Source organism: Eretmochelys imbricata, chromosome 9, assembly GCF_965152235.1.
Source record: "Eretmochelys imbricata isolate rEreImb1 chromosome 9, rEreImb1.hap1, whole genome shotgun sequence".
Classification (NCBI taxonomy): domain Eukaryota; kingdom Metazoa; phylum Chordata; order Testudines; family Cheloniidae; genus Eretmochelys; species Eretmochelys imbricata.
In genome coordinates this window covers 87,812,361-88,244,452 of record NC_135580.1, presented here as the reverse complement: position 1 = coordinate 88,244,452, position 432,092 = coordinate 87,812,361, and the positions used below count along the sequence as shown (strand labels likewise).

Genomic DNA, 432,092 nt, shown 5'->3' with positions numbered 1-432,092 from the left:
CAAAAATCTTAAACATATTGTCAGTTACAAGAAAAAATGTTAAAGGAAGTATCTGCATACTAATTACCTCTAATATGACAATATATGTAGTTCAATAGAGTTTTATTTCATCAGTAACAGACACTGAAAAATCAGAGACAATGAATAATCATTTTTAAAAAGAAGTTTGACCCATAGGTCTCTAGTTCACTGACAATATATTTGATCTTTTGTGAGAATAAGAAAAGATAAAATGGGAAAGTCTTGTTAAAGAAAAACATATTTCTGACAATGTAATATACAAAAGTTAAAGCTCATAAGAGAACAATTCACTGTTCAAGTTTTTAACAAGGTCATGAAGAAAATGAAAATGTTTTTTCTTCTCTCATGAAACTGTGATTTTCAACTTCTGAATGCTATAACATCCCAGCAAAGGGAAAGCTAAAGCTGTGCAGTTATAAGTTGTATTTAAAAAACAAAAACATTTTCTTAGAAGCTGTATAAAAAAGATGTGTGTTTATCAAATCAATTTTTATGAGTGGAGGCTTCACACAGGTGAAGAGGCTTGGTAAACCATTTGTTATTTTTTAAAACTTGCATGTAAAAAACAAAACAAAAAAAGTGTTGATAGCTTACAAATTCCTGTTACTAACTTCAAGCTCTGGAAGTTCAGCAGTAGTCACTTGAGGATTTTTTTTATTATTATTATTTATTTGGTTTGGTCCTTTATTTTGTTTTATTTATTTTATTTTATTTTTTAAATTAAGTTCCTATTTTTGTCATTAAAACTGCACTTCAGTGAACAGAAAAATTGCCAAGCAAACTAATGGCTGTAAAAGCATAAACTGCATGTGTGGGTATAAATTACTGAACCTCATTTTAATGAGGTGTTGTACAAAGTTTTAATACATTTTGTAAATAAAATTGTAAAGAAAAAAGATCCTCTGCACTTTTTATTCAAGGCTCCTTGCTGGTTGGGTTGAAGAGAGCAGATGGGATTCTTTAGATTACTGTATATTGTTTAAGTACCACTTTATTTATGATGTTTCAGTGAAGAGAGTTTCTCATCCATCTGGAGGGCTTAATGCAGCTTACTGAGGGGACTCTGCACTGGGCCAGCTATGGGGAAAAGGTGCAGCCCAAATTTAAGAGCTAACACTGGGGTCCAAAACAGCGAGGTGCTGAGCATCTTCAGCTTCCATTCATGCAGCGCAAGTTACTCAGCTCTCCAACTAGAGTTGCACAGGTTCATGTGTGTCAGGAAGCTCAGTTCTTCATCTCCTACACACCATAGCTCCCATTTCTCAGTCTGTCCCCTCCCCTCCATCAAACAACCCAGGAGTTACTGCTACCTTGGGATGAGGCAGGCACAGGTGGTCCACCAGGCAACTAAATTCACCACTATGTGGCAGCACGGAGATGGGTTGTCTCCATCTGGAATAAGGAGAAGACTGTTGAGTAGAGCTGGTGCGGAAACAGAATTTCTAACGTTTCAAAACTCTCCTTCATTCTGAGTCAAAAGGCAAGTTCCTGTCATTGCAAAATAATAATTCCAAAATATTTTGTTTCTGAAATATCAAAATTAAACTTTCTGAGAAGTCAGAATGTTCTCTCGTAGGATGGCCCCACCTGGGGCACCCTCCAGAAGCAGGCTAGAGCATGGCAGGTGCACTTGCCTCAGGTTTCCCCCATTTCCTCATGAAAGGAACAAGTCTCTCAGCGTGCAATACAAAGGCTGTCTCTGGGTATAATGTATTCATCTACACCAGTAAAGTTAATCCCCAAAAATCGTGTAGTAAAACCATTCTCCAATTTCCTCAACAAACAAAGACACAGCAGGTTTTTCCAGCTTCCCTCTTTAGGGTCATCAGCTCCAAGTGACCCACCTGAAAGTCAAGAGCAGCACTTTGTTCTGGACCTTGATCCAGGCCTCCCTGCCTGAGTATGACCAGTCTTCTCACAGCCCTTCACTCAAGCCACCTGAGGGCTCCACCCTCAAACAATGTTACACTCCTCCAGGCCTGCCTGCCTGGGAGTCCAACCCTTGCTCAGGGGATTCATCCTCCTGCAACAAACCTCTTGTTCACGGGCTCAGCTTCCCCTGACCCAGCTGGATCTTTCCCTCTCCCTAGGGGCCACTGCATGAGCCTTCCACTCCCCTGGGGTCCCCAGCTCTGATCAGTCTCCTTCCCTCTGGGGTCCAGGAGCCCTCTCTCAAGCTAATTGGGAGGCAACTAACTAGTCTCAGAGGCACTGGCCTCTTCCATCTTAGAGGACCAGTGTCACCCTGGGACAGTTACATTTCAATTTTGTTTCAATTTTATGTTCTCTTATAAAAGTTGAAACAAAGTCAAAATTGAGCATCTCCACCATATTGAAACAAAACGTCGAGATAATTCCCCCATCAAAGATTTCGCTGAAATCAGTAATTTACAGCAAAACATTTCGGTTTCATCACATCGGCATTTACCAGTGGGAAACTGTTTCATGAGGAATTTTCAACTAGCTCTGCTGTTGAGCTTCAGGCTGTATTGGACTTGAATAGTTTCCTAGGGCCCAGGCCAACAAGCCCTTAACTCCCAGTTGAAAGTGCACAAGAGGTGAGCTTTAAAAAACAGACTGATTTATCCTGTCTGAAATCCAAGAAATGTATGATCCTGCAAGCTGCTCAGCGCCCCCATCATCCCATCTGATGAAGTGAGCTGTAGCTCACGAAAGCTTATGCTCAAATAAATTGGTTAGTCTCTAAGGTGCCACAAGTCCTCCTTTTATTTTTCCCATCTCCCATTGACAGTAGTGGAGGGTGGGGGCACTCAGTTCCTCCTGGGATTGGGTTCTTATTTGTATCTTCATTGTATAAGCAATTAGTGCGTGAATCTGCTGGATGCTGAGCACCTCCAGGGTCCACTGAGCACCTGCTGCTCAGTCACGGGGGCATTTGCTGGACTGTAGGAGACAGACACTGAGGGGAGCTTGAGAAGAAGCGATACCAGAACCAATTAGTGGGAAAGCAACATGGCTGGTCCTGAGCTGGCCAAAGCTAGTTCCCCAGGACTGGAGAGATGATAAAAATTGAAATGGTTCTTTAGTTGCCATGGAGACAGGGTAGCGCTGAAGTGTAAAGAAACTCCTGAAATATACATATTTATAACCCAGTAACTCCCAACCTTTAAATACTACATTTTTGACACTGCTGCTATAAATACATTCAACAAAAGAACTTCTCCAAAGTGTTCTGTTCCACCTCCACCACCACCCCCAGTCACAATACCTGGAACTATTTTCTCTATTCCAACTCTATTCTACATTTGCTTGCTTTCCTACCAAACTCAGGAAAGTTGTGCTATTTCTGAGTAGTTACTTTAGTGCTTTACAAGCTATAATTATACAAAACCATCATAATAAATTGTCAGGATGCTACAAAGATAGTCACTGAGCAGCACTCCCTCCCACCCCTGTGTGCTTGGCCCTAAAGCTGCAGCACCAGCCCACAGAACATAATTTTAAAATATAATTTGGTCCTCTCCACAGAATTCAGATACTAATATCTAACATTTTGTCCAGTGGCTACAGGTTTAATTTAGGCACAGCCCACAGGCATCACCACATAATTCAGGAGAGAAGATACACAGCAGGAATGATAGTCCCTTATCTGAGCCTTTTAAGGACTTAAGAGCTAGAATTTATAAATACAGCCTGATCACAGAACATGAACTATCGGCAAGAGACCAGAGTTATGAATTCACTGAAATGCAAGGCCAAATGCTCCGTCATACTCTAGAGAAGAAATGCACGTTAAAACAGCAAAAAGACATATATTGTATAAACAGTATAAAGCCAAAGCAAGAAAACCTGTGAAGTGACTAGATTTGTACTTCCCCTGCTCGCCCCTGAAAATACATGCAGGCTTTTTGGACATTACTACAGAAGCCAAATACACAGGATTATAAAATCTGCAGCATGAGGCACAGGTCACTTGCAGGTTAAAACTAGTGTAATGGTGGATTCTCTGTAACTTGAAGTCTTTAAATCATTATTTGAGGACTTCAGTAACTCAGCCAGAGGTTATGGGTCTATTGCAGGTGGGTGGGTGAGGTTCTGTGGCCTGTGATGTGCAGGTTCAACTAGATGATCATAATGGTCCCTTTGGACCTTAGGGTCTGTGAGACTAAAACTTTCTAAATGCTACTATAATCCTCCGAGGGATCTACCCTTCAGCACCAGTGATATCCTCCTGCTGTGGTAATCAGAGTAGGGTCTGAGGAGCCCGAGCAGCCTTGGAGAGTCGGTTGTCTGTTGCTGTCAACAGTTAAACTGCATTAACCATTGCTTTTTCAAATCAAGAGTGGCTTCAGTTGCCACAGAAATGTTATATGATGGCAGAAGGGGAGGCAGCAGTCCACAGGATTTGCACAGCAAAGAGGAGGTGTCTGAGACTCCTCAATGAAGGTTTGGGGTTCTCACTAGGAAAGCTTTGAGACTGGTTCTTCTACAAGGACATGTGCAACAATGTGACACTGATGCCCTAGTCCTGGAAAGGAAGGCAACTTGCCAACCAAAACAGAGTAGATGTAGACTATGGCACTGTTCGGTGATGAATAAGGTGACATCATGCTAGCTAACAAACTACCAATACTCCCTGATAATTTGATCCCCTTTCCAGCTAAAGAGGAGCTTGGGAATAATAAAATATTGCAGTCAGTAAAATCCAGTTTGAATAAACTTGTTCACGGAGCCCTTATATCTTCCTAACATTGAGGCCTATAAACACCAAACTGCACTGGCTTGGAGTGTCCTGACCAGAGTCAAGCTCACGTTTGTTACTTTTAGGATTAAAAAGAAAAATGGGGGAGCATTGTAAGACAGTAAAACAGTGACACAGCCCCTTGCCTACTCCCATTCTGCTGGGAGCAAATGCAGTTTAGATTGCGCAAAACCCCAGACTAGTGCAATGCACCATTCTTTGGGGATGGACCCTAATGAGGGCTCCCAGCAGGCAAAAGGGAATGTGAAACCGGTATGGTGTAATGCCGCTCAGCACACAGACTGGACTCTGAGAACAGGATTGTGACCGGCCTGAAAAACACCAATGGTAGGTAGCTTCCCCTACGTGAGCTACCTGCATCGTGGGAAGTGTTACAGGAAAGTGATTAGAGGAGTATACATAGAGAGGTAAATGTAAAGCGTGCCATATTACACATTTTTACGTGCCAGTATATGAGTTTGTAGGACCAATAACGTTATTTAACGCTGTTATGCATTTCAAATGGCTTCTTGATTACAGCTTTTAGCGGAGGCTGTTCACCTCCAGCATGGGGGGCAGGGAGTGATTTTTCAGGGGACAGATGAAGGAGGCTGGAGGTAGAGAGTAGAGCCATCCTTCAGGTCCCAGCTAGCAATCTACTCCTGCTATAGGCCCCTAGAGCTGAAGAGGAGCCAGGCCATTGTGACTCACAGTTAGGGTACAGGAGGTCTCAGTGTTCAGGAAAACAAAGTAAACGTGTGGGGGGCGGGGCAGGGGGAGATACTGAATAATCATCCACGTTCTGTTTTCAGAATGTATTTCAGCATAGTTTGGGGTTGCTGACATTGCCAAAACAAAACATTTTATTGTGAGACAAAAAGTCTGATAATAGCAACCACACAGAAGTAGCGTATATACTGAAGGCCTTGGTCCTGCTGGGATCCTATCCATCAAAGGTGGTTTTGTGACACCTGGTCTTCATTGTCATGCTTGATACAGGCCACTAAAAGTGGTACCAACAAACACCCTGTCACAACTTGTTTCTTAAATATGCCACCCTTAAGCTAAGATCTGTAGAAGGATACAATGAAATTAATCCATTTTTGTGAAAAGCATCCCACACAATATATGCAGGGAAGCATGAAAAAAAAAAAAAAAAGATAGGGTTCCTTAATACCTTCATTTCATGCTCAAAATTCAGTCAAATACAGAATATTCTAATCTGTCCATTTCTTTTCCTGGAAAAACTGCAGTTTTGACTCAATGTACAAGAAGCCAGAAAAGCAGAACCAGCAGCATGTTGGTGATTGATATTCTACCGCCTGATGTACATGTCAAAATTTCCAGCATGCCACTGAGAGATTGGGTGTTAATTTGTCTGCTTAGTCACAATGTGAGAGCTATAAAAGTGTGAAAACCTGTAATGACAGATTAATAAATAATACTTGCCCTGTATGTGCAGCCTCTGCAAAGCTACCCCTGCAGTTGTCTCACTGAGCTTCAAGAATGTAGCAAAATAGTTCGTTTACATTTTTCTAATGAATATTCATTAAGCTGAACAAGTCAATTAATGCTGCAGTTGCTGTTTATTAGAAAGATGAGCATAACAAAACCCAAACCCTATACACAGCCAGCCCCAACCCCTAACACTAGCCTGAAGTCAATAATTGGCAGCAAGAATCCATGATCACTGGAAAAGCCCCAAAGTGAACTATGGTTTGGCGCTCCCAAACAGCCCCACTTAAGACCTATACATAGTCCCATTTGGAAGTTTGAAGCCAGTCTCTAGCTCAGTGTCCACAACCTGTGTCAACCCTAGCCTAGCACTCAGGCAAACAACGAATATAACCTTAGCTCAGAGCCACCTAACACCCCTATCCCTGTAAGAGGGAGCACAGTCGACCTCCACCTCAGACTAGCAGCATCAACAGATCCAAACAGGAACCCTGCATGGGCCTCCTACAGACTTTGATGCTAGTTTTAGTCCATGAACCGTATTGGCACTAATCCTAACCCAGAGTAGGCAACCAGCCTCAACCCTAGCCCAAATTCCTAGCCCAATCCTAAATCCTAAATTAATTCCTTAATCCTAGCCCAAATTCCCCAATCCACCTCAACCCTAATCCTTGCACAGAGCCCCGAAAGAACAAATCTAACCCTGGGCAGGGGTCTCCATCCAGCCCTAACCCTACTCAGGACCCATAATCATCTCAAACTCCAACTCTCCCCCATAGTACCCTATCAGACATTACCATGACCATAGTTTGGGGGTCCATAACTGACTCAACTCTAACACCAGCCTTGCGCCCATACCAACAACATTAACCCAAGTCCCAGGCCCACCGCAGGCTCCAACCTCATCCTAGCCTAGGGCCCAGTACTCATCACAATCCCAGCCAGGAGCCACCACCATTGCCACTGGCATGCTAATGTACGGGCCACAGCTTGTGGACCCTGCAACTGGTTAGAACTCTAATCTTAGCTCAGTGGCAACTACCAGCCCCAAACCTCATTGTACCAGCCCCAATCCTAACTCCAGTCTGAACACACACACCAGTATAACCCTAAAACTGGCTGATACACCTCCCCTGACTCACAGGAGCTGCTATTTAACAGCTCTAACCAGGGCCCAGTCCCAGCCAGACTCCTAGCGTATGGTCTAACATTTGTCTAACCATAAGCAAGCACCTAGTTTAGGATCACCTAACAGCACACTAACCCTAGCCAGGCTGTCTACCAGCCACAACTCAAACCCTAGTAGATGTCTCCAACTGCTCTAGCAGTAACACTAGCCTGGGACGCGGCCAACTCCAAGACTATACCAAGTGTGGGGATACCTACAAACCACAAGCACAAAGTTAGCATAGGACCTCCAATAACTATGGGGAAGCCCTTGGTCCTGAAACTAACCCTAATCACACTACCCTACTAACCTTTCAACACTAACACCGTTACCCATAGGCCATAGCCATCTACCTTAACACTACCACTAACCTAAGGTCACCAAGCAGCCCCAAATTTATCCCTAGCCACATGTTTGCCCTAATCCTAAGGCCACCATGACCGTAGACATAGGCCATCTAAGTTCCATGTTCTGACAGTCTCTGGGTGAAGATTAGGTTTAAAATGATGCCAATAAACTAACAAATAAAAAACGTTACATGCACTGGAGTAAATATACATCCCGCAACACTCCAGTAACTTTCAAAATGAAAGCCATAGTGTGAATATTATTCCTGTTATATCTGTGTTTTGTCTTAGATGTTAGTGAGTAACGTTAGGAGGTGATCCCAAGATTCAAAAATATAAGTCTTGACAATATAAATTAAAAGAGGAAATTGACATCCAGATGGTCATTAGATAATCTCTATAGCTCTTCAGTCTAACTCAGTGGTTCTTACAGTGTGCTCAATGAGGTATTTCCTGATATAAAATGAAACATTTTCCTGTCCACAAAATGAAACATTACAAGAGTCAGGCACTAGCTGGGGCTGGTTGGAGAGAAGATTGGAGTCTATGGAAAGAGCGTGTGTGAACTGAAGTTCATGCTGAAAAAACTGGTCTACTTCTGCAGCAGGGTTTCATTTGAGTCTCTGAGGGAGTATGTCTAACTGTTTGTTCACCTTATAAGCGATGACCTGCCAGTCACTGAAGGAAAACAAAAGACCTCTGATTATATCAGTGCAGGAATTACTGAGGGAAATTGTTTGGCCTGTGTTTTACAGGAAGTGAGGTGTACATCCTAGCTGTTTTGCACTGCTGTAAACCCCCTGTTGTATCTAGCTAGGAGCAGATCACTATCCCAGTTGATGTTGGTAAGTTTGCTCCTAGGTAGTTCCGGTAGCTTTCAGCCCAGGAACTACAATTCCCAGAATGCAGAGAGGAGGTGGAGAGAGGTGAAAGAAAGGAGGCATGTGAGCTCTGTGAAAGAGTGAGGGGAATAAACCTTACCTTTGCTGTGCTCAAGCTTCCTGAGTCTTCCTTGAAGGGGTTGAGGTACAAAACCCAGCTTTACTGACTTGTCTGCTCAGTGCTGCTCCACAGTGGAGATAAAAGCAGCCTGAACTTAACAGTGAATCTGCACGACGCCATACAAGTACCATTACGGTATTTGAGTGTTTGTGGGCCCAGATTAGATTTAACAGATTTTTAAAGACACTGTCATAGGTTATGGCTTGAGGTCACATACACCCCCTCAGGGGAAGGTGGGTGCCTCACTTAGCTCTCACCTCCTTCCCTGGTTAACAGCAGTCCAGTGCTCCAGTCCTGGGCCATGGCATCTAGCCCTGCAGCTAGCAAGTCTGTCCACTTCCAGGGGGAATGTAAAACAGTCCAAACCAAGAGCAAAATAGTTCCAGGGCTTTGCCTCGTGCAGAGGGGGAGCAGTCTTGCAGCCTCCAGTGGCTGTCTCGGCTTCCATGCTCCTGCATGGCTAAAGGCTAAGAGCTAGTCCTGGGGATTAGCAAAAGGGGCTGTCGTATCTCTGAGAGCTCAGGCTGGCAACACTCTCAAGCTGGTCCTCAGCAAGTAACCCAGCACCCTGCACTGGGGGCTCTAACAAGGCTTGTTTGGAGAGCTGCCCTCGCTGGCCTGAGTTCCTTCCATTCACAGGCCCAGCACCAGCCCCCACAAGCTGGGCAGGTGCTGCAGATTTGGGCTGACTGCGACCACAGGAGTTCTTTAACCCCTTCTTTACCAGTGTGAGCCACCCAAAGACACCACGTTCTATCTTTTCCCCCTCAGAGTGTCACCGCAGGGCAGTAAAGGTTTCTGCCAAAGGAGAAATTTTCATTTATGAAGCATAATGGGGAAAATGATGAATTTTAAAAAAGATCAAATGCACAAGATTTCTGTGTATTTTAGCAGTATGGGAAGTTAAGTTTGGTTTGGGTGTCCTCATTCTGTATGTCCTTACTGTAACATTTTTGGATTGCTTTTAAGTTTAACCTTACCTGGGAATTTCCTCGGTTTGCACAACTTTGCGTTTGGATAATGACAATGCCCCTGTAATGTATTTTACCACAATGACTAATATATACTTTCAAGCCTAACTCCTTCTTAACATGCTTTTTTTTTTTTCTGTGAATAATAGAAAGCCTGATTTAGTATGATACAGAGCATTCCCAACTCCCAGTGAAGTCAATGGGAATAGAGGGAGGGCAGCATCTGATAGTCCAGGCCCATAATCACAGGAATTTACCCTCGCAGCACAGGGCACATTTGACAGTAGAATAAAAGGCATAACAATGAGAGTATGACAAAACATTGTCGTAATTGGGGGGGGCTGACTCATATTTACTCATAATAACGTGGGCCCCCCCAATTATGACAATGCTCTTTCTTACAACATCTGTTATAAAGACTTGGTCTTTCAAAGTTTGGTGCATGGTATTATGATTTTTTTTAAATATTATTATTTAAGGTTATTACATTAATAATTATTCATGCTTATTAAAATTAAATTGCAAAAATTCTTCAGTGTTCATATTTATTGCCTCAGTCTGGAAAATCCACTGTATTTTACAGACCACAATATATAAACAAGCAGTGGATAATGATTGTTCTATTCCATTAAACTAAGGAATTTAAGAACATAAATAATGTTTTGTGGATATTATAAAATTCAAAGTAATATTAATTCAGAGCATACTAGATTTAAAATTGGTTTCAGGGAAAATATTGGATGCACACCAAAAGCCATCATTATATCCGTGTCATTTATCTGATCTCAGTTATCAGGTAGCCTTTGCCGCCTGTGCAATGTGAAAGGCAGAATATGAAGTATATATTGATAAAATTAAGACATCCCGTAACATTTAAGTCTCTCAGCTACAAATAAAAAAACAGCCCAGTTTGAACATAATGTTTTTCTGCCCCTAATTTCTCATCTTTATTACCACTCAGATATGCAAACTGTTGCCAATACTTAAACAAAGACAAGCTAACTTTATCATTTCCCATGTGTAACTGATGGTGTCCACCACATGCTTTGCCCACCCCCCTGGAAAATTCTCCTTGCTAGCATTCAAAATGTGGCTTCCAACAAATTCTTTAGACTTCTCTGTAGAGTCATGATCTGGCTGCTGGATGGTCATGCTATTGTTTCTGATCTTCTATTCTGTATTTATAAATAGAAATATGAGTGTTGCAGAAAGGACACATCTCCGTTTCTTACTGCATAATTGAAGCTGGATTTGTACATGGGCATTTTCTACAGCCGTCACATGGGGCTGGATGATTTTGTTACGCATAAAACTCTATATATGACCTGCATATATTAGTCATATCAAATACAAGACTTTGGCAAGCCAGCGAAAGGGTAATCATGGCTAAATGGGGTGCCTTGCAACAGTACAAATTTAGCTCTTCTATCTACAAAAGGAGATCACCAGTCCACCTTTTCCTTTCTTCTATTATCCCTTCCCACCCAGCTCCTTTTCTTCAGCCTTGCCTGGCTTCTCCAGCCTCCTCAATCTCCCCCTCCTCTCCCCTCCCCTCCCCTCCAATGCTGAGGCTGGGCACTCTTTTGGTATAGTGGAGATCTTTAAACCTGTGGCCCCTTCACAAACTTGTTCACTTCACAAATGCTCCTTTCCTCAAAGGAACAATAAATATGTGGTGTGGCGATGAGGCTACACTAACCAAGGTTACTGCAGAAGAATTTTAATTCTCTTCTTGCTCCTATGCTTCTCTTCTGGATGTTATGCCTCGTCCTCGCTACCCTTCACCCACCCTCTCTGCTTTCATAGAATCATAGAACATCAGGGTTGGAAGGGACCTCAGGAGGTCATCTAGTCCAACCCCCTGCTCGAAGCAGGACCAATCCCCAATTTTTAGCCCCGATCCCTAAATGGCCCCCTCAAAGATTGAACTCACAACCCTGGGTTTAGCAGGCCACTACTCAAACCACTGAGCTATCCCTCCCCGCCATCCCCATCCTCCTTTTCCCCTATGCCTGCCGCATCATCTCACCTCTCCCTTATACTCCACCCTCCCTTCTCACACACACCCCCTTTCAAACAGTGATGTATCTATAGCCACCAGAACCAAGAAATGAATGTAACTAACCAAAACCATCACATAATCTTATTGATGTAATACTTGTCTACCCATTCTCCTACACGCTGTCTTCACCCTGTTTGCTTGGCAACCACGATCCTGCAGACAGAACCAATGGGTTGGACCCATTGCTTGCACAGAGACCCTGCTAAAATCAACCCTGCCTGGGTGCCAGGATCTCGCCTTGTTATTTTGTTTGCAGACCTTATACTGTAAACTCTCCAGGACAGGAGCTGTGAGTGAAGGCATGGCCCCACTATGGGGTATGCAAAGCATGCGGTGGACACCATCAGTTACATATGGTAAATGGGAGCTTTGCCATTGCCTTCATTGGGGCCAAGATTTGTGTCTTTTTTATGTTTTGTACGGTGCCTAGGATGCTGTAGCCCTGAACAACTGGCAGCAATCTGTGTGAATTTTTGTCTCTGGTCTCAGGTTTTAAAAACTGGAACAATGGTAGATGTTGGCTAGTCACATAGCTGGACCAATTCTGGAAACGGAGTTTTCCAAGCAGCCCACAACCACGTTCAAGCATGGACTCACTGGTTTGTGAGACCAGAGTCTGGGCTAGCACATACAAAGTAGGAAACAGAAAACGAGTCAGAGCTATTAGTGACTGACAGAAGTTAGCAGCGGTGTAGACAGACCCTGAGAGGTGTGATTACCGGCATGGCCAGGCAGACTGGCACTGGCTTTGCTCCAGCGAACATGCTAAAATTAGCTGTGTGGACATAAAGGCACCGGTGGTGGCTCAGGCCCGCCACTCGGACCCAGTTGATTAGATGAGCTTGGACTTGGATGGCTAGCCTGAGCTGCCTCCCATACAGCAACGTTCACATTGCTATTTTAGTGCACGCCTGTCTACCTTGCCAGGACTCACACCACCCAGCTGTGGTGTAGACATACCCTTACTTGAAGATGAGCGGCAATCTCCTTTCATAGCCAGTGTAACAGCAAAACTCCTGCTGTTGCCAGCTGCCAGTCGCTGCACTTACATTTTCAGCATAGTTTATGTAAAACTTAAACATCTGTTAGCAAGTGACTCTAATTTGGAGCGATTTTTCATTTGACATCATGGCAATGGAAAGCTAGTGAGCGGGAGGGAGGGATGCTTCACATAGGTGCATTAGCAGCCTGGCACAAGGGAGCACGTGAGATACTGGAAACCATTGAGCCTACACCAGACATTTATTTATTTCAGTGTCTAACAGTGAATCAGTGTTACTAAATTATTTATTATGTCCATAGCATCATCACCTGGTAGGGTGTTTTACAGAGACACAAGAGGATAAGATCACTGTCCTGAACAATTTATAATCAAAGTCAACAGGACTGCAGGATGGAGTCATTAGTTAGACAGATAACATAATGAGAAATGACAGACCAGGGGATGAAGAGAAACCGAAGAGAAAGGAAACGAGAAACGGGATTTTGGGAGAGCATTATTTCCAAATGGTGGAGAGGCTGTTGACATCTCAAAGTAGGCAGGCAAAACTGATATCTAAAGGTGAACTCAGAGCCAATTTACAGCAGCAGCAGGTAAAGATCATAACAATCTGTGATTCCAACCAGGATACGCTATGTCTACCCTGCCTGCCCAAAGGAACCAATTACAGAGAATTCAGATAATGTATTTTGTTTCAGTGTCATGTTTTCTTTCACTTTTTTTTAATAATAGGCATGAGGAAAGCAGGAAATGGGCATTTAAGATTAGCAGAGGAAAGTGAGCTAATGGGAGGGAGCTCTGAGGAGTGATTGGGAGGAAAAGATGGATGATGCACTTACACAATTATTACTGACTCATTAGTTTAATGTCTGTATCTTATCTACCCCCTTTATTTTCTATCTCCTTCCTAACTAATTCATGTATTTCGGTTAAGTGACATTTATGTAAATAGCATACCTGGGAAAGTAGGATTAGAAACCTGATCCTTCAAAAATGGAAGATACAGGCTGAATATCCAGTCAACAAGAGCTCCTTTACTGGGAAATAATCTCACGATGGTTGTGGTGGATATTTAAAACGACACTGGCCAACGTATTAGGAAAGGGGCAGCCTTATACTGGCAGGGGCTGAATCAGAAGCTAGAAGCTGAATAGTCAAAGCTTTGCAAGGGAGTTTCACAATCCAAAAATTTCTTCTATTACAGAATGGACCAAAATAAAAAAAAAATTAAATTTCCCCCAAACTAAACTTCTAAAAATAAATGTCAACATCCAAAAATTTTCTTCCAATTTTGACTATTTTTATTTTCTATTTTATAATATAAAATTAAAAAATTGAAAGAAGCCATTTTGAAACAGAATATTGAAATGTTACATTCCTACAATTCAGAAACTTTTTTTTTTTGGCAATATTTGTTTTGTAATGAATTTTCACCAAAGGCAGCGTATTTTCACAAATGTTTCACTTTCAACAAATTTGCATTTTCTGACCAAAAAATGTTCTGTCAAAAAATTTCTGACCAACTCTACTAATTGGTCTTTTCCCATCTGTAATATCTAATATTTTGATTACTGTATTGCATAACAGTATGTCTGAATATATTTTAAATAAATGTAAGAGAGATTGCAGGACCCTGAGAATTTGGCAGTTATCTCTATTGGTTTCATTCTATTCAAAATCAGACTTTCAGCCTATGAGGCTTTGGTTTCAGATAAATGGTTCTTTATGCTGCATTTGTTTGGAGCAACACTGACATTCAGTGGCCAGTTAAGGTTGGCAAGAAGTGCTAATTCTCTATGCTTTTCTGTGTATTATAGTATACGCATCCCAAGCTCACTTCCCATGAAGGGCCAGAACCTATGAGGTGCTGAGCACACCCAGAACGCAGATAAAGGTGTTCAGACCCTTGCAGGATCCAGCCTTGACAATGGCTGTCCCAACTGTGCATGAATTGTGCTGCAAATCCAGTGAGTACAGCATAGCCCTGTTGGAAAGGCTATTCCCAAAGGTATGTGGAACTTGTGTTACTCCAGGTCACGCCGCACAATCCAAAGCTTTACAGCGAACAAATGTTTTCTGTGGTTGTACAAGCTTATCCAAATTCATCTACATCATTTTCATTTATGCTCTTGCTTCAAAGCAAACCCAGCCCAAAGCTGACATTTTTTAGGAAGGAGAAGTGCTTGCTGTAGGCTTCTGGGAGACTACGCCAAGCATATTTTAATATGACTTGAAGCTGTTCTACAAATATTGGCTATGAATTCCAAATATGGGCTGTGCAGGCTAATTAGCAAGAACCAATCAAACTAATGAAAAGGTCACATTCTGATCTGAGGTAAATAAATAAATAGTATTTATTCAAGATTCCCCTGTACTTTAAACAGACTGAAATTTGCCATTTCAGCAAAATAGCCAATAATGCAACACAGCCAGTTATGACAGAGACTCATCACAAATGCTATAGATTACATATATTGATTAGTTTATCTAATCAGACACGACATAGCAGGAATAGGGCTGCATCCATTCAGTGAATGACAGATCTTGATTTTTTGTATTTATCTATCTATAGGCTTTTCTACAGACTCCATCGCTGGTAATATCTGAGCACCTCACATGCATGCACTCATTCATAGAGCATCACAACAGCCCTGTAAGGGAGTATTATCCCCACATTACAGGTGGGGAAACTGAGGCACAAAGCATTTACAGGATTTACCCACATTCTCCCAGGAGGCCTTTGGCAAGGCCAAGACCAGAATGCAAATCCCCTCACTCCTATTGCACTGCTTTCACCTTTCCTCTTTCTTCTCCCCCTGTCGAATCATAGAAATGTAGGGCCTGGAGGAATCTCAAGAGGTTGTCTCATCAATTCCCCCGCACTGAAGCAGGATTAAGTACCATCCCTCAACACTTAGTCAACTGTTTAGCCTTGGTAAAGTGCGGCATCAGAAACAGAGAGGTGAAAAACTCAAGTGGACAGTGCTCCACAGCTGTCTTCATCGAGCCATGTCTGCAGTATTGTCCTCCTCCCCACCTGAACTGCCCCTTGCCATCCATCTCATCTCAGAGCATCCTTATCTGCATGGCTCAGCCCCTCACTGCTGTGCTCCGATGGGCCTTCCCTTCTCTGTCTTGCCGCACATAACTCATTATTCCCCCCACCCTCCCAACGACCCACCCACCCACACACTCTTCAAGGCCGGCTCTCCCAAACTACAACTATGTGATTCTCCCCTTCCAGCAGCCCACAGCATTCAGTGATGCTTACACATACACACGCACATAGAATCCTAGAATCCCAGGGTTGGAAGGGACCTCAGGAGGTCATCTAGTCAAACCCCCTGATCAAAGCAGGACCAATCCCCAATTTTTGCCCCAGATCCCTAAATGGCCCCCTCAAGGATTGAACTCACAACCCTGGGTTAGCAGGCCAATGCTCAAACCACTGAGGTATCCCTCCCCCCGCTCACACACACATCTATCTGAATTAAAGTATTCAGGAGTGAAAGAGTTAACATTCCTTTCCTGTTTTTTCTCACACACATATACGCACCTGAATTAAAGCATTCAGGAGTGAAAGGGTTAACGTTCCTTTACCGTTTTTTCCTAGAAAAATCTCATTCCCAAAGTCATGCCCCTGTAGGTCTGAACCTGGTGATGCTATTGGTTAATATGGCCATTAGGTGTTTCTAGAAAACATTTGATTCCTTTCCAGTACATTATCTACTTTCACACTGTCAGCTACGTCTCTTCTGTTTTGACTGCTCCCATGTGAAGCTGTTCTGTTTTTATTATTGACATTGCACTTAGCACACAAAGCACAGATTGAGAAATAAGATTTCCACTTCAGTTTCCTCTGCCCTGACTACTTCAGATGCCATTATAAGAGACTGCACTGATTTTATCACAGAACCACAAAAATCACAGATGAAGACTGCATCATCTCATCCATTATCCGACCTATACAAGTACATTCCTTGCAGTTTGTTCTTAAGTGGTTTGTCCAGTTCACTTGTAAATGGCTGAAGTGAAGGGGCGTGTACCACTTCCCTTGGGAGACTGTTCTATAGTCAGAGACCCTGGTGTTATTGCTCCTTTCCTCAGCTTAATCCCACTGCCCTGAGTAACAGCCCAAAAGAATTCCTCTCCCTTACCAAGGAGTTACCCTTTAAATACACGTTGTTATATCCCCCTCTGTAATTGCCATTGAGGCTGTGTCTAACTACATAATTTACAGCAGCACAGCTGCACCGCAAGAGTGCTTCCGGTAAGATGCTGTAAGCCCGGGGTTAGCAACCTGCAGCACGCAAAATGATTTTCAGTGGCACTCACACTGCCCAATCCTGGCCACCAGTCCAGGGGGCTCTGCTGCCACCCTGGGTTCCCGGACGCCAGCCCGCTGCCACCTGGGGTTCCGTCTGTCGGCCCTGCTCAGCCCCTGCCAGCCCCAGGTCCCGGCCACTGCTACTGGCCTGGGGTCCTGGCTGCTGGCCCAGGGCTCTGCTCCTGGCCTTGGCCCGGGGCTCTGCAGCCGCCCCCAGCTGTGGCCCACTGGCCCCAGCCTGGGACAGTGAGGGGTGCAAACAGGGGCAAGAGGGGGTGTATCTCAGCAATTTTTTTTCCCCAGTGTAAGTTGAAGGGTACATCTGATGAAATGTCAGCTCCTAAGAAAGCAAAGTTAGATGTCCATTCATTTCAGCCTTCTTGGACAGACACATCTGGATTTATTCAAAGAAGGATCGCGCTGTTTGTGCTTTCTGTTGTGAAAGTGTTGTTTGTCTCATATCAAGTGTTCGACGACATTTTCAAACAAAGCACAAGAAAACTTTTCTTGATGAAGCAGACAAGACTGAATCAATCAAAAAGGCAGTAGCAGGATATGAGAAGCAAAGCAATGTTTTTAAATGCTTAAGTGTAAGTAAAAATCAAGCCACAGAAGGAAGTTACAAGATTGCTGAGTGGATTGCAAAAAACAGAAAGCTGTTTACAGGTGGGGAATATGTAAAAGAAGTTTTTCTCAGCAGTTCGGAGGTTTTGTTCAATGATTTGCCAAATAAAGATGCATATCTAGAATAAAAACTGCCTGTCTCTGCCAGAACAGTTGAGAGACGCATAAACGAAATGGCAGAAAACATTAACGAAGAGCAGGCGACTGCATTAAAAGACACAACAGTGTTTAGTGTTGCAGTTGATGAAAGCATGCATATAAACGATGTTCCACGTTTGGCAGTTGTTGCAAGATATTGTGCTTCTGATGAAATCCAAGAGGAACTTTGTTGCCTAAAACCCCTGCATGGCACAACAAAGGGGGGAGATATAGCGGAAACTTCTCTAAACCATTTTGAAGAACGAGGAGTTGACATCAGAAAAATATTTTGTGACGACAGATGGTGCTCCTGCTATGGTCGGAAAACAGAAGGGATTTGTAAAGTTACTTGAAGATCAAATTGGCTCCCCGACAGTCAAATTTCAACGTATCATCCATCAAGAAAAACTGTGTGCTAAAATTTCTAATTCAGAGTTTAATAATATGATAAATACAGTGGTGCAAATTGTGAATGCCCTTGTTGCTTGTTCTGCTTTGACTCACAGACAGTTTCAAGCACTGCTGGAAGAGATGGACAGTGCTTATAATGACATTCCACCTCACAGCAACATTTGGTGGCTAAGTCGTGGCAAGGTTTTGGTGCACTTTGTAAACTGTTTTGATGCAATCATGGCCTTTTTGTTGGAAAAAGGACAAAACTACCCTGAACTGGATGATGACAAATGGCTGTGTAAGCTCACGTTTATAACTGACATCACCACTCATCTAAACAATCTCAGCTTCGATCTCCAGAGTACAGGGCAGATGGTTCTGGATCTTTATGAAACCTGGAAAGCATTTGTTGTTAAACTAGCAGTTTTTTCTCGGGGTAGTCGAACTTTGATTTTCCACTACTTCCAACACATAAAAGAGTTATTGACACGTTGCACTGTCAGTTTCAATGAGATTGGAATGTACATGCAAGAACTGGGATCAGAATTTTCTGACAGATTTTAAGATTTCCAGCAATTTGGCCCAATGCTTTCTTTTCTAATTAAACCCGAAAAGTTCAATAAAAGTGACTTGGATTTGTCTGTATTTCAGTGGATGGGTGTTGAAGATTTTGAAATGAAGCTCATTCAGTTAAAAAGCTCAGAATTGTGGGCATCAAAATTTGGAGATCTGCGGAGTGCACTTAAAGCTACTGAGAGAGATCATGGGGTCTCTATTCTGATCTGCTGGACATCCCTGCCAGTGAAATTTAACTGTTTGAAGAAAATTGCGTTTGCAATGCTTTCAGCATTTGGATCCACATACCTGTGTGAACAGGTATTTTCACACATTAAATCTGTCCTCTGTCCCTCTTGGAGCCGGTTAACAACCGATCACTCAGAAGCCTGTGTGCAGCTTAAAGTGTCCAAATATGTGCCAGACATTGGAAGACTCAGAAGGAAAAGCAAGGGCAAGGATCACACTAAACTGATAAGATCTGCATTTTAATTTAATTTTAAATGAAGCTTCTTAAACATTTTAAAAACCTTATTTACTTTACATACAACAATAGTTTAGTTATATAATATATAGAGAGACCTTCTAAAAACATTAGAATGTATTACTGGCACACGAAACCTTAAATTAGAGTGAATAAATGAAGACTTGGCACACCACTTCTGAAAGGTTGCCGACCTGTGCTCTAAGCCGACGGGAGAGAGTTCTCCGGTTGTCTTAATAACTCTTCCCTCCGTGAGAGGTGGTAGCTATGTCGGTGGGGGAGCTTCTCCCACCAACATAGTGCTGTCTACACAGGTGCTTAGGCCGGTATAATTTACATTGCCTAGGGGTCTGAAGTATGGTGAAGTAATTTGTAGTATAGATATAGCCTTAGAGAAGCTACACACACAGAACCAAATTGTGCTCTCATTTTCACTGGTGTAAATCTGGGATAACTTTAACTGGGTGGGTTGAATTACTGCAGATTTATACTGCCTTAGTGTTTAGTTTGGTTAACAATTCTTCCATGAATCCCCCTCCAATTTGTCAGTGTCTTGCCTGCATTGGGGCCATCCAGATCTAACTTAATTCCTTCATCTATTATCTATGGTTACTCAGGACAAAACTAAGCAGTGGATTTTTGCAGCTCGGCCTATGAGCATGCTATGCCTTACGATCCAATACTTTCACCATGGACACAGAGTCTCTGTCCCATTCTCACATTCCTTGAGCCCTGAAGCTGACCCCAGTGGAAGCTCTGAGTGCATAAGGACCACCAGGTTGCATCAACTATGATTTGATCTCCATCTCTTTAAACTAAAATGTGTATAATTCATTGCTCCCCTTTTAGCAATGCTTAAAATATCAATATAAGCACCTTTCTTTAATCACAGGGAATATTTGGTAATAAAATACTAGGTTTTTGTAATTATAGTTTGTGAATAATCATAGTTTATTGGTCCAAAACCACAACCGAGTCCTGGAGCTGTCACTTTTCTCTGGAATAGTTCCTCTGGAATACAAGATGTTGATAAGGGGTACTGCATCCAGCTACATTCAAGTGCTTTCCTTGGCTCTCCATAAACACCTGTTCGGTCATTCCCCACTCAGTCATATTGTCACCAGTCATTGCCACCTCAGCTCTCGCTTGATTTAAAGCAGGGGTGCCCAACCTATAGCTCACCACAACATTTCATAAGGCCTGCAGCCTACTTAAACACAATATACTAACAGCCAATTCATTCGCATTTTGTCATCATGTTTACATCATTTAGTTTACATAATTCTGTAAATAGACAATACTGGACATAGAGACAGCCTATCTAAATACATACGAAACAAGCTGAACTTAAAATACAAATCAATACAGGTGAGGTTAAATCTTATTAAAATATGTAAAATCGTTGGCCCACACAAGGTTGTGCTTTGGTTTATGTGGCCCTCCTGTGTAATAAGAGTTGGGCACCACTCATTTAGAGTACACCAATGTTTTCATTCCAGGTCCATACCTGGAGGGAGTTGTTCTAAAGGAACCAGGTTCTCCAAGGTCATTGACATTTCCTGCCTTTTGTCACTCTGTAACTTTCCCCAGAGGTATTTTAGGATAAGGTATTTTCAGAGGCAAAGCTCTTTCTGGACTTCAACATTTAGGTGGTGGAACATGTCCATGCAGGGGATGTCCTGGACCATGCACCTGTTTCTGTTTCTTCTTTTTTACTAAAGGCATCCCTCCTCATGGTTGGAGATGCAATCCTTTTACGAGACAGTAGAAGCAGTGTACGAGTCCGTTTTAAAGTCCCTGGGGTGATCCTACAGGATTGTTTGAGTTCAGTATCAATTTTGTATGCATGGTTTCAGGGTGATCTTACTGTGGTACAGTATTCTGGAGATGAGTGACACAAGGCAGGACTGGTTGCTTGGAGTGTTTTGGTGTCAGCCAGCCCCCTATTTTGTCTTAGCCATATTCTGGAGTACACAATTTCTGAAGTTCACTTTCCTTTTCAGCTTCTTGATGCTTTGAATGTCAGCAGTCAGGCTAATTTGACCTTTAGGTACAATGGATGTTCACAATGCTGATTGTACCATCCCACAATATCTAGAGTTTGTGCTTGGCCCGATGGTGTTTCAGGTAGAAAGCGCACACTTTTGCCTTGCTAGGATTGGCATTCAGGAAACATGTGTGATAGTATTTTCCAAGTATGGTTTGTAAACCAGCTACAATACACTCAATGTCCTCAAATCTTTCCGACTAAATAGCAAAGAAAAGATCATCTGCATAAATGAATTTTTTCATATTAGGGAATTCTGGTTGGTAATAATGTGTAAATATCAAACAGCATTTGTGTAAATATTAAACAGCAAGGGATACAGCACGGATCCTTGGGATAGTACATTCTATTGCGTATGGCATCAACTTTTCTGATGATCCATCTTGAAAAAGAAACATTGATTGTTGAGCAGGAAGGAGATGATTTGGACTATCTTGCTATTTCTCAAAATTCTTGCCAATATCAATAGATGTACACAACGGTTCAGTGTCGTAGGCAACCAAGAGATCAACGAAAACAGCCCCAGTAATTTTACGTTTCAAAGCCATGTTGAATGTATTTAGTTAGGTTTACAACTTGGCCATAGCTTGAACATTCTGGATAGAAACTAGCTTGGTCATCAATCAGCTGCCCTTCCACTGCGGGAGCTATCATTATCATGAAGCTAATCATAAAGCTTGTAGGTTGAGGTGAGTTAGGATACTGGGTGAAAACTTTGCAGAGTTAGGGTCTTTATGTGGTTTTTGTGGTGAAATCACTTTGGCCTGTCTCCACAATCTGCATTGTCTCCATGCAGGAATTAAAGAAGTCAAGCAGCCACTTCTGTGCTCTCATCCCCAAGTGTAGTAACTGTTTGCTAGTTATACCATCAAGAACAGCTCCCTTCCCACATGTCAGGTTTTCATGACTATTGTCAGCTCCTCATTGTTGAGCTGCTCGTTGTGTACTTCACTGCCTCTGTGGAGAGAGCAAAGTTCCTGCTTGACTTGGTTCGTTCTGCACTTTTGGGGCCGGTTTAGCATTCAGGATGCATTGGTGCTTGACTTGGTTGGGAGAGACTGTGGTGATGTGCTTTGGTTATTGTCCATCAGGGTTCAGCTTGAAAATAGTGGCTCATCTTTCTTGCTATTATGGCAAGGTTTGTTGTTTCAATCAGCTCCCTCCAGTGGTTGTGCACCTCCTTTCTAATCTCTGTCAGAAGCACGGAACAGATCCAGGTCAAACAAATTGGAATATCTCGTACATTGTTGGCTTGTCTGTTCTGAAAACCCAGGTACATATAGTGTCCAACATCCTGTAGGGATGTATTTTTGGGCAGTCTTCCACACCAGTGAGACAAATTCTCCATAGTGCCCATGTGTTGAAGTAATACGACAGCTGGATTCATCTAATTCAAAGTTTGTGAATAATCTGTTGGGCTTGTTTTCAATAGAGATGGGTGAGCACAGCAATAAAATATTGATGAATAAAACCCATCTGTTTGTTTCACAAATGTCTGCAGACTCTTTGGACAAGATTTTCAAAGTGACTAGTGATTTTGGGTTCCCAGCCTGTGATCTCTTAAAGGGGCCTAATTTGCATAGGATGGGTGTTCAGCATTTTGTCAAAATCAGTCCTCTTTAATGCATGTCAAGGTGGGCACCCATAAGCAGCACCCAAAATCATTAGTGACTTTTGAGAGTCTTGGCCTTACTTCACTGATTCATGAGCAGACAAATGAGTTTTCCGTTGTAAAAATGTTTCCAGAAAGAAACAGCATTGTGAATGTTGAGTGACTGAATAGTCACTACAGCATTTGAACCCATTTTGCAGCCATCTGTGAAAAGATCTTTACATTGTCTGCACAATAGATACAAATTACAAATATTTATGGATAATTTGGAAACAGGAAAAGGATCATTCCTCCTGATTGTAAAGTTTAGGTCATCCAATCAAGGGAAAGATGCTAGCATGTGATCAATCAAATAGAAAATCCCCATGGTGACCAATTCGCAAACAAACCATAGGCTAACATATGTGCGCAAATTTGGCAAACAATTGCGTCCAGCAAATTAATTAATGAAAATCACCACCTGATCAAAGACACAGTGACTGCACTTTAAAAGTTTTTTCCATTCTGAAAGACTTTATCTGGTTCAAAGATATTCCCAAGACATAAAGTTCTGCATACATGGAGAAGTCTCACAACGCACAAAAACATCTTAAATGTCTCCACTGTAAATCATGAACAGAAATATGGGCTAAATTAATTTGATAAATTGTTTGTAGCAAATAATTCAGATAGCTGTAGTTTATCCAGACAGCTTATGTAAAGTGAAATGTCATCAGAAAAGAAGTATTCATGCTGTGAATCTAATTGACCAAGTTCATGCCTGATGAAACTCCATCAGTTTCACTAGTGTTAAAACACAGAGGGATTTTGCCTTTCCTTTCAATGAAACACACATTTTAAACTGCAGATGTTTATGCTAGTCAGCATGTACAAATACTAAACAAACATCAGTGTAGCTTCATAGAAGCACCTTATGCTCCACACCTTTACTTCAACCCATAACTTATCTTCTACCTCAGCTCCATCCCTTAATGAAGTTATACTCATATAATTTAGGCCCTACTTCATTCGCAGTATTGGAAATTGTGGATCCCGCAATATTAGGCTTCCACCACAATTTTGATTTTACTTAATATCTCAGTATGGACAAGTCTTCACAAAGCAAAGACAGGGCGTGAAGCAGATCGCTGTAGCGGGGTGTACTGCATCATCATTCAATGTCTGCAAAATGTAAAAAGCCAAAGTAACTGGACTCGATTTCTACAGCAGTTGTATTAAGACTTTTAGTCTTTTGAATTTTATATTGTATTGGTCACTTTTTTTTTTTTAAATGAATGTAACAGAATTGCAGCAAAATGTCTGGTTAGCAAAAAAATTAGCAGGTATAACATAATATTTGAGAGTTTTTATTGTTCCGGTAATCTTTTCTTAAACAAATAGGCCTACTCTGGCTTTTCCAAATTGCTGCTCTTAATAAAGGCCCATTATTACTTTTCTGTGTCTTGTCCACACTCAGCCACAATTATTTGAAGATCATCCCACGATTCAAGTAGGGCCTTACATATCATCCTATCTGTAGCAAATACAGTTCAGTATGTTTCCAAGGGGGGAAAAAGCTAATATCCTCAGAAACATGAGGATATTATACTCACTCATCTAGCTGTGTGCAGGATCATGCTGGATGAGGGGATGATGGGAGCAAAATAGAAATTTGTCTTACACTTTTTTTTAAAGGAATTGGCAACAATATTGATAAATGTGTGAAATGCATGAAGGGCATTTTTGCTTTGACGTGATTCACATTGATCTCAGTGGCTAAGTTCCCCTTTCATTCAAAACATGATTTATTTAAAAGCTTTCAATTTGGCATCTTCATTCCCTGGTTAACTGACTTTTTGTTCAAACCTCTACATAACAGAATACTGAGCATTTTAATCTAAGTATCTCTTTCTGGTAGAACAATCCTTAGAAATCAGTTTGCTCTGATACGGCTGAATTTTATACACATGGCTTTGTGAGAATTCCACAACCCTTTTTATTTTCCAAACCAGTTCAATAAAGACTGATTTCCCTGTGCAGATCTAAATTGATTTGAATTGATTTAACTAATAGTCTTCAATTACTCCCTTTATCGGCACACACCACTAGGAAACAGGAAAGCCTGCTGATGCTTTTTCAAGTATGAATGAGAGTTATGAACTGTTTTAACTCAGGTAAGCACAATTAAGCCAGCAAAAATTCAATAGCAATTTAATTTCCCTGTTGTACATCTAAGGCAACCATACAAAAAATGATATGGAATAAACAGTTTGCAGGCTTGATTATTAAAGCAAGAAATTGAATCTTGGCTGGTAGTTATCCCTTACTGTGAAATATTGAGACGAGAATATTTATAAAGTCCATATAGGCATAGCCTGCATGTAAAGGAGAGTACTACAGTCCTATAGACAATTATATAGATTGATAATTCCGCTGAGGATGACGACATGCTATCAGAACTTTTTTGTTTATTTAAAATAATCTATAGCACCCACCTCCACATTTATGGTTCATATCTTACAAGTTGCTGAGTCCTCTCAGTTCCACTGCAGGGCTTCATAGGATCTGTTCTAGCGTAGCTGTATCTGCTAAATAAATTATTCCAGTTGAGGGATTGTGACTCTCTACTATTAGACCTGGTGTGGTCTTCTAAAAATAGGGGAAATTCCACCAGCACTCCGGCAGCAACAGTTGTAGTTCCCACTATTTTTAAAGGGTCATGATAGTTCTGAAGTGACATGAGGAAAATGGACTGTCGACGTTTCCTATTTTGATTTAGAAAAAGTACATATTTCAGTGAGATGAGGATTGTGGGAAACTGTAGCTGACAATTTTAGCTGGGCTCTCACTTCACAGATGCAACAAGTCCCTTTCCTCTTACTTTCATTGCATTTTTAATAACCTATCACTAACAGTGGGGCTAACACCAGAAGTTTCCAAGAAAGGTGCCTGAAACCTGATAGCAGGGAGATTATGTGGGAAAGTTTCTTTCAGTGAAAGGATCTTAAACTGTCCTGATCCCTAATAGTTAGATGGCCTTGAACTCTGGAGTCTGAGATTATATACCCCTTCCAAACTTTGTTAGCATGAACTCCTAACAATGCTGGATATTCTTGCTATCCATAAATATGTCGAATCCCTCTGACTCTTGCAAAACTCTTGGTCTTACCTGCATCCTGTGGCAATGAGTTACACAGATTACTTATACTTATGTGAAAAAGTATTTTCTTTTCTCAGGTTTCAATTTGTCACTGCTCAATATCAGGCAGATAAGGAAGGCAGGGAAAAGGACACAGCATACAAGCAGAATGGCCAGGTGAATGAATGAAACATACCATATTAGTTGCTCTATATTTGTCCTTTCTCCACTCAGTATAAACTATACCCAGATGCCCCTCTGTCCAGTCATTCTTAGTTCCGTTTTAATTGTAAAACATATAAAAAACGCTTAATTAAAAAGCTACGGTTGTAAAGTCAACTCCTTGAGTACTATTTGTCCTGCGCACTGAAAGAGGCAGGGGTCCAGTGGGAAAAATAGGATGTCATCATGTAATTAGAGACTCTCATAATGCACACCCAAAAGGGGGGCAAATTAAGGTTCCATAAACAACCTTCCGTCTGGCATCTCCTAATTTTGAATGCTTGGCTTTGCTATTTAATGTACTTTGGGGGGGGGGTTAAGTGCAATTTCCCAAGTTTTATAAAGACAAATTCCATTATGTGGAACTATATTGACCCCCACGCATTGTCAGGACTGGAATCTTTAGATCAACCATACAAACCTCTACCCCACATGAGCGAATGGAGTTAAGGGTAGCCGTAGTAGGGCATTGTATCAGGAGGTATGGGTGTCATTCCCCTGCTCCTCTAAACGTATTAGTGCTAGCTCTCCCCGAGCTAGCATGAGCATTTAAAAACTGGCAGTATAGTCACAGGAGGCCCGGTAGCGGCAGCATGGCTGAGCTATGCCAAGTATATACCCACTAGTTTCAGCCGGGTGTGTACTTAGCCAGGCCTCCACTGCTACTGCCAGTGGACTGCTATTTATAGTCGTGCTAACTTGATGAGAGCTCGTGCAAGTCTGTATATCTCACATGTATCTCCTAATGTAGACATAGGCTGAGAAGATCAGCCACTAGACGAAGATAAGGTACGTTGCGAGTTGGTTTCACAGCTGTGTGCTAGACAATGGAGGAACATTGGGACTCATAAATCCCGAGTTCTATCCCAGTTTCTGGAGAAGAGTTAATTCTAGTCATGATAGGCTCTCCTTTTCACCCCTAGCAAAGCCCCCTCCCCAACCTGCCCCATTCCCACTCAGCTTGTCCTTCTCTCATCTCCTCTCCCCCCGCCCACCCCGTTACTCCTCTCTGCAGTCAGATAAGGCTGCTTCCACCTCCTTCATAATGCTGGGGCACCAGCAGGACAGGGCATTGAAAGCACAGGAAAGACCCTTTCTGCTGTCAGTTATGGTGTACAGCAATGGAGGGGCCCCCAGTAGCCAGAAGGAGGAAGTGCTGCTCTCAGCGGAAGCCTAGAATGTTCAGAGAAACCCTGGCGAGTATGTATAGAGATTGTCAGAGGGCCACCTATATCTTCCCCTTTGGAGCTGGTCTATCTTACTTCTTGCCTTCTTTGAAGGGTCTCCTTGACTGAAGAAGCAGAGCGTGTCAGTATCTTCCAGATACAGATAGCTCAGTGGTTTGAGCATTGGCCTGCTAAACCCAGGGTTGTGAGTTCAATCCTCAAGGGGGCCATTTGGGATCTGGGGCAAAAATTGGGGATTGGTCCTGCTTTGAGCAGGGGGTTGGACTAGATGACCTCCTGAGGTCCCTTCCAACCCTGATATTCTATGAATTTACTACACCTATTTAAGACCGAATTTTTCACTTTATAAAGAAAACGATTGTGCCTTGAAAAAGTGACCTCCAAGGTTCTACCTTTCCACACTGCAACAAACAATGTGGGACAGAATACGCACCACCACTCTTTTCCCATTCTTGTAAATGGGCGTTTCTTTCTCAAGCCCTATTTTCCACATTAATTAGAAAACTGGTCTTCCTTTTGATCAGTTTATAGGAGCCACTTGGGGAGAAAATTTTAGGGGGAAATGACACTTGCATGAAGGGAGGGGGTGAACTGGAGTTTCCCAAATTGGAACTTATCTCTGGGGAGGGAGTGGGGGAAAGAGAAAGTGTTTGTGTGTGTGTGCATGTGAGAGAAACAACTGCCAGTACCTACACATACTACAAAAATGAAGGGGGCCTTACTAAATGAACAGTCTGGTACAGTACCACCTGTCTGATATTAAGGGCCAGATCATAATCCCATTAAAGTCAACAGCAATGCTCCTACTGACTTCAGTAAGATTAGGATCAAGTCATAAAGAAAGGAAATACCCCTTCAAAAAGTGCATATTCAGCACATTCTCAATCAAGCAATAAGGTTTCAAACAGACTTTTCCTCCCTCCCACGGACAACGTAAAGGCTCCCCTTAAACCTCTCAAATTAAGAATATTAAACAAAGTTTAAGGGGCAGCAAATTGGAACCTTAATTTCACTTGACTAGGAAATTGGAAAAAACTGCCATTGATTTTAATGGGCTTTTGATAAGGCCCTAACTGACTTAGAAAAAGATGTAAACTCAACAGTGATTAAATCTGCAGAAAACAAAACATAAGGCAGTAATACACAAAGAGGAAACAAGCTAACTGGGACGTAATCTGGAGAGGTTGTAACGATGTGCAGCATGAAGGAAGATTCAGTAAAATATAAAGACATCTAGGGAAAGATTAGTACTTCTCAACTTATTGAATTCTATATTTAGGACTAACATTGGGTAGTGTATAGTAAGGGCCTGATTCAAAACCCAGTGAAATTAAATGGAAGTGTTTATACAGATTTTGCCGAGCTTTGGACCAATCTAAATACAGCTGAGGGGCACACACTGAACAAGGAGAATAAAAACAGCTGCCTTATTCACTCAGTATCTTCCATCCTGGGCTCTGACTCAGTCTCATTGACTGTGAAGGAAAGTGGGTGATAATGTAATGAGAGACTATTGTAATGTGCACTAGGGGGCAGGAGTTAAGGTTGTGACAGCAAATGTGTCATTGTCTGATTTGAGTGCCTCACTTGTGCAACCTCACTGTCCTTTCAGTGCAGCTTTTTTTTTAAACTGGAGTTTTATATACATAGCCTTCCCATCCTGGTGCTTCTGACTAATAAAGCATGTAAACTTTTGTCTTAGATTTGGAATCTGAACACTGAAGTACATGGACAAACATTTTTATGGTAAGAATTTAAGACTCTTAATCCATAATTATACAATTTAAAAATTGTATCAGCAGAGATACAAAAGGGTTATCCTTACATCAATTACACTGTTCTCCATTCTCTCCTCTCACATCAATAGTTATTTTCATTCAGCCATTTTGATATTTCTACATATCAGTATCGGTGTATTTCTGTAAATATTTACAATATTTTGTTAAGTTAGCATTAATTATATTTTAAAGTAGTTTAAAAAAAAACAATAAAGCAACTGAAACTATCTGTGTCCTTGAGATGAAGTGTGTCACCGGAAATGTCACTTAAATTTAAAAAAAAAACACATTTAAACACATTTGCTACAGAGTATTAAACAGAATATGTCTCAAAGACCTCTAACACCAGGTTTTTTAAAATATGTAGTATCAGAGGAAGGTCACTAGATTACTGCTATTACTAACAAGATCCTGTTCTTATTACTTTATTAGGATAATGAACTAGTTGTACTTATTCATTTTCTGATTTTACAAATTTAAGGGCTGATCCTGCAAATTCTTACTTTCAGGAAAGTGAGGACTACTCTGTTAGGTAACAGTTATCAGGCTGAAAAATAAGGGACCAGACTTACAAAGCATAAAATATTTCTTTAATACATTCTGCAGAAGTAAGAACACATTTAGATCCTCACGTATAGGGGCTGGAAAAATATTTAAGATGGACAAGAGGAAATTTAGGTTAGGGTGTTTTTCCTAATTCACTGTAAAATTAATTAGTGGACTTCCTTGATAAAGGATGTTACTCAAATAGTATCATTAAAGGCATTCAAAACCATAATGCAGATTTGTGATTTCTGTGCCTGATCCACAATGGATAGACAGTATCAAGCGCTAGTACAGGGGGGGACATTAGATGACCCACGTCTTTTCCAGATGTGTATGAAATGATTTGCAAGGCAGACCAACTGAAAGAGGATTTAGTCATAGTGGAAGAGGTTTAAGGAAAGTAAGCTAGCTCACACTGACTAAAACTGAATTTTGTTAGCACTACCTTTGTCAATAAAGCGACAACACAGACACAATGATTTACGACCCATTGAGAAAACTATTGTTTATTTAGAAAAAAGGTTACACTGGTAGAATTCAGCAGATAAAAAAAATTCTCTTTTTTAAAAATGTCATTGTGAAACTTTTCAGACTAAAGTTCAGCGATACAAAGCTCCTGTAGCTGTAGAATTGAAACCTAATTTATTTCATTTTTGAAGAGAGTATTTTCCAATTTATCTAAAAACATCATGACAAACAAAGATGTGGCAAGGGACAACTGAGTGCAGGTTTGGGATTTTTTTTGTTTTGTTTTTTTTTTTTTTAAACAGCTCAATGTTGTACACATAATATACAAATAGTTCCTAAGCATTGCATGAAAACAGTGCTCCCACTTGGTTTTTAGTGACTGATATTAAAAACAGGCTAAGTAATAAATAAAAACTGAGTTTAAATGAGGTAAATTCAAAAATTGTTCAATAACTGTTTATTTATGGTTTTCAGACACCTAAAAGAATGCAGTTCAGATTGAAAGAATCATTAAACTCAGGCAGTATTTAGACAACCTAAAGAGGAACTCTGTACACATGAAACCTTATTTGCACTATGGCAACTGTTTGCAGCACATTGTGCTAAAATATGGAATAGGTAACACTTTCAGCCAGGTACTGAAAATAAATGTGAGAAACTAAGCAACAAGTTAAAATACAGTAATGTACAACTCAACAATTAAATGTTCAGCATGGGGGAAATAAAGCAGAGAACTGAATAATTTAAGGAGATGCAGATGGGTCCTCTTCATTCACAAATTTCTGTGCAATCTATACTCTTGAAAATACATTTCTGGTCACAGCTGGATATCTTCCACTTTCAACCTCACCTACAACAAATACATATGCCAATGCAATTAGATGTCATTTCTAAAGAATCAGAAGATTCAGAACTTGTTAGAATTTATTTTCATTCACAGTCCAAACAATGAGGGTGGAAAAATACTATTTTAATTGGCTACACTGATTATCTTTAGATTTTACAGACAATTACTTCAATTTCCTACTTTGTAATGAGAACTACACTAATACACACGATCAGACACTGGGATTATAAATAAAAATAATGGAAAACTCTGCTTAATAGATAAAAATTCAACAAAAACAAGTATTGGAAAAAGTGAAATTCAACAAGCTGTTGTACACTATCCCAAGAAGATTAATATGTCTAAATGAGAAATAAAAGCAATGAATATAAAGCAATACACACATTATGGAGAATGTAATAGAAGAGGTTGTGCAAGCAGCAGGAATGGAATTAGCTGCCACAATTCTGTGTTGCTCTAAAAAGCACTTTTGCACACTTACCCCACAAATAAAGGAGAGTAAGGTGAATGTTATACCAGATGCCCCTTAATTTACTGCAAGAAATAACTGGATGTGTATTACCTAAATGTGTAAAAGAAGATTACTCATCCTGTTTGTTAGGGGGCTTATTCCTTCACATGAGGAAGTGAGTGGGTGTGGGTGGGAGGGGATGGGTGTGTGGGTGGGTGGGGGAGATGGGAACAGGGAATGGGGGTAAGAAAATTGGAATCATGTTTTGCTAAAGGGGGAAATGGGAACAGGGAATGGGAGTAAGGAAGTTGGAATCATGTTTGGCTAAGGGTAGGAATGGGAACAGGGACACAGGTGTAAGGCTCTGTGGTGTCAGAGCTGGGAAGGATACTAAGGAAGGAAACTGAAATCATGCTTGCTGGAAGTTCACCCCAATAAACATCCAATTGTTTGCATCTTTGGACTTCAGGTATTGTTGCTCTCTGTTCATGCGAGAAAGACCAGGGAAGTAAGTGGGTGAAGGAATAAGCCCCCTAACACTGTTCTTTGAGATTATGTCCCTGGAATATATCAGTATTTTCGATTTATGTGGGTTTACATAAGTCTGTTTTTGTTGTTAGTAAACACACTTGATAAAGATAATATACACATGGGGTTAATTGTGAACTTGTTAATGATTAAATGGTTAACAGATATAATTTTAATAGTTTAAACAGGTACTTTTTAAAACAATATTTACATCCCTAATCAATATCCTGTCTACCTTGGGTTGAAAAGCAGTCATAGTGACAAGGTGTACTCTAAGCAAATTAAGATATAGACTGGAATTTTTTAGTTCCAGCATGTATTCTAAAATAATTGGGAAGGGAGCGGTAACAGGTTGGACTTGTTTGTTTTGGCACCAGATGGCAAATCTCTTCCATTTTTGCTGGAAAGCATTCCATGTGGTTGTCCTCTTCCTGTTTACCAATATGTCTTTCACCAGTTCCGAGCAGGTTAGTTCATTGTGCTGGAGCCAGGTAGGAGCCATGCTCTCAGGTGAAGGCTCTCCAGATTTGGGTGGCAAACCTGTCCTGCATCCTATGAGAGAAGATTTGGAAGAGTGCACGGTGCAAGTACCAAGTTTGTCTGGGCCATGTGGGGCCTATCAAGAGGACTTTGGCCTTTTCAGCTCTTATTTTGCGTATTACCGCCAACAGCAAGGGAGAGCTTGAAACATGTATAGGATATGCATGTCCCATTTGAGGAGAAAGGCATCGCCCAAGGAACGGGGCCCAAACCTGCTCTCGAGAACTGCAGGCATTTGTGATTCTGGGAGGTCATAAAAAGGTCTATGGATGGGTGACCCCAGCGTTCAAATATGCTCTGTAGGACCGTGTTTAGTTCCCATTCATGGTCCTGGGAGAATTCCCTGCTTGATGTATCTGCTATGGCATTTTGATGTGCTGGGAGGTACGAGGCTGAGATGCTGACGTGCTGGATACACCAATTCCATAGTTTAATGACTTTGGTGCATAGGCAGTGCGACCTTGCCCCCCCCGATGGTTTGTATAAACAGGCAGGCAATGTTGTCAGTCATTAACTGTATAGTCTTGTTCCTGATCAATGGCAGAAAGTGTAAGCACATGTTGCGAACTGTTCAGAGTTCCAGGAGAATTATGTGTAACAGAGTCTCAATGGGAGACAACCTGCCTTGAATTGTGTGATGTTGTAGATGGGCCCCCCAATCTATCAAGGAGGCGTCAGTTGTGAGAATCATTGAAGGTGGAGTCTGTGTGAAAGGGACTCCCATGCACACACTGTTGGGTTGTGTCCACCAGTGTAGCGAGTCTTTGACTTTGAACAGCATTACGAACAGTATCTGCATTTCTGTGGTACATGGTTCTTAGCCAGCTCTCAAGGCAGCACATGTGAAGACGCATGTGTCGTACCACGAACGTGGTTGCTGCCATATGGCCTAGTAGTTGGACGTAAGTCCATGCCAATATCTGTAGGCTGTTCAATATGGTGGAGATCAGACTGGCTATCGTGAGAAATCTGGTTGGTGGTAGTGACACTTTGGCCTCCAGAGCACCGAGATATGCCCGGATGAAGTCCAGTTTCTGCACAGGTGTTAGTGTTGATTTTCATGTGTTGATTTGTAGTCCCAGCCGCAAGAAGAGAGTGATTGTCATCTGCATAGTGCCTATGGCATCTGCCGAGGTGGGTGCCTTTAACAGGCAATCATCCAGATAGAGAAAAATGGTCACTCCTTGTTTGTGGAGGTGTGCTACCACTACCGGGAACACTTTGGAAAACACCCAAGGTGCTGTCGACAGGCCAAATAGCAGATCTTTGTACTGATAATGTTCTGTCCCCAGAGTAAACCTGAGGAACCTCCTGTGCATGGGATATATGGTTACGTGAAAATAAGTGTCTTGAATTGAGGGTCAAAAGCCTGTTCCCCTGTTCCAGTGCGGGTATTATTTTTGCTAATGTGACCATCCTGAACCGTTGGACCCTTACGAATTTGTTTTCTGAAGTCTAAGACAGGCCTCCATCCTCCATTCTTTTTCTGGGTTAAGAAGTAGTGGGAGTAAAAACCCTTCCCTTTGTGTTGTGATGGTACGTGTTCCATGGCACCCAGTTGTAGTAAGTGGTTTACTTCTCGCTTTAGAAGGTGTTCGTGAGAGGGGTCCTGAAGAGGGGAAAAGAAGGGAAGGTGGGATGGAGATGAATGGTATTGTATAGGCTGAATGGATTATCTCCAGAACCCATTTATCCATGGTGATGGATTGCCATGCTAGGTAGAAAGGAGCCAACCCGCCTCCAAAACGGTGGATGGTTAGTGATGGTGTCAGTGCTGAAGAATGGGGGAGGTCTTTTGGGTCATCAACCAAACCCAAAAAATTGTTGTTTTGCAGAGGGCTGGTGGGATGTTGATGATTAAGCTGGAGGTTGGCAATGCTTTGGAGGCCTCTGTCTTTCGGTGTCATAGTGCCTCTGTTGTGAGGTTTACAGGACAGACCTTGTGTGCTGAGTGGGGTAATATTTACCCTGTTTTCTTTTTGATGCAGATGTGTATATAAGGGCAGCAGAACGTCACCCTTGAGTCTTACAGGGTGTGAAGTGACTTATCGATTTTTGCTGCAAACAGCTTCTGGCCATTGAATGCGAGGTCCTCGACGGTGGATTATACCTTCCTTGGGAAGCTAGACAGGTGAAGCCACAAAGTCCGGCACATAGCTATGGCAGTGGCTGTGGAGCACGCCAATATATCGCCCACATCTAGAGAGGTCTGTAAGGTGGTTCTGAATAGGAGCTGGTCCTTTGAAATTATGGACTTAAATTGGTCTCTTTTGTCCTCCGGTATGTCGTCAATAAATTCAGTGACAGGTTTCAGAGTAACAGCAGTGTTAGTCTGTATTCACAAAAAGAAAAGGAGTACTTGTGGCACCTTAGAGACTAACCAATTTATTTGAGCATAAGTTTTCGTGAGCTACAGCATTTAATTGAATTCAATTTAGTTGAATGCATTTAAAATCATCCACCGCTGGGGGTGGTGGTGGCGGCATTATGGCCTCGTCCAGGGATGAGAAAGAAATGTTGGTGATGTATCCTGTTCCTGGGTTTCCTCCTGTTCTTCAAATGCTCTCCTCAGGGGGCTCTGAAAGTGCAGCAACTGACAGTGTTGAGGAAGCTCTAAGCCTCTTCTTGTATGGGCTTGGAGTCTAGGGTAGTCTTCTGTACGTCCCCCAGTAGGGCCACTGAGTGGCAAATGGTGTCAGCCCTCTGATAGGTTTAGACTGTACAGGTGGACTCAGTGCTGCAGTAGATTGAACGGGAGAGAAGTGCTGAGATGAGAAGGCAACTTCCTCCTCAGTATCTTCTTCCTCACTAGAGAATGGAGGAGCCAGTGGTGAAGTGGGCTGACGTGGTGCTGTGCGTGCCAGAGAAACATCAGTGGTGGAAAAAGGTGATTCAGGCATCGATGAGACATGAGGGTCCGTCTGATGTAGGAAGAGGTGCAGTGCCGATGGTTTCGGTACGGAGGTGGTCAGTGCCAACAGTGCTCTTGTGGTCGCAGTTGTCGGTGCTGGCCTTGGAGAACTCTGAGTTGTTGGGACAGGAGGTGGCGCCATAACTTCCATGAAGCGTATCAGTGCTGCATCTTGAGGCAGCTCTTGTCAGTGCAGTAGCGGAGGAGGTAGGTTTACTTAGGGTCACTGGTTTTCATGGTGCTCGTGGTACCAGACAATCCTGGTGCCTTGTAAGTACTTAGCCACAGTATGGTTGGTACTAAGGATGAGGAGTGGGCCAGGGAGTGCTTCCTTTTTGGCGGCTCCTTGACAGAAGCTGAAGCCCTTTTCCTCATTGCCTTTTGGAAGACTGAGCCTTCCACTGAGATATGGGTGAAGTTGCTGGGGAAAACTGTCCAGGGGAGGTCTGTAGACCTGGATCAGATGCTGGGTGCAGAGACTTCTCCATTAACAATAGTTTGAGGTGTAGGTTTTGGTCCTTTCTGGTGTGAGCTTCATGCGTCTCCCCTAGGCACCGGACACACAGAGTGCCCATCCGAAACGGGATCGCCTCTCAGCAGGAAAGGCAGTACTTGAAGACCAGTGAATTGGGCATGGCTCAAGTTATAGTGGTTCAACCCTAACGATGAACTCTATCTAAGTTAAGGGGTATTCAAACCTGGAGTAAAGGGGGAAAGGAAAAACAAAATTAAAGAAAATAAATGGGGAAAAAGGGATATGTAAACCTAACGAGGGTACTAAAGACCTATTCTAAACTCTAAGTTTAGCTATCAGTCTTAACATTGCTGGGAACTCCATGTCAGACTGAGGATGGTTGAGAAGGAATTGGGGGGGAGGAGGTGTCTTGTCGTGCAGTGCCAGGTGCAAGATGGGGAGCATGCACATGTGGCCCAGACAAGCACTGCTCCTGAAATTCTCCGATCAAAGGCACAAGGATGCACCAACACCTGAAATGGAGCACCCACAGGGACACTCCTTGAAGAACTGACATTTACTTAAGTGCTTGTTTCTTAAACTATGCTAGATAAATTGTATTTTTATGATCATACTTCATTTGAATATATTTCAATTCTCCATTTATGAAAGCACACATACATGAACTTCTGGTCACATGTAGTTTGGTATTCTAATAGAAGATAAGCTACACAAGGTTAGCCCCAAAAGAACTCTGTCCTAGGCTCAGAACTCTGCCTGCTCAAGCGCACTCCCTTAAGAAAACATTTAAGCAAATCAGTAAGCTTGAGACCATTTCCGAAAGGTCAGCAGACACTGGCTTTGTTAAATGAACAAGGGAAGTAAATTCCATAAATGAGAGCCCTTCAGAGAACACAGCTCCCAGCTGTTCAAATATAGTTTAGTGCCTTGGTTAAACTCAGAATGATATATAAGGAGAAAAGTGTCCCCAAAATAGCTAGGACCCTGACTCCTGGCATCATCTCCTTCCCCCTAGACCCCACCAAAGGGCACAGGGCACCAGTGTGATTTTCATTATGCAGGAACTTCCTTCAGATACCTGCTTTTGGCTTTAGTGGCTGGGCAAGCAACGTCACCAGGACAAACTGTCAAAACCCTTCTAAAATCCGAGACAACTCAACTTCCCTAATTGCTACAGCCCTGCAAATACATGGATATCTCCTTTACATTCACAGACCATTTCTGCAGATCGGATGTGAATACAAATGTTGTATCTGCACAAGGCTCTACCAATTGCTTTTTGGAGTAATAGTCTCAGTGAAGAAGATGCCTTCTGAAGGCATTTCTGGATGGTGAGGTGACTTCACAAAGTAAGTCCCCCTACCCCTGCCATATCTGTGGAGCAGAAAAGAGAAAGCAGCTCTCCTGCACCTCTTTATCTCTGGGTCCAGCGCAAAAGGTCTCTGCGACCCTCCCCCCAGCGCCAGTGTTATCTCCAGGTTACTCTGTCAGAGACACCACAGCAGAGGTGCTGTTGTAATTTTCCTGTGGAGGACACTTCAAAATATCTTCTTAGCAGGGGTCATGTGACAGTACAAACTATTTTGCTTGACCCTTAAGTTACTGATACATATTCTGACCTTTATCTCCATCTTCGTTTGTCATATAACATACTGAATGGTATTCCTGTTTTAAGTACTGCCACCCTGATTTTTTTGCTCATGGTGAAAGTTTACTACTATATTTTGATGGCATAAAGGTAGAGGTAGAGAGGCTGAAGACCTCACCCAGGTGGCAGTACATTTTAGAACCATGTTCACTATAGCTGGGCAATTAACTCTAAAACTTCAACGAATGTTTAATTGAATAAAAATTTGAGTTTGCTTCAGCTGCATTCTTCCTTATGTTTGCTTTCTGCAAATATGCAGAAAATCAGTCTACAGACCAATAATTTTCCAAAGAAACAATTCATCAAGTAATTTTGAATGGAGAACAAATATAAGAAAATTATAAACTGCTCACAGGCAACTGGTAAACAGAGAGGCTACATTCTTTGAATAAATTATTTGCTATGGTTTAATCAGTCAACTCTAATATTTACCAGCCATAATTACACATATTTTACAGAATGTAAAATTGTCCATTGTCCTCTGGAGAGAGGTTGGCTGTGACACGTGGCTTCTGAGACTAGGTGGATGGGTGAATTATTTTGAAATCTAGAAGGGCACCACTTCCCTGCTCTCCACAAAATGAACAGTGTTCTGAGACTCCTAAAATACCTGAACACAGAACTGCTTGCTAAAGACTCATTTTTATCTTTCAAATCTGAATTTGTCAGCTTTTCTTGGTATAAGTAAATTATTTACCAATATTTTAATGAATCTGTATATGTGACAATGTCTAAACAGCCCTGGAAGAGGATTTTAGAAAACTTGATTAAAATTGTTCAGATTTTTTGGCACATCTCTCTTGAGTCACACCCACATTCAAGTTGGAATTTAAACACAAATATGTTGAAGTCGATCTTGTTTAGACTTGTCTCTCAAGAACTATATGGGAAGCTTTCACTTATTGTCCAATCTTATTTGGAGAGGCCAAAGACTACACAGCCATAATGAACTATCTTAATATGAAGAAAAAGCAGAGTATGAGATCACAGGCTTACAGATAATTAAATGTATCCTATGTGCTGCTTTACATTTCAAAAATAACTTGATAGCAAAAGATTATCAAGCAGAAAGTGGATTATCAAGGGCTATCAACATTATAGCCGCCTTGTTCCCAGCTGCCCAGAATCTCCACATCATTATGTGTTGCAGTCCCCCTCTAACACCCCTCTCTTGCCCCCCAACTCAGCCCTTATGTCAAGGCTTCTGAGAGAGTCCTCTTAGAGCAGCCTGGGGCTGTCTTCCTTATTTTATGTGCTGGGGAATTTTTTTTTTTTTTTTTTGATCCCCTTCTATGCCACTCTGGCACTTTAACCCACCTTGGAGGGGTCACAGCAGAGATGCAAATTTTACCCATAGACTTTAACAGGTATCTTCAATACTTTGGTAAAGGGAAAACATGAAAATAATTCTTACCTTGATTGGAACAGTCTTCATTATCTGTGCTTGTCTGAAGATTTATGAGTAAATTAAGCATTAAAGAAAAATGCTTTTTTAATTCCTTAAGAACACAGAGTTATCTTACTTCACTGTTTATGCTACTTAAAATTCCAGTGATCAAAAGTTAAAAGGATATTGTTTCTTTTCTTCTTTCCCTCCAGCACTGTCCCGTTTTTCCTTTTTTTCTGTTTTTTCCTTATCATGTCTAGACTCCTGTGCAAAATTTATATATGGAAAATAAAGCAAAATATGTTTGAGTGTACAAAGAATTTCATAATAAAGTATGATAGCCCAAAATCATCAGAGCCAATTAAGGTTTATATTTCTAAAAATGAGGATTTCACTGGGATGCTACTAAATATTGAAAGGCACTGTCATATACACACCACCATTCAAAAAAACCCCATAGGCCCTGGCCACTTTCATCCTGAATACTGTAATATTTGTGTACTTATAAATGCCTCTTCCAATTATCAATTTAACAATATTTTACACTACTGTAAACAATTTTTTCTCAAAAACTCCAGTAAACTCCATATGCATAGTTGAAGACGGATCTACTGCAGTCACTACCATTTTTAAAAAGTCTTCAAAAGAAGACTATCCTAAATGGGTGCTGTGGTGTCTTCTTAGATATGGCTGCACTGAGACTTGCAGTTAAAAGCATAAGTAGAGTCAGTCTGGTTCACACTCTAATGACTGAATATAGTCTTCAAATTTAACACATTTCCTTTCCAAGGGCCAAATGAGTTTTCCCATGTAGATTTCTTGATCAAATATATGCTAACTGTGGCAAAATCAATATTTAAGTAAGGCCCCATTTCAGAATTTTTTTCTGAAAGTAATTTTTTTTTTTTTTTGGACTGAAAAGGAAAAAAACTTAATTCCTAAAACCAAAGTATAGAAAACGCTGTTTTTAGATTTTAGCCACCAATCTAGGCTATAAACTCGCACCATAGCATTCAAAAATAACTATTATCTGGCACAAAAGGTTTCCTCCATCATTGCTGCTAACATGAAAGGCGTTCCCTCATGAATTATCCAGTCACAGTTGACTACTGAGTGTAAAGTTGCGGCTACACGGCCAAAAGTTCCAGATGTATTTTCCTCTACCATTTGCAATATCTGTGTCTAATCTAGGCCATACACAAGGGCATTCAAAAGCTGAAAAATAACTCCAAAGCATTACCTGGAACAAAATGTTTCAATTAAAAGGTTTACAGGTAATAGACAAATGAGAAAATTTATTCATTTTACCTTTTTGCTACCAGAGGAACTTTTCTCCATCTTTTCAGTTTTGACCGAATCACCTTTTTCTTTGCCTGAAGATTTTGATTTATTCTTCTCCTTTTCCTTCTCATTTGAACGAGGGGAATCAGATGGACTTTCACTTTTACTATGTTTTGAAGAACCAGCTGGAAAAAAACCCCGTAACACAATTCATAATAATGACTGGACACTTCAAGCACAGAAAAATGAAATAAAACACATACTTGTTCCATTTTCCTCTTTACGCCTTTTGGTTGAGTCCTGTGGCACCTCCCGGTCACTATTTGAATGATCCTAAAGCCAAATACAATTATATAATGTTAGCAGATTAACAGATGCTGATTTCTAAAACAGCATCCTAATTAGAATACTGTACAAATACCATATTTTTCAAGTGTTGAAAGGCAGTTGCATGATTAAAGCTTGTTTAAAGTTTCTGAACTTAACTCTCTTGACATGGAAGATTAAAATGCAGTTTAGAACCTATTAATGTCAAGTACTGACCTTTTAAGAATTAATAGGGCAAATGAAGAATAAACCCTGCAGCAGGTCACTTCTGTCTATAAAGGCTACCACAACAATTGTAATTATTATTACTTAGAGTCAAAGAATGAGTCAAGCATGCACCAACTTTCTAAGCTATTCCATAAAAATGTCACAAACCCTTTTTCGCTCTTTCCTATCCTTTTCATCTTTCTTCTCTCTCTCTCTGGATCTTTCCCTGGACTTGTCCAAATCTTTCTTCTCCACTTCTCTCTCCTTACTCTTGGACAGTGCAGGAGCAGTGTGGTTAATGTAGTGCTGTTAAATTAAGGCAATATTACTGAGGATTAATAGGTCTTCCTAAATATGGACATGAAAAAAAATCGTATTGTTTACTGCAACATATCTATCTCAGAGAATAAAAACTAAACATTATTACTTTCCAGCCAAGCAAAAGGTTAAAGGCACCTCTATTGTCCATCTGTGGAAAAAAATGTAGCATAATACTCAAAAACTCTTTAAAAAAAGCATCTTATACAAAGCTAAGGAGTACTTGTGGCACCTTAGAGACTAACCAATTTATTGGAGCATAAGCTTTCGTGAGCTACAGCTCACTTCATCGGATGCATACTGTGGAAACTGCAGAAGACATTATATACACACACAGAGACCATGAAACAATACCTTCTCCCACCCCTTCTCCTGCTGGTAATAGCTTATCTAAAGTGATCACTCTCCTTACAATGTGTATGATAATCAAGTTGGGCCATTTCCAGCACAAATCCAGGTTTTCTCACCCCCCCACCACAAACTCACTCTCCTGCTGGTAATAGCCCATCCAAAGTGACCACTCTCTTTACAATGTGTATGATAATCAAGGTGGGCCATTTCCAGCACAAATCAAAGTTTTCTCACCCCCCCCCCCAAAACACACACACACAAACTCACTCTCCTGCTGGTAATAGCTTATCCAAAGTGACCACTCTTATCCTATCCTAGTCCATTCCTATCCTGAAGGATCACCCAACACTCTCTCAAATCTTGGGAGACAGGCCTGTCCTTGCCTACAGACAGCCCCCTCAACCTGAAGCAAATACTCACCAACAACCACATACCACACAACAGAACCACTAACCCAGGAACCTATCCTTGCAACAAAGCCCGTTGCCAACTGTGCCCACATATCTATTCAGGGGACACCATCACAGGGCCTAATAACATCAGCCACACTATCAGAGGCTCGTTCACCTGCACATTCAGCAATGTGATATATGCCATCATGTGCCAGCAATGCCCCTCTGCCATGTACATTGGTCAAACTGGACAGTCTCTACGTAAAAGAATAAATGGACACAAATCAGATGTCAAGAATTATAACATTCATAAACCAGTCGGAGAACACTTCAATCTCTCTGGTCACGCAATTACAGACATGAAGGTCGCTATCTTAAAACAAAAAAACTTCAAATCCAGACTCCAGCAAGAAACTGCTGAATTGGAATTCATTTGCAAATTGGATACTATTAATTTAGGCTTAAATAGAGACTGGGAGTGGCTAAGTCATTATGAAAGGTAGCCTATTTCCCCTTGTTTTTTCCTCCCCCCAAGACGTTCTGGTTAAACTTGGATTTATGCTGGAAATGGCCCACCTTGATTATCATACACATTGTAAGGAGAGTGGTCAGTTTGGATGAGCTATTACCAGCAGGAGAGTGAGTTTGTGTGTGGCGGGGGGTGCGGGGGGTGAGAAAACCTGGATTTGTGCTGGAAATGGCCCACCTTGATTATCATGCACATTGTAAGGAGAGTGATCATTTTAGATAAGCTATTACCAGCAGGAGAGTGGGGTGGGAGGAGGTATTGTTTCATGGTCTCTGTGTATATAATGTCTTCTGCATTTTCCACAGTATGCATCCGATGAAGTGAGCTGTAGCTCACGAAAGCTCATGCTCAAATAAATTGGTTAGTCTCTAAGGTGCCACAAGTACTACTTTTCTTTTTGCGAATACAGACTAACACGACTGTTACTCTGAAACCTGTCGTTATGCAAGGCACTGCGTTTAGCCGTATGGAGTGGAAATCTATCAACTGCATGAAAAAACTTGTACAGATACATACAGACATCATCTTCCTTTCCAAATGCAAACAGATGGACATCGTACCAAAAGGACTGAAGGTAAAAAATCCATTACAATCTACATACCACACAGACTATGCTGACAGCTTGTGCCACACGCTCTCAAAGAAACTGCGGAATCACCTGATCAACATCTTCTACAGCAAACAGGGAAAGATTAAGAATGAGCTCTCAGAACTGGATACTCTCATAAAAAACTAACCTTCCACACAAACTTCCTCGTGGCTGGAATTTACTAAAACTAGACAAGCCATTTACAATGCACACTTTGCTTCTCTACAAAAGAAAAAGGACACTAAACTTTCTAAACTACTACATGCTACAAGGGGCCACAGCAATGGTTCCCTCAACCCACCCAGCAATATTGTTAACCTATCCAACTATACTCTCAGCCCAGCAGAAGAAGCTGTCCTATCTCGGGGCCTCTCCTTCTGCCCCTCCACCCCCACAAACATGATACAGTTCTGTGGTGACCCAGAATCCTATTTTCGACGTCTCCGACTCAAGGAATATTTCCAAAATACCTCTGAACAACATACTAATCCACAGAGGCCTCCCTACCAACATTACAAAAACAAGGATTCCACGTGGACTCCTCCTGAAGGTCGAAACAGCAGACTGGACTTCTACATAGAGTGCTTCCGCCGACGTGCACGGGCTGAAATTGTGGAAAAGCAGCATCACTTGCCCCATAACCTCAGCCGTGCAGAACACAATGCCATCCACAGCCTCAGAAACAACTCTGACATCATAATCAAAAAGGCTGACAAAGGAGGTACTGTTGTCATCATGAATAGGTCGGAATATGAAAAAGAGGCTGCTCGGCAGCTCTGCAACACCACTTTCTACAAGCCATTACCCTATGATCCCACTGAGAGTTACCAAAAGCAACTACAGCATTTGCTCAAGAAACTTCCTGAAAAAGCACAAGATCAAATCCGCACAGACACACCCCTGGAACCCCGACCTGGGATATTCTATCTACTACCCAAGATCCATAAACCTGGAAATCCTGGGCGCCCCATCATCTCAGGCATTGACACCCTGACAGCAGGATTGTCTGGCTATGTAGACTCCCTCCTCAGGCCCTACGCTACCAGCACTCCCAGCTACCTTTGAGACACCACTGACTTCCTGAGGAAACTACAATCCATCGGTGATCTTCCTGATAACACCATCCTGGCCACTATGGATGTAGAAGCCCTCTACACCAACATTCCACACAAAGATGGACTACAAGCCGTCAAGAACACTATCCCCGCTAATGTCACGGCTAACCTGGTGGCTGAACTTTGTGACTTTGTCCTTACCCATAACTATTTTACATTTTGGGACAATTAATACCTTCAAATCAGCGGCACTGCTATGGGTACCCGCATGGCCCCACAGTATGCCAACATTTTTATGGCTGATTTAGAACAACGCTTCCTCAGCTCTCGTCCCCTAACGCCCCTACTCTACTTGTGCTATATTGATGACATCTTCGTCATCTGGACCCATGGAAAAGAAGCCCTTGAGGAATTCCACCATGATTTCAACAATTTCCATCCCACCATCAATCTCAGCCTGGTCCAGTCCACACAAGAGATCCACTTCCTGGACACTACAGTGCTAATAAACGATGGTCACATAAACACCACCCTATGCCGGAAACCTACTGACCGCTATTCCTACCTACATGCCTCCAGCTTTCACCCTGACCACACCACACGATCCATTGTCTACAGCCAAGCTCTGCAATACAACCGCATTTGCTCCAACCCCTCAGACAGAGACAAACACCTACAAGATCTCTATCAAGCATTCTTACAACTACAATACTCACCTGCGGAAGTGAAGAAACAGATTGATAGAGCCAGAAGAGTTCCCAGAAGTCACCTACTACAGGACAGGCCTAACAAAGAAAACAACAGAACGCCACTAGCTGTCATCTTCAGCCCCCAACTAAAACCCCTCCAATGCATTATTAAGGATCTACAACCTATCCTGAAGGATGACCCAACACTCTCTCAAATCTTGGGAGACAGGCCTGTCCTTGCCTACAGACAGCCCCCCAACCTGAAGCAAATACTCACCAGCAACCACATACCACACAACAGAACCACTAACCCAGGAACCTATCCTTGCAACAAAGCCCGTTGCCAACTGTGCCCACATATCTATTCAGGGGACACCATCACAGGGCCTAATAATATCAGCCACACTATCAGAGGCTCGTTCACCTGCACATCCACCAATGTGATATATGCCATCATGTGCCAGCAATGCCCCTCTGCCATGTACATTGGTCAAACTGGACAATCTCTACGTAAAAGAATAAATGGACACAAATCAGATGTCAAGAATTATAACATTCATAAACCAGTCGGAGAACACTTCAATCTCTCTGGTCACGCAATTACAGACATGAAGGTCGCTATCTTAAAACAAAAAAACTTCAAATCCAGACTCCAGCGAGAAACTGCTGAATTGGAATTCATTTGCAAATTGGATACTATTAATTTAGGCTTAAATAGAGACTGGGAGTGGCTAAGTCATTATGCAAGGTAGCCTATTTCCCCTTGTTTTTTCCTACACCCCTCCCCCCCCAGACGTTCTGGTTAAACTTGGATTTATGCTGGAAATGGCCCACCTTGATAATCATGCACATTGTAGGGACAGTGGTCACTTTGGATGGGCTATTACCAGCAGGAGAGTGAGTTTGGGGGGGGGGTGAGAAAACCTGAATTTGTGCTGGAAATGGCCCAACTTGATTATCATACACATTGTAAGGAGAGTGATCACTTTAGATAAGCTATTACCAGCAGGAGAGTGGGGTGGGAGGAGGTATTGTTTCATGGTCTCTGTGTATATAATGTCTTCTGCAGTTTCCACAGTATGCATCCGATGAAGTGAGCTGTAGCTCACGAAAGCTTATGCTCAAATAAATTGGTTAGTCTCTAAGGTGCCACAAGTACTCCTTTTCTTTTTGCAAATACAGACTAACACGACTGTTACTCTGAAACCTGTCATTATACAAAGCTGAAAATTCAAGATCTATTTGCATAAAGAATCAGCACTAGCTTGAACAGAATATACACTTAAGGTAAATGTTGTACACTTAAGTTGTTTACCAGTAACGCTTAATATACTCAACACAAACCAGGTAGCAATATTGTTGATTTTGCCAGTGAAAATGCTTGGGCTTACTACAGTATACTTAGCCTATGGAAATCCTGACTTTCAGTACCACAGAGGTAATGCAGAACTAACTTCATTTGCCCAATTATGGATCACTCTCAAAACTGGTTTAAATGATACATCTTTTTGATAGTAGCATCCCAACACATTTCCAGCATACAGAAGAATAATTTACAAATGACACAGGGCTGATTTAACGGGATCTGGTTTTTAAACATGTTATTACTTTTTGTTAAACTGTAATCTTAAACCACAAAGTATTTAAGTCATACATTTTTGGAAGATACTCAGAACACTGAATGAGGTTCTCCAACTGCAATACTGTAAACTATCAAAGAAACATGAGTGTGGAGGCAACTCAACTGGGCCACAAATCCTCAAACTGCTGGCTACTGGAGAGAAGAATTCTTCATGTTTGTTTTGCAAATTTCCCAGCATATAATTACATTAGTTCTATTTTTAAGCAATTTCAATATTCTTTGTTCAGAGCATTAGCGACAGATGTGATTGTTTTGGAGAGGGACGTGGGAAGAAAAAACAAGCACCATCATGGAATGAGTAAAAACCCCAACAAAATTAATTTATTTCCTTTGCTTTATTTCCAGGTTTCAGCAAGTATAATTTTTAAACATACTTCACTCCCTGGTTGTTGATAGCCATGAAGTGCAGACTGTTCAGCTCCCTTCCCCCAGCGCACAATTCCTGCTCCAACAAGATGCCATAGCAGGCACTCTCCTGGGGATATCACAACTACCACAGATCAGCACTAGGGAACATGGAGTCTGCTCGATGATGGAAGTTGCAGATCTTCTATTCCAGACTCTTCCCACTTGCCCCACTCCCTCATATTTAGCTGTCAGTTAAGATCTTCTTAGAATTAATCATTCTACTCAACAGTATATAAAAAAGAATACTGAAAGCCTTAGTCAATTGCTGGTCATTTAAGATGAGGTTTTCAAAAGCACCAAAAGGATTGAGGCACTCAATTCCCATTAACTTTCAATGACAGCTGACAGGTTTCAGAGTAACAGCCGTGTTAGTCTGTATTCGCAAAAAGAAAAGGAGTACTTGTGGCACCTCAGAGACTAACCAATTTATTTGAGCATAAGCTTTCGTGAGCTACAGCTCACTTCATCTGTGGAAAGTACAGAAGATATTTTTATACACACAAACCATGAAAAAATGGGTGTTTACCACTACAAAAGGTTTTCTCTCCCCCCACCCCACTCTCCTGCTGGTAATAGCTTATCTAAAGTGATCAGTCTCCTTACAATGTGTATGATAATCAAGTTGGGCCATTTCCAGCACAAATCCAGGTTTTCTCATACACATGATAAGGAGAGTGATCACTTTAGATAAGCTATTACCAACAGGAGAGTGGGTTTGTGTGTGGAGGAGAAGAAAAAAAAAGGGGAGGGGGAGGGGGGAGAAAACCTGGATTTGTGCTGGAAATGGCCCACCTTGATTATCATACACATTGTAAGGAGAGTGATCACTTTAGATAAGCTATTACCAGCAGGAGATGGTGGGGGTGGGGGAGAGAAAATCTTTTGTAGTGGTAAACACCCATTTTCTCATGGTTTGTGTGTATAAAAAGATCTTATGTACTTTCCACAGTATGCATCCGATGAAGTGAGCTGTAGCTCACGAAAGCTTATGCTCAAATAAATTGGTTAGTCTCTAAGGTGCCACAAGTACTCCTTTTCTTTTTGCGAATGACAGTTGAGTACTTCAGTCTTTGAAATGTGCACCTTTTATTTTTAGGGACATGCATCATGGAAAGAAGAGGGTTTGACTTCCTTACTCTATAGACAGAGTCCATACTCCAGTGCTACTTTATGAGGGTTGTGATTTTACCGGCAGAACACATGCCGGTTCATTCAGTCAGAGAAAGAAGGAGCAACTGGAAGGGAGGGTGGGAGGTGGAAACTAGAGCTCAGAAGAAAAGCTCTTCATGAACAGTAATGCCAGGAAAAACTGTGTTAGTACAGAACCTAGCTCAGTGGGGTCCTGGTTCATAACTGGGGCTCCTAAGTGTTACAATAATACAAATAAATAAAATAAACAGACAAACAACATATGTTATAGCCCAATACATAAGGACATTCAGCAGCCAACACTAAAACTGAGCTGTTTATTTTGAATTAAAACAATATAAGCAATTTGCAGATTATTTAACATATGTTTAATTCAGCTATTTGTCTTAATCATATGCACCAAATGCATTGGCATATAAAAATTATTTAATTGTACTTCTGAAATTAGTTTAGGAAAAACTGTCTTAGCGAATACATTTTTTTCCAATATAACACCCCACCACCACAACACATCCCAGTTGTTAACAGATGTGAGTGGGAGAGAAATGACTTGGATTTCTGAAATCAGAAAGGCAATGCTTTCAAAAGAAGTTAACAATCCCAAATATTTAAAATGACATATGTTACATGGAAGTGACAACTGTGTAAACAGTAAAACTATGAGAATTTGGGACATTAAGGAGTTGAGGCTCCTGCTCCTGCCTCCCTTTCTAAATGTTCCTATGTATGCTGTACAGTTAGCATTGGAATCACTTAGATAAACCCAGTAGATTAGCAACTAGCAGTTGCAGAATTACTGCTGCTGTTTGAAAATGATATAAAAAGAATTCTTGTAAAGACTCATTTAAGCAATCTGAGCTAAAAGGTACAATAATACCTGATGTACACTTTGCAGTAAGCAACAATTCTCTCATGCATTTTTAAACTTGTTTCTTTGTAAATGATAAAGCATAATGACAGATAAAAATCTATAAAATTAATTGGGAAATGTTCAAAGTTGCTTAATTTGATACAATCAACATTTGTGCTAATAAATACCTCTGTTATGATTATTGGAAAGCATTTTATTTATTAACACAAGATCTCAATAGTCAGTTTTAACAGACATACCTACTCCCTGCCCCACACACAGTAAAAGACAGCTACCTTTTCTGTAACTGGTGTTCTTCGAGATGTGTTGCTCATGTCTATTCCACAGTAGGTATGCGTGCTTGCCACATGCACCAGTGCTGGAAGCTTTTTCCCCTAGCTGTACCCGTAGTGGGGAAGCACCCCACGCGACTGCTGGAGCAGCGCCTGCCTGGAGCGGTATAAAGGGCGCTGCACTCCCCCCACCCTCAGTTCCTTCTTGCTAGACAACTCCGACAGAGGGAAAGGAGGGTGGGATGCGGAATGGACATGAGCAACACATCTCGAAGAACACAGTTACGGAAAAGGTAACTGTCTTTTCTTCAAGTGATTGCTCATGTGTATTCCACAATAGGTGATTCCAAGCTATATCTGTTGGAGGTGGGTGGGAGTTCACAAGTTCCCAGGACGGAGGACAGCCCTGCCGAACACAGCGTCATCCCTGGTTTGGGAGATGCTCACATAGCGTGAGGTGAATGTGTGAACCGAAGACCACGTGGCGGCCCTACAAATGTCCTGGATGGGGGTGTGGGTCACAAAGGCAGCTGATGAGGCTGCACCCGAGTCGAGTGTGCCCTCACAATGGGTGGCAGGGGGACACCCGCCAGGTGATAACAGGAACGGATGCACGAAATGATCCAACTGGAAAGCTGCTGAGTGGAAATCAGCTGGCCCCTCGCGCGCTCAACCGAGGTGATGAACAGTTGCGAGGACTTTCTGAACGGCTTGGTCCGCTCGAGGTAGAGAGCCAGAGTCCGCTGCACATCAAACGTGTGGAGATGGTGCTCCTCACTGGACACATGAGGCTTGGGGCAGAGGACCGGTAGAAAAATACCTTGACCCATGTGGTAGGCAGAAACCACCTTTGGGAGGAAAGCGGGGTGTGGGCAGAGCTGGACCTTGTCCTTATGAAAGACCATGTACGGTGGCTCGGAGGTCAGGGCCATGAGCTCCAAGACTCACCTGGCAGACATGACTGCAACCAGGAAGGCCACCTCCCACGAGAGGTGAAACCAGGAGCACGTGGCCAGTGGTTCAAATGGGGGCCCTGTGAGACGAGCCAACACCAGGTTTAGGTCACACTGCGGGACCAGGGGTCCAGAATACAGCAAAAGACGGTCCAAACCCTTAAGGAACCGGCCAGTCATAGCATGGGAAAATGCCGTGTGCCCTTGCACCGGTGGATGGAAGGCCAGTATGGCTGGCAGGTGCACCTTGAATGACGAGAGCGCCAGGCCCTGGGCCCTCAGATGGAGGAGGTAATCAAAGATAAGCTGGATCGGGGCGGCCACCGGGGAGACATCCCAGTCCACCGCCCACCTAGAAAACCGGGACCACTTCACCAAATAAGTGCGGCGAGTGGAGGGCCGTCTACTTTCAAGGAGGACGTGCTGAACCTGTTCTGAGCACGTCCTTTCCTCACCACCTAACCACTGAATAGCCACGCCGTGAGGTGAAGCGCCACTAGGCTGGGATGGAGGAGGTGGCCCTGGTCCTGAGAGAGGAGGTCTGGGCAGAGCGGCAATGGCCACAGCGAAGCTACCGCCAGGCAGTTGAGGGTTCCATACCAATGCTGCCTGGGCCACGCCGGGGCAATCAGGAGGACCCAGGCCTTGTCCGTCTTTATCTTCTCCAGGACCCTGCTGAATAGAGGGAAAGGGGGAAAGGCGTAGAGAAGCCGGCCTGACCAGGCCAGGAGAAAGCCAACAGCGATAGCGCCCTTCCCCAGGCCCCCCCGGAGCAGAAGCGGGGGCATTGCCAGTTGTGCTGAGTCGCGGATAGGTCCACCTGGGAAGTTCCCCACCTTCGGAAGAGCTGGTGGGCCACTTCCAGGTGGAGGGACCACTCGTGTTGCAAGGAAAAGTCCCTGCTCAAGCGACCTGCCCTCTCGTTCCAGGTGCCCAGTAGGTGGAAGGCCTTCAGGTGGATGTCGTCAGCTATTCAGAAGTCCCACAGTCTGAGGGCTTCGTGGCAGAGGATCAGGCCCCGCCTTGCCTGTTGATATAGATCATTGAGGCCGTGTTGTCCGTGAGGACCCTAACTACCCTGCCCTCCAGGTGCGAGCGGAAGGCCATACACACCAGCCGCACCGCCCTGAGCTCCTTGACATTTATATATAGGGTCAGGCCTACCACAGGCCTTGGGTCTGAAAGTTCCCCACATGGGCCCCCCAACCCAGGTCAGACGCGTCGGACACCAGCTCCAACGACAGGGCCCTGTCCCTGAACGGGACCCCTTGGAGCATGTTGTTTGGGGCAGACCACCACCATAGGGAGGTGATCACAGAGTCCAGCACGGTGAGGACCTTGTCCATTCTGTCCATGGCCTGGGAGAACTTCGAGGCCAACCAGAACTGGAGGGGCCTCATCCTGAGTCTGGTGTGACGGACTACGTACGTGCATGCCGACATGTGACTTAAGAGTTGCAGGCAAACCCTGGCTGTTTTCACTGGAAACCTTGTGACCGAGTCGATGAGACCTTTCACGGTCTTGAATCTGTCTGGCATGAGAGAGGCCCTGGCCGACACTGCGTCCAGGAGCACCTCGATAAACTCTATGCGTTGGACTGGGACTAAAGTGGACTTGGTGTTGTTTACCAACAGGCCCAAGGCAGTGCACGTGGACAGGAGGAGCATATTGTGATCCCTCACCTGCGACCGAGAGATGCCCTTGATAAGCCAATTGTCCAGATAGGGAAATACCTGGACCCGCCGCCATCTGAGGTAGGCCACTACCACCGACATGCATTCTGTAAACACCCTGGGGGCAGTGGACAGACAAAACGGGAGGACCGTGAATTGGTAATGATTCTGTCCCAGCACGAAACGGAGGACGCGCCTGTGCTCTTCGAATTTGTGGATGTGGAAGTATGCATCCTGTAGATCAAGGGCAGAGTACCAGTCCCCGGGATCCAAGGAGGGGATGATGGAGGCCAGAGAGACCATGCAGAACTTGAGTTTCACCATGTACTGGTTCAGACCTCACAGGTCCAGGATGGACCTGAGCCCCCCTTTGGTCTTCGGGTTAAGGAAATAACGAGAGTAATACCCCTTGCCCATGAACTCCTCAGGCACCACCTCTATCACTCATAGTCCAAGGAGCCACCCCACCTCCTGCTCGAACAGAGCTTCGTGCAACGGGTCCCCCAAGAGGGATGGGGGTGGGGAGTAAGTAAACTGGAGGGTGTAAGCCAGGGAGATGGTGTTGAGGACCCATCGGTCCGAGGTTAGCCATGACCACTCCGGGAGGAAAGCACACAACTGGTTGGAGAAGGGTAGCTTTATTGGCCCATCAAAGGACGGCTACGAATGGACACTGGGCTGGCATAAGATCTGCTGCTGTCTCTGGACTGGGAGGAGCAGCGGTGCTGGGATCTACGACGGCCATGGGACCGCAATCTCGACTTGGAGGATTGGTACCGACGGTAACATCTGCTCCACAAACAGCCTCAACGGGCGGATCTGCAACGGCAATCGATGCCCAGGGCTGCGATGTCTTGGCAGAGACTTGGAGAGGGAGTCCGAGCGGGAACAGCGACGACGACCGTGCCGTGACCGACTGTAGTACCCTCTCAGAGACGAGGACCTTTGGCGATGCCCGCCGCAGTTCTGTCAATATTCGCTCCTTGAGGACGAGCGGTGCCGAGAGTCCCGACCAGATGGAACCCAGCCAGACAGTCTGGTGGGCGTCGAGAGAGATCCACATGGACTCTGCCCTAAGTGGTTGCTGGGCGGCGAACTGTGTTGGAAATGTTCCCTTGACCAAGACCGGTACAGGGCCGGAGGCGACTGCGGAGATCCCAGCGGCAGCTTGCCTCTGGAGCGTGGGGCCAACATCGGCGGCACTCCAGGCACCGGTATGGACATATCATCCTAGGCTGCCTGGAGGGTTTCAGGTGTGGATGGCATCCAGACATCCGGAGAGGCCAAAGGGGCTGGTGGGGATCAAGGACTGCCTGACATTGGCCTAACCTCCGTCCCAGACTTCTCTTGGTGCCGCTGCAAAGAGGGAGACTTCGTGGACGGGGAGCGGTGCCGACTGGTCGATGGCACTGGAGGGTTGCCGCATACTGATGACATGGTGCCAGGTACCAGTTCAGAATGGCGTGCCGGAGTCAGGGTCAGCACCGACTCCATCAGGATGGCCTGGAGCCTAATGTCCCTTTCTCTTTTGGTCTGAGGCTTAAATGACTTGCAAATCTTGCACCTTTCGCTGATATGGGTTTCTCCCAAACAGCGCAAACAGTCTGCATGCGGGTTACTTCTTGGCACAGAACACCTACAAGAGCAGCACAACTTAAACCCCAGGACGCGGGGCATGCCCCAGCCAAGGCTCAGACTGACTGACTAAACAGCTAACTAACTACAGGTACTAACACACTGAACATCGAACAGTTCTGGGGACGAGCTACAGCAAAATCAGGAAGGCTAAATCACACCTGGAGTTGCAGCTAGCGAGGGATGTTAAGAGTAACAAGAAGGGTTTCTTCAGGTATGTTGGCAACAAGAAGAAAGCCAAGGAAAGTGTGGGCCCCTTCCTGAATGAGGGAGGCAACCTAGTGACAGAGGATGTGGAAAAAGCTAATGTACTCAATGCTTTTTTTGCCTCTGTCTTCACGAACAAGGTCAGCTCCCAGGCTACTGCCCTGGGCAGCACAGCATGGGGAGGAGGTGGCCAGCCCTCTGTGAGGAAAGATGTGGTTCGGGACTATTTAGAAAAACTGGACGTGCACAAGTCCATGGGGCCGGATGCGTTGCATCCGAGAACTGGCGGATGTGATTGCAGAGCCATTGGCCATTATCTTTGAAAACTCATGGTGATCGGGGGAAATCCCGGAAGACTGGAAAAAGACTAATGTAGTCCCAATCTTTAAAAAAGGGAAGAAGGAGGATCCTGGGAACTACAGGCTGGTCAGCCTCACCTCAGTCCCCGGAAAAATCATGGAGCATGTTCTCAAGGAATCAATTCTGAAGCACTTAGACGAGAGGAAAGTGATCAGGAACAGTCAGCATGGATTCACCAAGGGAAAGTCATGCCTGACTAATCTAATTGCCTTCTATGATGAGATAACTGGTTCTGTGGATGAAGGGAAAGCAGTGGACGTGTTATTCCTCGACTTCAGCAAAGCTTTTGACACTGTCTCCCACAGTATTCTTGTCAGCATGTTAAAGAAGTATGGGCTGGATGGATGCACTACAAGGTGGGTAGAAAGTTGGCTAGATTGTCGGGCTCAACGGGTAGTGATCAATGGCTCCATGTCTAGTTGGCAGCTGGTATCTAGCGGAGTGCCACAAGGGTCGGTCCTGGGGCCGGTTTTGTTCAATATCTTCATTAATTATCTGGAGGATGGTGTGGATTGCACCCTCAGCAAGTTTGCGGATGACACTAAACTGGGAGGAGTGGTAGATACACTGGAGGGTAGGGATAGGATACAGAGGGACCTAGACAAATTGGAGGATTGGGCCAAAAGAAATCTGATGAGGTTCAACAAAGACAAGTGCAGAGTCCTGCACTTAGGACGGAAGAATCCAATGCACCGCTACAGACTAGGGACCGAATGGCTAGGCAGCAGTACTGCAGAGAAGGACCTAGGGGTAACAGTGGACGAGAAGCTGGATATGAGTCAACAGTGTGCCCTTGTTGCCAAGAAGGCCAATGGCATTTTGGGATGTATAAGTAGGGGCATTGCCAGAAGACCGAGGGATGTGATCGTTCCCCTCTATTCGACATTGGTGAGGCCTCATCTGGAGTACTGTGTCCAGTTTTGGGCCCCGCACTACAAGAAGGATGTGGAGAAATTGGAGAGAGTCCAGCGAAGGGCAACAAAAATTATTAGGGGTCTGGAACACATGACTTATGAGGAGAGGCTGAGGGAACTGGGATTGTTTAGTCTACGGAAGAGAAGAATGAGGGAGGATTTGATAGCTGCTTTCAACTACCTGAAAGATGGATCCAAAGAGGATGGATCTAGACTATTCTCAGTGATAGCAGATGACAGGACAAGAAGTAATGGTCTCAAGTTGCAGTGGGGGAGATTTAGGTTGGATATTAGGAAAACTTTTTCACTAGGAGGGTGGTGAAACACTGGAATGCGTTACCTAGGGAGGTGGTGGAATCCCCTTCCTTAGAAGTTTTTAAGGTCAGGCTTGACAAAGCCCTGGCTGGGATGATTTAGTTGGGATTGGTCCTGCTCTGGGCAGGGGGTTGGACTAGATGACCTCCAGAGGTCCCTTCCAACTCTGATATTCTATGATTCTATGATTCAAAGCTGGAGCAGAGCACTTCCGAAGCACCTTCACTGGCAGCAAGAAGGAACTAAGGGTGGGGGGAGGGTGCAGTTCCCCTTATACCGTGCCAGGCAGGCGCCACTCCAGAGGCTGTGGGGGGGCGCTCCCCCTGTACAGGTACTGCTAGGGAAAAAACTTCTAGCACCGGTGCACGTGGCGAGCACGCACACCTGTTGTAGAATACACATGAGCAATCACTCGAAGAAGAACACAGATCCACAAAAAAGGATAAGAAATTATTCTAGTACATTACCAAGTTCAAGTTTCTATGGTGCTCATTACTGTAATAGCTGAGTATTTCGGTAAATATGTTTAAAATCTACATTAATGCTTGTTTTATGGCCTTTTCCCAAAATATCAGAATGTACTATGCTTCAAACCTCTTTTTAATGTATTTATTTTAGAGCACAATTCTACAATATTTTTAATTTGAATTACATTTATGAAAAAAAGCAAGCATACCAATAGGAAAACTTAGTTGTTAGCTCTGGAATCACACTGATGGTGATACTGATGGAGATTTACTAAGACACAAATGAGTGGGGGCTACTTTAGAAGCATGAATACTGCCATAGTTTTGTTGTTTTCTTTATGCAAAGTAAAGTTGCAGTAATAGCTACGAAATATGAAAAAAACATGTCTGAGGCGGATCAAGGAAAATTAAGTGATCACTCTATAGGGTACTACCAACATAACAGACCAATGTTGATTGCACACTGTGCCAACGGTAGTTTATTCTATAGATCAAAATCTAAAGGCACATGTGTAAAGCACATTTATACATTGGTTGAAAAATCTGTTTTTATGCTAGCACATACAGTAATACACCCTTCAATTTCTCAGGTAATGTATAACATCCACACAAGATTAAAATTTCTCCACATAAAATACAAATGTAATCTCAGTGACAAATAAAAGATTCAAACCTTTGCTGAAGAGTCCTTGAGTTCGCTGAGGCTGTCCTGTAGAAAATGAATGGAGATGACACGTAAACTGGCGTAATTTTCAGAAACCAGAGGAACTTTGGGAAGCAGGCTGTACCTTGAAACAAAAAACAACTACTCCTTCCAGAATAAATCTGATGTTAATATTTTATATTGAACAAAGCTAAAGCTAGAAAACAAAATTTACATCTCTTTCTAAACTAAATTATATCAGCAATATGATTCTTTAAACTACAAAAGTAAATTTGTTCCTATTAAATTTGTCATAAAAACATTTAAAAACCTCCCCTCCACCCACAAAGATTTCTGCAATATTTAAAGAAAAATATTCTTTAAATGAGTGAGCCACAGATGAAGAAAGATTTTAAAAATATATTAAATGCATATGTTCCATGAATAAAAATATATTAAATGTATCTTCTCCACTCATAGTTAAATGTGGTAGAAGTCCCCTAAAACAACTTTAGGTTTCATTTTGCAAAAAACAGATAGAGAAAAAAAATATTAAAAAAATATACTTGATGTTACAATTAAGTCCTTATCCTTTCCTGGTTCCTCAAAACTGATTATATGCACTTTTTAGTCTTATTTCTGCAAAATTAATTATTATTCTTTAAGTAACTCTTATACAAAAAAGATGTATTCTTTGAAAAAAGAAAACAAAACATTGGATTTTTAAGTTGGTAAGATGGTGAAGTTTTAAACACCCCACATAATCCATCACAGTGCTCTTGATGAAGTATTAGTAACTTACAGTTTTAAAGGTTCAACGTACTGCAAATTCAAAGATTCCATGAATTTAGATGGTTTAGAAATAAAATTAAATATGGAGCAAGGAATGGCTACCCTGAGTCTTCAAGTAGGCTACACCCACGGTATTGTGCTGCGCTTGAATGCTTGGGGTTTCTCTTTGCTGGGTGGTAGGCTTGGTTGCCACATCTGGTTTTATCGTAACGCAGGGCTCAACATGGTGGGAACCCACTGGAATATAAACAAACCTCGAAGGGAAGGTGCAACAGAAGCTGCATGCTCACTGAATATACACAACTACAGGAGAACTGATCACCAAGGAGACTTTAAAATGGAACTCCTTTCAAGACTCCTCCTTGGAAGGCACACATCGGTATGATGCTCATCAAGAAGCCTGATGAATTCAGAGGTATCCGTATATCCCGTAACATCCAGAAAATCTTCAGTGCTATATATTCTTCAATATTAGTGCAGAAAAATATGCTCCATTCTGCTGCAAAGAATCATTTGCTTGTAGCTACCATTGCATTCCAAAAAAACTGAGTGCTTAAAACAATGAGGCACTTCTGTGTAAAAATTTTCTTGCATTTTTCAAACACTATTTACAAAATTTGTGCTAGGTCCTTGAAGCTTTATTTTTTCTAATTAAAAATATTTAATAGAAAAAAAGAGTCCACCAATAAAGAAAAGGAATGCATTTTCTAATGCAAGATAAAACCTCCAGTGGTTCCAGTATATACTTGGCACAAAACTTGAAGGAAGTCGGACACTGGCATTCCAAACTTGTGAGCCTAACATGGGCGCTGCCTTCCTCAGGCTATACTAACCTTTACTGTTGAGGAATGTGATGGAGAAGAATGGGTATCAACTTTGCGACGTTTTTGTTCTAAAAAAAAAGAAAAGGAAGAAATAAATAAATAAGAAGCAGTAAGCATTAAAACCCTAGCAAGAGGGGATAAAATCTGATTACATTACTTTGCAAAATACCAAAGGAGTTTAAAGTTAGAATTAAAATTTTACTGTTGGAGGATTAAATGTATTGATTATCATCAGGAGAAAGTAACAGGCCTGATCCCATGGATTCCATAATTTCTCATCTGCAGAATCCCCAGCTGCAAAATTGTGCTTTAGTGTTTAAACTTTCATTTAAAATAATCTGTGTTTAGTGCTCAAGGTTATGATGAAAACCTTGAAAATGTGGAACAAGTGGAAACTGATGCAGACCCATATTTCTGGGTTTGCAAATAGCCTAAAAACAATTGTTCTGAGATGCGAAGTACCTCATTCACCTAAACAGGCTGCTAACACCAAAACCTTAAGATGTTAACTTAAAAGTCCACATTGTTAACTATTTCACTGATGACAATTTTAGTAGAAACTATTCCAAACAGTTTTCCACATCTTCTGCAGGTGCTAAAAGCCCCAGCTGTTGCCTACCAGATGCCAAAAACTCCAGCTTTCCTCCAAAAACTTCCATATGCTGTTTGTAATACATTCTCAATACAGGTTTCAGAGTAGCAGCCATGATAGTTTGTATCCGCAAAAAGAAAAGGAGGACTTGTGGCACCTCAGAGACTAACAAATTTATTTGAGCATAAGCTTTCCTAAGCTACAGCTTACTTCATCGGATGCAAAAACAGACTCCAAGGAGAGACTGCTGAATTGGAATTAATTTGCAAACTGGATACAATTAACTTAGGCTTGAATAAAGACTGGGAGCGGCTGTGTCATTACACAAAGTAAAACTATTTCCCCTTGTTTATTTCTCCCCCCTCTTGTTCTAGTCAACTGCTGGAAATGGCCCACCTTGATTATCACTACAAAAGGTCCCCGCCCCTCTCTTCTTCTCCCCCCCCCCTCCCCACTATATGCATCCGATGAAATGAGCTGTAGCTCACAAAAGCTTATGCTCAAATTTGTTAGTCTTTAAGGTGCTACAAGTACTCCTATTCTCAATACAAAAATTTTTGCAGAACTCAGATTGTTTTTGCTGTAGAGTATATGATACCTCAACTACAGCAAGCAAACAATCAAAAACACATTTCCATGTGTAACCTATTACTACACGATCACAACACAATTTAGAATCTTCACAAGGATGTGCTACAAGAGATATTCATATAAAACCATATTTTAAATTCTTAAAGGCAGTGGGCCCTATAATACTCTGCTCTCACTGAAAGTGGTGGGAACAGAAAACACCTCCCCCACAGTTTGCTTACTAATGCTGGAAGTGACAATCTTTTTAACTACCTGGCACCAAAAAGTTGAAAAGAAAAGGGTCTTTTATGATTAGATGCTAATTAGCATATAGACAGGTTTCAGAGTAGCAGCCGTGTTAGTCTGTATTCGCAAAAAAAAAAAGGAGTACTAGTGGCACCTTAGAGACTAACAAATTTATTTGAGCATAAGCTTTCGTGAGCTACTTCATCGGATGCAGTGAGCTGTCGCTCACGAAAGCTTATGCTCAAATAAAATTGTTAGTCTCTAAGGTGCCACAAGTACTCCTTTTCAAGTAGCATATAGTTACTCTCCTTCTGCCTACCCCCAAACCATTTTTAGGTATTAAGCAGCTTTCAAAGTTTCTGTACATTATTGAAAAGGCAGCTTAAAAAAAAAAAAAGTTTAATTTACCCCTTTCAGACTCTGATGTTTCTGATCGGGGAACAGGTGACTTCAAGGACCCAGCTACTGACAATTTTTCTCCTCCTTTAATATTTTCCTTGGATTTCATATCCTTCGCTACATCTTTTTCTCTGGATGGCTCCTTTTCTCTCTCCTTTTCTGCAGCAAACTTTGACTCAGCGTTGGTAACAACTGTCTTGGATTTTTCCTCTTTTGGTGTTTTTTCTTCTTTCTTGGCTTTTTCCTTCTCTTTGTCAGATTTTGGTGTTTTCTCCTTGATCTCTCTCGTTTTATCATCTTTGTTTGCCCGTTCTTCCTTTGGTTTATCTTTTCCATCCTTTCCAAGTGCCTTGGCCTCGGGAATGGCAGCCGGAGTCTTTTCTTTTTTTTCTTTATCTTTTTCCTTCCCACTTTTTTCTTTCTCATCTTTTTCTTTAATAATTTTGCTGCATAAAAAAAGCCCAATGAGTGTTCAATATCAAAACTAGCTTCAGTTTTCATAATCAAATTCAAATCAGTTTTTACTTTTCATGATTAAGACAAAAAACCCTTTTCAAAATGCTAAATAAGTGACAAATTCCTGTCTCTCAATATTCTTCCGCTCATCTTCATAGCAACAAACCAGTACCTTTCTTCTAGCTAAAATGGGAGGATACAGGAAACAATGCTATTACATGACTAGCAGGGTTCTGAGGCACACAGAACTAGTAGCCATTACAAAACATTAATGTTTCTGACTCAAGGTTATTCCAGCCCAGCAGCTATGTAACAATGACTATGAGTACATCCAGGCAGCAAGTGAACACCCGCTGCTGGTCCAGGTCAGCCGATATGGGCTTGCGGGGCTCTCACTCCAAGGCTGAGTCCAAGGTAAAATTGCTGGGTAGACATTCAAGTCCAGGCTGGAGCCTGAGCTTTGCAATCCCGCATGGGGGGATGTACCCAGAGCCCAGGCTCCAGCCTGAGCCCAAATGTCTACACAGCAATACTGAGCCTCGCAGACCAGCCACGGCTGTGCCACGAGTCTTTTATTCCAGTGTAGTCATACCCACCAATTACAAGTACCCAATTAGAGCAGCTACCAAGTACTCATTGTGAGATGTCTAGCCCACTCTAACAGATTTCAAGGATTGGGTTCACAGTATTTAAAATGGATCTTTAAGTTCAGCATATTAGATACGATTATTTCTTTAGTGAAGCTTTATTCATTTAACTTAGTATAGTTTCGTTGCATAATTTGGGAGAAAAGCATTCCATTTATCAGTCTTCACTTGCAATTCCTTTATCTAGTGGATCAAAAGGATATAATTTGCAGATTTCTACTGCACAAAGTAGAGAAGATCATTTTCACCTCTGTTAAAAAAACCCTTAAGAATAGATAGGTCACTTTCAAATGTAATTTCACGATTCTGCAGTCAGACAATGAACTGAAGAATAGATTTCTCACCTGTTAGAAGCACTGTTTCCATTGCTTGTCGTCACTTTTGGTGTTGCATTGGCGGCTTTATTAATAACTTTCACAGCACCCTGAGTTTTCTCCTTTAGTTTGTCTATTGAAAAAGATACTAAACTTAATCTACTGAGTTAGTACTTTGGCTCAATGCTATAGCAACCACTTGAACATATAATACTTCAAAATTCATTTAAAATTAGGCTTAATTTATTGACAGCTAAAATTGATCAAGATGTATTTGTCAATAACAAATGATTAACAATATAAGCAATAAACAATATTTAAAAAAAAGCACAAAGAAACCCAACATGTAATGGACCCTGTTAGTTTTACAATTTGAAGGTTAAACCACACAATCCTAAAAGTCAATTTAAAAAAGGGTCAGAATTATAGCACTAAAAGAATTCTCTTTTAAAATGGATGGCTTACCAGTCTCCTCAGTAGTGCTTTCTTCCAGTTTAGCTGCATTTATTGTGAGTGATGCAGGCAGCCCAGCACCACCTGGCCCATTTTGCACTGTTGCAGCTACAGCATTCCTGGCAGGTGGGTCTTTGTGATGGAATTCATTTTCCGGTACCATATAAGGCTTTCTACTTTTCAATTGCCCAGAATAGCTGAAAGTCGCACAGTGTGTTAAATATGCACAAACATAAAGCAAAATATAAACATGGGTTACTGTTTAAAAAGATTATTCGAGTAGTTTGCAAATTATTTAGCACTTCTTTGAAAATGATCTGCAGTATTCTCTTTCTCCTTCTATTACTACCATCGGTTCTTTAAAGAACCTGACCTTCTAACCTCTGCCATCTAAAAACCTTCAAAGAAATAAGCCAGTGATTTTGTGTTACACTAATAGTTTTGAAGCTTTGCTAAATCAACGACAGTGACGAAATAAAATACCTTTCCAGCAACCAAGGCAAACATGGATAATTTTGCATTCACCACATCATGAAAAAATAACCATAATTAAACAGCAAAGTATTGTTTTATTTAACCTTCTAGAACTTCACATGCCTAGACTGAGTAATTGTGTAATCTTACAGCTATAACCCCTGTCTTTCATTGTCTTACTCTCCCTCCAGCTACTTATTACCACCACTGGTCCTGCTTAAAATTATATTATAAGCTCTCCAGGGCAGGGATTGTTACTTTCTTTTGTCCTGCGGAGAACCTAGCACACTTAATCATCATTATCCAGTACAAACCAGGAGCCTCAACTTGCACCAGCCTCAAAACAACAGGATTGCAAGATCTTCCAAGATACAGCAAAAGCCAAATGTGTCAAGACTGGATGAGTTCTGAGCCTTTGGAATCCTTTCATCATCCATTTAAATCTCTTTTTAAAGTAAGTTGTTGTTACCCCATAGCTAATGCATATAGATCAGGTCTCTTCTCTTTCTCTTCCTGACAGATCTTATGTACTCTTCTTTCCAAGGCCTGACCCAGGTTCAGAACTTTTGGATACCAGGGAAGGATTTTGGTCAGCACAATCAGGATATTTCTGATATGTGTATATTCGCCTGTTTCAAGGCAGTGTACAGAAGCCTAGAATACAAGGTATAAAATACAATCAAAGTAGTTCTCATTAATACTTGCAAAAGTGGGTCATATCAACTTAATACCCTTTATTTACCTTAGTTAATTTATAGTGCCATTTGTGTACTACATGTCGAAAGTTCTCATAATCTAACTGATCAGCTTTGTTCCCACCATCAAATCCAGTTGCCCGTAATATGGTAAGGAAGCCTGGATAGTTGCCACATTCCTACATGTATGTAAAAAGAAAAGTAAAAAGTTAACCTTATTCAGTCAGCGGATTAAAATAATTTAACTTTTGCTGAAGTTTTAACATAACTGAAGCACATTACTTTCACTAACTCTGGTATATGTAAAGTTTAAAACATTCACATTTAGCAACATTTATACAGGTGTATTACTCTTCAACATGTTCCAACAAATCCTGCATCTTGGTAGGCGGTTAGACTAGATGACCCTTGTGGTCCCTTCTAACCCTCTGGTTCTATAATTCTATGTTGGTGCAGATGTGTATTTCACTCAGCTGTGCACACCCAATGCACAGAAGCCGGATAACTGTGTTTAGCAGAATTTGTTGGGACAACAAATGCACAACCACAGGTCTCCTCATGGCCCCTACCAAGGCTATTTCAGAGTGGTGCTATCCAGACCCACTTCAGTTCCTATGAACCAGAATCTATGTCTGAAGACTCTGATGCAGCGGGAACGGAGGGAGAATCATGGAACACATCTTCACCCACATCTTGAAGAACAATTTACAGTACAAGTAAAGTAACAAGATTTTTCTTCATCAAGTTGCCGCAGACTAATATTCCCCTCAGAGTATAGCTTACACAGCAACTCGACACCAGTGGCTGGCCCATGCTAGTGTTCACGGGGCTCAGGGTGCAGGGCTGTTTCATTGCTGTGTACACTTCTGGGCTCAGGCTGGATCCCAGGCCATTGGACCCTGCAGAATGGGAAGGTTCTAGAGCTCGGGCTCCAGCCCACGCCCAGAAGTGTACACAGCAATGAAACAGCCCCACAGCCCGAATTGGCTGGCATGGGTTTTTCTTTGCTGTGTAGGTATACCTTCAGAGGATTTGCAAGCAGTAATGGAAGAAGCTGAGGTTTAGAGTCTACTTAAATAGTGACTACAGAGTTGCTCTTCCAAATTTTGCATCAGACCTAGATGCAGATGTGATAACACAGTTTGATAAAGGTATGCACGGAGGACCAAGCAGAAACACTGTATATGTCCAATATGGGAACATCCCTGAGAAATGCAACTTGAAGCAGCTTGGGTCTTTGTTGAATGAACCAAGAGCCTTTGTGGAGCTGTGGTATTTGTCATGCATATGCTTTGTTGTGCAGAAAGTAATCCATCCGGAGATTGTCTGTGCCAAAATCACTTGACCTCTCATCTTGTCCACGTAGGAGACAAAAAGCCAGAGTAATAATCAAAATGGTATAGTCCCGTCCAAATATAACTCTCAGGCTTATTTTACACCCAAAATACAAAGTCACTGTTCTTCTGCATTCATGCATGGCTTAGAAAAAAAATACAGACAAGTACATTGTTTGGTAATAGTGAAACCACTTTAGCCAAAAATTTTGGATGCCACCTTAAGGCTAGTTTGCCTTTGAATAACTGAGTACATGGAAGTTCTGCAGTTAGGGCCTGCAGTTCACTTACCCTCCTTCATAAGGTTACAGCAATAAGAAAGGATGTCTTTTGGCAAAGAAGGAACAGAGAACAGATTGCTAGAGGCTTGAATGGAGGCCCCTTGAGGGCAGGAAGTACAACGTTAAGGTCCCACAGGGCTACTGCTTCCTTTACAGTTGGGAAGAGGCAGACAACCACTATAGGGAATACACCTAGTTCCCTTGGATTGGGCGATGGAATGCTGAGATCACTGCCAAGTGGACCCTCAATGAGCTGAGACGGGGCCTGGTGATCTAAGATGTAACAGGGAATTTAAAGTGTCCTGAATCCGGGTAAGTACCAGACAAATTTCCCAAGCCAAAGACTGAACGGAAAAGCATTTCCACTTGGCCAAACAGGTTGATCTACTTGAAACTGCTGAACTACCTCTGAACAGCTCTTTCCCCCCGAATCTAACCATGCAGCATCCATGCTGAGGTGCAAACTGTACAGACCTGATGCCACAGCTAACCTTCATAGCCTTTCTGTCCAATCTCCCCTATCTCTTTTCCTTCCGGAAGGTCTTCCTTCTGGGAAATTGGACAGAAAGGCTATGAAGGTTGGAGAAAAAACAATGTCTTGACCAGGCTAGTGCAATGAGTATCAATTTGGTGTGATCCAGCTTCAACTTGAGAACGATCTGGGGGATGAGCGCAACGGGGGGGGAGGCATACAGTAGTGCTGACTCCCAGTTCAGTTGGAAGGCATCAGTCAGAACGCATGGATTGCAATCCACTCAAGAGCAAAACTGACGGTACTTCTTGTCTTTTGTTGCAAATAGGTCAACAGACAGAATGCCCTAGTCCCTGAAGAAGTGTCTCAGGATGCTGCTCTTCATGGCCCACTCATGATTCTCAGAGAAATTCCTGCTGAACTGATCAGCCAACTGATTCTGGGCACCCAGTAAGTGGATGGCTGAGACAACGATGTCATCTTTGATGCAAGAGTGGCAAAACTTTATCACTTCCTGAAGAGCTGGCTGGACCAGGCTCCACCCTATCTGTTCACACAGTACATTGTGGTGGTATTGTCAGTAAGAGTGTGAACTGATGTGCCACTGATGTGTGGGAGAAAGGCTCAGCACATACTGTAAATTTCTCAAAGCTCTAGGACATTGATATGTAATGATGCTTCCTATTCTGTCCACAAAGCTTGGGCTACTAACATCTCTATATGCACTCTGCTACCTATTGTCGAGGCATCAGTAACTATGGTCTTGGCCAGTGGAGGCTGAGCGAAGGGCACACCCTCACATGTGAGATTATTCTGATCTGTCCACCAGTTTAGGGACTCCAGGATAATCTCACATGTTGAACTACTAAGTACACAAAGCCATGTGACCTAGCAACCTCAAGCATGCACAAACCATGGTTGAGAAGTGAGATCTGAGGGGCAGATATAGGCAACAAACTGAAACCATTCATGTAGGAGAAAAGCCGTTGAACTCGTAAAGCCTAGTAGGACTCAAAGAACTCAATTTTTTGTGTTGGAAGTAAAGTGGACTTTCCTTTGTTCAAGATCAGCCCGTCAATAGAAGAAAGATAGCATGAATTGGACACGATGGAGGACTGGACTTTCAGACTTGCTCCTGACTAGTCAATCATCCAGCTAAGGGAAATCATTCACCCGAGAAAGGCTGCCACTATGGTCCTGCATTTGATGAATACAGACAGTATTGAGGAGTAGTGTGTGTTGATAATGCTGACCCATTCTATGAATCTCAGATACTTCCTGTGGTTTGATAAAGCTGCTATATGGAAGCAGGCATCTTGAAGATTGAGGGCAGCAAACCAGTCATGATTCAACAAGTGGAGAACTGTCGCTTGGTTGACTATGTGGGATCTTATATATCTGATGTATTTTTTGAGACTTTGGTGGTAAAGTATAAGTCTCAGCCCTCCCTTGGACTTGGGGATCAGAAAGTAATGTGAATAGAGCCCCTTACCCCAATGTTGTACAGCAACTCTTTCTATGGCTGCTGAAGCTCGTAGCCTGAAAGTCTTGAAATAGCAGCAACTCAAGAGATGGGTCCCTGAAAAGGGACAAGGTAGGGGGCTGGCTTGGAATTGGACAGTGTGTTCCAACACAGTGCTTGTGACCCATCTGTCTGTGGTTATTGCTTCACAAGCCGTGTAGCTGTGGGACTGGGGGATATGACTGGAAGATTGCTGATGACAGGAATACTGACCTTGAAACAGGTCAAATAGTCTATCTGCCCAAAGCTGATGGGGGAGATGAGCCAGTTGGTTAGAGGCGGAGCCAGAGGACCTTCTCTGTAATTTGTGCCTCCTCTTGGAAAAGTCTTGCTGCCTAGAAGCATAAGTTGGTTGTCTGAAATACGGCTGGGAGCACTGACGGAATTGTTGCCCATGTTGTTGTCCCCTAATGGTTGGTACAGATGCCAATGTAATGTAGCTTGAGAGTTTGATCAGACTTTTCAAAAAAGCAGGAACCACACATAGAAAGGGAGGTCTTTTATACGTAGTTACAATTTAGCGCAATACATGTCTGCAACCATTTGAAGAAGAAATGCCTGCTTTTGGGAGAGTGGAAGAGAGGTGTGCACATCTCTCACCTTTGCTCCATTTTAACTTGCTTCTGACAGAGCTATCGAGCAAGTTTCATCATTCTCACATGTTATCTTCATGACTGACTGTGGTTAATCTGAGATATATTTACCTTTTAATCCGTATGCAGTTTTCAAAGCACTTAAACTTTGATAAGTTAAGCCTCCTCCAACTCAACTTAGATATAGATGGATGAAAAGTATGATTCAGTAAGCAGAAGTGTTCAAAATGTATGCACGGAATTCCTTTCCCATCACAGAAATCCTGCCTTCAAGTATCAGCAAAGTTTTATAATGCATGAAGTTTAAAATTAGAAAACTAGAAAAACAATCGTACTTCATGTTTTTACTGCATTAATACTTTTACAGCAACCACTTTTATTGGGCCTGGCATAGCAGTAGTAATCATATGATTATTCATGAAACAGACTACAATTTAACAGCTTTACATACCTTTTCATATATGTTTCTATCACTGTGCCACCTAGTCACAGTCTCTAGCATACAGCACAGAAACCTGCCATATCTACTAGCTTCATTTTCAGTGCAACTTGCTACTGTATATATTATATCTGAGAAAACCTGTAAAGAACAGAAACAATAGTCAGGCTATGTAACATGAAATCAAAATTATTTAAAAAAATCAAACCCAACTGCTTTAGTTTTCTTACTTCATGTTCATAAGGTTACTAGAATACAAAGAACTAATTCCACCTTGAACTCTGAACTCCCTTTCTTTTCTTATCAGCTATTACCTTAACTCTTAACTCATCTCATTGAGCTTGGGTAATAGACAAATGTAAACTGTTGCTGATTGTATAAACAAAATGTAGTTCTACTCTGAGTATTACAGAATAAAGGCATTGTGGACATCCCATACTTACTATCTATCCATGACTCTACACTGAACACATGAAGTTTACAAGTAGATGGTTTTTCTAACTGTGAGGCCTTTAAACTCTACCTTGGATCTGAAAGTCAAGCAGGGTTTTTGGCTCTTGCTTATATATAGTTTCCCACAAAGCAAATTATGCCCTCAGTGACACCTTTTGTGACACCAATGCCTTCAACAGAGCTGCACAGGTAATGAATTTGCTGGATAATAGAAGCTTAGTAAATAATATTGTTGCTGCATAAGAAGAAATAGAATCCAGCTACTGGCCGTGCTGGCTCTCCAAGACTACGAGGAGTACAAAAGCAGTAAAAATGTATTTTTGTCAGAAATGGGAGCAGATAAAACTCTGAATACATGAAGTGCAGATCTGATGAGTAAGAAAGTGCCATTTTTAAAAAGTCATTTCAGAGTAAACCCAAATATTAAAGTTGTATTCCCATGCCAAAAGTAAAACTGGACCCATTCTGGCTCAGCCAAACAGCTGAATGTTCCCCACAAAAAACAATACAAGAAGAATTTAGGATAATGTTTACTGTACAACCATATAAATCACCCACTTAAATAAGACTCTTATTCCAGTGTGTTCCATCATGGCAAGTCACTTACCCAACCACTCCCATAAGAAGCCAGGCTCACATTTTACATGAATGATTCTAATGTCCTAAAACATTGTGGTTTATACAAATGAGGCTGTACTCTAACAATAAGTACCGTTTCAAAGCCAAGTACTGGAAACACTCATCTGGAGATCGGGATTACTTCTGATCTCCAGATGACTGTTTCCAGTACTTGGCTCTGAAATGGCAACCCTTAACAACTTTCTCTGGCTGATCTCATTAACCAGGGAAGTCCTCCTTGCACACCCTGCTGATTGGACGCCATTCCCATGTGATCGTCCCCTGGAAATAAGGCTTTCTTAAGCAGCACAGAAAGGCAAAATCTGTATTGTATAGTTACTTTTCAGGGAGACATTTTCTCAAGACAGAAATTAGCATCTGTGGTTGCCAAGCAGGGTGGATAACAAATGATGATTTTAAAAAAAAAAATCAAAATTGGATTAGTTTTATTTAAATGGGTTTTTTCATTTAAGTAAGATTTATTTTTTAAAATTAAAACAATCTAAAATTAAACGTGAAACTGACAACCTCTGTTCAGGCCTAAACTTATTATAGTTTATTAAAATAATTTAAATACAAAAAATATTAAGCAGTATGTGTTAGCTGCTCTTTTAATTCCAATTTCCAGTCACATAGAGCTTAACACAAAATCACAAGTAAAAAATTAATCTAGTTAATAAGAAATACATTTAAAAATTAAGAAGCAGAATAGATGTAATTTAAGCTATATAATGTTTAAATAAATGTATTACATATAATGTATCCTCCTGGTTAGCAAAAAGCAGGACCAAATTTAGTGTAAGGACTATATTAACTGCAAATCAACGTTTTAATGGTTACCAAACAATGAGAATCAACTTTTCTTTAGGAAAATAACTAATACATACAAATGGGAAACAATTTAAAAACAAAAAGAAAAGGAGTACTTGTGGCACCTTAGAGACTAGGTGCCACAAGTACTCCTTTTCTTTTTGCGAATACAGACTAACACGGCTGTTACTCTGAAATTTAAAAACAGTTATCAAGTTTCCTGCTTAGTGATTTCAATTGCTTTGATTTAAATCATTTCATCCTGCTGCAGAACCAGAGAAGTTCACAGATCTCCCATGGTCTAAAAGACACAGGATACATACTTGGTCTAAATAGACCACCTCTCTTCACACTGAGCTTCTTAGTTATGGTACTTCATATTAGTGCCCAGGAAACCCAACATGGATTACCAAATTGTGCAAATTAGTGAGTTAAAAACAAAAGTCAGTGGTACTGATTTGTAAATTAGCTTTCAGCAGTGCAAGCTTGACCTGGTACCAAAATATAAATTGCATTATCTTTGTCTTGTATGAGGCGCGGTGGTGTGTGCCTGTAATCCCAGCTACTTGGGAGGCTGAGGCTGGCAGATTGCTCAGGGGTTCTGGACTGCGGTGCACTATGCCGATTGGGTGTCTGGTGCCACTGACAGCCTGACCAACAGGTGGCTGAAGGACTGTCTAGAAAAACACAAATGATGTGTTTTGATCTGCGCTCTCTCTGTGAGGGCTGATGGACTGAATCGACCAAGGTGATTATCTTTGCCTTGTATATCACTACCATCTATATAGAGCAATGCAATATTGGGCAGGCAAGGTGGAGGATGACACCTTGGCTCAGCAAAGATGGAGCATGCTTTCTGGGGCTTAGGGACAAGAACAAAGGGAAAGGGAAGGTTTGCAGGAAAAACCTTTAGAAGTACATAACGATATGTTCCTTGAATTTTAACTTGTATGTTGTCTATTTCTTTTTATCTGATTTTTTTGACAGTAAGCTCTTCAGGGCAGGTACAGATAGTTTCCTATGTTTGTAGAGTGCTTAGTTCAATGGGGTCCCGGTCTTGATGGGGACCCTTTAAGTGCTATGGTAATAATGATAAAACGCAGATTCTGGAATTGGAATATATTTAGAGATTCTGTTGATGCACAGTGTCTTTTCACATGGAAAAAGGATGTGACAAATAGTAATCTTTCAAAAACAGAGTTTTAATAGACTTGTAATATTCACTTAAAAGAAAACAACACAGCTCCATCAAATTCCGGTTACTTACTCTATCATAACAGAGAAGTGTGGAAAAATTGGGTGTTTTCTGTTGATGCACCAGTTCTACAAAGTGAGCACAGTAAACAGCATCGATTGCAGAAAAAATGCAGCGAGGAAATATACACAACTGTAGAAATTTTGTGATAGTCTCATTTTTGGTTGATTCTTCAAAAACAAAAATAAAGAGACAAAGAAGGGAAGTCTTTTATGGCAACATCAATTGTACATAATGCAGCTAACATTCAAACAAAACCCACAAAATGAACTCAATCACACATGCTTCAGAAATATAGTGTGCATTATAATACGTTTTAACATCCCAAATTTCCTTTCAAAGTACGCAGGGAAAACTCTCAAACCAGATAGATAATCCCTAGTAAGATACCAAGAAAACTAACAGATAAAATGTATTCATTAACCATGAATATTTTTCTCCATTATATACAAGAGCTGACTCAGAACCACCTCACGCTAGTTTGCTCTAGTGACTGGAAGACACAATGCAGATGATCAGATTTAGCAAAGAAAGCGAGGAAAAAAGGAATTAAAAAGCAAAGATAGTTCATCACAAAATATAAGTTGATTCTCTTTCAGGGGATAAAGTTTAGTTTCCATTTGCTATGTTACTACTTAGTAACATCATATGTTCTATAGTATATTTTATAAAATAAAGTCTTGGTAATTACAATATTTCACTAGGACACCTGTTATTAATTCTTTGCTAAGTGGTATGAAATGGCCAGCGTGTTGTTTCTTTTTTTAATTAATTATCAAAATTTGTGCTTTAGTAACAATATTTATTTTTATTAATGATTTTAGCGCCTTTCGCTAGCTCCATGTGCTTTTACAAACATTATACACAGTACAATAAAATACTGTCCACACAATAAGAACCTAAAAAGTAGTTCAGATATGTGAAATTTGACTGATGCTATAGCAGAGGAAAAGAAGTCTCTCTACCTCCTGCATAGCCATGGTATTAGACCTCAAAAATATTTCATGTGGCCAGTTGCTTGACATAACACTTCCACTCCCAGTGCTCTTCTTAGGTCATTTACTAATCAAGGTGACATACGGGAACAAAGCTATGAGAGAGAGCTACTTAAGAACCTCTAAATGGAAGGCAGAGGACAAAAGATTATAAAGTTCTACAGGACACCAATCAGTTCCACACTATTCTCCCTCAAAGCCCTATAGAAGCTCACCGTCTCCATTAATCTCTAAGGGTCAACCATCAAAATGAGTTCATCTTGGTAGGCAAGGTATATCCCAATCTCAAATCAGGGGAGGTAACTATCCGTCCATTAGAAGGAAGAAATCACCACCTCCCAAACTCCAAGTCAACTCACTCATCAGAACTAGACTGTGGCCAGATCTGTTAATTGTGCCTTAAACTACATGAAACAGTCCCATAGTTTTCACTGCAGCTATGAGCTCCTGTGCTGAACCCAGAAGAGTCATCTGCATTAACATCCAAGTCACTAAGAAAAACCACCCACAACAACTGCAGGACGATCACAAGCAAGAAGCCTTGCTTGCCAGGGCTTTTGTGATCCAGTGAGAAAACCTGTACACCAATACTACCCCATTCTTAACTTGTCTGGGGCCTCTCACACAAAATGGAAACACTCCCTGAGATGTAGCTTTGGGGACAGAGACTACCTACATTTGAGGTCTGATGAAAAAAACAGAGTTAATACTATCTCCCCAATCTCCCTTGCTTCATGCAGAACTATATATGCAGCTGGAGACAACTTCGCCAACACTGGTCCTGCAGTGTAACCCAACCACGTCTCAGTTATACGTGCAAAATGGAAGCCTCACCCTTGATTAGCTCATGGAAAATAACCACTTTACTGACCACCAATTTTACATTTCACAGTTAAAGCAAGGATTGGATGCCTGTCCACTGACAGAACTGCTACAGGGCACAACTAATGGAAGCAACTAAATACATTGGCCAAATTAACGAAGCACTACAATAAATTAATTTTAACTGGCCAAATCTGACAATTTTTTAAATAACTGTATCAGTTCTGCACCAGCTTAGGTCAATGCCACGTTCACAACACTAAAATTCTTCAAAAACATGGGCCTGGTGAAAAAGGGTATTTCCTCAATTAGGATGAATTTGAACTCAAGGCCTGAACAAGTCCTTAACAACAACCTTACATAGGACTTAACTAGCACATAGGGCATTGCGCACTGGAAAGAATTTTGCTCTAATTTAACTGTCCAGTAAATTAAGCATCTACAAAGTGTCACTGTAAAAGCTGACACACTGCCTAGAATTTGAAATAAAACAACACTGAAATTAAAGTTCACTTATCTTGATAATATATGTCAATAACCGATTTTAAAACAAATTATTACAGTGCTAGTATAGTAAGAGTCAAGTGAGCAGAACTTTGTAATTTAGATATCGAAAGTGCAGTGACTGTGGAAAACAGCCAAAGTTTCTCATACTTACTTGCCAGAAGCCAGTTATCCTTTTCCAGTTTCAGTCTCTGTAGAACCCTCTGCACATGCTCCAATTGCTTCTTCTCCTCTTCAAGAAGCTTGTCCTGAAGGGCTGTACAACGTTCTTTTTCTTTTTTCTTTTTATTTGGAGGCTACAAATGTCAATGCATTTCACTTTAATATTTGTTATCCCTTACTATATGCAAAAACAAGGATTAAAGATTTGGTTTACCACAAACAAGTTTCAAATAAACCTTCATGTAAACAATAAAATAACGTGTTGCTCTGGCAGTCTTTCCACCCCCACATTCACCTAATTTTAACCACAACAGTCATAGATGGAGATCTTAGATGAGCTACTAAACTGAAGGCAAATGTCAAACTTTATTTTCCTAGTCAGAGAGCAGTTCTGCAGGCCTTACTCAGTGAAGTCAACAAGAGTTTAACCCCAGTAAGGGCAGTAGGTTCTCTCATGGTAAAATTAGTTTTATTAGACTTGAAATATTTACATGATAATGTTCATAGTAAAGAAGGAATACACAAGACAGATATCTGCTTTATTGAAATAGGTAAGTTAGTAGTTAAATGCCTGAGTGTTTAATTGTTGCAAAAGTAGTTTATCGTGGTATGCCGCTACAACATTATTTTTGTTCAACAAAATATAGTCCAGCTACACCATGTAGGAAAAACAAGATTTTCTGTACTGAAATACTTATAGCAAAAATAAACAGCATTTGACATGTATTGTATTTCCTGCAACCGTTTGTACCTGGTTACCGCAGGCACAAAATCAAAAAGAGAACCTCTACTAAACACAAATCTCACACTTTGACATTTTGAAAAATTCTGGTATGAAATGGTACCAGGACATAAAACTGACATTTTATATTGTTCAAAAAACAGTGATTACAACTATCTTTAATGTAAGATTTCATTGTCTGTCATGTTTAGAGAAATTTATGTTTCAATTTGAATGTCAAAGTAAATTTTAAATATTCAACTATTTTAAAAGGTTTGCAAGCAAAAACGTACCATTTCCTGATTGTCATCTATAGCTTTCATCTGGACTTTAAGTTTATTGACTTCTCTGTCGTAGCTATTATGTGGAACAGCAAGGTCATACATTGTCAGAGACCAAAATGTAGCATAGAACTGAGGGCTGATGTCATCCCAAACTTTAGGAAGGTGCAAGGAGATCACAGCATCATGAACAGGAGCCATCACTAGCTCGCATGATGTGATGTACTTATGAACTTTGTGCTGCTGTTTGTTTCCCTTCTCAGCTTTTTTAAGTTCATCATATTTTGACTAAAGATTAAAAAGAAAAATATTTGTGATTTGCATTGTTTTTACATATCTAATTATTTCCTACATAACGTCATTTATCATTCAAAGGAAACCTCTATCAAATGTATAGATATAGATTTACGCCCTCCCCCACCCTAATTTTATATACATAAACCAAACATTAAAGAAATGCCTGTGAAACTTTGAACATTTCTATGGTGGTGAATGGCTCTAATTTTGCACCATCAAGGCTGCCATCTTCTCTGATGAAGAATCTCTCTGACCCATTTATGTCCATGGGGAATCTCCCTGATCTCAGTTCCTGTATGCTGGTATCCGGGAGGAGCAATTGCAGGGAAAGTCCTGCTCAATCCCTGTAGCCCAGGGATGAAACATGTGCAATCCAGTCAGCATGTAGGAGCTGAAAGGGTGGAGTATACTCAGTGCAGATGGACTCTTCAGCAAATTTAGCTGCCAAACTCTAACAAGTCTCTATTTGATATGTACAAACTGTAGTTTTTTAAGAGTCTGATAACTCAGCCAAGTGTGAGTAAATTTTCACAGGTACGCCAAAGGCACATCTGTGACCACAGGATGACTCCCTTGCAAAAACTCCCTGGCTCCACAGCATGCAAGCACAAGAGCTCCTTCACAAAACAGCTCTAAGAATTTCTTTAACATGTGCAAAACATATTCCCTATTGTCATTCTCAGAAAATCATTTTAGCTGAAACCTTCAGGAAAAAAACAGATTTAGGCAGACTCCCAGCATCGATAACCTCATCCTTAATGGTTTAAGTTTGGCAAAATTATAAGCAACTAAGAACAGGGTCTTGAAATGGAAAGTGTTGGGCAAACTTAAGTATAAACATAGCTACCCACACCACTACCATGCACTTACACTACAGAAAGGTATTTGGTGGTTCATGGCTGTGTTTTTACAGTTAGGAATGCTGAGGCACAGAGGGGTTAAGTGACTTGTCCAAGGTTACAAAGAAATGTTTGTGGCAGAAATGGATACAGAACCCAGGTTGCTTGACCTCTAAATAACCATTCCTTCCCAACTCTACAGGCAAACTGTAGCTCCCAAATTACACAGCAAATGTTCAGTGAGAACATAACACAAAAGGCACAAAATGTAGCTGGAGTACAGTGATAACTGGTAATATTAAAGCTCTAGAAAATTGACAAAAAAAGCTTTTACTTACTGAAATATGATGTGCATACATAGGCCTGGAGAGGAAAAATGCAGCATCATGGGGTGTGTGAAACTCATTACAGAGAACGTCAATAGAAGGCACTCGCTTAATGTAATCCTCTGTACTTAGATTGGATGCTAAAAATCCACCAAACTGTACCAGAGTATCATGGCACTAAATTGAAACAGAGAAAGTATTAGAGGAAAATTTATTTTTTGATTTTTTTTGGGGGGGGGGGGGGGGGAGACTAGGCAGGTTTAACAAATATCAACCTTTTTAAGGCAAATACATATATAGGTAACAAGCCACTAGTCACTTTCCTGAAAAGTACACTTTAAACTACTGCTGTAATAACAATATGCTAATTCTTTCCATACTACAAAAAAACTTCTGCCCTTTATGAAAACTAATCGCCCCATGTTCCTCAGCTAAATAAATTCTCCACAAAAAATGTATTCAATTCTAAAAGTATTCTGCCCTACTAGGATTCAACATTCTGCTCTCTACATGTTTTTGAATCCTTTATTGTAGCCCTTGAGGATTTTAGAAAAACTGCTAAAATTAGGATAATATTTTAAAATAATTTGCAAATTATAACTAAATTAAGATTTTAACTTATTTCAATACGTTGTCTTTTCCTTTTGTTATGTCAGCACAGACATTTAAAAAATTAGAAAGACCCCAGTCAGCATGTAGAGCATATCAAAGTCTAAGGTTCATATAGCACTACAATATTTTATATCATGATACATTTTTTTGAAACCTCCAGTGTTCTGTGTTGAAAATACAATATTGCATGGAGACCCAGCATTGAGGATGGCCTACACAAAGAGAAAGCCTACAGAGCTTGATTATTTTTGTGCACAGGCTGTTGTAGCTGAGCCTATGGACCAACACAAGATCTTACTTACCCATGGACAAAAGCTCCATTTAAGATACTTTAATGAGGTCACAGGAAAAAAAGAAAAATCTAACCTCATACATCTGAGAGCTTCCAATACAGATTCTAAATTAATTTAGTGCCACTTGCACCTGTCAGCCCAGAGGCCCAAAATGAGAAATACTGAAAGACAGGTAAGATACTACTGACTTCTAAAAATCAGAAACGGGAAGGCTTTGTGAAGACAAAGCAAGAAAATGTTTAAAGAGCCCTTCAAATTAAATTTTTGCAGAATCAGGTCAGATAAACAGGGTAACCTGGCTAACCCAATGGTTAGAGAGGAAAAAGCTTTTTTAATCAATATGTTTGTCTAAGTTCATGTTTCCCAGTATAAAAGAAGAGCTTTGCTTTAAGCTTTCACATACAGGTCAATGGACTGAATTTGGAATCGGTAAATCAATGACGCTAGCTGATGGCTGATTACTTCAATAGGTAAAATAAGTAAGTGATCTCTCTTGAGTTCCTAAAAGAACTAGACAAATATCTAGGCCTACTTGTCCACTTCTCCCCTAAATGAAGGCTGGACTAAGGGTCTCATCCTGCAAACACTTACTGCTAAGCATCCTTTTCTTTCAGTTTTGTGACTTGTTTGTGTTGGATTACATAATTAACTTTTGACACTGAAATAATTTAAAAATAAAACACATGAAAAAACAAACTACCAAAATTACAACTGGTATACAGGTCTTTCAAACCTTAACACAGTAAACTGAGCAATCTCAATTTATACATTTGCAGGAAGTTAGACCTGAATTGTGAATACTCACAGGGAAATACATTCGAGAGACAAGGTGGGTGAGGTAGTATCTTTTATCTGTGACAGTGCTAATGTGATAAAAATCAGAATAGTTCAACTGACGTTGAAAAGATACATATAGCACTTTCATGTATTGTTCCAATAAGTCATAGATTATAAAAGGTTTTTCTTATTTAAAATAAGAAATAAGAGCCCACATTAAAATCTAAAAGCCTTTTCATTTTTCATGTTTTTAACATTAACAAACATTGTGAAGTTTGCGTGGCAAAACAATAGATCTAGGAATCTGCAACTGTTTTTCAATACAATTCACTTCTAAGTTGAAGCAAATCTCAGTCCGACATTAGGGGAAAATACCTAAAGACAAAATCAATTTTTGAAAAAGATAACTATGAAAATACATGATATGTTCAGTATGTAATTTTAAAGAAGAGACTTCTTATATTTACTATTTTGACAGTAAAAACTGTGCTATGCAGCCTTTATATCAAATAAGCAGGCTAAACTTAACTGAAGAATTAAAAACCTTTTTATTTAAAAATGTAAATATGTAATTGGTTCTACTTGCCTGATCATACAGCTTGCCCACCAGCTTCAAATGTTTTTCCCCTCCCTCCTGAAAGATCACACCATTTCGCTGTTGAGCCATAAGCAGGCACAGAGGAAGGGCCAGATCATGGTCAAGCAATGCATCTTTTAATCTCTGTGAAGATTTTTTAGTGTTTCTGATCTGGCCAAAATATCCACCCTGCCCAGAGAGTCAAGAAAACCAGAAGTTAAGGTATTCCAATTTAAGAAATATCACTTTATTATAGAAAATAGACAAATAGTAAATAGATATAGTATCGGCTTATGACTTATGACAGTATAAGTAATTCATCAACATTTGCCCAATTTCTTGAACTTCAATAAAACCAGTAAATTAATCTGCACTCCCACCTCAGCTTTTAGCTGTTCTCCACCAGTCATAGCTTCTAGTTGCTCCATTGTCATCTCTTCTGTTATCTCTATTCCAGCCATTTTTTGTACCACCTCTTTTAAAATGAGCAAGTCAAAGCTGCACAGAAGAAAAATAAGAACCACATAAAAATGAAATACTATGAGCAACAGAAATGGTTACTTACAATAGCTAATGCAAAATAAAACCACTGTGTGTTAAAATTGCTGTAGTGAAATAAGACCAAAACACAAACACAACTTTCCTTTTCCAAAGGTAATTAAGGTTCAGGAACACTGCTAAATGCTGAAAGAAAAACTGTTTTTGAAAATTTACAGGTAGTAGTAAAAGTGATACGCCTCCAATGGACCAAGACCAGGACCATAGGCTTCTGCAGGAGAGAAATACTGGGATCCAATCCTGAAAACATTAACAGGTACAGTACCACTTACTTACAATACCAACAAATTAATTACAAAAAACTGCAGCTGTTTCCTTTGTATTTCTTATCTTTACATGCCTTTGATGTATATATCAGCCACAAAACAAATAAACTATTAATGAGAAATCCTCAGATAATTGCTTTTAGTTAAAGAATTGTTTTTAAAGACAATTCAGTGCACATAGTGAGAGTTTAATGACAGAAACCTAAAGTGAATGTAGCGATCTCACCTTGACCTATTAAACATGTGTCTGACTTGTAAAGTGCAAAAAATATGAAAAGCCACAATGGCCACCTCCTGAAAAAACATCTAATTTTGCTAGATATGTTCAACTCAAAAGAAAAGGCAGCAAATTATAATGACAGATCACACCTCTGCCTTTTACTAAACAGCTAAACATATACAACTGTTTATAAAGTCTTTTACCACAATTTCTCACTCAAAACTCTAACATCTAAAACATCACAAAACATTTCTGGCTACAGAATTTAAAATAAACTTCAGCCAGTAGGACTTCTTATTGCAGACTTGTTCCAAATGTCTCGTACCATCAATTCCAATTTCTCCATAAACATTGAGGTCAGAAATTCATTCTAGCTATCAAAATTGTTTTGCCCTTGATTTCAGCAACTAAAATGTCTGATATAAGAGCGGCCATACTGGGTCAGACCAAAGGTCCTTTTAGCCCAGCATCCTGTCTTCCGACAGTGGCCAATGCCAGGTCCCCCCAGAGGGAATGAACAGAACTGGTAATCATCAAGCGATCCATCCCATTGTCCATTCCCAGCTTCTGGCAAACAGAGGCTAGGGACACCGTCCCTGCCTATCCTGGCTAAGTTACGGAAGAGAGTGAGTGGATAGAGACCTTGGTTTTAAGTGATAATGTTCACAATCTCCATTTTACAGATGGGGAAACTGAGGCACGGAGCAAGGAAGTGACTTGCCTGAGGTCACCCAGCAGGCTACTGGCAGAGCCAGACTTAAAACCCATCCCTCCTGGATCCCAATCTAATGCTCTAACCACTACACCACTTGGACTATTACTATCTGTCATGTAGTTACTATTCTTTTTAATGGAAGTCCACAAGTAATAATATGATCACCATAAACAACCTTTCTAAAATAAGGAAGTCTAGTTTTCTTTGACCATCCCCAAATACTGCATTGTATGTAAAGTTATTTAATAACTTAACACTTACTTAATAAGTTAACAGCATTTATAAGATGCTTGCACAATATTGAGGTAGGATGGGAAAAGTTATTTACCTTACTCTCTGTAGTTAACTGGTGACTGTACATCACCAGAGTACATAATAAGATGGGAATTGGTAGACACATGTGAAACAAGGTTTTCTGTGTTGAGGGAAAGGAAGAGACTTGATTTTTCAACTCCCCGAGCCCTAAAACAATGTGCTGAAGTGCCCCTATTTTACTGCTGGTGCAGGGATTGTGTCTTCTTTTCTCTTTTTAAGCAAAAATGCAAGATCTTAACTATTTCAAATAAATCAGTAGCTCATTATTAGCATTCATAAATTATCTTTCACCAAATTTTAATAAAAGAGTTCATAATACAGGAATTATTATAAATCCATACTTACCAAATATGACAAAACTACCCATTAAACATTAAAAAACAGGAAAAGAAACAAAGTGCACTAAACAGTGGAAGGGGAAAGAAGAAAGGATTCAGGCTGTAAAGTTTGTTTATAACTGAAAACTTTCGAAAAAAGGACACCATCAGTGCTGACAAGCTGGAGATCCAAGGAGCAACTGGACAGCAAGTAATTGTATAGTCATTAAATATACTAAATTATTTAAATATTCAAAGTAAAAAAAAAAAGAATTGTAAAGACATTTTTGAAGACAAAATATTGGGAGCAACAGTAAGAGAAACTATAATGATTAACTTTCTTGAATACTGTATGTAATAGTTGTAGATACGTTTTTCTAAATTAAGTATTCTTGCATATACTGTAAGTATGCCAGTGATTCAGGCTCAACTAGAGGTTCTAGTACTACAGTATATGAAAGACACCGAACACTGACTCAAAAGTACATGCCATAACCATACATACTAAAGGAAAATATTACAGCTATATGTTCTCTTTCCCTGGTACTTGAAGCTCTCTAACTTTCCGACAGGTATTCAAGGACAGCTTTACTATTAACAGCACTTTTGCCTCAGCAAAAGGCAGGTGTCAAACAACTAGTAAACTTTAAAATAGAGGGTGTTATACAGATTAAATGTCAGACTTGCCTTTTTCCAGCCTTTAGTTGGTTTGCTACATACTGCAGTAGACCAGCAAGTTCAATTGGATATTTTCGGAAAACTGCACCACAAAAACTAGCTAGACCTAAAGTAGATGGAGAGGGAGAAATAGCTGTAACTGAAAGTTATGCATCATCTATTTCAACGTAAGATTACTATGCTCTGCATTTATTCAGCTATGCATTGCTAACACTCCCACTTAATATTTTCGTGAACATGAACATAATAATTGTTTCTATTGCCTTTACTTGCCATATTGATTTTTCTTTTGAAAAATAAATTGATAAAGTAACAGCCGTGATAAATACCTGAAAAACTAATTTATTAAATAAAACAAAAATACTAACTCTGCAGCCAGCTAGAAATTGTAGTGTCATCATGTTTCATTCTCTCCTTCTCGGGATTTGCCAGAGCTTCAATGATGCAGTCTTTTACAAAGTTAAAGAATATATTTTTTCCCCAGTATCTTTGAAATAAGCATTAATAATAATTAACAATACTACTGTACATCTTTAAATGACTTTACAAATATTATTTAAACTTAACGATATCCCTATAAGGTAAATACGTTATCTCCATTTGAGTTGCCAATAGCCATGTACAATTGTCCCTTCAACCGCAAAAATTCTAATATGCAAACACTATACCTGAATATTTAGAAAGCATCATCCTAAAACATTCTATATACTAAGAGATTAGGGCCACTGAAGACAATTACAGCTGAAAAATAACCATATAAGATTATAAAGACACAATAAAACCAACATACCAAAAAAAAACAAGTACCACCTCATCATTTAGGAAGCATGGGAATCCTAAAAGAGCAGATGTTAATTAAAATTGTAAAACAGCTCTGGAAAAGGAGCATTTTCATACAACTTCAGGAAGCAGGAAAGACTGGAAAGTGGAAAAGGCTAGTTCCCCAGCCCAGGAGCTACCACAGCAAGACCTGAGACCTAACAGAAAGGTGGATAGCAAAGTACAGCTACAACACGAAACAACACCTATTGATGGGCAATCAAGGATTAAGATACAAGGCATACAATTAACTCATGTATTTTACCCAAAAAGGATACATGCCAAGACGTCATAGTTCAGTGAAGTGAGGTATTTCAATGAATCAACAACTGGTGTAATTAAATTATCGTATTTTTGTATTTGTGACAAAATCTGAAAACAAACATGAAATAGATAAGATTTAGTGAGCCAAACTAAGACAGTGCTACATGCCTTTCATCTAATGTAAACCTAGAAATTCCTAGGTCATTGCCGAACATAGTAAATAGGCTAATATGGTCAACATTTATACCTATGTTTTAAAAAGATAAAACAAAGAAAACCCGTTTCAACAAAATGTTTTAGTTGCTTCTGTAGCAAAAGGTAATCTCATTGGATTTCTGTAGCACAAATAAATCAATAAATAAAAACAGTAGTGCAATTGATCATGTAAAAACATTTCCCTATTAGCAATTTCTTTAAAATGAGAGATAGTGCTAGCCTTCAGACCAACAGAAACCATAATCCCAAAAAAGTTTCTGCTCTTGTATATATATTTTCCTACATGTTAATGCAAATAAATAACAATCCATCCTCATAAAAACTAAACCTCATTAATAAGAATTGCTGCCACTGATTGTTAAACTGAAAGCTAACGAAGAGGAAACATGAAAATCGGTTTTGTTTGCTTTATTTCTTGTTTTCAACCACTTAAGATTTTACTACAAGAAATTAAAATAGAAACCAAAATGAACAAGTAAAAAAAAAGATGCAATAGTTGACTGAAATCACATGCTGTTATTGTTATTAAGCTGAAGTAGCACACGGATATACATTTTAAAAAGTGACTAGTGATTGAGCGCCTCAATTTTTGAATGCCCTGCACATGACATGTTATAGGGATCTGACTTTCAGAGGGTGAGTGGTCAGGGATTTGTTGAAAATTGGGCCTCTCTCAATTTGTCTACTCAAAACTATTAGTCATTTTTGCAAGTCTCAGTGTATATATTTTTACATTTCTACTGAATTACCTATCATAAATCAAGAATAATAGAATTAGCACTTTTCTCCAACTTACTAAAATACCATGCACAAAATACGCAGTCCATCCTCCCCTTAAATATATATGCATAGAGTTCAGTCTGTAACACTTCCTCACACGAACCCCAATGACTTAAAATGGGACTGTTCACATTAGTAAGGAAAGGACAGATTAGGTCCATACATACATAAACATATGCATATCACATCACATACATAATCAAATAGAATTGTTGGATTGCTATGGCTTAGCTTCCCAATTTGTCTTCCAGAAGGCTTCACATTTTCCTTGGTTAGACGCCTGTAAAAGAATAGAGATTTTATTTCAATTAACTCCTTCACAGAGTGTTAGTAGTTTTACTGTTCTCTCTCTCTCAGATGTACAGCTTATTCTTAAGCACTCCTTTACCAATTAGATAGCCTAAATCCTTTTTTTGGAGATTTTTTTTTTTTTATTCCTTCTGGCCTCAAAATCTGCAAATCAAAAAAACTATGAATCTATGAATTGAAGAGTTCTGTGTGGAAGAGTTCTAATCAGATGATAACCACATTACCATAGCATGGGTAAAACGACATGGGTTCAATTCACACATGCAACAACAAAAGGATTTAACATGAATCCCTGACATAGTAGATAGAGTTGCAAAGAGGGACTCCAAATACACATACTGTAAGTTTCAACCACATATAATTTTTCAACTTAAAATTAACTCCATGTGTGTGGATGATGACAAACCTCACCATTTGAGTTTGGATTGGGAGAAAATACACCACACAAGAAGGAAAACCCACAGAATGGAAATTATGAAGTGCATCTGTCTATAGGGAAGGATTTTTGAGATTCTAGATCCTCCCAGCAATCAAGATGCGCCTGCATTATAATGCATTGTTTCTAAAGAAAAATCTTGCAGAAAACAGAGAGTTCTTTACATGATTCTATGCAAGAAATGTTGTCCCATAGAAGATGTTAATTTCACTTGGCATAGTCTTGACAAAAATTAAAAAAAACCTTTGCTGAACATTGATTTGACAAAACAATCAGTCTGACATTTATTCCTGGAAGCTTCAGTAAATCACGAAACATTAATTTTAAGAGACTCCCTGTTCATGAGTCACTTAATGACTCAAGTACTCTGTAAACAGGAATCATCTTTGTCAAGTATTAACGCTAGCAGGATTCACTGTATGTGACACCTACCTGAAACAGCTGAAAGTTACTCCTAAAATATCATTAACTTTTAACTGCAAAATATGAAATCCAGCATAACTTACTTCATGATATATTTGGCTCTGTCTATGGTTTGAGCTTTAACTTTCACTAGAAGTGGGTGACTGTTGTATGTTTCATTCTTCCATTGTCCATAGAGACGATAGCTTGGAGGGATAAGAATGGGAGAAAGAAAAAGGAGCATCATTCAATCTGAAAATTTAAAAAAAAAGACTTCTCATTATTAAAATAAAAATTTATTCTACGCTACTCACCGGTACTGGTATGGAAAAGTTTTGAACATTCCCCAGAGTTCCTCTGACATGCACGCATTGCAGTCCATTAGAGTAAGAGATGGGAGCAAAACTTGGTCGGTAATATTTAACAAACAGCTAAACAAGATCTCCTGAGATAAAACACAAAAAAACATAAAACAAAATAACCTATAAGTATGAGACAAGTTCAGAAAAAATACCTGTCAATGTGAAGTTATTTATCTTGATTAACTAATAAAATATCTTCATGGTTTATGCCTCATGATATACCTGTGGCTTCCTATTTATATGGAAAAACATCTACATTAGAAAATCTGGTTTTAAGCAGAAATATTTGGTTAGATACTCATAACTACTGTCCTAAATGTATTAGCCATATAGCATTGAGGGAAGTGGTAGAAAAAGTCAATGCTTTACATTCATATTCCCAAAACAGTAAATTGATAAAATTCCAACTAATGCGATAAGTCACTTCTTTATTTTGATATCAAGTGGTATCAGAGAGTAATTTTTACACTTGTTTTAAAAAGTAATTTTTAAACCAATAGAAAGGTGTCCTATACTACATTAGGACTGTCTTTGCAAACAACTTGCCATTTGAAATCACATCAATTTTCAAAATGTGAATATTTTCAGTTATTACACCTGCTCCCGAAACCTCCCTGCCAATTTGTGTTTTCACAATCGGATTTCCCTTTTTTTTTTTTTTTTTTTTTTTTAAATGTATTTTCTTTTCCCTTTTACTGTGGTTATGAACAGGGATATAGCAAAAAAGCCCAAAATACAATGAAAAACAGAAAAGTATTTTCTCTATTTCTATTAGTTATGATTAGGCTTGGCAGAATTTGATTTTTGTTTACTTATTTCAATGGATAATATCTGTTTATTTTTAAGCATTTTTTCAATTTTTATCAATTTAAATTTTCAGTTACACAAAATTATGGGGGGGATTAAGTTAATAAGGAGGTCAGACAATTTAACGACAATAGATGTTGAGATTCAAAAAGTTAAAGCTTTATAACCATTTAAACACAAATAATCAACATCACATATCAGAAGATAGAAAGTAAACATCCTTAAATTCTAATAAATTTCAAGCAGCAGTTTTCTTACTTTGTCTATCTGTAAATTGCGGTTATCATCAATGGAAATATTTTTCTTTGCTTTGAAATAGATGTTTCCTGACATTTACTGATAAAAATCTAATCTTTCCAAACCTGGTTATGATAATCTTAGGCATTGCATGGTGGTATAAGAGTGGTATAAGAGTCTCATAAAACTGGTATTTTTAATGTGAGGTATCTTTAAGCAAAGGGCCTAACTTAAAATGCTACAATACAAATGTTAATATAAACGGAGTGCCTCAGGAAAATCTAAAACTACTTTGACCAAACTATACAATTACAAGAAACACAGGTTTTTCCCAACACCTTTGGGCAGCACTGAGCCAACATTCTCCTGCTCTGATACCTCAGAAAGTCACAAAACTGTGGCATGTGAAATACAGGAGGAATTGGATGCTGTAGGAAACTGAACTGCTTCAATATCAGACCTTTTACAGGTGAATTCCTATGATTGCTGAGAAACTGGATCTCACAGGAGTATCACTGAGGCCAGTAGCAAATTAATTTCCTGGGATTAGCTCAATATATTTTAATAGTAACTAGCCATCTAACTATAAAATATCTCCTCAATTTCTGCTCTAATTACTGTTTTCCTTGATCTTCCTACACTTTTCCCAGATAAAATCAGCAAGAGACAGAATACAGTCAATAGACCATTACTACAAAATAAGAGCAGTCCAGCAGGAAGAAGAAAAGACTAAATATGCAGAAACTGGAAGGAAGAGAGCCAGCTGGAGAAGACAAGATCTTTTTTGTGATTGTTTATAAGCAGGATGCAGCCAATAAGGAGACGAATTCATTGTCTGAATTTGGTGAATACAACCACAGATTTATAGCTTATAAGAAAAAAAAAGTATGACTGTTCTGACATCAGTGAGCCATGAAAATCCTGAGACCACTGTAACTCTAAGCCAGTTTTCATCTTACAATAAAACAGAGTTTATACAGAGAGGAAAAAGTTTATTGACAATAAATATTTTGTCAAATTATAATTCATAATTAGATATGAGATTTTTTCTCGCAGACTGGAAAGAGCAGAATCAAGCATACTCCTGAGAAGCTGAGGTCCTTGAACAAGCAAATAGACTATCTTCTGACAAGAAAGAAGAGTGGGTTTCAACTATGTGAAGTTTTCACTTGCTGCTTTTCTTTTCTTTTTTTTTTTTAAGGTGTTTTAAAAAATAAAAGCACTGCATAGGCACATAGAACATTAGAAAGTTTTTCATTTAAAATTGTATGACATTACTAGTGAATGAAAAGAGGTTATCTGTAAAAGAAATATTATAGTAATTTCCAGGACCAAAACTCACCATTTTCTCTTTATCCTCTTGTTTATTTCCATCAGATTGAAACTACAAAAAAGACATTCATATTAATTGTAGAATTATATGACTGTTAAGCTAGTCTATTACTACTGAATAGGCATAATTTCAAATCAAAGTTATTTCAGAAAAATCTATATCTAATCTAACCACAAATGGTTTAATACTCCCATTTCGTAGCACTGAAGTTTCAATATCTGTATCTTTTTAGCTGTATACAGTATACGACTACCCATCAAATACAAATACATTATATAGAGTAACAATTCAAATATTTGTTTTGAATGTAATATTTTTCACCCAACACTTGTAACGCCTAAATGAAGACTGACTACTCATTATTATATATATACCTTAAGGATTTTTTCTTTAAACAATTTTCATTTTAAAAGTTCTTTTGAAGGAAATTGAAATTGTAGTGGAAAATGTTGCAATGTATCAGTACTTTCATTACTTAACCCAGAAATGAAAGCAGACATTTTAAATTATTCTTAAGCATTTTATGTTAACTGAAGGGTTCTAGATTCATTTTTATTTCATTATGCTTAAGTTCAAGTGTGAAATATTAGACCCACTGAAGTTAATAGCAGAACTCCGACTGACTTCAATGAGGCCAAAATTTCACCCCAAAGCTTTTAAAAGAAGATTTAGTCAACATCAGGAATAGTCTCCAAAATCAGGTTTCAGAGTAACAGCCGTGTTAGTCTGTATTCGCAAAAAGAAAAGGAGTACTTGTGGCACCTTAGAGACTAACCAATTTATTTGAGCATAAGCTTTCGTGAGCTACAGATCACTTCATTGGATGCATACTGTGGAAAGTGCAGAAGATCTTTTTATACACACAAAGCATGAAAAAATACCTCCCCCACCAACAGGAGAGTGGGTTTGTGGGGGGGCGGGGGGCAGGGGGAGGGAGGAGAAAACCTGGATTTGTGCTGGAAATGGCCCAACTTGATTATCATACACATTGTAAGGAGAGTGATCACTTTAGATAAGCTATTACCGTCAGGAGAATGGGGTGGGGGGAGGTATTTTTTCATGCTTTGTGTGTATAAAAAGATCTTCTGCACTTTCCACAGTATGCATCCGATGAAATGAGCTGTAGCTCACGAAAGCTTATGCTCAAATAAATTGGTTAGTCTCTAAGGTGCCACAAGTACTCCTCTTCTTTCTCCAAAATCAATACACCCTTTTAGACATTAGTTGTTGCTATGGAATTAACACACAGCAAAATTTCAACAACTGAGATGTTCAGCTCTATCATCTAGAGGTTAAACATTTCAAACTATCTGAAGAATTTAAAAATTGTTTATTATTTTAGAAACAATACTAACACTGAACCAACAAGTGGCTTCTGTACTGTGGAAGTACACGAGCATTTGAGCTGTACAACCTTGAGGTAGTTTTGTTTTTGGTTTTGGTTTTTTTGGCTATGCATGGTGGATTTTGTTCTTCTAAGCAATATTAGAGTTGCATGCACACCAATGAGAGGGGAGCCTAATTTGTTGATATGGTGAGTGCTGGTTTTGGGGGTAGCCTTGTATAAAATCGGATATCATCCATCTTACTTTACAAAAGTTTAAGGGGGGAGAAACGTCAACAGAGGTCTACTATTCACTTCCAATATTTAAACAATATCATTTGCAAGGCAAAGAGTACACTAATTTGGAACATGTGTGAAGTGCACCTCCTGTGTTCCAGTGCAGACCAGAAAACTAAATCTTAGCACGCTGTGTCCTAATGCTTCATAAATTTAATGTTTTTGGCATAGTAGACAGAGTGCAATGTTTTACAGAGTTCACAAAGATTAATTATGTCAATAAATTAAACAAAATTCTATTTTATTTAGATATTACATATGTAAATTCTCTGGAGGACCATACTAATACCTATCAGTCCGTCAGTGACTATAGCAGAAAGATTTACATATTTAGAAGCTGTTTCATTCTGATTATTATGTTTCAGATTTGTTTTCAAAACTGAAAAAAATACAAAGCCACCATGAAGAGCAAGTTGATTCATTTCTCAAAGAAATCCACATCCATATATGAAATAATGCTCATTTTAATGGAATAACTTAACTGTATATTATTTTGTTGAAAGATGTAAATTGACTAAAAGACCACTATCAGTTAAAAAAAGTCACTATTCTGTACACTATATTTTACTGCCGTGTTGGAAAGAGATGAAATATATCTGGCTTTCAAACTATACATTCTAGAATAGCAGAATTTCCAAGCCTGTTATAAAAGTATATACAGCAACTCCTCTAATAGCCACCCTTTGGGAAATAATATCTCTTCACATTTTTTAGTCCTCATTGTCCCTCTTATCCTGCCCCACTCCTGTTGCATGTGTATTAAGTTAACAACATAAAGTGCAGAATACTTTACAGTTAAGTTTGAGCACAAAAGCCAAGTTTGCAGAATTAGAAGCCTGGGTTTAACAACTACTGTATGATTAGTCAGCTGGCAGTTTCTAAAAAACCAATATGGTTATAAATATTTCAGTCATGTGTATTAGATATGAATGGGAAAACTTCAACAGTTGACATAACATGCCGATTGCAATATGCATTAAAAATAACTTTCCCTATGTTACCTTAACCATTCTGTCCTCACTGTTCAGTTTCTTCGAAGTTCCAACCTAAAGCAAACAGCTATAATGTTGCTCATCCTTGTCATAAGCATAACATTTATGTATCTTAAACTATCATATTTGTATATTTCAAATACTGAATTTTCCACTAAAATGACAAAATAGAACAATATGAAGTGTCTAACATAAGTAAAGAATGGATCTTTGACATGATAAACAAATATGATAGTATATTCTTACATTTGTGAATTACTTTTTCAAACATTCCTTCTTCCCAGAAACCAGGACAACCTCTTCAGATGACTAGACCAATCTAACAGAAAGCACCACAGCCCAATATTCATAGTTGAAGCCTCTCATTAAAAGAAGTCCTTAAATACAGGTATCAATAATTCTACTTTTATGAATCAACTACAAGTCACAAAAATTGTGAACAGGAAAAAATAGGTGAAAGATACTAGGCCACTGACTACGGTAGAACAATATTTAAACATGACACATATAGCTATATCCAATATAGCACACGATACTATATTAATATATATCTGTAGAGAACTTGGTAGTTTATCTTTGAGTTACATGGGAAACAAATTCATTTCAGTAAAAGATCTTGGACAAAGATGACATTTAACTGAATCATGACTACAAAGTTACGTTAAAATTTTAATAAAAATGTACACTTGCACTTCTCTAAGTGATGTACAGTTGCATAATAACTTGTAACGGTCATACCTCAAAATTATAGCATAGAAGACAAATTTCTGATTACATGGAATTTACTGTACAGGTTTATTATTCTATCCAGCTAAGAGTGAAATTACAAGGTTATATTTGCTTGGTAAAATAAACAGGCACTCACTTAATTTTTTGTCTAAATTTCTTAAGTTAATGATAGGCTCAGACACAGTAACATCTATTCAGATTTATGCACATGTATAGTATAATGCCAGTTTAACTTCCTTTATATGAGGCTGGCATTACAGTTTTGTTTGATTCCTATTTGCAGGTAGGTGGCCATATTATTACTCACCATGTCAACTGGCATCTTAGAAAACTGGGTAAAATACATTTACTGTATTTCATTTTCAACTAGTCCACCTCAAGAGAATCTGCAAACCATCTGGGTGGAAGGGATTAAAATAAGAGCACTAGAACCAACAAAAACTAACCAGAGGCAATGAGGAAAAAGGTGAGGAGGAGAGGATAGAACATAGCCACATTTGAGATAGCCTTCTACACACACTTGTATCTCAGTGTAGTTTTGAACTGGAGCCATACAAAATGGATTATATAAACTGTATTAAATCCCGGTGTGGACACACTAATTCAGAATAAAAGTGGCCTTAATTCAGTTTAGTTTAATTCACTTTAGTGAATGAGAGTGTACACACAGGGGCTTACTGCAGTTTAACTAATCCATTTTGAATTCACACTTTAGTTAATTCAGATAAATGTTTGAGTGTCCCTGAGTAGACAAGCCCTCAGAGGAGTCTGGGTTTCTTACTTCTATATAAGATAAGTTTGTAAAGAGGGATAAAAGGGTCAGTGGGCTGAGAACTTTAAAAATGTTCTCAATATTCTAATGTGTTATTAGTCAAATAGATGTGATGTTCATTAAATGTGATTTTTTTGCTTCAGTGACTTATTAAGAAAATGAAAAAACACACAAATGCCATAGTTTTAAAAAAAAAAAAAAAAGGTTAAGACTAATACCTGTCCTCCACTCATGCAGATCTGACTCTTCTAAAATCAGAGCAAATTTTTATGGTAACAACATAAAATTTAAATTTTACAGCTGTTAGCCTACACTACTACCATGACATTATTATAGGACGCATTATTATGCCTGTTAAGTGTAGTTCTACTCTGAAAAGTGATGTTGAAAAAACAGCATAATCTGACAACTACATGTGTATTTCATGGTCATTTCTGCACAATAGCAGGTAAAAAAGTTTTTACAGTAAAAGCTATGTTTTCCAGCACTTTATAAATCAGAAAACTCTAGAATCTGGCATTTCGGGGTGCCGGAAACGGGTGGAGCTCACCTTGGTGGTCCTCAGCTAATGGAAGCTGCGGAGCCAGAGCTCGGGGCAGGGAGGTGGCAGTGCGCAGACTCATCTGGCCACGTCTCCGCCTAGGAGCAGCAGGGACATGTCACTGCTTGCAGGGAGCCTCTGACGTGAGCTCCGTCCAGATCTGGCACCCTGAAACCCCTCCAGTGCCCCAACCCCCTCTCCCGAGCCCCCTCCCTCACCCAAACTCCCTCCCAGAGCCCGTGCCCTGCACCTCCTCCACGCCCCAACCCCAGCCATGAGCCCCTTAAGTTATCTGGACTTTTTGCCTAACCAGCAACCTCCATTCCCCCAACATGCCGAATAACAGTGCTTTTACTGTATTATGTTTTATTCCTGTTTGCACTGCACACACGAGAGAGAGAGAGAGAGAGAGAGAGATGGATTCTATTACAGCTCATGCATCAACGGAACTGTTTAAAAAGTTATGCAAGACCAAAGATTCTGCCATCAGAAGTCAGAAAGAATTTTACTATACTGCATTTGTAGCATATGGTATGTGTGTGTACTTCTCACAGTTACTTGTACACAGTATTACAAGATATATAGTTCATGTGCCTAAGGTTATAAAAAATTATTACACTTTTTAAACTAATTTCTAAAAATACAATATCTGATTACTATCCTTGTTCATATATTCAAAAGGGGCACTATTCTTGATGCATGTTCAACTGGAATTCTCTCATTTCCCATTTACTGAACGCTTAATTACATAGTAATTAGTTTTAGTCATAGTTTTGCACTACAAAAAAGTATTATGCAGCAATAAGAGAAGGGGAACTTTTGATCTAGGACACCAAGACAAACCCCTGATACCTATAAGAAGTGCATGGGTTCAGATGTCAGAGAAGCCAGGACCAGGGTATTCTTACAAGTCTCATCAGAAATTACCACCACCACACAGTAAACTGCAAATTCCTCAACCTAAGTACCTTGCAACCCAGAAGGGCTCTGGTCACAGGTTTAAATTTGTGTTTAAAAGAAGTCTGTGTATTCTAAATGAGATGCCAAGACCTGTAAGCAAAATCCTCGGCTTATATGAATTCAGCATTGGCAGTCTAATAGCAATACTCTGCACTGGCATTCAACGCATTTTCATTCAAATTCCAGTCTTCTACACCAGAAGTAGGCAGGAGGGAGATGTGCTAGGGAAGTTGCACTTTTAGTCACTGGGCTTTCTCATTGCTCTGATAAAGGAATAATACCATCCATCCAAGTGGAGGAGGGAGAATGGCAGGAGATGTTAAAAATTACTGTAATATTATTGCAACTACTACTGGAAATGGAAGATACTAGATTATTCATCTTGCTGTAGTTGAGTCAGCCAGCATTTGATGTTATTTAACTCGTGGTATTTAGCCAATAAGGGTATGTCTACACCGCAAGGTAAGCTCAGGGTTAGTAGAACTTGAGTTAGCAGATCCTGGGTTTGTTAACCTAGGCTTGAGCATCTATACTCATTTGTAACGCCAGGTTAGGAACTGTTGAACCCTGGGTCCTAATCTGGGGCCTCACTGGCTACACTGCATTATGCAGGACCCGAGTAAAACCACATTTATTCCAAAATGTGGAGCTAGCCCTTTTTTTAGTGATGTAGTACGGGAAAACCTGACTATCCACCAAACTTGACTGTCCAAAGGACAAAAAGTCAGCCCGTAGGATTGTGGGATGCTGTTGGTGGATTTCCAGAGCACAAGTCCATTGGGAATGTGTCTACACTGCAAAGTAATTGAGTTTTAACTCTGGGTCCCAGCCTGACTCTGGCTTGGACCCTGCATCCCAATGGGGTCCTGGGACCCTGAGTCCAAGCCCTGGGTTAGAGTTCGAACCTTGAGCTTACAATGAAGTGTAGACATATCCTAAGAAAGTACAGCAACCAGTGAAAAAGCAGGAGGAAGAGAAGAAAGGAGTGGGCAAGCCACTAATTGTAGAGTGCAAAGATGCAAGTCACACCAAGTTTTAAATATTATTCATTTTCACTTTTAAGCTTCAACTGTTTTTATAGTTTTGCACTAATGACCTGAAAGATGAGGCAGGTCAGCGAAGTAGCCAAACCTGTCCTGTATCAAACAGAACACTGCTGGAACAGAAGCAAAAACAACCCAGGGGCCTTGACATGATCTGAAGGCTACATTCCAAGAGAGTAATACCAAAAAACTCCCCTCTGCCCTTGTTAAATAAAAAGATCACTATATAGTCTTGACACTCACTTAGTGGAAAAGTAAGGTCCATGGCCAAAATAGCACCCAAAAGGGTCCACTTTAAAAATAAAGTGAGCTACTTTGGGATTTAGAAGGTTTCATAGCCCTCTGAATTAAACCCATCCCTGTCAGCAGCATATGAGAGGTAGCCTATATGGCTACCGTATGGCAGCATCATGGTGGCAGTGGAGGCAGTCGAGCTAGAAAATAGCAGCTCTTCAACACATCCAACCACCTGGATGGGTTTGATTTGGCATCCGTTATTACTTTCACTGAAGGGGAGAGAAAAAGCACATCCCCCACTCTCCATGATACCTAACAAATGGGGAGAAACAAACTTTTTAAAAATGGTCCCATATTGGTTTATTGTTCACCATGGCCTTCAGGATGACCTTCACATTTTTCCAGTGCAAAAGCTTCAAGGAAATTGTATAGAATTTTTTCATAAAAATCTATCCACACAAAAGATAACATTGTAAAATAGTTATAATAAAGGAGATCAATGGGTGGAAACAGCAAAGGGAGACTGTCCTTTTAAAAAATGTTCGGACATTTCCTGTTTCAGCATGTGAACACATCACTAGTATTTAATAAATTATCTTTTGCTGTCATCATACAGGAATAGTATGTTTCCATCAAAAACTTTACACAAGTTGCTCTATCTTACCAACCTCTTTCATAAATGCTTTTCCTAAGCGAACCACTTTTGCAAATAAAATGGGATCATGGGAGAGATGAGGACCAAGATAACAAAGCATGTTGAACACTTCCTTCCTCAAATCTTCAAAACTTTCTGCTTGTTTTGGGGCTCTCTTATTTTGCAAATTGGAAATTGGTGACCCTTTAGCCCCTTTAGGTACTCCAACTCTGTGAAAACAGAAGTATAAAATTTCACATTCTACATGAGGACTATTCACTTTACAGTCAGGACAAACAATTTAGTTTATTAGTTAACTGATTTTAGTTACTATGGTTCTATACTATTTTCTCAGTGGTTTTTTCAATGCAACAGTGTATTATAGTCTTCTGGATTGATTTCGTGAAATTTTGGCCCCACTGAAGTTAGTGGGAGTTTTGCCATTAACTACAATGAGATCAGGATTTCATCCCCAAATCCTCTTCTTATCAAAGGGACTCTGTTACTACATAATTAAATAAACTGCAATATCACTATCAGTGGGTACAAAATATTTTAGAAAATCCTCATTTTTAATATGGTCAAAAACCCACACCACATTAAATAAATACTGTCTTTAAAGTAAATCTAAGTACATTAAGTGAAATATTCTTATTTTAATAGAACTTGTCCTTTGAACTGTCTAATATTTAAGATTTGCTTTAATAATCAGAACAGGACTGGGTAACAGTATTGACCTGATCTACATCAAAGATGAACATTTATTGTTTGCATGACTCTCAAAAGAGTTTAGACTAAAAAAGGTTATTAAAAAATAGTAAATAGAAATGCAGTGAAGTCATTATTATATACAAAACTTGAAAATTGCTTTACCAGCTAAACATATTAACATAAGATCAGAAAGATACCGTACACAAATATTGTATTTACTGTGAGTGGCAGAGTGAGATATGTCTGAATCAAATTATGAACTCCATTTTAGATTAGGACATCCATTTTGTGTTATGTGCTGAACTCACATCTAATGTTGCTCAAGGGTATTATGATGTATTCCAGTCAGCTATCCTACCCAGGAGCGTTTGATATCTTGTTAAAGGACAATCTCTAAGAAGCCATTGAAGGTCTCTCAACTACCAAGCCATCCCCTTGAAAAAATGGACTCAACACAGGAGCACAAGGAAGGGATCAGATAAAAAGTCTGAACCCAGGAATGTGCCCTGTAGATGCAGAGCTAGGAATAATGATTAAACTCAACGAAGATCCAGATGGCTTATAGGCGCATGGTGCCCAGCAGTTGGATCAACTTATAACAGACTGGTGATTGTCCATTGTTCAATTAGCCAACATGAATCAATTCTGCCTTAAATACACATGTACAACCCACACTAACTTGACTAAGAGTTGCATATATGTACCTATGTATATGTATATATACAGGACAGAATAAGACAAAGAGGGAAAAATCAACAACTTGATCTCTTATACATTTCTCCCACACCAAAGTTATACACAGACACAAAACATTTGGGTTGGAAGCACCTGTTGAATTATCTAGCCTATCACCCTGTATTAGGACAGAAATGCTTTGATTAATTGTAAAATATATCTGACAGATGGCTACCTAGCAAAAACCTTGATAACTCCAATGATGGCAATTCTATAATTTCAGATGATAGTTTACTGTATTGCCAAACTTTTAAATAGATATTCTAAACCACTGGCTTTCAAACTGTGGGGCATCCCCCCGGGACTGCAATAGGTAGGCACAACTAAGGGGCTGGCAAGCAGTGTCGAGCAAAGGCACCTTCAAGTCAGCCACATCCTCCAGGACACGACAGGCCCCACCTGGTGACACCATTACGAGGCTGTTTCTATTGCCTGACTAGAAATTCTGTGGCACATGCATATTGCAAGGGAGCCACATTTGGCAGGAGTGGCAGGGTTCACTGCAGCTGTCGCCACACACTATCAGAAAGCAGCAGCAGAGAAGAGGCAGAGTTTCCCCAGCATCTGCCAACAGTCTCTCGGGGTTCAGCAACAGATAAAGGATGGGGCAGCTGAGCACCTGCTCCTGATGGGTATTTTTAGTAAAAGTCATGGACAGGTCACGGGCAAGAAACAAAATATCACAGCCTGTGACCTGTTTATGACTTATATCATAAATACCCCTGATTGAATATTAGGAGGGAGCATTGTCAGGGGGGAGCCTGTGGCACCAGCAGCGGGGGGGAGGGAGGGTACGGGGCGGGGGGAAGAGCCCCAGGCGAGCCCGTGGCACCAGCTGCCAGGGTGTGGAGAGAATGTCTCTCTCCCCTGGCCGAGGGAGAGGCACCCCACCCCTGGCTGCAACCCAGCCCCAGCACGGAGCTGCCGTGGCCAGGGGAGAGGCGCCTCTCCTCCTCCCCAGCCCAGGTACTGCTGCGGGGAAAAAGAGCTGCAGGGAGTCCTCTCTCCTTGCCACAGCCCCTGGGTAGCCTGCACCCCAAACCTCTCATCCCCGGCCCCACCCCAGAGCCCGCACCCCCAGCCAGAGCCCTCGCCCCCCACCCCAACCCTCTGCCCCAGCCCTGAGCCCTTCATCCCAAGCCCCACCCACCCCACCACAACCCTCTGCCCTGAGCTCCCCCCGCCACACTCCGAACCCCTCAGCTCCTTCATATGGGTGCACATAACAAAATTCATTCCGCACATGCATGGAAAAATTAGAGGGAACACTGGCCCTAACCATTACTTATTAGAGCAGAGTAACTGTCTCATGTATATTACTTACAGAAATTAGCAAGACTCCAATACAGTATTTGATTCCCTCATTTTTTGTTGAAGTTTCATATTGTTGACTTGTTCAATGTATTATCTACTATCAACCTCATGTCTTCCTCTGTTGTATTATCGGTTTGCTGGAATTCACTTATACATTCAATTATTCTTTCCTATGGGTGAAATTCACGTGCCACCAGAACCATTGCATAAAGGACAACAGTCTGCATGCCAACCTAGGCTAACATCTAGGCTGGTGCTGGAGGCATGCCGGGGGAATCAGCATTTTCTCAGAGTCAGTGGGATTCACCCCTAGTGGAGGAGGTATAGAAGAGCAACAGGAGCTATTCAAACCTAGAAGCTGGAGTACTGTTAGCATATGTACACCATAGCCCTAGGTCCAGGCTGTATGGTGAATCTCATGACCCCACGCTTCCCTTCTCTTTTCCCTCGCCGCATGCACAGCTCAATTACTGGGTATTTAGCAGGGCAGGCAAATTCCATCCTATACTAAGTCCTTTGCATTGGTCCTTATTAAATTAAGCGTATTTCTCCATTCTAGTTCATAATGTATTTTAATCTTGTCCTAACAAAGAAATGTAACACCTCTCAGCCTTACAGAGTCTGCAAACATGATGACTACATTCTCTACCTATCCTGTACAAACTCCCAACATTTAATAATGCAAGGCAGCTGTTCATCTTACCTGCGGTACAAAGGCTCAATGGTCACATGTACAAGCTGGCAAAGGGCAATGGCAATAGGCTTGTGTGAAGTGGCATAAAATGGAGGCATTTGATCCATAATACTTTGTGCATGTTGCCAATCACCAACTTTTAGCAAAGCTTCCAACAAACCAAGTTTCTGGTTGTCAGGTGGCTAAAAAAAGATAGCAAACAAGAAATTAGAGTCAAAAGTTTAATGCATTCCTAAAACCTCCCCGTCTTTCCTCTTCAGTAGAAGCGTTAAAATCTACAAGATGACATAATTTTTTCTGTATGCACCATAATTATTTCAAAATGTATTTTACCATTTGGTAAATACTCCTATTACACATTTTTTAAAAAATGTATTTAAAATATTTGTAAGATATGATCACACTCTTCAGCAACACAATCATAATCAAACCTAAATACTAATTCTAGAGTATTGTTCCTTGCAGCAGTGAGTATTGTTTTTACAAATGGGACTGAGTTTTTTGTTTAATAGGAAAATGTATATTAAATACCATTACAATGTACAAAGTGCTGTTAGAAAAACGAAAAGTCTGAACTTAATGGTGTATTTAGACATTATAGTGAACTGAATATACTTAATTTTTAAAGACAACATTTAAAGTATTATTTAAATATTTATGCGAGAATCTGAATTTGAAAATGTAAGTTTCCTTTTCAGTAGTGGAAGAAATCACCTCATATACAATGCTGTATACTGTGGTTTTCATGTCAGCAACTGTTCTAAAAGAAACAGAATCTGGAACTTAATTCTATGGCAAGTAAAATTAGGTTGCCAAATACTGCATTTTAAAATGAAAGGAGATGGCGGCTCATCTGTGTAGCATCCAGGAGCACCAGGATTTCATCAGTAGAGTGCAAAAGGAGACATCCAGGATGGAGGATGCTAGCCAACTAGAAAAGATCTAGCAACATCAGAGGAGGAAGGAGACTCAGCTGCTCTATAGGGAGAAGACCATCTGCTGGCTACTTCAGGCAGAAGACACTGTTTCCCTCCCATGCAGATCCCTCATCCATTGAGGTGAAGAACAGGTATGCTGTACTGGCAACAGTAAGAAAGGAGCAGACTTGGTGGCTGAGGAAGAGGAGCCATCTGCCCTGAAGGTTGGCAGGCTCACAGCCACTACACCCAAGAGGAGGAAAAGTAGGAGTCCCCGACCACCGTCACTCCCCTTTGGAAGGGGATGACGCACCAATCTGCCAACCTGATTTGATGTCCATGGAGGCATGCTGCATGCTTAGAGCCTGCATCTGAGACATTACAGAAAGCTTGATGTGGCTCATCTGTCCCTCTGACTACTACCCTCTGCTCCTCACCCACATGGGCATTATATGATACTACCAGGTATGACCTTGAGCAGATCACTAGTGACTACAGGGCTCTTGTAGTGAGGGTGAAAGAGTTGGGGGCACAGGTGGTATTCTTTTCCATTCTTCCAGTAGAGCAGGGGTGGGCAAACTACGGCCCGGAGGTCAGATCCACCCCTCAGGGCTTTGGATCCGGCCTGCGGATTTGCCACCCAGTAGTGCCGTGGGCCCCACGCCGCTCCGGGAAGTGGCCCACACCATGTCCCTGCAGCCCCGGCGCTGCTCTTGCCTGTGGGTACCTCCTCCAAAGCTCCCATTGGCCAGGAACGGGGAACCACGGCCAATGGGAGCTTCGGAGGAGGTACCCACAGGTGCCCGGAAGAGATGGGGTCCACCTGACCAAGAAAGGGAAGAGCATCTTGGTGCACCGACTTGCCAACATAATGAGGAGGTCTTTAAACTCAAAGGGGGCAGGTGACAAAACCCACAAGTAGATTTTTTTTTAAAAAAGGTGATCTTAATAGAGAGTTGGGGTGTGGGTAAGGGGGAAGGGATGGAAAATTATAATAGGGTCATAACAACAACAAGAGGGAAAACAGTGGAGGGAATCTGCTCAACATCCTAGACATCTATACACAAATGCAAGGAGTATGGAAAATAAATGGAAGAACTGGAAATACAACAACACAAGCTACAGTTCAGAGTAGCAGCCATGTTAGTCTGTATTTGCAAAAAGAAAAGGAGTACTTGTGGCACCTTAGAGACTAACAAATTTATTTGAGCATAAGCTTTTGTGAGCTACAGCTCACTTCATCGGATGCATTCAGTGGAAAATACAGCATGAAGATTTATATACATAGAGAACATGAAACAATGGGTGTTACCATACACACTGTAACCAGAGTGATCACTTAAGGTGAGCTATTACCAGGAGGAGAGTGGGGCAGGGGGAGGGGGGAGGACAACCTTTTGTAGTGATAATCAAGGTGGGCCATTTCCATCAGTTGACAAGAACGTCTGAGGAACAGTGGGCTGAAGGTGATGGCTAATGGTGTTCTGTTATTTTCTTTGTTGGGCCTGTCCTGTAGTAGGTGACTTCTGGGTACTCTTCTGGCTCTGTCAACAGAACACCACTAGCCATCACCTTCAGCTCCCAAGTAAAACCTCTCCCACACATCATCAAGGATCTACAACTTATCCTGAAGGACGACCCATCACTCTCACGGATCTTGGGAGACAGGCCAGTCCTTGCTTACAGACAGCCCCCCAACCTGAAGCAAATACTCACCAGCAACCACACACCAGAACCACTAACCCAGGAACCTATCCCTGCAACAAAGCCCGTTGCCAACTGTGTCCACATATCTATTCAGGGGACACCATCATACGGCCTAATCACATCAGCCACACTATCAGAGGCTCGTTCACCTGCACATCTACCAATGTGATATATGCCATCATGTGCCAGCAATGCCCCTTTGCCATGTACATTGGTCAAACTGGACAGTTGCTACGTAAAAGAATAAATGGACACAAATCAAACGTCAAGAATTATAACATTCAAAAACCAGTTGGAGAACACTTCAATCTATCTGGTCACTCGATTACAGACCTAAAAGTGGCAATACTTCGACAAAAAAACTTCAAAAACAGACTCCAACGAGAGACTGCTGCTTTGGAATTAATTTGTAAACTGGATACAATTAACTTAGACTTGAATAGAGACTGGGAGGGGATGGGTCATTACACAAAGTAAAATGATTTCCCCATGTTTATTCCTCCCCTCCCCACACTGTTCCTCAGATGTTCTTGTCAACTGCTGGAAACGGCCCACCTTGATTATCACTACAAAAGGTTTTCCCCCCCTCCTCCCCCCACTCTCCTGCTGGTAATAGCTCACCTTAGGTGATCACTCTGGTTACAGTGTGTAGAGTAACACCCATTGTTTCATGTTCTCTATGTATATAAATCTCCCCACTGTATTTTCCACTGAATGCATCCGATGAAGTGAGCTGTAGCTCACGAAAGCTTATGCTCAAATAAACTGGTTAGTCTCTAACGTGCCACAAGTACTCCTTTTCTTTTTACAAGCTAAATTATGATATAATTTGGATCACTGAGATATCATGGGATAAGTCTCATGACTGGAATATTAGTATAGAGGGATATACTTATTTAGGAAGGAAAAGCAGGGAAATAAGGGAGGTAGTATTGAATTAAATAGCAAGAATATATAATCTTGGTCCAGAAGGAGGTAAGAGGCAGAACAGTTTAAATTCTCTGGGTGAAGATAAAAGGGGAAAAGAAACAGGGCATTGTCATGGTACTGCTACAGATCGCCAAATTAGGAAGGGGGGTGGGGGGGAAATGATGTATTTCTAGAACAGGGTAAAGATAGCTACAGCACTTGATCCAAGATTTAAGACTCTGAAGTGCCTTCCAAAATCTGAAAAGGACGGGGTGTGAAGCATGATTTCAGAAGTCTTAAAAGAGCAGTACTCTGATGTGGAAACTATAGAACCCAAACCACCAAAAAAATCAACCTTCTGCTGGTGACATCCTGACTCAGATGATAAAAATGAACATGCATTGGTCTGCACTGCTTTGAATCATTATCGAGCAGAACCCATCATCAGCATGGATGCATGAAGGGACATATAAATCTTTAGTGCATGTGGCAAGTAAATATCTTGCAACGCCAGCTACAACAGTGCCATGCGAATGCCTGTTCTCACTTTCAAGTGACATAGTAAACAAGAAGCAGGCAGTATTATCTCCTGCACATGTAAACAAATATGTTTGTCTCAGTGATTGGCTGAACAAGAAGTAGGACAGAGTAGACTTGTAGACTCTAAAGTTTTACATTGTTTTGTTTTGGAATGTAGTTTTTTTTGCACATAACTACATTTGTAAGTTCAACTTTCATGATAAAGAGATTGCATTTACAGTACTTGTGTTAAGTGAATTGAAAAATACTATTTCTTTTACTTTTACAGTGCAAATATTTATAATAAAAAATAAATATAAAGTGAGCACTGTACACTTTGTATTTTGTGTTGTAATTGAAATCAGTATTTGAAAACATGGAAAACATCCAAAAATATTTATATAACTGGTATTTTATTATTGTTTAACAAAGCGATTAATCGCTTGACAGCCCTAGTTTTCACCACTGGACACAAAAGACTAAAGGCAGGTCTATACTGAAAACATACATCAGCAAAACTACATCTCTGGGGTGCAAAAACCCCACACCCCCGAGAGACATAGCTATGCCAACCTAATCCCCCATGTAGACAGTGCCAGATCAACGGAAGAATTCTTCAGTCGACCGAGCTACAACCTCTCAGGGAGGTGGATTAACTACAGCAATAGGAGAAACTCTTTCATCGCTATAGCGCATGTCTCCACTGAAATACTACAGCAGCACAGTGCACCTAAGATTCACTGCATGGAACTGTTCTCAGAGGTACAAATCTAGTAACATTGCTCTGTCCTGTGACCTCTAACACTTGCACTACCTGTATTCTGAAATTGACTGTTTATTCATTATCCTAAACTCATCTCCACAGGCAAAAGTGGATACTGCTTTTTGCCAATATTAAACTATTGATTTTTCACAATAGTCTGTTTTCAGACAATATTAATTTCTAGCACTGAAGACAACAGCTAAAGATTCATGTAATGAGCATCTCTCCATCATGCTCCATCATCCAGCCAACTTTATTTCACAGCAGTTAAACTGTGTCTTTTCAAATGTCCTCACCCAGCTGTACCATACATAACAAAAGCGTCAAAAATCATGGATTAGAACAGGTTTATTTTCATATTAGCTACAAAACAAGTAGGCTAAGATTTTCAAAGACAACTTGGAGAGACAGCAACACAATGCCTATTAATACTAAGGTTGCCTGTGGAACTACGGTTGCCTGTGGAACTACAATTCAGCCCCCTTGTGAAAAATTACACATTCACATATTTTTTTCGCCATAGGACCCCTGCCTCATTCAGTGCAGAGGACGGAACTGTTATGGGGCAAATCAGGGTTGTGTAGTGAAGGAGACTTATCTGATCCTCACTTCGTTTGTTGCAGAAGTTGGAAGGTGAATAGTGAATTAGGCAGGGGCTTGCAGGAAGAGAAAGACCGGTCTCAGGGTTAAGGCATTTGAATGCCACCCTGGAGGTCTGGATTTTATCAGTACCTCTGCCATAGAGCTCCTGTGTGATGCTTGGCCAGTCACTTAAACCAAACTTTTCACAGGTGGTCCCTAATTGTGCTCTCCTTGCTTTCTGGGTGCCCAACTTGACACCCTGGGGGACTGATTTGCAGAAGTGCTGAGCACTCTAATGCATGTGAAGTTACTGGGAGCTATGCTTGACTATATAATGTGCTATAAAATGCTAAGTATTCTGACAAATCAGATCCTAGGCATCTCAAACCGGGCATGCAAAATTAGTGGATACTTATCCCCTTAATCTCTCTGCCCTCAGTTCCCCACCTGTAAAATGTGGAGATAATGCCCCTACCCTCCAACCATTAGTGAAAATAAATTAATCAGTGTCTGTGAAGCACTCAAGAGATGATAGTTATGAGCACCATAAGAAAGCCCATGAGGAAACTAATAACTGTTTTCAACACAGAGTTTGAATAGTATGCAGTAAATAAGGCATGGGCCACAAACTGAACTGTGAAGAGAAGAAAAAAATATTTAAATAGCTTCTCATTAAGGAAGCACTGTCCACTCTGTGGGCTGAATGAGAAAGAGGTCCTATGGGAAAAAATAGTATGTGGTCATGTAATTAAAGATTATATCACAATGAACACGCACAATGGGGCTGAACAGGCAACCTTAGTTCTGGCATTCCTAACTTTTAAGTGCTTGACTTTGCACCTTAATAATGTTCTTTTGGAGCAGTTTGTGTGTAATAGATTATATAAACCCTGCACAGTCAAAAATCAATTGTGGGTTACATGACGACACCTCCTACCAAGATTAACAACATACCAAAGCTTGTTAAACCAGCACAAAAGGTAGGCAAATCTTGAGTGATATTTATCGAAGGTGATAAGAAGGGGGGTGGGAGGAAGAGGAAGGAGGGACTCAAACTACCTAACTACAGAACTGAATATACAACCTTCAATGAATTCAGGACAAGACATTAGAACCAACACTTTTGGGGGAAGGGTTTCTTGCACAACAAAAATTACATCAGAAGTTGAAATAGGAGAGAAAACAGTTTAATTACAGTTCTGGTTTTGTTTTCGATAAACAGCCAATTAAATGTATTATCACAACTGGATACACTGTATTAAAAGGACAAAAAAGTAATTTTCATAGCAATGACCATGTTATGTTTACAATTATAATTAACTCATTTGAAAAAATACCTTTTCAGTTTTTTCCTCTTCCTTGTCCTTTTCCTTCTCTTTCTCTTCAGTCTTTTCAGAGGACAAAACCACCATTGTAAGTTTCCTAACAATTTGTTTAGCCTCTACAATCTCTCGTTTGTGTTCTTCAAGAATGGCATTATCTACTGGAAGAAGCTGAGAAAATAAAACATGGATGGTGTTAAGATACGTAAAGAAAAATTAACATAACCTGAAACTACTTTTTGAGCAATAAGCTTGAAGGAGAAAAAGCTACATCCCTTCTTCTTCCTGAAGAAATCAGGTCATTCCCTAGAAAGGAGAGTTTTTTGTTTTTGTTGTTTCGTTTTAACTTCCCAGGAGCACTTCAAAAATGATACATCCATGACATACCCTAATCAAGTAAGGAAGACTGAGGAATCATACTGCACACTGTCCTCAGAGCCAACAATAATTCAAAAAACAAAACCGAAAAGTATTGAAATCCAACTAAGATCAATGTAGTTAGGTTGACACAGGGCTAGCGTAGCCACTGCGTCACTTACATCAACTGTTGCTGGCCTCTGGAAGCTGTTCCACAATGAGCCACATTGACTGCTCTGGTCACCATTGTGAACTCTGCTGCCCAGGGGGCAGGTACACAGGAAGTCACCCCTCCCCTTTAAAGCCCCGCAAATTGTTGAAATTCCTGTTCCTGGTTGCCTGGCTTGATGACCACACCTAACAGTTCTCTGTTAAGTGTAACTGCCCAGTTGACCATGCCACCTACAAGCTGTAGATGCTCCTGCCTGAAGTACCACAGGAAATACTGGATCTCCTGGGACACATTTTGGCTGAGAGTGTGAAAGACTGGAGTAGGTAATCCATCTAAATTCTTTTCTCTGAATTCTCTGTGGTAACAGTTTTAGCAGTATGAGAAACAGGTCAGCTGCAAGTCCAATTTCATATTCATTTTTCTTAATAGTAACATTTAGTTAGAGAAAAATAAATAACTTACATGTACGTAAAGATCTTCCAAATCTATAAGATTATGTTGCAAAAGTACTGCAGCAACTCTGTATAAAGAGGAAGGTGTTTCACCATTTGGTTCCTAAAAGACAAGCATTATCATTTTTAGAAACAGCAAATCAAGAATGTCACAGAAAAGTAAAACTTACTTTTAAAAAATAAAAAATGCCAGTAAGAACAGAGAAAGCAGGCATCTTAATAATGGGGATAGGGAGAGCTTTTATCAAACATATTAATTTTGTCATTGTATATGGTCCTGTTACTATATTGATTCTGAATGAAGAAAGATGTGCAACCGATTATCTTCTTTCGCATCTCACAGTGACTGCATGCAATTACTAGTTCTGCAGTTGAGATGGTGAGATAGCACACTAAACATCAGCCATGCTTTCCTCATTCTTAGGGGTCTAGTCTGAGGTTTATAAGAATGTGTCATTTCCAGTAATGTAAGAACTTGCACATTTCATCTACAAGTTCAAATGGAGGACAATACAGTCAAACACTTAAAGTGTACTCTAAAAAATGTTTGGTTCAAATATAGTACTGAACAATTTCCATTTTAGATTATACACTGATGGTTAAAAAATTTAATGCAAAAAGTTATCCCACATTAAAGTATCATAAATAGAGAAAAGTACTATTTCTAAAATTGGACTTCTATAACCAATGCTAATTGTATTTTGTGGAAAGAAAACTTTTTTCCTAAACAAGCATCAAAAACTTACATCACTGAAATTACACAGAAATAGGGGTTGACAGAAGAAGGGGTGCTCAAATATTAAAAATACATCTATATTACCTGATAGAATTTGAATTTGAACCCAAGGATATGACACAGAGTTTGAGGTTCACACATATACATGTACGATTCTATCAAAGGTACAAAGAATTCATCATATTCCGGCCTACATTCATAGACTTCTAAGATAATATCCAAAACTCTGTTGGGATCCAAGTTAAAACATCCTATTGGGGGAAAAAATACAAATTAAAAATTCAGTTCTATTTCTCATTTCCTAATACAACATAATTAAATTAGAATTAGGAAAAATTGCAAATGAGCCATTAAAAAAAATCTTTTCAGCCATTTACTTTGAATAAAAAGCAATTCTCTCTACATCAAAATAAATAGGCAAAATTAAACAGAGCAGTATATATTTTGGCTTTATGGTACTATATTAAATATAGAAGTTGACAGCTATAGTAAACATCAGAATTTCAAAGTTAGGGATAGAACTGAGATTTAGATTAAAGTAAAAAGCTAAAAATTCAGTGTTCTTGTTAAATGCTATTGTATATTAACACTCAGATTTCATCAAAAAAAAAAAAAAGTCATTATGAACTCTATTTTTAGTCAGTTCCTTCTGCCGCACCTGCCAAAGGAAAATACAAATATTCACTCTGATAAGAGATCAAGGTATTTTCTTTAGTAAAATGTTAACCTCACCATTGCAAAACAGGAAGTTCTGGTCAGTTAAAGACTGACACGGGTTATCCAAAATATACCAATTGTGTGTCAGATAATCGCACACTGAGGAGTAAGGTGTTACATCTTAATTTTTAAATTGCCATAGAAATAGCTTTTGGTGAAAACAGAATGGCTGGTTTAATAGCTATAAGATGATTTGAAAAAAAACAGACCCAATGCCTGCAGTACTTCTAACTATCTTAATTAGTACTACAAAGGAACAGATATTTTATGGAAAACCAGTTTTGAGTCAAGAGAACTATGCAAGACAGAGGTGATCTGTAAAACATATTTTAAATTTTGAGTAGTACTATACTCTCTGTAGTAAATAGTGAAAGCATTCTATAGCTCTCTTCTAAAATAAGCGTCAAAGTACCTACAATACCAGCTATCTCAGGCAACTACAAAATTGATCTCTGCTAGATTTGAAGCTGAACTTTATCAGATATTAGCACAGCCTTTGTAGAGTATAGGGTACCGGAGCAGTCTTCTCCCCAGTCATCTAATTTAGCTATTATTCCTTAAATACTAAAACATGAAAGGGAGGCCTGAAAGCTCTGACTCTTACTATCCCATTTCCTTACTGATGTTAAGGTGTCTGTAAAATTTGGGTATCTTGCCTGAAGTCTCTTCCCCATTTTAATTAATCAGATCAATTTAGTTTTGGCTCAATGTTTAACAACAGTCTTGTTGCAAAATCCTTCTTCTCTGAGACCCAGCAAGCCCCAAACTGAAGTGGCTTCCCAATACACAGAGGCAGCTTTTAACAGGATTTGAATACAGATACCTCCTCCCCATGATTTAGATTTGGCTTTTGCAGAAACTTCCTTAAGTGGCACCAGATTTTGCACACTTCTCCTAAAGAGGGACAAGGCAGTATCACCCACTTTCTCCCATACTCTTTGTCCTTGCTATAGAACCCCTAGGACAGGCTATTCACTCTTCAAATTTCATTCAGCTCTAATTTAATTGCCTTAATCGAACACTCTGGTAACATTTTAGCTTTCAACAGTAATTCTAATAAAACAGAAGTATTAGCTGTCTAGTCCTCCAGGGATCCCTGCATTCAGACAATCAGTTGCTCCTTTTTTTAACGCTGAGAAATCACTTGGGTATCTAGGTGTTCCCACTTCTGCATTCCTGCAAAATTTTATACACTGCTGACCAAAAAAAATAAATAAATAAATCAAAGATGACCTTTCAGAACTGTTCCTCTTATCTCTAATGGGTAGAATGACCTAATTAAAATGACAATATGACCTAAAATAATGCTTACTACTTTTGATTCTAAACAAGAGAGAGGTATTTGACTTGAAGGGTTTGTTCTTTCATTTCATCTGGCTTGGCAGACACCCACTCAGATAGATATCAGATTTCAGGAGGTCTGAAAAAGAGGGAAGCCACAAATCTTCAACCATATCAACTGAAGTCCTTTATTCAAGGCCCAGTGACAGATATTGCAATCTGATTAAGTTTATGTATCACTGTGGGCTAGAGATCACATGCAACTCGGAGAGAGGGAGCACCACGAGAGGTCCACAATCATTGCAGAAGGGTGGGAAAGGCCTTGGCCTACTAGGGCCCTAAAAAATGATGGGTGACTCCTGGTATATTTAGTGTGTGTTATAAAATAACCAATAAATTGATTTAATATTCTCTCTGTAATGCTTTTACCTTAAGAATAAATGTGCTTGCTTAGAAAGAGCTGTGTGGTAACTTATAACTGCAGGCAATTCACTATTCATAGCCTTCAAAGAAAAAGCAACGAACAGGTGCTGGCCTTTAGGCAGACTGGGGATATGACAGTGTAAGGCAGGAAGTTGGGCAGTCTTAAAACCTGCAATCAGAAGGGCATGGGACAAGGGTCTCTACCCAGACACAGGTGACAACAGAAGAACTGAGACCTGACTGGGCACTCCTTGCATGCACTGCAGAGGGCAAAAATACTGGTACAGTTACCCTGAAACTAGGACAACCCCCATATATGCTTGGAGAAGCGTGTATAATTAAATGGGTGAATATTTGACTCACCATTGCAGCCTATATGTAATTGTTTCCCTCAAGGCTGGCAAGACCTATTTTTAAACTATTAAGAAACACACTAATCCACCGCAATCTTTTCAGTTTAGGAAACGTTCATTTATTCATAGACTTTCAATATATCTTCTCTCCCCAGTACTATCAATTTTGCTAAGTATTTTATTAATTTGTGGAAAATAAAGCTAAATTATCAATGTCTCCTGTGGAAGTAATCTTAGACATGCCTGGTTTAACCTCTCTACTAAAGAAGTATTAGACAGACCCTGATAGTTCTCTGGGGAGACAACCTAAAAGCTGATGGAGATAGTGAGCAAACAATCAATTACAGAGGAAGTTAAATGTTGAAAGGAGACTCATTATAAAATATCAGTTTCTCTCACTCCAGCTCTCCACAGCAGGTTTCTTGCTACTTCTAGCCCACACTTTATAATGCAAGGTGAGGATTATAAACTGGGGAAACTGTTGGTAGAAATGTCCAAAGACAGTTTTGAGTCCAGTTTAATTTAAACTAATTGTTTCAGTGGGATTATTTGAGATCTCCCCCTCTTAGTACTGCTGAGTCATCTCACTCAAACTCCTTTACTGCTATCCTTGTAAGAAGGGAAGCAAACTTGGACCTGTATATATCAGGAAATGTCTTACATTAAACACATACTGCATACTCTGTCCCTGGAGGTCTATGTTCTTAAAGAACCCATATATGACAAAAATCCTCTGCTCCAGGGGAATAAAAGGAGTTAGAAGACTATGAGGTACGGAGACAATACCTGCGCAGACTTTCAGGCTGGGGGGAGGAAGGGGAGATGAAGTCAGTCTAAAACAGAGGTTCTCAAACTTTTGTATCGGTGACCCCTTTCACATAGCAAGTCTCTGAGTGCGACCCCCTTTACAAATTAAAAAACAATTTTTATACTAAACACTATTATAAATGCTGGAGGGAAGTCGGGTTTGGGGGTGGAAGCTGAGGGCTCACGACCCCACGTAATAACCTCACAACCTCATGAGGGGTCAGGACCCCCAGTTTGAGAACCCCTGGTCTAAAATACAGACTTGTATACACACACAAGCAATCGAAGTATGGTTAATTTACCAGGCAACCCAGACTCTGTCTGTATTTTACTGTTGCCTGCTCACGTATAATATTAAGCAAACAAAGTAGTATGTGGTCATTTTACCTATTTTTAACTAAACCGCAAATCTGAAACAGCTAAATTACTTAAGGTCTTAGTCTGCCGAAGGTGCTGCATTATGTGCATACAGAACAGCTACATATAATCAAACTTTTAGTCTTAATGTGGAAGGCTAATTTGCAAGCAGTCACTAAAAATATATTTATATATAGCTGATCTGAGCAGATTTAGATTTTTTTTTAATTTAACTTGGGCTCCCATTGTGACACACTTTTGCCAAGTTCAATCCTTTATGAATACTTAACCAACCACAGATGGATCTATGTGAGGGAATCCAACAACATTTACTGATTTTCATTTCATTTAAGAAATACCAATTTCTTTGATTTCTGCTTTTTAGACTAACTGGATAGCCGTTTATTCTTCTGGGTATCTAAACTAATAAAAAAAAAAAGGCACTGGTAAGTCACCATGCTCCCACCAATTAAAAAGAAGGATGCATCATCATAAAACTCCATTCTTAAATATATATAATCCAAAATAAATAAATTGTGGAGAACCACATGTAAAGCTGGGCTGACAACTTCAGCACCACTAGTAAATTGAAATACATAGCATTTACATAATTAACACTACCACAGAAACTCCCCAAAAGAAACTTCTGCCTACAGAACCAACCCTGGAGATTATGCAACGCAATGTATTACCTTAGCACCGTAAATCTGCTGTCTGATCCCCAAAAGACACCAAAAAAGTTGTCCAGAGTGGCTCTCTACAGAAGCAACTCTAGATGATTATATAGGAAAATAATTACTTATATTTGCTTCAATAAATTCCTTACCGATTAAAGATTTGATATTTTCTAGGATTAAATCACTAGTGATATTGCCGGATAAATCTTGCCCCAGTTCAGCAATCAGCTTTGCATAACCTTCATTCTCTTCTCTTAATAAGTTAAATTTCTGTTGTTTATAACTGCAATTAGATAAATAGATATTAAACACTATCAAATGAAGAGTACAGCTCAGCACAAGATAGCTATTCATAATAGTAAAGTTTATACAGGTTAAATATTTTATAAATATTAAACTTATCTACCAATATTGAATACATGCTTATGAATTAATGGTTTTATTTCCAACCATTAGGAAAACTACAGAATGCAGAAAACAATAAGCTTCATTTCAAATAGTGGCTAAGGACCCTGAGTTGCTGAGCACAGGTCCCAGACTAACAAAAACATCAAGCTCACATTTAACTTTCAGCATGTGATTAATCCCTTTTAAATCAATGGGACTATCATGTGCTTAATATTAAACTTGTTCCTAACTGCTTTGATGGATGGGGTCAGAATATCAGCACCTTTCAGGATTGAGCTCTAGGGATCTAAACTAATTTTAACTGCATTTCATAGACACTGTAAATGAAACAGTAGACATGTAGACACAGAGTCTTTGCTTACAATCCAAAGACCAAAAGCACTGCACTAGATAGTTTAGGAAAACAACAAAAGCCTAGGCTTAAGTCAGAGATCTTAGTAATTTATTTTTAAGTATTTTGCAAGTTAGCATTTTCTACCACTGAAAGCTTAAATATTTGAAACCACTGGAGCAAAGATAATTAGGCATTATAATAAAATGTAAATTTCACATACAGTAAAAGCTTTTTTAACCGGCACGTTGGAAACAGGGGGGTGCCAGCAAATTAAAAATGCCAGTTAACTCAGAGGGAGGGGTTTGGAGTGCAGGGGCATGGGAGGGGCAGCAGGGTGCACTCTGGGAGGGAGTTTGGGTCCAGGATGGGGTTTGGGTCGTGGGAGGGCCAGATTGGGAGGGCGCACTCACCTCCGGTGGCTCCCCACAAGCAACTCCCAATCCCTGCTGCTCCTGGTGGAGGCGCAGCCAGGTGGCTCTGCCTCTGCAAGGAGGCACGCTGCCTCCATCTATAGGCACCCCCCACCACAGTTCCCATTGGCCACGGTTCCCGGCCAATGGGCTGGGAGCTGCGGAGTCAACACTCGGGGAGGGGGGACAGAGGTAGCGTGCCTACAAGCCACCTGGCTGTTCCTCCACCAGCAACAGCAGGGACAGGGAGCAGCTTGCAGGGAGCCGCCAGAGGTGAGCACCCTCCTCCCCCCAAGGACCCCAACCTCCTCCTGTGCCCCAAGCCCCTCCCAGACCATGCCCCACAGCCCCTCCCACACCCCAGCCGGTCCCGCACCAACTGCATTATAAACCGGATTTTCAGTGCAGATCAGAAATGCCGATTTATAGAGCTTGACGGTTGGTGAAGTGCTGGATAAAAGAGCTTTTACTGTATCTATGAAAAATATAAAAGGACAAATTATGTTTTACTACCAAGGAGTAATTTTAGTACAACAAAACATTTCACTTTAAAAACCACCAAGTATTTCATAAAATTTTCAACATGGAAAAAATTACTTTGAAAATATATAGATTATAAAAAGCTACATTTAAAGAAATTGACCTGCACCCCCAAAAAAATCTACACACACACACTTACAAAAGTTTTGTCTTGATTTTAACAGATTTCTGATTAAACTGCTGAGACTGTTTGATGAGCCCTAATGATTCCAGTGTTTCCGGATCCAGACGCTCCTTTAGGACGGTGTCTGAAACAAGGTACTGTACAAAACAAGAATGCAGCATGCATGTCATACATATGAGTTGATAAGTATATTAAACTAAACAGCATTTGATCTTGACCCTGGGTTATCTGTGTATGTATACTAATAGTGAAAATAAAGGTAATTCAAATACAAAACATACCATATAAACTCAGTTTCAAAAGGAACAATTGCTTGCAACTGAAAAGCTACAATTCTACAAATGAGGAATCTATATAAAATACTCTGAAAGCTACGGAGTTTGCAGTGTGTGGTACCACAGGATTATCTTTTTTAGCCTGATTACTAAAACTTTTGCCTGTGGCCAAAATCACTATATATTCCCTTCATATGTTTTGAAAAACAAGTGCAACACTCATTTTCACATGCAGAAGCTTCTTACAATTAAAAGTCTTATTCTACATGATGGAAAAGGCCAACTCCTAGACACAAAAGAGGCTGCACCAATGGGACGTCCAGCAGAACACTCATACACACCTTGATGAAAAAAAAACCCAAAAACCTCATAGAATTAACAGAAAATACTATCTTTTTTTACAGGTTTTTTTTAAACTATCCTATAGAATTTGACAGAAAATTATATCCCTGCTATAGATTTTTTAATAGATAGGTTCAAAACCCTGTAAAAAATTTAACAATTTTTATTAAATTCGACTACTTTTCAATATAGTTCCTGTAGAAATCCTTTGGTATCACTGATATTAAATTCCAGATGCCCTATAATGGTATCCAAACTACAGATAGCAGGACAAGTCAACATTTTTAGATTGACTACTCAAAGAGGAAAAACATCTAACTGATATACACGTAGGGACTTGGAAGCAAGGTCTCAAACCATCTATATGAGCCCAAAGTACCTGAGCTTGAGAGTCATATTTCATTTCCTGGAAATAATTAATTATTATTTGTTTCTAACAGCATCCACTATGTTATGCTCAAATGAGACCGACCATCACCTGTTGGCTGTCTATAACACGATTCCCCATCTGCGAGCCACTTGAAGTATAAGCAACACTTCAAGATGATATGCAAAGCTACTTCTGTTACAATGGTAAAGTGAAGGGTTCTGCTACCTGTAGTCCCATGCAAGGCATTAAGGGCTTCCAGAGGCTCTGGCCAACTAAACAAAAAAATGACATGCTGCGAAGCTGCTTAATGTTATCAAGTGTTTCTCCAATGCAAACTCCACCACGATCAAATCAGCAGATGACACAAAAATCAGATTAGCAGCAAACACAAAGGAGGACCAGACCTAACTGCAAAGGGTCATGGAGATATAAGAACATTTTGGGATGCAAGCAACGGGGGAATATTTTATACTAATTAGAAATGCTCCCAAAAGGAAAAATCCTACATCTCAAAACCTCAAATTTTAGTAAGGTGAGAGACTGGAATCCAAACCTAGATCCAAATTTAGTAGTTTAGTAGTCATAATGGCAAAACCAAAAATGAATACATCCAAACACTGGGGAAAGGACAGGTCACATTCAAAATCCAGATAAAAGGTTTGTAGGTTGAGCCCCAGTTATAATATTAAAATACAGTCCAGTGCTCAGACAAGGAAACATAATGTAGAAAAAAAAAGGCAGAACCAAGCCACTTCAGCCACCACATAAAAACAAGGTTATTTTTATCTAGTCTAACACTGGCCTAATAGACCTTTATTATCTAATCAACACTTTAGCTGAAGCCCAGATGTAGAATCAAGATTGGAATGGAGGTGTCTGTGAGAGGATCGCCATCTTAAGAAATGGTCCAAAATATGCAAAAAAAAAAAAAAAAAAATTGACAATGACTACTATAATGGATATTTTCAGCTGTAAAGTAATTTGAGTCCAGCCCATGACCAATGGGGCTTGATATCTTGACAGCTAATAAAAACTCAACAAAAACTTGAACACAATACACATTTTTAATAATACAGTGTCTTATACAAACTAAAACTCACAACGTAAGAAAAAGAACTGCTATTGTATACAAATAAGGCACATGACAGGTACAAAGCGGCACTGTCACCTAACAAAAGAGCCTCTAATATTTATAGGGGGGAAGGAGGCTATAATTAAATTAATTCATTACAACAGATTTTGGAGTTTCACATCTCACATATTCACTAAATCTAGAAAAACTGTGACAAATTAAGGATCATAAAAATTCTAGATATGCAATTTGTCTAATTCTTTCCTCCATGATCTTTATTTTGTGGGAAAGAATTAACCAATAAAAGAGGAGTAAATTTGGAGGAGGAACACCACCCACTGTTGTTCACAAACTGTTTTGCCTGAAACTAATGACTAGTCATTCTGTGCAATTATAATGCAGCTAGTTAAAACAGTTATCTGTTCTTATAAGTCTACATAATAAAGAACCACAGGATTTGCCATATGTGATAAGACAACTGGTCTATCTGCTATTCTGTTATTCTGCTTTACCTCACACTAACAAACCTTCTGACTACAAGGATGAAAGTAATGTAGTTATTCTCTTGGCAATAAAAACATGTGGTTTGAAATATACAACAAATTAGTATATGTCGTATACATACACAGTATTTCTTACAAAATAAGTAATAATTTAAAAATAAACTCAATAATTACATTACATACAATTTTTTCCCTAAAAAATATCTGGTAAAAGATACAGATTTCAATTTTCTTGTCATATTTTAACGTGGAAGTTTTTTGCTACACAAGAAGTATGTAAGTGCAACTTACCAAACAGGCTAACACCAGTTGCGTAAAATGATCTCTCTTGCTTTTTTCTTCTAAACAACTTGTTTCGATATCTGAAGTAAAGGAATATGGGGAAGGGTAAAATGAGACATTACTGGTCATGGAGACATATCTTTCTGGTTTCTCTCTGATTTCTCCACTGCAATGTAGAAGGCCCATTCTTCCTTTTGTGATGAATCCTAATAAAAATCTGCTTGCACATGTATTAATACTTAAGATTCAGTTATAATTAACATTCTGCTTCTGTGTCTAGTCTAACCATTCATTAACACTCAGCTTACTGTAACATTTAGTGGCTGATTCTATTGATAAAAAGAATTCACACACTGCACACCTATAAATCCAGCGGTTGTTAACACTGGTGGCACAAATGCTGGAGACAAGAATGAATAACAGAAGATAATTCACTTTTTTCTTGCCCTTTTCCCTGTCTAAGTGAGGCCTATGACCAGCAGTAGGTACAGCAGGTAGAAGGAGGGATAGGACCAGAAGGCAGGGAAACCAACATACAGTAGAACCTTAGAGTTACGAAACTGCCCGGTCAACCACACACCTCATTTGGAACTGGAAGTACGCAATCAGGGGGTGGAGAGCAAATATAGTACAGTACTGTGCTAAACATAATCTACTAAAAAAAAGGGAAAGTTTAAAAAACATTTGACAAGGTAAGGACACTTTCTGTGCTTTTTCAGTTAAATTAAGATGGTTAAAAGTAGCATTTTTCTTTTGCATAGTAAAGTTTCAAATTTGTATTAAGTCAATGTTCAGTTGTAAACCTTTGAAAGAACTATAACATTTTGTTCAGTTACATTCTTCAGGTGTTCATAACTCTGAGATTCCACTACACTCTGTACAGTATAAACATTATTTCTATCTGCAGTTGGTAAAGAGTTAGCTGTTCCCCCTATGTCACTGGTCTACCCTCCCATGTTTTTTCTCCACATTCTCTCTCTCTCTCTCTCTCTCTTTCTGCTGTTACAGTCAGCTGTTGAAGCAGTAACATATGAGAGCCTTTCAGGCAGCTTATCAGGTCCTACAGGAGTGCACATTCCACAACACAGTAATCAATAGACTACCCCGGTCTAGAGTAGTTTAGATCCCTCTAATTCATCAAGACAGGGGAGAGCAAGAGAGGGAAAACCCTATAGGAAAATGCAAGGGCGTCTTAAATAAAACCGGTCAGAATTTAGTTTTACAAAGTTATGGAGCAGAAACAGGACTAAGGTGCACTGAATCAGAACAATACATTTGAGAACACACAGCAGATCTGTTCCCCTATTTTTCAACAATAAAAAAAAAATTCTGAGCAATGGACATTTACCTATTTTCAAAATAAATTAAAGAAAAATGAGAACAAACAAGTAAACTTCCCTTACTCATCTCTGCGTCTTCTTTAATACCTCCCCGCATCAAGGGAATAGTTTAACTAATCTTGTGCACAGAACAACTGTTCTCTCCTCATTCAAATTTTTCCTCAAAAAACACTCCCCCTTTCACCAGGCCTATTAACTCAAGTCTTCCATTGTTATATAAAACATGTTTCCTTAGAGATTTTAAAATATAACTGTTTTGAACCCCAGGTTGTATCATATTCTGCTTCTCACAGCCTGTATCTTTGATCCTGGTGCTCACAATCCCCTACTGCATATCTGTTATCAGTTATCACTTTAGATTGCAAACTCTTCAGGTAGAAATATTAGATGAAATTGTGCTCTGAATTACACTTGTGGAACAAGACAGTATTCAGCTCTTTATCTTTTTATTTCTGCATGTAAAACCGATATTCACTCACCAACTGAGCTACAGATAATAAATAAGGTAATGAACATATCAAAAATAAATGGCAGTTACGCAAAAATAATTTGATTTGGAAACAGTAATTACTATCCTGAAGACCCTTGGCTACAATAAGTTATATTTGCATCTGTACATTTGAACCCAAGCAAAATTAATGATCAAGTATTCAGAATATAAATTTTTGAGGGGCAGGAAGCATTTTGTTTCAATGGAAGTGTGAGGTTACTAATGAAACTAAATCCAGGTTATAAATTAATAAATTGTTATTAAACAAGTTTGATTTCTAAAATAACAGCAAATATACAAATAAAACCATTTTCACTAAAAGGGAGCATAGAAATGTATTGGCCTATTCGCCTCTGAAATTCTATTTTCCATTGACGTTTTGCTTTCTCATAATAGAATGACAGCACTTTTTTGGAAATATTACACCTACACTTCTATTCTAAATAAAAAGAGTGATGATCTGTGACAGACTAAAGCAAAGACATTTAAATATGAAGCACATATGGCCATATGGAACAATTTTTACAGTGAGGGTGCTGAAGGCAGAAACCAGATATTAGGGTTATTAATAGGCCTGTCAAGCAATTAAAAAAATTAATCGCGATTAATTGTGCTTTAAACAATAATAAAATACCATTTATTTAAATATTTTTGATGTTTTCCACATTTCCAAATATATTGATTTCAATTACAACACAGAATACAAAGTGTACAGTGCCCACTTTATATTTATTTATTATAAATATTTGCACTGTAAAATAAAATAGTATTTTCCAATTCACTTAATACAAGTACTGTAGTGCAATCTCTATCATGAAAGTTGACCTTACAAATGTAGAGTTATGTACAAAAAATAACTGCATTCAGAAATAAAACAATCTAAAACTTTAGGACAGAGTGGACTTGTAGGCTCTACTTCTTGTTCAGTCAATCTTTCAGTTCAGACAAACCAATTTGTTTACATTTTCAGGAGATAATGCTGCCCGCTTCTTGTTTACTATGCCACCTGAAAGTGAGAACAGGCATTCGCATGGCACTGTTGTAGCCGGCATTGCAAGATATTTATGTGCCAGATGCGCTGAAGATTCATATGTCCCTTCATGCTTCAACCACCATTCCAGAGGACGTGCGTCCATGCTGATGATGGGTTCTGCTTGATAACGATCCAAAACAGTGCAGACCGATGCATGTTCATTTTCTTCATCTGAGTCAGATGTCACCAGCAGAAGGTTGATTTTCTTTTTTGGTGGTTCGGGTTCTCTAATTTCCGCACTGGATTGTTGCTCTTTTAAGACTTCCGAAAGCACGCTCCACACCCCATCCCTCTCAGATTTTGGAAGGCACTTCAGATTCTTAAATCTTGGGTCGTGTGCTGTAGCTATCTTTAGAAATCTCACATTGGTACCTTCTTTGCGTTTTGTCAAATCTTCAGTGAAAGTATTCTTAAAACGAACAACATGTGGGATCATCATCTGAGACTGCTATAATATGAAATATATGGCAGAATGCGGGTAAAACACAGAGCAGGAGACATACAATTCTCCCCCAAGAAGTTGAGTCACAAATGTAATTAACATTTTTTTTTTTAAAGTATGTCCTCTGGAATGGTGACCAAAGCATGAAGGGGCATACGAATGTTTAGCATATACGGCATGTAAATACCTTGCAATATTGACTACAAAAGTGCCATGTGAATGTCTGTTCTCACTTTCAGGTGACATTGTAAATAAGAAGCGGGAAGCATTATCGCCCGTAAATGTAAACAAACTTGCTTCTCTGAGCGATTGGCTGAACAAGAAGTAGGACTGAGTAGACTTGTAGGTGCTAAAGTTTTACATTGTTTTCTTTTTGAGTGCAGTTATATAACACACAAAAAATCTACACTTGTAAGTTGCGCTTTCATGATAAAGAGATTGCACTACGGTACTTGTATGAGGTGAATTGCAAAATAGTACTTCTTTTATCATTTTCACAGTGCAAATATTTTAATAAAAATAACAAAGCGAGAACTGTACACTTTGTATTCTGCATTGTAATTGAAATAAATATACTTGAAAATGTAGAAAAACATCCAAAACATTTAATAAATTTCAATTGGTATTCTATTGTTTAACAATGCGATTAACACGGAGATTAATTTTTTTTAGTTAATCGCGTGAGTTAACTGTGATTAATCGACAGCCCTAGCTATTACCACTTCAAGCCAAGAAAACCAGTTCCGGCACCTATGTATTCTTAATTCATACAGTTGTGAGAAAAGCAGAAGTTTGAGTATCAACTATTACTTTAAATTTTCCAGATTTTTCAGTTATGCCACAACTGTTTTATTCAACAATATTTTAAATTAGCTGAAGTCTCATTATTTATTCCCCCGAGACTAAAAAACTGTAATGAACTTGCTGCTTTTAAACAAACTGAGCTCTATCGCACTCAAGGTTCCTTCCCCACTCTGAACGCTAGGGTACAGATGTGGGGACCTGCATGAAAAACCTCCTAAGCTTCTCTTTACCAGCTTAGGTCAAAACTTCCCCAAGGTACAAAATATTCCACCCTTTGTCCTTGGATTGGCCGCTACCACCACCAAACAAATACTGGTTACTGGGGAAGAGCTGTTTGGACACGTCTTTCCCCCCAAAATACTTCCCAAAACCTTGCACCCCACTTTCTGGACAAGGTTTCGTAAAAAGCCTCACCAATTTGCCTAGATGACTACAGACCCAGACCCTTGGATCTGAGAACAATGAAAAAGCATTCAGTTTTCTTACAAGAAGACTTTTAATAGAAATAGAAGTAAACAGAAATAAAGAAATCCCCCCTGTAAAATCAGGATGGTAGATACCTTACAGGGTAATTAGATTCAAAACATAGAGAATCCCTCTAGGCAAAACCTTAAGTTACAAAAAAGATACTATTTCTGTCTGTGTTATTCTATTCAGCACAATTCTTTTCTCAGCCATTTAAAAAAATCATAATCTAACACATACCTAGCTAGATTACTTACTAAAAGTTCTAAGACTCCATTCCTGGTCTATCCCCGGCAGAAACCAGCATATAGACAGACCCACAGATCCTTTGTTTCTCTCCCTCCTCCCAGCTTTTGAAAGTATCTTGTCTCCTCATAGGTCATTTTGGTCAGGTGCCAGCGAGGTTACCTTTAGCTTCTTAACCCTTTGCAGGTGAGAGGAGCTTTCCCCTGGCCAGGAGGGATTTCAAAGGGGTTTACCCTTCCCTTTATATTTATGACACACTGTGAATGTAAAACTGTGTAATTTATCTAAGTTTCTGCATCTGAATTTTTTGAAAAAATTTTCTTTGTAATCAGCTTTTAGAGTTATTCAAGAGAAAACAGTCTACCCTATATTTTCTATTATCCATAACAGGTAGAAATCTAGTAGCAATCACCAAATAATATAGTGGTATAATTACTGTGAATTTTAACTCAACTGTGTGCTCAGTTAACTATAATGGCTTGTCTATAAAGTAACTGGGCAATTAGTCTGCATATTCTATAAAGTAAGAATCATTTTAAAGTTTACTGAAAAACACCCACACCAGAATTTTTATATTTCAATATTTAAGCCTTTTAAATATGTTTTCTACAACTATGTTTTAAATCTAGAACTAGAAAAAGGATTAGGCCTTACTTGGAACTAATCATTTACATGGAGTACAAAAAACCCCACCATTGTTAGTTTAACATTGAAGCTGAGAAATCAAGTGCAAAAGTTAAGGTTGCTTCTGCAATATTAACCATTGCTTTGAACGTAGCTAGTATCTGTTTGTCTTGTTAAAGATTGATATATTTTGTGTTATCAATGTAGAATATCAAAAGCACAGAACATGTAACATTGCTCTGGTTAATATCGCAGGAAGAACTGCCATTAGATTTCTCAACCTCCTCAATGTTGCTTTAAATACTACTTTTTGCATTTAGATCAGATCGTGGCCCACTTGTACGGCACTATAAGGTGCCCCACTACTACCTTACTACCCGTTACACTGCTCACAGCGCATAAGGTGAAGCAGCCTCTCTAGAAGCATAGATCATAGTTAGGTTGGCGTGTCAAAAGACATAGACACTAAGCTAGGTACAGAGCCAGTGACGTTTACACTTTTCCCAGATCAGCAGTCAGACTGAGGGTTTGTCCACACTACCGCTTAAGTCGATGTAAATTACGTCGCTGGAGGGGAGGGGAGGGGAGGTGTGAAAAAGCCACCCCCACAAGCAATGCAAGTTACATCAACCTAAGTGCTGTCCCCACTGGTGGTTTGTCAGCGGGAGACGCTCTCCCACCAACATAGTTGCTGCCTCTCACTGAGGTGGAGTAATTATGCCTCTCCCGTCGGCATAGCACATCTTCCCCAGACATGCTAAAGCAGCACAGCTGCATTAGTGCAGCTGAGCCGAGGTAGCACAGTAGTGTAGATTAGCCCTGAATCACAATCTCTCTCCTGAACCACTCCAGACAGTTCAACAATGCATAACCCCTATCTCAGGGAAGATCATTAACACACAAACTAGCCCTCAATTTCCCTGATATTTTTAAAAGGAATGAATTCCAGAACTATTTAGTTCAGGGATATAAATAAGCCCACAATCTTCACCATAAAAATCAATAAAAATTATGTTAATATAGAAGCTAGGGTGAAATCCACCATGAGACATTAAAAAAGGTCTTTTTTGCCAATCCCTTGTTTCTACTAATGGAGAATTTGAGTGATCCCAAGGATCCCATTTTCAGAAACAACTTAGGGTAGGCCAGGGCAGCTTTATCTTCTCCTGTAGCCACAACTCTCTCAACAGCTACCGTTGAGCACTCAGGTGATATGCAAAGCAAGATGGTATCCTCTTTACGGCTCCTTTATGTACAAATTGCTCCTCTCCTTTCCCAGCCCCAAATGTTTCTGCTTATTTATTTACATTAGAAAAAATCAGGTCCAAAATATGCATGTTTTTGCTAGAGGACTTTGGCAATAATGCACAATATCAGAGCCCTCCAACATAAAGGGGGAGAAAAGTCAGTTTCCTAAATGAAATTAGTAGCTACGTTTATACACGTTCATGTAGATTACAAATCTGGAAAAGAAAGCAAAAGAACAGTCTCAAGAGTTTCTTGGTGGTCCATACAGATATCAAACAAATAATAGAGAAAACGCTGCTGCTGATCCTAATGATAGTAGCTGGTCCAGAATTTCATTGATGTTAGCAGTTTTGGGTAAAATGCTATACATTCCTGGATGACAAAATCTTAAAGATCTTTAAGAGAAGACTCACTGTCCCATATTAGTCAAGTGAAACTCCAAGACCACTCACGCAACTAAAGCCACTTCTCAATTCAATTTAACTTTTTCAACTACAGTTTACAACTGTTTTTCAGAATCTTTATCTCACCACATATATATATATGAAATTGAACACATAAATCTGACTTCCTGTTAGAAATGTGCTCATAACAGATCAAGTTACTTACCAAGTTACAGAGCTACCATGTTTGATGACATGGTAAGAAACAACTCTTCTGATTGCTATCACTGTAGCTAAAGAGAATATTCCTTTGAAATGGGTGGGCTATGTTCCTTTTAAATCTTAAATCTTCCTGAATTTGAGTCTTCTTATATAATAAATTTTTCATAGGTCAGTTAGCACCATTTTTGTAAAAATCACCAAAATTTTGTAAATAAACTGCCTAAAAGATATGACTGTTCATCCTTTGACTAAAGGACTAGAACATAATATCCTTTGCCTTGTGATTTATGCGATTTCATATTTATTTTTTGTACACACATTGACCCTCTTGAAGTAATCTGATCTTCGAAGGCACAAGGATCTGCCCACACAGATCTGATTGCAGCAGGAGGTACTCTTTTAGTAATTGTGTTTTCATAGTACTTGTTTTTCCAGATATGTATGGATTTACATAATTCCTGCAAGTATCTTCTTAGTTTGTTTTATATATTATATAGGCTGTTTGAAAAATTCAATAAAATATCTTAATTAAAAACAAGGTAAATCATGACATTTTTCTACAGTTGAAAAAAAGGTAGAAAGAACTTTCAGTAGATAGAGGGAAAGGAAAGTGTACTTTTTTCTCTTGCATCTTATCTTTGAAGTATTTGTTTTGTCTATACTCATTGTTCTTCCAGGACCTATCCAGTTGCCTTGACTGTATTTATGAACAATACATAAATTGTATTGTAGGGGGAGGGATAGCTCATTGGTTTGAGCACTGGCCTGCTAAACCCAGGGTTGTGAGTTCAATCCTTGAGGGGGCCATTTAGGGATCTGGGGGGATTGGTCCTGCTTTGAGCAGGGGGTTGGACTAGATGACCTCCTGAGGTCCCTTCCCACCCTGATATTCTAGGATTCTAGGAACAATAGGTATAATGTAAGACTAAGCTCCATTTCAGTTACAGTGTAAGTGCAAATACAGCTACAATAGCAGCTACCAATACCATTTACAATCCAGATTTGTAAAAATCAAAGAAAAATTATAATTACCAGTTTTTAAGAGCATTTGTTTAAAAGTCATAATTATGGTTATTATTGCTAAGTCACTGACTTCACAACCTATTGCTATTCATACTTAAGAGCAAGCTTCTGTAACTTTTTTGCGCATGTATTCCCATCAACTTTCATGGGACTGTTGGAATGAATAAAGGTTGCACAATCAGGACAGAAATGTACATATGTTGCTCCTTTTATTGGAAGTTCTGAAAGGAATCTTTGTAAATAAGAAACCCATCTCTATCACAGATACCTTACACAAAACTACCAAGGCAAAAAAAGCCTAGAGACTGCTGTGAAACTACCAAAAAATCTTCAGCTGAAAATATGCAATCGTTAAGACCAGTAATCTGCCTCTGTTGTCTGGAAATTTGGATTGCCTGACACACTGCATCAATGCATTAGTACTAATGGCAGAAACTTCAACTCTGATAGTTCTAGGTAGCTGCATAATAGTCCTGTTCAAACAGATTGTAACTATCATCAATTTCCTTGATTTCTAAACAACGTACATATAGTTTGGTAAGGCATAAGAAGTGTTTTACTATGCATATACTCATTTATATGAAGACAAAAGCAAAATAACCATGAATTGTATAAGTTTATAGTACATACTGTATTACTGAAACGACAAACATTTAAATTGCTTTCCTATGGCACTAGTTACATTCAACTACATTTCAAAAGTTATTTTATATTTTGGAATTTCAAGATTTTTATATGACAGAACACACACTTCTCCTCCACTAAGCTGTTTCAGTGATGAAAGGAAGAAAGAAACCTACCCAATACGCAGAATACATCAGCAAGGATGGAGGACATGTCATCTCGAAATTCCTAACCGAAACAAAAAACACAGTAAATGCAGGAATACCACAATGTGTAATTAGAATATTTTAGTCTATTGTTTTAATAAAGAAAGAGAGTCTTGACAGAAATGTAAATTTAGATCCACTAACATTACTCTTGTTAAATCAATGAACAGGAGTGGTTTAACTATCTATTGTGCCTGATGTGTTTGGAAAAATACAAAAGAAAATATTAATACAATGGAAACCATTATCAAGTGAGCTGAAAAGTACTGAAAGAAAGAAAAATCTCAATGACAGTTAAACTCATGTCTGAGGGTATGGCATAAGTTTTAAAAGTGCACTGAATTAGAAATGCTATTATTAAAGGTTGACAAGGCACACCCATTGTAAATCCCTGTTTTCAAGTGCTTCTACAATTCAGTTTTTGAACTAAGTATTTTATATTATATTATAATATATATATATACTTATATTATCTATCTAGTTTTACAACAGGCTACATAAAAAGCACAAATGCAGTCAGTACAAACTAAAATTTCGTACAACTTGTTTATACTGCTCTATATATTATACACTGAAACGTAAGTACAATACTTATACTCAAATTAATTTATTTTATAACTGTATGGTACAAAAGAGAGAATAAGCAATTGTTCAGTAACAGTGTGCTGTGACTCTTTTGTATTTTTAATGCCTGATTTTGTAAGCAAGTAGTTTTTAAGTAAGGTGAAACTAGTTTTGTGCATTTTTGATTGAATTCCAATTTCCATCCAAATGCAGCTGGGCATAGGTCCAAAACATTAATTATCTAGTAAATAAGAAATCCATCACTCACCATTTTTAAACATAATAAAGAAGTAAAATCTTAGAATCTGATTTAGTGCACATTAGCTGTACAATTATACAATATCTAAAAACGTTTTTCTCATGTAGCAAATCCTTCTGGTCAGCAAAAAGAAATACCAAATTTAGCATAAAGGCTGTACTCAGTTGCAAATCAGTATGTTTTACTGGTTACCAACCAGTGAAAATCAACCTCTCTTTAGGAAAATAACTAAAAAGCACAACAGCCAATCAAAATTAAAACTGGTTATCTAAATCAATCCACCTTTCCCCCCCACATAGCCTCAGTCCTGAGGTATTTTTTAATATGTTGGGAATTTAAGTGAGCTCCACATAAATCAGACCTAGCATTAGCTAAAAAGCCCACAACGCTGTTCTATAGCTACCCCAAACGCCCACTCCTCCCTCCTGAACATTCTAGTATCTAAACTATTTTCTATAGTAAAAGTACTGATTGTAAAAACTGAAAGGCTTCGCTAGCATTGTGGGTACACAAAAGAACCATAAAAGTTAAAAAAGATCCAAACTTCCCAGTCAAGAACAAGCGTGCATTTGAGTACCATAGTCCCCCACGTATGTCTATAAAACATTTGTTTCTCTCTTCAGCTTTTCATCAGATGAACCTCAATATACTTTCCATGAATACCATTTTAACCTAGCCTTGGGAAATTTTCATTCATTACAGTGCACTTCAACAGGAAAGATGTAGCATCACCAACATATCCTTTATGGTGGTCTTGGCACAATAGTTATAATTGTATACAAGTAATATTTTTCATTTCAATGTTTTCATTCCCTTTCTCTTCACAACACATAGTAGACCTTAAACTTATGCTGAAGCTATAAGGTTTTAATAGTCAAAAGTATCACCTTAATTTTTTTTGGAGGGGGGAAAACAAGATGGGCAGAGTATCTGGCATGGAGTTACACTTCCAAGTCCACCTCCCCGAGCAGTAGTAGCTATGTTAGCAGGAGAGCTTGCCCAACTGACACAGCACTGTCCATCCACACCGGCGCTTAGAAGGGTGCAACTTATATCACTCGGGTGATGGCTTTTTCACACCCATGAGCAACCTGAGTTATACTGAACTAAGTGCAATTGTGTACAAGCCCTAGGAGTAAAAGCAGTTTCTTTAGAAGTTTTAAGGGACTACATCTGCAGGGTATGGTGTGTTTCTGCTGGTTTCCCATTTACTCTGGCTTCCATAAGTAATAAGCTAACTAAAATATTAAATAAACCTACAGCAAGTAGTACAAATATATACTTACTATAACATCACTGAGAACATTAGAAGCTTGATCATGCTTTAAGTTTCCCTTGACAACGTGATTTGCAAGCTCATACAGAGCCTGCTGGATATCTGTCATACATAAAACAGACGCATTAGGAACACAAGTGTTAGGTAATCCTTGGTCTAACTTCCAGGGAAAAATCTACAGTGATGCTGCAGACTTGGTGCAGTTAGTAGTCACAGAGAATGTGTTTTTTCCCCACTTCACCCAGAAGATTATTTATTTGTATAAGGCAGTGCTTTGAGGTCCCAATCTGACCTCATGGTACAAGGCACTGTACAAGCACATAGCAAAATATGGTCCTTGCCCTAGAGATTCTATGGAAAGAAGAGTTAAATGCCATAGACTAAAATGGGATGAATTATTACACCAGTCTCATGCACAACAATATGAGCTTCCCTGGATGATGACACATTTGCATAGTGCACATAAATCAGAGATTATGTCATGACAAAGGAAAAATACTATAATAAACTAAGTTGCAGCTATAAAAATTAATATCCACTTCTCTAGGTGGAAAATTAATAACTGAGAAACACTTTGTCAGGCTGAATTCTTTGTAGAGAGAAAAGTGAGAGAAAAACTTCTATGATTAAATAATATCACATGCTTCAGAGCATTACATTAAATTGAAAAGTTCTTCACTGCTCCTTGGATCAGAGACTGTGTGTTTGGGGAGAATTATAGAACATTAAATACATGCTTGTTTTGTACACATGGTTCCAACAAGTTAAAAACAGATGGCTACACTATTTTAAATGTATACAGAATTGTCTTTAAAACACCTTATTACAGAGTGAAGAATACATTTATAATAACTGATGTGGCTAAAAGCCAAAACACAAAGGAGGTACATTTTCATTATGCATATAATTATATTATAGACCAGGGGTGGCCAACCGCAGCTCCAAGCCACATGAGGCTCTTTTACAGTTAAAGTATGGCTCACGGAGGCCCCCCGTCCCGCACTCTCCGCCTAGCAGGCTGGGGGGAAGGGGGAAGCTTGGGGCAGCGGGGTTAGGGACTTCTGCCAGAGATGACTGGTACCTGTTGGGGGGGCACAATTTAAACGTCCTTCCTAACAGATTGAGTCATGCCCTCCGAGGCATGCCCCCCACATACCCTCAGCAGTCCCTCCCTGCAGCTCCCAGGTGTTAGCTCCCAGTGGAGAGTCAACAGCAAACACCTGGGAGCTGCAAGGAGGCGCTGTTGCTTTAGCTCACGGGGGACAGAAAGCAGCAAAAGCAGTGGCTCTCCCTGCAGCTCCCAGCTATATGCCATTGCCTCTCACGATGGCTACAGCTCCCAGCTTGCCAGATCCAGCAGCTGCCATGCAGGGTGTGGGCTCTGCGGCACCTTGCAACTGATCACGGCAAGCAAACCATGGCAAAAATTGGGGGGTGGAGGGAGGGTGCGTGTCCCCATGTGTCCCCCCCACGTATCGCCTCTGGCTTCTGCCCCGAAGGAAGGAGAGCTGTCTCAGGGCTCCAGCCCCGCAGGGTGTACCTGCCGGGACTCGGGGCTTCAGCAGGAGTCTCCTGCACGGCTGAGGCCCCGAGTCCCGGCAGACACACCCCAGCTCTTGAACTTCTGAAGATTGTCGTATGCGGCTCGGAGGGGCTGTAAATTTAGCCACCGTTGTTATAGGCTATGTCTACACTGCAAGCTAGGGGTTTGATTCCTCTGCTCATTGTCACACTTGTGCAGGCTCTCATTGAGCTACTACCAATATAAATAGCACCGTAGCCACAGTAGCTCTGGTAGTGGCCATGGAGGCACCGCTGAGTTGTACTGAGTACAAACCCACCTGAAACTGGTGCATATATATTTGCTAAAGTTCACCCATGCCTCCATGGCCACAAGCAGTGTTATAGTGTGACTACACTGCTATTTATATTGCGCTAGCTCACTGAGAGTTAGCACAACTATGTGAACACGCGCATAAAAATCACACTTCTACCAAGCCGTGTACACATAGCTATACAAAACACCCAGATGAAAATAGTAAACATCAACAGTGTGCTCAATGAGTATTTAGATCATGGATCTTTTTGACGTCTATACATTGGGAATACAAAACTCTAACCTGAAATTACATTAATAGCATGGAATTGTTTAATTTCAGAGTTGGGCAAGAAGGTCTTAATTTTCTTTAATGTAGTATTTCTGATGAAGGAACTCTAATTCTTCAGATCTTAAGACAATCTCTATTAGAATTCAGGAGGGGACCTAATGTGGGGACAGGTAACCCCAAACCTCCATACTGCAGCAATCTTACATCTTCCTCCGAAATATATGGTACTGGCCAGTCAGAAACAGGATAACGAACTATATGAACCTCAGGTCTGATCCAATATGACAACTCCTATGTTTTTGTCCTCGGCTTTCAATCTTCATTAATTGATTATGCTAATCTTCAAAATAATCAGTTAGTCAAAGTTATTCACCTAACTAGACAGTCAAAGATATTTTTTCCAAGATCAGCTGCAATATTGAGAAAAGGCAATCTTCTAAATAAATAATGGTATTATTTCAGAAGTAGACGTTTGAGGGGGTTTAAATTTTGGGCAGATATTTAGGATATTTGAAATATATAATTCAGAAGCATTTTATAGTAGGTCAACATATGCTCCAGAAATAATTTTAAAAGTCTGATACCTTAGTCATCAGATGAGACAGAAGCATACTCTACTACACTTACAGACCTTCTGTTCTCAGCTTAAATCTCAACTTATTCTAAGAGAGAAACAGCATCTGGAGCACATGTTAAAGTATAGCAAAAAACTCTTAGGGGCAGAGACTGTCCTATTTGCTTGTATAGCACATACCCCAATGGAACCAGAATCCTTGTCTGGTGTTTCTAGGACACTACAATAATAATAAATAATAATAATAATACAAATAAATAATTTTAAATATAAAAAGGAAGCAGTGGTTGAATTTGATATAGAACTTACTCCGAATTTTAAGAAGTGATCACTGCTGGTAGTAACAATTCACACAAAAATAAGATAAATTAATCACAGTTTTATTCTTTTTGTATTGAAAGCATCATTGTTGTATCTAAGCATCTACCAAAAAAAGAAAATGTGAAGTGTTTTGTCTTCATCAAGCTAATGTATTTTCTGAAATAGATAAATATGAGTTCCCCAGAAGACTGTGGGCCTGATTTCCTCTCACTAGTTTTATAACACAAAACACTGATTTAAATGGAGTTATTTCCATTTTACATCATTGTGAGAGCAGAATCGGACCTTTTTATGTTTTAACTGAATGAGAATTGTTCAATTATAAAGACTGCGTAAATTTCAATTTTGTAAATATGTCACAAATCTAGTAACTTTCTTTAATAGGAAGGAAATATCACAAGTTCTAGAGAGCTTTATAAATTTCAATGAAAGTTTGAATCTCAAGTTTATAAAAGTCAGTACAGGAAGATGACGATTGAAAACAGCTCATTTTTGGGCCATCAGCCTTGTATTAAAACAATGACTTGTACTAAACATATTTGGGAGTTAAAATATATTTTTGCAATTTTACTGATTTAACATTAAATACTTTTTACTTTACAAAATTAATTATAATCATATTTGTGTTTCACAATAAATAATCCCCTCTGCTTTTATCGTTTCCCAAAGCAACTGTTTTAACAAGATCCCCAGACACCACCTAAATAAAGTAAGCAGCTTTGCAGACTCCATAATATTGAATCTTTCCTTTCAGGGAATCATACAAAGCAAACAAAGCCAAATTCAATTTCTCTTGTTTATGTTGCAAAACTATGCCTTGCTATTTGTCCTTGGACATTTTAATCATTCTAATTCTTAAAGCCCCCCCACCAAAATTGTAAGTACACGCATTTTAGAATAAATGTTAAAACCCTTTTAAAAACTGGAACTTTAGAAACTAAAACCAGCAATATATTTACCCAAGGAAGACAGAATTGGAAACTAAGAACTATAACTCTATAGGAGCAAACTGAACAATATGTTTAAGAGTTTATACTTGCATTATTAAGCAACTACTTCTGTACGTTCCAAGCATTTCTTATTTACCTAATTCCTTGTTAGAATAAAACTCAGCTCTCCACAAAACGTAAGTAGTAGGGCTTTGCATATGGAACTTCACAAGGAGCTATGGTGAAGAAGTCCACCTCCCCAACCAAAGACTGGTTGCAGGTCTGCAGAGAGTTCCCTTTGCATACTTCCTATGTGAATGTTTGAGGTTAACTGAATCTGTGTAAATGGATATCCTCCTTGCTTTATGCACTGAGCTCCCCTCCTTATTGTGCAGCAATCACCATACATACTGACATTCCATCCAGGCACACACTGAACCCTGATCAATTTCATATATATATACACTCCAAGTATATTGGATAATATCAACTTACCTCTGAAAGTCACATTTTCATGGCTTTTATTTTCACTGAGTGTGCGGCATAATTGCAAACTGAAAAGAGAAATATTCTTTATACAATTTCAGTTTTCAAAATCAGTCATGAAGTTTAGTTTTAAAAAGAATTATATAGTACGGTTTGCTGTTCTATATGTATCTAGTTATTTTAGATTATTTTGACAAGCCAAACAAGTTGAAAACCAAAACATAACCTTTATTCAATACTTAAAGCTAAAATTAGGATCTTAATTTAGAAAAGTTACAAATGTAGTAGAACTTCCATACCCTAACTTCTGGATTGCCACACTTTCTCAGCATGACTATCAGAAAACTGAGAAATTAAGGCAATATAAAGACATGAAAGTAGGCAAGGAAGCACTGCCACTTACATATTATCATTAAGAAGTGACATGCAAGTATCTTTCTAGTGGCCATTATTGAACTTTTGCCCAAATGTATGTTTGAAATATTTGTTCACTTTTTAATGCTAAGCATTCACATGATTTCACAGAACATAATCCCAGCAAAGGGGAGGAGTGTGCACACACTACTAAGTAGCTATTTTAATCTTTAAATAAAAATATAAAAAGATAATTATAGGCTGAAGGGTTCTGTCATCTGGATCAGTGTCTGTTTTATATTGTGCAATTCCCTTATTTTAAAAAATACACAACAGCATTCTAAATAATCTTGTATCCACTTTAAAAACAACAACACTGGATTGTGAAAGAGAAGACCTTATATATTTTAAGTTTCTTTGTTTATTTTTTTAAAATAGCTATCTGTGCACCCAGGTGGGGCTTTGACTTCAAAAGTGCTTCTCAAGGATGCCTGGATCTTCCAGCGTTGTTCTCATTGCAAGATCAGGCCCCAAAGCATAAGAGCAGAGACCTAAAAAATGTGTAAATACCTACATTTATAAAAACGTAGAAGACTGCTCAAATCAGATTTTTTTTAAAGTTTGCAAGAGAACAATTATATTCTTGTAAGGACCACAACTTTAGATATTACAATTCATTTCAGAGTTTCAGAGAATTAAAAATGAATCTCTATATTCTCTCATAAAGATACATAAACTCATAGCAGTACGTTATAATGTAGATTACTTATAAAAATATTAGGCTTCCTTGATATCATAACCAAAATTACATATTAACTCTTCTAAAGAAAGCTCATACAACAATCATAGCCGTCACTCAGGCTGCTTACAACCAATGCACCCTGTAAAACATTAAGAAAAATGAGCCATTTCAAATGTAAATATAATGTAATAAGCAGGTTCACTGTACAGCTACACTATGGAAGCTTTCTTGCCACATAAAGTGAAGGTATGGCTCAAATTATTATTATTGCTTTTTTACTGTTACAGAAAACACAATAGATTCTCTCTAACATATCACATAACATGGACAGGTCTAGTTCTAAAGTTGGGGCCAAGAAGCTTCTATTTCATTCTATTAATAATGGTGAAGTTTCTTCTATTCATCATTAACCAAGATAAATAGACCTTTAAAAGCATTTACAAAAATCAATATCTCTTCACAAGAACTATTTCAGGCCATCTGATCTCAGCCTAGTCTTTCTTCTGAGTCTACTGTGTATTTTCTTAAATATTAAGTGGATTAATTAGTACCCTTTACAGTCAGCCTATATGCAGTCATTTCTACTTTCTGCTTAAAATTAACAGCCAAACTAAGTCCCTGATCTTTCACTGGGATCCACTCAGGCAGACCCTTTGGAGTACATAAAGTCCTTCTGATATCAGTTTTTATAATGGATCAACAAGCTGTGATGTTAATGGAACTCCACTGTGCACTGAAGGGTCCACTTCAGCAGATCTTAATACAAGTTCAAAGGTTTTAAGTTGTCTCTGTACTACAGACAAATATAAACTCCCATCACATACGACAAACTGAAAGGAGACTCAAAATATCAAGAATGCTCTTTCAGCGCATCTTGAAGATCAATCCATTGTTTAAGCTGGCCAAAGAAATCATTAAAGCTACTCTGACACACTACACATTCCTGGATTAGTTTTTTAATTCACGAGAAAACAAAGTTGTCATTGTATAAATTCAATGGGTAAATCCACCCAGTACCAAGCAGTGGTGAAACACAAATAAGATACTATGGTATACTTAGAAGGGTTAAGAGACACACATGGACATGCGAACGCGCGCATATAAAAAAAAATGACCTCACCGTGAAAAATGTTCAGTTTGGGTCACCTCATTTAAAAAAAACACAGGACTAAAACCAAGTTACAATTGTGGGAGCTTTCAAGAAGATTAAGAGTAGTTAGTAAGAAAAGAAAAAGAATGACCAGCACTAACTAACCTCTCTCAAAAACAAGTGACACATAAATTAAAAGGCAGAAAATTTTAAATACTTTTTTCCAACAGATAACTGGTATGTGAAATTCACTGATGCAAGATACTGATTGCGACAAATAGTTCAAAAATTGTCTAAGGACTAGACATTACAAGTCAGTAAAAGAGCTAATTAAATTAAGTTTATAATAGGGATGTATGAGTTTAACTGGTTAGCCAATATGCTTGATTCTTATCGGTTTCTGTTAACGATTAAACTTCGCCCAGGGTCTCAGCTGCCGCCCTGTGCGCCTGGGGTCCCTCCGGGCTGCCAGCCCTACAGCCACCTGGCATCCCAGAGCAGTTGGGGTCCGTCCTGGCTGCCAGCCCCACAGCCAGGATGCTAGGCGGCAGCAGGGACCCCTGGGTGCAGGGGCCGGCAGCGGGGACCCACATAAAACACCTGGGTGCTGCAGCACACCCCACACCCTAATTCCTATGGGAAAATGTTTAACCGTGTAACCAACAGAATTTTAATCGGTTACACAGTTACTGTTTTTACATGTTATTTACATGCTTAGTTTATAAAGTGTACAATTATAAATAATTATAAATAAAGGTTGTGAAGAATTTTTAGGAATCGGATGGCTGACCGCTTAGACCAGTGGTTCCCAAACTTGTTCTGCAGCAGCCAGTATGTCCCTCGGCCCGCACCACTTCCAGCGGCTCCCATTGGCTTGGAGCAGTGAACCGCGGCCAATGGGAGCCGTGATCAGACAAACCTGCTGACGCGGCAGGTAAACAAACTGGCCCAGCCCGCCAGGGGCTTTCCCTGCACAAGCGACTGAACAAGTTTGGGAATCACTGGCTTAGACTAATAAGTCATATTCTTATTTTAGATAGTAGCCATCTATGGATATGTCTAGAATCTTTATGATCTGTTATTTGAGTATCAATGGCTTAGGTCATAACAGTGTTAACTTTAAGATTTAGTATTTTTCATATTGCTTAGAATAGTGCATAGATTGAATTGTCTTAATCTCTTTGTCAATGCTGATGATAGATATTGCATTTTTTAAACTTACAGTAACATGATCCACTCCATGCTCTTTGATACATTTGTCACACTTGTTTATCAAAACAAAGAAAGACTTTTTAAAAAGTACAAAAGATCAGACTAGCTAGAATAATATTTAGAGCTGTTGATTAATCGCAGTAAACTCACATGATTAACTTAAAAAAATTAATCGTGATTAATCTCACTGTTAAATTTCAATTGGTATTCTATTGTTTATTAAATATTTTTGGATGTTTTTCTACATTTTCAATATATCAATTTCAATTACAACACGGAATACAAAGAGTACAGTGCTTACTTTATATTATTTTTATTACAAATATTTGCACTGTAAAAATGATAAAGAAATAGTATTTTTCAATTCACCTCATACAGGTACTGTAGTACAATCTCTTTATCATGAAAGTGCAAGTTACAAATTTAGAGTTTTTTGTTACAAAACGGCACTCAAAAACAAAACTATGTAAAACTTTAGACCCTACAAGTCTACTCAGTCCTACTTCTTGTTCAGCCAATCGCAAAGAGAAACAAGTTTGTTTACATTTAGGGGAGATAGTGCTTCTTAACTACAATGTCACCTGAAAGTGAGAACAGGCGTTCGCATGGCACCGATGTAGCTGGTGTCGCAACCTATTTACATGCGAGATGCACTAAAGATTCATATGCCTCTTCATGCTCTGGCCATCGTTCCAGAGGACATGCTTCCGTGCTGATGACGCTTGTTAAAAAAATAATGTGTTAATTAAATTTGTGACCAAACTCCTTGTGGGAGAATTGTATGTCTCCTGCTCTCTTTTATTTGCATTCTGCCATATATTTCATGTTATAGCAGTCTCAGATGATGATCCAGCACACGTTGTTCATTTAAGAACACTTTCACTGCAAATTTGACAAAATGCAAAAAAGATACCAATGTGGAATTTCTAAAGATAGCTAAGCATTCGACCCAAGATTTAAGAATCTGAAGTGCCCTCCAAAATCTGAGAGGGATAAGGTGTTGAGCATGCTTTCTGATGTCTTAAAAGAGCAACACTCTGATGCGGAAACTATAGAACCCAAACCACCAAAAAAGAAAATCAACCTTCTGTTGGTTGCATCTGACTCAGATGATAAAAACGAACATTTGTTGGTCCTCACTGCTTTGGACCGTTATCAAACAGAACCCTTCATCAGCATGGACACATGTCCTCTGAAATGGTGGCTGAAGCATCAAGGTACACACGACTCTTTAACAAATCTGCCATGTAAATATCTTGAGATGCCAGCTACAACTGTGCCATTCAAACGCCTGTTCTCACTTTCAGGTGACATTGTAAACAAGAAGCGGGCAGCATTATCTTTTGCAAATGTAAACAAACTTGTCTGTCTGAGCGACTGGATGAACAAGAAGTAGGACTAATTGGACTTGTAAGTTCTAAAGTTTTACATTGTTTTATTTTTTAATACAGGGGAGTTTTGTACATAATTCTACATTTGTAAGTTCAACTTTCATGGTAAAGAGATTGCACTACAATACTTGTATTAGGTGAACTGAAAAATACTATTTCTTTTCTTTTTCACAATGGAAATGTTTGTAATCAAAAATAAATATAAAGTGTGCACGGTACAGTTTGTATTCTGTGTTGTAACTGAATATATTTGAAAATGTAGAAAACATCCAAAAATATTTAAATAAATTGTACTCTATTATTAACAGCATGATTACTCATGATTGATTTTTTTAATCGCTTGACAGCCCTAATAATATTACAAAAACCATCAACTCTCATGCTTCAGAGCATAACTTGATCACCACACTTTTATACAGTATTATATAGGAGCAATATATAGTGGGCTGTTTATTTCTGCCTTTTGAGCATCCAGAACTGGTCACAGTCAAGAATCAAAATACTAAACAAGACAAAGTATTTGGTCTGTTTCATTAGGGCAATTCCCAACTTGTAAAATGATGCTGAAGTATAGATAACTAATAACTTTGCCAACATACCATTTTTCAGACTGTGATCTTGCTGGATCTCATAAGCTACCTTACATTACCAGCAATTAATGAATTTTCCTCTCTTTCCTCACCTTTTCTTCCTACTCAGCATAGATTGTTCCCCAGACAATTCCTTGTTCTTATTTGAGTGAAAGCTGATATTTTGCTGCTGTTTTGCCCAACCCCACCATGCTTGAAGACTAAACATTGGCTTGAGAATAGGAGCTTACCCCCAATGAAAAAGATGTGTAAAACAAGTTTTGCTAACACTTGTCACTTAGCTTTAGTTGCTAGAATTACAGGTGTTGTCCTTCTGCATCTCATCCCCTTCCCACAGTTTATGAACTTAATCAGTCATGCTATATATTTAATTTAGACTGCAAGCTCTTTAGAGCCGGAATCATGTCCTAGGTCTCCTGCAAAGCACCTAGCACCCTTTCTAAGCTTCTAATTCTTCACTTCTAGAACTGTTATAAAATATTTTTGAAGCATTTCATTTCAGTATCTAAACTAAATGTAAAATGCAATCAATAATTGCTTTTCTTTATTAACAGAGGGACTGGTCAGTGTTTCAGAATAAAAATTCTAGCAAAATTGCTCAGTATGTACTCCCAAGGAAACCAGAATTTTGGTCCACAAGAAATCTTCTGGAATGTTTGATAAAGATACAGTTCCTCACTTTTAAAAGATTTAAACTGGTAACACTGTGATAAGCCATCATGAATGGACCAAAATCATTTTATATTCTGTTTTGTTTTTTAAAATCATGGCTTCAAAGGCTAGGGTAGAATACTTTTGTGTAACACATTTCTAAGATAGTCTGTCTCTTTGTTAGAAAATGGTTTAGCTGATCTGTTTGAATCCTATAATAGCCAAAGAATAAGCTAATCCACCCCTTCTAAACTGCTGCAAATTTGCTTTTATAGCACTACAGAGTCTTCAAACAACGCACATATCTTTACACAATCAACTATGAAATATCTCTCAACATTAACTTTGTATTACCCAACTATCATAAGAGGGTTTTTAAAAATTAATCATATTGAACCAAAATTCGTAAACTGTGGCTAATATATGGTCTCTATACTTATTCACTATCTTTCAAGTTTATTGTGAAATCAGTTGTCAACACAGAATCCTAAACAGGGAAAGTTAAAAAGGAGTTTGAACTTTAGCTTCTTTATAGGCCCATCTACACTGCAGTTACTACTTGTCAGGGGACCCTATTACCATACAGCTGTTTCTTTATTTGGTCATAATATAGTTTAGTTTTTAGTATAGACAAAAACATATTTAAGCCACGGTCACATCAAGCCTATATATAGCATGACACAAGGGCACTGACAACAGGGCCCTCCTTCCACTACAAAATGGAAGAGATCAAGAGAAGAACGGTGGTGTTTGCAGAGGGTGTCTACATTCGCCATTCACCTCACCACCCCTTCCCCTCATCCAGCTTTTAAGAGGACTGTAAAGCTTTGCCAATTTGAGGAAGGGAAATTAATGATGCTGTGGATACTATGTCTCCCTGAAATTCACCACAAAATATTCTATGCTTAAAATTTAACTTTGAAAGCTTCATCACTTTTAATAAAAGGCAGAGAGAGAGAAGTTTTTAAAGAGCCCTTCCGATTAATCTAAAATATTAAAAAAAACCTTCATCCCAAGTAACAAGTCAACGTTAAATTGAGGAGATTGTGAATTTCAAGTCAAACCTCCTGATCAAAGGCAACCCCAATACATAGTGGGCAATACAAGCAGGTAACCTGCCAAGGTGGAGATCTCTTAGGACTAGTATCTAGGGGATGCTGACAAGGCAGCTCTTTTCTCTGCCAAGCCTAGTGGACCCAGATGGATTGGGGAGGGCTGAGTGGACCTCTCCTGGCACAAAGGCCCCCTCGCAGGAGCACAAGGGAGGGATGGGAGGAACCATCCATCGCAGCGACCACCCTGGGCTGGATCGGGGAAGAGACGTGAGCATTAAATCCCTCGGATCGAAGGATTTCGGGGCTGGGGCCTTGCCAGGGAAGCTCAGCACTGGGGCGCCTGACGCTTCGGCACTGGCGAAGACAGGCGAACTCGGGAGCCTTGGGCTCAGCCCCGCGGGCGGAGGGACTGGGGGCAAACGGGGGCCAACGCTCGGGGGAGCTTAGCCCAAGGACAGGAGGGGGCGCTTGGGACTCGTATACCCCAGAGCCCAGCGAGCTGGGCCGAGGGAGGGGGGCGTTAGTGAGGGTGAAAGGGCACAGACCCGGTAGCGGGAGCTCAGCCCTTCGGGGTGCGGTGTGGCGAACGCAGCCCGGAGCCCTGCCCTCTACCCCCTCTCCGTTCCCAGCTCCCGGCCCCTCCGCCCGACCGGGCCCCAGGCTCCGGCCGGCGGGCCCCAGGCTCCGGCGCCCGGGCCCCTCCGCGCCCCTCCCGCGCGGCCCCACACTCACAACTCGCTCTTGCCCGATTTCTCCCAGTTCTTTATCCACTCGGCAGGGAGCGCCCCCGCCGCCGCCATCTTCCCCGTGTGGCGCCGAGAGCCCGGATGGGGGAGCGACGGCCCCGGGTCAGAGGGGACGGGCCGGCCCGCCAGGCATGACGGGAAACGGGCCCGGGGCAGCCTGGGAGAAGAACACGCGCCCCCCCCTGAGCCGCGGCAGAACGCGCCGGAGCCCGCCTCGCCTCAGCGTGCGGCTGCCGAGCCACAGCACTGCCGCCTGCCCGCAAACCTCCCCGGCCGGGCACCGCCGGACCTAGCGAGTCCCAATCCCCCCCGCCAGATACTCCGGCAACCCCGGGCCCCCAGCAACCCCCCATCAAAGACATCGGTAGCACCGAACGCCTAGCAGCCCCCAAATACACCGGTAACCTCTGGCCCCCAGCGCTCTCCCCCCGTACGCCAGTGACACCCTGCCCCCCCCATACACCAACATCACTGGGCCCCAGCAACCCACCCAGCTACATCCAGCCCCCTGCAATCCACCCACTGAATGCAGGGGTAAAGCCAGACCCCTTGTAATTCCCCTTCTAAATACACCCGGCCCGCAGCAAGTGCCCCAAATACATTGGGCCCCCAACAATCCCCCCCCCCAATACATTGGGCCCCCTGCTATCCACCCACTGAAGGTCCTTGCAACACTCCCCAAATACCCATGGGCCCCCTGCAACCTTCCCTCAAAGACACCAGTAAACCTGGGACTTCACCAGTCTCCCCCAAATACACCAAGTCCCCTGCAGTCCACCCACCAAATACATCGCAATATACCAGGCCTCCATCAACTTCCCCAAATACACCGGGTCCTAAGTCGCTGCCCCCCCCCCCCCCAAATAGCAGGCCTGCAGCAAATCCCCTCTCACAGTGATAACCCCCATTCTCCAGCAACTGCCCCTCCCCAATGTATTGCAAACACTGGATGCCCAGCAACTCCACCAAATAAGCCACAAACACTGGGCTTCCAACAATCCCACAGTGGTAGCGCTGAGTCTGTAGCAACTTCCCGCTCATCTCTCCCTCAGACATCCCCATATCCCCTAGACTGACATCCATGTATATGCCTGTGACTTTACAAACTGACTAAAATAAATTTATGCTTAGATATTTAGCAAAAGGGCATCAATATGACTATCTAATTCTGTAGCTCTGTTCTACACATTTGTAACGGTAATGTTAATTTGTATAGCTTTTAATGATGCAGTTGCAGTCAAGCGATCCGAGGGCTTGATGATGGTGTGGATTGCACCCTCAGCAAGTTTGCAGATGACACTAAAATGGAAGGAGAGGTAGATACGCTGGAGGGTAGGGATAGGATACAGAGGGACCTAGACAAATTAGAGGATTGAGCTAAAAGAAATCTGATGAGGTTCAACAAGGACAAGTGCAGAGTCCTGCACTTACGATGGAAAAATCCCATGCACCACTACAGACTAGGGACCGAATGGCTAGGCAGCAGTTCTGCAGAAAAGGACCTAGGGGTTACAGTGGACAAGAAGCTGGATATGAGTCAACAGTGTGCCCTTGTTGCCAAGAAGGCTAACGGCATTTTGGGATGTATAAGCAAGGGCATTGCCAGCAGATCGAGGGACGTGATCGTTCCCCTCTATTCGACATTGGTGAGGCCTCATCTGGAGTACTGTGTCCAGTTTTGGGCCCCACACTACAAGAAGGATGTGGAAAAATTGGAAAACATCCAGCAGAGGGCAACAAAAATGATTAGGGGACTGGAACACATGACTTATGAGGAGAGGCTGAGGGAACTGGGATTGTTTAGTCTACGGAAGAGAAGAATGAGGGGGGATTTGATAGCTGCTTTCAACTACCTGAAAGGGGGTTCCAAAGAGGATGGATCTAGACTGTTGTCAGTGGTAGCAGATGACAGAACAAGGAGTAATGGTCTCAAGTTGCAGTGAGGGAGGTTTAGGTTGGGTATCAGGAAAAACTTTTTTACTAGGAGGGTGGTGAAACACTGGAATGCGTTACCTAGGGAGGTGGTGGAATCTCCTTCCTTAGAAGTTTTTAAGGTCAGGCTTGACAAAGCCCTGGCTGGGATGATTTAGTTGGGGTTTGGTCCTGCTTTGAGCAGGGGGTTGGATTATATGACCTCCTGAGGTCCCTTCCAACCCTGATATTCTATGATTCTATGAAAAACTAGTTTGCTTGTGTTAAAAACTCATTTGATCCATATTTGTCATACCAATAGTTTGATAGCTATATTCTAAATCTATTGGAAAGAAAGAGTGGTCTCTTTATTTCTTAAATCTTAGGGCAAGTCTACACTACAAAATTAAGTTATGTCAACATAGAGCCACTGCAGTAATTAAATCAGTTTTTCATGTCTACATTACACCCCTGTCGGTGGCGCATGTCCTCACCAAGAGTGCTTCCACCAATGTAACTGTCAGTGTGGGGAATTTTGGGGCACTGACAGCTGGAGCCCCTCTGCGCTGGGCTGACAGCCCAAGCCCTGCTGTGCTGTCAGTCCCAGGCAGCAGAGCTCTAGTTGTCAGCCCTGGGCAGTAGGGCTCTGGCTGTTAGGCAGCAAAAGGTGTTGTAAGCACTGCATCAACCTTAATATATTGACCTAAGTGCTACGCCTCTCACAGAGGTGAAGTTACTAAGTCGAGGTAGTGGGCTACTTACATCGGTGGGAGCTTACAGAATTATGTCGACTTAAGTCGTTTACATCATCCTAACTATAGTGTAGACCAGGCTTTATTCTCACAATTCAGACTTTAACATTTGAAGATTCAAGGATCTTTATTTTTTCTTTTTAAGCAAATGAATGAAGAGAAAAAGTGGACATTATATTTAACTTTTTTTTTTCAGAACGGCCAAAACATTTATAAAAGATCTAAAAATACATAAACACTTTACTAATATTGTCCTTCTATGTAAGCAAAGTGCAGTGTGCCCCAATTTACCAGTTGTATCTTAACCCACCACTCCTGTAAACAGCACAGCACTTGTGAGCACTTACAATAAAGCTAAGTAAGGTTCATTAAAGTAAGAATAAAGATTTAACAGGAAATAAGAGAGAGTGGTGGAAACAAGTGATTACAATACAAAACAAAATCATAGAAAACAAACCAGAGTCTACACTTATCAATAGTTACCTTTCCTATCTAATAAAGTAGATTTCCTCTGCAAATTCAGTCCATTGCAGAGCTAGATGGTTTTTCAGTAAACAGGATCCAAACGTTCATACAATCATAGAAATGTAGGGCTGGAAGGGACCTCGAGAAGTCATCTAGTTCAGCATGCTGCGCTGAGGCAGGACCAAGTAAACCTAGACCATCCCTGACAGGTGTTTATCCAATCTGTTCTTAAAAATCTTCAATGATGGCGATTCCACAGCCTCCCTTAGAAGCGTATTCCAGATCTTAACTATTCTTATAAAGTTTTTCCTAATATCTAACCTATATCTCCCTTGCTGTATGTTAAGCCCCTTACTTCTTGTCCTATCTTCAGTGCACATGGAGAACAATTGATCACTGTCTTCTTTATAAAATATTTGGAGACTAATCAAGTTCCTCCTCAGTCTTCTTTTTTCAAAACTAAACATGCCCAGTTTCTTTAACCCTTCCTCATGTTAGGTTTTCTAAACCTTTTATTGTATTTGTTGCTCTCCTCTGGGCTCTCTTCGATTTGTCCCCATCTTTCCTAAATTGGAACAGAATTGGACACAATACTCCAGCTGAAGCCTCGCCAGTCCCGAAGAGAGTGGGACAATTACCTCCTATGGCTTACATACAACATTTCTGTTAATACATCCCAGAATTATATTAGACATTTCGCAGCTCCATCACATTGTTGATTCATATTTAATTTGTGATCCACTATCACCCCCTCAGATCCTTTTCAGTAGTATTACCATCTAGCCAGTTATTTCCCATTTTGTAGTTGTACATTAGATTTTTCCTTCCTAAGTTAAGTACTTTGCATTTGTCTTTACTGAATTTCAGCTTGCTGAATTAAAATCAATTCTCCAATTTGTCAAGGTTGTTTTTAATTCTAATCCTGTCCTCCAAAGCACTTGCAACCCCTCCCAGTTTGATGTCATTTCCAAATTTTATAAGCATACTATCTACTCCATTATCCAAGTTATTAATGAAAATATTGAATAGTACCAAACCCAGGACTGACCCCTGTGGAATCAGTTTGACATTGAACCAATGATAACTACTCTTTGCGTATGGACTTTAAATAAGCTTTTCGCCCACCTTATAGTAATTTCATTTAGAGCACATTTCCCTAGTGTGCTTATGAGAATCTCATGTGGGACTTTGTCAAAAGTCTTACTAAAATCAAGATATATCGTATCTACTGCTTCCTCCTAACCCACTAAAACAATAACCCTATCAAAGAAGGAAATTAGGTTGGTTTGGCATGATTTGCTTTTGACAATTCCACACTGGCCATTCCTTATTACCCTATTATGTTCCAAGTGCTTACACATTTGATCGTCATGAAAGCATCCTTCCTCCCCAAGGAGTTTCCTTAGTGAATGGATGCAGGGTGTCTTTTCCTACCCTCTGCTATACTGAAAATAGTCTTTTATTTCTATTTACAGCCAGGGCAAAGCTCTGTCTGTTTCAATATTCCTTTTTCACCTCTAAGAGGTTTTAATTGTTTAGTGGTGCCTTTGATGGCTTTCCGTTGATAGTTTTGGAAAGGAGCAAAGCTGTTAAATTGAGCCTTGCGTTACCTCACTGGCTGATTAGGAAGGAATGACAACTCCCTCTTGCTTGGATGGGCCATCCCCAATGCCCATTACCTGTTGGTGATTAATTTCTACTCCAGCTTACTTTCAATATATATAGATTGTTCCTTAAATATTTCACAATGATTATGAGTCTTGACAAGTTATGAGCTAGCTGTAGACATCTCACATGATATCCCTGTTGGATAAATACCCTGCAAAATATATATCTGGTGTAATGAGTGTGTCAGGTCTGAAGTGAGAGCTGTTTAAAGGAACAGGGGACTCTTTGCCTATGGGTCTTTGTGTCAGAGACCCATACCCCTAGGCAAGTCTGCAGGCCCAGGTCCTGAAAGGTTTATGGTGCAAATCAGGAGGCTTTGTGTGTGGATGCTAGGGGGCATTGGGCTTAAACCTCAGTCTGAACCCGGATTTACTATGCAGCGTAGACACATCCCCGAAGCCAGGAGGGAGTGCTTGGGAAGCAGCTGCCCTCTGACAGGAACCATTTCTCTGAGCAGACACTTAAACAAAATATCTTAAAGATAAGATATTATTTCTACAGGACTGAACAGTTTTTATATAGTGTGTTCTTTCACAAACACCCTGCCAAACACAACTCAATCTCCTCTATTTTCCTCTTCAGTTCAGCCCTTCCCTTTGTCTGTCCTGTCTATATAGTTAATGTAATCCTTGATTGATTTTCCTGCTTCTGCTCCTCCTCTTCCATCTCCTTTGTCTACAGATCTGTTTCTCACCCTTCTTAAATATTGCCTATATAGATCATGTACCTGTGCTCAGATCCTTATCTGTAATTTCATCTACACTCTGACCATTGCATTTCCCTTTTCTACGGTGTTCCCAGCTCTCAGCTCTCCAGTCTTTAAAATGTGCTGAATGCCTCTGCCCATCTCCACACACATTTTAAGAAATATAACCACATCACCCTCTCCTCAAAAAAATTTGGCTCCTTTCACTTACAAATCCAGTTTTAACATGTTCCCTTTCTTTGAAAAACTTCACTAATATTTGCTCCAGCCTCTTTCAGGGACCTTTCTCTTTGGTTTCCTTCCCACTCTCTCTGTTTATCTGACACCAGCATCCCACTGCCCCTTCACATAATCTCAGCACTGCTGGTATAAAGGTCAACTCTTCCACAGCTCCTTCTATCTGGAAGAGCCTTCCTGTACTCTGCATAGTCACATCAGATTTCTCCATCGCCTATGTGACACAGAGGGTCCTTTGAAAACGGTCCACTGTTCTTTGCAAACAACTCTTACCTCAGACCTGACAAACTCACTATACCAAAAACATAAGAATGGCCCTACTGGGTCAGACCAAAGGTCCATCTAGCCCAGTATCCTGTCTTCCGACAGTGGCCAGTGTCAGATGCTCCAGAGGGAATGAACAGAACAGGTAATCATAAAGTGATCCATCCGTGTCACTCATTCCCAGCTTCTGGCAAAATACCTCGCAGAATATTTATCCGTAAAGAGTAATGTGTAAGGTATCTCCAGAAATCTTGTAATTTATCAAGATTCATAATCATTGTGAGATGTATGCATGGGTAATGTTTAAGGAATAATGTATTTACATTGTATATATAAAGTATGCTTTATAAATTTGGAGTAAAAGTTAGTCACCAGGGGATAAAATATCTTGGAGATGGTCCATTTAAGCAGGAGGGAGTTGTCACCCTCCCCTGGCTAGCCAGTGACGTGAGAGGCTCAGTTATCTAGCCTTGATCCATCCCAAGACTTTCAGTGAAAAACTATCAGAGACAAATGCAATCAATCAAAACCACTTGGCCATAACAAAGACATTATAACAGACAGAGAATCGTTCCGCCTATGAATAAAGACAAAAGACTGTTTCAGTATAACACAAGGTGGGGAAAGGCACCCTGTATCCTTTTTCTGAAGAGATATCCTCCGCAGCCGGGGTGTTCTCATGAAAAATTGGATCCTGAGTCCTGTGAAGCCAGCCAGCTCTGCAACAGACTGAACCTACTTATTGAGCTTTGTATTGTTTTGTAACTATTTGTTTCCATCACTCTCTCTTGTTTCTAGTAGAATCTCTAAACTTTCTTAAATAACCCTTCATTTGTTTTATTACAAGTGCTAAGTGTTATACAGGAGCAGGGGATTTAAGGTAAAGTGGTAAACTGGGGTACACTGCTCCTTTGGGGTAGATGATCTGGGGTTTCAGTGAGTGACCCAGTGTCAGAGGCTGGTTATCATAGGGGATTACTTCAAAGGGACTTGGGGATTTGGGTGCACCTACTGGTAACCTGACACCCTGCTAGGCATAGGCAAGATTGACTCACGTTAGAGCAGAGGGTAACATGGTAATTCAAAGGTACCTTGAGAACCATCATGGCCTACACATCTTAATTTTTCCCACTCTCTTCTACTATTCATTACCTCTGCAACTGTATTGTATTATTCTATAAAGCATTTTGAGATGCATTTTTTGTGAAATGTTCTACTCAGTAAAGATGTACAGCACATGGTCCTTTAGATGTAGATACTCAGATATTTTAATATGTCAAAATTTACTAGCAAAGCAAAATGTTTAATATAGAATAATGCACCAAGTACATCTTGGGATAAATATATTATGGACAGAAAAATCATCCTCTCATCCCAGCAGTCACAATCATATTTAATTTTGTTTTTTACTTGCTCGTGTGGTGCACAGCTATGGCAGTAGGAACTATCATTGGTTGAAGTATGACACACTACTGAGTTCAAAGGAAGCTTTGTATTTTTGTCCTATACAGGAGCTTTTATAGTTAATTCCGCATTTCCTGATGAAGCATTTGTGTGCTTAAAGGAGATGTCATGGGCACCCTAGGACTCACGTAAATGAATCAAAGACCCTGGTTAAGTAATAGGAATCTTCTCTTTCATCCAAAATTAACAGAAATATTTCCATTTCAATAAAAAACACTTATTCTCTTCAGAAAAATTAAAACCAGAACTGTTAGATTTTTGATGCCTTCTGATATTTTTTTTAAAAAGGAGGACTTGTGGCACCTTAGAGACTAACAAATTTATTTGAGCATAAGCTTTCGTGAGCTACAGCTTACTTCATCGGATGCATATTTTTAGAAATTGACCTTTAGCTTCCTAAATATTTGGATAAAATTAAACACTGACGAGAGAGAAAAACCTTGATTCTGGTAGAAGGCCACAGAATGCCATATTGCAGTTTTGTGTCACCTACTGTGCTTCCCTCCTATGTTCTATGAATAATGAAACAAACTGAATATTCTCTGTTGACTACAGTAAAAACATAAATAAATAAAAGTTCTTAGTTAGGCACTATGGTGACACTTGGATAAGAGTAGGAAACTGTTTAGTTTAAAACTTTGCAATACATTTCCTTATTAAAATCTATGCCTTACAGACAAAGATATATTATCCAAACCTCAGCTGCTAGGATCCAGGGTTACTGCTATCATATATCATCCAGCAAAGAAATAGGATGAACAATAGAAAATTGATGTTCTTGTGCTAGTTCATTTTATGAACAGAATAAGTATTTATTCTTGATTTACTGAACTGATGTTGATGTTGTAGCAGGATGCAGGGACCGTACCTTGTCTCCAGTGAACAAGGGGAAACACCAGCAGAGTTTTTTTCCTTCCCTTGTACAGATGTTCAGGAGAAAGGCTACAAGAGTGGTCATTCCATTAGCTCACAATCATAGTTATATGAAGAATAGTGAAAATAGAGAAAGCTTCTTCATTTTCCCATCAAAATTGTCTCTATGTGGCCAATACTGTCTGTAAAGGTATATATGGAATCTTTAACATTGGTGAGTACAGACTATTGCTATGAAGCTAACCAGATGAAAGAGAGTCACTCCCAGGCAAATGATTACCAAATACTTCTTGTCATACTTTTTTTGTCATACTCAACCTCTATATCTCATCCTAGCTTTAGTGGCTCCAGAACTGGCAACCCATCTATGTAACCTTGTGGTATAGTCATTTACTAAAAAAAAAAGAACACATTAACATGAGTTATTAGTTTATCACCAAACGCAGATGGGGGCAGGGAGCAATGCTGAATTTGTGCCAGGGCTGAGCCCCGACACGTCTAGGCTTCGTAGTTTAGCCCCAGCACCTCTGGCCTTGCTGCATCTGTTATGAATGTAAAAATTTGCTTGATTCCTGGCACCTCTTTCATTACAAATGAAGCACTGGGCTGGGGAGGGATTTAGAATATACCACATGAAGGGACTGGGATATGCAAATATCCTCTGCCTGGAAAGCCCTCCCAGACTCCTAAAAGAGCTAGGAATTTATTGATAAACCCCAGACTGTTATACAGAGTACCCACAACACTGAATATAGCAACAAGAATTACTGCATGTTTCTCAAGTTCTCCCACCAGTGGGACCAAATGACAGATCTGATACGTTGGAACACCAGGAAACACCAGATTAATAGTCTTTACCTTTCCTCAGGGTTTTGCAGTTTTAAGACACAGTTACCACAGCTAACAATTCTTCAGGCTTCCAAATTTCCACAAAGCCCCAGTCCCATAATTTAATATGTAATTTATCCCACTGCACAGAATTATGTTTACGCTATGGAATATAACTGTCCATGTTTTGTAAATAAATGTAGCTGGTGTACCCTAACATCGCATCAAGCAGGGATATCAAAGATCAGAAGGCTGGATCCAGCCTGCATGCTGTATCTATGTGGCCTGTATGACATGCTTAAGTTGTGCAGAAGCTAACTTTTTTTTTTTTAGAGTAAGGTTCTCTCCCTCTTGTCTGCGACTGCAGCTATAACACTCCAAACCCGAACCAAGTGTAAACTCATGTCATGATGTCTGAGTCTGCAGACAGCCTGAAACAATGTCTCAGGGTGATGAACTCTCTTGTCCCCTATTAAGCTTTTCAGAGTGCCAGCTCTAAAGCCCAGTGATCATACTTCAGTGTCAACATTAACAGTTCCAGCAGATTTAACAAAAAAGAGGCAAAGCTCCTGGGAGGTGGAATTAATAGAACAATTCAGCTCATGCTCAGGAAATAAAATTAATTTGATCAAATCAGAAACCTTACTTTGCTGTGGAATGAACTATAAAATAGCTTCACAATTCCCCTTTCAGATTGCTTCTGATTGGATAAAATATTATTAACCAGAGGTGACGCATAACTGTTGATAGGGGGAGGGACAAATTTAAAGGTTTGGCCACACACACCCCTAACAGTTCAAGTCATGCCCCCATCAGGCAGACCATCCACCCTTACACACAGTCTCCCCTCCCAGAAAGCAGCAGCCCCTCCCTGCAGTGCCCAGCTGTTGCCTCTCCCTTTGGGGCACAGATTGCAGTTCACCGGGACTCCTAGGTCACCTGACTGGCTTAGCTCTGCCAGCTGTCCACAGGGAGGGGGCCCAGCAGCACCATTTGACTGAGCAGAGCTGGCTCTGAGTCAGCAGCTCAGCCCCAGTCCTGCCCCAAGCCCCTGGAGGCTGGGTGGTTTCCAGCCGCGGATTCCCCCTCCCAGCTGGGGGCTCCTGCGCATTAGTCACCCCGTGGCCCTGGTTAAATCCTCCCTGGGTTCTTGTGTGAGACCCAAACAGACACCAGGGCAGGGGCTCAACCCCACTGACCAGCAAGTGACCCCACGGCGGGTCCAGCTCTGCAAGCCTCAGGCGGGCAAAAAATTTGTCTGCCACACATGGCCCCTTTGGCCCAACTGGAGGATCAGTGCCAGCATAAGTCAGGCCTGCAAAGGAGGAGGACAAAGGCGGGCTGCTCACTGTTGCTGCCGTCTCTCTTTTGAAATAAACTACTCTGCACTCATATATTTTGAACCCACTCTCTGCAAAAAAAGAAATAAAAATATAAACCCTGGCAGAAGTCTGCGGGACACCTGACCCCATGTGACTCTCCCCTTGCATCACCTCTGTTATCAACCCATTTTAGCCCAAGTGGTTAGCCAATATTTGGTTCACTGCGGGGTTTTTCAACTATGAAGAGAATTTAGCCCAATCAGTTTTAAGCTAAAGAGAGCATTCAGCCAAATATGAATATTTTTCTACATGTAGATTGTGTCAATAAAGACACTGTTGCTAGAGAACTCTAATCTAAGATTTCAAATATAATTACTTGCTGTAGCTAGACGACCAGTGTTGTACAGTTCCATCTGCAATGAAAAGTGCTTTGAAGTGACATAATTAGTTTTAAGTTTATTAGGTCACCAGAGAGATTGTTACTCTTGGTCTATGTTACTATTAATTGAGTCACTGTTTCATTTCACAAAAAGAAAAGGAGTACTTGTGGCACCTTAGAGACTAACCAATTTATTTGAGCATAAGCTTTCGTGAGCTACAGCTCACTTCATCGGATGATACTGAATGTTAAGTTAATCAAGCTTATTGGAAGCTAAGCCTAACGTGAGCCTACCGATTTCCACTACACATACTTTTCTTTTCCACTATGTTTTTTATTTTTCAATCCTTGTAGTCCTCATTGTTACAGATTTTTTGAGAAAACAAGCATGAAAATAATGCCATGCAAGCTGCAACTCAAAAATATGTGACACCATAGAATTTGATTCAGGAATCATGGCCAGTAGAATAAGCATCTCACCACAGGAAGAGAATCATGCAACCTCTGAAAAACAATTAGTTTTTCTTGAAAAATTATCAGAAATAAGAATATTTCTTGTATCTTGTAAAAACAGCATCATTGTTGAGAAATGTCTTATTATTGAGATATTACTAGGATATAAAAGAATGAAAATTCATGTTAATATACTGCAATGGCATCATAGTAAACATTAACATAACTTGTAATATGCCAAAGATCATTTCATAAAGTCTCCATCCTTACGATTGATGTAATTTATTAAATATATGTCATACCTCAGGTCCAAAGGGACAGTTATGGATGATTAGATAAAGTGTTTAGTAAAATACATGTAATTAATACTTATCAGTACAGCTGTGCTGCTGCAGTGCTGTACTTGTAAGCATGGCCTCAGTTGCCTATAGTCCCAAAAGGACATACCAGCATCCAGGAACAGCTTGAGTACAGAGACTTCAGAGCTTGCATGTATGAATTTAAAAGTTGGTTTTCATTCATACCAATTCATGTGACTTTGATATTAGCTTCCTGTGAAAATTGTTACCAGCACAAACAATCACTCAAATGTTCATAGCAAACATAAAAGGAGCACAATAATGGCTGAAGCAAAATCATTTTAAAGTTCCAGCAAATATTTACAGCGCTTCCAAATATCATCAGTAGATAAACTGTTTATCTACTGAATGTTTCTATTTTGCAATGCTTAGATTGGCAATGTTTGTACAAACTCATTCCTTCTTCGAATGGAAGTTTAGTTTTCCCATTGATTTCTGTGACAACAGGATTGCATATGAGTGTTTCTCCATATAGCCTTTAAACCTGCAGTCATTACTCAAGCAAAACTCCTACTGACTTCCAAGGGTGTTTTGCCTAAGTAATGGTGGCAGAGTCAGGCTCCAAGTTTTTTTCTGCTATGGATTTATACTGTTACCCCTTTTGAAGCAAGTTGCTAGTAAAAGTTCAAATCTCTGCAGGTTATTTCCATTACAAGGAGAAACTGATGAGGAAATGAGGTATCTTGGATGCAATTCTGTTTGTTTACAAAAATGTATAAAGTTCTGTTTCCCTGAACACAGGAGGAATCAAACAACAGGAGACAGTTTCTTTGCTCACATCTCCAAGGCCCTTTTTAGGCAGCACCCAGCGTAAAAGCTCTCTTTCTTGGCTTTTTCCAGGATCACACACACACTGTTTGTTGAGGCTGTGTCTGGCGCTTCCTTGGTACCTTCTCTCTCTCACACACACACACACACAAGCCCCTCATCATATAGTTCAAATCTGCAAGTGGCTCACATGTACCTTTGTTTTGCGCAGTCACATGTGCTTGCGTTTTGGGGTAGTGGCTGCTATTGTTTCATAAAGGAGCTTAACTGCTGTTTCTTACAGCTGTCTTAAATGAGCAGAAGCAATTACACTTACCAGCTTCAAAGATATTTTGTTCAACTTACAACACCACTGTTGGACCAGAAATATGTCAGGTATTGAACATTGTGTGCTCATTCTCCTGGAATTTTCAGAAGACCATAGTAACATATCTCTACAGAGCCATTCATGAAAACATGAGGGTGCATTAAAGGGCAGGAAATCTGTGGCTAAAAATACCTCAGGACTGAGTTTGAACAGCAGTTTATTAGATTACCTCTGATTTGTTCTAGTAATTACTTAAAAGCAATGTTCCCTTTCTGTCTTATGCCAGTTTTGGACCTGAAAGCTCATTCTTCAATTATATTCCCAGTTGGTTCATATAAACCCAAAATGCTCAGCATTCAACTGATCACCATATTTGGGGTCAGGAAGGAATTTTCCCCTGGGTCAGATTGGCAGAGACTCTGGGGTTTTTTTGCCTTCCTCTGCAGCATGGGTCACTTGCATGTTTAAACTAGAGTAAATGATGGATTTACTCTAAATGGTAGACTTCTATAACTTGAAGTCTTTAAATCATGAGTTGAGAACTTCAGTAATTCAGTCAGAGGTATGGGTCTATTACAGGAGGAGGGGATTGTGCGGCCTGCACTGTGCAAGAGATCAAAGCTACTCAAACTGAGACTCGATGGCCACAAATGGCTCTTTAATTTGTCTCCTGCAGCTCTTTGCAACACATGATATTAAAACACTGTGATTTAATTATTAACCAACCTAAATTATGAACCAATCAGGATGCCTTTACTGTCTTATTAACCAATTGTAGTTGATAAAATAATATTTTGTCAGTCATTTTGCTGGGAGAATTATATAAATATAGATATATTTCCTGTCATACTCTTTAAATATGAATATCTAGTAAATGAAACAATGAATTCACTACTCTTTGGGTAATCTTGATTGCTAAATTGACTTCTGAACCACTGAGGTCTGAGTATCACTGGATTAGATGATCATGATCATGTATTTCTGTCCATACTTTAAAATTTCACTCAGTTGTGTGCATATGTAAGTCCTATAGGCACGTAGCTCCTTGTGTAACATGTCCTGGGGCCATCTCAGTTTGGAGCAGAGAGCACACAACAAACTTCAAAACTATTTTTAGTGTTTTCCAGAACAATGTTCTGTATTTTGAGTACTAAATGGTTTTTTTGTTCAGAAACTATTCCATTTCCTGCAATTCTTTCATACATGTAGCTCAGAAGTCTTCAAATTGAGGGAGGTGCTATGAACCAGGATTAGATTCAAAGAGGCTGGAGGAATTAACTTTTCTGACTAAGAACCAAATGAGGATGAGGCCTAATGCTGCCATTATAAAAAAAAACTATTAAAATATTTTTGATTTTTACAGAATAATAATGTTAGGGGGCTTATTCCTTCAGTCACTTACTTCCCTGGTCCTTCTCGCATGAACAGAGAGCAACAATGTCCAAAGGTGCAAACAATTCAGTGTTTATTGGGGTGAACCTCCAGCAAGCATGATTCCAGTTTCCTTCCTTAGTGTCCCCCTTCCCAGCTCTGACACCACAGAGCCTTACCTGCGTTCCTGTTCCCATTCCCCCCCTTAGCAAAACATGATTCCAATTCCCCACCCCCATTCCCTGTTCCCATTCTCCCTCCTACTTCCTGATTGACTGCAGACAATATAGTAAAACTTGAGAACTGCTTAGCTGTACCTTAACCAATCATTTTACTGAAATTTAACTAACCAATCCTAACATATTGTAACATGATTATTTAACCAATTATATCCCACCACCTTAATTAGTTTACACCCAGCAAAATTAATTATGCAGCAGACAGAAACAATCACAGAACCAGACACAGATTATACAGACAAACCATAGGGAAATGGGGACTACAGTGATAGAACAACACAGAAATGAGGATTTCACATCCCTTTCTCTGGAGGCGATAGGCAGTATCAGGACAGGATTGTATTCCTAACAGCCCAATAGCACCTTATTTCAATGTGACTAGTTTGGAATGTGAGGAGGTGACCGGTCGCTTCCCAGTTTATGGCTGCCTCTGCTGCTTAGCCAAAGGCCTTAGCCTAAGAACAGGGCCTCAGACTGTGACAGTAAGAGAAGGCCCTTACACCAGCAGACAGTGATTTGGGTCTTTCTTTTATACCTCTATAACTAGCTAAGTGATAAGAATACACCTAAATTCTTAGAGTATAGGCCTTTACAGACAGGCCTGAATATCTATATCCTAACAAAGAAGAAAACTAGTAGTACGGTACCAAGAGGAATGGGCAGATTTCAACTTTAGTGCATAAGTCTTTGCAGGATTAGGACTTCACATTTTGAACAAATAATTATAATCAAAATGACAAAAAATAAATAAAAATTTGATATTTCAGGCAAATATTTCAGGGAGGTAGCAGATTATCAACATGTTTATAAAAGTTCAAAGGAATAACATTTCTTGTCTTGTTTTCTTCCATAAAATCATATGAAAATAAACATACTAAATGGAACTGCCTGTAGTTATTTCTCATCAGTTAATTTTTCAATTTGTAACATACCTCAGATTCTTTTGAGCCAATTTTTTTTTCTAATCCAGAAAACCTTTTTGCTTCCCATTGGCTGTGATTTCACCTTTAGTCCTTTAACTAGTACATGTGAGATTAATATTGCAGTTTTCAGGCCATTCTCTCTTTTGATCAGAAGTCCCAGCAAAATAACCAGTTGGTCATATGGAAGTTAATTCCCACTTATTGAAAACAGCCATATATATCGCACCTAATTCTGAACAGGGAAAGAAGCATCTTTTCATATTAATGTGAAGTGTAACACAGTAAATTCAAGTATAAATTCTAGAACTCATTCATCATTGCAGTGGGGTTTGTTGTATTAATTTAGATGAAATATATGGGCCCAAAGAATCAAAAGTGTTAACAAAACCCATTAATGTGCAACATCAAACAGTTTTAAACAATTTTTTGGGGTTTGGTATACAGAGACCTCAGCCTGCTTAGTACCATGGCAAACGCTGTAAAAATCCTTTTAATCTTTTATTGAAGAAGAAAAGAAGGAAAAATAGTTAAAGTAATGTAAGGGATTAAATACGGTTTTCATTTTAACAGCATCCCTTGTTCCCTTTCCCTTTAGCTGGAGAGAGCTTTTTAGAAGGAAAAAACTTATTGTTTGACAGTTTTTAGATGGTATTTAATATGGGAATAACTGCCCTTGAAGGGAAAAGAGGGGAAGCTAGTAGAGATGGGCTGGAGCTATTGTAATTGCTGTTGTTGTTAAAGTCTGATCCCATTTTCTGAATCTAGAAGACAAAACAAGACAAACACACACAAAAGGGCAGAGAACAGAACAACAAAGATAGTCAACACAGCTTCTGTCTCTGGTGTTGACTTTCACCTGCAACTTCACAGCTGAAAAACACAGGCACAGCACACGGTCTTATCAACCACTCCAAGACCTGGAAAAATCCTAACAGCATCAGGCTGTTTAAGGCATTGCTTTCAGCTGCCTCATTAAAGTCACAGGCTTACAGCAGTGTTGCAAAATATACAGTATTGGCCAGTTAAGCCAGATTCTTATTAGACAGAAGGAAACAGAAGAGGGATAGGAAAGAAAAGAAATAAGATTGGGAAGGAAAAGGACCCACGTGGGGGCATGGGAGAGCAGAGACTAAGGCCATATTTACACTACCACTTATGCTGGCAAAATTTATATCACATAGGAGTATGGGGAAAAAACACCCCATAGCGACATAAGGTACACTGGTATAATGTTGGGTTTAATTATGTTGACGAGAGATCTCTCTTCCGTCAGCATAGAGAGGCTACACGAGAGATCTTACTGCATCAGTACCGCCATGCTACTGTGTGCTCTCCAGTGTAGATATAGCCAAAGTATCACGTCCTAGATGGTATTTGGAATTCAGCCAGAGCTGGTGGAGGTGCCAGTGTTACCTGGGTCCCTGTCTTTGGCCTGGGCTAGTCAGGACATCTTTCAGTATTGAGAAAGGTCCAGAGTCCCAGGAGATCGTGGGGGTGGTAGCCAGGAGGGTGAAACTCACTCCAGTAGCCAATTTTTCTCCCCAACTCTCTTCCTTTAAGGACCCCAAAAGGAAATGATGGGTGAAATACCCCATCCCCTCAATATTTTGTGCACCAGTTAGGCCTAGTACCTGACACACCAATTTTGGCTCACTTATTTTCAGTCTAACACTGTCTTGTTTATCAATATGATTTTAACACAGTCCTTGAATTATATCATTAGGCCTTTTAGTTTGGACTAATTCCATTTTTCTGTCCCCTTTTCACACCTTGTCCATCAACATTTGTTGTTATAGGTTATTGTGACATCTTATGAATTTATACTTACTTCTTACAGTTGAGCTAACAATTAGGATAAATTTGTAGGCCCAATAATCACAACAGGTGTCAAATTCATTTGGAAGAGAGGGCTGAATTCTGTGTTTAATTACATCCATGTGTTGAGGTACAAATTCAGGACTACATACTCTCCTCACAATGCACAATGGATTGCTTACTGATATCAATGGGAGGTTCGCACAAATATCCTGGGGAGAATTTGTCCTTTATGTATTAACTAAGCTTTTAGTTATTTATTATTTATTCAGTGAGAAAATATGGTCCCCTTTGGCCACTGCTATTCCAGGCCTTTTTCTCTTCTTTTCCCATCTTTCTTTCTTTGATTCCCTCTCCCTCCCCTGTCTTTGTGAGTCTCTTCTGTTCTTTCCTCTGTATTTCCTTTTTGGTAGCAACTCCTTATTCCCAGTCCCTGGAGACTTCCCTCTCATCCTCTTCCTCATTCTGTTTGTTAAAATGATTAGTAATGAAATAGTTCATGTTAACAGTGAAGTGTCATTATTGGACCATCAACACTAAAGCATTTGCATCCATTATGCTCAGTTCACATTTGGAAGGCTCATCTCTGCAGCCATGAGGGCTAGAACTAATTAAAATTAAATGTTTTTAAAATTAAAGCTGCTACTCTACACAGTCTGTGGATCACATAAATACACCTTTCAGGCCATTTGTTTCACACCCTTGCACTAAGGAAGGATAAATGATGCCAGTCCAAGAGTCAGATTCTGAGAGCTGCTGAACACTCTCAACTCCCTTTGACTTCAGCAACTCTCAGAAGTTGGCCCTAAATGAGTTAACATTGCAAATGATGACGACTGAGGCTGTAAATGTCTCAGTGAATTAGAAACACAAAACAAAATCCTTTGTCTCAAGCATTAGGACCCAACCTTGCAGTCTTTGTTTGGAGAAAATCCTGGTTGATTTTAAGAATCTCTAGTGACTGTCAGACCTTTTCAGTAGAAGTTTTGCCTGTGTAAGCACTGCAAGATTGGACCTGAAGGTGTAAAGGAATGATCAACTTTATTTATCCATTTATTTAGCCATTAGGTGGCAGATTAAAGATCTCTTAAAGGGAATGCATCTTCATACATCTCTCTGGGATGGAAGCTATGTAACAAGTCCATATCTGGTACATGACATGGTGGGAAGGCAGCCTAACCGGTGCCAGAAGAAAACAGAAATAGAAGGAAAGCAGGAAAGGTTGCAAGCAGAACGGGGGAAAAAAATCAACATTTGCAGAATAGCTCTATATGCCATCCTTCAATGCCCCCAGAGAACTTCACCATGGATAGACCTTCAAAATGGATAGACTAGAAGCAGCATTTTGCAAGATTCTGCATTGCAGCCAAACTCCACAAGGAAACCAGAGATGTTCAGGTATCCTCTATAAGTTATGCTAAGGGAAGCAGGCAGAGCATATCTTTAAATCTTTTGCCTCTACTGAAGAGTCACAAAAATAACTATGAAAGGGTCCGGTTATGTTTGATGAATACATTATACTTCAGAGAAATGTGGTTTATGAAATGGCATGTTTCCACCAGAGAATTCAACAGAATTAGGGGAATCTGCTGAATCTTTTATCAGTGCTTTACGTGCATTGGCAGAAAACTGATTTGGGGCCTGTAAAACATGAAAATATTAGTGATAGATTGCTAACTGGCCTTACAGAAGATTGTCTTTCACAGCAGCTACAGTTAAAAACACACTTAACTCTACACACAGATATTCTAATAGCAAAGAAGTCTGAACTCGTGAAGCAGCAAAACAAACTTGCCAAACCAGAAACTATTTTAGATGCAGAAAACAGACACAGCATGAATGCTAAAAGTCATTATCATAAAACCTCTGAGGCAAGGAGAGAGAGCTCCGAAGCTAACTATAAAGCCTTTCAGACTAAACACACAAGATATGGGAAAACTCATAGCCTAAGAAATGTGCATCCAGCCAAAGGTGCAAGATGTAATGAATGCAGAAAATATGGACACTTTGCAGCTGTTTGCTGTACTAAGGCAACCAAGAAGCTGACTAATATTACAGACAATCAAGAGCCAGTGTTTCTGAGATCTACCACATGTCCTGACACAGGACCTGCCTGGAAAGGAAAACTGAATATCCATGGAAAAACTATTGACTTGATAGTCATATCAGAAGGGATTTACAATGACCTGCAACTCTTCCCGGAGCTTAAATCACCTGACACAGCCCTGACTAGCTCTGGAGGTATTCTGAACTGCATGGGCCAGTTCACCACAGAAACAACTTACCAGGACAAAAGTTTTGTATTCAGAGTGTATGTGATCAAAGACCAACAGCCTTCTCAGCTGCAGTGTGGAAGCCATTATGGGCCTTGTGAGACAGGTGGAAGAACTTGATGGAGTATTTAGTGATACTGGACTTTTGTAAGGAGTTCTAGTGCAAATAACCTTAAGAGACAATGCTGAACCATATAGCATAAGTACATCTTGCAGAATTCCTATCCCACTGTTTCATAAAATGGAAACTGAGTCAAAGAGAATGGAACAGATTGGTATAATTGAGAAAATCTCTGAGCCAGCAGCCTGGTGTGCCCCAATAGTACCAGTTATAAAGAAAAATGAAAAAAAATGCAAATCTGTGTGGAAGCAGCTGTGAAAGAAAAATATATCCTCCCAGGACAGGATAACTTCCTCCCCAAAGTCAAAGGATCTAGAGTATTCTCCAAGCTGCATTCCTTGAATGGATTTTGGCAAATTTCTTCAGCCACATAGAGTGCTAAACTGAGTACATTTGTCACACCTTTTGGAAGATTTTGCTGTAGAAGATTGCCTTTCAGGATTACCAGTGCACTTGAAATTTTCCAAAGAAATGTGGCAGAACTGTAAATGAACACAAATGGAGTTGTAGTTTTGATGTATGTTTCTTCAGTGAAAGAATACAACAAAACTTTCACTGAAGTTCTAAGCCTATTCAGTTTGTCTCGCCTAAAGCTAAACAAGGAAAAATGCCGTTTCTGCCTACCCCAAACAAAGTTTTTGGGACAAACAATAAACAAAATGTAATCAGTCCTAGCCCTGAGAAAGTAAAAGCAGTTTGAGAACTTAATCCACCAACAAATGCACCAGAACTGAGACATGTACTGAGGATGGTAAATTACAAGACCTTCCTACAGTGACAAAACCACTGAATGAACTATTAAGTCCAATGCATCACTTAAGTCCAATGCATCGGGCCGAGGGACGTACTGGCCGCCGCTTCCAGCAGCTCCCATTGGCCTGGAGCAGTGAACTGCGGCCACTGGGAGCAGCGATCGGCCGAACCTGCGGACATGGTAGGTAAACAAACCAGCCCGGCCCGCCGGGGGCTTTCCCTGCACAAGCGGCGGAACAAGTTTGGGAACCACTGCCCTAACGTATTGAAGGAACACTAAGGAAGTGACAAGATACTACTTCGTGGTACGTGCACTATTAAGCGAGTCAAATAGACTCATGATTAAAGGTGACTGCATTATAATTCCAAACTAAATGAGAGGAGAAATCCTAGACGTCATCAATGAAGGACATCAAGGCCTACCTAAATGTTGTGAAAGAGCCAACCAGTCAGTGTGCTGGGTGGGCATCAGTAAGGACATAACAAATAAAGTATCTGCATATGGACATTGCAGAACTAACAGATTAACACAACACAAAGATCCTTTAATAACTACACCTGTACCAGAAGGATCTTGGAAGAGGCTAGCTACAGATTTATGTGCATTCAGAGGACATCATGACCTAGTTGTAATGGATTATTTTTCCAGGTATATCGAAATAATGTACTTGAAAGACATAACATATTGCAGTGTTATTGAAAAATTTAATGCACTTTTGCTCATTTCAGTATTCCAGATCAACCAATGATGGACAATGGACCACAATTCACTGCACTGGAATGTACGTCATTCCAAATGAAATAGTATTATTATCCATAATACTAGCAGTCCACATTGCCCACAAGTGAATGGAGAGGCAGAGAGAGATGAACAGACAAGAAAATCCTACAGTTGGAAAATCCATTTCTTGGTCTTCTCAGCTACAGATCAACAACACAACTCCTGATGGGAAGACAACTCAGATTCTTTCCCAAAGTCAGAACAGTAAATCTATCTCCAAAGTGGCCAGATTTGAAGAAATTAGCTATATCAGATCAAAAGGCAAAAAGAGCTTATAAACACTTTTACAACAGGCATCACTCAGTTAGAGAACTGCCAGATCTGGTGACCATGTTTGTGACAAACTGGATGGAGAAAAAGGATGGAGAATTCCAGCTATTGTAAAGAAAAAGAATTCATTTCCCAGATCCTATGTGATTGAGACCAACAGTGGAGTGTTCAGCAGAAACTGTCAACATCTACAAGATGTCTGTTAGAAAGAACAATCAACAGAGAAAACTCTACAGGTGGTGGATGTGGACCAAGAAGAAGACTCAGACTCCAAATCAACCACAGCCAGTCATTGCAACTAATGGACAGCCAGATGACAAAGTTGTTATGCGTGCAGGTCGTGTACTTAGAAAACCAGTGTGATTCAGCTTAACAGACTGATCTGTACTGAACTTTAAAAATAGTTTGATAGTGTAAGTTTGGTAATTGGTAGGACTGTAAAACTTAAAGGGGGAGATGCAATGGAATGTTAAACTGTATTATAATGTTTAGCCACTAGCTAGCACCATGTGTAACATACCTTATCTGAGCTGAGAACAGCCATAGCTGGCAGCGTATTGAAGATATCTAAAGGCAACATATTGTCATGTGTCTTTCTGGGTGGAAGCTCTGTAACCAGTCCATATCTGATACATGACATAAGGTTTTTTTCTTTTGTTCTGAAGTGCCTTGAAATTAAGTTTGAAAAAAGAGATTTGTATTTACATTTTAAAATTCCTGTCATTAACTTGGTGAATGATGTAAGGAAATTTATTATTTCTATTATAGTAGCACTTGGAGGCTTCACCCAAGATTGGTACCCCATTATGCTAGGTGCTGTACAAACACATAGGCTATGTCTACATTTGAGCTGGGAGGTGTGATTCCCAGCTTGTGTAGATCTACCTACACTAGCTCTGCTCAAGCTGAAAGAAAAGGAGTACTTGTGGCACCTTAGAGACTAACCAATTTATTTGAGCATGAGCTTTCGTGAGCTACAGCTCACGAAAAATACCAGTGTAGTTGGGACAGCACAGGAGGCAGCTCGGGCTGGCTACCTGAATACATCCCATCCTGGCCCCTAGGTACATACTTAGGCAGATAGCCCAAACCCCTGCCTGTACTACTCTGGCTACACTGCTATTTTTAGCATCTCACAATTTTAACAGTCAAATCTCCCAGCTCACATAGATGCTAAATGTTGACTTAGCCATAATGAGAGACGGTTCCCACGTTAAAGAACTTTCAGTGTAAGGCCCTGAGCCTGACATACTTAGACATCTGTATAATTTTACATGTGAGTAGTCCTATAGACTCCCCCCAGATACTGGTCCCAATCTCCCTGTCCAGCCAGAATCTTTGGGGAATTTAGCTTCAAAGCTCCAGCAAGTCTCTACTGAGCATGTACAAACTGAGACTTTTCAGAGGCTTATAACTTGACCAAATTTGGGTGAATTTTCACTTGGATAGCAAAAGACAGATCCCCACAAAAAGCCAATTCCCCTGCCAAATTTCAAGTCTCCATATCAAAGCATGAGAGCCCTCAAGCTTCCCAAACAAAAGTTGGTTACATTATTTTGCCATGTTAAAAAATTCTATTTTCCATAGCCTCATTCTCATGAAATGCCTAAATTGTTTTGCCTGAAACTTTCCAGAATAATTCAGTTTGAGACATACACCAAGCTGTAAAAATGTCAGCCCTAATGGTTAAAACTTGGCAAAGTTATAAGCAACTGAAAACAGCATAGGTGCTGGAACTAGGTGTACTGCCATACCCCCTGGCTTGAAGCGGTTTCGATCATATACAGCATTTACAGTTTGGTTCAATGGCTCTCAGTACCCCCACGATAAAAATTGTTACAGCACCACTGGAAAACAGGATCTCATAAAGGAAATGTCAGGCAACCTTAATAATAGAGGGTGCTACCATCTGTGCCAATAATAATAACATAATCCTGTATTAGAGATAAGGAAATTTGGTGTTAATACAGTCAAAACTACACTGAGAACCACCTCCAATAGACAAATTCATGTTTTCAGTGACCACTTAAGAGGTGTTTCCAGAATAATTTTATCTGAATGTTTATTAAAGACCATTTTCTACTAGCCCACTGACATTTGCAGAACCCTTATGTGGCAATTTAAGACAGGTATATGAATTTCATAATAAATACATATAACATTTTGCACTATTATAACACCTTTCATTTGAGAAACTCAAGACATCAGTCTATCAACAAGTGGTAACTAAGGTCCCTATACCCAAACCTTTACTCATGTAGGAGTATTCATGGGAATGAAGATGACACGTGTAGTATTAGTAATGGTTTCGACAATCAAGCAGACCCTAATACTATACCATTCAATACAATTCAACTTTATTTGGGAGAGCATTTTGTGCACCACCTGTATCCCCAGATGCCTTACATAATGAAATGAAGAAGATGCAACCCTATAATATAAAAAACCAGAAGTGGAGGGAGAGAAAAGTGAGGCCAGAGATTTTTTCAGGTGAAATTTGAAAACAGGGGCTGTGGTGAGAGACTCCTCCAGATTACAGGGGCTGCAGAGGAGAAGGTTCTTGTGCCAACAGTGGGGAGGGTCTATGAGGGGAAAGGTGCTAAATGAAGGCAGGGAGCAGAGTTCAACCTACAGGCATGCAAGAAGTTAGGTGGGTTGAGGTCATCTGCTGTAGGGTTACCACCTTTGAAAGGCAAAAAAAAAAAGGCACCCCTCACAAGGCAAACCCATCACAACGCAAACCCCCAACCACAAGGCAACTCTGCAACCCCCACTTCAATAGCCACTTATAGTATCTAGAAGCAGGTGTTCTCAGGAAAAAAATGTTGGTGACCTCACAGTGCGGCCACCAACTCTTGCTGGTGGCCACTCTCACACTTTTTCCTAAAATACTTAATTAGCTTTAGAGAAAACAAATAAAGATGCACGTATACACTTCCAAATCACTGTAATTTATTTATTGCTAACTAGTAAGTCTGTTGTGAAAAGTGATATTAACAAACATACAAGTATCACTTTTCACAGAAGACTTACTCAGCCCTGCCAAGCCTGGGGACAAATTAAGCCCTGGATTGGGGGTCAGGGAACCAGCAGGGGCTGGAGCCCGAAGCCCCGCAGCTGGAGGCTGGGCCATGCCGCTGAGCAGCTTCAGCCCAGGGCTGGAGCCCGAAGCCCTCAGCCAGAGCCTGCTGCCCCACCACCCCAGGGCTGAAGCCCAAAGCCTGAGCCCCACTGCCCCTGGGAAGATGGGGAATTCACTGGCTGCCTTCTCCTTCGGCATTGTACCCCAGGTGTCTCCAAAGGGGGGCAGGGCCCAACCACTGCTGGCGACCCCAGCAATCAACACCAAGGCAGTGCATCCGGAGAGCAACAGGGAGTCGGAGGGGCTGCTATATTGCCCCCCCATCACAGCCCAGAAGGCTGTGGCCGCAAGAAAAGCCCCTGGTGGCCGCATATGAGAAACGCTGATCTAGAGCGAGAACACATATAGATAAGATTGATAACGTTGCATGTCTCCTCACTCTTGGGTGACTCAAACCCTCTCTTACACACATGCACAGCATGCTTGCGTGTTGGTGGGCAGACAACTGCTGTATTACCCACAGTTTATCGCTTAAACTGCAGAAGTGGGAACACTGTATCATCTTTAGCTAGACACAGAAACTTTTAAAGTAAGACATCCCAGTGTATTGTGATAATGCAAATTTTTAGCCCCACGTAAAAAAACACAGCAGTTTAAATTATTTTTTTGGCAACTAGCAAATCCAAAGACCCAAGACACAGAAAGGAAAGGTCAGAGCAGGAAAGGAGCTCCCAGTCTCCCCAACACACACTAGCTGATGGGGGGGAGGGGTAAAGGGAGCAATTGCCCATGGGCCCCTGCCGCCGCCACTACCATGGTAACAGCGGCAGCTGGGAGCCCCAGGCCCTTTTAAATTGCCAGGGCAGGCCACAGGGCTCCTAGTGCATGTGGGTTGGTACCAGCAGCAGTGAAGGCAGCCAGGTGGGCATGTGGAAACCCTGGCTGTGCCAGAAAAGTGCACTCAGCCGCTCAACCTGCAGCTCGCTGGGCACCAGACAGTGCAGGCACAGCACCGCCCAAATGTCAGGCAGACTGCGTCCGTGCGGCTTGTGCGCGTATGCACCAGCTGCCGCACGTAGTCCAGCTCCGTGCCCATGGGGTGAGGCCACGCTGGGCCAGCATGGGGCCCGGCTCCAGCTTGCCCTGTACAATGCGCAGCGGCAGCCCATTGGCTGTTCTGCCCTGCGTCCCGGAATTGCTGTGGCCTGGCCAGTTTGCCCCTCCCAGAAAGGGCTGGATTAACTTTTTGTGGGCCCGGCACCAAACATATTTGTGGGCCCCCATTGGGGAAATAGGGCATGTGATGGGGGCCAGTCCGCAGAGCGAGGGGCTGGTTGAGGGCAATGAGGCATAGCGCAGCAGGAGTGGCCCCATGCAGCCCAGCACAACAACACTGTTTACAAACCCACAACTGCTAGAAGCACACTGGCTCGCCCAGCCCTACACTGCCAGCATGCCCCTTCTACACTGCCCCCCTGCCCAGTGCCCTGCCCTTATGCCAGCACCCCCTCACCTACATACTTCCTCCACAAATCCCTATGCCCAATGCCCCTGGACCCACTATGCCCAGCACCCCCTGCCAGAGACCCCTCCTGTTGACCTCCCACCACAACTGCACAGCACCATGCATATGATACCCCCTGCCCAGCTCCCACACCCAAAGATCCCTACTGTCCAGCACCCCCTTCATAGTCCCACCATCACAGCTGTACAGCACCCCATATTCCTGAGGGAATTCTGCATCGAATTCTGTGCATAATATTTTAAAATTCTGTAATTTTTTTTTTTGTACAATAAATAAATGTGGAAGTTCCACCATGGCAGTGGGGAGCACAGGACACTGAGGTGGGAGAATACCCCCCAGGACAGGGACTTGGCAGTGAGGCTGAACCTGACCTTGACACAGCACAAGAGCCATGCCTGCCACAGAAACTTGCCAGATGTGGGCAGGGAGACTCAGCCTGGCAGCAGGATCCAAGTGCAGAGGGACTTAGCGTGGGGAATTCAGATGAGGGTAAGATGGTTCTGTGTGGGGCAGTCTGGGTGCAGGCAGCTCAGTGTGGGATCTGGATGCACAGGGAGGTTCCAGGTGCAGGGGCAATGGGAGTCTGCAGGGGGAACCAAGTGAAAGTGATTGGAGCTTGGTTGGGGAGGGTGTAGGTGGTTGGGGCTCAGTGAGGAGGGTGTTTGGGAGGAGGCTCATCAGGGTGGTACAGATGTAGGGGAGGTGGGGCTTATCAAGGTGAGAGTTTGATCGGCCTGCTTGGAGTCCCAGCTGTTGCCAAGGCAATCTGCATGCTAGGCCCCCGCTTCCCCTATCCCCTTCTCTTCCCCATCCCATCATAGGTGCTGACTTTTGGTTTTGCCAGTGGGCCCCGCATCCCGGCTCTGCCTGCTCCCCCAAGGCCCCAGCCCCACCCCTTCCTGCCTCCACTCTGTCCCCTCCCCCAGATTCCCTCCCACTCACTCCTTTCTGCCCCCTCCTGCCTTAAGGGCAAGGTGTGTGTGTATGTGTGTTTGGGGGGGGGGCTCAGCTCCCCCCCCAACTGGCAATTTTCAGTATATTTATGCACTTTTCATATTCTATTTATTGAATGTGTGTCTGTCATTGGTATCTTAACGTCATCATTAAAATAGTAATGAACTACATAATTACATTATCATGAATTACAGTTTATTAAAATCATTACACTCAGCTACAAGCTGTCTTCACTAACAGCCTAGTTTATAGACATTACTTTCATTCTGCTTCACACCTGCTTGGGGCCTCTTTGGGAGCTGCGGGCCACTGATGGCAGTGGAAAAGTGGCAGCTGCGAGGGACAAGCAGTGCGGAGTCTTCCCCCTCTCTTGTTTCTTCTCTAAGTCCTTGCTCCCCTTCCTGATGTTTCCCCCTTCTTACTTCCCATCCATGTCCCTTTTCCCATCTCTCTCTCTACTCTCCCCTCCTGGTGGCTCGGTCTAGTGCCTGGCCCACCCATACACTCAAAGCGCAGAGGAGGCTCCCTCTCCTTGGGGTAGGAAGGGTTGCCTAGTGGTTAAGGCACAGCCCTGGGGGCCAGGTGTTCTGGGTTTGGTTCTCTGCTCTGCCACAGACTCCCTGCTTAGCCTTGGGAAAGTCACGTCACCTCCGCGTGCCCTAGATCCCACCTGCCAAATGGGGCCAGTACTAACCCTGCCTCCTCGGCTAAATCCATTCATGGCTGTGTCAAGATGGGGAAAATGAACATACCAAGGCGGACAGATTTGAGCTGAATTTCTCCAGAGCCCTGAGAATGAGAGCCAGCTCCACACGGGGGGGGACGGGAGAGAGGGGGGCTCAGGCCAGCTCGGCACAGAGGGGGGTCGGCGCTTCAGCCCCGCAGCTTCTGCCGGGGTCGGGCCTTCCTCTCCCCCAAGCTCCTGCCGGGGTCGGGGCTCCTCCCCGCAGAGCCCTCCCTTCCCGCTCTCCACTCGGCCAGGCACTGACCCTGCGAGGCCAGCAGCAGCCGCCCCCCTTGCTCTAGTGAGCGGGGCGGCCCGGGCCAGCCAGGCTCTCCACCTGCGCTTCCCCCTGCCGCCGCTAGATGTCGCCCCACGCCATCGGGCTCAGGGCCTCAGCCCCCGCCCCCGGCAGATAGGAGGCCGCGAGCCGCCATCTTCTCGCAGGCTTCTTGACCCGGGCGGCGTGCGGGGCTGCGGGCGGCGGGTTAGCGGAGCCCGTGCGGTAAGTTTGACATGGGGAAGGGGCCGCTGCCGCCTGCTAGCTCCGACGGCAGGGGACGGGTCAGCTCGGAGACGGGGGGTCGTCTCTGGGCTCCCTCTACAGGGGGCGGGACATTACTTCCCCCCCTCGGGACAGTGCCGTGGCGGGCAGGAGTGTTCCCGCCCCTCCGGGGGTGTCGTGGGCGGCGGGGAGCTTTACTCCCTCCCCCCCAGCCCCTTCTGAGCAGGGCACGCCCGGGAGGGCGGGGCAGAGACTCTGATCCTGACCCCCCTTCTCAGTGGGGTTCCCCGGGGGCGTAGGGACTCTCATTTTCCCTACTGCTGGTGCAGCGTCAACTGCATCACACTTTTTTTTTTTTGTTGATTTTTCAAGACACCCCCCCCCCCCCAAACACACACACCTTCTAATACTTTGTAATATGGAAACAAACTTGTAAAATTAAAGGACCCACAAATCTTCGGGCATTACCTGATTTATGGACACCCCCTAAGATCCAGCTTGAGTCCCCCAGAGAGTTCTGTTACCTGGATAAACTGGAGCCATCCTAAGGTTCCCTCACTTCTCATTTCCAAGTGTGGCATAGGGGTATAGAGCCCTCGGGATTTATCTGCATCCGAAATTGCAGGGCTGTGTTGGACTTGGCACATGTCTCGCCTATCGCTTTACTGCATTAACCAGTGTGTGTGTGTGTGTGTATATATATATACATACCGGAGAGGGAGAGGAATTATTTATGCTCATGACCAATGTGGACACAAGAACAAATGGATATAAACTGGCCACAAGGAAATTTAGGCTAGAAAGTAGACGAAGGTTTCTAACCATCAGAGGAGTGAAGTTTTGGAACAGCTTTCCAAGGGAAGCAGTGGGGGCAAAAGATCTATCTGGCTTTAAGATTAAACTCGATAAGTTTATGGAGGAGATGGTATGATGGGATAACATGGTTTTGGTAATTAAATATTCGTGGTAAATAGACCCAATGGCCTGTGATGGGATATTAGGTGGGCTGGGATCTGAGTTACCCAGGAAAGAAACGACATCGTGCACCCACCCACGGGGAAAGGGACTGAGAGGCTTTCCCCATTGGACTGTATGAACTGGAACCATAAACCCACTGAACATTAAATACCCACCAAATGAGGGTAGACCCATCCCCGCCATCGTAGCCACTCACTATATTCCGCACCTGAATATAGCCGGTATGTGGATAGCTTACCCCCATATATCAATGTCTGTACTTTGACCGGTTAAACTTTTACCCCCAGTCGGGGAGATTGCAGATTTTTATGTAATTCTTACTCTACCAGCTCCTAAATCGAATTTCGCATCCCTTGATAATCTGTACCTTATCCCCTGACAACCAGAAACTTCTACGCTTGAACTCTGTACTGTTTCTTATTTCAACATTATCTTAATAAAATTATTAAATCTGGCTGATGAATCTTGCCCATATGCTCAGGGTTTAGCTGATTGCCATATTTGGGGTCGGGAAGGAATTTTCCTCCAGGGCAGAGCATGTAGCTCTGTAGCATGGGGCACGGGTCACTTGCTGGAGGATTCTCTGCTCCTTGAAGTCTTTAAACCACAATTTGAGGACTTCAATAGCTCAGACATAGGTGAGAGGTTTTTCGCAGGTGTGGGTGGGTGAAATTCTGTGGCCTGCGTTGTGCAGGAGGTCGGACTAGATGATCATAATGGTCCCTTCTGACCTTAGTATCTATGAATCTAAGTACATAATGCATTGCATGCCATTTGTCCACACGTCTGGAGTACACCTGACTTTTCAACCTCATTTATGCCTCTGGTTTATCTGTACTTGTGTGTCTCCCTATTGGCTTAAAGAAAAGGAGTACTTGTGGCACCTTAGAGACTAAACAATTTATTTGAGCATGAGCTTTCGTGAGCTACAGCTCACTTCATCAGATGCATCTGATGAAGTGAGCTGTAGCTCACGAAAGCTCATGCTCAAATAAATTGTTTAGTCTCTAAGGTGCCACAAGTACTCCTTTTCTTTTTGCGAATACAGACTAACACGGCTGTTACTCTGATCCCTATTGGCTTGTAGCTCATTTAAGGGTAAGGTCATTTAAAGAGTTGCTTTTCTTCCTGTTAATCTTCCGGACCTGAAAGGTTGAAGAGTTATAACAGTAACACTTCTGTATATGCAGCTTTTTATCAAATATTATGGATATTTATTAAATAGCTAAAAATGAAGAGGATTAAAGCAGCAAGTAAAATAGTATGAAATCACAAGCAAACTGGTGTGTGTCATAAGCCAAAGTCTCTTTGAAATGAGGAAATGTTTTCAAGATACTGCTGTATCAAAGACAACAAAAAAAGTCAAAGTTCACTTTGAAAAGGTCTGGTTCAATAAAGTCTCAGAACTAATGTTTTATAGCTCACAAGAAAATAAATTTAGTCAGGGGATTGCTTTTTTGAAATCCAGTTCTAAGGGTGCTGATATTTCTATAGCGCAAGGACAGGAATACTTTTCTTGGTGAACCTGCCTTTCTAGAGGCTTTAGCAGTCTCAAATAGCAAGATCAGAGAGACGTTTTCTATTAAAGCATTGGCCATTGGAAATTACAGAGGGGTAAGACTGTTAATTATGGCTCTGATCCTGCGACTGGCTCCTAAGTAATCATGCTATTTAATTTTTTGTCACATAATTTATTTTCGTAAGGTAATAAAAATATTTGAATAAACTAAATTCTGATAAAGGTTTTTGGGTTTGAATCATTTTTTTAAAATTATTCATAAAAAAGGTGTTTCTATACAAAGAAAACCCCAAACAGGATTGTTTTAACCATTTTCTTAGCAGGCTTCAAAGTATCTACAGTGGAAACCCTCAACTCCCATTGGAGTCAAGTGCACAACTTCACTTTTATTTAACAGGATAACTGAAACCTCAGGTTTTGGAAGTTTGTCAAAATGTAGCTCTCTGCCAATGGATAACCTGAAACTTGTTCTGCTGACCTTCATATATAGTAGATTTTCTGTAAAAGAAGCTACAAACTGTTTACCAGTTAATGGGATCTGAGGGTGCATGGTCCCTTAGAAAACTTGGGGTAGCACACAGGAAAAAAAAATCAGTTTAGAAATAAGGATGAAAAAGATGATTTTGAACAGATAAATATTACATTTCAGAAGACTGATATCTAATTTTCTGATGTCATTACAGGATTAATAACCAAAATAGAGGCTTTATTTTGTTTATAGATTACTAAATTATGTGCCATTAGAGCAGATAAAAAAAAATCTAAGAAATCTTGTGGGACAGTATAAAAAGGAGACTCTAAGGTCTTCCCCTATGGGGCAGGAAGAAGAAAGATTAATCACAATTTTGTTTCCTTTTTCTTGATCTGATTCCGTTTACTTATTTAAATCTAGTTTTGCCCTTCAAAATTCCTGCAAATAGGTGAAATCTTCTTGTGAAGGTATTAGTATTTCATCTTTGAGAGTCATTAATTTGGAATTGAAAACATGACCATGATTTCACAGTAAACACAAAAAAAAGACCAAACATTTCTAAAACACCTCTCAGATTGGCAGGGTCGAAAACTGCTCCTGCTATTCTTTTAGGAATAAATCCCACTGTTAATCTATCTGCTTTGTATGAACTTTATTGGGTTTTCTTATAGAGAGATGGAAACATATAGCCTTCCTTGTTCAAATTAAAATAAATATGTATTTCCCAAGCTTCTCTGCCAGCTCCCTGAGCAAAGAACGTAATAATTGTTCATATTCTCTCCAGCTCTTCTGCAAATTTAGTTCGAGTCCTGATACAATATGACACAATATAGATCTTTGCAATTTGCAAATGTAACTCAAACTTTCATTCAACAATTCTCGAGTCCTTTGCACCTATACCCACTTTCTCCTGCCAAATCCTTTCTTCGTTTTGGCTCAGCTACCACTCTCCTGATTCCTTCTATTTCTGAGAGATGTTTCAGAGTAGCAGCCGTGTTAGTTTGTATCTGCAAAATTCCACTGAATGCATCCAATGAAGTGAGCTGTAGCTCACAAAAGCTTATGCTCAAATAAATTTGTTAGTCTCTAAGGTGCCACAAGTGCTCCTTTTCTTTTTGAGAGATGTTTGCCATTTACAAGATTATTTGCGTAGTCAGGTTATGTATTTTTCCTGGTTCATTCTTTCTCTCTGATTTTTCTCTCCAAATATTTCATACTTTTATTTTTAATTCACGGGTTTATTGTCTGATGTTTAGATTTTTGTGCTGGATGTGCTATAAATGGGTTAAATAAATATTTAATTATTGCTTTTGACACAGTTTTCCACATTTCCAACTGTTTGTGTAAAATTGTATTTCCTTTAAGGGTATTTAATTTTGTCCTTGAATGTGGTTTTAGGGATAGAACTGCATAAAATCTAATTTATTACTAGAAATCCTACATTATTTTATCTCTTAAGATCATTAAGTCCCTAGAAAATATTCATATGGGTTTTACTGTCTTTTTAATGTCAGTGTTTATTAATATGAGAGATTTCAGTTTAATAAAACAGACTATATTGTTCCTAATCTTCTTTTAAAAAGATGCAGGCTGAGCACCTCTCTTTTGTCATGTTACTTGAAAATAACACTTTCCAAGGAAGTGTTATCATTGTAGAGCATTGAACAGAACATGACTTCTATCCTAATATATAGGATGTTGTTTTGTTGGGCTTTTCATTTAAGGAACAAAAACAGTTGGGAACTCCAATTCTGCCAAGTTTAGGCCATCTCGAAAAATACCAAAAACCCCTTACCAAGTCAAAATGTCAAATGGATTATTCTTCCTGCTGCCTTATTAAAGGCATTGAAAAAATTATATTTATTTATGAACTGGGTTTTGGTTTTCCTGTAGCCTGTTAGTTTTTCTTTCATATTGTGATTGCAAATGTAAAAGGCTGTTTTGTTTTTATATGGTGCAATCAGTAAACAAAGATTAATCTGGATTTTTTTTTTTAGGATTTCTACTTGCTTCCTTTCAGAGTAACAGCCGTGTTAGTCTGCATTGGCAAAAAGAAAAGGAGTACTTGTGGCACCTTAGAGACTAATAGATTTGCTGTAGCTCAGGAAAGCGTATGTTCAAATAAATTGGTTAGTCTCTAAGGTGCCACAAGTACTCCTTTTCTTCTTGCTTCCTGTAGCTAGCTACATGCATGGCTTGTGTTTTTGTTTGATGTTACTCATGGAACACTAACTACTTCTGTGACAGAAAACTGCACATAGAATGTCAGCCAAACTGGTGAACAAAGAAACAGGCCAGCACTAGTTCCGGAACTCTGGTGACTTTGCCCTGTGTTCTTAGAAGTAAAAGCAAGAAGAGTTTCTAATGACTGCTCCCACTGATATATGAGAAACTTTTAAAAAGATATCTCTGTTACTGACAAACATTATCTGACTGGTTTGATTTCTAATATTTTGGTTGGTAGGCTTTATTTCAGGCTGCTTTGCACCTGCAAAACCAATCCAAGACATGTTTTCAGGGCAATTCAGTATGCAGTCCTATTAGGGTTCACTGTTAGCTGAACTATCATTAGACACTAAAGCACTAGTCACATTTTCTATCTGTTGATAACACATCTATGGTAGGTGAGGGTGATGACAAGGAAATGGGGTAAGAAGGGCATGAATGTCCAAAGAAGGGCAAGAGTTCAGACAGCAGAGGGGAAGAAAGGGGAAAAAAATGTATTCCTGTATTTGAATAATAGAATATCAGGGTTGGAAGGGACCTCAGGAGGTCATCTAGTCCAGTCCCCTGCTCAAAGCAGGACCAATCCCCAATTTTTGCCCCAGATCCCTAAATGGCCCATTGAATATCACAACCCTGGGTTTAGCAGGCCAATGCTCAAACCTCTGGGCTATCCCTAGAAATGGTATCTTATCAGGTAGAAGTATTGACTGAAAAATCCAGTTCAGGGCACTCATGGGAGGGAAACAGGAGGACTGAATCACCTGACATAAGGTAAACAACCAAAAAACGTTGGGGCATGACCATTATGTTTTAAATCAGCACTTGACAAATCTACTTGTCCAGTCACCACTGGGGATAGGAAACTTTACTTGGTGTATTGGAGATTCATGCATTAGTTTTGTAGAATTTAAGAGCACTTAAAAGTAAGCTTCCAGGCCTTGTGAATGTGAGTAAAACCAAATAACAGAGCCCCAATTTCTTGTGAGCTCCTGAGAGAGGTGTAAACTGCCTCCATGCATTTTAGGGGTGTTAATTCTGTTGTCTTTCTATATCTGTCTTACAGAAATCTGAAAAATATCTGAAAAATCCACACACTGAGCGGTGTAGCTATATCAATGTAAATTCCCAGCATAGACCAGCCCACAGATCAGACAAGTTGTAGAGGGTAAAAACATAGTCCCTTCTTGGTTTTGGCTTTATTCACAGGAATAAAGGAATTCGAAATGAAACATAAAATCCAGCCCAAGTCTTTTCCTCAGGCTTGGTTGGTCCCTGAATTCCTTTTTCAGGACTACTCAGCCTCTGCTCTAAAGTAGCTTTATGTAGAGAATGATTCCCAACTCCCTTTTATCTCTGTAGGATAGTGAGCTATCTGTAGCAGAGTCAGTAGAACCCACTAATCTTTCCTAGGAGAATCAATGTCTACTAAAGGTATGTCTTCACTACCCACCGGATCGGCAGGCAGCAATCAATCCCCGAGCGCTCTCCCGTTGACTCCTGTACTCCAGCGCCACGAGAGGCGCAAGCAGAGTCTATGGGGGAGCGGCAGCAGTCGACTCACTGCGGTGGAGACACCATGGTAAGTTGATCTAAGTACATTGACTTCAGCTACGTTATTCACGTAGCTGAAGTTGCGTAATTTAGATCAATCCCCCCCCCCCCCCCCCCCCCCCCCCCCCCCCCCCGTGTACACCAGGGCTAAGAGAGTGGGATGTTTCATGCATATACTGCCAGCCTGTTAGTTCGGAACTTCCAGAAGGCTTGAAATATCCCAATCACATAGTCCAAACTGCGTTCACTTTGAGCATAGGTGACAATTTTGTTTGTTAGCCTTAAATTTTAGTCATTGGTGGAGAAATCCACTAAATTTCTGAAGTGTATTCTACAGGAAAAGAAAGTTAAATGAATAACTGCTCTGTCTCTATATCTTTAGATGGCCATTTACTTGTTGCCACATACTGTCTTGTGTCTTATGTAAAGCAAAACCACGACACTCCCTCTGTATGATCAATGTCTGGCAGAGCTTAAATCTTTTCCCCAAGGGGCTTAGGAAAGTGTCTCTCAAAAAAAGTAAACACATTTCAAGAAAAGTGTTTAACTGTGAATAAAGTAAAATAAGAAATTATGTAAAATATTCAAAGAGCAGTTGTGTAAATTTGCACAGAGGCATGTAGTTAATGCAGTTTAGGGCACTGAGCTGGCTAAATCATTCTTAATCTAGGTAAACCTGCTGCTTAGGAAGGAAAACACTCACAATTTTTCATGAATTTGCGCATTCCTTGAACTCAAGAAGACATAGTTGAGCTAAGATAATAGGTCCAAATGCAGACTTGTACATTAAACTTTTCTGTGCAGCATAAATATATGATTAAATAGCAATTGATTCAATACTTTTTTGAGCTTGAAAATGAAATTGGGACATGATGATAAAGCTAAAAACTATGTGGCTCCAAAAGAAGAAATAAAATTGCATTAATTTATCTCTTTGAAAACAACTTAGTGATGACTAATACATCTACCTAATTGACGTGCTGATCAGTTGTATTTTACCATTACTCCCTGTACTACATTTCGTCTGTGTTATACCAATAAATTAAAAACCATCAGGATCTTATTAAAGGGGAAAAGGCAAAATACCACATTTATTGTGAATACAGAAAGAATCATAGTAAGCAGTTAGTTATAGTTATAACATTCCATTCGATCTCATATTCATACACACACACACACGTGTTCTGCAAGGTTGTTATCATAGTTACCAGCTTTAGAGTTGCTCATGCCAACCCACTGGCCAGGTGGCCTGGATGTGAGGAGGGAGCAGGGCCTTGTCAGATGCTCATCTGATGCTCCTGGAAGTTGGTTTGCAGAATCAGACCCCCCAAAGTTCTCACTTTCTAGAATCTATTTTTATAGGAATTTATTCCTATGCCAGTCTATGGGAATTGCTTCATCATGCTGTTGCTGAATCAATCAGCAGATAGCACATTCCTGACGGCTCCGTGCTGCCAGATGTTATCTTGTTCTTTGGTTCTCCCATTCTTGAGGCTGTTGGGTGGATTCCAGTGTGCCCTCCGGGAGTCCTCTGGTTATTTCCACTTGACGCCTTCTTCAGCCCATGGACACTGGATTCTTAGGCTGGCACCTCCCTGATCATTCAGTTATTATCCACACCAACCATCCATCCACATACATCCTCTGTCTCTATTTTAATCACAATTGTTAATGCAACAAAAGGGCGGGGAGTCTCTGGGTGCTGTTTCTGTTGTTACAGAATATTGCTTTGAGTCTCTCTCTGTGTGAATTGCTTTGAGAACAGACTCTGTCTTAGAATGTACTAACGCAATTAGCAGCTTGCAAGTTTCACACACAGAGGGAGAGAAACAGTACCAAAAGCCAAGAGACCTCTTAATTAGTAATACCCTGGAATTTAAACTCTGGGGAATCAAACTCATTTGATTTTAATACAGAACTTCTTTAATATGATCCAACATAATCCCCCTCTTCTGCAGTTTCCACGGTATGCATCCGATGAAGTGAGCTGTAGCTCACGAAAGCTCATGCTCAAATAAATTGGTTAGTCTCTAAGGTGCCACAAGTACTCCTTTTCTTTTTGCGAATACAGACTAACACGGGTGTTACTCTGAAAGATAATCGTCAGTGTCACTTTCTATGTAGCCTATTCAAAAGAAGGTACTGTGAGGCAATTTGAGTTTGTGATTCCAGTTCATGCCACATACATGATCCTAGTGATTTATCTATGAATGAATGTGTGAATAAATATGAGATTGAATGGAATGTTATAACTATAACTAACTGCTTACTATGATTCTTTCTGTATTCACAATAAATGTGGTATTTTTCCTTTTTCCCTTTAATAAGATCCTGCTGGTTTTTATTTTATTGGTATAACATTTGTGTGGTCTCTTCCTTCTTCGCATCTCCCCTATCTACTACTTAAACCATCTGTGTGGGTTTTTTCTCTCTCCCTTCTATCCTTTCCTGGCATTTCTCACCATCACAGATATATTTTCCATATATGCTGCCTCCTTGTTACTTATGGGGAAACTTATCCAATTTTGGCCTTCCCCTTAACTCCACCCTTTTCACCTTCTGCACCTTCCTCATGTTACTATCTCTGCTTCTCTAGTCTTTACTTCATCAGTCCCCTTCTCATGCTTCATCTGGGATTCATAGTTGTTATTATTTTTTTAAATGCCAGAAAGCACCATTGTGATCATCTACTCTGGCTTTCTGCATAACATCGGAATGCCTTTTCCCTCTCCAAAAACATCACTGCTAGCCATGGCTTCTTAATTACTCACTTCATACATTTTACTGCATCAGAAACATGAATTCCCCTTTGAATGACATCACCTGTACAGCAGTTCTCCCCGAAGGCGGCCTCTTCTCTCAAATATAGCTCACTCCAAATTGTCCCCAAAGGACGTAGTGGGGGGGATTATCTTCTCCTGACGTCTGCACCTGCTGTACAGCTTCTCTTTGAATATCCTCCTTTGAGCAACACTTCATCGGATTCCTGGCTATGTGGAAGGGAGAAATCATCTAACATTCCACCATCTTCCTTCCTTTCAGAGTCTGACACTTGGTTCTTCTCTTTCCTTTATCATAATCTTCCACCTTCATTCATGGCAGTTGCAGCTTCTGCACTCTCCACCAGCCCCTGAGCTTCTGCATTTTTGCTCTTATATTCTCATTTGACATCTCCCATCACTGTGGTCTTCACCCATCAACCTTGTCTTCACTAAACACCAGCCTAATAGGTGCTTCACTAAGTACCTGTTATCTTTCCATCATTGAGCTCCCTCTTTCTGATGATCGCCTCATTCATCATTGTGCACTGGCTCATGTCTCCTTTTTATCTTGGCTTTCTGCGATGTCTAATATGTGAGTGTTCATAGTGTCTCTGCCACTTTAGTCCTGTATTCTGCTCTCTCTGCCTGTGGCATCTGTGTGTCCACCGCCTGCTGAATCTCTACTGCTGTGAACTCTTCTTTCTTTTCAAAGGGTTGTCTCAGCCTGTCGCAACTACACCTATCACTAGCTGACCCCCAATATCTGTTTTGTCTGTTCTTGTGTCTCCAAATGCCTCTGGTGAAAGTCCCATGGCTTTGCAGACTCTCCACTGTAAATTTATCCTCTCCTAAATTAGCTCTGCCATCTTCCTGATCAACTAGCACTAGTCCTGCACTCATTGACTACCATGCTCACTGTCTCAGCTTGCTACCTTTCGTGTCCTCCAATGTACCACTTGTGTACAGCTCTCCTGCATGTCAAATCTTCTTTCCATACCTATCATGCTTATCTTATTGTTGATACAGCCAGTACTCCCTGTCTCTCAGGTTCATAACTGTGTGGTCATATATGACTTCTCTCTTTCATGGGTGCACACATCCCTGCTATGGCCGTATCCTGCCATTCCTATATAATTGCAAAGATCTAGATTGGAATTTGGGAGACCCAAGTTCAGTTACTGGCTCTGCCAGAGGATTCCTGTGTGAATATAGGCAAATCACCTATTTTTTGGGTTGTTTTCTTCTCTCTAAAATGGGGATAATATTTCCCAACTTTGTGTTTTGAGGGATTCAATGATGAAATAGTAAGTAGAAGCGAACATACAAATTACATAGAGAATAAACATAAAAGGCAACCTCAGGTTTTAAACTTTCATATTAGATAAAATCCCTTTCCTAATAAAAAGAAAAGGAGTACTTGTGGCACCTTAGAGACTAACCAATTTGAGCATAAGCTTTTGTGAGCTACAGCTCACTTCATCGGATGCTGTAGCTCACGAAAGCTTATGCTCAAATAAATTTGTTAGTCTCTAAGGTGCCACAAGTACTCCTTTTCTTTTTGCGAATACAGACTAACACGGCTGTTACTCTGAAACCTTTCCTAATAAAGTTACCTATTGCTTTAAGACAGTTTCACAGCATACCCGTTTATTGTAGGAGCGATCCAATATTCACAAACAGCCCTCTGTGTACAGACTATCCCTCAGGTTCTGGATGAAAATTTGCAGTCCCAAGCCTGGTTTTAAAGTATTCCTCCCCCCCCCCCCCGCTGTCCCTCCCAGGCATGGGCTATGGTAGAAAATTAAGTGAGATTAACTACATTGCTCAGAGGTGTGAAAAATCCAGGGTTTTGAGTGGTGTAGTTAAACTGGTTTAACCCTGGGTGTAGACAGCACTAGGTTGTTGAAAGGATTCTTCCATAGATCTAGTTACTGCCTCTCAGGGAGGTGGATTACCTACGCTGATCAGAGAACCCCTCCCGTCAGTATCTAGGTAGTGTCCACACTGAAGTGCTAAGTGTACTAAATCCCTGGTGACTCATGGTTATTCAGAGTAGGGAAATTCCCTCTTGGCTTGATAGCCAGGATGTCTGTCTTCCTTTTCATGCCTTTTTTCCTGGGCTGGACAATGGATGGTTACTTGAAGCTTGTTTTATGTAAATACCTGACTTGGGAGGTGTCCCTCCCTGCTTGACTGCTCACCATTCTGCTATGAGGGGTAGTTGTACAAATTATGACTAAAAACAACCAGGAGTCAAGTTGGCACCAACACGCAAACAACAAGGAGTCCGGTGGCACCTTAAAGACTAACCAATTTATTTGGGCATAAGCTAGAAGAAGTGGGTTTTTTACCCACGAAAGCTTATGCCCAAATAAATCTGTTAGTCTTTAAGGTGCCACCGGACTCCTTGTTGTTTGCGTGGATACAGACTAACACAGCTACCCCTCTGATACTTGAAATTATGACCAGTTTTCTATATACATAAATAAATACATAGATTCAACCACAGACTGTAAACATATCTCATAATGACCATCTAGTTGAGAGTATTACAAGCTTTCCTGAGACCTTATTCTTTTTATACATTTATAGTACAATAGTACAGTATGGAATCAATTGATTCAAGTTTTCATTTTTGGTTTAAACCTTCTGTTCTGCCCTTGGTCTCTGGACCCTCATTGTCACAGTGAATATACACCACTTTCTGAAAACCAGATCTCTTTAATAAGCCTTAAATTGGGCATCTAAAATTACAAGTCAGTTTTGAAAATCTTTGCTTTACTAATCAAAATTAATGTGGAAACTATTATTAATTAGATTACTTCTCAGTTGGTATTTTGGGGTGGGGAATAGAATGTACTCTGATTCAGGTTTCTTGTCCAATAGATGTGATCTAAAAAGGGTTGCTGATAGTAAATTAGTTCTGTAGCTCTGACCTCTGGTAGATTGTAAAATTTCCTTTCCTTCCTCTATTTTTCTGTCAATAAGAATTTAAAAATTGCAACCTGTTTTAGGGATTAATTAATGGAGTCTCTTCTCTCCTCCACTAATCTAATTCTGAATTTGATTATGGGTAAGTGATTAGATGATGACTGGTAGAGTCCTGCAAATCTGCAGATACCCACTATATATCTGTGGACAATTTTTGCATATCGCAGCTTTGATACGGATACAAATTTTGCATCTGCGCAGGGCCCTAGAGGTTGCAATGATTGGATGATGATCAGGGATTACATCATATAGGAGGGGAAGTCACAGCAACAATAGTATGATATAGGATATTTCTATTATCTATTTTTTATCATTGCATAACTGTCCAATGGGATTTATTGTTGATTGCTGGTCAGCACCCAGCAGTGCACCCTCAGTGGGTGACAAAGGTCATTAGCATTTTAGCTCTTTTTATTAATTGGGAAATTTTCAAATCTAAATTTGGGAGCAAATCCCTCTTTTAGAAGTGAAAAGTGTAACACAGGGCATGTACCACTTACGTTAAACTGTTATAAGAGAACCTGGGATGCTCCGAGTTAGTTTTGGGCTTGAAAACTATCCAAAATTTTCTTAACTGGAGCGACAACATATATTTAAAAAAATGTGTTTAATGGGATCTAGATACTGAAGTCATAATTCTGTCTAGTGTTGATGACATTGATGGATATAAACTGAAGGTATATATTTCTTGCCAGTTAATCAACTTTGTTCTTCATGTCATGTTCTGGACAATTTTCTGTTTAACCAGGAAAGCAAACTTCAGTTTGAGTACTTAACAGTTGCAGTTTTAATAAATTACTTTATGTGCAATATCCTACTTAGGATCAATCAGTAATTTGTGGACGCTGATGGGTATACTGTAATCTTTTAAAGTTTGCAATGAATATTGCGGTTTCTCTTAAATTATAACGAGTTCTATTTAAATATATTCATGACATAGCAATCTCTGTTTGTGATCCCTAGATACAAAGATGATTTTAAGGGTTAAATAAAATTGACCTTTGTTATGAAAGTTACTTTTTGTCTGAATTTTACTTCTTCTTTTAATAAAGCTGCCACACTTCGGTCAGTATTTAAATCCTACTCATCTTTTTGCTTTGTGCTTATTCATGTAACCCTGTGCAGGATTGAGCCCTTTATGAAGCCAGTCTGTCTTGGGTTGCTCTAATTAAAAGCTGATTCACAGTCCATGGGAAAAATTTTAAAGCAAATCAGTCCCTTTCTCACCTAACTTGTTAACATAGCTCATCTGTTTGTTTGGCATAACTGATTCCAGCTCAGTATCTCGTTCATTCATCTGTGATTTCTGAAGTTGAAACATTCTGTGCATTTTATGCAAAGCAGAAAGTTCTGTGTCCCTTGTGTCTCAAATTCATAAAGCTTGTTCATCCATAGTTCTACTATTTAAATCAATTAGATTTAACACAGGCACGTCCTGATGCATTGTAATTTCTTCTATCTATTTTGCAGTGTCTGGCAACCTGACTTAGTGTGCTGCCACTGAAAAATATAATTTGTATTCAGAACCTGCTATGAAACAAACTAAATTTCTTCTAATTACATTTTAGTATATAATGGTATCAGCTGTGGGGGAGGGAGTTGTTGCTGGTGTGGAGGCAGGGTGGCTGTCTGCTGAGTTTGACCAACCAGACACAAGGGCCATTACAAGAGTCCAGCGTGGAGCTGTGTGGTCATGGGGGAGGCTTTGAAAGCGTACTTTAACAGTCTCAGCCACATTAATGTGCTGTGCTTGACTGTGCTCTGGCCCTGAAGGTTTGTGGGTTTTTAGGAATGGTGTCGTACTTGCTGTACATTTATACATTGTCGTATAGTGAACCTATGAATTATTGTATTTTGCTGCACATTTATAACTATTACATTATTTTTAATTGAAATTATGACTTATGCAGTGTACATTTGCTTGTACATTTCCACATTATTGGGTGTTTTTCTAACCTCTTAGTTTTGTGGTGCTGGACACTTTACAAGTACTGGGTGCTTTGAGTACGGCTATGCATACTTCAGTATGTGTGGTAAACTAATAACGGTTATTTTAAAAAAAATTTTATTGACTGACAAAAGCAGTCGGGGGGGGAACCCAATGTGTAAATAAAAAAGGACAATACAAACTTCAAAACATAAATTAACTGAATGGAACTTTAAATTTAGAAAGGCAGCAAATGGTTCTGTCTCTTTAAGTGCAGAAATGCAGTCCATTTTGGCTACAATTATATCAACTGTGACTTTCATAGGTTGGTGTATGTGAAGCTGTGGTTAACTTTACTGTCCACCGGTCTGCTGTGGTGGGGGTAGGGATGTAACCCATGATGCCAAGTGGATTGTTGAGAGTTGTAGCGAGCTACCACCATGGAGTTCACCAGCGACTGCAAGGGTGGCAAGTCAGACCTGTGATTGTTAGACCTGTAGGTCAACTAGAATCTGCAGCATTTGTGTTTGCTGCCTGAGAAGTTCCATTATGTCCTGATGCATCTCCCACTCCCTCTTCTCATGGGATTCTTGGATCTTTATACACTTTCTCCTCTCCTTTCTATCCCTCTTCATGCTGTCTACCATGTTGGCCCACTAGGCCCTGAGTTCACAACAAACGCAACATGGGCTAACAGGATCTCACTGAATGTATTATCTCTAGTCCTCTTCTTTCTCATCTGCGTCAGAGTCAGGCGTTCTACAGGTGTGGAGGGGATACCCCTCAAGGCTACAATAGCAGCAGCTGCAGATAAAACAGACAGATGTATCCATTGTATTTACAATCACAACAGAAAGTGAAAGTTTCAAAACTCCTTTTCCATGAAACTTTTTAATGATGTCCTTATGGACACTTCAGCTGTGGAACACCTCTGCATAGCACCACTCTCTAGCCCCAGCCATGGTGAGTATTGCCTGTGAGTGGCAATGAGTGTGCGGGGGGGGGGGGGGGGTCGGACACAACATTTTCAGTTGCTTTAAACAGTTGTCCATATTTTCATTTGTTCATATTTCCTCTCTTTCATTGATATGGTTGTAGATTCTCGCCATGCTTCACTCTCCTCCATCTCTGACCTTTAGCAAAGGGCCCATAGCAAAGTCTGCCCTGCCAACCCCTAGCCTGGAGTAACCTGGCTCCTATGTGCTATGGTAATATATACAAATAATAATTAGTATTAAGGTGGTGGTTGTTGTGATGAAACACCTTAAACATAAGATGCTTATTATGTGGGTAGTGTAAGATCTATGACTATTAATATTCTTGTTTTCTTGCATGCTTATGTCTGGTAAATGATGGGATAGATGACTATGTGATTGTCACATAGCAACCATAACTACGTTTGGAAACAAAGGGGTTTTTTTGTAAGATTCTAAGTAACTGAGTGAAATAAGCAGTACTATTGTAGTAATTGAAGTTATTCCCTACTAATTGTGCTAGGAACCATTTTGTAATCTGTTGTATAGTAAAGTTGCTTAATGGTTCCACTTATTTTTGTTTCTAGACCCTTCATTAAGAGGGCAGAAGGAAACTCTGAAAACTGAATCCATAAAAAGAGAGAGGCTTTCTTTCGGGAGAGAAATGAAATACTCCAAATTAAAATTGCATTCTGGGAATCTTTATGATGGTCCTCTTAGACTAAGGTACCTGACTTTAGAGTTGAGGGTGAAAGAATAAAAATCCTTGTGACTAGAACCAAGCATAGAAGCCAGCAGGATCCTAATTTCTTCTAAGCAGAGTCTTTCTGTGCCCTTGAGCAAGTCAACTGATTTCCTTGTACCCCAGTGTATCTAGCCAGAAAATTAAGCAGGATCTGACTGAAAATCAGATGAATAAAGTTGAGTAGAGCTCAGTTTTCTGGTGAAATAAATTACAGATTAGTCACAATACTGACTCAGCACCTACTCTTTACACAAATACATCAAAGGACTTTGTTTAACCTATGTTACCCTCTTTATAAAATAACAAAAGGAAACAAACACTCCAGATAAAATACAGCTTTTTCACAAATGGCTACTGACCTGGGGCGGAGGGGATTTTAAAAAAACTAGGTTTAAAAAAAAATCCCATGCTTTGCCATTTTTTAAGCCTTTCAAGTACCATTTCAGTTAGTAAACAGTGTCCTGCTTGATCTAGCTGCAGCTTTGCAGGTGCAGAGTGAACTTCAGCAAAGTGACATGAGTGACACATGCACAATTTGTGTGTCAGCTGGTACAGTATGTTCTGTTTGTTGACTCACTACGTGCACTCACATTTCAAGATCAAGTGCATATTAAGCACCAACATTGCTCTTGTAGTTAATCTGTTGAGCACTACATTTAATACTCCCCTTTGTCAGAAGCATGAGGATATACAAGTGATACGTTTTTTCACCCTGGTGCTTGTCACGTGGAAGAGGAAAAGAAATAAAAACTCCTTCCTTATACCATGTATCCTGGATATATGATTATTTCTATCCTTAATCCCAATAAAAGTTACTTGGAACAAAAAGTGTGTTCCAGTTTTTGAATTCAGGTGTCTCAAAGAAAACATGGTGTCATTCCTGTTACATTAAATCATATCTGTTGCTACTTTTAAAGCAAATAGAAATCTTGTTTCATATGAATAACCAGAGTTTATAGTCCTGCAGTTTGAATAATTTTCTTCTTCTTTATACTTTAACATCTGCTGACATCATGATCCTCTATAGAGTTCTTGTCTTCTGTCACCTGATGTGAACGAAATGTTGTAGTCAAGTTGGCTCTGCAAATTGCTAGATTAGTGTAAAAGGGGGAGGTATCTTCTGATTAATACTTTGATAGTTAAAAACAGGATTAATCATGCCTCTGCTCCTGGAAATGCTTCATGCTAAAATAGACTTTGTTCAGTGCATGCAAGAGAAGATATTTTATACTCAGAAATTGTGAAAAACCCTTTAGATAGCATATAGGTACAGGCTAATAAAAATTAAACATCTTGATTACTGTGAATTTTAATAAATATGTGACGATGAAATAATCTGGCAAAATTTAAAATGTCTAGTTATCTTGAACATATAAACTCTACTCATTGAACTCAGGTTGGTTGCTGTTTATGTTGCAAAGTATTATGACATAGCTTTTAGATGGGTATCTTTTGTCTGTTTTCTTAATCTGTGTCTCAACAAAAACTTACTAATATATTTTAAATTAACTATTTTCACTAATTGTGCTTCTTTTAATACTGTTATGCTACTGTAGCACAATATATTTATCTTGTTTAGTTTGAATAATACAGAATTACTTATTACATGTTAGAATGGATAGCTTTTATAGACATTTTTTAACAATACAATTTTAATTTTCCATGTAAAAAGATTCAAATTACTTTAAAAATTTAAAGACAGTCTTATGGAATGCACTGGACTTTATATTCCATATGTACCAGGCTCAAAGCGAGTGCTTTGTGTATCTGGGAAATTACTATAATGGTTTGTTTTGAAATTGATGGAATTTGTGGTGTTATGACTGTCTTCTCCATTGGATAAAAATACAAAGAAAGATAAAAGGACAGGGTGTCATATTGAGTCTTATTGGGATGGAATATAGCACAGTGTATCTGTGAGGTATTTTAATGTCTCCATTGCTGTAGGATATAGGCAGCAGTGATTTTGCGGGTGGGGGGGAGGGTAGTTGGAAGGTTGCAGATGGAAGATGGTTTCCCTCACATAGAGACTATCTCCTCTTTTCCTTTGAAACATTACTTCGGAAGTGTGAAGCAACAGGCAGCCAGTGTAATTAACAATTACTATGTGATAAAGCATTCTGCATATGTTGGTTAAGTCTTGACCATTTTATCAGTAATAACAATTGTATAAAACCATTGTATAATATAGGAATATTATTTTGGCAATATGAGATATTAAAATCAATATGGCACATTTCCAAAGAAAAGCTTGATGCTGCTCTAGATAATATTGGTGATTGAATTAGTAGCACTCTTCTCTATGCATTAATACTGAATCAGTGTCCTATCATCGTGGTGGTGACACAGTTCTGTTTTGAGATGCTTTTGAATGAGATATAAAACTAAGATCCTGATAACATATCATTAAAGTTCCTGTTATGCTTTCAGTGGAGGTGTGAGCCTTGATGCTCTGGCTAAAATTCTAAATCAATGAATGAATTGCAATTTGTCCACCTCAGTTCTTCCTAAAATTTATTTACATATGATTTTTCCTCTTCTACTGTTTTAAGTATTGTTGTGAACCATTTAAACAGCTACTTCTTGCTCCCTTGCCAATGTGAGTAAAGTAATTCATCTGTGTATTTGGTGCTGGAATTAAATTGTGTTAGAGAGCGTTTCCCCTGCATGCACATTCAGATGGAGAGAAATACAAATTTTAGATTTAAATGCCTCTGTTTATTTTGACTACCAGTCTAATTGGCTGATAGACAAAAGAGAATGAAATACAGTCTCCATCCTAAAATGTAGCAGTCCAGCTGTGTTTTGATCATCATCTCTGCATGTCCTTCTCCCCCATTTTTTCCTTCTTAGTTCCTCAGCATCATGTCTGTTATTACGTCTCTTCCATAGAAGCAGTAACAGCCACATCACTAGAGTAAAATTGCCATAAGCCTGGCTGGGCTTAATAACATCAATCTAATGTTATTGCCTTTAACAGGGAGGCATTGTGTGCCAGTTGTAGCGTCACCCATGTGATACTTTGCCTTGTCTAATCTACATTTTTAAAACGTGAGGAGTGACTGGGAGGGTAAGAAGTGCCAGTCAGTTTTTGGATATTTGTAAGCCACTGCTAAAGTTAAACCTGTGTGGTGTATAGTTTGGAAAGCATTTGAGGTCCTTGAAATGTAAAGTGCTATAGAAAGGTTGTCAGTGAATTTTAACATATGCCAGTTATTTAAACCCTGCTTTCTCAATATTCTGCGCTTGTAAAAGGAAAAAATATGTTGTCAACTCTCATCCATATGTTGTTTTTGTGAAGAATAGATTTTCAGCAGAAGAATCCAGAAAGGTGCTAACAGAGCTAGGTTTTGATTCTGTAATAAGTGTACAAGCACAGGGGTCTACTTGCACAGAGCTCATTGGAGGGCCTCGACCTTTTTCAGGAACCCATGTTTCTTTGCCAAATTAGTGCCTTACTACTACTAATATATTTAGATTATTAGGACAAATTCAGACATGGTGTAAGCAAGTACTTTGACATCAGTGAAGTTGCATTCAATTACACCAGCTTTGTAGTTATCTCTTTGTGTCTGGTACTGATCAGCATATCATGAAGAGGACAGTGCTGAGCTTGAAAAGATGCAGCTGACTGCAGTCATAGTGATAAAAGGTTTCCATGGTCAGATTTATTAATCAAGATTAGCTGGACTAGGCTTTTGTACTTCAGAACATCTATGGCTGGAGTTTTAAAAATGTTGCACTTTGGGAATTGTACCCCTCAATCACTTTGCCTTCTATTTAAAATTGTATTTAGGACATTTTGGGAGGAGAGAGATTTTGGGAGGAAAGATATGTGTACCTATAGTGGTCATATAACAATGTTAGTATAATGGTACAAAAACATTGCTTACTTAAAAATAAAATGTTTACTTTTATATTAAAACTATTTTTAGAAGTGGCACTCCTTGGAATCAATTAACTTGCAATAAAGCATCACTTTACAAAAGTAGAATAGTTTTTAAGATGACACTACTAGGTAGTTTAGAGTTAACAGTCCTATTCTACTTAAAATAAACTATTAGCCCCAATGCTTTTAAAGGATTTAAAAAAAATTTTTTTTTTTCCATTTTGTTTGGATTTAAACAAAGCCCCCACACTGCAGTATTGTGCTAGTGTGAGAATCAGAACATGAAATTGACTGGAAACTGAATGTAAATGAAAGTGAAACAAGCTGAGCTTAATACAGACATTGAGTCGCTGCTCAGTGTGTAATGTTTTCTTCCCCTCTCCCCTGGCATCAGGAGGAGATTCTGTGCAAAACATTCTATAACTGTTTCTGCATTGTGGAGCCCTTTGCTGAAGGGCTTCATAGGCAGCTGCTGACAGGGGAGCGCCTGGCCATATGCCCATCACTGCGGTATCTGAACACCTAATAGATGAAGTGTGAGGCAAGGATCCACAAACCAGTGTAAAGGTCCTTTTGTGGATTAATGAGATCTGTGAGATTTGGGACCCAAGCCCTACTACTTCCACTGGGGAGAGGGCAAAACCCACTTTCCTGACCCAAAAAAAAAAAAAACCCTCTGCAAGGGAACTGTCAGAACAGTCTTCTCCCCACCCTAGTCATCTCCCAAAGTGTTTCCATGGGATGGTGATCCCCTCTCCAGTGTACTTAATAAATATACTAGATTTGAACCATGTAACTTCTGGTGCTGGCTCCTTCCCTCCAGTGGATCTTTAGAGTGTAAACAGGGTCTTGTTTCTTTTAATTTCCTGATCTGCTTGCTCATAGCAGAGTTGGAGCTATCATTTTAGAACCACATATATAAAACTAACCCTTATTGGGGGAGAAGGAGGATTTTTTCTTCCAAAGAGGAGAGATGGCTGTATAGGAAGTGATATTACTTAAACCTATATAATTCAATTTGTTGGTTTGTACTATAAAATAGTAAATCAGTTTAATAGTAATAAGGATAAAAAAGACATGCTTTATGACCATGCTGCTCAACTGGCAGATCATGAAAGGCTGCCTGATGGATTGCAGCCCACCAATTAAGAGCTACGATATCCTTGTACTTCTAAGATCCAGTGGGAGACTGAGCAGGGATGGGAAGGAGATCCTGCTGCTACTGTTCCTGTTCTCCTTTTAGTTCTAGAACAGCTAGGGTGACCAGATGTGCTGATTTTTATAGGGACAGTCCCAATTTTTTGGTCTTTTTCTTATATAGGCTCCTATTGCCCCCTGGCCCCGTCCCGATTTTTCACACTTGCTGTCTGGTCACCCTAAGAGCAGCTCCTTTCTGTACACCTGCAGTTCCTACCCAGGGTTCGGCTCTGGAGCAGAGGAAGCAGTAAGGCCTTAGAACTGGCTTTGCAGCACCTTGGAATGGCAATTTTCCTGCCCTGGTTCTCAGCCAATGCCAGAGATATGGGAATCGGTAAATTAAGAAGAAGCCCTGCTCAACCCAACAGCAGCCCCTGGCCCCACACCTTTCCTGATCTGCTTCCCACAAAATGGCTGAAAAAAAATCATCCTGTGCCCTAAACCCCATGGTGATCATAAGATGATCTTTCAGCCATTTTGTGTGAGGCAGTCCAGAAAAAGAGTTTTAGAACCACTACTTTGATACCAAAGGAGCGCTATTTGTGAAAACTTTACAATTTGTCAGGAAGACACAGGTATCCTCTGAGTGAATACCTAGCTTTTAATTTACTGTTTCCCATTTCACCTTCCATTTAAATAAAACAAGATGCTTTTATTTATACATAATATTGAAATCTTGAACGTGTAGTCTCTAGATATGTTTGTTTGCCAGCATCGTGTGTTTTAAGGTCCACATTTTTCAGTATTTCTGAGGTTTCCACCTTAAACTATATACTCCCTTGGAAAGCCTTTTCAGGAATAATATTTTTCTTGCCTGCATATATCTAACACTACTATAGTAAAAATAAATAATGCATTCTATGAATGCATTCTAGTAGTAATAATGATACCCCCATAAGCTTATATAGGGTTCTTCACAGAAACAATTCTGAAGCACTTTAAAATTCAAGTTGTTTTTTTTGTTTTATTTTTTTAAGTACTATCAACACAAACCTTTTCACATTTGATTATTTAAAAAAAGCGGGGGTTGGCTCTCTAGCCCATAGGTAATGGATTCCACGGATGCTCTGCATAATTACTGAAGGCCCTTGCCTTTCAAACATCTAAACAATTATCTAGGTCAGAGCTGTAAATCAGCTGATGTAGCTCTTTAAAGACAAATAGAAAGATAGCAACTCTGCAAGGTATAAAATATCCATATTATTAATCTTAGAGGTCATTACACTATGTATAAAATTGCCAGTGATTAAATCTAGGGTTTAGAACCAGACTGATATACTCAAATTGTCTTGTTCCTGTGACTACACCTTGTAAACACAGAACTGGTCTCCCACTCCTTTTATTTTCTTAATGTGCTCATTGGGCAGCCACCTGTGTCTTTTTGACAATGCAAACTGTAGTCTCTGGGTGCAAAAATATTATTTTTTGAATCTGAAAGATTCTTCCTCATCCTTTGGTTGTTAAGTACAGTAGTCTATAACCAAGTTAAAGGATAAAATCTATTTTGTCCTTTAAAAATGTAATGAATATTAATACAGAGGGGGGGAAACAACAAAACCGACCGCTGAAGGCACACTTTTGTTAGATGTCTTTTGAGTTAGTTTTTAAAAGTTTTTCTCATCTTTGTCTCCACAGTGAAAGCTGCTTTTTTAGTGCATGCAGCAGATATAAAAGTTTGTGGTTTTTATGTAGCATTGAACCAAAATCTTTTATGCCAGTAATTGCTGTCAGTATGGAGATTTTTTTAAAAAAAAGTTTGAGTACAGTAAGTATTGACTATATATAATATCAGTTGCCATCCTTTTGGATTATGTATCTTATTGGTATGAAACTCATAATGGGGCAATGCCAGCTGGTAAATTGGTATCCTAGGAAGAAGAGTTCTGTCCTTTTTTTCCTGTCAAATTCAGACTGAAGCTAATTCACTTTGAGAGTTTTAAATACTTCACTGACCTTTATAAAAACACACTAATAATTTAGTATTTATTCATTCACTTAAAGCATTTCTCTTTGCAATAGGGGCCAGATCCTTCAAAAGCTTATGCAAGTGATGGTCTGAGACTGTGCGAATAGTGACTTCTCCGGCGAGAGTTCTCAGAATTAGGCCGTGACTTTTTACCCAATTTTGGGCCTTGCTGAGAACCCTCATCAGTAGGAGTTGAGAACTATCTACTCCTTGCAAAAACCAAAACAAAACAAAAAAAAATCCTCTAACTACAGCATCTGATAATTTGGTCACTCTTGTAATGGTAGGATGTGGCCTCCTGTATTTGTGGTTCACTTGTCAAACTACAGGCATACTTGTGGACTTTTATAAGTTTGGCTTTATTTTTTCATCCTCAAAATGTGCCATTTTTATTGTGGTAACCTGGTAAAAAAAATTTCTTACACATTTTAATGGCTAGTGCTAATAAACAGTGATATATAGGTGCTAGAAAATATTTCAGTACACAACTGAAGTAAGAAACCAAGAATTAAAACTCATTGTCTATCATTGTTGGTGCTTATGGCCATGGCCATGATTATCTTTACTACTGTAAGAAACCCCATTGATTTTTAATGGGACTACTGAATATAATGAATTCAGCACACTCCTAAGTATTTGCATGTCTGGTCTTTCCATTACAGAATTCCAGGGATTAAAGGATAATTTGTGTTTAATTTAACACAAGTGGTGAGAACCCACAGCTGGTGAAGATTGGAGCTGGTTTGTAGGTTTAGAGGACTTCTTCCTCCCTATTCTCCATACTTCTCTCAAATCCAGTGACATTGCTGGTTGAAAAGATTCTGGATCTAGAAGTGTCTCTCTTGAATCTTGAGATGTTACTTCATGCTTCCTTGAGCTAAATGCCAGTGCGGGAGGGAAAGAAACTGAAGAGGGCTACAGTGTTCCTTAGGGGCTCAGAATCTAAGATTGAAGTATGCATCTGTCATAAAATAAAGGGAAGGGTAACCACCTGTCTGTATACAGTGCTATAAAATCCCTCCTGGCCAGAGGCAAAACCATTTCACCTGTAAAGGGTTAAGAAGCTAAGATAACCTCACTGGTACCTGACCAAAATGACCAATGAGGAGACAAGACACTTTCAAAACCGGGGGGCGGGGGGAACAAAGGGTGTCTGTCTGTCTGTGTGATGTTTTTGCCAGGAACAGATCAGGAATGCAGTCTCAGAAACTCTGTTAAGTTAGTAAGTAATCTAGCTAGAAACGCGTTTAGATTTCCTTTTGTTAAATGGCTGGTAAAATAAGTTATGCTGAATGGAATGTATATTCCTGTTTTTTGTGTCTTTTTGTACCTTAAGGTTTTGCCTAGAGGGATTCTCTATGTTTTGAATCTGATTACCCTGTAAGGTATTTACCATCCTGATTTTACAGAGGTGATTCTTTTATCTTTTCTTCAATTAAAATTCTTCTTTTAAGAACATGATTGATTTTTCGTTGTTCTTAGGATCCAATGGTTTGGGTCTGTGTTCACCTGTACAAATTGGTGAGGATTTTTATCAAGCCTTCCCCAGGAAAGGGGGTGTAGGGCTTGGGGGGATATTTTGGGGGAAGACATCTCCAAGTGGGCTCTTTCACTGTTCTTTGTTCAACACGCTTGGTGGTGGCAGCATAGGGTTCAAGGACAAGGCAAAGTTTGTACCTTGGGGAAGTTTTTAATCTAAGCTGGTAAGAATAAGCTTAGGGGGTCTTTCATGCAGGTCCCCACACCTGTACCCTAGAGTTCAGAGTGGGGAAGGAACCTTGACAGCATCCCAGTAGGCAACCTCTTGAGGAGTCCTGTTATAGAATAAATAGGGTAGCTGCTGCTTGCCTCCCTGAGGATTAAACCATTCAGAACTGTATTAGACAGAAAAAACTCAATTTATAATACCTCCCTACCCCTTCTCCAAAATAAAATAAAATTAAACTTAAATTCCCAAAGAGGGGTAGGAAAGGATTGAGATGAGTCTTTTTTCTCCTAAAAACTTGATTCCTCTTTCTCTTTCTGAGTGTCGTGGTCTCTCTCACACCATTGAAATAACTTGCCCTACAAACTCTATTGAAATGATGGAAAAGAAAGCACAGAGTGCAGTGGAATGGGGACCTGACCTTTTCCCTGAGAGAGACCCTTTTCTTTGTGATAATCCCTTTCTCCTAAACACCTGGGGTTTTAGTTTTTGTTATTTCTGTCTGCCCGCTCCCATTGGTCTTAAGATATGTCTACACTGGAACTTGAGCTGGAAATTACACCTCAAGTCCACATATCGCTAGTTCTGATTGAGCTAGAGCACTAAAGATAGATGTGTAGACACAGCAGTAAGACAGGCTAGCTAGTATGCTTCCATCCAAGATGCTAGGTAGCTACTTGGGCAGCTATCCTCTTACATTGCCATGACTACCTTTCTATTTTTAGTTAACTAGCTCAACCAGAGCTAGAGTGGGTCTGTCTACGCAAGCCAGAAATTACACCTTCCGAATCCTAAGTAGACGTAGTCTTGGCCAGATGTACCTCCTACGTCAATCAGGGCTGTGGAAAATTTCATGACTTGTGCATCGTAGTTAGGTCTGCCTAACACCCTGTGTAGATGCAGCTAAGTTGAGAGAAGAATTCTTCCATCAACCTAGCTACTGTCTCTCAGAGAGGTGGCTTACCTACAGTGATGGAACAGGCCCTTCTGTCGATATAGGAAGTATCTACACTGTGGCACTATAGCAGCACAGCTGTAGTGATCTCATCTGCAGACTCAGTCTGAGAGCCCACAAGCGCTTGAGTGAGGGTGGTCTTCAGGCTAGGCCCCACCCACACTTGCCTCTGCGCTCTAATTTCTTGCTCATTAGAGTTGGTTGATCAGGGCTTCTCTACACTTACAGTGCTGCAGTGGCATTGACCACTGTCAGAAGAGAGGATACTGGGCTAGATAGACCATTGGTCTGACCCAGTATGGCTATTCTTATAAGTATGTATATAAGATTATTAAAAGCAGTACCAGGAAAAGTTGGTTGCTAAGTTAAATATTTTGTTAGACTGCTCCGTTGTGTCCATTGCTATAATATAATGGAAAGGGCAAAAGTAGTTGAGAACTTTTCAGAAAACTTTCCCATACTCAACGTATCCCATCTTATAACACACACTCTCCTCTTTTCCCCCAAACCACCAGTTAAAAAATTATATATCAAAGGTCTTGATTATTTGAGTACTGTTATACTGAAACAACATCTATAAATGTGTTTACTCCACTCAGGAGTCTCTAGTGTTCAGGCTGGTTCATTGGTAAATTAAAAAGGCTTGCAGTTTAAGGCTTGACTAGGTATCAGCACAGCACCAATGTAGCAACATTCAGGCTGTTGGCTGAACATGTGAAACGTTTGGGATATCTAGGAAACAGAACATAAAAAGTTTATGTATAAACATTTTTCAAGTGTATTTTTTTTTATATGGGTGTATTTTGAACTTTAGACACTGTACAGAGTAAAGTAAATATTAATATTCAGGTGCTTGTCACAACAGTTGAAATCAATTGATGAACTCTTGCTTTTACAGTCCATTGATTTAATCGTCTTGGAGGGGAGGAGGCAGGACATCTTCAGTTTGAGTCCATTTATTCTGACTCTTGGGACTAGAATTGCCTTTTCTCATTTTTCTGACAGAACTTGATCTTGTTTGTCCTTCTGTGAATAATGTAAAGTCTGTTTGCTCAGGCCTTTACCTGAAGGAAAATTGGGGTTTATGTCTTCACAGTTAAATTTCAAATCCCAGGGTATTGTTTTTATTTTGACATTTGCAAATTTGTTACATTTTATGTATGGTATGCACTTAAGAGCTGGTGTGATGGGCACTTTTTTAATTAAAAAAGAAAGGTAAAGCTGCTTATACAAGAATAACAAAATAGGCTGATTTTGAACATGGATCTTTCCAAACTGGAGCAGTAAAATACATTGTGAGTGTAGCATGGGTTAATCGATGTATGGAAGCAGTAACCATCATATGTAAGTACAAACATGATTGAAGGCCTTTTCTTAGTTTTTCGTTCATATCTTTTGTGAGGCCCCTTACATCTCTGTTATATTTTTTATCAGACCTAGTCTCGTAATGTTTGCCTTGTTAATAAAAAATAATGTTCTTCTTAGTCTATACGCTTTTTTTATTCACAGGTGCTTTCCAGTTAACTTTTTACTGTTTGTTCAGATGACAATTAAGAGATATCCGTAACATATGTGTTACTAGAAAACTTCATATATGATAATACTCCTTGTCTTTCTTCATATAATTTCTTTTGGAATGTTCCTGTGCTTGAAAATGTTATTAACAAAGAAAGAAAAAAAGTCTTTCTTCCTTACCGTTTGTTTAATAGGATGAATATTTTGATCCCACTAATTCCCACAGTTTGCTTAGGGGTTGCATAAGGAATATGTTTGATCTGTTGTTGTTTTTTTTGCTTTGTCTATGAAATTAAAAAACATTATTTTATTTAGGAAATTTGAGAGCCCCACTCTTGAAGAGATGACGTGTAACAGTCCAGATAACTCTGAAGCTTGTGCGACACCAGATTGTGACTATGACCAAGAGATGGCTGAAGAGTACTCCAGACTGAGGACTTTTGCCAACTTTCCAAATTGTTGTCCTATTTCAGCATCAACACTAGCACGAGCTGGCTTCTTTTATACAGGAGAGGGAGACAAAGTGAAGTGCTTCAGCTGTCATGCAACTATTGAAGGGTGGGAACATGGAGACTCAGCAGTTGGAAGACATAGAAAAATTTCCCCAAAATGCAAATTTATTGCTCGATTTAATTTTTTAAAAAAAGATATGCATCCTGTTCTCCAAAACTGTCAATGCAGAGTTGAAAACTGTTCTGGAAATTCAACCCTCCAGTGCTCTTTTGACAGATCATCTGATCTCAGTGCAGATTACCTTTTGAGAACTGGGCAGGTTGTGGACATGTCAGATAGCATGTACCCCAGGAACCCTGCTATGTGCAGTGAAGAAGCTAGGTTAAAGTCTTTTCACAACTGGCCAGCCTATGCGCCATTAACACCAAAGGAGTTAGCCAGTGCTGGGCTGTATTACTCAGGTGTTGATGATCAAGTGGAGTGCTTTTGTTGTGGTGGAAAACTGAAAAACTGGGAACCTTTTGATCGAGCTTGGTCAGAACATAAGAGGCATTTTCCTAGGTGCTTTTTTGTCCTGGGCCATGATGTTGGAAATGTTGGAAGTGTCCTAAATGAATCTAATTTTGCTGAGGTTGGCAGGAGTGGCTTAAACGATGCAGATCACCCAAGAAATCCATCTATGGCAGAATATGAAGCACGGATCAAGACATTTGTGACTTGGAGATACTCAGTTGTTAAAGAGCAACTTGCTGAAGCTGGGTTCTATAGTATAGGTAAGCTAGATGGGGTTTTCACGTCTGTTTGTTTGTTGCAGCAGAATTTGTGCATGACACGATTTTGAACAGAATCTCCATTAATTTAACACTGAATGACTTGCCAAAACAAATCTTTTATTTAAGGCTTTACCTTTGTTTAACACCTTAGTCTTCAAATGCTTTTTAATTCTACGTTCACTTAACTCAAATTAGTTGTTACGACATAGCTAATACGGTATGTTCTCCTGGTTTATTATTGAAAGATGGCATGCAAAATATCAAGCATTCTTTTGGAATGATCACAATCTGAAATGTCACATCGTTCTCCTTTCTAGCAACAGAACGTTAAATAAAGGGAATATCTTAAGTAGTGACCTTTGTCTTTTAAGCCCATTTTAGGATGTATGCCAGTTCAGATTTTGGCTCTTGGACAATGACTGGCATCATTAAAAAGTTATCTTATCATATTAGAAAGAATGGAACACTGACCCGCAGCTATCCTAACCTGCCCTAAAAAGAGGAATTGTAGTCTTGTGGTTCACACACAGTGCTAGGAGCCAGGAAATCTGGGTTCTATTCCTATCTCTGCCATTATTTTTTATTTGTGTGTGAGTTGATATTGTGGTAGCACCCAGAGTCTCTAGTCTAGTAACAACCCAGGATCTGTTGTGCTAGATGCTGTACAAACTCATGGAATATGTGGTCCATGCCGCAAAAAGCTTCCAGTCTTAAAAACTTAGTGTGACTTGGTCAAGCTGCTTATCCTCTCTGCATCATTTTCCCCATCTGTATAATTGGACTAATTACATATTAGGCTTAATTAATCAATATTGGAAAGTCACTTTGAAATCCTTGGATGGAAGGTAAATGCAAAGTAGTACTATTGTTCAGCAAGAAAAGGGATTTCTAAGGATAATTTCTAGCTTTCTCACCATATTTGATTCTCTTTTTTGTTCTCTTACAGCACTGACTTTCTAATTTGTTTTCTCTTGGTTTCTTCCTACCCCCTCTGGCCCCCAAATAAAACTTTTGATGCTTTGTTGTACATTCTTGCACAAAATGAATACATTCATAACTAGTGGTGACATTTATATCATCTGTGGGATCCCCCCAAAAATCTAGCTGCTCAACAGCCAAATGGGATCTGTATTGGAAAGACATGCAAAATAGGTAGCTTATCCAACCAGCTGGTTAACTGTTAGAGTAAATTCCAAGAGCTGCGTCCTTCCTATTGGCTGAGAAGGACTTAATTTCGGTGGGAGAAATCTATCCATATCTCCTCTCATTGCAATACACTTAATATGTAAGCAGCTTCTGATGTAGTCTTTGATTGTAATGTGCACTGTGCTGCTAGAGCTCAGACAATTTAATTTCCTTCCACATCCTCTTCGTCTTGGTCACTGCTGTTCAGAGCCTATTAGTCTTGACTGGTGAAACCAATGACCAAAAAGGCAAATAAGCAAATGTCCTTGTGAATTAGGTTTCTGTTAATTAATTCCATTCTTGTTTAAGGGGAACTGAGACTTAATACAGAGAAGACTGATCAAAAACATAGAAGAAATTGTGTCAAATGCTTTTGCCTTAGAAACTTTGTGGTAGTGGTTTTTATAGCCTACTTAACAATTGGACACACTCACAAGAAATTATTGGTAATAGACTTGTAAGCAAATAGAAGCATTTTTGATCTCTCTATAATGCCAAATACAATTGAGTAAAGCAGTATTTGTGTAAGCTTGGTTCTTTAATTTTTTATTAAAGTGGAAATAGTCCAAGAAGCTACTTCGTTTTTCTTACCATATGTTATCACAGATTACATTGACATCTAGTTTAAAATAATCCTTTTTATTCTTAGATGCTCATTATTAAAAGCACCAAAAATGTGTCAATTTATCAGTAACAAGACTTGCTGAAGCTTTTTTTCTCAGTTGTAAGAACAAATATTTGCATATTCAGCCTTTTATTTGACAAGTATACAACATCACACTTACTTGTCCCCTTAGGTAATGGTGATCATGTTCTGTGCTTTCACTGTGGTGGAGGACTGCAAGAGTGGCAGCAGAATGAAGACCCTTGGGAGCAACATGCTAAATGGTTTCCAGGGTAAGGTACTTTTTACTGTATTGTTGTGCACACTTCCATTTACAGTATGTTGCATCTGCAACAAAGGGAGAATGTATTAACATGACCTCAAAAGGCTTAGTTTGGCTAAGCATTCAGTGGTTTGGATGCTTATCCAAATAATTTGAAATGGTTGAGATGCCCTTCTCACCATCACCTCCATGTCCTCACTAACTTTGTTGTGGAGAGGCAACTCTCTTATAGCAGCAGTAAGAGTCTTCATAGGTGGCTGTGTTTCTTCTCATCCATAGGAAGCATGGCTTTCAAGGTGCCCTGTAGCGAGGCCCATTTGCTCCCACTCACAGCATATTCTTGGAGAGAAGACTCTTTGCTTATGTTATAAGCATTATGTGCAGCTGTGATATTATATTGGGAGTGAGCTATGTAGAAGTCTCAAGAGAAGACAAACTGCTGTTTATGCAGCACACTTACACTTAAAAATAAAGGCCTAAATTTTCAAAAGTGAGTAGCGATTTTGGGGTGTCGCAATTTTTTGGTGGCCAACATGACACCATAAAGAGACCTGTTTTTTTCAAAGAGCACATTATTTTTTCCTTTTGAAAATGAAGCCCTCTTAAGATGTCTTGAATATAAACTATATTTCTCTCTCCAGTCGTCCCTGTCCAGGTGTTTGGGAATAGTTCTTCCCTGCTGGAAATAGACCAATGTTCATTGAGACATTGATGTGATCCTCCATTTGCTGGCTTCCAGAGTTCACTTGTTTCGATCTCCATCATGAGCATCCTGCTAATTCTGGCTGAGGAGAGAGGCCTGACCAAAGGAGAAAGCGGTATAGACCTGAACACTGGTGTGCAGAAGCCTTTGCAACAGACGGAACAGAGCAGCTCTAGGAGGATTTTTAGCTTCTGCTGCAGCATATGAAACACTAAGAGCTTGTGGTCTCTCAGGCTATGTCTATGCTACGGACCTTACAGCGGCAGAGCTGTACCGCTGCAGCTGTGCTGCTGTAAGGTCTCACATGTAACTATTCTATGCCGCCAACATAATTAAACCACCGTCAATGAGCCGCGGTAGCTGTGTCAGCGGGAAAGTGTCTCCTGCCGACATAGCGCTGTCCACACTGGTGCTTTTGTCGGTGAAATTTGTTGGTCGGGTGTGTTTTTTTTCACACTCCTGACCAACAAAAGTGCCAATGTAGACAGAGCCTCAGTCCCAGGTACCAACACTCCAAACCTTGCAGTAATATAGCATGGCTGTGTCACTCACGCAGTTTAGGAAATATGCTCATGCCACCAGAATTTCACACTCCAAGCAGACTCCTTCAGTGGGTTCCTCCTGAGCCTTCTCGTGGGGAATTAAAGGACTGGGTGATTTTTAAAAAACCAAAAAGATAAGAGGGATCCAGATGTTACCTTGTTTAGTTTCGGTCCTGCCACTTATGTGTGATGCCACTTAAGACTTCTAGATCTACGGCAGCCTCAACAGCAACCAGAAAGTCACTAAGGTTTGAAGTAATGGTTAGTCTACCAAACATCAGAGCCTCTCAGCCTTTTCTTTCAAAGGGGGACACCTCATCAGACTAGAGCACCAGGGAATTCAACAGTTCCTGCAAATAGAAAGAACTTCAGGTATCCTCACCATAAACTATCTAGGCTACAGTTTCTGTCTCTGTTCCTAGGAATAGATTTATAGAGCTCAGATCATATTGCTGGGGAGAATGGCCATAGTTTGTCAAGAGAGGATCCTTCAACAAGAATAAATCCTTCCGCGTCTCAGAGCACATACGGAGCTGAATGCTACTGCCTCCTTCAAGCAATTATAACATGCTTGCCCCCAGTCTCCTGGACTTAATTGGAGGAAGAACACTCTGCTTCTTCAGTGAATAAGCCCATACAGTATCATCAGTGGCAGTTCCTGCAGTTATAGAAGAAAATTTAGTTTGACTTTTCAACAATTTCTTTTTCTTACACCAACCCAGTCCTGGTTTTAGAAAAGTAAATTAATTCCTTAGAGGATTGTTTCCCAATGGAGTCTTTGAGGAGTTAGCTCAAGTTGAATTCCTTTATTCATTGGATCTATCTCCATATGTTAATCTTATGCTTTCCTTCCTGCTTTCTTTGTTTTGCACCCCTGGCTCCCAGACCATTGTTCAAATACATTTTTCCTTTCTGGCTCATGATAGGTAAGGTGCTTGTGATGGGGTGTGACCTACCATGCTAGCACCTTCCGCTGGTTGTCTTGCGGATCAGCTCCACAGGTCGGTACGCTTGACTCCTGGTGGTGTCTTGCCCACCGTCACTTATGGTCCTGGATCCGTGTTGTTCCAAGGACCATGACATCCTCTTTAGGACACAGCCCTCTGGCTGTACCACACTCTGTGCTCCCCCTTTCCGGGGGGACAGTACCACAGTCCAATGGTCCAGCCACTTCCTCAGTGGGGGGGACGACCCGGTTTCTGGTCCAGGGACCCTGTAGATAACAGCCCCACACTGCGTCCCCTCCAACCTCTCAGTCTATTTCCCTGGGCCAGTTCCCAGCGGCCCCAGTACCTTCTTTGTTCGTGCCTCAGGGCCTCAGTCTGCAACTCCCAGCCAGGAGCTCTTCCCTAGCTCCCTGGTCCCTGCTAGCAGCACTGTTCTGTCCAGGGTGCTGGCTTTCTTCTGCATGCAAGGCAGCCAGTTGTCCCTCCTTGAGCTCCAGGAAGCAACTGAACCTGCTCTTCCCTGCCGCTCTTCTTATATGGGCATTCCAGGCCCTATTGGCTGCTCCTTGCAGCCCCTCTCCTGTCGGCTGCTTTCTGTGCTGCCTCCCTAGGGCTCCATTAACTATTTACACGCCAATGTGGGGTGGATACCTCATCACAGGCTATAAACAATAGCCAGATTGTTCATCATTTGTGTCTAGAATTGACCAATATTGTACTGGTACCCATAACTGACAGATATCAACAGAAGAGTGGATCCACCTTCTAAAAACAGGTGATCTGTCAACCCAGGACTTGATTTTTATTTCATTTTTACGAACTTTGAAAATGCAGGTCCGTAGAAGTAATGTCTTTTTGGTAAAGATCATCACAACTACAATATGTTCTTGCGGGTAGTCCAAAACCAGTTAGGATGCTAGGATTTGGGGGAATAGTTTCTCACTGTTTTGACATATGACTCATGAGCTTAATGTTGATATACTGAAATTTCTTCAAAATGATCTGGACATGGTGCATTCATCAGCGGTATCCACCTATTAAGTACACAGGTTATCTCTTGGAGTTAATCCATGCACAATTAGATTCAGCAGGGTGGTCAACAATCTAGACTGCCAACACCATCTGAGAGACTGAATTACTCTTCTCCCACCTTATTAATTCCTATGACCATCAACACCAAAAGAGGTCCACTCTCAGCGATAAGGACTGGAAGTGTTTAGACTTTTTTGGGAGGAAAGCATACTTCTCGGCTAATGCTTTGGTTTTGAATTGCTAATTACCAAGCTCTGACGGTGAAATAAGACTACTTAACCTATTTAGAACTGAGCAATTTTATTGAGCAGCTTCCTGAGTCACACCATGACCATTTTAAGGAGATGGAAAGAGGGAAAGTTAGTGGACAAGACAACACTACAATCTGCCCTCGACACAGCTAACTCAGTGGCAAGGTCCATATCCGTGGCCGAGGTGATGCAACATGCGTCATGGCTCTATCTATCAGGCTTCCTGAAGGAGATACAATCAACTGTTGAAGACCTTCCCTTTGAAAACAGTGAGTTCTTCACAGAGAAGACTGATGCCTCTCTTCACACCCTGAAGGATTCTAGGGCCATTCTCCATTCGCTGGGTGTCTACATGCCAGGACAAAAGAGAAAATTCAGTCCACCGCGCTAGCACAAACCACTCACATACCTATATTTGGCTCAGCGTTACTGCAAGCTACAGAGAAAGAAAAATAAATTTTGAGGCATGACCCATCTGGCTTGCAGTCTTCGCTGTCTATATCCAAGCACCACTTTTGAAGTGTTGGTTGAGGCATCAGACCACTCCCACCAACTGCTACAGCTGAGCAGCGTTATACATCCATTTGGCTACCAGCTGGCAGCATTCTCCAGCACCTGGGAGTATATAATATTGTATTGGGTACTCTATTAATTTTACTTCCCTTCCCCATCTCTCTTCAGGGACCCTTCTCATGAGAGTTTACTATGATGAGGTAGATCGTCTCTTCTAATTAGGAGCCATAGAACCAGTACCTCAACATCTACGAGGCAAAGGTTCTAATACCCAAGAGGAAGGGGGGTTGGAGACCCATACTAGACCTCAGCTCTCAACACGTTTGTCAAGGCTCAAAAATTCAAGATGGTCACTCTAGCAACGATCATTCCAGCATTGGAACAGGGAGACTGTTTTTTGGCCGTTGACCTTTAGGACGCCTGTTTCCATATCTCAATCCTACCGACTCTCAGACTATGTTCCTCAGATTCACTCTGGGTTAAGACCACTACGGATACAGGGTACTCTACATTGGGCTATCGTCGGCCCTGAGAGTCTTTTCCAAGGTTCTCTCAGTAGTGGCTGCACACTTTTGCTCCTAGGGGATCATGATTTACCCTTATCTGGACGATTGCCTCCTCAGAGCCGTCTCTCCAAGAGGCCCGCCAAGTCAGCAAAGCTACAATGCACTTGTTCACAGACCGGGGCCCATGGAAAAATGCCCAAAAATCAACCCTAGTTCCAGTGCAACATCTGGAATTCATAGGTGCCATTCTCAACTCATTACAGGCCAGTGCTCTCCTACCTAAACACAGATTCCTCTCCCTGGCCATGCTCATAGAGACAGTTCAAAGGAGCCCGCAAATATCAGTCAAACACTGCCTCCAACTTTTGGGGCATATGGCAGCAGGCACAGCAGTAATACCTCATGTCAGGCTTCATGTGCGATGCCTCCAGATGTAGTTCAGCTCAGTTTACAGACCAAACAGGGACAGACTCAACAAATCCCTGTCACTGCCCACCAGGATCAAAAACTCCTTGGTGGAAAGAACCAGACAATGTTTGCAAAGGGATCCCCTTCTCGCAAACCCACGCATCATTGCCTCTCACCACTGACACATTGCTCATAGGGTGGGGCGCGCATCTAAATGACCTCATGACACAACACAAGTGATCACTCACAGAAATATCCTTTCACATCAACCTCCTTGAGCTAAGGGTGGTCAGGAATGCCTGTACCCATTTCCTCCAGCTGATCACACACGAAAGTCCTAACAGACAACATAGCTTGTACGTAGTACATACAAGGGGGAGCTAGGTTGCCCTCCTTCTGTGTGGAAGCAATGAGATGACGGAACTGATGTATCTCCCATGGCATCACACTGTCTGCACGCTACTTCCCAGGCACATAAAACTCGATAGTGTACAGTCTCTCAGTTGCAAATTCCCACATGACCACGAGTGGGAGATAAACCTAGTAGTATTTCACGATCTATTCAGGTGGCGTGGGGACACCGACCATGGACCTTGTTAGGGGGCTTATTCCTTCACCCACTTACTTCCCTGGTCCTTCTCGCATGAACAGAGAGCAACAATACCCGAAGTCCAAAGGTGCAAACAATTCGATGTTTATTGGGGTGAACTTCCAGCAAGCATGATTCCAGTTTCCTTCCTTAGTGTCCCCCTTCCCAGCTCTGACACCACAGAGCCTTACACCTGTGTCCCTGTTCCCATTACTACCCTTAGCCAAACATGATTCCAACTTCCTTACTCCCATTCCCTGTTCCCATTTCCCCCTTTAGCAAAACATGATTCCAATTTTTTTACCCCCATTCCCTGTTCCCATATCCCTCACCCACATGCCCATGCCCACCCACACCCAGTCACTTCCTCATTGACTACAGATTATATAGTAAAACTTGAGTTCTGCTTAGCTATACCTTAACCAATCATTTTCCTGAAATTTAACTAACCAATCCTAACGTATTGTAACATGATTATGTAACCAATTATATCCCACCACCTTAATTAGTTTACACCCAGCAAAATTAATTATACTGCAGACAGGAACAATCACAGAACCAGACAGAGATTATACAGACAAACAATAGCAAAGTGGGAACTACAATGACAAGACAACACAGAAGTGAGGATTTCACATCCCAGCTGTTGATAAGTGAGTTCTTGCCAGACAGGATGCTATCAAACTAAGTTTCCTTTTACATTTTCTAGGCACTTCCCTTTCTCTGGAGGTGATACGAATTATCAGGACAGAATTGTATTCCTAACAGCCGAATAGCACCTTATTTCAGTGTGACTAGTTTGGAATGTGAGGATGTGACTGTTTGCTTCCCAGCTTATGGCTGCCTCTGCTGCTTAGCCAAAGGCCTTAGCCTAAGAACAGGGCCTCAGACTGTCACAGTAAGAGAAGGCCCTTACACCAGCAGACAGTGATTTTGATTCTTTCTTTTATACCTCTATCACTAGCCAAGTGATAAGAATACACCTAAATTCTTAGAGTATAGGCCTTTACAGACAGGCCTGAATATCTATATCCTAACAGACCTGTTCACCACTTACCTGAACAGGAAATGTCCTATCCCTGCTCTGGAGCAGTAGCATGGAAAACACTCCCTGGGCAATGCTCTCCTCCTCCTCCCCAGGGACAGGAACCTTTTCCCCTGCTGTCAAAAGTCCTGCTCAATATGAAGAGACTGAGCAGATGTCATACTGATTACTCCCACTTGACCGAGACAGACTTGGTACTCTTACCTGTCACAGCTCACAACATACCCACCGAGATCTCTCCAGTCCACCCCAGGCCCCTCTTACAGAATGAAGGACACACCCTACATCCCAATATGGGGATTCTTTGCCTCAAGATATGGCTCCTTGATGGTTCCAACACCTAGAAAGCTCTGCTCAAAGGAGGTACAGGAGGTATTATTACACAGTAGAAAGTCCTGGACACGCCGTACATCCCTGCAAAAATTGTCCAGGTTCTGGATTTGGAGTACTTCCCAACAAATTTCCCTGACATTCATCGCTCTTCCACAAATCTTAGACTATATTCTAACCCTAAAAAAATCATGAGTATCTTAAAGCTCTCTGAGTCCACCTATCAGCTATAACAGCCTTCCACCAACCAGTAGAGGGATACTCAGTGCTATCACACCTGACCACTAAAAGATTCCTCAAAAGGGATAATAAACCTCTTCCCACAATCCTGACTTAATACCCTCATATGGAACCTAAACCTGGTACTGAAAGAACTGACTTGGCCTCCCTTCGAACCCATGGCTACCTGTCACTTACATACCTCTCAATGAAAACAGCTTCCTGATAGCAATCACCTCGGCTAGGAGAATAGGGGAAATAGCGGCTCTGATGGCACGTTCCCCTACATGGTATTCTTTTGGGACAAGGTTATGCTCAGGCCTCACCCAAAATTCATCCATGAGGTAACCCCCCTGTTTCACGTGAACCAGTTGATTCACTTTCCAACCTTTTACCCCAAGTTTCACTGAGACAACAGGAAGGCTATATTACTCATACTAGATGTCAGATGAGCCCTTGCCTCCTACCTAGATAGGACAAAGGCTTCCAGGAAGTCTCCCAAGCTTTGCCTTGCCATTGTGAGACGATCCAGGGGCTCAGTAATGTTGGTCCAGGGACTCTATAAATGGGTCTCAAAGTGCATTAGACAATGTTATCGGGGTCGTAATATGACCCCTCCAGATACTATTTGTACGCTCTCCATGAGGTCCATCTCCTCATCTGTCGCCTTCTTTAAGAATGTCCCTATCTTGGAGATCTGTAGAGTGATGACATGGCTGGCTGTCCACACCTTCGTAGAACGTTATGCCATCAGTGGGGACACTGCCTCCGATGCCCTCTTCGGCTCCACAGTACTGTCATCTGTAACTGACCCAACTCCAAAATCCAACCCGCCAATAGGGATACTGTTCTGGAGTCACCTACAGTGAAGTACCCATAGGGACATAAAGAAGGAGGAAGTTACTCACCTTGTGCAGTAACAATGGTTCTTCGAGAGGTCTGTCCCTATGGGTGCTCCACAGCCCACCCTCTTCCTCCTACTTCGGAGTTCTTGTTAATGTCTCTATGGTAGAGAAGGAACTAAGGGGGTTAGCCGTGCACTCTGACTAGCCTCATGGCAAGCCACGAGGAGAAACCGTGTATGTGCTGGCCTAATAGACACTGCTACTGAAGTTGTCCAATCAGCAGCACCAGGACGTAAGCATACCTACGGTGGAGCACCCAGAGGGGGATACATCTCGAAGAACCATTGTTACTGCACAAGGTGAGTAAATTATTCTTACGTTTGAGTTTCAAGATCTCAGTTATGGGATGTAATTCATATATTAACTGCTTTTGGAAAGTCAGCTAAACTCTTCAGAGCCAGCAAACCATTATCAAGAATTTTCTGTGTCTATCAAGAATTCTCATTATCGAGAATTATCCATTGTACTGTCTCCATCAGTTGGCAGAGAGGAGCTATACCCAAGTGCTTGGAGTGGCATAAAAGATATTGAAAAGAGGGATAGAACAGGTAAGGAAAATGTCTGTTTGTCCATGACTGTGGTTCATTGCTTACAAAAAGATTAAAAAAGAGTTGATATTTAAAAGTTATATTGTATTTCCTTGTTTGCAAAGTTTGTTTTTCTTTTATAAACCAGTGATTGTGGCTACCATGGCCAGTGAATGTAAAGTTTTGTGATTCCAATTGCTGAGAGTCCATGACAAATAAACATTGTTGATGAAGCTCACTTCCTTTCGCTATCAGAATGTTATTTAAAATGTTTAATTGACATCTATGATTCCAGTTACATTTTCAGAGAAAGAACTTCAAGAGCAGAAATATTCTTTGAAATGCAGAATTACCCAAATTCTTCTGAAAATTGTGTGTTCAGCTTTGTTTATTTTCCCATGTGTACAATGCTTTTTGTAATTTAAAATCTTTTGTGACTATAGATGCAAATACCTGCTACAAGAGAAGGGCCAAGAATTTGTAAACAGTGTTCAGTTAACGCCTTTACCGAGGGATTCCATGGTAAGTTGTCTTTTTTCACCATCTACTGTTTTAGTTTCCCTAGAGAAATAACTTTTAATTACAGATAACATTGTATAACTTCACATTTTTTGTGAAATCAATTTATCATGTGAATACAGAATATATCTAGTGATAGTATATAGTTTTTACACTGCTTTGATCATCAACAGGAAGCGGAAGGGATTCAATTACAGTGTAGCAATATGATTAGGGCACTTCCAAATTCATGGATGTAAAACATGCATCACAGACTCTGAAATCTGATCTCCCCCGTGAAATCTGGCTATTGTAGGAAAGGGGCAGGGCTGGGGCTGCCCCAGCCGGGGCTTGCTACCATGTGCTGAGCTCTCGCTGCTAGGCCCAGCCCAGGTTGGGAAGGGACAGAACTTCTTTTTCCCCTGCAGATGCTGCTCCCGGAGCCACGTCAGACCCTCCTCTGGGAACCTTCCCCGGCTACAAAAAGCCCGTGACCTGGGTGTATGGTAATCCACCCCCTCAAATCCTGCAACACTCCTGTGCTGGAAGCGGTACAAGCTTTAGATCAGTGGTGGGCAACCTGCGGCCTGTCAGGGTAATCCGCTGGTGGACCGTGAGACAGTGTTTACATTGACCATCCACAGGCATGGCTGCCCGCAGCTCCCGGTGGCCGCAGTTCACCATTCCCGGCAAATGGGAGCTGCGGGAAGCAGCACAGGACGCAGGGATGTCCAGGGAGACTTCAGCTCTATGCAACACCCGTGTCCTTTAGTCTATAGGCATTTTCCCACCACCAGTGTCCAACTATATACAGTTCTTAAAGATTTCTCACCTACCACAGGCTGGGTCAGTAACCACCTCCCTCTCTGACTGACCTCTCTTTCTGGCTGCCTCCCTCCTTTTGGCTCGTTCCCAGCCTTTGTAGCTCCTGCCTATCAGGCTAGCAGGTGTTGCCAATCGCAAAGCAGACATAAAACTTTTCATCCAGCCCCAATCTATCCCCCTTGATTGTGGCAGGGGCTGATTAGGTGTGTTTGCAGCAGCACCCTGCCACAAACACCCAAAGCATGGTGTTACATTCCTCACCATCTTGGCGAATAGCCACTGATGGACCCGTTCTCCATGAACTTTCTAATCTTTTTTTTGAACTCAGTTATACTTTTGGCTTTCACAACATCACCTGGCAATGGATTCTACAAGGATGACTGTTGCATGAAGAAGTACTTCCTTTTCTTTGTATTAAACCTGCAACCTATTAATTTCATTGCATGACCCCTAGTTCTTGTGTTATGTGAAGGAGTAAATAACACTTCCTTATTCGCTTCTATCAAATCGTGAGTGGTGTGAAGGACCTCTATAATATCCCACCTTGGTTGTCTCTTTTTCAAGTTGAATAGTCCCTCTCTTCTTAATCTTGCCTATATGGAAGCTGTTCCTTATGCTTAATCTTTTTGTTGTTGTTTTTTTTTTTGCCCTTCTCTGTACCTTTTCCAATTCTAATATATCTTTTTTGAGATGGGGTGACACAAACCGCACACAATATTCAGAAGTGTGGGTGCACCATGGATTTATGTAGTGGCATTATGATATTTACTGTCTTATTAGCTATCTCTTTTCTAATGGTTCCTAACATTGTTAGCTTTTTTGACTGCTGCTGCACATTGAGCCAATGTTTTTAGAGAACTGTCCACAATGACTCCACAGTCTTTTTCTTGAGTGGTTACAGCTAATTTAGACCCCATCGTTCTGTATGTATAGTTGGGATTATATTTTCCAATATGCATTACTTCACATTTATCAACACTGCCATTTTGTTGCCTAGTTTTGTGAGATCCCTTCGTGACGCCTCACAGTCTGCTTTGGATTTAGCTATCTTGAGTAATTTTATATTCTCTGCGAATTTTGCCAACTCACTGTTGACCCCTTTTTCAAGATCATTTATGAATGTTGAAGTGATCGTATACATATGGCTTATTACAGGATGATTTGAGATTTGTCCATATTGTTTATGACAGAATGGTTTGGTTCTACCACCACTGGCTGCTTAGGCAAATTACTTCTGCTTTCTGTGCCTCAGTTTCTTCATGTGTAAAGTGGGGATTATGACAGTGACCTCCTTTATAAAGTGCTCTGAGAGTGGTTGATGAAAAGTGCTGTATAAGAACTAGGTGGTATTATTTAAGTGTGTCCAATCCTGTTGAAGGAGATGACTAATAAAAGACTGGATTCCTATTGAATCGCATCTGAGTCATGGTGTCACACTCAGCATGATGAATGGCAAAAGCCTTTTTCTTACCCTTTCCTTACCGCTGTTTAGAAATTTTTCTTTGGTTGCAGGGGACTTAATCTAAGTTTATATTTCTGTTTTAGATAGAAGCTTCTGAGAAGACATCACTACTTATAGGTATCAGTAAAACAGTTACATTTATGTGTCCTTAGTTTGCCTTCCTCACCAAGTTCTGTTGTTGTGGCTTATGTTTGCGGGGAGAATGAAAGAAATGGCTAATTTTGAAGGTGACCCTACTATGCTTTATATAGGAAAAGGGAAGCTAACTCATTAAATTACACTCTTCTTTTACGTCCTTCCTTCCAAACACTTAAATAATAAGCACAACATATGGATGAACTGCTGAACAGATAATGTAATTTGGGAGCCAGAGTGTAAATTTATCACTTCATTAACCTGAAGGTAAAAAAATCAATGAATAAATTCTAACCTTGATAGGGGGAAAAAACCTAGTGTTTTGCGAGTGGCCAAATACGGGGGTGTGTTTGTGTGTGTGTTAAAAGGTGTAGACCACAGTAGAAGTAAATTTAATGTATAGTTACACCTCTATATCTTTATGGCCAGTAAGTACACTTTACAATTACTAAGTTGTTAAGGAGTACTTGTGGCACCTTAGAGACTAACAAATTTATTTAAGCATCAGCTTTCGTGAGCTAGTGGTCACTGAATGCATCCAATGAAGTGAGCTGTAGCTCACAAAAGCTTATGGTCAAATAAATTGGTTAGTCTCTAAGGTGCCACAAGTACTCCTTTTCTTTTTGAGTTGTTAAGAGTATAGGAAGAATATCAGGGAATGCTGAAAGTGTTTGGGTCTCTCCTTGAATGAAAATGCTGTCACAAAAATACTTGGGAAGGCTTAAATAAGAGCCTAATTGTCTCTCATATCTGTATGAGAGGTTCTAGCACTCTTTCTTATAAACATAAAACAAAAAAGTGAGAAAATAGTGATGAGTATAGCAGCAGGATTATCTTACAGCTACTTAAAAATATTTAGTTGGTAGGAAAAGATATCTACCATTGATATGCAGTGATTCCACAACAACTTAGATTTATAAAATATTCTGGGGGATAATGACAGGTTTCAGAGTAGCAGCCGTGTTAGTCTGTATTCGCAAAAAGAAGAGGAGGACTTGTGGTCTCTAAGGTGCCACAAGTACTCCTTTTCTTTCTGGGGGATAAGTGTCTCTAAGTATATTCACATATGAGAGAGCTCTAGTTTCACTGCAAGCAGTTTTGCCAAGGAAAAAGGAACTGAGTAACCCTTAAATGTAGTCAAAATGAGTGGAAATAGCGAATACCTTGCGAATAAACCTAAGCAAAGAATTCCACTGTGAAGGAAAGGGGAGGCATAATGGTAGAAAAATAATTTCCTACTGTTATATGTGTATCTGATAAGACAGGGAGGCACACATTACAGTACTATTGATTGTACTGCATTTTGGTTTTGTAACCTTAATAAATTGGCAAGTTGCTTATAGTCTGGGTATCGGTGGGTTATATTTTTTATAAATTGAAAGAAAGTATATTAAACAAACCTTTACCTGTACTTAAGGATTTAAGCAAAATTATAAAGATAATTTGGATCCAAGTGTGGTAAGATCTATGATTACTGCTACGTGAGGAAACATTCTGTGTAAAAAGATATAGTGAACATTTCCGTTGACAGAGTGATCTGAATGGATAAAATCTAGGAGTCTTTGTAATATAAGTAGGGTGGCCAGTGGAAGGGTTGGGAATATAGCAAATCTGGGGGTGTCCTAGTTGTTTGATGTTTGATTTATATTTCACAGTGCAAAATCAGCAGTCAGAAATTTAATTGTCTAACTTTTGGTTAAGTGTTATAAAGTTCTTTAAAAAATTTCAGTGAACACTGCTGACTATTTCTAATTTGCTCTTGGTTAAACTGATTTTTCCCTCAATGTTTGTTAAAGATGATGATCTCCTGCAAAACCAGTTGGTACAGGATGCCATGCGTATGGGTTTCAGTTTGTCTGAGATTAAGAACATTATGGAGAAGAAACTGCAGACATATGGAGAAAACTACACATCTGTTGAAGTTCTAGTTTCAGATATAATAAATGCTCAAAAAGAAAACGTACAAGAAGAAGTAACCAGTGAGAGATCACTACCGAAAGGTGAATTTTTTAAAATTACAAGATATAGATGCAAAAGATTATAACAGATTGTATTAAATATCTTATTGGTATATTTCCGTTGCCATCTTTGCGTAACACAAAATTAATGCATGTAATATGTGTCATTTTTCGAGAATTCAATAGGGTAATCATATACACAACTACTTCAAACAAAAAAAAAAAATTACATTTTATTTAACCAGCAGCATTTAAGAATATTCTGCTTTATGTTAGAAAAGAGCCGCCTACCACTGATGCTACAATAATGTATAGTATTAGAGACGCTGTCTACCTGAAATCTAGCCACTTTCAAAAATGTATTAAAAGTAGTTTCAGATTCTATCCCTACTCCCAAATTCCTTTGCCAATATTTGTGCTTTTATTATCACTTGTTTTTTTTTAAATATGTCAAGTCTTCATCCCCTTCCTCTCCTGCTGGGGTGAGTATTTCTCACAGTAGATGGGAAACGACTGTACAGGAGAACTACGAAATAGACTATACACAAAGTGCTGTCAAATGTCCAGGATAAATAAATGGCAAAAAAATAAAGAGAACCTCTAGTTTCCTCTATCTTTCTGTTATAAAACTCTGAAAGGTTAATTAATAAAATATTTTTACAAGTATTGTAGCCTACAAACCTTGGTCATGGCCCAAGACCCCATTGTGCCAGGTGCTGTACAAACACAGAACAAAAATATGGTCCGTTCCAAAGACCTTACAATCTGAGTATAAGACAACAGATGGAGGAAACAATGAGACAATAGTGGTCAGCATGATACACTGTTATATTAGTGCACGAGTGGCCTAGATGCTGTCAGGTTTTTTTGTAGGCATCACAACAAAAGAGTTTTAAGGAGCATTTTGCATTAAGGATAATGCATTCGTTTTGCGGACATTATGGGGAGCTTCTCCCAAGCATGGGGACAGCATTCCAGACAAAAGCAGGTTTTTTTTTCCAAGTAGCGCACAGTTTTATAATACAGAACTAAAATAGCATGTATAGTTAATCCTTTTGGCCATACAACTTTTTAAATTAACTCTTAAAACAGTTACTCTTTGGTGCCTATAACAAAACCAAATAAAAACAATTTTCTCTGCCTATCTTTAGTTGAATAAAAAATTCTACTTAGGAAATATTTTACACAACACGTGACACCTTTTTTCCGATTTAAATTTTCGGGGGAGCAGGGGAGGTGTCAATGTGATATGTTAGCTTTTTTCAGCACTCTGTATTCTTTCCTTTTGTGAATTGGAGTTCCCTATTCCCCATTCTGCTCTCTATGCATAGCATTACAATGTAGTCTTACTAATATTTCTCAAATAACACAACAGAATATAATATTTTTTCTACAACTCTAGGCACATATTGTAAGGTATGAATACATACATATATGCACCTACATTTAAAGACTTAGACATTTTAGGCTAGCTTGGTGTCTGGGAGTAAGGAGAGCAACGGTGACTTTAAGGAGGCCTGATGGCTGCTCTGACTGAGGACTGGTGCCCATGGCCCAAGCTGGGAATCAGTCAAGTAATAGCAGCATCCCAACCATAGACTCTAATTATCAGGCAGAAGCAGAGTGGTGTAGAAACCAAAATGCCAGTCCTGTGTCATGGAGGATTTCCCCTATGCAGAGACTTTCCTCTGCTCTGATCCACTGAGTTTGTGCCAGTTCACTGAGACAAAGGGGTTATAAAATGAACACAATATGGCTAGGAATCTGGCTCTTTTGTGTTATGATATGATGACCTACAGTTCATGGCAATTTATCCGGTCGGCAATGCTGATGGGCCCCCTCTACGTAATGAGTGTCTTTCTCTTTCCTGACAAGTGTTTGCAAGCAGCTGCCAATGGGAAGCCCATGTGAAAAGCTTCTGCAGATAGTTCTAGATCTGTATATAGAGAGGGTTAAACTCCCATCTTTCTCCACTGTGGGGAGCATAATCTCTCTCCCACCATGTGGAATGATGAGGAGGAGAGTACAGATTGTAGGGTTTGTAGTCTCTAACATGTTTTTTTCTTGTTTAGGGGATGATTTATTCCTGTCATACCAAGAAAACTTAGTTTGTATGGGGAAGGTAGTTTAAGAGATTAGCTACTTTTATTTAAGTATGTTAACTTGTTCCGTGTGTTTCCCTTTTCCTCAGATCTGAGTACTGAAGAGAAGTTAAGACGTTTACAGGAGGAAAAGATGTGTAAAATTTGTATGGATAAAGACATCTCAGTAGTTTTTATTCCCTGCGGCCATCTGGTTGCTTGTAAAGAATGTGCTGAAGCAGTTGATAAATGCCCTGTGTGTTGTATGGTTATTACAAAAAGACAGAAAATATTTATGTATTAGTCATATGTACAGTGCTGTTTGTGCAAATGTTTGCTGTTACATTGTTTAAAATCACTGTAATGCAATAACAAACAGTTGGGATGTTCAGCACTGTAGCACACAAATATATTTATGGAGAGTCTAAAGTTTTGGGATAATAAAAACAAAGCTTTAGTCAGTGCCCTAAAAGCTCATGAACTGACAGTCAGAAGCTGCTAAATTTGTGCTTATAGCTCTCACATTCAACTGCAACCTCTATTCCTCTCCAGTTTGTCCCTTCACTTTAATTGAAGTGACACACAAGAAATTCTTCCCTACGACATTCTCATATTTTATATATGTCTGAATATGCACACCTTTCTCATTTATTGTAAAGTGCATAAATTAAGTATATTATTCACTCGTATACAATAGCATGGGCAAACTGAGTGATCTGACTACAAGCTGTGCTGCTAATAACATTATAGGTTGGAATTTGTCATCTGATCTCACTCTTTACCTCTGACTCTGCCAAGTTTTCAGAAAGGATATGGGTAATAAGCTATAAAACAAACAAAAAAAAATCCAGCCATGTTTTTGTTAAATAAAATTTTAGCAAGATTAATATTATTCAAAACTAGAATAGTAAGGTTTAGCATCTGTTGAAGAAGGCAGATGTTTGTGGGTTCAGGAATGGTGACATTTTAGTGAGAGAAATAAATAGCTAAAAGTTTATGTAGTTTTGTTTTTATGTTGATTATTTTAGTGACTGTCTAATCTCTTAAACAGGGTTAAGCCCCTTTCTGACTCAGTAAAACATTAATCAGTTACACACATTACTTTTCTTATAGGGAAAATGGCATCTTTTAAAATCCCCTGACCTTTTCTAAACCACTAAAACGTACAAATTATTTAAAAATTATTCACATGACAGAAAAATTAAAAAATAATCCATATGTTTCTCTTCTCTTTTAAACAGTTTCCCCTTCCAAGCATACATTAGTCTTCCCAAGTCCAGTACAGTATGTATTTTAAAAATTGACTAATTTCACTTCTACCTTTCATTTCAACTAATTATATTCTTGTCATTTACATATCATAGAGTTACATTCCAGCATCAATGTTTAAGTTACACTAAGTCCATTTATTTCTCTATCTCAGACTGCCTTAAGGCTGATCTTTTCTAGCCCCAAAACTAAAAGGATTCTTAAACTATCACACAAGTATCCCCCACCCCCCGCCCATCTTGCAGGCTCACAGTTGTAGCCTGTCCTTTCTATAACCCCCTCCCAAACAGGGAGTAAGCTTGGTCCTATTTCAAAAAGCCAAAACCAATATAAACACTGTATAAGGAGTTGTCGTCCAGAACTTTTTTTGCTAGATTAACTCATAGGAAGTTCCTTGAAAATGAATGTAAACTGTAAACCATTTACATTGTCCTTTGAAGAATCATGGTCAACTTGTATATAAGAAAGATTTTCAATAACATTGCTTATACATAGTATCAAATGACATTGTCTAAAACAGTATTGTGATGACATTATACTGTAATAACTCTCCTGGCATTGTTTGAGCTCTCTCTCTACCAGGTTTTCCAGTAGAACTATAGACCTGGCCACAGAGTCTGATCTTGTAAGGTGCTGAGAGTTCTCATCGAACAACTCACATTTATTATCCGAATAAATTGAGGATTCTCAGCATCTTGCATGATCACATTTTGGGGAGGGATTTATTGCAATTACAAATGTGAAAAATAAAGAGCAATTACAATTAATGATCTTAACAGATCTCCTAAGAGAACACAATATCTTATGCAGGGCTTCCCCCCTCCACTGTGGGTGGTAATTTAAAATGCTCTAATGTAGTATGCTGCTACTTAAGTTTTGGAAGGTAAGACTTCAGCATCTGCTTCCAGTCTGAAGAACCTTTGCAAAGGTTTTTTTGGAGAGAGAGAAATTTTCAAAGTATTACTCTTTTCTTTCTGATTGGAGTTACTAGATAAACTTGCTTTTCAGGGTTTTACAAAATCATTTGTTTAAAAAACTGTTGTATTTAATCTGGAGTTTTTCCCCAAGTCCTGAGAGCTTTGGTTGAACTGCCAACAGTAGGAGAACTGTTCAGATAGCTGGAGAATGAAACCTGCTGGCCCTAGGTGCCTCAGGACATTAAAGCCATTTCTACTTAAAATTTGTTAATTTCTGTTGTACTTGGATGAGAATTTGGCATGTTTTAGGATCCTGTGGCTAACAAATTCCAGTTACAGAATTATAGTTCAGGTATGACATTATTTGGAATTTCTAGATAATCAAAACATTCATTTCCAAACCCATTTTTATCATCCCATTTGTATATATTCAAGATTTGATATATTCCCAGGATGTAATCAGATGATCTGTTGTCTCTGCTTTCAAAATAAAATATATTTTAATAATTCTTATTTAAAAATGTATTCTTCTAACAATCCAATTTTTGGATATAAACTGGTAAAAGGGGGCAAGATATAGCATATATAATTTAAGACAATGGGTATGATGCAGCAAACACTTATGCACATACAAAACTTTACTCGTGTGAGTATTTCCATTGACCTCATTGCTGAGTCCTTCCCTTCCAAAGCTTCGCTTCAGTGGGACTCCTCATGTGAGTAAAATTATGCACGTGCATAAGTGTTTGCAGAATTAGGCCCAGTATAGTGATTGTATGTACTACTTATAAATTTAGAAATTGCCCTATTTATTTACATATATAAATTAATATTCTGCTTTTGGTTTCACAAAGGCACTACGTATAATTGAAAATGGCATAATGCCCTTATTTTTGCAATTTAGGTCGTGACATAATTCAGACAGAAGTATTAGTTTATCAAATCAATGTCAATGCTGGGTGTTCCTGTTTTAATGTGGAAAATCTGTCCAAGATTGCATGTTCCCTGTTTACTTCATGATTGTCAGTCTTAGTTTCTATATTTAAATATGTTCCTCTTTTTTTCTTTCTTTTTAAAGATTCACTGTATACATCAACAGACACTAATAGACTTCATATACTTTGTTTACAGAACACTATCTGTGTTGTCTCATCTTAAAAATTAAACAGAAAATATATATATTTTGTGGTTAGGGTTAAGATTTTATCATGGGCATGTAATGGGATAGCACCAGCATAAAATTATCTTTTTCTGTTCCTTCAGCTTTCTTAACAAAAAGTTTAAACTTACATGTGTCTATTTATACAGTTTTATTTTATGTATTTTGCTCAATTTGACAGTAAATCATTTTATAAAATTTCATTTTTGCTTCTAGTCAGTTTCCCTTTCTGGCTCTCAAGATATCTGTTTGAGTTCGTAACATTTCAGTTGATATTAAGTCTTGTTGTCCTCCCCTTTTTTCATCTTGTTGTAAAAATCTGAATTTTGGATTTAAGTAAGACTTAGGTGGTGATGCCTCTCTTGAACAGTGTAATCTCCAAATTTGTGAAAATGAATGGACTGTATTCGCACATGTTGATATATTTCAATCTTTTGAACAGAATGATGTATTTGATGTGGAACGTTGATTAATGATGCTTAATACTGAATATGATTTTTCATTTTGTTAAAACTTTGTTAAATTTCAGTCCATTGGACTATATTTCATGAGATTATTTTTTTAATTAGTTCTGTGTAAAATATTCACAGAACTGTTTTGTGATTCTAGTCTGACTTTATAATTAATTTTAAATAGATTAAGCGAATTTAAATTGTTTATTGTTAGTCTTTGATTTTACATGTAAAGAGCAATCATAAGATGGCATTATTTGTAATTTCTTCGCTTTGTATATGTAATATAACAGGATGTTGCTAATTAATTTTAATAAACATGGTAAATATAAATATAATGACTAAGAAGAATATAATCGACCTGAAGAAGAATTCTGTGTAGCTCAAAAGCTTGTCTCTTTCACCAGCAGACGTTGGTCGAATAAAAGAGATTACCTCACCTATCTTGTCTCCCTAATATTGTGGGAGCAGCACGGCTACAACAACACTGCAAATAAGAACCACAGTATTCATTGTCCATATACAGTTAGATCCTACTTACCTTACTTGTACTAGTCCTGTTGACGCTCATGAGACTTTTTCTGAGTGAGGAGAGTAGAGTTTGGCCCACTGAAGTAGATGACAACTTTTAAGGAATTCAGGGTCCAGTTTAATCACTAAACTGCTTCTGGAAAACTGGATTTTATGGTTGGGGGGTTTTTTTGTTTTTGTTTTTTCACATGATTATTTAGGTTTCAATTTACCATTTTTATTGCCTATTTTTGCAGAAAGTTGGTTTAGTAATTTAAATGTTTATAGACATTTCTCTATCATGGGAGATGATCAGAGGTGCAATGGGCAGCTAGGTACCCAACTCCTGTTGAAAGTCACTGGGGGTTCAACACTAAACTCCCATTTGTGCCTTTGACAATTTTTTCCCATTATGTTTAAGTTGCAATGAAGAAAAATAAGTGTTTGCAAATAGGCTGTTAGCTTTTGTTTAAAACAGCTCACTCATTTAAGATTCACAGATTCATAGATACTAAGGTCAGAAGGGACCATTATGATCATCTAGTCTGACCTCCTGCACAACGCAGGCCACAGAATTTCACCCACCCACTCCTGCGAAAAACCTCTCACCTATGTCTGAGCTATTGAAGTCCTCAAATGGTGGTTTAAAGACTTCAAGGAGCAGAGAATCCTCCAGCAAGTGACCCGTGCCCCATGCTACAGAGGAAGGCGAAAAACCTCCAGGGCTTCTTCCAGTCTGCCCTGGAGGAAAATTCCTTCCCAACCCCAAATATGGCGATCAGCTAACCCCTGAGCATATGGGCAAGATTCACCAGCCAGATACTACAGAAAATTCTTTCCTGGGTAACTCAGATCCCACCCCATCTAACATCCCATCACAGGCCATTAGGCCTATTTACCATGAATATTTAATTACCAAAACCATGAACTGCACACAGTATTCCAGGTGAGGTCTCACCAGTGCCTTGTATAACAGTACTAAAACCTCCTTATCCCTTACGGAAATACCTCTCCTGATGCATCCCAAGACCGCATTAGCTTTTTTGTAAAATGTGTTCTACTGAAGCAGGTTGTTTGGCATAAAACGTAAAGCATGCAGAAGGGGCTCTATAGATAGGGGATCAAATCTATGAATAGTACAGAAGGAAGAACCTTAAGACCAGCCAAGTCTGGGGAGATGGTTTGAGCTGAATGTTATCAAAATTGTTAAGTTTTCTGTTAGTTTATCCAAATCCCAGCAAGGGGACATATTTGGATTACACAGTATGTGAACTATGTTTGAGAGCAGGTTGGAATGACAGTGGCTTTTAATATTTACTGCCTTACAATCTTTTTAAAATCCTGAAATGTAAAGCAAGGGAATTACTGAAATATTATTCAGATACATTAAATGCAGAAGAATCTCATTTTAAACTCATGCTAAGGTTAACTATTGAAAGGCACAGTGAGTCTCTAATCTATTTGAGATGTTTTTATTTTGAAGAATCATTAATTTTTGCAACAGTCAATGTTTCAAAATGTAATTGTGAGGGACAATAAAGGGTTAAAAACCTAAATTTGTTAGTAAGATTGCAAGAGAGCTGGCTCTATAGGTGCAATTTTAAAAATTGTAATCAGTGCTGCATTTAAACTAAATGTGAGAATGTAATTAACAGCCATCAAATTGTGACTGATTGAATTAGGGAGATTATTTTTTAAAATTACTGTGATTTTCAGAGTGTCATTGAAATACGCAGCAAAATTCTTTGGAGACCAGTGCTAAGCATTTAGGGAAATAACAGGAATGAAGGATGCAAGTAAGTCTGAAGGAGCACAGATATTTGGGGAAGGGCATTGGTGGGAGGACCACAGATGCTTTCTGGCCCCCAACTGCCAATGCATTCATTTACACAGCTGTTTACATTTAACAATCTATTTGAAATATTTAATATTCAAAGTCTGGTGCTTTCTCCCACTCATTTCTGCAGAATGAGTCTCGCTCTCATCCTAATTCCTGGGAATGGTAGCTTCCATTGAGTTAGGGCAGAACTGTTCACTGCTATTATAGCAATGAAACTTCTCACAGGTATTTCTTAAGTAATTGTGTATACTGGAATTTTAAATATTTAGAAATATTCATAATATTTTACAAGAAAACACTTGAAATACACGTTCAGGTTAGGTGTACCTTATCCACAATCTCTTCTCTTTCAGGTCTGACCCTACTCAGAGACATCACAACTCCAGAGAGAAAACTTGGGGAGACAGGAATATGCCCCAGTCCACCCAGATATAGTATTTGTCCGCCAATACCAACAGCTCCAACAGTTGAACTGGACCCTACCTTCTCCTCTGCCAAGTTAGAGGCTCCAGACGGAGCATCTCCTCAACACAGGGAGGCTAGCCCAGGTGATATGACTAATCAAGGGACCAATGGTACCCAATGCCATGGAGTCCCCCTCCACCATTTGACCCTTCATAGTGGGATTATCCCTGTGCTAGACTCTCTGGACCATGCATTCATCCTACCCACCCTTGCTGTCTCCATCAGACTACAAGAGAGAAGGAATTGAGCCAGATCTGATGATTCTGATGGATTTATTCTCACCAGATGAGGTGGTTGCCCCATCTTTGCCATCCCCACCTGATGACCACAAGCAGTATCTCAGGAGCCAAGACCCAGAGCTCCACATCCAACCCAAGGAGGGACAGGATACTCAGCATGGGCTCCTGGACATTCTGCAGCCTTCTGTTCCTGTTTGGGTGGCCCTTCCTGTCAACGAGGCCATTATGTAACCATCCAGGCTAGTTTGGCATACTCCTGCTTCCTGCACCACCGCTCTAAAAAGGACTTGGAGGCGTTATGTACCAGCAAGGAAGTGGATTTTCCGTTTACACACCCAGCACCCACCTTCCTGGTGGTACAAGCAACCACTGAGATCTAGGCTAGAGCATCCCAAGACAACACCCACTAGTAAGGGTGCTAAATGCCTTGACTGCTTAGGCAGGGAAGCTATTTTCTTTCACTAGACTTCAATTTTGAATTGCTAACTAATAGGCCCTGTTCGCAAAGTATGATTCTTCTTTGGGTGCTTTTTCACGTCAGTTCTAATCAGGTGTGCATTTGTGCACGGTCCTCAGAAAGCTTTCTCTTAGCAGCTCCTGTCGGGTCAGCTGTGGAGCTCCCTGGAGTGGCGCCTTCATGGCACTCAATATATGACCCTGCCGACCTGCGCCCCCTTCAGCTTCTTCTTACTGTCGGAACAGCGCTCACTTGCTCAGCAAGTGCTCCCTTAACGTTCTCCTGTTAGTCATTCAAGTTTCAAGTTAGTGTTATAGTTAATTTAGTACATAGTTGTATAAACAGTTTAGATACTAGGTTGGGAGCGGGATCTTCCCCAATCCCTAACCCCCCCCACCCCTTGGGCTCTGGGGCATGCCACGAGCCCAAGGCTTTAGGCCCTGCAGTGCTTGCAATAAGCCTATGCCCATCAGTGATACCCCATGACTCTTGCTTAAAGTGTCTGGGGGAGGCGCACCAAACGGAGAGGTGCAAAATCTGCAGGGCTTTTTGGCCAAGAACCAAGAAAGAATGTGATTTCTGCCTAAAACAACTTTAAATGGAATTGCTCTCCGCCCAGAGTCGGCTGCGGCTCACCAGGATCCGGCACAGAATGTGTCTGTACGTAGTGCTCCGGCATCCATATGTGGCACAGTGCCAAGGAAGGACTCTAGCACAAGAGATGCTCCCTGGCACTGCAGCCAGGAATAGCGGCCCGGCACCACTCAATTTCCCCGGTGCTTCACAAGCGACACAAGAAGGGTGAAAGGGGGCGCTCACCGGCCCCAAAAGCTGCGGGACCGTCAGGGGATGCATAGGTGCACCCCAGAAAGGACCGAGCACCAAGTGAGCACAAGTCGGTGCTGTTGACTTCGGTGCCTCAGAGGGGACTGTTGAGTCTGGCATGTAGCGACTCTCTAGCAGGGCAGTGCCAGGTGGAGGTGTGAGAGCCACCCTCTACTCTGGACACTTTTGAAGCCGCCAGAGACCTGATCGAGATATAGCGGCACAGCCCCCAGTTCTCAGGGACAAGCCTCCAGTGTCTATAAGACTGGTACGTCTAGAAGCAAGCCCACTATGATGCAGCGCTCACAGTCCCCGGCTCGGCACCATACCTGGCACCGCTCTCAGTCACCTTTGCTGCAGCATCGCTCCCCGGCACCAAGCCCCATGAAAGCACCTCTGGCACCGGCAACGCTCCCTCTCCCCAGCAGCGAGGCTGGACCGGCACCGATCTCTGGCATCAACAGAGGACCAGCACTGACCCGCAGCGACGACAGAGGACCGGCACCAGGCCTTCGTCCTCGATCGTCAGCACCAGACACTCATTACTGGTCTCCGTCGCCAGATCCCAGGTACTGGTCCCCAGCGAGGTTGTCCTGGCACCGGTCCCCCCCCCCATCGCAGCAATGATCGTCAGTGCATGGGCCTTCGCCGCCACTGTGGCCATCGCAATCAGGCTCCGCTTCCTCGGAGTCTGATGCCGACTTGTACTACTCGAGGGTCAGTTGACATAGGTCCGAGAGGTGACAAAGGAAAGTGCCGCTGACTTGGCAACCATAGTGGCAGCCCCTGGCACAGTGGCCCTTTTAGAACCCCCGGGCTTACCATCAGGCCCATGGCACCTTTTCAAGGGGGTCAAGATTGGTAGCCTCAGAACACAGGCTGCACCACTCTCCCAGGGATAGGCCCACGCCTCGGGGATCCGAGGCCACTCTGTCCCAACTGCCCCCTCAGGCTCAGGTCGTGGCTTAGGCGACTCAGACACAGGATGACCATAGGGCACATCAGGATCTCCTTAGGCGGATTGCTTGCGACATGGGGTTGCAAGCAGGGGAGGTGGTCGAGGCCGAGGACTCCATGGTGGACATTCTTACTCCTGAAGGCCCAATCATGGGTAGCTCTGCCTTTGATCAAGACTGTTCAAAATAACATAAAGACCCTGTGGCAGACCCTGGCCTTGATTCCGCTGGCTGCCAGAGGTGTGGAGCGCAAATACTTTGTCCCTTCTAAGGGATATGAATACTGATTCTCACACCCGCAGCCACGCTCTCTGGTTGTGTCTGCAGTTAACGAGAAAGAGTGTCAGGGTCAGCAAGGGCCAGCCCCCAAGTCTCAGGAGGCAAAAAGGATGGCCCTCTTCTGTAGGAAGGTCTATGCCACTGGGGGCCTCCAGCCGAGGATAGCTAACCAGCAAGCTGTCCTCAGTAGGTATAACTTCAATTCATGGACTTCCATGTTGAAGTTCAAAGAGCTGATCCTGTGGACTTTAGGGCTGAATTCTCCACCATCGTTGAGATAGGAGCAGTGGAGGAGGTTCCTCAGGAGCTAAGGGGCAAGCAATTCTACTCCTGCTATTTGCTAATCTCCAAAGCAAAGTCAGGGGTCTCAGACCCATTCTAGACCTGCGAGGACTCAACAAGTCCATGGTGAAGTTGAAGCTCCGCATGGTCTCCCTGAGCACTATTATCCCTTCCCTGTTTCTGGGAGACTGGTAGCCCACCCAGGACATGAAAGACTCGTTCTTTCATGTAGCCATTCGGTCTGCACACAGACATTTTCTCCAGTTTGTGGTGGACCATAAACACTATCAGTTCACGGTCCTCCCATTTGGTCTGTCGAGAGCCCCCCAAGTATTTGCCAAGTGCATGTTGGTCGTAGCAGCCTTCCTCTGGAGGAGGCAGGTGCAGGCATACCCATACCGAGATGACTGGCTGCTCAGAGGGCGTACCAGGGAGCAGGTGGAGTCTCTAGTCCGATTGGTCAGATCCACTTTCGAGAGACTGAGACTCCACCTCAACGTGAACAAGTCAACTTTGTCACTGACCCAAAGAACAGAATTCATCGGCATGGTGCTGGACTTGGTATAGGCAAGGGCGTTCCTGCCAGAGAACTGGGAGATCTCCGAACCCAGGGCCTGTGGTAACAGGATGAGCTCTCCCTCCATATCAATATCAGGGAGCTCAGAGCAGTGCAACTAGCATGACAAACTTTCCAGGCCCGGCTGCAATGCCAAAGCATGGCAGTGATGACGGACAACACCACTGCTATGTTTTACATCAACAACCAGGGTGGACCCTGTTCATCCCCCCTATGTTGAGAAGTCCTCCAGCTATGGGAGTTCTGCATAGCCCATTCCATTCATCTGGAGGCATCCTATCTCCCAGGAGTGCAGATCGTTCTGCAAACACGAATGGCCCATCTGTCCGGATGTCCTTCATCTCATCTTCCAAAGGTGGGGGTTTCCCCAGGTCGATCTATTTGCTGCCCCGAGCAACAGGAAGTGCCCAATGTTCTGCTCCTTCCAGAAACACAGCCAGGGTTCAATCACGGATGCGTTTCTGCCACCCTGGGGAGATCACCTCATGTATGCCTTTCAACCAGTCCCGCTCGTGCACAAGGTGCTGCTCAAGATCCACAGGGACAAGGTGGAGGTAATTCTGCTGGCCCCAGTGTGGCCCCGTGAACATTGGTACCCGCTAAATCAACTGCAGATCACTCTCCCGTTGACTCCTGTACTCCACCGGCTCAAGAAGAGTAGGGGGAGTCAATGGGAGAGCATCTCCCGTTGACATCGCATAGTGTGGACCCCGCGGTAAGTAGGTCTAAACTACATCTATTTGAGTTACGCTATTCACGTAACTCAAATTGCGTAGCTTAGATTGAATTTCCCCTGTAGCGTAGATGAGGCCTCAATCTTGGTCTTTTAATACTTAGCAGACCTCCCTATGAACTGGTAGCGACCTGCTCTAGGTCCTACTTCTCCATGAAGGTCACCTTTGTAGTCGCCCTGACGTCAGCCAGAAGGCTGAGTGAACTGGGAGCGCCTAGGGCAGTTCTGACATGCCACATTTCATAAGGAGGAGGTTTCTCTTCATTTTCATCTGAAATTCATTCCTAAGGTAACTGAATTTCACACGAATCAACCTATTCACTTATGTGTATTCTTTCTCAGCACTTCAGACTTCCGATGAGGAGAAAAGACTTGACTCTCTCATCATCTGACGGGCTTTGGCATTCTATCCGCAGAGGATGAAACCCAGTAGGAAAATGCATAGATTATTTGTTGCTTTAGTGGCACAATCAAAAGGACAAGCATTTTCTGCTCAGAGACTCTCTAAGTGGATCTCCAGTTGGATCATTCTTTATCAGCTACTGCATATTCCTCCCCTGGATGGAGTGAGAGCCCACTCCACTACAACACAAACAACTTTGTGCTCTTCAAGATGTACCTATACTGAACAAAGTACTTTCATGAAACATTACATTAGTCCAGACCTCTTCTGCAGATGCAGCTGTGGGGACAGTAGTATGCTGACATCTATACCAATTGCTTTCTTGCACCCCACATCCTGTTTGACTACTGCTTATTTACCCATATGTAAAATGCACATAGAGACCAGCACTTGAAGAAGAAATGAAGGTTTACTTACCTGGAGGTTCTTAGAGATGTGTGGTCCCTATCTGTATTCCACTACCTGCCCTTCTTCCCCTCTGCTGCAGATCATGACAGGATTGGTGGTAAGAAGGAACTGGAAAGGCATTGGTCAACACCACCCCTTATATGCTTGGTTCAGAGCACGAGGAGAACAACTGCAAAGTCCAAAGGACACTACTTGTTAGAAATCTCCAATCTCAGGCATATGGTGCTCAGGCATAGCTGCATGTGGAATACAGATAGCGATTGCACATCTAGAAGAACCTCCAGTTACAGGTAAGAAACCTCCATTTAATTATCAGTCTGTAGTTCATGGGTTTAGATATTGTTTTAATTCCTACTTAATGCCTTCCAAATGAAGTTCAAAATGTGATGTTCATTTATTCCAGATGATTCTGGAGGTTGGGAGAAAAGTTCACAAATACTCAGTTTGGCATATTTCTCTTAGTTATATTTGTAATTTTTTTGTTTTGGGCCTGATCCAAAGCCCATTGGACACAATGGCAAGACTTCCATTGACCTCAGTGGTTTTGAATAAGGCCCTTTTAAAATAAAATACTTTAAAGATTTTCTTTGTATTATACAGTAGGTCTGACAGTAATGTAGGGCCAAAAGTAGTCAACAAAAATAAGTACTGCAATCCTGCATTTTTGGACAAAGATCATGTAGTTACTGCCAACATTCCCAGTATATTTCCATTATCCTTGCCCACTAGTTTTCCAAGAGGATACCAAACCATATAACTGCTAGTTTTTAAAACTGTTTTTATTTATACTGTAACCAGAAGAAGGGGAAATGTTTGCATGATCTGCTACATTTGAAATATAACTGTAGGAGGTTAACACTAAAACATGATTACCATTTGCTAATAACATATGCTAAGCTTCAACCCAAAAGGAAATGATTTTGCCCTGATAGGAAACTTGAACTAAAGCAGTGAAATATATCACCATAGTACTAGAGTAAAGACTATTTAAAGGAAAATATATGTTACCTTTTGGGGCATGCAAACTCATGGTTGCCACACGTGGACTATATATAAGGCCAGCCTATCCAACATGTGCAAGACTAAATCCTCCAAATCTCTAAACCCCCTTAGATTGTGTAACTGCAGAGCTACTGGGGGTTTATGTGGAAACCCAACATGGCTGCAACTCATGATTCTAAGCCTGACTCTTCTACCCCAACTCTCCCATTGTGTACAGGATTAACCCATATATCCAACCAGGGCTAGGTGCTGAACAGTTTTGTGTTTACATACATCTTGCATTACTGTGGTGCAGGCTTTTCCACACCAGATTATTGAAGAAATAGTTGGGTGCCTTGGGTGCCCATTTATTCTTGTACCTGTTCAATGTGAAATGGTTCCAATCTCCTTTTCTTCATTTACTGTTTTTATTATTATTTTTGATTCGGGGGGAGGGGGAAGGTAGAGGGACCAATTGGTCAAATGGGCCTAACCTCTTCTCCTTTTAGCACAGTTCCATTGATGGAGCTGAAATATGGATAAATGACTTTATTCCATGTATCTCCTTTACACATTTCCATGGGTAGTCTGAAAATCCATCTGACAGAGAACAAACCTTGCCACCATTCCCCTGCAGTTCAGATTGTTGAGAACACCTCAGAATCCCTCAAAATCTTCTCCATGAACCTAGTTGCCATAATACATGTCACATGACCCTGGGAAGAGGACAGACCTCTGTGGTTCCATAAGGCCAAAATTAGCATTGTTTAGCTGCCTGTGGTGAGGAAACACCCCGTTATAATAGAGAGTGTTCTCCACAGCCACAGAGCAGAAAGATACAGTGGCATTCCTTGCAAGAGGATGTAGATATTCCCAATTTAAACAAAGATGGAGTCAAAATTAAAGTAAGGTAAGGTAATTAAAGTAAGGTATGATCAGAGCTGTTGATACTACTGTGTGAATGTTATGCGTCAGAGGCATTTGCATTGCCTATGTAAGGAGCTAAGGAGAGTACTTGTTTTTAAATGCTTTGGACATGTCCCTTAAAGTAGTCTGTGTAGAAAATACAATGATAAGATGGTTGGGGTACATTGGGAACATGTGATGTACCAAGAATGATAAGGTAAGTGAAAATCTTCTGCCTTCTGAGGGTAACACTGCTTTATACTGACCTAGTCTATAACAGGAGTAACGACAGGATCTGGAGGCATGGATAACTTGGTTAGTGACTGTCAGAACAGATTGTAATGACTGGAAATCCAAATTTACTAAAAATGTATACATGTACCTGTAAACATTTCACAATTAAAAGGAGTGTCTTGAATGTATACAGATTTAGTCTGTGTATTTAAGTTAAACCATGTCCTTCCACAAATTAACTAACAAACAAAAAACTCACCTTCCCTCTTCACAAAATGATTGTGACTGAATCTAGAAGACCATTCAAAATGAGTTGGTGTAACTTTTTATAACAAACTAGTTTAAAAATGTTTCTTCATAGAAAATGTTACAAAGGAATCTAGTTCTGTCTTAATATTGAATGGAGGTTCAAACATTTTGGGCAGGAAATTGGACTAACTGTGAGCTGAAAATGGAAATTTGTTCCCATAGGGACAACAATGCATTAGTCAGGGCCCCATGTGTTCCATGAACCCACAACTGTGGAATTAGCCAAATAATTCAGCCCTTTCAGCAGAATGTGTTCCAGAATCCTTTCATTTAAAAAACATTGTTTCTAGCAAAGATAACTTTTAAAATGTGAATCTAATGTAAACTGATGTGGTGGCATCTTCATGAGCTTGCAGACAGCCTGAAACAATAGTTCTGATATGTTAACTGCCACATTTAACTCAGTCAGGCCCCTATGGACTCTATTCTGCAGCTATGGATTCTGGCATTTTTCCAAGATGCTACACAGTACAGCACTTTTGCTGTGGAATTTGCCATTTGCACCTGATGTTTTTGTTTTGTTTCCCTGTCCATTTGGGACCTGCTTATAGCTGTCTCTTGCTGTCCAGCTTTTCCCGTATGAAGGAGTTAATTGGTTTACAACGCATGCTTCCAGGACAGTTCCAGGGAGCCAATCAGCTGAAGATGGGGGAGCTAGTCCTGCTTGCAGCTAGGGAATGGAGTGAACCAAAAGCATAGACTAGGCTGCTGTAGAATACCACAGTGGCCAGGGCACAGAGATCTACGGAGAAGAGACAGTGGAGATGCCTTCAAGTCCCCCACTTCTCTGGTACACGGTGGGTGGGGAGAAAGAAGTCCTGAGTGGGTCTGCCTGGACACTAGCTGTGCAGAACATAATGAAAATAAACATCCAAAACCTATAGTATTTGTAAGGGTGGCAGAATGGGGAGAGAGGAAATTATACAAAATTTGTCACAGAATGTAAATATTTGCTGCAGAATTTGGTCCATCCTATCACAGAAAACAGTAAGCCCCTGTCTCTAATAATTTTACTGTACATAAAATATTTTGTTACTGCTGCACATGGATTTTCCTACATCTGTTCTAACTTGTTTTTAGTATATTAAAATATTACAAGCTAATGTGGCTGTCTGTAATGCTGTAGTGTTTAAACATGTGTAAATTTTAATAAGTTGTGAACTAGGAACAACTTGTGATAAATAAGCTGTTGCAGAAGGCAACAGAAGTGGTGTGAGGAAAACAGAAATACTTCTAATAAATGCAAGCAGAAAATTATTTTCAGTTTACTAAGGTTTTGTCTACATGGGGAGCTATTTCAGAATAGCTAACCTGGTCAATTTACCCATGAAGACAAGTCCTAGATTTTATGTTTTTCTTCTTCAAATGGTAATGAATAGTGGTTAAAGGCAATGGCTCTTATGTTTCCCTCCATTTCTACCTGCAGCATGTTCTCCTCACCTCCTCCAGGGGGAGAAGCCCCTCCACATTCAGACCACAGAATTTGGCCTATGTGAAATAGTGGGTGGAAGGGTGGAACTTAGCGCTGCTGCTCCACACCAGGCCATTACGAATAGCTTAGCACGAGTTAATGCTACTCCAAATTACTTCACAGTCATAGCCAGAAGCAGCCAGTGGCTTTTGGGAGTCATGCTGTTATGTTGTGCCTGTGTGAGCTGAGGGGCAATATGAACACTGGACTCCCTGGCCTGGGTTTCACAGAACTTTCTGGACTTTTTGTATTTGAGGACCCTGTACAGTCCACTGAACCAATCCTTTCTGAGAGGACCATGCAAAAGGAAACTCCACCAGATGAACCTCGTGGCATACCCTGGTCCCATTCTTGCCCTCCTATGATGGAGAGGGCTTGATATGATTAACAGCCCTAATTTAACATACTAATGCCTCATGGTGCTGCTGTAAAAAAAAATCTTGGCTTAGGGGAGAGGGAGCCTTTCAACACAAGCTTTCCAGTGTGGCTCAGTCCCAGGTCAGTAGGTATACGAAATTAACTGATATCAGTTTGGTGATCTATGTGAAATGAGTTGTTGGTCTTATTCCAGTTTCTTGTGGGCAAGTGGCTACAGTACTGGTCATACTTGGCCTTGGCTGGCTGTGTTAGCAGAAAGGCCATGATAGACTGGGCCATGGGGACTGAACTATTGTCTTGCCATCAGAGGTTGTCAAGATGAAATCCTATTGGCAGGGCAAGGTGGGGAGATTTTCACTGATCCCACCATACCTGTTCTATGAATAGTTGCCCGTATGCTGCATGCATTTTGTGGCTGGATAGGTCAGTTTCCCATTTGGAGCAGAAATCCGTGACTCCTTCAGTTTATTTTCTTAGTTTGTTTTTATATAAAATGTGTGTGAGTCCTGTTTCCTTGAAGGGGGTGGTCGCAACAGCACCAAGCTGTTCCATGTTGCAGAAACCTCTGGTAAGGCCCCTCTGCCCATCTCTCAGGGCCTGGTCTACATACATAATTGCACTGGTTTCAATGAAGATGCAATATTAGATCAATTTAGTCAAACAAGTTCAATTTTGTGTGGACATACTTACATGGGTTTAGCTTGCCCCTCTAAATAACTTATGTAGACAAGCAGAAGTTATTTATATCTTGTATATAGACAAGCCCCAGGACTCGCACACAACTCAAACAAATCAGCTACTTAACTACAGTCTGTGCCCCTGTTCACGCACCCCTTTCCACCCACAACCCCTGCACTTTGTCTTTGAAAAGCCTAGTCCACAGTGCACTTCAGACGAAATGGTCTGGAATGGTGGTCTGGCTATTAGTTCTCCCTTTGTACAGCTGTTCTGCAATATAAAGGAAGCTCATATAGGTCTAGCAGCCCAGACAAAAAGAGTGCTTTAACCCATGCAATACCCTTAACAGCTCTTTGAAGGTGGTTACTGTATGGCACCTTTAGCACCTTCTATAGAGTTTTGTCCTGGGTGCCGATATATCAGTGACTCCTAATGTGCCAGCCATAACCACTTTTGCCATAAATGGGTGAATAAAGAATTTCAGTTTTCACTGCTGTCACTGATGTTTTTCAACAGCACTAAATTCACTTCTAAAATAGATAAAATACACCCTAGAAAATGCTCTTTTGGGTCTTCCCTATTTTGAATATCCATGCCAACAGACGATTCTTTGAAACCAACTCATCAATCGTATAGCTGTATCAGCTGCTATCTTTCATGGATTACCCTTTTTACACAAGGAGAGTCTTGCATCAAATGAAATTTCAAAAGACACTAAAAATCATGGACTGAAGAGAGACACTGGATTCATGGCTTACTACAACAATCTGTAACCCACTAACCCCCTCGTTTTGTCTTATGACTGCAGAGGTGTTCTTCTTCAAATGGTAATGAATAGTGGTTAAAGGCAATAGCTCTTATGTTTCCCTCCATTTCTACCTGCAGCATGTTATCCTCACCTCTTCCAGGGGAACCTGCAGAAGCCCCTCCACATTCAGACCTCAGAAGTTGGCCCAAGTGAAATAATGGGCTATTCTACCTTGAATGGTCCCTGTGATGGAGTGTACCAGGCCCTCTGAGACCCCCTGCTAGAGGCCTTGCAGTTACCACACCTTGCTCCAGAAAAGGCGCAGTGAAAGTGAGTCTTCCAGGACTGCCTAGAAAGGCCGTAGGGAAGAAGCCAATCAGAGTGCAGCAGGCTAAAGTTAAAAGGTGCTGCAAGGCCTGCGCAGATCAGTTCCTGACTAGGACCGGACGGGTGATGAAGTCCTGGAAGATAGATTGGGGAGGGGGAGGGGGAGCGGGAGCTCTGCTCTGCTCAAGCAGGGATAGGATAGAAAAACTCTCCAGGCAGGGATGCTTGTGGAAGCCCTGTGCAAATAGGGAACAAGAACCCAAGGACTGTAACCTAAGGTAATGGGTGAAGGTGATGGGACCGAGTGGGAAGTGGCCCAGGGAACAGCAGCAATTAAGTAAAGGCAAGCAGTACAAGGTGGCTGTCTATAGGGTTCCTGGGTTGGGAGCCGGAGTAGTTAGTGGGCCTGTGCCACTGCCCCTTCCCCCTCCCCCCCACCGACCCAGACACTGGGAGAAGTGGCCTAAGCCACAAGAAGGGGATAGGACTTGGTATTAAAAGCCTGAGAAAGTGACTAGAGTTTAAACAGGCCTAGTTCCTGGAGAGGGCCAATCATTCATTGAAGTTCCTGGAAAGGGCCAGCCATTTATTGAAATTTGTTACCCTAGAATGGGAATGATGTTAAGAAGTAACCTGGCTGGAGAGCTCAGACACCACAGAATTGCTAACATCAAAGAATTGTGAGGGAGAAGGCACTGCGTGGGTAGTGAGTGCTCTATAGCATGCTGGGAGAGACTTAAAGCTAGTCCAGAAGGGCTGAGAATTGAGTGCAGAGGCAGGGACACAGATACCAACAAGGGCACAGCGATAGCCTTGTTAGATAGTCCTTGTAATTTTCACTCCATGTATCTGAAAAAGAGGTGTTTTTACCCATGAAACTTATGCCCAAATAAATCTGTTAGTGTTTGAAGTGCCACTGGACTCCTCGTTGTTCTTGTTAGACCTCTGTTACCCCAGAAAGAGTTCATCCATTTTAGACTATGTGCTACTTAGCTGTAGGGCTGAGCCACTGATGATCCTGCTGACAAGGGCAACAGTCAACGGGGTGGGGTGAGGGAGTAGCGTGAGAGAAAGTGAAGCAGGTTCACACCCAGCTGATGGGAGGCACTCACTAGAGGTGAGTGTGCCCCATCACAGTCCCTTACAATATGTGCTAACTACTTATGCTGAACAATCTGTTCCACCTTGCATTGTGTTGAGATGCTGGGATTACCTTTCCCAGAACTGGAGAAGAGCTCTGTGTGGCTTTAAAGAAGTTGTCCAATAAAAGATATTCCCTCACCCACCTTATCTAATTACAAAGCACTGACACACAAATCATTTTTCTCTGCTTAAAAATTTGTAAAGTAACAAACATTCTTCTGTGATGTTTTGTACCTCGGGGGAACACCCAGCACCCCCATGTTCATCCTTATAATATGATTGTGTGGTATCTAATGCCAAGTTTGTCATGGATGTCTTTGGAAGGCTCATGATGTATTGAGCATTGTTGTTATGGTAATGTTATAGTAATTGTTGTTATAGTAATATTATAGGTTGTGATTTCATGTATATAGTTATGTGGCTGAAAATGGCTTAAAGCAAGCCCAGGCAAAAATTCTCCAGAAGCAGAGGGGCAGTTAATACCTCATCAGGGCATGTATGGGACAAACCCAGCCCAGCCTCACAGGAACAAAGGTCACTGGCCTAGGCACCAACAAAGGATCTGTTGGACTCTCAAGTGAGTGACGCCCTTTCCTTTTGTCCATTTGGGACTGCGATGAGGTAATGCTAACCTGACTCTGAAGGCGGGGGGAGGCGCAAAGCCAAGAGGGAAGAAAGGACATGATAAAAGGGACAGATGTTTGCCATGCTCTCTCTCTCTCTCTCCCACCTCCATCTACAGACATCACCACCAAGCAACTGAAGCGCTGATCAAAGGGGAGAGCCTGGCTGAAGGGCAACCAGCCAGCCTGGGGTGAGAAGCACCTAAGTTTGTAAGGGCACTGAAAGTGTTAAGATCAACTTAGAATGCGTTTTGCTTTTATTTCATAGAATCATAGAATATCAGAGTTGGAAGGGACCTCAGGAGGTCATCTAGTCCAACCCCCTGATCAAAGCAGGACCAATCCCCAATTTTTGCCCCAAATCCCTAAATGGCCCCCTCAAGGATTGAGCTCACAACCCTGGGTTTAGCAGGCCAATGCTCAAACCACTGAGCTATTCCTCCCCACATTTTGTTTGACCAAATCTGACTTGTTATGCTTTGACTTATAATAACTTAAAATCTATCTTTGTAGTTAATAAATCTGTTTGTTCTACCTGAAGCAGTGCATTTGGTTTGAAGTGTGTCAGAGACTCCCCTGGGGACAACAAGCCTGGTAATATCAATTTCTTTGTTAAATTGATGAACTCATATAAGCTTGCAGCGTACAGCAGGCATAACTGGACACTTCAAGACGGAGGTTCTCAGGGTTGTGTCTGGGACAGGAGATATTGGCTATTGTCATTTGGTTGCAAGTAGCTGGGAGCAGCTTACATGCCAGAGGCTGTGTGTGAACAGCCCAGGAGTGGGGGTTCTCACAGCAGAGCAGGGTAAGGCTGGCTCCTAGAGCCAAGGATTGGAGTGACCTAGAAGATCACCGGTCTGGATAACACTAGAGGGGAATGTCACACCTTCCCACTCCCTGCATGCAGCCCAAAGAAAATTCAAGCAGTCAAACAAAAAGAGTGGTTCATGAATGATTTTTTTCTTAGAATCATAGAATATCAGGATTGGAAGGGACCTCAGGAGGTCATCTAGTCCAACCCCCTGCTCAGAGCAGGACCAATCCCCAATTTTTGCCCCAGATCCCTAAATGGCCCCCCTCAAGGATTGAACTCACAACCCTGGGTTTAGCAGGCCAATGCTCGAACCACTGAGCTATCCCTTCCCTTCCATTCCACTCCCCTCCCCTGAAGTACTTTTGATGGACACCCTGCTTTCTCTGACTGTACAAGCCATGTTATTCACAATTATAAGGCTCCATTTATTTTCTGTTGCTCTTATATTAAGTCACTTAAATTTGTCCCCCTTGAAATTAGATTTAAAATTTAGGATACGTAGGTTTAAAATGTTGAAGGCTTTGAAATCTCTCTTCCTTCAGGAGCTCATTCATATATTCCCTTAAGTGTAACATTTCTGATCAACTGATGACTGTTAAGCTTTTATTCTGGAGTAGTGTCTCCACATGGGGAGCATCTATTCTGCAATAGCTATTGTGGAATATCCTATTCTGCAATAGTTATGCTAGTCAATTCCCCTATTTAGATCAAGCCTTGAAATGTCTAGGATCAGGTGCCTCCTCCTAGCCATGGTTTTCTGGGAGTTGAGAGTAAACAAAAATCTATTATGGCAGTTTAACTGACACTTCATAGACATTCCGTACCCATTGCTTCCACTTTCCCGCCCCTCTGCCCGCCCCCCACACATGCCCACTGGTGTACACAGTAGATTAATTTGCATAATAGAATGTTGGCACAGGCTTTTTTGTATAAATGGGTGCTGGAGGGGCCAATGAATCTTGGAGAGGCTATGAGCATGTCTGCTCTGCAGCTGGGAGCTAGGGACAGAGAAACTCAAGCTAGCAGGGCTCGACCTCGCTCATTAAAAATAGCTGTGTGGATTTTGTAGTTCCAACAGAGACTCAGGCCAGTCATCTAAGTTGAGGCCTACCCAACCTCCTGAGCTTGGCTGACTAGTAGCAAGAGTCTCCACTGGTGCCGCAATGTACACTGCTATTTTTAGTATGCTAGTATGCATACTTAGCATGCAAACCCTGCTAGTGTGAGTCTGCTTACCTGGGCTGGGAGGCTTGCTCCCAGCTGCAGGGTAGACATGCTCTGTAAAAGGTCCGGGGTAAGGAGTGAGGAGGAGGAAACCCATTGGATACAGTTGTATGGGCAGAGGGTGTCCCACAATGCTCCTAGAGCATTCTCTAGGCTCGCAGTCAGTCAGTGGGAGCAGCCTTGAGCCCAGGAGGGCATCCGAGAAGCACTGTCTGAAAACAAACTTCAAGGCGATGGCTGCAGCCCAGACAAAGCCAGAGCAAGGCTATGGTGACCAGAAGAAAGCAGGAGGCACAGGTAAGTTCTGGGAATGAAAACAGCCATTCTGCTCCTGCAGGCCCTGGCATGGCATGCAGGATTTTTGCTGAGGACTCGTCCGTTTCTCAGGAAATTTAAACCATTATCTAAGTAACGAAAGAAAACAAACAAAAACCCATTACAAAGCCCTTACTGTTTAGATGTGAAGAAAACCTGGATGTGAACAGATGCAATGCCATCTGCCTGAAAATATAGCTCTCAGAGCGCTGTGAGCTGCCCCTTTCATTGGAATTGTGTATTATCTCTGATGCCTAACTATGACAATTCAAATAGCGACATAACCGATTTTATTGCTAACAATTTTAGCAGAAACATCTCTCTGTGGGCAGAGTTGTGGCTGAATATTCCCACAGCTTCTGCCCCTACCCCTAGCCTCTGATTTGCCAGGTCTGGAAGTGGAGACAAAATCATGCCCTGGATCTGGAGAAGTTGGCCTGAGTGATAGCTTGTCCCTTCCATCTGAAGTTGTGCCTCAGATGGAGGTGAGTCTTTTCTCATGAATCTGGGATTAGTTTTTTTCTGACTAAAGCTTGTGTGGGCTTTACATTGTCTTGAAAATATAAGCTTTAAAACAACTCTTTATGGACTCTTTATCTTGGAAGTCTAGCCTGAAGAGTGTAGACAAGAAAGAGAAAGGACTCCGGGTGGGGTCCAGTGATCTGAATAAAACTGCCTGTCTGGGAGTTAGGGCACGTCTTCACTGGCAATGCTAAAGTGTGTCTTGTGTAGTCGTGGCATAAAAAAAAAACCACCCCCGTGAAGGGAATAGCTACCAGCGCTGGGAGGGTGCATTGTCTACACTGGCACTTCACAGCGTTGAAACTTGCAGTGCTCAGGGGTGTATTTTTTCACCCCTGAGCGAGAAAGTTGCAGCGCTGTGAAGTGCCAGTGTAGACAAGCCCTTAGTTAGCATACAAGTGGTATATTGCAGGAGGCTGGCTGTTTGGCTTATTGCTTTTAGGGCCAGGGTGGGCTGCAACACTGCCTTCTCTCTCCATTGAGGGATCAAGTTGGTTCTCCGTGATTCCAGGCAGTCTCTTTGACAGGACCAGGAGAGCATATTAGGCTGGAAATTATAGATCCAAAGGTGGTCAGGACTTTAGTCTGGGATCCTGTCATGGCGTAAGAGAAAACAGGGGTGGAATATATAAAGACACTTCCTACAGAACAGGGAGAGACCTAGAGTGAGCTAGGGCTGTGAAGTAGCTCTCCAGGAAATTATGAAAAAGTACTCCATTTTTGTTTCTCATGTAATTGGGTGCATCTTTAAAAGGACTTGGAGGCAGACCCATCTGGTGAGGGCTGAGCTATTTTCAGAGGACTTGGAAGTATCAAGGTGAGGTTTTTTCACTCAGTTATAGATATAATCCAGGGGTGTGGCTTTTATTTAGTTTGGTTTGTCACATACCTGTCCTTCCCTGGGGATGAATCCCTCAGCACGAGCAAGGATAAATCAAACCCTCAAACTCTTTTGCTCATGTGAGTTAATTCTTATCTTTAAAGGAGTGATTATTTAGTTCTGGTCTTCTCTTACACATAAAAGGAAGAGGAAGCAGAGTTGCAGTGTGAGTTCCTGCTCCAGTACCATCAAAGAGGAGGTGGAAGTGATGTGATAGCATGGTTCTGATGATTGCAAGGAGGATTCATGGATTGGAAGGAGGATTCATTCTTGAGTGTGTCCTTGGCTTCTATGGTGTAGAGATTCCAGGATTTCCTTCCTCTGATTGCCAGTTCAGATCTGTTAGTGCTGATGCCTTTGCCTTCTATGGTGCCTTCTTAAATGGCTGTATCTGATAAGGATTGGAGTTGGAACGAGAGTTCTGTGTTGTGGTGTCTCAGTTCCAGAGGCTGTCTGAATTGGCCTCACCACCACAAAGAATGGACTTTGAAGCTCATCTGGGTAGCTCTTGGAATAGAGGAGCTACAACTCCAAAGGAGTCAATTTCTCCCTGTAATTCCCATAGGACTTTTGGTGCTAGGACACCACAGGGGAGGTGGGGATTCCTTGTGGGGAGGTAGGGATTTTACTAAGGTCTCTTTTCTCTGTCATCCTTGGATAATGTGGCCTTTTAGCCTAGTTCCACTTGATCTCACAGGGAATGAGGATTCCTAGGAAGCAGGAGGCCACATCAGGAACTTTAGATTATCCTTCAGCTTCTCCCAAGAAGCTAAAAGAACAAGACAAGGTCCACTGCTCTCTGTCATCTGCCAACTAATCACTCTCTTGTCTCAGCCATTAGCCCCAAAAAACGATATGCTATAAGAGGCAGTACACTTAACCTGGTTCCTCCTGATCTGTCTACATGAAGTCCCAGGCGAACCAGTAAAATCAGTCAAAGGGAGAACACAAAGGGAAGAATTCCAGAGAGACTCGAGAAAAGGAAAAGAGAGTAAATACCTAAAAATTACCTAAAGTTTTCTCTCTTCAGGTCATTTACATTAAAAATATCTCAGCTGTAAATTTAAGAGTAGGCTGCATTTGAACTTCACTGTTTTCTCAATAGACTAAATATGTGGAACTAATGTTAATATTTGGATTTTATGTACAGCTAAATCTGCTTCACTCTTGTGCTTTTATCTTTTGCAATACATCTGTACAATCTTCAAAGTTTATTATTTGAGCTTTCACCTGAGCAAGCCTATTATATTTCAGGCAAAATTACAAGAGTACTACACACTCAGGAACACCAGAAACTTTATTTTTGATGGTGTATAGCTTGTTTTAATGTAAAGTGAGTGTATCATGCCCAGTCAATTTCTTTCAGTTGTAGGGAGCAGACAGATGAACCTAGGTCCTTCCTGTCTTTTCTTTCTGTTTCTCATTTAACATGCCTATATAACAAGCCCAGTTTTTAAATTTAGCTTTTAAGTTTTTCGCACTTCATCCACAACTTCCAAACTGATATTTGCAGGCTCATATTCAGGATCAGCAACAGCACCTTTGTTCCTATGTGTAAAACATGAAAATAACACTTTGAATGTAGTTCTGTGACTAGGCATTCAAGATATTATTTCAGGGTGTACCCAAAGTCTTACAACAGGACTTTTCCACCACACTTAACTTTTGCCCCCATTCATTTGCTCTCATGAAAACCTTCTTGCTCCTTTTAACTTTCTCCAAAAATATACCAGAACAAATAATAGATGCTGTAGTTTTTTAAATGTCTAAATGTACTCTGCTTTCAAGACAGTTTGTTTGCTTATCCTCATGATTTCCCCTAATTCTAGGAATTGGGGAAAGGGGAAAAGAACCTGTATTTTCATGGAAGCAAATTCTAGTTATAGCATATATTTTATGTTCATATACCCTTCAAATACATTTTTTGAATGTACCAACTGGTTGATTACACATGGAATAACTAGACAGCACAAATGATTGCATCAGTCATTTATTTATTTTTCAGTTCTCTTTAGCTGACTGCAAATTATGTAGAAAATGCCTTACCCACCATTTGATCCATGAAGATTCACTCTAGTTACAAAAAGACCACAACTACTAATGGATGTTTTTCTCTCCAGGCACCGCACTGTTGTATGTTAACTGTCAAACTGGGAGGATGATCTAGTGGGGGGTGGGTCTGTCTTGGGTCTGGTACAATTCAATATTTTCATTAATGACTTTCACAATGGAGTGAAGAATATGCTTACAAAATGTGTGGAAAACACTGATGGGATCCCCAGGGTACAATCTGGAACTGTGGGACCACTGTACTCCTTTAACTCTTTAGCCTGGGTTGTCTCTCATAAAGCTATGCTAGTGATAAGCAGCAACACCTCTTCAGGCACTGTGATCACTCAGCCATCAGCATATGGAGCCCCACACCCAGCTGTATTACATGAATACTTCCTGAGCCACTCATGAATCATACAGAGAGAGGCACCAGCCAATCACCCCAGCCGTGCACCCCATCTTACACTGCTCAAGACTCCCTTGGGCAATGCAAGCTCATTAATTAATTTGCCACTTCAAAAGGAAAGTGGACATACCACCACCCTTTGTAAACTGAACTGAGATTCGCTAAGCACTTCAACCAAAACCACACTGTTTTAGGTAAAATATAAAACAGATTTATTAACTGCAGGAAGACAGATTTAAGTGATTATAAGTAGCAGGCATAGAGATCAAAATTGGCTACGGAAGAAATAAAAATAGAAAACACAGTCTAAATTCCAACTTTAACAGACTAAGCATGATTTGAATCAAGCAGTTTCTCATGCTAACAGATGTTACAGGCAGCTCACAATTCCTCAACACACAGACTGGACTAGTCCCTTCCTGGGACCAATCTCCTTAGTTCCAAGTCTTTGACTTCCAGATGATCTTCCAGGTGTTGAGATGGGGTGGGGGAGGGAGGTGTGAGAGGCCAAGTGATGATGTCACTGTCCCTCTTTTATACTTTCTTCCAGCTGCTGAAAAGATCCTTGCTGTGAAGTGGGAGTCAGGCAGTGCTCATTGTGTACATGCCTTCTCTAAGAAACCTCTGGGATAGTGGATTCTTCTTAATGGGCCATTAAGGCCTGTCTGGCGAGTGATGATCGCTCTTTTCTCCCTACTGAAAGGCCAGCTGTGGGCATCTCCCAACCTCACAATGTATTTCAGTAACACATATAGCAACACCTCATAACTTCACATACAATGACAATTCAACAGGATATTAATGTTCAACAAATTAAGACTTCTTAAATAATACCTCACAAGTCATACTTTGTACAAAACATATCAATCAACGGTTACATGATAAGAAATAATGTCAGATGTTTGCCGTGGCAGTTGTATAGGGCGCAAAGGCCAGAACAAGAAGTTTGTATTTGATGTGGTGTGCCGTAGAGGGATTTAAAAATGGGGATGACATAGATAGTTGGGAGAGTATGACAGCTGGTCAAAAAATAGTAAAGATTTGTCATTAAACATTTTGAAATTTTCATTGTAGAGTTTTCTCAAGGAAATGGTTTTTAAATCAGAATTTTTTTGTGAAAAAACACTCAAATATTTGGTTTATAAAACTTTCATGTTCTTCCCCCCTCTTGCCTAATCCTTTTCTCCCCTTATTCCCTTTTTTCTTTTTTGCCACTGAAATAAGGAGTGGGAAAGACAAAAACCTATAAAGGGTTTGGGGATTTAATAGAAAAAAGATCATTTTTTTAAAAATGAAAATATTATGCTATTTATGTATTTAGGAAGAATTCACAGGTTTACAAGTCCTTGTCATATAAATACCAGAATCAAAAGAATAATCATTACAACAGTGAACTTATGTTTAAAGAGATGTTATGCAGAAATACAGTAGTCAAATCTCTCTACTTAATGTAGTGTTACCATACTACAGAGTATTATAACACCTATGATATGTTGTTTTTAGTGATTTTATTACATTGAATGAAATCTCTGATTACACATTTTTAACAGACCAGGCATGTTTATCAAAAGTTAATATTAAAAAAAACTGGACAGGTGTTCTCATGTTTTTGAAGGTGAATATACTTTGTCCAAGTACTGAATAGAAGGTAACCAATATCTAAATATCTATTTGTCCTCTGTCTGTTTTTCTGGCTGCGTAATTGGTATGTTTGTTTTTATGGAAAAATTATCTCCCGTATTTTTTAACTAAAAATGAAATTTCTAAAAACTTATTTTTGAAAAAAAGGGCAATTTTTTTTCATTGAAAAAATGTTGACCAACTGTAGTGAGTAAGAACTTTAGCAGCTGTGTTTTGGACAGACAGGAGAGGGCTATGGCGGCCATCAGGGAGGCTAGACATAAGGAGACTGCAGTAGTCAAGATGGAAGATTTTCAGGGCTTGGACAACTTCTTTTAGCCAGTGGGACAGAGAAGAAAAATCATATTGTGGCAGTAGAATGTTGGTATGTCTGAATGTGAGAAAAGGAAAGTCTAGGGTGACACTTCAGGTTGTGAGCCTGGACTCATATTGAAAAATAAAAAATACCAGTGTTTCTCTGGTATTTACTTTTTAAAGGTACAGAAGGTGAATTCCTGGTCCTGTTGAAATCAATGCGAATTTTGCCACTGACCTCAAATGTAGCCAGGATTTCCCAATAGTCTCTTCCCTGTGCAACATTTGTTAATTCCTTGCAAGAAATATGTGCAAGTTACTGCTATGACACGCATTGCTGAGCTACCTTTCAACTCTCCTTTGGCATCTGTGACAAAGCTCTGTCCTTGTCTCCGAAGGGTCCCGTGTTTCCTGTCGGATTTCACTAGCCTCAGAGGCTCACTGTGACACTCCACGTAACCCTGCTCTCTCTAGAGACAAGGGTCACAGTCTACTGAGCCATTTTCATCATAAGCCAGCAAGGGAGGTGAGGAGAAGTTATCCCTCCTTGCACAGTCTCTGTTGTCTCCCAGTTTCAGTGATTAATCAGGGGGCAAAGGTGGGGGGAGGAAGGGGAGCCCAGACCCACCCTCTACTCTGGGCTCCAGCCCAGGGACCCTAATAGTATCAGCTATGGTAGCTGACCTTTTAGAAACATAACATGTACAATTCCCTGGGCTACTTCCCCCACAGCAGCCCTCACTTCCTCAAGCTCCAGGGCCTCCTTCCTTGTGCCTGATAAGGTGTGTACTACTCAGCCTGTCTAACAGCACTTCATCCCACAGCTCCTGACATGCACACCCACCTGACTAACTGGGAGGCTTTTAACTAGTTTCAGCCAGCCCCTGATTGGCTTCAGGTATCCCAATCAACCTAGCCTTCTCCCTGCCTTCTGGAAAGTTCTTAATTGGCCCCAGGTGTCATAATTGACCTGGAGCAGCTGCCATTTCACTTATCCTGGTACCAGGGATTTGTTTAGCCTGGAGCTAATATATCTATCTCCCACTACTTTTCCATAGCCATCTGGCCTTGTCCCGTCACACATCTTAATAGATATTGATTTATTCAGAGCAGACTATTTGTATGTTTCAGAATTTTGGGACAGATGCCCATCCCTTATATGCTGTGTATTTATCAGTAGATACAAGTGTCTATAGCATACCTCTCTTACATATGACACTAATTAACAAGAAGTAGCTAGGATAATGGTCACTCTGTATGTTTCCATTACCGTATTTGTTCTTTTAAGGAATGAATATACAAGTAATAGAATTTGAATATTCTGTATGTATCCCAAAATATTTATTTTATCATTTGAAAATACACTGTTTTTTCGATAGATGTTATTTACCATGTTCCATCAGTGATCTTGGTGATGTACAAACCATACAGGAATACACTGTGCCTGCCCCAAGAGCCACCAACACAAAATAATTCAGATGTAGTTCACCAGACGAAGTCATATTTCAAAGGTCAGTAAAATTATTTTCTTATGTTATTTTAAGGGCTGTTGATTAATCACAGTTAACTCACGCAATTAACTCAAAAATTAATAAAAAGAAAAAGGAGGACTTGTGGCACCTTAGAGACTAACCAATTTATTTCAGCATAAGCTTTCATCGGATGATGAAGTGAGCTGTAGCTCACGAAAGCTTATGCTCAAATAAATTCTAAGGTGCCACAAGTACTCCTTTTCTTTTTGCGAATACAGACTAACACGGCTGTTACTGTGAAACCTGTCAAAATTAATCACGATTTAAAAAGTTAATTTATTTTAGATAGTAACACTCTGCGGATAAGTTCAGAATCTTTATGATTTGTTATTTGAGTATTAATGTCTTATGACACAACAGTGTTAACTTTAAGATTTATTATTTTTCATATTGCTTAGAATGATGCATAGATTGAATTGTCTTAATCTTTGTCAATGCTGATGATAGATATTGCATTTTTAAAATTAACAGTAGCATGATCCACTCCATGCTCTTTGATACATTTGTCATACTTGTTTATCAAAATAAGCAAAGACTTTTTAAAAAGTACAAAAGATCCGACTAGCTAGGATAATATTTAGGGCTGTCGATTAATCGCAGTTAACTCACATGATTAACCCTCCAAAATTAATTGTGATTAATCTCACTGTTAAACTATAGAATACCAATTGAAATTTATTAAATATTTATGGATGTTTTTCTACATTTTCAAATATATCTATGTCAATTACGACACAGAATACAAAGAGTACAGTGCTCACTTTATCATTTTTACAGTTCAAATATTTGTAATAAATAATATAAAGAAACAGTATTTTTCAATTCATCTCATAGAAGTATTGTAGTGCAATCTCTTTATCATGATAGTGCAAGTTACAAATGTAGGTTTTTTGGTGACAAAACTGCACTAAAAAACAAAACAATGTAAAACTTTAGAACCTACAAGTCCACTCAGTCCGACTTCTCATTCAGCCAATCATGGAGAGAAACAAGTTTGTTTACATTTACAGGACGTAATGCTGCCCACTTTTAATTACGTCACCTGAAAGTGAGATCAGGCATTCGCATGGCACTGATGTAGCTAGTGTTGCAAGATATTTACGTGCGAGATGCACTATAGATTCATATGCCTCTTCAAGCTTTGGCGATTGTTCTAGAGGACATGCTTCCATGCTGATGACTCTTGTTAAAAAAATAACTGAACTCCTTGGCGGAGAATTGTATGTCTCCTGCTGTTTTACCCACATTCTGCCATATATAACATGTTATAGCACTCTCGGATGATGACCCAGCACATGTTCGTTTTAAGAACACATTCACTGCAAATTTGACAAAATGCGAAGATACCAATGTGAAACTTCTAAAGGTAGCAACAGCACTCACGCCAAGATTTAAGAACCTGAAGAGCCTTTCAAAATCTGATAAGGGCGAGGTGTGGAGCATGCTTTCAGAAGTCTTAAAAAAACAACACTCTGATGCGAAAACTACAGAACCCAAACCACCAAAAAAGAAAATCAACCTTCTGCTGGTGGCATCTGACTCCGATGATGACAATGAACATGTGTTGGTCGCACTGCTTTGGATCATATTGAGCAGAACCCGTCATCAGCATGTCCTCTAGAATTGTGGTTGAAGCATCAAAAGACATATGAATCTTTAGCGCATCTGGCATGTAAATATCTTGTGACGCCCAGCTAAAACAATGCAATGCCAAACGCCTGTTCTCGCTTTCAGGTGACACTGTAAACAAGAAACAGGCAGGATTATCTTCTGCAAATGTAAACAAACTTGTTTGTCTGAGCAATTGGCTGAACAAGAAGTAGGACTGATTGTACTTGTGGGCTCTAAAGTTTTACATTGTTTTATTTTTGAATGCAAGTTTTTTTGTATATAATTCTACATTTGTAAGTTCAACTTTCATGTAAAGAGATTGTACTACAGTACTTGTATTAGGTGAACTGAAAAATACTATTTCTTTTGGTTTTTACAGTACAAATATTTTAAATAAAAAAATAAAGTGAACACTGTACACTTTGTATTGTGTTGTAATTGAAATCAATGCATTTGAAAATGTAGAAAACATCCCAAAATATTTAAATAAATGGGATTCTATTATTGTTTAATTGCACGATTACATTTTTTAATTGCTTGACAGTCCTACTTATTTTATATAAACTGCTTACATTGGTAGATTATTGTTGTCTACAATTTACAATTGGAAAGAAAAGACAAACAGATGGAATAGACTTGATACTAGCAGAAGTTAATATATCTAACACTAAGTTCCACCACCAGAAGATGACAAATGGTGTTGCTGTCAGCAACACCTAATTCTTACTAACATTAGTTACTAGAGTTGCCTAATACTGTACTTGTAAGAGCTTCTTGCATCTAATATTAGTAGCACTACTTATGATTCACAGTGGCTGCATGCCATACTATTCCAGGAGGCCAAAAATCATTTGATGTTAGAGTGATATTGCTCAAGTAGGGTGCAATCCTGCAAACTCAAAGCTTGAAAGTGAACTGGTTGAAATTCAGAACTACTTTTCCTCTCAATATAATTAGCTTTTCTAATCTCTGATAACCAACCAACTTGTTCCCTGTTATTGTGGATTAACAGCAGTTTCAGGACTCCCCACCCAATATTTGTAGAACCCCTTTCTGTAGCACTCTTGGACTCTATGATTTTGGTAAAAAGAACAGAATAATATAACCAGTCTTAAGATTAGTGATGGTTAATATGTAAGTATTACCTGAACATTTTTTATCATCTATATGTGACTTTGGGCTTTTAAACTTTTACAGGAGAGCCTGCAAGAAAGCTTTCAGAAGGGCTATCTCCTTCAGAGCCTAAGAGCAACAACTTAATTTCAACTGAAACCACTCTTAGCAATGAACAAAAAATAACAAATTTTGAGGAAGACTGATTTTAACCAGAACAAATGTCACCAACATCATCAGACAAGTCCAGAGTTCTCCAGACAGGTCCAATGAGAGTGAAACTAACATATATGCACATTGTATGCAATTGTAAACATCTGTGCAAAATACAACAAAACCCTTCATTAAATATAATGAGAATCTTAGAACAGTTTTTAAAAGGTAATTTAAGATAACACAGTTCTGCCTGTGGCTAGCCTAAAGAACAAGCTGACACTTGAGGGCATTAAAAAGAATGTAAATTGATAATCCAGTCCCATTAATGAAAAACAATGTGACATTTGTGTGTCAGTTAAAACATTTTTCTCACATTGAGCAGTAACTTAATTTTCTAATTAGTGTACCTTTTGGGAAGTAAGAGGGGAAATTGGATACTAGTGTTTATATACAGAATTTTGTGCTTTAGTGTTTTGTGGCATTGGTATGATACACACTCTCAAGATTTCTTATTCCAGTCAATTCTGTCACTGCCACTTTGAATGAAACAAACAGCTGACCTTGTTACCAGTGTGCACAGCCCAGCTTGCACAGCACAGGACAGTGCTTATTAGGTCAATAACAATGCCTTACTGACATGGTTTTACCTGAAAAAAATTACCATTGGGGAGAACTGTTTGTTTTTGGACAAGTTTGTTTCCCTTCCAAAATGCTTTTCCTGGTTGATTACAGAACTGTTTGCCCCAAGGGAGCGAATTCTCTGCCTAAAGCACTCACCAGGGGAGCATGCTGAGGCTCTGTTGCCACTAGCCTGCTGAGCGGTCTCTCCCTGCACAAGACGGAGCAGCAGTGTCTGACACAACCGCCTCACATTGGGGAGAGGTTTTCACCCCACATTCCTCACCCCACTTGTGTGAGATCCCTCATGCAGGGCTGAATTAACCTTTTGTGGGCCCTCATGGGGAACGATTGTAAAAGACTGGAGATTGACACAGAAGTTGTCTTTGACATAGCACACAGCGGCACAGGCTTTATGTACAAAATGTACAAGTTTAAGTTGAAGATGGCTGCCAATAGGGTACTAGCAATAATAGCCCTAGGGCAAAAGGAATACACACAAGTGTACATAAAATCAATTATTAAAAAAATACAAAATAAAGCACAGTAAAAATAGCTAACAAAAGTCAAAGCTGGCCAAAACACCAGCCATGTGCTGCACCCCTAAAAAGGAACCTTCACACTCTCTCACCCTTCACATTTCTCATATGAATACCAGGGCTTGAATTAAATTTTTGTATGAAAGTGGGGCAGATTTAAAACATTTTAAAAATAAAAAGTATGAAAAACTTTAATATATTTTATTTACAGCATCATTCATACTAGCTTTGCTTGTCCTTTCCTGCAGGCAGAGGTACAAAAACCTAGGACCAGAACCAGCTGTGCCACCCAAAGACTGGGCCAACCCTCCAAATTGGACCAGGCCAACATCCCTCCCCAGAATGACCTCCCAAACCAGACCCACATCCCTTCCCAGAACGACCCTCCCCCCTCCCTTCCCCACCAGAACTGGACCATACCCACATCCCTCCCCAGACCAAAACCCACAAACTAGACTAGATCCCCTTCCAGCTCGAATCGGATCAGAGCCCTCTATGAACCGACTCCTCTAGACCTAAATCTCCCCATTGCCTACCAGAACATGGCTCCTCTCCAACCTCTATTCCTCAACTGGACCCCTCACCCCGATCCAGGGGAAGGGTGGAGGGAGGGGGGCACAGCCATGGCAGCAGCTCCTGGGGGAGGGACTTGGAGTCATGATCTGCATCCCAAAGCCACAAAGTGGAGCCCAGTGCCTGAGGGAGCTGTGCCCTGGAAAGCAGAACTCAGGCCCCACAGAGCAGCACCCCCAGGACTTGGGGTATGGCTACCTGAGGCCAGGGAGTTCTGGCACAGTCCCCTCCCTCCTGGCTGCAGTGTGGCAACTCCAGCTACTTTGCTCAGCCAGATGCAGTACTGGGGGGCAACTGCTGTGTGGCATCTGCAGGCAGCTCCGTGGGCCTGCCCGAGCCTGAGTGCTGGCCCCCGCTAGGCTCGCCCTGTACATGGAAACGGAGGGTTTATAGGCCCTCTCTGAGTGTGAGGCCCAGCACCACTGTAAAACCGGTAGGTCCCTCATGTGACCACGGTTTTAGCACAGTCCTCTGGGTCTGAGCAGAGCTGGGAAACTTGAAGGACCGGCCACAGCCATGCCCCACACCGGCTGGGCTGTCCTCGCCAGGGTCCACAGAGTAGCATGTGTTTGCTGAGTCCCTGCTGGGTGGGTTGAGCCAGGCAGTGCCCTGAGGGTGGCTGATGGGTAGCGGTGAGAGCCACTGAATCAAACTGCAAACTCTATATGACGGAAACCAGTTCAAGCCAGGGGGTGTGGTGGGGCAGCACCACCGGTTCCAGCACTTCCGCTGAGGGACCCTTCCTCCCTAGGTTAGGCCCTGGCTACCTGAGGCAACAAACAGACCTCGCGCTAAACTCAGGCAGCAACTTCGGCTCCCTTACCCGAGCGAGCGCCTCCCCCCAGGGGCTGGGCCCAGTTGTCTCCACCCTCCCTCCGCTGCGCTGGCGGGCCGTGGCCCCAAGCCCTGGTGTCCTTCCTTCCCACGCTCCGAGCCCAGGCTCCCCACAAGCCGTAGGTGCGCCCACCCCCAGGCGCCCCGCGCACAGCTCGAGCACCCCCAAGGCCGCGCTGACCCACATCTACCCGCGCTGAGCGCGTGCCCAGCCCCGCCCCGGGCTGGGTGACTGGGGGGTGGGGTGAGACAGGCAGGGCCGGGCATGCGCGCCACCTTGTTTACCCGCTCGCAGCCTGGCGGGGAGGGGAGCGCAGCAGCCTCCCCGGCCCGGCCGGCAGATGTCGCCCCACGCCCAGGATAGCCGGCCTCGCTCAGTGGCCGCCAGGTGGCGCCTGCGCCCTCCATTCGCTTGCGAGCCGCCGAGCAGCGAACACCCCAAACAATCCCCAGCGCCGCCGCCAAATTAAATAACCTGCCCGCTCCTACCGCCGTTTGTAAACCCCTCCGCTGCGGAGCTTCCGCGCCGGGCGCACGCATCCCGCAACCGGGCCGGGGGGGGGGCAGGGACGGAGCCGCGGGTTTGGGCCTCCGAGCTGCCTGCGCCGACACTGGGCAAGGTAAGTTAGAAAATGGCGGCGAAGCTTCTGGAAGTTTGGAGGGGGGACTCGGGGGCCGTGTGCGGCGATAGGGCGAGGCCAGGCCGGGGCCCTCGGGGACGGAGCGGGGCGCCGGGCCGGTTGGCCACAGGACTTACAGTGCAGCCAAGATGGAGGACGCGGGGCCGCGCCGAGAAAACACTCCAGCCCCCTCGCTCCCCCACCCCCTCTTCCCAGCGCTCCTCGGCGGGGAGGGGGAGAGAGAGGGCTCCGAAAGCGGCCTCGCTGCCCGCCCGCCCTAGGGGAGCCCCCTTCCTTCTCCCCCTCCTCAGCCACAGGCGGTCCGGGCCCAGCGCTCCGCGAGCTAAAATGGAGAACCTCCTCTTCCTCCTCCCCCTTCTCCAGAGCCGAGCAGGGGCTGCTGGCAAGATGGAGGACTCGGGCATTGTGTGTGTGTGTGTGTGTGTGTGTGCGCGGGGAGAGCCGGGCCGGGCAGGTCTGCTCGAGGGGAGGGGAACGGAGCCGCCGCGGGGCGAGGGGGAGCCCTGCTCGATGCCCAGCTCGGGGACGGCAGCGCACCGAGGGGCGGCCCGGCGCGCACGAGAAAATGGTGGGGCGGCCACTTCTGCCCCGGGGTCGTGCGTCTTGGAGAGTGGCTGGGGTAGGGGCTTCCGTGCCTGATAGCCCCCCCCAACAACTGGGGGGGCATGCCCCCCCCAGCGACTGGTACCTCCAACTGACTCCCCCGGGGGCCGGCCCCCTCCCTGCACGCACTTTGGGGAGGAATGGAGGAAGCGCCGTTTCCCCTTTCGGACAGGAATGAAGCCGTGGGGTCTGACCTCCTCCCGCCCCGAAGGAGTTGAGGAGGGAGCGAGCAGGGCCTGTGCGGAGTGAGTCTCGGGAAGCGGGGCCCCGTGCTCCCTTTCCCCATCACTTGTTCGAGGGCTTGCCCGCCCCCCGCAGGAGATTTTGGGGGCAGTTTCAGTTCAGTTTTGGAAAAGAAGGGCCATTGCAAACTTGTCCCGGGGGCGCTTGGTGTTGGGAGCCGCGTGTTGCGGGAGCCCTGCTGGGCCTGAGCCGGCTATGATGGGGGAGGGGAAGAGAAGGAGGAAGAAAGCTGATTACAGGGGGTTTTGGCGCCACTTTTGTTTTAGACAGCTTTGCCCAGAGCCCCCTCCTTCTCGATATGCACACTGAACTGAGCTGAACCCTGCCCAGGTAGGAGGAAGCAGCTTTCCCAGCTTTTTTGCTTTCTGGACTCTCTTGGGTACACGCATGCAGACGTCTTTAGGGACTCGTTGGCAGAGATGAGTGAGGCGGGGTGGAAGGGCAGGGTACGGTGGCATCAAGTTAGTTCCGCTGAACTTGGAAGCTTGTTTTCATATTCCTTTAGATCAACGTAAACACAACGCTTGTTTCTGGTATATATGTGTATGTGTGTGGTGATGCTGGTGCCCTCGCTGTCTGTGTGGTCTGCTCCTTGCTTCCTTCTCCAAGTAGTGGTGTTGTAGGGGATACTTGCTTTCTCTGAAAATACCTGGGACGACTGGCTGGTTGATTCCTCCCCTGGTCCAGCAGTGGCAATTGTATGGCTGTTTTTCTTTTTTTGAATCAATTACTTTGTGTTCCTACAAGATTATGCATTAAGCTGTTACAAACTTTTCTGTAAGAGTTGCGGAAAGATTTAATTCCCAGTTTTTAATGGCTTCCTGGCTGTTCGGGTTTAAAACTCGTCTATTTCCCCTTTCAGCTTTGTAAACACAGATGATGGCTTGTTCAGGGGGTGTTGCCGCCCCTTGTGCTCCCTGCAGCCACACCCTGTGTTCGTGTTTTTGGACCTGGTCTCATTAGCAGCTTGATCTGGTGACTCAGCCCTTCTTTCTGTCCCCTGTCAGGTGTAGGGTTGAGACAAGAGGTTCCTTTGCCCTGTGAGGCTGTAAGGAGGGGTTCCTGGAGGTAGCCTGGAGCAGTTCAAAACCTTGCTTTTCCCTGTCGTCGTCGTTTTCCTTCAGGGGAGGAGGGGCTGTGTCAGCGCCGTGGCTCTTAACAGGGGTGGGGAGTCGGGTTACCGAAGTGCGTCACACACCGCTCTAATGGGGCCTGCTGGAGAGCTGGTTGTGTTTGTTCATGTCCTCGGAGCACTCACCCGCCTCCCCTTTCTCATTCTTCCCATTGGTCATCCGGACACGGAGAAGGAGGTGGCCTGCTTGCTCTCCCCTGGGGCGAGAGTATACTACAGCGGGTTTAATGAACTTGGGCTCTAGGCCTCACAAACACAAGCTGATGTGCGGCACAGCAAAGCGTTCAGCTCTGTAGCTACATTAGAAAGTATGGGCTCAGAGCTGGTGCTGTTTGCAATATGTCTGAAGTGCACACAGTTGAGAAATCTGGGAAGAATGTGCTTCATTAAATAAACTTCGTGTTCCTGCTTTGGATCCCTAAAATGAACACAGTTGATACCATATACTAATAGAAATTAGAACTGGAAAACTCCTCTTAGGTCCACTCCCTGGAGGCCAGTGCTGGATTGTTCTTTACACCACCTACTTGAGTGTTTTGTCCAGTCTTGTTTTAAAAGATTGGTGACTGGGTCTTCCATCCCTTCCCTTAATAGATTATTTCACAATATAATAGACTTAATTGTTACAGAATCTTATTAATATTCATCCTAAAATTTTCCATTGTTCGGTTTCATCCTACTCCTTCTAATTTTACCCTTGGTCCAGCAGAAAGTTATTTCTTTAAAGTCCTCCTTAACCTGAATGCCTTTCATTCTTTTTGGAATTCTTTCCCAGTGATATACCTCAATATCAGAAAAAGTTATCTGGAACTGTGCATAGTATTGTGTGTAGTCTCGGTGGTGTATTGATGATGATTAACGCTTGTAGTGTTTTACAAGCACTAACTGACTTTCATGCTAGTCCTGTGACATAGTTTATTTCCCTGTGATTGTACAGATAACTGTCATGATACTCTGCTGGGGAATCATAATACCAATTAATACTTTTTTTCTCTGGGGGGGTGGTCGTCAACAATTAGTGTATGTCTATGGAGGCTGTTGGTGTAAGTATTTTGGAGTAGTAATGACGGCATAACCCTGTAGTGTGTAAACGAAGCCTACACTGACAAATGGGGGTTTTCCGTGGGTGTAGGAACACTACTCTGAACAAAGTTTGCTCTGGTCAGTGTAGCTTTCGTTCATCAATATGACTGTGTACATTGGGACTTAGTTCAACATAGTTGATCAGAAATGTGTGGTTTTCACACTCCTGTCTGATGTAGCTATGTCAACCGAAATGTAAGTATAGACCAAGCGTCAGTAACAACATTCCTTGCTTCTCTTCCTTAGTCTGAAAATCAAAAATCAAAATCAAAATGCAACTATTTATGATATATCATCCAATAGGTTAGTAGTCAGATTTATCATACTCTACTGCTCGCAGTGCGCACAAGGTTTGGGCTGGTTGTGGTGGTTGAAGACTCGTGGGGATTGTAGACACGCAACTGTTTGGAGGGATAAAACTAAGGTGGAAGCTTCAAAATTGTCATGCCAAAGAGATGACTAGAAATAATTCCTTTTCCTTAACAGATAATTTGTGCTCCCTACCCTCTGTAGCTGTTGAGAGTGGAAACACCAATGTTGTGTGCTGCACATGGTATAAGCATGATTTGGGGAGCTTATGAAGTTGATGCATGCTTTCTTTGTATTAAGTCCAACTCTGTGAGTGCTCTCTGTCCCTTAGTAGTAGGGATTAGGGTCTGGGGCTTATTGATCTGTGTCTACAGGGATCCATCATGAATCCCACTCCAGTGTAGTGAGTTTACAAGTAAAATTAAGGATTTTCCAGGCCCAAGTCTAGAGTAGAGTGGTTGAGATTTTTCGCAAAACAGTTTGTTGGAAAATGCTGAGTAATCAAAACTAATTTTTGGAGGGGGAGAATGTTTCTTTCCATAAAACTGAAGCATTTGTCAGGAAGGCTTCTCAGCTTCACTCAAAAATTACATCCTGACCCTATGTGTACACCATGGGTGCTACTGCTGCAGAGCTATGGTGCTATAGCTGACTGCTTTAGTACTGTAGTGTAGATGCTTTCTACAGCAACAGAAGGGATTTTTTTTGTTGACTTAGCTTCATCTTCACCAGGAGTTAGGTCAGCATAACTACAGCACTCGGGGTGTAAATTCTTCAGCTTTGCTGCCTTAACTTTAAATGTAGATCAAGCTGGAGAGAGTGAGACCTCACCCATCCCCCAGAATAGCTAATAGCCCAGTAATTAGGATGCTAACTGAGTGGGAGACCCAGGTTCAAGTTGCTGCTCTCCCCGATTCAAAGGAATTTGAACCTGGGTCTCCCAAATGAGTGCCCCAACTGTGGATTATTGGCTATTTTGGGGCAGGTGTCTCAATTTTCAATGATCATTTTTAAAAGTTCTTGGTTTTCTCCCAGTGTTGAATGAGAAAATATTTTGAAATCTCAAGGTTTTGTGGGACAGGAAAACTGTTTCCTTCCCAGCTCTAGTCTAGAGTAGTGACCAGGGGACCACTCTGCTAATGCTCAGGGACCAAGCAGGGGTTCCCATAAGAATTCCTGAACTCACAGACACCTGCTCACACTGTGCACTGGGGGCAGGGTTTGGGCTGTAGACAGTTGAAATCTGTTTCAGGCTATCTACAGATTCAGGAAGACAACAATCTGTTTCAGGCTATCTACAGATTCAGGAAGACAACACGGCATACACTGTTCATGTTCAGAAGATTATATTGCAGCTATAAATGACAATTTCAATTCTACAGAAATTAGTGTTGTAAGCCCCATCTCCTTTAAACATCAGGTTAAGTTTGCTACTTGCTGTTTGCAAGTGGAAAGTGGATTTATCAGTTTTGTTTGCTAGGTGTATTCCAGTTGTTTTGCTGTAACTAAGGACACAGTGATGCTTTAAAAGGAATAGTGATATTTGGGAGAACTTACAGGAAAAAAAATGGCTTTTATAATGTTTTATTAAAAATATTGAATGTAACCTCTTGGCAGTGAAAAAGGAATCTATTGATGTTCTGTAAAACCAAAGAACATTCCCTTTTCCAAACATGAAACTTTAGCTAGTTAAATGATTGGCTTAGCTCAACAAGTTCCACAGTGCTTTTTCATAGTTAATCATCTCAGTACAGCTGTGTTCTTATAAATTAAAATATTGAGCTTATTAAATGCAGAAATGCATTTATGTTTAACTTGCAAAAGAGATGTGAAACCATGTAACTCATTAAATGTCATTTTATTTTCTAAGAGTTTCTGTAATACTGTATCTTACAAACATTAGCTGAATCACTTTAAAACTAGTGTAAATAGAAGTTTAGACTGCTTTTATCTATTGGATATTACATGGTAGTTCCATAGTCTCCTATAGAAAATAGCTGTAAGGTGTTACCCTTTTGGAGATAAGTACTCTTATTCATGGAAGAGACTATATTAAACTTGATCAGATTACAAAATATCGATTGTAATATTTTCTGATGTGTCAGAATACAGTTTCATTTTTATGTGACTTCTCTTTTATTCACTATGATTCAGGTGCAGTATGACCTTAAAGAATCATGATAGTTCAGTGTTACTTTCTGTATCAATATTAAGCAAATTTCACAGCATAGTATAAAATTTGACTCTCTGGAAGTTATGCCTGCCCATGCAACGCAATTCTAGTTACATGAGTCCATAGGAGCTTGTACAATATCCCAGCCTCTGATTTTTTTTTTTTTTTTTGGCTAAAAAACTCACTTTAAGTTTGTTAAATGTTTTCTTGTCTGTTTATATTTTTGCCTGTAACATGATGACTTGAATGCTGTACCTGATTCCTTCCAAAAGTTCAGGGGGTATTTTAGGCATCAGTGCACAGAACACTTTTGATTTTGGTGAAAATTGTAAAAAATGAAAGGGGAAAATGGGGGACACACAGAGCCCCTGGCATCTGGTTAGCAGAACCAGCAACTTCAGCCACATCTGTAATTGTCTGTAGATCAAAGAATCTCTTGATGTCAGCCAATAATAAATTCTAGCATAATAACATCCTTCATCTCAGCCCTGCTCATCCTCCTAATGCAGTTTTAAATGTTGACAACATGAAAAACGTCTGTCCCAGACAGAAAGAAAACAAATTGAGATGAGGGAAATGGGAGCACACAGAGAGCCCCTGGCAGGGGTGGGGGCACACACCCTTGCTGGTGGGGATGAAGAAAGGGGAACCCTAGTATGGTGGGGGGGGGGGGAAAGAAAGGGGACCATAGTAAGAGGGAAAGGGTACATGGGGAACACAGAGACCCTGATGTGATGGAGTGGGAAAAAGGGTATGTGCACATAGAGCCCCTGCCGTGGTGGGGAAGGGGGGAAAGAGGCAGCACGCAGAACCACAGAACAGGGGATAATGTGGTATGCTAGTATGGGGTGAAGGGAGCACACAGAGACCTGCCATAAGGGGAAGGGGGGACAGTGACATGGCATAGGGGTAATGGAGGGAGGACATTCAGAACCCCTGAAATGAGGGGCAGAGGGTAAGGAGGGATTGCAGAGAATCCTTAAAAAAGAAGGGAATGGGAGAGTAGCACACAGGGAGCTCCTTGGAAGCAGTGGAGGAATGCAGGGAGTCCCTGGTGTGTGCGGTATACTTGGTCTACAGAAGCAATAGAAAATGCAATCTTCTTGTTGATATTACTGGAGCAGGAGCTATAGTTAAGGTTGCCTAAGTGCTTCTATTCCAAAAGACTCATTTCAGTTGCTTATACCTTTATTAAACTTTTTGGGTACCATTTTCAGAGTCTAAGGATATGTCTATACTACCACTTATGTCAGCAAAATGTATGTTATTCAGGGGTATGACTATATCATCCCCAAGAAACATAAGTTACACTGGCATAAGTGGTAGTGAGCACAGTGCTATATCTGTGGGAGAGCTTCTCCTGCCGACATAGCTACTGCTGCTTTTTGGGGGTGAATTAATTAGGTTGATGAGAGAGCTCTCTCATGTTGGTATAGAGCAGCTACAGGAGAGATCTTACAGCAGCACAACTGCATTTGTACAGCTGCACCACTATAAGCTCTCTAGTGTAGATGTAGCCTAAGATCTCTCTTACAATCATTTCTCTTCTTGGTTTGTATGTAGTTCGTTTGTCTTTATACAAAGTTTGAACAAAATAATGGTTCATTGGGCACGAAGAGTGGGAGGGGAAAAATACCCTAGCCATTATCTCTATCTGCAGCTTTTTATCAGCTTTAACATCTTTCTAGTTTGGGGGACAGCTTTGAAGCTTGGCCAAACTCGTTACTATCATGTCATTTGCCTTTTGGTGATCTATTTTGATTCCGCAGAATTGAGAGTTTAAAACCTACTTTTGCACATGTATGTAATTGTTTTAACTAAAAAGAAAAGGAGTACTAGTGGCACCTTAGAGACTAATTGATGCATCCGTTGAAGTGAGCTGTAGCTCACGAAAGCTTATGCTCAAATAAATTGGTTAGTCTCTAAGGTGCCACTAGTAATCCTTTTCTTTTTGTGAATGCAGACTAACATGGCTTCTACTCTGAAACCTGTTTTAACTAAGTTGATGTTGTGAGTGACTGACATTGGTGGGACCGCTGTTGTAGTGCAGACACTGACAGAGTGATGCCTTACATCAACCTAACTATTGTATAGACCAGGCTGACGGTTTTTAAAAATCTTTTAAGATGCGAGAAATCTTTTGATTTTGGAAGAGGACTTACGAAATAAGGTAGAGTTTTGAAGAAGCCCTGCTTCATTTAGTGTACTGCATCCAAATTTAGGGTCAAGTCCAACTCCTGTTAAAGTCAGTAGGTTTCTGCCGTAGCCATTCTCATTGAATATGTATTATGAAAAATTGCTTTGTTCTTGCCTTGTAAATTATTCTATATTATAAAATTTCTTAGTTTTTGTTTTTTAAATAATTGAAATCATACTTTTTTCATACTTCTCTAATTCAGCGTGCAAGTTGGAGGGTGCACAGTGAATGAGGCAGGAATACACTGATAATGTCCTTTGTCCCCATTAATAGCTCCTCCCACCAGTACTTTGTGTCAGAGAGAGATTCCAGTAGTACATTGCTGGAAATCGGTACACAAAGGTTACATCAAAAAGCCTTCAAGCAGCTAATGAAGAACTTGAATTTGGAAAGCCAGTGTCACCAATAGTATTCAGATGAATTAAAAGGATATTAGAGTATCAAAGTCAAGCACTTATAGTCAGGTAATGCCAAAAATAAAGATTGCCTGCATAATCTGAACTCCACTCTTCTGCTCCCCTTCCGTTTTGGAAGCATGTGAATATTGAATTTAAAAGACTGTCATGATAGTATTAGATCCTGATGCAGACTCAGGGCCCTAAGGGCTGTATTAGTGGATCCATGATGTGGGCTCAGGACTAATATTCTTGGGGAATCCCCCTTTTTTAAATTAAGTGGCTTTTGGATTGGGAACTGTTATTGAAAGAGCAACTGAAATTGTGTTTCAGGAAGAGAGTGGGTCAAAGGGTCCATGTAATCTAGGGAACCTTAAATGTGTTAGGAAAAACCCATATATCAATACTCAGAAAACTTGATTGATAAACAGGTGCAGTTAGTGCACTAACAACTTGCCTGACACAAACCCATAATAGCAAGGAAATGAAAAGTTAAGCCACCCCTCAGTGCGTACCTTACCATTACCAAAATTGACGTACAACAGATCATGCACAACCATAACTTTGCTCAGTTTTCACCCTTTACTAGATTATTTTCACGAGACGAGAAGTTATTGATGTTAGGCGTGGTAACTGGTTGTGTTGGGAGAGAGTATTTTATGAAAGGGTTGTGTGCAGAAGGATGGTTAAGGGAGGAGAAGGGAAGGCTGACCGTAAGAGGGCAGGTTGCGGTGTTTGGTTTGTGGTGTGCAGTGGTTGCGGTAATGATGTGCTTGTGTGTGGAGGACTAGAGGGTATGTACCATTAGGTAGGCTAACTAGTTTTTCTTTCATGGGTTTGGGTTAGGTATATTTGATGACACAGTGACAGTAACCGCTTCACAGACTATATTTTTATGTATTAATTTTCTGTGGTGGTGGTATTATTTAGAAACACAGTGGGGGAATATTTTATCCAGCAGCAGCTGCTTATGAGACCTTCTGTTGTATGATAAAATTTGAGAGAAATGTAGCTCTGCTTGGAAAAGGCTGTATATGTAATTGTGCCCACCAGCCAGATTTGTATATGTTTGCCCACCAGCCAGATTTGTATATGTTTGCCCACCCCATCAACCAACCAAGCTTGTATACACAGTGCGCAAACATTCATTTATACTACAAAAATTTCTAAAATTGTCCCTAAATCCAGCGTTTTTTAAAAAAAAATCCTTTCCCTGTTGCACTAGTACTCTTTGGATTCAGCTCTAACAGGTTGTTTTATAGATCAGTCAACAATGAGAGAATTACAGTCAGACCTGAAATCCTGGGGCTTCCTATTAAGAATTTGTAACTAAATTGAAATTTCTAACAGAGTGAAATTTCAAATATATTCGACATCTACTTTAGGAACAAAGCAGAAATTTATGCCTCATTTTAAGCCCATTTTTGGAATGCAACCCCTAAATATGGAGTCACTACAATAGCAACTCCTTAGTTATGGTTTGGTTCATATTAAAGCAGGGATTCAACCTCTGTTTTGCATGAAGAATATTTTCATCAGATTTATAGCACATAATCTGGGAATGAAGATTGACTTTACTGTGGATGTTCAAAAAAATCTGTTAAAGAGTCTGTTTATAATTATAACAAAGTAATTGAGGTTTATTTTCTGAATCTCATGATTTTTTGACTTTGTGTAAAAACTGGACTGTAGAAAGTATAAAAAAATTTAACATCAGATATTTAGGTGTCTTTCTGGGAATATATACTTTTTTAATGAACAGAAAGCGTGTAGAAAAATAACGGCATATTTGTATACAGTGGCTAGCCAATGGATTGTCTTGCGTGCATGAGTGTGGTTTCACAGAACAGAGCTAAAGGGAGAGAGTGTAGAAAGTCTGACTTGTGTATGGTGGAATATTGGGAAGAGAAATATTGATATTTTGATATGAATCAAATCTCTAAACAAGGGTATATAATTAAGAGTATAACAAAATCTAAGGCTATAAATATCACTTGTATATTTTAACCTACTGACTTTGTTCTTGGGTAACTGACACATTAACAGAATCCTGTAGTATGGTCTTGTATATCATTTATATCTGGGATCTCAAACTCAAATCCCCACGAGGGCCACATGAGGACTAGTACATTGGCCTGTGGGCCGCATCACTGATACCTTTTCATACAAAGATACAAAAGCCTGTGCCCCTGGCCCCGGCCCCACTCGACCCCTTCCATGAGGCCCGACCCCTTCCCCAAAGTCCCCCCCAACTCTGCCCGCTCCCTACCCCTATTCCAACCCCTTCACCAAATTCCCACCCTGGCCATGCCTCTTCTCCGCCTCCTCCCTCCTGGAAAGTCCTAAGCGCCACCAAACAGCTGTTTGCCGGTGGGAAGCACTGGGAGGTAGGCGGAGGAGCGGGGGCACGGTGTGCTCTGGTGGAAGGCCTGGGGCAGGGGATGAGGGGAGCTTGGCTGCCGGTGGAGTTGGTGCCTCTGGCGGGCTGCAGGAAATAACTCGGGCCGCGTGTTTGAGATCCCTGATTTATATCTTTTTGAGATCATTGTAAATTAATGTATCCTGGAATATAAAGTTTGGATTTTATTTGAGTCATTGTTGACAAAAAGAAGTTACCATCTGTATTGCTTGATGAACTTGAAATTGGCTGATTAAGGCTATGTTTAAAGTATTGGGCTTACAGTAGTGCATCTGGGCTGCTCTAAGATTGCTTGTGTAAACGCTCTATGCCGATGGGAGCGAGCTCTCCTGTTGACATAATAAAACCACCTCAATGAGCAGTGGTAGCTAGAAGCTCTTCTGCGAACATAGTGCTGTGTACACCACTACCGTTTATGCCAGCGAAATTTATGTCGCTCAGAGGGGTGTTTTCATACCCCTGAGCAGCATAAGTTTTTCCAGCATAAGTGGTAGTGCAGACACGGTCTGAATTAGCTTGTTTGTGAGTAACGAGGGGTGCACATCAAAAGCCACCTGTAATATTGTAATTTTATTGGCAGTCACATCAGAGGCTGAGGATTTATTAATAATGATACTGCTTGGGAGTTGAGGCTTTTTAAAAAAAAGCTCTGAAAACTTACTGTTAATAGAAATTAACTGAAAGCTGTTTGAATTTAGATGACCGCTGTGTTTGCAACCAAGGCATGGCAACCTTGTGCTTGTGCCTGAAAACCAGAAAGTGAAATTGACTGTCTGCTTTCCACTGTACAAAGCAAATGAGGAGCACAGAGGAACCAGCACAAGTGATAAAAAGTAAATTAGATATAGAAAATTGTTTTAATAATCTAGGATATTAGCATAAATAAACACTTAAAATATTTTTTAACATAATGTCTCTAGCTACTCCTTGATTTGGTAGTGGGAGGAATCTTGCATTGTTACTACTTGTGCTGTAACTTTTTCAATGGATAAGTAAAGACGGTATCTTTTCACTATCTGTAAAACACCACTATTGTCCTAATCCTGTACACACTTATGACTAATTTTACAGTTATCAGTATTCACCAATGAACTTGCAGGAACTACTCTTGTTACAGAAATGTGTATTTGCAAGATTGGGTCCTAACTACCCAATTTTTTTTTAAATTATATGCATATCTGTACTCCTGATCTGAAGTAAAGCTTTGTTGTTTTACACACCTGCTGTATAAGCAGGAGATACTTCTTAGTTGTGGTGTCTTTGAAATGACTTAAAACTCATCCCTTCTCCTCCTCACCCCCTTTTCTAAAGATGACTCAGGTCTTTATTTTTTCAGTAGTGTTTGTTTAAAAAGCTTAATTTAGACACGTTTAAAGGGAAAAAAAGTTTATTTTGGAAAGGATAAAGTGTTACTGAAATTATAGCTACGTGCACTGAAAAATACCTGTTGTCTTGAGTACAGCAAGTGAATGACTTGGGGGATGCACCAGGTAGGGGTATAGAAAGGATTTTTACAAAAGACTTGTCCTTGGTTTTCTTGTTGCCGCTGTCATTTATCATCTTTTCCCCTTTTTGTGGCACTTACCTAGAATGCTATTGTTAATATGCTATAAATAAGATTTCTTTTTTAGACAGATTGCCTGCTTATCTATGCATCAATGAGATATAAATCAAGTGTTCTTTCAATATTGCTTTTTAAATTAGTTTGTGTAAATAATCAGATAATATTCTCCTATTCCTTTTCATAACTACTCTTATTATTTCCAGAAATCTACAGTTCATTTGCAATTTCGGCAACCAGAAGCGAAGCTGCACTGGTATCTCTGCTGCATCTGTGTTATAGTTCTGTTGCTACTTTTCTGATAAAGGATTGACCCCCCCCCATTGAAACTGGCCTATGCATATTGATTTACCTACCAAGGAAATGCATTATTAAGGCAGTTGTCTGTGAAAGAGGTGGGAGTTAGTTTTCTTTTTAGTAGCCCATTTTAAGCAACATTTCAGGCTTTCATTTTGATTTGTGCATCTCATAAACACCACATATCTTTCCATTTTATGAGGTGGGTTTCCTTTCATTTTATTTTGATAACTCTTGATATTCCCATCAGTGTTTGTACCGAGCATGTCTATTTTTAAAATACATTGCTCAAGTAAGTATGCACATGTTCTGTATTATTGTACCATGTGACAACATTGAATAGAGTCGAGAAACTAAAGCACCTGTGGCTCTATACCTGAAAATTGTTTAAAAGTGTCAGTTCTTAGAGCCCAAGGTGCTCTGGGTATTTCACTGTCATTTGCCATCTTGTTTTCTCTTCTTAGTTACATTGCTCAACTTCCATTCTGTGCATGGAAGTGAGCATGTAAGTGCCTCAAAGCAGTATCTTGTTAATGCAAAATACAGTTTTAAAGCAGTAAACACACGTGGTAAGACAAATTATTATGCATCAGCAGTATTTAAAAATGAACAGAAATTATATTTTGAAAATTTTAACTCAGTAATACTGTGAATAGATAAATACATTTGAGAATAAAATGCATGAAAACCAAACTTTTCCTTCATTTACATGGAAAGATCAGATTTCAGAATTCCTTATTTCCCACTACAACAGGCATTGATGTTTCAGCTTCGTTGGTCAGATTAGGTGTCTGCTTATGTCTTCAATAGTGGTGGGGGAAATAAAGTACTTTGATCTCAGGACTTGTTAGGGGAGGGAGGGAGGGAAGTATTTTTTTGGGATTTTTAAATGTGGTATTGACATTTCAACCCTACAAATGTAGGGATCAGTCCTGCTCTCATGGAGGTTTATGTGGGAAGATCCAGTTGATTAAGCAAATATGGATTGGGGCCGTATTCCAAGTAGTTTGGCAATTTAAATATTTTTTACCAAAGCTTTTTAGGTCTTCTGTAAGTAAACTTCATTTGATCTCCAGAATAAAGAACGTAGTGGAGCAGAGCATCCTAAAAAATCAAATAAAAGATGGAGAAGGGAAATGAAATAATGCTAAGGAAGACAGGAAAGAAGGTGTGAGAAATAAGTTACAGAAGTAGATAAGTACCTGTGGCTATGCAGTGCACAGTATTGCAGCACTTTCAACTGTGGGCTCTGTTGTGGAATACACTGGCAGTCATCAAAACTGTTAATAGTTGTACCAGTGTGAAATGCACAAAGCTTTTGAATAAATTATGCTTGAAGTGTCCTGAGATGTGGGATGTGTAAGGTAGTAAGATTTCAATAAGCCTGATATGAAGACATCAGGGTAGGGATTGAAAAGTGGTGGAGATAAGGCAGAAATTAAGGATGACTTTTTGCAGGGTGCAGGGAGAAGCTGATGAAGATGGGTTTTTTAACGAGCATGGGAATGAGATGGTGGGAGAAGAGAATAACTTATTTGTTCTTTCATATGACTTCAAAATTGGATGAAATGAGCTGGCACGCAGTGGAGTCTGTGTTTGTCTCTTTTCAAGTGCTTCCAGTAATGGGAGAAGAATCCTATGCTAACTTCCACACCAGTGCCATCTGCTGCTGCTCTTGTGCCTGGGCTTAGTTTCCAAAAACTTGGAACTGATGTGTTCTTTGTTATCCTAATTTTATTTGCTGTCCTATAGTTTGATTGCTACACTGAGTGTAATGGGATGTTCTAGAAGCCTGAAGGAATGCTCAGGGTTATGCTGCTGACTCATGCTAGTTTGTGCTGGCAGCAAGACCAGGCAGGTCTTGTCAGCTTCAATCCACCATATGCCCCACTCTGAGTCAGGGGGATTAGGGGGTGAGAGGAGACATTACAGGGAAAAATCCTAGGAGGGAGCTCAAGCCAGGGTTTGGTTTAACTTGAAATTAAGAATAAAAGAATAGGAAGAGGGAAGGTAGATGTGCATGTGTGGGTGCTTGTGTGCTGCCCTGTGTTAGGAGAATAGGGATTCAGGCTATTCATAATGTTTGATTATAACCTCATTGGGGCAGAGTTTGTCTTTAAAGTGTCACATGCAAATGGTACTGGGTAACTGAGCATTTTTGGTGGGAGACTGTACTGATATTGTAGGTGACTGTTAGTTGTACTGGTGTAGAACGGACTAAAATTACATGATCCAAATCAGTTTTTCGTTGCTGCTGTTAAAGTGCTTTTGTGGGACTTTCCTGCTTGGAGGAATGCCAAAATGAATATGTGGGAAGCCTTAATACTTATACAGTGCTTTTTACATATTCAAAGCTTTTTGCAAATATTAACTAATCTTTGTTTATGATTTCTGAACCCAATTCTGCTTTTGTAAATGAGGCATAATATGGATCTGATTAAAAATGGCCCACTTTTTTGGAATAACTGTTCACTTTGCCCTTGTAGTTAGAGTAATCGTTTTGATCCTATAAACATTGCATGTCATTTTGTTCTCCTGAAGTTTACTGCAGCATGGAAAATATTGTGTTGAGTGAGAGACAACAATAATCTGCATATGATCTTTGTATTTTAGGATGAAGGCCACTGAAATTTAAATTGAAAGTTGAATACCTTTCTTCCTCCCTTCCTCCTCTTTGCCTTGTTGCGGAAAGTGTTCACTCCAAACATAATTCTGAAGCATTTATTAAGTGTCATATTGATTAATTTAAAAATAATTTGTAAATTGAAAGTGAATTTAATTTTTATATATATTTACAGCATGAGGTGTCGTCTATATATATTTTTCTTCATGAGTTTTTAGTGGCATGTGATTTATTGTAGAAGTTGTTTTCAATTAAAGTTGTTCAAGGTAAGTTTAACTAGCATGGTGATCAAAGCGCCAAAAGCCATTAGTCTTATTTACGGTACGGCTCCTGCCAGTGCTAACAACGGGATTTTTTCCCCTAAAGTTCCATAGGCCATTTTGAAACTGTGTCTTGGAATTAGTCTAGTTAAATCACTTCCTGATTTTTCTGTCTTGCTTGTGCTGTTGATTGACTGTAAACTACTGTAGTACTTTAAATAGTGCTGTTCTGCAGCAGTATATTGCTGGTGACTTAAGTTTAAGACCATATGTAATTGCTGGAAATACAAACAGGTTTGCGCATCTCTTCATGAAAGGTTACGACATTCAGAATGTTTCTCTAGGACTTTAAAAAAAGCAACAAAACAGGTGTGTGTAGTCAGTAACCTTAACTTTGAATTTCCAGGCTTCCTAACTTTTTTTTTTTTTTTTTTGGGAGAAAACTGCCATGTCTTTTTCTTCCTTCCTCCTCAAGTAATTGTTTAAATGGCAGTTCAATTAAGGTTATAAAGATACCAGTCAGGGTGGATAAAAATTGATGATTTAAAAAAAAAAATCAGATTTTAAAATGGTGTTCTTAAAATTTAAATTAACTATAATTTCTTTATTTCAGTTTATTCTGTTAGTTCAGTTCCATGACTAGTTCATTCAAAGTTAAGAAACCAATTGGGAGGTAAGAATGGGAATATTCTGTCTTTTGGAAAATAATACATTTGATAACATATATAGTCTCTCCTATAATATATTCTGGGACCAAAAAAAAAGTGTTTAGTTTAATTTACCCTTGGATTAGAATTTTCAACATGTCCATTGATTGGAAGAGGAAAGAAATTGTCTCTAGAGGTGTCAGCTAAAGTCAGAACTTATGGCACCAAAACAGTCTGGCTGAGGATTGTTTTTGCTACTTGTCACTCTACCAAAGAGGAAGAGTAGTTCATCGATTTTTAAATTGGTTTATGGATATCAAAATAATAGACAAGAATTTTCTTTCTGTGCTGCTGATCTGGTTATAAACAAGGTAATTTAATACTGAACAAAACTCTAGGTGTGTGGTATGGGTGGTTTTTTTTTTTTTGCACTTCAATTATGTAATAGTGCAAAAACAAAAAACAACCTAAAATACTGGTAGAGAACTGGAAAAAAAATCTCCAAGTGTAAAAACTTAAATATTATCTTCAGCAGCCAAATTTAGATATGCTACTGTACAGGTTTTAAACAGTATCGATCAATCTGAATTTATATTCTGTTGCCATTTGACTATGTTAGTCAAAACAACTTGGATATAAATCTATATGCAATTTTCAAGATTCTTTTATTGCTTTCTTTTATAATTGTCAAATGGTGTTAAACAATAACTATGCCCACAAAGGAAAAACATAGTATTTTCAACATTTCTAATGTAATTAGTTCTGTTTCTGTGGTTTTAAAATATTTAACCACTCAACGGTGAGGGTGATCTGTAATTGAATAAAGCTAGTTCTTTGTGGTTTTTATCAGAAACAATGGGAATTCTAGTGTGTTTGATACTTAAAAATATCCTTGTTTAACAGTAATGAGTTATAGAATTTAAACATGACTTTTTTTTTAGATCTGCTTGGTAAAATGTACTAGTGTACATTCGGAAAAGTCTTTTTTGCAACAGTGATTTGATCTGAATGTCATTGTATGTACGTTGCTGTAGTAGATGGTATAGGGCAGTGGTCTCCAAACTTTTTTGATCGCGCACCTCTATCAGTAAAAATATTTTGAGCACGCACCCCCATATGTGTATGTATATTTATGTATAAATTCTATACAGTACTACTGTACTAATATATTGTGTAAATTATAAAACATACACAAAAAATGATGAGATGAAGATGAAATAAACATTTAAAAAATTTTTATTTTATTAATGGTACAAAAAACCTTTTTGCTTTCACTAAAAAAAATTAATATTTTCAGTGAGAGCAATGTGATTGAATGTGCTTTATTATTTTTGAAAATCTTGGTTTAACACTTTGTGATACAGCAGGTGCTCACGGTGGGGTGCGGGGTCTGGGAGGGAGTTAAGGTGCGGGAGGGCGCTCAGGGTGGGGGTGTGGGAGGAGGCTCAGGGCTGGGGTAGGCAGGAGGTGCAGAGCACTTATTTGGGGCGGCTCCTGTTTGGTGCAGGGGGTGTGCAGGTGGCTCTGCGCAGCACCACCCCCATGGGCATGATCCTGGGAGCTGCGATTCTGGGAGCTTCCCCCCGCCCCCCCCCCGGTAGACAGGGCCCCCCGGAACGCAGGTGGCTTCAGGGCCTTGGTTTGCAGCTCTAAAGCCCCTTTCGGAATGCGGCCCTGAGAGCACGGGCCGGAGGACTCGGGAGGAGCAGGGGCAGCCAGAGAGAAGTGGCGCTTTCCCCTTCACAGCGCCACTTTTCTCTGGCCGGCTTTGAAGGGGGAAAGTGTTGCTTCTTTCTGGCCGCTGGCTGCGCGGCTGCCCCTGTTCCTCCACAGGCCGGAGGACTCAGGGTCACCCCCTTTCCCCACCTTCCCCGCCCCCCGGCTGTGCTCCTCCTGCCATGCCGCCCTTTTGCTCCGGCGATGGCACTCCTGCTGCACCCCCCAATCGATCATCTCAGGGTGTGCGCACCCCACTTTGGAGACCATTGGTATAAGGAATATCTTTCTTGAATCGCTTGAGGAGTATTGCAATAAGAAGTTGTTAATTGTTGGTATTGTGGTAATACCCAGAGACCCCAGTTGTGATCAGGGTCTCCTTGTGCTAGTTGCTGTTCAAACACATCATGGTGGTCTAAACAGGTGTTTTTGTGCTGATTTAATTTAGCAAAACTGTGTGTAGACAAGTCCGTAGTGAAAGATGGCCCCTGCCTCTGAGGAGCAGAAATAGAAGCTGTATTTAAATTTACAGTCTTTCAGTGTATTTATAAAAGCTCTCATATAATGCCTATTTAAAGAAAATTGAAAGAACAGTGAAATGTCTAGATAGTGTTTTCCTAACTTTTTTTTTTTTTGGACAGCTAGTCTTCTGAAGACAAGATGTTACAGCCTGAGAAGGCCCAGAAAAGAGACAAAGACCCAAACTAAGGAGGACAAGAAAAATAGTGAAGAAATCTTAAAATGATGTAGGATTAATGTACTTGAGAAGTATGGTTTTGTATAATCCCATGTTTCATATGTGTTATGTTTCTAACTGTACATTTTCAGTAATGAAACTTTAATCGAAAACATTTTTTCGTTGAGGGGCTTAAATGTTTAAAACTGAACTAGTGATTTTGAAATAAGTATCAGTCAAGTAGTTTTTGTACAGTTATCATACTAGTAACTTTTGGGTTTTGATACATTGTAGCATTGCACCTTTTGTCTAAATGACAAAAAAGAGTCAATAGTTTTGCAGGTGAAAAGAACAGTTCACAGGACAACAGACTAGTATACTGGACTGTTATAGGATTGGGAAAGTGAAATCTAAAAAAGACCACTTTATTAGGCAATCACCCGTGTTAGGTGAATAGTTCAAATATTAAGTAAAATTTTACTCTTTCATTAGAAGACCACCTAAATAAAGGAATGAATGCAGTTGATCCCTTAGGTAGACATATAAAATAGGTTTCACTGTATAGTGTTCTAGTGCTACTGGAGAATAACAGGCTTGTCACTGTCTGAGGTATAATGTAAAATTCCTTCTTATATCCAGGTTGCTCAGTGACAAGAAAGTAGAGTACTCTAACTTTGTCACCAGCTTTTCAAATGATACAAAAGAATCAGACAGTGCGTTGTCTATTTGTACAAGTGCTCCAGAAATGTGCATGGACTGTTTTCTGGGTTTTCTGAGTTCGAAGGAAAAATATAAGCTATCATTTGCAGTTATCATGCTTTGAAAATGAGTTGTTTTTATAGCAGACAGGTTACAATAGTTAGAACATCCATTCAGCTAATGGACAATAAGCAAATTTATTACCATAGCTGTACAAAACCCCCTCTCATTTGAAGTACATTGCACAGATGGCTTCACATTGGAGTAGAATTTCCAGGCTTGGGAAGACAAAAGCTGAGGATAAAGTAAGTGTGCGTGTGTGTGAGTGCGCGCGCAGGGGAGGGGATATCACAGGCACATAAAACAAGATAATCCAGTTGAACATGAGAGAAATATAAGATTAGTAGAAAATGGTGAATCTCAATAAAAACTTTCTCTGTGAATAGTCTCAATGAGAAAATGAGATAAATGTGAAAATGCACATGAATTATATAAATATCAAAAGCAATGAGTTGGAGACCATATTAAACAGCTTTTGTAGAAACAAATCATTAAAAAAAGTATAACCTTTGATACATCTATAATAAAGAACATTGCTTAATTGAAGTAAAAACCTAGCTTAATATGTTATGTGGCCTTGGTAATGTGAAAATAAGCAGATATCATAAACCAAATATGACAGCAGTATTCCCAAGAATAATCAAATGCATAAATCTTGCCTTGCTAGTGGCTGGATGCCATTGAAGACTGATCGATATTATTTTTGTTCTTCTACGTTAATTTTCTTAGCCGACAAATTGAATATCTCTCCCCCAGTGAGAGATTTACCTCATTAAAATTTTTATAAAGTTTTTCCTTTTAAAAAAAAAATAAGGTAATGACAAATATAGTTCTGTTAGGAAAAGGTGGTTTTTCTTTTGTATTTAATAAACATTTTCTAAAGATCGTATATGTTCAGGCGTCTGTTCCTTAGTGCAAAAGTGGTGGAACTCCACTTAGTTCTCATGGTCTTTTGACCCTTTAGGACAGCGATAGCAGGATAGAGCATGAGCTATGCCCCTACTTGATGTTAAGCACCATGTTGTATCATTGATAAATGCTGCTTTTCAAACGTCAGTTTCTTCTTGACTTTGACTAGAGATAGATTGCAGTTGCCCTCTGGATTCCATTGACACCCATTTGTACTGTTTTCTCAGTTCCAACCCTCCTTTCCAATCAGGTCTGAGTCAGAAATCTAGATGTAAGACAGCTTCTTCAGGTATGTCAGGTGGATCCTTCATGTGCTCCCTGCATGGGAGATTTTTTTTTTTTTTTTTTTTTTTTTAATGGTAGTGTCTGTAAAGTGCGTCCTTTGCCTTCCTGTACGAGGACATAAATGGTGAAGCGGTCCCTACTCTTCCTCGGTTTCGTGTTTTTGCCCATGACCGTGAGATGGAGTGTCCCACCTGCTAGTTTTCTTCAGGCTTCAAACTCTTAGACTAGTTTTGTGAAGTGTCTCAAACAGCTTCCATATAAGGTGAGATTAAAAGAAAAGGGGGGGGGGGTGGACTTTTTATCTTGGATAAGAGACGACTAAGGGGGAATATGATGGAGATCTATAAAATCAAGAGTGGTGCGGAGAAAGTGAGTAGGGAAGGGTTATTTACTCCTTCACGTAATACAATAACCAGGGATCACCAAACGAAATTAATAAACAGCAGGTTTAAAGCTAAGAAAAGGACAGCCCAGTCAACACACAGTCAACTTGTAACTCATTGCCTAGGGGTGCTGTGAAGGGCAAAACTATAAAAAGATTAAAAAAGAATTAGATAAGTCCATGGAGGAGGGGTCTATCAATGGCTATTAGCCAAGATAATTAGGAATGCAACACTATGCCCTTGGGGTTGCAGAAGCTAGGACTGGAGGACAGGGTGGACCACTTGATTGCCTGTTCTGTTCGTTCCCTCTGAAACACCTGGCATTGGCTACTGGGCTGTATAGACCATTTGTTTGACCCCATATGGCCACTCACTGTCCCAGTAAAAGCAGGTAAGCTGGGGCTCTCTTCTCTTTCAGGAGTCTTGATGCAGGAACTGTAAACACTATTCCCAAGAGAATCAAACAGGCTTCTTCCAGTGATTTCCTCAGAAGTAAAAAAAAAAAAACAAAACCTTTCTCCTTGTACTCTGAACTGGATTATTTGGGACATCTGTTTCGTAACAAAGACTGTGGGGGAAGGTGTAGGAAATACAAATTCATTTTCTCCATCTGGGAATCCATTGAGAGAAATTGACTTGAAAAGTGATCCAACCATGACAATAAAAAGTACACTTTTTTTAGGGTCTCTTTAATCATACCAGAACCATTTGGATGAGACCAAAGAGTTCTTCGGCTTGAAGATTGACTTATCCTTCCTTTATCTTACAATAGTTTGTGGGCAAAAAATGATTTTGATCTCTGTCAGTGTGATAGGTTCTGTAAAGGATTTAGCTGACTGGAATACTGAAAACTCCCTTTCAGAAGAGAGATTGAATCATCTATTGTTTTATGTGCTGCAATAGCATGCATGATATTGGACATTTTGAGGCAGCACTGTATTCCATACAGGGAAAACCGGGCAACCTTTTTTTTAAAAGCTGGATCCTATCAAGAGATAACATTGGCTTCCCTCTGCAGTGCCTCCTGGAAGATCAGACATCTCTCCAGGAGCAACAAAAGGAAAACCACCGTAGGTATGTAGAAGAGGATTTTGAGGGAGTGTACTGGAGAACCAAAGTGAGCATTGGGGCCAAGATAGTGAACCTGTAGGGTAGAGCTGGGGAGGAGGGGTCAGGGAAGCAAAGTGGACTCCTGTTTGTAACCCAGACTCAGTTCCCTCCTGCTTACATACAACTTTTATGCCTGACAATTGAGTTCTAATCCTACTAAGTTCTTTAGGTTTGTTAGATCAGTGGTTCTCAGACTATGGGGTGTGCCTCCCGAAAGAGGCGTGAGAATCTGTCAGGGGAGGCATGAGCTATGTGCTGCTCGCCCCCCCCCCCTTTTTTTTTTTTAAAGAGCTCTGGCTCTCAGCACTGGGTTGTTGTGGCTTGTAAAGAAGGGCCGTGCACACCCGGGAGGTGGGAATAAAGGGGACAGCCAGAGCCCTACGGCTTGCCCCCCCAATCCCCTCACCGGGAGGCAGCCCAGGCTTAGGCTCTACTTTGCTTTGCCTCCCAATCTCTCACTTGAAGGAGGTGGGGCTCCGGGTATCAGCTCTGGGGTGGCGGGGCTCTGGGTGTCAGCCCCGGGGGCGTAGCAGCAGTGCAGAAGTAAGGATGTTAATGGAGTACTAAATCTGCTGTGAACCCGTGCTCTTTTCTAGTCTTCTGATTACAAGGGGCCATAGAGGAAGCATATACAAATGGAGAATAGAAACATAAGTATGCCAAACAAGTGATGTTTGCAGCTCTCCTGTGGAGGCAGCTGCTCTCTGAAGCATCAGAAAACAGAAATAGCTGAAGAATCTGAGCAGTTCTATCAACCTTCCTTGCTGGAAATAATGAATTAGGAGAATAAGTGTCTTGGTGGTCTTCCAGGGTAGAATATGAAATGTGGCCTATGTCTGCAGAGTTATTAGTGTATATGAGAAAAGTTGGGAATTTGTCAGGATGTTGGTTGTTGAGAGGGAGGCAGTAAAGGTGAGATTTTTCAAAGCTAAATTTTCGAAAGGGATAATCTTGACAAATTTCTTCTGCAAAAGTTGGGTTGGTTGACGATGTTTTAAATGTGGAAAATTCAGTTTCTCTTTAAAGAGTTGTGCAAAATTGGAGACTAAATTCAACACTTAGATTTTAGGCTTGCATTCACTGCAAATCTCAGCAGTGTCTTAACAATGTCTTAATATAACACAAGGAGTACTTGTGGCACCTTAGACTAACAAATTTATTTGAGCATAAGCTTTTGTGAGCTACAGCTCACTTCATCGGATGCATCCAATGAAGTGAGCTGTAGCTCACGAAAGCTTATGCTCAAATACATTTGTTAGTCTCTAAGGTGCCACAAGTACTCCTTTTCTTTTTGTGAATACAGACTAACACGGCTGCTACTCTGAAACCTGTTAATATAAGACAGTAATAGTTGGGTTATTGTTGCTTTCCACCACCCTTTGTAGAGGAGGTATCTAAATAATCTGGTAAGTGTGCATTAGAATGTTACGTCAACTCAAGTAAAAATATGATGGATCCACTCATGAATAAATGCTCGATCAACAAGAGCAGTGAAACAGTTGACCTTGGGATTTGGTGCACTTTGGTCTCAATGGTAGTTCAGTTTCTTGAGGGCTGTAATACTTTGGTCTAATTCTGATTGTTAGTCCTGGCTGGGTTGGACTAGGTGATCTGATGGTCCCTTCTGGACTTAAAAATGTATGACTCTCTTTTAGGCAGAAAGAACAGACCATTCTGCAGAAATATGCAAAGCGGTGATTTGACCACCCTGTTACAACTTTTAATTGATGACTTTTTTTGGCCTCTCAGTAGGTTATTTGAATGCAGCCAAGTTATCCTTTCTCAAAAGATTGGTCTCTCTGGACACAAAGAATATTGCAAGAAATGTATATTAGAATCCCTGTCAGGGCATTATCCTTTATCTTTTGTTTCTGTGGATTGCATTGTTGTTTCATACATGTCTTGAAAAATTTGAAAATTTTATAGTTAACCATTATCGTAGTCACTTTGTTTCCAAATGTTTCTGTTTCAGTATCTTCTGCTCATGTGGGGGCTCTTAGTAATACTTGTGCTGTCTCTGACTTCATACTTCTGAGCAAGACACAATCCTTTAGTGGTGGATTGCTGGACATCCACGTGGCACAGGATAAGAAACTGATCTTTTGATTCTAGAAATCTCCAGTGCCATAGAAACAGTTTCAAGCTGTCAGGGATGTCGTCATATCTTTGAGAAACTATCTTAACAGCCAGATCAGTTTTTCTTTTTAAAAATAAATTGTATCGTTAATCTGATTTTTGGAGATATTCCAGTTTGGTCAGGTTTTTTTCCTCACTATCAATTCTCCCCCCCCACCCCCCAATGTTTAAAAAGGAAAATATAATTATAATTGTTGGTAAAGTTTGCTAATCACTAGAGAAGAGTAATTTGAAAGCTAATTTCACTTCATTAAAAGCCTAGTTGAAATAACGCAGGACAAATACCGCAATAGTATTACTTTCACTTAATGTAGACCAGATTATTTTATTTCCCAGGTAAAACTAATGAATATGGATCTCTTGATTTATATTCAACATCAGCCACATTGCAATGCTTTTCCTCCCTTGTTTATGAATGGCTTCTACCTTTTTAAGCTTTAATGTCTAACCCTCACAACTTGAAGAGCACTTTGATTATGTCCTGGTGTGAGAGACGTGGTAGACAACCCTATTTTATTAGATTAAAAAAGAGAATTATTTTCTTGTTAGTGTTTTCCCTAAGCCTTTACATGGGTTGGTTCCCTTTCTGTACAATGAGTTTAGAGGTAGAAGAGCTGTCAAAGGAGGCACAGGCTGAAGGGACCACAGTAGTAACTGCCACTGGGAAAGCAGGAGAAGCTCAAACGAGCACTTGTAATGAAACTGTTAAAAATTGAAGAACTCTCAGGTAGGACTCTCCATTTTCAAAATCTCCAGTGTCCTACTTAAGGAACCATACTTTATCACTTGCAGCAGGCAGAGCAGATGGCTGGAGAGATGCAAGCAGGGATTTCCCCTATGTTTCTGACACCCACGATTACTGCCTCCTTCTTGCAGCTCCCTGTATAGCACTAGGAGCCTATTTCTGTTCTGATAGTGTGCTCTCCACGGATTTTCCTCCCTACAAGAAGTGTGGCATCCAGAAAGCAACATGATTTTTTTTAAAAAAGAACAAACCTAGAACAGTTGCTGATATCCAGACTCCTTAGAATCATCATCTTGCTTTTTTTTTAATAAAGGAGGATTTTCAGAGCTTAAGTATCCCAGAATAGAATTGCATATAGAAAACCTAAATCTTAAATCAAATGAAGAGGAACCTCAAGAAAGCAAGTATTTTCCTGTCCTGCAAAAAGAGGGAACCCAAGACTTTACCCCTCAATTCAGCACTCAGTAAAATATTTCATTAGCATCATTCCTGCCATTCGTTATACCCCCTATTGCATCCTGAAGTTAGATTGTAAGCTCTTTGTTGCAGGGAGTGTGCTCCTGTACTTCATCTAGTACAATAGAGTGAGTGATCAGAGAAATAGCATCAGAACCAGGTGAGAAGAAGAGTGAAAGCCCAAGATGAGAGAAACAAGCTTGGCAGAATTCAATTTTTGTTTAATAATTAACAGGTAATATTGATGTTTGTTGTTTTCTTAAAAAAAATATAAATTTATAAAATTTTCACAGTTGTGGGAAATTATAGGTCAGATAATGTGGGAGGGTTAGACTGATTATTTAATGACAGGAGACCTTGAGATAAAAATGTTAAAGCTTTAGAATAATTAAACACAGATTGCACCATTGCATGTCAAAATATGCATAGTGTAAATATTCTTAAATCAAACTCTCAGGTTCTCAAGCAGCACTTTTCTTACTCTGTACATTTCTTTATGAATGGAAATATTTTTTCATCTGTGTGTGTTTACAGTGAAATAGATGTTTATTGATATTTACCAATAGAAATTTAATCCATCTGAGTCTAACTATATTGAAGGCTACAGATAAAATGTGTGTAGGAGTAGGTGTGTTAGCTTCAGTTGCCTGCTTCCTCTTGGCCACTTATCAGACTGCTGTGAGGGATCTAGCTACTGAATCCCCAAGTGTTTTATTTTGAGCTTGGCCAGTTTCATGGTGAATGGCTATAGGGCTTTTTTTTTTTTTTGTCCCAAGCTCGAGGGAGCAGAAGCCGTAAGCCAACACCCAAGGACTGATTTCATGGTATTAAGGTGTCTGTGCCCTTCAGAGACTGGGACACAAAAAGGTAAACTGCGCAGTGGCCACGTGCCAGGGAGTTGGCTATGCCTCATAGCAGATTAACTTTGTGGCAGCCCATCCAGAGAACAGTTGGGACAGTGTCTCACAAGTGCAGTAGGCTTAACGGTATGAGTACAGACATGAGGGGTGTGTGTGTATAATGTGGATAATATGTGTGTATAATATGACATGAGGGGTGTGTGTGTATAATATGAATTTACATCCCAGTCCTCTGCATACGTCATGTTATACCCTAGACGGTTGAACCTGGCCAGACCACCAGTGGAAATGGGAGGTGTGAATAAGTGGGAGGACCCTGGAGCGGTGACAAACCCTGTGTAGTGTCCCTGTCAGGTGCTGGAAGGCAAACGTGGGTAAATATCCCTTTGATGAATCCCATCATGCTTCTAGCCAGTCGAAATGGATGCTAAAGAAGGTTCTGGGATGCTGACTGTAGCAATTTCAGATACTAACCCCAGGGGCCAAGCACTGTGCTTACCATTGGCAGGGAAATAAAGTCAGCGTGGACTGTCAACAGTCAAAAATCCTGGTAGAAGCGAAACTGAGGTATGGCCAAAAGGTTCTGTGCTTGATCTCCATTGACAACAGGGAAGTGGAGGGTGGTAAATAATACTTCCAGCCTTATGAGACCAAGTAGAGGGTGGGAAAGGCTCCAAAGTGGTGGGAGGCAACTGTGTGAGGAAATTCAGGAGGAAAGTTCCCCTTAGTTTATGGCTTCAGAAGGGTCAGTCAAGATGTAATTGAATCAGAGATGGATAGCGCAGCAAGCACAATTCCCTTCTCCCCTGGAGGTGTGAAGCGGGGTACTGGGCTCAAGAAAAGTCGGGAGATTCCACCTCTCCTTGGGACCATTCATCTCACTGAGGAACAGCATTGCCAAAGACCTACCTTGCAGGGGGCCAAGTCTTACGTAGCTACCCCAGCCAATCAGAAGATTGGGGTGACAATAGCATATGGAGACCCTACGAACTCTGTCCTTGTCTACCCCTTGCCTAGGATAACAAGGCATGAAATGTATTTATACGCTGTCGATGGAAACTGACCAATAATGTTTTCATGTAACTGTATGAACGTTAGAATTGTTTACTGTCTGAATACATGAAGTGTAACAGCAGATTCTCTGTCAAGAAGTTAAGTGCCAAAATAGCCCCAAGGTATTTGTCACATACCTTTTGCTTTGTTCCTTTTTTTTGAGGAGGAAGAAATGTGAAGATTTGGGGAGTGAGTCTGTACAACTTATGAATTGAAATGGCTGTGTCATGGAGTGCCAGTGTATCTTTGTGTAGCCACCATTGTTGTCAGGACCTCTAGGAGATACACACCAGACTAAAATGGACTGCTACTGATCACAATGATTTTGAATGTTTATGGATCAGTGTCCTAATAGATAAAGCACAAGATGCAGTATTAGTTGGTGACTGCTACAGACGACCAGATCATACTAGGGAAGAGAATGGCTCCTTATGCATCGATCTATAATATGTAAAAAACTGTGTAATCATGGGGCACTTCACTTTGAGTGATATATGCTGAAGGTCTCATGCTGTCAGTACTGAAATTTCCTTGGATTTCTAAATATTATAGATAATTTCCGAACTCAAAAAATGTTGCATCGACATGGGGGGATTCATGGTAGACCTTGTCTTGACAGATAAAGAGGAACTGGTCACAGAGCTAAAAAATTAATGGTAGTTTAGGTAGACGTGATCGTAATGTGATCACATTTATAATGTGCTAGCAGAATAAAGTCCAAACTAGTAATTATACACACACATATATATATTTGGTGCTTGAAAAGGGCCAGTTTTACAAAGCTGAAAACAATTATGAGCCAGGTCAGCTGGGAGGAAGAATTTAATCAAAAAAATGTGAATGATTGGGTATTATTTAAGGACTCTGTACTAGATGCTGAAAAAAGCCATAATCGAGGAATAAGGCTGTATTGGTTAAAAACAGAACAAAAAACCCTCCAACAAAACTTCGGTTTACAGGGGAAGTGAAGGCAACTATAAAATATGTAAACAAATGGAAGAAAGGGGAGGTTGACAGTAGCGAATATAAATCAGAAGCTAGGAATTGTAGAATATTGATAAGGGAAGCGGGAATACAAGTACACCTTGGTTCAAGTGATTGAGCTAATTCAGTTCAAACTGAACAGAAGGATAAACAAAAATAAATCTGCGACTAGGGTTTTTGATTTCAAAAGGGCTGACTGTCAAAAATTAAGGGAATTAGTTAGGGAAGTGGATTGGACTGAAGAACTTATGGATCTAAAGGCAGAGGAGGCCAGGGATTACTTCAAATCAAAGCTGCAGAAGCTATCGGAAGCCTGCCTCCCAAGAAAGGGGGGGAAAAATTCATAGGCAGGAGTTGTAGACCAAGCTGGATAAGCAAGCATCTCAGAGGTGATTAAGAAAAAGCAGAAAGCATATAGGGAGTGGAAGATGGGAGGGATCAGCAAGGAAAGCTACCTTATTGAGGTCAGAATATGTAGGGATAAAGTGAGAGAGGCTAAAAGTCAAGTAGAGATGGACCTTGCAAAGGGAATTAAAGTAACAGTAGTAAAAGATTTCGTGGCCATATAAATAAGAAAGAAGAAGTGGGACCGCTAAACACTGAGGATGGAATGGAGGTTAAGGATAATTTAGGCATGGCCCAATATCTAAACAAATACTTTGCCTCAGTCTTTAATGAGGATCTTAGGGATAATGGTAGCATGACAAATGGGGATGAGGATATGGAGGTAAATATTACCATATCTGAGGTAGAAGCAAAACTCAGACAGCTCAATGGGACTAAATCGGGGGGCCCACATAATCTTCATCCAAGAATATTAAAGGAATTGGCACATGAAATTGCAAGACCATTAGGAAGAATTTTTAACGAATCTGTAAACTCAGGGGTTTTGCTGTATGATTGGAGAATTGCTAACATAGTTCCTAGTTTTAAGAAAGGGGGGAAAGAAAAAGTGATCCAGGTAACTACAGGCCTGTTAGTTTGACATCTGTAGTATGCAAGGTCTTGGAAAAAATTGTGGAGGAGAAAGTAGTTAAGGACATTGAGGTCAATGGTAAATGGGACAAAACACAACATGGTTTTACAAAAGGTAGGTCATGCCAAACTAACCTGATCTCCTTCTTTGAAAAAGTAACAGATTTTTTAGACAAAGGAAATGCAGTGGATCTAATTTACCTAGATTTCAATAAGGCGTTTGATACGGTGCCACATGGGGAATTATTAGTTAAATTGGAAAAGATGGGGATCAGTATGAAAATTGAAAGGTGAATAAGGAATTGGTTAAAGGGGAGACTACAGCGGGTCCTACTGAAAGGTGAACTGTCAAGCTGGAGGGAGGTTACCAGTGGAGTTCCTTAGGGATTGGTTTTGGGACCAATCTTATTTAATCTTTTTATTACTGACCTCGGCACAAAAAGTGGGAGTGTGCTAATAAAGTTTGCGGATGATACAAAGCTGGGAGGTATTGCCAATTTAGATGAGGCTTGGGATATCATACAGGAGGATCTGGATGACCTTGTAAACTGGAGTAATAGTAATAGGATGAAATTTAAGAGTGAGAAGTGTAAGGTCATACATTTAGGGATTAATAACAAGAATTTTTGTTATAAGCTGGGGATGCATCAATTAGAAGTAACAGAGGAGGAGAAGGACCTTGGAGTAATGGCTGACCAAAGGATGACTATGAGCCGCCAATGTGATGTGGCCATGAAAAAAGCTAATGCGGTCTTGGGATGCATCAGGTGAGGTATTTCCAGTAGAGATAAGGAGGTTTTAGTACCGTTATACAAGGCACTGGTGAGACCTCATCTGGAATACTGTGTGCAGTTTTGGTCTCCCAGTTTGCATTCATCCTTCTTAAACATGGAACAGGTAGAGAGAAGGGCTACTAGGAATCCGAGGAATGGAAAACCTGTCTTATGAAAGGAGATTCAAGGAGCTTGGCTTGTTTAGCCTAACCAAAAGAAGGTTGAGGGGAGATATGATTGCTCTCTATAAATATATCAGAAGGATAAATTACCAGAGAGGGAGAGGAATTATTTAAGCTCAGTACCAATGTGGACACAAGAACAAATGGATATAAACTGGCCATCGGGAAGTTTAGACTTGAAATTAGACGAAGGAGTGAAGTTCTGAAACAGCCTTCTAAGGGAAGCAGTGGGGGCAAAAGACCTATCTGGCTTTAAGTTAAACTCTAGAAGTTTATGGAGGAGATGGTATGATGGGATAACATGATTTTGGCAATTAATTGATCTTTAACTGTTCATGGTAAATAGGCCCAATGGGCTGTGATGGGATGTTAGATGCGGTGGGATCTGAGTTACTATAGAGAATTGTTTCCTGGGTATCTGGCTGGTGAATCTTGCCCACATGCTCAGGGTTCAGCTGATTGCCATATTTGGGGTCGGGAAGGAATTTTCCTCCAGGGCAGATTGGAAGAGGTCCTGGGGGTTTTTTGCCTTCCTCTGCAGCGTGGGGCACAGGTCACTTGCTGGAGGATTCTCTGCACCTTGAAGTCTTTAAACCATGACTTGAGGACTTCAATAGCTCAGACATAGGTGAGAGGTTTATTGCAGGAGTGGGTGGGTGAGATTCTGTAGCCTGCATTGTGCAGGAGGACAGACTAGATGATCATAATGGTCCCTTCTGACCTTAATATCTATGAATCCATAAATCGAGGGCCAGCAGAATTATGGTCAAGAAGGAGTTCATTTATTCTAGGAACAAAAAGAATCCTAACAATAGTATTATTCCATGATTAGATGGAAAAGATAAAATTATCAACAATGTAGAAAAGGCAGAAACGTTCAATGAATATTTCTGTTTTGAATTTGGTGAAAAACAATGATGTAGTCATATAATATAACATTCTTTCCATTCCACTAGTGCCTCAGGAGAAAGTTAAACAGCAGCTATTAAAAATAGACATTTTTAAATCAGCAGGTCTAAATAATTTGCATCTAAGAGTTACAAACGAGCCGGCTGAAGAGCTTGCAGTACCATTAATGTTGTTTTTCAGTAAGTCTTGGAATACTGGGGAAGTTCCAGAAGACTGGAAGAAAGCTAATGTTTTGCCAGTATTTAAAAAGGTAAATGGGATGACTTGGGTAATTATAGTTCTGTCAGTCTGTTGATGCTGGGGAAGATAATGGAGTGGCTGATAGGGAACTGAATGAATAAAGAGTTAAAGGCGGGTAATAAAATTAATTCTAATCATCATGGGTTTGTAGAAAATAGATCCTGTCAAACTAACTTAATACCTTTTTTGATGCGGTTACAAGTTTGGTTGATAAAGGTAATAGCATTGATGTAATAGCATTAGACTTGTACAGGCAGTCCTCGGACTTATGACACAGTTGGTTCCTGAAAATTGCTTTGTAAGTCGAAACGTCCTAACTCAGAACCGCAATACAGGGAGTCCTTGGGACTTAAGATGCCGACTTGCGTCGGATGCCACTTACGATTTTCAGTTGACTGCCCATTTCGCCCATACGACTCTTGTTTTGCCCTTATGATGCTCAATTTGCATAAAGTTTGCTTGAAATCACTTCCTGGTTATATTATACTGGTATGTAGCAGGAAGGTGTCGCTTCTGATTGGCTTTGAGGCAACAGGGTAGCTTGTTGCCTGGTAGGGTTGCTGCTTGTTTTTGATTGGCTCCAGGCCCTGGGCGCTCAGCCCATCAGGAAGCTTGAACACTGATGGGCTGAGGCTCAGTATGTGTTCCATTCTCCCTGGCTTTCTGAGCCTGTGTTGCTGGCATTCTGAGCAGCATATGTGAGTTTATATGTTTGTTTGAATGCTGTTTACAAATTACAGTGTATAGTAAATACATTGATGTTGCAAAATTAGTATCTATAATTCACTTAGTACAAAAATCTGGGTTATTGTAGTGAAAATAGTGTATCAAGCTATGGTTCAGGAACCAATCCCCCCTTCATACCATTGATTCCTATGGGAAAAGCGGTTTCAACTTACAACGCAATTCTGAGGAATGAATTGTCGTAAGTCTGAGGATTCCCTGTATGCTCCATTGCAGGACCGAGCATTATAAAGTCGAAATTGGTTGTCGTAAGTCAAATCAGGGTGTCAATTCAGAAGCGTTGTAAGTGCTGTTATCATAAGTTGAACGTCGTAAAGTTGAGGACTCCCGGATAAGGGATTTTAATTGGTATAGCATGATAGTTTGGTTAAAAAAGCTAGAATGATATAAAATTAATATGGCACACATCAAATGGATTAAAAGATGGCTAAATGATCGGTCTCAAAATGTAATTGCAAATGGAGAATTGAGTATATGTATTTCTAGTGCGGTCCTTCAGGGATTGGTTCTTGGCTTATTTACTATTTAACATTTTTGTTGTTGATCTGGAAGAAAACATAAAATCCATCACTGATGAAGTTTGAGCGTAAGCAGCTGCGTCCCGCAGGGCTGAAGCCTTGAGTCCTCGAACTTCTGAATATTGTCGTATGCGAGGACCCCCCCCCATCCCCACTGGCAGAAGCGGAAGCCACTACTCCACCACCCCACTGCAAGGTAGAGGTCCCGAGCCCCCAGTCTGGTTGGTATGTGGAGAATGGGGTGGGGGATAGAGTGGGGGCTCTTCAAGCCCCATTTTAACAATAAAAGAGCTGCATGTGGCTCATGAACCACAGTTTACCACTCTTGATATGGGCCATATTCACAGTGACAGTGACTCTGAAAAAGAGTTGGGGGTGCTTAAACATGAGCATCCACTGTCATGCAAAAGGGCTAAATGCTATCCTTTGATGTTGAGTAGGAGTGGAGAGGTTATTTTGCCTTTTTATTTGGCATGGATGTGACTCGTACTAAAATACTATGTCCAGCTCTCGAGTACACAATTCAAGGAAGATGTTGATAAATTGGAGAAAGCCCTGAGAACGATTAAAGGATTAGAAAACCTGCTGTATAGCAATAAATTTAAGGAGCACAATCTATTTAGTTTAAGAAAGTTAGCGGGTGATTTTGATTACGTTCTGGATGTAGCTTCATGGGTAACAAATATTTGACGATGGACTCTTCAGCTTAGAAGAGAAAGGTATAACATGATCGAGTGGCTTGGAGCTGAAGCTAGACAAATTCAGGCTGGAAATTAGCTGTACGTTTTTAACTGAGAGTGTAATTATTCATTGGAACAACTTACCAACGGTCATGTTGGATTCTTTATCACTGGTAATTTTAAAATCAAGGTTTGATGTTTTTTCTAAAAAATAAGTTCTAGGAATTATTTTGGGGGAAGTTCTAGGTCCTGTGTTATACAGGACGTCGGACTAGATGAGCATAGTAGTCCCTTCTGGTCTTGGCATCAATAAAGGACAATGGAGAGTACTTGACTTGAACAACTACTATGGTCAATTTATATTCTGAGGAGGTTGGCTGGATCTGAGAGAAGCCATTTCCTTCCGTTTGTCTGAATGGTTCTGGAAGTTTGGAGGCTGGAAAGTTACTAGCAACAGAAGAAAGACTCAGAGAGCTACACACAAAATTCTGGCTAGGAGAGAAAGCTCCATGATTGAAGCCATGCACTGCAGCAGAACTGGATTGCCCCAGTGGACTCTGAGTCCAGCCCAAAGAATGTAGTGGAGTGGTGAAGAAACCGAGACAGGGAAATGCACGTAAGGGTTAACTTTTGTATAAATTTGTATTTCTCATGTGATTAAGTAAAGAACAACGGTTTTAGAGTCCTGTGCAAAGTTTGTGTGTTATGTTACACTGCTTGTGCCCCTAGAAGAGGTGAACTGGGGGTCAAGAGCATCCACTAGTCAGGAATTCTGGGAGAGGGTGTATTTAAATTCCAGGGAAAGCCTGAGGGGTCAGCATTGCTTGCACGGGCTGGGCAATGGGCTCCATGATCACAGCTTTCAGGAGAAGGTGCTAGATGGGGGCTCTGCACCCTGAGAATGTGCCTAGAACCTGCAAGATAAGAACAATACATGGACTCTGTTCATACTCCGGAGGCTTAAAATGCATGGGATCCAGGGGCTGAATCCCCTTAGAACAGTTTGTTGAGGGGCCTTTGCTTTCCTGGTGCTTGGCCAAAATTGAGACCTGGATGAAAGTGCAGTTCTCTAAAGATATATTAGTTAATGCTAATAGAATGAGGTGAGCTTCTAGAGAATTTGGTGTGCAGCAGAATTCCCCCATTTGGTATACCTAGCCTTAGTGAAGAAAATGTTCATTTTGAGAGTGCTTTTGAATCCCTAATTGTTCTTGGAGTTACGTATAGCTAAAAGTGTCTGCATTCAATTAACAGATCTGTATCTTGCCACAGTTCACCATGCCATTTCAGATTGTATTACTGCAGTGCTCTGTACAATACATGCACCAATCTTATATTATTATCCTAAAAGCTACAGCTCCCAAAGAATTCTGCTGGTTCCCTGCTTAACAGCGTGCAATACACTAACTTTCTGAAGACCACAGTACCTTCCAGTTATAACTGAAGGTATTGACTTTGATATATAAAGCTATATATGGTTTGAGTCCTTGCTAGTTAAGAGACCACTTTTCCTGAATATAAGCATCTGGAGAGTCAAGAGACACTAGTTAGCAGAGTGTTCTCAGTTATCAGAGTAGCAGCCGTGTTAGTCTATATCCGTAAAAAGGAGTACTTGTGGCACCTTAGAGACTAACAAATTTATGAGAGCATAAGCTTTTGTGAGCTACAGCTCACTTCATCACTCAGTTAGAGGCTGTTGTATTTTAAATTTGCATTCCTCCATCCCTGGCTTGACAGAACTAGTGTCTCTTGACTCTTAGGGAACAATACAGGGCTTCCCTTTCCTGAGGGGATTAGATAACTGTTATATTAATAGCATATTTTTAGGAGATATATTTTCTTTGACACAGTCAGTGGTTGCTTCTGTGAAATATACACATGCCTACAAATATTTTCTGATAGACAGCATTTTTGTAAACATAAAAATAGATACATAAAAACAGCTGTTAAAGGAGGCACATTCTCTTGCTCTTAGCTTTAGCACTGTATCTGAGATGCACAGCAGCATTGTTTAAGTTTCATTTTTGTTTGTCAACCCTTGACAAATCATCCAGTTGGTCACTAGCCAGATTTTTCCTACTCTCTGTCAGCACTTCAAGTGTGTGTAGGATTTGAGGTGGGAAGAGATGAGAGGGAAATTAATGAAGCCTCCCAGAAATTCCACATGATTTAAGGGTAAACTAAGATGTAGAGAGGCTTCAGATTTAATACTTTGAAATGAATGGAGACCATTCACATCTTACAGATGACAGATATTGCGTGGTCTTTAGTAATTGGGGACCTCTTATAGTGTGTAGCTGAGGAAGGATTTTGGGAACTCATGTTAGGAAGGCAAACAGCCTGTTAGCTGAAAAAAAATGACTACGTGGGAGCTCTCTGTGTATTGATGTTTAGTAAGGATTTGAATGCTGAGGATTCTCCATCCACTATCCCCATAGATGGGGAGTGTGCAGGAGCACTGCAGCAGGAGTAGTGACAAAGCACCAAAGGCACTGCTACTGTAAAGTGAACTGGGTAAGGAAAATAGGCAACGTATTCTTTACCACGGTTTTGGAGAACCACCCAGTGCAGTTTGGCTGTTGGTTCTACCTATCTATGCATCTTCCAACAAATAGCTTCTGTACACGTTCAAAGGTTTATCTTTGTAACTATAAATGTTAGAAAATTTTGTGCAGAAACTGATTAAACACCACAGTCACCGAAGTGTCATATTTGCCAGCATTAATTTGTTAATCCTCTTTACAAATTAAACCTTAATTGTTGTTTCGGCATTCTTTCTATCACAATTTAAAAGAATTAGTGATTAGTTGTCTGTTTTCTGGTACTGGAGGTATGCTAATGTTAATATGATTTCTCTGTAAATAATGTACATTACCGAAATGCAACATTTTAGGACTAAAATATTTGGTTTAATTTTCATCTCAAGTTAGATGTCCTATTTTCTTTCTTTTCAAAGATGGTGGTGGTGACTTAGATATTTTAAGGGGGGTTACTTCTGAGTTTGTTTTGGCAATTATAAAATGTAGAATTTTCTGAAAATTGAAATGTTGTCATATACAGTCTTCCTCACCCCATTTCCCTTTCACTCTGTCATATTCTGGAGTGCAATCCAGACTAGTGAGGGGTGGTGTTACCCCCTGCCCTGCAACTTTAGGTGCCTCACAAACCTTTGCTGCTGTAACTTTCAATCTGGGCGCCTCACAAACAGCCAAACAAGAATGCCAGTCACACAGAGTTTCTGTGTATAGCTGCAACCTGCCTGCCACATTCCAGACAACACTCTGGCTTCCATTAGCCTTGGTTATCACTTGCAAGGTAACCTCAATACACTCCCCGTCCTGGATTTTCCCCAGAAACTCATGTTGTGCACTATCCAGTCGTCTCCTGGGCAATTGAGATATTAGCGGTCCATTTCCCCTGTAAAGGGTCAGTATTCAGTAGTTTGCTGCTTTAATTGGAGTTACCAACCAGTTCAGGTTAAATACAACACTGGATTAGTTTTGATTAAAGAATGAAACCTGTTTGTGTAATTACAAAGGAAGAGATTTTTAAGTGAGTACAAGTACAGGATATTAAATTCGGAAATGGTTAAAAGAGAAAGAAAGATAAAAGGCTTCCTAGTAGCTAAGACTTAATAAACAAGACTTAGTTCAAGGTAAAATCCACACCACACGTTCCCAGCAACATAGCTGACCAAATTCTCAAGTCAGTATCTGGCCCCAAAGTCTGAAGGGCTGGTTCCTTTGCTGTCTTAGGTGAAAGAGCAAGCAAGAGACATACAAAGAGAATGCCTGGGGTGCTTTTGCCCTCACTTTTAATGCTCAAATAAATTGGTTAGTCTCTAAGGTGCCACTAGTACTCCTTTTCTTTTTATTGTCCAGTCATTCTTTGAAAGCACTTGCCTGAGGATTACCCTAGATAAAGTTCCTTCCAGCTGTGGGGATGGAGATATGGGAGTCTCACTGTTAAAGAGGTTCCATATTGTTTGCAAAATGCAGATGGATCTGTTCCTGCTTCCCTTCCCTGATGAAGAATAGCCACTTGACTGGTGATTGCCAATCAACTTTCACACCTGGCTAGAGGCATCAGCTTGCCCTTTGTCTGATAAACTGAAATGAGTTTATGTTCATACCTTCTCATATAATGTTGTTACATGCATTTCACCATGATGATATTGATCAGAAAGTTTAGTTTTCAAACAATACCTCACAAGGCATATTTTGTACAAAGATTATGTCAGTGGTGTGTAGGGTATAAATACAGGGGGGCATTTGGTCAACTCTTGCAAAGGCTGTGCATAATGGTGATCTTCTCAGTGCCTGTGGAGGTCTAATAAAGGCTTATTAATGGTGTAATCAGCCTTAAGTAGTTGCTAAAGAACATCTTGAAGGCGCCTCCTTTCCCCAGGTAGTTAATGCATTTCCTCTACAGCACTCCTTGTCCCTTTTATTTATGGGATACAATTGTCAAATATGAGTGAGGAACACTAATCAGAGCCACATAGCCACTGTACCACTGGAGTCAGCATCATCTTTACCTCTGCCTCATCCATCTGCTTTTTATCAGAGGGGTAGCTGTGTTAGTCTGTATCCACAAAAACAATGAGGAATCTGGTGGCACTTTAAAGACCTAACAGACCTATTTGGGCATAAGCTTTCATGGGTAAAAAACCCACTTCTTCAGATAGATTTTTTTTTTTTTTTTAACTCACGAAAGCTTATGCCTGAATAAATCTGTTAGTCTTTAAGGTGCCACCAGATTCCTCGTTGTTCATCTGCTTTTTGTGTGTGTCCAGGTTACGCCTGTGTTTCTTGTTTCTACATACAGCTCTTTCTACTTGGTACAGGTAAAGCTGGTGAAACTCCTGATACATTTTTTTTGATACATTTTCATACAAATCATTATTCACTGTTTTTCTTTCACTATGCCCTACAAGACAATATGCAAATAAAGAAAAAGTTTCTGCTTTTATTAATATTTCATCTCTTAAAAGTTCAGTGGTCACTTTGATACGTCATTCAGAAACTTTTGTATGCATATTTTTAGGAAATTCAGGTTCATCTTGTGAAAAAAATATATTTTCTTTTATATTGTGCAACCTCTAAGATTATTGGCATTAAATAATTTAATTTCAAAGCACATGAGAGAAACAGTAGCACACACTGTGGCGCACTCTCTTCTTTTCCCTCCCATATTCAATAAAACACAAGACTGTTTTGTCTCCTTGCACCCTTTTGTGTTCCTATCTTGTCACTTTTTCCCGTATGCAAGTATTGACACTGTCACTTGCTTAACTTGACTTTTTGGAGATCAGTACAAATTTAACCATTGCTACTTGGGTGTAACAAGACGGTAATGATAACTGTTTAGTTGTTTCATTAGCCAGTCATAGATTTGAATTTAATTTTATTGGACCTTTAATATATACAAGGTAAAAATATGCTATCACATTTATTTTCAACCGTTTAAGTTCTGGGGAGTAGTAGGTATCACAGTTGAGTTCAGTCTTCTCCCTGGATGATAGGAAATAGTCATGTGTAGTAATGTGTAAAAAAAATTAGAAGTTCCAAGATATAAAATCTAACTATTTAGACTGTAAGCTCGTTGGGGCAAGGACTGTCTTTTTTTTGTTGTGTGTTTGTAGAGTCTAGCACAATATGGTCCTAGTCAGTGTGTGTGGCTCCTATGGTAATACAAATAATATATGACTTACAAAGAAAAATATCCTTCTACCACATGTATTGTATTATCTTCCAGTGTGAACAGGGAGGTGTTAGTGGTAATGGAAGCCATTTATGGCAACTCTTTATACACATGAGATCGAGGACAGTGCCCTAGGCCAGCAAGTACTGGGAATCCAGTGGAGTCATTTTGAAACCTTTGAGGTGGGAATTGCTTCATGTTGCTCTGAGTGGTTTTCAAACTTTTTTTTTTTTTTTCTGGCGACGCAGTTGAAGAAAACTGATGCCGGTGACCCAACAGAGCTGGGGATGAGGGGTTTGGGCGGGGGAGGGGAGGACTCAGGGCTGGGGCAGAGGTTTGGGATGTGGGGGGTGAAGGCTGCAGGGTGGGTCTGGGAATGACGGGTTCAGGGTGTGGGAGGGGGCTCTGGGATGGGGGTGCAGGATCTGGGGTGGGGCTGGGGATGAGACCTTTCGAGTGCAGGAAGAGGCTCCGATTTTGGGGGGGGCTCGGGGCTGGGGCAGGGGTTTGGGGTGCAGCCTTACCTCAGGCAGCAGCACAGTAGGGGTGCTAAGACAGGCTTCCTGCCTGTCCTGACACCGTGGGTTGCGCTGTGACCCAGAAGCAGCAGGTCCGGCTCCTAGGTGGAGGCATGCAAGCAGCTCCGCGACTCTCACCCCCTCCACCCCGCCAGCTTGTGCGGAGCTGGTGTTCAGGGCAGGCGCAGCACATGTAGCCCCATAGCGCCCCCCCCCCCCCGAGCTGAATTGCTGATGGCCACTTCCGGGGTTCAGCGCAGTGTCAGAACAGGGAGGAACTAGCGTGCCTTAGCCAGGCAGCACCGCCAAGGGGACTTTTAATGGCCCAGTCGGTGGTGCTGACCAGAGCCGCTGCAGTCCAGTGCCTTACATTCTGCAACCCAGTACTCGGTCACGACCTGCAATTTGAAAACCAGTGCTCTAACTCTGTGCTGCATATCCAGAAGGCTGATTAATTTGGACTCCTGCTTGTCTTTTTGTTAGGATTAGGAGAGGAAATCAAAGTAAACACTGGAAGTTCTCTAAACCCTAAAACCATATGAGAACTGTAGGTTATTCATCTTGTGCTATAACCAAAAATAATTAAATTTCAGGTAAACTTGCTATATGTAATTCAAGAGAAGATACACCATTAAACACATCAATAACAATTTTAATATTAACCTTAACAATCAGTTCTCACACAGACCATTAAACAAATCTTTTTAATAACTAGCACCCAAAAAACTTCACGCTGCCCCTGAATTTGTTGATGTTTTGAGACCTGAGCTCTAACTACAATTGAAATTGAAAATGGAGTATTTGTTATACAGTATCGGTTTAGATTACTACATTAATAGTTCCTTTTTAATATAAAAATATTTGTGTGATTAGAATATTCTTGTTAAATTAACATGAATGATGTTTAGTCTGTATTCATACAATAGTGTGTCTGATTATATTTTGACTCATTAGTTGCTCTGGAATTTTGCTAATTTGGAACAGATTACTATTTGTATGTGCTAGTATACTCCAGTGATGGGTGCCATAGAGAACTGACATAAGGAGATGAGATTCCAGTAGATTTGAATTGGTAAAGTTTCCTTTGATTTTTTTGTGGACTGTATAAAACCAAGCTTTTTATGAATAAGAGTAAGATATTAAAGTTCGTATTTTTTGAGAGAGAGCTGTATGAAAAATACATTAATACTTAGTAGTCCTCCTTACTGTTTTGTTACAGGAGCAATTACAGTTGCTTAGGGGCTAGTCATTGGGTACTTAAACAGTTTATAAATTGGGTACTGAGCTTGATAGCAGATTTGTAACTATTAGCTTATTTTTGTAGTTTTCAACATTGGTTATTTTTTGCAGATAATGAGTAATGACATATCATATCTTGAAATTACTTGACTTGTAAAGTTTTTAGTTTTGGACTTTCCTTTTGTTCTTTTTAAAAAAATACCTGATTTGATATCATTCCGGACTCTTGATGCTTATTGTGTAAAGCACTATGCAGTATAAGTGGATGCCTTGATTGTCCATTAAAGCTTTCTTTGGTGGGTGTCCTCAAGTATCTCCTGTTGTGTTGTTGACACACACACACACACACACACACACACTCTCTCTCTCTCTCTCTCTCTCTCTCTCTCTTTCTCTCTCTCTCACACTCACACACACACACACACATATATTTGTTTAGTAGCTCCCCAACTGGAGTCCCAGTCTAGTCCTGACTCCCCAATGTCAGACCCCAGCCAGTCATTCCCAACGTGCAGCCCATTCCATGGTCTAACACCAGTCCTAGCGTTCCTGCTTCTGGCTTGCAAGTCTCTTTGATTCCCTCTGTGCCCCATCCCACTCTGCTCTCCCACCTGCTTGGTTGGACCGTAGCAAGTGTATCAGCTGCCAAATGTGCTTGCACACCATTCTGTTTCTCTGACTGCCGTTTCCCATGTGATATACCAAGCTTACAAGTTTCCTGACAGTTCTAGAATACAGTTACATGTTTGGCACTTGAAGGCTTAATTACATAGTAATTAAAGGTTAAATCACTTTAATGACTTTTTGGCAGAGATCCATTCCATAATAATGAAGAGTCATTGATACCTTTAAAAAAAAAACAAAAAAAAACTATGTGTGAAAACTACAGTGATTTGAATCAAAACTTTGCACTTGGCGATTTATATCGTCGTAACTTAAATCAGTTCCCCCTGGTAAGTGTTAAAGCAGGGTTATTAAAATTACTCTTTCAAAACAAAGAATTTATTTATAAAAATGTTTTTAGGGCTGTTGATTAATCGCAGTTAACTCATGCAATTAACTAAAAAAAATTAATCACAATTAAAAAATTAATCACTATTATTTGCGCTGTTAAACAATAGAATACCAATTGAAATTTATTAAATATTTTTGGATGTTTTTCTACATTTTCAAATGTATTGATTTCAATTAAACATAGAATACAAAGTGTAGATTGCTCACTTTATATTTTTCATTACAAATATTTGCACTGTAAAAATGATAAAAGAAAGTTTTTCAATTCACATCATACAAGTACTTGAGTGGAATCTCTTTATCATGAAAGTGCAGCTTACAAATGTAGGTTTTTTGTTACATAACTGCACTCAAAAATAAAACAATATAAACCTTTAGAGCCTATAAGTCCACTGCGTCTTACTACTTGTTCAGCCAATTGCTAAGAGAAACAAGTTTGTTTACGTTTATGGGGGATAATGCTGCCCACTTCTTATTTACAGTGTTGCCTGAAAGTGAGGACAGGCATTCACATGGTACTGTTGTAGCTGGCGTCGCAAGATATTTACCTGCCAGATGCGCTAAAGATTCATTTGCCTCTTCGTGCTTCGGCCATCGTTCCAGAGGACATGCTTCCATGCCGATGACACTCATTTAAAAAAAAAAATGTATTAATTAAATTTGTGACTGAACTCCTTGGGGGAGAATTGTGTGTCTCCTGCTTATTTTACCTATGTTCTGTCATATATTTCATGTTCTAGCAGTGTCTGATGATGACCCAGCATGTTGTTCATTTTAAGAACACTTTCACTGCAAATTTGACACAATGCAAAGAAGATACCACTGTGAAATTTTTAAAGATAGCTACAGCACTCGACCTAAGATTTAAGAATCTGAAGTGCCTTCCAATATCTGAAAGGAGTGAGGTGTGGAGCATGTTTTCAGAAGTCTTAAAAGAGCAACACTGTGATGCGGAAACTACAGAACCCAAACCACCAAAAAAGAAAATCAACCTTCTGCCGGTGGCAGATGACGAAAATGAACATGTGTCCGGAATGTTTTGAAGCAGAACCTGTCGTCAGCATGGACGCATATCCTCTGGAATAGTGGTTGAAGCATGAAGCGACATATGACTCTTCTAGAGCATCTGGCGTGTAAATATCTTGCGACGTCCGCTACAACAGTGCCATGCAAATGCCTGTTCTCACTTTCAGGTGACATTGTTAACAAGAAGCGGGCAGCATTATCTTCTGCAAATGTAAACAAACTTGTTTGCGCGATTGGCTGAAAAAGAAGTAGGACTGACTGGACTTCTAGTTCTAAAGTTTTACGTTGTTTTATTTTTAAGTGCAGTTATGTAACTCAACCTACATCTGTAAGTTGTACTTCCATGATAGAGATTGCACTACAGTACTCGTATTATGTTAATTGAAAAATACAAATATTTGCACGGTAAAAAATAAAATAGTAATAAAAAAAATAAAGTGAGCACTGTATACTATATTCTGTGCTGTAATTGAAATCTGTATATTTGAAAACGTAGAAAACAAATATTTAAATATTTGATTATTGTTTAACAGCACGATAAATCACGATTAATTTTTTAAATCTCTTGGCAGCCCTAATATTTTTACATTTTATCTTAAAATGTAGTCAGATTGTGACCAGATTCTGTTGTATCTAAATCTCTTTTAACAGGTCCTTCATGATAAAAAAAAAAAAAAATTATGAAATCACCACCACATAATTGCTACTAATGGCTACATGTAACTCTTTTGTCATGTGATCTACTTAATGTAGAGTCTGTCAGAAAACTTAATTTAAATTCTGGAAATTTTCAAATGCAGACCATTTTGAAATAAGTTAAATTGTATTCTTAATCTTACTTGGCTAGACAACAGCACTTGACTTTTGTTGCCTATTGATATAAACAGCAATTTCCAACAGTAACTGCCCTTTTGAATATGCAGTACACAAGATTGGCACTCTATATTCACAATCTAAAGAGTTAGCGTGACACAAGGTAATTCAGTGCCAATCCATCATTTTTATTAAAAGATCAGTACTTGGGGGATTTGAAGCACATATTTTGAAAAATTCACTAGTTAACATTACCCCATAAAATGCTGAGTTATTAAATAAAGAAATAACCTATCCCAGTTTTGAATTTCTAAACCAAATTCTGTTTTCTTAAGCTGTTCTTTTGCCCCATACATCAGCAGGCCAGCATTCATGAGCAACCCCACAATAACAAGTTAATGTGGGACTGAAAAAATATTTTTGAAAAAGTAGACTTCAGTTTCAAATATCTAGAGGTTACTATAAATAGCAGTAAAAGTGTTTTGAATGATAAAAAAGGGTCTTTTTAACTTACCTCTTTTAACAGGCTGTAGACTTAACAGGATGATAGAATTATGAGAGAAATGATCGCAAGCTATTGGTAAAATCCTTAACAAGAAGCACATCTGCTAGCAGTAAGTCACAGCAGAATCTTGGGCAGTCATCACTTTTCTTGATTGAGAGTGCTGAGTATTAATTCTGCAATTGGTGGCTAACTGCCTCATTAGAGCGAAGAAGCACTGACATTGAGTAAATAGTTATAAAAAAGTTAATGCCTTAAAATTGAAAATTTGAGCACTATTACTGGTGAACATCATGGAGTGTAGTTTTTAGAGAAATATGTTGACTAGTATTCAAGTAATACATCATGTTAATGGTGTATTGCCAAAAGAAAGGAATAGAAGGAATATAGCAGTTTAAAAGTGGTACTGTGAACTTTAGTCGCTCTTCTTTCTGAATTTTTTGTCAGCTATTGTTACAAGTAATACCTAAGATGAGTATAACTGAAAGAAATTGGAGAAACCAGTAGGGATTTTTCTTTTTCGGTTTGTTTCCTTTGTGTACTTGACAGCCCTTTGTGTTTAGTCAGTTTCATTGCTGCCCTTGGATAGTTAATTAATTTCTCCTGTTTTTGTGGGTCTTTCACACAGAAACAGGGAAAAGAAACACTAAAATAATACGATTGTGAAACCACAAAAATTAGCAGGGAGAATAGTAGCTGGTGTAGTACCTGATATCTAATAAATTAAAGTAATTGTTGATGTCAAATGAAGCATCAACAGAAACGGCAAAACACAGGATTATACAATTCCAAATATTGGGTTAAAAACTAAAACTGGGTGGCTGAAGCAATTTTCTATACTTGTAGAAGCAGACTATTTAAGATACATTCCTCATCTTAACCCAGAGATAAGTCAGATTTGATTTGCTATATTAAAAAATTCACTAGATTACAAATATTAGACTAATATGGAAACTAAAATCTCACAGTAAAATGTCATCATATTTCCAATAACTGTAGTGTTAATTGCAATAAAAATCTGTAAAAATGGAAAACTTATTAGAAGAGAATGCCCCAAAATAGTAGTTTATTGTTATGTCTTGTATAAGAGAAGCAATAGCAAAAGGATGTTGAATATGTAGTTGAAGTATGATACTGAGTATAAGGTTTTGTGACATACTTTGCCTGTTCATCGCTTTGCTCATATCAAACGTATTTTTGTCACAGCTTTCAGAGAAGCCTGTTTTTTTTTCAAAAATACTTACTTACATTTGAGAATTTTCATGTGAGTAGGTGAATGTGACAACAGCTGAAGCAGTTTCATTGATACCTTTTGAGCCTATGCACTTAGTGTGATCTTCATGGTATGCTGAGTGTGAAGGAATTCTTATAACTTAGTGACCTGGGATAGCAGGGAGTACTGGGTTCCTTTATTTCTCTTCTTTGTGTGTGTGTGTGGGGGGATTCATAGCATATGTAACTTGTTTGAGATATCTGTCTGGCACTGCTGCTTCTGCTACTTTTTGCAAAAGATAAAAGAAGAACAGCACTGAAGAGAAGGTGACAGCAGTTGCTCAGTCTTACTTTCTTGAATATCATCTGCTGAATTACTGAACATCATCTCCCTACTGAAGTAATAGATACCATGGTAGTTGTTTTAAATGATTTTAAACTCTTTAATTAATATTAAGTACTTGAAGATTTTTTTATTTCAAAATAAAGGATACATAAGAAGTGGAACCAATGAATTTTGGGATTTTTTTGCACCATGCACTTGACATTTTGTGGCTGGAGTATGACTGTTCATTCTTACCTTGATGAGACACTATCCTTACTTAAATGTTTGTTATTTTATTTTTTTTTCAACAACATGGATTGAATTATCTGATGGAAAATTTTGTTGCAGTTTAAGCACCTTTTGATACCATGGCAACCCTTCAGTTCAGTTTGAATTTTGGTTGATTAGCATTAATAAGCACAGTATCTTTAAGGCTCTATGGGAAGACTTTTCAAAAGCACCTAGAGATTTCGGAGCACAAGTCCCATTGAAAAGCAATGGGACATTTTTGCTTTTAAATTTTCGGTACTTTTGAAAGCAGTTGTCTATTTGTTACCTTTTTAAAACAAATAATTGGATTTTCTTCCTGAGTTTTATAAAAGCAGCAAGCTATAGCTCTTTCAGTAACCACAATTCTTAACCTGCCAGAAGTAGTCCTTTCCGGAATTGAAAGGACTGCTGGACTTGAATAATGCCAGTCTTTTATGGTGGTTTTAGGATATAAAAAAAGTATCCTGTGGTCTCAATCCAGATTGCTATAACATGTTACACTTGTAACCGACTTTAATTCTAGGTCTCTGTAAGTTACTTTGCCACATTAACTCGTTCTGTCTCATAATCTTCCTCTCTTCCCCAGCAAGTAAGGAGGATTTTTTAAAATAGTTGTTTATAGTGACTTTTTTGTATATGACGATAAAGTCTTGTCATAATAGTTGTAGAACTGGTTAGTTGATAACCTATGTCACGTGTAAGGTCAGTTAGCCTGTAAGTTGCATGAAAATTGTGCAATACACACTGCTGCTGCTCTCACTTTTAAAGAGTAGTATTTGATGGCACAAATTGCTGAACAAATAATGTGGACATTAGTAGAAGTCTTTGAGGGAGTGGATAGTAAATGAGCTTTAAGTTATGACTTTTTTTTATGGCAGAGATGTAAAGAGGGGTGAAATTACAAGGATGATTATTTAATGTGAAGATAGTGTGTTCTTTATCTAGATATCCTGTGTATCAATATCATGTGTCAAAGCTTTTATGGAAATAGCAAACTGTTAGTCTAAAAAGCAAAAATAAAAAGCCAAGATCTGTTTTAGTATTTAGTTTTTACAGGCCTTTCAAACAATAAGGTTTTGATGAAACACAATGTTTGGGCCATTCTTTTTAAGTTCCTGTTCAGATTCCAATGGCATAGATTAGCTTGTAGCATTCAGTCATCTTCTGCACCAGTAGGTAAATCGTTTAGTAACTGATATTGATTAACCACCTCTTGCTTGTATAACAGCAATATCAGGAGCATCAGTATGAATACAGTGCTCTGCTGTTGTTCTCAGAATTATTATGCTAATAAGCGTTCTATGCACTAGAAAGTCCTCGCAAAGTCCTTGCACAAATAGGCATCCATTCGAACTCAGCCAATATATTGTTTTTTTCCTTTTACAGTCAGGCCTGCAGAGGCCAATGAAATAGTGTAATGCTGTAGTTGTAGCCGTTCATTATTGTGGTAGTAGTAATTTACTATTTGTATTCTGGTAGCACGTTAAGGAAACCCATTGTAAAAGGCATTGTACAAATACATAGTAAGTACACAGGAATGGCCATACTAGCCCAGTATCCTGTCTTCTGACAGGGACCTAGAGCCAGACGCTTCAGAGCAGTGGTTCTCAACCAGGGGTCCCGGGGCACCCTGAGGCCTGTGAGCAGGTTTCAGGGGGTCCGCCAAGCATGGCCAGCATTATACTTGCTAGAATCTGGGGCAGAAAGTTAAAGCTCTGCCACATGAGACTGCAGCTTGGGGCACCAATCCCCCCCCCCCCGCCACCTGGGGCTGAAGTCAAAGCCTGAGCAACTTAGCTTTACGGTACCCCCTTTGGTGTGGGGCCCAGGCAGTTGCCCTGCTTGCTACCCCCTAATGCAGCCTTTTATATACCGAAAATTAGTTGTTGTGGCACAGGTGGGCTGCAGAGTTTTTATAGCATGTTGTGGGGAGAGAGGGCTCGGAAAGAAAAACGTTGAGAACCCCTGCTTCAGAGGGAATGAACAGGACTAATGTCAAGTGATCCATCCCCTGTCTTCCAGCTCTAGCAATGAGAGGCTCAGGGACACCCAGAAGATGGGTTTGTGTCCCTGACCATCTTGGCTAATAGCCATTGTTGGACCTATCCTTCATGAACATATCTAGTCTTTCTTCTTTTTCGAGGGATGTCACTGTGGGTGCTCCACTGTAGGTGTTGGTGTGTCCCTGCGCCGTTGTTCGGGGATTTTTACAGCAGTACCCGTATTGGCCGCGCATGCGTGGAGCGTGACTCACATACCAGTCTTGTTTTAATAGTGCGGATGCGTGGCTGAACTCCTCAGTTCCTTCTCTGCTGTCCCCGGCCGGAGTCGGACCTATAGCAGGCTCGTTAAAACTTTTTTTCTCTTATCCATTCAACATCCTTTTTTCCCTTAGTTTAGCACTCTAGTTATCTAATAACTTAAAAAAAAAAAAATATTCGTTCCCGCTTCATCCTCCAGTCGATGCTAATATACCTGGCTCCCCAGGATTTAAGCGGTGCACTACGTGCAGGGAAGCTGTCCGTATCTTGGATGGCCACTCCCAGTGTATAAAATGTCTGGGGGAGTCCCACATTCCTCAAAAATATGCCCATTGTTCCAAATTAAAATTCAGGGCACGTAAAGACAGAGAACTCCTACTGCAAATGATTCCTATTGAAAAGTCACTCGGACCTGCTTCTGACCCAGATATGGGCTCCTCAGTAAGTGATAGCTCTCCCGCCTCCAAAAAGGACAAAAAAGGAAACCTATTTTTCTACGGACATTCGCATACAGTCTGGACAGGTGTCTCTGGCTGTATCTCACTTTTCTAGTGATGAGGAAGCTATAGTTCAGGGAGACTTTTCGCCATACCAGTTCTCCTAGTCACAGACCCAAATCAGCACTGGTCACAGAAAATCTAGGTCTTCCTTCATCAAAGACCTCCTTCCCTGTTATACAAACCCGTGGATGGCACCACCTATACCCTTTCCCAGTCAGTGGCAATACTGGGGTTCATGGGCACCATATAAGCGATTCCACTATGATCGCCAAGATGCCAAAAATAGGAGCAATGCCACCTCGCCACCACCAGTGCACATGGCTGTGAATGAGACACAACAGCAAACTATTATTCCACACTTCGATGAACACACTACACATGCTTCCCCAACCCTTGTGGAGCCATATCCACACAGGATGAGGCTATACTGCCTCCCCCACCAACGCTGTCAGATGATTTCTTAAAATTTCAAGACCTCTTCAAAAGTGTCACCAATAAGTTGAGGATTAATCTGGAGGAAGTTTCTAAAAACCAGCGTGAGTTGACTGATCTCCTGCAACCTCCCTTCACATCCAAGATTGCCTTACCTATAAATTCAGCCATTATGGATCCTACCAAAACCATATGGCAGACACTGGCTACTAGCACACCGACCGTAAGCGAGCTGACCGGAAATGTTTTATTCCTTCCAAAGGATCTGACTGACTTTTTACTCACCCAGAGCCAAACTCATTGGTAGTAGAGGGAGCTAATCAAAAGAACAATCACCAGTTTCCCAGATCTACCCCAACTGATAAAGACAGTAAAAGGCTGGACCTGCTTGGTTGTAAGGTGTATGCTTTGTCTATATTACAATTCCGGATAGCTAATTATGTGGCTGTTCTTGCAAAATATGACCACAGAAATTATGAGAAACTCATGGACTTTATGGATGACATTCTAGAGGGCAAAAAAACCCAATCCCATCAATTTAAAGACATAGTCTCTGAGGGACAAATCATCTCCCGTACCGCATGACAAGCTGTGCTTGATGTTGCTAAGACAGCTGCAAGGTCTGTTGCTACAGCATTCGTGATGTGTCATGCTTCATGGCTTTCATAGTCTTTTCCTCATGAGGTTCATAATATCATTGAAGATCTCCCTTTTGATGGTGAAAAGCTGTTTGCCTGTAATGCCAATGATGTACTTCACTCCATGAAGGATTCAAGAACGAAATTACGGTGTCTCAATATCCAAACCCCTGCAAATAGGAGGAGACAACATAGGTACCAGCCTTATCAACGTCCACGTTACCTAACATATACTCAACAAAGTCATAGACCATATGAACAACAATGTCAGTGACCAAGATATCAATGTTGCTGTACCAATGCATTGGATCCATGTCATCCCCATCCCACTAATAAGCAAATTTGAAGATGTGATCCAGGCTATAGAAAACATCATCCCTTCAGTGCCTATTCCCTTCCTATCTTTGCCCCCCACCTGTCCCTCCCACCCTGTTCCTTTTCAGGGACTCCTCTCACGAACAACTGCTCCACCAAGAGGTGCGTCACCTCCTCCAATTAGGATCAGTAGAACCAGTGCCTGACCATCACAGAGGAAAAGGGTTTTACTCCCATTACTTTTTAACATAAAAGAAAACTGGGGATGGCAACCCGTTCTCTACCTCAGATGCCTCAATAAATTTGTTAAATTAAAAAAAAAAATACAAAATGGTGACTCTTGCAGTCATAATTCCAGCACTGGAGCCGTGAGATTGATTTTCAGCCCTCAACCTGCAGGATGCTTATGTTCCTATGACCATACATCCTGCCCACAGACATTTTATTCGCTTTGTTCTGGGCTCACAACACTACCAGTACAGGGTCCTTACCTTTCCGCCTCTCGACTGCGCCTCGTGTCTTTTCCAGACTCCTCCTAGTTGTAACAGTTCATCTCAGAAGGCAGGGAATCATAATTTTTATTTACCTCGACAACTGCCTTTTCAAAGCTAGGACCCTCCAAGAAGCCATTCAAGCCACACAATAGACAGTCCAATGTTTCCATGCTCTTGGCCTATGAATGAACAAAGAAAATATACACTCAACAACTGGAGTTCATAGGAGCACATTTCAGCTCACACAAAAGAATAGCATCTCTCCCACTTCACCTTTTTAACACCAACCTTTTTGTTCCCAAGCTGAGAAGGAACAGAGGAGTTCAGCCGCGCATGAGTACTATTAAGACAAGACTGGTGCGTGAGGCAGGCTCCACGCATGCGCGGCCGATATGGCTAGTGCTGTAAAAATCTCCGAACAACGGCGCAGGGGCGCACCAATGCCAACAGGGGAGCACCTACAGGGACACTCCTCTCGAACGTCAGTTACTGCATAGGTGAGTAATCTTCTCTTTTTTAACCAAGGTATACTTTTGGCGTTCACAGCATCCCGTGGCAATGAATTCCATAGGTTGACTGCATTGTGGGAAGAAGTACTTCCTTCTGTTTGTTTTAAACCTGCTGCCTATTAATTTTTCTAGGTGACTCCTAGTTCTTCTGTTATGTGAAGGGGTAAACAACACTTGCACTTTCTCCACACCATTCATGGTTTTAGAGATCTCTGTAATATCTCCCCTTAGTTGTTACTTTTCTAAACGGAACAGTCCCAGTGTTTTTAATCTCTCCCTGGAAACTGTTCCCCTACCCCTAATAATTTTTCTTGTCCTTTTCCCAATTTTAATGTCTCTTCTGAGGTGGAGCAACTAGAACTGCATGCAGTATTCAAGGTGGGGGTGTACCATCGATTTATATAGTGACATCATATTTTCTGTCTTATTGCTATCCTTTATTAAGACAGTCCCCTCCTATAGAGCTTACAATGTAAGGCTGGGATACTCAGGTGCAACTTCCTGTGATGCGACACCCTCTGTTCCAGTCATCTTTATTCACTCACAGACCACTCAGAGACCTTCCTTTTGTAGATACCACTGTGTAGTTTATGTACAGTGCTTCACCTCACCACCTTTTAGATATTCATGCTGCCATACTATTTACAGAGTTGTTGAGCTTACCTAGAAGGGGTGGGAAACGTCTCTGCACAGAGAGCTCCCTTTATCAGGCCCAGCTACCTCTTTCCATATGCAGGACCTGTGTCAGGGCCTGACTGGCTAAACTGACTATAGAATGATGGTTCATTTGCTGAGTCCCAGCACTCTGTGTCACTACCTTGAGCCCCTTTTGAAAATTTCAGCCTAAATGGTGAGAGGAGAAACAGAGGTAGAAGAGTGAAATCGTGTATGCTGCGTCAAGTAGCAGCTTAATGGAAGAACAAAGTATAGCACTCTCCTGAGTTCCAGTCCAGCGCCCTGTCTGCTGGATCATGCTACCTCTACAATTGAAGCTGTTGCAAATCTATAGACAGCAGTGATAAAGGTTATTCAGGTCTTCGTTTTATTATATAGCTAGTTGGTAGCTTACTGTGTATGGTTGATCCATGTCTTCTGCAGTAACCAGGCTTTTGAGGGAGGGAGGGAAACAATAAGAACAATGTGCTGCTTATGTGGGGCGTAGTGATCTGGTTGGAAATTTCCAAGAAGCTTGAAGGAATTAAATGCTCAATTCCCGATGAAGTGAGCTGTAGCTCACGAAAACTTATGCTCAAATAAATTTGTTAGTCTCTAAGGTGCCACAAGGACTCCTTTTCTTTTTGCGAATACAGACTAATGCGGCTGCTACTTTGAAAATAGACTTGAATGTAACTTGGGCACCTAACTCTTTTAGGCTCTTGAAAAATCCCAGCCAACTAATCTTTTCTTAATTGTTTTTGTAGTTCTGGGGCAGGTGAGAAATTTACTTATCTGTAATTCTGTTTCTCTAAAGATACCTCTCAGGAACCTTGCTTACCACAACTTACTTTTCTTCAGAGTTTGGAGGTTTCACTTTTATGAGGCATTTCTCTTGAACCTTGGTATTCATTTTTCAGTAAGGCCTATTTTGATTGTCCGTTAGCTATCCTGAATTGCCTTTTATTTTATTTATTCCCTAGGAGCTTCATCTTCCATGCAGTCCAAGGAACTGACTGTAACATCTGGAGGATGTCATTTCTTTACCAAAGCGTGATGCATGACAAACATTAGGGAACTTAGCTCGTACTCTATCTCACTACCACTCTTAATGGTTAAAAATATATATGTATTTTTGTTTAGATCTAAGAGTGTTCTGAATATTGTGATTTTAAAAAAAACCAAAAACCTCAGGTCCAGGGGTGAGAATCCTGTAAGATGCACTCTTCTGAGAAGCAGAATATAGGTAGGAAATCTTCTTTTATTAGATAATAAAATCAGATTTCTTATTCAGTTATTCCATATACTGCAATACGAATATAAAAAAAATCCTGTTGCTAAACAATGTAATATAGTTTAAAAACATGCTTGCAAGGCATGCTTAAACTCACAGCAGTACATTATGAAACAGCCTCATTTATTCCTATTCATAAAAAAGTTTTATTTTTCTCCTATTTATAAAAATAATTCTGTCAATCAAACTGAGTAACTTTATAATTCTGACCTGTAATAATTACATACCTGTAATAAATATTTTGTCAAGTATAAAATAACATCAGATTAGATCCAACAACACATTTCATTATAGAACAAAACAAATGAGTTTTACCAGTAATTTAATGGTGGTAGAGTTAGGCCAATTATGAGTGCTTTTGAAAATAGCTCCTTTAATATTTAGTATTTCATAAATCTGTAACATTTTTGTAATATAGCATTTGAGGTTTGAGCTAGACATTTTTGGAACACACTTTAAAACCTTTCCTCTTTTTAACAATTTTTTCAAATTCTTGAAATACTAATTTGTTTTGAAGCTATAAGGCCAGGAAAGTACACTAGCCTAATTAAGACTGAAGAATGCAAACAAACTGAAGTCATTTGTATCCTGATTGAAGGAGATATCTTGAGGCCTCAGTGCTACTGTAAGATGGTCATAGTTATAAATTGATAAATGTAACGACATCAAAACAATTCTGCTCAAATATCAAACGTATCTCTCATGCCGGGAGGCTAAGATAGGGATGCCCAGGAATCTGTGCTGGGATCAGTGCTGTTGATATAGAAAATGATGGGAACATTTATACAAAACATTTATACAAACTACTCATATGTTTATGCAAAAAGAAAAGGAGTACTTGTGGCACCTTAGAGACTAACAAATTTATTTGAGCATCAGCTTTTGTGAGCTACAGCTCACTTCATTGGATGCATTCAGTGACCACTAGCTCACGAAAGCTGATGCTTAAATAAATTTGTTAGTCTCTAGGGTGCCACAAGTACTCATTTTCTTTTTGCAAATACAGACTAACACAGCTGCTACTCTGAAACCTGTCATATGTTTATGGGTACCAAATTTACTGTAAATAACGCTTGTGGATGGATTTTTTTGGGAGGGCGGTCATGGAGCGAACTAGATCTTCTTGTAGAAAGCTCAGTGAGTACACTTGCTCAGTGTGCAGAAGTTCAAAAAAGTAAATGGTGTTCAATTTTTATAAAGGGATGGAGAATAACAGCTTTGTTATATAATGGCATAATGATATTAGTGGTATACCATAACGTTGTTTTTTGGATTTGGTCACCCTATCTTATAAAGGATGAGGAAGAAATAAGAAGTGTGGAGAAAGGCAACAAAAAATTACTAGAGGCATGGAGATCCTTCCATGGGAGGAAAGATTAAAAAGATTAGAACTACATCAGAGGTGACCTGACAGCTATTATAAAACAAGGAATAGATGATGTATTTAAGGTCAGTTCGACCACTTCTTTTTGCCTTTTATATGGCTGTCCAACATCTTGACAGTGGTGCTTAGTGATAGCATGGGAAAGAGCCTGATGTGCGAGTACTTCCCACAATAGCTACATGTCCACTTGCCAGATGGAAGTTGAAGCATACTTTGCTCCCTGGCTTGCCTCTGGACCTCAGCCTGTGCTCTCTGATGGCGCTGTGCAATGACTGCACCAGTCTTAACTTGGCTTCTGCAAAGTTAACTGGGAAAATCCTTCCAACAGTAGTTATCAGTGGGAATGCTGAATTTCTTGAGGCCTTGCTTTGACCTCATTGCTCTGTTGGAGCTTTGGTCTCCTTCTGTGTTGCGGCGAGTTCTTAAGTTGACCATAGAGCACAGCCTTTTGCAGTCAGTCTTGAGGCATGCATTCTACGTGTCCCAACCAGCAAAGCCTGCAAAGGTCCCGCATATTCTGCTTAGACTTTAGGCTGGTTCTCTCAAGGATCTTGTTAATGATGATCCATTGGTACCAAATAACTCCAAGGATTTTTCTAAGACAGTGGAGGTGGAAAATGTTCAATCTTTGCTCCTGCTTTTGAAGTACATAACCCCGGTGACGGCTCCAGCCCTCCCTTTCCTGCTGGCTGGGAGACACAGGGAGGGGGAAGGCGGAAGAACAGGCTGTGGTGCCAAATCCCACAAATTGTATCACTAGTCTAGCAAAATACAAAGTCCTTCAGAAAGGGCTATTGCTTGGAGCCATGCTATTGGAGGAGAAGCTCAGCTTTTGTGGAAAAACAGTGTCAGGGTCACGCACAGGAGTGATAAAAGCAAATTGTTTGCCTTTTATTGGGGTATTAAACTGTCCTCTAGAATGCGGATAATGGACCATTGTTATGATAAAAGAACAATGCCGAAGTTCTTAAGCATGGAAGAAGTTAGATGTTCTTTATATTTAAAATATTCTTGTAAAATATTTTAATCCCTTCCATATTAAGTGTACAACAGTGGAAAAATGCAACAAGGCACTCATCTAGTCACATGGCAACACCCTAGCAATTCGTTCTGTGACTGTGGCTACTGTAATGTGATCAGTTCAATCTAGAGCATGTGAAACGTCCAGTAGTCACTTCAGGCATTATTCTATGTTGTTGTTCTATGTATTTATCGTTTTTTGAGTGATTCTGTAACTTGAGTAAAAACAACGAGGAGTCTGGTGGCACCTTAAAGACTAACGGATTTATGTGGGTATAAGCTTTTGTGGGTAAAAAACCTACTTCTTCAGATGTCACTCCATGCAGATGAGGAACTGAGGCACAATGTAGATTGTGACTTTCCTAAGGTCAAATAGGAAGTTGGTGGCTCAATGAGAAATTGAATCCCAATGTACAGAATCATGACCTGTCCGTAAGACCATCATTCTTTTCTTTGCATCTCTTCCTGATGTTTATCCTGAATTTTAAGTGTGAAATAGTCTCCTTAAGAGATGTGAGCTTTGTTTTTAAAAAAGGAAAGAAAAGAGAGCTAATATAAAACTTTACCTTATTTCTTATAAGTCTCTAAGTGTAAATTCAGTTCAGATAATTTGCTTTTCTCTCTCTGTATCACCATTAATAACAAATTCTGAATTAAACCTGACCTTTTGGCACCATATGTGGGATTACATATTACTGGGTTGTTTGGTCAGTGGTGACTTATATTACAGGTATCTGCTGCTACATTTAAGTAAAGTTTGACTAAAGATATGTTGTCACTTCAGAGTTAAGTTGTCTACATTTCAGTCTTTCTCTCAACTTAGCTTAGCGCAAGTGAGAGCGGCCACATTGCAAAATAGTACTAAAGTTGGTGTGTACACGCTCGCACTGTACTCACTTGTGTGGGATGCCAAGACTTCTGGGGGCACATCCCATGGTCCTTAGCGCTGTAGTAACATGAATCTCTTTCTAAATTTTTCCCAAGTGAATTGTGGGAGAACTTGTCTGTCTTTTTTTGGGCACATGGAGAAGAAGGAAGGCATTGGAACGTATTGGCACTTGAGTGGTGCTAGCCTCTGGTTGTGTTAACACCTGAGGAGTTGTTCGTACTCAAGTTTTAGCTTATGCCTTGTCACAGGCCAGCCAATTTGAGTTAAAAGTAGTACTAAACTCAATTTATTTTGTATAAGGGACTGGAGTTAGGGGCAAGTTATAACTTGAGTGAACTTTGCAGTGAAGTAGAGCTCCAATTGTGGGTAGAGTTAGAAGCTTATTTTAGTCCTTGCTTTTGTACCATCACAGGAGTTTGTAATGGAATCCTCAACTGATACATTGTAAATTACTGATATAATTAAATGACTGACTGATATCACTGGAGATCTTTTCTCCCATTCCCCCCCCCCCCCCCCCCCGCTTTAATGAATCATAATGGTATTACACTTCTTGTTTGTTAAATCTTTAATGGTAGGTTATAGTCAAGGTCCTTCACTTTCAGCTTTTACTATTTATTTATTTATGATTATTTACCAAAAATTTCCTAGGTTTTACAAAACCTATTTGGTTTATTTGAGTCGTAATGGTAAAAAAAAAAACCTGAATACTGATTAAGAAAATCCAATATATTAGGTAGATGTGTTTATGTTAATAATAAATTAGTCTAAGTGTAAATGCAAGGCTGCCTGTTAAAAGGTAACATAGTGGAAGATGCAAACATACATGTATGTACATATCTGTATGTCAGTGCCCAAGTCCTAAAAAGAAAAATGCCGGAACTCCACGGATCTGTCTCCCCACTCTGGAAGGAGAGATGGCAGCTTTGTGATCTGGGCTGCTCAAGTCACCAAGCTGCCATCTTTCCTTCCAGAGTGTGAAACCAGATCAGAAGTACTTTGTTTTATTTTCTGTCCTTCCTTCCCCTAATATATACTCAGAACACTGAAGTTAATTTTTTGCACTGATTTTCACCCACTTTTTAAATTTTTGTAATAAACACTGATAAGTTTCCAGAAAATTATAAACAAAATAGAAACTGAAAATAAAGGGCTTTGGTTACAGTATGGTGATGCATCACTGTGGGACATGCTACAGCTGTAAAACATTGTAATTTAAATCTTTTTGCAGTTATTTTTGGAACTGTCTACAAAGTTCAGCAAGGTCATGATATAGTGATATAGTTGCATAGTTGCCCTTGACATTTTTATATCCAAGGAGAGTCCAGAGTGATTCCAAATAAATGTGTTTTTTAATTTCACCCAAGATGCAGGAACTTTTTTGATGTATTTGAACTGTTTTGTATAGAGATTTGGCAAATGTAAGCAAAATATGCTACAGTATTTTGTTTTTAAAAATGTATTATAAAGTTTATTGTAAAGAAGTAACTAGGTCAACCTCTGGATGACCTGTCTTCTAGAGTTTCTTTAGTTAGCTTTAGGCTAGAGCTCCACCTTGTGATCTTTCAGCATGATACATTTTCTTTTAAAAGTTAATAAGTTAATTATGTTTCAGTAAAACTCATGGTCTTCTGAAATTCATAGATAAACTCATAAGTCAACTTAATTTTGCCAACAAATGCTGAAAGCTGTATGAAATATATAAATAGACAAAATTTAAATGCTTAAGTACTAAACATATGAAAGATAGTTTGTTTCATGATAATTAGAAATATATGTTGACCTTAGCAGATACATATACCAGTACTAGATGCCAAAGGTCTGGCTTTAAATCTGTGCTTACTATGGATACTTCAATTTTTTGCTGGTTGAAATGGCATCTTCAAAATAGGCTCTTTTTGCTGCCTGCTCTGAATTGACTACATCAAAGTATTATTATTATTATTTTTTAAATGTAAGTTAAAGGACCTAATAAGATACTTATACAACAAAAGCATATGTCTGCCCTTTTACTGTTTATGGTCCTAATCCTTCTCATAACCTCAGCACCTTTTTGCTGGAATTAATGTTGTAAACTCCTGTGTCATCCTACTGATATGTAGAGCATTTTGCACACCAATGATACTATGTAAATAATTTATTGACGTCTCATATGTTGAGAAAGTTGCTGGCCAAATGCTAGGACCCTCCCCTCTTCTGTTTTTCTCCCCTCTCAAAGACAATCCCAAAACACTTCTATTTTTGTAACACTCTTTAGCTCTAAGAGACAGGTTCATATCACTCTTTTCTATAATTAGAAGGTAGAAATTCAATACTTCAGGAATAATCATCTGGTTTTCTTGTTTGTGCTAGGAATCTAATTATGAAACACGCAGAGTGTGTCACCACAAAACTACAGATATCTAGTTTTAATAGATGATGTCTTTAATTTCAGAATGAGATGCACCAAATCTATAATTTAATTCTGTGTTGAGATTATTTTTGAACAGTTTATACGTTCCTTTACTCAGTTTGTGATGATTATATTCTTTAAAAGTGTTTGTGGTTATATGAAACAATGCTGTCCAGAACTATATTTTTACAGATTCTAATATTAAGACAGATATGGTCTAAGTGCAGAACTAGGAATGTATTGTAATTCCTGTTCACACACAGACTCTCTGTGTGACTGCGGACAAATAATTTTACTTCTCTGCCTCATATCTACAGCACAGACATCTACCACTTCACTAACTGAGTAACTGGTAGCAATAGTAAACTGTTATCTTCCATGTGGGCCATTTGCAAGAGGATGATATAAACATTTTTCCCAGTAGGGGTTTCACACATGTTTGCTTAACAGCAGACTAATGTTGAGACTTTGGTACCTTGAGCTGTTCTATAAATTCTGGATAGGACTGTACTGTGGTGATTACAGATTAGGACTGAGCATTTGACTGTTCCAAAAATAATTGGTCAATTGATGGGTCAAATATAAAATAATGTAAAAATGGTCAAATATTTTGAAGCATTAATTTATTATGGGATTGAGTCCCTGACTATCTTGGCTAATAACCACTGATGGACCTATCAAATATTCTTCGCAATTTATCTCAATCTTTTTTAACCCCAGTTATACTTTTTGGCCTTCACAACCTCTCCTGGCAATGAATTCCACAGGCTGACTGTGCGTTGTGTGAAGAAGTAATAGGCAACAAATTTAAAACAGAAGTAATTTCATTGGGTGACCCCCTAGTTGTGTTATGTGAAGGGGTGAATAACACTTCCTTATTCACTTTCTCCACACCAGTCGTGCTTTTGTAGACCTCTGTCACATCGGCCCTTTAGTCATTTCTTTTGTAAGCTGAATAGTCCCAGTCTTTTTTAATCTCTCCTCCTATGGAAGCTGTTCCATACCCCAGTCATTTTTGTTGCTCTTCTTTGTATTTTTTCCAATTCCAATATCTTTTGTAAGATAGGGCGACCAGAACTTCATGGGCATACCATAGATTTATATAGTGGCATTACAATATTTTCTGTCTCATTATCTATCACTTTCCTGATGGTTCCTAACATTTTTAGCTTTTTTGACTGCCGCTGCACATTGAGCAGATGTTTTCAGAGAATTACCCATGATGACGCCAAGATCTCTGTCTTGAGTGGTAACAGCTAAGTTAGATCCCATCATTTTTGGTGTATAGTTGGGATTGTTTTCCAATATGCATTACTTAGATTAAATTCAATGTTGATAAATACAGTCATTTTGTTTCACAATCACAGTTTTGTGAGATCCCTCCGTACTCCTCCGCTTTAGACTCCACTATCTTCAGTAATTTTGTATCATCTGTAGACTTCCCCATTTTTCCAGCTCATTTATGGATATGTTGAATAGTGCTGATCCCAATACAGTTCCTTGGCGGACACCACTGTTTAAGTCTCTCCATTCTGAAAATTTATCATTTATTCCTACCCTTCGTTTCCTATCTTTTAACTAGTTACTGATCCATGAGAAGACTTCCCTCTTACCCCATGGCTGCTTCTTTGCTTAAGAGCCTTTGGTGTGGGACCCTGTCAAAGACTTTCTGAAAGTTCAGGTACATTGTATCTCCCTTGTCCATATGTTTTTTGACCCTCTCAAAGAATTCTAATAGATTGATAAGACATGATTTCCCTTTACAAAAGCCATGTTGAGACTTCCCCAATATATTGTTTTCATCTGTGTCTGATAATTCTGTTTTTCACTATCATTTCAACCAGTTTGCCTGGTACTGAAGTTAGGCTTACCAGCCTGTAATTGCCAAGATTACCTCTGGAGCCTTTTTAAAAATTGGTGTTATGTTAATTATCCTCTAGGCATTTGATATAGAAGCTGATTTAAGTGATAGGTTACATACCACAGCTAGTTGTTCTGCAGTGTCATATTTGAGCTCCTTCAGAACTCTTGGGTGAATGTTATCTAGTCCTGGTGACTTAATCCTGTTTAATTTATTAATTTGTTCCTAAACATCCTCTGTTGACCTCAATCTCTGACGTTTGCTCAGATTTGTTACCTAAAAAGAATGGCTCAGGTGTGGGAATCTCCCTCATATATTCTCTGCAGTGAAAACCTATATAAAGAATTAATTAGCTTGTCTGCAACGGCTTTGTGTTCTTTGAGTGCTCCTTTAGCACTATGATAGTCCAGTGGACCCCACTGATTGTCTGGGAAGCTTATTGCTTCTGCTGTACAAAAATTTTTTTGTTCATTTTTGTATCTTTTGCTAGTTACTCTTCAAATATTTTTTTGGACTGCTTAATTATACTTTTACACTTGACATGTCAGAGTTTAGTCTCCTTTGTATTTTCCTCAGTAGGATTTGACTCATTTTTAAAGGATATCTCTTTTTGGTTCTAACCACCTCTTTGACTCTGTTTGGCCATGGTGGCATTTTTTTGGTCGTGTTGCTTTTAATTTTTTTTATTTGGGGTATACCTACAGTTTGAGCCTCTATTATGATGTTTTTAAAAAGTTTCCATGCAGCTTACAGGCATTTCACTCTTGTTACTGTTACTTTTAATTACCATTTAACTGGCTTCCTCATTTTTGTGTCCTTTCCCTTTTTTGAAGTTAAATGTTACGGTGGAGCGTTTCTTTGATATTTCCCACGCCTACAAGGATTTTAAATTGAATTACATTATGGTTGCTCTTACCAAATGAATCAGCTATATTCACCTCTTGGACCAGATCTTGTGTGCTAGACCAAATCAAGAATTGCCTCTACCCTTGTGAGTTCCAGGACTAGCTGCTCCAAGAAGCAATCATTAATGGTTTCTAGACATTTTACTTCTGCATCCTGTCTTTAGGTGACATGTACCTCCTGTCCTGAGGTCACAGTTTATTCATTGTATTTTTTAAACAGTCAGCAATATATTGGGCTGAGTGGTGATGCTTGGTTGTGCACTGGAATAAGTAAAATGTTGGTTGTGGAGTTATTACCATTACGTTAATGACACCCTCATTGTGAACGTTGCTCCATCCCTCAGATACTAGACCGGGGTGGGCAAACTTTTTGGCCCGAGGGCCATATTGGGGTATGAAAATTGTATGGCGGGCCATGAATGCTCACGAAATTGGGGGTAGGGGTGTGGGAGGGGGTGAGGACTCCGGCTGGGGGTGCGGGTTCTGGAGTGGGGCTGGGGATGAGGGGCTTGGGGTGCAGGAGGGTGCTCCGGCCTGGGACTGAGGGGTTCGGAGGGTGGGAGGGGGATCAGGGATGGGGCAGGAGGGGGGATGGGGCTCTGGGGTGGGGTTGGGGATGAGGGGCTTGGGGTACAAGAGGGGGCTCTGGGCTGGGATCAAGGAGTTCAGAAGCGGGAGGGAGATCAGTGCTGTGGCAGGGGATTGGGCTGTGGGGTGGGGGGGGGCTCAGGGGTGCAGTCTCTGGGCGGCGCTTACTGCAAGCAGCTCCCAGAAGCATGTCTCTCCTTCGGCTCCGAGGTGTAGCCAGGCAGCTCTGCATGCTGTCCCATCTGCAGGCGCCATCCCTGCAGCTCCCATTGGCTGAGAACCGCCCTGCGGACGGGGTGGCGAGCAGAGCCGCCTGGCCACGCCTCCGTGTACTACGTAGAAGCCTGAGGGGCGTCATGCCTTACTTGGAAGCCATGAAAATTTCAGCCTGAACAGTTGAATTTTAGCTAAATTTTAAGCATCTAAGGTTCTTACAATGGGAAGTAACTATAGGTGGTGGTTCCAGCTCAGCCCATAATAGTTCACAGTTGTATTAGATGGCAGTACTTCTTAATTTTTTGTCCACTATGAGTTTTCTTGCTAGCATACTAGATGGACCACTAAACTGCTGTAAAAAGAAAAGGAGTACTTGTGGCACCTTAGAGACTAACAAATTTATTTGAACATAAGCTTTTGTGAGCTACAGTCCACTTCAGATGCATAGAATGGAACATATAGTAAGAAGATATATATACACATACAGAGAAGGTGGAAGTTGCCATCCAAACTGTAAGAGGCTAATTAATTAAGATGAGCTATTATCAGAAGGAGAAAAAAACTTTTTTGTAGTGATAATCAAGATGGCCCATTTAGACAGTCAACTCCTGTTCTTTTAGTGTAAAAATTGATGTTAATCTGGCATATTAAACACACTGAAGAGTAGACATGCAGAAAAGCCAGTATCTCTTAGACCCCCTTCTTGTGTGTTTTTAACATGTTCTACATGTGGCATGTAGTATACACTCGCTGCATGCCCCACTAGCACTGATATAAATAACAGTGCAGACAGGCACTGCTTGGTCTAGTAGTGTGGACACACCAGAAGCTTAGGGTATATACCCTAAATGGTTCACAGTGCCTTTTATGTCTATACTTCTATTTTTAGAAGTTAAGTGTCCTACTGCCTCCCTTTAGTAAAAGGCTCTGGCAGTGGGGAAAAGCTCTGCAGAAGGAGGCAGTGAGGAAAGGCTTTGGCAGCTCCTTTCTGTCAGAGCTTTTCCCTACTGCCTTCTTGCCAGAGCCTTTCACTGCATTGTGGACACAGAGTGCTTTTCACTGTGGTGTCTAGCTACTGTGGATGCAGACAAGGCCTTGGTTCAAAGAAGAAATTGAAGTTTTGTTCTTTAGATTAGTCTTCTAAAATGATCTAGACTAATCAGGAATGCATGCATATTCTCTTTGCCGCTTCACGTTCTAAAATGAGACTTTTTTCTATATATCATTTACCATGTTGTGCTGTATTTTGTTTTAATATTGTGATGCTGTTGCAGGAGTTTGGGGAGAGATTATGGGGTGAAGAGCACTTATAAAAATTGTAATTTAAAAGGAGAAAATAAACTTCCAGTCTTCTGAAATATATGTCAGAGGCTGATATACAGTACAAGACATTAATGACCATAACATTTTTGCGTCTTTCATTAATAGTAAAGATTGACCTGGTCTGTGTTTTTTTTAATAGGAGTTGTCTTTTGTGAAAGGAAGAAAACGTGCTTGCGCACCGTAAACTGTTTTTTGAACATATTTCCAATACAGTGGTGGTCCAGAAGATGATAAAGAAATGATAGCAGCTCCAGAAATACCAAGTGATTTTACTCTCCTTCAGTAAGTAATTAAAATTGCAGTGGCCAAACTTTTTAAGGTAAAACACATTTGTTATAGGTGCAATGACAATATACACTGTTGCTCTGATTAATTGCTAAAGAAAACAGAAAAATGAACAATGCTTAATACATACATAACAAAGTTTATTCTGTCAAGTAGTTACAGTGATTTAAATCTAAAGCATGGCTTGAATGGTGTCCTGTGTTTCCAGAGAGAGTTAAAATAGCAATCATATAAATGGTTTAACTTTATTTTTTACTCTAGATTTTTAGAATCTTTAATCAAGCATTTTGCTAGTAGGAGAATCTATTGTCATGGTCACAGAATAGTTTCCATTATAGCAACATTTTTCAGATGCTTATAACTTTCTGAAAAAAACTTTTTCTCTGGATTAGAAATTTTCTGGACAGAAATAGGAGTAATGTCAAGTCGTCTTGTTTCTGTTTAGGGAGACAGATGTTGATTGAGGCCCTTTTTTTAAAGGGCTAGGGTTGCTTAATCCTTAAGAGAGTTGCTTTTTTGCCAAGTGTGTGTGTGTGTGAGACAGAGATATATACTGGCAGAGCTCCGACATTGTCCCCGTGGGTCCCGCGCTTCCAGGTAGTTTATGCTAGCTTCAGAGGCTCACTGCAACCCTCCATCTAGCCCTTCTCTCTCTAGAGCCAAGGATGCAGTCTACTGAGCCCTTTTCATCATAAGCCAGCAAGAATGTTGGTGAGAGAACTCCCACAGTCCCTGTTGCTCCTACGGACTCATACCAAAACAGTTTAGCCTCTTGTTCTGACAGGGGCCTGTTTTCCCCTCCCAGGAGGTGTTTCTGTAGTGGTGGGTTGGGGGGAACCCAGGCCTGCCCTCTACTCCAGGTTCCGGCCCAGGGACCCTAATGGTAGCAGCTGTTGGCAGCCAACCTTTCACTGCCAGAGTTGCTACATTTCTCTGAGCCACTTCCTCACAGCTCTCCTTCTTCACTCTTACATTAGGGCTCCCTTATCAATGACTTGAGGGTGTCTTCATTAACCAGCCCTTCAGCTGCACTTCCTCTCCTCTGGCTCCCTGGCTCTCCTCGGCCTGACTGGAGTGAGCCATTTTATAGTATCAGAAGGGCCTTAATTAGAGTCAGGTGGTCACATTAGTTTAATGGCCTCACCTGACTCTTTTGTAGGTTAACTGGAGTCCGGTGTTCTCATTAGCCTGGAGCAGCCCCTGTTTTGGTCAGTCAGGGAACAGAAAACTGTTAATCCAGTGGCGAGTATATCTGCCTTCTGCTACTCTGCTGTACCCAACTGGCCTGGGTCTATCACTATATATATAAATATATATAAAACAATATGTGTGTGTGTTTTGATAAACTTTAACTGTAGATGATACCACTTTTCAGTTACTTGTGATAATATCCTACGGGTTCTCCAGTCATCCGTAATCTTTCAGGGTCGACAAAAACTGGGTTCCTAATGTGGGTTGTGGGCTTTTTTGTTTTTAACAGGGGAGGAAAAGCTAAATGTATCTCATAGGTACAGACAGAAACCTTTTTAGGCCTTCTTTATACATAATCAATTTTTTCCTTTGTAGTTCACTTAAGAAATTCTAAAAACCCTTCTTTGAGTCATGACTTCAGCTGAAAAGTACCTAAAATTTGAACTCTGCATGTAATTCATGCTTAATGAAGAGTACCAACTTTCTTCGGGTTGGTTGGGAACAATAAAAAAAAGTACTGGGGGTGGGGAGAGAGATATGTGATTGGAAAAAATGGATTTAGAGCATCAGCAGTATTTAAGACTTTTAAAAAATATATTTATTAGCAGAGTCTAATAGAGTTCTAAGGTTAACTTTCTGTCAGGTAGGAACTATTTAAATCTGTTACTAAGCACAGTCACTTAACCCTATTACTCCCTACCCTTCTCTTTTCCTCTGGCTCCACTCTCCAAGAAAATTAAATACACACAACTGTTAAATCAAGAAACAATTTCTCCGAATTGTGTGCATGTCCATAAATTAGAATTGGGTTTGTGTGATTTATTTGCTTCTTCACAATGTATTTTCTGAAAGGTTTTTAAATTAAAACTTGTGTGTGATATGTGTTGTGTTTATGTAAGATGCAAGTTTTGTCTGTTCTTTTTCCTAAAAGACTAGGGACATCTGGAGAACTAGTGAGATCATGACAACAGAAGTACTAAGGGTGTAAAACTTAACAGTTGAGAAAGGAGGAAAGAGGAATTCTTAGGCCTTATTTACAAGAAATAGTTGCACCAGTTTAAGTTGGTTTCAACTGGTGTAAAAATCTATATGGGCATCTCTTATTTTAAGAGTATTTTATTGTGGTTTAATTTAAACTGATTCCTAATCAGCTTAAAGCAAATTGAAATAAATGTGGTTTAACCAAAATAGATGTGTATCCACAGCCTTTTTCATTAGTTTAATTAAACCTGTTTAAAGTCATACCCTAAGTTAAAGTGGTACAGCTTTCTTGTGTAGACAAGCCCTTAATCATATGTTTAGAATTTGGGTTTTCACACCTATTAAACTCTCACATGCCAAGTTTTGGGATGAAAGTTTTTTTATTAAAGACTTACAGCCTGTGTTTTTAATGGTTGGGGACAATTCCAATCCATATTTGAGTCCTCCTCTACAAAATGGGAACAACAAAATGTTGACATACCTGATCATTCTAAAGTTTAAAAAATAAACCAACTAGCTTGAAAATGTTTTTTGCAACTGTAGGGGTTCTCAACTTTCTGGCATCCTTTATATATTATAAAGAAGCAAGTACTGACACTTTCCCTTTGCAGATCACTTTTAAGGTTGCATAGTTTAAAAGTATGTCAGCAAATGCAAATGTTATAGGTTCTATGACAACATGAATTTGCATACAGTGCATAGTCTATATAATTTAGGATACACGTGTAAGGTTTAATAACAAAATTTAACAAGAAATGCAAAAATACTAATATTACGTAGGTGAAATTTAGCCAAGTTAATATTGCTGTAGGAACAGGTGGCCTTTTTGTTTCCTAACTCTTACATTTATATTAGGGCTGTTGATTAATCACAGTTAAGTCACACGATTAACTAAAAAAATTAACTGCGATTAAAAAAATTAATCATGATAAATTGCATGGTTAAACAGTAGAATACCAATTGAAATTTATCAAATACTTTTGGATGTTTTTCTTCATTTTCAAATATATTGATTTCTGTTACAGCACGGAATACAAAGTGTACAGTGCTCACTTTATATTTTTATTACAAATATTTGCACTGTAAAAATGATAAACAAAAGAAATAGTATTTTTCAGTTCCTCATACAAGTACTGTAGTGCAATCTCTATTGTGAAAGTGTAACTTATAAATGTATTTTGTTGTTGTTGCATAACTGCACTCAAAACCAAAACAATGTAAAACTTTAGAGCCTACAAGTCCACTCAGTACTACTTCTTGTTCAGACAATCACGAAGGCAAACAAGTTTGTTTACATTTACGGGAGATACTGCTGCCTGCTTCTTATTTACAATGTCAACTGAAAGTGAGAAAAGGTGTTCACATGGCATTTTTGTAGCAGACATTGCCAGGTATTTACATGCCAGATATGCTAAACATTCGTATGCCCCTTCATGCTTCAACCACCATTCTGGGGGACATGCTTCCATGCCGATGAAGCTTGCTTTAAAAAAAAAAGTACGTTAATTACATTTGTAACTAAACTCCTTGGGGAGCATTGTCTGTCTCCTGTTCTGTTTTACCGCGTTCTGCCACATATTCCATGTTATAGCACTCTCGGATGATGACCCAGCACGTTTTCGTTTTAAGAACATTTTCATAGCAGATTTGACAAAACGCAAATAAGGTATCAATGTGAAATTTCTAAAAATAGCTACAGCACTCGACTCCAGGTTTAAGAGTCTGGAATGCCTTCCAAAATCTGAGACGGATGAGGTGTGGAGCATGCTTTCAGAAGTCTAAGAAGAGCAACATTCCGATGCAGAAACTACAGAACCCAAACCACCAAAAAAGAAAATCAACCATCTGCTGGTGGCATCTAACTCATGATGAAAATGAGCATGTCTTGGTCCGCTCTCCTTTGGTTTATTTTCAAGCAGAACCCGTTATCAGCATGAACACACATCCTCTGGAATTGTGATTGAAGCATGAAGGAACATATGAATCTTTAGCGCATCTGGCACACAAATATCTTGTGATGCCGGTTACAACAGTGCCATGTGAAGCCTGTTCTCGCTTTCAGGTGACATTGTAAACAGAAAGTGGGCAGCATTATTTCCTGTAAATGTAACCACACTTTTGTCTGAGTGATTTGCTGAAGTAGGGCTAGGTGGACTTATAGGCTCTAAAGTTTTACATTGTTTTATTTTTGAATGCCGTTATTTTTTTGTACATAATGCTACATTTGTAAGTTCAGTTTTCATGATAAAGAGATTGCAATACAGTACTTGTATTAGGTGAATTGAAATATACTATTTCTTTATTTTTTTATTACAAATATATGCACTATAAAAAACAAAAGTGAGCACTGTACACTTTGTATTCTGTGTTGTAATTAAAATCAGTATATTTGGAAATGTAGAAACACCCCAAAATATTTAAATAAATGGTATTCTTTTATTATTTAACAGTGCGATTAATCTTGCGATTAATCACAATTTTTTTAATCAGTTGACAGCCCTAATTTATATTATAGCATTTTTTAAAAGTATGGTATGTTAAAGTAAAAGTGTAGTGTTGCTACACGTGCCAACATTTTAGAAAATTTTGTAGAAAACTTCTGAGTTTTGAACCACAGTAGATGTATTCTCTGTCCCTATTCTCTTAATAGATTTGTAACTCCCATTGACATTCATGTATATTTTCTAATAGAATAGTCTTGCTTACAAGCTTTGGCAGGGAGGAGAGCCGTCAGTTTTGCAGTAGTGTGGCAGATATTAAGAAAATGTAGTGAAGTGCAGCATATAGGTCTCACTGAAACGTACTTGTGCCATAGTCTCATGCATATTCATAGTCGGGAAGAAGCTAATAAGCTCCAATTTTATTCGTTGTTTTACCCATTTTTGTCTTACTTTGTCTCAAGATGTTATGAATTTTCTTAACAAAACCAACCCCTTTGTTCTGTTAAGATGCCTGGTTTAATGAAAATTCTTTAAAAAAATGGTGACACTTTCATCGTCTTAGACATGCTAATAGTATTTCAAAAAGACCAATATTGAAATAACTTACCCTTGTGAAACACTTTTAGTTAATTGCAAATATTCCGCAACATTATGTTCCATTGTATTTCTTTTAGGTGTCTAAAAATGAATGGCTCTTCTAAGAGTAGTGTCCCTATGGGTGCTCCACTTCAGGTGCACGTGTGTCCAACGTGTCTTTGATCAGAGATTTTTGTTAGCAATGTCTGTTCGGCCTGGGCTTACTCTGCTGATATCCTTGTACCCATCACTGAGGCCATATCAGGCTGCATGGGTAAATAGCCCTCAGTTCTTTCTCAGCTATCTCGGCCTGTGATGAAGCTTAGTGTATCCCCATTGTGTTCATCTGGACTACCTTCTGATTTCAGTCTAACTAGGTTTATTTTAGTTATTTGGAAGTTTGTTTTATTTCCTCCAGGGAGGCCCTTCCTAAGGGGTATACCTGGTTAATCAGGGTTTAATCGCCGCCTCACATGTAGAGAGGCTATCCTGGTCAACAACAGATATTCTTAAGTATGTTCGTTGCCTAGAGAAGTTGCACATTCCACAGAAGCTGTGTTGCCCTCAAATCCAGGGCAAGGAAGAACTGGGAAATGAAGTTGTGACTATTAATTATGGAGCTCTCCCTTCACCCCGCTTTGGAAACCGGTCATAAGAAACCCCCCTGTACATCAGTTTCCAGAGATATCTAGTACCCCTTCCACCTTGGTGAAACACTCTTGCAGAATGGGAAAAGCCTTAGAGACCTCAAGTAGAGGTTCCAAGAAGGGGAGCTCTAACTCCCCTCTAGGAATCCACTTTGAAAAGACCTTGCTCTCTGAGCAGGTAATAGCCTCAGAATCTAGCCTCAAGGCTCGATCTTGAAGAGGTAGTGGGCTCCTCTTGTACCGTAGCTCTTCTGAAAGTAAGTGAGGCTCTGAGAAGGTGCTGGTACCATCTAGCAGAGCTGGTCAGAACAAATAGAGAAGACCAGTACCACTGGACTTAACCTCTCTCCTGGTACCTCTGTTGAGTTCTTCGGTACTGTGTAAGATTAAGCCTCCAACTATGTGAAGTGCTCAAAACTTGGTGCTGTCCCCCAGGGACAAACCTACAATACAGTCAGTGCATATCTCAACCTCACTCGGTGCTGCAATTCCACTCTGCTTGATTTGCAAGACTTTAGGTGCCTGAAGGACTGATCGGTGACTGCTGAACTAGAGTCTCCATTGCTTGCATCTCTTGGTACCAAGAACCACTTGCTATCTGGATTCTTATACATCTTTTGTACCATCTAATTCACCTCCCTTTTTGGTTAGGGGAAGAAGAGACGACAATAGAGACGTCCCTTCAGTATCATCAGTCTCTGTCCAGGGTTCTCTTTCCTACCTACATAGGAAACCCCTTTCTCAAAGAGAGAGGGAGAATGTCTGGGGACCTCATGGTTCTTGTTGGGATCATCCCTGTATGCTACCCCCTTCCCACTGTGCTTCTCAGTGGCCATATTGGGATCCTTGAGCAGCTTATTGCCAACAGTTCACCAAGGTTCAGACAGTCTCTCACCGAGATGACAGGGAGACTGAAGCTTCCCCTTCCCAGCACACCACTCAGCAGGAGGAAAGGTTTGAGGATCAGGAGGCTAGGACAGACAGAGCCTCCCCATCAGATTGACATCTCATCCTCATCACTAGATGAGACCATAATACCTTCTCCTCCAACTGTGGCTGATGATTTTTCGACAGTTTCAAGACCTCATTAAACATGGGGCAGATTCTCTACAGATACGCTTGAGAATGTTAAAGAATCTCAACTCAAGCTGTTGGATGTTTTTCACTCTGCGGCATCATCCAGAGTTGCACATCCTATCAAAAAGGCTCTGCTGGAACCTGCAAAAACCGTTTGGCAAACTCTGGCCACAGTAATGATGAATTCAAATTGTAACAGGTGCAGAAAAGAGCTACTAGGATGATATGAGGAATGGAAAATCTACCTTATTATGAGAGGAGACTGAAAGAGCCTACCCAAAAGAAGGCTGAGGGTAGATATGATTGCTCTCTGTAACTATATCAGAGGGATAAATACCAGGGAGGGAGAGGAATTATTTAAGTTAAGTGCCAATGTGGACACAAGAACAAATGGCTTTAAACTGGCCATCAACAAATCGAGGCTCAAAATTAAACAAAGGTTTCTAACCTTCCGAGGAGTGAAATTCTGGAACAGCCTTCCAAGGGGAGCAGTGGGGGAAAAATAACCTAACTGTCTCCAAGTCTGAGCTTGATAAATTCATGGAGGGGATGATAATGATGGAACTGCCTACAATGGCATGTGGCCCATCAGTGATTGGCAGTAGCAGAAATTCCCAGCGGCTGGACACGGGGCAGTAGATGGGGAGGGCTCTACACAGAATTCTTTTCCAGCTATCTGCTTGGGGGATCTTGCCCACGTTCTCAGGGTCTAACTGATCACCATATTTGGAGTCAGGAAGGAATTTTCCCCTGGGTCAGATTGGCTGAGACCCTGGGGGTTTTTCATCTTCCTCTGCAGCATAGGTCATGGATAACTTGCAAGTTTAAACTAATGTAAATGGTGAATTTTCTGACTTGAGGGCTTCAGTAACTCATCCAGAGGTTAGGGGTCTTTTTCAGAAGTTGGTGAAGTTCTGTGGCCTGCAATGTGCAGGAGGTCAGATTAGATCACAATGGTTTCTTCTAACCTTAAAGTCAGTAGTGACAGACTACCTCCATTGTCAGGCAATCATAGTATACCTGTACTTTGATGACTGTCTGCTTGAGGATCAGTCACAGTAAGAGTAAGACTCATGCAGAGGGCACTTCCTCAGTTCTTGGACTTGGGTCTTCAATTGAATGTGGGAAAAATCCACACTGACTTCCATATAGAACATACAATTTATAGGGGCATCCCTGGACCCTTGTCATCAAGGACCTTCCTTTCTGTGAACAGGTTCATGATGCTTGTCCCAACTATTCAAGGGCGCTCGCAGACTTCAGTCAGAAACTGTCATCAACTTCTAGGTCACTTGTAGGCTTGCACTTTCATGACAGAGCATGCGAGATTACACCTCTGCAGTTTCTAGGGCTGTCTCAGGTCAGTATACCTGCCAAACAAACACAGCCTGGACAAACAAGTGTCAGTTCCTCAATAGGTGAAGCACACCCTAGATAAGTGGAAGGTTCATCACAATGTAGGCACGGGAGATTCCTTCCTTCAGTCAACGCCATGGTAACTATAACCATGGATGCATCTCTGTTAGGATAGAGGGCACACCTCAGTGCTCCCATGGTACAGGGTCGATGGTCACCCCAAGAAACCACTAGGGGGTGTGAAAGTTCACGGGATTAAAGTTGACCTGTACTGCAGAGGTACAACAGATATTACTGAATAGTAGGAAAAAATCTACCTTCAACAGTAGAGAATATTTAGTCACTGGTGTGAATGCCAGAAAATTGTTGCTGAATTTGCCTCACTTCTGCTTGTTCTGGACTACCTGCTGCAACTAAAGAAAACAGGACTGTCAGTGTTCTCAAGGTTCATTTGGCCATCTTAACAACTTTTCATACCACGAATGAAGGGTTTTCCCGGTTTGTTCATCCTACAGCTATACTCTTCATGAACAGTCTGGGAAATCCTTTCCCACAGGTAAAAGCCCCCAGGTTGGGGCCATAATTTATTTCTGAAAGCTCACAAAACCTTCTTTAGAACCGATGGCAACCTGCTCCTTACTGAACTTTGTCTATGGAGACAGCCTTCTTCGTGGCTATTACATCAGTCTGCAGAGTAGGAGCAACGGGGGCCTTAATGGCAGATCCTCCATTCCCAGTATTCTACAAGGATAAGGTTTCCTTCGTCACATCCCAATTTCTTTTCTAAAGTGTCTTCTGAATTTCATCTGAATCAGATCGTTTACCTGACAATTTTGTTTCCAAAACCTTGTAATGCCAATCTCGGGACTGCTTTTCTCGGGACTGAGTCTAGATGTCAGGAAGGAATTAGCTTTCTCACTAGATAGTCTGTGAAATTTCCAAAATGAAACTGCAGAACTGGAATTAATTTGCAAACTGGACACCATCATATTAGGCCTGAATAAAGATTGGGAGTGGTTGGCTCATTACAAACCTAATTTTCCCCCATACTAATTTTCCCCTACTGTTACTCACACCTTCTTGTCAACTGTTTGAAAGGGGCCACTCTCATTACCGCTGCAAAAGTTATTTTTCCTCCCTTGGTATCCTACTGTTAATTGAATTGTCTTGTTAGACTGACCTCACACTTGGTAAGGCAACTCCCATCTTTTCATGTATTTATATCTGCTCCTGTATTTTCCACTCCATGCATCTGATGAAGTGGGTTCTAGCCCGCGAAAGCTTATGCCCAAATAAATTTGTTAGTCTCTAAGGTGCCAAAAGTATTCCTTGTTGTTTTTGCTGATACAGGCTAACACGGCTACCACTCTGAAACCTATCAAAATGATTTAGTACTGTTTTTTTTTTATTTGAAAACCGATCTAAAAGTTCTGCTATTTCTACCCAAAGAAATCCAAATTGGATTTCTGCTGTATAATTTGCTTGTTACATTGCAGCCAGCATTCCACTACCTCCTTGTGTGCTGGCTCACTCTGTGAGGTCAGAGTCTACATCTATAGCTCTACTTAATAGTGTCCCAGTATCTGAGATCTGCAGAGCTGCTACATGGTATTTGGTACACACCTTCTTTAGATGCTATGCCCTAGTCAGTGCCTCTAGATCTGATACGGTAATTCTTTCTTCAGTTCTGGACTTGATTTCAAAGCTCATGTCTCCTTATGAGGGATACTGCTTGGGAGTCATGTGAAGTGGAATGCTTATAGGGACATTACTCAAAGAGAGGGAGAGAGGTTACTCACTCTGTGCAATAACTGTAATTTTTCAAGATGTGTTCCACTACCTTCCTTCCTTATGAGTTTTCTTCTGAGACTTGGTGGTGGATGGAGAAGGAACTCGGGGTGGTTCACCCGTGCAGCCTGATATAGTCTCAATGTATGCAAGACTTTTAAAACATGTAAATGTATTTTGAGCAAACAGCGTGTCAACATTTTCATTAAAATTAAACACAGAATGTTGTTGTTCTTGGCTGTCCAATTTAAATTTTACAAAATTTGAGTTTTGATAAAATACAAAGCTACTTCAAGTATGTTTAACTAGGTAAAGATAACTAAGTGGTGTGCATAAATATGTTAGATCAGGATTCTTCCTATCTCTTTATCTATTGTCTAACACAGCTGGTTGAAAAAGCCAGAATATTTTTTGTGAATTTTTTTGTTGAAAATTCAAAATTTTTCAACCAGCTTCAAGGTTCAATAGTTGGATTTCTGTAAGTTTTTAAAAAAGGAAAGAAAATTCCATAGCCATTTGATTTCACAGAAGACACCTTCCTGCACTGTCAGCAGAAGGAACCTTTTATTTATGGTTCTCTAGCATGTTAATTAGTTGTTAGGACAAAATGGATTTAAAATGAAAGGCCTAGATTTAAATATTTGTTCATACTGAGTTGACATAATCTTATTGAAGATGTAGATAATATTGCTACAATTATTTTGACAGTAAGGTTTCTGATGTAGTATGTAAATATTTGTTTGTCATTACAGGGAGTCTGAAACACACTTTTCTTCTGATACAGACTTTGAAGATATTGAAGGAAAAAATCAAAAACAAGGCAAAGGAAAAGTATGTTCAGTTTATCTGGGATATTGAAACACTTGAAATTGTGTGCAGACTGATAAGTGCAAGAATTGTTTTAATGCGGGTTAGGTGGCTGTACCATTGTGGGGAAAAAATTGAACTAGAAATACCTAAAATTTCTTTTAAAAAAGTTCTTAACACGTTACATATCTGTTGTTTCTTCTGTGAGTGATGATCCTGTGTGTACGAACTCTGGGTGTGCATGTGCTCCAGATCGGAGACTGGAAGATGTTTGCTAGCTGTCTCTGTTGGTATGCGCCCTGTGCCCCTTTATCTTCTCAGGCTCCAAACGAAGGGCATAAATGGTGACACTGACCGACCCACACTGATGGTATTCCCATAGCATGAGACAGAGCTGCAGGTGCCAAAGCCTCTGGCAAGACCAACACCACTGGCACCACCAAGGGAAAGAAGCCCAACCTGCTTCCTCACGTCCAGGGCTAGATGCACCAGGCCGGAGGACATTACTATCTGTGTAGTTCCCGGAGCTCAGATACTGTCAGATCTGGTCCTAATGAGGGAGGTCCTCAAACCATTTGCTCTGTGTAAGAGGGAAAGCCAGCCACTCGCTGATTTTGTCAACCAGTAGGGGTGTAATCTCATGCACACACGCTCACACACCCCTCTCCAATACTGTTGGCATCACTCATTGATGCTCAAGCTGCCTTGTCTTCGGACAAGTCCTGTCAGTGGGAGAGCTTCACTGTGACACAGAGGCCCAGTCTGTGTCAGCAGCTCTTGTCAGGCCTGCCATACTCAGCACTGTTGTCATAATCTGTATGTAAAAGGTGGCATGTAAAGATATAATTGAAGAATGAATAACTCACTGATCATGAATATTCTTGCATAATGTATTTACAGGGTGAGTACCAAATGTTGTTAATATGTGCTAACATGGCTGCTACTCTGAAACCATTCTTAAAATGTGTTTCGCAAGCCATGCGTAAGCATAGTCTGCCTGAGACAAAGGAATGTGAAAAGAAAAGGAGTACTAGTGGCCTTAGAGACTAACCAATTTATTTGAGCATAAGCTTTCGTGAGCTACAGCTCACTTCATCGGCTGCTTATCACGAAAGCTTATGCTCAAATAAATTGGTTAGTCTCTAAGGTGCCACTAGTACTCCTTTTCTTTTTGCGAATACAGACTAGCACGGCTGCTACTCTGAAAGGAATGTGAGTTTACCTTAATTTATATATAAGCAGTACATGGGCCCATCAGATTAAGGGGGGAAGGGAGGAAGATTGCAGGAAACAGAACAATTTGCATTTTAGCGAACACTAAGGAGGAGCATGGAGCTTCCTTCACCCCCAGACTCCGGTCATGTTCCTCACCGAACTGCTTTTCAACACAATTATATACATTAATCCCTTCACCTCTGAATTCCTTGAGATGCAGGTTGTCTTGTTTGGAGTGAAATTCAAGATGGTGTTATAAGTAGGTTGCAGTAGCTGTTTTAGTCGTACCATAAAACAGATAGTAAAGGATTTTTTTGTATAAAAAATGGAAAATACTTTGATAGTGTTCTCACTACATGAAATTATTTACCGATCCTTTTTTTAAATGTGTGGCTATATAATGATTTCCAGGTTAAACTTCATTTTCAACTAAAAATAATTCACAAATAAGGGTTTTGGAAATCCATAGGTTCTTCTTCGAGTAATGTCCCTGAGGGTACTCCACTGTAGGTGTGTCTGGACGTCTCTGCTGCCGATCAGAGAACTTTGGTAGCAGTCTGTCCTGCCCGCGTATGCACTGCTCCTTGCCTGCCATGAAGCTAGCCAGCATCCATGGGCATTGCCTCCTCAGTTCCTTCTCAACCACCCCTGGCAAGAGAGAAAGCTCAGAGCTGTCTGTTCACAGATCGTTAGCTCCCTTTCGTTTTGTAAATTTTGTCTTCCATTGAAGACTTTAATTTTGTTATCTCATTTGTTTTTTGTTGTCTGTGCCAAGGAAAGAAAGAAAGAGAAAAAGAAAAAAAAACAAAAAGCAAGAAGAAAGCATTTGCCTCCGGCCAGCCCCAGTGGGGGAGAGGGCCCTGGACAAGGGTATGCCTGGCTCTGCAGCCTTCAAAAAGTGCCTCAGTTGCAAGGAATCTTTCCCAGTGACTGACGGAGACTTGTGGTGCATTCACTGCCTAGGAGAAAGCATAACTCACAAAAGTGTGGTTGGTGCCAGCAACTAAAACCCAGGTCCAGGAAAGACTGAGAGCCTTTCATGGAGTCTGCCCTTCAACCTCCGGAGTCCCGGGGAGAACTTACTGCAGCCTTCTACTTTGAAGGCAGGTGATCCCAAGAAGATGAGGCACTCACTCAAGACCACTAAGGAAAGGTCTGTGACTCCCCATAGTGAGATCCAGTTGAGCCAGAAACGATCTCTGGCTCCATCAGTACTTACTGTGCCTGAAGCCTGTACTCTGGGCAAGTGTGGTACCAAGCAGACAGAGCAAGTCGGTCTGCTCAAAGAACTGATTGGCATGGGCAAAGAAGTACCAGTACAACAGGGGCATCAAAAGGCATGGGAGATCTGCAATGGGAAAGGCTGTGTTGGCACAGACATTGGCCCAGGTACTGACCCTGATGTGCATGATGACAACGGACTGCATGGCCAGGTCCACATCTCTGACTGTATTGGTACAAGCCTTTTGGCACTGACAACTACTGGTACCGACCCCATCCGCATTGCAGGATTTCTGGAGTGCAACGGATCTCTTGGTGTCCGACGCACTGGACTTGCCCCTACTTAGTACTGGGCCCTGGCACTGAGTTCTCACAGAGTATTTGACTCGCTGACATTTCTCTACCATGCACTGCCTTTCTCATCGTCTGAGTCGGGAAGTAAGCAAGAGGACTTGGGTTCCCACTATCGTTTTACCCACTATGTGGGGCCCGATTTCACTGTGGGCACCAGGGATATCAGACTCCATGGTTTGGCCAACCATAGTACCAGCCACTGGCTCCGTATCCTCAGTGTCCATACTGGGACCATTGGCAGGCTCAGAGGCAGCAGTCCTCCCAGGCCCTTAGTGTGGCATACAAACAGGCAGGGAGTCGCCCTTCTTCATCTGCAGCTTCGAAAGCTTTGGAATCCCCTGAGCTGTCGAGGGAGGAAGTTGGGGCAGGGTCAGAGGAGGAAGACACTCCTCAAGTTAATTTCTCATCATCCTTACCAGATGAGGCAGTGATGCCCTCTCCGTTATCTGTGGCTGATGATTTTAAATCATTCCAGGACCTAACTCAGAGGGTGGCAGAAGCTCTACAAATACATTTGCAGGAAGTGACTGAGCCTCACCACAAATTGGTAGACATTTTACACTCTTCCACTTCTGCCAGAGTGGCCCTCCCAGTTAATGGCATGCCTGGACCCTGCCAAAGTCATGGCAGACCCCTGTGTCCCTCCTGCCAACATGCAGACAGATGGACAAAAAGTATGACATGCCAGCGAAGGACACATAATTTCCCTTTTCCCACTTGCCTCCTGATTCCATCGTTGTGGATGTGGTTAATTCTAGGGGCTGCCAGACCCAGTTTAAATCCACCCCGTATGTCTGGTTGGGAAGTGTCTGGACCTGTTTGGCAAAAAGGCATATTCATCAGCCGCCCTCCAGTTCTGTGTAACAAATTACCAGGCTTTGCTGCCAGAATAGGACTACTAGAATGATATGAAACTCAGTTCCTTTGTTGAACAGCTTCTGGACTTCCATAAAGACAAATTCAGGTCCATAATCGAGGTGTGGCTAAAACATTCCTCCAGTCTGCATTAGATGTGGCCAACATGGCGCTGCATTCAATTTCCATGGCCATTGTTTTGTTATTAGATGGGCTTCGTGGCTGCATTTGTCCGGCTTCCCTAAAGAGGTTCCAACCATGGTGGAGGACCTTCCTTTTGAGGAGGATGAAGTTATTTTCCAAAAAGACCAACTCGTCTCTTCACGTATGGAAGGATTTGTGGGCAACCCTTCGATCTGTAGGGACATCCATTTCTCCTCCTCTTTCCCCACTTCCCCTCTCCCATGCCCTTCCCTGTCCCTTTTCAGGGAACCTTTTCACACGAGTCTACTATATCAGGAGGTAAACCATCTGCTCAGCATAGGAGCTATAGAACCTGTGCCTGTATATATGAGGCAAAGGCTTCTGCTCTTGCTACTTCCTGATACCAAAGTATCATACTGGACCTCAGAGCACATCAAAGTGCAGAAATTCAAGATGGTCACCCTAATGATCATTCCAGCCTTAGAGGAAGGAGATTGATTCTCGGCCCTTGACCTTCATGACTCATATTTCCACATTTCTATCATACCGAGTCACAGGCATTACCTCAGATTCATGCTGAGCCAGGACCAGTACACAGTACTGCCTTTCGGACTCTCATTGGCCTCCAAGGTATTCTCCAAGGCCCTTTCTGTAGTGGCAGCCCACTTACGCTCTCAAGGCATCATGATTTATCCTTACCTGGACAATTTCCTTCTCAGGGCATGGTCCTTCACAGAGGCCCAACAAGTCACTCAGGCCACATGGAGCCTGCTTCTGAATCTGGGCCTACAGATCAATGAACAAAAATCTACCTAAACATGGGTACAGAGGCTTGAGTTCATAGGAGCTGACCTCAACTCCATTCAGGTGAAGGCATTCCTCTTACATCACCGATTTTTCAGTCTATCCGTGTTGATAGACACAGTACAATCTAGCCCACAAATTTCGGCCAGACATTGCTTCCAGCTTCTGGGACACATGTCTGTGGGCACATCAGTTATTGCTCATGCCAAATTATGCATGAGGTGCTACCAAGTATGGTTCAGTTCACAGGCAGAACAGAGACAACATAAGCAAACTTCTGTCAATGCACACCAGGATCAAACAATCCTTGGACTGGCGGAAGGACCCAGTAAACATCAGTACAGGAATCCCGTTTGCTCACACTTCCCCTTCTCTACTCCTGGCCACTGATGTATCCCTCATAGGATGGGGTGTGCATCTCAGTGGTCACGCAATACAGTGGTCGCACGCAAATGGTCTCCAGGAGAGACATGCCTCTACACCAACCTGCTAGAACTCAGAATGGTCAGGAATGCGTGCGTTCACTTCCTGCCGCTGATCAAAGACACACACACACACAAGGATCATGACAGACAACAAGGCCTGCATGTATTACATAAACAGACATGGAGGTGTCAGGTCTCATTCCCTGCATGTAGAGGCAATAAAACTATAGAACTAATGTATCTCCCATAATGTCCTAATATCAGCCGCCTGCCTACTAGGAATACAGAACACGACAGTCTCAGCCGCAGATTCCCACACGGCTCAGAATGGGAGGTAGTCGGTGATACTCCATGACATATTCGACAATGGGCGACACCAGTAATAGACCTGTTTGCTACTTACCAGAACAAGAAACATCCACAGTACTGCTCCAGGGCCAGGATCAGATGACACTTCATGGGAGACACTCTCCTCCTCCTTTGGGACACGGGCCTTCTTTATACCTTTCCCCCATTCCCTCTATTACTGAAGGTCTTGTTGAAAATCAGTGAGAAAGCAAACTTCATACTGATTGCTCCCACCTGGCCCAGGCAGATGTGGTACCCTTACCTGTCACAGCTGGCATGTTCACTGATGAATCTCCCAATCACTGCTTACATCTTGTCGCAGAACGAGACGCGCACTCTTCATCCCAATCTGTGGATTCTACAACTCAAAGCCTGGCTCCTTCATGGTTCCAGCACAAAGAGACATCTTGCTCTGAGGAAGTACAAGAGATGCCATTACACAGTAGGAAGGGAGCTACTTGTCATACATACCTTCACAAATGGAAGATGTTCCAGATTTGGTGCCAGCCCAAGGGTGCATCACTCCTACTGCAGCCATCCTTCCGGTAGCCTTAGGCTACCTGTTGACTTTAAAGAAATCTGGACTCTCTTAGTTCTCTGAAGGTTCATCCGGCAGCAGTTGTAACCTTCCACTAGCAGGTGGAAGGATACTCAATCTTCTCTCACCTCACTATGAAGAGATTTCTTAAAGCCATAGCAAACCTCTTCCCACAACCCAGGCTTCCACTCCCCAATGGGATCTTAACCTAGTGTTAAAAGGACTGTTTGTACCACCATTTGAACCCATGGCGAGTTGTTCAGTAACTGACCTTTACGTGAAGAGGATGTTCCTCATCGCCGTCACCTCTGCAAGAAGAATAGGAGAGAGAGCAGCTTTGATGGCACATCCTTCTTTTACTGTGTTCTTTCCTGATAAGGTCACGTTTAGATCACATCCAGAGTTCACTCCCAAGGTGACTTCTGCATTTCACATGAATCAGCTTATTCAGTTTCCAATTTTTTATCCCAGACCTCATGAGGAGAATAGGGAAGCCATCCTCTATACGCTCGACATGAGAAGAGCTTTGGCCTTCTATTTGAACAGGACAGGAACTTTCAGGAAATCTCCAAGACTTTTCCTCTCCGCTATACCTTTTGACCTATCTGCAGCCATCTCAGCTCAGAGACTCTGTAAGTGGGTTTCCAGCTGTATTAGATTCTGTTACCAATTGCATAATATAGCACCCCTATCTTCATTACGCACGCATTCTTCGAGGTTGGTCTCCTTATCCATTGCCTTCTCCAAGAGTATCTTTGTATCCGAAATCTACAAAGCAGCTGCCTGGACATCTGCACATACCTTTGCAGAAAACTGTGCCATCCTGGGGAATTCGTCTGCAGATGCCAAATTCAGTGCCGCAGTACTAACCTCTGTATCAGACTCGACTCCAAAGTCCCGGCCTCCAGTGGTGGTTACTTCTCGGGAATCACCTAGAGTGGAGCACCCATAGGTACACAGTGTTGAAGAACCATCATTATTGTACAAGGTGAGTAACTTTTTTTTAGATGCGCAAACCCTGAATATTGTTGTAATTGTATTGATAGTAATTCTAGTTAAAATTTTGATAACTTTGATTACAAAGCTACTCAAGATAGTTAATTCTTCGCAGTCCCCTTTGGACTTACAAAGGGATCTCATAAGTGGGTGACAGGGAAACAAAATGGTGGATGAAATTCAGTGTTGATAAATGCAAAGTAATGACTGTTGGAAAACATAACACCAACTATACATATTCTGTGATGGGGTCTAAATTAACTGTTACCACTCAAGAAAGAGATCTTGGGGTCATTGTGGGTAGTTCTCTGAAAACATCTATTCAATGTGAAGCGGCAGTCAAAAAGGCTGCTAATGTTGGGAATCATTAAGAAAGGGATAAATAATAGAGAGAAAATAGCCTATTTTCTCTATATAAATCCATGGTACGGCCACATCTTGAATACTGTGTGCAGATCTAGTCACCCCATCTCAAAAAAGATCTGTTGGAATTAGAGAAGGTACAGAAAAGGGCAACAAAAATGATTTAGGAGTATGGAACAGCTTCCATATGAGGAGAGATTAAAAAGTGAGACTTTTCAGCTTGGAAAAGAGACTACTAAGGGGGGATATGATCAAGGTCTGTAAAATCACGAATGGTGTGGAGAAAGTAAATAAGGAAGTGTTATTTACTCCTTTGCATAACATAAAAACTAGGGGTCACCAAATGAAGTTAATAGGCAGCAGGTTTAAAACAAAAAGAAGTTTTTATTCACACAACACATAGTCAACCTGTGAAACTCTTTGCCAGAGAATGTTGTGAAAGCCAAGACTATAACAGGGTTCAGAAAAGAACTAGATAAGTTCCTGGAGGATAGGTCCATCAGTGCAGGATGGGCAGAGATGGTGTTCCTTGTCTCTATTTGCCAGAAGCTGGGAATGGGTGATTGGGGATGGATGACTTGATGATTAACTGTTCTGTTCATTCCCTCTGAAGCACCTGGCATTGGCCACTGTCAAAAGACAGGATACTGGTCTGACCCATCTGACCGTTCTTATGTTCTTACATTTGTAGTGATTTGAAAGTTGCTTTTGATTTGATTGCAGACCTGTAAAAAAGGGAAAAAAGGCCCAGGAGAAAAGGGGAAAGGTGCAAACGGAGGAGGGAAACCTGCTGGTCCAAACCGGATGAATGGACATCACCAACAGAATGGTGTGGAAAACATGATGCTATTTGAGGTTGTTAAAATGGGCAAGAGTGCTATGCAGGTAAGATCTGAGTCTCTTTAGGGCTTAAAGGGATGCTCAACTTTAAATTTGGCTGAAAATTTAGTAAAAACAAGTATTTATAAAAATTAAACCCACCACAGGTTTTCCCCCAATTTTTAAACAAATTTTAAAGGCAAGCTCTTTAAACAAATATTCCCCTACGGTGTTTGAAACCCAAGTTTTGCATCACTAAGAACCTAAATGTGAAGCTGACCTATTGAATTCGTTTTAATTGAGAAATGAAAACTAATGTGTAAATACTGACATAAAATGAAAAGACTTTTAACAATATAATTTCTCAAATATAGGATGTTTTCATTTGTTTACATATGATTTTTAACTTATCCCTTTAAGTAGCTTGAATGACTAAATAGTCAGATATAGGTCATGATTATAGTTATCAATGGCACATAATAACAATAAAGCTGCAATATAAAGTATGTAGGGGTGACCAGTATTTAGCTTAAATCCTCCTTACTTTAGCTTTTTAGCAAACATTTAACAGGAAGGATTTTGTGACCATTTAATAACTAAGGGTAACATGGGATTTCTTCTTAAAATGGGCAAGAATAAAATTCCTGATATTGAGTAAAGTTGCTATCACTAAAGGTCTGTCAATTTCTGCCACAAATTAGTGCAACAGAAGTTATCTATTGCAGATCTGTATCACATGAGCAGGAGCTGGATTGGATTCTCGCCAGGAAATTTGAGGCTCATTAATTTTTTTGATCAGGCACTTCTCTACTTCCCCTTACTAATAGGATTGCAGGGCCTTTGCACTAAATTCTGTCAGCTGGAGGAAGCACAATATTTATATGCTTTTTGGTCAGTTGCACACACTTAATGGTCAGTTTTGTGCTTGTATATATTTACAGAGTAAAGCAGACATCCATTTCTTGAAGGAAAGTATTGTAATAGTAAAGGATGATTCAAAACTTTTACTTGGTATCAGTCAGTAAATTTCAAGGCTCCCATTTTGCTAATGGGAGAAGAAAATCTCCATTTGTGTGTTCCTGTGAAGAGTTGAGAAATACAGTTCACTTCCTCATCAATTTGTTAAAAACTAATAAAGAGTTTTTGTTTTTTCTCTCTATCTCTTCCCCCTGCCTTCCCCCATGACCCAGTCTGTAGTGGATGACTGGATAGAGTCATACAAACATGACAGAGATATAGCGCTTCTTGACCTCATCAACTTCTTTATTCAGTGTTCAGGCTGCAAAGGTAAGATGTATATTTTGGAAACATGTTAAGTTAAAATACTTCCCTAGCTATCCTAAATCCACTTTGTTTTAGATAATTGCCTGCCAAATCTCTCTTCAGTAGTCTTTGCTATTATGCTGATAGTGTAGTGAGTGCCTTCTCACTCTGAGGGCTAGTCTATACTCGGCAGTTGTACTGCATTAATTATACTGGTATAGTTAAAACTGTAGAATCCTCCTAGACTGGGTGCAGGTATGCCAGTATAAAAGTACTTTATATCAATATAGCTATTCTGTACAGAAAAGGGAATAACTACACTGATATAATTCATTTTATAGCATAAAACATAAACATACCCTTTGTCACCAAAGGCATCACACCACATCAGACCTCCGGGTGAGGATTGTGGAGATTGGTTCATTCTTGACCTTGTCATTGCTGTGTCTTAGTTGGCTGGAGAGAATCCTAAAGATGCAGTGATTCCTCTCATTCAGAACTCTGAGCAACCTATCTCTACAGTAGTTCTAGTCCTTCCTGCCTTAAAATTTGAATTATAAATTTCCAGCCTTTAAAGTTTGATTTTTGGTTTATTTTTGCCTTTGGGTTTTTGGAGGGAGGGAGGGTAGATGAAAAGAAAGATATAAGATGTCATGTTATTCCTCATTCAAATACCCCTTGTTTCATTTTGAGTTGAACTTGTCACCTTAAAATATCTTATCCTTAGTGATTATCTCTCATTTGCTTTGTTTTGCAGAATATTATGTAACTTTGTAAAATGATTGTATTCAAATGTATCAAACTGAATTTCTCAATAATAATTGCGTCTGTACTTCTAGAAATGGGAGCCAGCCAATCCATGTTTTTAGACTAAAAACTTGATGTACTCCTAAAATTTTTTACAATTTGAAGGGGAATGTATAAATCTTATAAATTAAATTTGTATATATAATGTTCCCCAAAATATATGCGGGTGCTTCTGCTGTTTAACATCAATAGATACATTAGAAGTGCTCCAAAATGTACAGACAATGAATATGTTTGATTAAATCATATATTTGTCTTTCTGTATAATTGTATTTTATATGAAAAACTTCAGATGTTAAAAGTCTATAAATTGACAGTTGTCTGTTTAACTTTTTTCAGATGCTAGCTAATCTGTTATGCCTCTTTTATATCTACAGTATTAATAATCTAATGTCTGAATTGTAGGAGTTGTTACAGCAGAGATGTTTCGACATATGCAGAATTCTGAAATAATCCGAAAAATGACTGAAGAATTTGATGAGGTAACTGTTTTAACGCAAACGAGTTCTGAGAATTTCCTACAATCTAATGATTTTGAAATTCACTTATTTAGATAGCTGGATGATAATGCTCCCAGTAATAAATTTCTAAACTATAAAATATATTAATAACATGGGGAAAAAGTTGACATTAGAAAAATTACCATATTTGACAAGACTTTATAACCAGTTAGTAACTCATCCCATGACTAAAAATCTCAAATAATGCATCATTTCATCATGAAATCAAATGGAGAGTTTTATTGCATACAGTGATGTGGATTTTTAAGTTACATTTGAATTCAGTCTGAGTATGAGAAATTTAAAAATTTTTTTAAAAAGAAAGTTAGCAGGATATTTGATTGCAGTTCCCATTTTTAAAAAACTGAATATTTTAAAGTGTCAGCATAAGAAGAGAGTTAGTGAAAGGAGTGGCTGAGCCTGATATCATTTTAAAAAGAAAGCTTTTTCAATAGCATCAACAGTTTTTAAAGGGAACGTCCAACTTCATCTGCTTCCAGGTTACTTTTTAAATTAATTTTTTATTTGTAAATGATTTACAGCTTATGTATATCACCAAATACTGCACATTTCACAGGCTGTCCATAAAATTATGTAATTACACAACTTGTCAAAACTGCAAAATCAGACAATATGACATAGTTATAATATTAGAGAGACAAGGTGGGTGAAGTAATGTCTTTTATTGGGCCAACTTCTGTTGGTGAGAGAGCCAAGCTTTTGAGCTGCACGGAGCTCTTCTTCAGGTCTGGGATAGGTACTTCTAGCATCACAGCAAAGTGCAAGGTGGAACAGATTGTTTAGCATAAGTAGTTAGCACATGTAAGGGAATGTTGTCTGTGGGGAGCTTGTTTCTGATGAACCCCAGCTTCTAGCTTTCAAACAACTACCCAACCTCTCCGAGCTGCTCATCAAAGGCAAGCTCCCCACAGACCAGGACACCAACTCAAAGTGGCACCAGACCCTGCCAGAACAACAGATGCAAAACCTGCAGATGTATCTCCATTGCTATCAACATCCCCCACAACATCTCTCAAGAGCCATCTATCCTACACATACCTATCGCATGTGGTGTACCTCATTTAATGCATTAAGTGCTTCAATAATAACTATGTGGTGAAACCATAATCACTACACTCTCGAATAAAGAGAAAAGGAGTACTTGTGGCACCTTAGAGACTAACAAATTTATTAGAGCATAAGCTTTCGTGAGCTTCAGCTCAGTTCATTGATGCATACTCTTGAATGAACTCACAAGTAAATGATAAAAGACAAAAACACCACATCACCTGTGGGTGAACATCTTTCACAAAGTGATCACTCTCTTTCTGACCTATCTGTCTTCATCCTCAAAGGGAACCTGCCCAACACTTTCAAAAGACAAGCCTGGGAACTTATATTCATAACTTTGCTAGACATTAAAAATAATGGACTGAACAGAGACACTGGATTCATGCTTATTACAACAATCTGTAACGCACTAACCCTCTTTTTGCCCTATGATTGCAGAGGTGTTAGTGGTCCACTGTGCCTTGAATGGTCCCTTACAATATGTGCTAACTACTTAACGCTATACAATCTGGTGCACCTTGTGTTTTGCTGTGATGCTTGGCATACCTTTCCCAGACCTCAAGAAGAGCTCTGTGTGGCTCAAAAGCTTGTCTCTCTCACCAGCAGAAGTTGGTCTGAGGAAGATACTACCCTCACGCACCTTATCTCTTTAATATCCCAGGACCAACATGGCTACAACTGCACTGTATAGATATAACATGTTAGGGTAGGGGTAACAATAAAAGAACGCCCACACAAATAGGCAGAAAAGGGGACGGGGGAGAGGCAGGAAGAGGGAGGAAAAAAAGAGAGATCAGGTGGAATGGAAGTCTGGCATTATTGGGTTATTTTAGCATTCTTTATCCAAATGTATCAGGAAACAGAATCCACATTTTTTTGCATTTGTATAATTGGTGTCTACGTCTTCCTTTTGCTACTATCTCAGACAGGTCCAAGTACTGCTGCTCTATTCTGGACATAAGCAATCTATTCCATGTGCTTGGTAATTATTTTCGCCATTGGTGGCATAGTTAAACCCAGTGTAGCAGGTTCATAATTTAGGATATACTGATTACTTGAAATGTTCACTAAATCTTTTAAAGGGTAAACTAGGAACTTAAAAGCTACTCCCAGTTTTCATTTCAGCATGATTATAAATTCTGTTAGAAAGAAGGTTGATCTTTCACACACAATCAAATGATAAAATGGGTTTTATGTGACTATTTAACAGTGCAGACTTCCAGTACCTATAATATTAATGCACAGAAGCTTTACTTATAATAGTGTTTAGTTCGTAACTGAATCAAGGAAATTCATAATGAAGGCAGTAATACCTGACGAGACTTGATGTCATTTTGTTGGTTTGTTGCAGCCTGGAGGCAAATGCAAAGCAAAAACTGAAAACTTGTTTGTGATAAATAATACACCCCAAATTAATACAGTGAAAGTTTTCTGTACAAAACTAGTTACGTCCAGTTTTAAAAATCTTGTTTAATTCCCACTGTATTCTGTTATCTTCCTCTGTTCAGCATTATTCTGTGATGACATAGTTATGAAAGCAGTCTACTGAAATGTGGAATTAGTTCTTAAGGTCTGTCTTCGTCTTGCATGTGATAAACTTTTCAAAAAAAATTCTTATTTTATCTTTTTATTTTATTTTTATTATCTTGCACCTTTTTGTCTTTGCAACATCCACACACACGACTGACTTGAGCTTTGTAAGTTGGGTACATGTTTCAGCAGACTTATTAGTTGTTGCATCATAGAATGATACCTTTTGCAATATCAGAATGGAGTGGAGTTGATCAGTAGGACTTCCTAAGATCTAAAGGGATTTTTTTAAGTAAGTTTAAATGCCGTTCAGTCATTCAACAAGTATTGATAAAATTATTTTGCCTTCCTCTTTTTATATAATTTTAAGAGGAAAAAGTGTGGTGTTAGTCTGAGACGTTCATTGCTAAGAAATCAAAATAAGTAATCACTGACTTGATTGATTAGATTGTAACTTTGAGAAACAAGTGTTGTAGGATGGCTAAAAATCTTTCAGACAACCACCCATTAACCCAACTAAACAGCATTCTTCATGATGTTGGCTCTGTATAGCCAGGCTATAGGAATAGCACACCTGGCAGTGTAGCTGTGGAACCATTGTAAACATTTGGGGGCACGTGTGTATGTCCCTTGAGCAAGCCCTGCATTCTACTTACCAAGAGTACAAATATCATATTACCTCTAATATCTCTTCGCCAGCTGCTAATATCCTAAGGCTTTTGATGGAGAGATAACAGATGATTCCATTCTGTTTTCTGTGAAAAGCCCATGCTATTTCCACACTGGAACCATGAGGTCAGCTCCAGAGGAGTTTTCTCCAGAGCCTTCATTCCTTGGTTACATGCAGATATATTACTGGTGTTTTGGATGTTTCTGTTGCATAACAAGTTAGTGGTGGTGTTGATTCTGGGGGTACTGTTGAGGGAATTCTGGGGAATTCTTGAGCGAATTTTTTAGGTTTTGGTGCATAATTTCCTTGAGTAAAATCAGCAAAGATTGCACTCCCAAGATTGCACTCCCAATCAACATGGCCTTGTTGGACCCAGTCAAGGTGATCTAGCAGACCCCAGCATCAATATCACCTATCTGCTAATGAGCAGACAAGAAGTACTATGTCCACGCTAAGGACATGGAATTCCTATTTTCTCGCCCTATTCTGAACTCCCTCGTAGTCAATGCAGTGCAGGAGAAAGGATGACAATGCATTCCAGAACAGCCCTTTTTGACGGGGACCGGAAGAGGCTAGACCTCTTCGGTCACAAAGTATATTCTTTAGCCACCCTCCAGTTCCAAATGACTAATTATGAGGGTCTCCTAGCCAAATATAACCATGTGAACGATTCCAAGTATCGTAAGTTCAGTCAACATCTCCCAGAAGAAAAAACAGAACAGTTCTGAGCACTGGTGGCAGAAGGACAATTTCTGGCCTGTACAATGCTATAAGCCTTTCTGGATGCTGAGGACACTGCGACCTGCTCCATTGCAACATTTGTGGTGATGAAATGAGCCTCATGGCTCCATCTCTCAGGATTCCTCAGGGAGGTGCACAGCACTGTGGAAGTTCTACCCTTCGAAGGATCTAAACTCCTTGCTGTGCACACTGATGAGTCTCTACATCCTTTATACCTCTACACCAGCGCTGCAGGGAAGACAGGGTAGATATCAACCTGCCTCAAGATCTTGACCTCCACATTTCATCCCTCAACAGCATTATGATACACAATGCAGGCGACAGAGACCACCTCCCAAGTGCAGACGGTCATAGGCACAAGCGACTATGCCCCACCCATCCACCTCCCAACAACAATTTTGAACATTTGGTTGAGGCCCCGAGATGCCTCTCTCTGCTCCATTTGCTGCAATCATCTCCAGTAATCCATGAGTTTGGTGACCGTTTGACCCTGTTCTACCCATCGTGGCGACAAATCACCTCCAACGAGTGGGTCTTGGAAATTGCCAGCAAGGGGTATTCTGCTCTGTTCCTCTCTCCCTCTCCTTCTTCATGGACCCTTCTCACGAACACCACCTTCGAGAAGAAATAAACCACTGTGACTGGAAGCCATAGAACTGATCTTATTCCAACAGAGAGGGAAAAGATTTTATTCCCACTGTTTTCTGATCTAGAAGAAATCTGTCGGGTGTAGACCTATCCTAGACTCAAGGAACCTCAACAAGTTGGTCAAACTACAACGCTTCAAGATGGTCACACTGTCAGCACTAGCATAGGGGAGCTGGTTCTCGGCCCTCAACTTCCAAGATGCATACTTCCATATCGCCATATACACTCCCACAGGCAGGTCCTCAGATTTGTTCTGTAGTCTGACCGTTATCGATAATAGGTACTACCTTTGACCTCTCTGCAGCACCTAGGGTATTTTCTAAGGTCCTCTCAGTGGTGGCGGCACACCTGTGCAAACAAGGGATTGCAATATTCTCATACCTAGACAACTACCTCCTCAATGATTGAAGCCATAAGAAAAACGATGGACTTTTTCTCAGCCCTCGGCCTCCAGATAAACATACAAAAATTGATACTGATGCCAGTATAGCATCAGGAATTTATTGGGGGGCACAAATGGATGTTATAAAGCAATGATTCTCAACAAGGGGTACATGTATCCCTGGGGGTATGCAGAGATCTTCTAGGAGTACATCAACTATTTGCCTAGTTTTACAACAGGCTATGCTAAAAAGCACTAGCGAAGTCAGTACAAACTAAAATTTCATAAAGACAATGACTGGTTTATACTGCTCTGTTTGCTATACACTGAAATGTAATCCAATTGATTTTATAAGTATATAGTAAAAATGAGAAAGTAAGCAGTTTTTCAGTAATAGTGTGCTGTGACACTTTTGTATTTTTATGTTTGATTTTGTAAGCAACTAGTTTTTAAATGAGTTGTAACTTGAGGGTACGCAAGACCAAACTAACTCCTGAAAGCTGTACAATAATCCAAAAAGGTTGAGAGCCACTGCTATGAAGGCCAGAGCCTTTCTCCCAGGTCACAGATTTTCTGCAATAGGCAGTGACATCTCCACTTTGAGAACCAGCCCATGGATCTCCACCAGGACTTGTCTCCAGCTACTCGGTGATATGGCTGTGGCATTCGTTGGGAAATGCCCCAGATTACATTTGAGCTGGCTGCAGGGATGGGTACATACCTCACCGACACAGCCTAAACAAACTGTTCTTGATAACAATCAAGATCAAGGACTCATTAGACTGATGATGCAACCCTCAAATGTCGGCATGTCTCCCCTTCCTCTAACTACCTCTGTCCTTGATACTGACGACCGACGCCTCATTACTTGGTTGGGGAGCACATCTATAGATTCACATGGTACAGGCAAGTGATCCTCCTCAGAATCCATGTTGCTCATCAACCTCCTAGAATTAAATGCAGTCCACAATGCGCGCCGACATTTTCTACCAATAATCAGACAAAGGACCCTAAAAGTAATGGCAAACAACATTGCCTGCATGTTTTACATCAGCAGATGGGTGAGCGAAGTTCCAATCCCTATAGGGTACTGAAGCTCTGAAATTGCGGAATTGCTGTATGCAACGTGGCATCAACATCTCTGCCATGTATCTACCTGGACATCTAAGCACCACAGTAGACTCACTGAGCAGGAGATTCTCACAAGAACCCTACAACATATATTCAATTGCTGGGGGATTCCTGAACATAGATCTGTTCACCACTCCCCAAAATGGTAAATGCCCACAATTTTGCTCAAGGGCAAGTCTAGGTCACCAATTGTTGGGGTCACCTTCCTCATTACGTGGATGCACCCCATCTCTACACTTTCCAGCCCTTTCCCCTACTATTCAGAGTGCTCCACAAGATACAAGTGGAACGAGCCAGGGTCATCCTCATAGCCCCCACATGGCCACAACAGGTATATCTTTACCTCTTGTGCATGGTGGTCTGTCCATCAATCACCATGCAGTCGACTCCACACCACCTCTCCCAGGAGACAAGCCAGGTTTTCCATCCGAATCTAGAACTTCTCCATCCGAAGGGTTGGCTCCTTCATGGTTCCAGGATCCAGAGAAAACCTGTTCGGAAGGAGTAAAAGAAATTCTTTTAAATAACAGATGCCCAACCAATCGATATATGTACCTATGGAATTGGAAAAGGTACAAAAATATCCTATCAATTACCACTCCTTTACCACTGTAATCATTCTGGATTACATCCTGGAACTCAAGAGATCGGGGCTATTCACAATCTCTGTTCTGGCCGCCATTACTGCATTCCACTCCCAGATAGAGGGTCAGATGGTATTTAGCCACCCAATGACAAAAAGATTCCTTAAAGGAATCCAAAACCTTTACACTGAAGTAGGAGACCCCACCCCACCGTGGGATCTCAGACTCATTCTACGCTGTATCACCAGCCCCTGTTTGAACCACAGGCAAGCTACTCCTACATGCTCCTATCCATGAAAATTGCAATTCTTGTGGCGATTACATCCGCCTGACCTACGTAGAAGACATAGGTTCCCTCATGGTATCCCCCCCGCCATACTCCAAGCTTCTATGTAGATTAGGTCACATTACGTCCTCACTCAAAATTCTTACACACAGTACTGTCCTCTTTCCATCTAAACCAACTATCTAAACTTTCCTTCTTTCTTTTCCAAGCCACGTGGCAACCAGCACAAAGCCTCGCTACGTACCTTAGATGTCAGACAGGCACTAGCCTTCTACCTTGACAGAACCAAATCGTTCATTCACCACTTTTATTCCTCTAAATTGCCGAAAGATCAAAGGGTTTGGCCATATTCAAACAATGTCTTTCTAAATGGATCTTGAGTGCATCTACCTCTGCTACCAACACCACAATCTTCAGCCCGCATCTCGTGCTCGCATTCACTCCACTCAATCGCTCTCCACATTGATAGTTTTTCTGAATAACATGCCGATTACTGCCAGTTGTGAAGGCAGCCACTTGGGTGTCCATGGACACCTTCAGTCATCTTTACACAATCACCCGTGACACAGCATCAGATGCACTACCAAGACATACAGTCCTATCCTCCTGAGTAGCAATCACTCCGAAACCCTAACCTTCCAACTAGGGGTACTGCTCTACAGTGACCTACTGTGGAGTATCTCTAGGAGCACTACTCGAAGAAGAGAAGGCTACTCACCCTGTACAGTAACTGAGGTTCTTTGAGATGTTTGTTCTTATGGGTGCTCCATTACCCACCCTCCTCCCCTCTGCTTCGGAGTTCATACATTGACTCTGCAGTAGAGAAGGAACTGAGGGCATTTGGACCACACAGCACTATATAGACGTTGCTGCACAGGGTGAGTACCTTGTCTAATTGGATTATACATTGTGTCCAAGTCTGTTACGACCAGATTGGAATTATATTACCATAGAGATTGGGAAAATATCTTAGATAATCATTAGCTACCGTTTAAGGAGCATATCTTCATAAAATCTATCACACTGATACCTGGGGTTATACGATCACAAAGCAATGCTCTCTGGTGCTTGGAGTTAAGTCTGGAAGTTGTTTCAGGACAGTGGTTTAATCACTTTTTAATTAAGTACACTTTAACTTTCCTTAGGAAATATGCTGCTGCTAGTTAGTCTCTTGAAATGGGGATCTGCAGAAGCAATTAATGAAAGAAAAAGTAAATCACTTACCAGTTTTACTTGTTTTATCTTTTACATATGCACACTGGTCTCTCCCTTCTCCCTTCACTTTTAGATTTTTTTTTTAGAGGCAGAAATAAAGTAGATACTAGTTATTTTTGAGGGGTAATAGTTTAGCATTTTACAGTTACTGGTTTTGTAATGTTCTAATAGTTCCTTGGCTCATGAGCTTGGTGTATAACTCTGTGATTACATGGCCCTTCTGTTAATCTAGCTCTGGTTATACTAACTATTTTTGTTGTCTGGGGGGTTTTATTTTAGTTTTTTATGAAAAAAAATGGTCAGTGGAACGTTAGCTCAATATATTTATTTTTGTGCAAGGAATGTCGATAAATTCCACTAGATGAATGCTTGCTCTGTGCATAGCAAAATTGAATTGACAAGTAAATGTAAGTTTTTGGGCCAAATAGTGAGTTGTACCCGTTTACGCCGGCAGAGAACCAGGCTCTGTCTGGTTGAACAAACCTTTTTTTAATCCTTCAATTTATCTGTATTCTATACTGTTATATTCTAATCAACAATATAAAAATACGTAATTTTTTTATAGTTATAATGGTGGCTAATGTTTGAAGATATTTTTGTTTTTGTAGGATAGTGGAGATTATCCACTTACCATGGCTGGTCCTCAATGGAAGAAGTTCAAATCCAGTTTTTGTGAGTTCATTGGAGTATTGGTCCGACAGTGTCAATATAGTATCATATATGACGAATATATGATGGATACAGTCATTTCACTACTTACAGGACTATCGGACTCACAAGTCAGAGCATTTCGACACACTAGCACGCTGGCAGGTCAGCATCTTTTTATTTACTCAGCTTCTGTATACATTTTCTTTTCAGTTTTCAGTGTTATTGGAGAAGAGACTGTTTTTGTAAAACTTTTTGAATATTCGGTATTCAGCTCGGTATTCAGGAATATTTTGTTGCATTGGGTTTAGTCATTTCATTTTCTATTTAATTATTTAGTTTTGTATTCTGGATCAGTTTTTTTTAGTTCTAGTTTTTATAATTTTTTAAAGTAATTTTTAGTATTAAAATGTTCCCTGGAAAGAATTCTCTTGCTGCTCTGATTATCTATATTACTTACAGCATTTGTTGCTTTATATCAATGGATAAACGGAACTAATAAATAAAAATGAAGTATTTTAAAGTTAACCTTACAGATTTTGTATCTTTTAAAATGCTAACAATGTTCTCCTTTATCCTTGGCGAGTAAAAATGTTTTGTTACGACCCTAAACATCTCCCACTATCAGAATATAGCTTTTAAAATTGAATATCCTTGTCTTCTCACTGTTTTTACTTGCAGAAAAAGCTACTGTGCTTTAATTGAAGTCCTATCATAACATCAGTCTATGAATGCATTGTTTTCATTTAAAAGTTTAAAGAATTTTTAACCATAAATCAGCCACTGATAAAACATTTTAAATATTCTTGTGAAATAATCCATACTTCCTTTGGCATGTTTTTTGAATATATTTATTAAATTAAAATCTGTCCCTTGTGAAGACAGTGTAACAGTCTGTTAGTGTTTTGAATAAAACAACCTGATACTTCTGAGAAAGGGTTAATTGAGTTACGATGGCTTAAATGAAGGTGGCGTCTTACACCATGCAGATCGCAGGCAAGTGGGAGAGGCTTTCTAAAAAGAGGGCAGCTAGAAGTGGCCAAATCTGAGGAGGTTTAAGATGAATTTTATATTGTGATGGTGGTAAATTTGATCTCATTAAAACCAAATCCCAGGGACGAGTTTGGACTCTATTTTTGACCAAGTTGCTGATGGGAACTTTTGGAAGTTAAACTAACTAGTTCTTATTTGGAGGTAAACGTCACAATCTACTTTATTTGGTTATTCAGTCACTTGTATATTCAAGGCATATGGTAAGTGGAATAGAACACCATGACATAGCCCATTGGCTCCTGCTGTCAGATTGCTGCTGAGACACTGTCAAAGTATTTATGATAAAGAAGCAAAAACATAAACCTGTATTACTGTCCAGAGAAGACATTGTCACATCCTGTCACGTCCTTTTGCAGTTACTTTACTTGTATTGGTTTCAGAGTAGCAGCCATGTTAGTCTGTATCCGTAAAAAAAAAAGGAGTACTTATGGCACCTTAGAGACATCCGATGAAGTGAGCTGTAGCTCACGAAAGCTTATGCTCAGATAAATTTTTGTTAGTCTCTAAGGTGCCACAATTACTCCTTTTCTTTTTACTTGTATTATACTCTATCATTGATGTAAATTCAGTTACTTGGAGTCTAATCTTGCACTCTTTAAGTAATACTCCCACTGAAGTAAATGGGTGTAGGGTCTGAATAAATGCTGCAGGAATTATCCCATTTGTATGTTAATTTAGATCAGTGGTTTTCAACCTTTTTTTCATTTTCGGACCCCTAAAAAAATTTGAGCGGTGAGTGTGGACTCCTTTGGAAATCTTAAACATAGTCTGCGAACCACAGGTTGAAGACCACTGTTCTGTGGTAACAGCAACCTTTCACAGATCCTTTAGACATAGTTTGTGGACCCCGAGGAGTCCACGGACCACAGGTTGAAAGCCACTGATTTTAAATAGAGTAAAGTGATCATTTTAAATTATGGCCCTGATTCTGTAGCCCTTACTCCATATTAGTAGCTGCATACATGTCAGTGGAACTACTTTTGTAAAGTAAGTAGTAGGATCTGTATTATTGATACATGCACTCAGTTTGAAGTAGGAATAGCCAACAATCATGGTTTAGTTGGTCTGAAGTGATTCTAACATCTAAAAATAGCTGCAACCTCATGGGATTTCTCCATTCCTTAAAGGTCACAGAATGCCACGTTATTCAGACCTCAAAGTTCTTCCGCACCTCTTTGTGCTAAAGTTCCTCAACCTATTGCCCTCTGTAGCGGGGTGTTGCAGGGCCTTCTGCCCGTGCTGTGCTGACAAAGTCACTCAGAGATCCTGGAGTTCAGTAACCACTGGTGCCATTTATTGACAGGTTGTGCTCCCACCACCTTTTCAGCATACCCAGCTTGGGTTCTAGTGTCTGCACCCAGGAGGGAAGAGCTGTCACTCTGCTTCTACTCCCTTGCTCCTCCTCTCCCCCAGCTTCCTTCCTCCCAGCCTTTTATATAGCCCCAGTCTTTTGGTGTCTCCCATTCACCAATTAGGCACAGGTTTCCTCTAGCCAGCTCCAATTTACTTCCCTTAATGGGAGCTGGCGTGACAGAAGGCTGTCAGCAATTCTTCCCAGCACCCTGTCACACCCTCCTTCAGTGATATCTACTCAAACATTCTTACTCCCCTTCCTGCAGTGTTTACTTGTAATATACCATTTCATCCCCGACCTTTGTGTGTTTTGGCCCTGACATTATTACAAAAGTTATAGTGGGGCTAAATATATTGATAATCATTTCTGGTTTAGTGACTAGACATACTTGGTTATTTTCTGCTAAATGGAGAATAGTTTACCAAAGACAAATTTCATTTTTAAATTATATACTGCATTTTGGTCAAGTATTTGGTTTCTCGTTAGCTAATGCTGTTATGCTATTTCTGTAAATAAAATACAAGAATCCTAAAAGAAAGCTTTATTTTTTAAAGACACTGTGATTGTGGGGATGAGAAAAACCCAGTACAGTAACGACTCTGATTTTGGCACAGAAATTTTTAATGAATTTCACGGCAGAAGGGGGGGGGTGGGGGAGAAGGATAAGTCACAGAAGGGTCACCAAATAATGTAGTTCTTGCTACCTCAACATATACGAGCATATAATGGGGTAAGGCCCAGGAGCAGGGGTTGGAGAGGGAGCCCTCTCCACATTCTCCCTGCAGGGGTCTGTGACCTTGTGCACGGGGTTGGAGCACCACTGAGTTTTGGCCCATCTATCCTTCTGTCTCAAACTGTGGAGCGGCGGATGGTCCAAATCTGAGTGGCATTCTGACCTAGTGCATGGGGTCACAACGCCACTCAGTTTGGGGCCTAATCAAATGTGTTTTTACAGCCATTTCCAATATTGCACAGATTTTATTCATATTCATGATTTCTGTGACCTCCATGAGAAAATCATAGTCCTAACTTTCTGTGACTTCCTTTTGATAGAGAAATTCTAACTTGTTTTTTGGAGGTTGAGTGATTGAGCAGTGGACGGTATTAACTAATTTAATGGTGGAGTCCTCTTAATTTAATGTTTCCGAGGCAACACATTTTAACATTTATATATGATCGGCTAAATGAAATAAGGCTCTGTTACATAAGTGTATATGTTGCAGTTCAGAGATCACAATGATGGACTTAGTATGAAAAAGTAAATAGAATAAAATAAAACAGCTAATTATTGAGTAAAAATGTGAGGGCATTTTTTCCACAAGTTTGTCTTATCTGAGCTTTTTATGCATTACTTGTGTTGCTAACCAATTTGAATAAATAATACAGATCGAGTAATTTTTTATTTTTCTACGTTAGTTATCAGCAAAATTATGCTTTTATTTAAATAAGTCTGCAATTTTTATGGATGTCTTGAAGTTTAAAACAGATGTAGTGAAGATATTCACAACGCTTTAATATATGCAGCAATTGTATTTACAAGCGGTACTGGAGTATTTTACTTTAATATTTAATATAACTCATTTGTTTTCATCTTTGTTACAAAGGTAACTTTTAAAATCAGTTCTGACTTTTTACTTTTTTTGTAGCTATGAAGCTGATGACTGCTTTAGTGAATGTTGCATTAAATCTTAGCATTAACATGGACAATACACAACGGCAATATGAAGCAGAGCGAAATAAAATAATTGGAAAACGAGCTAATGATAGGCTGGAACTTTTGCTACAGAAGAGGAAGGAGGTTAGAGCAATTGTTAAATATTTCTAATTGCTGTGCATGATGGGATGAAGGAGAGAATTTTGATGAAATTATAGCAATTAATCTTGTATGAATCTGTTTTTGCAAAGGAATTTTTTTTTGCCATTTTGCTGCTGCTTTAAATTGCACAAAAGGTCAAATATTATTTTGCTAAACACTTAAATATGCTTGTGTTATAAAAGCTAGAAGGTCAGAAGACATACATGGGTTACATCACATTTAATCTCTTAGTTCAAATTGAGCTCAGCTAGGTAATGAACAAAATTTACCATCCACTGACTGGTCTTTTTAGTTGAGGGTAAAGAAGTAGGTTATCTCAATGTAATAAACAGATGCCCTTGTCACAATCACAAAAAACAATCTCAGCAGAAAGTCCCTTGAACTGTTTTCTTGTCCATAGAAGTTGTCCTGTCTGAAGTCAAAGTTGAGGTAAAGCTGTTAACTTAAGATGTCTCTATCATTTCCTTTCTGTACATAGGAAACTCTGCTAATTTACTGCTGTCGGCATAGCACTTTTCATGATTGCCATTTTAAACATTAAAAATGGCAATCTTCTCACCCATATGTTAAAAATGTTCTAGGTGATTAAAACAGAAAAATGTTTTAATTTTTCTTTTCACCCTGTATGTAGTTATTTACTAATTTTAGTTATTTTAGATTGAACAATGGAAATATACTATTAAATATTACTAGTAAGATGGTCTCATGTTTGTCTTCCAAAGAGCTTCCATTTGTGGCCCTGACCCTTTGAAGATTACGCATGTATACTCCTGTTCAATTCAGTGGGACTACTTGTGTTTACAAGATTAGGTCTTGAATAGACAGCACACAGGTTCCAAAAGGGAAAGGATGTAAGAATTGAGACTGCCCTGGCTTATTTTGCCCCATGTATGTTTGGTTTTTAGACTTTCTCTGTCAGCCTTTTATAGCTTTGATTAATTCATCTGTTTTCCTTCTGATTGTGTGTTTTGTAGCTTCTGCTCTAAATTTAAGCTCCTTGTCCTTGCCTTTATAGCTCTGCACATTTCTTCTCTTCTGTTCACCCAAGCTCCGCAGCTAACTGGGTCCTTCATTTGTGTTTTGCTGTTTTGTCTATGCTTTCTTCCACTTTATCTCTATATGTGGAAGCTGGACTGTTTTTTGCCTCCATCATTTCTAATATCCCACTCTTCCTTGAAATTTATTTCTTCAGCGGTCCCTCATTCAATTTCCCTTTTTTCCTCCAGTGAAGCAATAGGGAGAGGGTTAAAACAATGAACGCCAGATGTGGAGAAACAATACATTTAATTTAAATTGCTGTTTTCTCCAAACAAAATGATTAGACAAAAGGAATTTACTAAAGGTTAGAATGCCTTTGTAAGAGGGGAGGAAAACATTTGGCCTCTTTTCTAGTTGTCAACTTTATAGTTATTGACATGCTGTAATATTTAAAGTGTCTAAAATATTGAGGCATGATGCTGTAAACTGGCACTTACAGATATTCGCTGCAGAGTAGCCTGAACTGTCAAAACAATTTTGAATCAATTTTCTTTTTAGTAGAATCTGTCATGTAAGACTCAAATAGAATAATAAACTACAAAAATATGCATGTGGTGCACTTCCTCTAGTACCAAAATCATTTACAGTACTCACATTTTACGATAATCATTCGGTGATTATGTACTCTATTTGTTTTCAGCTTCAAGAAAATCAGGATGAAATAGAAAATATGATGAATGCAATATTTAAAGGTGTTTTTGTGCATAGATACCGGTAAGTGTACTTGTTCTGTAATTTGTAGCTTTGTAAACTTTTTTGGGTTTGTTGTAAATACTTTACCTTTCACCTTTACCTTTTTGTTTCCCCCTTGCAGAGATGCAATAGCTGAAATAAGAGCTATCTGTATTGAAGAGATCGGAATATGGATGAAAATGTATAGTGATGCCTTTCTTAATGACAGCTATTTAAAATATGTAGGTTGGACTATGCATGATAAGGTAAGCTGTGTGTTTGAACAGTTCTGTTTGTACCCACAAGTTATTTTTTGGGGAAAAATCAGCTTCCCTATTTTCAAATTGCTAGACTCAGAATTAGCATTTGAGCAGAGAGAAAACCAAAACCGATTAAAAAATTAATATATTCAGTCTGTGATCCTATTTATACTGAAACTAGTGGCTCAACTATTGAGGTCTAGTAGTACATTAGTGCAATATATATATATTCAACTCATCCAATTGTGTGTGAATAATATAGCACCATATCAGCCAAAATTTTCACAATTTCCATAAAGTTAAGCACATTCACTTACATTTTCAAAAATGAGCAGTGATTGTGGATGCTTTCATTTAAGTGTCCAACTTGACATCTCTAAAAGGGCCTGATTTTCAGAGGGTTGGTTCCACACACTTTATAAAAATTGGGTCACTTTAAGGCATCTCAAGTTGGACACCCTAAAATTGCTAGTCACTTTTGGAAACTGTAGGTCTCAATTTATGTGACTAAATATGGATTCAAGTGGCCTAATTTTTCAGAGGTGTTGAACACCCTCAACTCCTGTTGAAGTCTGGGAATGGTAGGTACTTAGTACCTCATATGTGGGTGTAGGTGCCTAACTTAGGTACCCAAGTTTCAACATTTTGATCATGGTATATGGAATTTGTATACTCATAGTCCTATTGTAAAATAGGGAATGTAGATATGAGTGTTAGTTTAAACATTTTCTTAGTTTTTGGTTTATAGTATAAATACTACATCAGTGCAGTTTAGTTTTTAAATAATTAATCTTGTTGTTTTTAAAAGAAAAAACTTTCCTGTCATATAAGAACTAATTGAGTTCATAATATCTGTGAATCTATTATTTTATTTCACAACATGGATTAAAATTGTACAAATTTCTTATGAATTTATTTTTTAAAGTTTGATCAGGTAAACAATAAGAGATTTTATTGGAGTCATTCTCATCACATATGTTTTTTAAAAAGTAGATCATATATATTTTCGATAGAAGTTTAGGTATCAAACATATTAAAGGAACTATCAACCATAAGAAAATATTTCAATCTTTTAAAATGCGTGTTTAGTCAGTATCTTCAACACTGACTTCCTTTCTGTAATTTTCAGCTTCTTTATCACATTGATTATGACCTTGGATTATGCTCACTGTTTCAGTTTCTCTGGCTGATGCTATTTGCTTGCTGTGGTAATTGAACAGTTTTGCTAGTTGCAATAGTCTTAATCTGCTTTCTGCATCAGAGTAAATTTTAAATTTCAGGAAGGTTTGTCTGAGCCCCTGTTTTTGGCTTTCTGCTGTGGAAAAACTTGGTACTTATTTTTAAGTTGCTAGTTTGTATTGAGATGCAAAAGCACTGTGTGGAATACTACACTACAATGAACATCTTAAGCACTAAAATTCTTCAAGTGATTGCACATGTGCATTCCACTCTTGGTGTACACGCGTCCCGTGCACAGTCACTGGAAATTTTTCCATCAGTGGTACCTGTCGGGGTGGCTCAAGCACCCTGTGCTGCTGTGTGCCTTTAGCACCAGTAAAGTGCACAACTAACGTTGCACCCCCTTCTTGCTATCCGTGGTGGTCGTTGGAATTGCTGTTTTTGCGTTCACAAGGTCTCCGTGGACTTTTCTCTATATATTGTAAGTAGTTAGTGAATGTGGTTAGTAATTAAGTAGCTAGTTTTTGGTGTTCGTTGGTTTTTCACCTGATCGTTGGTGCTGAGGGATGACTTAGTCACTGGGCTTTATGCCCTGTGTTTCCTGCAACAAGGCTATGCCCCTGAGTGACCCACACTGAAGCTGCCTGAAGTCCCTGAGGGAAGCTTATATTGGGGATCATTGCCAAATCTGCAAGGACTTTAAGCCTTGCACAAAGAAGGATCAGGAGGCCAGGGTAAAGTTTCTGCTCATGGAGATGACACTGAGACCTCCATCTGAGCCAGACTGGTCAGACTCAGCACTGAGTGCCTTGTCATAAGGAAGGAGTGCTCCTCCTACCATACCAGAGTCTCGGCACTGATCATTATCCCCAGTGCCTAGAAAAAGGCATAAGAAACAGGCTGCCAAAAGGGAGCAATCCTGGACACCGAAGACTGCCAGGCACTGGGGATCAGAGTAGAGTGCGGTCTAAATCCAATCACTGGTCTGCCTTGGTACGGCAGAAGCTGACACCATTGACTCTGGCACCTACGCAGGTACCATCGAGTCTGGAGCCAGAAGGGGATTCAATATCGGTGGCACCGCACTGTACCGATACTATCTCAGTGCCAACTACACCAGAGGCATTTGCGGCTGCCAGGGATCTCCTCTCGTTGTCAGTACCGATTTCACTGGCATCACAAAAGTCATCGTCGGTGCTGGTGGGCATGGTGGAACCAGCTGTGTTGTTACAACACTTGGTACTGTGCCAACCTCACATGTCCTAGATGGTTTGCCATTCAGTAATGTCAAAGGGAAAACATGCAATTTTTGCCATGGCAATGATCGCTGGCATTATCTGGAATGGCCTCTGTGGTCAGTGGAAGAAGACTCGTCCTCTTGCAAGTCAGAGATTGGGTCCTACTCTTCCAGCTCTCGGCTACTCGCTACTCCTCGAGATGTCTCCATGGGTCCAGTCACAGCAGTACCATCGAGTGGTTGGTCAGGAGGCCAGTGGGAGCCTGTGCTGGTACAATGGCCCCTTTGGAATTTGTGGGTGTTTCTTCCAGGTGCTCTTATTCAGTGGCCTTGGAAAGGTGTGTCACCTTCCCACTGTGTGGTACCTGTTTCGGACTCCAATACTGGACTCCAAGAGCCAGCTCAAAGAGACCCTGCAGATGAAGAAGAGCACACAGCCAATGCTGGCTTCCTCTTCTATGGACAGGGCAGTATCAGGAAGGGACATGTTGCTCCCCCAGGTTATTGTAAGGCTCACCAAGAGTTGTTAGACGGTAACCTTAAATCTGGGTGTTCAGATGGAGGTAGTAAAAGAGTCCTCACACTGCCTGGTTGACATTCTAGCTGCTGCAGATCTTTCCAGAGTGGCCCTGCCTCTCAATCAGGCCATTGTGGACCCAGTTAAGAATCAGTGATAGACCCCTGCATCCCTTCCCTCCACTTCAAAAAAATACTAAGTATCTGCCCAACGCTATGAGTTCCTCTACACCCATCACCCTTCCGGGGTCCCTTGCAGAGGGAGAGAGAAAGGCAAGAACAATAGGGTGCAATTTCAAAATCAGAGGACTCAAAAAAGCTAGACCTATTTGGTAAGAAAGTTTAGTCTACCAGGGGGTTACGACTCAGCACTGTAAACCAGCAGATCCCAGTGGACAGGTCTGATTTCAACTTTTGGGACTCCATGCAGAAATTCAAAGGCTCGTTTGCACAAGAGGCTAGTTAGGAGTTCTCCTTGTTGGGTCCATGGCTTCTGTAGTGACCATGCATAGGAGTTCCTAGTTATGGTCCTCTAGGCTCCCACAGGAGGTCCAACAGATTGTTCAGGACCTGCCCTTTGGGGGATTCTCAACTCTTTTCAGAGCAGACTGAGGCAAAGCTCCATGACCTAAAGGACTCAAGGGTGACCCTAAAGTCCCTTGGCTTCTACACCCCATCCCCTTCCAGGAAACCCTATGATCACAACAATCTCTGTGGTACTCTGCACTGGCTACCTGTCAGGACCTGCAGAGAGAATGAAATATGGGTTATAGGCGTAGCCTGCCACCCCTTTCTACCTCTGCATCAATGCCTGTCACACCCAGACATCCAGGGGGTTCTAAGCAGATGTTTTGGGACGTGCAAGGATTCTGTACTAGTTCCCATGATGCGAGCCGCCCCCCACCCCCACCCCTCCTTTTTTTTAATTTGCAAACCACCTTTTTTCTTCGAGAGATGTCCCTGTAGGTGCTCCACTCCAGGTGAAGGTGCGTCTCTGCCCCTTTGCTCAGAGAGTTTTGCAGCAGTGCTTGTACGGGTTGCACGTGCGCTGTTGGCACCTCAATAGCGCACGCAACCCTGGACTCCTGAGTTTCTCAACTGTCCCCGGCCTGAGAAGGAGCTCAACAGTCCCTTTGAAAACCTTTGGGTTTTTTTTCAAATAGATAGTAGTTTAAATTAGTAAATAAGGTTAGTTTAGACGAGTTAAGTTTCAGTTGTTACCCTTTCGTCCCGTTTAAATAATAATTATTTTATATCCTGTAGCTTAGTTAGTGGTAGTTAGGAAAATGCCTGATTCACCAGGTTTTAAAAGATGCACGATGAGCAGAGTGGCGATGCTTATCTCAGATGGACATGCTCAATGTGTCCGTTGCTTGGGGGAATCTCATATTCCCCAGAAATATGTCCATTGTAATAAACTTAAAGCTAGGGCCAGAAAAGACAGCGACCAGCAGCTTAAACTCACCCTAATGGAAAAGTCCCTCAGACCAGCCTCCAACCCTGGATAGGAATCATCATCTCGTCAGAGGTCACAGGTCTCTTCACCGCCTAGATCCTCTAAGGAGAAAAAACTGGTGAAAAAGTGGCCAGCTTCCTCACCTCACAGAGAGCAGACCACTGCAAAATGGCTGCTGACCAAATCGCTCTCATCAGTGCCATCCGCTCTGCGGCTCAGCACAAACAACACTCCAGGCACTGCTGGCACCAACCACGAGGCTAATGGCTCTAAGTTGCCTGCCTCCACCATGGCACTGTCAGTAATGCCAAAGGAGACCGTAATGACCATTGCTCCTATTTCCGTGCCACAGGCTAATGCTCCTAGTGTGACAGCACCACCACAATTTACTTCGGCACCGACTCAGCGCACCATGCCGCCGTTCCAATCAGCACCATGCTCCTTGGAATGGATGCTCTCTGCACCATCCCGTTTCCTGCATCATAAAGATTTGGTGGTCTCCCCAACTCCAGAATCCCCTCTGTTAGGTACTGATGGCTCACTGAGGCCCATGGTACCACATCGTCCGCTCTCTCCGATACCATCACAGTTCTCCAGTGATGACGATTATGGGATTGAAGGGGTATTCTCCCCACACCATTCTTTCCTGATCAGGACCCCGATTACTGCTGGACCATCACGATCACAGTCCTCATGTTCTCATGATGTACCACCTTGGTATGGTCACCTATGGATGGGACCACCCGTGCCCTTCCTCAGTCACTGGCCATGCTGGAGTCCTTGGGGTTTTATAGAAGGCACCATAGGAGGCACCACAATCCATGTAGGGAAGACACCAGACCCTCACTTCCACCTTTGGGGGCTGTAGCGGTGGACACATGAGAGGAGCTCAAGATTCAACAGGAAGAGGACATGGCTCCTGACACCTCACCAACTAATAATAATTCAACTTCCTCACCAGAACGAGGCTATTATACCTACACCACCAACCACTGCAGATGACTTTACCCACTTTCAGGACCTGTTCAAAAGAGTGGCTAATGAGCTTAAGATCTTTTGGAGGAAGTGTTGGAAACTCAGCATGAGTTAACCAATATCTTACAGACATCGTCCTTCTCCGCTATAGCTTTTCCCATTAATGGGGCCATCATGTACCCGCCAAGACTGTGTGGCAAACTCCAGCCACAATACCCCCAACCTGCAAGAGGGTGGACTGAAAATATGTTTCCTCCAAGGGATCAGAGTTTCTCTTTTCATGCCCAGCACCCAACTCGCTGGTAGTGGAAGCGGCCAGTCGAAGGAGCAAACAACACTTTTGGTCCACTTCTTCTGATAAGGAGAGTAGGAGGCTGGATCTATTTGGGCGCAATGTATACTTTTCTACGCTACAATTTTGGGTGGCGAATTATGCAACATTACTTTCCAAATATGACCACAAGAATTATGGCAAATTTATGGAATTTACTAATGACATTCCTGAGGAAAAGAGACAAATTAAAATCTCTGGTCTCTGAAGGACAGATGATTTCGCGCACGGCTCTACAGGCTGCACTGGATGCTGCTGACAAGGCCTCCAGCTCCACCGCTACAGCTGTAGTTGTGTGCCAAGCCTTGTGGTTCAGTTCCTCATCATTCCCATGGGAGATGCAAAATACTGTCAAAGATCTCCCTTTTGATGGAGAAAAACCATTTGCAGCCAAAACCAATGAAGTGCTGCACACCATGAAAAATTCACGGGCCACCCTCTGGTCCCTGGACATCCATACACCTGCCACAAGAAGCAGACAATACAGATATCAACCGTATCAACAACTTAGATGTCAGTCCTACACAAAGCAACACCAAAGCCCATACAACCAACAACAGCCACGACAGAGGCAAAGACCACAGCAGCGACGACCTCCACGACCACCAGCGGCATCTCAACCTACTTCCTCCAATAAGCAAATTTGAAGTCTTGGTTGAGTGTCTGGAAGACCTCTTACCCGTTTCAGCACTTACTCCATCCATCCAAGTTTTTGGAGACCGTTAGCCACCCAATTGGGGTTTAATGGGATCAATCACCACAGACAAATTGGCCCTGGAAGTCGTCAGATTGGGCTATGCCATTCCTTTCCTGTCTATACCCCTTCCCCATACCCCCTCCCCGTCTCTTTTCAGGGACCCCTCTCACAAACACTTATGCCAAGAGGTAGAACATCTCCTTCAAGTAGGGGCAGTGGTGGCTGTCCCTGCTCAACACAGAGGGAAGGGATTTTACTCCCTCTGTTTTAATACAAAACAAAGTGGGGGGCGGGGGTTGCAACCCATCCTATATCTCATGCATCTGAACAAGTTTGTGAGAACACACAGTTTTGGGATGGTCACTTTGACAACAATAATACCGGCACTGATATTAAGGCATCTTAATAGCCCCCACGTGGCTAAGACAAGTGTGGTATCCATATGTTACACAGATGTCGGCATGGACCCCGATCACACTCCCTCTCCAGACAGATCTACTGACACAATGGGAAGGCTAATTACAACATCCCAAGGTAGGAATGCTACATGTGAAGGCCTGACTCCTCCATGGCTCTGATGAGGAGCTAGATTGCTTTGAACACATCCAGCGAGTGCTACTACACGCAATGCTTATCTCCATAAGTAGAAAAGATTTACTGCATGGTGTGTCGCTAGACAAACTGTTGCAACATCTGCACCTCTTCGAATGGTTCTTGACTACCTTTTAGATTGAAACCATACGCTATATTCCTCGGCTCAATTAAGGTATATCTTGTGGCTGTCACCGCCTTTCACCAAAAAATCCGTTGACACCACAGTCTTCGCTCACCCAATCACAAAACGATTCCTTAAGGGCATCCAAACCCTTTTATCCGGACGTGAGACCACCTACGCAACCATGGGACTTAAATTTGGTCCTAACAGCCCTCAGGCATAAACCCTTCAAACCTCTAGCAAACTGCTCCCTACTACACCCGTCCACGAAGGTGATGTTTCTGCTCCTTTCAAGGCTGCAGTCCGGGTTCCATCACGGACACCTTCCTGCTATCCTGGACTGGATAGCTTTATTATGCTTTCCTCCCAATCCAAGTCCTACACACAGCACTATTAAAGATGAAGTGGGACCACGCCTGGGTTTTATTATTGTCCACTCTGCTAGACGTCTGTGGTGACTCCAGTCCTGTTCCTGTTGCACCTGGATTTGATGTTTCAGGAACACAGTGAGCTGCTCCACCCAAACCTGAGTTCCATTCCTTTAATGGCCTGGAACGGTGGTGGGCAGCCTGAAGCCGATGGGTAATCTGCTGGCGGGCTGCAAGACAGTTGGTTTACATTGACTGTCTGCAGGTATGGCCACCCGCAGCTCCTAATGGTCACGGTTCGCCATTCCTGGCCAAGGGGAGCTGCAGGAAGTGGTGCAGACCACAGCGAACCCCAGCCACTGGGAGCTGCAGGTGGCTGTGCCTGCAGACAGTCAGTGTAAACGAACGGTCTTGCGGCCTGCAAGCAGATTACCCTGATGGGCTGCAGGTTGCCCACCGCTGGCCTAAAGCTCCCTGGCTAAATCCCTGAGAACAGATTTGTTTGGAGCGAGTTCGCCAGGTCTTACTAAGCAGTAGAAACCCCTACACCAAGGTTGTCTACCTGTCAAAATGGAAGTGGTTCTCGGTCTGGGCTTCCCAAGCCAGAGTCTCACTGATGCAGTCATTCATTCAAAATATACTCGATTGTTTGTTACACCTGAAATGGCAAGTCTTAGCAGTTATCTCTGTCAAGGTTCACTTGGCAGCAATATAAGCTTTCCACCCTCAGGTAGATAACTTCTGTTTTTTCCAATGACTTGACAGTCATATTTCCCAAAGGCCTAGAAAGGTTGTACTCTCAAGTAAGGGACCCTGTTCCCCCTTGTTTTGTCAAAATTTACGGAACCACCATTTGAGCTTTTAGCAACATACTCCTTGCCATCTTCCAGAAAAAGTATAGTTTTTCTAATTCCCATCGTTATTTCCAGAAGAGTCTCTGAACTCTGTGCCCTCACATCAGAACCCTTTATGCAGTCTTCTTTAAAGATAAGCTGTACTTACGTCCTCACGCTAGTTTCTGCCTGAAAATAGTTTAGCAGTTGTATAGCAATCAGACAATTTTCCTACTTGTTTTTTTACCTAAAACCTCATGCAAATAGGAGTAAACAACAAGTTCACTCTTTGGATGTTAGACGAGTTCGAGCATCCTACATATAAAGAACTAACCTGTTTTGGCAGTCCTCCCAAATGTTCATGGCCGTAGCGGACGGAATGAGAGGTCTCCCAATCTCATCATAAAGAATGTCGTCCTGGATAACTTCGTGTATTCTCACATGTTATGATCAGGCAGGTGTTTTACCACCAAGTAACCTGACTGCTCATTCCACAAGATCATAAGCATACTCAGCAGCATTCTTTGTGCAGATTGCTATTAAGGACATTTGTAAAACAGGAACCTGGTAATCGATGCACACATTCTCCTCTCCTTACATCATCACCCAAGACTCTAGGGATGATACCAAGTTTGGTTGGGCTGTGTTACTATCTGTAAACTCTGATCCCTCCTGCTATATCACTGCTTGAGAGTCACCATGAGTGACAATGGACATGTGCAATCACTTGAAGAAAAAACAGTTACTAAACATTCGTAACTGTTGCTCTTTGAGATGTGTTGCACATGTCCATTCCATGATCCGCTTTCCTACACTTCTAAACCTGAGTTTCTGGAAAGAAGGAACTGATGGGGTATGGGGTCAGCTAGGCGCTTTATAATGGTGCTAATAGCACATGGCATCAGAAGATGCTCGAGCCACCCCAGTGCGTACCACTGAGGGAAAAATTTCCAGCAACTGTGGGTAGGGTGCATGCACACCAAGAGTGGAATGGAGATGTATAGAAATTGAAATTCACAGCTAGGAAAAACGCATCACAGACCATGAAATCTGGTCTCTTGTGCACTTTTACCCTATCCTATACAGATTTCACGGGGGAGACCATCATTTTTCAAACTGTAGGTCCCGACCACAAGGGAGTCTGTGGGGTGTGTTGCAAGGTTAATGGAGGGAGATCGCAGTATTGCCACCTTACTTCTGCACTGCCTTCGGAGCTGCATGGCCAGAGCATGGCGGCTGCTGGTCACGCGCCCAGTTCTAAAGGCAGTGCTCCACCAGCAGCAGCACAGAAGGGTGGCAATACTGCGACCCGCCTACAATAATCTTGCAACCCCCTTTTGAGTTAGGACCCCTATGGTTACAATACCATGAAATTTCAGATTTAAGTATCTGAAATCATTAAATTTATAATTTTTAAAATCCAGTGACCGTGAAATTGACCAAAATGGACTGTGAATTTGGTAGGGCCCTAGGCATGTGCAACACATCTCAAAGAACAACAGTTACAAAGTTTGTAAATGTTTTTTACACCCTGAAAGTGTAAAAAACAAACAAACAAAAAAAGTAAAAATAACGTAGTGAGGATACAAATGTAATTATGACATCAATATCATGATGATAATCTTTGTTAGTTTGTTGCTCAGGAGAAGAGCTGCTAATAATTATGCCAGTGATGTGGGAAAACAAGATAATGTGAGCCACAGGAACTTAATTTTATTTTGACACATTCATATTTTAAAGTGGAAAATTATATATGCTTTGAAGATGAAATACACTTCAGATACTTGGTTTTAATCCAGTTCTTAATTTTATTTTAGCAAGGGGAGGTAAGACTCAAATGTCTTACTGCTTTGCAAGGACTTTACTATAATAAAGAGCTTAATTCCAAATTGGAACTCTTCACCAGTCGATTCAAGGTACGTATAGTTTGATATTTTCAAGAAAACAGACTTTAAGCTTTTTAAAAATTGTTCTGTTTTACTTTGTGCCGCTTTGAAAATAGTTTCCTTTTTGTTCTTAGGATAGAATTGTGTCTATGACTCTTGACAAAGAATATGATGTTGCAGTCCAAGCAATAAAATTACTTACTCTTGTTTTACAGTAAGTATATGTCTATTTCTGACCAATATGAAGTAAAAGAATAAAAATATCCGTGTGTATAAGTGTAAGTCAGACGCCTCAGTACAGAGCAGAGAGAAGTTTGCCCATCTTACAGTAGCACAATGATGTATTCTAGAAATAGTTAGCAGTGACATTTCCAGCCAGGATATCATCCCAACCTTTACCCAGTTTACACATTTAAATGCTAGAAATATTACGACACTCATTTCAATTTGAAGTTTTCATAGTAGAGCTGAACTAAAAAGATATACTGCAGGTGAGATGTGTTTGATAGGAGGCAATAACTGAACTAAGCTGACTCTTTGATCGCAACATAGTATGTCTTGGATATGTTTTAGACAACGTAGTGTAACTTCGTGGAATGCTTATTTTAAAAACAGAACTTTTTATATCTTGAGAAACTTTCTGACGATCAATAGACAATTTACTTCAAAGATATTCTTTGGGCGGGGCTAGTATAGTTTCAGATTAAGATCTTTTTCTAAACCAGATACTATAGGTGAAATGGATACATAACATTAAAATCTTAGGGTGAGGTTAAGCATTACCATAGGCCATTTAGAAACAATCTTGATTAATTTTTTGGAAGGTATGAGTCCCCTAGAATGAGTTGAGAATCTTAACCCTAGTACCTGAGCTTTCTTATCCATAACCCGATGAGATGGCATGAAGCAGAACCACCAGCTTGCTATAGAGTATGTAACTGGAGACAGGCTTGACTTGATTTTGTTTGTGAAGTAAAAGTTTCAGTACCCTGTTGATTTAAAAGCATGGCACATGTAGGCAAAGCAAAGGGTTGCCCAACAAGTTAGACTGATATTTTAGCAGTGCTGTATCCTCCATGTAGAAGGGGTTTTTTTTGTTTTGTTTTTGTTTTGTTTCCTTTTTTAAAGGATCGAGGACATTTTAAAGACAAGGCTTTCTTTTGACTCTTCCCTTTTCTCCTGTCTAATGATAGACTTACATTTTTGGTCTCTGTATTTTTTCCCTTTCTCTTCCTAGGAGTAGTGAAGAAGTTCTGACTGCAGAAGACTGTGAAAATGTCTATCATCTGGTTTACTCAGCTCACCGGCCAGTAGCAGTAGCTGCAGGGGAGTTTCTTTATAAAAAGTGAGGGGCAATATACTTAATATTAATTGATTACCTTTTTATTGTATGGACTATCTAAAAAGTACTAATATTATGGATATTCTTTACCTTTTAGCTAGGAAAAGGGAAATCTGAATAAGGAAGTAGGTGTTAAAATATTTTGTTTTAAAATGCGGGACACTGTATATCACAGTTCAGACTGTAAGTGACAAAGGCATGGATAATTTGTAGTGAGATCTACAATTTAAAAAAAAAGTCACAACCCAGGCTCAGATAGAAGAATTAGTCCTGATGCTGGCTATTATTTGAGAATCCAGAAACTGCAGGTAATCTGACAAGACCCTACAAGTTGTAAACCTGTCTCGTGAAATGTTTTAAATAATTTTTTAAATATCTTTTCTGTGTAATGTAGCATGTACACAAAATATACACTTGCGTAAGTAGCTCGTAGTTTTTTTGCTTAATATGTGGCCATCCCATCTAAATTATGTGAAGAATACACCCAGATCTCATGAATGCCATGTAAAATGTCGCATATATTACACTTAGAAGTGGAGATGTTTTATGGAATGGACTAGAATGTGTATTGGTATTACTTTCTCTTACATGACTGACCCAGATTATTGTGGATTGTCTGCTGTCTTGGTACATGTGACAGCCATTGTGGTTTAGCTCGCTCCTGTAAGCTTCCGTTTTTCTTCTCATCTTTCAGTAAAAGAATTCATTAAGAGTCTGTTAAATCTGTATCCACCTATAAATCTGCAAGTCTGTGGGATTTGAATTTGGTCCTTACGAAGCTTACTCTTTTGCAATAATGCTGTTTCTCTGTAGTGTGTATTTCTAGTGGCCGTTGCTTCAGCTAATCTACTGACAATGGCAGATTGTATAAACTGGATATAAAAGGGCTCTCCCTCCTTTTACTTACCAAACTGTTACTGTGTAGCTATTACATAGTTACTGAGATTGTAAGCTCTTTGGGGTAGGAACTGTCTTTTTGTACAGTTCCTAGCACAGTGGGCTCTCAGGCAGTATATTATTATAAATAATAATTATTTAGGATAGTGCAAAGTCCTTTTGTAGGACACCTACATTCTTTGAGAAATGTAGGCCATTTATAAGAGATTATAAAAATGGATCATCTTTTTATGCAGACCTGCTATGATCTATGTGGAGAATCAGTGCTATTAAAACTTCAGACTCGTCATATAGACTTATACGCTTGCTCAACTTTAAACACTTGATTAGTCCCGCTGAAATGAGTGTTTAAAGTTGGACAACTCAAATGCTTAGTTAAGCACTTGCTTAAGCTTTTCTGGGATTTAAGGCATAAATCCTGCATGCCACTAATGGGAGGGCAGCTATATCAATTCCTGAAACTTACAAAGCTGCCTCTTGGAGCTCAAATCATAGAATCATAGAAATGGAAGGAACCACAAGAGGTCATCTCGTCCAGTCCCCTGCACTCATGTCAGGACTAAGTATTATCTAGACCATCTTTGACAGGTGTTTGTCAAACCTGCTCTTAAAAATCTCCAATGATGGAGATTCCACAACCTTCCTAGGCAATTTATTGCAGTGCTTAACCACCCTGACATAAAGTTTTTCTTAACGTCCATTCTAAACTGTCCTTGCTGCAATTTAAGCCAATTGCTTCTTGTCCTAGCCTCAGAGGTTAAGAAGAACAAATTTTCTCCCTCCTCCTTGTATCAACCTTTTTTGTACTTGAAAACTGTTATCATGCCCTTCTCAGACTTCTCTTTTCCAGACTAAACAAACCCAGTTTTTTCGATCATCCCTCATAGGTCATGTTTTCTAGACCTTTATCATTTTTGTTGCTCTTCTCTGGACGTTATCCAATTTGTCCACATCCTTCCTGAAATATGGTGCCCAGAACTGGACACATACTCCAGTTGAGGCCTAATCAGCGTGGAGTAGAGTTGAAGAATTGTTTCTCATGTCTTACTTACAACACTCCTGCTAATACATCCCAGCATGATGTTCACTTTCTTCTGAAACAGTGTTACACTGTTGACTCATATTTAGCTTATGGTCCACTATGATCCCCAGATCCCTTCTCAAGTACTCCTTCCGAGGCAGTCATTTCCCATTTTGTACGGGTGCAGCTGATTGTTCCTTCCTAAATGGAGTACCTTGCATTTGTCCTTGTTGAATTTCATCCTATTTACTTCAGACCATTTCTCCAGTTTGTCCTGATCATTTTGAAATTTAATCCTATCTTCCAAAGCACTTGCAACCCCTCCCAGCTTGATATCACCCTCAGACTTTATAAGTGTACTCTCTATGTCATTATCTAAATCATAGATGAAGATATTGAACAGAACTGGACCCAGAACTAATCCCTGCAGAGCCGCACTCTTTATGCCTTTCCAGCATGACTGTGATCCACTGATAACTACTTTCTGGGAATGGTTTTCCAACCAGTTATGTACCCACCTTATAGTAGCTCCATCTAGGTTGTTATGAGAAGGTCATGTGAGACACTATCAGAAGCTTTACTAAAGCCAAGATATACCACGTCTACTGCTTGCCCCCTATCTACAAGGTTTGTTACCCTGTCAAAGAAAGCTATCAGGTTGGTTTGACACAATTTGTTCTTGATGTATCCATGCTGACTGTTACTTATCACCTTATTATCGTGTAGATGTTTGCAAATTATTTGCTCCATTATCTTTTCGGGCACAGAAATTAAGATGACTGTTCTGTAATTCCCTGGGTTGTTCTTATTTCCCTTTTTATAGATTGGCACTTTATTTGGCCTTTTCCAGTCTTGTGGAATCTGTCCCATCTTCCATGACTTTTCAAAGAGAATTGCTAAGGTCTCAGATATCTCCTCAGTCAGCTCTTTGAGTGTTCTAGGATGTATTTCATCAGGTCCTGGAGACTTGAAGACATCTAACTTGTCTAAGTAATTTTTAACTTGTTTGTTTCTTATTTTAGCCTATGATCCTACCTCATGTTCACTGACATTCACTATGTTCATGTCCAATCACCACCAACCTTCTTGGTGAAAACAGAAACAGTCTTCATTAAGCGCACCTCTGCCATTTCCACATTTTCTGGTATCTCTCTCCCTCCACCCCCTATCCCCTTGAGTAATGGGCCTACCCTATCCTTTGTCTTCCTCTTGCTTCAAATGTATTTGTAGAATGTTTTCTTGTTACCCTTTGTCTCTAGCTAGTTTTATGTCGTTTTGTGCCTTAGCCTTTCTAATTTTGTCCCTACATACTTGTGTTGTTTATATTCATCCTTTATAATTTAACCTAGTTTTCACTTTTTGTAGGACTTTAGTTTTATTTTTAGATTATTTAAGATCTCCTGAGCAAACCAGGGTGGTCTCTTGCCATTCTTCCTGTCTTTCCTACATAGTGGGATAGTTTGCTCTTGTGTCCTTAATAATGTCTCTTTGAAAAAACTGCCAACTGTCTTCAATTGTTTTTTCCCTTAGACTTGCTTCCAATGGAATCTTGCCTATCAACTCCCTGAGTTTGCTAAAGTCTGCCTTCTTGAAATCTTGGTCTTTATTTTGCTGTTCTCCCTCCTACCATTCCTTACAATAATGAACTCTATTATTTCATGATCACTTTCACCCACACTGCCTTCCACTTTCAAATTCTCAACAAGTTCCTTCCTGTTTGTCAAAATCAAATTTAGAACAGCCTCACCCCTAGTAGTTTTCCCCACCTTCTGAAATAAAAAATTGTCTACAATACATTCCAAGAACTTGTTGGATAATCTGTGCCTTGTTGTGTTGTTTTCCCAACAGATGTCTGAGTAGTTGAAGTCCCTCATCACCACCAAGTCCTGTACTTTGGATGATTTTGCTAGTTTAAAAAAAAGCCTCATTCACCTCTTCGTCCTGATTAGCTGGTCTGTAGTAGACCCCTATCATGACATCACCCTTGTTTTTTAATCCTTTTATCCTTACCCAGAAACTTTCAACAAGTCTGTCTCCTATTTCTGTCTCAACCTTAGTCCAATTGTATACGTTTTTATATATAAGGCAATACCGCCTCCCTTTTTTCCCTGCCTGTCCTTCCTGAGCAAGCTGTTTCCATCCATACCAATATTCCAGTCATGGGTATTATCCCACCAAGTCTCTGCGATGCCAACTACGTCATAGTTGTGTTTATTTACTAGCATTTTGAGTTCTTCCTGCTTATTCCCCATACTTCTTACATTAGTATACAGACATCTAAGATACTGATTTGATTTCCCCCCCCCTTCTATCTTGTCTCTCCTTTATCCCTGCTATAATAGCCCATGCTCCCCACAAATTCCAGCCCTTCTCCCAGGTCTCCATGTTTTTGACTTACCTATGGGCTTTTCCCAAGCATGCTCAGAGGCTAGATTAGATATCTGTTTCAAAAAAGCATGCCTTTGCAAAGCGCTGTTATTTTACTCAGAAGTTGATCAGATGCCTGTTTCAGAAAAGTAAAGAGCAATGCTTCACTCTCCAATTAGTAATACTTTTCTTCCTTTATCCTGATACTCTTTCCATTGCTTCTTAGTCTTCTGAGTGGGGCATGGGGGTCTGTAGAGGCAATTTCATAAAGGAGTAAGGAAAACTAGTTACCAATAATTGGAGTTCATGAAGTTCTGCAGATCCACATGATCCTTCCATTCCTCTTAGAAGCTTTTGTGCCTGCTATAGCATCCATCTGAAGCACACCATGAAATCAAAAGGCAGCACCTATAAAACTGTTTTAAAGACAGCACATCCAATCAACCCATCCTCCTTCAAAATAATCTAGATCCACAAGTAAAACATGCATGTTACACAATAGTCTGCGTTAGTCTTGTAGTAATGTCTGTGTCTTGATATAAACTGATTATGACAATATTAAGTTTACATTGTAGTATTGCTTACAGCAGTTCATTTGTATCTCTAAACTATGACAGTGTTGTTCAGTGTAATTGCATTTTTCCTTTCCACATTAATAAAAGGAACTGATAAAAAGATACAGTACTTAACATAAAACTTGGACATTCACTGCTGCAGAATAATTAGTTAAATAGCTTGGTTAAGTTTTTAAAAAAATATATATTTTATATGAATAAGAGCATCTGAGTTTCGGTTATTTAGGATAAAATTAAGAATGATTATTTCTTGTGCTTCAGAGCATAAATGATCACCTGCTGGTGTCAAGAAATATGCTTCTAGAGTACAGGATTGCACAGATAGATACATTAATAGGGGTTTACATCTTCCTTTGAAATATTCAGCATTGGTTACTGTTGGCAACAGGATACTAATACCTTTTAGTCTGTTTCAGTATAGCATTTCTTATTTCCTTCAAGGAGAAAATGTTTTATGTTAAAAATATTTTCTTAGGCTTTTCAGTCGCAGAGAGCCTGAAGATGATGGACTACTTAAAAGGAGGGGGAGACAAGGTCCAAATGCTAACCTTGTGAAGACTTTGGTGTTTTTCTTTTTGGAAAGTGAAGTAAGTTGAGTTTCACGTTATCCTTTTTATCACTTTGGCTTAGAGAGAGTTCCATTCTTTCCTGCTCTCATGTAGTACATGTCCTTACTGGTTTCCTGTTTTAAATGGTTACTCTGGGAAACTCTAGACTTTATTCTTTATAGTGTAGTATATCATTGAAGATCTGCAGAGTACAGGAACCCATTTAATGGAATAGACAGCCAGTCACTTAAAACCATATAATTTATATATATATTACTCCTGAGGGCATTCTGTGCCAAAAAAAAATTAAAATTCTGCACACAATATTTTAAAATTCTGCAAATTTTATTTGTCAAATAACTGTGGAGGCTCCAGCATGGCATTTGGGAGCACAGGCCAATGGCTGCACAGAGGTGGGAGATCACTGTGCAGCTCTCCGCCTGTGACTAGCAGCTGATCTTGGTGCAGGGTAGTAGCCACCAGCTGGGTCTTCCCCAGTCCCGCCTCCTTCCCCACAGTGATTTACCTCTCTGCCAGCTGCCCAGGGCACCCCAAACATACATGCCCACTCTTGTGGCTTCCCTTTGCTTCCCTGTCAGAAAGTCATTTTTCTGTTGGAAAGCAAAGAAATCTGCAGGGGACATAAATTCTGCACATGTGCAGTGGCGCAGAATTCCCCCAGAACTAAAAGAGCACTAAGAAATGGAGTACAGAGAAGTTTGGGCCTTGCTAAATGTTGAATGTCTCCTGTATGAATGGGAGATAAGAGTGCTCAGTGTCTTGCAGAATCAGACCCGTTTGTTGGGAAAATTAGGCACAGTCTTCTCACATATTAGGTTTGGATTCAGACAGCTTACAAAGTTTGCTTTCTGCTGCTTCAAATCCTGCCCACATAACTGTTAGTGACTCAGCAAATTGAAAATGTTAAAATATAAACGAAAGAGGACGTTAGTAAGAATGTTTGTTGATCTCTCTGGATTGATGTGCCACAAAGTTTAAAAAAATATATATATATTTTCCCTTTGGAGTCAGATACCATGCCACAGGCAAAAAGGAACAAGAGCAGCCGAGTGCATTGTAGCCACTTTTATAACTATCTTTTTCATTGGTTGAGGAATATAACTACTGTATTCTTTTTAGTTACATGAGCATGCTGCTTATCTTGTGGACAGCATGTGGGACTGTGCAACAGAACTCTTGAAGGACTGGGAATGTATGAATAGTCTTCTGTTGGAGGAGCCGCTCAATGGAGAGGAGCGTAAGAGATTTCATGATATCTTGCTGTCCAAATTGATATGTTGTTCATTTTTCAGCATTTGATATAGTTGAGATACTGAAACTAACTCACCCAAATTTTCAGAATAATTTAAGCAGAATGTAAATAACTTCAGATTGATATGGACTGCCCAGACTGGATCACTAATGATTTGACTAAGAGTAGTCACAATGGAGTTAGTACATAATGGTTAAAATTACAGCCTACGGGAGGAGCCTTTATTCATGCTAACTTTTAACTAGGGCTGTTGAGCGATTAATAACTTAATTGCACTGTTAAACAATAATAGAATACAATTTATTTAAATATTTTTGGATGTTTTCTACGTTTTCAAATATATTGATTTCAGTTACAACACAGAATACAAAGTGTACAGTGCTCACTTTACATTTATTTTTATTACAAATATTTGCACTGCAAAAAACAAAAGGAATAGTATTTTTCAATTCACCTAATACAAGTACTGCAGTGCAATCTCTTTATCATGAAAGATGAACTTACAAATGTAGAATTATGTACCCTGCGTTCAAAAACAAAACAATGTAAAATTTTAGAGCCTACAAGTCCACTCGGTCCTACTTCTTGTTCAGCCAATTGCTAAGAGAAACAAGTCTGTTTACATTTACAGGAGATAATGCTGCCCACTTCTTAATTAGTGTCACCTGAAAGTGAGAACAGGCGTTTGTATGGCACATTTGTAGCTGACATTGCAAGATATTTACATGCCAGATGCACTAAAGATTCATATGCCTCTTCTTGCTTCGACCATTGTTCCAGAAGACATGCTTCCATGCTGATGATGCTCGTTTAAAAAAAAAAAAGCGTTAATTAAATTTGACACAATTCTCCCACAAGGAATTCAATGTCTCCTGCTCTGTTTTACCCGCATTCTGCCATATATTTCATGTTATAGCAGTCTTGGATGATGACCCAGCATGTGTTCGTTTTAAGAACACTTTCACTGAAAATTTGACAAAATGCAAAGAAGAATTTTTAAAGATAGCTACAGCACTGGACACACTGTCCTCTGGAAATATTGCCAAAGCATGAAGAGGCATATGAATCTTTAGCGCGTCTGGCATGTAAATATCTAGCGATGCCAGCTACAACATTGCCATGTGAATGCCTGTTCTCACTTTCAGGTGATGTAATTAAGAAGTGAGCAGCATTATCCTCCGTAAATGTAAACAAACTAGTTTCTCTTAGCGATTGGCTGAACAGGAAGTAGGACTGAGTGGACTTGTGGGCTCCATTTGTAGGCTCTAAAGTTTTACTTTGTTTTTGAGTGCAGTTACGCAACAAAAAAACCTACATTTGTAAGTTGCACTTCCATGCTCTACAGTACTTGTATGAGGTGAATTGAAAAATGCTATTTCTTTTGTTGTTAATTTTTACAGTGCAAATATTTGTAATCAAAAATAATATAAAGTGAGCACTGTACACTTTGTATTCTGTGTTGTTATGGAAATAGATATATTTGAAAATGTAGAAACATCCAAAATATTTAATAAATTTCAATAGGTAATCTATTGTTGAGCAGTGCGATTAATTTTTTTAGTTAATCGCATGAGTTAACTGCGATTAATCTACAGCCCTACTTTTAACCTTTTGGAGCTTGAAAGTCTACTGTGCCCATAGACAATGTCCTTTTGTTGTAATAAATTCTGTGACCACCACTGCCAGAGATTAAATTCTCTTAAAGGAATAGTAAACTTTCCAAATAAAGATCGAAAATGTGTTATTTGAAAGCCACTTAAATTAGTGTTCTGGACAGGTATTTGTGCATATACATTTATATTTTCAAACGCTGAGGTCTGAACTTTGCCTTCTGGTACATGCACAACTCCCTCGCACAAAAATAGTGTAATGTTAAGTCATAGATATTTCAAAGAGATTGGGTTGTTAAATGAAATTAACTAGAAGTTTAAAACTGCCATTCTGGTGCCTGCTGTTTGTCCCCCAGAAGCAGTGCTCAAAAGTGGAAGGATAAGGATGTTTTCTTTCTTCAGCCTCTGCAAAAGAAGTAGGAGGATCAGTGTGGTGTAGATTCTTCTTTAAACCAGCTCTGAGGTTTTTTTCCAAAAACCAGAAATCGCAGAATTTGTAACACATTTATGATAAACACAGGCTCTACTTAGGAGAGTTGTTGCTTTGAGCTTTCCAAAAAGCCCAGATTCTTGGAATGGCCTCTGCACATTCACACTCTTGGGATGTGCTGGAAGTGTATCTTGGACCAGTGGAACCTATCAATAGCAATGCCTGTTAGAATGCTCTTATGACCCCGTCCCTCTCCTTTCTACTTTGAACATTCAGAGGGTGGGAGTAAAATAGGCCGTGTAGTGTGTTCACTGGCTCCGTTCCTTCTAACCCCAGCCACCAGGAACTTCACAAAGTCCTTGGACATGGATTCATCAGAATGAATCATTCTCAGTACTGTCCCCTTCATATTTTAGTTGGATGTTAGTTCTTTATTTTCCATAATTGCTTTTTTTTTGGGGGGGGGAAGGGGAATAAAAATGGTGTAGGTCCTTGATTTCTAATATGTGAGAACCAAAGACAATGGAGCTAGGTTTGAAGAGGTAAACTTCTTGCCCTGCTGTTTTTCCTGCTTTGACTAGACCGCAGGAGAGATCCTGTGCTGTTTTATTGCTCCATATGTAGCAGCTTCACAGGGGCCAAAAGGGAACATTAAAAATGCTTCCAAGCAGTGCTATTATAGGAAGCATAAGCAGCTAAATCTTCTAGTTCCAAAATGCAGGGAAATTTAGGTGCTGGGAAAGCAGCCTCAGCCCTGACACTGAAGGGGGTGAAAAGACCAGCAAAGTCCCAGCACAGATGTCAGTCTGTAACTAGAGCCTAACCTAAGTTGCTGTTCACTGTGAATCTGCGCAGGCTGGGTCTGACTCAGCATAAACACCTGGCTTTGTAGGTATTTTTCATAGATTAATAGATATTTAGGTCAGAAGGGACCATTATGATCATCTAATCTGACCTCCTGCACAATGCAGGCCACAGAATTTCACCCACCACTCCTGCGAAAAACCTCTCACCTATGTCTGAGCTATTGAAGTCCTCAAATCATGGTTTAAAGACTTCAAGGAGCAGAGAATCCTCTAGCTAATGACCCGTACCCCATGCTACAGAGGAAGGCGAAAAACTTCCAGGGCCTCTTCCAATCTGCCCTGGAGGAAAATTCCTTCCCAACCCCAAATATGGCGATCAGCTAACCCCTGAGCATATGGGCAAGATTCACCAGCCAGATACTACAGAAAATTCTTTCCTGGGTAACTCAGATCCCACCCCATCTAACATCCCATCACAGGCCATTAGGCCTATTTACCATGAATATTTAATTATCAAAACCATGTTATCCCATCATACCATCGCCTCCATAAACTTATCGAGTTTAATCTTAAGCCAGATAGATCTTTTGCCCCCACTGCTTCCATTGGAAGGCTATTCCAAAACTTCACTTCTCTGATGGTTAGAAACCTTCTTCTAATTTCAAGTCTAAACTTCCTGGTGGCCAGTTTATATCCATTGGTTCTTGTATCCACATTGGTACTGAGCGTAAATAGTTCCTCTCCCTCTTCGGTATTTATTCCTCTGATCTATTTATAGAGAGCAATCATATCTCCCCTCAACCTTCTTTTAGTTAGGCTAAACAAGCCAAGCTCCTTGAGTCTCCTTTCATAAGACAAGTTTTCCATTCCTCGGATCATCCTAGTAGCCCTTCTCTGTACCTGTTCCAGAGGTATCTGCCTCTGCAAAAAGAGCCAGTCCTGGAGAGCATGTGATTAAGGACCTGGGACTTCCAGTTCCACTGAAATGCGAAAGTGGTACCTATAAGGTCCATCCTTGGCAGAGTGAAGGATGATATTAAGGACCAAGGTTGTATCATGGATCCACACCCTACCCTGGATCAAACACCATTGTTCTCATGCTCAGAACCTCATTGTAAGCCTGATAAAGCACCTGATGCTTCCTCAGAGCTTTTGGTTGCTGGATATACAATTATTATTTGTTTGTATTACTGTAGCACCTCGGAACCCTGGTCAGAGACTCAGGACCCCACTGTGTTAGGCATTTATATGAACACCGTACCATGGTGGTTCAGGTTCATTGCTTTGAGCCTCTGGAATATCATCATTCAGAGAGACTTTCGAATCAGGAGCCCTTGTGCAGCAACAGATACGTTATCCCCCATGCTTAAAAGAAAGAAGCATATGGTAGTGGTGCCAGTTCATTTTTTTTTTCCTTCAGTAAAGAGAAAAACCTTACAAGCTATATCAGTTTCCCTAGCTGTGCCGACCTCCTCAGAAATACATTAATCTCGTCCTCGGATTAGTGAAATTCTTGCTGCTCTTAAACACAAAAAAGAAGCTTACAAGAAGTGGAAGATTGGACAAATGACCTGGAAGGAGTATAAAAATATTGCTCAGGTATGCAGGAGTGAAATCAGGAAGGCCAAGTCACACTTGGAGTTGCAGCTAGCAAGGGATATTAAGAGTAACAAGAAGGGTTTCTTCAGGTATATTAGCAACAAGAAGGTGTTCAGGGAAAGTGTGGGCCCCTTACTGAATGGGGGAGGCAACCTAGTGACAGAGGATGTGGAAAAAGCCAATGTACTCAGTGCCTTTTATGCCTCTGTCTTCATGAACAAGGTTAGCTCTCAGACTACTGCACTGGGCAGCACACTTTATTAATGATCTGGAGGATGGCGTGGATTGCACCCTCAGCAAGTTTGCAGATGACACTAAACTGGGAGGAGTGGTAGATACACTGGAGGGCAGGGATACGATACAGAAGGACCTAGACAAATTAGAGGATTGGGCCAAAAGAAATCTGAGGTTCAACAAGGACAAGTGCGGAGTCCTGCACTTAGGAAGGAAAAGTCCCATGTACTGCTACAGACTAGGGACCGAATGGCTAGGCAGCAGTTCTGCAGAAAAGGACTTAGGGATTATGGTGGACGAGAAACTGGATATGAGTCAACAGTGTGCCCTTGTTGCCAAGAAGGCTAACGCTGTATAAGTAGGAACATTGGACTGTTAAGTAGGAACATTTCCAGCAGATCGAGGGATGTGATCATTCCCCTCTATTCGGCATTAGTGAGGCCTCATCTGGAGTACTGTGTCCAGTTTTGGGTCCCACACTACAGGAAGGATGTGGAAAAATGGGAAAGAGTCCAGCGGAGGGCAACAAAAATGATTAGGGAGCTGGAGCACATGATTTAGGAGAGGCTGAAAGAACTGGTATTATTTAGTCTGCAGAAGAGAAGAATGAGCGGGGATTTGATAGCTACTTTCAACTACCTGAAAGGGGATTCCAAAGGTGATGAATCTACACTGTTCTCAGTGGTACCAGATGATAAAACAAGGAGTAATGGTCTCAAGTTGCAGTGGGGAGGTTTAGGTTGGATATTAGGAAAAACTTTTTGACTAGGAGGGTGGTGAAGCACTGGAATGGGTTTTCTAGGTGGTGAAATCTCCTGCCTTAGAGATTTTTAAGGTCAGACTTGACAAAGCCCTGGATGGGATGATTTAGTTGGGGATTAGTCCTGCTTTGAGCAGCGGGTTGGATTAGATGACCTCCTGAGATCCCTTCCAACCCTGATATTCTATGATTCTACCTTTAACTTCCCCGTCGTAATCTTAGAGGAAACTATACATCTGATTTTTTGATATTCTGGGGTCACCCTCTAGGAATAGGATTACCTGGCCAGTTTTAGATGGTTTATTACAGCTGGTAAAAAATGCCTGATTATATCCATCAACTGGACTGGCAATTTCTAAAAAATTAGATAAGTTATACCAGCTTTCTCATGAGTGATTCTTGTTCTCCAGACTCACCCAGACCCAAATTCATTTGTAGTGGAAGCTGCTGTCCAAAGAGCTAAAGGAGGTCAATTCTTCTCTGTCTCTTCAGATAGTTGATAAGAAGGAAGATGATGTGAGTAGAAGGATGTTCTCCTTTGCCACACTACGAATCAGAATGGTCAACTAATAGGCAGTAATGTCCAGATGTCAGTTTTATTTGGGAGAGAATGTTTGCGCTGTCACTGCCAGGAGACTAGAGTAAACTGGTCAGACCCCTTATTGAAGGTCAGTTGATAAGTACATCTTGAGAGTATTCTTTGATGCTTTTGGTACTGTATGTAGAGCAGTGGCATCCACATGTAACTACAAGTGGTGACTTGAGATATGTTCATTTGTACTTTATCCGGAAACAAGAACTAGAGTGGAAGACACGCATTTGTTAAGTGCTGAACAGATGAGGTTTAGAGAATGTGAAAGACATCAGTTCTACTGCAGGGTCTCGAGGAATTTCTCAATCCTCTAGGAAAAGATTTGGGATACCAGTGGATATGGTTGTTTTTGGAAAGGAACATTCTCTTCCACTTCATTTTGAAGGAAGGAATAGCTCCCTATTCAGCCACAGCAGAGACCCAAACCATGAGCTAAAGCAGGGGTGGGCAAACTTTTTGGGCCGAGGGCCACAGCTGGGTGAGAAAATTATTTGCAGGGCCAGGGCAGGGGGTTGGGGTGCGGTAGGGAGTGCGAGAGGGTGCGGTGTGCAGGAATGGGCTCAGGGTAAGGGATTGGGGCAGAGGAAGGGTGCGGGCTGTATGAGGGGGCTCAGGGAAGGGGTGTGAGGTGCAGGCAGGGAGTTGGGGGGCAGGGTGCAGGAGGGGTTCGGGCTCCGGCCCGGCACCACTTACCTAAAGCAGCTCCGGGGTGGAAGCAGCGCACACTGGGGCCAGGGCAGTCTCCATGCCTGCCTGCCCTGGCCCCACGCCGCGCAGCTCTGGGAAGTGGCCAGCACCATGTCCCTGCAGCCCCTGGGGTGGCGAGGGGGAGGCACAGGGCTCTTTGCACTGACCTTGCCACGCCTCCAGGTACCTCCCCTGAAGCTCTCATTGGCCGCGGTTCCCCGTTCCTGGCCAATGGGAGGTGCGGCAGGTGATGCCTGGAGGCAAGGGCAAAGCATGAAGCCCTCTGCCCTCCCCCTCCCACAGTATTATTCACAAAATGCTTTTCAGCAGTGGCAGCGCATTTAAGATGTCAGAATTTCCATGTCGACTCTTATTTGAACGATTGGCTCATCAGGGTATCCTCACAGTAGGTTGTAGCAAAAGCTCTGTCACAAATATGCACTAGGGTTCAAGATAAAGCTGAAGAAATTACACACACCACCAGATCAGACCTTTTATTGAGGCAATCTGGATTCTCAAATAAACAGAGATTTTCTTCCAGAAGAAAAGCATTTTAAAAATTGGGTTGCAGCAATAAAATTATTGGAGAAGGACTTATGTCAGATAGTAATATTCTTCAAGATGGGCTTTGGCGAGGTATGTAGCTCTGTGTGTGCCTATCTAGAGATGAGTCTTCTGCAGCCCTGACTATCAAAACACTGTATGCCAAGTGTAGACAGCATGATTATGAAATTGACACTACCTAGGGATGTGTTCCTGATTCTTATATGGTGGACTCAAACTTCAGTGTGTCCTCAAAGGAGTTGTATTCAGTTCCTAAACTGTCCACTTGCAGGTAAGGAGAATATACTAGCAGATTAGGATGAGCGGTTATTCTGGAGTGAATGACTTCTCCCTGTGGGGATGTCAGGACATAGATTTATTCGCAAGAAGACACAGCTCTAAATGTCAGAGGTTTTGCTCCAGACCAGGAGCAGACCATCAGTTTCTGATACATTTTTTCTAGATGGGGAGTAGGTCTCTTGTGTTCTCTCCTCCAACCCCCATTTCCCTCATTCAAAGAGTTCTACGTAAAAATCGAACAATATAAAGCCAATGTTAACGTGATTGCTCCAGCCGTGGCAAAATAGTGGTTCTTAGAACTATTTCAACTATCACAAGGAGTTTTATCTGTCTGTCTCTGCAATTCCATTCCTATTGACCAAGCAAAAAGGTGTGATTTGCTTTCCAAACCCAGACTCTCTCCACTTAACAGTAAAAGTTCAGGAACCTGACCAAACTGGTACTGTACTGTTAAGGAAAGGTACAGTAGATTCAGTTGAACTCCAAGAACCAGATAACTCACTTGTGTTATAAGTAAAAAAGATTCTCTTTGTGGGAAACAAACAATATCATAAACTCAGCTTCAGCTCCTGTCCAGTCCATACTGGGATATTTCATTTGAAATTCTTGGGAAGCTTTTGAGCTACACAGAGCTCTCTTTCAGGGCTGTTTCAGATCTGAAGAAGACTTGTGTGTGTCTTGAAAGTTTCTCTCTTTCATCCACAGAAGCTGGTCCAATAAAAGATAATACCTCACCCACCTTGTCTCTCTGACATCTCCCATGCCCTCCTATGGTATTTCACAAAGATAAAGTGATCCTTCTTCCACACCCAAAATGTTTCCTGGTGGTAACAGAATTTCATCTTAACCAGTTTGTAAACTTACTAGTATTTTTTCCGAGACCTCACTTTCATTCAGGAGAAGTAAGCTACATGCCTTGGATGCTATGATAGCATTAGCTATCAGTTTAGGTGATTTCCTGTATTCCTGAGATCTAATCTATTTTGATTAGATCTCAGGAATACAGGAAATCACCTAAACTGTCTTTTATGGAGAAAAAGAGTGAAGGTCAGGCAGTTGCATATTAATGTATTTCTAAATGGTCTTAGACTCTATTGAAGAATGTTATAAACACACATTTGTTACTCTTCCATAAGGGCTTAAAGCACACTTGATTAAAGACCAGTTCCACGTCCGGCCATACATACATTCCAGATTAAAAATCTGTTGAGTTGCTCTTTGGAGCTCTGTTCATACTTTCACAAAACATTATTTCTTAGAACTGGTATCTATATAAGATGCACAGTTTGGTGAAGCGGAATTACAGTCTCTATTTAAGTAGGTCTCCTTTCACACTATCTGGAGGGAGGACTCCCAAGAATGCAAATGTGCAGAGGTCACTTGAAGAAGAAATGAAGGATACTCATCTGTAATCATAGGTTCTCATGCTGGACTCTGCACATTCACACTGCCTGCCTACCTTCCTCTCTTCCTTGGAATCCTAATTTCAACTTTGAACCTGAGAATGCAGTAGAAAGAACTGAGAAAACCAGTACACCTTGTCACCTTTTATAGCCCTACTCTCTGAACATTTGGAGCTGCAAGGGAAGGAGAGGCAGGGAGTGTGAGGGTGCCCCCAATGGCTGCTGCTGTCAGAATGTTCCACAGGTCCAAGGTGCACTGCCAGCTCATCTCAAGACTCTGAACGTGAAGAGGTCATCTTGTAGAATTCCAGTTATAGGTGAATAACTCTAAAGTTCTGTTTACTGTCACATCTCCATACCCACATGCAAAAATAATTAAATGCCAAAAATAGATTTTTTGGGGAGAAGGGAAATAGGAAAATTACAAAATCTGCCACTCCTGTGTCACAAGTATAGCCTTATTTATACTAGAAAAACTAAAATAGCATACCAAATTTACAGCACAGATCACGTGACTCTGTTGCATCATTCACCCAACTTTATATATTTTCTGTCTGATCCTGTGAGGTGCTGAGCATCTTCAGTTTCTCTTCATATCAATAAGAGTTGAGGGCTCTCTGCAGCGCACAAAGTCATAAGCCCTTCGCTTACAAACTTTGAAGTAAAAACCTTGTTGCTTGATGTCTAAGGAATCCGGTGCTATGGTACTAATATATATGAATGAAAAAGTGACAAGTTGCAATTATGATCTGTTTTCTTTTTAATTTCAGCTTTAACTGATAGACAGGAAAGTGCACTGATTGAAATAATGCTGTGTACAATTCGACAAGCAGCAGAATGCCATCCACCTGTGGGAAGAGGAACAGGGAAGAGGGTATGACCTATAAGCTTTGAAACAACATACGTTGTTGAGAGAGAAATTCTGTTAAATTCTGCCTTTTTATTGTTTGTTCTGTTATTTTAGTATTCAGGTCTTTTATGGCCCTGATTTTTTGACTGTACTGAATAAGAAGAGTGTAAAATAGTTTAGTCCCAAAACCTGTTTAAAAAACAAAGTCAGTTTTTAGTTTTAAAAACTTTCTTACATCAATAATTTAGGTGCTGACAGCAAAAGAGAAGAAAACACAGCTGGATGACAGGACAAGAATTACAGAGCTTTTTGCAGTGGCACTTCCTCAGTTATTAGCAAAAGTAAGTTTAATTCTATTTGGAGGCAGTGGTTGTGTGTTGTCAAAATGTTAGGCAAATAGTGCATGTCTCCCAATGCTCTGTATGTCATTAGAAACTACAATATATTTGATACTTGTTTTGATTATGTGTTAGTAATAATTAGCTAGGTCTTATTGTAATAACTCCAAAACAAAAATCTTGTAGGCCTTAATTATTTTTGTTAATTTGACAGTATTCTGTAGATGCAGAAAAAGTGACCAACTTGTTGCAGCTGCCACAGTATTTTGACTTGGAAATCTATACAACAGGACGATTAGAAAAGGTAAGATAACATAAAATGAAATTAAAGAGGGGAAAAAACTGAACTGAGACCTTGTCCTCACTGAGATTTCAGACATCAGCGCTGCTAGACTTGTGAAAACCGCTTGTGTAAATGCTGTTTGTTCTGGTGCATCTATATGAGTGAAGAAAAGGCCTGAGCTTCATGGTCTCCACTGGCTATTTGTCTTAGAGAGTGTCAGAGCCTAAGTTTGCTTTTGAAAGATTTCTTGGTCAAGGTCAATAGAGGAGAGAGTCTTTCTAGACAAGTGATTGTCATGTAAGAGCATCCCAGTTCTGGGCTATCAGGGTTATTACATTTCAGAACAGGTACACCATTTGGGGAGAGAAGCTTGTGCTAAACTTAGTTGTAGCTAGTATAATTAGGTTCGTTCTTCTGTAAGTACTAAAAGTAGTAAAACATAAAACTTGCATTTGAGAAGTGTCAATTGAGCTACATGGTTGTAAACTTTTTATTGTTAGTAAAATTGTTTATGGTATTACAATTTGAAAGGTGATATATTGACATTTTCTCCCTGCGGTGGTATAGAGAAAATATATTTGATACGTGTTTATAAATACAGGGGTTGCTCTTAAGTTTTTCTGTTTTGCTTTTGATGACTAGATATTACCACAATATTGCCTGTATATCATACATTTAATTATAACACAACTGAAAAGTTTTTCTTGTGACCATTATGTACAAATACAAGTATTTGAGAGTGGGAAATAAATGTTGTTCTATACACTCTGCAACCATCACCATTAATTCAACTACTATCTAAAATTTTTCTTTTGTATTTAAAAAGTTAATTTTGGTACGTGTTTCAAATTTGTAGTCTTCACTGTCCCCCAGTTTATTTTTTGTTTTGTATTGTACTGTATTGCTACTCTCGCTTTCTCTAGAGAATTGGCAATTTTCTAAAATATTGTTCTTACTTTCATGACTGTCATATTGAACATAACAAAACAATCTAAAAATCTTTGCTTTCATAACTAGAATATAATTGGAACTTTGTTTTTACTTTTGTAGCATTTGGATGCCTTATTGCGACAGATTCGGGATATTGTAGAGAAGCACACAGATACGGATGTTTTAGAAGCGTGTTCTAAAACATACCATGCACTCTGTAATGAAGAATTCACAATCTTTAACAGAGTTGACATTGCAAGAAGTCAGTTAATAGATGAGCTGGCAGACAAGTTTAACCGACTTCTGGAAGATTTTCTGCAAGAGGTATATCATGTGCATGAGGATCTTTTTCATATCTTAACATTTTCATTATATCTTGTTGGCTTAGTATCTGCAAAGCATGCTAAATCCACTCTAATTTACAAAACTTTTAATATAGTAGTCATAGTAATATACCATTTATATATAATATATATATCATTATAGTAATATACCATTTCAAGTCTGGTGAATCCGAGTCTTTTTTGTTATGATATTAAGTTGGTGGTGATTCTGTTTACTACCCTTTCAACGTCATGTGGGTCAAAATCTGTTGGTGATTTTTTAAAGCATAACTTCATAGTTTGTCTCTTTATGCTATTAAATTCACTTGGACCTTCAATTTTTAAACAATCAAGTTGCAAAATTTATATATGGTGATTAGAGTTACTTAGCTTGTAGATTTTTCAAGTAACACTTTTAATTGACACCCATACTTTCTATTATGTGGCATTTCATCTTTTTTTTTAACCTGTTTGTTTTTTATAAGTTCAGTATATGTAATCATCAAAGGCACTTGTTGCAGCATTAGGAAGTATTTTTTGTTTAAACAATCCTATCCCACTGTTCAAATATTAGTAGGACGTAAACACAAAGGATGAAGATGAATTATGTAGAATGTAAAAAGGACTATCCTGGGAATAAGAAAAGGAGTACTTGTGGCACCTTAGAGACTAACCAATTTATTTGAGCATAAGCTTTCGTGAGCTACAGCTCACTTCATTGGATGCAGTACCCTGTAGGGTATTTACCATCCTGATTTTACAGAGGTGATTCTTTTACTTTTGCTTTAATTAAAATTCTTCTTTTAAGAACCTGATTGCTTTTGCATTGTTCTTAAGATCCAAGGGTTTGGGTCTGTGTTCATCTATGCAAATTGGTGAGGATTTTTATCAAGCCTTCCTCAGGAAAGGGGGTGTAGGGCTTGGGGGGATATTTTGGGGGAAGACGTCTCCAGGTGGTCTCTTTCCCTGTTCTTCGTTTAACACGCTTGGTGGTGGCAGCATAGGGTTCAAGGACATGGTAAAGTTTATACCCTGAGGAAGTTTTTAACCTAAGCTGGTAAGAAGAAGCTTAGGGGGTCTTTTATTCATGTCCCCACATCCCTCCTGGCCAGAGGCAAAACCCTTTTACCTGTAAAGGGTTAAGAAGCTAAGATAACTTCGCTGGCAGCTGACCAAAATGACCAATGAGGAGACAAGTTACTTTCAAAGCTGGGGGCCGGGGGGGGGAACAAAGGCTCTGTCTGTGGGATGCTTTTGCCAGGAACCAATCAGGAATGCTCTTCATAACTCCTCAGAACTTATGTTAAGTTAGTAAGTAATCTAGCTAGAAATGCGTTAGATTTCCTTTTGTTAAATGGCTGGTAAAATAAGTTGTGCTGAATGGAATGTATATTGCTGGTTTTGTGTCTTTTTGTAACTTAAGGTTTTGCCTAGAGGGATTCTCTGTGTTTTGAATCTGATTACGCTGTAAGGTATTTACCATCTTGATTTTACAGAGCTGATTCTTTTACTTTTTCTTTAATTAAAATTCTTCTTTTAAGAACCTGAAAGCTTATGCTCAAATAAATTTGTTAGTCTCTACGGTGCCACAAGTACTCCTTTTCTTTTTGTGGATACAGACTAACACGGCTGCTACTCTGAAACCTATCCTGGGAATAGTGGCAGGAAAAATGTAATGACATTAAGACACATCAGGTACTGGAATTGTTTCTCAAGGGAAATGGTGGAAGTTCCTTTGCATGTGACAGCCAAAATGAAAAAGGACAAAGGGTGAAATTTTCAAAACTGCCTGAGTGACTTTGGTTTAGGAGCCTAAGACTCATTGAAAATTAATAGGGCTTAGATTCCTTTGTCACTTAAGCACCTTTGAAAATTGTACCCAAAATATTAGAAACATTAGGGAATAATCCTATATTGGTACAATAATGGACAAGATGGTCTTGTTTATATCTTTACCATCTGTAAGTTCTGTGAAGAGGTTCACCTCAATGAGTGACTTGAAGCTTTTATGCTCTTATGACTGTTACGAAGATTGATATGGTGTTTGGAATGCTGCATTGAGTCTTCACGTTGTATCCTGGCTTTTCTAGACATAAAGCAATTGTTTCAGGTTTATATAAGATAGAGTAAAAATCTAATTGGCATTCCATTGTGAATGGTACTTTTAATCAAAACATTATAATGCAGGCTCTTAAAGTGGGGTGAGGAGATTGACCCTAATTTATCTATCTGTCAAGCTCCACTTATACCAGCTTTCAGGAAGAAGGCATCTAAGAACAATGAGTTCTGTGGGGCAGTGACCATGTCTTCTGCTGTATTGAAGCATCTAGCACAATGGGGTCCTCTATCCAGATGTCTTTTGGGTGCTACCACAATCTAAATTAATAATACTCAGTCTAATGATTGGATTCAGCACAAAAATTGAACTTTTTTCTGTTTTAACTTTTTGGTGTCAGAAGCTGAAAGATTTTGCTGATGAATAATTTTTAAAGGAGCTTTGTTTTCTGTATCGTTATTGTTGCTTATTCATGTATTCCTTTATGGCAGATAAGTGTTAGGCACTCTATAAATCCAGTGTGCATAAGTACCCTTTATTCTTGATATATTTCAGTAGAAACTGAAAGGAACCCCAACTGAAATCTGTCCTGTTAAAGACAGTGTAAGCCATCTTGTAGTATCTAAACAAAAAAGAAACCACAAAAAGTGATTTTTCCAAAACGCCATGAAAGATCTGAAAACTTCTTTGCAAATTTCACAAACCAGTTTTATGGCTTCCGTATTCCACTGACTGTGAATTTCCAAGAGGATATTCTCCTCAGCTACCCCACAGTGAATGGGAGCATTAATGCTATAGTTAAACCAAATTTTTCTCGAGGGTTTTTTTGCATAATAGATCTGTTAGTCTTGCCAAGGCCCTGCATAGACCTCTACATGAAAACAAATTCTGCTACAATATTATTTTATCTGTGTGAAGTAATTTCATTCCTACCTCCACTTACACACTTATGGCTCATAGTTGGAAATACTCGTTGATGTTGAACATAAATGAATTTCTCTATTATTTTGGAGGACGGGATTTTCTGCAACTTGGCTCTACTCCGTGGGCTTCTGTTTCTGTGGTGATGTTCAGCTTCTCCTTCCCAGTGTGTGCCAAAGGGAAGAGCTTTAGTTGCTCATCTCCCTTGCTCCCTTAGTTCTCAGCTACTTCACTGTACTACAAGCTGCCTTACTCACCAGCTATGCTTCTGGCTCCTCCTGCTCCTTGGATTCCACCTCAGAATCCCAAACAGCAGTGCCTGCCTCATTGAAACAATGCGCAGAACAGGCAGTAAAAACCCAGTTACTACCCCTTTGAGAGGGACGATAGAAAGCAAGAGGTAGCTCCGAGGAGATAAGTCAATATCATGCACAAATGGCAAACTGAGAAAGAAATGCTGAAATCCCAGTGACATCTTGGAAAAATTAGTACTATGGAATCCATTGTGTCCTGATTTGAGATGAATGGAGCATCTGCCTCTTAGATATATTGTTTCAGATTGTCTGTGGACTCAAATAGGACTTTCTGTGGGAAAATCTGTGACCCAGATGCTTTTGGGGGTTTGTGGCCCATCTTCCTCCTGCAAATGCAAGATTATAAAGGTCCAGGGAAGACTAGAGTTCGGGCTCCAGCCTGAGCCCAGAAGTCTACCCAGCAATGAAACAGCCCAAGCCCTGTGAGCCTGAGTTGTCTGGTACAAGCCTGCCACGGATTTTTTTTTTCTTTTTTTGCTGTGTAGACATACTTGAAGAAAGCAAAGCCCCTCTCTTCCTCAAAGAATGACAAGCTCTCCACCCTCTAAGTAACTGAAGGAAGACTTGGACTTCAGTGGGGAAGATAGTTTGGTTTTTTTATTCTCATTATTATCCCTGGACTCTTATTCAAGTTGGACTCTTATCCTGTCCTTTAAAATCTTAGAAATAAAGATTTTTTTTTCTTTTGCAGCATGTGTAGCTCCATGTAGATGCTCCCTAACCTGGCTACAAATACAGTGCAAATTGCAGACCAAAATGTGTTGGGAATTCAGAGAAATTAAGTCTCCAGACCTCTGTCGTCCTCTTTGTGATGCTGCTCTTGACATAACTCTGTTAACATTGTATTGTTAGCTGTTGGTAGAAGAATTTTGTGGGTCTGGGCTTCAGAAACAGAAGATATATCTAGATCCCACTTGATGCAGGCCCTCTCTGATGGCATCAAGTTGTATGAGGAAGATCTAGGATGTTGCCATTAAGGAACCCTCAGATCTTCATAAGTTTGAGCTCCTTCAGGATAGGAAGGAGAAACACCATCAAGTCAAGTTTAAGTAGTTAAGGGATCCTCCCCCATGGTCGTTTCATAACAGATTTAGGTATTCTGTTCTGGGCCTTTTTTCCAGAAGCTCCCTCCCTTCTCCAAGCAAGCAGAAATGAAGGATTGCTGGCTTATCCCCACCAATCATGGGAGACTGAAAATCTGGTCTAGACTAGTACACTCATGACTGACTTTTGAGTATTGTCAACAAGGACTTGTGCCATTGCCTTTGTCTCTCCTTCTCTTCTCTACCACATGTATTCTTACAGTACTAGGGGCCACCCTCAGGAATCCCTACAGAAATAGAAATTGGCAGTTGAGGTGCTAATGATCATATTTAACATGATAGAACTTTCTATCTGATGATCTCAAATCACTTTACAAGACATGGTAGGGTGAACTTTTATAAATCTAAAATTAAGCAATTACTTCAAATCTGTTTTGCAAAATAGAAAAATATTGTTGCCATTCTAAAATGATTGCAACACCTCTGCAAGGTCAGTAAGTAGTATAACCATATTTCAGAAGATGAAACGGAAGTGCAGTGTTAAATGACTTGACCAAGGCTACAAAGGAAGCTCTAGGAATAGGTCTCAAGTCTCAAAGTTTGTTGCCGTAGCCAGAAGATCTTTCATCTTTATGGTCTCTATGTACAACCTCTCCTCAGAAATAGCCCAGTTGGCTGCTACCACAAATAAATAAATAAATACACATCATGACACTTGGGCATTTCCAAAAATAATCGAAGAAATTTAGCAGGATTTTGCTATGTGACTCAGCTAGCTGAATTGAAACTGAACCCAGATTGCATTGTACTTATAGGAGTTTATTCAAACAACAAAGAATCAACTCTGTAACTTAAAGTATGTGTTGAAGTCCTTTGATTTGTTGAATTTAGTTTGGATAGAATTATTAGCATTTCAGAGTATTTTTAGTATGTTGTTCATACTTGATCCCTAATTTGTGAGGTTCTCTCCCTTGTTTACGGAACTAATTTGTTGTAATTTAGCTTTTAAATATCTAAAGGAGATTTCTTCTAGTAAAAATTTTAAACATTTATATATATCATCTTCATAGGTGAGTCAGATTACCAGAATAGCCTTTCCCCAGATAAGCATAGTGATGATGTATATTGCCTGCTGGTCACCCGCTTTATTCAAGAAACTTCAGTTGCCCCCCCCCACCCCCACCCCCAGCTGCCCTCTTGTTGAAATTCTCCGTCAGCAGCAGGAACAACCTAATTGTTAAAATTAGTTTGATAGTGAAGTGTACCCCAGTGACTAATTAATAGTAATTTAATGTCTTAGGTACGGATAGCCATATGGGTGATATGTTATGTTTGAGTTGTCAGGGTACTCATGGGGAGACAGGAGAGAAGTAAGGGGTCAGGAAGAAGTTTGGATGTAAGGTACAAATCAGGGAAAGAATATCTGTAAGGTTTCCTACCTATCTCTTTTGGTTTAGAGTTGAGCCTGTACATGTTCCTAAAGGGTTTACTGGGCTAGGTTGAAGGTTTCCATATTTCTTTGGCTAGGTGGAAAAAGGATGGTTTTAAGACTGAGGTACTTACCATATCAGTACTGACCAATGGTCCATCTAGTCCAGTATCTGTTGTGTAACAGTGGCCTCTGCTGGATTCGATGGAGAAACTTGAATCACCTTCAGAATACACCTGCCCAATTGTTCTGTGCTATGTATGCCATATAGAAAATTTCTACCTGATCTTAGCTCTGGTGAGCAATTTATCTGAAATGTGAGGATTGATAGTTCTCATGACTTATTCTAGCTAGTATTTTGTATCTTGTTGTAATACCACTTTTCCCAACACAGATATGAATTATTCCAAAATGTGTTGATGCCTTCAGACTATTTAATTTAAAACACTTTTTACTGCAACTCTTACAACAAAATAATTGTGTAATAGGGTGAGGAACCTGATGAAGATGATGCTTATCAAGTCTTGTCTACATTAAAGAGAATCACTGCTTTCCACAAGTAAGTGGAATCTCAGCCTGAATATCTTGATTTTCATATTTGCAACATACTATTGTTTCTTATATTATTAAATTGACCATGTTAAACTTTGTGCAAAACTTATTTTTTTGTTTGGTTTTAATTCGGAGCTGTGCATGACATTGGCAAATCTTGAATAGAAGACTATTGTAAATACAAAAACATTTATACAAAAATATACTCATGATTTAAACTGAACTCTATCTGGTTTCTTTACTAGGACAGTTAAAAGCATAGAGTAGTTATTAAATGCCAAATTCTAGAATCAGTATAATAAAATATAACCGTTTGATGTGTTACAACACTGCTTCATTTCTGCTTTCTCTAGTGCTCATGACTTGTCAAGATGGGACTTGTTTGGTTGCAACTACAAATTATTGAAAACTGGTATTGAAAATGGAGACATGCCAGAACAGGTATTTAAAATATGCATGTATAACAGTGAATATACTTCGTGAATGTTTATATTGGGATTTTTTTCATCTAACTTTTTTTCTTAATCACAGATAGTTATTCATGCACTGCAGTGTACTCATTATGTAATCCTTTGGCAGTTAGCAAAAATTACTGAAAGCAGCTCCACAAAGGTATGTCATGCTCGAGTGGTAAGTCCAATTGAATGTATAATCTTTATAGAATTGTGACAGTCTGTTAATTTCCTACTGTTATCTGTGTCACCTCTAGGATCACTCCATCTACCCTCAATTTTTAGGGCTGGTGGAAACTTTTTGAAATTAAGATGAAAAATGACTTTTTTACACAACTCCCTGAATTCCTTCCGCCTTTACTTTTGCCTCCCTACTATTTAAAATATAACATTGTGTCTGTATAAATAAACAAGCTGTAGAACTTTAAAGATCTGATTTAAGGTAACAGTAGCAAAGCAACTCAGATGCATAGCTACTCTGTCACTGTGATACATATCAGAATAAAATTCTTAATACAGAGTAGTGAACTAAGTTTACAAAATACAGTATAATCAAGGCTCTTTGTGCCCTACAGGGACTGGATCTAAATTGTATACAAGCCCTGAAATATCTGTGGTAATTCATTTAAATGAAGAGGTTTTTATGTATTAAATTTCATAAAACAATCTGTGCAGTATCCTGCAATTTGTTTCTGTATTGCTTCAGCCTGTGCTATTTTCATGTTTTTGACATGCGACAGATTTTTTTTAGTGATAACTTCAATAATGGAGTTATGCATTATCTGGAAAGAGCTGAAGATTTTTCAGCCGTATAGGGAAAACTTGAAACTCCTAGCACTTGAGAACACATGGGATTACAGCGTGGAATGCAGTTGGCTAGATGCTTCCACTAAAATGACCATCTGTGAAATAGAGAATAATGTTGATTCTTTGTCATCATTAGCCTTCAGACTTGACTATCATTTTAAATTGATTGGTTAATTAACACCCTAAAGCTGTTGCTCTGGGAATCTACAGACTCAGGAAGACAATGCTACATCACTTTGCATTCAATTCAAATTTTTAAAAATAAAGTTTAAACAAATTCTTGTCAATTAAAAAAATGTAAAGGAGTTCCAGATATTACACTTCTGTCTGAACGTGTCAATTTTTGTGACTTATGTTTTCAGGGGGCGGGGGGGGTATGTTTGTACAATAATATTTTCCTCTCCCTTGTTGCTGGGTGAAAGCTGCTAAGACAGGGGGAGCGGACTTGGACTATACACAGGGCACAATGAAACTGCCTATAAACTGTGAAATTAGCTGTGAAATGAACATAATCTGAAAAAAGGAGAAATTTTGCTCCAATCCTTTCCACTATCATAATAAGTATTACTTGCCACAATAGCTGGACAAAATTTTCTCATACAAATGGTAAGATGGCTCCGTTCCTTAAAGATTTATTTGCACCTACACTGAAACACATTGATGTGGCAAATTTCAGAGTCGCAGGATCATGCAGTATTGGGATCCACGGCGTAATCCTGTTTGAAAATCGTAGGGAACAATACTCGAAACCTTTGAAAATATTGGGTGTCATTTTGGGGATGGGGAGGAGAGATGGGTATCTAGCTTTGAAAAGGCTGCATGTGGTGTTCCGAATGTAAGACAGCATTCTCAGTTACTCTTTCTCTGAAATAATGCTGCTGCTTGCCTCTCTCCTAGGCTAGAGACGTTTAGCCTTATTGATAATTCTGTGCACTTCATAACTTTTATGATTGACCACTCGTGAGCTTGAGGTGAGACTAGAACTTGTGGTCTCCAGCTCCTAGCCCAATTAACCTTTCTTAGCCCAAAGGATAAGAGGAGGAGGATACATCTTAACTGTGTCCAGTCAGAAGGTCCAGTTTTGTGGAGGGTTTTTTTCTCCTCTCCCCTAGGTGATGGGAGAGGTATTAATTGGCCGCTTCACTTTGAATGGTCCCATGAAATACGTGTAAACTGCTTATGGTAGGCTGTTCCACCTTGTATTTAGCTGTGACATTCGAAGTATATTTCCTTGACCTGAAGATCTCTATGTAAGCTTGAAAGCTTCTCTCTCACCAACAAAAATTGGTCCAGTGAAAGACGTCACTCACCTTGTCTCTCTGACTTCAGAATTATTTTCTCTACTATGTTGACTACTTTTTTTTTTTTTAAAAGGAAATATCTGTTCAAAGGAACATAGGTGTTAGTCTTAGGAGGATAAATTAGTGAGTTGATGATGCAGCCATGTGCACAAGATTCATTCAGTTTTAGCTAGGCTTACCTAATTTTCTGGAGTGCTTTCACAGTCGGAAGTCTGTGAACCCAAACACAATCCCTCCCTCACAGGTTCTTTTATTTTAAAAAAGGAAAAGTGGCAGGGAAGTTTTGTTCACTTTTTTCAAATACTGTCAGGGGGAAGGGAAAGGAGAGCTCCCATTCATCCACTCATAGGAGCTCTTTAACCAACACACAAAGAGGAGAGAAATCACAGCTTCAAACTTGAGAGCTTTTCTCTGCTCCTAAAGCATATCTTAAACTCAGTCCTCTAAGTATGTTTCCCCCAAGTATATTGGGGTGACGAAGTATTCGGTCTACTACAACATGCCTCTGTCAAGTTCGTATGGGCTGGAATTTTCAAAGGCACCTGAAAGTTAAACAGCTAGCTCCCATTTCAATCAAAAAAATATTTATTCATCAGTATAAAGTTGAAAAGTGTTAAACTGTATTTAATTTCTATTTAAAATGTTTTATTTTTAAAGGAGGACCTTCTACGTTTGAAGAAACAGATGAGGGTATTCTGTCAAATCTGTCAGCACTACCTGACCAACGTAAACACTGCTGTTAAAGAGCAGGTTAGTGACTATTCTGAGTCTTACTCTTTTATACCAGTGATTTGATGCTTTTAAAAGTGTTTAAACAATCTAAATGAGAAGTAATTCTTTTTGCATTGCCTGCATGGGTATGTGATATGCGCAGCTTGCTGGATGCTCAAGCTCAGTGAATAGCTGTGTCCAGTAGTGCTGTGCATGTATTCTGCCTCAGTCCCCCTGGGACTGGGTAAAAGAGGTATCTATGCCCAACTATAGCTCATTTCGTTCTGACAACCGTAGGCAGCAAGTATGAACTTTCAGGAAATGTTATTACTTCATAGATATAATCGAAGTTCTTTGTTTATATTTAGGAATAATGTAATGGAAATTAAATGCCCAGTAGGGTTAAAAATTCTGTGTTGTCAGCGGACATAGTTACAGTTGAAGCAGAGTCTGTTCGTTTCTGGCTTTGTCCCGTCTTGGGATAATCCAATGTCTGTTTCTGACAAACATACTTAGGACCTTTTCCATCCAGGATTGTGGGACATGGTCTCAATTTTTGCTCTTTGCGCAAGTCAGTCACCAGCTGTCTATGCAGAGACCAGAAAGGTCCATTAGAAAGAAATACCTCTTGGAGATGGATATAAAGACATTATTTTCTGGCACTGATTTGCTTGAGTCTGTACTGGGATCCTAATCTTGTTCTGTTGATTCAGGATCTGGTAGTTTGTGAGGCTTGGTTGCTAGATCAGCTCATGTGTTTGGATCTGATGTCAGGGCTTCTTCAAACCACTCTTCAGGAATTGGATTCAGTTGCTTTTATGCTTTCTGTTCTGTTGACCTTTGGCTTTGATCACTGGTTGAACTCCTCCAGAGTAGTCTTTCTGTACTTACTTTGAATTTGGTTGTCATCTCCTATCTTGGCACCTTCACCAATGGGGCATGAAAGTGTTTTCACAAATAACAGATGGCGCCACCTTTATCCTCAGAAGAATGGAAGGATGAAGATGCCACTGATATTCCTGTCCCAGAAGGTCATCATTTCTCCTCATCTTCACCAGACAAATCTGTGGCCCTCCTGACAGCACATAAGAGAGTGTCTTCCTGTTCTCAGTTCTGGTTCCCTGTGCCACAGTGATCCCTGGCAGCTGAGGTTGGATGAAGTCCTGGGGCGAAAGGAGGAGGATAGAGACTGGAAGGGATTGGACTGAGATTGTATTGACCCCATTGTGCTTGGCTCTGTACAAGCACAGAACAAAAAAACAGTCCCTGTCCTGAGGAACAGATGGCTTTTTTCTCCTCTGTTGTTGTGTAAAGATCCAGGCAAACAGAGAAAGTAACCAAGGCATGTCTCTTTTGTGACTATTAAGGGAAAATAGTGAAATTGTGTATAGAAAAATGCTGTGAAATGGACAATTATCTAACTAAAGGACAAAGGAAAAATACGTAGAGAAAATAGTTCACCTATAGTGAGAGCCCCGTGAAAATCTTTTTATTTACAGTTTTTCAGGCTTTTTTTGGGGGGGGTGGTGGTGTAATTTTGTTTTATCCTTCCTGGCGGCAAAAGGAGGGTTGAGTCCCCTCCCTGAGGAGTGGGGACAGTCAGGTCCTGTCCTCTGTGTTGAGAAGCCCTGGAGTGGTTAAATCAGCTTCTGCCAAAGTTGTAGGTAGCCCTGTAGGGGAGAAGGTCATCATGACAGAGGGGCAGTTGGGTCAAACCCAAGCAGCGCTGTGACTCTTTCATTCAGGTTGCAATGCCTGGAGCAAGAAGCCATCACTAAGGGGTGAATGTGTTCTGTTTCATTTAGTTTCATCAGTTGCTTTTTGTTTTATTCTTTGTTTTCATTTTATTTTGTGTTGTTTTTGCATTGGCAAAAAATGCGGGCCTCTATCTCGAGTGTTTAAGTACAAAATTTTCAGACTTTACTACTGTGTTGGTTTTATTTTTGAGTGGAGGACCCCTTATATTTTCCCAGTTATCTTGCTGCTTTTAAAAAATGCTCCACGATACCTTTCAGACAGAACTTGACATCAGAATTTCCTATGTTAAATCCTATAAATATTTCAGTTTGTAATAGACTTAATCTTGAGAGTGCCCTTTTTTTAGAGGGTCTGATCCCAATTCAGCCAGCACACATATGAGAGAGTTTATTCATGTGAAAAGAAAAGGAGTACTTGTGGCACCTTATCTTTTTGCGAATACAGACTAACACGGCTGTTACTCTGAAACCTTTATTCATGTGGGTAGTCTCATTGCATCCAGTTGGACTACTCCATGTGAGTGAAGTTACTACTATTTCTTTAGGATCATGCTTTGAATGTAAAATATTTTCTGCATTGGGAATGTAAGTACCTTTTTTGTTGTTTAACTTCCAGTTTATTTAAAATACAGTTTCTGATGAAAGAGCAGAAGTTTAAGAAATTCAATATAGGAAGTCTTTGTTTCTTCTTTCTTTTTTTTAATAGGCTTTCACTATTCTGTGTGATGTCTTGATGATCTTCAGCCATCAGATTATGTCAGGAGGGCGTGACATGTTAGAGCCACTTGTTTACACTCCTGATTCTTCATTACAGTCTGAACTGCTCAGCTTCATTCTAGATCATGTCTTCATTGACCAGGATGATGACAGCAATAGTGCAGGTGTGTGTGTGTATATATATATATATATATATTGCTAGAAGGCAAAGTGAACACAGCGAAAACACCTGACATTTTATTTTTATTTTATTTATATATATAATAAAAATGTCAGGTGTTTTCTCTGTGTTCACTTTGCCTTCTAGCTTATGCACTTGCGTGTGCTCGCTATCCTATGTCCATGCTCTTATGCACTCTTGCCAGTTCTTGTGTACATGCAAACACAAGAGTATCCATGAAGATAGAGGCAGCCATTTGAAGCTATTCATGATTTTGGGATGTTGGAAGTAGTTCTTGGGAAGACAGATATGGATTGGTAAACAGAAAACGGGGGAAATGACCAAAGGAACACGATAAATAATTTATCACATGGATATGTTTCTAATATGCATGTATGTACGTGCCTAGTAATAAAAGCAATTTAAGTCAACATATTGTAATTGTTTAGGAAGCATCTTGGTTTTGTTTGGTAACTTAAGTTATCATATAAGTATTTGAACAGTAATGCTGTGTATAGAGAGAAATTGTTTAGGGTGTAATGTAAGAAAGGAAACATTTAGATTGAATATTTGCAGGGGAGTGGGGGAGACTCAGGCAGACTTATTAGGCTGTAGAATAGTCTCCCAGGGAAGTAGTAGAAGTTCTATCACTTGGGATGTTTAAAAATAGACTAGAAACACTAGAAAACATACTATGGGGAACAATCCAGAATTGGCAAGCAGAACCATGAGGTTTTTTCCAACTCTTATTTTTTTAATACATATGTATGTAAGAAAAAATCCTGTAAAATAAATCTTTCTTTTTGCCCAAATAAGGGGCCCCAACTTGCTGCTGTTGAAGTCCGTAGTAAAATGACCATTGACTTTGATGGTGCAGTATTAAGCCAAAAATTATTTATAAATCTTAAAATTTTAATATACGGGGAGGGGAGAGGCAACCAAAACCCATAACACAAACACATTGTGTGTGAGCTGTTTTACTTATTTAAGAATCTGAAAGGTTTACTGGTTAGAGCAAAAGAGTCTGGACACCAGAGTGTTTTAGATTCTAATCTGATAGTTGCAAGATTACTCTGTGACCTTGGGTAGCAAGTTAATTAACCTATGTGATTTAGTTATCCCATGTATTAAAACCACATTGTTAACTTTGGTACTGAACTTCTTTACAGTTTTGCTTGTGAGCTTCTATTTTTGCTTTTCTTGGCTGCACTCAAAGTAAATACTACTTAGTCAATATTTCACAAAGCCAATGATAAGTTAATAAGGGTGTAAAGTGAAATGGGGACTTGATAACAGCATGCGATAACAAGGGTGTAGGGCATTTCACATTTACAACTGGTTCAGATTAGTCCCAGTATGAGAGAGAGTTAAAAATAGTTACAATAAAATGGTGGTGTAGAGATTACAAAGAAAGTGGAAGTCACACAAATCTCTACTAGAATTGGCATCGTTGTTAATAGTCTCTAAAAAGTCATAGGATTTGAATGTGTCTAGGGAATGTGAGGTACTTGCTCACTTAGAGCCGTTTCTCCCATGACAGGATTGGTGTATTATAAGATTTGGTCAGAATGTAACTGTTTACATAAACATTGAAAAGAAATACTTTTTCATTACCAAAAGGTAGAAAATAAATTGTAGTAATAAGGCTGCTTTTAGCAAATGTTAAAAATGTATTAGTTTAATCAAATATTGCAGTTTGTCACAGTAATATGGCTGCTGTATTGTTAGGAAATATACTTAGGGTAAAGTAACACCTTCCATTCAGTGATCTCAAAGTACTTTAGAAGCCTTATTTAAACCTTGTAACATTCCTTTGAAATAGATACTAGTCCCATTTTTCAGACAGGTGAAGTCATTTGTCCCAAGGTAACAAAGTGAATTACTGGGAAAGCGGGGAATAGAATTCTTGAGCCTTGACTCCTGGTGCTTTGCTGTAACACTTCTTCATATAGAAGGCTAAAATGTAAACTGTTCAGCCACTTGAGTAAGTAAATGACCTGAATAATAAAAAACAACAAAAGTACTAGGTAGTTTAATGCTTTGCATACCTTCCAGATGGACAGCAGGATGATGAAGCTAGCAAGATTGAAGCATTGCACAAAAGAAGAAATTTGCTTGCAGCTTTTTGTAAACTTATTGTATATACTGTGGTTGAAATGAATACTGCTGCAGATATTTTCAAGCAATATATGAAGGTAAATTTGAAGATTTTGTATAATAGTGAAACATTAAAAATACTGCAGTAAAACAAAAATTGTACTTGTAATTAAACCTTGTGGGTCCCAGTTTCTTTCATTATGTGAAAGATGTATTTTAAATCCAATATAAACAGGTAGTTCCCCATGTTTCCATATGGAAAATTGCAAAGACAACTTTGTGTCAGAGTAACACATTGTTTTAGTGTGTAAAAATATTCCCACAGCTGATCTTTAACCCTTTTAATAGATTTATTTTCCCATCCTGATATGGTATTTTTGATTTCTTGTTTGAGTTTGGGAAGGTAACCAGCTTTTTTAACCTCGTTACTATAAATGAATAAAAATCAACTGAATGATGCCTAATTCCAAATGAAAAAGGACGTTTAGAAATTCTTTTTGATAAACAAGATCTTTCAGAGTTTTGTAGGAGGGAAAAATTATTGGGTCTAGGGAATAGAGATTTCCAACAAATAGAAATTTTACTCTTTACACATAGATTACTGCTTTAGTTCAATAAATAATACCCTCTGTTCCTGGGATCCAGGGCCATACCTGCTAATCCTGAACCTTCTGTCTGTGAACATAAAACGTTGTTGCTCCTTGGCGCCACAAAAAATGCATTAACTATTCCATGCTGTTCCCCACTCTGAGCCTATGGCTACACTACAGAGCTTACAGCTGTAGCGCTGCTAGTGCAGATGTCCTCAGCCAGAGACTCTTAACCTTTGCAGACTCCCTTTAGGAGTCTGATTTGTATAAACAAGTCAGTGGTTCTCAACCAGGGCTGCATGTACCTGTGGGGGTACACAGAGGTCCTCCAGGGACTACATCAAGTCATCTGGATATTTACCTAGTTTTACAACAGGCTAACTATAAAGCACTAACAAAGTCAGTACAAACTAAAATTTCCTACAGTGACTTGTTTATACTGCTCTATATACTATACACTGAAATGTAAGTACAATACTTACATTCCAATGGATTTACTTCCTCATTTTTACCATATAATTATAAAGTAAGCAATTTTTCAATAATAGTGTGCTGTAACACTTCTGAATTTTTATGTCTGATTTTATAAGCTAATGGTTTTTAAGTGAGGTATAATGTGTGCAAGACCAATCAGACTCCTGAAAGGGGTACAGTAGTCTGGAAAGGTTGAAAGCCACTGATCTAGATGAGTTGATGTTCCCTCTAGAAGATCTCTGCGTAACATCAAAGGTACACATACCCCTGGTTGAGAACCACTGCTCTAAGCTGATAGAAGGGAGCTGTCCTGTTGACTTAATTACTTCAGTGCCTGCAAGCAGCGATAGCAGCGTCGGCAGGATAAGCTCTTCCACCAACATAATGCTGTCCACACTGGCACGTAGGTCGGTGTAACTTCCATCGCTCACAAAGGTGGATTATTCACATCCCTGAGCCACATAAGTTATACCTACTTAAGCTGTAGTGTGTACCTAGCTTGAGCGTACAGCTTTTTTTTTTTTAAACCACAGTGACAGAGGTTCTCTCCTAATTGTTTTATCGTGATTGCTCGATAACTAAAGAGTAAATATAGGTTCTTGATTCAATTTTAAATACTTTTAAGGAACAATGGAGGAAATTCTATTATATTTATTATTTATTTAAAGAAGGCAGCTTCGGAGGACAGGTAGCCCTCCCTGTAGAAGTTGAGGACGGAATACCCCCTTTGCCACAAAGAAAATGGGGTTTCCCCGCCACTAGATTTACTAGAACGAGCTCTCCTTCCAAGAAAGGCAGTGCTACTAATGCTTGTGTATATATTAAGTATGCCTGTCAGCCATGAAGCTAAATAGGTCATTCTGCCTCAAAACAGACACTATTGTTCATTAAGCAGGGTATGAAAGGCAATGGAAAACTTCTGTTGAACTTTTCAAAATTTTCCGATAGTTTTTTAGAGTATAATTTTGATAATTTTATTGTGGTGAAAAATGTGTGTTTTGACACTGTAAAGCTATTTCATAGTTTCGTTCTTGTTAGGTATTGAACATGTTTCTGGCAAGGTACATGGTAAATAAAGTACATAATGCAGCATTCTTTTCTGAAGGGCTCAGTCGTAAAGTATATTTTTATAAAATCTAAAGCTTCAGCTCTTTTGTGTGGATTTTTTCTAGTATTACAATGACTATGGAGATATTATCAAAGAAACAATGAGTAAAACAAGACAGATAGACAAAATTCAGTGTGCGAAGACACTTATTCTTAGTTTACAGCAGGTAAGAATTATTCATTTTAAATGTTTATATATAAATACAGAATAATAAAATATTCCTTGTTGGTTGTGGGTAACGTTTCATAGGAAATTGTGTGGAGGGGAGTGTTAGAAGGAGAGATTAAATTGTAAAGTAAGGCTCTATAATTATTTTTAAGGTGATTTAAAGAAAACCCTGCTTATTCTGCATTTGTCTTCAAGTATTATGTTAATGAAAGGTGGGGAAAAGATTGTAAAAATCTAATGAAGGGGGACTCTATCATAATATCTTCCAGTTCTAGAATAATTCATTTTAATAATGGAATAAATGCATTACAGACTTCCTTAATTCCATGTTCTTGAGCAGATCAACAAGGAAAAATAGCTCCCCCTTTTTTCCCCACTGTTTTCATTCTATCAAGTAATGAAAAAGACTTACCTTGTTTATTACACATCAGTGCTTGGCAAAGGCTTCACCCATCTCAGAAATTAAAAAGCCCTAATTCAGCAATCACATAACTCAGGTGGACCCACATTGACTTTAGTGGGGTGCTGTGTGTTTGCAAGGGATCACCCACATGGATCTCATTGTAGGCCTAGAAAGAAAAATGTTCAAGTAACTGCTAATTTCTCTTTATACAGTTTTTGACTCTCTCCAACAGGCTTAAGTTAGTAATTTTTTGTGAAACCATAAAATGCTGCCATCTCATCAGCCTCCTCTGCATGTATCCTATAGACAACTAATGACCTAAAAAAGATAGTGAACAGTATACTAATAATGGTCACATAGTGCCAACTTGACAGAAGTTCCAAATACCAGTGTGATCGGAAAAAGAATACAAAGGGACCCAGAGAATGTAGAAAATATATTAAACTTGGAAAAATGCTTACTATTGCATCTAGGAAACTACATTATAGGGGAGAACTCTTGGAAGCAGAAGAGCTGAAAAGAGACCATAGGACTGATGGGGTAAAAGACCTGCAGCCAGGGCATGTTTGGCCCAGGTCATCTGACTTGGGTTCAGGCTCCAAGGCTGAAAGTCACTGTGTAGAGGTTCAGGCTGGAGCTGGAGCTCTGGGACCTTCTAGTGATTTTTCAGAGCTTGAGCCCAAGTCAGCTGATCTGAGTCAGCTGCAGGTTTTTTATCCCTGTGTAGACATACCCATAGTGTACAAGAAATAAGACATTTTGTAGTGTAATATAACTGCAAAAAAGGCAACAAACTGCATAAATAGACACTTCATGGAATAAACTGCTACCAATCATTTTGTTCATGAAGGTGTGTAGATTGTATTTTGCTCCACTACCTTCTTACAAAAAAGATACTGACAAATGGAAAGAAGTTTAGTGAATAGCACCAAAATGGGAAGCTAGAAGTATTGATTTAAGAGGAAAGATTAAAAGAGCTCAGTGTGTTCAGTTTTGCCACATATTAATGTAGGTCTACCAATAAATGAAGGATATAAACATGGGGGGTGAGATTGTTGCCATTGACTTCAGTGGAGCCAGAATTTCACTGTAGAGGTGGAGAGGAGGAACTTTCATTTAGGGTGGTACAAAGGGGTGAAATAGAAATTAATGGGTTGAGTGGGCACTCCACAGTACAGTGATAGGAGTCACATGAGAACCCGTCAGGGGTGAAAGTAAGTCAAATGACTTACCGGTACGCTGGAGCCAGCTCTGCCCCCAGAAGGGGTGGGGCTGAGGGGTCAGAGCCAGCCCACCCTGTAAGGTATGTGCCCCCCCTTTCTCCTTCCCCCCCCTCCCCCACCAGGATAGCAGCAGCAGCCCAGGGCTCCCGGGGCTATTTAAAGGGCCTGGGGCTCCACTGCTTCTACTGCCCCGGTCCTTTAATTAGCCACCGGAGCCCTGGGGAAGTGGCGGGGCTCCGCGGCTATTTAAAGGACCTGGGCGGCAGAGGCAGCTGGAGACCCAGCCCTTTAAATAGCTCCTGGAGCTCCCGCTACCCCAGGGCTCTGGGCCTGCGGCTCCCCTGCTTCTACTGCCCTGGTCCTTTAAATAGCCCCCAGAGCCCTGGAGTAGCGGTGGAGGAGCTCCGGGGGCTATTTAAAGGGCGGGGCGGTAGAAGCAGGGGAGCCCCAGGCCCTTTAAATAGCCGCCGGAGCCCTGCAGCTGCTACCCCAGGGCTCCAGCAGCGGGGCTCTGGAGGCAGTTTAAAGGGCCTGGGGCTCCAGCCACTGCTGGGAGCCCTAGGCCCTCTAAATTGCCCCTTGGGGAAGCTGGGCTGCCCCAGTACGGCGTACCGGCTCTTGCCAGTACGCCGTACTGGGGCGTACTGGCTTACTTTCACCTCTGGAACCCGTATGGATAGCTAAATAGAATATATTTAGGATGGGAATCTGGGGAATTGTCCTGAGAACAAGGTGTGCTAAACTGTGCAGTTGTCTCATTAGGAATGTACTGAAAACCTCATACCCTGGGATAGAATCATAGAATATCAGGGTTGGAAGGGACCCCTGAAGGTCATCTAGTCCAACCCCCTGCTCGAAGCGGGACCAATTCCCAGTTAAATCATCCCAGCCAGGGCTTTGTCAAGCCTGACCTTAAAAACCTCTAAGGAAGGAGATTCCACCACCTCCCTAGGTAACGCATTCCAGTGTTTCACCACCCTCTTAGTGAAAAAGTTTTTCCTAATATCCAATCTAAACCTCCCCCACTGCAACTTGAGATCATTACTCCTCGTTCTGTCATCTGCTACCATTGAGAACAGTCTAGAGCCATCCTCTTTGGAACCCCCTTTCAGGTAGTTGAAAGCAGCTATCAAATCCCCCCTCATTCTTCTCTTCTGCAGGCTAAACAATCCCAGCTCCCTCAGCCTCTCCTCATAAGTCATGTGTTCTAGACCCCTAATCATTTTTGTTGCCCTTCGCTGGACTCTCTCCAATTTCTCCACATCCTTCTTGTAGTGTGGGGCCCAAAACTGGACACAGTACTCCAGATGAGGCCTCACCAATGTCTAATAGAGGGGAACGATCACGTCCCTCGATCTGCTCGCTATGCCCCTACTTCTACATCCCAAAATGCCATTGGCCTTCTTGGCAACAAGGGCACACTGCTGACTCATATCCAGCTTCTCGTCCACTGTCACCCCTAGTTCCTTTTCCGCAGAAGTGCTGCCTAGCCATTCGGTCCCTAGTCTGTAGCGGTGCATTGGATTCTTCCATCCTAAGTGCAGGACCCTGCACTTATCCTTATTGAACCTCATCAGATTTCTTTTGGCCCAATCCTCCAATTTGTCTAGGTCCTTCTGTATCCTATCCCTCCCCTCCAGCGTATCTACCACTCCTCCCAGTTTAGTATCATCCGCAAATTTGCTGAGAGTGCAATCCACACCATCCTCCAGATCATTTATGAAGATATTGAACAAAACCGGCCCCAGGACCGACCCTTGGGGCACTCCACTTGATACTGGCTGCCAACTAGACATGGAGCCATTGATCACTACCCGTTGAGCCCGACAATCTAGCCAGCTTTCTACCCACTTTATAGTGCATTCATCCAGCCCATACTTCCTTAACTTGCTGACAAGAATACTGTGGGAGACCGTGTCAAAAGCTTTGCTAAAGTCAAGAAACAATACATCCACTGCTTTCCCTTCATCCACAGAACCAGTAATCTCATCATAAAAGGCAATTAGATTAGTCAGGCATGACCTTCTCTTGGTGAATCCATGCTGGCTGTTCCTGATCACTTTCCTCTCATGCAAGTGCTTCAGGATTGATTCTTTGAGGACCTGCTCCATGATTTTTCCAGGGACTGAGGTGAGGCTGACTGGCCTGTAGTTCCCTGGATCCTCCTTCTTCCCTTTTTTAAAGATTGGCACTACATTAGCCTTTTTCCACTCATCCGGGACTTCCCCCGTTCGCTAGATTTAGATATAGACTAAACATATTAGAGAATGTAGTTTAAGGAGTAATCTTGACTTGGCAGGGAGATGTATTTGTAGACCTAGGTTTTCATAAGTGGCCTGTTTTCATTATTTTATAAACTTTGCCTAACTATGCAAAATTTATTTTCTTCACAAAAGTGAGATCTGTAGTTCTCAGTCTAGTTTTTATATAATATTTGGTATATTTTAATCAGTAAATATCTTTCTTACTCATTTCATGCAGCTTTTCAATGAGATGATACAAGAAAATGGTTATAATTTTGACAGATCATCACCGACATTTAGTGGTATTAAGGAACTCGCTCGACGTTTTGCTTTAACATTTGGACTTGATCAACTAAAAACAAGAGAAGCTATTGCCATGTTACACAAGTAATTATCTTTTTTTTTTAAACTTCATTTCTTCAACCAAGAAATTTTGTTTCTGACATGATAAATATTTTCTTTTGGGAATTTACCAAAGTTGTGTATTAATACAAAATATTTTAGTGCTATTGAGGATCTTTTATTTTGCCAATCAGGTAGAGGTGAAAAAAGTGATTTGCTATTGTAGTTTCAGTTGATTCTAAGAACCAGGTTTTCCATAGCTTTAAGTGGAGCCTGACTGTACTACATCAAAATAAAAACTGAAGCACTGAATAATTTTACTGTTCAGCATCATTCTAGTATCTCTTACTTGATTGCATTTCTTGTAGTGTATCATGAAAAAGTGTTTTCAACCTCTTTATGTTGATAATGAAGGCTGACCCAGTTGACTACTGGTAGTACTCTTCTTTGTCATGTTGGAGGACCAAGGTCATTCCATGTACTAGACAGGATCAAGAAAGATTGTGGAGACAGCAATTCCGCCAGTTAACGTAGGAGTAACACTGACAACTTTCAAGGGTGTCCTATCCAATACATCTGGAAGAATGGTGGTTTTGATCTTGATTGTGTTCTTCATGGATTTAATGCAGGGAGAAAGGAGTGAAATGATAAATTAGAACTCTCTCAGTGATTAGATACTTTGGTCATGTGGGTGGTGCTATAGAAAACTGTAAAATAGGTAATTCTTCTAAATCTTAATTTTTAACTTTTATTTTCAGAGATGGCATAGAGTTTGCTTTTAAAGAGCCTAATCCACAAGGTGAGAGCCATCCTCCTTTAAATTTGGCATTTCTTGATATTCTGAGTGAGTTCTCCTCCAAACTTCTCAGACAAGACAAAAGAACAGTGTAAGTATTCTCTGAAAGTTCTTAATATTATGAAATGTTAAATGACGAAAACATCATAGTTAAATTTGATAACATTTTATCTTTAATCTTTATTATTAACTAGGCAAAAAATTGCGATCACTATTATTGAAGTAAACTTCAGTAACATTTAGAATTAATAGAAAAGCAAGGGAAAGGCAAGCTATTATAGCAGAGTCCCTAAGTTTTGTAATAAGTATACAGGAATGGTTAAAAACTAAGGAAGTATTAGCTGTTCTATAATTGTTAATAGATTACTTGGTTTCTCCTGTTCTGCTTTCAGCTATTGAAATGATAGGTTTTCATGGAAAGAATAAGCAGCATTAACAGTTTGAAAAGCTTGCTCTTCCTCAAGTGGCTGTATGTATTCCTAGTTATATGGGTAATAGGCTGCACTGGTTGGCTCATCTATGGAACCTTTCTGAGCAGTGCCTGCTAGAACACAGGTGCACCTCCTCACCTCAACATTCATGAACATTCTGAGAGTGGGGCTATATAAGGGGGCGCTGTGCCCTCTACCACCACAATTCCTTCCAGCTGCTAGTGCTAGATGGAAGTGAACTGTTATGGTCCTTTGGATCAGATTTTTATTCCTACCTTAGTGTCTTGGATAGCTTCTTGTTAGTGTTAGTATAGTTAGCGTGTTAGTAATTTTTAGTTTTAGTTTTTAGGTTTGGTTCTGTAGGTTGGCAGATCCAAAGAAGAAGCCAGGTTCCAAGAAATGTGCTCTCTGTTCAGCCATCTTTCCGGCATTGGGATGATCAAGTGAGGTGTGTTAAGTGCCTCAGTGAGAGTCACTCCCGTTCTGGGTGTTCCATCTGTTGGACCTTCACACCCAGAATGAGAGGCAAAACAGGCTGCAGGTGCTCCTGCTTAAGGAAACTTACTGCTAGACCCTTGGGTTTTGAGAGATCTTCAGCTCTGAAGGCTAAGAGGTCTCTCTCAGCTCCAGCTGCATCAAGGTAAGGTGCCTAAGAAATCCCAGGGATGTCTCTTTGTTGGTTCTAGATGACATGCCTAGTTAGTCAGATCCTCCTGTTAAAGCTGAGAGAATGTCAAAGGCATGTGTGTTCAGACTGAAGTTAAGGACTCTGTGTATGCTGCCAGTTCCAAAGAAAAAGGTGAAGGAGAAGACAGCCAGTGTCAGGCACAATTGTCTTTACCAAACCTATTATCAATGACTGATCCGAAGAGGACTGTTACAGTAGTAGTAGAAATTTGTTTGGCATCTGATTATTTTTTGGATATGAGTGAAAGATTGTTTGAGGATAGGAAAAGGAAGACAGTTCCAAGGTCTAAATCCCTTACTCCCAATAAGAGAGGAAGGATGGAAGATAGTCTTTCTCTGGACCATATCTGCCTCCTCCTCCTAAATCTCCTACAGGATCACCAGGCAAACCTTTCTCACAGTTCATGTCTCTTCATCCTCTGGGCTGTTGTCTCCAGTGAGATCCATAGCAGATCTGAGGACAGATCCACAGTTAAAGAGGATCAAGAAAGAGCCAAAAGATCTGAGCCCTCCAAGTTTATGCCCCCCAACTCTTGGTTTCCTCAGCCCTTCAGACAGTTTGTACCTCCATTTTGGATAGTCTCTTGCAACCTGCTAAAGCAGTTTGTGTTACCCCTGCTTCCTGTCTGCCCATTTCTAAGAAGGCAGATGAACTGTATCAAATCCCATGTGAGGGGTTTTTGTGTTTTCATATTTTTCCCTTGCCACATTCTTTGGTGGTTGCAGTAGCGAGTAATATATTTAGGTCTGGTCAAGCTCATTCAACCCCCACAGATAAAGAGGGAAGAAGTTGGATGCCCTGAAAAGAATTTTTTTCTTCTTAATCTCTAGGTATTACAGACTCTAATTACCCCGTGGCAATGTCCCACTATATGAATTCTATCTGTAGGAGAAAATAGCTATCTTTGTGCAAGAGTTATCAGATGAACAGAGGAGATTGGCCAGTGCTATCTTGGGAGAGGGACATAATGTGGCAAAGCATGTTCTCAGGGCTTCTTTTGATATTTTTGATTCTTCGGCCAGAGTCTTAGCATCTGCTGTTACTTTGAGAAGACATCCCTGGTCTGTTGGTGACCATGGACACTAGGTTTAAGATTTGGGATCTTGCCTTTGAGAGTGATGCTCTTTTCAGTAACAAGGAGGACAAGCTTTTGGAAAAGTTAAGACTAAATCTACTGCTCATTTGCTTGTTTTGTTTTTCACTGCTAGAAGGAGAGACCATCTACTCCTTTTCACTATCAGATACAATTTTATCCTCAATCTTCATTGTATCTTTCAACTCAAAGACGGCAACAACACCAGCAAACAGCTTCTTCCTTGCAGTTTCAACAAAAGAGGAAGTCATTCAGGTCCAAGGCTTCATCAAAGCAAAGTGGAATACCAAAGATTCCATTTTGCAGATTATATAAGCATTTAAGACATGACTAAATGAAGTATTCGTACTTGTAACTTGAGTTCTTCGAGATGACTCTGTGTATTCATACTTCCCACCCACCTTCCCCTCCTTCTCAGAGTCCTATCTTGGTTTCTTTGGGTCAGCGGTAGAAGGAATTGAGATGGTAGAGGGCCCATCACCCACTTACATAGCTTCTCACCCTCAGAATGTTTGTGAACACGGATTGGAGGGGTAATAGAGCACACATGCACCTGCTAACAGGCACTGCTTAGAGATTGTTAAGCTGCCCCAGTTGGCACATTATCCATAAATCTGAATATGCCAAGTTACAAGTAACCTTCATTTGTTCATGTACTAAATGTGTATATAATCTCTAAAATGGAATTTTTGTTACGCCATGAGTAACTTTAGACTGGGGCAAACAAGTGTGATCACAACAAGGCAAACTATTTATTTGTTGTTTTCACACGAAGGTGGATGAGCAAGTCTAGACATCTTGTTGAGTTTGCTGTTGGCAAGACTTCTTTTTAATTAGATTATAAAAGTCTTTGAAATTAGGAATGAAGATGACATTATGATGCAAGTTTTTGAGTAATCAAATAAGCTTACATTTCTTAAAATATAGGAATGTCTTAATATATTCTGCACATTTATAATCATTACTTCTTTTAAAGGTATGTTTACTTGGAGAAGTTCATGACCTTTCAGATGTCTCTACGAAGAGAAGATGTGTGGCTTCCTCTCATGTCTTATAGGAACTCCTTACTAGCTGGAGGTGATGATGATACTATGTCAGTCATTAGTGGAATCAGCAGTCGAGGTTCTACAGTAAGGAATAAGAAAACAAAACCAGCAACAGGGAAGCGGAAAATACCTGAAGGTGTGAATTTTTTCTTAGTATAAAATATATTGACGTTTTTAGAAGTTAATGAAGCCAACCTCGTTTACACAAGCTGGGGATCTGACCTTGAGAGTTTTCATATTTGTCAGATTGATAAGAGTATCTTTGTCCTTTCTGTATCTTTACAACCTAATTTTGTCTATATACATTTCTTGCAATGCTACCCTGAATAGGAAGTCTGAATGATAAGACATGGGCACACAGATACGTAAAGGAAAAAACAATGTGCTTTTAGTGGGAAGGTATTTAAAATAGTTTATGCAATGGTCAGTTGTGCCAAGGCATTCTTGAGTACATTTTACTCTGCAGATTCTTAAAAGGTAAGAACTTTATTATTGATCCACAGTGGACATCTATGCATATGCTTAAAAGATATATCACTCTATATTTGTCATATTTAAATAATTTGATTTTAAATTGGTGTGAAAAATATATGCTGATATTATTCTTCACTTTCAGCTGAAGAAAGCAGTAGTAGTGACAGCATGTGGTTGAACAGGGAGCAGACAATGCACACACCAGTCATGATGCAAACGCCACAACTCACTTCTACAATCATGAGGGAGCCTAAGCGGTTGCGACCTGAAGAAAGTTACATGGGTGTATATCCAATGCAGCCTGAACACCATCAAGCTCCACTTGATTACAAGTATGTAGAGACAACTAACGTGTACATTGTATTACTGTTCAAATATGAAACCAGTTCACATTTAAAGGAGAATAATTTTTTTTAAGCACGCAAGTAACGTGGATGTTGGCTCAAAGACAACAAGAAGAAGCAGCTAGGCAACAGCAGGAGAGGGCAGCGATGAACTATGTCAAACTGAGAACTAACTTGCAGCATGCCATGTGAGTAAGACTGAATTAAAGGTTTACAATTTTTTTTTCTTGTGCATGGCTTCATAGGACTATATATATCTATATAGTCTCCCCTGTTACACTTTCTGAATTTTACTGTTTTTGAGTTGCCTTGATATCTTGGCAATTGGCATCTTAGAAATGCCTAGAGATGGAAGCAATGGTAAAATAGAAATGAAGCTAAGACAATAAAATTAACTTAGCTTATATGACTAAGCAAGTTAAGCTGCTTCGTTTCTTACTATTTTTATTTTTTCATATAGATTCCAAAGATTTAAAGTAATACCATGTATTTTAACATGACATGAATTTGATACAAATGTGAACTTGAATCTGATGCTAAATTAACTGTTAGCACTGGCAAATTTTGGTATACTGTATTGAATTGTACTTGAGAATACACTTTGAATGCAATATCTTTTTGAGTAAAAAGATTTTTAAAATAAGAGTTTTATATGTGTAGAAGAAATAACTTTTGCTCTGAAGTCTTGATTCCAAGATCATGTTTAATTTTTGTGACTGTTGAAAAACAAACATTTAAAGTTTAGAGAAGTTGTTTAGTCCAAGAAGTCCAGTGGTAGGTACTCATGGTTATCCTTACTTACACCGATCTAAAAAAAGTAGAACTGTAAAACATTGCCTAGTTGCTCCAACTGACAAAACTAACAATAGAATTTAACACATTATAAATTATAAACAGTGTCTGCCACGTTAGGCATGCCCATGACCAACCATCTGGTTGTCACTCGCTGGGTGACACAACTGAGTCAGAACAACTATTATCCTGGTAAAGTCAATTGCAAGAGCTAGCTCTTACGGGGATGGTTTAAGACAAGTTACAGGGAAATTCATATTTTTAACAATTGCATAATTTTGCAAAATAAAAACATATATTTTTTGAATTTTTTTAAACTAAGAATGTTAAAAATTTAACTCATTTTTGTTGGGCAGGGAGGGAAAACACACAGTACGCCACACTCATATAGGCTGTTGTCAGAGATGGGTGTAACGTCAGCATCACAGTGCATTCTGCGGCGCCAGTGCTGCTTTCTTGGGCCAATGATTTGTAGTGGATTGGGAAAGTGGGCAGGAGTTTTTGTAACGGTAGGTTCAAGAATTGCCAGTAGCGATCCATGTCTTGGGGAAGCACCTTCACATCCATATCATTATCAGAACATGCTAGAAAGCTTTGCCCTTTGGGACCAGGCTCTCTCATGGCCCTGAACATTTGGACCCAAGCATATAAAAGGATCCATGGCTTTGACCCGCCTCTCAGTTCCTTTCAGCTACCAGGCTGTCTAGTTGAACCAAGAGTGATTCCTTCTTTGAGTGATGTCCCTGTGGGTGCTACACTGTAGGTGCGGCAGCACTCCCTGCGCCTGGGATTAGAGATCTTCATTGGACCACACATGGCACGCCTCCCTGTCTCGCTCTGAGTGGCGTATGTGTGTGTGTGCGCACACACACACATATAGCACTGTGCAATCCAGCTACCCCCCAGTTCCTTCTCAGATGCCGTTGGTCTGGGATTGAATCCAAAGCACAGCCCTTCTATCCGTTGAGCTCTTAGATAATGCCTTGCCTGTTAGATTAAGTGTAGTTTAGTAGTTAGTTCTTTTCTTTATCATTTTTCCTTCCTCTTACCCTCCCCATTAATTCATAACTTAGGATTTCGTTTTCCTGCTTCCCACCCTTCCCGACTGGGAAGCTTTCTTCCTCATCCTTATACCTGGATCTCCTAGGTTTAAGAGGTGTGTTTCCTGCTGGGAGGCATTCCCGGTAAGCAAACAGTCACCCACAGTGCATCTACTGCTTAGGTGAGGGACACATCCCACAGAAGTGTACCCATTGCCAGAACCTGACTGCCAGGACCAGAAAAGACTGAGACATTTGGCTATGACTTCTCCTGGAGAGATCATTGCATCTAGCATCAGACCATGGTCTGGACACTTCCCTCATATGGCACTCGCACGCTGCTAGGTCGTCCACCAACCTCATTCCACCACATTCTTCTAAGAAGAAATCTTTTCTTCTTTGAGTGCTTGCTCATGTCCATTCCATGCTAGGTATGTGCTTGCCGCGTGTACTGTTGCTGGAGATTTTTCTCTTAGTGGTGTCCATTGGGCCAGCTCCAGCACTCTCTGGAGCCAAGTGCGTGTGTTGGTGTAAGGGGTGCTGCCAGCCCCACACTCTCTCAATTCCATCTTACCTCCTTGCTTTGGCTAGGCTCTTCCCAGTGGTTTTGGACTCCTTCTCCGTTCATAGTTTTAATAGTTTAACATGTATAGTTTTTGAAAGTGATAGTTATATAGTTAGTGTATGTAGTTCTCATCATCAAAGCATTTTTTGTCCCAGGGGCTGGGCATGCCCCAGTCCCCAGGTTTCAAGTTTTGTGCCTCTTGTGGAAAACCTATGCCTGTGAGTGACCTGCACTTGAGTTGCTTAAAGTGCTTGGGGGAAACTCACATTAAGAACAAGTGTAAAATCTAGTGAGACTTTAGACCCCACATTAAGAAGAAGGAATGGGACATCAAACTAAAGGCTATCCTCATGGAAGCCACCCTCAAGCCTGTCTCAGAGCCGAACGAGTCTGATTTGCCACTGAGACTTCGGTGTCAGTGCAAAGTGCTCTCTCGGCACCAGGCACTTCCAAGCACTGTTCTTCATCCCCAGTGCCATGGAAGAAGCACAAAAAGCAGCACCCTGAGAAAGCGTGTTTTCCTGTGGAGAAGAGGAGAAACAAGTGGGGAGACAGAGTGAGACCCGCACTGGGCCACTCTTCTACCCCTGAACGTGCGTCTGCACCCTCGACTCCACCAAGAGAGATGAGTCTGGTGTGGGACCCTCCACTGACACCACTGAGTCACCACAGTACCAGTGGACTGACAGTGCTGTTAACCATTGAGGCTTATCAGGTGGCAAGGAACCTTCTCTCTCTTCCAGTCCATCCAGCCGCACTGGGGAACTTACTATCTCTTGCTTCCAGAACCAGGAGGGCAAACGGTGCATCAGGCACCTTTCCAACACCAGGTCCTCTGGTACCACCCGGGGCAAGCCCTACCCGATCCTGGCATCCCATTCCCTGGCACACCACCAGTCCCCAGAATCCTGGCACCGTATGGAAGCAGAAGCGGGTAATGCTCCACCATGGTCACCGACAGAAGAATAGTCTTCCCCTGTATACCGAAAAAAGCCCACTATTGGCACTCAGCTCCCCACTCCCCGGAGCTTCATGGTGGACACTGTCCAGCAATCACTGGCCAGTGCAGTGGCCCAACTAGAACTCTTGGGGTTTGACTCCCACCGCTCCTACTTGGTGGCCTCTGGGAGACAGGCTAACTCTTCTTCACACTCAGCACCAGATCCAGACTCCAGCACCGACCCCAGTACCAAAGTCCAGGACATGCTTCCAGTGGACATAGTTGGGGCAGAGGGAGAAGGAGGAGCCCCATTTCTGGTGCAGGACACCTCCTTGTCCTCCCCCTATGAGGTTGTTGCGGGTCCCAGCAGTCTACTTCCCCAGCACAATTTCAGGGCCTAACAGGACCTTCTGAAGTGGGTCGCCTCAAACCTAGGCTTGGCGCTCAGAGACATCACACAACCTTATTGAGGTCCTGGCTGCAGCAACTCCATCCAGAGTAGCCCTGCGCATCAGAGAGGCAGTAATGGGATCAGGCCAGGTCCTGTGGCAGACTCCTTCTCTGGCCTTCACTTCAAAGAGGGTAGAGAAGAAGTATTATGTGCCAGTAAGCAAGTTCAACTACCTGTACTCGCACCCTTCCCTGGGGTCCCTGGTGGTGTCTGCTGCTAACAAAAGGGACAGGCAGGCCCAGTCAATTGCTACACCGAAAGAGAAAGACACTAAGAAACTGGACCCTTTAGGAAGAGAGGTTTATTTCACAGGTAACCTCCAGCTGTGTATCGCCAGTCAGCAAATTCTGCTGGGGAGATACAATTTTAATCACTGGGACTCCTGTCTAAGTTCAGTGACTCCCTGCCTCAAGAGGCAAGGCAGGAGTGTGCAGCCCTCCTAAAGGAAGGTAAGAATGTGGCCAAGACCTCTCTCCAGGTGGTTCTGGATGCTGCTAACTCAGCAGCCCGGACGGTAGCCTCATCAGTCACCATGAGATGCTGTTCCTGACTCCAGTCCTTTGGCCTTCCCCAGGAGGTCCAATAGTCAATCCAGGACCTCCCGTTGGAAGGCTCCTCTCTTTTTTCTGAGCAGGTGGACATGAGACTTCAGACTGAAGGCTCAAGGGGCACACTACGATCCTTAGGGCGGTACACTCCATCTGTCTCCAGAAAACACTTCACTCCCTAGCAACAGCCTTAGTTCTCAGGACCTCCCAAGATAGGAGGCCTACAAAAGAAAAGGCAGAGGTAAACAGCACCAGCCCCTTCTGTCTACCTCAGCCTCTCAATCAGGGCCTCAGAGATACTCCCGTGGGCCCAAGCAGGCCTTTTGAAGGTGCACCTGAGGGCACTGTACCAGTCACCAGTTCAGATCTATCTCCCTCCTCCCCCCTTTATTTTTGGACTGTCACTCTTCAGCCCACCTTGGGCATCCATAACATCAGACCGGTGGGTCCTGAGCATAGTGACATTATTACCCTTCATTTTTTATCCACCCATTCCTGTGCTCCTTCAGGGACTGTTCTCACGAGCAGCTTCTTGTCCAGTAGGAGCAGTACCTCCTGTGTATGGGGGCCATGGAAAAAGTTCCTCCGGACTTGAGAGGGAACTTTTACTTCCAATATTTCCTAATCCCAAAGGCAGAAGGGGGACTCTGACCCATCCTGGACCTGCGTCACTTCAATACATATCTCAAGAAACGGAGGGCTACACTACCGCACTACATTGACACAGCTGCATATCTGGTGAAGACATGCTATACTGACAAGAGAGTGCTCTCCCGTCAGCATAATTACTCCACCTAAACGAGAGGTGGAAGCTGTGTTGGCGGAGAGTGTCTCCTGCCAACATGGCGCACTGTGGACACTGCTTTAAGTTGATGTAACTTGCGTCGCTCAGGGGGTTGGCTTTTTCACACCCTTGAGTGACTTAAGTTACATCAACGTAAGTGGTAGTGTAAACAAGCTCTGAGGTTTTGCGTGATCTCCCTGGATCATCACATTTCCCCCCTGGACCCAGGAAACTTGTACGCCACCTTCGATTTAAAGGATGAATAATTCCAGATTTTTATCTTCCATGGCCATAGATTTTCAGGTTTGTAGAGCGTCATTGCCACTACCAATTCACCACTCTTCCCTTTGGCCAATCAGTAGCCCCGAGGGTTTTTACGAAGTGGATGGCAGTTCTAACAGCCTTCCTCAGGTAGTGAGGTGTTCAGGTTTACCTGTACCTCCAGCGACTGGCTGATCAAAGGTCGGTCACAGGCTCAAGTGCAAGACAGCTTCAGCATGGGGTCCAAACCGCTTTCAGGGAGCTGGGCCTGCTGATAAACGAGCAGAAGTTAACTCGTCCCAGTTCAGAGAATAAAATTTATGGGGGCTGTTCTTGACTTGACCAAGACCAGGGCCTTCCTGCCAGAGGCCTGATTCCAGACCGTGGCAAACCTGATATCCAAGGATATGGCCCACCCAGTCATGAAAGCTCTAGTATGTCTCAAGCCACTGGGTCACATGGCAGCTTGCACTTACGTGGTCCAATATGCAAGACTGTGCATCAGGCCCCTCCAACTGGGGCTAGTGTTAGTATACTCCTTGAACAGACGTCTCTTGGACTCCGTACTTATGATCCCTCCCCTGGTCCTCGCCTCCCTGGCCTGGTGGAAGGAGACAAGCTTGGTAATGATGAGGGTGCCCTTCGTGGCCCCACAGCTGTCGGTGTCTTTAGTCCCTAGGGTGGGGAGCCCACCTGAACAACCTCAGGAGTCAGGGTCTCTGGTCCCAGGAAGAACTCTCCCTGCACATAAACATCAGGGAGCTCGGGGCTATGCGCCTGGCTTGTCAAGTGTTCCTTCCCTAGGTCTCAGGCAAGTCCTGATTCACAATACAGCAGCCATGTTTTATATCAACAAGCAAGGAGGGGCCCAATCATCCACCCTGTGTCAGGAGGCCGTCGCTCTATGGGACTTTTGTGCAACACACTCCATCTCGAGGCGTCTCATGCCCCAGGAGCGTGGAACGTATTGGCAGATCACTTCAGCAGGTCCTTCTCCTCTCACCACGAGTTGTCCCTTCACCTGGAGGTCATCAGTGTCATCTTCCAGAGGTGGGAGCCTCCTTAGGAGGACCTGTTTGCCCCCAATCAGAACAGGAAATGTCATCAGTTCTGTTCACTGTGTGGGCACAGCACAGGCTCCCTCTCTGATGCCTTCGTGCTCTCATGGGCAAACCACCTGCTGTACCCCTTTCCACTGATCTCCTTGGGGTTCACAGTGTTCTCCTAAAACTCAAATGGGACGAGGCAAGGGTTATGCTAATAGCACCAGTGTGGCCATGCCAGCTTTGGTTCAGCACATTCTGGACCTCTCGGTGGCAGCTCCACCCTGACTTGATTTCACAAGACCATGGCCGGCTTCTTTACCCGAAACTCACCTCCCTGCACCTAAATGCATGGATGCTGCATGGCTGAACCCTGAAGAACAGGCCTCCACAGCATAGGTTCAATAGGTCTTGCTAGGTAGCCCTGGTATAAGGCTTTCTACTATCTACTTGGCCAAGTGGAAATGTTTCACTTGTTGGGGCCTCAGAACGGGATCTCTCTCCATCTAGAATTTCTCTTCTGTCTATCCTGGACTGCCTGCTCCACCCAAAGCAGCAAGCTCTGGCACTCTCATCTATTAAGGTTCATCTGACAGCCGTCTCAGCCTTCCACCCCCTCCTACCCCCCTCCGTGAATGACAGATCAGTGTTCTCTCATAATATGACGGTTCAGTTTATCAAGGGGTTGGAAAGACTCTATTCTCACATTCGTGAACCGAACCCCAACTCCACATGGGACATAAACCTGGTTCTGTCAAGGCTTAAAAGCCCCCTCTTTGAGCTGTTAGCATCATGCTCCCTACTACTTCTCTCCTGGAAGGTCACCTTCCTGGTGATCATCTTGGCCAGAAGAGTCTCTGAGATCAGGGCCCTTACATCAGAACCTCCTTACAGGGTGTTCTTCAAGGACAAGGTCCAACTGCGCCCCCATCCAGCCTTCCTGCCGGAGTCACAATTCCACAACAACCAGATTATTTTTCTAACCATCTTCTTCCCCAAACCTGACAGAAGCTCAGAGGAATGACAGCTTCATACATTGAAAGTTAGGCAGGCCCTCACCTTTTATATTGAGAGGACTAAGCCCTCCCGCAAATCCATGCGACTCTTCGTGGCAGTAACAAAAAGGATGAGATGGTTCCCAGTATCAACCCAAAGAATCTTCTCCTGGATAATTGCCTGTATTCGGCTTGCTACGAACAGGCAAACGTTCCCTCTCCAGCCATCGTGCCCACAAAAGCCCAGGCTTTGTCAGCAGCATTTCTCATGCAGGTACCAATTCAGGATATCTGCAGAGTTGAACCTGGTCATCGGTTCATACCTTCGCATTTTACTTATTCCATCACCTAACAGGCCCAAGACGATGCTAGTTTTGGGAGAGCGGTGTTACAATCAGCATGTCCATGAACTCCAAGCCCACCTCCTAGGGTACTGTTTGTGAGTGACCTAGCAAGCACTTGAAGAATTAAAAATGGTTATTAACTTTTCATAACTATTGTTGTTCTAGATATATTAGTCAGGTCCATTCCATGACCCACCCTCCAATCCCTTTGTCAGAGTTAACCATCACGAAGGAACTGGGAGGGTGTGGTGCCCTCCCCTTATGCTAGCGCATACATGCACACGGCTCCAGAGGGTGCTAGAACTGTCTCGATGGATAATACTAAGGGAAATATCTCCAGCAACAGCACTTGCAGCACGCACGCACCTAGCATGGAATGGACATGAGCAACACATCTCGAAGAACAACAGTTATGAAAGGTAAGTAACTGTTTTTTTCCATGCTGACGGGAAGAAATGAGCTACCTCATCACCCTCTGACAAACCTCCCGCCAGAACACCACTCCCTACGAGGTCAGTAGCTTTCACATCTTTGGGGATGAGACATAGCTCCAGGGACCATCTGAATACCTCTGGTACCACAGCTAAAGAGCCTAAACGGGCGGACCTGCAGGCGATGGCGCCGTCTCTGGGCACCGGGGACTGTGGCACAAGACCCCAATCAAATAAACTTCAGGCTCCATGGTACCGATGAAACCACTAGCAACTCTGTACATGCAGCACCAACCAAGCTCTGCACCAGTGCGCTCTCTGGCACCAATGACACCCTCGGCACCACGCAAGACCTCGACTCCATCTGCTGGCTGCTCAAGAGAATGCTCCTCTCCCTCTGTACTGATGCATCCGTTGGTGTCAATGGTGCTCCTCCCTCCTCCCCAGGAATTCAGATATCCCAAGGAGCTGCTCGTATCTGACCTGCCTGAATCACCATTACTTAGACATGAGCCCCTTCTGCCTCCATTCTCTTCTCCAGAGTCACAGCACTACTTCCTTTCCCCTCTGAGAATGGCACTGCTCTTCCCCGCCAAGGAAGAGAACTACCCCTGCCCCGCTTACATTCAGGACAGGCACAAAACACATTAGCTACACGTTCTTATGATCTGCAAACCGAACCAGGGCCCTGGTACAGAATGCCATGGATGCAACTCCACATGCCATTCCCTACGCATTGGCCATACTGGGATCCGTGGGCCATGTACAGATCACAGTTTGGGAATCCTCCTGTAGAGTAAAGCTGGAGGCATACACATTCGCAATTCCCATCTGTCTCTTGACCACCAGAGACCAAGACACTCCCAATAGCAGACATGGAAGAAAAACAGGAGGAGGTTATACTACTTCTCCTTTTCTTACTTCCCACTCCCTACATCAGCAGACGACTTTAAACACTTTCAGGAGCTGTTTTGCAGGATAGCAGACTCCCTCCAGGTTCCTTTGGAGGAAGTGAAAGAACAGCAGCACAAACTGCTCGACATCCTGCATGTATCTTCATCGTCCAGAATAGCCCTTCCTGTCAATGAGGCCCTCTCAACCTGGCCGAGATGCTCTGGCAGACCCCAGCATTCATCCCACCAACCTACAAGCGGGCAAACAAGAAATATTACGCCCCCACTAAGGACATGGAATTTCTTTTTTCTCACCCCACTCTAAATACTCTAGTTTTCACAGCAAATCACAGTTAACTCGTGTGATTAACTCAACAAAAAATTGTTATTAATCACAGTTTTAATCGCGCTGTTCAACAATAAAATATCAATTGAAATTTATTAAATATTTTGGATGTTTTTTCTAAGTTTTCAAATATATTGATTTTGATTACAACAGAGTATACAAAGTAGACAGTGCTCCTTTTATATTGTTTTTTATTACAAATATTTGCACTATAAAAATGGCAAACAAAAGAAATAGTATTTTTCAATTCACCTCATACAAGTACTGTAATGCAAACTCTTTATGGTGAAAGTTCAACTTAAAAACGTAGATTTTTTTTTTTTTGTTACGTAACTGCACTCAAACAAAACAATGGAAAGCTTTTGAGCGTACGGCAAACAAGTTTGTTTACATGTATGGGAGATAATGCTGCCCGCTTCTTATTTTCAGTGTCACCTGAAAGTGAGAACAGGCGTTCACATGGCACTTTTGTAGCTGGCATTGCAAGGTATTTTTCGTGCCGGATATGCTAAACATTCGTATGCCCCTTCATGCTTTGGCCATCATTCCAGAGGACATGCTTCCGTGCTGCTGATGCTCGTTAAAAAACTGTGTTAATTAAATTTGTGGCTGAACTCTTTGGAGGAGAATTGTATGTCTCCTGCTCTGTTTTACCTGTATTCTACGATATATTTCATGTTATAGCAGTCTTGGATGTTGACCCAGCGCATGTTGTTCTTTTAAGAACACTTTCACTGCAAATTTGACAAAATGCAAGAAGGTACCAATGTGAGGTTTAAAAATCTGAAGTGCCTTCCAAAATCGGAGGGACAAGGTGGAGAGATGCTTTCAGGAGTCTTAAAAGAGCAACACTGTGCGTAAACTACAGAACTTGAACCACCAAAAAAGAAAATCAATTTTTTGCTGGTGGCATTTGACTCAGATGATGAAAATGAACATGCATCAGTCAGCACTGCTTTGGATGGTTATCAAGCAGAACCCGTTATCAGCATGGACGCATGTCCTTTGGAATGGTGGTTGAAGCATGAAGGGACATATGAATCTTTAATGCATCTGGTACATAAATATTTTGCCATGCCAGCTACAATAGTGCCACACAAACGCCTGTTCTCACTTTCAGGTGATATCGTAAACAAGAAGCAGGCAGCATTATCTCCTGCAAACGTAAAGAAACTTGTTTGTCTTAGCAATTGGCTGAACAAGAAGTAGCACTGAGTGGACTTGTAGGCTCTAAAGTTTTACATTGCTTTATTTTTGAATGCAGTGTTTTTTTGTACATAATTCTATATTTGTAAGTTCAACTTTGATGATAAAAGAGATTGCACTACAGTGCTAGTATTAGGTGAATTGAAAAATACTATTACTTTTGTTTTTTAGAGTGCAAATAAAAAATAGTGGGCACTGAACACTTTGTATTCTGTGTTGTAATTGAAATCAATATATATGAAAATGTAGAAAATATCCAAAACTGTTTTAATAAATAGCATTCTATAATTATTTAACAGCGTATTAATCATGTGATTAATCACGATTAATTTTTTAAATCTGTTGAGAGCCCTAGAATGTACCTATTCGGCCGCAAGGCTTATTCATCTGCCCTGCTCCAATTCTGCATCGCCAACTATGAGGCTCTTGGCCAAATACAGTTATGTTAATTATTCCAAGATACAGTAGAGCTGCAGAGTTACAAACAACTCTGGAATGGAGGTTGTTTGTAACTGTGAAATATTTGACAGGTTTCAGAGTAGCAGCCTTGTTAGTCTGCATCCGCAAAAGGAAATGGAGGACTTGTGGCACCTTAGAGACTAACAAATTTATTTGAGCATAAGCTTTCATGAGCTACAGCTCACTTAATCGGATGCATGCACATCCCAATTCACCCTCTGATTCGTCCTGGGGACCAATCACTATTGATACAAAGTACTGCCCTTGGGACTTTCTACAGCCCCCTTAGTGTTCTTCAAAGTCGCGGTGGTAGTGGCCGCCTACCTGTGCAAACAGGACATCATCATATTTCCATACTTAGACACCTGTCTCCTCAAGGCCTCATCTGAACCTGATGCCTTTCACACCAATAGACCTTTTCTCAAGCCTTGGCCTTTGCATAAGCCTGGAGAAATCTACGGTGACACCGGTGCAACACCTGGAATTTATTGGGGCATAGTTGGATGCCATAAAAGCCAGATGCTTCCTCCTGCCTCACAGATTTTCATCAGTAGTCGATCTCGCATCCACAGTGGGAACTTGCCCTCAGATCTCAGCCAAGACATGTCTCCAGGTACTCAGCCACATGGCAGCAGCCACTTTTGATAGTAAACTATGCAAGGTTACACATGCACTGTCTGCAGGCATGGCCACGTACAGTGTATGTACCTCACAGACACAGCCTTCACAAGCTTCTAACCATACCTATCAAGGTCAAGAACTCACTACTTTGGTGCACACAACTCAAAAACATTTGCGTTGGGGTCCCGTTCTGTCAACAAGCATCATCCAAAGCAGAGCAAGGTCCCACTTCCTATGCTCTGAAACACTGAAATTATGGAACGGTCATATCCAGCATGACATCAGCATCTCAGCTGCATACCTCCCTGGACACCAGAGCACCACAGCGGATTCACTTTGCAGGAGAGTCTCCCAAGACCACGAGTGGGAGCTGGATACATGGGCCCTTCATCTTCAGTCACTAGGGATTTCCCACCATAGATCTCTGCCACAGCGGAGAATGCCCAGTGTTCTCAGTTTTGCTCAAGACCAGGCCTAAGCCATGGATTCCTGGGCGATTCATTCCTCCTTACATGGGATGTGCCGCTGCTCTAGGCCTTTCCTTCCTTTCTCCTTCGGTTTAGAGTACTCCAAAAGATCCAAAAGGACTGAGCTCAGGTCATCCTTATAACTCCAACATGACCATGACAGATTTGGTAGACTTATTTGCATGACTTTATGCCTTCCAATCACTCTGCAACAGACTCCACAACTCCTCTTACAGGATGCAGGTTGAATCCTCCATCCCAATCCACAGCTACTCCACCTGAAGGCATGGCTCCTCCTCCATGGTTCCGGGATTCGGAGATGACCTGTTCAGAGGCAGTTAAACAAAGGCTCTTGAATGGCAGATGTGAGACAACTAGTCACACTTATCTCCAAAAATGGACGTAGATTCCAATCCTGGTGTGCCACCAATTATGTCAAGGCAGTGAGTGCTCCATTATCACTCATCTTGGACTACATTTTACACCTTAAAAGATCAGGGTTATCAATCAGCTCCATTTGTGTACGCTTGGCTGCCATTATGGCCTTTCCTCCCAGTGTAGACAGCCACTCCTTGTTCATTCACCCACTCATAAAAATATTCCTGAAAGGCCTCCAAAATTTTTACCCTCACATATGTGATCCTACTCCAGCTCTTCTTATGTTCTCTTAATAGACCACCATTCAAACCAGTGGTGATGTGCTCTTATGTTCACTTATCCACGAAAACAGTATTTCTTATCGCTATCACCTCTGCCTGTCAGCTCGGTGAAATTGGAGCACTTGTGGCATACCCCTTGCACATGATTTTTCATAAAGACAAAGTTACGTTATGACAACATCCCAAATTTTTACCCAACATACAATCCTTTTTCTACCTAAACCAACCTATGCACCTTTTCTGCTTCTTTCTAAAACTACACAGCAAACAGGAGGAAGTGGCATTACATACCCTGGAGATCAGACAAGCCCTTTATTTGGACAGAACTAAGCCTTTCAGATGGTCACCACGCTTATTCTTATCAACGACCAAAAGATCGAGGGTGCAACTGTTTCTAAGCAACGCCTTTCCAAGTGGATCTCACAGTATATACACCTGTGCTACCAACTATACAATTGACAGCTGCTTCCTGAAACTAGAGCACATTTCACCCGCTCCCTTCCCATCTCGATTGCCGTTCTCAACAATGTCCCAATTGCTAACATTTGCAAAGTGGCCACATGGGCATCCATGGACGCTTCTAGCCATCACTATGCAATTACTCATGACGCAGTATCAGATGCGCTACTCAGACACACTGTCCTATCATCTACAGTAAATGCTGCTCTGAAGCTCCAGCCTTCCAACTAGGGGTACTCCTTTATAGTCACTTACAATGGAGCACCCATAGGAACATCACTTGAAGATGAAAGTTGGGTAGATTGTCGGGCTCAACGGGTAGTGATCAATGGCTCCATGTCTAGTTGGCAGCCGGTGTCAAGTGGAGTACCCCAGGGGTCGGTCCTGGGGCCGGTTTTGTTCAATATCTTCATAAATGATCTGGAGGATGGTGTGGATTGCACTCTCAGCAAATTTGCGGATGATACTAAACTGGGAGGAGTGGTAGATACGCTGGAGGGCAGGGATATGATACAGAGGGACCTAGACAAATTGGAGGATTGGGCCAAAAGAAATCTGATGAGGTTCAATAAGGATAAGTGCAGGGTCCTGCACTTAGGACGGAAGAACCCAATGCACAGCTACAGAGTAGGGACCGAACGGCTAGGCAGCAGTTCTGCGGAAAAGGACCTAGGGGTGACAGTGGACGAGAAGCTGGATATGAATCAGCAGTGTGCCCTTGTTGCCAAGAAGGCCAATGGCATTTTGGGATGTATAAGTAGGGGCATAGCGAGCAGATCGAGCGACGTGATCGTTCCCCTCTATTAGACATTGGTGAGGCCTCATCTGGAGTACTGTGTCCAGTTTTGGGCCCCACACTACAAGAAGGATGTGGAAAAATTGGAGAGAGTCCAGCGAAGGGCAACAAAAATGATTAGGGGTCTGGAACACATGACTTATGAGGAGAGGCTGAGGGAACTGGGATTGTTTAGTCTGCAGAAGAGAAGAATGAGGGGGGGTTTGATAGCTGCTTTCAGCTACCTGAGAGGTGGTTCCAGAGAGGATGGTTCTAGACTATTCTCAATGGTAGAAGAGGACAGGAAAAGGAGTAATGGTCTCAAGTTGCAGTGGGGGAGGTTTAGGTTGGATATTAGGAAAAACTTTTTCACTAGGAGGGTGGTGAAACACTGGAATGCGTTGCCTAGGGAGGTGGTGGAATCTCCTTCCTTAGAAGTTTTTAAGGTCAGGCTTGACAAAGCCCTGGCTGAGATGATTTAATTGGGGATTGGTCCTGCTTTGAGCAGGGGGTTGGACTAGATGGCCTCCTGAGGTCCCTTCCAAACCTGATATTCTATGATTCTATGAAATGAAGGTTACTCACCCTGTGCAGTAACTGAGGTTCTTTGAGATATGTGTCCATCTGGGTGCTCCACTACTCGCCCTCCTCCCCTCTTCTTCAGAGCTGAAAGATAAGCTCTCTGGTAGAGAAAGAACTGGTGCGGGGTTGGACTACCCAGCGCTATATATACATGCCACTCATGGGGAAAGACGGGGAGATGCACATGTGCAGTCCAATGGGCACTGCTGATGAAGATCTCCAATCCCAGGGGGCGCTGCTGCATCTACAGCAGTATCTTGAAGAACCTCAGTTATTGCACAGGGTGAGTACCCTTCTCTTCCTCCAGCTACTTTCTGTAAGCTGTTCTTCACTCTTGTGATCTTAGTGTTTCTAGATGTGCTTTTCCATGATTTTCTTTTTTTTTTAATTAAACTTTATTTCAGTCTCTCAGTATGATGGGTATTGCTGTTAGCATTGCCATTTAGTACCAAAAGGATGGTTGATAAGGTAACTGGCTGTAAATGGTGCCCTTTGTGTAATGGAAAGATGTCCAAGGTGGGCCTGCATACAGATTCTTCATCTGTCACAGAGTGGCTCTTTTTCAACCACTTTCAGCTTGAGAGCTCAAAAGAACTGAGTATCTAGTCTCTGATCCTTCCTGAGGGAGAAAATCCTCAGACTATCTCAAGCAGACTTGCCCTTGGAGAAGGTGGTTCTGTTCCTTTATGCGCTAAAGTAAACAAAAGTTGGAATTCATTAAGATCTCAGATCCAAATGAAACAATCCGGTCAATTAAAGCACCTCAGACTGTGAAAAGAGTAAGAACTATCATTCTTTTGAGTCATAAATTGACCATGAGTCTGATATTTTCTGAGATTTGTTATGTCCACACACCAATAGTGCTGAGGAACATGATTGTGTACAGCAAATCTTGTTGTTGTTTCCAGTCTCCTCTCTTCATATGAAATACAAAAGAGAGCTTTTTACATGGGCTGGGCCTGTTGTTCAGATTCAGTGACAGATAACCAAACTCTCACTTCCTTTCTTTAGTTCCATCACTCTTCATTACAATTGTAATTCATATTCAGTTCTGTAGTAGACTCCAGGATTTTCTAATATGTTTTTATTTTTTATTTTTAGTAGCTCAGTTTTAGTACTAAATAAATCTTTTTCTTCAGTCGGCGTGGTACAAGCCTAATGGAAGATGATGAGGAGCCGATTGTTGAAGATGTGATGATGTCATCAGAAGGGCGAATCGAAGACCTAAATGAAGGCATGGATTTTGACACCATGGACATAGACTTGGTAAGAAAATTTTGATTTTTTATTTTAATTTAAGCCTGCTATTTCAACATTAGTTAAAGCCAGTGATTCTTCTTAAATAAACTTATTTTCTTTGCATCACAGAGAAATTAGTGATCATGTTTTTTAAAAAAAAACCTGAAGGTCGTTTTAACAGTTTTGGCAGGTGGTTTGTTTGTGTTTGTTTGTGTTTGTGTTTGTGTTTGTTTTAATGTAAAGATATTAGCAGCACAGTTCCTTTTTTATTATTCAAAGTTCCTCTTCACGTTGCGGTTCCTGTGGGTATTCAGTATGGAGTGCACAGACATTCCTAGTGGCCAGGACCAGAAACTCTTCAATGACCGTGTCTGTTGGTCTGCCCCTACACCTTCTCATGCTCTCAACTGAGGGCCATAAGGGTGGAATAGACTGATTGCCTCTCCAGTTCCTTTTTTACCACTTACAGTGTGGGACAGAATTTCCAGGGTCTGTTTCTCCTCTTTAGTTTTCTCCTTCATCATACTTGTAAATATAAATAGTGGTTAAACTTTTGGATATTGAGTTGGAGATAATGTGGGTCCCTTTCACCCCCCCAACCCCCCGCAGTTCCTTCACTGTTTCAGGCACCTATTATGTCCAAAGTTCCAGGCTTCAAGCCTTGAGTGGAATGTAATGAGTAATCTGCACAAGAACATCAGTATTGTCTCAGAGAAGCAAACATTCCTTCGAAATGTGGCATCTTCTGTGTTTTCCTTCCGTGTACCAGACAATCTCATGAGTTCAGGCTCCTGGGGTACCTTATAGAGATCTCCATGAGGCCCTGCCTGAGCCCTTCCTCCCCACATCAACCCATCTGGAGCCTCTGGGCAGCCCTCCATACCCTCTGCACCTGCTCTGAATGGATTGGAGTCCTTCAGCAAGCATAAGGACTCCATGCAGCAGAAGCATGAGGAAGATAAGTGCAAAATCCCTGCAAGAAGAGGGACATATTTCTTAAATCCTCTAAAAAGAGGTCTTCCTTGACTCTTCCACCTGCACCATCCACCTGAACTAGAGGCTCCACTGGAACAGTCTATGAAGGAGGAATAGCTACTAACATCAGATCCATCAGCAGTGCTTTCTTTGTCCTCTCCAGATGAGGCAGTATCGCCAGCATCTCTATCACTAATGGACAACTTTAAGCAGTACCAGGACCGTCTCAGGAGAATCAGACACTTGTCAGGTTCTGCTAGAGGAGGTCCAAGATCTGACCCAGGAGTCCCTAGACATACTCCAGGCTGTGACTCTCTCCAGAGTGGTTTGGAACACCCCTGCCCCATGTGACCCAACCCCAAAGAGGACTGAGAAACAATAGTTTGTTTCCCCCAAGGCAGCAGAATACTTGTTCTCAGCTGAATCCAAACTCCTTGGTGGTCCAGGCTGTCACAGACCAAAGCCAGCTACAATAGCCCAAGTCTACTCCCCTGGACAAAGATGCAAAGCAGCTCGACCTTTTCAGAGTAAGATTTTTCTCATTGAACAGTTTAGCATTCCAGATAGCAAATTACCATATGTTGATGTCCAGATATGACAACTTGAATTAAACAAGCTATTTGACTTTGTGAACAAACTGCCTCTGGAATATAGGCCTCACTTCCAGGCCATCCTGGATGATGGAATCCCTTGATACGCTGGACACAGCATCACATTCCTTTGCTATTTCGGTAGTCATGAGAGGGGTTTATGGCTTCAGGGTTCCCAGAGCAGTCCAAACTACCATTGAGGACCTTTCCTTTGAGGGTAACAATCTCTTTAGTCACATTTAACAACATTTTCAATACACAGTGCTCCCTGTTGGCCTCTCAGTAGCCGCAAGGGTCTTTACAAAATGCTTGCAGTGGTGGCACTTACCTTCGCAGGCAAGGCAGACCAATATTTTCCTTTCTGAATGATTGGCTGTTCATAGTGAGCCATGCTAGGAAGTACGCAGCAACCACTGCTGCACTTGAAATCGTTCCTTGGGACACCAAGTAAATTTAATGACAGGTTTCAGAGTAGCAGCCATGTTAATCTGTATCCGCAGGAAGAACAGGAGTACTTGTGGCACCTTAGAGACTAACCAATTTATTTGAGCATAAGCTTTCGTGGGCTACAGCTCACTTCATCAGATATTATAATTCTTGACATCTGATTTGTGTCCATTTATTCTTTTACGTAGAGACTGTGCATTACATGTCCCTCTGCCATGTACGTTGGCCAAACCGGACAGTCTCTACGTAAAATAATAATGGACACAAATCAGATGTCAAGAACTATAACATTCAAAAACCAGTCAGAGAAAACTTGAATCTCTCTGGTCACTCGATTACAGACCTAAAAGTCGCAATATCACAACAAAAAAACTTCAAAAACAGACTCCAGCGAGAGACTGCGGAATTGGAATTAATTTGCAAACTGGACACCATTAAATTAAGGCTTGAATAAAGACTGGGAGTGGATGGGTCATTACACAAAGTAAAACTATTTCCCCTTGTTTATTTTTCCCCCCTACGGTTCCTCTTCAACTGCTGGAAATGGCCCATCTTGATTATCACTACAAAAGGTTTTTTTTGTTTTTTGTTTTCTCTCCTGCTGGTAATAGCTTGCCTTAACTGATCACTCTCATTATAGTGTGTATGGTAACACCCATTGTTTCATGTTCTCTGTGTATATAAAATCTTTCTACTGTATTTTCCACTGCATGCATCCAATGAAGTGGGCTGTAGCCCACGAAAGCTTATGCTCAGATAAATTTGTTAGTCTGTAATGTGCCACAAGTACTCCTGTTTTTTTTATTTTCAAGTAAATTTAATATCCACATAAACCATACAGTTCATTGGGGCAGCTCCTATTTATTTCAGGACTGATTCCGTGCCAGGAGGAATCTCATTGGCTGCCTCATCTCAGCCCTCAGATTACAGTCTGATCCTGCTTAGTCCTGTTAGGCCACAAGGCATCGTGCGCCTGTGTCATCCCATGCAAATGGCTGTACTTCAAATCTGGCTACAGACTGTCTATGCCCAGAACAGTGATCCTTTGGACAAGAAAGTTTATTTTCCACAGGGCATGTTGACGTTGCTCGCTTGATGGGAAAACAGTGAGTGAGTGAGTGTGTGTGTGTGGCTTTTGTTCCCACATGATCTACAAAGACACTCATCATGGATGCTTCCCTACTGGGATAGGGAGTGAATCTCGACAATGAGATAGCCCAAGTTTCCTGGTACCCATACCAATCCAGACTACTAATCAACCTATTCGCGCTTTGGGCGGTTCACAAAGCATGCAAGACATTTCTAGCCGGTTTTTGGGTCTCATGCATGCAGGTCAAGAACAGACAATAGCATCCCCATCTACTATATGAAGAAGCAGGGAGGAGCGAGACCTACCCAACTCTGCAGAGAAGCAGTCTAGCCCTGGAATTGGTGCATCAGGCATCAGATCACACTCCTGGCAGCACATGTTCCAGGGGTAATGAATTTCCTGTCAGACAGCCTCAGCAGGCATTTCCACACAGATCATGAATGGGAACTCTACCAATTTATAGTGCAGCACATCTTTCAGTAGTAGGGCAGGAGAAAGGGGGGGAGGGGGTTCTCATCTTGGGATCTTTTTTGCAACTAACAGAACAAGGAGCACCCAGCACACTGCTCCCACACTACCCAAGACCTCAACTCCAGATGGGCCATCTTCCTAGTGGAATGGTCAGATCCACTGATGTATGCCTTCACTCCCATTCCCCTATTGCCTCTTGTACTCAGGAACATTGAGCTCAACTGGGCAACAATGATTGTGATAATTTTTTGGTAGCCAAAGCATTTCTGCTTCACCACCATCCTACAGCTCTCTTCCCCATATGTGCATCCACCTACAACCATTCCTGAACCTGCTGTCCCAGAACAGGACCAGGATGAATCACCCCAACTCAGCTTCCCTGCATTTGGTATGTTTTTGGATGGACAGTGAAAACAGAGGGCATGCTTGAGGAGACCCTTTGTGGGGAAACACTGTTCCGCTAAATGGCACCAATTCTCCCTTTGACGCCAGCGGCACCACTTACTTCTGGAGGCATCGGGAATCCTCCTCAGACTGGAGTATCTTTTTTCACTGCAGAAGTCTTGTCTCTTGACTCCATATAGGTACATTTGGCAGCTATCAGTGTTTTCCCTCCCCTAGAGGACTGCTTGGTCTTTACCCATCCCACTACTGCAAAGGGTCTGAAGGGCATCGTAGGGACATTCCCTACAGTTTTAAAACTGGATCCTACCTGGATCCTACCTGGGATCTGAACCTGGTCCTTTCTGCTCTTCTGAGACCACTGTTGGAACCCATAGCCTCCTGTTTCCTCCTGTACTCCTTCTTGATGGCAGTTATTTCTGGTATAAGGGTTGGGGAGCTTGGGGCCCTTTTGGCAGAACCACCTTACACGGTTTTTCACAAGGGCAGGGTTTCTTTGCAACTACAAAGTTCATATCTAAAGTGCATTCTGAGTTTCCCCTTAACCAGAATTTTCACCTTCTGGTATTCTACCCTACATCTCACAACAGTTTGGAGAAGACAAGACTCCCTTCCCCAGATGTGTGCAGGGCTCTAGTCTTCTACTTGCACAGAACTGGCACCCTTTCAGAAGTCTACAAGGTTGTTCACTACTGTTGCTGAAAGAGTAAAGGGGCTCCCAAAGGTTCCATGGATTTCCTATGGATTTCCATAGCATGCCCGTTGCTATGAGCTTATGAAAATCCCATCCCCTCAAACTGTTGGAGCCCATTTTATGAGAGCGCAATCAGCATTGGTAGCCTTCTTACAGGGAATATTCCCCTTGGAAATATATAGAGCAGCTACGTGTGGTTTCATACACACCTTCACCAGGTATACTATTGTTCAAGTTTCGGCTGGAGACCCCTCCTTTTGTACAGTATACTTCCTCATACCTTCCTCCTCAACGAGCGCTGCTTGGGGGTCACCCGCAGTGAATATCCATAGGGACCAGCAGGTGAAGAAGAAAAGAAAGTTACTTAACAGTAGCTGGAGTTGTCTGAGATGTGTGGTCCCTGTGGTTAGTCACAACCCACCCTACTTCTCCTCTGCTAGGGTCATCTTGTGATTCATGATAGTCCAGAACTAATGAAGTGGTTGGTCCATGCCACCCTTTATGTCCTGGGTTGGGAACATGAGGAAGTGCAGACGCGAACCAACAGATGTTGCTGTTGAAGACTTTCCAATCCTGGGCACACAGAGTGTATGCGCACCCCACTGTGATGACCCCTAGGGACCATGCATCTCCAAGAATTCCAGTTAAAGTAACCTTTTATTTCTTGAAGTTTATTTTGTTGAGTTTGCATATGTTTTAAAATAATACTTGGCACTTAATATACCACTTGTTCAAACAGTCATACAAAAAGTAAAAAAGTTATGCAGGAATAAAAATTAGTTTTTATCTAAGAATACATTTTTACCCTTTTAAAGTATGAATATCATCTGTGCTCAAAATAAGTGGTTCTTTTTTTTCCCTGTACCTTTAATATAACTTACTATTAACATTTTTGGTGACAGTTTGTTTGCTTGCTTTTTTTTTTTAGCCACCATCAAAGAACAGGAGAGAGAGAACGGAGCTAAAACCAGATTTCTTTGACCCTGCTTCAATCATGGACGAATCAGTAGGTTTAGTCAAAAGAGGGGGGAACTAAAAAGAATTCTAATTGTAAGATTAAATATATAATAAAATTGGATGTGTAGCTGGAAAGGAATACCCAAGATTGTGGCAACTTAATCAAATACTAAGGACTACTTTGTGATTATTTTGACAATCGGTATATAGCTGATGAAACTATGTAATATAAGATATTTCATATGATATTGGTAGTGGCTTTTTTTCATCACAGGGAAAGTAATTAATGTAAACAATATTTTTGAATTTCTAAGTAAGGATAACAAATACCACACACTGTTGATACTAAGGTATTTCCAAGTTTCTGGTTTTCCATGTTCCGAGTGTAATTCCCTATGGTTAGGTCAAAACCAAAATGAAAAGAGGCCACTTACTAATGTGGAAAGTATATATTATCTACTATGTGACTGGACTCTAAGGCAAAGATCCCTGTTCTGGCTGAATGAGTCATTCAGGTAATTTCACAGCCAGTTCTCAGCAGTGGTTGGCTAGGGGTCTCCTCACCAATCAAAATATGTATGCCTTACATCGTTTGTGCTACATAGGTTACAGAATTTAAATATGGGAGAAATGTTTAAATATGCAAAGAGAAAAGGAGGACTTGTGGCACCTTAGAACCTCTAAGGTGCCACAAGTCCTCCTTTTCTCTTTGCGGATACAGACTAACACGGCTGCTACTCTGAAACATGTTTAAATACGTTTCCCCTATTATCTGTAGTGGACAGAGGCATTTTCTTTTTCTTACTGAAAGCGTTAGCTGCACGTTCCACTAAAGCCTGTGATTCCCACTTGAACAACTATTTTTCCCTTCCCTCACCCACTTTCTTTGCTGTCTCCAGCCTCCATACAAACTTGTCATCATAGGTCAACAGGCTGAACCAGGAACCTTTAATCCAGCTCTTTTCATCAGGAACGTCCAGTTAAAAGTAGCCTGGTTACTTCTCTAATGCTGCTGAGCACAGTGGCTGGGAAGGGGAAATGGCAGTTTTCCTTTGAAGTCCTGCTGCTGTCTGGATGGAAGGCAGCAGAAATGGGGAGAAAAATTCTGAAAGCAAACAGCTGTAAACATCGTTTTCCCTTCTCTCTCAGAACCAGCTGTCATTTTTAGCCATTTTCAGCATTCTCTTAGTATTACAAAATGACATTGAGAATAACAAGCTGCAGCACCCAAACAGCCAGGCTCTGGTAGGAAAGGGGGGAAACAGGAGATGTTCTGTGGGTCCAAGAAACCTTCGTGAGGGCATGAGGAAGAAAAACAAAATTAGGAAAAAATCATTTGACATACATATAGTCAAAATTATAAAGGGGTGGGGTTTATTTCCTGGAAGGACACATAATATAAATTCCATTATTTTTTTTTAAGTTTTATATAAGTTCCATTAAGTTTTAAACCCCCACCTTCCCAAGCCCCCTGCCCCAAAGCCATCCATTTATCTGGCTCACATACATACCATATTAGCAGGCATCTTCTGATAGCAGGAAGTCATACAAGGATTTGTACTAGGTAGGCTTTTTTAATAGGATTTTTGTGCTCTCCTCAGATAACACCTGTGGGGAACACCAACCACCTACTAAGCTTTATTTCAAATGTAAAATATAATGCGTTTCCATTAATTGTAGGTAGTGGAACTGTTGTAAACATCTTTTTCATCTTACTAAAATGTTAATGGTGTTCAGACCAGTCACCAATTTCATCTGACACAGGGTTTGTTCCTCTTAATCCAGGGCCATTATACATTTCCAGTCTGATGGTTGTGACCTCAAACCTAAAATCATAGCTTACATCTTTACCATAGGCTCACTTCTGTTCCTTTGCTGCCACCTGCCCCATCCTTTTACCCCATTCCTACTAAAACACTCACACAGAGCATATACTTTTGCCTGGGATTTTCACCTTAAATAGAGCTTAAATTTAAAGATGCATCTATACTAGCAGTTTATCAGCATTACCACATGATGGCAGCAGATGATAAATTACAGTACTGCAAGTGCATGCATCCAGAGCATATTCCAAGTCTAATTCATTTTGTCTTGCACATTCATTTATCTGCTTAAATTTAAAGATGAAAAATCTGTCTTGAACTACTTACTTCAAATATTTCAATGATTAATCCATATAAAAACATAATTCATAGGAAAAACATAGGAATTGTATCACTCAGTATTTAAAAAAACTAAGCCAGTTATGCTGTCTAATTTTATAAACACACATTCCTCCTGGGTAGGGTTTGTATAGGTTTCTTCATGGAATTGCTTGTACAGATCCCTCACTCTTGGAGTTTGTGCCCTTTGGCATAGACTCTGGACACATTAAAAAGCAGTTAGGTTATGATGGTTCTGTGTGCCTTGACACATGCACCATCTGGATCCAAAATTCAGTTTATAAAGAAGTCATGGTAGTTCCTTGCGATCTCACTTGTTTTATGGCACACACACTGTCATTGACACCTAGGACTTCTGGTTTCTTATCACAATGTATTTTTGTATGCCTTTCATAGTTTACTTCAGTTGCATGTTAATTATTAGTGCCATGGTCAACATTAAGAGTTGGTTTGATGCCAGAGAGAGGAGCAGGTGCACATCAGTATTATATAAATTCTTGCTACAACACGGAATGAAGTTTGTTTTATATAGCTGCACTGCACTATGTTTTGATCCTCAAAATCCTATACAGCGCAAAGGAGGAAAACGAACGCGTCTGGATATTTTTGGTTTGGGGTTGTCAGTCCTGGAACCTGCTTTTGATAGTTCAGGAAGCAGCTTGCTCTCCTTGGTGTCAGATAAGTCTGAGCAGATCCTTCATCCAGATCGAGCTTTCTTTCACTTAATCATGTGGTCTCTCTTAAGTGAGGCTTTGGTTTTATTGGATTACTTACTAGTTGTATTTTTCTGAATATATTGCCTTCATCAGTACCCACTGTTTAATGTCTGTATCCTGGACAGCAACTGAGAGGCAAGATGTCTTCTTTATAGACACAGTCTCTGCACCAGACCATACATTCATATAGGCCACTCCATCCAAGACTAACTGCTTTTTAACAGTTCTGAAGACTGCAGAACAAGGTACTCGACTTCCATTTTGGGCCTGAGAAATTGTCATCTTCAAAGAATTCCAGATAGTTAACTCGTGGAAAAACTAGCTAATGGTAACTTATCTAAATTCATAGAAATATGATGAAGAGCTGTGCTGTTTTTTATGATAGACATCTATTTAAATTTTTTTGAGGACCCTATAATAAATACATATGAGATGTCTTTGTTTCCATACTACAGACTTGGTAATTTCCTCTTAGTTTTTGCTAATTTTGGATTGAGGAGAGGATGGAAAATTTAAAATATATTGGAGGCATTTGTACGCGTCTTGGTGTGATGTAATCTAAGTAGTACATTCTGTGTCTTACTCTTTACATTTATGTTAGAATTTGTAGAAAAATATAAATTGACTAGCAGGCCACTTTTAATATGTACAATTTTTCTCTTTGTTTTAGGTTCTTGGGGTGTCAATGTTTTAATACCAGATCAGCAAATAAATCCGTGATGAAGTCATTTTCTAAGTGGAAGAGGAAGTTTTTAAATACAAAATTGTGGTAGATACAGTGAAATTCTGAACAGATTTTTCTCTAAGGAGAATGACATGCTTTCAAGATCAAGTGCATTGAAGGGGCAGTTTTGTTTGCCTGAAAAATGAAATGTAAAGGACAAGTAAACAGTTTGAGGATAAGCTACAGTTTTTGTTGAAAAACCAATATTTTATGTGTTAGTTTATTTCCGAATCATAAAAAGTATTCCACATTTGTTTTAATCTAACATTCTCAGAGGTGCTTGGTACAGATTTGAGCTCCTCTTTTTATACATTTATTGGGTGTACTAAATCATGAGCTCTGCTGGGTTTGTTTACGTACATGAACTGAAATGGCAGGTGGATTGATTTTCTAGAATTGTAAAACCAGCAGAATTTTGGCATTTTAAATTAAATGCTTAAACTGCATCAGAGAAAAAAAAAAGAGAAGCTTTTTAATTAAGATAATCATGGAGAAAAGTAAACTTAAATGCAGAATGTTATCAGTTTTTTCATCTAAAATATTTTTCAAATCCAAAAGTTTCATTCTGTCCTTCTCAGAACTGCCAGAAAGTAACATAACACAGTCATGTTTGCCCCATTATCAACCCTGAAAGTTTGCTTGTCCTTTAAGAAAAATGTAATGTTGTGAAATTCCTTCCAGTAGTGCCACTGTATTTTGTCTCCAAATAAAAGAAGCTTATTGTAGTATGTTTGCAGAAAAATTCTAAACAAAAATTATACAGCTTATTAGAGTGTGGGAATAGGGATCTAAATTTTAAATAAAATTATATATATATATAAATTGGTGCTGATTTTATAATTGCGCAGTTTGTTTAGTTTTTTCTTACTTTTAAATTCCAACTTAAAATTATGAGGTTTCAGAAATATATTGAAAGTTTAACAATGTTTAAAAATAGAAAAGCATGAGAATTCATGCTTTAAAAATGATTTTTAAATTTGTATTTTATATTGTTTTATCTATCTGTCTTTGCAAGCAGTCTTCAGGTTAAAGATACTTCTAACAGGTTACAGTACATTTCCTCTGTATGTAAATTAGATTGGATAATAGAAATTCATAAACCACCCCATAATATTCTTTGAAAGCTAAGCTTTAAACTTCATTTTTTGTCCTTTCACAAATAAATTAAATCAGTTTAAAACAGAAAGTGGATCTGTGCCATTTTGACATCAACTTATTTTGCAAGGCTTAGGCAGCTAGACATCATTTTAAAGGAAATATTAACTTATATTACATATGTATATTTTTTGTCAGTTGTCTCTCAGTTCTTGAGGTATATTATTTTAATCATTCCATGCCTTAATACGCTTGCAATACAAGAATTTCCCCAAATGGGTGAATATGAAAAGGCTTCCTGTTTTTAGATTCAGAAATTAAACATTGGGCTGTGGTAGCCAAAAACCATAGATTGTCTAAAGGATCATGATAAAATGTAATTATTTTACTAAGTCATGGGATAACAGTATACTCAAAACCAGATCTGCCTAACTCATTTTACATAAATAAATATTCTCATTTCTAAAAGTACTGCCTATATTGTTTTTCACACCACTGCATTTAATAGAACTGCTGAGAGGACTGTATATATGATTTTAAACTTAAATTGATTTTTTCTTACTCTTGAACGAGTGTTTCTTTGTGAAAGCAGTTCTTACAGCTTTATGTTTTCAACCAGCTAAAATGTTTTATATATTTACCTTAACCTGTTGTCCTCCACATTCTATTGTCCTAATTGTACTGTTTTCTGATTTGTATTTATGTCTTGAGACAGTAACTTTTTGAATAAAAATAAACCTACAGTATGTTGTATGTTTGATCTTTTTAAATCGGGGGTAGGGAAGGACGTTGAAAATAAAAGGATGTGAGTGATGCAAATGTTATGTTTATAGAAATTAAATCTTTTTCCATGTCTTTTAAGTGTTTGTCTCAGAGTTGAGATAATGTATGGAAAACTGCACTGTTTTATATTTGTAATAAATTGTACAAGTTTTTAAAATGTGAATAAAGCACTAATTGGGTTAATAATTTAAAGTAGAAAAGTTATGCAATCATGATTGTTTTAAATATTATTTAATTTGGGATAAACTTGTTATACAAATCTTTAGCAGTGTAAATACAAAGTAATCTGTTAAAGAGGGTAGTAACTGAAAATAAAATTTAAGATTTGTACAATACTCTTGTATGCCAGAAAATCAATGGCTAATTGGTTTTAACAAAAACAATCAAGTGTGACAGTAGCTACTCTGTAGCATTTCTGTTCTTAATGGTATGTCAGAGTCTTTTCCTCTACTAACTGACCTTGTCTGACATTTGTCACTGCTGTTTTTAATTCAGATACTGGACGTGGGTGAAAATGATCAAATTGAGCAGTAATTTGGTTCCGTGAGTTGGCATGTCATTAAAGGTGATGATTTTTTTTTTTACTGTGATCAATAGCTCAGTGCTCAGCACTCTCCATTTGTTGCACACAACATCCTGACTCCCGGTACGATAAATAAACAATTCAAGCTTAATTGTTAAGAGAAAGAAACAGCAAGGAAAGTTA

General features: G+C 40.7%; 3 protein-coding genes and 1 long non-coding RNA gene across 5 annotated transcripts; 2 read left to right on the top strand and 2 right to left on the bottom strand.

Moving 5' to 3' along the window:
* Positions 1–30,249: 30,249 nt before the first annotated feature.
* THOC2 (THO complex subunit 2) lies at positions 30,250–139,035 on the bottom strand. 2 transcript variants are annotated; one of them, XM_077827259.1, is made up of 40 exons: positions 138,919–139,035; positions 131,111–131,169; positions 126,694–126,785; positions 124,555–124,606; positions 115,444–115,514; positions 112,606–112,727; positions 110,924–111,057; positions 106,244–106,410; positions 105,434–105,526; positions 104,458–104,613; positions 97,733–97,905; positions 94,304–94,499; positions 89,363–89,407; positions 86,750–86,791; positions 84,316–84,446; positions 84,106–84,207; positions 83,050–83,134; positions 81,873–81,966; positions 81,144–81,224; positions 80,785–80,881; positions 78,087–78,204; positions 77,716–77,895; positions 75,460–75,624; positions 73,998–74,273; positions 72,976–73,117; positions 70,513–70,670; positions 67,377–67,505; positions 62,771–62,902; positions 62,498–62,682; positions 61,567–61,751; positions 61,132–61,234; positions 59,694–60,130; positions 57,887–57,945; positions 56,292–56,327; positions 40,998–41,135; positions 40,559–40,628; positions 40,323–40,480; positions 39,202–39,278; positions 39,042–39,089; positions 30,250–31,077 (listed from the first exon to the last, which is right to left on the bottom strand). In XM_077827259.1, exons 1-39 carry the CDS (start codon positions 138,984–138,986, stop codon positions 39,062–39,064), a joined length of 4,836 nt encoding a protein of 1,611 aa, XP_077683385.1. In that variant the 5' UTR covers positions 138,987–139,035; the 3' UTR covers positions 30,250–31,077; positions 39,042–39,061. The 2 variants fall into 2 exon arrangements, with proteins under 2 accessions (XP_077683385.1, XP_077683386.1); XM_077827260.1 differs by lacking the exon at positions 89,363–89,407.
* Positions 139,036–166,948: 27,913 nt separating this feature from the next.
* Positions 166,949–217,403, top strand: XIAP (X-linked inhibitor of apoptosis). Its single transcript, XM_077826346.1, has 7 exons — positions 166,949–167,021; positions 194,709–195,619; positions 197,602–197,701; positions 206,652–206,730; positions 209,077–209,110; positions 210,925–211,128; positions 213,278–217,403. Exons 2-7 carry the CDS (start codon positions 194,737–194,739, stop codon positions 213,469–213,471), a joined length of 1,494 nt encoding a protein of 497 aa, XP_077682472.1. The 5' UTR covers positions 166,949–167,021; positions 194,709–194,736; the 3' UTR covers positions 213,472–217,403.
* LOC144270111 (uncharacterized) lies at positions 201,491–248,461 on the bottom strand. The gene is made up of 3 exons (XR_013347108.1): positions 248,353–248,461; positions 246,993–247,092; positions 201,491–201,514 (listed from the first exon to the last, which is right to left on the bottom strand). It is a non-coding gene; the product is annotated as an uncharacterized LOC144270111 (long non-coding RNA).
* STAG2 (STAG2 cohesin complex component) lies at positions 248,275–431,721 on the top strand. Its single transcript, XM_077826345.1, has 34 exons — positions 248,275–248,483; positions 311,976–312,118; positions 322,931–323,009; positions 330,972–331,133; positions 332,258–332,354; positions 333,543–333,619; positions 342,504–342,708; positions 346,597–346,748; positions 348,445–348,518; positions 348,619–348,742; positions 358,861–358,959; positions 359,064–359,143; positions 360,167–360,274; positions 365,607–365,718; positions 366,820–366,937; positions 376,687–376,790; positions 377,015–377,107; positions 377,319–377,408; positions 378,438–378,641; positions 384,892–384,962; positions 385,309–385,396; positions 385,487–385,567; positions 388,173–388,265; positions 390,690–390,864; positions 392,916–393,055; positions 395,194–395,295; positions 399,405–399,553; positions 400,267–400,395; positions 403,493–403,698; positions 404,179–404,368; positions 404,455–404,568; positions 420,181–420,307; positions 425,878–425,955; positions 429,455–431,721. Exons 2-34 carry the CDS (start codon positions 312,075–312,077, stop codon positions 429,476–429,478), a joined length of 3,789 nt encoding a protein of 1,262 aa, XP_077682471.1. The 5' UTR covers positions 248,275–248,483; positions 311,976–312,074; the 3' UTR covers positions 429,479–431,721.
* The last annotated feature ends 371 nt before the right edge of the window (positions 431,722–432,092 follow it).

Excerpts from the sequence above, each read along its gene's own strand:
- STAG2 (XM_077826345.1), top strand. The coding sequence starts at position 312,075 with ATGATAGCAGCTCCAGAAATACCAAGTGATTTTACTCTCCTTCA. Across the intron at positions 312,119-322,930 it reads AGTGATTTTACTCTCCTTCA|GGAGTCTGAAACACACTTTT; the intron begins GTAAGTAATTAA and ends TTGTCATTACAG. Across the intron at positions 384,963-385,308 it reads AGAATCACTGCTTTCCACAA|TGCTCATGACTTGTCAAGAT; the intron begins GTAAGTGGAATC and ends TGCTTTCTCTAG.
- XIAP (XM_077826346.1), top strand. The coding sequence starts at position 194,737 with ATGACGTGTAACAGTCCAGATAACTCTGAAGCTTGTGCGACACCAGAT. Across the intron at positions 195,620-197,601 it reads AGCTGGGTTCTATAGTATAG|GTAATGGTGATCATGTTCTG; the intron begins GTAAGCTAGATG and ends TTGTCCCCTTAG. Across the intron at positions 211,129-213,277 it reads TGAGAGATCACTACCGAAAG|ATCTGAGTACTGAAGAGAAG; the intron begins GTGAATTTTTTA and ends CCTTTTCCTCAG.
- THOC2 (XM_077827259.1), bottom strand. The coding sequence starts at position 138,986 with ATGGCGGCGGCGGGGGCGCTCCCTGCCGAGTGGATAAAGAACTGGGAG. Across the intron at positions 81,225-81,872 it reads GAACTATGACGTCTTGGCAT|ACTGCATCATTGAAGCTCTG; the intron begins GTATCCTTTTTG and ends ACTTTGTAAAAG. Across the intron at positions 41,136-56,291 it reads TCAAGGACTCTTCAGCAAAG|CACTACATTAACCACACTGC; the intron begins GTTTGAATCTTT and ends TTAATTTAACAG.